Consider the following 576,716-nt stretch of genomic DNA (forward strand, 5'->3'; position numbering starts at 1 on the left):
TTGAAGTTTTGTGTTTATACTTCTTAATATTTGCCCCACTCATATAAGGTCTTCCTTATGGTCACCAGGAATCAAAGAATTAGAGTGTTTGTGTTTACTACAAGTTGTGAAGCCTGAATGCAAGTATGTCATCACTTGAGGGAAATCTTATAAGAAGATTATACTAGTCTAGAAGATGGGACTAGGATTTGTCCTAAAGAGATGCAAAGGAAGATTAAAAGGAGAGAGAAGTGATTCTCCAAGAGTGGAAAACAATATATATAGCAAGAGAGACATGGTTTGGTATCTTGATTGGGACACCAGTAATATTGTAGCTTATTCTGAAAGCTAAGTATAAGAGAGGATTATTGAAACTTGATCCTATGCCTCTTTCAATGACTGTCCCTTTTCCTTTTCCCCACCTTTTGGCTAAACTTCCAGAAAAGCTGGTCTAAACCCACTATTTCTACACCCTCTTCTGCCTTTTTAAGTCTGTTTCCTCCCCAAACCATTTTAATTGTCCTCTTTAAAGTAATTTCATCCTAGAGTAACTCAATGATCTCATCTTAACTCTCATTCTTTTTATCCTCAATGATTTTATCCTTCAACATTGATCACTGACTTATATGTATAAAGGACTTATATGCATAAAGGACTTATATGTATAAAAAAACATTTATAGCAGCTCTTTTTGTGGTAGCAAAGAACTGGAAATTGAGGGAATGCCCATAAAATGGGCAATGGCTAAACAAGTTGTGGTATATGAATGTAATAGAATACTATTGTGCTCTAAGTAATGATGAGGAGGTAGATTTCATCAAAAACCTAGAAAGACTTGTATGGACTCATGCTGAATGAAGTGAGCAGAATCAGGAGAACATTATACATAATAATAACAACATTGTGTGATGAACTGTGATAGACTTAGCTCTTTTAATAAAGCAAAACAATGATCCAAGACAAATCCAAAAGACTCATGATGAAAAATGCTGTCTACAACCAGAGAAAGAACTGTGGAGTATGAATGCAAACTGAAGCAGACTACTTTTACTTTTTGGGGGGGTTGTGCGTATATTTGTGTATGATTTTTCCCTTTTGTTTTGTTCTTTCACAACAATGACTAAGATGGGAAATATGGTTACGTGATTACATATGTATAATCTATATTAGCTTGCTTGTTATCTTGGGAAAAGGAAATAGAAAGAAGGGAGGGAAAAAATTTTAAATCCAAAATCTTATAAAAATGAATGTTGAATGTTATATGCAATTAGAAAAAAATGCTATTTACCAAAATAATTAATTATTAAAAAATAAACATTGATCAGTGACTCTGCCTGGATTCTCTCTCTAACTCCAGGTTTTAAGGCACTATGCCATGCTCTTTTACCTCATGCATCTCTAACTGTTCCTTCTCTTGTTCCAGCTTCTCTTTTGCTTTATCCTAGTTTCTCTGGAACCTCTCCCAAAGCACAATCCTAAGCTCCTCTTCTTCTCTTTCCCAAAATTCAGCAGCCGTTTTGCATTCAGATGCCTCTCAAGCATATATTTCGAACCTTTTGTCCAGTCATAAGACCATAGATTCGGAATATGCAGTGTCCTCCGAGGTTCACCAGTTCAGTCTCTTCCTTTTACAGATGAGAAAACTGAAGTGCAGGGAGGTGAGTGGAGAGGAGCTGGACTAGAACAGAAGAGTAAGAATCAGAGAGAGAAGAAAAGGATAAAAGAGCAGGGCAGGATGCTGTAAAACCTACAGTATCTAAGCAGGAGTAAATAATGTCAAATAAGCAGCAGAGAATGTGAAACAAGGTATACAGATGGATACACACCTGTATATATTTGTGCCTGCATCCATGAACGTATGAATATTGTTTGGGACCAGTGACTTCATTGTACTAAACTGCTTTCCAAATGAGAAATGACCATCTTACGTCTAGAATAAGTGGGCCTTATTTCAAATGCATCTCTGCTTCTTGCTGGAAAGTTACTTGATTTCCCTGGGCCTCAGTTTCTCATGTACAAAATAATGAGACTGAATTAGTGAACCTGTAAGGACAGTGCAGCTTCCAAATCTGTGGTCTTATGATTGGAAAGAAGGTTTGAAATATAGATTTGATAGACATTTTAAATCAAATGGCATCTGAATATTGGGGAAGAAAAGTTGAGGAGTTTAGAAGTGTGCCTTGGGAGGTATTCCAGAATAACTGAGCTAGGGCAAAAGAGGAGCCAGCACTAGAGAAGGAACAGTTAGAGAGTATGAGGTAAAAAATCAGGCATCTGCTGCTCTTATAAAACATGTCCATAACTCCATCATACTCTTCTTCTGGAAACAAGCAGTAGTAATTTCAGTGATTGAAAGTTATTGGCAATATCCATGTCAGGGACTCCCTAACGTGATAAGCTTCAGATAAACATGGCAGTAACCTGTGATAAAAAGGAACATTATAAATAGGGGGAAGGGAGAAATCACTGCTGGCTGCCCATTATGATCATTTTTTTAAAGAGAATGTCTGGAAATATGGACCAGAATTTTTCATGGAGGATGGTTGTGTGACCGTGGGATCACTCTGTAATGCTATGTCTCACAAAACTCAAATGAGGTCACAATGAAAGTCCTCCTACTGGGACATGCTCCAACCTGAGCCCTGGGTATTAAGGACAGCAACGCCTACCACATTCGACAAGGAAACAATGCCAAAAGTATGGAGACATGGCAAATTTGCCAAAAGCAATAGCTATTGATTCGTTTATCCAGGTGACAAAGGATATGGCAGTCATTTTTATTATTGTCACGTAGCCTTCAATGCAAATGGATATCATCTCACTGCATTGGAAAGTACGCGGTCAAATGGGGGTTGAGGAACAGTTCAGTACTTTTCTTCTGCAGTAAAAGTCATACAATAGCAATTCTATTCACAAAGTACATGAAGATTATTAAGTTGACTGATAACACTCTTATTTACTTCTCAATAAGGATGATAAAATTATTTTTTTTGTTAATGCTTTTTATTTACAAAACATATGCATGTATAATTTTTCAACACTGACCCTTGAAAAACCTTGTGTTCCAAAATTTCCCCTCCTTCCCCTAGATGACATGTAATCCAGTATATGTTAATTATGTTAAAATTATATGTTAAATCCAATATATATATATATATATATATATATATATATATATATATATATATATACACAAATTTATATAGTTATCTTGCTGCACAAGAAAAATCAGATCAAGAAGGGGGAAAAAGTGAGAAAGAAAACAAAATGCAAGCAAACAACAACAGAAAGAGTGAAATGCTATGTTGTGGTCCACACTCAGTCCTCACAGTCCTCTCTCTGGATGTAGATGGCTCTCTTCATCACAAGATTATTGGAACCAATCTGAATCATCTCATTGTTGGAAAGAGCCACGTTAGATGATAAAATTTTTAAGAAGACTTTGAAACAAGCAGTATAAAATTACTCACCTGCATTTACTTCCCCAGGGAGAAACTAAAAATAAATCAGAGGCCAGGGAGAGGAAGCTGGCTTTATCTCTTTATCTGACTATCTACTTTGTACCAGACTAGCTGAAAAAAAAAAAAAAGAAAGAAAGAAAGAAAAAGAAAAAGGCATCTTCCCTTTAAGCAACAAGAAATTCAGGAACATTGTCTTAAAGACTAAAGATGCCATTAGTCTTTGTGACAACTATGTCATGGTTTTATTTATTTAATGGATTAGAGCATTTATCAGTTTATAGCTATAAGGGACTTTAGATATTGTCTAATCTAATATATTCTTTATATATATTAGGAAACTGAGGCCTAAGGAAAGTGACTTGTGCAAGATTACAAAACTTGTAAGTAATAGGGCTTGGATTTGAACACAAGATGACAAGATTCAGTGCTTTTTTTCCTTCCACATTGCATTAGAAAACATTTATAAATGTTTTCAGGTAATTGAGTAAATTAAAAAGGGAAAACAGCAGGCAGTCTCAGTAAATCTCATCTCATTTTGTTTTTTTTTCCCTTTTGGTCTAGGCATGGCTTCATTGCTGTAATTCCTGGTGAAGAAACTTTTTCTACTAATGCATATGTCAGTAGCTCAATAAGCATTTATTAGCCATTTAATTTGCGAAGCATAGTCCTAAGCACCAGAAACACAGAGAAAGGCAAAAATATCATCCTTAATTTCAAGGAGCTCACTTTTTAATGGACCAGATTGTCAACTGTTCTGCAATTTATAGTCATAAAGACCGGAAGGCAATGAGAGATTAAGAGATTCATCCAGGGTCAAAAAGTAAATTGTGTCAGGGATGAGAATTTAATCTCACAATGCAAGGTCTTCACAATGCAAGACTACAACAGTGTGCAAAACTGATCAGATCAGAACACTGAAAAAAATCTACCAGTGTTTGCAATGTTCTGTTCCTATGAACAGAGATATATTGTTAAATGTTTAACAATTAGCTCTCAGATAGGAAGGAAGAAGGAAGGAAGGAAGGAAGGAAGGAAGGAAGGAAGGAAGGAAGGAAGGAAGGAAGGAAGGAAGGAAGGAAGGAAGGAAGGAAGGAAGGAAGGAAGGAAGGAAGGAAGGAAGGAAGGAAGGAAGGAAGGAAGGAAGGAAGGAAGGAAGGAAGAGATAAAAGCTTGTATCTTCTTATAAAAGTAAACACAATAAACACAACAACCCTAGGAGGTAGGTACTATTATTACTTTTATTTTATAGTGAGGAATATGAAATAGCTAGAGGTTACTTGCCCAGGACACAGCTAATTCATATCTAAAGCTAGATTTAAACTCAGGTCTTTCTGACTCTAGACTCAGTGTTCTGTGCTTTAAGCCACATAGCTGGCTCTAATTCAGGATGATGTAAATGAGTCTCTGTATAGATATTACTAAGAAAAAAAAATAATCTGTGAGTAATAATCTTTCCACAAATAGCTCAGAAAATGATTCTATAAAAAGCCTACATTTTGAAATCATATCATGGTTAAGAGAGGACTTTCATATACATTATTTCATTTGTTTTCAGCAATTCTCTTTTTGTATTCCTGGAAATCTTATGCAATGATTTGTTTAAAGAAACACTCCCTTAAAACCAATGCAAGCTGAAGGAAACACTGTGCTTGACTGAAGAATCTCAAATTTACAGTCAGGGGAGAGCCAGGTTTGAATACTGTTTTTGACAGTCTCAGCTTCCTCATCTATAAAAATAGATGTGATACCTACAGTAATTACCTAAAAGAGTAAAGATTTTTTAAAAATACGTTTTGGAGAGTAAAAGAAAGTCTATTAGATGTCCAACAGCTTTTGAGGGATACTTCAAAAAGTCACAGAGCAAAAGTGGGAGGTAACTGAAGACTGGTTCATATGTTTCATTGTCCTTTAGACTATACAGAGATTTAGAAGGACCTCAGCAATCTGGATGAGCTGCCTGTCAAGAACCTCCAGGAGGACACAGATAAGAGACACACAGGATAAGAAGGAATGGATGGACTTTGTTCTGTACTCTTGGAGGGAGTATATTGTTCATAGGGCAACTAGAGAGGATAGGGCACCAGGCCTGGAATCAAGAAGACTCATCTTCCTGAGTTCAAATTTATATGTTCTATCTATATGACCTTGGACTAGTCACTTAACTCTGTTTACCTCAGTTTCCTTATCTGTAAAATGAACTGGAGCAGAAAATGGCAAATCACTTTTGCTAAGTACTTTTGCCAAAACGAAACAAAATAAAATAAAACAACAACAACAAAATTGAATGGTATTACCAAGAGTGGAACATGACTATAAAATAACTGAACAATCTTGACCATGAGATTACAGATCAGGGACAGTGTCATGCAGTGGAAAGAGTATCCTATCTGAAGTGAGAATTCATGGAGGTCAAGTCTGCTTCCCCCTCCCCTTTTACCTGGATAATCTTGCTTAAGTCACTGAATCACTCTGGAAAATCAATTTCTTCATCTATTAAAAAAAAGAAAAAAAAGGGTGTTAGACCAGATGATTTCTAAGAATCTTTCCAACATATATTTATTTATATCTATACATATATTTATTTAAATAAACCACCAAGCCTGTCAATATATGATACAACCTCAGTCATTTTCACATTCCTCTCTATTTTATATTGTTGAAACCACCCAGGTTTCACATTTATTTCAAATCCTTGTCATGATTATAGCTTTTATGCATACTATATATGTATATATATATCTATAGAAAAAATGTATATTACATAATACATTTTTCTATACATATACATATATAGTATTTATATTTATATATTTACTATACTATATATTTTAGATAGTATATTCACATATAGCATATTACTTTTATAAAATAACTTGATGTGATAATTATAAATTGAGTTACTTTCAAAATTTTGTAATCTTGTCAAAAATACCTATTATATCAGATGGATTATATCATGGAGATAATCTGCCTTAGAAATGCAGAAATATCAATAAGCTTCAAAGAAGCTTGAAGTTAAATAACATCTGTCTCTTGTATCCCAATTCTAAGGCTTCATATATATTTACTAAAGACCTCTTGTAGGAACTTTTGAGCAGCCAATCACATTGAATGACCCCCTATTGCTGAATCTGCACTTATTGCTTGAAGAAACTACTGGGAAGGGGACCCCCTGCTAAGGTCTGCTTTTGTCTTATTTTTCCAGAAATGAAATTGACTTCATCTTAACCAACAGAACGAAACTGGCTGCTGCAGGGAATGCATGAACTGCTTAGGCCCATAGTTAGAGCAAAAGCCAAAGCAATTCCAAATTAGGAAAAAAAAAAAAAAAAGGATAAAACCAAGAAACACTGCATATATATTTCAAGAGTTCTAGCCTGGTATATCCACACAAGTGTTTGAATCTGAAAAATGAAAAATAAAAGTAAAGAAACTAGTGTTTCTTACAATGCTTAATCAATATAAAGCTATCCCCATAATAAGGAAGGCAAAAGAACTCAAAAATGGCTTTAAATAGTAAATATTTGTTTTCCTTGGCAAGGATGAGACATGACAACTGAAAGCAATGTGAGTTTAGAATATTAATCCTTTTTAAATCATTAGAGAGGGAGATGATATCACTTCACAAAACAACAAAAAGCAATACAAGAAAAAAGATCTTCATAAAAATTGGCATAAAACCCAATAATTGAGCCTCTGTATCATCCACAACATATTTATAGATGACATTAGAAGTACAACAGATAGATATGTAACAGCCTCCTCTCCTACTTGGAACAGGCACAAATAGATATCTTTTTGTATGCTTCCAGCTACACATAATTCATTCCCAGATTGTATTTTCCCTTCCCCCCCCATTGACGGCTGAGCCAGAAAAGCTGATGATTCAGGATACCACACCTTATGCAAAGAGAGGCTGCTTCTGGCTGTCGGGTCTCTTGAAGGCAGTTCTCAGGAAGACAAGATATGACTCACTTGGGAGGTGGTATGGAAGAGTTTGTCCCTATACCAGCCTAGTTGTGGGTACTGATCATCCAGGTCCCTGAGCTCCATAGAGAGATGATGATCTCTATACTTCTCTGGATTACCCTGGATGAAGATATGAAAAGGAAACAGGGAAGCTTTCGCAGCTGATTTACCACAACAGAGCACATCTTCACAAGGCTTATAATTGAAAGATATAGAGTCTATGAGTCTGAGTCAGTCAATAAACATTTACCAAGTACCTACCATATGCCAGCACTGTGAGAGGCACTGAGGATAGAAAAAAGGCATAAGATGGCCCTTGTCTACAAAGAGTGCACAGCCTAATTGAGACAACATACAAAAAGCTGAAAAGAAAGGAAGGGTCTCTATCCCTTGTTCCAAAGTATAACAGGGGGGTGGAAGTTGGTAGAAAATCATCTGAAGAGGTGTGAGTTTCTGAGTTGATTTCATCTTTCAGAATGATGAATTGCTGGAGTTGGGAAATCTAGAGAAGTAGCAAGATCCTGATAAATCTATTTTCCATTAATAGGAATAGGGAGCAGGGGAGCATTTGATTCAACAAAATAGCCTTAAAGACACTCCTCAACTAATAATCTTCAATGTCTATGTTAGGGTCATGTCAGGTTTCTTGATAGATACCACAGAAATAACTGTCCATTAATTCTTTGCTTTTTAATATCAAACAAGGCAAAAGACCAGCAAGTTTGTGAAAAATATTCATTTCTGTTGTGCTCAACTCTTAGTGATCCTATTTGGGGTTTTCTTGGCAGAGATACTGGTTTGCCATTTCTTTCTTCAGCTCATTTTATAAATGAGGAAACAGAAAGTAAACAGGGCTAAGGGACTTTCCCCAGGGTCATAGAGCTGGTAGCTGAGACCAGTAAGTAGCTGAGGCCAGATTTGAACTCATAAAGATGAGTCTTCCTGATTCCTGGTCCAATTGCTCTGTCCATTGGGTCTTAAAAATGGAAGACAGATTTCTTATATATTGGGAGAATTTTCAGTTCTTCATGTTTTTCTCTGATAATGTGGTCAAACTTCAGAAATCTGCGCAACTTCCCCAATAGATCCATCTAGTAATTCCCAGGTTCCATGGGAGGGGAACAGATAGTGTCTTGTCCAGATTGTGGTACAGAATCATAGATTTATACAGTGTTAGGAGGTTTCTCTCCAATTCTGTCATTTTCTCAGTTGAACTGAGTTAACTAATTTGCCCAAGTCCCACAAGTGGTCAATGGCAGAGGCAGGATTTGAACCTATTACCTCTGACCACACTGTGTCCTTTATTATTATTTTTGTTTCTAGAGACTCAGTTTTCTCATTTAGAAAAATGGAACTAATAATATTTATACTATTTACATTACAGGACTGGTGTGAGAAAAGTGTTTTATATATAAATGTTTTGTAAGCATCATTGTAAGTGTGATGTATAGTCATCTGTTTGCTCATTTATAAGACAGGGCCAAACCAATTCTTGCTACTGATCTTATAAGGTTAAGAGAAAAAGAAAAGCTGAAACATTAAATAAATGTGAATTGTTATTTTTCCTGATTTTACAGAATAGATGTATCCTAAAAGTTAACTGGAATATGAGTTTCTGTGAAATATCCCATTAACCACTTTCTTGATTTCTATTACTCAGGGAAAAATATGTGCATTCCTCCGAGAAGGTCAAAGAATTGACCCCAAAATGTAACAAAATCACTTAATAATAATAATAATTGTAATAATAGCTCACATTTATATTGTGCTTTAAGATTTGTATACTTTTATAGATTAATTATTTACATAAATATTTATATATAACATATCCTCACAACAACCCTATTAGGCAGATGTGATTATTATCCCCATTTTAAAGATCAGGAAATTGAGGGAGATAGAAGTTAAGTGACTTGCCCAGAATCATATGACTACTAAGTATCTGGGGCTGGATTTGAATTCAGGTGTTTTTGACAGAAAAAATAAAACCTGTTAAAAGCTTGCATAATTAAGCAAAACAAATTTCTATATTGATTATATCTAAAAAGAATATACACATATGTATATATGTAACTAATTGTATGTAGATGCATAAATATAGATATAGATAGAGTCTCACATCTGTATCAGGAGCTAGATAGAATATTTTATTATGAGACTTCCAGGATTGTGGTTGGTCATGACATTGACCAGAGATCCTAAGTCTTTAAAAGTTCTTATCTCACTCCGAAGTACCACTACCCCTCTCAGATTGGCTAAGATGACAGGAAAAGATAGTGATAAATGTTGGAGGGGATGTAGGAAAACTGTGAAACTGATACATTATTGGTGGAACTGTGAATGGATCCAACCATTCTGGAGAGCAATTTGGAACTATGCTCAAAGGCCTACTGTGCATACCCTTTGATCCAACAGTGTCTCTATTGGGCTTATATCCCAAAGAGATCATAAAAGAGAGAAAAGGACCCACATGTGCAAAATGTTTGTAGCAGCCCTTTTTTTGTAGTGGCCAGAAACTGGAAAGTGAGTGGATGCCCATCAGCTGAGGAATGGCTGAATAAATTATGATATATGGATATAATGGAACATTATTGGTCTATAAAAAACAATCAGCAGAATGATTTCAGAAAGGTTTGGAGAGATTTATATGAACTGATGCTAAGTTAAGTGAGTAGAAACAAGAAAACATTTTACACAACAACAAGATTATGTGATGATCAACTCTGATGGAGTTTTTTTTTTAATAATAGTTTTTATTTACCAGATATATGCATGGGTAATTTTACAACAATAACAATTGCCAAACCTTTTGTTCTAATTTTTCCCCCTTTTCCCCCCACCCAGATGACAGGTTGACTAATACATATTCAATATGTTAAAGTATAAATTAAATACAATATATGTATACATGTTCAAACAGTTGTTTTGCTGTACAAAAAGAATCAGACTTTGAAATAGTGTACAATTAGCCTGTGAAGAAAATCCAAAATGCAGGAGGACAAAATTAGAGGGATTGGGAATTCTATGTAGTGGTTCATAATCATCTCCTAGAGTTCTTTTGCTGGGTGTAGCTGGTTCAGTTGATTACTGCTCTATTGGAACTGATCTGTTTCATCTCATTGTTGAAAATGGCCACTTCCATCAGAATTGATCATCATACAGTATTGGTGTTGAAGTATATATTGGTCTCCTGGTCCTGCTCATTTCACTTAGCATCAGGTCATGTAAGTCTCTCCAGGCCTCTCTGTATTCCTCCTGTTGGTCATTTCTTACAGAACAATAATATCTCATAATATTCATATAACACAATTTATTCATGGGCATGATGAAGTTTTTTTTCACAATGAGGTGATTCAGGCCAATTCCAATAGACTTGTGATGGACAGAGCCATCTGCATCCAGAAAGAGGACTGTGGAGACTGAAAATTTATCACAAGTTAGTATTTTCACCTTTTTTGTTGTTGTCTGCTTGCTTTTTTTTTTTTTTTTGATCTGATTTTGTTGTGCAGCATGATAAATGTGGAAATGTTTAGAAGACTTGCCATGATTAACCTATATTGGATTACTTGCTATCTAGGAGAAGACATGGAGGGGGAAAAGGAGAATGAAAAATTTGGAACAGAGGTTTTGCAAAGGTGAATGATGAAAACTATCTTTGTACATATTTTGAAAATAAAAAAACTATTATTAAATTTTTTTTTAAAAAAGCTTTTTTTTCCCATCATACTATTGTCACTCTATTGATCATTCTCCTGCTTCTACTTGCTTTACTTTGTATTGGTTCATACAGGTCTTCCCAGGTTTCTCTGAAACCATCCCCTTCATCACTTCTTATAGCATAATGCTACTTCATCACTGTCATATCCTGTAGCCCATTCAATCAGTCAGCAATTGATGATTCCAATTCTTTGCTACCTCAAGAAGAATTACAGTTTTTAAAAAATATCTTTATTTTAATTTACTTTTAATTTCTAAATAATCTAATGGTTGTTTTTTTATTAAATATCATTATATTTATTGTCTTGTATATCTATGTATCTTTTGGGCTTTTTTGTTTTTCTTAGGTCTGATCCTTATTATTCTTCCTCTAATTTCTTTGTTCCCCTTTCCCTCTTATTTCCCTGTTGAATTAAATGTATTTCTATACCCAACTCTGTGTATGTGTGTGTGTGTGTGTGTGTGTGTGTGTATTTTTCCTTTCTTTGATCAGTTCAGATGAGAGTGAGGTTCAAGTGTCAGGCCTTTTGCCTATTCTTTTCTCTTTATTTGTTTAGATTTCTACTTGCATACTCCATTTATGTGAGATAAATTTCCTTAACTTTCCTTTCTTTTCCCTTACCCCATCCCATTCCATATATTTCTCTTTCCTTCTCTTTCTATTTTCCTAAGGTCATGCCAGAGGCTATCCAAACTGTGCATATCCTTTGATCCAGCAAAGATTAAATCAGGGGGGAAAAAAGGAAAAAGGAATTACATGTACAAAAATATTTGAGGCAGTTCTTTTTGTTGTGGCAAAGAATTGGAAATTGAAGGGATGCCCATCAATTAGGGAATGGCTGAACAAGATGTAGTATATGAATGTATAATGGAATATTATTGTGCTATAAGAAATGATAAGCAGGCAGATTTCAGAAAAAAACTTGGAAAGATTTGTAATGAACTGATGCAAAATGAAATAAGCAGCAAGAAAACAGTATTGTTTGTACACAGTACCAGCAATGTTGTGTGATGATCAATTATGAATGCCTCAGCTCTTCTCAGCAACACAATGATCCAAGACAAGTACAAAGAACTCACAAAGGAAAATGTTAGCCATATCCAGATTAAAAACTGGTGGACTGTAAATGTAGATCGAAGCATATTTATTTCATATACCTTATTCTTTCTCATGTTTCTCCCCTCCTCCTTTTAAAATCTGTTTCTTCTTTCACAACTGTGACTTAAATGGAAATATGTTTTACACCATATAACATATATGAACTATATCAAATTGTCTACCATCTTTGGAAGAGGGGAAGGAAGGGAGGGAAAGAGGGAGAGAAATTTTGAGAAAATATTACAAAAAAATAAATATTAAAAATTTTCTTGACATGTAATTGGGGAAAAATAAAATAATATTTAATTTAAAAAAGAAAAAGAAAAAATATCAATATAGAACCATTCTCATGTTTTCTAATTAAACTCCTTCTAACTCTTCATGGTGATAGGGTTTAAAAGGGCTATGTATCTTTCCTCATATTAGAATATAAGCAGCTTATTCTTGTTTAATGCTTTGCCATTGTTAATTTGTATTCATCTTTTCCTATTTCTCTAAATCCTTTGTTTTAACTTCATTTTCGATGTATCTCTAGTTTTTTCATCAAAAAACATTCTATTTCATTAAACATCCATTTCCTCCTTGTAGATTATACTCAATATATTGGGTAAGTTGTTCTAGCAAGTATGAATCCTTTGCCTTCTGACATTGTATTCTGAGCAGGTCTTTCTTTCATAATGATGGTTGCTAAATATTGTGTGATCCTGACTATAACTCCCCAGTACAAAAATTATTTCTTTCTGGTTGCTTGCAGAATTTTTCCCTCTGATCTGGAAGCTCTGGATTTTGGCTATTATGTTCCTGAAAGTTTTCATTTTGTGGTTTCTTTCAAGAGGTGGTTAATAAAACTATTATTTCCACTTTATTCTTTGGTTCTAAGAGACATGGACAGCTTTATAAATTCTTGAAATATGATGCCTAATCTTTTCTTTGGTGAGGAAGGGAAAGGGAGGTCATGACTTTCAATCCAATGATTTTTTTTTGTTGTTTTTTTGTTTTTACTTTAAAGATACTTTCACGGTCAATTGTTTTTGCTATATCTACTTTACATTTGCTTCTATTTTTTTCAGTTTTTGACTTTGTTTTAAAAATATTTTTTCTTGTCTCATAAAGTCATTGTCTTCTATTTGGTTCATTCTAATTTTCAGTGACTATGTTGTCTGGGCAAGTTTTAAATATCTTGGGCTAAGCTGTTAATTTTCTTTCCAATGCTTTCATTCACAGTTCTCAATTCTTTTCCAAGTTTTTTTTTTCCTTTAGCACTCTCATTTCATTTATGAAAAAACTTTTTAAACTCTTTTCATTTAAACTCGATTCATTTCCTATGGGAGTTCTAGTTATGCCAGTTTTGCTTACTTATTTATTTAGACATTTTGCTTGTACCTGTTTTAGAGTCATTCTCTTCTGTTTTTTTCTTTCTTTCTTTTTTTTTAGTGTCCCTGTTGCCATAACAGTTCTTCGTGATTGGATTTTATTGTTGTTATTTTTGCTCATTCTTCCAGCCTTAATTTCTGACTTAAAACTTTGTGTGTGTGGTGGAACCAAGATGATAGAGAGGAGATGAGATCAAAACCAAATCAAGCCTCTGAACTGGCTTTGGAGTGACAGATCCCACAAATATTTGGAGTGTAACAAATTTCCAGCATAAAATATTTTGGAAGAATTTCAGAAAAGGTCTGTTTCAATTGGGGATGGAGGGGGGTAGCAAATGTAGCACAGTGCAAAGACCCAGGGCAGTGTGGGCACCAAATATAATGAGAGGAATCTATAGTAGTGTTGACTACCCTGTCCTAGTTATAAGCCACTAGATCACCAGATTAGCTATGACATCCAATACAAATACAAAAGACAAATAGCTCCTGAACCTCAGAATAATGCAGGACCTGGACATGCCCACTCAGTACTGGAAGTTAGTCAGCACCAACCCAGCACTGTCATTTGTAGAAGAAGCTTGGACAATCTTCCCTTTGCCATAAAAACACACCTCAACCTTTAAAAAAAAAAAAAAAAAAAGAGCAAAAAAAGGCAAAAAGAACTTTGACCATAGATAGTTTTTATGGAGAAAAAAACAGATTTCAAACCCTGAGGAAGTTTTATATTTCTTGATACTTACTTGCATAAAAGAGAAAAAGAAAAGATCAATTTGGCCTGCAACTAAAAAAGCTAGAAAAAGAACAAATAAAAAATCCCTAAGTGGACACCAAATTTGAAATTCTAAAAATAAAAGGGGAATTAATAAAATTGTAATTAAAAAAATTATTGAACTAATAAACAAAACTAAGAGCTGGTTTTATGAAAAAAAAACCCAACAAAATAGATAAACCTTAATTTGATCAGAAAAAGGGAAGAAGAAAATCAAATTGTTAATATCAAAAATGAAAAGAATAAATTTCCACTAAAAAAGAGGAAATTGGAGCAATAATTAAGAACAATTTTGCCCACTGTATGCCAATAAATATAATAATCTAAGTGAAATAGATGAATAGTTACAAAAAATATAGATTGCAAAGATTAACAGAGGAGGAAACAAATGACTTAAATAGTCCTATTTTAGAAAAAGAAATTGAACAAGCTATTAACCAACTCCCTAAGGAAAACACTCCAGGGCCAAATGGATGTACATGTAAATTCTACCAAACATTTAAAAAAACAATTAATTCCAATATTATGCAAACTCTTTGGAAAAATAAGGAAAGAAGAAATCCTACCAAATTCTTTTTATGACATAGACATGGTGCTGATACCTAAACCAGGTAGGGTCAAAACAGAGAAAGAAAATTATAGACCAATTTTTCTAATGAATATTGATGCAAAAATCTTAAATAAAATATTGTGATGACTTCTTTTTCCCCCTGAGGCAGTTGGGGTTAAGTAACTTGCCCAGGGTCATACAGCTATGAAGTATTAAATATCTGAGGCCAGATTTGAACTCCAGTCCTCCTGACTTCAGGGCTGGTGCTCTATCCATATCAGGAATTCAGGGCTGATCCAATATTAGGAAAACCATTAGCATAATTGATGATATCAATAATCAAACTAACAAAAATCACATGATTGTCTCAATAAATTCAGCAAAAGCATTTGACAAAATCTAACACCTATTCCTATTAAGAAACACTAGAGAGTAAAGGAATAAATGGATTTTTCCTTAAAATAATCAATAGCATTTATTTATTAGCAAGCATCAGATGTAATGAGGATAAACTAGAACCATTCCCAATAAGATCAGGGTGAAACAAGGTTGCCCAGTCTCACCAATACTATTCAATATTGATTTAGAAATGTTAGCTTTGACAATAAGATAAGAAAAAGAGATGAAAGGAATTAGAATAGGCACAGAGGAAACCAAATTATCACTCTTTGTAGATGATATGATGCTATATTTAGAGAATTCTAGAGAACCAACTAAAAAAGCACTAGAAACAATTCACGACTTTAACAAAGTTGCAGGATACAAAATAAATTCACAGAAATCATCAGTATTTTTACATATTACCAACAATGTCCAGCAGCAAGAAATACAAAGAGAAATTCCATTTAAAATAATTGTAAATAATATAAAGTATTTGGGAGTGTAGCTGCAAAGGCAAAGTCAAGAACTCTATGAACACAATTACAAAACACTTTCCACACAAATAAAGTCAAATCCAATCTCTTGGAACAATATCAAGTGCTCATAGGCAGGCTGAGCTAATATAATGAAAATGACAATACTACCTAAATTAATCTACTTATTCAGTGCCATACTAATCAAACTCCCAAGAAATTACTTCACAGAGCTAGAAAAAAATAATAACAAAATTGATCTGAAAGAACAAAAGGTCAAGAATTTCAGGGGATTAATGAAACAAAATGCAAATAAAGGCGGTCTAGCTGTACCAGACCTAAAACTATATTTAAAATAGAGGTCATCAAAACCATTTGGTGCTGGCTAAGAAATTGATTAGTCTCAGTGGAATAGGTTAGGTTCATAGGACAAAACAGTCAATGACTATAGTAATCTAGTGTTTAACAAACCCAAAGACCCTAGCTTTTGGGTTAAGATCTCACTATTGGACAAAAACTGCTGGGAAAATTAGAAATTAGTATAATAGAAACTAGGCATTGACCTACACTTAGCACCCTATACCAAGATAAGATCTAAATGGGTTCATGATAAAGAGTGATGCTATAAACAAATTAGAGAAACAAAGGAGAGTTTACCTCTCAGATCTGTGAAGAAGCAAGGAATTTGTGGCCAAAAAAGAACTTGATTGCTTTATTGAATGCTAAATGAACAATTTTGATTATATTAAGTTAAAAAGTTTTTGTACAAACAAAACCAATACAGACAAAATTAGAAGGGAAGTAGTAAACTGGGAAATAATTTTTACATTCAAGGGTTCTGATAAAGGTCTCATTTCTAAAACATATAGAGAACTGACTCAAATTTATATGAATTCAAGCCATTATCCAACTGATAAATGGTCAAAAGATATGAAGAGGCAATTTTCAGATGAAGAAGTTAAAGCCATTTCTCATCATATGAAAAAAGCTCTAAATCCCTATTGATTAAAGAAATGCAAATTAAGACAACTCTGAGGTACCACTACACACTTCTCAGATCAGCTAAAATGACAGGAAAAGATCATGTTGTAGGGGATGTGGGAAAACTGGGACCCTAATAATATGTTTTTGGTAGAATTGTGAATGAATCCAGCCATTCTGGAGAGCAATTTGGAACTATGCCCAAAGAGCTATCATTGGTATATACTCATTGATCCAGCAGTGTTTCTATTGGGCTTATATCCTAAAGAGATCATAAAAGAGGGAAAGGGACCTACATGTGCAGAAATGCTTGTGGCATTTCTCTTTGTAGTAGCAAGAAACTACAAATTAAATAGGATGCCCATCAGTTGGAGAAGGGCTGAACAAGTTATGGTATATGAATGTCATATAATATTATTGTTCTATGATCAGCAGGATGATTTCAGAGAGGCCTGAAGAGACTTACATGAACTAATGCTAAGTGAAATGAGCAGAATCAGGAGATCATGATACACGGCAACAGTAAGATTATATAATGATCAATTCTGATGGACATGGCTCTCTTCAACAATGAGATGATTCAGGTCAGTTCCAATGATCTTGTGATGAAGAAAGCCATCTACACCCAGAGAAAGGACAATAGGAACTGAATGTGTTTTATTCTTTTTGTTGTTGTTTGCTTGCATTTTGTTTTTTTTCTTATTTTTTTTCTTTTTTGATCTGATTTTTCTTGTGCAGCATATTTGTGGAAATATGTATAGAGAAATTGCACATGTTTAACATATTTTGGATCACTTACAGACTGAGGGAGAGGATGGGGGAGAGGAGGGAAAATTAGAATACAGGTTTTGTAGGGGTGAGTGTTGAAAATTATCCAAGTATATATTTTGAAAGTAAAAAGCTTTAATTAAAAAAAAAAAAAGAATTGTGGTAGTCAAGAAGGGCTTTATGGAAAAGGTGAGTCTTAGGCAGATCCTCAAAAACAAAACAAACAAAAAAAAACTTTGTTGGGGCCAAGGTCTCTACACTTCTAGATCTAAGGTCTTGTTCTTTTCTTAGAGGTATTGAGTGTTGTGTTATTCCAGGCTCTTAAATACAGCTCTAGCTAAAAATTAAAAGCTTTCAGGGCCCTCAGGTGGTTTAATCCTTGCCAAAGATGCTCTAAATCATTATTGATCAGAGAATGTGAATTAAGACAATTCTGAGGTATCACTACACACCTTTCAAATCTGCTAAAATGATAGGACTGTGGTCTGAACTAGGTTCCCTGACCTAGCCTTGGGTCTAAACAATAGTATGCTGCTTCTTGACTATCAGCCCTCTCAGCCAATCAAAATATTCTGCTGATTCAGAGTGACAGAACTGTAGGCTTCCTTTCAGATTAGGATCCCTTCCCTTGTTATTCCTCTGAAAGCTTCACACTGGAGTAGACATTGGAATTGAGACACAGAACTGCACTTTAGGGCAGAGCCATATTGCTGATGCTTCCTTCTGAGTTTCCTCCTCACTCAGTACACAATCAAAGACTTTGGGACTACTCTTTATCTTCGAATACCATTCCTAGGTGCAGGTCTTCTCCTCAGTCAGTCCTGGACCTGTGACCTGCAACTAGGAAATCATTCTTCCAGTTGATATCTGTTCTTTGCACCCTGCACAAAGTTGCAATACTCCTTATGGGGCTAGTACTTTCTCTTACCCTAATGTACAACTTTTTCCTGTGCTGGAGTGCTCCCCTGGGATTGCTCTTGGTCAGATATCATCCTTAGTGTCCATACACCTCTCTGTCTATATTCCTATACTGACCGAGGTCAAATAAGTAACTCACTGTGATTTTTTTTCTTGGATTTTCTTATAAGGATTCAGTCTTATGCATTTCCTATACCTATTGAGAGAGATTTGAGGTGGATGAGGGCAGGAATCTCATAATATCATTACTCTGCCATCTTGACTCCACTTCCCCACTACCATTTTAAAAACATTTTATCAATCTTTTTGATTTTTCAGAGGATAATGGAAACATCCATTTGGAGCTGTTCTATGCCAAGTCTGCTTACTATAATCATCCTACAGATGAAGAAAAGTGACACAGAGAGATTAATAGGCTTTCCCAAAGACACATAACTAGAAAGTGATAGATACAGAATTTGGATACATTTCTTCTGACTCTAAGTTATTATAATGACTCAGAACTAAGCATGGTCATTATAACTACAATGTATTCATTTCTGTTTTGTTGCCCCTTATCAGTGAGGAAATAAGGTGAGTGCTTTTTTGCTGAACCCTAGTCTATACCCTGGAATTTCCCAACAAACAATCAAGAAAGGGTCATATCAAGTCTATTTTGAGAAGGGAGGTATATTCATCTACCCAAAGAAATGTGTCAATGGAAACTTGAGCACCTTGGACTTGCAAATTTCTAAGCTTCTTCCTCCACTTTGTCACAATATTTTATGAAGTAAGGCTCTCTGAAGTCCCTTCCAGCTCTGCATTCATAATTCTACAATCTGATATCACTCTATTTGTTCAGACTCTGTTATCAAGAATTTTGTGGAAGCCACTACTAACTTTAAAAGACTGAAGATTATTTAGGCCAAAGGTAGAAGAAAATGTAGGCATATTGCAGAAATACCAATTCAGAATTTAAAAAACACCCTTTTTCTGAAATGAATGACTAGATAGATGAAAATACTAGATATTACTAATGGTAAATCTGCAGGTAATGTTTTATACATTTATTTTCTCTTTTATGAATTTTATTCTAGCCTATTCAGATAGATTTTCCCACAATGAAGGTATCTATCTGTACCTGAATCATCTCTAGCAGATGCCACAAAGATCAGGATTTGTGGAAATCTCCCATCTGAATAGCTAGGTTGCTCATTGGATAGAGCACTGGATCTGGAGTTAGAAAGAAGACTTACCTTCTCTAGTTCAAATCTGGCCTCAGATACTTACTAGCTATGTGATCCTGAACAAGTCACATCACTGTTTACCTCAGTTTCTTCATTTGTAAAATGAGCTGAAGAAGAAAGTGACAAACCATTATCTCTGCCTAGAAAACTCCAAATGGGGTCATGAAGACTCAGACATAACTTAAACAACAACAATAACAATTCTCCCATTTGCAAACAATGTCAGGGAATCAACATTTTAGAGCCTCCCTAGGTTAGACATTCCATTGTTTTATAACCCAAACAATTAGGTATGTTTTCCTTATGTCTCTTCTATATCCTTTCTATACAATTTAAACCATTTCTTTTGCCTGAAGTGGGGATAAAGAACAGGCAACTACTCTCTTCCCCAAATAGTTTTTAAGAACATGACAGGATAATAAGTTTCTCTTTTGCCTTGGATTAAATAATTCCAATTCTTTTAACCATTATTGTTCATATTCTGGTTTGTTGTTCTCCTCTGGGTTCGCTTTAAATCTTAATTAGCTCACTTTCTGAAGTACTAATGTCACCCTCAGAGGAAAATTCTGATGTGCCCATTGCTTAATTTTTGGAGAATCCTTCAGCTGTGTTGTTCAAGATACCCCCTCCCTTCCTTTGCCTCTGTGGTTATTTTCTATTTTAGTATGCCAGCAAATGGAATTGAAAATTTATTCATTTATTGCTGCATTTTGAATCATTGTCTGAGATTTGGCAACTCCTTCTGCCTTGAACTAGCTCAACTCATTCTGTCCTCAGAAGCTTTTCTTTTGCTCTACATTACAGCTAAAATATCATTTTCCCCCACCCCCAGCTTAAGAAAGTCCCTTTCCCCCTTCCATTAGTCAAAGAATACTCAAGAAGGCCACTTCCTCCACAAACCCTTCCCCAACTACTGGAGATGGTGATTCCTCCCACCCCCTGCCCCACCAAACCATCTTGTTATAACTTGTTGCCTACAAGTCACTCCCAATGAAACCACACCAAACTCTTGCACCATGCCTTCATAATGTAATGTCATGAGTTTAGCTGATTAATATGGATAGTTGTTTGTAGTATCTGTTTGTCTGGTTGTGGAAGTTTGCCTGTAGTCTATGATATTTCTAGTATAGTAAAAATTTCTAGAAGTGCAACATCTTGTCATTTTTTCCTATGGTAAATAAGAAAATTAACTGACATTTATAAAGTGCTTGATATTATTTTGACTTCATAATAACTCTAGAAGAGTATTATACTTCTATTCTACAGATGAGGAAGCTGGGACACAGACATTTTGCCTCTATAGTTAGTAAATATCAGAGATAGGATTAGAACTCAGGTTTTCTTAACTCCAAGTCTGGCACTTTAGCCTCTCCATCATACTCCCTCAGAATAGTGATGATGCTGTTCCTTCATAAACAGCTATGAAGTAACTATTGTATAGAACAATAAGCTAGGATTAGAATCTGTGAACATATCAGAGCAAAGATAATGCCAGAACTTACATTTTGTAAGTTTGGCTTCCTTAGAACTTGTGAGATAAGTGACTGAGCTAACCAGTCAGAAAGATAGGCAAAGATTTCTATTTCCTGGATTTGCAGATTATCTGTCAACAATCAGCTTAACTATTTAGACCATGCTGCCCCAAGGAGCCCGATTATAACTAAATATAAGGAAGACTTATCCCATATGTATCAGGCTATGAAATAGGCTGCCTCAGAAAACTCTAATTGATGGAAACTTCATGCAATAGTTGGATGGTTATTTTTCTGGAATGCGATACTTTGGCTAATGGCTAGTCTAGATGACATCTGAAAAAATCACCTCTCAGATACTATGGAATATTCTCACTACATCAAAAAATACTTTACTCCTGAGAGTGAACCCTGAAATTTTTTGCTTGCTCATCATCTGTGTCCCAGTCCTGTACAAGGCCATATATCAGGGCTTTGTTCTGGGCCCTTTGCTCTTCTCTATTGTGTCTTTCTTCAAGATCTCATCAATTCCCATGGATTAGATGATCATTTTATATTATAGATATATACATAGTACCTAATAAACCTTTATATAATGCCTAACATATTTACGTACTTAGTCTTTATAGATTTATTGACTTTGAATTGCATCTTTACTTGATTGCTGGATATTTCCATGTCCTTTTGGTCATGTCTGACTCTGTGACTCCATTTGAAATTTTCTTGGTAAAAATATTGGAATGATTTGCCATTTCCTTCTCTAGCTCATTTTACATGAGAAAACTGAGGCAAATGGGGTAAAGTGACTTGCCCACACAATAAGCCTCTGAAGCCAGATTTGGAGTCTTCCTGACTCCAGGACCATCACTTTATCCATTGCTCCACCTATCTGTCCCCTATATGTCCTATTCCCACAGGTATCTCAATATATCAAAAAGAGGTCTCATTATTTTCCCCTTAAGCCTAGTCTTCCTAACATTCCCATTTCTGTCATGAGTATTTCCAGTCTTCCATGTGAGCAACCTAGGAATCATCCTCAACTCTTCACTCTCATTTGTATCCCATTTCCAATCAATTGACATATTTTTAACATCTCGCACTTCTATCTCATCATTAATATACTACTCTGGTCCTCAATACCTCTAGGAAAGAATATCAGCATAGCATCCTAATTTATCTGGTGTTCAGTTCCTCCCCTCCCCTCCCCAATCCATACACCACTGCTAAATTGGCATCCCTAAATCACAAATTTGATCTTGTCACTCCTCTATAGTACAATGGACAAAAGTGCTAAACCTAGAATCAGAAAAGATCTGAGGTTTGTATGACCCTAGGCAAATCATTAAATTTCTGTTTGTGTTGATTCCTTCATAAAAGCATTCTTTTTTTCTCTTTTGCACCTCTGAACTCTCCCAAGATATCTTGGGGTTTACTGGCTAGATTTCTTTTTTAAGGACTAGGTCTTAAACCAAAACCAGTCTGATTCTCATTTTCTACTAATATGTCCTAGGCGAAGCCCCATTTGGTCATTGTTTGGGTCCTGATTGACTCAGATTGAACATAAATAACAATCATTTCTGTTTTGACCAAAAAATCCTAGTCTTCTCTCAGATTCTTTTTTTTTTTTTTTAGACTAGATAAAAGAGGAGATTCTTTGCCTCAATTGCTCCCTAGCCTTAATCACTGAATGGGTCTCAGTCAAACTGAGATCTGTGGAAAACCTTAGCTTAAAAAGAACAAGATCTCCCCTTGCATTCAGGCCCATCTCCAGTCATCCTGGAACCAGATGTCTCTGGAGGGGAAAGTGAGGCAGGTGACCTTCCACAATCTTCCCTCACTTAAATCCAATTCACTTGCATGTTGTAGCATCCCCTCCCTGATGTTATGCTCTTCTTCAAGAGGAAGGACAAACAACAACCTCTGTACAATAGGGATAATTACAGCACCTATTTCCCAAAGATCATATAAGTATGGCATTTAGCAAGTAACTGGCTCATCTTAGGGACTACATAAATATTAGTTATTACTATTATTTCTTTCATATACAGACTCCAGTTTAAAACCCTTCTCATTCTGGCTTCTTGCATGTTCCTCTCCTTTACATATTCTCTTCTCCATTAAAACTGTACAATGTATATAACATGCCATTTCCCCATCTGGTGCCCATTTGTAACTTGTCTCCCATGCCTATAAATGCTCTCCCTCCTTCTCTCTGCCTCTTGGGACCCCTTTTTCCATCCGGATGCAACTCAAATGCCATTTTCTTCCAAAAACCTTTCCTGATTCCCAATTGTTTATCTCTTTCCCCCTAAATCACTTTTTATTTCATTTGTATAAATTTTCCATTTACTTCTTTATGAATATTTTGTATCCTCCTACCATGAGAACGAAAGCTTCCAGTCTCAGGAATAATCAGATGGGTTCTTATTCAAAAGAATGCCACTGGGAAACTGAATCAGAAGAATCCCACCTTAAGCAGAGGCCAAGGTTGTCCTTCCAACTCTTTCCCAGAGACTAATCTCCATCTGTAACAATTCAGGATCACATTCTTCTGAGTAATTTATGGCATATTCCTTTCAGATAGTAGATTACTAGCTTGATCCTTCAGACAATCATCTGAATTCAAAACTCCAAATAATATCAGCTACAGTCCCAACAGATTTGATCTCAAAGAGCAAGTTTCATTAATCTAAGTTTCAGGTGAATTTAGTTCTCAAGGATCACATATCCTAAATAAGTATTAACTATAAACTTATAATGATAACAGTAAAAGATTCATCCTAGAAAGTTCACAGCTTATCTTCATATTTAAGTAGATGAGTTTTAAATTCAGCATTACACTTTAAGATGCTCAATAACCAATCTATATCAAAACAAATTAATCATGATGAAAAAGACAAAGACATGACCACTGTTCTCAGAATTTCCATAAACAATGGGAATAGCTTTAAAATGACACAATACAACCAATTAAAACTTACATAGAGTATAGACTATGCTGTCCTATTTAACTATCCAGAATTAACATTAATAATTTCTTCGTCCTAAAAAATGTTAATTCAACTTCCTCCAATCAAGGAGTCTCTATAAACTTTTCTGGGAATATAAATAACAGGTACAACACCAATATTGTTAAAATTCCTCAAAGCTTCCCTCCCATAAAAACATTCCCAATTGCAAAAGTAATTTTAGAAGTTACAAATTGTCCTTAACAATACATTCTTGATTCCTCTACAGGTCCTTTAACCTGGTGCTCTCAGCGTCCAGATTGCAGTCTGTCCTCTGTAACATCTGGTAATGTCTTTCCACTCGGCTTCTCCAGGACTTATTAAGCACCTACTCTTCTGGAACTGCAAACTCCAAAAGTGTTGACTGGGCCATCGAGCCTTGCTTCCTAAGGCTAAGGGGGATGAGGACATTGCCAGTATGTAATTTCTTAGAAACTTATCCTTTGTTTCAATAGAGGGTTTTTCCTTTTCCCTCCCCACAAAAATAAACCAATTTCACATGGGGAAGCCCTAGATCACTTCTGGAGACAGTTCTAATTCCTTAACAAAGCAAGAGGCAAACATTTGGTCAAAGGCAATTTAATCTTTAACACCAAGTTAGTAATTAATTTCTTAAGAATATGATTCATCCCTTTGACCCAGCAGCATTGCTACTGGGTTTATATCCCAAAGAGATATTAAAGAAGGGAAAGGGACCTGTATGTGCAAGAATGTTTGTGGAAGCCCTCTTTGTGGTGGCCAGAAACTGGAAACTACGTGGATGTCCATCAATTGGAGAATGGCTGAATAAATTGTGGTATGTGAATGTTATGGAATATTATTGTTCTGTAAGAAATGACCAATAGGATGATTTCAGAAAGGCCTGGAGAGATACATGAGCTGATGCTGAGTGAAATGAGCAGGACCAGGAGATCATTATATACTTCAACAACAATACTGTATGATGATCAATTCTGATGGATGTGGCCATTTTCAACAATGAGATGAACCAAATCAGTTCCAATAGAGCAGTAATGAATTGAACCAGCTACACCCAGTGAAAGAACTTTGGGAGATGACTATGAACCACTACATAGAATTCCCAATCCCTCTAATTTTGTCCGCCTGCATTTTAGATTTCCTTCACAGGCTAGTTGTACATTTCAAAGTCCAATTCTTTTTGTGCAGCAAAACAACTGCTTGGACATGTATACATATATAGTATTTAATTTATACTCTAACATATTTAACATGTATTGTTCAACCTGACATGGGGAGGGGGGGGGAAGGAGGAGAAAAAGTAGAACAAAAGGTTTGGCAATTGTCAATGTTTTAAAATTACCCATGCATATATCTGGTAAATAAAAACTATTAAAAAATTTTTAAAAAGAATCTTTTCACTTTCTCTGATGAGGGCATATGCCCAAGTATATGGAATTGCCTCTCAGTTTGCAATTCCTCCTCATTATTTTTTATAAAACCTCAGAAGTAAATATGTTCCTTTTATCTGAATCAATAGTCACTTAGGTACAGTTTGTTCCAATGTTATTCCACTAAACTCTTTTAAAGCAGCAGAGAATTCAGGGGAAAATATCTTAGTTTCTCCATCGGTGTCATTTCATTAAAACCTAACTTGAATATTTTGGAGCCACACTCCCTCTGGAGGGATACCTCCTCAATACTGGCTTATTTTATCAGTAGACATATTTCACACTTTTCAAATATAATTTGTTCTGCAATTACACATATCCCTATATGCCAAATTTTTCTTGCTTTTACTTCTTTGTTAAAGAAAGAAAATAAGACAAACCTTAAGATTCAGAATATAGATAATATTAAAATAACTTTGGACCAAATTTCACAAAATTTCTACCACCTATCCAGCTGGACAGACAAAATGTTAAAGCACAGCTCATATAATTTTCACAAATTACCCAACATACGATTTAAAAAGCTACAAGGTCTAATTAGGAGTTGTTAACTTAAAATCAAATCAAATACAGATTTAAATTTCTAGTAGCAATACTTCAATATCAATATACATATGTTTCTAAAATCTTATACCAAAATAAATAGGTTAACAATTTTAGCAGTACTAGTTAATTTTCTTATACAATTTCAGAATCAGAAATCCAATTTAACACATACAGTTCCGAAATTTAAGGTGATAGAAAACTGCCCTTTCAAGTTTATACAGAGGGCTTTAAGAAATTGGCAGACTTGAGGGCCCTAGAGGATAGGGTCAGAGAAATTTGGTCTTAAGTGTCTGGCTGCAGGTTTGTGGCCCAGTGACTAGCCAGGGGAGAGGCCATGCCAAAAATCTTGGGGCACCAGCACAGACCCCAGAAGAGTTCAGGCCAGCCAGAGACACTAGCCTACCCAGGACAGATTCCATAAACCACAATAGACTAATTCGACTTAGCTTATAGATAGTGCTAAGCAACTTAAAATTTAGTCTCAAAACTCTCAGAATCTGCTAAGATGTTTTAGCAATTCTGCAACTTTAACTATTTCTACAGACCCAAAGTGGTCAATTCTAGGTCCACAGAAATGGCAGGGTTTTTTTTTTTTTTTTTCCTTTTTTTGGTGTGGCAATTAAAAACTTTCCCTATCTCAGAATTAGTCCTTCCTCTCGCTAGCTTAAAAACTATTTGCATAAATCCAATTATGTATAAAATAAGCACTTTTAAATTCCAAATAGCCAGATCTTTTCTGTTATAATTCAGCTGACAGAGAACCACAGAAGATAAAACACAGGCACACACACACACACACACACACACACACACACACACACACACACACACACACACATACAATCTGCTTTTCTAAATTAATCAAGCTCAAGTTCTTGGCCCTACTGCTGGAGTGGAAATAAGGAAAGGAGTTCTGGAGCTGAAACCTTAGAAGGCCACTGGCCAGATATTGAAGACGCCTTTGAATTTACATCCAGCCTTTGAGGAATTGACAGTTCCTCTGAGCTGGGGGAATACCTGCCCAAACAAAACAACAATGCTTAATCCCTATACATTTTGGAACTTCATCCCAATTCTTCCTAAAGGGCTATCTTCCCAGGACACTAGATAAATTATCTATGTTGTTCCTTTCCCAAGATTCACAGTATCTTATTCTTTTTATGGAAAACTCACCAAATATTTCCAAAGGAAAATGAGACAACCATTATGGATTCAAACTGCTTAGAGTTTTCAAAGGGAAATGGGACCCTTAAATTCTACCAATCCCAATCTCAGTCACTCAGGTGGCTTGCCAGTTCTTGGCAAAAGGAAAGTCCTCTTATGGACTTGAACTGTTTAGAGTCTATCTCCTCTTCACCAGTTGCTTGCCTTGCCTGGATTGTGCACTTGCCTGACTGATTTCAAACTTTCTCAGCTGGCTTATCTCCTGAGCCAAATTAATCTCTATCTTTGCTAGCCCACTTCTGTTTTTGCTTTCTCTGAGTGTCTCTCTTTAGGAATTTACCCAGTCAGAGTGGGAGCTCCTGAGCTGAGTCCAAGGACAACTGGAAAATTCTCCAGAATTTCTGCCCAAGAATTTGGTATGGGAGAGACTCCTCACAAACAGGAAATCCCAGAATTGAGCCCCCAAACTGTTGTAGGACAGTGACTCTTAACCAAATTAAAATCAGAGAATCTCAGGGTTAAAAAAAAGGCGGGGGCAGGTAGGTGGTGCAGTGGATAGAGCACCTGCCCTGAAGTCAGGAGGACCTGAGTTCAAATCTTAAAACTTGTGTGACCCTGGGCAAATCATTTAACCCCAAATGCCTCAGTTAAAAAAAAAGAAAGAAAGAAAGAAAGAAAAGAAAAAGAAAAAAAATTTAAAAAAAGGATTTATTACAATCTTGAGAGAAAGGACAACTCCCAATAGACAAAGTGTCAATAGAGGAATGCAAAATACAAACTACAAAACACAAGATTAAATAGACCCTAAATGCAGAAGCCCCCACTCTCCTCACTTTTCTCCCATAGTCTGGGGAGACCAGGTTTACACTCTAAACACAGAAATCTATCACATAAACAAAAAGATAAACAACAGACCCTTAATTCAAATTTCCCTACAGAACTACTATACAAACATATTCTTGGATGAGAGAATTCTGTTACCTGAATTCCCAAAGCCATCATCACCTTTAATAGTACTTTTTTTCCCCTGAGGCAATTGAGGTTAAGTGACTTGCCCAGGGTCATACAGCCAGGAAGTGTTTACTGTCTGAGGTCACATTTGAACTCAGGCCCTCCTGACTTCAGGGCTGATGCTTTATCTACTACACAACTAGCCACCCCAAAAGTACTTATTAAATGCTACTCAGAAAGTGAGGGGAAACAGGAGGGGAAATGTTCATTCAAGACAATCAAATACCTGAAGCTTTTTTAGCTATAGTTCAACTTGTTTTTGCAGAGTCTCACATCACAACTAGTGCATAGTTTTAGGCCACATTCCCATGAGAGCTCTTCACTCAGGTTATCCCATTCACCTTGGCATAATAGTTTCCAGGAATATCCATATTGATAATGAAACTGACACTTTAATTGCCAGAGCAAGCTCAATGTTTGGGAAGTTCCTAAGGAAAATGTGGAGAGGAGAGGTATTAGGTTGACTACCAAACCGAAGGTCTACAGAGCCATTGTGATGAGTTCATTATTGTATACCTGTGAAACCTGGACAGTGTACTGGCAGAATGGCAGAAAATTAAATTGCTTCCATTTTCATTGTTTTAGGAAGATTCTGAAGATCTGGCAGGATAAGATTTAGATACAGACACTGAGGTGCTTTCTCGAATTAAACTGCCAAGCATTCCAACTCTACTGCAGAGAGCACATCTCTATTGGGCTGGCCATGAAGAGGAGAGAGAAAGTAGAAATTCCTGAAAAAACTCCAAGGCTATCCCTGAGAACCCAGTCTTGGAAGTGGTACAAACAATGTTTGCCAATAGCAGTAATTCATTACTGATTCTGTGGGTCAGTAAGCTGTAGAACTCAATGATGGGAACTACTCTACTTCTCCCATTCCTTGTACCTCTAAACCATAATATTAGCATATCAACTTCCTCTTTGTTTCTCTTTCCAACAAAATTATCTCCCTGATTCTGACTCTATTATCAGGCAGCGTAATAAATCTTTGTCCCTTAACTTGGAGACAAACTGAGTGTGTGAATTCTTTTGCCAAACCTACAACATCGACCCTGGGGGACCCTAATCTTGTTGAGGTATCTTTCTTTTCAATATTTTTGATACCCCACATGGGGATCCCCAAATTTTATACCCTCTTTGTTATAGTAAGTCCTTTTCACCTGGATCCTTACCTGGGTTATCTGAACTTAGTGCTCTGCAAATTTTCCTTCCCATGGATGAGTGACTTGGAATCTCTTGCATTTCTCAGCAAAGTTCCTTCTTGACTAAGGAATCTTTGCCATCTTTTGCCTCCCTGGGATGCCAGCAGAGGTGGGTGTATAGCTCTAGAAATTCTAAAGCTTGTGACAAAGATGGGGGCAGTTTACCTCTATCTTTAAAACCTACTGGAGGGAAATTGAACACTGACCTCTTAGATGATTCCTTCTTTTCTACTCCTTCAAGAAGAAAGGATCCTCCATCTGTCCCCTCATGCAATCCTTCTCAGGAAGCCCAAGAATCCCTTCTGGGACTACACCCTTATCAAGACCTGAACCTCATGTCCAGCAATATTTATTCAACTCAGTACCTTTCCTGGGCTTTTACCTCTTGAGCTAGTTTCTGAAACCTTCTAGCAGCTCCCCAGTCCCTCCAATAAAAGGAGGAGGATCCCTTTGTTTCTCCCTAAGGATCCTGATTCAGTCACCCTTTTTAAACTCTGCCCATTAGAGAAGTAGTACTCTCTGGATGGAACTCTCAGGGGGTATGGGTCTTTTTCAATGTCAAACCTTTCCCAGATTATGGAGACACTTGGCTGTTTTTCTGAGGACCCCACTAAATATATTGAGGACTTTAAAGTCATCTGCCTCCAATTTGATCTTATTTAGGGAGATGCTGACATCATTATCTCTTCTTGCTGTACCATAAAGGAGAAAAAGAGAATCTGGGATCTACCCTAGAAGTTTGGGAATGATATGGCTGAGTCCTCTTCCTCCTCTGATAGATATTTCCCAGAGGCTATTGCTGTCCCAATCACAGATCCTGGGGGGGGGGGGGGGGAGAATTATCAGGAAGGAAGCAGAGACACAGAGAGAATGGGTCATTTTCTAATCTGCCTCATTGAAGAATGAAGAAAAGAATTTTAAACTAGGCTAATTATGAAAAACTTAAAGAAGTTACTCATGGAGCTGAGGAAAATCCTGCTCTCTTTTAGGAGCATCTTGTAGAAGGCCTAAAGAAATATACTAGCCTGGATCCCACTTCTCCAGAGGGGACCACTGTCCTCAGCATGCATTTTATTAGTCAGTCTGTCCCAGACAGGAGGAAGCTGTAGAAGTTAGCCATCAGTCTTCAAACTCCCCAGACACAGCTGTTGGAAACAGCTCTTAAAGTTTTCAATAATAGGATAAAAACTATGGCAGAAGAGGGAGATTGCAGAGTCAGGGGGATCAGAACATAGGCCCACATTTTAAGCAATGCCATATCCGGGAACCTTAGGGGTTTGTGCCTCAGATGCCAAGGCCAGGGCCATGATCTTGTGAGGAATTAACTAAGTGAAGATGCTCTCATGGGAATATAGCCTTAAAATATACTTTAATTGTGACTTGAGACTTTATAATAAAGAGAACTATGGCTAAAATTGCAGGTGATTGTCCCCTCCTATTTCCCACTACTTCTTAATTAGCATTTAAGTACTTCTTTTAAAGGTGATGATGGCTTTGAATTAAATCTGCTTTATCAGTTTTCTAGGAAAAATTAAATTGACTTTATTATTATTATTGATTTGTATTCTTTTGTTTCTGGGTTAGATTTCCATGATTAGAATGTAAGCCTGGACTCCCCCAAACAATGGGAGGAAAGGCCAGCCTGGGGGTGGGGGTTTTGGGGGCTTCTGCCTTTAGACTATTTAAGTGTACTAAGCAAAGTTATGTTTTGTACTGCTTTATTGACAAACACCTTGTCAGATGGAGATGCCCTTTCTCTGAGATCATAATAATCTTCTTTTTGCTTTTTCTTAGTCTGAGAGTCTCTGATTGTTTTTGTGGAAGATTGTCCTACACAATCTCATGATTGTCCTTGGAGGAAACCCTCAGACCTGTGCCCAAAGAGAAACCAGGAGGGGCACAGGAAGACAGACTGCCCACAGTGGGATTGAGCTGCCTCTACCCAATTCCCTGTTATATGATCTCCTCAGGACCAGGAGTGATGATGCCCAGGGTTTGGCCAGGCTCCCTCTAGCTCTATCACAATGGCCGAACTCAGGGTAACTTTGGATGTGGCAGATAAGTCCACTGAATTTCTATTTGACTTTATGAGAGTCTCATATTCTGTCCTGAGCTGGTGCTCTAGCTCTACCTGCCCCTCCCTACTTAAAGTGATGGGAATTGAAGGGAACTATTTTGAGACCTTCCCTCTGCCTTGTCAGTTTAGTGACCTGTTATTCATACATTCTTTTCTTATCATCTCCTTCTGTCCTTCCCCCAGGGACATGACAAAGGTGGAACTGGGGACCCAACTGTCTCTTCTCAGACCTCTGAGTATATTTGGTCAGGCACTGGCTAAAGATTTAAGAAACTTGGAGATGCTTAATAGCAGCCTTATTTATTTATTTATTTATTTTTAGTTTGTATTTCTTTTTTTGTTGTTGTTGTTTTTTTGTTTTTGTTTTTTATTAATTTTTATAATTATAACATTTTCTTTGACAGTACATAAGCGTAGATAATTTTTTTTTACAGCATTATCCCTTCTCCCTTCTGTTCCGAGTTTTCCCCCTCCTTCCCTCCATCCCCTCCCCTAGATAGCAGGCATTCCCATACATATTAAATATCTTATAGTATATCCTAGGTACAATATATATGTGCAGAACCGAATTTTGTTGCTGTTGTTGCAAAGGAAGGATTGTATTCGCAAAGTAAAAATAATCTGGGAAGAAAAACTAACAAACAAAAAAATGCTCACAGTTTACACTCATTTCCCAGTGTTCCTTTTCTGGGTGTAGCTGATTCTGTCCATCATTGATCAATTGGAATTGGATTAGCTCTTCTCTATGTTGAAGATGTCCACTTCCATCAGAATACATCCTCGTACAGTATCATTGTTGAAGTGTATAATCATCTCCTAGTTCTGCTCATTTCACTCAGCATCAGTTGATGTAAGTCTCTCCAAGCCTCTCTGTATTCCTCCTATTGGTCATTTCTACAGAACAATAATATTCCATAACATTCATATACCATAATTTACCCAACCATTCTCCAATTGATGGACATCCACTCAGTTTCCAGTTTCTAGCCACTATGAAAAAGGGCTGCCACAAACATTTTGGCACACAGAGGTCCCTTTCCCTTCTTTAGTATTTCCTTGGGATATAAGCCCAGTAGTAGCACTGCTGGATCAAAGGGTATGCATATTTTGATAACTTTTTGGGCATAATTCCAGATTGCTCTCCAGAATGGTTGGATTCTTTCACAACTCCACCAACAATGCATCAGTGTCCCAGTTTTCCCACAGCCCCTCCAACATTCATCGTTATTTGTTCCTGTCATCTTAGCCAATCTGATAGGTGTGTAATGATATCTCAGAGTTGTCTTAATTTGCATTTCTCTGATCAATAGTGATTTGGAACACTCTTTCATAGGAGTGGAAATAGTTTTAATTTCATTATCTGAAAATTGTCTGTTCATATCCTTTGACCATTTATCAATTGGAGAATGGCTTGATTTCTTATAAATTAAAGTCAATTCTCTGTATATTTTGGAGATGAGGCCTTTATCAGAACCTTTAACTGTAAAAATGTTTTCCCAATTTGTTACTTCCCTTCTAATCTTGTTTGCATTAGTTTTGTTTGTGCAGAAACTTTTTAATTTGGTGTAATCAAAATGTTCTATTTTGTGATCAATAATGGTCTCTAGTTCTCCCTTGGACACAAACTCCTTCCTCCTCCACAAGTCTGAGAGGCAAACCATCCCATGTTCTTCCAATTTATTTATGATTTTGTTCTTTATGCCTAAATCTTGGACCCATTTTGATCTTATCTTGGTATGTGGTGTTAAATATGGGTCCATGCCTACTTTCTGCCATACTAATTTCCAGTTTTCCCAGCAGTTTTTGTCAAATAATGAATTCTTATCCCAAAATTTGGGATCTTTGGGTTTGTCAAAGATTAGATTGCTATTTTTATTCACTATCTTGCCCTGTGAACCTAACCTATGCCACTGATCAACTAGTCTATTTCTTAGCCAATACCAAATGGTTTTGGTGACTGTTGCTTTATAATATAGTTCTAGATCAGGTACAGCTAGGCCACCTTCATTTAATTTTTTTTCATTACTTCCCTTGAAATTCTAGACCTTTTGTTGTTCCATATGAATTCTGTTGTTATTTTTTCTAGGTCATTAAAATAGTTTCTTGGGAGTCTGATTGGTATAGCACTAACTAAATAGATTAGTTTAGGGAGTATTGTCATCTTAATTATATTCACTTAGCCTATCCAAGAGCATTGAATGTCTTTCCAATTATTTAAATCTGACTTTATTTCTGTGGCAAGTGTTTCGTAATTTTGCTCATATAATTCCTGACTTTCCTTTGGTAGATATATTCCCAAATATTTTATACTATCGACCGTTATTTTGGATGGAATTTCTCTTTGTATTTCTTGCTGTTGGATTGTGTTGGTAATTTATAAAAATGCTGAGGATTTATGTGGATTTATTTTGTATCCTGCAACTTTTCTAAAATTCTGAATTATTTCTAATAGCTTTTTAGCAGAGTCTTTGGGGTTCCCTAAGTATACCATCATGTCATCTGCAAAGAGTGATAATTTGATTTCCTCATTTCCTACTCTAATTCCTTGAATCTCTTTCTTGGCTCTTATTGCCGAGGCTAGAGGTTCTAGTACTATATTGAATAGTAATGGTGATAGTGGGCAACCTTGTTTCACTCCTGATCTTACTGGGAAAGGTTCTAGTTTATCACCATTACATATGATGTTTACTGAAGGTTTTAAATATATGCTCCTTATTATTTTAAGGAACAGTCCATTTATTCCTATACTTTCAAGCGTTTTTAGTAGGAATGGATGTTGGATTTTATCAAATGCTTTTTCTGCATCTATTGAGATGATCATATGGTTTTTATTAATTTGATTATTAATATAGTCAATTATACTAATAGTTTTCCTAATATTAAACCAGCCCTGCATTTCCTGGTATAAATCCCTCTTGGTCATAGTGTATTATCCTGGGGATGATTTTCTGAAGTCTTTTTGCTAATATCTTATTTAAGATTTTAGCATCAATATTCATTAAGGAAATTGGTCTATAGTTTTCTTTCTCAGTTTTCGATCTACCTGGTTTAGGTATCTGGCTGCTGCTATAAAAACCCTAAACTTTCTAGGCTGCCGAGGCTATAAAGTTTCTTTGTCCAAGGCCTACATTGCCAGATAGTCTGTTAAGTATTTGGGCAATGAATTAACTCCCACCTTCCCTTTACTCCTTTTTTTTTTTTTAAATTTTAATTTTATTTTATAATTATAACATTTTTTGACAGTACATATGCATAGGTAATTTTTTACAACATTATCCCTTGCACTTACTTCTATTCAGATTTTTTCCCTTCCTCCCCTAACCCCCTCCCCCAGATGGCAAGCAGTCTTATATATGTTAAATATATTACAGTATATTCTAGATACAATATATGTGTGTAGAACTGAATTTTTTGTTGCACAGGAAGAATTGGATTCAGAAGGTAAAAATAACAGTTTACATTCATTTCCCAGTGTTCCTTTTCTGGATGTAGCTGGTTCTGTCCATCATTAATCAATTGGAATTGGATTAGCTCTTCTCTATGTTGAAGAAATCCACTTCCATCAGCATACATCCTCGTACAGTATCATTGTTGAAGTTTATAATGATCTTCTGGTTCTGCTCGTTTCACTCAGCATCAGTTGATGTAAGTCTCTCCAAGCCTCTCTGTATTTCTCCTGTTGGTCATTTCTTATAGAACAATAATATTCCATAACATTCATATACCATAGTTTACCCAACCATTCTCCAATTGATGGACATCCATTCATCTTCCAGCTTCTAGCCACTACGAAAAGGGCTGCCACAAACATTTTGGCACATACAGGTCCCTTTCCCTTCTTTAGTAGTTCCTTGGGGTATAAGCCCAGTAATAGTATGGCTGGGTCAAAGGGTATGCACATTTTGATAACTTTTTGGGCATAATTCCAGATTGCTCTCCAGAATGGTTGGATTCTTTCACAACTCCACCAACAATGCATCAGTGTCCCAGTTTTCCCACAGCCCCTCCAACATTCATCGTTATTTGTTCCTGTCATCTTAGCCAATCTGACAGGTGTGTAATGATACCTCAGAGTTGTCTTAATTTGCATTTCTCTGATCAATAGTGATTTGGAACACTCTTTCATATGAGTGGAAATAGTTTTAATTTCATCATCTGAAAATTGTCTGTTCATATCCTTTGACCATTTATCAATTGGAGAATGGCTTGATTTCTTATAAATTAAAGTCAATTCTCTGTATATTTTGGAGATGAGGCCTTTATCAGAACCTTTAACTGTAAAAATGTTTTCCCAATTTGTTACTTCCCTTCTAATCTTGTTTGCATTAGTTTTGTTTGTGCAGAAACTTTTTAATTTGGTGTAATCAAAATGTTCTATTTTGTGATCAATAATGGTCTCTAGTTCTCCCTTGGACACAAACTCCTTCCTCCTCCACAAGTCTGAGAGGTAAACCATCCCATGTTCCTCCAATTTATTTATGATTTCGTTCTTTATGCCTAAATCTTGGACCCATTTTGATCTAATCTTAGTATGTGGTGTTAAATGTGGGTCCATGCCTAGTTTCTGCCATACTAATTTCCAGTTTTCCCAGCAGTTTTTGTCAAATAATGAATTCTTATCCCAAAATTTGGGATCTTTGGGTTTGTCAAAGATTAGATTGCTATTTTTATTCACTATCTTGCCCTGTGAACCTAACCTATGCCACTGATCAACTAGTCTATTTCTTAGCCAATACCAAATGGTTTTGGTGACTGTTGCTTTATAATATAGCTTTAAATCACGTACACTTAGACCACCTTCCTCTGACTTTTTTTTCATTAGTTCCCTTGCAATTCTCGACCTTTTATTCTTCCATATGAATTTTGTTGTTATTTTTTCTAGGTCATTAAAATAGTTTCTTGGGAGTCTGATTGGTATAGCACTAAACAAATAGATTAGTTTGGGGAGTATTGTCATCTTTATTATATTCGCTCGGCCTATCCAAGAACACTGAATGTCTTTCCAATTATTTAAATCTGACTTTATTTTTGTGGCAAGTGTTTTGTAATTTTGCTCATATAATTCCTGACTTTCCTTTGGTAGATATATTCCCAAATATTTTATACTATCGACTGTTATTTTGAATGGAATTTCTCTTTGTATCTCTTGCTATTGGATTGTGTTGGTAATGTATAAAAATCCTGAGGATTTATGTGGATTTATTTTGTATCCTGCGACTTTGCTAAAATTCTGAATTATTTCTAATAGCTTTTTAGCAGAGTCTTTGGGGTTCTCTAAGTATACCATCATGTCATCTGCGAAAAGTGACAATTTGATTTCTTCATTTCCTACTCTAATTCCTTGAATCTCTTTCTCGGCTCTTATTGCCAAGGCTAGAGTTTCTAGTACTATATTGAATAGTAATGGTGATAGTTTCACTTGTTTCACTCCTGATCTTACAGGGAAAGGTTCTAGTTTATCACCATTACATATGATGTTTACTGAAGGTTTTAAATATATGCTCCTTATTATTTTAAGGAATAGTCCATTTATTCCTATACTCTCAAGCGTTTTTAGTAGGAATGGATGTTGGATTTTATCAAATGCCTTTTCTGCATCTATTGAGATGATCATATGGTTTTTATTAATTTGATTATTAATATGGTCAATTATACTAATAGTTTTCCTAATATTAAACCAGCCCTGCATTCCTGGTATAAATCCCACTTGGTCACAGTGTATTATCCTGGGGATGATTTTCTGAAGTCTATTTGCTAATATCTTATTTAAGATTTTAGCATCAATATTCATTAAGGAAATTGGTCTATAGTTTTCTTTCTCAGTTTTCGATCTACCTGGTTTAGGTATCAGTACCATGTCTGTGTCATAGAAGGAATTTGGTAGGACTCCTTCAATCCCTATTTTTTCAAATAGTTTACATAGCATTGGAGTTAGTTGTTCTTTAAATGTTTGGTAGAATTCACCTGTAAATCCATCTGGTCCTGGGGACTTTTTCTTAGGAAGTTGGTTAATAGCTTGGTCTATTTCTTTTTCTGAGATGGGACTATTTAGACTACTTACTTCTTCCTCTGTTAATCTGGGCAAGCTATATTTTTGAAGGTATTCTTCCATTTCATTTAAGTTATCGAATTTATCGGCATAAAGTTGAGCAAAGTAGCTCCTAACTATTGTTCTAATTTCCTCTTCATTAGTGGTGAGTTCACCCTTTTCATTTTCAAGACTATCAATTTGCTTTTTCTCTTTCCTTTTTTTAATCAGGTTTACTAAGGGTTTGTCTATTTTGTTGGTTTTTTCATAAAACCAACTCTTAGTTTTATTAATTAATTCAATAGTTTTTTTACTTTCAATTTTATTAATCTCACCTTTTATTTTTTGAATTTCAAGTTTTGTGTTTGTCTGGGGGTTTTTAATTTGTTCCTTTTCTAGCAATTTTAGTTGTAAGCCCAATTCGTTGGCCCTCTCTTTCTCTATTTTATACAAGTAGGCCTGTAGAGATATAAAACTTCCCCTTATTACTGCTTTGGCTGTATCCCACACATTTTGGTATGATGTCTCATTATTGTCATTTTCTTGGGTGAAGTTATTAATTATGTCTATGATTTGCTGTTTTACCCAATCATTCTTTAGTATAAGATTATTTAGTTTCCAATTATTTTTTGGTCTATTTTCCCCTGGCTTTTTATTAAATGTTATTTTGATTGCATTATGGTCTGAAAAGGATGCATTTACTATTTCTGCCTTACTGCATTTGATTTTGAGGTTTTTATGCCCTAGTATATGATCAATTTTTGTATAGGTTCCATGAACTGCTGAGAAGAAAGTATATTCCTTTCTGTCTCCATTTAGCTTTCGCCAAAGATCTATCATATCAAACTTTTCTAGTATTCTATTTACCTCTTTGACTTCTTTCTTATTTATTTTGTGGCTTGATTTATCTAATTCTGAGAGTGCAAGGTTGAGATCTCCTGCTATTATAGTTTTGCTATCTATTTCCTCTTGCAGCTCTCTTAATTTCTCTTTTAAGAATTTAGATGCTGCACCACTTGGTGCATACATGTTTAATATTGATACTGCTTCACTATTGATGCTGCCCTTTAGCAGGATATAATGCCCTTCCTTATCTCTTTTAATTAGATCAATTTTTGTTTTTGCTTGATCTGAGATGAGGATGGCTACTCCTGCTTTTTTGGTTTTGCCTGAAGCATAATAGATTCTGTTCCACCCTTTTACTTTTAGTTTGAATGTCTCACCCTGTTTCAGGTGTGTTTCTTGTAAACAACATATAGTAGGATTCTGACTTTTAATCCAGTCTGCTAACTGCTTCCTCTTTATGAAGCAGTTTGCCCCATTCACATTTATGGTTAGAAGGACTAATTCTATATTGCTTGCCATCCTATTAACCCCTGCTTATGCTTTTCCCCTTTCCTTCCCTTTTACCCTCCTATCCAGTATTAAACTGGTGAACACCACTTGCTTTTCACAGCCCTCCCTTTTTAGGATCCCTCCCCCACCTTAAAGATCCTCCCCTTATTTTACCCCTTTTCCTCAAAATTACTGTATTCCCTTCCCCTTAGCTTACTCCTTCCCTTTCACTTTTCAATGAAGTGGAAGAAGTTTCACCATAAATCCAATATGTCTATTGATACACGCTATGTTCATCTCCCTCCTTTCTTTCTCTCAGATATAATAGGTTACCTTTGCCTCTTCATGAGATGTAGTACCACCACTTTACACTTTTTTATGATATAATCTCCTTTCCACCTCTAGTTTCTAAGACAAATTGTACCTATGTTCTTTACATATTTTTTGGACAGAAGTATAGTTCTCAAGATTTCTTTTTACCTTTTTAGAAATCTCTTGAGTTCTGTATTTGAAGATCAAACCTTTTATGTAGGTCTGGTTTTTTCATCAAAAATAGATGGAATTCATTTATTTCGTTAAATGTCCATCTTCTTCCCTGGAAAACGATGCTCATTCTTGCTGGGTAAGTTATTCTTGGCTGCATACCAAGTTCCTTAGCCTTTCGGAATATCATGTTCCAGGCCCTTCGTTCTTTTAATGTGGACGCTGCTAGATCCTGGGTTATCCTTATTGTGGATCCTCCATATCTGAATTGTTTTTTTCTAGCAGCTTCCAATATCTTTTCCTTTGTCTGATGGTTCTTGAACTTGGCCACTATATTTCTTGGTGTTTTGATTTTAGGGTCCCTTTCAGTAGATGATTGATGAATTTTTTCAATGTCTATTTTACCCTCTGTTTCCAGAATGTCTGGGCAGTTCTCTTTGATAATTTCCTCGAAAATGGTGTCCAAGCTCTTTTTTTCCTCCCATTTTTCAGGGAGTCCAATTATTCTCAAATTGTCTCTCCTGGATCTGTTTTCCAGGTCTGTTGTCTTTCTGGTAAGGTACTTGACATTCTTTTCAATTGTTTCATTTCTCTGGTTTTGCTTGACTACCTCTTGGTTTCTCCTTGAGTCATTCATTTCTACTTGTTCCAGTCTAATTTTCAATGATGTATTTTCTTCACTCACTTTTTTTATATCTCTTTGTTATTGTCCAATTGAGTTTTTATCTTCTATGGAATTTTTTTCCATTTTATCCATTTTATTTTTTAGAGAGCTGATTTCTTTTTCCAGCTCACTAATCCTGTTTTCCTTGGAGTTGTTTACCTTTTCCAGCTCACTAATCCTGTTTTTCTTGGAGTTGTTTACCTTTTCCAGCTCACTAATCTTGTTTCTCAATGATTTGATTTCTTTATCCACTCTGTCTTTGAATGCATGGGATGACTTCTCCAGGCTCTCTTGCCAAGCTTCCCTTTCCTTTTCCCATTTCTCTTCCAGCTCTCTTGTGAGAGCCTTTTTGATTTCCTCTATGAGGTTCTTTTGTATTGAGGAGCAGCTTATATCCCTCCCAGGGGATACATCTGGGGTCAGTCTGTTCCTAGTCTCCTCAGCATTTGAAGTCTGCTCATTCTCCACACAGAAGCTGTCAATGGTTAGAGCCCTTTTGAATTTTTTGTTCATTTTGTCAGAGTAGGAATCAAAGAAAACAAACTGACAAGAGAAACAATTGGTCTGTTTTGCGGGGGATGGGGCTGGATGGTATTAATGGGCTTCCTCTACAGACTGGGGGTAGGGCAGCAGAGAGCCACTAACAGAACAGCAATGACTGTACTGAGTCTGCGCTCTGAGGCTCCGAGAACGCACCGAGTCAGTCCAGGTGGGGGTTGGGGGTGGCCGGGCTCTGAGAGACGCTGGCTTTCTGGGGTTTTAATCTTCACCTCCGGTGTTTACACCCTCTCCACCGCTCCTGGCTTGCTGCCAAGACGGAGCATCCACACTGGGGCAAAAGCCCTTTCACAGAAACAGCAGAGATCACACCCCTCCCCCTCCGGTCTGAGCTGTGTGAGCTGCCTGTCTTGCTCTGGCTGCCTGCCCTCAGTCTGTGCCCAGTCTGATTGACCCTCCCCCGAACAAACACAGACCTTTTCTGGCGACTTTCAAGGATGTCTTCTCTTGGTGATTATTTGTGGATTTCTTTCTGGGTCAAGCATTAAGTCAGAGGCTTGTCATGAAGTAAGTTCTGAGAGAAAACGAGGAGCTCAAGCAGCTGTCTGCCTCCACGCCGCCATCTTGGCCGGAAGTCCCCCTTTACTCCTAAAGAAGGAGAAGCAGGTGATCTTGTCACTCCCTGAACCTGTCCTAAAAAACAGCCATGTATTTTCCTAGGCAAGGATAATTTTGTAGAATCTGGATCCTAGCTTTGGGATTATTGCCTAGCCCCTCTATGATTCCATTCAAGACCCTTATCAGGCCAAGGCTTTTAAAACCCTAAAGCTAAACTGACCTGTCCTCCAGCATTAGCCCTGCCACGTTTAGGCATTTTCTCTGTATTGTGCTGAAAGGTGAGGCCAAGCCCTAGAGATCTTGACCCAGTCCCTGGGACCCAACCCCAGACCTTTTGCTTTCTTCTCAAAGAAACTTGACTTGGTATCACTGAGCACCCTCCTATCTTAGAGCAGTGGTTGCCACAGGCCTTCTAACTGAGGAAGCCTCCAAGCTTACCCTAGGCCAACTGCTGGAGGTTCTAATCTCCCACTGGGTTCAGAGAATTTTGGAAGCACCAGTGGCTTTGCCAGTGGGAAGCTTACCAGGTATCAGGCTCCCCTGTTAGACACCCCGACTTGACTCTTTGGATGTGCCATACTGTCAGCCCTGCTCCCCTGCTCCCTTTATAGCACTCAGTCAGGTGACATACATAATTGTGAGCATACTTTTAGATTCTTTCTACTCCAGTCAACCTAACTTCAGGAATATTCCTTTAATAACCTGGATGGTGAATGGTTTACTGATAGGTCCAGTTTTCTTGAAAACAGGGAAAGGAAGTCAGGTTATTCTGTGGTGAGCCTCAATACTTTGGAGGCCAAGCCACTCCCTCCTGACCTCCACTCAGAGGGCTGAACTCATTGCCCTCACCAGAGCTTTAGGATTGGGGGAAGGAATGAGAGTGAATATCTATACTGACTTCAAACATGCCTTTTATGTCTTGCATGCTTGGTGCTATATGGAAAGAAAAGGGATTTTTGGCAGCCAAACATTCCCCCATTAAGTATGGAGGGAAAATTCTACAATTATTGCAAGCTGTCCATGGACCCAGAGAGGTTTCCACTTATGTTCTCTAAAGGACATCAGAAGGGGCATTCACTTGACATTTAGAGAAACAGGATTGCAGATTCAACTGCCCATGTTGCTGCCTGTGTGCCCTTGATAGCACCTTTGATTTCCCAATTCCTCTATTCCTACATTCCTTTATATAGCTCCCAGGAACATACCCTTGCTAAAGACAAGGGTACAGTCGTTCTCCTTGTGGGTAGTTTCAAAAACCCTCAGGCCAACAATCCTAGAGACTAGCTAGTGGAAATTTCTTTTTGGCTTGCACCAAGCTATTCTCTTGGGGCAAAAATGCCCTCCAGTGCCTTGGGAAACTTATTTTCACTGGTCGAACAATTAGGTCTGCTCCAACATAGCTTTCTTTTCATTGTTGGTGTTTTCCTCCACTTTCTCAAGTCACTTTCTCCCCTACCACTAGTGAGCTTTGTATCTTCCAGACTCCAGGCCATGAACTTCCCAACCTGAACACCATGGAATATCTAATCCTAAAACTCAGTATCCCTTGGAGGCTACTACCCCTTTCAAGTCTCCTCTAGGAGTCTCCTCTCCTCCTCTAGACAGGGCCAGCTCTACATCCCTCGAAAGCCTGAAGCAGTTCCAGAGGAAGATGTCCTCCGTCCCTTTGCCCCAAAAGAATTTGAGTTTCATAACTTAAGAGGGAAATGAGAAAATATAATTCTTGAGAAACCCTAAGGCTATTCCTGAGAACTAAGTCTTGGGAGTGGCACAAACAATGCTATGGGTAATTCAATACTGATTTTGTAGGTCAGTAAATTATAGAACCCAAAGATAGGAACTATCCCATCCCTACCATTCCTCAATTGTATCTCTAAACCATATTATTAGCATATCAACTTAATCTTTGTTTCTCTTTCCTACAAAACTATCTCCTGGATTCTGACTCTCTGCTAAATTCCCCTGGAATTAGCCCTCTGTCAAGTAGCATAATTTCTTCTTGCTTCTCCCTCTTTGTTAGATTCCCTTGGAACTTTAACCCACTGTCAAGCAGTATAGTGAATCTTTGTCCCTTACCTGGGAAACTGAGTGTGCAAATTTTTTCATCAAAGTGATGACACCTACCAGGGGGATCCTAATCTTGTTGGGGTGTCTTTCTCTTCAATAGCCACATTGTTTGAATGCTAAATGTATATTTGCCAAAAAAATTTATTTTATGGTGAACTCATGCAGGACAAGCACTCACAAGGTGATCAGAAGTGATACAAAGGCACTCTCAAGGTCTTTTTTAAGAACTTTAGAATTGATTGTATGACATGGGAGACACTGGCACAGGACTGCCCAGCATGGTGTGCTCTTATCAGAGAAGGTGTTGTGCTCTATGATCAAAGCAGAATTGAATTAGCCCAAAAGAAAACACAAAATATGCCAAATGTTCATATGTACTATTTCTGTCTGACCTGTGGCAGAGCACTCTGAGCTCATCCTGGTCTGATTAGCCACAGTTGGACACAATGTAACTTGACTCTAACATAGTGATGTCATTTTGGTCCTTTTTGAGAATGAAGAACAGCAATGTTGTTCTCCTTGTACTGAATATTATATTGTCCAAGATAGCAAAGCCTTCCCATGATTTATGTTTTAGAATATTTTTCATTTAGAGACAGTTTTTAGAATTTAGTGGGTTGGGTTTTTTTTTTTTTTTTTTTTTGGTAATTTGATTCATCACAGCATCCAATAAAGCTTTCCTTTGATGCCCTATCATGGTTTGGATTCTACAAATCTCCAGGGTTTTTGAAGCTTAATTGAATTCTGATAACTCCTATCAAGCTAGAAATGCGTTTAGGATGGGCCCAAAAATGGTATCAGAATCTAGAGTTTGAGAACCAGTCGAACTAAATTTGGAATAGATCATCTCAAAATTATACCCAGGTTCATGAGTTCTTTGGCTATAGCAATTGAAAACAGTATTTCAAATGATAGTGGAGTTGCAAAAAGTGTCAGTAAAGAGAGTATCCACTTTGATGAAATCACTGATGACATTATGGATGGATTCCCGAGGAAAGAAATTAAAGATTCATGGCATGCTTTTCCATTAGTCAAAAGTTTAAAAGTTTGAGTTCCTTTGGCTCAGATATAATTCAAGTTATGCAACACATTGTTGTCATTTGTCCTTCATTTTTGAAAAGAACCAATAACATCCTGAGGGTACTGTCTTGACTTGTGCATGAATTAGATATGAATGGGGCAGAGCTGTGAATAGTCTACACTCACTTTCTCCTCCAGATTTATTGAAGTCTAGTGTAAAGACAAAGGTCACGAAGACAGGTGATAGCCCAGAATGCAATGGGTGACCTTGGTCTTACTAAATTAATGGTCTAAATTTCTGGTCTCAGTTTATCTAAGTGCTGGATAAGAGTTGAGACAAAAGATAGCTCAATTTACCATCACAAAGATATCAATCTGGGAGGGAAAGACCCTCAGAATTTCAAACCAGAACATAAAATAATTGCTACTTACACTTATTCTGAACCAGCAAAATCTAAACAATGAATGATAGAGGCTTGGGTCTGGGCTATTATTGATCATTCAATGAAAGCCAGAAGTATTTAGGTTTTAAAGTGCAATCAATTGGTTCTATTTAAATTATAATGGACTTTTAAAAGTCTATATTTTCAGAGTTACATTTCAAGAAAACAAAAATGAAAACTGTAGGACAAAAAGTAAATTGTCCTAACTTTTTGAAGGAAAAAGAGGAGAAATAGGAAAAAAGGAAAATGAAGGAAGGAAGGAAGGAAGGAAGGAAGGAAGGAAGGAAGGAAGGAAGGAAGGAAGGAAGGAAGGAAGGAAGGAAGGAAGGAAGGAAGGAAGGAAGGAAGGAAGGAAGGAAGGGAGAGAGGGAGGGAGGGAGGGAAGAAGGGAAGAGAGGGAGGGAGGGAGGAAGACAATTTCTGCTTGAATTTGTGGGTTAAGTCCCCAGAGGTCAGTGACTACTACTCTGAGATAACATGATAAAGATAATACAAAATACAATACTACAAATTAAATTTATTGTTCTTAAGTAATTCAATAGACTAAGTCTTAAAATTTTATTCTTAAGGATAGAATTCATATACCTCTTTAAAAATTTTTTTAAATAAATGCCAGGAGCAAATAAACATATATTATATCTGTGCCAAATAGATCAGGTTTCGCTAAGTTGTATAATTCCCTATAGCTCTATCAACTTTCTCATCTCATTTGAGTTATAAATAAGGATTTGATTTGTTTCAGAAAGAATGGAATATTTTAAAATACTTGGAATTGTATAATGCAATATAATAATAACATGTACAAAGGTTCTCTCAATTTCTCTCAAAAAGAATTCAACATAAAAGATTTCTGCAACTCCTCTCAGGCCTAGCACATTGTTTTGCCTACAGTAAGCACCTCATAAATGGAGTTGACTCATTCTAGATTAATGTCTGCAGACAATGCCATTACTCTTCCCTTTCCCTGTCTTTACCTTCTCTAACATAACAGGAAGTATGTATGCAAATTCATTCATTCCTAGAATCATAAATATGCCGACATAGCTTGTGAATTAGGTTACAAATTAGGCGTCTAAAACCATATATTTTTATATTCTATGTGTGTGGCAATGCAGCAGTTGATTTCCTTTCACTTACAGGATCAAATATAAAATCCTCTGACATTCAAAGCCCTTTATAACTTAACCCCTTCCTACCTTTCCATTCTTCTCTCACCTTATACCCCTATGCATTCTTTAATTCAATGATACTGGCCCCTTTCTGTTTCTCACACAAGATACTCCATTTCCAAAGTGTTTTCATTTGTTGTTCCCCATGCCTGGAATATTCTTTCTCATTATTTCCACCTCCTGCTTTCCCTAGTTTTCTTCAGGGCTCAGCTTAAACCTTACTTTCTACAGGAAGTCTGTTTAATTCCCCCTTCCACCTCAATTCTAGTGCTTTCTCTCTGCTTTAGCCTATTTTATTATCCTTCTCCTTCTCCTTCTCTATAACCTATCATATATCATATCTCTATTCATAGTCATTTGCATGATGCTTCCCCCATTAGACTAGGAGTTTGAGAATAGGAATTGTCCTTTTGCCTTTCATTATCACCTCTGTAAAATATTTAGTACATAAGGTCCTTAATAAATATTTATTATGACTGATTCACAAAGCATTTTTATGCTTGGTGTTATATACCAGAATTTTCAGTCATTATTTTTGTTACAGTATTTGATTATGTGAAATTTATTGAGAATGTTTTTAAATGGCAAGCTAAGAATTTATTTTTACTGTGTACTGGGTTTGAAATAGGAAACAACTTTGAATTGTGAGAAAAAATTATAAAGCAAAGCATAAAATGGCTGCGAAGTTGGTTCTAATGCTAATTGTATCATAAAGATCACAGATGTAGAGATGCAGCAGAGCTTAGAGGCCATTGAATCCAACCTCCTCCTTTTTAAAGATATGGAAAATGAGAACTTGAAAAATTAACTAACTGGCTAAGTGAGAAATGATAAAGCAACTGAGAGAGACTCTTTTGACCCTGAATCCTTAGGCAGAATCAGCACTACAACCTATCCTTGTTCCTTTTTCCATGGGACCTTGGAATACCACATTCTAGTCAGCAGGACTTTCCACCTGCAAAATTCCCTGACCAAGCTAACCAACTCCTTCGTGGTACATGGGGCACTCCAGGTGGTTTCTGTTATCTCTGGGCTCCTGATCCCAAATCAGGCTTAGCTGGTTCCCTGGGCCAGGAGATTTTCCTAGGATTAATGGGAAGATCTAGAAGGACAGGTCTTTACCCTGCCAAAGCTGGTATGGCCTGTGTATAGGTTTTGTTTGAGCAATCAAGGTGTTCTTTCTGTAAAATCTAGAGCTGCTATCTTCTTTCTCAGTGCCTTTTCTCCACCCCACCCTGCCCCACCAAAAAAGAAAAATAAAAAGGGGAAAAAAGAACACAGGATTTCTTTTTTTTTTTTTTTTTCCTTCTTCCAATGGGCCCTTGCTTTTCATCCACTTCCCTGAGCAAAATGCAAACAAGATGTGCCGTCTCCACTCCCTGCTTAGTATGATCCCTTCCTAATGGTATTAGGAATTAGGAGTTAGTTTAGAGATCACTTAGTCTATTTGCCCCTAGTACCAATACATACTCACATTTTACAGTTGATGAAACAGATTCAGAGGAGTTAAGTGATTTGTCCAAAGTCTGTACTTAAATTCAGTGAGAACTAAAATCTGCTAAATATCATTAGTAACTCATAGAATAATGAGTATATAAGCTCATAATAGATATGTAGCATGCATATATATATACATGAGTGTTTATGTGTATGTATCCACATAGTGCATATGCATACGTTTAAGTTAAGATTGTTCAGAGCATTTGATCATTACACTTAGGAATTCTCCCCTCCCTCTAAAACCTTTTTCTAAGAAGGCTGGTCTTCTACAACTCCTCTCTATTAAAAGGAACTCTGTGATAAAACAGTCCAAGAAGGGTCCTCTGAACTTGTGTCCTAGGGCAGGACTAGCACCATAACTCATTCTTTCTTTTTTTTTCTATTTATTTTTATTATAGGTTTTTATTGACAAAACATATGCATGGGCAATTTTTTCAATACTGACCCTTGCAAAACCTTCTGTTCCAACTTTTCTCCTCCTTCCCTCCACCCCCTCCCTTCGATGGCAGGTAATCCCATACATCATAACTCATTCTTTCTTCTCTCTCTATGGGACCTTGGAATTGCACTTTCTAGCTAATTGGATTTTCCATTCCCAGGAGTTCCTGATAAATAATATCATGTATCATATATATATATACACATATGTGTGTATATATACACACATATGTATATCTATAGACATATTAAACACACACACACATATATATAATGTGTGTGTGTATATATATATATATATATATATATATATATATATACACAAATGTATATATGTGATATATTTATAGTGAGAATTAATTAATGACCAATTACTAATATTGGGTGGGGAGAGAATCCAGGGTTTTTCCTTTTTCGTTTCCTCATTTACTTATTAGGTCAAGGCAGCTTCCAAAGGACAGGGCTGATGATGAGATAGGGTTCAGTCTTGGGTAGGGACCCCCAACCAAGTGGGAAAGCTTAGCTCAGATTAAAGGGTAAAGACCAAAGTATTGATGTGGAATTCTTACCGTAATCCCACCACTTATGTAAGACTGGTTAGAGAAGAGATCTTTTTGTTTAGATTGCCCAAGGCAGGGGTGGTTTTGGTAGAGATGATTTTCTTTATCAAAGAATATCATAATCAAAGTCTCCCCAGGTCTTCATTAGAATAACCCTACCTCTCATTATAATATTCATCCTCTCATTTTTAACTAGAGTTGACTTCCATATGTTGGAAATACCCCACTTCCAAGAGTACTCAATGTCCAGCAGTCCCCAAAGTTCCTCTTCGGCTTCCAAAAGGGCCACTGACTTCATTTTATTAATTATTTGCTAACCATAAGTAGCAAATTATTAATTACTCAGAAATTTGTTTTTTGATCTTTGAATTCATCATGCTATATATTATAAATATATAAAAGAATAGCTAAATGTCACAGTGAATAGAGTATAGGACATGGAATCAGGAACACTTATCTTCCTGAATTCAAAGTGACCTCAGATGCTTACTGGTTATGTGACTCTGGGCAAGTCATTTCATCCTATTTGCCTCAATTTCCCCATCTGTCAAATAAGCTAGAGAAGGAAATGGCAAACCACTCCAGTATTTCCACCAAGAAAACCCAAATGGGGTCGTGAAGAGTTATTCATAACTGAAAACAATTTAATAACAACATATATGTGTGTATATATACATATACTAGTATCTTGATGTAATCATTCTATATATGTGTATGAATTGTTATTATGTATATATATGATGTGTATATAGTATCTATCATAAAACTATACATTAGTAACTATGTATGTATGCTACATTGACAATTGATGTGATCATCTTGTGTGTAGTCATTATACATATGTATATTTACTTGCATTTGTGTGACATATCTATTGTAAATATATATGATAAACAAACATATGTGTGTATGTGTTTGTTACATTAGTATTGTGATATGATCATCTGTGTATATGAGTATATATGAGTGGTCATACATATATTTATGTGTGTATGTATGTGATAGATTTCTGTCATAAATACACATAGAATACTAGCACCTAGAGGTGAATGTTCTGTATATGAATGTGTGTGTATGTTTTATACACACACATATCACCAGTATTTTTTCTCCTGAGGCTGGGGTTAAGTGGCTTGCCCTGGTCACACAGCCAGGAAGTATCTGAGGCCAGATTTAGGTCCTCCTGAATTCAGGGCTGGTGCTCTATCCGCTGTACCACTGAGCTGCCCCATCACCAGAATTTTTATATAGTTATTCTGGCTAAAGTATAAACCTACTGGACAATACTTATGGCTCAATTCAGAACAGTAGCCCATCATGCCCAGTTTTTTTAAGCAGATATTTCAAATAACAATGAAACATGATTGACTTGAGTACATGAGTAAATTGAGGTCCAGACAGATTAATTAGACAAATTATGTTTATGGAGCAGCTCTGTCTATGGATGGAGCACTAGGTCTGGAGTAAGAAGGCCTCAGATACATGATACTTATAAGCTATGTGATCTTGGGCATGTGATCTCTTCCACTTTGTGAGGGTTAGGGGCATAGTGCCTCCACAAGATGGAAAATCCACATAAAATTCATTGGCCCTCCCTTTGTACCAGAGAAGAAGTCTGAATTTTTTTCTTTTTCTTTTATGGGGTGTTTATAATACTTTATTGTAAAATTTGGACATATTTATGAAATCAATGTTGATATTATATAATAGTATACATATATTTATGCATTTCTGAGTTTCTCAACTTTTTCTGTGTCATCTGCAAGCCTTCACATGTTGTCTGTGGCTTCTGAAAAACTCCCAAAAATTCCCTATTTGATTTCTAATGGAAACCCATGATATATTGAAACTGCAATGGGGAAAGTTGTGATGTGGAAAGGATAACTAACTTTACAAGGAATTATTGAGACAACGTTGCAGAACTCAGAACAGAGCTCAGATCTAACTCCAAATGTAGTATGTTTTCCATTGCTTCTCAAGGGTTCTTGATCTTTTTCTGCATCATGGACTTCTTTTCTCAATCCTCATCCTTCTAGATTTCTCTGTAGCCTGTTGTTTATCTCTTTTCCTTGATATTTTTTCTCTCTGTTTTTTAAATGACATTACTGCCTTCTGATTCTTCCCCTACCTATCTGACTGCTCCTTCTTAGTTTCCTTTGCTGAAGCTTTAGCTAGATTGTTTGCTATTCATGTATGTCCCCCAAAGTTCTATCCTGGGCCTTCTCTTCTTCCTCTATGCTATTTCATTTGATCTCATCAGTATCCTTGGTTTTGATTATCATCTCTATGCAGATGCCTCTAACATCTACTTGTCTAGCCCTAACATCTTTTGTGACCTCCAGTTTCATATCTCTAACTGGCTAGTAGATATCTTAAGTGGGATATTTGGTAGACATCTTAAACTCAACATATGCAAAACTGCATTCATAATCTTCCCCCCATATTTTCCCCTTTTCCTAATTTCACCTTACTGTCAAAGGCACCACCACCCTCTCAGTCATCCAGGTGAGTATCATTCTTGACTGGTCATATTCTCTTACACCATACTTTTTAAGTTTAGTCTTAGTGATTAGCACTAAAAAAAAAAAAAAAAAGTCTAGACAACACAAAACTAAATAAATCCTGAATTGTAGGGAACTTGGGCAATGTTTTACATCTCTCTGGCCCTTAATTTACTCATCAGTCACATGAAAGATTTGAGTACTAGATGTTCTATGTTGAACATTAGACATTCTCTAATTCCTGTTTCAATTCTAACATTCTACAGCCAAAATGTAAATATCAGTATATTCCTGAAATAAGTAGCCCTGCTTCCTCTTTTCCAGAAAAACAATCTCTCTTTAAATAGTTAACACTTCTACTTAGCTGATATTCAGTTAATTTGACGTTAAGAATAGAAATTAAGTTTTAAAAAAAGAAAGCTGATGTCAGCTCCCCTCCTTAAAAGTCTCCATAGATATTGCTATAGATGCTATTCAACGAGTCCCAAAAGGTCAGGGAGCTAGAGAATGGTGTATTTTGTGACTAATAAAGAATAAAATAATCCTTTCTTTTATTTCTGCCTTTGGCCTCATATTTTAGCCACTAAGTAAATATTTTTATTTTGTGGGTGCTTAAGTGAATGCAATTTAAATCTCTCAGTTTTGGAACTCATTCCCTTGGTGTTCCAACTTCCTCCAGTGACACAAGCTCAGCTATACTAGAAAACATTGATTAGGCCTAGCTCTTCTGTCTTAATGTTTTTAATATACAGTTCATTCAAACAATCTCAGAAAGGCAATAGTCTACCTATCCATTTCTGTCTTTAAAATCACCAAAGAAATAAAACTTTTTAAAGTCTTCTACTAAAGCAACAACTTCTACAAACAATGAGAATTGTAGATGCTATTGGGGGAGAAAAGGTGTTTCCATTGGGAGTAGGTGGATAAGACAGCATAGTAGAAAAGAGCTCTTTATTTGAAGTCAGAGAACTAGGATTCACATATTGCCTTTTATTCCTTCCTAACTGTGTGAAAAATGGGGCAGTTAGGTTGTGTAATGGACAGTGCCAGGCCTAGAGCCAAGAAGACTCATTTTTCTAAGTTCAATTCTGGTCTCATATTCTTATATATGTAAAACCTAGGGCAAGTCACTTTACCTTGTTTACCTCAGTTTCTTCATTTATAAAATGAGCTAGAAAAGGAAATGTCAAACCTCTCCAGTATCTTTGCCAAGAAAACTCTAAATGGGATCATTAAAAGGTGACTGAACCACAACAAAAATTGCATGAGACACTAAAGAAGTCATTTCTCACCTTGGGCTTCATTTTTTGTATTATTTTGTATTATTTGTATTATTTTTGTATAGCATAGTGCCCTGCACATTGATTGATTGGCTGAAGAGTTTGGGTTAGTTTGTCTTCTGGTCCCTTCCAACTCTAAATCTCTGACACAAACAGAGATAACTATAATTCATAAGCTGTGATGAGTACTTTAGAGAGTTGCAAAACAGAACTATCCATGAAATCTGTAAGGAGGATATTTATTAGCAACTGGGAGGAGGGAGATCAGAAGACTTCCTGGAGGAGGTACATTTTGAGTTGGGTTTGAAGGAAATAGAAGGAATGGTTTATAAAGTAAACAAGTTACAAGTCCAAGTTTTTCATAACATCTAATCCAAAGGGATCAGATTTTAAATATGCTACGATAGAATATCAAGGCAGATAGACCTAGTCAATCTCACATCCCTTATAATTTTGGGGGGAGGGGAGTGGAAAGAACTATTTCTTGGAATTAATTGTTGAGGATAAGAGTGTCAGAGCTCGAGTAGGAATTGTTTTGTTGTTGTTTTTTTTAGCCTTGAAAAGGTAGGTAGAAAGAAGGAAGGACAGATCAGTTGAGGTCAACATAATATATGAGCAATTATTTTTACATGAAATGGAATTGTTAGAATTGTAACATGAAAATAGCATTCCATAAATGAGAGGGGAAGAGAGGCAGGCAGGGATGCATAAAAAAGTACTGAAAAAGACTATAAAAGGCTATGTGAGGGATCAACAAAATATCAGTTTTTAACATAAAACTCAAACCGAGTGGTTCCTTGTCAGGGGAACAAGGATTAATACAGTCTTGCCTTAAAGGAATAATATCACTTCAGTCCAGGGATTGTCAGATTTGGCAAAAAGCAGTTTTTAAAATCACATAACCAGGGCCAGCCAGAGCAAAATTCATGTTCACTCTCATCCCTATTAGCATTTTCTTCTTCTCTCCCAACATCCCTCTGCTTCATAGAACCACAAATTGTAGAATTTGTTTCAGAAGCACTCTACTAGGTGTTTCAGAAGGTAAAAATAATTGTTTATTGACTAATTGTTCTTGGACAAGTCACAATTTCTCTGATCTGAAGCTCCCTTATTTGTAAAATGAGGTCCATGCCAGCTTGAAATCTGTGGGTCTGTGTCCCTGGGAAGTAACCCTTCTAGAGCTGGGGTCTGGCACTTGCTCCAGCAGGTGATGTGACCACAGCTACCGTCTACCCCGAAAAGAAAATTCTTGCTACCAAAATCCTTTCGTTGTTAAATAGTTCATCATCAAAAGGGATATGTGATTCCTTTAGAGAAGGAACTGCCTTACTTTTCTATTTTTATACCTTATCCCTTTAATGTCCTCCACAGTTAATATCTATAGTTACTGTTTTGCACCAAAACTGTATGGTAGAGGTAGCTAGTTGGTGCAGTGGATAGAGCACCAGCCCTGAAGTCAGGAGGACCTGAGTTCAAATTTGACCTCAGACACTTAACACTTCCTAGCTGTATTGCCTCAGCAAAAAAAATTTAAAAAAAAATTTAAAAAAAAAAAACGTATGTTAAGATTATGTAAGAAAATGGGAGGGAAAAAAAGAAGATAAGAGATGATGAGGTGGTAGTGAGAAGGAAAATACTCAGCTAAGGAATTTAGAAGTGTTTATTGCCACAGAACCTAGGTCTTATTTTGTTCCCAGCACTGAGAATTTCTATTAATTATTGGCCAGGAAATTCACAGCTGCTAAAATAAAAATTCAAACCACAACTTAAAAGTGTCTCTAGGCCAATAGTGAAAATCTTTTATTATCCACTCAAAATTAGCTCGTGGCCAGAGGCCAAGAAGTATTTGTGTAGTATTTGTGGGTATATCTGTATATTCAAGTAGTTTTTCAAGTTTTAGTGTAAAAGGACAAAAAATAAAATTTGGGTTAAATATGATTCCCAATATCCTGTATTTAATTTAAAAAGATTACAAGATATAAAGCATTTTACAAATATGATGTGTAAATGCTCGATTAAGAAGAAATTAATAACAAATGGAAACTGTTATTAAGTGAAGGTTAGTATAATGAAACCTTGCCAAATTCAATAAGCATTTTAAAATGAAATTTATTGACATAGTTAGTTTTTATGCCAACTAATTTTCCCCTTGCATGCCTCTCAAAGAATCATCCCACATAGCAAATAATTTTTTAAAGGAAAAATGCACACAAAAACCCCTCAATAACCCACAAAATCAATCACATCAAAATAATCTGAAAATACACACTCTCCTAATTATACTTTTGGAATAACCTGTATATACAATGTTCCCCACCTGTGCTCCCTCACCTCTCTAAAGAAGTAGTATGAAGTGTTTTCTAATATCTCTTCTTTGAAGTCATGCCAGTAAACATTTATTAAGTGCAAATATTTATTTGACTGTGTGCCACACACTGTTGAGGATACTGAGACAAAAAACAAAACAAAACAAAACAAAAACAAAAACAAAAAGGAAACAATTCCTGTTATCTAAGCAACTAGGTGGTGAATTAGATAGAGCTTGGGCAATTGAGTCAGGAAGATGTGGGTGCAAATCTAACCCAAGGCAACTCAAGTTATCTGCCTCAGTTTCTTCAACTGTAAAATGAGGATAATAATAGCACCTACCTCACAGGATTATTATAGGAATAAAATAAGATTTTATTTGTGTTTTGCAAATCTTAAAGTACTATATAAATGCTATTTATTACCTTCTAATGAGTGTGAACAACATGAGTTGATATGGAAATAAAAAAATATATATGAAGTAAATGCAAATTAATTGTTTGGGAAAGGACATTAGCCATAAAGTCAAAGAAAGGCTTTGTGTAGGAGAGGCACTTAAGCTGGGACTTGAATGAAACTAAGGAAACTAAAAGACAGAACTGGAGAGAGAGTGAGAGCATTCCAGACAAGAGGGTCAGTCTGTACAACGATCAAGGTCGGAAATGGAAGGAAGTAGACAGAGAACTTCAGGAAGGCCAATTTGGCATGAATATAGAATTTGTGAAGGCAAATGATGTAAAATTTGTCTGGAAAAATATGTTGGAAAGAGATTGCGCAGGGATTTAAATGCAAAGAGAAGAGTTTGTAAGCAGAGAAATAAAATGGTCTGATCTATGCTTTAAGAATCTCAGTCTAACAGTATGGAGGATTAGAGAAGGAAAATATTCCATGTGTATTTACATATAATATAAATTTATACATATACAAATATATTCTTTATTGTATTATTGTTATATATGACATGTATATATTATTTATATACACATATGTATATATTATACAAACATACCCACACATGTGTATGACATGTATATATCCACTTGGTATGTCATATATGTATTATAACATATATTTGTGTTTGTCTGTACTAAGGCTTTATCTATAGGGAATTCCCTCCTACTCTCTTCACTCTATCTCCTCTTTGTACCTTAGCCCTGGATCCACCCTGACAAATGGATCTGAACTCTGTTAGGTGAATTTTTACCTTATCTTATCAAGAACAAGACCACAATATTACTTCCCTACCCTTCCTGAAACAAAGAAAATAAAAGAGGTCAATGTAAATTATTTTAAAAATCTCACCAATTATAAATTGCAGTTGGATTCTTTATATATATATATATGGCTATAGATGCTGTGCACAGTGGATATAGCACTGGACTTGGATTTAGGAGGACTTGAGTTCAAATCCAACCTCAGATACTTAACACTGCCTAGTTGTGTGACCTTGGGCAAATCATTTAACCCCAAATGCTTTGGCCAAAAGAAAGAAAAAGAAACAAAGCAGGGGTAAAGTACGATTATATTAGGATCAATATCCTAATTTAGTTTGCTAAAAATTAGCCATATAAGAAATATCAGGTTGGTTTATTTCTCCACTTTAATCATGTATCAACATTGCTATAATTAACATTTATTTAGAAAACAACGTAGTATATCACTGTGATAGGAAGTACACTTGTCTGAGAGTCAAGTGATGTGTAATGCAATTCTAGTTCTGTCATAGGTGATTTGGGCAGCCAAATTTTTGGGTCACAGTTTCTTTATCTGTAAAATGAGGGAGCCAAGATGGTCTCTAAGATCATCTTGCAGGTCAAGCATTCTATGAATTTTTATTTAATGCCATGTTTTGAGTTTAAATCTTGGTTGTATCAACTACCTATGTGACCTTAACCTCCAGAGGCCTAATTTTCCTTATATGTCAAAAGAAGGGATTAGTCTAGTTGATCTTGGAGGTCTGTTTGAACTCTAAAGCAGGAGTCTGAACCCATTTTGTCATGGACCCCTTTCACAGACCAGTGAAGCCTAAGAACATTTCTCTAAATGTGTTTAAATATATAAAATATGATGTCTAGGATTTCAAAGGAATCCATTTTATCAAAATAGTTATGAAAATACTTTCAAAAAACAAATTCACATATAACTTCAGGTTACAATCTTTTTTAATTTTTCTGATTCTTAATTTTCTTATCTGTAAAATAAAGGGGCTTGTCTAGATGACCTTTAAGAGGCTTTCTAATTGTAAATCTAGGAGTCTACTTCCTTTATTAGGTCATTAAGTCATTAAATTAGCTTCAACAACAGTAAGGATTCTTGCAGTCAGTCTGTATTTCCTTGAACACAAGTGCTCCCTGAATGATGAAGAACTCAGCTCTGATTACACATTCACAGCCTATTCTGCCCTCAGGATTGTCAGTCTCCATCATGTCACTAATCAATTCATCTTAGTTTATTAGGTGTAAACTCACTTCTCTATTTCTTCCAGCAAAAATCTAATCCTGTAACTTCTCTGGCACTTGGCTATTTTATTATCTGTTACTTGTGCCCTAGAGCATGAAAGCATTTTTAATGGTGAATTCAGCAACCTTCTGTCTGCTCCTATTTACATTATATCAGAGAAATGGTGCAGTTACATACTTAAGCAATAGAAAAAGACCTGTTAGCATTTCCATCACTGTAAGACCTGACTTTAAGTTTCTTCTCACACACACTGACTATAATTTCACTAGGTCATTCTCAGATTCTCAGGTAGTCTCTAAGGGTCTAAGTTGCAGAGAACCATTGAAGAGCTATAACATCTTCACTATAAATCCTCTACACAGATAAAAAAAAGAGAGATCTAGACCACTCCCTCCCATGAAACAACAACAACATCAACTTATTAGTTAAAAAAATAATACTAATTTAAGGATTTGAATAATGGAGCAAAGATGGTGTAGCAGAGAAATACTCAACTGAACTCTCTCCACATTCCTCGCATCAAAAGGAGAGATCTGTGACATAGAGATGGAAACTGGTCAAGAGCGAAATAAATGCAGCATCAGTGGTAGGACTTAGTGTGATGACAGCATCAGCAGCCTTCAAGAGCTCTCAGATCAGAGATAGTAAGATCTGGCAAAAGTCAGAAAGAGATGAAAGGGGACCTCTTACTATCAATGGACACAGGACCAGACAACATTTAGAAGCTCCATTGCCTAAAGCCAATTCTGATTCACAGTTCAAGGGGTGGAGAGGAGCAATTTTCATCATAAGGGATCAGGGATCTTCAGGAACAGTATTGTTTGCAAACCCAAGGGAGCAGTGGTCTTTCCTGGATAAAGACCAAAGCATGGATCAGTAAAGCAGTGAATACACATACACACACACACACACACACACACACACACACACACACACATGCACAGCACACACATATATACACAAATCCTCAATTGAAAGAGGAAAATAGGAGAGGAAGGGGTGAGAGAAAGTAGGATAATTAAAGGGAGAGCAGATAAAGTAAAACAGTAGTCAAAAGCAAAACAGACTTTAGAGGAGAGACAAGACAAAAGGAGACATAAAGGGATGGACAGAAGATGGGATGAATTCCCCCACAAAATGGAAGTAGATAGCAGAATGGATTAGAAACCAAAATCCAACAATATGTTGTTTATAAAAATATACTTGAAACAGAGAGACACACACCATTGAAATAAGGGGTTGGAAAAGATATTATGCCTCAGCAGAAGTAAAAAATAATAATAATAATAAGCAAGGGTAACAATCATGATCTTAGACAAAATAAAAGCAAAAATAAACCTAATTAAAAGAGAGAAGCAGGATAGCTATCTTCTAAAAATTAGTACCATAGACAATGATGTAATGACAATATTTAATATAAGCACCAAACAGCACAGCATACAAATTCTTAAAGGAAAAGTTAAGCGAATTATAGGAGAAAATGGGAGGAAACTATATTAATGGGGGATATCAACTTTCCTTGCTAAGAATTAGATAAATCTAACCATAAAAATAATGGAGAAAAAAAGTTAAGGAAATAAATAGAATTTTGGAAAAGTTAGATATAATAGATGTCTCTAGAATGTTGAATGGGAATAGAAAGAAATATGCTTTTTTTCTCAGCTATACATGGCACCTTCACAAAAGCTGACCTTCATTAGAGAATAAAAACTTAACAGCAAATGCAGAAAAGCAAAGCATGTTAAATGCACACTTTTAAGAGTTTAATGCAATAAAAATTACACAAAAAACCCCATAGAACCATAATTTTAAAATAATTAGAAGTGAAATAATCTAATTCTCAAGAATAAGTGGGTCAAAGAACAAATCATAGAAACAAGAATTTCATTCAAGAGAATGACAGCAATTAAATATTATAGCAAAAATTCTTGCATGCAGCCAAAGCAGAAGGGGAAGAGAAAATCAAATACTTAAATAACCATATCCTTAAAAAAAGAAATTGAATAGGACATAAGTGAGTTCCCTAAAAAAAATCCCAAAGGCCAGATTGATTCACAAATGAATTCTAGTAAATATTTGAGGAACAATTAATTCCAATACATTATGAACTTGGAAAATGTGGTAAGGAGGAAATCCTACCAAATTCCTTTTATTATAAAATATGGTTTTGATATCTAAACCCAGGAAGATCAAAAACAAAGAAAGAAAAGTATGGGCTAATTTTCCTAATGAATAGATGCAAAAAAATTAAATGAAATATTAGCCAGAAGATAGCAATTTATTATACACAATGAACTGGTGGGATTTGTGCTAGGAATGCACAGCTGGTTCAATATTAGGAAAACAATTTATTGATAGAATATGTGATTTTTTGTTATTGATATAATAAATTATGCTTATTGTTTTCTCAGTTTGGTAGGATAATAACTTATCTAATAATAATTCCTAATAATTGCTTTAATTTCCTCTTATTAATGTATTAACTGATTAAATCTCCACCATTAGATTTATTCATCTGGACTATGGAACTTCCTTCTTCTGAGTTATTTTAAAATGTAATTCCTGAAAGGGAAAATACCATTGACTTTGATATCTTACATCTTAGTTTTATTGAGTGCCAAAGACATAGTAGGCTTCAGATATAATAGGCATTCAACAATAATAACAACTTGGGAAAATAATGAAGCAATTCTTTTACTTTATAAGTCAACAACTTCTCTTCACAATTTCTAACTGACCTAATAGCTTTCTTCACCCAAGTAATATAATACATTGGAGGCTAGGTCTGGGGAACATTTTTTGAGAGCTTGAATATCCTAATTCATAAATTCCTCTAACAGTAAGCACATCTTTTCTCCAGAGGAATACAGGAAAATGATGATATTTGGCTTCTTTATATGCTTTTCTTCATTATTACAAACTTCAACCCTATGATATATTTGATCCTTGGCAAGGGTTTTAAACATTAATGATTAGATTAGATAATCCAATGAATTTGAAAATCAAAATTTATCACATAATATTCAACACATAAAACATGCCACATATATGCAATAAATGATCTATTATACATGTGCAAGGGACATGTTAAACATAAATAATATGATGCTTATTGCATTGTATAACATGTTATCAACACCTTGTGGTATGTCACTTATTGATTGTTGTGGTAATTGCATACATGTCATATGTAATATATTGTACATGTTTGGGATGTTTCACTTATCATACGATTATTCTGACTGGATCCACTACAGATTTATGATATGCAAGCCTAACTAGACCTTCATTGTGGCTATTCAGTCTTACAAAACCTTCATTATCAACTCACTATCCTATTATCCATAACATTTCTTCCAAATCTTTTCATCCCTCCTCAAATCTTCTATGACTCCACCTCCCCAACTTCCAGGAGTAGCAGGACCCTGCTTCTCTAGTTCCCCAAGGGCCTGGATTAGCAATGGGCAGGGAGGAGGTATGTTAGTACCAGTAGGCCTAAATCCCACTCCTTTCTACATCATAGGCCCTTTCCCTCTAGGACTAGGTCTCCTAGTGACCCCACACACAACATGACCTTCTGCATACAAACATACACACAATGGACATGAGACCACTTGGATAGTAGTCCACCTAGTTCTGGTTAGACAAAATTTTCTGCCTCTTGTGTGCCTACTCAGAAGGATAAAATCCTTTGCCACTCTCTCTAGGGCTAGCCCTCATTTATCATAAGTGAAAAGAAGGGAATAAAAGTGAATGGGGTCCCAACTGTATGTAGACAGGGACAGCAGTAGAGCTTGAGAGAGAGAGGTAGGAAAGTATGTCAGACTTTCATGCATCCTACTCCCATCCTGGAATTATGAGTCATGACCGAAACAGCAATTAATTACAAAGAATAATTATCTAAAACAAGAAATCATATTTCCCTTCCCTTTCATAAATTCCTAGAAAAATAATCTATATTCCTTCTTCTTTTCCCACGCACTTCTTAACCCCTTCCAATCTGGCTTACAACCTATAACTGGAACTGCTCTCATGAAAGTTGTCTTAGTTTTAATATTAGTCACTAAATGTGATAACCATTCTCATAGGCCATCCTTTTTGACCGCTTTTTCAAGTTTTTGATACTGAATGTCCCTCCCTTCAGGATATTTGCTCCTCTATTTCTTTTTCAGTCTTCCATATTAGATCATTCATGTCCTGTTCCCTAACCATGAGTGTTTCCCAAAGCTTTGGCCTAGGTCTTTTTTCTCTCTCTCATCCCTCTGTCTTGGCAATCTCATCAACTTCCTTGGATTCACTCATCATTTCTTTATATATGTCTTCTAGATCCATGTCTCTTTGTTGAAATGCAGTCCCACTAAGCAATTTGGAAATCTCCAGCTTGAAAATAGATATTTAAAATTCAATGTTTTATAAATGGTCTTTGTTAAAGTCTTAACTATAAAATATAAGTTCCTTGAGGACAGGAATGGTTTTTCCATTTTGCCTTTGTGTTCCCAATGCCTAGAAGATATTTAATAAATAATTGTCATTTCGAATTAGATTGGTAAGGTATAAAATAATCTGTAGGGTTGAGCTTTTCAACACCAACATTCCAGTTCAACATCAGCTTCTCAGAATTGTTTTCTTCTCTTCTTCACTTGAGGGTGCCTTTCCAAGTATTTGCCCCAGGTATAAGAATTCCTACTTTCATCTGTAAAGCTATATTTTCTTAATACACTCCAAGATGGCATTAAATTCTTTTCATTATATGAACTTAAATACTGTGATATGTGAACTGATTTCCTTGTATTCTAGTTGTGAACAGATCAATTAACTTCTCTGAGATTCAATTTTCTCATCTATAAAATAAGGATAAAATACCTACTATTACTAACAGGGTTGTTATAAGAATGAAATAAGAAATTAAACATCAAATGCAAATTAACATTTGCATGGCACTCAAAAGTTTGCAAAAACTCTTATTTCTACAAAGCAGGAGTTCTTAATATTTATTGTGTGCCATGGACTCCTTTAATAATTTAAAAACTGATCAATAAATGTTTATTGAATGCCTACTAAATTCCAGGCACTGTGCTATGTTGATAGAGATACCAAAAGAAGCAAAAGTAATTAAAGAAAGCAAGAGAAGCCTGTGATGAGGAAGGAGGATGGGGGACAGTTAAAGAAAATTCCTGGAATTAGAAATAATTGTCTGGTTCTCAGAGCAGTTAGGAGGCCAGATTCATGAATCAAAAAGTATGTCTTGGGGAATAAGGTATAAGACCAGTAAGGTAGGAAGAGACATTCAAACAAAATCTTAAGAGTTTGGTAAAATTTTGGGACACATTTTTAAAATAGTGTTATTAGTGTTCTTTTTTAAATTCACAATTGAAAGAAGCATAAGATTTCAGCTACAGGTTAGTGAAAAATATATGTGTATGTATGTATGCCTATACATATATATGTGTGTGTGTGTAGATGTGTGTATGTGTGAATGTATTGTGTATGTATATATGCATGTATGTATTTGCCATCCAAAATCTGAAATATCCTTTGTACATCCTAGATTAAGAAGTCTTACTGTAATTATGCAAGGTACTAGTATTATTAAAGTTATTCCAACATCAGGTGATAAGATTATATATGCAAAATAGACTAGTCATAAAAAATCAGGTGTTTACTATGGATAGTTATGTTTGAAGAGACTAATTTGCCCTGTGCTGTATCAAAATCTATCTAATAACTGGTCTCATTTTTACTAAACCTTGCTTTCTCTTTAGCAAAATAGAAACACATCATTAATAATGGTTCATTTTTTATTCATATTTTATTAGGTACCAGCTAACATATATATATATATATTACCTACATTATATTTCTATATTGATGTATATATTAGTATTTTTGTTTATATTTATATTTACTTATGTGTATATGCATTTGTGTATTTATTTGTGTATGTCTGTATGTATTTAAAGTCCTAGGTTTTAAGTTCTCATGTTCCCAGGAATCAAGGTCTATACCTGATAATCATTTCCATTAATGCAAACAAGTGTGAGTCATTTATTCAAGTACTGTTGAAAAGGGTCACTGAATAAGGACCACTTGATGACTTAACAGCAGTTGGTATGCACCTATACAAGAACAATACAAGAGCAGTTTTCAACAAGGCAACCTGAGTGACTTGGCTGATATTTCTTTTTCCCATGTGTTTAAGGAAGTTCATGTCCCATCCATGGTAAAACATAAACTATCTCTAATATGTATTTCTGTACCTGTTTGCTCTATAAAGTGATTTGCTTAGAAAAAAGGACAAAATGTTTTTAAGTTTATGTCCCAAGAGGGAGGAATATAGATCACAAATTTTGTGGCACTGTGATAAAATTGTTACTTGGTTTATCTCCCAAAAGGGAGTAATATAATTTTTCACTCCCTAGAAGTTCAAAACCTGAATTAAATATAGGACATTTTAAGATAGTATGCATATTTTAAGATATGAATGCATGTCATAATGGATCTTAATTCTGGAGATCACATAATAGCTGACATTTGTGTGTTAAATGGACCAAAATATGTTAAAGTATAAAAGATATTAAGTAATAATCAAGCCCTCTAATCACTCACCCAAACAGTAGCACTTCAAGCCTGTGAGATAGGAGCTTAGAAAGATTGTGACTCATGGTCATAGAGCTAGAAAAAAAGCAAACATCAGAGACTGGACTTAAACCCAAATTTCCTGAATCCTTGTAATGTTCTTTCTATTATACCTTCTGCATCTAATATGAGCTCTTATTAATGTATAACCTCTTCTAAGAGTATTTCCACTTTAACATGGATGAAAGAATGCCCTGGGAGTTTTCAGGCATTGGAATTTCCCTGACAGCTCCTCTTATTTGGTGGATAGAGAATCTCTTCCTGTACTGAAATCCAAATACTATAGATCATCACCTCTTTTGCCTACTCATTAGGCTAGACTGGCCCTGTTGATTGCTGTGTTTAAGAAAGACTTTATTTAGACACGAATTCTAATTTGCTAAAATAAAGTCTCATTCATAGTGCAAGTCCTTTTCTTTTTGGGATATGAATACTTTGTTAAAAACCTAACTGGTGAAGTCGTCTGGAGTTTTGCTATTAGACTTATTCTTTTTGGCAGTTAGGGGAATACTATTAACTCATTGTCTGTCATAAGCCTTTCTTCCTTCTATGGGAAGCCCATGCATGACTACACACATACACAATGCGACATAGTGTACTGGAAACTGAGGTGATTGGACCAATTTAAATTTCGCCTCTGACCAAAGCCAAGTGTGGGGTTCTGTTCTCTATTTGCTAATAAGGAGCCAGGACTGGATGAGTCAAAGCAGAACAAACATTTCAAGCTGTTTGTGCAACAAATTTTGCTGTTTCAGACTCATCTCAGAACATTCTGAAAAGCAACCTGTCCTCTCCTAAGAGAAATCCCATGGGAATGTAATCTTTGATTTGTTATCTGCTGCAGATTTAGAAAGAAATAAAGCTGAATTATCTTGCTGCTTTTTATTGTGATTGTCTGGCTAGTCCAATTTTCATTCAGTCAATGAATCAAAAAATTGTTAATTAGTCTATTTGCTATAAGTTACTCTGCTGGAAGCTGAGAGAGAGAGAGAGAGAGAGAGAGAGAGAGAGAGAGAGAGAGAGAGAGAGAGAGAGAGAGAGAGAGAGAGAGAGAGAAGAGGAAGAGAAAAGAAGATGATGAAAAAGATGATGATGAAGAAGGAGGAGGAAGAAAGGAGGAGGAGGAGGAGGAGGAAAAAAGAGAAGGAGGAACAGAAGGAGAGGAGGAGAAAGAGAAAGAGGAGGGGAGGAGGAGGAGAAAGGAGGGGGACAATACAACTCCAAATCGAACACTCTATGCATTATGACGCTTAGCTGCCTCAAGAACTGGATGAAAGGAAAGAATACATCCACAAGAGGCAGTCCCATCACAAAACACAGGATTGCCTAGGAAGCCCTGTGCTCAGGGGCCTGCCCAGTGCAGTGAAGAGTATTTTCCCCATTCTCCCCACCCTCTGTCCAGAGCTCAGAAAAACATGCTTATGCTTAGAGGCCTGTGGGTAGAAAGGAAGCCAGAGAGGCGGGGATTGCCCCTTCAATGTGTCCATCGAGTTCTGGTTCTCCTCAGGAAGCAGTCAGAAGATATTTACTCCTGCTCTGAAATAGAGGGAAAGAGCCCTTTGATAATGTATCCTCAAAAAGAGTTCCATCTATATAGGAAGAATTTTGTAAACTTGTAAACTATTATCATTGTAAAGCTTACATTTTGTTGGTCAGTCATTTTTAGTCATGTTTGACTCTTCATGGTTGCATTTGAGGTTTTCTTGGCAAAGTTATTAATTTGCTATTTCCTTCTCCAGCTCATTTTACAGATGAGGAAACTGAGGCATACAGGGTTAAATGACTTGCTTAAACACGTGCTTGAGGATGAATTTGAACTCATGAGATAAGTCATTCTGATTCCAGACCTAGCAAGCTATCCACTATACCACCTAGCTCCCTATAAAGATTAAAATATAGCAACTTCTGCAGAAAATAGCAGCCCACAAAAGAAAGACATAATTGGCTGCCAGCGTCATCATCCGCCCTAGACCATCTTCTTTGATCATTCGTTGATCAATCCACAGCTACATGACACTGGGCTAGTCATTTATCCATTCTGAGCCTCATTTTTCTTATTTATAAAAATTGAGCAATGGACTAAAGTATTTTTAAAGTTTCCTTCAGTTCTAAAAAGTTAGGTTTTACAAAGTCTGTGATTCTACTTTGCTGTGAACCATAAGAGGCAATGAGGCTCAGGGGTAGATCTCTGATCCTGGAGTCAGGAAGATCTGAGTTCAAATCTAGCCTCAGATGCTTACTAAATGTATAATATTGTGAAATCACTTAACCACAGTTTGCCTCCGTTTCCTCACCTGTAAAATGGGCATAATAACAGCACTACCTCAAAGGTTTGATGTGAGGATCAAATAAGATAATATTTGTAGGGTATCTAGCATAGTATCTGGTACACAGTAGGTACTATATAAATGCTAGATAATTTCACTACATTTAATTATACTATAAACTAAAAAGTGACATCACTAATATCTACATAAAAGATATGATTGAGGGGCAGTAGATAGTGAACTGATTTTGGAGTCAGGAAAACCTACTTTCAAATTTTGTGCAGACATACTAGCTGTATGTCATGTCATGTATTTAATCTTGCAGGACACCTGGCAACTCTTTAATACTTTCTCTCTCTCTCTCTCTCTCTCTCTCTCTCTCTCTCTCTCTCTCTCTCTCTCCCTTTCCTTCCTTCCTTTATTTTTTCCTTTCTTTCCTTCTCCTTTGGAACTTAAAAATATGTGGAAAGTTCCTAGATGAAAATCTTGGGAGGCCTGATTCCCAGAAAACAAGGTTGGTATTTGAACCACTAAGCTTTCCTTCCTTGTCATGGATTAACATCAATTCCCTCTATCTGTCAGCAGTGTTCTGTAAGTTGCAAGGAGCTTGGAGAAAGATTCGAGATTGTTTTATTTTTAGCTTTTTTCCTCTGATTGTCTACCAAGCAGTCAATAAGCATTTCTTGGGTACTACTATGTGCCAGGCACTATTCTGAGTATTGAGGATATAAAAATGAAAATGAAACAATCCCTGAATAGAATAATAATACCAAATTGTATATGGTGTTATACCACATGAAAAGGGTATTCTTCATAATACTCTTGTGAGACAAGTAGTGGAAATGATGTCATTTCTGTTTTATAGAAAATAATGAAACTAAACCTCAGAGAGATTAAGTGCTTTGCCCAGGGTCACATGGCAAGCATCAAAACTAGGACTCACAACCAAATTTGCTGACCCAGAGTCCAGAGTTCTCTCCATTCTATCACTCTCTTTCAGAATGCTGTGATTTTGTAAGATTTGTCCAAGATCCTTTCCTGAATAGAATAATAATACCAAATTGTATATGATGTACTATCACATGAAATGGTATTCTTCATAATACTCCTGTGAGACAAGTAGTGAAAATGATGTCACTTATATTTTATAAATAATCAAACAAAAACTCAGAGAGATTAAGTGCTTTGCCCAGGATCATATGGCAAGCGTCAGAACTAGGATCACAACCCAAATATGCTGACCCAGAGTCCAGAGTTCTCTCCACTCTATCATTCTCTTTCAGAATGCTGTGGTTTTGTAGGATTTATCCAAGATGCTTTATTCTTGGTGGCCAGTGGTGGTGAGACCATCCCAGAATAGATTTGAAAGCATTTACTTTGCTCAAGTGAACTCAGAAATTTGGATTTGAGTCAAGGTCATCTTTATTCAGAAGGATGCAAGAGAATCGGGAGCTATTTCTTTACATACTCCAATCCTTCATCAGAACAAGTCTACGTTCCTGGCTAAACCTCAGGATAATTTCAAGGTAGTCAGGAAGACCTGAGTTCAAATTTGTCTTCAGATACTAATTAGCTGTGCTACCTAAAAAAATCACTTCATCCCTGTTTACCTCAGTTTTCCTCCCATCTGTAAAATGGGGGCAATACAGTAGTTATCTCTCACAGTTCTTGTGGACATGAAATGTGATAATTATCATAAAGCACTTAACGCAATGCCTGACACATAGTAAGCTTATATAAATATTACTTCTGCTGCTGTTGCTACTTTCCTAAAAAGGAAAGGCATACAGAGATGAACTGAGTTTTTAAAAAGTATTCTGACAATTTCAGTATAACTGGTTTTCTTTTCGATCAATAGTTGATTCAATTCAACAAACATTTATTAAGTACTTACCATGTGCCCCATGCTTACTTCATCAAAGATAGGTGGCTTTGGAAAGAGGAGGGTTTAAGGGGAAAGGTAATGAGTTCTTTTATAGAATTTACTAGTTATGTGACTCTGGGCAAGTTAATTAGTCTCTAAACTTCAGTTGTCTTATTTATCCAGTGAGAATTGCAATATTCACAGCAGCAGAATCAACACACTTAATCTTATATATTTCATTTATGCACTTTAAAACATTCTTCTGAGAAGAATTCAATAGACTGCCACAGGAAAGAAACAAAAAAATTAAGAATCCCTGGGACTCTAGTCCTACCAACCTTCAAAACAGATGGGAATTACATATTCTAGAAGCTTACAATTAAAGATACTCACAGTGACAAACGAAAACAATACTTTGTGCTATCCATTCAATATATGAAATTATGTATGTAAAAATACCTTAGAAAACTAAAAATATTAATTTGAAATTAGAAGTAGGGAGACTAAAAGTGTAGGCATCTATCTTACTGCTTCCGGAGTACAGAATAGGAAGATAACAAAGAAAAGAGAGGGACAGGACAAAATCAGTCTTAAAGAATTTTTTGTTTTGTTTTTTAAAGATGTAACCATGATGTATGCCTTATGCTAAGTTGTTGAGAAGATAAATAGCTTTAGGGGAGGATTAAATTACTGCCTATATATCATATTTTGCTAACTCAATAAGCAAAGTAAGTATTTAAATAGATGACCAAATTTTAAGAAAAAAAAAAAAACACCTATTCCCTCAGGAAACATTATTTTGACTTTTAGCCTGCTTGCAATAGGCAAACTACCAGTTCTTATATAGTAAAAGCTGAAATTTGTCCCATAGCAAATAATGATTATGAAATCCAATAAAAATTATGGCAAGTGAATTATTTTACTACCAGATTGTACCCCACCAAAAGCAGCCAGAAATCTATAAACAACAGGAAAGGAAGTCATTCCCAAAGGTAGTGCAAGATTATACTGCCTTCCAGCAAGACCAGAGGTAGACATGTGTAGCCAATAAGGACCTACCTAGGCCTAGAAGAAGCAAGAGTAGAGGATTCCCCTAAGGAAAAATAAACAAACCAAAAAATCCAGTTTGGTCAGAAACCCCCAGGATGTTAGCGTTGGAAACTCCAAGAAACAATGATTCCAGGTGTGGTCTAAAAGACCACGATGCTTTAAACCCAGAGTCTCTAAGGTCCCTTGCACTTTGTCCTGAGATGCCAAAGATGGCCATAAAATATCCAGTACTCTGAACTTTAAAGATGCAGGATATAATACAGATATCAGTTCCAAAACTCAGATGATTCTATGGCAGAATCAAGCGAAACTAATCACTCCTCTTCACCACAACCCTCCTCTTCCCCCTTCCCTCCCCACAAAAAAAAAAAAGCACAGAAAAGGTAAAGTCTGACCAAAAACCCCCACAATTTGATAACTAAGAGATGAGAATACTAAACAAGGCACTGACCAATAACAAAAATCACTATAGATCTAGAGATTCCCCTCCTCCCCAAAGGAGAAAATAGCTCACAACTCTAAGCAGAGACTCAAAAGAAAAAGTGGATTTCCCACAAATGCTATATAAATATCTAGGAGAAATAAAATAAGAGACAAAAATTTTTTTAAAGTTCTAGAGAAAAGAGAATTTTCTCCAGAAGAGAATTAATCTTACCCAAGTAACATACTCCCTTAAAAAAAAGTAGAATAGACCAAACACAAATCAGTAGATGTATGAGGTTATAATAAATGTTAGAATAATCAAAAGATTGGAAAGTAAAAAAAAATGATATTACAAACAGCTGACTTAAAAACATCAAGGAGAGGGAATTTTAGAATCAATAGGCTTCCTAAAAACTATACAAAATTATGAACATAAATGAAAACTGCTTAGATCTATTAGAATCAGAGTGCAAGATAAAAGATAAAGACAGAAAGAATTCACTGGTGATCTCTTGAAAAAAAACAAACTCCAAAAGGAAAGTCTTAGGAATGACATATCTAAACTCCAGAACTCCCACATCAAAGAAAATAATATTGCAAGAAAGAAATAGTTCAAATATCAAGGAACCACAACCAGCATCACACAAGGTCTGGTAGCTTCTACATATAAGAGAGGAAATCTTGGGACACAATCATACAAAAGACAAAAGAGATAGGTGTCCAATTTAAAATAACTTACCCAATAAAGCTAAATATAATCCTGCATGGGAGAAATGGACCTTTAATGAAAGAACACTTTTAAGCATTTCTGATTAAAAGACAAGAGTTGAGTAAGAATTGTGAGCTACAAATATAAGAATAAAGGAAAACCAATAAATGTAAATTTGTTTAAGCAATTGGAAAGGTCTATATAATGATGTACTACTAACATTTTAATAGGGAAAGAAAAAAGTGTCCCTTCATCATCTTAATATTTTCAAAAGACAATGAGGTAGTGAAAAAAAATAAAGGAACTAGGAATAGTTTTATTTTGTCCTATGAATTTAAAGAGAGTAAAGAGAAGAAAGGATGAAATAAATATATTAATGTAGAAAGGAGGAAAAAGAGAGGGTAAAAATGTACTATTTCTCATTACTTGGATGAGTGAAAATATACAAAAGTGAAGAAAGGAATTGGGAAATAGGCATAAAATGAATTTCACTCTTATCTGAAACAGGCAAAGGAAGGCTTGAACACCCACACATATGGAGTAGAAAACAAGTAGAATGAACTACTGCTTCCACATATAGAACCCCATGCCCTTTTCTAAAACTTTTCCAACTTATAAGATGCCTTTGAAAAAGAATTGTGGCCTGAGGCAGGAGAGGGAAAGGGTAAGGCTCTGAATGAGAACTGAAGAAATATTATTACATATACTAGTACATCAATAGTCTTGTCAAGAGAGATATATTAACTTAGCTTTTCTTCCAGAAGTCTCCTAAGTGGAAACCCTAAAAGGTTTCAGGTGTCTTCTCTAGCCAAGGGTAGAACTGGGTGTTTGTGTAGAGAGGTTTTTTCATTGCATATTGCAGTATAAAGTCACAGTTCACAGGATTTCAGATTTGAAAAAAAGATCAATATCCACATCATCTAATGCATGTTTGAAAAAGGATTTGGGACAGCTACGTGGCCCAATGGTTAGAGCACTAGCCCTGAGTTCAAATGTGACTCAGACACTTAATACTTCCTGGCCGTATGACCCTGGGCAAGTCACTTAACCCTAATTGCCTCAGGGAAAAAAAAAAGGCATCTCAATTTCTGATTGATCTAATCCCAAGGCAGTCCATTCCATTTTGGGACAACTTTAATTATTAGAAATTGTTTTCCTTACCTTGATACATAAATTCTCTTTGGATTTCTCATTTGTTCTTGTTATTTTATCTGGGGTCAACAGAAAAGGTCTATTACCAATTCTATTCGACAATCTTTTAAATAATTGGAGATAGTTATCACATTCTTCCCCCCACCCTTCACTCAACCTTCTCTTCTTCAAGCTAAAATTTCTAATTCCTTCCAATGATCCTTTGATGCCCTATCCTGGCTGTCTTCTGATCATTTTCCTGAATGTCGTTGTCCTTCCTAAAACATCGTTCCCAGAATGACCAAGACAGAGTACAGTGGTGCTATCACTTCCTCTTTCCTGGAAATTGTGCCTCTCTAAATGTAGCCTATATTACACACAGGGTTGACTCATTTCAATTCATTAAAACCATCTTATTTCTCTCAGACAAACCACATCTCCTCTCATCCAGTATTTCTAAAGTAAATTTTTAACCCAAATTTGTGACATCTTATTTTGTCTTATATTCATATTAATGTGTTAATCTCTTGAGAAGTTTTTGAATCCTTACTGTCATACAGCAGTCTAGCCTTCTCTCTCAGATTTGCATTGCCCACATATTTTATAAGCATTTTATCTCAGTGAATCAATCAGCATCATTTTCTAATGCCTACTATGTATCAGGTACTGTGCTAGGGACTACAGACACAAAGAAAAGCAAAAATCATTTTATTAGCAAAAAAATATTAATCAGCATGAAATCAAACAGATCCCTTAGAAATGCCATTGAAGTATTCTTTCTAAATTGACATGGAACCATTGACTCTTTGTGTGGAATCAATCAACTTGTTTCAAATTCATCTAATTGAACAATCATCTATCTTCATCCCTCTGTCTTTTCCACAAGAATATTATAAGATCTTTATCAAAGTAAAATCTATGTACACTATATCCATAATCTTCCTTCAATCTAACACTTTAAGATCTCAAATTTGGATCTTAACCTTAAAGTTAATATAATCCAACCCATTCATTTTACAAGTCAAGGAAACTGAGAAGCAGGAATTTTATAGGACTTGTTCAAGTTCATACAAACAGTGAGCATCAGAGGCAGGATGTGAACCTCGATCCTCTAACTTCAGAGCCAGTGCTTTTCTTCTTTATGTCATGAAACTGATTTTATTAGTCCAGCATACTCTCTTTAAAAACTGATTGATTTATTTTACTTTTTAAAAGTCTACACACAAAATTTCATTTCCCCTTTGACCTTTCTTTGACATACATGGAGAATCTTTAATAAGATGCTAAAAAGGTGGTGTATTTCCTGGGTGATAGTCTGCAGAGAACAATAGATAATTCCCTAATAAAAACCATCAGTAAGGAAAGTGTTGCAACATAAACACCTCTAATTCATATGAATTTGCCAGCTGCAAAGTTAGTCTCTGACACCCAGCTTTTTGTTACAATTAACATTGCATTGCTTATATAGCTAATTATGAAAATCTTTAAATCCTGAACAAATGTGTTGAGAGGACAAAGAATGAAGCTGTATTTAATTGGTAAATCTAGTGACTTTAAGGATCTATAATTCAATGGTAACTGAGTAAAGCTTAACAAAATAGAATTTATTCTCTATCCTTGATTCTTCTACCATAGTTTCTCAGGTTTTACTCAGTAAGTAATACTACTTAATAAAAATGCATATTGGAAATAGAGAAAGGGATAATTGGACAATAAACCTGACTTATTTTAGTCTCTCTAGATTGGGTTGCCAATAAAATAATCTTACACACTGGAGAAGAATATTCCAAGATGATGGATGGGAATTAGTTCTTACTAATGGTTCATAAATTGTAGACATATTCAATGGCATATAAAGAACAATGACTCAAAATGGATATATTTGGCAAGGGTGGGGTGAGTTAGAATAACATTTTTCTCTTCTCTTTCAATTTTCTGGTGTGGATGCATTATAGGATCTGACACTACTTACAATGTTTCCTCCATTTACATTCTAGCATAATTTTCAAATAAATGCTGGCTGAAGATGAAAGTTCAATATGATTTTGAGCTCCTATTTTTTCTGGAAAATTCATACTAGAAGATACTAAAATTGTGCCAAGAAATCTTTTTTTTTTTAAAGCTTTTTATTTTCAAAACAAAAACAGATAATTTTTTAACATTGACCCTTGTATAGCCTTGTGTTCCAAATTTTCCCCTCCTTCCCCTTTCCCCCTCCCCTAGATGGCAAGCAATCTAATACATGTTATACATGTTAAAATATATATTAAATTCAATATATGCATAAGACTGCCAGCCATCTAGGGGAGGGGGTAGAAGGAGGGAAGGGAAAAATTGGAATAGAAGTTCATGCAACGGATAATGTTGTAAAAAATTACCCATGCATATGTACTGTCAATAAAAAATTATAATAAAAAATTTCAATATATGTAAACATATTTATACAATTATCTTGCTGCACAAGAAAAATCAGATTAAAAAGGATCATCTCCTCCTTGTATGATCTGATCTCAAGTAATGTCATGCCCACAGACAATGAAAATAAATTTATTTATAAAAATAGGATCAGGTTTACAAACTACCACCCTTAATTAAAGAATGGAAGGAAAGGGAATAGAAAAATAAGAAATACCAGGTTTTTATGTTTGTCTTTAATTTTGTTCTGTTTCATGGACCCCTCTTTGGCAATCCAGTAAATCCTATGCACTTTTTTTTTTCAGAATAATGTCTTATGAAAAAAAGTAACATTATGTGTGTGTGTGCTTTCACAAATTCATAAGCAAGAGAAAATTAGCTGTACCAGTTAAGTCATTTTTAGATTTGATTTAAAAATTAGTGACAATGCCATCAATACTGAAAATATTAATCTCAATTAAAAATGGATTTATTTTCATTAAAATTTGTCAGAATGTCTTTAAATATATAAAATAATACATGTAGGGGTACAAAGAAGGTCAAAAAGGAAAGAAAATGAATAAGAAAATACAAGGAAAAGATAATCATGAGGAGTTTTAAAATTTATATTCTATCTACACTATTGGTGTTCAGTTGTATCTGACTCTTCATGAGCTCATGGAGTTTTCTTGGCAAAGATATGGGTGTGGCTTGCCATTTTCTTCTTTAGTGGATTATCTAAAAGAGGTTAAGTGATAATTTGCCCAGGGTTACACAACTAGTGTTTGAGGCTGAACTGCACTATCCAGGAAGCCAGACAAAGTGACTAGTCTGAGGTCACAATAGTTTGTGCCTAAGGTCAGATATATCTGCATATACTAGAACCCTGAAATTCTGTATTAGGAGGTTAAAGAGTTTCCATCTGGGCTATTAAGTACATTTTATGTCTACAAATAATCCTTTCAATTTTCAAGTAGAACCTTGAACCCTGAACTGAAGGTTCACTTAGATTTTCCCTGGAAGAAATTTTATTGGAAACATGGTACCATGTACATGGTGCTAAGATGTGAATTCTACTCTCAGATGTTAAATCTTGAACTTTTAGGTAAAGGGGATTAGAGAAAGATGTTCCCTGCATCCCCCATCTCCAAAGGGGAAAAATCTCTTGACTACAGATCTTACTCCAGTTGAGTCGCTGCAGTTATGGTTGTCTGACATAAATGGTGAGGACAGCCACCCAAGGGGGATCCTGGTTAGCTCTGCCCTTGCTGCAAATATATATAACCTATGAAAACAAATCAATACATTGGTCATGTCCAGGAATGCATCTCATTCTGTGTCTCTGAGCCATTAGCTAACGATTGTTATTTCTACATTATCACTTTTTTCTATGGTAGCTAGTTTAGCGGTTATAATCAGGCACTTTTTTCCCTCTCTTTTTTCCAGTTTAAAGTATTCTTGATTAGATTTCCAATGCAAAAAGTAAGTTGTTTTTAACAATTTTTTGACTCCATCATTGGCCTGAAGCCTGTCATTGCTATATTTTAATCTTTACTCCAGAGACCCATATCTAATTCTTGAGTATCATATTCTTTTTAATTAGCTTTTTTATTTTCAAAATATATGCATAGTTAGTTTTCAATATTCACCCTCACAAAACCTTGTGTTCCAAATTTTTCTCCCTTCCTTTTCCCCACCCCTTCCTTAGCAAATTATTCAATACATGTTAAACATATACAATTCTTCTATTTAAATTTTTACAATTCTCTTGCTGCACAAGAAAAATCAGATCAAAAAGGAAAGAAAATAAGAAAGAAAACAAAAAACACCCAAACAATAACAACAACAAAAAGATGAAAATACTATGTTGTGATCCAGATTCAGTTCTCACAGTCCTCTCCCTAGATACATATGGCTCTTTCCATCAGAAGTCTATTGGAACTGGCCTGAATCACTTCATTGTTGAAGAGAGTCACATCCATCAGAATCGATCATCCTATAGTCTTGTTGTTGCCGTGTACAATGATCTCCTGGTTCTGCTCATTTCACTTAGTATCAATTCATATAAGTCTCTCCAGGCCTTTCTGAAATCATCCTGCTGGTCATTTCTTACAGAACAATAATGTTCCATAACATTCATATACCACAATTTATTCAGCCATTCTCCAACTGATGGGCATCCACTTGGTTTTCAATTCCTGCCCACTACAAAAAGGGCTTCTGCAAACATTTTTGCACATGTGGGTCCCTTCTCCTCCTTTAAGATCTCTTTGGGATACAGACCCAGTAGAGAACTGCTGGATCAAAGGGCTTGCAGTTTTGTAGCCCTTTGGGCATAGTTCTATATTACTCTCCAGAATGGTTGGATCAGTTCACAACTCCACCAACAATGTATCAGTGTCCCAGTTTTCCCACATTCTCTTCAACATTTATCATTATCTTTTCCTTTCTTAACCAATTTTTGTAACTTCATTTTCTTCCCCAAGGTATTGTAATTTTAAGTAAAGCTTTCTAGATTCCCTCAGACAATATTATTTCAGTTCTTTTTAATTGCCAAAGGAAATAGTAAGCATCTATTCTGACAAGTCTTGGGAGTTTCTCTGATACATATTGGATACATATGCCACAGGAAGACAACAGATCTTTCTATGCTAACAGATCAATAGTTATCCCTTCCTTATACACTACATTCATTGATCTTTCTTCTCTTTCTCATTTATATGACATTATTCCACTCTTAAAGTCCTGACACAAGTCAGAATTTTCCATGTGCCTCTTCAGATCCAATTTCTTTTTGCCTTGAAACCCCTCTTTCAATTTATTTGGTTTTTAGAAATATTTCGCTGTCCATGTTAATATGGAATATTCCTCCCCTCCCCTCTTTTTGGACTCAGTAATTTTCCGAATTTTATCAAATCAAGAATAAAATACCAGAAAGCAATTGCCTGAGCCAGGGATGGGGGTAGGGTGGAGAAGTGCATAATGTCTATCATACAGAATTTCAGACTTAGATGAATTTCTGAATCAACTATTTCATCACTCATCAGGATAAAAACTCCTTATTCAATATCCGTGACAAGAGTCATTTATTTTTCTTAACCATCATGACAGCAAATTACTTTCTCTTGATACATCATTATGATAACATTCACCAAAATCTAAAAGTAAGAATTTATATCTGTGACAATAGATTTATTCAGAATTTTCTTTGGATCTTTCTATTTAAAAATATTTCTGTGCAGAGTGTAATTCAACTTTATACATTTACAATGGAAAAATATGATTATGTTTACATTAACTTAAAATTTAGGACCACAAGATCATACATTTAGAGGTAGAAGATGCTTCAATGCAACAGTTCTTAAAATATGGTCTGGAGACTTCTCTGGGGTGCATAGACCCTTTCAGTGGCACCTTGAGATTAAATCTATTTTTATCATAATACTAAAACATTTTAGTTTCTAATAGGTAAATATTGATAAATATAACCCACATTAACTAAAAGCTCCCTGGGAGAACCTCAATAATTTATAAAGGTGGGTATAAAGGGAACCTAAGATAAAAAAGTTTAAGAACTGTTCCCATAGAGATTATTCAGTCTAAATCAGGGGTTCTCAAACTACTACCTGCGGGCCAGATGCAGACCTTTATGTGGCCCACCCGGATTATGACAAATGGGCTGAGGGGCAGAGACAGAGTGTGAGTTTTTGTTTTTACTATAGTCCGGCCCTCCCACAGTCTGAGGGACAGTGAACTGGCCCCCTATTTTAAAAGTTTGAGGACCACTGATCTAAATCATTTTCCAGAAAAAAGGGAATAGGTTAAAGGAAGATCTAGTACCAAGCTTAATAGCATAACTTATTAAGAATAATAAATGAATCAATGTTTAAGTAAGGCTCACAGATTCCAGAATTAGAAACAAATTATGTTTTCACATGAAATAAAAATTCTACTTGCACAAAATATTAAGAATATATTTTTTGAGGGAAGACTGATCCAAAAAACTGGATTAAAAGGATTATAAGGAAGTGGCTTTCTTTAAATGATCCCACCTTGCCAGTGAAGAAAATCTTTTCATTAAAAAACCCCTAAACAAAGAAACATGTTTTTAAAATCACATACAGCAAAAAGTTTTTTTAATTTTATAAAGCATAAAATTTTAATAATTCTAATTAATGGAGAATAAAAAAATATAGAGTCAATGAATTAATTAGTTATGGTACCAGAAACAAGAATTCTTTCAGAGCATGAAATATGTTGTGTTAGATTCTTTGCTGCTGAATGACACTGGATTACAGAGCCAAATGTGATATTTCTGTATCTTTTTCTAATTTGAATTCAACTTTATCCAATATTACTGGTGACACTTTGGCTTTCTGTGATATGGCAGTAATAGGAAAAATTTTAGACCAATTTAGATCTTTCTGTATTAACTGTGTCTTCTGTAAACAATATATTGTTGGATTCTTCTTTTTAATCTATTTTATATCTTTTTAAAATTTTTTATTGATGAGTTAGTTTACTTCCATTTAGATTCATACTCATGTATCAGAAATACTTGTTGAGTTCCTCATAACCAAATGCAATAAAATTACACTCAATAAAAGGCCATGAAAACAGACTAAAAATTAGAAACTAAACAATATAATCCTCAAAAATGAGTGTCTCAAAGAATAATTTCATTAAAAATAATGATAATAATGAGATAACATACAAGGATTTATATGATGCAGCTAAAGTGGAACTTATGGGAAATTTTTTATCTGTAAATTCTTAAATTAATAAAATAGAAAAATAACATCAATGCAACTTAAAAAAAAAAACACACTAGAAAGAAAACAAATTTAAAATGTCCAATTAAATGCCAAATTGGAAATCCTGAAATAAAAGAAGAGATTAATATGATTGAAAATAAGAAAACCATTAAACTAATAAATAAAAATAATAAAAATAAGAGTTAATTTAATGTGGGGGTGGGTAGGAGGGAACACAATAAAATAGATAAGCTGTTGGTTTAATGTTGCTGTTAAAAAAAAAAAAAAAGAAAAAGAAAAAAGAAAACCAAATTACCAATGTCAAAAATGAAAAATGTATCAGCAATGAAGGGGAAAATTAAAACAATTATTAGGAACTATTTTGCCCAATTATATGTCAACAAATATGACAATCTAAGTGAAACATATGAATATTTACGCCCTTGTTAAGCAAGGAGCAGTGATTTGTGACCATGGGAATGGGTAGGTCTGAAGCTCGTAAGCAGGGATTCTCTGACAGGGCCTCTCACCTATGAGCAGGTTGCTAGATTGCTGGATTGACTCTCCTCCTATTGGCAGATACCATGCAAACACAAAGTCTGCAAGCTGCTTCTCTGAATGGTGATTGGGGATTGCCTACTGTTTATGATTACGCTTGCAAAAATGTATATCAACAAGCCTGTGCTGCATAATAAACTGAAGGTCTTTTCATACTCTATGAGTCTCCCACCTCATTCATCTGGCCTCTGAGATCAAAGGGCTCTTATACTTTGAGATCTTAAGACAGCCTTAACAGTTTGTAACAAAATCTTCTTATTTAATTCTCTTTCAATTTTTACTACTTTACTATGTTTGTGCATTTTTGTTTTCAATTGTATATAATCACAATTGCTTGTTTTATCTTCTGTGATGCTCCCAATCCTTTATTCAGGCATGAATTCTTTCTCCCTTGATAACCAGACCTGAAAGAAAATTTCCTCCCTGTTCTTCTAATAAATTTATAATGTGACTTTTTATATTTAAGTCACATATATATTTGAAGATGATCTGGGCATGTCATGTGAGATGTTAGTCAAATCCTAATTCCTATCAGGTTAGTGTGCAATTTCTTAGCAATTTTTGTCAATATTTTTGTATTGTCAATATTTTAAGTATTAATATTAATTCATCCTCTGTGGTATGTTTTTCAGCATAATGTATCTCTCTTTTCATCATTTATTTTTGCTTTGGCTTTATTTGAGATAATGATTGTTAACTCCTCCACCCCCTTTTTTTTAGTTCAGCTGAAACTTAAGAGATTTTGCTTCAAACTCTTATTTTAATTCTTTAAGAGTTATTTATTATATATTATTATATTCAGTTTTCTTGGTTAAATTATTCTTAGCTTATATCTTATATATCTTTTGATTTTTGCAATATCATAAAAAGCAAGTTCTCTATTTCTGTGTCATGATAAATACTAATGACTATGGTTTCTTGGTACTTGAACTCTTTTTGTTTTCTTTTTAATTACTTTAAGAACTTTGGTTTAGTATTCCCAGGTGCTCTCCAAACAAATTCTATAACTTTGAAATTTTACCAGCAATTGAGGAACATGTATTGTTCCTGCACAACTCTGCCAGCCTTGAATTTCACTGCTTATAACAATTTTTTGCTGGTATGGTGAATGTGAGGAATGAAAATGAGCATTTTTCAAAGTGATTATTAAACATGTGTTCCTCCTTGAATATTCAAATTCTTTGTGGAGCAGGAATGAACATCTTTTTAAATGTTTAAAAAGTCAACATTAACAGGATCATAAATTTAGAGCTTAAAAGAATCTCAGAACTCATCTTGCCCAAGAAAGTGCTATAAATTGGTATTAATCCCAGATAACCTAGTCATAGTTTAGTATTTTTTCCATTGCACCAGGTCTATCTAATGATAGTAAGCTTCCTCTAGAAATGATGGTCTTTGAATCTAAATCTTTCAGTAATGCAAATCATTTTCATTCTAAAGGAATAGTTTGACTTCTGTGAATTTGCTTACCCTCTTCCAATGGAGCAAGTTTCTTAGATACACATCTTTCACAACTTCTTGAAATTTCCTTTGTTCTTTTCAGTATTTCTTGGGAGTGCTTTGCTGTTTTTATTGCTTAACTTTCAACTTGTTAAGTTTGACTTTACTAGTCTTCAGAAGTTTCTGAAAGCTCAGGGTCCATTTTTTACTTTTTAGCTCCTTTATCATCAGGTCTCTCAGCAGCAGCATCACAACCTTTCTGAAATCTTCTATAGGTACTATGGGGAAGGATCCCAGTCCACCACCAGATATTGCCTTAATAGCACTCTGAAAAACACACATTTGGTCAAACTAAGACATCACAACCAGAAGTCCAGGAAGCATGACTTCAGGTTACAGTCACACCTTTTCCTTTCTAAGGTCTCTTCACAAGTAGAAATAGTCAATAGGATGGGACATCCACTTCTGCAACCAAGAAGGGAATATTCTCTATAGATGGCAGACAGGACAGAAGCTCTCAAAGGTAGGGAATGGACCCAGAGGGAAGAGGAGGTGCAGTCTCCTTAAGTGCAGCAACTTAAACTCTTTCTTCTTAGCTGCTTGCAACTTTTTTTTTTTTTGACCTGGAAACTTTAGATTTGGCTATGATGTTTCTGGGACTTTTAATTCTTTCAGAAGATGATAGGTATTTTTTTTCTATTTTTACTTTGTCTTCTGATTCTAGTAAATATGATCAGTTTTCTTTCATGCTTTCTTGAAATATAATAGCTAGCCTATTTGATCATGACTTTCAGGTAAGTTCAAATTTTTAATGATTTTGATTTATTTTTTGTTTTGTGTTAGGGGCTAAGTGATTTGCCCAGAGTCACATAGCTATTAACTGGAAAGAGTCTGAGGCTGAATTTGAACTCAGCTTCTCCTGACTTCAGGGCCCCTACTTTTCCCACTGTGCCATCTAGCAGGAGAAGCTATAATGATTCTGAAATTATCTATCCTTGATCTTTTTATCAGGTCAACTTTTTTATATGTGAGATATATTATGCTTAACTTTTATTTTCATGTCTTTTGATTTTAAAAATATATTTTTGTTATCTCATCATCTTATCATGTTGTTATTAACTTCTGTTTAGTTCATTCTAATTTTCAAGGAGGTTGTTGCTTGCTTAAATTGTTCATTGTACTTTGTGACTGACCTGTGGCAAAGCATTCCAAGCTTGTATTATCTGATCAGCCACAGTGGGATACACCAACTTGACTCTAACATAGTGAAGTCATTTTGATCTTCTTTAAGAACAAAGGCCCAAAACCCACCAAGTTTTTAATTCCCCTTTCAAGTCTTCCCAGAAATTTTCTTGTTTTTTAAAAAATTCTTTCTTCTTCTTTTGCTCTCATGTCTTTTATAAAATCATTGGAATCTTTTAAAATATCCCAATACTTTTACTTCATTTCTACCAGAATTCTAATTTTAGCCAAGTTGTGTCTTTCTTTTAAGCTCTGCTTTTAGGTGCTTTGGAGTTCTTATTTTCTCCAGGTTTTTGTCTTGGAAATTTCTGGTACCATAACAGCTCTTTATTGTGGCAGTCTTGTTTGTTTAATTGTTCATTCATTATTTGAGACATATTTCCTATAGTGAGACTTATTATTAGTCAGGTTTTACATATGTCTAGAGGAAAAATCACAGCCTTATTTGATGCTTTTTGGGGGTTTTGTGTTTTTACTTTTTAATATGTATTGATTGCTCTGTTCTTTAAAAATCTCAGTGATAGTTTTAGCTAAGACCCTACTTTAGTGAACCCTACTTGGCTTGATTTAGGGTGAAGTCTGGTTGCTATCTTCCTTGGCTGAGTTTTTCAAGCTCAGAATGCAGATTTGGGTTTGAGTGTCACAATTCTGGGCTTTCCTTTGTTGGAGCTCTAGTAGGCTGCTATAAATGTCAGCCACTGTCAACTATCTAGATAATTCATTTGGGCAGTTCAGAGCAACAGAACTGCAGGATTCCCCTTTCCAGGAACTCTTTTTGTAGATCACTTAGTTATAGACCTTTGATTAAACTTCAGGCTGAATCTAAACCACTGCATCAAGGTCAATGTCACATAGCTGCTACTTGTTTCTGTTCCTGCCCTTTGTCCTGTACACAGTCTCAAGCCAGATCTGAATTGCATTCTCTAAAAATATGACTACTTGTATTTTCAAACATAGAGGTGAAAATTAATATGGTGGCTTAAATGAATAAGGGATTATTCAATGTCTAAATTAATATGGTGACTTAAATGAATAAGGGATTATTCAATGTCTACATCCTATAAAAAGAAGATCTATTGTACTTTTAAAGTGCATTTCTACATTTCTAATTTAGGATCATAGAAAACACAGAGACTAGGAATTTGAGGGAAGAACCCTCTGAAAACAAAATAGAGTTAGATCATCTGGAAACAGAATGAAAGGAGAGGTGTGGTTTCAAATTAGGGTTAATCAAACAAAGAAGTAAAGGTGAATAGATTAATTCCTAAACCACCTTCTTATCTAGAATCTGCAGGGAAAGATAAAAAAATAGAAAAACATTATATCTGAGATCTGTTTTTAGTGTGGGCATATACGGGTGAGGAAAGGGATGTGGGTGGATGATTAAAACTAAATTGACACAAAATAAAATTTAAAAAACTTTATTTGTATTGGTGTGGGCATGTGAAGGTGACTATCTGTTATTGCAGGGAGCAAGACTAGAAAACAAAAAAGGCAGTATAGTTCCTGTGTAATAAAAAGGGAGGAAAGACAATGTAACAGTACCCAATAAAGAAAAGTAAAATGAAATAATTCTAACTTTGAATGTTAATGGGTAAAATTCACCAGTAAAAATGAATCATCTTGGATTAGAAAATGAAACCCAATAATTTAGAACTGCTAAGTAACATATATAAAGGATGTGGGCTAGAATAAGACTTTTTATATTTTAGCTAATTTTAGAAAAGAAAAAATTGCAACCATAAAGCAGATACAAGTTATAAACTATGCTCAACTAAATAGATACTACTAAAAGGGACAAGTAAGAAAACTATATTATGATGAAAGGAAATGCAGATCAACAGCAAGTAAAATAATTTATTTTTAAATTTAAAAAAAAATGATAGCTTTTTATTTTCAAAATACATGCAAAAATAACTGCAAAACCTTTTGTTCCAAATTTTCTCCCTCTCACTCCACCCAGGCAGCAAGTAATCCAATAAAGGTTAAACATATGCAATTCTTCTAAATATATTTTCACATTTATCGTGCTACACAAGAAAAATCAAATCAAAAAGGGAAAAAATAAGAAGGAAAAAACAAGCAAGTAAACAATAATAAAAATATGAAAACATTATGCTGTGATGCACATTTTGTCTCCATAATCCTCTTTCTGGATGCAGATGGCTCTCTCCATCACAAATCTATTGGAATTGGCCTGAATCACCTCAGTGATGAAAAGAGCCAAGTCTATCATTGCTGATTATCATATAATCTTGTTGCTGCTGGGTACACTGTTCTTTTAGTTCTACTCACTTAGCACCAGTTCATGTAAGTCTCTCCAGGCCTTTCTGAACTCCTCCTGCTGATCAGGAAACATCCTGTTTCTTCTAGAATAATAATATTCAATTATATTCATATAATAGAACTTATCTAGCCTTTCTCTGACTGATGGGTATCCAATCAGTTTCCAGAGAAAAAATAATTTATTAAAGGGATCTTACATGCTTGGAACTGGAAAGTGCTATAAATAAAAAGAAAGGGAAAAAAAAAATAGTGCTTACTTTCAATGAGTCCACAGACTAATATAGGAAGCACTTGGAAACAATTATGTCAAACAAAATATTGGAGGATTTTCTAAGAAGAAAGATGCTAAGATTAAGAAGAACCAGAAAAGCTTCCTGCAGAAAGTAGAATTTTAAACAGATTGAATTATTATTAAACAGAATGAGAATAATGAGGAGATCATTGTGTACAATAAGAGCTTGTTGTAATGATGATCAACTGTGAAAGACTTGGCTACTTTGATTAATATAGCTAACTAGGACAATTCCAAGACTTATGATGATTTTAAAAATGCCATCTACCTCAGAGAAAGAGCTAATGAAATCTGAGTGCAATTGAAATATAATTTTCTTGCTTTCTTTTTTTGTGGTATGGCTCTCAACCTTTTAATTCTTGGACCATTTTTAAAATAATATGTTATAAAGAATAAAAACTGCATCATTTGAGAACATTATTTACTGGGAATTCCCTAAAACAATAAATACATACATTATACCTAATGATACACCAAGAAAACTAACTAAAATGGATATAATCCTGCATAGTAAAGCTCTAATTCCAAATGACTCTATAAAGATTCTCCATAAATTAGGGAATGTGAGGAAAGTGAGACACTAATGTACTGTTGCTGAAGTCCTATACTGATTCAATCATTCTATAGAGTGATTTGGAACTCTGCCCAAAGGCTGACAAAACCACGCATATTCTGGTAGAAACTAAGCATTGACCCACACTTAACACTATACACCAAGATAAGGTCAAAATGGGTTCATGACCTAGGCATAAAGAATGAGATTATAAAAAATTAGAAGAACATAAGATAGTTTACCTCTCAGACCTGTGGAGGAAAGAATTTATGACCAAAGAAGAATTAGAGATCATTATTGATCACAAAATAGAAAATGTTGATTATATCCAAATTTAAAAGCTTTTATACAAACAAAACTAATGCAGATAAGATTAGAAGGGAAACAATAAACTGGGAAAACATTTTTACAGTCAAAGGTTCTGATAAAGGCCTCATTTCCAAAATATATAGAGAATTGACTCTAAGTTATAAGAAATCAAGCCATTCTCCAATTGATAGATGGTCAAAGGATATGAACAGACAATTCTCAGATGAAGAAATTGAAACTATTTCTAGCCATATGAAAAGATGCTCCAAGTCATTATTAATCAGAGAAATGTAAATTAAGACAACTCTGAGATACCACTACACACTTGTCAGATTGGCTAGAATGACAGGGGAAAATAATGTTGAATGTTGGAGGGGATGTGGGAAAACTGGGACACTGATACATTGCTGGTGGAACTGTGAATACATCCAGCCATTCTGGAGAGCGATTTGGAACTATGCTCAAAAAGTTATCAAACTGTGCATACCCTTTGATCCAGCAGTGTTACTACTGGGTTTGTATCCCAAAGAGATTTTAAAGCAGGGAAAGGGACCTATATGTGCAAGAATGTTTGTGGCACCCTCTTTGTAGTAGCCAGAAACTGGAAACTGGGTGAATTCCCATCAATTGGAGAATGGCTGAATAAATTGTGGTATATGAATATTATGGAATATTACTGTTCTGTAAGACGTGACCATCAGGATTATTTCAGAAAGGCCTGGAGAGACTTATATGAACTGATGCTGAGTGAAATGAGAAGGACCAGAAGATCATTATATACTTCAACAACAACACTATATGATGATCAATTCTGATGGACTTCAGATCTCTTCAACAATGAGATGAAACAAATCAGCTCCAATAGAACAGTAATGAATTGAACCAGCTATACCCAGCAAAAGAACTCTGGGAAATGACTATGAACCACTACATAGACTCCCCAATCCCTCTATTTTTGTCCACCTGCATTTTTTTATTTCCTTCATAGGCTAATTGTACACTATTTCAAAGTCTGGTTCTTTTTGTATAGCAAAATAACTGTTTGGACATGTATGCATATATTGTATTTAACTTATACTTTAACATATTTAACATGTATTGTTCAACCTGCCATCTGGAAGAAGGGGTGGGGGGAAGGAGGGAAAAATTGGAACAAAAGATTTTGCAATTGTCAATGCTGAAAAATTACCCATGCATATATCTTGTAAATAAAAAGCTATAATAAAAATAAATAAATATTTTTTTAAAAAAATTTAAAAACATGCATATTCTTTGACCAAGCAGCACCACTAGTACATTTATATCCCAAAGAGATTAAAAAAGGAACTCTGTATACAAAAATATTTATAGCAGTTCTATTAGTGGTGGCAAAGAATTGGACATTGATGGGATGTCCATCAATTGAGGAATGGGTGAACAAGTTGTTGTATGTGATTATGTCAGAATATTATTGTGGCATAAGAAATAATAATATTGTGCTATAAGAACGCATGCTTTCAGAAAAACATGGAAAGACTTACATGAATGATGCAAAGTGAAAAGAGCAGAACCAGAAGAACAATAACAGTAATACTGTAAGATGATCAAGTGAATGACTTAACTATTCTCAGCAATTTAAAAATCCAAGGCAATTCTGAAGGACTACAGAAAAAGAACTGATGGAGACTAAATGCATATCAAAGCATATTTTTTCTTTATTTTTCTTTGGGTTTTTAATCTTTTTTCACAACATGATTAACATGGAAATATGATTTGCATGACTGCACATATATAACTTATATTAAATAGTTTGCCTTCTCTATTTGGGGGGAAAAATAATTTTCTTTTTATAGCTTTTTATTTACAAGATGTATGCATGGGTAATTTTACAACATTGACAATTGCCAAACATTTTGTTCCAACTTTTCCCCTCCTTCCCCCCCCCATGGCAGGTTGACCAATACATGTTAAATATGTTAAAGTATAAGTTAAATACAATATATGTATACATGTCCAAACAGTTATTTTGCTATACAAAAAGAATCGGACTTTGAAATAGTGTACAATTAACCTGTGAAGGAAATCCAAAATGCAAGTGGACAAAAATAGAGGGATTGGGAATTCTATGTAGTGGTTCATAGTCATCTCCCAGAGTTCTTTTGCTGGGTGTAGCTGGTTCAGTTCATTACTGCTCTATTGGAACTGATTTGGTTCATCTCATTGTTGAAGAGGGCCACGTCCATCAGAATTGATCATTATATAGTATTGTTGTTGAAGTATATAATAATCTCCTGGTCCTTCTCATTTCACTCAGCATCAGTTCATGTAAGTTTCTCCAGGCCTTTCTGAAATCATCCTGATGGTCATTTCTTACAGAACAATAATATTCCATAATATTCATATACTACAATTTATTCAGCCATTCTCCAATTGATGGGCATCCACTCAGTCTCCAGTTTCTGGCTACTACAAAGAGGGCTGCCACAAACATTCTTGCACATACAGGTCCCTTTCCCTTCTTTAAGATCTCTTTGGGATACAAACCCAGTAGTAACACTGCTGGATCAAAGGGTATGCACAGTTTGATAATAAAATAATTTTCAAAAAGATTCTCTACAAGCTGAAGGTGAAGATAAGCAAAATTGAAATTTTGTGCAAAATATTGAAAAAAAGTAGATCTGATAAATCTATGGAGACTTCTGAATGTGCATTTTAGATACCTATGAGATTTTCATTAAAATATCAACCATGTATTTGAATGCTAAAATCTCATTTAAATATTGGAAATCTTAAGTATATTCCTTGTAGATTATAATGTAATAAAAATTGGAACTAATAAAGGAACTATGGACAAAAGATCAAGATACTTTGATACTCAATGGATACATGATTTCATCAAGTTGGATATTCTTTCAAATAGTACAAACTACAACTTATCGGTTCCTTCTCACTCTCTGGGATTCTTGGCAATGTCACTAATAAATCCACTACAAGGGGTCCATCATACTCCTTACTGTTCCTTATCAGTAATTTGGTAAATATTATTTACCTCTAGAACAACTCTCACATTAATCCTCTTCTGCCAACCCATGTAGTTTCTATCCAAGATGTATATAGAGAGATATTCAGAAGAAGACTGAGAAATATCACCCCTGGTGGTGATTTGGGGCAAGGAAAGATACTGGCAAGTGGTGAGATCAAAAGTAGCCTCATGTAAAAAATGGAATTTGAGTTAAGCCTTTTAATTTTTTTAATGTATACATATTTATACAGTTATCTTGCTGCACAAGAAAAGTCAAAAGATGGAAGAAAAAGAAAAACTGAGAAATAAAACAAAATGCAAGCAAATAACAGAGAGAGTGAGAATGCTACATTGTGTTCCACACTCTGTTTCCATGGTTCTCTCTCTGGGTCTAGATGACTCTCTTCATCACTGAACAGGTAGAATTGGTTTGACTCATTTCAATGTTGAAGAGAGCCATGTCCATCAGAACTGATTATTATTATTGCCATGTATAATGATCTGCTGGTTCTCCTCATTTCACTTAGCATCAGTTCATGTAGGTCTCTCCACGCCTCTCTGAAATCATCCTGCTGGTTGTTTCTTACAGAACAATAGTATTCTATAGCATTCATATACCATAACTTATTCAGCCATTCTCCAATTGAGGGGCATTCACTCAGTTTCCAGTTTCTAGCCACTACAAAAAAGCTGCCACAAACATTTTTGCACATGTGGGATCCTTTCCCTCCTTTAAGATCTCTTTGAGATATAATCCCAGTAGAAACACTGCTGGATCAAAGGGTATGCACAGTTTGATAACTTTTTGGGCATGGTTCCAAATTGCTCTCCAGGATGGTTAGATCCATTCACAGTTCCACCAATAATGTATCAGATGTGTCCCAGTTTTCCCATATCCTGTCCAATATTCATCATTTTCTTTTCCTGTCATCTTAGTCAATCTGACAGGTGTATAGTGGTATCTCAGAGTTGTCTTAATTTGCATTTCTCTGATCAATTTCTTCATCTGAGAATTGTCTGTTCATATACTTTGGGTATTTATCAATTGCTTGAACTATTATAAATTTGAGTCAATAATTTATATATTTTAGAAATGAGGCCTTTATCAGAACTTTTGGATATAAAAATGTTTTCTCAGTTTATTGCTTCCCTTCTAATCTACTCTGCATTAGTTTTGTTTGTACAAAATTTTTTAACTTAATATAATCAAAATTATCCATTTTGTGATCAATAATAATCTCTAGTTCTTCTTTGGTCACAAATTCCTTCCTCCTCCATAAATCTGAGAGGTAAACTACCCTATGTTCTTCTAATTTGTTTATAATATCATTCTTTATGTCTAAATCATGAATCCATATCAACCTTACCTTGGTATATGGTGTTAGATGTGGGTCTATGCCTAATTTCTGCCATACTAATTTCCAATTTCCCCAGTAGTTTTTGTCAAATAGTGAATTCTTATCCCAAAAGCTGGGGCCTTTGGATTTGTCAAATACTAGATTGCTATAATCATTGACTATTTTGTTCTAGGAACCTAACCTGCTCCACTGATCAACTCTTATTTCTTAGCCAATACCAAATGGTTTTGGTGATAGTTGCTTTATAATACAGTTTTAGATCTGGTACAACAAGGCCACCTTTATTTGCTTTTTTGAGCTAAACTTTGAAGGAGACCAAGCACTCTAAAAGTCACTAAGGAGTGAGTACATTCTAAGCCCTACTAGGGATGAATAGCCAGAACAATGGTATAGTGTTAGGAAATAAGAATTTTGTTTATAAAGTAACAGTAAGAAACCAGGTTGATTAGACCATATGCATGAAGAAGACTGATAAAATTAAAAAGGTTGGTCTGGGAAAGGGTGCCTTAATTGCCAAATGAGGAATTTACATAGTTAGCCTTTCACTTTAGTAAAAGCATTTTGGAGGCTGCATGAAAGATAAATTAGAAAAGCCTTATGTAGGAAGTAGCACCTGAGCTGGGTTTTGAGAGAAGACAATAGGAAAAAAAATACATTCCTATGGGTCAGAGTAAGGTGAAGTGAGGTACCTTGATCCACCCAAGAAAGTGGGAGATGAAATATCATATCTTAGAAATAGCTAGTAAGTTACTTGATGGGAATAGTGAGTGTATGAAAAGAAATGATATGACATAAGACTAGAAATATAGGTGGGATCTTTAAGAGTCTTTTAACCTACAGAGAGTTTTCAATCCAAACTATCAATAGGCATGAAAAAATGTTCCAAATATCCATTAAAGAGAGAAATTAAAGCAATGCATGAGATGTATGTTTGGATATAGTGTGGGAATCTGTTTGCTTAACTATGGATATCTGTTATAAATGGTTTTTTATTTTTTTATTTTTCATACTCGAGGTGAAAATGGGAGAGGAGAAAAAGGTAGATCCTAGGGTCAAACTGTAGAAAGCTTTAAAAATGTCTATTGAAGGCTTATAGATTTTATAAAAAAGGCAATTGGAAGTTCCTGAAGACTTTTAAGTAAGGGTCATAACTTACTACTGTGATCCCCTCTCCAGAAAAATGTCATGGGGTTCTTTCTAGTTCCCTTTCCTTTGAAAAACAATGTGAACTCGGAGAGAAGTACTGATTTTCCTTCCTTGTTTGTATCCCTCCCTAATGCTTAGCACAGTGCCTACCACATAGTAAGCACTTAATAAATGCTTATTAAGTCAACTCAATTCAGTTGGGGTAAAAGGGAGAGCGATCCTTACAATCTTCCAAGTACTACAAGGACTACACAAATAGTCATATTTGTAAGCATATGTTATAAAACAATATTATGCTCTTATTTCATAGAAACTTTTATACACTTGGCTTAAATAAAGATTAAGGAAGAGATTAAGGGCTTAAAAACTGTAAGTCTTAATTTTTTAAATCCTCTTCTCCAATATTCAAATGTTTCAATGATCTCATACATTTGGAATTCTCCAAAATGAAGATTACAACTTATCCATGTCTGTCCATTCTGTACAACTGTATCATCCCATAAATTTGCCATGAAGGCTCCACTCAGTATCCTGGACTCTTTCCTGAATTCCTTGAACTTTCTAGAAAAAAAACAAAGATGGAAAATCTGCTATTTCTCATTATGTTGTGACTGCATTTTTACCCTGGATATCTTAGAATCAGCCAGAGTCAGGATAAGCAAAAGTCTTTATTCTTGGTTTTTGGAGGTCACTGTCAGGGGATTAGATATAGGAATCTCCACATCTCCTTTCTCTCTCACTACATCACCAAAGAATGATCCTGCTTGTCCTACTCCATCCTCTGATCTCTCTCACCCTTCTCTGTCCACACCCACAGATAGAGCCAGCACAGAATAATTGAGCAGGTCATCCTCCAAGCATATGTTAATAGAATATTGTCCAATTGAGAATTAGCCTCAAGTGCTCAGTTATCTCAGTTAAGTAAATCTGCTCAGTTCTAGCCCTTTACATCTCCTGCTTTCTTTTGTTTTAGAACACAGGTGGTCAGCCATCCCTGACTTCTCAGGGAGGTGAGAATCCCCAAAAGGAGGTGATTACGCCCTCTCTGACTTCTCAGGAAAAGAGGTGAAAACACCAAAAAGGAGGTGATTGTGACCCCCTCCACCCTCCTCCACCCCGACTTCTCAGGAAGGGAGATGAAAAGCACCAAAGGGAAGTGGGGATTGCTAGTGGGTTTCTGGGCTGAAGGGTCTTATTAGAGACAAGTATGCACAAACCCATCAGCATGGGAGGTATTACACAAGCACATAGCAATAAAGCACAGGTTATTAGTGATGACTCTCCCCACAGCCAGTGCAGGCTCAATGAGGTGTAACAAACATGAATTGTACATGCAAGTAGTGATATAACAAACAATATAAATCAGCATGATCTTGTAAAAGATTTCCAGAAGTCCTAGAAGGAGGGTATGTAAATATCAGTCACACATACACCTTCAGCAGCCAAGAGATAGTCCAAAACCAGTCTATTGTCCATTGCTTCACATGTCAGGGAATCCAATGATCCCCACAAGTTTTTGAAGTCCTACAACAGTCTTTTTATATGTTAGGGAATCCAATGATTCCTATAGGTTTTGAAGTCCTGCAAGAGTCTTATTATGTATCAGGGATTCCAATGATTCCTGAGGGTTTTGAAGTCCTACAACAATCTTATAATGTCTCAGAGAATCCAATGATTCTTGAGGGTTTTGAAGTCCAACAAATTTTGATGTCCATGAGTCAAACGCCATAACTGCCAGGCTCTTTCAGTGGTGAGCACAGTCAGCAACAGAACCACCCAATGTTTCTTAGATCTTCTCCTTTGTTTCAAGGGTCTGCTCTGTCTCTCTCCAATGGACAATGGTTCGTTGGCACCCATCTGATTTCTTCTCTATCTGTATAAATACAAGCAAACCCTCTCCCCCAAGCAGTTAATCTATCTGATCCCTTCCGTTCACCACTTTCTAGGTCTCTCCACATCACCTGGCGATTATCTAAAGACAGTGGAGCTGCCCACACTGGACCCTGCCCTAGGTGGGTTATAAAACCTGTCTGACAGAGCCAGTGCATCTTTATCAAAGATTAAGGAGTTAATAGTATCAAGGGCTAGATTTAGAAGTTCTTTAGGGTTACCTGTAGCTCCCCTTTTGTTTTTGGAGGAGCGTCTTGAGGTCTCTGTTTTTCCTCTCTACTATTGCCTGTCCTTAATGATTAAAGGGTATGCCAGTGGTATGTAAATTCTTATATGTAAAGGGCTGAAACTCTGAGCAGATGCACTTGGACAGCCTAGGACTTAAGGCTAATTACCAATTGGATAATATTCTATTAACATATGCTTGGAGGATGACCCTACTCAACCATTCTGTGCTGGCTCGATCTGTGGGTGTGGACAGAGAAGGAGGAGAGAGTTCAGAGAGTGGAGTAGGACAAGCAGGATCATTCTTTGGTGGTGGAGAGAGAGAAAGGAGGTGTAGAGATTCCTATATCTAATCCCCTGACAGCGACCCCAAAAGACCAAGAATAAAGACTTTTTCTTATGCTGACTCTGGCTGATTCTAAGATATCCAGGGTACTAACACAGTCACAACACTTGGCACCCAACATGGGGCCAAACACCCTACTTCACTGAAGAAATCCTCCAGAAGACCTCCAGTGAAATTAGATGAGTATTTTAATAGACAAACAGGGAATTTACTTTGTTAAACGCTAAACTAGTAATTTTTTCTAGCTAAAATAGGGCAGGTGTTAGGAAAAAATTCTCCCCTGTCCCCAGACCCACTCCCATCCCTACCCCCACCCCAAAAGGGTTTAATTATAACCTGGGAATAGATAGCTAGACTCTTGGGTATGTTTGGACACACATCCCCTTGGTTCTTAGAGGAAGAAGAAATATAAGTGTAGATAATTAGAAACTTGTGGGAGAACAACTCTGTGAATACTACAACAATAGAGGTCCTCATTCAATTTCCACAGAAGCATTCTATACATACAACATAATTCAATTGGCCTTAAACAATCTCACAAGAAAAAGGAAAAGTTTTAGGAACAGCCAGATGAGGAAGTGTGAGGAAAAAGAGGAAGACAAAGAACAGTCTAATGACCATATAGCCAGAGGGCACAGGGACTTAAATAAGGTTCAAGGGAGTGGTGATTCTGGCTCTCTTGAGGAAGCTTCAACCCCACCTAGGGAGCAGATTATTGACATACCCCCATCAACTCCACCTTCCAAGATGGAAGGAGGAGGAGTAGTGGGAGGGGTGGTGATATCACCAGCACCTCCTCCCCAGCAATCACCCCCTCCTATGACTAGATTGCAAAAGGCAGTACTTAATACTACAGAAGAAGGGAAGGATATAAATGATCTGAAGCTCCAAATATATCCTGTGATTCAACAGTTTAACTCTTCAGGTCAAGAGAGTAGAAGATACACTCCTTTATATATAGACGTCCTCAAAGACCTGAAAAAGGCTTGCACTCTTTATGGAGCTACATCAGCTTATGTTAAGATGTTATTACAGAATTTGGCTTATGAAGTCTTAACTTGTAGTGACTGGAAATCTATAGCAAGGGAATGCTTAGAACCTGGACAAAACTTGTTGTATGTAGCTTTCTGAATATAGCAAGCCCTGTAGGATACAAGCCCAACAAAATAGTCAAAGTGGAGGGTTTTTTTTATTTTTTTTAATTTTTTTTATAATTTAATTTTTATTTTATTTTATAATTATAACTTTTTTTTGACAGTACATATGCATGGGTAACTTTTTACAACATTATCCCTTGCACTTACTTCTATTCAGATTTTTTCCCTTCCTCCCCCAACCCCTTCCCCCAGATGGCAGGCAGTCTTATATATGTTAAATATATTACAGTATATTCTAGATACAATATATGTGTGTAGAACCGAATTTTTTGTTGCACAGGAAGAATTGGATTCAGAAGGTAAAAATAACAGTTTACACTCATTTCCCAGTGTTCCTTTTCTGGATATAGCTGATTCTGTCCATCATTAATCAATTGGAATTAGATTAGCTCTTCTCTATGTTGAAGATATCCACTTCCATCAACATACATCCTCGTACAGTATCATTGTTGAAGTTTATAATGATCTTCTGGTTCTGCTCGTTTCACTCAGCATCAGTTGATGTAAGTCTCTCCAAGCCTCTCTGTATTTCTCCTGTTGGTCATTTCTTATAGAACAATAATATTCCATAACATTCATATACCATAACTTACCCAACCATTCTCCAATTGATGGACATCCATTCATCTTCCAGCTTCTAGCCACTATGAAAAGGGCTGCCACAAACATTTTGGCACATACAGGTCCTTTTCCCTTCTTTAGTAGTTCCTTGGAATATAAGCCCAGTAGTAGTTTGGCTGGATCAAAGGGTATGCATATTTTGATAACTTTTTGGGCATAATTCCAGATTACTCTCCAGAATGGTTTAATTCTTTCACAACTCCACCAACAATGCATCAGTGTCCCAGTTTTCCCACAGCCCCTCCAACATTCATCGTTATTTGTTCCTGTCATCTTAGCCAATCTGACAGGTGTGTAATGATATCTCAGAGTTGTCTTAATTTGCATTTCTCTGATCAATAGTGATTTGAAACACTCTTTCATATGAGTGGAAATAGTTTTAATTTCATCATCTGAAAATTGTCTGTTCATATCCTTTGACCATTTATTAATTGGAGAATGGCTTGATTTCTTATAAATTAAAGTCAATTCTCTGTATATTTTGGAGATGAGGCCTTTATCAGAACCTTTAACTGTAAAAATGTTTTCCCAATTTGTTACTTCCCTTCTAATCTTGTTTGCATTAGTTTTGTTTGTGCAGAAACTTCTTAATTTGGTGTAATCAAAATTTTCTATTTTGTGATCAATAATGGTCTCTAGTTCTCCCTTGGACACAAACTCCTTCCTCCTCCACAAGTCTGAGAGGTAAACCATCCCATGTTCCTCCAATTTATTTATGATTTCGTTCTTTATGCCTAAATCTTGGACCCATTTTGATCTAATCTTAGTATGTGGTGTTAAATGTGGGTCCATGCCTAGTTTCTGCCATACTAATTTCCAGTTTTCCCAGCAGTTTTTGTCAAATAATGAATTCTTATCCCAAAATTTGGGATCTTTGGGCTTGTCAAAGATTAGATTGCTAACAAAGTGGAGTTAATACTTCAATCATCTGTGACTAACTAATAGGTGTAGGTCTAGACTGGGATTGAGTTTAAATGGCAGTCTGGAAGGAGAGAGTCTGGATTGGGGAAGGACAAGAGCTGGAGGAGATTCAGAGCCAGAATTCAGGAAGAAGAAGAAGAGGCTGACTAGAGAAGAAAACCAAGAAACCTGCTCACAGAGGAAAAGATTTTACAGAAAAATGATCTCCCAGAGAAGGATTATAATTGAAGAGACGACAGAACTTTACAATTTACAATATTTACAATAGCAGCATATGAGCAAATTGCTGCTGCTGCTATCAAAACATGGGCTTCTCTCCCCAATAAAAACGACAAGGGCGAGACCTTCAAAAAAATTGTGCAAGGATCAAATGAACACTTTGCTGATTTTGTGGGACATTTGCAGGCAGCTATCATAGAGACTAATTGTGAAAATATAGTAACACATTTTGATAAGGCAACTTGCTAAAGAAAATTCTAATGAGATTTGCAGAAGAATTATACTAGGACTACGCAAGGATGCTCCTTTAGAGGAGATCATAAGATGCTGTGCCATAGTGGGCACAAATACCTTTTATAGCCAGGCTATGATGCAGACTTCCCAAGATCCCAACATGGGAAGACAGGGTCCCTTTTGGCAAGGGACTTCCAGAGAGACTTGTTAATGCTTTCAATGTGGTAAAGTAGGGCATCTGGAAGCTCAATGTGGGCCCAGAGACAGAGTGAGAAAACAGGGTGGGAGAACAAGACCCAGTACCCCATGTCCAAAATGCAACAGAGCATTCTATTGGGCATCAGAGTGTAGACTGATTCAGGGAAATGGGATGAGAGGCCCAGCCCCAAGGTCCCTGGCAAAAAACACTTGGGACATGATAGCAGCTGATGCCACAAACAGAGAGTGCCTAGAAGTCCAATACCCAGACATGACCAATCAGCCAGGAAGCAACCTGATAGGAGAAAGGGATTACAATTGGGGAGAATAGAGTTGTATGCAGCTGGGACAACTGAGACACCCCCTGGAGAGGTGAAATCCTCTCCAGCCTATGTATCCCTGTCCTCCAGGCACAGTAGGCTTGACCATTTTCCCTCCTGAGAGTACTTACAAAACAGTGTCCATCCATACAGTGATGTGGGAAACTGGGGAATGTGTAGATAATATCCCAGTCACTAATACAGGTAGACAATGTGTGACTTATCAACCAGGAGAAGTAGTGGCATCAGATTTACTGATACAGACTCCTAATAAGCAATCTGGTGATAGCCGCCCAGATTCTGACTCTAAGCAACACAATTCAGGAATATACTGGACAGCAGCTGTGATAACTGACCAACCTATGCTCACTACCTATATAATGGCATACCATTAGAAGGACTGGTGGACACAGGTGCAGATCGCACAGTCATTAGAAGTGCCAACTGACCCAGTCACTGGCCAAAGATTAAGGTAGACACTTACATGTCTGGTGTAAGAGGATCAATAGCAGCTGAAGTTAGTGCTACCCCTTTGAGATGGACTTTTGAAGGCAAAACAGGAGTTTTTACTCCTTTTAGAGTCGAAAAAATCCCCATCAATCTGTGGGGAAGAGACATTTTACAAAAATTAGGGTTAAAAATGAGTACTTCGGTTTTTTAGGCAGGGCTGCTGTTGAAGGCCTGCCAACACTTTCACCTGTTCCTATCCAATGGAAAACTGATACACCAGTGTGGATAGAACAGTGGCCCTTAGCTAGTGATAAAATTCAGGCCTTATTAGATATAGTACAGGAGCAACTTGACCAAGGACATTTAGAACCTTCTGTAAGTCCTTGAAATTCCCCAGTATTTGTTGTAAAAATGAAATCTGGAAAATGGAGGATGTTGACTGATTTAAGAAAGGTAAATGAACAGATGGAAACTATGGGAGCTCTTCAACCTGGACTTCCATCTCCTACTCAGTTGCCTAGAGAATGGCCTCTTTGGGTTATAGATATTAAAGATTGTTTCTATTCTATCCCTCTAGATAAGGAGGATATGAAAAGATTTGCTTTTTCAGTGCCTAGTGTTAATTTGGCCGAGCCTTATAAAAGATATGAATGGACAGTTTTGCCACAGGGAATGAAAAACAGCCCTACTATGTGCCAAATGTATGTTGCTGCTGCTCTTGCTCCAGTAAGAAAAGCCTTTCCAAAAGTAATATTGTTACATTATATGGATGATATTTGGGGATGTGCACCTGAGAAACAAATGTTAGAAGCATGTCTACAAAAGACCATGGAAACATTAAAGTACTACAAACTGCATATAGCTACAGAAAAAATTCAAAGACATGCTCCTTTTCAATATTTAGGATATGAAGTATATCCTAAGACACTCACAGTACAAAAGCTTTCTTTAAGAACAGAGAAGTTGAACACCTTAAATGACTTTCAAAAATTAATAGGAGATATCCAATGGATGCGTCCAGTGTTAGGCTTAACTACCAATCAACTACAACCTCTATATGACATTTTAAGGGGAGACAGTGCTTTAAATTCACCACGCCAGCTTACAAAAGAAGCACAAGAGGCTTTGAGACAAGTTGAACTGGCTTTATCCAATGTGGTTGAAAGAGTCACTCAAAAACCCTTGGAAATATCAGTTTTTGCTACACAAGAAGCACCCACAGCAGTCCTTCATCAAGGAGATAGTGTGATAGAGTTGGTGAACCTCCCAGCACAATCAGAACAAAGTCTTATTCCTTACCCAGTGCTTGTGTCTAGAATCTTATTAAAGGCCATTTAGCGAGCAATACAATTATCTGGGATAAGACCTGACAAGATATACACCTTTTATACTAATGCACAAATTAATGTATGCTGTGAAACCATCACAGAGTGGCAAATTTTATTAGCCATGGCTCCAAATTTTACACATAGGTCTCCATTAAAGATAACCAGACTGTTACATAATTGGAGATGGATTCTTGAAGAAAAGATTTCTTAAAGGACCAACTGTCTTACAGATGATTCCAAACATAATATTTGTGTTGTATACTCTTGTGACTTAACTATAAAGAGAGTAGTCAGAACTCCTTTTCAATCCATTCAGCAGAATGAATTGTATGCAATCATTCTAGCTCTTACTTATTATCTAGGAGATATAAATATAATATCCAATTTGGTCTATTCAGTAGGTGTGGTACAAAGAATTGCCATAGCCCAAATAAAATTTGTAGCCTCCAATATATATCAGCTCTTTAAGGAACTTCAAGAGCAAATGAGAAAGCATCCAGGTAAGATTTATATCTTGCATATCCACTCTCATAGTGGACTTCCATGTCCTATTTTTGATGGTAATTCGAAGGCAGATAGCCTTCTAACTATATTAGCCAATACTCCTTTATTTCAAGAAGTCCAAGAATCTCATTTTAAATATCATCAGGTTGCTCAAGCTTTACATTTACAATTTGGAATAACAAGAGAAGCTAAGAGCATAATAAAAGCCTGTCCAGCTTGCCTTCCTTTCCATGCTCCTACATTCCCTCCATGGAAGAACCCTTGTTGTTTGAGACCTAATGAAATTTGGCAAATGGATGTGACCCATTATAAATCTTTTGGTCATCTATCTTTTATCCATGTTGTGGTAGACATCTTTTCAGGATTCACTTTTGCAATACCAGCAGCAAAAGAGACAGCCCAAGTGGTCACTGAATTCCTTATGCAGGCATTTGCAATTATGGGTGTGCCACAAGCAATAAAAACAGGCAATATACTTCTAAACATTTTGCACATTTTTGTGCACAGTATAAGTTTTTACATACCACTGGCATACCTTTTAATCCTCAAGGACAGGCAATAGTAAAGAGGAAAAACAGAGACCTCAAGACGCTCCTCCAAAAACAAAAGAAAGGAGGAGCCACAGGTAACCCTAAAGAACTTCTAAATCTAGCCTTTTATACTATTAGCTTCTTAATCTTTGACAAAGATGCACTGGCTCCGTCAGACAGGTTTTATAACCCACTTAGGGCAGGGTCCAGTGCAAGCAGCTCCACTGTCTTTAGATAATTGCCAGGTCATGTGGAAGATACCCAGGAAGTGATGAATGGAAGAGACCAGACAGATTAACTGCTTGGGGGAGAGGGTTTGCTTGTATTTATATAGATGAAGAAGAAATCAGATGGGTGCCAACGAGCCATTGTCCATTGGAGAGAGACAGAGCAGACCCTTGAAACAAAGGAGAAGATCTAAGAAACATTGGGTGGTTCTGTTGCTGACTGTGCCCACCACTGAAAGAGCCTGGCAGTTATGGCGTTTGACTCATGGACATCAAAAATTGATCCTGCAAGGTGGAGTTGATGGGGGCATGTCAATAATCTGCTCCCTAGGTGGGGTTGAAGCTTCCTCAAGAGAGCCAGAATCACCACTCCCTTGAACCTCATTTAAGTCCCTATGCCCTCTGGATATATGGTCATTAGACTGTTCTTTGTCTTCCTCTTTTTCCTCACACTTCCTCATCTGGCTGTTCCTAAAACTTTTCCTTTTTCTTGTGAGATTGTTTAAGGCCAATTGAATTATGTTGTATGTATAGAATGCTTCTGTGGAAATTGAATGAGGACCTCTATTGTTGTAGTATTCACAGAGTTGTTCTCCCACAAGTTTCTAATTATCTATACTTTTATTGCTTCTTCCTCTAAGAACCAAGGGGATGTGTGTCCTAATGTACCCAAAAATCTAGCAATCTGTTCCCAGGTTATAATTAAACCTTGGCCCTCAGTTAACTTAAGCATGCTTTCTATAGTGCCCCTTTGGGGTGGGGGTGGAGATAGGGGTGGAGCTGGGTGCCCCATTTCAGCTAGAAAAGGTTACTAGTTTAGCCCTTAACAAAGTAAGTTCCCTGTTTGTCTATTAAAATACTCATCTAATTTCCTGGTTACTGGAGGACTTCTTCAGTGAAGTAGGGTGATTGGCCCCATGTTGGGCACCAAATGTTATGACTGCGTTAGTACCCTGGATATCTAAGAATCAGCCAGAGTCAGGATCAGCAAAAGTCTTTATTCTTGGTCTTTTGGGGTCTCTGTCAGGGAATCTCTACACCTTCTTTCTCTCTCTCCACCACCAAAGAATGATTCTGCTTGTCCTCTGATCTCTCTCACCCTTCTCTGTCCACACCCACAGATAGAGCCAGCACAGAATAATTGAGCAGGTCATCCTCCAAGCATATGTTAATAGAGTATTGTCCCAATTGGTAATTAGCCTCAAGTGCTCGGTTATCTCCATAAGTGCATCTGCTCAGTTCTAGCCCTTTACATCATTATCCACTACATTTGGAGAATTTTACTTTGTGGTAAGGGATGGGGAATAGAGGATACCTTTTACAGAGACTTTTCCTAGTACTCTAAGCTTTAAATACATTCTCTTTTGATATTACTTTCCATCTCATTTGTCTATATCTAGTATATTCCTAGTTATTTCTGTCATTTTCCTGACTATAATGTGAGATTCTTAAGGGAAGGGAATGTATTTATTTTTGTTTTTTGTATTTTCAGCAGTTAGTACAGTGACTGACACATAGCTTAAGATAAATGCCTATTGACTTAATGAATGACAGCTAAAAGTGAGAATAACATTTCTAATGATACCCATCCCAAACTAACTCTGACTCACATTTTCTAAAAGTAGTTTCTGATCTTGTTCCATTTTTCAATGATACTGTGGTTCCAACCACAACTTGCTTCTGAATTCTGAAACTGAAGACTGAGTTACTATTATTTAAAGCAATGTTCTCAGGGTGGAAAACCCCAAATTATAAAGCTGAGTATGTGAAATCTTGTTTCCTAATTATCTTATATTTAATTCTAAGTTTTGCACTTCCTGTGAAACAGCTGATGTCTACTTAAATCAGAAATGTAACAAAAGATTGATTGAAGTAAGGTAACAACATATGGAGCCTGGGGGTTGACCTCAGAGGGCCTGGTTTTGCTACTTCTAACTTGTATCATCTTGGCTAACTTAACTAGATCATTCTGAGCCTGTTTTCTCATCTACAAAATGATATTAGACTACTCAGTCATTAAGGTCTATTCTAGTTCTAAATACTATGAAGAATATGCTAAATACAAATTGTATAAAAACCTTTGTGATAGTAACAACAAGATTGTGTGATGATTAACTATGACAGACTTGTTTCTTTTCAGTGGTTCAATGATCTAAGACAATCCCAATAAGCTTTGGATGGAAAACACTATCTGCATCCAGAGAGAGAATTATGGGGACTAAATATAAATCAAATAATGTTATATTCACTTTTTTCTTTTTTTCCTTTTCTTTTCTCTTGTGCTTTTCCCCCTTTATTCTGATTTTTCTCTCCCAACATGATTCATTAGGAAATGTGTAAAAGAAAAGAATGTACATGTACAACAAAAATGTTGGTTTTTATATGTAACTGGGAAAAATTTTTTAAAAACCTTTGTGATAATAATAATAGCTAACATTTATATGGTGCTTATTACTATGTGTCAGGCACTGTGCTATACAACTTACAATTTTTTTTCCATTTTATCCTTACAACATCCTTAGGAGGTAAGTGCTGTCATTATTCCCATTTTTATAGATGAAGAAACTGAGAAAAACAGATGTAAAATGACTTGTCGATGTTGAGAAATGTGGTATCTGAGACATGATTTAATATTGTCTTCCAGATTCCTCTCATTCTATCCACTGTGCCCTATTCTGAAACCCCATCATGACACTGAAGTTATTCATGGTTCTCAAAAGCTATTCCACAAGAAAACAAATACCAGATGGTTTAATGAGTTGGAACAGGCTGAAATATGGATCTATCAATGAACTGAATATCTACTAAATCTAGCTTATCATCAAAATTTTGGTCATCAGGTGATGAAATTTAGGGATCTATGGCAATTCATGGAAACATCTACTAAATATGAAGGAACTTTGACCGACATCAGTGAAAAAAACACATACACAATGAGTGAATGAATAAATGAACAAATGAAGGAATGAATGAATAACTGGGGGAAAATATTTATAAAGCACTTATGTAAAAAGCACCATGTTAAGCATTAGCTACAGAGAACTCTTATTCTAATAGGCAAAAGTAGCTAACAGCTAACATTTACATAAAGCATACTATGTACCAGGCACTGTATAATAAAAGCTTTACAAATATAATTTCATTTGATCTTCACAACCTTAGGAAGTAGGTGCTATTATTATCCCCATTTTATAGTCAATAAAATGAGGCAAAAGAGGTAAAGTGATTTGTTTGGGGTCATTCAAATTGTAAATGTCTGGGTTTAGATTTGAACTCGGTTCTTCCTGACCCTGGGTCTGATCTTCCATCTACTATGCCATCATAGATGCTGAAATCACTGATCTTTCAAAGTGTCAAATAAAGGAAAACTGAACATTATGATATGTGTATGTAGTGTTCAACTGAACAACTGTGAAAATTGAACATTTTCTATATATGCCTGTACATGTAAAATCTGTACATTAAATGCATCTTGAACCAATTTATATGTTTATTCTCTATGCATTCATAAATTATATCTATAATATCCTCGACCAAAGTATTTTACTATACCTCATTCTAGTATAAAGGTGACATTGAATTTTTAAGGCTATGTCCATGAAACACAAGTTTTAGCAAGTCTAAATCCAGTTCCAAAGGCTTTGTTCAAGTCAAGACCTATTGACACACTATATATTTTGTCTGAAGATTAAGTTTGGAGCTTGCATTTGGAGAGGCTCATCACTAGATTAATCATAGGATGGTGAATTTTTTTGGTCACAGGAATTTTCAAAGTCGATCTACTAAGCTATCAAACCCACAGGGTTGTGCTAGGGAGAGTGCTTTATATACAGAAGTATGGCTTAATGGTATGGCTTCACCTGGAGTTAGGAAAGCTCTAATTTCAAATCCTCCCCCAGCTATATACTACTTGTGTGATTCTAGGAAAGTAATTTAGACACAATAGATATTTTTACCCATCTGTGAAAAGGAAGATAATGATAGATAGCATTTTCTTCAAAGGTTGTTATAAGGATACCTTGGAAATCTTAAAGCACTATATAAATATAGAAATATATGTTGATATTATAGGATTCTGATACATTAACATATCACAGTTTATTTTATCATCCCCTGTTACTGGATATTTAGTTTCTGCCAGGTTTTGTCATTATTTATGATTTTGCTATGAAAATCTTTGGCCAACTCAGGTAAGTTTTTTTTTTTAAATGATAGTCTCAAATTTTAATTCCAGCTTTGAAATTATTAGTCTTAAATTAAACATCGAAATAGAAATCTTGAAAATCAAAGGAGAGATTTACAAAATTGAAAATAAAAAACAACTAAAAAGCAAAAGTAGAAGTGAATTCTTTGGAGAAAACAATATATAAACCATTGGTTAATTTGATTTTTTTAAAGGAAGAAAACCAAATTACCAGTATCAAAAATGAGAAAAAAGATGCATTTGTAACCAGTGAAGAAGACATAAAAGCAATCATTACTATACTGTAAGAAATGATGGAAGATAATGGATAGAGCACTAGAGTCAGGAGGACTTTAGTTCAAATCCAGCCTTAGAGACTTGACATTTACTAGCTGTATGACCCTGTGCAGTCATTTAACCTCAATTGCTGGGGCTTCCCTAAGAAATGATGAAAAGGATGGGTTCAGGAAAATTGGGAAGATTTATGTGAATGAATCAGGAGAAAAAAGGTATATAACAATATTGTAAAAACAAACAACTTTGAATGACTTAAGAATTCTGATTAATGCATTGAAACAGCTATGATTCCTGAGGACTGATGATGATCTAAATATGCAGCCCATATTCAAAGAGAGGGGCAATATATTCAAGAGGCAGAATATGACATGCATTTTGGAATATGAGGAAATTTGTTTTGATTATGCATATTTGTTTCACATTTCTGATTTTTTTCTTTTTAAATTGGGGAAAGGAGTGAGAGAACATAAATACTTCACTGAAAAATAAAATGCATGCTTAAATGCTTAAAAATTCCAAAATTATGGAAATAGAGGTAACTTTTCTTGTCCACCAAACCTCTTCTGCAATCCCTCAAAAGTGAAGAAGCGTTCATAATACACATTAGAGATGGAATTCTACTTATACAAAAAAAAAAAAAAAAAAAATCTAGAAAGCCATTGGGGTTGGAGATGGAAAATGATTACCATATAATCACTCCAATCTGGATGTCTACTTAGAGAACCACAAGATCTCTTCTGTCTCCAGCAGATTGCAAAGAATGTCCTTTAAAAGATCTAATTTAGACAAATATGTCTTGTCTATTGCTTTCTGTCCTTTTCCCCTTTCTCACTTAGGGAACATTACCTTAGGAGTAGAGGTGTTGCATATATATGTATGTATGTAATTAGGAGTAGAGGTGTTCAAAATGAGAAATTAGGGACAGACCTGAGACAGGAGGTTGTTGCAGTAGCCTAGGTGTGAGGTAATAATTGCCTGAATTAGAGTCAACAGTAGAATTGGAAAAGAAAAGAAAGCTGCAACAAATTTTGTAAAGAGAGTGCTAACAGTACTTGGCAACTGCTTACAGGTGAGTTGGACACCCTAGAAGTCAAAGATTAGGCTATACTGTTGTCCTTGGTTGGTTGGTTGCTTTGCTTGGAGGACTTTGAAAATGGTGGTACCATTAAGTGAAAGAGATGTTGGGGTAAGATAGAAATAAACAGTTCAATTCTTAAAACGCTTAATTTGAGCAGAACATTAGAATTTGAAATACAGTCGAATACCCAGGAAGGATAGTTGAAGCTTTTAGCAAGTGTAAAAAAGTGAATATGAACTCTGGGAGAATTGGGAACTTCATTTTTTTTCTCCTTTGCACACTGCCTCCCAATAGTATTTTTTTTTAATGTACTTAAGATTTAATTTCATTCAAATCAAGAAATTAAGATGAAACCACAGATATACCGGTCAAACTGCCGGCAGCTATTAGACCAAGGAATCAGTCTTTGAAACCGAGTTGTTGTTTCCTCAGGAAATAGTTCCCTCGGACTTTCTTCTCTGGTGAATCTGTATCATTTTAACTCCTGTCCCACCAGGGATTCCTACGGTGCCCAGAAAGCTCTTGTTTTCTTGCAGAGGCGCAGACAATTTCAAGGGTCAGTAGAATTTTAAAGAACCCATTTGGGGGTTGGTGTCTATTTTGTTTAAGAGCTCTTCATTCACTTAGAACAAAGAAAAGAGCAGCCAAGTCTGCCTTTTCACACTAGCCAAGGCAACCGCAGGCTCCGTTTTTGGTTCTATTTGCTTATTTATTCGGTCCTATCTCCCTCTCCCTCCCCCTCTTCTCCTCCCCCATCCCGAAGTTCTTGTTCAGGCTTTGGGAAGCTGCACCGCGGCTCCTCAGATGTTATTTATCTTTTCCTGCAAGAGACTTGTGACAGTGCAGAGTGCTGTGTATCCTGTGAGATTGTTTATCACCCAGCTCCTGCTCTCGCCTCTTCTCCGGCACTTCACGTACCCACACTAGGGACTACGTGAGGAAGATAAAGGGCGGGGGAGGTGACTTTGGGGGCTTCGGCGTGAACCCGCGTCCTCTGAAGACTTAAGCCTCGTTTGTCCTGGCGGCCAGGCAAGCGAGCTGACCCGGGCGGGCTCAGGTGAAATATGACTCACAGCGTCCACTCCAGTCCAGTTCAGTCCAGCCCAGCCCAGCTCAGCGCTGCGTCCAGGCTGAGTAGCCCCCCGCCCCGCTCTTCGGAAATAACCTCGGAGCGTGACGAGCTGAACTCAGCTCTCCCCTTGGGGTTGGGGGAAGGGGAAAGGGAAACGCCTAGCCGCCCCCCGACCCTTGTGCCCGGCGCCACTACTGCAGGGCGCGTCCCCGGAGCGACGCGCGGGGCGCTCCCTCAGCCAGTGTCAGCAGCGGGTCAGACTCGCGGGGCCCGGCCGCTCTCGAGGGAATCTCTTGGAATCACCTCCCCCGGCGGTCCTAGGGATTGCCGGAGCGTTAAAAGTCTGATCAAACCAGCACCAACCCACCAAACTGCCAGGCTCTAGCAGCCGGCGCTACCGGTTCCGCAAAGGACTTGTTGACTAATTGTAATTGAATACGCCATTGGATTAGTTAAGTGTAAAAATTTTGATTTATCTAAATTTTTTAAAAAGTTGCAGAGTTTGGGACCCGAGGGTCTCGTTTGGAGCAGCCAAAGCTGGGCGAGAATGGGTTGAATAGCCTTCGCAAGTCGTGTGAGAAAGGGACCGGGCAGAAGTGATGTCCCCTGGTTCTCTGGGGCTCTGGCTACCCTTTTCTTAACTCACCCCCATATCTCACACTCTTTTTGGGGAAAGATCAAAAGCTCACGGCGGCCGCAGAAGTCTGTTTTCTCAGGCCTCCTTCCCCCATCACCTCATTGTTAGCTGGACAATGGGCTCCTGTGTCAGTCTTGTTGGCACCAGTTTTGTACAATACAGGAAACAGCATTTCCTTTCGGCGCTGGAAAATTAACTTGGATCGTGCTTTTCCCTTTTTTTATTGAGAATCCGCACACACCCCGGGAAACCCAAACTCCCGGGGAAAGGAAGGCGCGGTGGCAGGCGCAGTAGCATCTCAAGGGCATCCTTTCCCCTGTTGGGCTGGTTCCTTCCCGCTCTACTTTCAGTGCCTCCTGGAAACTATTCCTGCAATTAAACGATGAGCAATCTCGAGGTGTCTAACTCACTCTTCCATCCATCGGGAGAATCAAGCACCACACAGCTTTAAGAATAAAGAAGTGAAGGAAGAGATCATAGGTGCATCCATCTGGAAATAAAGGAGTCACACAGCCAAATCTAATTAAATGCCCTCATTCCTCAGATTAGGAGGCAAGTCCACAGTGGTCCACAGCCACTGTCAGCAGAATCACAGCCTATCCCTCAGGGAAGTAAGATAGTATTAGAGCTAGAAATCAGAAACAAGCTGGACTTTCAAATAGGGTGGAAAAACAACAGTTTTTAGGGAGCTTCTAAAAAGGTCTCTTCTCAGTGGCCAGTATACTACAATGAGAAGACATTTAAAAATACTTCTTGTTGAACAGAACAGAAAAGAAGAAAATAAGGAATACCCATCTTCTCCTCCAGTCTAATTTACTTGGGGAATTGGTGGGTTCAAAGTACTAGCACTAGAAAGTATGCTAAAGACCAATCCCCTTCATGTAGGGGAAGAAATTCAATAAAGAAACGATTGACTGGCAGGTGATATAAGACATAGGTAAGCTTCTTCTGGTTCTAGCTCTATAATCCTATGCAACTTTATCCTAAATTGATAGAAAAATGCCCATTTTAGCTATCTTAAAGTCTTCTACAGCAAAAAGCAATGTTTCATCTTACTGCATTGGGTTTTACACCATTGTCATTTGCACCAGTTATATTCTAAGCCTACCACATATGGAAAGTGCAACAGGTCAGAAGACACTTATATATTTCATTATAGTCTTAACTTTAATGTCAGCACATGTCACATATATTAGTTTAGATTTCAAACAAATTATTGCACTACCAAGGACCTCTACTAAGATCTTATTTCTTTGCCCTAGAGATCCTGGGTTCTCCAAGGTTATGTCAAAGGAGTTTGTAAGCTCTGGGAGAACCTCTAAATCTGAAAGGGATAAATTGCACATCTGTCACCTGAAGTTCAGCCTAGTTAACCCTAGGAAAGCTCAATAGTAGGTTAACTGCAGGGTAATGAATTTTTCAGCCATGGCAACTTTTTAAATTACAGAGGGATCATGATCTATTTAATGGTAGTGAGTATCTATATCAATTAAATTATGGATAATTTGAGAAAATTCGCCTTCCTATCTTCTAAGCAGTGGAGGGGACTATGCATGTAGAAAATTTCATTTATTGTCAGAAACAGTTGAAGGCTTGTTTACTTTTGCTCAACTCTTCTCTCCCCCCCCCCGCCCCCTTTCTATATTAATCTTTTTTATAAGTAAAGGTTTGCTGAGTAAGGGAGAGAAGAGAAATGTATTCAGAATTAAAGGGGATGTAACATCAAAATATATTGATAATTTTAAGAGAAATTTCAAATCAATTAAATTCATTACAGTTAGTTTGAGATTTGTTGCAGTTTTTTTGGGGGGGGAGGAAGGGTTTGGAGTTTTCTTTGGATCCACATTGCAATTTCATCAGTGTAAGGAATTCCTGGTGTGGAAATATCTCTAACATTGCAAATAAGCAATGATTATTAAAGAGTCACCTGGAGCACTGAATTGTTAAGTGACTTGCCCATGCTCGCAGAGCTAATTTGTGTCAGAGACAGAACTTAAAAGCCAGGCTAGAATACAAGACTAGCTTTTATATATCATTCAATGGTTTCTCTTAAGATTAACTACATAGAAATGTTACTTTGCTTGAAAAACCTGTCTCCAAGGAGTATAATGGGAAAAGTAATGCATTTGGAGTTTGAGGGCCATAGTTCAAATCCCATGCCTACTATTTACTCCTTGATGACTTCTGGCAAATCATTTAACATGATTCAGTTTACTCATCTGTGAAAGAAGGGGCTGGAATATATGGTGTCTTCAGTGTTTCTCTGATCTCCACCTCATTTAATGCTTCCTGATTCATTCATTTGTTTAAGAACCAATGTGGTATTGAAGAAAGAATTGAGTTAAAATCATATATGAGACTAGGGTGCTGTACCTTGTAGGGCCCCTTTGCTATTTCTACCCAGCTTGGTTGGGGTAAATTTAGTAACTCCACACTATCCTACTCCCACAACTATTTAAAAATTAAGCTGCAACCCAATAGCTATTTTGCCAAAAAGACATAGTTAAAAAGAGTGAGGAGAAAAAGAAAGACAATTTTAATCCTCTGTTTTCTTCAATAGAAATAGCTGTTTCTGTCCAGCAATTCAGAATCCTGAAGGCTGAGTCTGTCCAAATTCTCTGTTGGCATTTTCACCTCTCTCTACTGCTGCCAACATGAGCAGGTTGTTTCCCACAATCTCCTCACAAAAGGATTAACCAGAATTTAAACTAAACCAGACTGGGGCTTATTTTACTGCTCAGCTGCTTTGATAACCTTTCTCTAGAAGGATTTCATAGCATTCTCCTTTCACCTCAGGAGTTTTATCCTCTCCAACAGCTAATGAATTTATAATGCTTGGATTTCAACTAGTCTTTGTGCTGATAGTACATGGTAGCTTAACTCTTGGAGGCTACCACATATGTATCTTACAGTAAAACTTCTAAGAGCTTTTTAATAGGTAGGATTAATCTTTTTATCTTTTACACATGACTAAATGAATTAAATCTATGTAGTTTTGTAGTTTCAAGGTTTGAAAAAAATTCATGGATTAGAAAGCAGGAATTAAAACAAAATTTGAAAATTGTCCTATGCAATTTGACTTTGGAGGGCTCAAGTACTCAAACATTATTAAGAGGGCTGTTTATCTTCTTCTAAGCAATATGTATGTGGTTTGGGCATGATAATATCAAATAGACAGGAATGATTTGGATACAGCCTTATTTGAAACCCAAGATTCTCCTAGCAGCAAGATTAATATAGTCAATTCAAAAAGCGCTACTCATGTTGTTCAGTCATGCTCTATTTTTTGTGACCCCAATTTGGGATTTTCTTGGCAAAAACATTGGAATGCTATGCCAATTTCTTCTGATTTTTACAGATGAGTAACTTTGGCTAAAAAAAAGATTGATTAACTTGCCCAGGGTCACATAGATAGTAAGTAAGTAAGTATCTAAGGCTAGATTTCAACTCATGAAGATGAGTCTTCCTGATCCCAAGTTCAGTGCTCTATCGACTGGCTGCCCTAGGCAGATTGTGATTCACAAGATAATGTGATTCTAAGATAAAAATAACATTTTTCTTTCGTGAGGCTTGAAGAAATATGTAATACAAATAAGTATTATATAATGAAGAGCATGATGGAGACAAAAGAGAAATATTGACAACGTGGTTAAGGAAATTTGCTTAGATGACCTTGAGGTCAGGAAGAGGGAATCAAATTCATTCATATGACATGAAGGTCAAGTTTATTTTTTTCATTCATTTTTCAGGCATTTTTTTTTGTTTCAGAATTCATTTGACTTGAACTCTTATCCAGAAATATGGAACCATTTTCCAGAGAATCTTGAAATCACAGAATTTCACAGTTTAGAAGAGCATTCACAATCCAGTTACTCCTGTCTTTATCTGAACAAGAATTCCCTTCACAAAAGTGGAGGCAAAAGATCACTTAACTTTTGCTTGAAGACTTTTTGTAAGGAATGAAATATTCTCAAGGCAGCTCATTACATTTTTGTATCATCAAGTCCGTATGTACCTCTGCATTTCACACACTCATTCTGCTTAATTCTAGCTTCTTTGGTCAAGTGGAATAAAATGATCCTAACTCCTCCCCCCCCAAATCCTTATTTCTGTTGAGGACTGTCTTTCAACCACCTAGGTACAAATTAAAAGTCATCCATGATTCTCTTCCTTGCCCCCAATTTTCTGCCAATTGTCAAATCTTGAATATTTTGCATCCATTCCCTTCTCTTCATTAATACATATTCGTAGTTCAGAATTTCTTGCCCAGACTATTGCAATATTTTCCTAAGAGATTTCCCTGTTTCTGGTTTTCTTTTTTTCTAAGGTATTATTCATGAAAGTAATAAGTTGCTTCTCTATTCAAATATCATCTTGTTTCTACAATAACAAATTTCTCAACTTGGCACATAAAGATACACTTCTAGCCTTATTTCATACTCCTTCATGTATTCTTTGTTCGAAACAATATGTCCTTCAACTTCTTCCCTGTACATGACATTCTTTCTTTCATCTCTGTGTTTTTGTACCCTTGTATCCAGAATTCCTTCCCCCTTCTTTTCTGCCTCTTTGGACCCCTAGTTCTTTTACTATCTCCTATGCAAGACTTTTCCTGATACCCCCAAATGTTAATTGTCACTCCCCTTTTAAATTACTATGTGTAATTTTACATGTATCTTGCATGATTTATGTGTTCATTACTCCCTCATGTCACTGGCATTTTAAATGACTATTGAAATGTAGTGATCGGCAAGCCATTCCATCCTACATCTTTCTAGACTAAAACCCTTCAGTTTCTTTTGGAGGCAATGTAGGTTAATGGATAAAGGGCTGGACTTAGGGCCAGAAAAACATAAGTTCAAATCTCATCTCAGACTCTTCTTATCTGTGCAACTACTGACAAGTCACTTAACCTCTCTGGACCTCAGTTTCCACATCTGTAAAATAAAGACTTGGATTGAGTGGCCTCTGAGGTACCTTTCAAGCTCTAAATCTATGATTCTATTATTTTCAACTGATCTTTATAGGATAGTTATCTCTTTAAAAAGTACCTTCTTTCCTCTTCACATCTTTACTGGCACTAGTTCCCCACTTGTAAACTCTATGATTGACTTACAAAAAGAAAATTTTGTTAGATACTACTACAGAAAATAAAAATTCTTAAACAGGTTTAAATTCTAAATTCTAATCCTAAATTCAAAAGATGCCAGAATTATCTCTTTGCAAAAGTGACAAATAATTTGGTACCAAGAGTTTTCCCATTCTGGGAACCATGAAAGAAGATGATCCATGATCTTACCTGAAGGACTCCCATCCATACGTCCATGGGTTGCCGTTGTCCACCTGTGCTGCTCAAGATGAGCCTGCCCACTGATGATATTTTATACAGCCTCCTTTTAAGTTCTGATAATCTCTGTTTCTTAATTATCCTTTCCCTGTTGTTACTTCATGATTATCTCACTGTGGCAGTGATTCTCAGACAAGAAGTACTCCTTAAAAACAACTTGAGCATTCAGGCAGGAAATTAGCCAGACTTTAGCCTCTGTATCTCTCCCACAAAGAGTCATTCCTTATTTTCCTATGTTTCTTCAGTGCTAGCAAGGGGGAAGACCTCAGCTTTTGATCCCACAATATGCTAATTGGATTATGGAGTCTTACCACATCACTTTTAACATAGTGGGTTTTTCCTAACTCTTTTTGGAACAAGGTGAAGTGTCTTCCCAGAGAATCATGTATTCTACCTCTTTCAAGGGCCAGATGGGTGCCTTGTGTTGATTCTCAATTACCTTCTATGATTCTATGTAATTGATTCTCAATTACCTTCTATGAAACATTAAGTAATGTAATGATAATTAAGCACATGGAATCAAAGATTCTCAGAATTCTCCCTAGGTTCAAAATAAAGTCAAATAAAGAAGGGAAAAAAATTCATTTTTTAATAGCCATAAGAAAAAGAAGGATGATTGAATGGATTGAAAATAATAGATGTCTACAATCTGAGTACAAAAGAAAGACAACTAAGAAATGAATCTACATTATTTCCCCATTGGTCTGGAAACGAATTTTCCTTAACATGTATAATATGGGATATGCATAATACATATATATGTGTGTGTATACATATTTCATTTATATGTGCGCACGCGCACACACACACACTATATATATATACATATATATATATATATGGAGAGAGAGAGAGTTATTGTAAAATGCATGGACTCCTAAAATTGAACAAAATGGTCCATTATTTTGAGAATACTTTGGTTTGGCTTCCAATGTTTCTACTTTTTCATCTGAATGTCAACCTAAATATCATCCCTTGAGTTTTATCATAAAAATATTTCACGATTTTTTACTTTATAGTAATATTTTCTTGAAGACTTTCTTTAAGAGAAATTGAAAAACATTAGGATTAGATTGTCTCAATTCCAAAAAAAAGATGGGGGAGAGACGAACCCTCAAATGAATAAAAGAGGAAAACTACGGGTTGAATTTTTAGATCAGCAAAGAAATCTTTTTGAATTCATTTCCATTAATATATTTATAGTCTATTACTACAACCAATTATTAAATTTTTAAAATCTGTGTTATTACTAATAATTTGTAATTTATGCATGTACCTTCCCTACTTTACCACATTTGAATTACTTTCCTGAGTTCTTGGAGTACATCATTGCCCCAAATGGCACTTTTTATAATAATAAAATTATGCAAAATAGTAGAAAACCCAACACATTCTGCCTTTACACATAATCTTTAGAACAGAAATCTTTGTTGTTACTGGTATGCAAAGGAAGACTTTAATTTTTTTAAAACTTGACCCCAGAAATCCAAAATGATCCACAAGGGCATTAACCACAGATAAAAAATTTTTCTTTCCTCCTCAGAATTGTAAAGCTATGACCTCAAATTATTTTTAATTCATTTATCTCTCTACTTTTATATTATAATAGGGTATAAGTTGCTTAAGGCAAGCACTATTTTCCATATTTGTTTTTATATTCCTAGTGGCTAGAACAATGCTAGGACACAGTAGGAGTTTAATGAAGGTTTGTTAACTAAATTGAATTGAACATAATAGAGTAGAAGGAATCACAGCAGAATCGAGAACAGTGGCACAATCACTTCCTGCCAGGCATTCTTTATTGTTCAGTCATTTCAGTCATGTCTAATTCTTGGTGACCCCATTTGGGGTTTTCTTGGCAGAAACACTGAAGTAGTTTGCCATTTCCTTTTCCAGCTCATTTTATAGATGAGGAAACTGAGGCAATAGGATCAAGTGACTTGCCCAGAGTCACACAACTAATGATGCTAGCACACAGCTAGCAATGACTCTTCTTAAAATCTCCCTCTTTTGCCTCATAACTTTTAAAGTTTTTTTTTGTTCTCTTCAGCATTTACTGACTATAGATCAGTCTGAGCATTTGCACTTTTTGATACTGTTATAACACCATGACAGAATTTTTCATTCATCCTCCATTAATTGCAATCATTCCATCTTCAGATGTTGTTGAGATGTTTCAATTGTGCTCCATTACTTGTGATTCTATTTGTGGTTTTCTCAGCAAAGATACTGGAATGGTTTGCCATTTTACCATTTCCTTTTCCACTTCTTTTCAGAGATGAGGAAATTGGAGTAAATAGGGCTAAGTGAATTGCTCAAGGACATACAGCTATTAAGTGACTGAAGCTGGATGTAAATTCATGAAGATGAGTCTTCTTAATTCCAAAACCAGTGATTCATCCATGTTACCACCCTGTTTTTTAAAAATCTAAGTTGGTTGATGAGTTAGTTCCTTGTGCATCCACACTAGAATCCTTTTTTTCTTCACATAAGAATACTCTATGTCATCAAAATCTCATTCTTCAACCACATAGACTGATTTTCTTCTGTAGTATTTTAATCCATAGCATCCTATTCTAGCCTTTCCCTGAACCCTTTAAAAAATCTGCTTTCTCTAACTCTAGACTGCATGACAGATAGTACCCAGATAAAATTTTCTTTCTCTGTCACAAATTCTAAGATGGAGTAATCATTTTCCCAATGCTTTTACCATTTCCACTTCAGCAACCAATTATTTCTTGTTTGGTGGAATTAGGTCCAGAACAGAATTTCCCCTTGTCATTTCCCCCCACCTCTTGAAGTCCAGCCAAGGTTATATTACCTGCTCTGCTTTTGGCAAAGTGACAGCTGCAGCAGATGTCTAGATAATTGAAGTTCCCCATCATACTTCAGTCTCAGACTTGTGATCTGTTTCTTTTTCATCATTTTCTCTTATTTTGTTGTAATATAATAGACTTTGATAACAATATCACATATTTTTTGCCCCAATTGACTTTACACAAATGCTTTCTACCATACTTCTCCCCTTTGGTTCCTGTATTTCTGGACACAAGTATATTTTCTTAAAGTATAATACGGTTCTCCTTTACTTTTACCCTGACAAGTCAGAGTCTTTTACTTATACTCAGTGATACTTTTGAGGTTAATTCTGCACTAATTCTTGTCTAGTTACTTTGCATGTCAGCCAAAATCTCTGCATGTGTATAAATCAATCTACTATTCTTTTTCTTGAATTTGATCTTCTATGAATGACTAGGTATCTCTACTATTATTCTCTTCCCAATAGTATTACTACTCTCTATAGTTTGGTGGGTTCATAATTTGTTGAAAAGATCCCAATAATAGTGATCATTATCAATGTATAGTTTTTAGAGCAGCTAAGTGTAGATAAACTACTAGACATAAAGGCAGGAAGACTCATCTTCCAGAATTTAAATATGACCTCATAAACTTATTAGCTGTGTTTAACCCTGTTTGCCTCAGTTTCCTCATCTGTAAAATAAATTAGAGAAGGAAATGGCAAACTATTTGCTAAGAAAACCCAACCCAAATGGGAGTATGAAGAGTTTGACATGATTAAGCAATAACAAGGACAATATTTGGAAGTATGCTAAGAAGAGATCCCCTTTAAGAATAAACTGTTAGAGAGATTAGCATGTATCTAATAGATATTTTAGGCTATTGAACTCAGGTGATTAAAGAAATACCAAGAGTATTCCTAATTTTTTTCACTGATCTATTATGAATTAATCATCCATAAATTTACTTAAATTCTTTTTTAACTTATCAAATAACAATTATTTATAAAGAACCTACTCTGTGCCAGACAATATATTGTTATACACATGAGCATATGTGTCTATGTATTTACATGCTTAATTTGCCAACTGTGAGAGGAATTTCATATAGCCTTAGGAATTTTATATAGAATATAACTTCTTTTGGTCATGGGCAATGTCCTCAGGGTATAAGTTAGTGGGATGAGTGTCCCCTCCTATCAAGAATTTAAGAATTGTTGGAATTTTTGGCTATACACACATACACACACACACACACACACACACACACACACACACACACACACATACACTCCTCTCAATTTAGGGCAATGGATAGTGTTACCAGGAAGGAAGGGGAGAAGGAGAAGGTTGCACAGAAAGTTAGTGCTGAAGGAGACCTGGGACTCTCTGTATATGTGCTTGTATGGGTTTATATGTACTTACTAGTTAGGTAACCCTGGGCAAATCCCATAACTTTGCTTGCCTCAGTTTCAACATCTGTGAAATGAGCTGAAGAAGGAAATCATTTCAATATCTTTGCCAAGAAACCTCAAATATGATCATGAAGAGACAGATATGACTGAAAAACAACTACATAACCATAATTACAAAAACATGTGTTATTAAGGTCTGTGCCATCAAGATTATAGAAATTTCAAGGTTTATTTTTCCTCAAAGTTTTGTAATGGATTCCCCCACATATTATTCTTAGACTGCTATTTGGGAGCATCTTTCCTTCAAGTTTACTTTTGATGATCATTTGAACATTTCATTTCTAACATCACTTTAAATATATTCTAACATTGTTTCATCCTACATAAAGAGGACAGAAACATCGTGAACCAACAGAGACCCTACAATCCTGTAGAAGTGGCCCTAAATTCTGGTGATTTAAAAAATCAAAACAAAACAAAACCTCTTTACACCTGCAACCTTTTCACTTCTATGTCCCAAAGTCTGAGAGAGAGAGAGAAAGAGAGAGAGAGAGAGAGAGAGAGAGAGAGAGAGAGAGAGAGAGAGAGAGAGAAGAGAAGAGAAGAGAAGAGAAGAGAAGAGAAGAGAAGAGAAGAGAAGAGAAGAGAAGAGAAGAGAAGAGAAGAGGAGAGGAGAGGAGAGGAGAGGAGAGGAGAGGAGAGGAGAGGAGAGGAGAGGAGAGGAGAGGAGAGGAGAGGAGAGGAGAGGAGAGGAGAGGAGAGAGAGAGAGAGAGAAGAGAAAACCTGTTCAAGAAATCCATACCCTTGAGGATTATATAGACTTTAGTTATAATTGTTGGGTTTTTTTGTTTGTTTTTTGTCTAGACGAGTGTACTTATCTTTTTTATTGTCTTTCATTATTTGGAAGTTGCTTCAACCCCTTGCTTATTTTATCTTCACTGAATCTTTTCTACATTCTTAAGTCTTTGTTAAGGTTGTTGACCAGGAAAAAAAATATTTTTCCATATGGGAATGCATTACAATTTTACACAAGCGTAAGATTATATGTACTTTCTGTTTCATATCCAAAACTTTTCCTGACAGAATCCAGCTTGTTTTCTTTAAGCTAATTATCTAACTTTTTTTTTCCCCCCAGAGAATCCATTTTTCACCTCTTTAATCATTTTAGTCCTTCTTCTCTGGACTCTCTCCAATTATTCCATATCTCTTTAAAATGTGAAGAACAAAGCTGGCCACAACACTCAGACTGTCACTAATGAGGCTTTCAAATGTCAAAGCTAGTGAAATTCATCAATCATGAGCAGCAGAATGGTGTAGTGGAAGGAGTGAATACTGGTGCTAGGAGTCAGGAAACCATGTTCCCAGGCTAAAGTCCACTACCTAGCTGTATGACTGTAGGCAAGTTAATTCAGCTCTCTTCTTCCTTTATAAAATTAAGTACTGGAGAACATTCCAACATTACTTAAGTCCATTCATTCTAGCTTTGCGATTCTAAGTGAGGGAGGAAATCTAGGTGAAGGTAGGGAAGAATATTATATGAGAAAAAATTTATGTGAAAATAGGAATGAACTACATATATTTTGAGAATAGTAAGTAGACCAGACTGGCTGAAATATTGGTTGTGATAGTGAGTAATGAGATGGAAGGTTAATAAAAATTAAATTATGTCCAAATTGTAAAGGACCTTAAAGGCCAATTAGTTTTCTCTAATTTATAAGAATATTATATGAGATATAATGAAATAAATCATTGAAATATAGCTAGACTATATAATAAATCAATAAACATTTATTAAGCACATACCATATGCCAAGCATTTCTGTCATTCTCATCATGGAAGAAAATCTAGGTAATCATCCTGTCTCTGTCACTTGCTATGGGCAATTCATTTTACTTTTCTAAGGCCTCCATTTCTTTATCTGTAAAATCAAGATGCCAGATTAGAATCCTTTAGGTTCTAAAATCCCAGGATATTATGACCAAATTATCTAAAAGATTCCTTCTACTGCTAAAATTATATAATACTATAAGTCTAGGATTAAATAATTTTAAAGATCTCTTCTGACTTAAAAATCTTAAAAGTTTCATCATGCCTTATAACTTTGGGTCATTCAATTATGCAAATAATTATAGTTTAGGATATTGACAGATATTTAAATTAAAGATTTGTCCATTCATCCTTAGCTTAAAAATGGAATTTTTTAAAAATCTTTTCCAGTCTTCATTATGCCTTTGTCCATCACATGTCTTTTCATTGCTCCCTCTTTTGACTTATTTGTAATTTATATTCTTTCTAAATTATGGCATTACACAATTTATAACACTGCTAGGAAAATATCATTGTTAAGGAGAAATTTATTTTTTGTTTTTAAAGAAATTAGTAGGTTGGAGTTATTAAAAACACTACATAATTTTCCAGCTATAAGTCAATTCAATCTCTTCCTACTTCACTTTATTTTGATAACTGTATTTCAATATAATTGAATTCCTTTATAATCCCATGTATTTTATTTTGTATATTTAAAAGTATTATCCTGCAAAGGGATTTATATGCTTCATCAGATTGCCAAAGGGGTTAATGACCCAAAAAAGGGTTAAGAACACTTGGAAAACAGTTTTTGGTTGGCATTTAATGACTTTCACACAATGATCTATATTTGATTCAGACTGAAATTTATACTTTTTTTTTTCAGAAGCAATCTGAACTTTTAAAAGGCTAGGCAAAATGTTTGCTAATACTGTTAATTACTACTAATTACATTCTCCCATAGTGTGTTGGATTAGTTTGAGGGTAAAACTATCTAAAGCATTTGCTGCTGCAGTTAGCTCTTGTTTATGAAATTAAATATAAATATGAACTAAAGCAAGAATCTTGACCTGATTACTGCATATTTACATTATCTAACCTCAACGGGGCACTCCCGGAAATCCTTTTATTCATCTCTTGTTGACCACCTATCACTTATTTCCTCCCCCAGTGGCTGTTCCAAAGTCACTCAGAGCTGTTCTTCTTTCTTCAGCCTTTTTGTATCAGCAGATGACCTCCTAGATTATTTGAGAAGACTGAGAGCATTTTACAAGAGTTCCCTCATCTCTTCTCTTCTTCTGAAAATAACTGTCTTCTTCCATCCTTTTCTCTTTCCCTCTTGCCTCAGAGAATAATGGTGCCTTCCACATTGCCAAGGATAACCTCTCCATTTGCTCAAGATTTCAATCCCTCCTATGTCCTGTGGGACATCAAAAACCCCTACTCTTTTTTCTAATTTCAGCCTCTTCTTCCTTATTGTTTTCCTTGGCTAAATGCCAAGACTAGGCATTTACTCTATTAGTGTTAAAAATCATGAATTTCCAAATGGAAATTAGAAGGAATCCTCATTTTTTCCCCTATTGATAAAACCTATCTCATTTAGTTTAGTAAGATTATTAGTAAGATTAGTAAGAATTATTACTTTTTCTCATTCAAGTTCATCATGAAGACAGCATAAACAAATGAAAAAACTCATTGGATTTAATAACAGAGGACTTGGGTTCCAATCCTTGCTCTCCCACTAAATACCTATGTCATGTTGTACTCAATTCTGCATGACTCCATTTGGGGTTTTCTTGGCAAAGGTACTGGAATGGTTTGCTATTTCCTTCTTTAGTTCATTTTATAGATGAGAAACCGAGGCAAACTGGATTAAGTAACTTGCCCAGGGTCACATAGTTTCTGAGGCAAAATTTAAACTCAAGTCCTCCTGATTCTGGGCCTACTTACTTTATCCACTGCACCACCCAACTTCCTCAACTATCTGTATACCTTCCAACAAATCAACAATTCTCTCTGGTTTTTGGTTTCCTCATTTACAAATGAAGAGTTAAACTACAAAATTGTTAAGATACATCTCAAATTTTAGCCAGTGATCATCCGTGTATGAGAGGTGCTAGTTATGCTTTGATATCTATATAAGATAAATTGCAATGAAATCACTAACAAAATTTTTTCAGTAGTTGTTACTATTTTAAGTTCACCTGAGATTATTGCCAGTTACCTAAGTGCCTTGAGACAGATCAATTGTGCTGTTTGTGATTTAAAATCTACATTTGGTGTAGTGGGGGTGGGGTGGGGAGGAATGGTTGTAGAATTGAAGGATCTGCTTCTTAATGCCTGGATTTTTTTGGCTAAGTCATTTAATTTCTCTGTGTAACAGTTTTTTCATCTGCTAAAAATAGTGAAGTTGGAATTGGTCATCTTTAAGGCCTCTTCTAAAGCTATCACCTGTTCAAATACATACATAATTGTGAAATTTATATAGATACATATTGCAATAAAATGCATGGATATCTGAGTCTCAGCAAAACTTCCAAACTGTTCCTTTGTACAATTTGACCCCTATGTAAGGGTTACCAAAAGGGAGTACTTTTACTGATGTCTTAGATCAATTTATCAAATTTGATAGTTAATCCAACTGGCAAATACTTGTGCTGGCTTTCCAAATAACCTAAAAGAAGATTCATTTTTGGCAGCAGATTAGAGAGTTGTTTTTTTTTCTCTGTTGGTTCAATAGGAAAATGTATTACAACTGGCTAATAAATTATTGATAAGTTGTGAGACATAGACACATGTATATACAAAATATATGTAAGGGATAGTGACCAGGAGACAGATTTTGAAGAGAAAAAAAGTAGAAGGAAAGTAAAAAGAGTAAGGAAAAACAAAAAGAAAGCATTCAGAAGAAAATTCTTAACAGTGGAAAGAAGCAGAAAATCATCCAGAGGTATGGCAATTCCTAACTTCCTCTCCTCTCCTTCCTCTCTGTCCCACAAGAAAATGGTGAACCCTACATAGGTAAGTAGTTTTCTGCAAAGCAGATTTAAATATCATGTGGTGGTAATTTCTAAGTCCTGTCCCTCTGACATCTTTCTCAGTGACTTTATATCACTGACTGTCACAGTGACTTTGTACTGATCTTCTGGGAGCAATCCAGCTGTGTGCAGGGGGCAGAGATTTGCTGCTTTATTAGAACCATTATATTCCCATTTATCATAGTCCTCCTTAACTAGAAAAGTTTAATGAGCCTTTTTTTCTTTTTTTTTTTCTTTTTTTTTTTTTTTTAGCTGAAGAGTATTTCCATAAGGTTTGGAGAAACAAGTGTTCAAAATGCTTGCTGCTTTGGGAATCACAGATGCATAATTTGGGAGCATTTTGGAACTGGTGTCATTGCAAATGACCTAGTGTCTTAAACTTAGTTTGACCCATGAATTCCAACAGAATTGAATTATAAGAATAACAAAGGACCTCATCATGCAAGGAAGGACCTAGAAGAATCTGTCCTTAATCAAGACATTGGATAAAGATCTAGCCACTTGGTTCTTACTGGCTTCTGAAGATAGCCCTTTACTATTTACAATAATTGTGACATTTTGGCTTTTTTGAAAGTAGTGTTGCTGGGTTCAGTACCCCTTTGTGGTCTTGAGGAGACCGGTCACTGTTACTGTCTTCTTGGGCCGTGCCCGCTCTCATAGAAAGTGCCCCAACTGCTTGCAATTAACATGCTTGTCTTTTCCTAAAAGGTTGTCTAATCCCAGTCAAAGTATTGGCAGCCAGTTCTCGATCCTGGTTTCATGCCTACAGAGCATGTCACAGTGCAATAGGAAATGATACTTCAGAAAAACTTTAATTTGGATGGAGTAGAAAAGAGTGGGGGGTAGAGGGTGAGAGTGGGAAGAAGGCCAATTATTTCAATTAAAATGTGCCGAGGATGCCCAAGCATTATGAGGGTAGATTTGAGAGAAAAGGTGGTAGGAGTTTAACAGTCACTGCTGGGACCTGAAAGCTGGGAATAAGACAGTTTGGATTTTCCGGAACACAGGAAAGGGGAAGAGGGAAGAAAAGTATAAAGGAGAAAGGGGGGGTTCGAAGAAACCAAGTGTGAATCGGGCTTCATCTATGCCATCTCCTCTTTGCAACTTGCCAGCACTTTCCTAGTAAGTTGGAGATAGAGGGAGGCTGTATGAAATCTCCTGCTCGGGGTGCGACCGGACTGGACCAGACAGGATGAGATGGGTACGGAGGGCGGGGGAAGGAAAGACCTGGCTACTTGGGCTGGCTGAGTGTTGGGACCGCAGCCACTAACTACTCAACCCTCCTTCCTCTCCCTTTTTCTCCGGTCCTCAAGTCTGCTTTCCTCTCCAAGACCTCAGCGAGCAGAGGAAAAGCCGGGAAGTCGCTGCAGGTCCCAAGAGGAAGAAAGAGGTGGGTGGGTGGGGGTGTCCTGGAGGCGGATAAAAGGGGGGGGGTGGGGGACCCCTTGACGTCACGGGAAGGAGGTGCCCAAGGGAGGAGGGAGATCGAATGGGGGAAAGGTTATAAATCGCCCCCGCCCGCTGCTCGGCTCGGAATTGATGTCCGCAGGAGGCTAAAAGGAGCGCACCCGTCGGACACTCCCTCTTTTCCTCCTTGGCGGCGGCGGAGGCAGCAGCAGCAGCAGCAGCAGCAAAGACTGCCGCGGCGGCAGTGGCCGAGGAGAGCAGCACGGCGTCCCGGGGACGGCAGCAGTGGGCTCCCCGGCACTCACCAGCAGACTGGAGGCAGGCGCGGGTTTGAGGATTAAAAATTGAATGGTTACGCTTTTTCCGGGCCCGAGCAGCCGCGCTGCCTAGCGCGACAGAGAAACCTTGGGGACCAGGAACCGAAGGCACTGGTGGAGTTGAACCAGAGCGCAAGGGGCCCTACCAGGCATTATTTTTTGGCGCCTCTGGGAAAAGAAGCGATAGTCACTACCCACCTCGCCGCGTCCCTTACCATGTTCAGCTGGGTGGTCACCGGGGCCGCGCTTTCCGTCCTACTGGGCTGTCTGCTTCTCACAGGTAAGAGTTTTCGGCCGGCCGCCGTCTGGCGTGCCAAGGGCCATAGTGACAGAGGGCCTGGAGGATGGAGAAGGGAGGGTACATAGAGACCCGGGGGAAAGGAACTGAAATGAGGAAGACTATTGGAGTTCCAAACCGCTTCCAAAAAAAGACTGGAAGGTGGGGTTGATGGGACGTACAGGGGCGGCAGGTGTGGAAGTCAGAGAGGCCGCGAATGGAGAACAGAACGGCCGACAGATTGGGCAATGACGCAGGGGACGCTTTCATCTCAAAACTATTGAACTTGCGTCTTGATCTTCGCTCCCAGTTGTCTATCGAGCTGGGAGTTGGTGCAAGTCATGAATCAAGGTTTGGTTGGCTCCGGGTTGGATCAGCTCTAGAGCTGAGTAGCGAAATTTAGTGGCCAGTCTTCCACAGCTTCAAATCCCGGAGTCCCTGCGCCTCCTCCCTCTGTTCTCCACTTGGCTTTTCTCAGCCCTAAGGGGAGCGCACCGGCAAGATGTCCAAACCAGGGAGAGCGAGCTCACTCCGGGTTTAGACTTAGGGTTGCACATAGTACTGGATGTCGGGCTATATCTGGACTAGAAGAGGGAAGAAAGATAGGAACTAACTTCGACAGTTTGCCGGACTCATATTACAGGAGGAGACCCAAGTGGTGTTCCAAAGTACCCAAACTTTCCCAAGATCCCATTCATAGAATTGGATTAGAGAAGGCAAAAGGTCTCTGTGGTGTCTGTTAACAGACTCTGACAAGCCTGAGGAACTTTTACCGAAACTGTTAGTCGTGTCATCGTTGAACAGCGGCTGAGTGGGGATGTCTGGAAACAGACCCCAGCGTTTGGAGACCCCAATCTTTATCTTGGCTCAGAACAGGATCGGCCAGTTCTTTCCCAACTGCTATTTACGAAGGCGATTCAGTTCTCATTGTAGTTAAAAACGAAAAGTCCCTTGCAAAATTGACAGTCCCAGACTTTGAGATTTTCACCAAACCGGGGGTATATATGTACTTGCTTTAATATTTCAGAGATTATCAGTTTCACCGGTGTGGGTACTCCCCCTACTAATGCATTCGGTAATACTTTAGCAAGTTGTATTCATAAGGGGAAAATAAAATGATCACTTGGTAGCCAAATTGCTGCTGCTGACATTCTTCTAACTGAAGTAAGCTGGTCCTTGAAGGACCTTCCAAACTCAATCTTCTCTCTCTTGGATGAATTCATATTCTACTACTTATATTCTGTCGGCATAGCTTTCGAGAATTCCAGGGTCACCTCTCTTAGTGTCTATTTGCCAAAAGGTATAGAAGTAAGATTTTAGTGGCTGTTGGAATGAATAGAAATCAGTTAAGGGATAGATACCTTCTGAGAAATTAGAAGGACAAATTTCTCTTAAAGATGAAATGTATCTCCAAAACCATCACTGCTAGGAAATTCAAGCAGTCAGGTGACTGGACAACTTGGAATCAAGATGTAAAGGAAAATTAATGCAATAATTGAAAAGACCCAGATACTCAAGAAAGGATTGACTGATTTGGAGCATTTGTGCTTTACTTCTCCCATTCCACCATCATTGTTTTATTTTGGGTTTTTTTTGGTGAAAGGTAACGGTCTTAAAGACTCCTTTGCTTGGCAGGAAGAAATGGTAAAATCAATATGAAGCTTCATAGGGAGGGATGTCAGTATAGCAATATGGCATGGGAAATGTTCATTAATCTTAGACCCAGCTAGAAGGCAATAACAATTGAATTTTCTCAGTGGGAAGGCCAATTAGACTGTCAGTTCTCAATAACAAGTAATAATTCCAATTAGACTGGTTATTAAACTATTAAATTCAATCAGGAATGGTTTGTAAGGTCTAAAAGTGAAGATTGGGGAAATTCCCAAAATAACTTTAATAAATTGAATGTCTTGTTTTCTGCTCCTAGAAACATTTTTTAAAAGTTGTCTGCTACATAGGCATCAAATTCTATTCACACTCATTAATTTATCACTTAGAAGGAATTGATCTTTACGATTTGTATAGATTTTGGGCAACATCTCCCTTTAAATTTCACTTGTTTTACTTTAGGTGGTCCGAAATATTGCATCCCTTTGTTGTCTTTAAAAAAAATTCAGTGAGAAGAATTTTTGGGGAAAAAAGATTGTCATATGAGAGACTATAAGAATACCTCTAAGAATAGAAAACTTTTAAAATCCTAGTATATTGCTCCTTTGTACACAAACAAATCTTTTTCAATGATGTCTTTTTTTTAATGAGAAATTTTCTTTATTTCTTTTCCTTAGCTAAAGGTTCATTTCCTAACCTTTTGGTTACTATACTTGGAAACTAAAGATAGAAATATTTTTATTTTAAAGTTAACCTTTTATCACTTTTAAGAAGAAAGATCCTCAAAATGGTTACAGATTTATAGCTGTATGTATTTAATTGATACTTATTGTCAAATACTAGCATTGAAAAACTAGGGGAAATCAGTGTGGGAAACTATAATGAACATTCAAATAAATGAATTGTTTTCCAAGTTGAAAGAGAACTAAATATTAGTGTTGGACTAATTTTTGCTTAACTAAATTTTAAGGTAGGAGTCAGTAATCTGCTTTGTATGTTAATTGTCCTTTGCTTTTCCTCATATACTTATACCGCAACAAAAAAGGAGATCCCTAAAATTTGAATTGAACTCCAAAAACTGCACTTAACAGATTGTACCAACTCAGTATCTTGTAATCTATGTTCATTACAGGTGTTTCATAAAGGTATGCTTTAATCAATACATTTTACAATGTCATTACTTCATCCCTCAAATGGAAAGCCCTGGGAAATGTATTTAAATGCCTTTTATTAGTTGTACATTTGAGATCTATATTCCAGAGACATGTGGCTATGATATATATCATTAATCTAAAAGTCATATTTACTCTGCCTTGCCATATAAAATGTGAGCAGATCTTACTCTGTGCTTCACTTTTTGTACAGGTCCAAATAATTGCCATGCAAATGTAACTGAAACATTTTATTGCTATAAATTCCAACATTAATAGTAGCAATCAAGTTTCTCCTCTAATAGAAAAGCAGCATGTTTTTAAGCATAGACTTTGTGTGTATGTGTATATCTGTCTCTGTTTCTGTATGTGCATTTTTCACACATGTCCATGTGCATGAGTGTACACACACACATCTTAGAGATCTGGAATACTTAGGCACATACCTACATGAAAACTATAGGCAAAGAATTGTTTTGACCATTGTATTTGATTTTTTAAAAGATATCTTATCTAAGGATTGAGCAGTTGAGACTGCCTCAATAAACTAATTAATTAAACTAGTTTTTTTTTTTTTTAACTAATAGATTATATCTCTGTGAGCAATAAATTTGCTCTTGGGAAGGATGTATTTTTCAAGAGTTGAACTGTTGGTGTTTGTCATGGATTTTCCCCTGCTATTAGTAATTATTATATTTTGCTTTTATTGAACTAGTAGAATTCTGTGTCACATGATAATATTTCTTGATGTCTTTAACTGTCACTAGTCACTGAAAATGTCTATGCTTCAACTTTGGGGAAGAGGAGAGAATGGAATATCATGAAAGTTCACATATATGATCTCAAAATAACTTTCTAATTAGAGTTTCTTTGGGTGGGGTTCAGGGGGACTGAGCCTCTAAAGCCAAGTTCAGCCTTCATTGTATGGCTTATCTTATTTTTTAAAAGAGAGTGCTTTGTTCTACCTTACAGTATTAAGGAAACTGTCAAGACATTACTTCATTTATTTTGGGGACACCATTATGAGTGATGAAAATGTCATGAAGGAAAAACGCTTTTTAAATGGACTAAGAAAAGGCTTAAATCAATGTCATAAAGGAAAAATATTCTAGACCACTGTAACCAAAATTCCAAATTTTTTATCCATTTTTATTGTTTACTTTGGGCATTTTATATTTGAAAATAGTAAAATTTAATCCTAAAGTGTAAATAATGTGTGGCAAAGTAAGTTATTCCTCTTAATATGCTTATTTTCTTTTTACATTAGTTTTGTATGTATATGGGATAAGGATAGAATAGAAATGGATAGGAAATGACTTAGTTATGGAATTGAAAGTGTAATTCAATAATACTAATGGAAAATACCAATATTATTTGAATACTAATTATAATTGTGGTTTTTCAGTGTATGTGTCACTAAGAAAAGATAACCAAGATTCTATCAGATTTTTTATTTCAACTTAGAAAAAATGTTCATGACTATTGGATATTTTTTGACACTCTGAATATCATGCCTGCTGCTTTTCAGAACAATTGTTCATTCCACACACTCTTGGGTGGCTTGGAAAATGCAAGCTGTTGATGATTAAATTACTGGATTTTATGCCAGGGTAAGAGAGTGAAAGGAAATAAGAGGGATAGGGGTAATTGAGGAAGGACTTGAAAGGAAGGACTCTGGCTCAGCTTGTGGGACTGCAGTGGGGTTTCATTAAGGAAATGGTTCCATTGAGTCTGCTAGAGATAGTGGGTTAGATTTCCTGCATCACAACTGGAAGCAGGAAGAGGGGATACAACAAGACTGCCTGGGGCTTTCCCACTGGGTTTAGGAAATCTGACAACTCAAATGCCATTTCTTCTCAATCAACTCCTCTGTTGCCACAATGGATGCTGAAGTTCCCTCAAGCCTCTTGGGCGTTTTTCTTCTGGGAAAAATGTCTTTTTGAAGAAGTAAGAATTCCTCACTTGAAGTTACTTAACACATGGAAAAACATGATCAGGGGATGAATATTTTTAGGGTAAAACATTTTTAGGGCATTCATAGTAGAAAGAACTCAGACTCTGGAGATAGACTCTGGGTTCAAATCCCAGATTTTCTGTTTTAATCTCTCTGTGCCTCAGTTTCCCGGTGTGTAAAATGAGAGTGGACAGAAGAGGCTTGTTTGGATTAGATGTGTTTAGGGTCCCTTCCAACTCTAAAAATATGATCCCTTTGAATAGTTGTCATAAAGTTGTCCTAAGGTAATGTTATGATTATCACAGAAGAAATTACTGTTTCTAGCTTCCAAGGCTAAAAATAAGGTAAGCCCTCAATTAACAGTAGTTTTTGGTGTCTTCATTGCTCATGGTACCTTTAAAATAGGTAGTTTCAATGAAGGATTTTTTTTTCTGTCAACCAAAGTTTTAGAGATAGGTTGTCATCTTCTATTCATGAAAAGAAAACATAAGCTTAGAATCCTAAAACCTGGAAGGAAAGAATCTGAGATGCCCAACACCTCACTTAATAGCTGAAAATTGATGCCCAGAGAATCTATAAGTTGCCCTTAGAACAATGACAGCTCTTGTTTAAATATATCTTATTAATAATTTTTTAAAAGACCAATAACTTCCAGATTCCAACATACAATCAGACATTTATTATCCAAATGAAATTGACTCAGGAAAATGACTGGCATTTCTACAAGAAATCAGTATGTTAGACAGCAGGTACAGTGAAAGTGTTTTTTTTTTTAAATAATAATCTCAGTATTAGAATACCTCTGCCTTAGGATACATATCCATGTAGGCAGCTAGATGGAACAGTGGATAAGAATGCTAGACCTGGAGTTAAGAAGATTCATCTTCTTGAGTTCAAGTCTAGCCTTAGATACTTACTAGCTGTGTGACTCTGAACAAGTCATTTAACCCTGTTTGCCTCAGTTTCCTCATCTGTAATATGTTCTAGAGAAGGAAATAGCAAATCATTGTCAAGAAAATCCCAAATATAGTCATGAAGAGTCAGACATAATTTAAAAATGACTCAGTATCAAAAGCTTTGGGCAGCTTGTGCTAACTGACTTTAGAAGACAGGGATAGCTCATAAAACAATTCTATTTCCCAAAACTTTGCTACCAGCAAAGAATGGGGAAAACCATAATTGGTTTCTATTATTTCCTAAGGTTGAATTGAAAAAGTACACTCTTGCACATAGTAAGTGCTATTCCATCTCTGGTAAATTAGTTCACCAGGTAGAATAATGATCATCACAAATTTCTAAAAACTGGAAATTAGTAAAGATCCACTAAGTCAGAGATATAGCATGGCTTAGCTGAAAGAGCAATAGATATGGAATTGATAGACATGAATTCTAATTTCAAGCTCTGCATCTTACTCCACTGGCTACTTTGATAGAAACAAACAAAAAATAAACAAAACCCTTAGCCTCAACTGTAAATTGATAGAAATAAAAAAAAACAATCAAAATTAAATGCTATGAAATTTTAATGGCCAAACTCGACCTCAGTGGAGAAATATGAGCTCCTTTGCAGAGGAGCAATAAATAGAATATTGCATGTTCAGATTCATTGATGTTTTTATTAGTTTTCTTGAACTGTTTTTCCTCTTTTATTCTTCATTACTCACCCCAAGGTTTCCACAACTGCAAATGCTCATTTTTTCAATTCAAATATTTTACTGATTTGGCTGTGGGATACCAAGATCTTGAATAACACTTCCTCTGAAGATTTCTAGATGAGCATCATACAGAGGATGATAGGAAGGCATGTAATAGGTGTCGATAGGCTACAAGGAAAGCCAAAGAGAAATTTCTAAAGAACAGGAATTATGTGTCAGACAGAGAAAAACGCACTTTCATGTAGTTAGAGTGAGGAATAAAGAGCTAGAACAAGCACTAGGACCCTCAAGATATTGGGAGAAACCCTCATGAGGCACTATGGAGAAACACTCTAGAAAATTTTTGGGAATGCATTGAAAAAGAGGGGCAGGCATAGATAGGTTGAAATATGCATTTTGGAAGGAATTCTTGAATTGAAGTGATCAGAGATTTATTTGAATATTTTGGTTTGCAATATCTGGTTGTCACAAGGAGACCATAAAGGATGGTTTCACTGACAGGATTAGGCAAGAGAAATATATTGGGAAATGTAGATGATATTAATAACCAAAAAGATGATAAGTATTAGGTTAGGTAATGTTAAAGGTACCCTCCAGGTACCCTTTACATTTTTAATATTTACATAGCCCTATGGCCATCTCTCATTTGGAAATAATTCAGGCTGGCTAAATAGGGTGACAAGGACAATGTGAGACAAAAATTTAATAGTAATTCTCTTAAACAGAGGATTCATCCCATATGGGCTTTGAAATAACTCAGGCTTCCTTCCACCAGGTTCCTTTTCAGAATCCTGTTTCCTCTTCTTTAAGGAGCTTTCAGATCTTAGGAGCCCCAAAGGATCCATAGTTCTGTGCAGCTGCTCCTTAATGGGGCAGGGACAGCTGAAAAAGAATTTGAGACTTTTCTGACCCTGAGTGCAGGTGGTAACTGTGTGAATCAGCAGACTACTAAAATATACCTCCAAGGAAGAGAAAGGGAGGAAATGTGTTTCAAGGAAATCTTGAATGAGGAAGAGATAGTGGAGTGCATGAGGAGAGAAAAGCAGGGAAGGAAGGAACAATGGCCTGCTCTTCCATAAGAATTCTAAGCTCTATTTGGATAGATAACTAGATAAATCTACACACATAGGTAAATGTATATATTTGAATATGTGTATGTATATATATGTACATGTATATAATGTATATGTATGTAATGTATATGTTTTTGAATATAATTGGCTTCCCTTATTGTTAGGATTTTTACAAGGTGCTAAGTTACTGGAATGAATAGAGACAATTGATTTGACCCTACAAAGAGATGTTATAGTCAGAACTTGAAATGAGGTACGGAGTGGAAGTGAGGAGACAATGATTAAATCTAAATTTAGCATTGATTTAATCCTATAACAAATAACGGTTTCCTAGTGATGAAATGATTGGTGTATACTCAGTGTGGAACATATAAGCAAGAAACTCTCAGAGCCAAGCACACAGAAGCCCACAGAAGCCCACAATCCCACTCTCCCACTTTCAGAATCGGAGTCTGATTCATTCCCACGTCTACCTTCATGCTGGCTGGAGGCTTTGGATTCAGAGGGAGCTAGAGACTGAAGCTGTCCAGGAAAAGATTCAGGATTTTGAAGGACACAATAGAAGATCTGGACTTAAACTCCTGGCTGCATTTTGGTATTATTGAACTGAAACTAAAACTAAGGCTGCTTCCCCAGAAGCTTCCCAAGAGATCTGCCCCCAGAGAACGATCACAATTTAGAGACAACAGAACTTTACACCTTATAATCCTATGTATTTTATACATTAAAAATATTATTCTGAGATGGGATCTATAAGCTTTATCTGAGTATTAAATTTAGGCACTATACAAAAAAGATTAAGAACCCCTGTTTTAGGCCAAATGAGAATTTTAAATTCTGAATGAAAGCTTTAATTTTCCCAGACTGAAAAAGAGGTAAGTGTACTTAAACACTAAGAAGATGTTATTTTTTTAGTACAGCAATAAGCTTCCATTTGATTTTTCAATCAGTGAAAACAGCTGTCATCATTATTGTCATCATCGTCAAAAACAAATCTCGTTAGCACTAATTTTCCCATGGTCTGAGCTTACTTCAAAATTTTCTTTTATTCTATGTTAGAGAGCCTATATGTGAACTAAAGAAGGCTAAATTGGTACCTAACATCCACCTGTGTTTTCTGCTATTTACAATGGAATATTTTTCAAGTTTAAAATATAGTCACATTTATTAGAATTTATGGAAGATATGTAATATGCCACCTGTAGTTTCATCTTCTGCATCAAGGAAACATGAAGAGAATAGAATTTTCTTGCTTGTATTGTTAGATAGTCTATTGGCATGGGAGAGATTATTTGGAATTGTGCTTTTCTTTTTTGTAAATTGACATTAACATAATTTTAACTGTGTATGAACACTTGGAAAGAGGGAAATATTCGAGAAGATTACAAACAAACAAGTATGGTCATCTATAATTAATTTTATTGTTTTTTACTTGGGAGATGTGGTTAACTTTGTCAACTAAAGGCTCATGCTAGATTACAATTTTTGTCCTTTGTAACTTTTTGGAAACTTCTATAGTTTAATAAACTATCCACTGGGAATTTTAATTTAATTTTAAATTAGGTAAAAATATGTAGGCATTTAATATTTGCATCAGTCTTGATCTGAGTTTTAAGTCATGAACCAAGTCCCAATTTGATTGAATGTGAAAATTACTTTGTTTAGGTACCTGATTGTCTCATTTGTCCCTAAATCCTCAAATGAAAAAAATCTTCTGCAAAATGTCTGATATATAAGAGTATTTTTTAAAAATCTGTGAAAATTTCAGGATATGCTTAATTTAAATGGCAATATTTAGAAGGGATATTAAGACTGAAGTTCAATTAATCTATATCTATTCATAAATTATTCTTGGGGTAAATTTCCAGGACTCAAGATGAAAAGGCTTTTTTGTGTTTTTTGTTTGTTTAACATTAATAAGAGAGGTTTCTCTTAAGATATAGCTTTGATTAAATTATTTTAGAATATTGTACTGACTTTTTTGATTACATATTGATTTAAATGTATATTGAACCTAAATTCTTCACTTTATTATTTAACACTTTTTAGTCTGCCATGTATAGCTAACTGGTAAGGCAATCAGCTGCTCTAGTCATATTTGTTCTCTGATAGGAAATTTACTCTAGTTAGCATAAATTGGCTAAGAATTGATAACCTGACTAATTTGCATTTAGTTTTGAAGAAATCTTAGTGTGTTTCCTTAAGTTTCATTTCTGCGTTGCTTGGCAAATCCACTGGCTACTTATACCTCATTGATACCTTAAATAGTGTAGTATTGCTGAACCTTGAGTTTAGAAATGTTCTGGAGTTTCAGGGATCCCTGTCGGTATACAATAGCCCATCATGATTCTAAAATAATTGTGTAAGAATCAACACTTATCAAAAAGGGTGGGATACAGAGGAGGGTATGTTCTCTTTTCTCCCTTAGGTTTCCCACTGGGCACTTTTATACCTTGATTAGTAGTCTTGTCCCTATACTGCTGAACCATTAACTTGATTCTAGGATATTAGTATGTGAGTCACAGTGTTTTGAACTGGAAAGGAGCATGTAGTACAACCCCACATTTTACAGATGTACTGCCTTAGGCTCAGAGAAGTTGATTTGCCCAGGAGCATAGTGGCAGAATTGAGATATGAACTCTGACCCTTTTGAGTCTAAATCTAAATCTACCCCTCCTTTTGCTTTACTGCACTGCCTCTGATTCTTTAGCAGTTAAATCTTTTCTACTATCCTGAAAATCTTTATTTTAATATTAGTGCATCAAAATGTACAAAATTGTGATGAGTCAGTCTGATGAGATGCAGCATGGCATAGACTTAGAGAGCTGGTCTTGTCAGGAGGACCTGATTTCAAAACCTGTCTTTGTTTTTGTAACATTACAGTGCCACAGGCAACTGAAACTCTAGTTATAGAACAGTTATGACTCTATATTGGCAAAGGGAGCTTTTGTGCAAGACCTTACCTATTGTGATTAAATCATGTACCCTGATAAAAAAAAAAATAAGGTCAATCTGATGGGAATTACTGATGATTAATTTTGATTCTGACATTTATTAATAGCTATGGCAAATCACAACTTTTTCAGTCTCATAAAATGGTGATAATAGCTTACTTGCCTCAAAGGATAGTGATGAGGAAAATGTTTCATGAATCTTAAAGCATTATATCAAAGGGATTGACATACTTATTTATTCTTACTCCTAAAACAGCACTTTCAAGGTGAGAGTCTTAACAAAGTGCTAAAGTCTGGCTGTGGTTCAGAACCGCCATTCTCTTCTTGGCTAAAAAGTGATGATTGAAGAGTATGGTAGCATATAAAGGCAGGGAAAAAGTGAATAGAGAAGAGATAGGAACAGTCTCCCTAAGGATAACATATCAAAGTTTTGTATTCTTTCTCTAATTTTTTTACTCAACTCTTCATCAGAAGTTTAAATTGCCCACCTGTACCTCTAATTTCCATACACAAAAGCACAAAATAACTAGGATCAGGTATCCAGGAGGTTTAGAAGGGTTGTGTTTTTGTTTGCTTTGGGTTTTTCCCTCCCAAAAGCAACTAACTGAATGTGAATATGGATGCCCATGGTGCTTTACTTTTTATAAGGAGCTTGTAAACCAAAAAAGTTTAAGTAGGAAAAGAAACTAATGAAGTTTTTTTTCTTATTTTAAAAACTAGAGATGAAAGAGATGTCAGAAAGGCAGGAGTTATTAGACAAGTATAAAGAAAAAACTAACATAAAGGTAAAGCTATACTGAAAAAGGTATGGAAGAGGGGAATAAAAAATTTAAAGCCATGAGTAAATCAATGAAGGAGTAGAAGAAAATCCAGAGTTTTAAAGAGGTAAAGGAAAGACAAAATGAAAAGTAAAAATAAAATGGTTGTGGACCATTAAAGAACATAGTAGAAAGAGGAAGCAAGAGCTGATTGAGCATAAGGAAAAGTGGCCACAAAGGTAAGTAAGAAGAAAGAGTCTAGAAAGTTATGTCTATATATTGTATTTAAATATACTTTAAAATATTTGACATGTATGGGTCTACCTGCCATCTGGGGGAAGGAAGGGAAAAGTTAGAACAGAAGGTTTTGCAAGGGTCAATGCTGAAAAATTACCCATACATATATCTTGTAAATAAAAAGCTTTAATTAAAAAAAAAAAGAAAGTTATCTCTGCTTAAATGGCTATACTTGGGATCAGATCTTAATCCATTTCTAACTAAACACTATTGTGGTGTTTTATAATTTCTGAAAATTTTTTTCCTAAACAGAATAATTGAAATTTATTAAGAAATGTAAAAAGTTCAGGCCAAGGGCCCTGCATAGGTTAATTATTTGTGAGTATTCATACTTCCAGACTGTCAACGATTTCAACAATTTCAAATGATCTTATACATTTTTTTTCAGGAAAGATCTATCATGATATGATAAATTGTACAGACTACAATAATTCAGTATATCAGTATTCTAGAAAATAACATTTATGATGTGAACATAATTCCTTTAATGGACATGAGTAGAAGAATGCTTGTAAAATCTTAGAAAGGCGCCTCAATTAAAATATTTATTACTCAGGGGAGCCTAGAGAACTTATTAAAATCATAGGAATCCAGTATAGAGAATACCTGTTTGGTCAGCAGGCATCTTACTCTCCAAAGTATGTGCAAAGAAAATCAATTCATTTTAGTCTGTTAAGTTCAGAACAAAATTTCATTTGACAATAGAAAACACTATGGTCTAGTAGTGTTTAATGAGCCTTAAAATGTATGCAAACACAGCATTCAGGAAAGGATTCCCTGTGATGGATAGCTTTATTGCTGAGGGTTGGCAACCTAAAGCCCAAAGGTCAGAGGCTTTGAATATGTTATTTGGGCAAAGATAGTAAGGTCTTTCTTAATTTACCACCATTAGTATCTAGATTAAAGACATCTCCAAAGGACAGGTTTAAGTACTACAGAAAGATCTCTTCTTTGTAGATTAAATTAATAAATATAGAGGAAAGAACACATAAAAAACAAGAATTTTATTATTCTCAGGTACCTAGTTAAATATTTCTAATACAACTTATTGTCTAAAAACAAAGCAAAACCTCATCTTGGCATTATGGGATAGCTTATTTTAAAAAAAACAACCTTTTAGCTGAAGAATTAGGTGAGAACTAAAATATGAAAAGCAAAGATAAAACTTTTTAGAATACATAAATGGCAATAGTTGTAATGTATATTGCATATATTATATATTATCTGATAATATATAATATATGTAATATTTATATAATTACCTCTCTTGTATTTAGAATTTAAAAACAGTCTTGAAGATTTTTTTACTGTGCTAGTTACTAAAATTTTATCATCAAGCCTATGCACTAGAAAAGTTAATGTTCATTTTTTTAAAAAAAATACACTTTAAGTAAGTTATTTATATAGTTTCCAAATGCTGTATGTGCAACCTTGCTACTCTCTAGGGGTCAATATTTACTGAAATGTTGCTTCTGTTCTATTAGATAGTTTTCCATTTTTCTTATAACAAGAGTTCAATAGACATGCATAAAGCATAACCTGAAAATGATTCATGTTTCTATTTGAATAATAATGTAATACAATTGGCATTGATCAGTCAGATTCTCACTCAATGGGAAAAGGCACCTCAATTCAGCAATATTAACAATGTTAATATAGTGGCCAATATTACTAATTTTTCCTAATAGAGAAAATAAAGAAATAGCCCCTCTAGAGACAAAACTTCCTTTAAGCATTTTTATAGGAGTAATGATAATTTTTCCCCTCATCTCTTTATAAATAACTAGCTGAAGGATCTACCAAATTGCTATACCCAACACTTTACAAATTATATGTTTCATCTCTCATCAACCAATTCTTTGACTTTCAGGTAACTCGGATAACTTGGAATATGGTATGACAAATTGAAATGTCATGTTATTAAACAGCTCTGTGAAGAGTGTTATTTCTTTTTAATCTCTCCAGTAAAGAGGTCTGGGGCATTGGATGGGAGTAGGACATTTTTAGGAGAAGGTAGCAGCACCTTATTGGCAGAAGATTTCTCATTGACCAAACTTATTAATTGAGCTTGTCACATGAAAAGAAGCTGCGCATGGATATAGGTCATTGTAAGGGTAGACTCTTTAAGGTCACCTGGTGACAGGCAAAATGATAAATGTATATGCCTCGTTAAACTATGACCCTTTAGAGAAGCCAGGAGCAAGTAAAATGCAGCATAGAGAGGCCCACTGAAGATGTAGTCCCCTTATAAATATTGACAGTAGAAATTTCTGTGTAGTCTTAATTTTCCTGGTAAATATTCAAACTATACAGAAATTTCCTTTAAATTAGTTTTGTAAGTTAAAGAAAAATGAATTAAGATAATGACCCAGTAAATACACATTATGTAAAAGTTTTAGCTTTTTCCATACAAAGTTCTCTCTGGCGTTGAGACAGTCATCTATTATTTGTACTATGACCAATGCTATCATTGGTTCCATTGTTGAATATAATCTAAAATATGTGGTTTACATCAAGTCATTTAAAAATAATAAGGCTCCAGTGGAATTGTTGAAATTTTTTTGTGGTTAAGTTTTAATTGCTTGTTTGAAATACTTAAAGAAGTTAGTGACTTCTAAATTCACAAGTCTAAATTCTAGACAATAGTTGCTGAAATCCTTTTAATATGTTTAGGATTGGAAGTATCATATTCTGGATATAATGAAATTGGAACTTTTTATAATAGTTTTGTTAAAACAAGTAAACAATTTCCATTTTTATAAGTTCAGAGAAAGGCTGGAATAAGTATCTTCTAAGTTCAGTTTTCAAACTGATTTTCTGCTGCAAAGTAGTGATTCCAGCATAGTAAAAAGATGTAGAATAAAATTAAAATCCTTCCGATATTAAACATACCAATATACATTTCAAGTCTGAATTCCTGTGCTGGACAGCTACTTGAATATTTCTGCTCTACTGGCTGGATAGGAATGAAGATCAATTACCTAGTTTAATCTCAGATAGTTTACAATCTAAGTTTGCTGTCTAAAAGTTGCAAATAATCTTATCTGCACAAGAGATTAGTTAGCACTGAGTCAGAGCTTCATGCTATCTTAATGCACAGGGTGATTTCTCAATCTTGGCATAGCAAAAACTTTCTTCACACTCTGCCTCAGCTGAAAGAAAAATGTGATAAAAAAATCTAATTCTATTGTTTAAAAAATTGTTTTGAAGTTTTCAGAAAAACAAAATTGTGTGTGCAAACATACACACACAACCATTATCACTTTTGTAATTTCTTCACATGAAGACAAAAGTTTTGGAAACAGAAAAAATTAATATTTTTTCAATTGACATCATGGTTAGTTTTAGTAGCTACTTTAAGTGGTCTAAGACTCAAGTTCTTCTATTACCATTCAACTTTGTATAGCTTTGATATCTGCTATTTAATCTATCTTTAAGAAAAACAGAAAATGAACTTTTCAATACCTTTATCCCCTTGAAAAAGAAAATAGAATACTTGTCCCTATTACATGTTTTAGGGATGTTCTTTTTAAGTTTAGCCAGTAGAATTAAACAATGAAGAAGAAATGGTTTTCTTAACTTCAACGTAAAGACCTCCAATAATCTGAATCTGGCTAACCATACACATTGTATAGGCAGATTAATATAAAATTAATAATCATAATACCATTAGCTTATTATGAATTTATTATATAATAATTATAATGTATAATAGTTATATAATTGTACAATATATAATAAAAATAATAAATCAACATATAATTAAAATAAGCCACATGATCTAATGATCTATATGGCCCATGCTTATTCATAAATGTTTTTGAACTTGGTTTCTAATTTTAAAATAAATAATATAAAATAATTTTTAAAACTTAAAATAAGTGTTTTTTAAAACTTTAAATAAATCATTAAATTAATCATAGAATAATAAAATGTAAGAGTTGTAAAGAGGTTCTGGCAATTATCTATGTAAGTGGTTCTCGTTTAGTAATTTGTGAATTCTTGAGGGTCTGAGACAATGATCCAAAGGATCCAAACGGGAAATTCTCTATTGGTGCCTTAAATAGTACATATTAGAAATATTAAGTGTTTGTTTATACAGTAGTTTAAAACTATCATGATCAAGTATGCAATAATTTTGATGCTTGTGCAGTGATTACATTAAACTCTGCTTCTAAATGCATTGTGTTCTTATAATTTCTCAACATGTCATCAAATTGTTTGCAAGATGCCACAAGGGTTTGACATTATATTCCCAACATCCGATACAATGAAAATTGTATGCCCACATTTATGTTCTGCCTACTATAGCTTTTTCTTCTTCTGTATTATCCTTTAATTGTGTGTGCCCCATTAATTGTATATTCACATGACTAAGATACCATCAGTATCTACATTCTTGCAGTGCAAATATTAAGTTGATTGAAAATCGTGATTACTAGAATTGCATATTATAAGCCATTTTGAATCTATCACAGACCATCATAAATATTCTGCAGAAACAAATTTTGTATTGCCTCTCATTGCAATATTAAAAAAACTTTCCATTTTAATTTATTTTCCTTTTTTATTACTTTTCTATTGGCTGATTTTCAAATGAATTGGTTAGTTGTTCAGTAGAGTTTCTATGAGAATTGCTGGTGTGGCAGAAGAAAACAATGTCATACCTAACAATTTCCTTACAAAGATTAGTTTATATGTAGAAGTAATACATTTATCATTTAATACAATATTTGTCATTAGTCAGTAGGGAAAAATATGTTGTTATTCACTTATGTCAATTAGGTGACTAAATTTTTTAATGAATATTTTTGTCTCAAAAAATAGCTTATAAAATTATCTTATCATTTCTCACATATTTATATTCATATATATGAATGTCTTCATTTTATTTTTGTTTCATATCAAAATATAGAAATAAAGTTGATTTGGAACCATATTTAAGACTGTCAAATATTAGAAACTCTTGTTCATTTAAAAACAGAATGTCCCAAATAAAAATTCATAATACTAGCATAATTAAAGTTTTATGAGTTCATATTTAGAGTTTTAATAATTTTAGGTAAGGTAAGATCTTATATTTTATAATTATATAGTGTAATTTTGTATTTGGTGCTTTGGAGGGCAAATGTTATCACTGTTGTAAGCATTTAATGAATAAATCTAAAAGAATGTTATGAATAGTATCTCAATTTTGGGATTCACAGTAGGTTTTTTCCTGTTATTATTGTTGAAATGGTTCATAAACAAAAAACATTGGTAAACAATTGATTTTTAAAAAAACCCAAAGCTTAGAAATGTTAAGTGACATGTCCATTTGGTAGATATAGTTGATAGACTTGGAGGTCTGACCTCAGGCATTTACTTAGCAGTGTGACTTGGGCAAGTGACTTAATTTCCTCATTGGTAAAATAGGAATAATGATAGCATCCACAGGGTTGTTGTGAAATAATATATTTAAAGTGCTTTCCAAACCTTATAGCAACCTATAAATACTAGCTATCATTAAATCTGTCCAAGGTAAAAGGCTATGTTAGTGATAGTGAGGACTTAAACTCAGGTCATATGACTCAAAATCAAATTAGAAAAAATGTAGCTGTGTTTAGAATTTATATTTGTGGATTATCTCTTTCTTGCATTGAAATTTTACTTCATTATTTTCCACTGAAGTGAAAGCTTTGGTATAATTTTAGCTAAAGAAGGTTACTAAAGTCTTAATGGAGCCTGGCAGGCACTGACTTTTTTCATAGCTATCATAGTTAGCTAAATAAAATGACCTAGAGGAGGGTCTCCAGGTCTCTAGGTAGATTCTCTATAAAGGATGTATAATAGAGCATGGACAAGAATCTCAAAGGATCATAAAGCATGGATGGCTTGTGATCTGTACTTGTGGAGGAAAGAATAACTCCTATTTGTAGAGAACATTTTAAACTTTTCAGTATTTTTCTCACAACAATCTTGTAAGGGTAGTAGTGCAAGTATTATTTTATATTCATTTTACTATTGAGGAAACTGAGGCTCTTAGAATTTAATTGATTTGCCCATAGTCACAGAGAAGCATTTAAGATAGGATTCAAATTCAACACTCTATCCACCATTCCACAGTGGCATAGATGTACTTAGGCATTTAAGTATCCTGTTAGCCTGGAAGGACCTTAGAATGGAAATTAATTCTTCCTCTTTCATTTTGTTTAGTTGTAAGCATAAGTTCAGACAGTATTCTTAGACATCACTCACTGCATCTATTTACTTAATACATAATTGGAAAAAAAAAGAAATAAGAAGTGGAAACTCAAAGGAATTTCTGGATAGTTTCCTTTAAAAAAAAAGTCTATGAAAATAAAGTCTAAAAAAAAGCAACTGAGGGAATGTTCATCAATTGGGGAGTAATTGAACAAGTTATGTGATGGAATGACTGTGACAAAATATTATTGTGCTGTAAGAAATGATGAAAGGCATAGTTTTAGAAAAGCCTAAGAAGCTTTAAATGAACTGGTACAAAGTGATGTGAGGAGAACCTGGAATATAATTTAAGTATGAACAGTAATATTGAAAAATATGTTATTCACCTATATAGAGAAAACTAATGGAATCAAATAGAGATTGAAGCATATTTTTTCTTTTTTTCTTGTCCCTTCTCAAACATTTCTAATACAGAAATATGTTTTTCATGCCTTCATATGTATAATGAATATCATTTTTCTCATCTTAATGCATAGTGGAAGATTGAAATTGAAAATAAATAAAATATTTTAAAAGGAAGAAAAAAAATGGTCAGGCAACCTTCAACTCCATAAACATTTACTGAAAAAAATTCATGCAAAGACAACTTTAAAATAAGTAAGTGAAGAAACAAAAAGCAATGGATTAAATAGTATAGAAAGCATAGAATATTTGGTTTCTTCTTAGATGGATGAAGAGAAAAATTATTTTCTTTCTTTTGCCACTCAGAAAACTGAACTACACAAAATGCAGTGTGGTATAAAGGAAACACAATTAGATTAGAAATAGAAGACCTGGAGTTCCAATGCTGAATTTATTGTTCACTACCTGTCTGACTTGGGGCATGACTCTGGGTCTCAGTTTCCCTATCTGTAAGGTGAAAACGATTTATTTTATTTTTAAGATTCCTGAGATCATTATTATGGCCCAGTGTGGTTTTGGTAGCTTTCTTAACAGTAACAAAAACAATAGTTTCCAGACGGACTATTTTATAGGAGGGGGAGGAAAGAAAGCCATTCTTTTATTCAGAGTACTCAGACTGCTGAAGTAGAGGAGTGGAAAATTCCCATCTCTCCTAGAGCTCCATAGTGGGGTAATTACTTCTAAACTTCATGTGAGATTTATTTTTGGAAATCACCTCCTGATAATGTTAGAATTAGGCAGTGGGATTCAGTGAACAAAGAAAAAAATTCAGGTTAAATAAGGGTTATGTAAATCTGAATCCAAGGTATATCCCTTTTCAATATTTCAGTTTAATTCAGCAAAGATTTATTGTATTTACTTTGTGTAAGGCCTCATGTTGGGCACAGGAGAGTCAGAGATAAAATATAATTTTTGTTTTACATGAATCAATGAGGGAATGAACATTAAAGGCTTCTTGTGTGCAAAGTATTAGGGATAATACTCACATATTCACACATTAATAGGGTGACATTGTATAAGGAAAATTGAGATTAAAAAATAGTAACAATTAGGATGAAGGGGAACTATGGAAGGTTTCACAGAGGAAAGGTGTGATTAAGTTAGACTTCAAAAGAAGGCAGCATTTTTTGTGAGAGAAATATGAGGAAGGTGTACATTTTAGAAATGAAGGAGTGTGTGTGTGTGTGTGTGTGTGTGTGTGTGTGTGTGTGTGTGTGTGTGTGTATGTGTGTGACTATGCAGATAGGAGATGGAATGTTGAGTTTGGGAAACAGTAACACAGTTTGGCTAGAGGGTAGTATTGGCAGAGGAGAGCAATTGAATAAAAGCTGATTAACTAACTTTTCAGGAGGTGCTATGTATGGCCAAGTCTGATTATTTAGTAGTACTTTCCAAAAAAGATGAGATGTTTGTGATGAGATGATGATGAGAATTTTAAGTTATCTCCATATCATGGTGAGATATTGGGGTAGGATGTTAGTGGAAAATAGTAACTTAATATCTTAAAAAATAAACTTAGCTCTGAAGTTAGGAGGACCTGAGTTCAAATCTGCCTTCAGACACTTAACACTTCCTAGCTATGTGACCCTAAGCAAGTCACTTAACTCCAATTGCCTCAGCAAAAAAATAAAAATAAATAAATAAATAAACTTAATCATTGAGATATTCTCTTGACACATGGACTTAATCATTATAATATGTATATAGGAGTATTATGGCATTTAGAGAATTAATAACTTTGTTATGCATGTAGATAAAATAAAGAGAAGAATATGAGGAGGTAAAATCTCATATTTTTGTCTCACAGACCTATAATCCAGCATTAAATTTGTTACCTTCCTCTTCTATCATCTGTCATAATGTATGATTTGATATATTAAGGTAAAAAAATTCTTCTCCCAAAGTGGGGTCAATATATATAGTGCTTTCTCACTCTACCTTTATTTTATGGATCTATAGCTATTGAGTAATAGAAACAACTTCAGTTTTCTTATTTGTAAAAATGGGACAGTATTTAAAGTTGCATGATTCAAATTATTTTTGTCAATAAGTCTGCCAATAGTCATTTATCAAACACAATGTGACAGGCAGGGTGCTAGAGGCTAGGAATATAAAGAGAAATATAAAGAGAAAGTGAAATCATTTTTTTCCTCAAGGCACATATGTTCTAATATGAAAAACAACATTTAATAAAGTAGTCACATATAAGAAATATCTGGAGTAGATGGAAAGTAATTTCAGAAAAGAAAACATTAGCAACTGAACAGATCAAGAAAGAATTCCCACAAAAGGTGAGATTGGATCTGAGTCTTGAAGGAAGTCACTGAATATAAGAGGTAAAAGTGAGGAGAAAGCATTCAAAGTTTGGAGGAAAAGTCAATACAAAGGCATGGAGGTTGGGAATGTAGTTTATGTGAGAAATCAGACTGGAGGAGATAGACCCATAGAATGTCTGGGTGGAAGTGATGAATGAGAACGTTTTGAACGTAGGAAGAGGTCAGCTTATAAGGGACTTTAAAGAAAAAACACAGGACTGTTTAGGGAACCACTAGAGTTTATTGAGTTGAATGGAGTTATGTGACATGGTAATATTGAATTTTTAGCATGTCGCTTTGGCAGCTGAGTGAAGAACAGATTGTAGTGATGAAATACTGGAAACAAGGAGACTAAATGAAAAGATTATGGCAATAAATCTAGACCCGTGGTGATAATGGTCTGAAGCACAGAGGTAGTTGTATAAATGGAGAACTATATTGTGAGGATGAATTGACAAGGTATGGCAATAGATTGGATAAATAAAGTAAGATTGAAGAGTTGAGGATACTACTGAGGCTGTAATTGGGAGGAATGATGTTGCCCTTGAATATAGGAAAATTTTAAGAGAGGAGAAAGATAATGAGTTATGTGTTGCACATGATGAGTTTCAGGTGCCTATGGAACATTGGATTTGAGACATCTAAGAGTCAATTGGTGATATGAGACTTGAATTTTCAGAGGCTGATACTGAAACCATGAGAACTGAGGAAAAAACCAAAAGGTAGTATAGAGTTAAAGGAGAAATATACCGTGGGCAAGGTGTGTGTAAAGAAACAGAAAAGGTTGCTGAGAAAGAGAGGCAAACAGTAAATAGCAAAAGTTTCAGAAAAGCATAGTATTACAAGAACCCAAAGGGAAAGAGAATCCAGGAGGAGAAACCGATTGACAGTAGAGAAATTAAGAAAGATGAAAATTGAAAAAAGGCCATTTGATTTGGCAATTAAAGGATCACTGGAAACTTTTAACTAGAACAATTTCAATTAAATTTTGAATTCAGAAGCCAAATTGCAGAGTTCTGAAGTGAGTACAAAAAGAGGACAGAAGCAGAAAGTATTGATAGCTTCCTCAAGGAAAGTGGTGTAACATTATTCAAATGCATTGTTATAATTTTACATATATGTGAATATTTTGTTTTTTAAAAAAAAATATGGTTCTGTAATTCCATTGGGATAGAGATTATCTTCTGGAAAAATTTTATAATATTAGATAATTTCCTGGTACACCATGAATTTTAGCAGCTTCATTATGACCACATAGCAAGTTCATGTTAAAGGCAGAATTTTATATCCCAGTCTTCTTGACCCCAAGCCAGAATGCCATGCTGTTGCTACAATCATTTGTACTTAAATGAAATCAACCTGCCTGCTATCTCTCAAGGCAAGTTCTGAGAGAGCTGTACTCTACTCTGCCTTCATCATAGCATCGTGACTCTATCTGCTCTGTTTTGGAAAGACTGGAACAATTAAGCCTTTTTGGTTCTGGAGTATATGGTATCAGGCTATAGACAAAGAACTTTGTGGAAATAAATAATGTCAAGAGAGTAAAATTCAAGAAAGATCTCAACCCTATTTATTATTGTTACTATTGGCTATTTGAGCAACATAACTGGGGATTCTTAAGAGAAAAGTGAGGAAAATTCAAGATGAAAATTTGTTCTTTAGAATGATGGTAGAATTGGAAAAGAAAAAGGTGGAGGCAACATACAAATAATAATTTTAATTTTTTCCCCTTAGGATCCAGTTCGGGATCAAAATTGAAAGGACCTGAATTAAGTTTAAAAGGCACACAACATGTCATTCAAGCAGACCAGATGTTATATCTTAAATGCAGGTGAGTGATGGGGTTGGTTTGGTGTACTGATTTAAGCAGATACTGGTTCTACTTCCCCCAAGCCATGTCTAGTTATTATCTGGTACTATTTTAAATTAGTCTCTTAGGGAGACATGGTATATTGAATGATTTCCCCCCAGTATCCAAGAAATGTACTTCAAGATACCAATTCAGCTTAATTCAGTTCAATCTAATTGAATAAATAGGCATTAAGTGGCCTACTATGTGCAAGGAAAGCACTGTGCTAAGTGCTAAAGATACAAAGATAAAAAAGAAATAATCTCTGACCTAAAGAATTTATACCCTTTAGGAAGAAATAACATATAAAGTAGTGAGTAAATACTACATTGCATTTTATATATATTTGTATATATGTGCATATATATATTTGCTTGTGTGTTTGTATATATAAATATATATATATATATTTGATAAGCATAAATACATAAAATTATATGTAAGCATATTGAAACTATACACACATATTTATGTATGTATTTATATAGACACATATAAATTAAATTTCAAAGGACCAAGAAAGGCCTCATGGAGGAGGTAACATCTGAGGTAAATCTTAAAGGGAGCTAGGAATCCCCAAAAGTAGAGATAAATATTTCAGTCATAGGGTTCAGCCTGTCAAAGGCATGGAACAAAGATATAGGTATTTGTGTATGAGGAACAATAAGAAGGAAAGTCTGGCTAGAATGTACCATACATAAGAACGAATACAGGCGAAAAAGATGTTTGAACTACCTTGCAATGAACAATATCAAATGATCGGTCTGTATTTTAGTCTGGAATCACTAAAGCGATTTCAGTGGGGGAGTGACATGGTCAGATTTGTGTTTTAAGAATATTGGTTTGGAATAACTAGTGTGGAAATATGGTTAATATGATTGTACAAGTATAACCTATATCAGATTGATTGCCATCATGGGAAAGAAGAGGATAGGAGAACAGGAGAAATAAAAAATGGAAATCAAAATATTATAAAAGTAAAGATGAAATTTAATAAATAATTTTTAAAAATATTGGTTAGGCAGCTGTAGGTAGAAAAGATGGATTGACAAGGAGAGAAGCTAGAGGTTGAAGTCCAATCAGAAAGCTATTGCAGTAGTCCAGGCAGGAGATCATGATAGCTTCATCAATTATGGTAGTTGTGTGAAAGAGAAGTGCACAGCTTCAGGAGATAATGGAAGTGGAATTGACATCTAGCAACTTATTGGCTATGAAGGATAAAAAAGACTAAAGAATTGAGAATAATTCAAGGTTGCGAATCTGCTTGGCTAAAAGGACAGTAGTACTCTTGACAAAAGTAAGAAAGCTAGAAAGTGGGACTGGTTTGGGGAAAATGATAATGACCTTTGTTTTGTACATGTTGAACTCGAGGTATTCATTGGACATCCAAGGGAGGGAGAACAGGCAGTTTGTGAAGTAGAATTGGAGCTCACAGAGTAAAAAGAACTTGATATGTTGAAAACAGCATCCTTGAAAACTGCTCAAAGAGCTAGAGAGTTGAAACAAAGCCCACTACATACCTGCACATAGATCATTAGACATGGATGGTAATCCAGTAAAGAGACTGAGAAACAGTTAAGTGGAGAATTAGGAGAGAGTTATGCCATGAAAATCCATGGAGGGAAAGATATCAAGGAAGAGGACATGATCAAGAAGGAGGTCTGAGAAGAGATCATTGTATCTAGCAATTAGGAAATAATTGGTGACCTTGGATAGCAGTTTCAGAAAATTTTGAATATGGAAACCAGACTTCAAAGTGTTAAGGATTGGAAGATGAGGAAATGGAACAGAGAGATTTAAGATAATAGCTTGAGGAGATAGCATGATTAAAGGAAGATTATTTGAGTATAGGGGTGATTCATACATGTTCCTAAGCAGCAGGGAAGGAACCAATAAAGAAAGATCTAAGGTCAGAGAGGGAGGAAATAATTAAAGGGGCAAATTCATAGGGAATATAGGAGGGGAAAACATCAAGGATACAAGCAGAAGTGTTGGCTTTGGCAAGAAGAAGAGTTCAACTCTTTTTCTGTGATTGGAGAAGAAGAAAAAAGAATAGGGAATGGTTTGGGGGGATTTGAGCTGGAGAATTAGAAACATGAAGGAGTAACAGGTGGTGTTTATTAATTTGATATAAAGCATGAGTCAAGATCCTCTGTAAAAAGGGAGAGAAAAGTGGAGGTGTAAAGGGCTATGGAATGAAAAGGTTTGGATTTGTCAGTTTTGGGTTGTTTGTGTGTGTGTGTGCTGTTTTTTTTTAATAACAGACTGAGGAGAAATCAACCCCCAAATCTCTTTGACTCCTTATTTTAAGCATTGTTTTTAAAAAATGTATTGCTTTTGTGTGAAGAGGAAGATGTCTACAATTAGAGAGGACCCCAAAATAGCGGTCCAAATAAAAGAATGGTTGGGAACTGACGCTATGCCACAATACCCAGAGGTAATTGTTTTTTGTTTCCTTATCTTTGATTGCAGGGGGGAAGTGGCCCATTCATGGTCTTTGCCTAAGACTGTGAGTAAAGAAAGCAAAAGACTGAGCATCACCACATCTGTCTGTGGAAGGAATGGTAAACAGTTCTGCAGCACTCTGACTTTGAGCAAGGCACAGGCCAACCACACGGGCTACTATAGCTGCAGATATTTATCCGCACCTGTTTCAAAGAAAAAGAGAACAGAATCTACAATCTATATATTTATTAATGGTAAGAATGCCTCTTTCTAAGTGTATCCCAAATGGCCACAAATTAAGCATATGTCTTTAGAAATGGCAAGATTTCTACTTGATGTGATAAGATTAATTGCAATATTGGATATTAAAGCATTCGGGAATGAGGGAATCTATCTTTAACATTTCTCAAAGGCTAAATGATCATTTTATGTGATTTTCTTGAGGCCCAAATTTGTCACTTAGAGTAATCTCCAATATATGTTCATTCTTGTATTTGACCCAAAAACTATTATTTAGATATAATGCAAGTCTTTTATCCATGCAAAATTTTTCCCTAAAAACTTTGCCACTGTTTTTATTTTGGAAGCTCTAATATGTGGTGGTGTTTGCTCTTAATTTAACAATTATCTTGAATTTTTTGGCATGTAACAAAATATATTGCATGTCACTGACTTTTAAATTGAGTGGTTAAGCATTAACTACTGAATTATCACAAAAAGATGCCTTTGTAGATAGAAAGCTAAAAGAGGACTATTTTTTGTTGTTGTTCCTATTTTTCTTAGATTATGTTCTATTGACAGTGGGCAAATTTAATTGCATGATAGAGAGAAAAATCAAATTAGAATATCAACTTTGTAGAGCCTGAAGAAGTACAAATTGACAAATTTGGGACCTGGAATTTGTCTTCCAGAAAGAGTATGGAAATTGAGTTGCTATAATTTCATGGTTACTTACTTTTGGGGGTGACTAATATACTCAGGGCCTTAAGTAATACTTAACAGAATACTAAGTTGCTAGTGACCTTCTATTAGAGATATCAAACATAGAAGATAGCCAAAAACTACCACCTATCCCTACCAACTACCCCCACCTATTCCTTATAAGCTAGTTTTGGAGAAGCACTGAGGAGTCAGTGGTACTTGACTAAAAAGTGATTTATATCTTTGATGGGATTCTCACCGATACACTACAAAGGGATACACCATCTTTGACCTTTAGTACACTTATTTACAACTTCTTTGTGCAGCCCTTTTATCCTTCCTATCTGAGGTAGGAGAGGGTTCCTACCTCAATTCTTTGACAATTATATTTGTAATGAGCATATTTACCCTGGATTTGTATCTCTTTTCTTTCCATTTTTCAAAAAGAGAATTCAAGAGGAAATTAATTAAAATGCTAGCCTAGCATGGAAAACTTCAGTGAAAAAAAAATTTTTGTGAGAGTTTTGAAAGATATGCAGTTGTGGGAAGAATAAGATGGAAGCTACTCAAAAGCAAAGGATCTCACTGAAGGAAATTTGGGTAATTCAGAAAAGAGAAAAATGGACTAATGCAATGAATAGAAGCCAACAAGATTGCTATGGTTGATGCTATGTAAAGCTTTTTCTTGGAAGGGCTAAAAAGAGATTGGGGTACCTTATTGCCCTCTAAAGATGTTTGGGGGGCAATAATTTTATAATACGAATAGGGAGGTGGTATAGAGGGCAGAGTTCCAGACCTGGAATTAGGAAGACATCTCCTGAGTTCAAATATGGCCTCAGATACTTACTAGTTGTGGGACTTGGGCAGGTCACTTAACTCTATTTGCCTCAGTATCCTCATCTGTAAAATGAACTGGAAAAGGAAATAAGTCACTTCAATATCTTTGAAAGGAAAACCCCAAATGGAACTGTAAAGAGTTGATTGAAATGATTGAAAAATGAAAAAAACATGATTGAAAAATAACTGACAGTTTTATAGCAACTCACATTTTATAGCACTTCTTGGTTTACAAAATATCTTCCTCATTCTGACCCTGTGAGATAGGCAGTTTAACTTTTACTCTCTTTATTCTCTAAGAGGCCAAAATTACAAATCAAAGAAGTTATATATCACTCATAGTCACATACTAATAAGCTTCAAAGCTAGGATTCAAATCAAAGCCTCTAGACACTGAAGTCACAAATCTTTCCACTATAATATGGCTACTATTTATCTACTGTTGCTTTAATTTCCACTATGATTATTCATACTTTCCTTCAGTTATTTTTCTCTCTGTTTTCTATATTGACATGCTCAAATTGTCCTAATGGCCAAATAGTTATTTGCGAAGTAGCTTGTATTTTGTGCATTTTTTTCAAGGGAGCTAGCATCAGTGACCAACTTTGACTGGAAACTCTGTCTCATGATGTGGCATCGTGAAGAAATACTCAGCCTTTTTTTCCTTGTGATTGCTAAATCTTGCATGATGAAACTGAAATCCAAAAGTAGAAAAATAGATGGAGAAGCTCTCCAGATTATTGCAGTTACTTTGTCTCTGTCAGAGGAAAAGAGGTGTGGGAGAAAAGGTATTTACCAAGATGTAGAAGGTGCAGAATAAAAAAAAATTTAAAAAAAGACATTATCAAGAGAAGGAGATGAATGATTAAAAAAAAAAAATCCACAAGAATCTTTCATGGATTAAGGAAAGTCATACCATACTTTATATCCAGCCTTATTCTTCTTGTCTAGTTAACAACGCCCACTCTCCAGGGTTGCTGAAGCAGGAAAGCCCTTCCCACACTTCCCTTATGAGGGAAGAGTTGAAAAATTCTTTCTCTAAGACAAATTTCAGAGAACTTCCTTGTAAATATAGAAAGGATAGGTAAGTATATTACCTCATTTAGACACACCTAGATAATAGATAGAAGTTCTTTCCTCTATCCCTACTCCAATTAACCCCAGCTAAATTTTTATGTTACATACAGAAATGTTCCTGCCTACAATTCTGCCACAGTCTAATTTGTGGACTAGAGAACTGAAAGGAATATAAATTCCTTGTTTCACACTTGCCCTGCTTGGAAAATGACATATAAAACACTTTAAATCCTAGAGTATTTCATAAATGTCATTTACTTAATTTTTTTTGCTAATACTTTATCTACTTAATTTGTATTTGCATTACAGCATTTTAATTGTGTATATACATATAATACAGCTCCCGTATATAATATATATAATAACACCTCCAGGATAGTGAATGACTAGCATATTGTACAACCTTTCCCCATCCAAGTGAAAATTTATTCACAAACCATAACATAAAACCATAGATCTTTGAAACTCAGAGTGAATTTTTACAAATGTAAGATTTTGTCATATCATACAAGATAATAACCCATTCATGTTAGAATGGGAAGTTAGAATTTAGAAGATAGCAAATCTGTAGCATAGAATATTGAACTGGGAGTCATAGAGATCTTAATGTGACTTAGGGTAATTCATTTAACCATCCTGAACCTCAATTTTGACATCCACAAAATAGGGTCAATAATTATTATTATTAATCAATAATGATTAATAATAATATTGATCTTTCAAACATTGTGAGGCCCCAGTAAGTTAACTGACTGAAGAAAACAATTCCAAGTTGGTTTCCTAGGCTTCATAGGTACTACTTGAGCAATCAAATCACAAGTTTGGATTCTGCTGGCAGTACATTTATTTTCTCCTACTAATGTACACTGCACATTTTCTTCTCAATGAATACTTGATTAGTTGATTAATTTGCTCCTGCACTTAGATTATTTCCTCTCTAGCAAAATATTTTTGACAAGGAAAATTAATCTTATGGGTTGTAATAACGTAGGAAGTTTGTATTTTCTTTCTCTTCAAGTAACCATTCTCTGTTACTCTTCCCTTAAATTGTTTTATCTCTGAGTTTATGAATGTGAATGTATCAAAGCATGTTCATACCAGGCTAGTTTCTCTGCATTGTATCTCCCACACTGATGATATTTATACAATAGCTTAATTTAAGGTTGAAATGGTACCATATACACTGAAATGATAACAAAAACTATGGAAAAATAAGGAAAAATTCTGTAGTCAGCAAATATTGAGGGATTAAGAATAGCTGGCTTTAACTACAGACAAGTTCATGTTTTTCTCTATAGGACTATGGTTTAAAACATCTTAAATTTTTTCTTCTCATAAGTAAGATGAAATTGTTTCTTTTCTTTAAAATTTGTTTGCCAATTTCTTTTTTACTTTCTAGTTTGCATTGCAGGGGGTGGAACACAACAAATTCAAGAAATGGAAAAATTTATGTTATCTTTTGTTTTAGTCAACTTCCCATTAGCTTCACACAGATAAGATGTGTGCTTCTTTCCTCTGTTGGAGATTGTCACAAATGAAGGAAAAGTGGGTACTCTATTTATATAGTGAGTAGATAGTTGTTGGTCTTTATATAGGAAAATACCACCAACAGAGGGTATTTAATTGGGAAACCCCCTATGGAAGGATGCTCAGAGTTCATTTGCATGCCTTTATTCAGAATTAGGTGGGAATGGAAAGTATCCCTTCTCTATCAGGATGCATATGTAGCTTTAGCTATTTTATGGCTTTCTGAAACACACCCACGTGTTTCCCTAAGATGTGTTTTTCTCAAAGTAGGTTTAATTTAAGGAAAAGCACAAGTGAAGTCTAATCTGTTGAAATCTCTTCAATTTATGACATTATAAAATCAATCAACCTATCAATCAGCAAATCTTTGCTGTGCCTCTATTTTATGCAAGACAATGTGCTCCACAAGGAGCATTATTATAGAGCCTAATGAGAAACTTAAAAGGAAACTATCAAGTTGTAGAATCCTAGCTATAAGGAAAAACTGTATCTAATGAATTTTATGAGGTTGTAGAAATTCACAGATTTAATGGATGACGTGCACCCACATCTATATAAAGGATACACACATATTTGTCGTGTATATATACATACATACACATGTATATATGTATATTCACACATACACATATTTGTGTATGTATATGTGTATATCTCTCTCATTCCCTCTCTGTCTCTCTTTGTCTAACTGCTGCCTGAGGTACTCCCTAAATGCATGCCAACTACAAATTAAGAGGGTTTAGCTTAAGTGAATTTTATAATATGAATGTGGCATTACAAAGTAATGATCATAGAAACTCAGCATTTTTATAGGACCATATTGTGGAATCAATGAATTTTCTCCTATGGAACTTGAAAGTTGAATTAACAGTGCCCTATATATATTTCTCATGGGAGTCAGTTTAGCTTGGTGGATAGAGCTCTGTCTGGATCTGGGTTCAAGTTCTTCCTTGAACTTGAACATACTAACAAAGTCACCAAGGGCAGATCTTTCAAGCTCATGGTAGTTCCCGGTATCCCAGGCAACTCAGAACAATGAGTGATTTTTTCCTATGATTCGGTGGACATTGTCTACTCCATAAATACTAATTTGCTGATTGATTTGTTAAGCATTATGATTATAGATCAGGGGATAAATGAAAAGAATAAGCAAATTTGCACATTTACTGTGAGAAATCTTATTCTTTTCCTCCTTAGTGAGCTGAAGGGCACTTACCATATGTAAATATGCACAGGATCAAAACTATTCATTCAGAGCTGAAAAGGAGGTGTTAATGTTTTGGCTTGTTTGGCTGACCTGTCAGACACACTGCATTATGCAATGTTATTAATGTAGTTGGGCAGGGAGAACTTTGCATGACTGAAAGGACTCCCAAAGCCTCTAGAAATTTTCAACTGTGTCATTGTTTTGTGAAGAGAAACTTTGAAGTGAAAACATTGGTTTATTCATGGGAAATTCCTTAGGAAAAACAGGCTGAAAAAGTTTACATTTTGTGGGAAGAAAAAAATTAACACACACACACATACACACACACACACACACACACACACACACACACACACACACACACACCTTCCAAACTTGTAGCCTCAATAGTTAGATAAATTTCTTGTAACTGAGTTACCTAATTCTGTAAGGTTATGAGCCATTAATGGCCTCATTGTTTCTTCTTTGCAGTCAATTTCTAAAGTTTACCACCACCATATTTTCAAACATTCATTTTCTTTCTGTCAGTCTTCTTTTCATAATTGTCCCTAATTATTCATTTCAGCTATTTCGCTCATTCTTTACTGTTTTTTCCTGACTTCTGGAATGTTTTTCCCTAACAAATTTCCAAATAGTCAGCTATGATATTATCCGAGATCACTCACTCTCTACTAACCACTAGATTGAATGAGAAATAAATTTGTGAATTTACTTATGGATGAGAAAGAAGTTTAAGATGTTTGGAAAAAAAAATTGCTAAGTTTCTCTTCTCTGAATATAAAGTTGAGAAGGCTGGCCTCTGCTTCAAAGGTTTAGACAAACTGGGCATGCAATAGAACATGCATGTCTTTAATAGCGGTAGTAGACGGAATGAATCAGAATGTGTAAAGTTCAACCTGTGGTAGCCCAAGAGCTGAGAATTTTCTGGTCTTGTGTTGTACACAATCTAAATTCAGAAAAGAAAAAATACATATTTACTCCTCAGAAGTTTTACTGTTTTTTGGGAGCAACCTGATCAGTTTCCCTCATCCAGCAGGACAATACCAAGAAACGGAAAGTTCAATCAAGTGCCAAAGATAGTCCAACTGGACCCAAAAGAATAGAAGCATTGTTGTCTGAGGAAAAAGAGTTCTAAATTTGAGGTCAGAAGACCTGGATTTAAATTATGGTTCTGACAGTGGTTACCTTTTGTGCCTTTGGCAACATGTCATTTCACCACTTTTCTGCTTAATTTAGGGGATAGGGACGAGATGGCTAAAGTTTCCTACCTTCTCTAAATCTCTTCAGTCCTTGCCTCAGACTTTTATGTTCACATAGTTCATTCCTAAAATTTTATTGTAAGTATTTTTTTTTGGTCCCTGCCAGATCTTCTGGTCATCCCCTAATAGAGGGAAGGGACTAAATGGCATTCCCAGAGCTCCATTCTGCCAATTTTGAGTGTGCCAACCCGACAAGCCAACATTGATAATTCATGTTACTTACAATATAGTTATGTACCACATGCCACTTAATGCACCTCATCTAAATGTTGATACTAAATGAAAGGAAATGGTGCTGAAATAGCTAGATAAAGTGAATTTTTGAAAGGTTACTTACAGGAGATTGAGGTATAATCTTTGAATTCTGAACACAGAGATGAAGTCTAAATGAAGGAAAATGAAGTGTATTATTTCTCCCCTACTCCTTGCCATGTAAGATGATACCAGATGGGAAATGTGAAAGATATCGATACTTTTCTCCCTTATTTTATAAATATTTTATATAAAAGTATACAATATTTATAAATGTCTGAAGTACAAAAATATCTTGAAATGTTTATGAATAAAATAAATGGGAAAATTTGTCCAAAAAGGTGAAGGAAAGAGAAATGTTTTAAAATTTAGAAAAAATGTTATAAATTTCTGATACTTAATAACTTTCTTTTGGGCAAAAAGTAATCTTGCAGGGAAACAGAATATCATTCCTACTTAAAGATGAAAAGGCATTGTACTGTTTGTATACTGTAGCTAATCATTGATTCTACTCACAATCAATACCAACAAAGAGCAAAAGGTATTCATTAACATACATTTATTGATTATTCATTAACATACATTTACATTTATTGATGAAGACTAAAAGGCTTCAGGGAATATGAAAATGATCTAGTAAAGAGTCTCTGCCCTCCAGGAGGAATGTACAGTCTAGTAGGAGAAATAAGATGTACACACATGTAGCCACAATAACAAGTGTTGCCATTTGTGATGTTGGGTGGTGCAAAGTGCTGAAGGGATTCAAAGAAGGAAATGATTATTTTAGTGGTTGCTTCTGTGATCTTATGATCTAGTCCAAGCTTCTCATTTTGCATCTGAGGAAGCTGAGTTCCAGAGAAGTGGAGTAATATATTCACTATCAATGATAGCAAGTGAAAATGCTGAAATATGAATAACAGAAGAGGTTTAAGTAAGACCAAGATTTATTAGTAAAGATTTCACAGAGAAGACTGCATTTAAATTTAGCCTTGAAGGACTTTTATAGTTTAGTATAGGAGAAGGGTAATCCAAGCAAAATGAGAGATAAAAAAAGGGATGGAGATAGTTACACAGTGTATGTTCAGGAAATAGTGAGTATAGTAGTTTGCCTATAAGATGAGGTCCATGTAGGGAAGAAATGAGAGATAAGATGGGAAAGTAAGGGAGAATGTTAAATTTTGAAAAATTTGAAATCTAAACAGAGGTAGAAAAACTGATGCAGCAGAAAATGAGGAATTTTTGGATCCATTGTAGCTTTTTGAGTTAGGCAGTGATAAGAGTGAAAACTTATGGGATAGTAATATAGCATTGTAGGTACTACATGATAGCATGCAAAGATAGGGACTTGAAGTAGGATTTGATACTCTGATTAAAAAGGAAAGGACAAATTTAAAATATTGTATAAAAGAATTTATATTGATATATTTATGAACTTATATCCATAAACATGTATATATTATATTTTATTCTCTTTTATATATGAAACAAAGATGCCATAGCATTACTTCAGAAAATGTAGGTGTATTTGGCCATATAGTCTTTCCATAGTATACACATGTAAAGATTATGTTATGTTTATTGGTTGCTATGTTTTCCTAATTTGTTCTCTGTCTATACTGAATTGAAACTCGAAGATCTGGGTTCAAATCTCAATTCCACTGCTCTCTTGACATCTCTGAGCCTCAGTTTGCCATCTGTAAAATGTTGGGATTGGATCAATGAACCTCTCCAGTTCTAAATGCTGTGCTTTTTAGACCCCAAGAGCATTTCTTCAACATCAACTTAATTCTTTCTGGTAGAAACTATTCATATCAACTGGACAAGACTTGGCCATGTAGCAGGTCACTTTGCCATTGTTTTTGCTGTTATTCTTTAGATTATGAGTTTCATTAAACTTAATATGGTGCCTTACTGTGTCCTTTTGGAGTATGTCTTTGGTCTACTTCTAGATTCACTCATTGGCATGTAGTTTCTGGATTATGTTACTGACATCTATACTAAATATATGTTCAAATCCCTGAGACTATGCCATTATTTTTGAAGCTTATTCTTCTGTGTTGACACCACTATAGATATTAACTCAAGAGTTAGGATTTCTAGATGAGAAATAATTATTAGTAACCAATTACTAAAGGAAGAGAGAAGGAATCTGTTTTTTGTTTGTTTGTTTGTTTAATTTCCTCATTTAGTTACCAGGTCAAGCAGCTTCTTAAGGGCAGAGCTGATAATGAAATTGGGTTCAATCTTGGGACCCTACCCAATTGGGAAAGCTCAGTTCTGATTAAAGGGTTTGACCATCTTATTTAGGTAGAATTTTTACTGTAATCCCATGCAGGGGTTCTTAAACTATGGCCCGCGGGCCAGATGCGGCCCGTGAGGATGTTTATGCGGCCCACCAGGTTATGGCAAATGGGCTGAGGGCGTAGACAGAGTGTGAGTTTTTTTTTTGTTTTCACTATAGTCTGGCCCTCCAACAGTCTGAGGGACAGTGAACTGGCCCCCTATTTAAAAAGTTTGAGGACCACTGCTAGAGCTTTTGTTGCATGGGACTAGCTTTAATATCAACTATACTTCCAATGATACAATAAACAGTTTGTATTTAAACAGAGTATCCCAAAAGTCTTTGTGCACTTTTAGGCTACTAAAGCCTGATTATTTAAAGCTAATATTTGCTTAATACTTAATTTTGCTTAATACATAATATTTGTTATTAAAGCTTAAAACTGCACAAAGACTTTTGGGACATCCTGCAAATACCTATTGGTATTCTAGCTTGATCTATGCAACAATTCTGTGAAGTAGGTATACAAATATGCTCATTTTACCAATATAGAAACTGAAACAGAGAGAAGAGAAATGTCTTATTCCAAGATTACATAGCTGAACTAGTTAGAATCAGGAGTCAGCTGCTAGTCCTCTGACTCAAAACTCAATAATACTCTTTGCATTATATCATGCTGCCTTGGGTGTTCTAGATTCCTCCCCATGCTAATCACTCTCTACTTGATGTGCTCAAACTTGTTAATATAATTTTAAACTGTGGTGCCCAGAATGGAACACAATGCTTTAGATGTGGTCTGACCAGTCCCAAATGCAATGGAAATATTACTTTCTTTGTTCCAAGCACATACTTTTATAAATACAGCTCAAGATTGCATTAGTCTTTTTGGCAGTTCCCTCACACTATCAATGAGCTTGCAAGTCAATGAAAAGTTCTATGTCTTTTTCATAAAGATTTCTGTCTTGTCATTTCTCTCCTATGCCATACTTATCCAGTTCATTTGTTTAAACTTAAACATGAGATTTTATATTTGCCTTTTTTTTTTACATTTAATTTTCTTAGTTAAAGCACATAACTAGCTGAGAATATTTTGGATCCTGCTTCTCTAGTCAAGGAAATCTACAGATTTCATCAACATACTCCTTTTATTTTCATCCAGGTTGCTGATGAAGCACATTGAACACAACAGAGATAAGAGCATGCCATGCCATGCCATGCAAGGCAGTTCCTCCCTTCTATGTTGATATTAATCCATTAAATACTTTGGGTCAACAAACCAACACATCAAACTGTAATAGAATCTGGCCCAAATGTCTCAATCTTTTCCATAAGGAAATCATGAGGCACTTCTACTTCAGCCACTAATGAGTAATGAGCACAATGGCAATATGAATATGCCATATACTTCATTGGGATTGGGATATGCAAGTAGAAAATTGGGTTTTGTTCTATTTTGGGGTGTGTCCTTTTCCCACTCTTCTTGAGAATAGGAGCTAAGAACTCTTTGGAGCATGCATATAATATATAACAAAGCTTCTTAACTATAGGTTGTGGTGATGTAATTATGATTTATTATCAGTAAATGTTTGATTTGTATATCTATTTTATATTCTTATGTACCCAGGGTAGCATACCAAATTTCTTTGATGAAAAGAAGTCATGAGTGAAAAAAGTTTTAAAAGCCTTGTGCATAGAATGTACAGTTTATAGAATGTCTTGGAGACCATGGTTGCATTATAAATATTGTTGACCAAATAGAGAATTCTTCTCCAATTAAGAAGCAAATATGTTACTTTAGAAAGATATCCTTGCAATCCTGTTCCTTAATTTTTGTTTATTATATTAAAATAGGTGCAGAATAGTTTTAATTCTATGTATATTAGAGAGTAGTGGAGTGCTAAATTATGTAGTAAGATTCCAATACCAATAGGATTCAGAGAAAAGAGAGAATAGTATGTTCAAAAGTGGTTAAAGGCATTATGAGGAAGGATTTAAAGAGGAGGTAGGATATTCCAAGTGGAAGAGACAACATGGACAAAAACCTATAGAACATGGCTGGTGAAAACATCAGAGAGGAGACTAGCTTCAGTGGAACAGTGCATATTAAGAAGTAGTAGGTATTTGACAAGTTAAGGTGGAATTAGAAAACAAAGGCCTTCAAAGTCAGACAGAGAAGTTGATGTGGTAGGAAATGAGAAATAAAGATTCAGTTTAGTTTATGGAAGGAAGGAAGGAAGGAAAAGAGAAAGGAAAGAGGAAGGAGAAAGGAAAAGAGAAAGAATAAAAAAAAGAGGAAGGAAGAAAGCAAACTATATATATACACATATAAACAAATATACTTGTATACATATACATATATATACACACATATATGTTTACATACAAACTCAGTCACTTACTAATTGTGTAACACTGGGTAAGATATTTAACTCTGTTTACTTTAGTTGCCTCATCTATAAAATGAGTTAGAAAAGGAAATGGCAAACTCCTTCAGAATCTCTGCCAAAAAAACTCCAAATGAGGTCATATCAGACATGACATAACTGAAAGAACTGAACAATATTTTGTTTACCATAGTTGTTGTATTTTGTCCCTACAAGGATTCAGAGCTTTCTTTCAAGAATCTTTTTGCAAAAGCCAACCTTCCTATTTTTGCCCTTGATCCTTTCCTGTTGCCTTACAAACATGCCTTATTCTTCTCTACCCTTAAAACAAACAAAATTAAATTAAATTAAACTTCATTTGGCACCAATATCCCCTTAAACAATTCTCCTATATTTCTCCTTCCTTTGAAGCCAAATATTTAGGAAATTATCTTACAATTGTTTCATCTTTTATTTCTCACAATTCTCAACACCTTTACAATCTGACTGCCCTCTGCCAGATTAGCAATGGTTCTTAATTGCTTATTCCAATGACTTTTCCTAGTCTTCATCCTTTCTGACATCCCTACAACTCTCTACAATTTAAAACTTAGAAGACTACCTTCTCCTAGTCTCTGGGTTTTCATGACACTACTTGCTCCTGGTTCTTCTACCCCTCTTACTCCTCCTCAGTCTCCTTTGCATTGTCATCATGCATTCCAGTCTCTCTGTGTTTGGTTATTGCCCATGGTTCCCCAACAGCCTTCTTTCTTTTCTCTCCACATTCTCTTTCTTAGCTATCTAATCAGGACTTTGGATTGAATTATCAGTGCATGTAACTGCTATTTCTCTTCTGAGCTTTAGACCTCCATTTCCAGTTGTTTACTGAACAGTTTCATAAGGGTATTCTCTAGGCAGTGTTTCATTTTGTCCAAACAAAACTTCTTGCCCCTATCTAAACCCAATCTTCTTCCTATTATCTCTGTTTCTGTCAAGGGCACAAGTATTTTTCCACACACTCAATCATGTTCACAATCTCAGAATCATACATGACCTAAATGATTCTGAATACTTAGAGCATAGTATAATCTATATAAGACTTGTTGGAACAAATAGACTTTTTGAAATCAATAGTAATGATTCTGTTGCAAGTAACATATTTTTTCTTTTTTAATTTTTTAAGCTCATATTTCAAAGAATAGTCCTGCCTCAATCAATTTAAAATCCTTCATTATGATCTAGCTATAGGCAATATAGTGTTAGACATTATATAGGGAGGATTCAATAGGCTAGCCTTTGAGGATTTATCCTCTGAGAGTTAGACTGCCTAAATACTTCTGTCTTGTAAGAGGGTATTGTTACCCTTAAAGATGAAACCAACTCCCATCCTCAAAATAATCATTAGGTGCCCTTATGCCTGCTAAGAAAAGGAAAGGAAAATGAAATCAAAGGGAATCAGGAGAAAGGCTTACAAAAATTATAAGAACATAAATATGCTAGGAAATAAGATGTTTATTGTTGGATCCCCTTTAATCAAAACCAGGAAAATGTCCTAAATGCTTTGTGCCACCCACCGCCTTGAGCAGAGTAACGGAACTCCCAGCTGATGTCAGTGGGAATTCTATGTGGAATGATGGCAGTATCTAGGCCCTTTATGTTTAAATACTTTTAACCTAACAGTTCTATGATTACAGATTCAGAGAGAAGAAAATCCTTTAAAAATAGATCCTATTTTTCTTGTGCTTTTCTTTTCTATGTGCAGCATAGTTGTGGAAATATGTATAGAAGAATTCCATATGTTTAACATATATTGGATTACTTGCCATCTAGGAGAGGGGATGGGGGAAAGGGAGGGAGAAAAAAAATTGAAACACAAGGTTTTGCAAGGGTGAATGTTGAAAACTATTTATGCATGTGTTTTGAAAATAAAAAGATTTATTAAAAAAAAAAGATAGCCTTGGGGGAAAAAATAGATCCCAACTCTATTCATAGGAGCAGGAACCTGTGTTTGATCTTTGCCTATTTCAGAGCCTGCCTGTGAGCTGAAAGGTGAGTGGCAGCATTGATACTTCTGGGTGAGAAATCTTAATATTTGGTGCCAGTTTCCTGCCCCTGCTTTTAGCTTGGAAAGTTCAGAGAAGTTATGTGGTAGTATGGTCCCCACCTAGATCTTTGTTGGCATGGATCTCTGGTGACAGTGTGTCTGAGCCAACAGGACACCGGTAGTCTTTGGAGCAGCTCTTCCTCACTCTTGAAATGTTGAGGAGATGTGGCTTCAGGAAATCGCTCTGTATTGCTGGCTGGTTTTGGAAGTCATTTTTAATTTCATGACAAAGATAAATGAGTCCTGAGGGAGTCGTAAGTGGGTTTCACTGGTGATATTAAAGGAGCAGTGACCTTTTCCGTATCTAAGATCCTTGAAAAACAAACAAAAAAATTTGTTTTGTGTTATAGCATGGACGGCAGGTTCTTTCTTAGTCTTTCCTTGAATCAAATTGAAAAGGAAATGTATCATTAACAAGTCCGCAGAGTATTTTTGTAGCAAATGCAGTCATAAGCTCATATAACAACGCAATAGATTATAACCTCACTATTTACTGTGACACTAACCAATGTGTTTCAAATGATGTCTTTTTGACTTTTGCTGGAGTGGATATAAATCTCCGAAGTTCTGACATTGGAATTACAGGGAATCCCACATTAGGACTATGTGGTTTTTTGAAGTATGGCTAAGTGAGATGTAATAAAATTTATATTTTTGAAAGAGCCCCCTTAAGTGATAAAGAAAAGGAAACAAATTTAAAGAGGCATTGAATCAACCTTCCCCTTATTTTCATTTGGGACTGGCATTCAGTTTGGTAAGAGCCACAAAAATGTTTACTGTTTCCTGTAGGAACTCCTTATGCTAGTGTCCTTTGTTGAGGATGATTACTTAAGGAGACAGTCAATTATAAGGGAAGGATTTACAGTTTAGTTAAATGAATTAAACCATTTCCTGGCATTTCCACTTACCTTGGGACTTACAAAAGAGACAAAAATATAGACTCACAGTAGGAAGGAAAGGAATGATCAAATCCCAATAGTCACTGCCTGAATGTCTGGCTCAGCAGATCTATTTACAGAAGGAATTTAATGCTGATAAGTGATTCCTACTTCAGTGTTTAAAAAAAAAAATCTTCTCTGTATATGTGAGCAAACCCACAGAACTTTCTTAATAAGCAAACAACTTCATTAACTATGGCATTTTATGGGTCTTTCTTGAATGCCACCCAAAATTAAACTTTTCTAAAAATGTGCAATTTATGTCAAATCATCATCAAAATAATCATGCTATTAGCTGCTTACATTTATTACATCATTTTAAAATATGTAAAGTGTTTTCCTCACAAAAGCAGCCCTGTGGGTAGGTAGCATACATATAATCATAACCCATTTTATAGATTAAGAAAGGCTTTGTGTAGAAGGTCGAATTTGATCTGAAGGTGAGGAAGAAGATCATTCCAGAACTGGGAAAAAGCAAATACAGAGACAGGAGATGGAGTGTACTTTGTAAGGAAAAGGCCAGTCTGAAAAGATGGATAATAAGATATTAACAATGCCTGAAAGGTAGGTACAAAAGAAGCACTTTCAAAGTTAACAGGGGACCATTGGAATTTATAGAGTGAGGAAAAGGATATAATCATCTCTAAACTTTAGGAAAATATTTGAGTAGCTATGTGAAGAATGGATTGAAGTGGAATGAGATATGAGGTAAAAGGTCCAAATAAGATTCTATTAGATGAGTTTATATTCTACTGAGTGGGAGTGGGAAGAATATAATTCATATACAAATAACTAAATAAAAATATATAGAAAGTAAAACAAAGAAATTTAAAAGGGATAGAATTATGAGTGAGAAGGGGATCAAGAAAGGCCTTGAGTCTTTGTGTATTTTGAAGGGAGATAGAAATTCCATGAAACAAAGATAAGTATATTTCAAAGGTGACAACTTATGTCAAAGCGTGGAGATGGGTTATGAAATAGTATAGACAATGAACAGCTAGTATATCTATTTGACTGGGATAAAAGCTATGAGAAGAGTTATATGAAGTAACACTAGAAATGTAGGCGGAAGCATAATTACCAGACTGAGATGTTTATTTTAACCATATATAGTCATTGAAGATTTTTTGAATACATGAGTGACATAGTCAATCTGAGTTTTAGAAATATGAATTTATTAGCTTACTGGTAGATAAAATAGAGAGAAGGAAGGTGAATTAGGAAGCATTTGTTTCCTAGGCAAGGAGTTATGAAAGCCTGAAATTAATGCTATATGAAGGTCATTGGAAGGAACTGGGAATGCTTAGCCTTGAAAAGATTGAAGTGGGGTAGAGGGAGAGAGAAAGGGGGGAAAAGTTGTCTTTTAAGTACCTTATGATTCATCTTATAGAAAATGGAATAAACTATTCTACTTTATTCCATATGGGAGACCTGAGAGTAATAAGTCAGAGTTGCAAATATTATACTTTAGGTTTGAAGTTAGGAAAACCTTCCTGACCACTAGAGCTATCTAATGGAATGGGTTGCTTTAGAAGCTCATACATTAGATGACTTTGTTAGTGACATTGTAGAGGAGTTCTTGTGAATTCCTTTGGGTTGGACCTGAGGACTCCTATATTCTCTTCTAACTTGAAAATATTGGCATTCTTTGATTTTTTTTTTCTTTGCTCAATTCCTTCAATAGTCCATACAGCATAATTTGGCACTTGAAATCCACACTAAACACATGAAAATTTTATTTTGATTTGTCATAGAAGGATCTGAAGATCCAGAGAAAATGAGTGGGTAGAAATCAGTGGTCACTTCCTCACTAGAAAGAAACATCAGAGAAGGACCTAAATACAGCTATGCTATATGGCTATCATATAAAACATAAAAAATTATTTTATATGTTAATTTTACATTTTGGCTTTAGCATATCTCCTTTGGATGGGGGGGAGGTTTTTGCCTCTTAGATTTGTAATATTTTTTCTCCAAAACAGGTACTCCAAAGGTCATGTTGTAATGAGGGGGAAAAACACTGGATTTGGAATCAGAAAATAAGAGTTTCAAAGCCAATTTTGCTGCCTTATGGGCTAGTTAGCCTATCCTGGACTCAGTTTATCATATGTAAATTGAGAGCGTTGGACTAACTTATCTACAAGGTTTCTTCCAACCCTAATGTTCTCTAATTTTTTTCCTCTGTGACAGGCTGGTTGATCTTTTGTCATTGTTTCCTAGCAGGAACTATGCCATATTGTTTGAATTGTGTTTCTTTGATTATTTAAAGTCATCTCTTCTTTCCCTGCCTAAGTATGCCATCCATGGAAAGATAACTCACCTTAAATAAAAAGTAGATATGTCACTGTCTTTTGCCCATCTAGTTGTTCTTATCTCTCATATCACTAGTGTCTTCTTATTCAGTATGAACAAAGCAGTAGAATTTAATGCACAAAACTTTTTTTTAAATATTTCTACTCTCATTTAGTTCATAATCTTCACCCTCAGAATCACTGCTATTCCCCCCCCCCCCCAGCCTCTTGTCATCTTTCCTCAGACAAAATGGTTTTCCTGTTTTACCTGACCCCCTATGACTTCTCACAATCGCTCTGGATGGCATTTCCTGACTCATTTAGCATTGTTATATGAAGGAACATATGCAGAAATTTCCCTGCCCCCACTCACAATACTCCTTACTTTGGAACTTTTTTCTGCATTGTCCTAACCCTTCCTCATTGATCTACCTCCCAAGGAAACAAAATTGGAATAAGGTGCTAATTTGGTAAGGGATATATTTTTGCAGCAGAAATGGAAATGCACACACACACACACACACACACACACACACACACACACACACACACACATATTGCATATCTAAGAGGGGAAAAAGTATAAAATGAGGAATGCTATTACATTAATAATTCTCATTTCCTAAGCTTAGATTCATCTGCTATAATTTATACATGTATTCATTTTGTTTTTGTTATTTCCTTTTTAGATACAGGTAGTCCATTTGTAGAGCCTCACAGCACCATGCCTGAAACTGTTCATATGACTGAAGGACAGGAAATGATTATTCCTTGTCGAGTATCAGCGCCAGACTTCACCGTTACTTTGAAAAAGGTACTATTTCACGATACTAGGTTCTTATGTGACCTTTATAAAAATATGAATGGAATTATGATTACTTTAATTTTGTGACAAGGGGAGCAACAGAAAATTTTTGTGGTTGTTTCCAAAGACTACATCAGTTGATTGACAGATACAACAAGCAGCACAGAATCAGCAGATGAGAAAATGGAAAAATGGAATAATGAAGCCAAATAACATCTAGAGTAGCTGTTACATTTTATGTGACAACCACCTCTTTCTCCATTCAAGTCCTGCTCTAACATATCCTCCTAGTGTGGAAGTAACCATTTATTTCTCCATATCCATTTTTTTTTTGATTCTTCAGATCTCCAATAACTTTCTACTCAATATTAGGCAACAGTGGAATTTATCCTACAAAACTTCTCTTTTAGATCTCCTCTATATTAATTTAAATAATAATCTCTTGGGATCACCCCCTGGCTGAATTTTCAAAGCATGTGCCATGGGGCACAAACTGTGGCAAGTTTGCTAAACTAAAACATTTTCAAAAGCAGATTAGTGATAGACTATCACCTGGGAATTAGACTTACTATCTTCACAGTGATGATTTTTTCAACTATACAAGCTCTCAGAAAACTTTAGTAAAATACAGAGGATTGTAATCGGCATTGATAGAGCTGTAGGGCCCACACCAATGAAACCACAAATTCCCAAAATATTTTACAAAGAATATAATATCCATTCAGTGACTAGCTCTCATGCAAGCTCTTAAAGAGCAGGAACTTTGTGTTAATAAATACACTATGCCCTCCGCTCCTACCAGTTAACATTTAGTGTCAGCTGTGTTTTATCCTATATAGAAGCTATTGCAAAGGAATGAAATATTACAAGTTCTTCCTTCCTTCTTCCTTTTTTTTTTTCCCTCCTTTCTCTTCTTTTATCCCTTCCTTTCTTCCTTTCTTGTTTGCTTCCATCTTTCTTCAGCCCAAGAGGAATATATATGGGCATATAAAATGAATCTCTGGAACACATTCTACAGGACAAAAATTCTGTCCTTCTAGCCTGGTATACAAGGACTTTCATAATATTCTCTTCAATTCATCATTTATTATGAGCTTTCTCTATGTAAAGTGACAAAGATGAAAAATGACAAAGTGCTGTGATAAAATCTGAGGAGGGAGAGATCAGCTTCTCCTGAGGGAATAAAGGAAAGACCTAAATATGTCTTTCTAGGCTTATTTTACACTATTCTGATTTATGCATTCCCTTAAGCAGCTAGATGATGCAATGGAACATTTGAGTTCAAATTTGTCTCTTCTAGCTGTGTGATCCCAGCAAGTCACTTAACCTGTGTCTCCCTTAATTTCCTCATATGTAAAATGATAGTAATAATAGTGTCTATCTTCCAGGATTATGCTTATATACAAATTTGTTCTTAGTTAAATTATGTTATTCACCAAATATGCCTTATCCTTTCCCACCTCTAAGCTATTGCATCTATTATTTTCTACATGAAATACTCTTCTCCCTTTATTTGTGCTTACTAACATCTTGCTCAACTTTCAAGGCTCAGCTTAATGTTATTTCCTTCAGGAAGGCTCCCTTGATTCCCATACTTAAATATGAATTTTAAGCCTCTGAACATATGTTGCAGCATTTTGTATATTTCTTGTAGCACTTAACATATCCTACTTTATATACCTCTAGTTACTTGTATGTTGTATTTTCTATATTTTGTATAGAATAAGTCCTCAGTAAATATTTATTTAGTGGTATTTCAAGCACAGTTTTATAATACATATAAGCATGGCAGAGAAAGGAAATTAAGAAGGACATTAACTTTGTGGAAGGGGATGTGGGAAGCCCATCATATAGAGCCACAAATCCCTATTTATTTGCTTATTGTAAGCTTTATAACATATTATATTATTATATGTTATAAGATACTTTAAGGGATCTGTTTTAAAAGGGGGCAAAACAGATAGAGTAGTAGAAAATGTAGTAGCTTTTGTCTGTGGCTACTGAAAACTGTTTTGTAACCTGGCTTTAAGAACTTTTGGAATCTGCTTCATAAAGACTTAAGGTAAAATCTTTGTTTTAACTTTGTACTTTTAAAAACTACATCTTTTATTGTATGTACAGGCAACAGTATGAGTAGATAATAGGGTCTTTCCTATGTTTTGGATTCATTTTTTCCAGCTTTATTACATTGCTAAGGACAGAATGGTGCCTGAGAAATAGAACTTAAAGATGTCAAAACTGTGGGAACTGACTTTATGGTCCACCAGCTTTTTCACATCAACTGGCTTAGGAGTAAAGTAAAGCAATTCTGTTAACTAAATCAGTTTTTTTTTTCTTTTTTTTGCTGAGGCAATTGGGGTTAAGTGACTTCCCCAGCGTCACACAGCTAGGAAGTGTGAAGTGTCTGAGGCCGGATTTGAACTCAGGTCCTCCTGACTTCAGGGCTGGTGCTCTATCCACTATGCCATCTAGCTGCCCCTGAATCAGTTTTTAAAAATTAAGAAAAAAAAATGTTTAAATATATGAAGTTGGGAGAGTCAGAGATTTTTTTTCATTGCTAGGTTTGGACTAAGCTGATCAAAAGCAAATATGCATGCTTATTATAAATTAACTATTAAAAAGAATTTGAGAAAATAACTTAATTTTTAAAATCTTCTCTTGATTTTCTTTATGGCCACTGATTTCCCCTTTAAGTGACATAGATGAAGCTTTTTACTATTTTTCTTTATGATCTAAAGATGACCCATTGATTATAAATAGAATGTTATAGATCTTTTAAGACTTGGACTTAGCTAAACCTGCAAAATTCAAAAGTTCTTCAGCTTCAGTGGTGAAGATAAGTCATGACTTCTTTAAAAGTCCTATATGGTGAGGATGAATGAAAATAATCTGGCAGCTCCAAATTTTAAAAATGCAAATTTGGTTTTTCAGCTGCTCTACAAAAACAGTTTATTGCAAATATCCCTATCAGCAAAAGGATTTTGAACCATCAACTGAAATTTTGACATAATTGTTTTGCTCACAATGTATACATGTATCATGTCCATTGAATTCTGAAGAACTAATAAAGCATTTTACATACTTTATTTTTTTTAAGAAAAATATTTTGATACAATTATTCTGTCAGAATATCCAAATATAATTTTGTGGGTGTGTCGCTTCAGTTTCAGATTCCTGATGTGAAAACCCTTATTCCTGATGGACAGACAATAATCTGGGACAATAAAAGGGGTTTTATTATACCAAAGCCAACATACAGATTTATAGGACTTCTGATCTGTGAAACAACAGTCAATGGCCATTTGTATAGCACAAATTACCTAACATATCGACAAGGTGAGTGATGTTGTTTGGTCATGATAATTAAGCGTCACATGTTATGGCATTCTGACATAATTTATCCTGTTTTCTCATGACATGTTTGCAGACAACAAAATTATTGATGTCCAGTTAAGTACACGAAATCCAATCAAATTGCTGAAAGGTCAGACTCTTGCCCTCAATTGTACTGTTACTGCTGCCTGGAACACAAGAGTTCAGATGACTTGGAATTATCCTGGTGAAGTGAGTAAACTTTGTAATTTGTCTATTTCTTCTTCTTTATAATTTTTTTAAAAATCTATAAACAAAAAACTTTTAAAAAATAAGAACAATGATATGTTTTACATAATTCCACATGTATAATTTGTATCACATTGCTTGCTTTCTAAAGGACCAGACTCTAGGAGTGGGATGAAAGGAAAAAATTTGAAACTCAAACTTTAAAAAACAAATGTTAAAAAATTTTTCTTTGCAATTGAGAAAAAATCAAATATGTAAGATCTTCATAACTTGCTAAAATATATTGATTTCTATAATAGTTATAATTATTCAATAAAGTTTTAAATGCCTACCTTGCTTGGCATTTCCTGATTGTAATTCTCATACATACATTCTTTTGATATCTGATGAGGTTTGAAGTTTCTCCCCCCCCCAAATTTGCCATAATTTGATAAACAGACTGGTATTATTATTGCATGATGCTGTTTAGATACATAGATTCTTTCCTCTTTGGAAACTGTCCTCTAGGATTTAGAGATGAGAGACAAATTTATCACTAAGAGCCAAGCAGGGACTGTCTGTAGTAACAAAAAAGAAAAGTTTTTCAGGAGGTTGTCTCTGTCAGCAAATTCATTTAAGAGACTGGCAGACAGTCAGGCACCTGACTGAAGCATGTTTAGAAAAGATATTACAATTCAGCAATCCAAGATATCATTTGTTGTGTCAAGAAAAAATTCTTTCCTTTAGAAAATAGTAAAAATGAGCTTGAATTGTGTTCTTTATTAGACCCTGATTTGGCAAATCCCTGCAAATAATTAAATAATAACTAGTAGGAAATTCATGTTAAAAAAAAAAAAAAACCAAAACACCATTAAAAAAAATTGACAGTTTAACTGATAGACAAAGAGAAGGGAGTATCTAAGTGATGCATTGGATAGAGCACCAAGCTTGGAGTCAAGGAGAGTCATTTTTATCAGTTCAAAACTGGCCTCAGGCACTTACTGGCTATATGATCCTAAGTAAGTCATTTAACTCGGCCTCAGATTCCTTATCTGCAAAATGAGCTGGAGAAGGAAATGACATATCACTCTAGTATCTTTTCCAAGAAAACCCCAAATGGGATGATGAGGAATCAGATATGACTGAAAAACAATTGAACAATATAACAACAAAATGGACAGAGGAGAAAAGTTCAAGGATTCTGGCTACCAGTATTCATGTCAGGAAAATTTAGGTATCGTAATCTAAGGCGTGTCCATTTTTTACATTACATTTTACATCAGATTTTTAGTCACAAAGTTAACTAATGAATGCATTCATGGTTGAGTCTCTGGTTACTGCTATTCTTTCAAGAAGTTTAATAACTTAGCAACAAAAAAGTGTAACAAGTGCCCTGCAGTTTCAAACTAGGTATTTATCCACTCTTTAAAATAGAAAAACGGAGAGGATACAATAATGGTTATTTTCTAATATCATCATTTCAATTAAATTAAAGGAGTGAAATTCAAGCCAGTACTTTCTTAGTGTTGGATGAATTGGAATCAAAAAGGAGCTCAGAAATGATCCTTTCGATCTACATCAGAACAGGAATCCATTTTGTAGCATTTCCAATAAGACATTGGTAGACTCTTTTTGAAGATCTCCAGTGATAAGGAACTCACTACTCCAGAAACCCCTTTCAATTTTTGGAGTGCTTTGTCTGTTAAGTTTTTCCTTTTATGAGTCAGAACCTTGCCTCTGTTATATATCCCCATTACTCCTAGCTCTGTCATCTGGAACTCTGCAGACCCAGTTTCATCGTTCTTACTCATGACAGCACTTTGAATACTTGAAGGGCATTGTCATGTCTCCATTAAGTCTTCTTTTCTCTTGGCTCAGCATTTTCCATTTTCCAGTCCCTTCACTATCTTGATCATCTTCCTCTGGAAGTACTCTCAGCATGTCAATGTTCTTCCTGAATGCTACTTATATAAGCTCCCTCAGTATAAACACTTTGACTTTACTAATTCAGCTGAAGGTCAAATTCATGTTTCTACTGGAAATGCCCCTTTGTGGATTTATATTGAGCTTTTAGTCTACTAAAGTCTTGTTTTATGTGAACTGTTATCTAAGGCATTTCCTTTATCTGTGCTTCTTTATTTGAATCTTTGAATCCTAGTGTTGGACTTTGCATTTATCTCTGTTAAATTCCATCTTTATTAGATTTAGTCCATTGTTCTAGACCCCTAAGATCTTTTTGGATCCCATTTAAGTTGTTTAGAGTTATTTTCCCCAATTTTATACCATTCACAAATTTGTTGAGTATACCATCTATGCCTTCATCTGAATCACTAAGTTTTTAAAAATTAAATGGAATTTTCCCAAGAATATATTCCAAGGGCCTGAGTTCTGTTCTCAGTGCTTCTATAAACATGTTTTATGACCTTCAATGAATCATTTGAGAGCTTCAATTTCCTTTAAAGTGAGTTTAGGCTAGGGTTATTGATAACATTTTATTGAATGCTTTCTATGCAACTAATTGAAAAACCAAGAAGGAAGAAGGGAGAGAAAAAAATATGCTATTCATGTTTCTGTTGACGGTAATAAAAATATTTATTGAGTTCCAGTGAAAAGTGAAAGGGGGGAGGGCGATCTAGGTGGCGCAGTGGATAGAGCACCAGCCTTGAATTCAGCCTTGAGTTCAAATCTGGTCTCAGACACTTAACACTTCCTAGCTGTGTGACCCTGGGCAAGTCACTTAACCCCAGTCTCAGGAGAAAAAAAAAAATTTGAAAGGGTCAGCTTACTTGAAAGGTGTGAAAGGGAACAAGATAATGAGCTAGCCATGAGCCCAAATAATCAACTGGAGGATTTTCCTAGGTTTTTTTTCAGTGCCATTAGTAGGGAAAAATGACCTCTTCTGTTTTGTAAAATGGAATCTTAAAAAAATATATATCCACATATATGGAAAAGAAATTTAAAAACAGGGATTGTGAAAGGAGAACAAAACAGGCCTTCTCAGAATCTGATTAATTTCACTTCAGGAGTAAAGTATTGTCTGCCTGGGGCAATTGGAGCCTACCAAATGGCTGCACAATCTTCTCAAACCCATTTAATTTGGTTGGGGAGAAACTAGCAGATTCATTGAGCAAGGCAATAATAAAACATACATTATCAGTTCTATTAATAATATGATTTAGCCTTAGCTGAACTCACTTTCTTATGTCCTTCATTTCCCTCAACATCTAAATGTTTTCCTGAAAAAAAGAGCTAATAAAATATATTGAAATTAATACTATACCTGAATAGTATGTGTATATTAAATACATTATTAAGTATTATTGTTGCATCTAAATCACTATTTTCTCTCTAGGCAAATAATAGAGCTTCTGTAACTCCCCGGTTTGATACAAGTAATTCCCAAGCCAATGTATTCTACAGCACTCTTATAATTGACAAAGTGCAAAGCAAAGACAAAGGACTTTATACATGTCAGGTGAAGAGTGGACCATCCTTCAAATCTGCTAACACTACAGTGCATGTATATGGTAAGAGATATTTCAGAAAGGCCAACACACATCCTGCTTGTAATCACTGTGGAATCTTTGCTTATCTGTAGAACTACTATCTATTTCCTCTGGTTGCAAATCATGCTGATATGAATAAATACAAGCTTGCTAGTTTAAAAGCACATGAAAAGAGCATTCAAAATTCTTGAAGATGTGATCCCTTTGAATTGAGCAGAAAGCCTTTTTTTCCTTTTATGAATTTCACATAATGAAAAATTCATCTAGGTCATAACAAAATTTTCATATGAAATATTTAATTATTTGTGAAATCATCAACTGAAACTAAAATAAACATCAATTTTGTTCTTTATTGTTTGTGCAAAGGTTTCCTTGGCAATTGCAGACTCAGTAATGAGTTTTTACTTAGAATTAATACTAAATCATTTCAACTTTAATTTTTTTTGGAAAATTGTTATGATATTTTTCAAGTCCTAAAATAGAAGAGCTTCAAGTTAAATTCAATTAAGACTCCAAAAAAGAGGTTCTATTCCTTGTTCTCATTCTACATATACTAATGGGTGGAAAAAATTAAAAAGAGAAGAACAAAAAGATCATCTCTTAATTTTCAATTTAGCTTTCTCCTCCATCCTCTCTCTTGATTTCTTATCAGTTGTCCAGAGATTTCCAAAACAATCATTCTCTTCTTCCTTGCTTCAATTGTTATCCAAAATGTCCACTAGCTTTTCTGCTGTGATGGTATCAATATTTCAACGTTTTCACCTATTTTTTGTCCATGATTATTTCTGCCTTTAATTTACTGAAGTTCTGTGCAAAAACAACCACTAATCCAATTAAGAACAATAGTACAAATAGTAGATTTGCAGTTTCATGTGCAAACCATCTTTTTTTTATTATACTGTGTTGTGAAAATGCTTGTTTTTTTTCCATTGAAAATTAAATGATTTTTTTAAAAAAAGAATATGATGCATTTTGCTAGAAAGAGGGAAAAGAAATTCAGATGTTTTCCCAATGAGCACTCTCCACTGCTCTGTTATGAGGATTAAATGAGGTATGTGAGAGTGCAATAAAGGCTGATGAATGTATAATTTATCACTGTTGTTGTGAATATTGACCAGAAGAGTTTGTACTGAGTCATTGGCTCAGTCAAAATCTCAATTTTTATTTGCAGATATCTTTCTGTGACCTCCTTGAAGAAGACACTAAGTTTATTTGAAATAAATATAAATTTTACTAATATGTAAATCATTTCTTCTTTCAAAGAAAAACCGTTCATCACTGTGAAACATCGAAAACAGCAGGTGCTTGAAACGATAGCAGGCAAACGGTCCTATCGGCTTTCCATGAAAGTGAAGGCATTTCCCTCACCAGAGGTTGTATGGTAGGAACACAATTATTTTTCATATCAGTTTAAAAGCTATTTTGTATGTGGAGGAATGCACAAAGCTCAGTGATTTAACTTCCTGAGGGGGGAAAAAAAGTCAAGATAAGTCACTCAGAGGCAACTTTAGTTAGCTGGGACCCTGTGTGGAAGCATAAGAGGAAGGACAATGAAGAAAATGGGATAAGATAGACTCAAAAAATTAGTTTTATTTCTTCATTTGTTTTGTTATCTACTCATCAAGCCTGTTAGCTTCACTGTAAATGTTTATTTGGAAATCTTGTCATTCTTCTTTGGAGCATGTATGTCAGTGATTTTAGCATAGCTTATGTTCTGAAGAAAGTAGATTTTCCTCTAATAAGGATTCAGAAAATAATTATTTCATATTTGGCACAATTCAATATTTAAACCTGAGTATGAATGTCATATCTTAGAGAGAGAGACCCAAACTTGGAAGATCAAAAGATCAGACTTCAATCCTAGACATACATTAATTCTTCTGAATCTGTTTCTTCATCTGTTAAATGAAGGTAATGATAGTGCCTATGTCACAGATATGCTGTGAGGATCTAATGAGATTTTATATATATACATACATATGTATATGTATATATATACACATATATATAAAGAAGTGCTTTGCAAACTTTAATTATATAAATGTGAATTAATAGCCTCATTTTAAAGAAAAACAAACATTGGTAGAATTGCTGGAACTATTCATTTTCAAGGGAAAGCTAAGTACCCACTTAAGCTAGTTATGTGTTGGCTTAAAGTCAGAATAATCAGAAATTCCTTAAACAATGTTAGGTTTTGGTTTTTTGTTTTTAACTTTAGTCCAACACCTTTACATAAAAATGTAATTTATTTATGCTCTCAAGTTACTTTGTTAAATCATATTTGACACTAATATCTTTAGATCAAATCATTGCATTTTAACAAAGGATTGTTACTAATTAAGGAAACAAGAATACATAAATAGAAGTTTGTTTTCCTCAGTCCATTTTTGCTTCAAAAATCAATGTAGACTTCTAATTTTAAAAAAAATTGACCTATCACATTTAAACAATTTACACAGGAAGTTAAAGGGAAATATTGAATTGCAAATATTATGTTTTCTTAATTCTATTTCAGTGAAGTTAAGTTTAATATTGTTCCCTAGCATCTTTTAAAAATCAAAGTCAATTTGTTTTGCTATTTGGTTAAATAATAAATTTCCCTTACTTTCAATTTCTCCTAGATAGCAACCTCAATCATATCTCAGTAAAATGAGGTCATATTTATAAAAAACACTTAGCACAGTGCCAGGTACATAGTAGATGTAGTACAAGTCTTCATCCTTTCCTACCTAATAATTTCAGAGATGTCTTAAGTCATTGTATCCAAATGGTACAGTTATAGTAACTAAATGGTGAACTAGTGATTTAAAAAAAATGAATGCTTTATATTTAAGTTAGCAAGAGAGGTAATTAATAATCCAACTAAGTGAAGTTGGCCAGCTGCAAATAGAACTTATTAAATTTTAATTAATTCAGTACTGACATTTAGTTTTAAGAATTTATTTGCACTATATAATATGTATAAAGTAATTATGAATTGATAAATATTCCTCAATTCCAAGTTATTTTGAGCAATAAAGTATTAGCCTATTCAGCTGCAGTAATTTCATATTATGCCAAATGATGGACATATGTACATGTATATGTAGGACATCATTTTGGTAGAATCATAACACTGGATCTTAAAGATACTTAGAGATCATCTCAGGCCAATCTTCTTACTTTACAGATAAGAAAGCAATGATATTTGCCCCAAATCAGACTAGGACTCTGGTCTCCTAATTTTTGTTTCAGTACTCTTTCCACTATAATATGTGATAGTTGTATTGGGATGTTATCTTCTTATTTGAAATGAGGAATTTTTAAAATATAGTCTACCATTACTGTTAGCTAATATTGTTCCTCAAGTATATTCAAAATATGTGACCCAACCAAATTATGTGTGAATAAAAATAGGGTATTGTAAAAACATAGAAATGATAGATACTGCTAAAATTACCATTGACATTATAAAACATTATATGGGTCCACAATAGGAAGGTCAATTTTTAATTTTTTTTAGAGCTATGATCTGGTTGAAAGAGAGCTCACAGCAGCCTCTGTATAGTTTATGAAATATAATGGAAATCAGAAAAATACCTCAGGCCCAAATGAGACATTTTATAATTAGGTTATAGTGAGGCCCAACACTTTACTCAACACATTCATGTGTATAATCCAGAATAAAGTTATATTAAGAAAGGAATCATACCTCCCAAGTAAGGCATATCCTATTTAGAAAAACATATATTTTAGGATTATAGCCTAATTTCTTCTTTGTGAATATTTGTCTTAAAGGAATGTCCTTTTCACCAGTCCATCATGCATTTTCATTTCAGCTTTCTGAATGAAATTCTTCCTAAGCCGATTAATATTGAGTGAGAAAAGAAAATGTCACCACCTGAATTCATAATCTTCTTTTATGTAGTATCTTACTAACTGCATTGGCTCTTTCCACCAGTTCCTCACATTCTACCTCCATAATTTTTTTTTAAACTTGAACTGAGTATTCATGGATGTAGAAATACTCCTGGTGAGTAAACTCCCTCACCAATGTGCAGATCATAAGGAAGGAAGAAATAAAAATTAATTAAGTGTCTACTATATGCAAGTCACTATGCTAATAAGTACAATACAAATATTATCTTAACATATCATAACAGCTCTGTAGCCAAATTTGAACTCATCTTCCAGACAATTGGCCCCCTCCTCTATTCACTGAGCTACCTAGAAATATATGACTATTCTGCTAGTGGTAAATTTAGTTGTAAATAATAAAAATATATGCTAAGATGAATAATCATTTACAAAAAAAAAGGCGAGACGGGAAGAAGAAAAGAGGGATAGATGGCGAGAGAGACATCCAGGATGATGAAGAGAAGGAAATGGAAAGAAAGATGAGGAGGAAGAAAGAGCAACAGAGAAAGCAGCAGACACAGAGAGGCTTGCTCAGGATCATTAATCTAATTTGTATTTCTGGGATTTGAATTCAGACCTCTCTGACTCAAAGTCAGCCCCATATATATTATACCACAGATTAACTTTTTTTAATCTTCTAAAATATAGCTATGATTATATCTTTTCCCTGCTTAAATATCTTTAACAGCTTTCAATTTCCAGCAAATAAAATATGAACTCCTCAGCCCAGCATACATGACTGTCCCCAGTCTGTCCTAATCACCTTTTCTATCCTTACCTACTGCCACTTCTTTGCACATTCCCCTTTAAGCCTTCAAAGTGGGTTATTCCTCACTCTTAGAACAAAGCATGTTCTTTTCTGCCTCATTCATAACATTCTCTCAACTTGGAATGTTCCATACCTATATTTCCATCTATTAGAATCTTCTTTATATTTCAGGACTAAATTCAAAACCACCTTCTTTCAGAACTTTTTCTATCACCTCCCCTGCAATGATCTACCTCCACCTCTCTTATCCTTTAAAACTTCCCTCTTCCTTTGGGCACTTATCTTGAGCAGCCCTCTCACCCTGGTTATCAGGTATGTTGTTTGTCCTACTGACTTGAGGATAGAGTTTTCACCTTATTCACTTTGGAATACTATAAATGCTTCCCCTCTATGCCTTGTCCACAGTAGGCATTTAAATATTTGTGGAATTTATTTCTAAATGAAGAGAAGAGTCCCTTTCTTTATTTTGTCATCCGTTAAATGCTTTGCATAATGTAACAGAAATCAGCTAAATACCACAGAGTGAAAAGAGTAACATCTATATAAATGTTCACTCAGGTAAGAATTCAAGAAGAAAAGACTGAATAGTTAAGTACAATTTCCTTGAAGCTGATCTCTGGTGTTCAAGGAGCTGCCTTTTGAGCTACAGACAGGTTTGTCAGAGAAGACTGATGAGGGTGAGCAAGAAAATGTTGTGCAGAAGTGGCTCTACTAATTTCCTTAAAATTTCTATCAAGCTTTAAATTGACTGATTCTCTTGGTCAGTGTGTCCACTCTCCAGGCCTCAGAACTTATAAATATGATGAAACTCATGAACAAACTTAGCGTTTGGTGTTTATAGAGCTAAAGGCATAGAATAAGCTGGGACTTTATTAATGATAGTTCTCTGAATCACAGGTTAAAGAATGGGTTACCTGCTACTGAGAAATGTGCTCGATACGTGGCCCATGGCTATTCACTAATTATCAAGGATGTGGCAGAAGAGGATGCAGGAGATTATACCATCTTGCTGAGCCTAAAACAAGCAAAAATATTCAAAAATCTAACAACCACTCTTATTGTAAATGGTAGGTTTCTTATTGGTTTTTAATTAACTAGTTGAAAAAATCAATGAAAAATGTAATTTGTTATTAATTAAACTTTTAAAATATTGTTTGAATCTACCCAGACTTTTTTTTACAATAACATGATCTAGAAAATATGAGAATTTTATTGTTAGGATGTTGTTTTCCCTAATTTTTCAACCACTAGGAATGTTAACAGATAATCATAATAATTGTACAAAAAAATTTGTGGTTGTGAGGAATGAAGTGACATCATCTATCAGTATGTATCAAATAAAATAACATATGCAAAACATTTTATAATCTTAAAGTACTATGTTAGATATTATTATTAGCTTTTATTATTCTATGACCCAGGAGAAAGTGATTATAGACATTGTTGACATGCCTTGTTCATTCTTTACAGTGAAACCCCAAATTTATGAAAAAGCTGTATCATCATTCCCAGATCCTAATCTGTACCCACTGGGTAGCCAGCAGAGTCTGACTTGTACTGTTTATGGTGTTCCCCAACCTACAATTAAGTGGATTTGGCATCCTTGTAACCAAAATCATTCCAAAACGAGGTAAGGACATTTATTTACATCCGTATTTTTAAATGATTCACCAACACCTGGGATTGGAATTCCTTTCTGCATAGAAATGGAACCCACAGGTACTATAAATTTTTAAATGCACAATTTTTTTGGTTTCAGTATATTTTAGATAAAGCTACTCCCTTTTGTTTGTTGTGCTAGATGAGAAAGGAGATGTAGCAGAAAATGATGTGGCTGCTGCAGTGATCTCTTCAGTTATTCAGGAATATGAGATGCAATTTATATATCTTTCTCCTTTTACCTTCTACTTTCCATCATTTAATCTTTTCTTATGAGGACTATCTTTGGTTGTGTCCTGAGAGTGGGGAGATATGTTAATAATCAAATTCAAGATAAAAACCACATTTTTGTATGTTTAAACTGAGCAGAGTGATATGTTGGCCTTTATTCTGACATACGGTTTTGGTGGTGGTGGTTACTTTTATAAAGTGTTATAAAGATAAAATTCCCCAAAATATAATTAGAAAGTGAGACATATTTGCTACGAAGTTAAAGAATGAAAAATACTTTCTCAGAGTCTTTTTTATGTTTATATCTTTTCTCTTCTTGTCAGTTCCTTGAGGGCATCTAGTGCTTTGTACCTACTATCTACCTGAAAAATGTTGTTTGAATGACTATTGTAAAGCATCCTATAAGTTCCTACAGCACAGACATGTAAAAAGTTTACAGTTTTTCTGCTCATTTTGACATTTTTAAAGAAATTTCATTCTTTGACATTTTCTTAAAATATAGATATTCAGTAAAAGCAATGCTTAGGTATATGCAGTCTCTTCCCTCTTAAAATTCAATGGATTTGCTCCAATAGTTTCTCATTAAGTTTTACTTATGAGGTGTTTTTCTGTGTTAGTAGGTGAATCTGGGAATTCCTCATTTGTCAGACGATGGAGTATCTGCCTTACAAGAATGAATTTTCCCAATAACTGAAACTTACACTTTTAAAATAACAAAACTTTGCCATCATGTTCACAGTTTTTGTTGGGAATCTTCCCATACTTCCCTAATGTCCAAAATGATATGTGCTAAATATTCTTTAATCCTTTTTTGGTGACTCAGGGTCATCTTCATGGACATCAATAATAGCATTTCTTTGTAACACAGTGTTGCCCTCAGGAGCTCCTGAGACATATAGAAGAATCATTCATCTACATCCCATATGGTCCTAAACTGTTATACTTTTATGCTAATAGTTCTTTGGTTTCCTTTTGTCTATTGTACTTGTTACTTCTAACTATTGTAAGAATGTTTCTGCTTCTAATCTGCTGCCCATATATAATTGGCGTAAAGGTGATTGTGTCTCCTCTCTCTCCAGTAAGTTAGATGTCTAGGCTTTGGGACAGTTAAGTGACATTCAGAAGCCTTTTTTGTTTGATGTTAACTTCTTTGTTAATTATATTGTGAATGGTTGAAGTGGGTCAGAAGAACATCATACAGAAAAGCAAGCCATTTCTTTTTTGAGAATCTAAGATATGAAGTTCCAAATTCATTCATGAAGAGTTGTATATGTGGCAGGAATTGAGTCGGTGATAGAAAAGATAATGACAAATATTCTCTAAACTGAAAAGCCTTGTTCTTTTATGTGAAAGTAACTCATGCTTCATCTTTTTGTTATAACAATTAAGGCAGCACTAACGAAAATGTAATGCAGGTGAAGAAAGCTGAAGAGTGGTTGAGATTTTTGGTATTATTGAAGAAAGCCATTTCAATAGAACAGTAGATGATAAAGAATTGAAGAGAGCTAAGTGTAGACAGTTCTTTCTAGAAGATTGGCAGGTACTAAAAGGAAGGAAAAATAGAAAACTGAAGTCCTGAAAGGAACAAGTTTAAGATTTTTTGCTTGTTGTTTTTAAAGAAAGGGAGATATAGGCATATTTATAGCAATGTTGCAGAGGGGGGGAGAAACTAACAGAGAGAACAAGGGGAAATAAATGATAAAAAGAATAGGCTCCCAGAAGATATGTGAGTAAGCACAAGTAAAAGGTTTAGCCTTAACAAGGAAAATAGCTTCCTTTTCTTCACAGAGGAGAGGATGGCTGAAAACATGGGGATGGTTTTGAGGTAGGTGTAGAACAAGGGTAAAGAGGGAAAAGAGTGTTATGTTACTAAACTAATAATCAGTATGTACACATAAAGGCAACTGTGTGGGAGGGTATGAAGGGGACAGTAAAGGGACATCTTATATTTATTTCATGAGTTGTAATGAATACAGACTGTTATTCGCAATTTTTCTCTAGAGGCATGTTTGTGTCTGTTTTGGTTTTCTATAAACTATAACTGTCTCTATTAGAAAAGGAAAAAAAAATCCCTAAGGAGGGAGGTGTGTGTTAATACTTGGCATCAAGAAGCCAGGATTTCCTGATGGGGAATTGTACTAAAGTCTTTTTATCTTGTCCTTGGATGGTTTGGCTGGTATGGTATTTTATGAATTTCAAGTCCATTTTTATCTACTATTTGTGGGTGATTCTAGTTCAAGGATCATACATTTTTCCAGAACAAGCAATCTGAAGAATAGAATGTGAAATTCTGGGCAAGGGGAACAGACTGCTCCATGTTGTTGGCCAAATCTGCCAAAAGAGAAAACTGACATTAACAATTTTTCTATGTCTCACTTGGTTTTGGTGAGATTCTAGGATTGATACTAAAATTGCTATCAAAATATTCCCATTGGTTTAAGGCCTAAGAGGCAACAAAATGTGCCATTTATCATTTGCCATAAAGAAAACCACTCCTATATTATTTTAAATTTTTCTTTTTATAAACATAAATATGGTACCATTTTGGTGGGGAAATTGTCCAACAAATTTGGAAAAAAAATTAAAGTAAGAATTCTTGAAACACTTCAAAAGGAGGAATTTGTTCGTTTTCAAGTGTTTAGGAGTAACTTTTTTTCTCTGCAAATTTTCTTTTATGATCTACTCTGAAGTTTGGGGAACCAACTTCACCAGCTGCCTCTCCATGCTGACTGTAAGTATTGAGAGGAAATCCAATGGAGAGCTCAGGAAAAAAAAATTATGCTTAAATTCAGTTGTAAAAACAGAAATTGTAGCTTAACATTTCAATATGAGGCACTACTTCTGAAAATAGATTTTTCACCCTCTTGCATATCTTCTGAACTCTTCCACTAATTTTTAAAATATTAATTAAAATAACATTAATGAAATAGTAGATATATAACTTTATATTCTCTTTGTTCATGTAGTTTTTAGTTGTTTCTTACATTTTAGTTCCATTTTGATGGGCAAATATTTTAACATTCTCAATATATTAATTTTTACTAGAAGCTCAGATACTTTCTTCAGAAATGCAAAAGTCTTGATTAATTGAATATGGTAAAGTTTTTTTTGACATTATAATCAGAAAGATTTATAGATTTAACCTAATTTGCATAGTTTTGTGAAGTTATATAAATATTGGAATAGCTTTTTCAAATTATCTTAATATTACCCATCTGGATTTTCTTTGTGGAATATTAAGTGGTATTAGCAAATTAGCAAAAAAAAAAAATTCTTGCATTCTTTTATTAAGCAACATATCTTATTCAATTAATTTTTGACTGAATTAAGATTATTGTGGTTTTACATTTTCCTAATATTATCTTTTTATAAGGCATTAGAACTGGACATTTTAAAAGGGGGGAACTTATTTTTAAACTCATTGAGCAAATGAGCAGAGAGACAATACACAATAAAATTTATTTTCTAGTGATCTGAATGTTGAGTTAGAAGTAAAGGAGCAAATATTATTAATTATGACAGTAGAAATTAATTAGGTAATTATGTGTGCTTTATGTATCACTGAGTATTCTTATCTTTTTCTCATTCCAAACCATTAGTAGAATTTTCTAAAAAGGCATTGTTAAGCAACTTTCTTATTGTTAGCTTGAGAATACTTATATATTGCAATTATTAATTAATAGTTTCCTAAATACAAAGCAGTACATTCAGCTCTAGGTGACATGCAAAAAAAAAAACAAACAAAAACAAACAAAAAAAATGACCTCAAGAAACTTATAGGGAGATGACACTAACACATGATAACATTTATAAATCTTTAGATTTGCAAAGTACTTTATACACATTATTTCATTAGCTATATGCAATAACTCCATGAGATATGTACCATTATTATCTCTATTTTACCTAGGGGGAAACTGAGCCTCTAGGTGAGTTGCCTATGTTCACACTTCTAATGAGTGTCAAAGGAAAGATTATAATCTGAATCTATACTGACATCAAATGCAGTGTTCTTTCTTCTACAATATGCTGCAACAAAGTGCATTCAAAGGGCTGAGGGCAATTCAAGGAAATCAATCAAGGAAAGTTTCCTATAGGATGTGGCTTTTAAATTGTAGTTTAAGATGAAGAGATCAAGGAAGGAAGAGAGGGCATAAAGCTGGACCATATTCTAAACACAGGAAAGCATGGTGTGTGTTTGGAGAAAGAGTAGGCTAATTAGGCTGGAGTATAGATTGCATGTGAGAGATAAATATTAGAGGACCCTGAAAATATCATGTCATGCTAAGTCTTATGGCAGCCATTGAATTCTAAACAAGTGACTTTGAACTTGACTCAGTAGACAATGAAGATTTTGGACAAAGTCTGACATGATGTGTAAGGAAGATAACTCTGGAATGAAGGAACAATTGGAGAGGGCAGATGAAGAGGATTGCTTAAAGATTTGAGAAGCTTGCCTAAAATCCTATTTCAGTGCAATTGCTATGTAGAGATATCATGTGACCAACTTCCCCATAGGTTTCTTGTCAATAATCTTTGTAAATCAATACAAAAAGGAAATTGTTTCGATGATAAAAGGGGAAAGAGGAGGAACTCAACATCTCTTTTAAAAGTGCTAAGCTTTTTAGTGTCTCATCAAAGAAACTCTGTCTTCTCTTGAGAACTGGTTTTACAGAAAATGTTGAGAATATAAATTGTGGGAAATGTGGGGCAACTTGCCATGAATATCATAAGTCAGCATAATAGCAACATTAGGAATATAATGAGTTGAGAAAATTGTACATTGAAGGAAAATACAATTTTAAAATATTTATCTATAATAATTAGATATAGATAGATTTTTTACAAAATGAAAGTTATAGAAATAACAATTAGAAAGAAGGTAAATTATTGGTTGGAACAGAGATTTCCAATTTATTCTGACTTCCATTTATTTATTTCTATTTCCCACATGAAAAACTATTTGGAAAGAGTGCTGAGAAAAAAAGTGACCATGGCCAGAAGGTTGTGGCCTGGAGGTAGGCCTGTGAGTGAGTCCTTCCCTCTTGGTAGAAACAAGTCTTAGCCCACATCAATTCCTTTAACTTTGCCTAGTTCCCTATGAAAAGGTTATTCATTTTTCTTCTTTTGGGCAGAAGAACAAGGACCCATAAGTCATCCTTGTAAATAGTCACTCACTCATTCATCCACTAGCTCTGCCCAAGAGCCCCTTGCTAAGGTGCTACAGATTAGACATGGTTCCTGCTGTTAAGTTACTCATCATTTCTTGTGATTAAATATGGTCCAATGGAAGAAGACATGGAGAGGACATTTCTAAGGATCTGGGTTTCTGGGTGGCTGAAGATAGGAGACAGTTGATAGAGAAGAAATTTGTGCACAAAATAAACATTTTTCAAAATAGTCACATTTTCGCAGAAAGAATGTGTAGGGTTGAAAAAATGGATTAAATGAGATAGACCTTTTCTTTCATATTACCTTCTCATCCAGATCAATTACTAGAAAATTACATGCTCAAAAAAAGTCTGCAAGATAATTCTCAGTTACTCTCCTAGTGTCTTCCTCTATTTCTCCTGTCTCTTGAGCCTTTTTTCTACCAAGATATTAGAGAAAGTATTAATCTAATAATCATGGTGATGCTAAAGTCTTTTCATCTGTCCAATCAATCTAGCTATATCCTCCTTCAGTGATCAGTTTCTGAACTGCTGCTGTCACTTTTTTAAAGTACTCTCTTCTGCCTTCCCCACAGTGGCCAGTGTATTGAATATATTAGGAAAATTCTATGGGTCATCTCTAGTGGTTGGCTCCAGATTGTTAACTTTATTAATGTACTTTCTTTTCCAAAGTTCATTGTCTTCAGATCATATAGTCCTGAAATTTTCTTTCTCCATGGTAGTTTGGGATTCTAGTTTGTTTCTTCTTATAGCATCTTGAATTTCCTTCATGGTTGAGCTCAGAAGTCAAAGAGCCTTTCTTGATCCTTCCAATGGCTATTAGCCTTAGCACTAGAGATTAATGTGTGTGTGTGTGTGTGTGTGTGTGTGTGTGTGTGTGTGTGTGTGTGTGTATCTCCTGTCAGGTCTTCTGTAGAATTTCCCTTAGTTTTTTCTCTTAATCTTTTGCTCATGAGATGATGAGTGAAAGCATCCAGATAGTAAGAATTCAGTTGAATTCTTAGTTAACAACTTTTTAATTAGATTTTTTTTCAGCTAACATGATTAATTTTCTAAGAAAACAAAATTAACATACTTTGAATCTCAAGAATGCACTCGATCTCTAGAAGATAACATTTAGAGTATGAAATAACTGCATGAGTTAGGTGCTTAAAACAAAGATAGAAAATGGTAGAAAATAGTAAAAGTCCCCTTCTTGGGGCAAACTTTGTCTACTTTATCACAGAGGTCTAGATTTCATGTAGAATCTAGGAAAATACTTTCTTTGACAAATTATAGTTTGCTTTATTTTTTTGCCATTCTTAGTGACTAAATATAAGAAAGGCAAATACTACCAGAGATTCTGCACAAAGCTAGTCTAATTACATTTCTGCATTGTTTATGCCAGCAAATTCACAAAGAATGGAAAGCCAGAGTCATTAGTAATGTGTTGGGATGGATCACTGGGTATGCACATAATGGTAAGCATCAAGGGGATTATGGAAAATTAACAAGACAAAAACAAATGTTAATTGTAGTTAATTTGAAATTTGCTGGAAAAATCAAAATATTTTCTGTAAACCTAGATGTTTCATTTTTTATTGTGACAGTTTTAATTTCAATCTGCAAGATGAAAGTTCTTCTGCTTAAAAACTTCCCCTCAAAAGGAACTATTTCCTGGGTGTATAAGTAGATCATATGCCAGAGAGAAACAGGTAATTGAAGAAAAATTTTTAGGAAGATGACAAATATGGCCTCTATCTTAGCATTTCTTATATATTTCTTAGGTCACATGCATACAAACACAGAACTGTTAATGTATAGTAGATAGCATGTGTTTGAGAATGTGGACTCAGACTAAGCATTCTACAAAGAATTTTAATTTGTGACAAAACAAAACCTTGAGTCAAATGAGAACTTTAAAGACTACTTCACCATAGAATTCTTTACCAGGACTTTGTGTTGAACAAACAACCAAATAAAACTATCTTATACAGTAGTCTTTCATCCCAAGCCAAAAGTGGATGTTCACTTACTAATGAGGAACTTCTTGCAGCCTATTAAATAATTACTGGGTGAGGAAGTGTATGCAGTGCAATGTGAATGTCCCAAAGAGGAACCCTTATTAATATTTCATAAAAGCCCTGAGAACAGAACTCCAGCCCATTTGCCAGTGCCTCTTTGCCAATTTTCTGTGCCCAAGTGTGATTTGCTACTTTCCTGCTTTTCAGCTCTCCTCACATTGATAGAGTGAGTCTGGTAAACAATTATTCCTAATGAATTAACTGTCTCCTGTAATTGCTATAAAAGATTTCATTGTGTTCTTTAAATAAAACAACAAAAAAAGTCTGAGTCATGCAAATTCTATCTTGTATGAGTTGAATGGTGAACTTGCTGCCATGAATGGTGGAGCTTCCCAGGACTGGGAACATTGGATTATAATGACATGAAATGTGGGAAGATGCATTGGAGATGGGGGAATAGGATACTAGAATTCTGTGTATCTCTAAAGCTATCTTTATTCAAAAGGGGAGGAGTTGATTGAATACCTTAGTATTGAATCAGTGAGTTAATTGCTTGGGAGAAGATATTTAGACAATGTAGGAAATTACTGCATGAGCAAAATTATTTATAAAATGAAACCCCCCCAAAAAATTGCAACTAATAAGGTTTATTGTCTCCAGAACTATGGTGTTTAGGATGCAGTTTTGACACAATTTCTCTATCCTGTCTTAGGAGGAAGTGGACTTTTATGCATTTAGAAGATGAAAAAAGAATAAGAAATAGGCCTAGTTATTGTCTTGTTAGTTCTATATTTCAGAGGGGGTCTGGTCTGACCTTGTTCAAAACCAGGTTCATTTTGGTCATAGAAGGCCTTTCAGATTTAAAAAATTCCTTATTCTATCCCTACATGTTGAAATCCTACCCATCTTGCAAATCCAAATGCAGGAGTTACTTCCTCCATGGAACTGTCCATTTCCCTCCAATATCTCATAGCAATTTTTTATACCTCTTTGAAGCACTTATATTCCTCACATTGTTAAAGTTATCTCTCATCACCCTAACTAGATTTAATCTTTTTAAAGATGAAGACTATGTTTTCTACATCTTTGTATCCCTCAGTAGATGCTAACTAAATGTTTGGCAGATTGAATTGAAGTATAAAATTTCAGGAAAACTAAGTCTACTCTAGAGGCCTCTCCAGTCATTCAGGTCATTTTGGTCCAAGATGCCCAGGGCAATGAACTAACCAAAAGACATTAAAATTGACATAGATTCTATCTTCAGAACTGAGGAAAATTTGGGGTATCTTCCCAAAATTATTATGAGATAAACTCTCTGGGGAAAATACAGGTTGGATCAAACCCAATCCAAACCCAATGAGTTTGGCTGAAATCAAACAAGTTTCCAGAATGCAGAGAGTCAAAAGTGGTTGAATATCCTGAATTGGACTTGTTTTGACATTTTCAACTAACAGTACAGTCCTCTCCTTGTAATTTTTTTCAGTGTGTGGGTGTGTTTGATGTCCTGTAGTAAAGCCTCATCCTCTCAATTTATTGCCAGGAATTAATGTCCTAGACCAGAGGTCAGAAAACCCTCAGTTCTGTAAAACATCAACAGAGGTATTGGGTGCATGGAGTACTTTGAGGGGCCCAGTGATGCTCCTATTATTAGATGAATTGGAAGGTATTATATATTAGGATCATCTAAGGAGGGTATTTACAGACAACAAAAATAAGGAAGATAGTTGGCATATAACACTTGCCAGAAGTAAAGCCTAATTTTTTTTGGCATGATCATGGAGTGGAGAGAAATTTAGCCAGAGGCATAGAAAAAATGGAGTGATGCAGGGAAGCAGAGAGAGATAGAGCAATGTATAGCATTGAAAAGTCTTGACTGGGTCTTCTCTATTTGTTAATGATTATGGTAGGTGGGATACTCTCATACTGGTGCCAGTCCAGACAAACACAATGTAATGGTGTAAATGGAGTGAGTAATTATGACATTGTCATATCAAACCCAGACTAGTATTGTTTCCCTGAATTTTATCACTAATACTTCCCCTATTAAATTTCATCTTGTTACTTCTCCCATACTACTGAATTCTCCTTCCTTGTACAAAACAATCCAATTATGGCTTCCTGTTATCTACTGAGTATTGGTTAGACTCCTCTACTTAACATTCAATACTTACCCCTACTCCCACTCTGGTACCACTTTGTCTTTCTAGCCTTGTCTTGTTTTTCTGACTATAGACTTGATTTTCTTAAAAGCTAGACCGTGCCTATTAGACTGTGCTATGCCTGTTACATAGCACACTCATAAGCAAATGCTAATTCATTCATTCTCTGCTTTGTAGGCCATGTTGTCAATTTTAGGCATGTGAAAAACGAGCATTTTCTGCTATCTTGTCAAAATTCCCTCTCTGTCCAGATTGAGGATGGAATTAATTTCATTCTTCAGTAATGTGGTGCCATTTGGAGCCATGGTTTCATAATAGACCATAGCTGCTGAGATATTGATGAGAAGCTTCTTGAGGCATTTTTATTCTCAGGAATTCCGTGATAAGCTCTCTGGGGATTTTAAATGCTACTCCATCATCCATGGCTTGTAACACAGTAGTACAGTAGTCAGACCTGCCTGTATATGGACATTATCCATGGTAGATAGATTTCAGGGGAACCATGAATGTTGATAGGAAGAAGAATGCATTTTAATTTTTACTAAACTTGTTTGTTTTTTTTTACTATAGTTTTAAAAGACATTAAGACATTCTTCTGAGAAGGGATCCCTAGGCTTCCCCTGACTGTCAAAGGAGTCCATGATTTAAAAAAAAAAAAAAAAAAAGGGAAGAGTGAGTTAGTAACTCTTGTCTTAGAGCCTCTTTTATAGATACAATTATCAAAAAAAGTCACAGGTAAAATTGTGACATAGGAGAAGTTTTTTGTTTTTTTTTTTTATTCCACAGTCTGTGGAATCATGTACACCACTCAACCCTCACACCCAGCCTTCAACTTTATTCTCTTCCCAGATATCCAATGTTCCCATTTCAATGTTCATTGTCCTCCTACTGTAGTATCCCACGCTCTCTCCAAAGTCCCATCAAAACTTGCCTGATCTTTGTCTTACCTCCTCAGGCCTTGTACCTCCTTGTGGCTATCTAAACTACCTAGTCAACTAAAACTTAGAGATTAACCCTTTTATATAGCATATATGTATTCTGACAGAGAGTGAGAGATTTCTAGAGACTATATTTTCACACAGAGTAATTAAAATGGACTTTTCAGACACTGGAGCAGATTGGTATATAAGAAAGCATATTCAATTTCCACTTCTTCCAGGAAATCCTTGCTTATTAACTTGGGACCACAATAATTTTTTTTAAGTTTGACTTCTCTGGCATTTATTGCTTATATTAGACAGCTAACCATTTACTTTCTTGTATTGTTCTCTGGTTTTTTCCCCCATGAATCTGTGACACCTCCTCAATGAAACTGTAAGCAAGAAATGTCTTGTACCTCTATTCTTATGTAGTATGTAGGATGTGAACACTTGTTAAATTGAATTGAAACACTTGCTGTAATCATGAGTTTAATGTTTGACACTCTAATTGAACAATTAGAAACCTGTTGCTGTCAAGGTAGGAGATTGTTTCCCCTACATCAGCCTCATTGTATATATCAGTATATCAATATGTTTCTATATTGGAATTCCTCATTTTATCACTGTCAAATAGAAACTGTTGTGATAAGTTTGTTCAAATATCTATAATATGACCTTTTATTTTCATCCACTTTTGTCATGTTGATAGAGGTGTCATGTTACCTTTGTTTGCGAAATAGATAGGGGGTTATAAAATGATGAATCATTCCCAATTTTTTTAGCAGATCTGAGATGAGTGATTGTATCTGATTACTTCCTAAGAAAAGACATCTCAGGAGAAATTAGGTAACTGTCTTTTTCTGTGAATTGTTCACAATGAAAAAGTCTGATTTCATTCAGGGGGAGGTTTTATATTCATACCCAGGTCACTAGCTAACTTGCTTCACATGTTTCTGGATAATTCATTCTTTTTGTCCCTCATAGGCCATTCATATTCCATGATACAGAGGTTATTTTCTTGGAATTCAGTTATCTCCTATTTATTTTTGCATCACACCAAGAAAACTCCAGATTCATTGTAACCTAGCAAACCCTACCATTTTGCAATGTTTAGAACACTTATCCTGTGTAAAAAGAACTAGGGAGAGAAAGATTCTGAGGTTTCTAGGGAGCTATCAGAGGATTCTACCCTTCCTTTCACCACAAATCAAAACATAGCTTCCATTATTTGCTTTCCTAAGCCTTTTGAAAATTCTAACTACAAGTACATGTGTATTTCATTTGTTTATTTTTCCCCTTCTTGTACTGATAATGAGTTCTACTCTAACTCAGTAACCATATTTCAAAAGAAAGCATTGGAAACCACATGAACAAGTTAAGCCTGAAGTCTTAAGCTGGAAAATAATGGTCCTATTATATCTTGTGTAGTAAAAACATTTTCCATACAATTGTATGTTGTATCTCTATACTTTTGGTGAAATTGTGAGCCATCCTTGAGAGAGGAAGGGCAATCTCCCAATGACTTACAAAATAGTCTTTATGCACTATTCATGGAATAAGGAGTAGAATCAACAATGCCATATTAATTTGCCATCATAGAAATTTAATCAACCTGCTCCATGGAAATTGTCCGACCCTGAATACATGAAGTCTACTTTTCAGAAGAGTAAAGTTTCCATTTTTACCATACCATGGTAAAATAAGTTTATCTCTCTATCTTCAGAGATAGTTTAGGACTTGAATATCATCATCCTAATCAAAAATCATCATAATATTTAAATAGTACTTTAAGGTTTATAGACTTTTCCATGTTATTTTACTTGATATTCCAGCAACTTCATGGGGTAAATTTTTTTATTATTCCCATTTTACAGATTGGGGAAATTGAGGCAGAGAGAAGTGACCATAGTATCTGGCAAAATTCAAACTCAGGTCTTCCTAAATCTAAATCCAGCATTCTACCCAAAGTGATAACAATAAGTTTTTTATTAAGAATTCTTCTCAAAAGTGTTAAAGGAATAAGGGAGATTGCTTACAGTCACTTAACAGCCACAGTTCAAAAGAGACAAAAAAAAAAAAAATGAATTATCCAGAAACATGTGAAGCAAGTTAGCTAGTGACCTGGATATGGATATAAAACATCCCCCAAATGAAAGCAGACTTTTTCATTGTGGATAATTCACAGAAAAAGACAGTTACCTATTCCTCCTGAAATGTCTTTTCTTAGGAAGTAATCAAACACAATCACTTATCTCAGACCTGCTAAAAATTAGGAATCATTCATCATTTGATAACCTCCTACCTATTTCAATCATTCATGGATCAAAGTCTGTTTTTTCATTAATACCTTTCCCAGTTAAAACCAGTTCCCATTGTAAATAAAAATAATGACAATTCACAAAATGTGTTTTTCACAATGAACCCGTGAGGTAAGTATTGTGAGTATTACCACTTTTGTTTTACAACTGAAGAAACTAAAACTTGATAGAGACAACATGACTTGTTCTTGGTCTCACAGCTAATAGGTATCAGAGCCAAATCTAAACTCAGATCTTCTGATCCTGTGTCCAGGATTTTCCCCCCCAAAGTACTGGGAAAGAATGTGTTGGTTCTTTTGTTTTGAGATTCAAGTCTATACTCTTCCAGTCTAAACATTACCCATACTTGATGAAAGACACACTGGCAATGACTCAGATTTTGAGAAGATAAAAGTAAATCCTTGGGACTGTTGAAGTTTATGATAGAATCAAACAGAAAAGGGAAAAAAAGGAGGAAGGAAGGAAGGGTTGGGGAAGACAGAATCTTAGTCAGAGTCTGAATGGGCTGGAAGGTTAACTAGAGCAGGAAGGAATGTACGCCAAGAAGAACACGAAAGGCTCTTATCTAAACAGAGATGGGTCAGGACCCATGGTCACCTTCACCATTGACCAAAAAAAAGAACCAAAAGTGTTGATCCTTCAAAACATACTTAACTCCCCTGCCTCATCTAGAGAAGACATACTAAAGTTCTATAAGATCCAAAGAATCACAAGACTTCCCTTTCTGTAGGGTAGAACTTACTGCTCCAGATTCTATAGTATAAGCCTGATTTTTGTACTAACCACCCTGAAGTTCCAGAACTTTTGCTTAGAGAAAAAGAAGAATTCATTCCAACCCAGCACCCCTCCCTAAATTTTCTCTCCACTTCCACACCCTCTCCAGTTTTTCTCCACCATTATCTCCCAGCATACAGAATATATATTATTTGTTTTTAAAGAATGTGCGGGGAAGATAGTTTTTTAAAAAATAAATTCTATTAATCTAATGGCTCAGATACATTTGTCTTAAATATTCTGATACAATACCCACAGTAGCAAAGAAATGTTTATATCTTTACTCTTCAATAGGCTAACATATTTTAGCTCTAAGAGCAACTCACAATCCATCCTGGCAAGGTTTCAACGGGTAGTTTGTTCTTTTTCCTTTTTTTTTTTTAAAGGACATTTTACAGCCTTGATTTGATCTTTACTACTGTTGTAACCTTTTGTTTCCTGACTTGAAATGATTCAATATTCTTACAAACAGATTCTAATCACTTTAGCGCGTGCTGTAAAATCCCATTCAGGAGATAAGCAGAGTTCTCAAAACAGACTCTCAGATTTCACTGTCCAAGGGAGAAAAAAATGAGATTGTTCTCTATCTTGGGACTTTCTAGATGTTCTCTAGACCTTCTTTAAAGAAATTTCTTGTAAAATGCATTCAAGGTGAGAATAAAACAGATTAACCTCTCATTCTATGGTATTTTTACCCAAACTTTGTTAGAAATAATACAGACTTAAAAAACATAAGGCCCCAAAGAAAGAAAAGAGGGAAGCAAATGGAAGATTCTTTTGTTCTGTTGTTACTGAAATGATGAAGCCCATCAGGAAGTAGCAAGAAACTTCTATAGTTTTAGCATCAAAAGTTTTTCATTAAGAATACATTTCAGTATTTGGATCTACAGGTTTGTCTCTGGTTCAAACTCTTTATTTTACATGTGAGGAAAGTGACCTTTATATTCAGGGATGATTTAGACATAAATAAAAATTTGGAAATAAACACTGCTTGGGATAAAATGATATAGGGTCCTTAACTTCTTTGATAAATCTATAATCTCATTAATATGGGTACTCCTCTTCAAAAAATAGTACAATTGCAGTCCTTCTCTATCTTCTCATTTAATGTGATTCTTCTTTTTTCCTATTCTCGTATAAATCATCCACATATGGTTGATCCAACATAAGAAACCACCAGATTTAGTCTTTGACACTTTTCACAGATAAATATTTAGAATAAAATATAAGGTACTACCATCATATTCTGTTCAAGTCTGAGGTCTTCAATACCCAAGGGACTTATCATTATTTTGTGGATGGTTTTTTGATGAAAGATATAGATGATATTCAGAGTTGTACACAAATATAGATTATCATAAAATAAACATAATAATCCTTTTTTCACAACCATTTGTTACTTGTTGCATCAAAGTATTTTAAATAGATATCACAGAATCAAAATTTTAAAATTGGAAAGACCTTCTAGTCTATTATGTATCTAGACAGGAATTGCTTCTAAAATATCTCTGGTAAGTGTGCATCCAGATTCTGTTTGGAGCCTTACACTGGAAACAAGTTATATTTTAAGACAGCCAGACTTTGGGCATCTCTAATTGTTGGGAAATGATTCCTTAAATCAAGCCTAAATCTTGTGCTCTGAAGAGTTATTCAGATGTTGGTATATTCTATTCTATATATATAGTTACTCTATAATTACGTGTATATATATATATATATACATATATATATATATATATGTAATTAATAGATTTCCTTAAATTCTGAGATAATGGTGTGATTAATTTTTTGATACTTAAATTCAACTCATTATTTTGATTCATTTAATATAAACCCATAAATGGCATGGTTTAAGTAAATAGACAGAATATTTTATCTTTATTAAGTGCTTTTAAAAAAAGAATTCACTGGTTTCTGATTCTCCTTAGTCTCCACAAAATTGTAGTTAATTTTCTTTTCACAGTTACCACTGTGGCCAGATTGACATTCTCCCTTTTAATACCTTATTCATCATTCTCAAGTACAACGCTTTGCACACGTCTTTACTTGCAAATGTAGTTAATTATAGGAAAGTTATTGGCCTTGTCTGGAATACTTTACTAGAATAGCTAATTATTTGTTTTAAATATAAGGATGTTAATTTCATTCTTTTATCTACCAATGTGCTAATCCAGAATAGGCAGGTTGATTTTTCTTAAGCATGTATATGCTGATAAATTTGGCACATAGGATACAATTATTTGGTCTTATTTATGTGAGGCAGAGTAGCATAATTCTCCATTTGCCTTGGAGTTAGAAGAACTAGATTTGAATCTTACCTTAGATATTTGTTAAGTGTGTGTCTATGGACATGTTTCTTAATAGCTTGAATTTTCAGTTTTTTCATCATTAAAATGGCAGTGGTACTTTCACTACATACCTCATAAGGTTGTTGTTAAGACAAATATCAGATATCAAAGTACCATATAAATGTAAGTTATTATCACTTACAGTAAGCACATGTTCACCTTTGGACATAAGGTAGAGCTCTCAGAAGACTTATTTCTTTGGTAGAATTTATTATTCCCACTTTCACCCTAATCCAAATAAACCAATAGTCATGATTTAGTGGAAAAATGCTTAAGTAGAAAAGTTATGAATGTTCTTTGCTTCTTGAAAACTAGATTCTGGTAGGTCTTATTTGTTGACCTAGAAGCAGCTGATTTGAAGAAAGATAAGAAGGGATTATTACCAGATTGACTCAAGGAACCTTCATGGTGAAAGAACTACAGAAATTATTATGATAAAATTATAACAGAATTAAATGAATGGGAGTAGTCAGGCAGGGTGGCCTGGGATGTCGAAATGGTTCCTTTTTAGTGAGAGGGACGAAACCATTGCTACTTGAGATCAATCTTAAAGGAAGAGGATGTCTATAAGCAGATGTGGTGAAGGGGTCCCCCATGGGTTATAGACTTCTTATCTCCCTAACAGCATGTCTTGTAGATAATAATAGGGAATAGTCTAGACAGGTGTTTTCATTGGAATGCAAAATTCTCAGATATTTTTTTCCCAATATAAGTTGGCACCTTCTCAACAATTGATAGTTACAGAGTTGTCTAGTTCAGTGCTATCTCATATAGAAATGGGAGCCATTCATCTGTATATAAGGATCTATGTGGGCTGCATATTGAATTCATTTAAAAATGTAATGTTCTCTTGTTTTCATGTATTTTGTTAAATACCTCCCAATTACATTTTACTTTGGTTCAAGGAGTATTGTGAGCAGAGCATTGTGAGCAGAGACTAGCACCTCTAGGCTAGAGCATTGAGAGATTAAATATACTCAAGAGTATTCTATGGGTTCGAACTCTATCCACTATACCAGGTTGCCTCTCAATTTAAAAAAAAATTAACAACAATCCCCATTTCTGTAGTGCTTTAAGGATTACACTCATAACAACACTGTGATGTGGATAGTATAAGTGTTATTCTTGTTGTTTTTACAGATGAGGAACTCAGGCTTAGAGAATTTAAGTGGCTTTCCAAGGTTTATACATCTAGTAAACATCAGAGCAAGAAATCAAAACAAAGTAATCAGCCCCTAAGTCTAGAACTATTTCCACTTCATCAAAAGGGGTACTGGGCAAGATTATTTGCTTGTTATTTTATTATTACTTATATTTTTTTTAATTACTTGGCTCATCACATTTCCCACCACTAAAAGTAACGAAAAATCAATCCAATGTATCTTCCTTACCAAAAGTATATTAGTAGTGTTCTGTTTATGAAACATAGCATTTCTCCCTTATGTACAGAAAGCAAAGTTTAGTGTTAAATCGAATCAAATGACATAGTCCACCAGAGGTCTCCAAATTCGAATTACATGACTGATGAGGCTGATAGATACATCATTTACATTGTCCTGTTTTCAAGGACTATGGCATCTCAGTTTCTTGGTTTTCATTTATTTATGTCAATCTTTAGCCTGAAATGAATTCATGTTTCAACTCTAGGGCAGGCTCTCTAGATGACATGTAGTACACTCTTACCCCGGAAATTTTTTTCCTTTCAATAGTTATAAATACCCCCATGCTATTGTACTTGGCATGCTGTATGCAAATGGAGGTAGGAGGTCTAAAACTCATTAGGAAAGGGAGAGAGCTGAGGAGTGTATGGAGGATAGTGTAAAACTAAAGTTGATAACAGTGGCCTTGTCCAGAATAGGCCATGGGATTTTCCTTATCTCACTTTGGCAGGAGGTACGGTGAGCTTCCTGTGCGAAATCAGGAGCGTATGCTGCTTTCCTCTTGTTGTTTAGCTTCCTCCTCTCTACAAGACGGTTCCCAGCACCGTGATTATCTCTGCATCTTCAAACATGGCACAATCTACTTCCTTAAGAGCTTGATGTATTCTTAAGGTTCAAGCAAATTCCCTTCCCCCGCCAAGTCTCTTTTCAAGTGCTGTTTCATAGCCAATGCCCAAAATGAGATTCTATTTTTAAGTTTGAGCTTCCCAGTTACCAAAAAGAAAAAAAAAAAGTTCCTCAAATGGAAATACATAAAAAGTGCAAAGAAAATAGTAACTACAGGTCTTTATGGATTATTGATAACAGTATTGGGCTTTCGAGTGAAACTCATCTACAATCTTCCACTGCTAAAGTTTATAGAAATTATGTGTGTCTAGGTCAAAATAACTGGCTGAAAGAATTCAAGAAAGGAATGGATCTAAGGTCAAACAGGACTGAATTGAGCCTATGAATTTGGACAGCAAGCCTTCTGTTATCCTTTGTGCTGGGAAACTTCCCAGTCTTATTTCACCCTAGTGTGTAGATTTGCATTTCCTGAAGACAGTCCTGTGAGATTAACATCCTGAACCATAACCACATTATCCTCATTATGCTGAACATTAGAATAAAAATTAAAGATCTCCTATTCCAAGCACAAAAAAAAATTTAAGCCATTGTAGATGTAAGCATCAAATGTAAAAAAAAAAAAAAAAAAAAGTTTGAAGTTAAAAGTACAAGTTAAAGATATCAACCATGATAAGAGAGAGAGTATTAATATTGGGGAAGAAGTAATGTGACTTTTATATAGGTGTGACTTTTAAAAAATTACTGTTAAAAATGCTTCAAAGAAGAGGAAAAGAATGGTGTTTAATAAAGCATTACTGCTTAGGAGGAAGTAAATTAAAAGCCTGCTGAGATATTACACTTTTGGCAATTATTAGTAAAGTAAGAAGAATTGAGAATTGTGTCCAGAGTCTGAGAATTATTTTTGGACAATGATATATAATATATATTGAAAAGTTTTATTGTATATTATTTATTATGTGCATTATATAATATGTATTTATTATGTATAATAATTGTAAAATATTATAATATGTATATTATAGAAATTTTTCACTAAAATATTTTGTTGAAACTTTGACTTTGTCCTTTAGCTTTATTACTCATTCACTAATATGAAAGATAATTATTTTTCTTTTTAGCTGGGTCATATTTCCATTAATCAATCAATGGTTAAGAATATTTTATTTGCTTTTTCTTCATGCTATGTTTGGAATATTTTTCATTACTTTTATACATTCCCATAGTATTTCATTATTGCTTATGTAATTTTTAACACAATGTCCTTTACGTTCATTTTTTTCTCCTATTTCACTCCAGGCAAATTTTTCTGATTCTTTCTAGACTCTAGTAGTGTACCACATGACCGCTATCTAAAACAATTTCTCAAACTGTGGACACAATTACCCTAAAACATTACACAAAGTAGCACTGAGGAAAAGTCATCATCTCTAGGGAATGACTTCTTTGAGACTTTGTATAGGACTTTCTGAGTAGTACTAGAGAAAACTTTGTAAGTGTATGGCTCTTAGGTATTTTCTGCAATATTGCAATGGAATATCTCAGAAGTTGACATCCATCAAAGAATCTCGCAAAATGTTAACATTTGCATACGAGTACATTCAAAGCTTTATCTTGTTTTACTGAGTCAGATGGTTTCCTGTCATCAATAATAATAAGCACAGTGAGATCTTCTGTTTCCTATGCTGCTTTGTCAATTGGTTATCTATGAAGATCTAGTCTCTAGTAGAAAGTCATATGTGAAAGTTTGCCTATTCTTTCCCCATATTTTCATTAATTATACACATTAATTTTTTTAAAAATCAAACACATACTAGTTTTAAAACATTGAGGCTGAATGGAATTCATTTCATCCATCCCTTCATCTGATAGATGATGAGTTGAAATAATTTGCTAAGATACTCTAAAAGTTCAGAAAGATTTAACTGAATTTCACAAAAGTTCACAAAAGTTCTAATTAGCCTTCATAAAACAAATGCAGTTTTCTGTTATAAAGACAATTCCTTTTAGATATAAAGGGGTCTTTTCTTTTTTTAACATAACTTCAAAGTTGTTGAGTTGTTTTGTTTGTTAGTTCATTTTTTTAAAAATGTTCCCATCTTGGGGTAAAGGATTTTTAGCTTTCTAGTTATCTATTTAACTTATCCTCTATTGCAATTCTTAGGGTGGAATTGGTACATAGTAAAGCAATCTTGGGATCAGTAAGACTTGGATTAAAGTTTTGCCTCTGATTTATATTACCTGAAAATCATTGAATCTCTCAGTGACACAGGAAAATCTCTAAAACTGTCCATTGAAAGTTAGTTGCTGATCTGTGTTGATGGAAAATAAGATTCCACATTGGGAATCCTTCTCACTGTGATGAAATACAGATTTAGCCAATATATCTTTGGTAGAATATTCACTTTACATGAAAGATGTACACAGTTGTCCAAATGTAACTGTTTTTCTATATAGAGAATGGAAAAAGTGGTCTACACAAAATTTTCATCTTAGTTATTTAAACTCACTGATTTACTCTTAGAACTAATACTTAAAATATCATGAAGTCTTCATCCAGAATTATCATGGCCTTGATGATACTATAAAAAGCAGTATTTTAATGACAAATCTTTTGTGCTTCCAGGTATGACTTTTGCTCTAACAGTGACAGATCTTTCAACTTGGATGCTGACAGCAATATTGGAAATAGAATCCAGACTATCACTCAACGTATGGCCATAATAGAAGGAAAGAATAAGGTATTGTTTGTAAAATGCAAAAACCATATCCTATTTTATTACTTGTGAAACAATAACTTGGAATCTCTGATTTATGAGAGTTAGGCACAATCCAAATATATAAAAACTTAAATGTAGTTTAGGGACATATCTTAGATAAAGTATTGGCATTGTCTGAAGTAGTGAAGAGACCTGCTGAAACTTCTCTAACTGACATATTCTCAGAAATGTTTATAATTCCAAAATAGTAAGCTTACTACTCAAAGAAAAGTGGAGAGGTCCTCTCATTCAGCAAAATAATACATATAAACAAGGCCTCCAAAGAGATATAGGCCAGATAATTGAGATTGTACTGAATTTATTTGGATAAAACTGAACAATTGAGTTGAATAAAATATTGTTCACCAAATATCTTTATTCCATCTGTGGGCAAGAATTGTCTGGATTGAGAGCTAGGAGTTGCCTCTGGATGATTGATTTATGAAGTTATTTGTATTTTTCCCATTGTTACAAGTCATTGCCATTATTGTCTTGGGATGGCTAAGCCCCCTTACAACAAGGTAAAGTCTTACAAATCTCAGCCCTAGTCCTTTTCCTGACTTAGTTAAATATCCAATTTTGACCAGAATAGAAATGGTGATAGTTTTTAAAAGGGGAAAAAATATGTAATTCCTTTTAAAGTTCCTATTTATAAAAGCTTGATGGTCAGTGTTCCATTGTAGATAAAACTAAAAAAGAAGTGTTACCTCTTGTTTAACCTTCAATGAGACAACTAGATTGAAAAGTAGATGATGGGGGCAGCTAGGTGGCGCAGTGGATAGAGCACCAGCCTTGAATTCAGGAGAACCCGAGTTCAAATCTGGTCTCAGATACTTAACACTTCCTAGTTGTGTGACCCTGGGCAAGTCACTTAACCCCAGCCTGGGGGGGGGGGGGGAGTAGATGATGGCAATGATAATAATAATGAGGATAACAACAGCAATAGTTATATTTATAGAATTTAGGGTTTATGTTATGCTTTATAAAGTTTACAAAGTGCTTAGCATGTTTTCTTATATAATATCTTCATGAAAATCCTGTTAGATAGTACTATCCCCATTTTACTGATAAAGAAACAGAGAAAGAGAGAGATTAAGTGAATTGCCCAGAGTCCAGTCCAACATTCTGTCCACTGCACCATTCTAGTTACCTTGGATCATAGGGACACCTGAGAGCAAATCCTGCCCCAGACATGTACTAGCTGTATGACTCTGGGCAAGTCATTTAACCTTTGCCTCTCATTTTATTTGACTTCAAAATGGGAATAGCACCTGCTTCACAAGGTTTTTGTGAAGATCAAACAAGATAACATCTGAAAGCATTTTGTGAACCTTTAAGTGCTATCTAAAATCCTAGCCATTCTTTTTATAGCTGTTATTATTTAATCTCTCAGAATTCTAATTCTAATCTAGAGATTAAATCTATTTTTACATTTTTTTTTCAGTTTACCTTTATTTGTAATACCAATAATAATTGTTACTGACATGCTATCTTCAAAGTGCCCTCTAGTATAGCAACTTTAAAAGATCCTCTTAGCTCTAATTCAGTGAGCCCAGAGCTTAGCACAATCCTTGGCACATCATAAATACTAATAAGTAGTTCTTGACTGACTATGATCCTTTCCAGAAGCTCTATTGGAATAAAGAATGGGAAATTTATTTTAGAATTCTTATAAGCTTAAATCAACATGTTATTTCTTAAAAAATATTTTATTGATGCCTTTTGTCTTTACATCATAATCATTTCCCAATTATTCTCCATCTCATTGAACTTTCTTCTTAACAATATGTCATCTTGAAAGAATCTATAAGATTTGAAGTTGGGAAGAGAGGAAGAAAATGATCTGTTCACATTTCCCCTTGCAAGGTTGAAGGACTATGGGTTCATGCTTATAGGTGGCCTATATTGTCTTCTGCCTACAATGGCTAGCTATCTATGAATGCTCAAAAACTGTTGACTAATTGATAGTATATCAATTGCAGTAGGCAATATAATTTAATGTCTTCCAAATTTGATTGACATATGTTGATAGCTATTCATTTTTAAAACAAATTGAGAGCAGTAATTTTCTTTCAGTAACTTTTTTTTCCCTAAAGAAGATGTGTGTGTACTTAAGTAGACTTTCTAAAATCTTTCTAAAGATGATTTATGTGTGTTTATGTAAATTAAAAATAAGTACTTTCATAAGTTTAGGAATTCCCTCTCCCAAAGGAAAAAGTGTCCAGTGACACAAATAGTCATGGAGAATTCCCAAGCATCCAAGAAAGTCAGTGATTTGCCCATGTTAACCCAGCTAGTAAGGTATAGACAAATCTGAATTTAATGACTTGCCATCTCTCAAATATCTACATAGCATATGTAGATATTGTGAATATAACGTTGTAATATCTACAAAGCATATACATTAAATACAATATATGTTACTTCAAGGTTGTCCTCATACTTTCTTCCTAACAGACCTGTAAAACATGTTGCACCACACAACTTTATTTTTTATAGATATGAAAAAGAATAAAAGATAAGTATTTATTAAGCCTCTAGTTCTAGACACTGCACTTTTTTTTTTTTTTTTAAAAATCAGAATTCACATTTTGGGACAATTTGGCAAATGTTATCTCATTTGATCTTCACAATAAGCTAGGGAGGTGGATGCTATTGTAGTTCCTATTTTACAGTTGAGGAAACTGAGACAGATAACAGTTCAGTGGCTTACCCCAGGATGATGTTGCTAATAAGTGTCTGAAGCATAATTTGAACTCAGATTTTACTGACTTCAGACCACATGCTATGTGCACTATCGTGCCACTTGGCTGCCTTGGTGAGATTCAGAGTTTAATGAGTTGTACAATTATATCGGAAGATCCAAGTCTCTGAGACTTGGTGTTTTCTTGGCAAAGATACAGGAGTGGTTTGCCATTTCTTTCTCCAGCTCATTTTACCAATAAGGAAACTAAGGCAAATAGGGTGAAGTGATGTGACTAGCAAAAAGTGTCTGAAGCCCCATTTAAATTCAGGTCCTTTTGCCTCCAGGCCTAGTGCTCTATCAGCTTTGCTACCCAACCCCCTTTAGTGAATTACCCAAAGCAACAAAGCTATTCCCTAATAGATCTAAATTATAATCTATGCTTTTCTGATCAATGTGATCTAGGAAAAAATCTTAGTATTTATTTAGTCAGTTAAATTTTATTTGCATAGTTCTTATTTATGAAAAATCTAATTTTATATAAATTTTTCACTATAGTTAGAAATGGTAGATTCATTTCTGATCAATGTATACCAGTTTGTTCTCTTGAAAATTAGTATGCATTTTCCCTTCAGTAATTTCAGTTCAGGCCACAAGGAATGATGTAGCTACAAATCAATCCTCCCACAGTCCAGTTATCTATAATGGTATGGAAGAGAAAGCAGATTGGTGCCCATTAGCACACAGTAACTATACAACAGCTGAATGACACAGCTATCCCAGTGAATTCCTAAGAGGTCTCAGTGACTTTCTTTTCTTTATTTCTTTTAAAAAACTAAGCAAGGAAGGATTTTCAGAATAATAAAATCCAATTTCCTTTTTGAATGGATTTGGCTAAGACTTGTGAAAAGTGAATCATTAGTTAGAGCTGCTAAAAATCAAGGTGAAGTTTTGAACTCTATTAGTTGGAGCTGCCAGATTATTGGGTTTGTAGAAGTAGAACAGATTAGGAAAAAGAAGAAACCCTGAGTTCAGATAGTTAAAAGAACACAGGAAATATTTTTTAATATTATTAATTCTGCAAGACAGCAAAACTGTGACAACTACAATGTTTAACAACATTTCCATTGAAACCCTCTCAAAATCACCTTTAAGAAACTTAAGTACTTCAATGAAATAAATATATGACATAAGCAATAATATTTAATCACAGAGTTACTGCTTGAGTGACTCAGTTCTCACACGCAACAGAAGTTTAATTCTCACGTTCTACTTTCCCATCAATTGACAAAAATGTGCCTCCCTATGTTAATTTTAGATTCTTCCTTGACCTTTGAATATCTACTTTTATTCCTCTTGAGCACTTAAAAAAGGAAAATATATTAGTAGCAGGCTAAGATTAAAATCACTGTTTTATTTATAGATATTTTTAAGCTAGCACTGGAAATGAGGCTGGCCCATCTAGTCTATTCTATCAAGACCACATTGTATAATTCACCAACATGGAGGAAAAAGAAGAAGGAGGGACTTTGAATTAATTTCCATTTTACACTTCCTGACTAAAATTTTTATAAGTGTCTCAGGAACCTAAAAAATAACTTACAAAGATACACAACATTTATTCAACACATTTATTAGAATATGTATTATTTTAAAATTATTTATTATTAGTTAATTATTTATTGTTAATTTTATAAGCATTTATTAGTTTTTCCCACTGTCTCCCCACAGTGAACAATTTTTAAAGTAAAATAAAAACTCTCATAGCAAATACACATAATGTAATCAAATTTCCTTATAGTTAAGGATAAATTGAATCAGGTGGAATTATTCTTATTTTTGAGGTGATAGGGCTATCCTATTAATTGTACATTCTTGGGTTTTTCCTTTGATAGAGGTAAGGGATGCCTCCATTTGCTTAGCTAGTGTACTTCGCTATATGGGGAAAGCTTCTAAAACTCATTCAGTTTGGCTTTCTAATTAACAGAGAAGGAACTCAAAAGAAAAGGGTAGAGACTGGGAGGAGAATAGGAACAATTTTTCTAGATTCTTTTGTTCCCTATCTCATGAAAATGCCCTGATAAAAATAAGTAATCAGAAGAAGGAAGACATTTGAGCCCTCCTTTACATTCCTCCCTTGTTCTTGTAGCCTTTGTCCAGTGCTTTTCCTGATTCTGTTTCTTGGTGCATTAGGATGCACTAAGAATGAAAAATATATGCATTCTCAAGTCTACCTGTCCCTGAAAATTCCAGGAATAAATCACTTTTGAATTTAATTTATAGAATAAGCTGTTTTTATCTTTATTGTTAATAATAATTAGAAAAATGGGGGGTAAATAATTATATTCTCTTTTCCTCAGTGTTTGAACCACTTACTGATTATATAGGTTCAGCAGCTTGGGGAACTACTTTGAGGCATTTGGCCTACAAGGCAGTAGGCCCTAAAATTCTGTAATCCTATTAACAACATACATATATGTATATGCATGTGTATATATCCTAATAACCTCATTCCATCATTGCTTATCAAATTCTTGAATTTACTATGATTTGGGGAAACTAGTCTTAACTTGAAAAGATTTTGAAAAATTTGAACATTTCTTTCAGTGATTGTAAAATCAAATAATCTTGCTTTAGACTTTTTATATTTGTGTCTATGTATTCATTCTTGATACTGAATTGGATTTAATAAATACCAATAATTAACTTTGTTTATCTAAATATTTTTATGTTACAAATATTTCTCTGAAAGAAGGTATTCATACCAAGTTTCAAATACTATGAACTTTTATTAACATCCCTTTAAAAAAAATACAATTTCAGAAAGTGATCCCAAATACACAAATGTATACTATTATTTTCCTGACTTTTCATACTTATTTCTATAAATCTATCATCAACCCAAGCAACTAGAATGAAAACACATGAAATTTTATTGTCCATTTCAATTTTCTTAAATCAGTTTAACCATAACTTCTTAAAAATCTACATTTCTAGATTAAGAAGCTCAGAGATATTTACTAAAAAGCACATAGTAGTCTTGTAGTGAATTCTAACTTTGTTAGCAACCCCTGCCCTCTAGTTTGTTTGTTTTCATCATGGGATATAGCCCTTTAAGACAACTCATCATCCCCTTTAAGCATATTATAAACAAAACAGTTCAGCAGATTGTTCACCACAACTTTGGTTTACCTGGTGTACCCACACCAAGACTGACGAACAGAGCAAGGCCTCAGTGAGCACGTGATCTAGGGGTCAGCCAAACAAACATCCACTGCTTCCCTTCCTTTCAGTGATCCTCAGACCTGGGTGGGACGTGCAATCCCTCACCTCAGGCTTTATAGAATGTAATTATGAGTCCAGTAGCACGAGACAAATAAGCATGAATCGCTCATTCGATCTGGATGGAGAGGCTGTGAGTCTCTTGAGAAATAGTTTTCCTGTTATTTTTCCATTATTTCTGGGGCTCTGCATGGAGATGGCCTTCTGATAATTACCACCACACTACCTTTTTACTGAATGAATGGAACAACACAATCATGTTAGTGGTCAAGGAGCCCTTGGGGAATATTCAAACAATTTCTTATGCTAACGCCAGCTAAACTGACCATGTCTTTTACAGATTGCAAGCACTCTGGTTGTAGCAGACACTAGAGCTTCTGGAATCTATAGCTGTGTGGCTTCCAATAAAGTTGGACATGTGGAAAGAAACATTAGTTTTTATGTTACAGGTAAGCCAGTTCCTGTTCCTCCACCATTAAAAATGACCTTTGAACTTCCACTTTGAACTTTTGTTAGGATCATTTCACTTTGCTGCAGGTACTTTTTTCTGTCCTGAGTCTAAATTGGATTTTTAAAGTCCAATGTCATGTCATTCATAAATTGTTATAGTTGGAGAAGGATGGTCACTTTTTGAGAAATGTCATTCTGTTATCAGCCTTGAAACTGCTTAGGAAATTATGTTTTTGGAAACATAATTTTACATAACCTTTGAAAGACCTTAAGAATCATTGTGTCATTGATTCTTTTAACTAAAATAAAGTGAATTATTTTTTAGAATTTTCTTCTGCAATATAGAACAGCAATAAGCCATTCAATGGCATGGACTTCTAATCAGGAAAATAATGGTTCCTTTGCCAGTAATAGAAGCAGTTGGTTTGAGCACTGGTCTTAGAAACAGAGGCTTGGAATTAATCCTGCTTTCAACATTTCTTAGATGTGTGATTGTGAGAAAATCACTTAACCCCTCAACTCCTTAATTGCCTCATCTATAATAATACTATCTACCTTACAAGATTTTTGTAAAGAAAGTACAAACCTTAAAGTGATATACAAATGGTATTTATTATGGATAAATGATTTTTGGCTCTTGATACTATTTCCCCACCTGTTGTGGAATCGATATCACTTTTAGTCATCTGGATCTAGTATTTTTAAATCAGTTAAAAGAGATAAAATATGATTTTGTTTTTTGGGCATCAAGAGTGTTTTAGGGTATTCTTGAACATAAGATACCTCATATTCATTGAAAAAATGATGGTTTCTGCACATCTTATATTGCCCGAGCTCTACAAATTGCCCTCTCTGTGCAACTCTCCTGGCACAGGAAGGATGTAAGAAGCTCAGAGTGTAAAAACAATTGCCCTACTCCACCCCCATCCCTCCCAAGAAAAATCTGAGGAAGTCTGGGCAGAATGCCAACTCTGGAAACTTCACATTATATGTGCTCTGCAGAGTAAGTTATGAAAGGAGTATCTTCAATTTCTCCAGAATTATCCGATTCCCAGATATACATAGGTAGTTGAGTAGTGCGAGAGGCCATCTTGTTAGCTAACTCAATATCAGAGAAACTGCTTTATGGGAAATATCAGAGTAGAAGAGCATTGAACTTTAAAAAGTAAAAGATATTTTGTTGTTGTGCAGTCACTTTTCAGTCCTATCTGGCTCTTCATGACCCCGTTGGGTTTTTTTTTGGCAAAAATACTGGAGTGCTTTACCATTTCCTTGTCCAGCTCACTTTACAGATGGGGAAGCTAAAGCAGACAGGTCTAAGTGACTGGCCCAGGGTCACACAATTAGTAAGTTTTTGCTACCAGATTTGACCTCAGGAAGATGACCTCAGGAAGTCCTGATTCCAGCCATTTCAGTATAACTGGTTCCCCTTGTAATCGTGTGTATTTCATTGCATACATTTAAAGATATGATTTTGAAAAAGGATTCATAGATTTTGTCAGTCTGGCAGTGTTCAAGACCCAATAAAGATAATCCTTGATCTAATCCACCCTTCTCATTCTACAGATTAGGAAAGTGAGATTTACAGGTGAGTCTTGGCCATGAATCAAAAACAAAGCTGAAGCTATAACCCTGTTTAGCCTCTCAGATTAATGAATGAGATACATCTACTTTCTGGTCCTTCTCATCCACAAAACATGAGTGTGGTGTTCCTTCCAAGTAACTAAAGAATTGAAGTTCCTTCCAAATACTTTTATGGATAAACACAGGAAGGTTTACACTAATGCTTCTTGAAGGTTCTGTCAGACCCTTTGCTAGAAGAGACAACTTGGTATGTGCTGGACGCCACACGGCAGGAACACAGGACAAATGAGTGACATAGTTCCTGCCTTCAAGAAGCTATAGTTTTATGGAGGAGAATAATTTACTTTCTCATCACTCTTCAAATGGGCTTCTGGGTTATAGGATCTCTTGAAAGGACAAGCCCCTCCTACTCAGGTTTTTAGTTGTTTTTTTGCTCAAGAAAAGCCCAAGCTGAGCAAAAACTGGCCTGCACCTAAACGCAGGAAGAATCCTCCCCTCTTCCCTCCAGTCTCACCTCAGAATCAAAGAATTAGAAGAGAAATGAGAGGCCTTTCATCCAAACTTGAAAAACAATCCTGCCTAAAATTTGCCTGATATGTATGAGAGGAAGACTCCTGAAGCAGCCCATTCTATTTCGTAAAACTTCCTACATGAAATTTTTTCCTTCCATCAAACCCCAATTTGTCTCTCTGAAATCTGTACCCATTCTCCCTAGTTTTGTCTTCTGGAGTACAGCAAAACAATTCTAATCTTTCTTCCATATCACCATCATTCAAATAAAGTCTTGAAAACACTTTTTATACTCTTGTCCCTTTTCCCAAGCTAAATATCTCCAACTCCTCTAGTGGTTTTCTTACTAAAAGGAATTTTAAAATCACTAGAGTAAAAGGATCTTTTGAAATGTTTAGTGACCTTTTTTACTATACTTTCTTTTACTAGTAAAATCTTGTTTTTAATGCCTCCTTCCTTAAAACCTCAGTATGACTCATGATTATTTTTCAAATCAAAGAAAAATTATTGATTATAGCTCATCTGCACAGAGCATCTTCCTCACAATAGAGTAGCAAGGTTTCTTCTAGTAATATACAACTGAAGAGACTAAGGCTTATCAGAGAAGCTAAGTGACTTCCATTATCACAAAGCTAGGAAATATCAAAGTCAGTCTTTGAATATAAATCATTTGGTCTTACGATTAGTATTTTTACATGTTCTCTGCTATAGTTTTTAGGGTCTTCTGCCTGTACAGTCCAGTAGAATCCTCTACCAATCCTTCACCTCCTCACCTTATCCAAATGCCTTGAACTCTGGCAGATTAGCCTGTTGTACCAATCTAACCCATTAAACAGGTGTTACCCTTGGGATCCTTTGTCTTCTCTATTTTTTTGAGCCTTTCTCATCTAACAAACTGCATCCCTTTGTCTCCTGTTTTCCTAGACCAAGCAGAACTTGGCCTAAACAAGTGGTTCAAAACAACCAAATCCTTACCATTAGTAAATGAAGATCAGTGACTCCTGTAGGAACTCTACTTTTTTGAATTAGGGATCCCTACCTCTCCCCTTCTTTGGGGCATATAACACAAATACACCACAGACAGGATGGATGTGGGATGGATATTAGGTTGTGGTTATGCTATTTTAACTTTAGATCTTTCAGAATTTGTTTTTTGTTTGAGAGATAGAAGGCAGAATCAAGAAGACAAGTTCAAATCCAGCTTCAACTGTTACTAGCTGGTCAAGTCACTTAATCGCTCTGTGCCTCAGTTTCCTCATCTGTAAAATGGGGCTAATAATAGCATCCACCTCATCTTTAGAGGATCAGATGATTTAATATACAAAAAAGTGCTTTGGATACCTTAAAGCTCCATATAAATGTTAGCTGTTTTTATTAGAAGTTGGTCTTTCTAAGTAACTTGTCTGCCATAGTAACTCTTTATTGTCTGGTGGCCTGTTAATGTGGGAGGGCTAAACCAATGAGAAATTCCTATATGTAAATGTTAGCCATCATCATCATCATCATCATCATCGTTGTTGTTGTTGTTGTTTTTAAATTAACCTATTTCTTATCCATGCATCAAAATATATAATGAGAATTATGCAAAATTATTTCTGAGAGATCAATGGCTGACCTAAAACATCTGAATTTCAGTAGTAGCAGAAGCAGCATCTATTACAAAGTGAGCCAACCACAAAACATATTTGTCCTTCTCTTTTTTCCTCTGTGTGTGTGTGTGTGTGTGTGTGTGTGTGTGTGTGTGTGTGTGCTCTTTTGCTGGCACACAGCTTGACTATGGGTGTGTTTGCAATTACTGAGGGTGAAACAGGAACAGCACTACCTTATCTCCCTGGTTTCCCAATGTCACTAAATGCATTTTATTTTGAGATTCCTGGTGGTGCTTGGCAAAGATAAACAAAATCTTCCATCAGGAAACCTGGGAGCTATTTCCACAGGAAGTTTCAAATCACTAAAGTAAATAGAAACTCTTTTACATGATCTCAGTGGTGTTACTTAGCTTTATTTGGACTCTCACCACTGAGATGAGGTATAAAAAATTTAGGGTTTGAGATATTTAAAACAATTTGATTGGAAGGCCATGCCATGTCTGACCTAATGCCTATGTAGAAATTGCACAACATCATGCCTGAGATATATACCAAATATAAAATGACACTGTGCTCCAGCAGATTTAATTCTAGTATCTTGGTGTTTGCAAGATAAAAATTCCTGTCTCCTTTATCATCTCTTGGTATGTTTTCCAATCCTTCTCTTAGAAGCATTAAAGCTTTCATTGGTTCCTACTTTTTGTGAACATTGACAATTTCATAAGCTCCAGCAACCCACATGTTCCCAGGTTTCAAATGAATACTTTGGCATTTCTTCAGACAGATAGTTTATAATAAAGTCCAAACCTAAGAAATCAGAAAAACAAGCAAACTGAGATTTAGGAAAAGAGCTGATATAATATCTAATTTTGGACTATTGTCCCCTTAAGGTTTAAAGGTTTCTTTATAGCTTTGTGTGCAAAAGATAATAATAATAATGGTACTACATAGTGCTTTTCATCTTCAAAGCTCTTTGCAAAATGTTGGGCCAAATTCTCTCTTCACATACAGACAAGCCACTCAGTAACAAGCAGTAGGTGGTGCCAAAGCCATTAACTAATTGTTCTCCAGCACACCCTGTTACTTGTGGGATGGACAGAGCATTGAAATTGTAGCAAAGGCCTAACTTACAGCCCTGGGCCTGCCACTTACTGCCAGTAGGACTTTGGGTAATGCTTATGAAAATTCATTTCCTTATTAGTGTTGTTTTTAGTTGTCATTTTTAGTTGTGTCCAGTTCTTCATAACGCCATTTGGAGTTTTCTTGGCAAAGATATTGGAATGGTTTGCCATTTTCTTCTCCAGCTCATTTTATAGATGAGGAAACGGAGGCAAACAGAGTTAAGTGACATACCCAATTAGTAAGTGACTGAGACTGGATTTAAACTCATGAAAATGGGTCTTCCTGATTCCAATTCCAGTGCTCTATCCATTGCGCCACCTAGCTGTCCCATAAAAATACATACAGCATAAATATAACATAAATAAATAAGTGCTAAGTATTTAAACACAAATAACGTCTCTTCAATTTTTTGATATAGGAGCTGAGGCTCAGGGGTTGAAGTGATTTTCTCAAAGTCACATAGCTAAGAGGCATAATGGGTGGGATTTGAGCTCATCCAGGTCTTTCCTAATTCTATGAGAAGTGCTCAATGGAGAGAGACAAGCAGACCAAAACTCCTAAATTAATAGCTCTCAAAAAAAAAAAAAAAATGATCTTAATAAGAGCTACTACCTTTCCGTGCCTAGCTATACCAATATAAGCAAGTGGAAACAACTTGAGAAAGTATTTGGATCCTGATTGTCCATCAAATAAAAACCATGTGAAACAGGGATTTCATTTAAAGGACTAAAGGACATAAAATACATAAAGCACTGATTTGTCATAGTCATCTAATGATTCTGGTCCCTTCAACATCTAGTGCCCTTCCCCCAAATCTTGTATTTAGCAACTTTTTTTTTTTTTGGGTGAAGCAATTGGGATTGAGTGACTTGCCTAGGGTCACATAGCTAAGAAGTGTTAAGTATCTACAGCCTGACTCCAGGGTCCTGTGCTCTATCCATTGTGCCATTTAGCTGCCCCTTTTAGCAACTTTTTTATAATTTGCGTTTATATTTATGCTATTATACACACACACACACGTTTTATGTGTACATATCGCCTCTATTAGAATATAAGCCTTGTTTCATTCTTTGTAACTATATCCAAGGAGGCTACTACAGTGTAGTTGACTGATTAACTTCTAAAGCCTATAATCTTTTAAGATCATTTTGACTATTTAATTTTTGTCTATCCCCAGAGACCAGCACAGTGATTTATAGCTTAGAATAAATTCTTATTGATTGATTGATTGAAAGTATAGTTGGCTTTTCCAGCTACATCCTTATCTTCAATTCAACTTCCCGCTTGGCAGGGTGAATATTATAGTTGAGAAGGTTCTCAAGAATATGCTTTCCCCAAGTTTAAAAAAAAAAAAAAGAAAAATTAATTTTGAAGATACCCTTTGGTCTAAGGGGGAAATTGTCATCCTTATGCTTTTGAATGCAGGCTTGAGAGTTTTTTGTTTTGGGTTCTATTTCCTGCTTCACCAGTGACTAGATGAGAGTTTGGACAACTCGGTCTTTCTGTGCCACATTTTATTCATTGTCAAAGAATAGGGGGAAAAAAAAGGACCTTCTTTTCTTTGGGAGACTGTAAATTCTCAGACAAAAACAAACTAAGAGATCTTTGCCACAATCAAGAAATACATGGTAGTAAAATACTGATTCTTCTTGAAACTGATCTTTTTTCATTTTCATTTGTAGATGTGCCCAATGGATTTCACGTTAACTTGGAAAAAATGCCCGCTGAAGGAGAGGATTTGAAATTGTCTTGCATGGTCAGCAAATTCTTATACAGAGACATTACTTGGATTTTGCTGCGAACAGTGAACAATAGAACAATGCACCACAGCATCAGTAAACAAAAAATGGCTATCACCACGGAGTATTCTATAACACTCAATCTCACTATCAAGAATGTTTCCCTGGAAGATTCAGGCACCTATGCCTGCAGAGCCAGGAACATTTATACGGGGGAAGAAATTCTTCAAAAGAAAGAAGTTACAATTAGAGGTGAGCACTGCAACAAAAAGGCTGTTTTCTCTCGGATCTCCAAATTTAAAAGCACAAGGAATGATTGTACCACACAAAATAATGTAAAACATTAAAGGACTCATTTTTAAAAAAAAAAAGTAACAGTTGTCTCATATCACCTTGATTTCTTGTCACTGTTGCTACCTTTCAGGCTCTGAGGAGGTGCTCCTCCCAAAAGGGGTTTGGAGATGATGCCAGTAATAATGAGACACCAAAATACCAACCAATGGGCTTCCAATTCAGTTCTAATAGGTCTGCTTTCTTTGACCAACTTGGTGCACGTTTGGATTTGGAGGATCCCTGACCTGCATTCTCTGTGTTGTTTTTGTTCTTTGCTGTCTTCTCCTGACTGATAAGCAACAACTTGGGACTGATCTTTTGCTTCCACTTTGATGCCAACTTCTTTAAAAAAAAAAAAAAAAAAAAAAAAGTGTTAAAGCTGCATAAACTGAATAATTTAAACAAATGATGGTTTCTGCCAAAGATGGACACGAATAAGTTAATTTTCCAGCTCAGAATGAGTACAGTTGAATTTGAGACTCTGGACCTCAATCTGGTTTGGCTTTGTATTTTTTTCATCTTATCTTGCCTTGTAAATATCACCTGCTTATTATTAGCACATTACCATGCTTATTTATTTGAAATGCTTTTCTACATTAAGCACATTATTTCTGTACTGCAACTTCTAAATGAGGCCCCAAAGCTGCAAAATGTTGATATAGCTTGGAGATACTAGAACTATGAACCAATGTTAAGTCCAAATGGATGGTCCCCATTGTTTTCATATAAGGCACATCCAGGTAATTGACAGTTCCATTTTGTGCAGATTCCCTGTCTTAGACTGGGTTCCTGGACCATGAATGGATTATGCCTCCAATTTGATGCTTTTGTTTCCTGAGTGTTCTTTTAAAAGACTTTATCATGTTAAAATGATGTCATTCAAAGAAAGACTACTTTCAGTCTATCAAGGAAATAAAGGCTATTATATATTTGGAGGTTTATTGATTATTCTAAATTTAAAAATAATCCCACCCTCCCCATATGCAAGTGTTAATAGGATTTTTATGGGGGATTAAGAAACAGCAAGACTAAAGAATTAACATTAAAGGTCATTTAAAAATACACAAATACTATAGTGTTTTTAGCATTTGTAGTGGCGGTGGCAGTTATGGTCGATTTTTTTTTTTCAGGAAAGGTTTTAATGTCTTATTATAATAATAAAAAGAAGTCTGCACTTGAGAAAAAAAGGTGCCTGTTTTCCACAGGTCTGGCGATGCTTTATTATGTTGATTTCATTTATGATTGATCATTATATGTACTGGTATGAGCCATAGCAAAACAAGCTATAGTGACTAAAATAGCCTCCGCAGGGAAACAAAGTAGCTGAGCAGCTAAACAAGAGGGTGACAACATGACAACTTCTCGTGCTTGGGAACTCACCAGACGGTTTCCTCCTTTAGGTAACCAGCTCTGTCCCACGGCTAAACTTGTCTTTCACATGGGAATTGCTTTTGTCAAGTGTGAAAGAGTAAACAATAGCATTTCCCCAGAATGCCAATTTTATGGAGCCTAATATGCTTGGAAAACAATTAGTAACCTGGAAGTTGTCAGCCCAAAGGAAAGAATAATCAATTGTATCTTGAAATTTTACCTATAACCCTTAAGCCTAGCTTTTTTGTTCATTTTAAGTTGGTGTGTTAGCCTTTTGAGAACAATGCCTTTGTACCACAGAACTTGGGGCCTTAAATTTTCTTCAAGGAAAAAAAAAAAAAAAAAAAAAAAAGTAAATGAAAGAATTGGGGCCTTGCTTTTGCAATGTGGCAAACTGGGCCAGCAGTACTTAGCATTGTCCTCCCCTGGAAAAAAAAAAATTAAAAGAAGGTGTACAAAACTCTCCCTCTTTGGTGGTGGTTGTGGAGAGAATGCTTTCCAGAAGGGAGGTGGGCATTATAAAGGGATGGGCATTATAAAGGGTGGGCATTTTATTTTATGAATTCCATTATAACTCTTGTTCACAGGGTAATTGATTCTTGCCAGGGAGCCTCATAAAAGAAAAAAAACCCAATGATATAGTGTGATGGGGGAAGAAGGTGACAAGAAAGCTCAAAGAAAATACTAGAGATGGAGAAGGGATATGAGGCTGGTTCCTTAATCCCTGGTCTGTGTGGAGGCCAAGTGCTTTGTATTTATGGAAAACTGCTAAAATCAAAACTGCCCACATGGTTTCTTGGGTCCTCTGGCCTCCAGAGTAGTTATGAAAATGCATCCTCAGAACAGAATTTGGGGTCCTCATTATGAAAAATAAAAGTAACTATCCATTAACACTCCTAGGAATATAGGACTTGGAAGAACTATCTTTAGTGATGGGCATCCAGCTAGAATATGTTATTCCTGAACCTCCTCATCTTGGACTGAACATCAGCCACATCTTAACATCTTCTGGAGATTTTTATCTACTTCCATCAAGTAGTTTAAACTAATAATCATTGTTTCCATATGCCTTTCCTGTTAAAACTATCATAATATGTTATGTTATAAAATGGGAACTGACAAAATATAATTTCCTGGTTGATTGATTTATGTAACAAAGTTTGCCCATCATAAACTTGCCTAAAGAAAGGCTTTTCACCTAGAAGAACATTTTTTAGAAATGTGTACAGAGAAATAATCAACTCTGCTATGTGTTTGTACCACAACTACACTAACATGAAACACATTTGAAATTCCATATTTGATTTTGCTACCATTCTGCTTTTTCTTGTGTGAGGATAAACCTGAAGGGGAGGTGGTTAGGTGGAGTAAGTGGGTATGTTCCTCCTAAAGATATTTATTTGATTAGGAAATTATTTTGGTGTAAAGAAGCTCAAATATCATATTGATTTCTTTGTAGCCTTGAAAGTAATTATAATAATATAAACAGAATTTAGACCACTTTAATATCAAAGAGATAAAGCATAAGAAATATGATGTCCTGGGATGAAGAGCAGGGAAAACATCTAAGATGAGAGGGGACTAGGTCTCACTCTTAAACTTGATTTTTCAAAGTTAGTCCCCACTATAAAAGTCAATGTATGAATTCAAATTTTAAAAAATCTAACTAGTACAAGACATGATAGATCCACTATATGGACATTCTTTATTATCATGGCATGCCTCATTGACATGTTTGGGGTCTTACTGTTGTAACATGTCAAACTTGTAAAGATAAAACATGGGCATAGTGTCATAACTGGAAACCTTTGATGTGCAGCTGTGTTTTCAAGTGAAAAAAGCTATATGACAGACATTGCCTAGAATGCAAAAGAAGGAATATAATAATATTTCTGCCTATGGGGCCCAGTTAGAGGAGAAAACTCCTGGGCTGGCAGATGAATGAGCACAGTCATCCTCATCTGAAGAAGATTGTGGAAATCAGACCACCTTCTACTCCAGGCAATACTGTAATTTGCCTTCAGACTTCATGTTTTACAAAAGGACAAAGGACTAATAAGCTACAGATATCTAAATTTATGAGAAAGTGTTAATCCTAACAGATAGTAACCCTGTCATGTTATACTGCTTCAGCAATATTTTTTTTAAGTTATGTGATGGTGTTTTTCACATAAAATTTCTAAATTGCATAAACTAGCGGTAATGCAAAGTTTGCCTGATGGAATTAAAACGGATTTAGGGAGTCTTTGGAATCCTGGAGGGTACCTCAGAATTAATGAAATAATTTCAGTATATTCCTTGCAGCATCGTATACACTCCTGAGCTGCCTTCATTGTTACATTATACCAAGAAGGGGAAACAAAGTAGTTATCAAGTGTCAGAGAAAGCTGATACTGTATGAGTGAAACCATTGATGTAGCACGTGTTAAGTTTTGCCAAAGATGTTTTCATTTCTGTTTCATATTCTGAAGAGGGTAATTTGGGTGGGTGGGGTAAAGACATTAGGCACTATCGTTTCTCTTACATTTTGGAAACTTGGACTGCCAATCTATCACCAGCATAAACAGAATGTATACATATCAGCAGGACTGACTTAATATTGCCTTTGTAGAGAGACTGTATTCATTGGGGGTACTCCTATCCTTGTGTGGGATTTTTAATGTTGTAATGTATTGCATCCTATGTATTAGAATTCATTTTGTTGTACTATATTGTTTGGCATTTTATTAAAAATAAATTGTATTGTATCATATTTGTAAGTTTTAAGAGATAAAATGGATAATATAAAATATAATATTTGTACTATTATATAGTGCAAAAAACTACAGACCTGTGCCTCTGCTTCTTGAATTGGTCTTTTGGACTCTCCTGCACTGGGGAAGGAGGGGAGAGTGGGGAGAAATAATCAATAAAGCTTCCACACTTAATAAAATATCTCTGTTTGGTCTGTTGCCTTGAAAGTTATGCTGGGATGCAAGCTTAAATGGAAAGACATTTTGAACCATTATCTTCAAAAATCACAATACTTGCTGTATACATAAATAGTAATTTGTTTATTTATTTATTTTGCCCTTCAGCATTTTATCAGGTTTTTAGGTCTGCAATATCTCTTCTGGAAAATAGTACTCTTAAAGTGAATCTCCCTGAAGTTGTAGCTATCTGAGAGGTTTATAAACACACACACACACACACACACACACACACACACACACACACACACACACATTCCAATAAAGATACATGTGTAATTATATCTTTTGCCCCCAAATCCACTATAATCCTAAATAAAACTATGTTGCTAAATCATGTCTCTTAACAATAGTTCTGGATTCTTGGTTCTAGAAGTAGAACTTCTCAGTAGAAGAAAATGAATTAGTGAAATTGTAGTGTACCAACATCTTTGAAATAAAATATGATAAGAACCTGCTATTATTAGTCCTTGCTTAACAATACTCTTTATGTCATGGTTTTTAATTTAATGTCATAGTGTTAGCCTCCGGAGAGGGAATTTGTTCACCATAGACTCTGGAGAACAAAAAGATAGTGTGTAAACATCAATAAAGTTTGATGTGGAATGCTTTCACAATTCACTTTAATGTTTATAGTTTATATTTAAAATGATGATCATGAATCTGAAAGTCAGATGAAACCTGATGAATAACCAAAGCTCCCTTTCTTTATTTACTAGATCAGGAAGCACCTTACCTCCTCCGTAACCTCAGTGATCAGATAGTGGCCATCAGCAACTCCACCACTTTAGACTGTCAGGCAAAAGGTGTGCCAGAACCACAGATAACCTGGTTTAAAAACAACCATGAAATACAACAAGAGCCAGGTAAGCGGCTCCTTATTCATCTTTCCTCTTTCCAGTTCTCCATTGATTCTCCCCTGATATTTTTCCATTACTTCCTCTCAGGATAAAGGTTTTATATCATGGATCCCTCGGGCAGTCTGGTAAAGTCCATATATAGCCCCCTCTCAGAATCATGTTTTAAAAGCATTATGCAAAATACATAAGATTACAAAGGAAACTGGCTAGATTGAAACATTTATGTATTTTTTTACACCATCCAAGTAAATGGATTTGCTGGAATTATTCACAGATCCCAGTTTAAGAACCCCTGTTCTGATGTATTAGTATCTGATAGTGATAAGAATTTTTGCAATTGAATTGCTCACACCAGGATATTTGCTCTCCTTTGGGTTGTAACATCAACAATTAATAATAAAGAATGTCAACACTAACTCTTCAACTTAACACTGAATGTACAAGAGCCAGGTTTGGACTTGACTTATAGGTTTGTTGAATTCTAAATTTGAGAAACTAATAGGGAGGGGGAGTTGATGCAAATTAAATTTTAAAATGTGCTATTGTAGATTTTCTTATTCAGAAAGCTGGTTGTTAAACATTAACCAGAACACCATTTTGTAGTTTAAACTTAATATGACTCTATCAGTCTGCTCAAACAGTTAGACAATTGGAGCTCAAACAATGATTGGCAAACCACTAAAAAACAAACCTGAAAACTGGAAGGTCATGATCTCTGAGTTTGAAGAAAGAATAATGATGGTGGTGGTAGTAGGCCCAAATTTATGCAATGTTTTGAGGTTACAGGATGCCTTCCTCAAGATGATCCCATAAGGAATAGGTGGTATAAGTATTACTCTCTCTCTCAATTTACAGAGGAACCAATTCTGCCCATGGAGGTTAAATGACTTACCTTGGGTCACAGAGTTAATAAGTGTCAGCATCAGGACTCAAATAGAAATCCATTAATTCTAAGTTCAGAATTGCTCCAGAAGTTTGTATGCATGATCTATATAAATCTCAGAAAACTGAATTTTGTTCAATTAAATTTTGTTTTCCTTTTTCCTCCACAACAAACCTAATTTTCCAAAAGATTAAAAGATGTTGCAAAAATCTCAATTCAATAGGAGTGGAACCAATTTTTTTTCCCCTTTAAAAAAAAAAAAAAAAGATACTTCAAAATCATCTTTCGATTTTCATTGGTTATATGAGACTTCCATTGGCTTGTGTGAACATTGTACCTGTCTTTCCTAAGTTTTAGAGCAATTCCAACAAGTAGCAGCCTGCCAGTTGTATGCCTCCTAATAACTAGGTCTACATCATGAAAGCATTTGCCCCTTGCAACAATTTGCAAATTGGCATTCTATAAAATTGTCATATAAACCAAATAGTACAGAAAAGAGTTTTTCTTCTAATTCCTGTTAAGTACATTCCTTTTTCTAATTCCCAACATAATCTCTATAGCTTTGCAAAAGTCTCTTTTCTGTTCCAGCTTTTTTTTTTTTTAGCTTTATATTTATAAGATATATGCATAGGTAATTTTTCAGCATTGATATTTGCAAAACCTTTTGTTCCAATTTTCCCCCTCCTTCCCTCCTCCCCTCCCCTAAATGGCAGATAGACCAATACATGTTAAATATGTTAAAGTATGTTAAATACAATATATGTATACATGTCCATACAGTTATTTTGCTGCACAAAAAGAATCAGACTTTGAAATAGTGTATAATTAACCATGAAGGAAATCAAAAGTGCAGGCAGACAAAAATAGAGAGATTGGGAATTCTATGTAGTAGCTCATACTCATTTCTCTGAGTTCTTTCGCTGGGTGTAGCTGGTTCAATTCATTACTGTTCTATTGGAACTGATTTGGTTCATCTCATTGTTGAAGAGGGTCACGTCCATCAGAATTGATCATCATACAGTATTGTTGTTGAAGTATATAATGATGTCCTGGTCCTGCTCAGTTCACTCAACATCAGTTCATGTAAGTCTCTCCAGGCCTTTCTGAAACCATCCTGCTGGTCATTTCTTATAGAACAATAATATTCCAAAGTATTCATATACCACAATTTATTCAGCCATTCTCCAATTGAGGGGCATCCACTCAGTTTCCAGTTTCTGGCCACTACAAAGAGGACTGCCACAAACATTCTTGCACATACAGGTCCCTTTCCCTTCTTTAAGATTTCTTTGGGATATAAGCCTAATAGTAACACTGCTGGATCAAAGAGTATGCACAGTTTGATAACTTTTTGAGCATAGCTCCAAATCACTCTTCTGAATGGCTGGATGTGTTCACAATTCTACCAACAATATATCGTTGTCCCAGTTTTCCCCCATCCCCTCCATCTTTTCCAGCTTTAAAAAAAAAATCGTAGATTTGAAGGAAGATAAATATGATTTGCTTATCAAATTTATGGATAATAAAGATTTGAGAGTGAATGCAGCAGAAGATAGAAATGAGAACTTCAGAAGCTCTTCAGATTCTAGAACTAGACAAAATCTAGCAAGATGAAATCTAATAAGAATAAATATAACTTGTATTCAAGTTTTTTAAAATTGCATAAATACCTAAGAGAAAATATGACTAGACAGCACTTCATGTGAAAATAGCCAAGAAGCCTTCATAGACTGCAAGATCACTGTGAATCATCAGTGTGATGTGATAGCCAAAAAATTAATGCAGTCTTACACTGCATTAATAGAATTATTGGTGAAACTCTTCCCTGGTTAGACCACATTTCTAATATTTTGCTCAGCTCTAGTAGATTGGCTGACAAACTGGATCCTGACTAGAGGGAGGTGATTATACAGGGAGAAGCTCAAACCATGGCATATGAAAAACTGTTGAAGAAAAGAGTGGTGTGTTTAAGAAAGAGGGAGATATATTTTTTTAAAAGAGAAAGTATTTAAACTGAAGGAGAAAAAAAAACACCTTGGAAGAATATGATCATTGTCCTCTAATGTTTTAAAAGTGGTCACATTAAAATAGGATTAGACTTGTTCTGCTTGACTCCAGTTTGCAGAACTTGGATTAATAGGTGAAAGTTGTAGAGTATAATATTTCAGTTCTATCCAAGAAAGAATTTCTGAGTGAAGAACTGTCCAAAAGTAAAAGAGGCAATCTTGGGAAGTAGTAAGTTTCCTTTGGTGCCATAACTAGTGATTTTGGCACCTAGGAGGAGAAACTAGTTTCTGGGACAACAGCACTAAGTGCCCTCTAATTAACCTTGGGTGGAAAGGGAGTGCTAAAAAAAGGTTTAGGATCCTGCTTTGCTGAGATTCTGGAGGGTCACTACTAGGGAGGCTACCACTCTTGGGAGGAGTTAGCTGGGTTGTGAAAGAATTCATTAGGCATATGGCTACCAACAGGTAGGGAGTGGGCCATCTGGTACCTTCCTAACTTAATTAGCCTTGTTCAACAGTTTTCAAGTTGTGGAAACAGAGAATATACTGTCAAAAAGCTAAAAGTTCATATTTTTAAAAAATCATTCTTGTAATTTTTTTTTTTTCTTCATTTCTGTGCTCTGGGCCAAAGCTCCAATTGCTTTGACTTAGATACAGTTCTTAGTTTCCTACCACTGAAAATATTTGAGCCAAAACTAAAGCATAATTTGTCAGAGATCTCAAAGAGGGCAGTCCTATTTAAGGGATGGGACTCTTCCATCTTTGAGATAATATTATTTCTTTTTGTCCAATGTTAAAGTTAAATAGAGATATGCAAGTTTTTTACACTGAAAAAGGTAACTCAGAAAGACCTGGTTTCAAAACCTGCCTCTGAAACTGTCTAGACAGAAACACTGTAAGTCTATAATTGGCAGAAAACATTTCAGACTGAATTAATAGAGAGAGTATTTTCATCTGAGAAATGCCTGTGTGAGTTACATCATAGGTGAAGTCCCTATCTATTTACTGAATAGGACAATGATAAGAATTCAAAATTTTAAGTCAGTGCAATATCTTAGAACAGTCAGTTTTTTTCAAGAGTTTCAGTTATGCTTCATTGTCTGTTTTTCCTGGCATTGAAGTGGAAGTTATAGAATTTGGGAAGAGGGGAAATATAAGTAACTTTAGGAATAATTTACCCCTGGCTCTTCTTTTTACATATGATGAAACAGATTCAGAGAGATGAAGTGACTTCCCAAGTTCACATAGCAAAACACAGGAGCATCAAGATTTCTTCGAATGCCTATGGCTGTGATATGACTGAGTTAATGAGTAAGAATTTCACAAACAAATATGAAAGTTATTTCCATACTTTGCATGCATTCAAATTTTGAGTTTAAAGAATGGAAATAGAAATAGTGTCATCATTATTGTAGAAATAACAAATAACTTCTTTTCTCTGTGGGTTGAGGGAACATTTTCCTTATATTTTTTTGATGTTGATGGATTCTTTGGATGGGATTAAAGCTGCTCTGGGAAGGTCAGAGCATTGGGCCAGAACAAGATGGCTTCCACATCTGATTTACTGATGTCAATGCTCAAGGCACATTGATGTTTCAGAAAAATCAGCTTTCCAGGTATTTCTTTTACTACTCTGGTGATCAAGACTACCAGTTACTAAGAGAATGTCTACTCTCTCTGTGGTTGTTTTGCAGTGCTATGGAAAGTTTCCAAAGGCATTTTTGATAAAAGGATTGTTAACATGCTCTTTTCAAGCTGAGCATTTTTTCACAAACTTTTAAAGATTTATAGTGAATAAAACAGAGCAAACTACTTATTCATAAAGGCATCAAAAAGGGTCACAGTACAGAGAAAACAACAGCTAAGAGGAAACTCAGAATCACAGAATCTCAAGAGTTGTAAGAGACTTCAGAAATCATATTTATCCAAGAATTCCTTCTACAATGTCCCCCACAAATTGTCATATTTTCTCAGCTTAAAGTCCTCCAACGAAGATAAACTCACTGCCTTCTGAGACTGCCGGAGTTTCCAGTTAGAGTACATTTTATCTTCATTCATTAAAAGGACTAGGCCTATTATTATTGAACAGGGAATCTTAAAATGAAAACTAAAATATTGTAAAAGTAGAAGGTCTTAAGAGCAATGATTCAAATTCAAATAGAGATGTGAAATTTGCAATGGTAAATAAAAACAATGCAGAAAGAAGAGAGAGCTGTATATGAGAAGGACTTTTAATAGTATGGGATTTTTTGAGAGGGCAAGATGATTTGAACAAGATTGCTTGAAAACAATTCCTTGAAAGATTACCTGAAAACAGGTAAAGAAAAAGGAGCCAACTCATACTGCAAAAATAAAAGAGCAAATAAATGTCATAATCAAAGATTCAGTGCCAGAAATGTGCTTGAGAATGTTCTTGACTGGATTCATTCTGAGAGAACATGCTAATTCATTAAATTTGACAGGATTATGTTCTTAGTTTGTATGTCTGGGTAGTTTGAGGAAACACCTTTATCAGATTACAGTTTAAAGCACTTAATGTATACCTCATCACACCTCAAATGTACATCATCCTTTTATAACAAATAATTGATTCCATTGACCCTTACCTTTACAATTAGACAGGAACAAGAACGAGACACCTTATACTTTCTTCATGGATAATGCTTTCCATCTACTTTTCCTCAAGGATTGATAATCAAATCTGCTCCAAGCAAAATCCCTTGAATTCAGAATTATAAAAATTTTTAAGTGTGTACTATATGCCAGGCATTGTGTCTAGGGATACAAAGAAAGACCAAACCAACCAATCAAGTACCCTCTACTTGCCAGTACTGCGCCTTCAAGAAGTTTATATTATATTGAAGAAAACAGCATATACACATGTAAATAAATTTAAAATTTCTAACAAAGTAATTCCAACATGATTTAGAGGAGATACTACAAATTGTTGAGTTTGTGAGTAAGAGGTTCTACATAGAAGAAGGTGACACAAATAAAGCTTTGAAGAACTGGAGGAATTCAGGGGAGGGGTGAAAGGGTAAGAAGATAATGATGCATCCAAGGCAGGGGGCCCAGCCTGGGCAAACACCTAGAGAAAGGGAGATAAAATGTCACTTCCAAGGAATATCAAGAAGACCAATTTGACTGAGTTTTAGAATGCCTAAAGGAGAGTAAAAGGTAATAATTCTGGAAAAAGTAGGTTAGGGCCAGATTGGTAAAGACTTTAAAGCTAAATAACAATCCCTTTAACACCATGTTTGTCATGAAGATTTTCATGAAAATGTTAGAGTAATAGCCACTGCCACCAGCATGCTGTTGATAGCAAAGCTTCCATTCTTTGATTATTAAATTTAGGAAAATGTGGCTTAGACTTGACTGATGGTAAATGTCTATCTGAATTTTAATCCAGTTAAGATAGTAAAAAATTGATAAATGCTGAAAGAGTAGTAGTAGTAATAATAATAATAATAATAAGTAATAGGCAGCTAGGTAGCATAGTGGATAGAGAACTGCATTTGGAATCAATAAGACTTGAATTGAAATCCTGCCTCAGATAATTTCTAACTGTGAGCCCTTAGATAAATTCCCTTCTCAGCTTCAGTTTCCCCATCTATAAAACAGGAATGAACAGTAACACTACCTATCTTCCATGTCATGGAGATCAAATAAGATAATATTTATAAAGCATTCTCCAAGCACTACATAAATGTTAGCTATGATAAACAACTCATTTATATAACATGTTTAATGTTTATAAAGTACTTTCTTCATAATAATCCTGTAGGACAGATTTTTCTTTTTGGATCCATGTCATTGCACTAGAGTGGAAAATTCTTGGTGAGGAAACTTCCTCTGTTAATTTAGAATTGACAATTGCATGGCAATTTATAATCTAGGGACACTGAGAGATTGATTAACCCAGTCACACAACTAGTATATGTTAGAGACAGGTCTTGAGCTCAGGTCTTCCTTTGTGAAAGTCAAAATTTAAATAGGGATCATGTATATTACGTGTTTCTGGGCCACTTTTTGTTGAGATAGATAATTTGCAAAATCTGTCTTCATCAAAGTTAACCAATCAACTCTGCAAGTTTACTTTAAAATGTCCCATAAACCCCAATATTGGGAAATGTAACTGATATCCTTATAGTTTGAAATATGATTCTTGCCTTTTTTTCTTGATGAAAACCTCACCTCTGTGCTGTATATTATATTCAACAATAAATGCACATGTGAGTATGGCTTAAGTTCCTTCCGTGTTGCTGACACTAGTATAATTTGGGCTGTAGAAAAGCATAAAACAAGGTTCTTGCTTTCAGAGAAGTTAGGATTATAGAGCTCTAGATATGGAAAGTTTCTCAAAGGACATCTAGTTCAATCACCTCATTTTAGAGATAAGGAAACTGAGGCCCAGGGAGGTTTCAAAAAAAATCTTTCCCAAGTTTGCCCAAGAAATAAGTTGAGATTTGAATCCATATCCTCATCTAGGTGGTCCAGTGGATAGAGAGCTGGGCCTGAAGTCAGAAAGACTCATCTTCATGAGTTCAGATATGACCTTAGAAAACGGTGCAACCCTGGAGAAGTAATTTAATCCTGTTTGCCTCAATTTCCTCATCTATAAAAAGAGCTGGTAAAATGGCAAACTATTCTAATATCTTTGCCAAGAATATCCCAAATGTGATCACAAAAAGTTAGACATGACTGAAAAAATACCTGAAAGACAACAATAACCTCTGACTTAGAACCATTGGTCTTTCTGCCATATCACTAAATTATAATAATAATTTGCACAACTTCTATGCTGTGATGGATACAAAGGAGAATAAAAAACACAATCCCTGCGCTCTAGGACCTTATAATATAATAGGGATCTACATATAACCATACTGCGAGTGTCTTATGAAATACTCAAAGCAGGGAGCAATCACTTCTGATTATAATGAAGGTTTCATGAAAAAAAAAAAAAAAAAAAAAAGCCCAGAAAATCAGAAAACCTTTTCAGACTATTCACAATAGTAACAATTTACAATTTAGATGACTGTAATGTTCTGACCAGATAATAAAAATCAGTTGATCAAAAAGCATTTATTGCAGGCCCATGACATGTACAAGGAATAGGGGACATGCAGACTACCACAAGAAACAATCTTTGTCTTCATGTTGAGGAAAACAATATGTACTCCTAAAATGTTGTGACCAAAACTGAACCTAACATTCCAAATTTGGCCCTGGCAGAGCTGAGGACTCTATCAGTATCTCCTTGCTTCTTCTGGACACTCTACATTTATTAATGTATCCAAAGATCACATGAAGCTGCATTCAGGCTACAAGTCACCAATTCAATATGGACTCATCTTTGTGTTCATCTGGTCCAAATACATTCTAGATGAACCTGTGTTACCAAGACTTGCCAATAGTCTTGGAAGCAGAAATAGAATACATGTCTCCTGGTTTCCAGGGCACTCTCTTTCCACTAGAAAGTCATCTGATTTCAATGCACCACACATTCCTTGTTCATAAAATGAATTTATTAATTAACCTGTTTTGCAGAATATGAATAAATAAGATTTATTACAAAACACTCCAAGTTTAATAAAAATTCTACCCACAATCTGGGTTCTGGATATAAGCTTAAATATATAGTCCGTTTATAGAAGATCAGTGTCCTTACTATATAGCAGCAAACCATCATGAAGACAATCTGTATCCAAAGCTTCCCAATGTCTACTAATTTAATAAGATGAGATGTGCAAATTTAGAGTATCTCCATTCTAAATGTTCATATGGACTATTTATGTCCAACCTATGAGAGAGCCTTCTGAGCTCATATTAATCTGATCAGCCACAGTTGGACACACTATACTTTGACCATGACATAGTGATATCATTTTGAACCTCTTTGAAATCAAAGGACAACAACCAATCAATTTAATAAAAGCACTGATACTCTAAAACTATCAAGCCCCTTGAATGAGTTGAATATCCCTACAAAAACAACCTTATACAAATATTACTAGTTCCCTAGGAGTAGTCATGTAGGTGGCACAGTGGATTGAGCACTGGATCTAGAGTCAGAAATACCTGAATTCAAATCTGTCTTCAAACACTACTATCCCATAAGACTCTGGGCGAGTCCCTTACCTTCCATTTGCTTTAGTTTCCTCATCTGTAAATTGGGGATGATGATAATAGTAACCTACCTCCCAAAGTGGTTTTAAGGATCAAATGAGATAATATTCATGAAGAACTTCATACAATGCCTGGCATATTTTAAGTGCTGTGTAAATATTAGCTGCTATCATTAATTATTAATGATAATTAATTACATTAATTATTATTAATATTAATTATTCTCAGACCTGCCACCTAATAGATACATAATCAATTTTTTTGTTTCCTTTCTTCCTTGAAGTTGATGCTGTGCTTGCTTGGTACATACATCTTTTCTTCTATGCAGTTGATTATTAAAGACCAAAGAAAGAAAGTTTGCTTGAGCCCTAGGATGGAGAAAGCAGCTTTCTACTACTACAAATCTAGGTACATCCTAAGTGATCCACAATTAGTCACTAAGTGATTAAATAATATCAGTCTCATACTTTTATAGATAAGCTGTGTTTAGAATTGCACAGTTTATTCCCCAATAGCATCAGATTAATCACAATTCAAACAATATATTATAGGAAGCTCTCTCCTTCCTCATTGTATTCTACTACGGCAGGATTCACACCCTCTTTTGATCATAGCTCCTTTTGTAGTCTGGTTAAAGCCTATAAACTCATTTTCAGTATCATGTTTTTAAATAATTAAAAGAAATGCTAAATTTCAGTTAGAAGTTAATGAAAAGGAAAATAAAAATTTCCCCCAGCCAAGTTCACAGACTCCTTGAAATCCCTCCATGGATTCCTTAAGAGTCTCTTCACTTAATTATTTGGGACACATTTGATTTGTCTTTGTGGAAGCAACAGGAAAGAAGTTAGAGGTGTTTCTACTGACATTTTTGTGTTCTGATTGTATTAAACTACTTGACTTAACAGAGGATCTTCTTGTGTTAGATATTATTTGAAATAGACTTTTATCTTCTGATCATCTTCCTTCCTTTCATTATTCTCTTTTCCCTTTCCCCTTCCCCATTACATATGCTAGTGTCCCCCTCACAAACTAAATTATATTTAAACTTCTGCTACTATTACACACACATACATACATACATACACACACATATATGTACATTGTGTATTTCTTAATTTTAAATGTCTATTGTATATATGGTTGTCCTTTTATATATACACATGTGTGTACCTGTGTATTTATTTATTTATTTTTACAAAAATTTTATGCATAGGTAATTTTTCAGCATTGACAATTGCAAAACCTTTTGTTCCAATTTTTCCTCTCCTTCCTCCCACCCCTTTCCCCAGATGGCAAGTTGACCAATACATGTTAAATATGTTAAAGTATAAGTTAAATACAATATATGTATACATATTCAAACAGTTATTTTACTATACAGAAAAAATCAGACTTTGAAATAGTGTACAATTAACCTATGAGGGAAATAAAAAATGCAGGTGGACAAAAATAGAGGGATTGGGAATTCTATGTAGTGGTTCATAGTCATCTCCCAGAATTTTTTCTCTGGGTGTAGCTGGTTCCGTTCATTACTGCTCTATTGGAACTGATGTGGTTCATCTCATTGTTGAAAATGGCTACATCCATCAGAATTGATCATCATATAGTATTGTCGTTGAAGTATATAATGATCTCCTGGTCCTGCTCATTTCACTCAGTATCAGTTCATGTAAGTCTCTCCAAGCCTTTCTGTATTCATCCTGATGGTCATTTCTTACAGAACAGTAATATTCTATAACATTCATATACCACAACTTATTCAGCCATTCTCAATTGAGGGGCATCCACTCAGTTTCCTGTTTCTGGCCACTACAAAAAAGGGCTGCCACAAACATTCTTGCACATAGAGGTCCCTTTCCCTTCTTTAACATATCCTTGGGATATAAGCCCAGTAGTAACACTGCTGGGTCAAAGGGTATGCACAGTTTGATAACTTTTTGAGCATAGTTCCAAATTGCTCTCCAGAATGGCTGGATGTATTCCATGTGTATTTCTTAATTTTAAATGTGTACTATATATATATATATATATATATATGATCATACGTTTATATAACATATATGTATACATGATGTTTCTTAAATTTAAATGTATATTATTTATACTTATACATACATGCATGTATACATATGTGTATTTTAAAATTTTAAATGTATATTATATTGCAATGACATATACATAATACCCATATATAATATATATATTGTGTTGCCTCCCTCATTATATGTGGGGATTTTAAAAATTTTTTGTACTTTTATCCCCAAAGCCTAGCACAGACCTAACATGTAGTAGATTTTAAATAAATATTTGTTTTCTAATCAATTAATTAGCTAATTGATTGAAGTTTCTTGTACCTCTTGTATGAGCAACTATTCTATAATTCCATTATAGTTACTTCTCACACTCTAAAATAAAACTCTACTGAACTCTTTGCCTTGCACTGGCTATCCCTCATTCCTAGAATGTTCCCTCTGCTCACCTCTGCTTCCTGTGATATTTTGTTGTTTAGTTTTGTCTGACTCTTCATGACTCTGTGGACATAGTATGACAGTGCTGTCCATGGGGTTTTCTTGGCAGAGATGCTGGAGTGCTTTTCCGTGTTCTTCTCCAGTATATCTTACAGATGAGAAAACTGAGGCAAACAGGATTAAGTGACTTGCCAGGATCACATAGCTAGTTAATGTCCTCAGGTTTGAATTCTAGTGCCTAACACTCTATCTACTGAACCAACTAGCCCTCTCCTTATAACGTTGAGATGCATTTTATGATCTCCCTTATTATTGGTGTTCTTCCCCCTAAAAAATAATTCATGTAAATTATGCTGCTACTTACCTATGTGCATATTATTTCTCTTTAGTAGAATGTAAGTTCCTTGAGGGTAGGAGGTATTTTCATTTTTACTTTTCTATCTTTAGGTCCTTACACAATAGATGTTTAATAAATGCTTGTTGTTCTGAATTGAACTAGAACTAGAATGGAGAGTGCCTCACTGCTTCATTCCCCATGTTCTTTTCGCAGTGCCATCCTGTGGCATTGACCTATGTTTATTTCTAAGTAGAACTACCTTCAGTTGGTGAGACATGAATTCCTCTGGCTTGTCTGCTGAGGGAATGTTTTTCTTCTGATGTTCAGTCTCTGGAGTTGACCTACAATTAAAGGCTAACTTCTTTCATCCTCTACATTGAGATACATTGCACAGTTCTGCTTTCCTACTCCCCATAAACAGTATGGGGCAGGATTAACTGTGTCTCAGATTTCCTTGTCTGAATGCATAATCATAGGAAGCCAGTGGTGTTACAAAAGTTAGTCACTGTTTGTGTTTATCATTCAGTTGCATTCATCTAAACTTCTCTCACTCCTCAGGTATTATTTTGGGCCCAGGAAGCAGCACACTGTTTATTGAAAGAGTCACAGAAGAGGATGAAGGCTTCTACCGTTGCAGAGCCACCAACCAGAAGGGCTCTGTCCAGAGTTCAGCATACCTCACTGTACAAGGTAAACAACAGCATGGGAAAGCAACAAACAAGAAATGTCTCAGACGCCAATTTCCCTGTTTGCTCAAATTCCCACCTTTCTTCCCACCCACCCCCCACTCCACCCCCGGGTACTTTTTCCCACCTCCTTCCTTCCCTCAAGGGGGTCTGCCTCTGTCTGGAAAGACTTTAGGTAAAGAAGCTGGCTGACTAAGCCTTTCTGTGACTGAAAACCCAGCAATCTGAGGGAAGTTTTTGCAAGGGAAGTGGATCCGGAAAGAACGGAAGCTGATGGCTCCCAATGTGTTTATGTTGATCTAAACAGAACGATTGTACCAGACTCCCACCTGTGAGGAAAATGGGTGAAAGAGGGGGAGATGGGTATAGATTGAAAAAAAAAGAGAATACACACACACACACACACACACACATTCATTCATTCATTCATTCATTTTTCTATTTCAGTTCCCACAAACCAAACAGATGCTGCTACTGCTGTGGTGGATATTTTCATGTGTTTGGTTTCAGCATGAAGTAAACTGTAAATTACTATCAGAGGTTAATACCACATAATAAATGTGACCATATTTAAGATAAATATTTTAAATGCTTCTTCCTTATATCTTTCAACAGCAAAATACAACCACCAAAGAAACAGAATCCAAATCCTGTCCTGCATGAGTTTCATATGACTCCCATCTAAAAAAGGGCTAGCTCAAAATTTCAATTCTTTAATGCCAAGAATCAGCAAACCACAGAATGCAATAGCATAGTACATGTAAAATGTAAATATCTGTAGCATGCAAAGATAATGAAACTTTATAATTAAATGTCAGAATCCTTTTGATGGCATACTTCAGGAAACAATCCTCTTTTAAAATGCTCAAAAAGAAATTTCAGAACATTGAATATTAAAGATTTTATGTTTTCTAACTATATATATTTAAATATATATGTATATGTATATATATATATATATATGCATGTATAAGAGTTACTTGGAAAAAATTTTTCTATTCTAAATACAAGTATCTTCACCATCCTCAGACATTATTTCAATAAGACTTCTTTTGACAATAAACCTTGGAATTTTAGTAGTCTAATAATATAGTTTTTTTAAAAGAGCTGTGTGTTTCAAATATTAAATTTTCCTTATAAGTACTCAAAGCTCTCCCCTTTCTAATAATCTTTCAGTTCTTCTGAATACATAGGTAAAGGATCATATTAAGTGATTTCTCCATTGAGCTTGTGTACTCTTTCCAAACAAGAAAACAACTTATCTCCCCTTTCACAAGGAGTGCCTGGATATGAACTTCTGTATGTAGCATCAGGCACTGCAGTATTGACATGGGGTTAAGAGGTAGTGTTGCTGAGACATTAGAGATCAAGAAACAGCTAAGTTGCCTAGCATTTTATAGGTAGCTATATCCTGTAATGGTAGTCAGACAAACCTGAATTCAAATCCAGTCTCAAACACTAAGTAGCTTGTGACCTTGGGCAAGTCACATAATTCCTGCCTCAATTTCCTGAAATATAAAATGAGGATAATAGCATCTATTCCTTCCCCCAGAGTTGTACAGATCACTTATAATACTATTTGTAAACCATTTACTATAATGCCTGGTACATAGTAGTCATTATATAAATTCTACCTATTATTATTATATATTGGGAGCAAAAAATATTTGTAGCAGTGAAATCTCAGTCCTTGAATCATAAAAGGAACTTCATATGTCATCAAGTTCAGTGCATATATGAACAAGTATCTCCTATACAATATCCCTAACAAATGTCTCTGCTTAAATATCTCAAAAAATGGAGAATATTTTTTCCAACTTTAGATGATCTTAATTGTTAGGAATTTTACCTTTTTATTGATCCCAAATATGCTTCTCTATAACTTCTACCTAGAGCTAAGCAAAAGAATTCTAATATTTATTGCACATAACAAACTTTCAGATACTTAAAGACCATAATTGTGCTTCTCCTATGTCTTTTTTTATTAGGATAATTATGAATGAATGAAAAAACATTTATTAAATATTTACTATGGACAAAATATTGTGTTAAGCACTGACAATATAATAGAAAAGACAGTCCCTAATCTCAAGAAGCTCACATTTTCATAGAGGGAAATAATCATATTAAAGATTTCTGCTACAAATCAGATGTACATTTCTATGGTTTTTATGGTACAGGTGATAGATACTGTATCTTCTTTAAGTGAGTTCCACTGATAATCCATTGAAACATTGAGAGTGCCTAGAACTTTGGTGTTGAGAATTTTTTTTCCAGTTCTTCAGTAGTTGTGGCTACTGGAATGAGATGGGGGGAGGAGGGAACAGTGGGACAGAGGCTACAACACCTGCAGAGGAAGCTGTCAGGCCATATCTCCACAGCAGGTTGCTTCCCTGCATTATGGCTTATGTGATCTAGGCTGGGAGCAGGGCTAATTGTCTAAAGGATGCTGCTATTCCCAGGCTCCTTGGGCTTACAAGTTCATCATTATCATATGCTGCCCTCCTGCATCTTCCTTGAGATGCCTTGCTGTTTCAACTAAGATTAGTGTCCTGGACTGTTTGAGTTCATTGTTTAGCAGTCTGGGAAGGAGGTGAGATAATATGGCAGTCCAACCTTCAACCAGTTCCTTCAACTGACCCTCATTATCCTGACCATTCCCTGGGAACACTTGAATATGTCAGTCTCCTTCATAAAGTGATACTGGACCAAATTTGACATTCAAGACTTTCATTAATATAGAGTCCCAGGGGTTCTCAAACTACCAGGTTATGGCAAATGGGCTGAGGGGCGGAGACAGAGTGAGCTTTTGTTTTTATTATAGTCTGACCCTCCAACAGTCTGAGGGACAGTGAACTGGCCCCCTATTTAAAAAGTTTGAGAACCACTGGTAGACTATCATTGCGGTATGGTTTTTGGTCACCATGTCATACCACTGAATCCTTTTGAATTTAAAATTCACTAAAAGCCTCAAATCCTTTTTTCACATTGCCTGCTTTCTAAGCTTATCTCCTTCATAATTTACTTATCCAGTTGGCTTTTTAAAACCATAATATAGAAATTTAGAGTTGTTTCTAGTCAATTTTGTCTTATTAGATTCAGACTTTTGTTACAGACTGTTAGGATCTTATGGAATTGTGATTTAGTCATCCTCCCAGGCTTATATCATCCTAAAATTTGAGTAGGTTGCCACTCCTATCTCCCACTAAACCACTAATAAGGACAAAGCCAGAGAGATTCCCCCAATACATACATATACTTCATATAATTTTATACTTACAAAAACCATGAGATGTAATCAAGTTAAATATTTGATTTGATTTAATAAACATTTTTGAGCATTTGCTATGTGCAAAACTGTATTCTAGATGCTTTGGGGAAGACTCATCAAATATAGCTCCTAACATCTAAGACCTTAGGTCTAGGAATTCTTTCTCTAGATGAGAAGGTAATTAATTCATGCATACAAATAGCTGTGACAGTATATAACAAGTCCCTTAGTAGAGTTAAAAAGTTTTGTGGAAACCCAGAGGGAAAGATTCATTCAAGAGACATTACAATTCCCATACAATTCCCATAATAGGAAACTGAAGAACAGAGAAGGTGAGTAACTAACCGAAATTCCTTGCTGTTTTACTTGCTTGTCTCATTCAAGATGGGGATAAAAGAGCAAAAAGGAGAACAATCCAGAAATAATACTTTAAAGGATCAACAGTAAAAAGTCAATCAGAGAGTGTTTTGAGGACTGAATGCTTCAGTGGGGATTCAGGTCTGGAAGAATTTGTATAAGCAGACAAGAGAAGGGGAGAGAGGAAGGTGGGAAATGGAAAGGAAGAGACAAGAAGGGACAAGAAGGGAAGGGAAGGAAGAAGGAATAAAGGAGGAAAGAGAAGAAGAAGGGGAAGAAAGGAGGGGAAGGGGAAATTATTCTTTAATGTAACATTAAGGACATTTCTTGAGATCACTCAAAGTTAGTCTTGGGTTAAAAGTAGTAGTAAGGGCTAAATTGCAGCTGGTTTCTGGTATCTTCTTAAAATGTCCTAATGGACCAAGAACTTCACAATCCTTTTTCTCTGATATAGCAGTGATACTTTTTAGCAGTTAGAAAGATATCACTTAGTGTTTTGATATTTCTGTTTTCCTTTCCCAAATAGTCATAATTGCTTCCCCACTTAAAAATTCTTTGTGCAAAGAAATGAGAGCCTATCTGCAAAAGAAATTACTGCCTTTGTTCTTTCCATTCAGATTATCTGGGAGTTTCATTGATCCAAGAAGTTGCTTTATGAAATATTTGTTAATAAGTTATCAACTATATTTAAGATACTTGAGCTTTAATGAAGCACATTGTGACATTTCCTTTGGTCTGTGAACACATGGAACATTTTTTCTTCTTTACTAGATCTTAGCTGTGGTGAAAGAAATGAACTCCCTGCTATTGGAGATATACAAAGATTGGGTGAACACCTGTCAGGATGCTGTAGGGGAGAATGCTGCTCTAGATCAGAGGTTGCACTAGACTGGAAAGTCTCTTCTGATCCCATCCAACATAATTCAATCCAGTGCAAACTTGATTCTGGAGATATAAAAAGGGAAGAAAAATGTTTAGGGACTTTATATCCTATTGGGGGAGGATCATAGGCAAATACATTAAACATATAAAACATAAACATGATTATTTGAGAAGAAATTGAGCATGAATGATTTCCAAGTCTGAGACTCTACAGAGCAGGGAACCAATCAATAAGCATTTATTAAGCACTTGTTGTGTGCCAGGCATAAAATTAAACCCTGAGGATACAACGAAAGTCAAAAATAAAATCAAAGAATGCTCCCCAAAGAACTTGAAGATTTGTGATTTTAAATTGATCTTGAGAGATATCATGAAAAGACTTCATGTTTCCAGTAAAGGTTTAGATTAAGTAACCTCTGAGTTCCCCTCCAACTCTGAGTCTGTGATTTCATGAGTTTTGCAACTAAGTGGTCTCCAGCTAAGGGAGACATTACTCTATTAAAACTATACATCTGGTATGTTAGGAGTTAAATACATTTCTGTGGGCTAGTCCAATGAGCTAATCATGATTTATAGCACTGTTTCTATGGGAAAGTACATTGAGTTCCAAACACCTGGCAAATGAACTTTGGGAACACAATCCATTCAAAACTTGTTGACTGCCTATATATGAATTACAGAAGGTAAAGAATTTTCATTAGATATACTCTTTTATTTAAGTTTATTGTTTTTTGTCAACATAACCTCAATGGACTGGACCCCCCAAAAAGTAAAAAAAAAAAAGTTACACAAAACCAATAGTCTGTATTAGCAGTTTAGGCAACATTTACACTAATTGTCTCCCACCCCTCTGTAGAGATGAATGAAGTATGTTTCATCAGCTGTTCTGCTAGACCAAGGTTGGTCATTAGAATTAATCAGTTTGGCTGCGTTTTGGAGGACATATTATTTCTTCCTACTTATCAGTATGATTCATTCACCAGCCATCCTTTACTGCTGCAGTTATCCTATCTCAATTCTGATAATAAGACCTTCCACTTGTATAACACACTATATATAATCTCATTTGCTCTTCAAAACATCCCTGCAATATAAGAAAGGCAAATATTATTACAGATGAAAAAATTATTCTTAAAGAGATTAAGTGACTAGCTCACATAGAAAGTGGTAGAGGTTATAGAAGCAGAGGATGTGAATTCAAATTTTTGCTGTTAGGGTTCTGTGATCTTAAGCTGTTCATTTAGTTATTCTGAGTTTTCATTACCTCATCAACTCTTGTCTGGACTATTGCAATAGCTCTCTTAAGCTTTTCTTTTCCAATCCATCCTTCAGAACAATGCCAAAAGGAGTATTCCTCAAGAACAGATCCAGCTGAGGCAGCTAAGTGGAGCAGTAGATGAGTGGAGTCAGGAGGACCTGAGTTCAAATCCAGATACTTACTAGATGCATAACACTAAGCAATTAATTTAACCTGCATTGCTTCTAAAACAAAACAAAACAAAACAAAAAACAGGTCTATTTAGGTTATTTAGGTCATTCCTTAATAAGTTTAGTAAGCACCAGTGGCTCCCAATTGTTAAAGGAATGAAATGCAAACATCTATGATTATATTTAGCCCTATAACTTTAAGCCTACTTTTCCAGACATATTTACCATTACATTTATTCACCCATACCATAATCAAATAAGCCCACTTGCTCTCTTTAAATAATGTTCTATTTTCCATTTTTATACATGCTGTCCCCCTATAATGCAGAGCCTCTCACTGATATTGCCACTTAGAATCTCTAGCTTCCTTTAATCTTCGTTCAAGCAACATATAGAGCAACTAGATAGTGTCATAGTGTACATAGCACCAGACCTAGTGTCAAGAAGATTCATCTTTATGATTTCAAATGTGGCCTCAGACACTTACTAGCTATGTGACTCTGGGCAAGTCACTTAACCCTGTTTGCCCTAGTTTTCTCATCTGTAAAATTAATCAGAGAAAGAAATGGCAAATTACTTTGCTAAAAAAAAAACCCAAATGGGGTCATGGAGAGCCAGTGCCACATAAGGCCTATTCTGCCCTCTCCCTAGTTACAAATTACCTTTTTTCACAAAAATTTCTTAATATATTGTATTTATTTACCTGTAACCTTCCTCCCCCCCCCCCCATTAAAATGTAAGCTCTTTGAGGGTTCTTTCATCCTCAAAGGCTAGCATAGTGCCTGATTCATAGTAGATGCTTCATAAATACTTGTTGAATGAATGAATGAAGCTGGTCAAAATTATCTTTAAAGTTCCTTCCAGTTATGTGCCCTAGGCACTTATTTCTGGTTCACTGCCCTAGTCTTGAGTCCTAGACCATTGTTACTTCCACTGTACCAAGCTGACTCACATCAATAATAAAATTGCAAGTTGTAGAGCAAACATCTTAGAATTTGTATCCTGCACATTGTGAAGCATAATGCCATAATTGCAGAGATTCACTTGCTAAATATTTGCTGATTGGTTGATTCATTTTTATCTTTAGTCTTTCTTTAAAATGTCAGAAAGCACTCTGGACTTTAAACAAAAACATATACAGAGAGAATTCACATTAAGATTGAATCTTATCAAAAAAATTCGTGTCAAATGAGTCAAAACTATGAAAATAGTTTATATGAAGTTTAACTACACTTTTGTTAATGTATGTTGGTTAGGTCATTGCATGTTGATTTCCCTGAGGGATGATATAATATTTAGGGAAAATAATTTTTAAAAATTCACATTACATGGATTGCATGACAAGTCAGCATGTGTGTGATAAAATGTATTTTTTAGCCTCTTATTCATCAATCTTATAACTTATTGAGCAAAATCTGATCTCTGGATGTTTTTCAGATTAAGTGCAGTGTCTGCTTAGAAGTCTTTTATACATAATTAAATTCTTATACATAATAGCATTAGTTTTTAATAATTTGGTAATTCATCCTTGTTGATTTCCCAAGCTTTTGGTAGACTCAGTGGGAATAAATTTTTAAAAAGACTAGTATGAATATTTTACTTTGCCTATCTTGTCCACTAGAGCTTAGGAAATAAAGCCAGGCAAAGGACTTATGTCTGAGGCTATGTTTAACAGTTTTGAAAAGAGGCTTGTGAATTAGTCAGGAAGGAAACTGTCTGCTCTTTTTATTTCCTTTGAAAAGGGATTCTTATACTCATAGATAAAACAATGTGTTATTTTTGTATCTGAAAAGGATGAATGGACAGTGGAATCAAAGTCACTTCTTTAAATAATCACAGGACTTGTTTGGTTTGGACTGAGCTTTTGTGGAGAGCTCCCTGAAAAGAAAAAAAAAAGCTTAACATTAAAAAACAGCAACACCTATGACTAGTAGTCAAAATAATAACTTCTGAAATAAACATAGCATTGTCAATGTATCATTTAATGAGCTTATGACAATAATAGCATGCCATATTTATATTCCAAAGGTTTGGGGGAGCGTTATTTCATAGTTATTATTCCAAATAATAGAAGATAAACAAATTGAAGGTGTACTACCAAGAATATAAATTCAATACATTCTCATTCATGTCACATAGCATTAAATCTCAATGTAGCATACTATTTCTACTGGCATAATTATACCACAAGAGAATATAGTTTAAATTAACAAAAATCTTCTGATAAACATTTAGGAGAAATAGTAACAGTAGTAGTAGTAGTAGTAGTAGTAGTAGTAGTAGTAGTAGTAGTAGTAGTAGAAGAAGAAGAAGATGTGGTTTATAATAATTTATGTTTATACTACTTTAAATTGTACAAATCTCTTTATATTTGTTATCTCTTTTGAATCTCACTACAACCCTATAAAGAAATATTATTTTTCGTATTAGTAGAGAAAACATTATGGAAAACATGAAAGTACTTCCCTAAAGGCACACAGTTTAAACTTTCGTCATCTCCTGAGTGTGATTTGCACAGTACACTCTGTTAGGATCTTACTGATTGTACATCACAGTTCACTTTCTTATCATATTATAGGAGACACATGCTATTTGCCACTAAAAAGATCCCCACAAATCAAGAACAGGAAAAGCTTTAGGCAGAACAATGAAGCTAACAGGTGTGTTTTTGGTTTCTCCAATTGTCCTCCCATTTTATGCCCCTTTTCTTTCATTCAGGTTCTATCACCAAGATATGAAAGCAATCTCTTCTCAAAACAGAAAGTCTCCAAATAACTCATTATATTATCTCCAAATAACTTATTATATTATCCTCTAGAAATGTTCACCTATTACACAAGGGCTAGGAGAGGATCATACTCTAGCCAAAGAACTGGTAATGGTAAGAGTTCTAGCAACAAGGAAGGGAATAATTAGGTGTCAAGAGATCTGTCCAGTATCCATCAGATCTGATCAATCTTTTTCACAATGTTGTGGAAAAGGTATGGGTTTTGGAAACAGAAAAGACTTGGATTAAAATCCTGATTTACACATATTTCTTGGATCATTCTGGACAAGGGATTTTTATTATTCAGTTATTTCTCCCATCCCCTATAAAATTGGGAGAACAAATTTGTAATACATCTCTTATAGAAATATGACATCATTACTGTTCAACAATCATATTTTACTTGAGAAAAATCATGACCATCACACCATGTCTCAAGGGAGCCAAGTTAACTAGTATCATCAAGGAAGAATTCTGTGTAAAATAGCTCAAAACTCCATGATGTTCTGCTAAATTCTTCCTCCATGTGGGGTCAGAGTAGATTGCTTGCCATAAAATCTAAGCCAACTTGAAATTGGCCTCTAGGCTTTCTAAATGTGGTGCAGTCTTGTACCCTTGTTGGCTTAAGGGACTAGAATGAGGACCATAATTTCAACAAGCCAAATCCCATTTCAAATAAGGTGACTAGCTCAGAAAGATTTCCTAGCTCCAGGCAGAGATTCACTTAGCTCAAGCAAGATTCCGGTCAACAAAATTCCAGTTTAACCAAACAACAAAAAAACAAAAACCCCATGATGTCGTAATGAGAACTTGCTATGGAACTCTGCCTGAGGAAGTTCCATTTGGGGCAACTATTTTAAACACTCTCAGGATGGAGGAACTTCAAATTCCATTCAAATCTAAATGTGTTTGTACCCTGCTGCCCTTTGCAGCCCAAGATGAAATTGCTTATCTGGTCCTAAAAATATGCAAATGAAAAAAGTAAAGGCATTTTTTGTCCTTTTTTAGTGAAAATTGTTACTGGTCCTGCTGTCTCTGGGGTTTCCCTTTTTTGTGATGCTGCTTGACCTTTCTGAGAATCAGTAAGCACAGGAGCTGAGCCTCTCAACTCCGTGATAGTTTCAATTCAATTACATTAGTCTAGGCTTCAAAGGATCATGGATTTAGAACTAGAAGAAACCTTAGAAGTCATCTAAGTCCAAAGCTTCTTAAAAGCTATGGGTTGTGACCCCATGTGAGGTTGCATAACTTTATTTATTATCACTGTGTGTGGTTTATATACCTATATACACGAGGTCACGTAAAATTTCCCAGGCAAAATGTCTTTGCAAGCAGAAAAAGTTTAAGAAATCCTGATCTAGTCCAACTCTCTCATTTTACAGATAAGGAAACTGAGACACATCAGAGAGGTTGAGTGACTTGTTCAATCATGACATGTGATTCATCAAATTAGAGCCAGGATTCAAAGCTAGCTTCTTCTGTTACAGATCAAGTACATTCTGTCCCTGATATTGGTGCTACTGGAATGCTGCACTAACACTGTTTCCCCGTCTCCCTTACCAAATATGCTACATAGGCAGGAGCATAGAGGACTAATTACTTATTGTGGAGAATCATGTACAGTTTCCCCATAGACTAGTTGTTATACTGTAACCGTTTAGTAGCTCTATTTTACCATCTATATGATGGAATACCACAAAAGGGTATAATAAAAATAACTATGACCTATTATTCATAGAGAAGCTAGTCCCTTCATCTCTGGGCATTGTATCTGTTTCTTTGTCTGTAAAATAAAATGATTCTTGCACTGCCCAAGGCAAGAAGGTTTAGAGGTTCTGAATTCATACACCTGCAACAGTTTTCTTTGTCAGGGCTCTGGCACTGCTTAGAAAAAGGAAGTGAATGAAAAAAATCCCACTGCATTGTCCATGTCCTCAAATGTTTGTTTCCATCTGCATCTTGAGTCTATCACCTCTCAGTCAGGACGTGGGCAGCTTATTTCCTCCTCAGCTAGGCGCTGTATTCATCACAGTTCCCAAGTCTTTCAGAGTTGTTTGTCTTCAGTGCCATAGAGGAAATCTATAGAGTTTTAATTCATCATGGCCTTCTCATTACCCCCAAATAAAAACAGCATCATACTGTACCGACTAGCCTTTCATGCCTCTCATATGGTACCAATATCTCTGTGACCACATGATAAATCATTCTTAATTATTGATGCATCCCACCCCCATTTCCTCTTGCCTTTCCCATACCATGTGCAGCTGGGCTATTTCACACAATGACCTCATCAGCTCTCACTGACTGAGCTTAGGGTTAGTCTGGACAGTAAGTGGATGTTCATCCTTTAAGAAAAAATATCCAGAGACTCTTGTAAAATTAAAAGTCAAAGTTATTAGTATTAACATAATTATGGATTTAAGGGGATAATTTATTTCCTTCTGAATCAATAAATATTTAAAAAAAAAAAAGTATCCCCAATATTGCCTAAAGGCAACCAGGCAACACTGGATAGAATTCTGGGCTTGGAGTGAGCTCAAATCTGATATCAGACACTTATGTGTCCCTGGCAGGTCACTTAATCCCTGTCTGTCTCAGTTTTCTCAACTGTAAAATCAGGATGGTAATGACAATAATAATAATGATATGGAGATAATAATAATAATAGGCCTACCTCCCAGAGTTGTGAGGTTCAAATGGTTCATATTTGCCAAGTGCTTAATACAGTGTCTGGCATATAATAGGAACTTTATAAATGCTTGTTTCCTTTTTTCCTGGTAATGGCTTTATAGAGAGAGTTGTAGATAACAGCCAGGTGGTTCAATGTATTGAGAATTCCAGGTCTGGAGTAAGAAAGACTCATTTTCCAAAGTTCAAATCCTACCTCAAACATTTACAAGTTGTGTGACCCTAAGCAAATCACTTAACCCTCTTTGACTCAGTTTCCTGCTCTGTAAAATTAGCTGGGAAAAATAAATGGCAAAGTACTCTAGGATCTTTGCCAAGAAAACCCCAAGTGGGGTCATGCAGAATCTGAAATGACTGAACAAATAGAGACAGAAAGAGAAAGGGAAGTGAAGAGAGAAATAGAGAATAAATATACAAATGTATAGTACCTGTATCAATAATCCCTTCTCCCCTCTCACTTTTAAAGTTTCCATATCCGTGGCACTTGAATTCTTTAAAGAATCCAAATCTTCTTAAATAATTTTTCTTTGGAGTTTTTTTTCTTTGATTATTTTAAAATTACATATTCAAACTATACACACGCACACACACACACACACACACACACACACACACACACACACACACACACACTTTTTAAAGGCCTGATTTAGTCCTACTGAAAGGAATTTTGCCTGAGTAAGGACTATGGAATTAGACTTTTGAGGTCAGATTCCCATCCTGGGGAATGCAATGAGAGAGTTCCCACAATCCGAGTGGACTGCTCCCAGAGCATTCCATAGAAAGAGTGTCTGGAGGGTTTTGTCTATAGACAATCCTGTGTATCCAGATATTATCAGTATTTCCACCCTCCCAGGGCCACCATGCTCTGTAGAGCCTATCCCCATTAAGCCACGTGGAACCCATTTGCAGCATAAACAAGGATGTGTGTGTGTATAAATACTACAAGTCAGTAAAGGACTTTGTATTGTGTAGGAGGAAGCTCCAGCTTGTATTAACTTAGAATTCAGAGTACATTTATCATGAATGTTTTTGAGGGAGAGGATCATTTCATTGTATTTTTAAAGAAGGCTTCTATATTCATGTTATGAGAAGTGTCTCACATGATTTGACTTGAGACTAGATTTATCATCAGAGGTGGATTCAAATTCTGACTTGGCTACTTATAAATGTAGTGATCTTGGGAAAATAACTTCTGCTCTCTGTGTCTCAGAAAGGCTCATTTGTAAAATGAAGGAGTTGACATAAAGGATCTCTAAGATCCTTTCTAACCCTTTAAATCAATGAAGTCAGTTTCCACTACATTTTCTGCTTAGTTATCAAAATCTGGTATGAACAGAGATTATTGCATAAACTCTTATAATGTATAGATATGTCAGTCAAGAGCTAAGTGGTACAGTGGATAGAGCACTGAGTTTAAAGTCAGAAAGACCTGAGTTCAAATTCAACCTCAGATCACACTAATTGTGTGACCTGGAAAAGTCACTTAACCCTATTTGCCTCAGTTTCCTCCTCGGTAAAAAGAGCTAGGGAAGGAAATGGTAAAACCACTCCAGTATCCTTGCCAAGAAAACCCCAACTGGGGATCACAAAGAGTTGGATATGATTAAAATGGCTGAAAGCAACAATAAATTCTTATCCAGTGGAATGATTCCAGGTGGTATTATTGGAGTTTGCTAATATCCTTTGCTTGATTTTTGTGTTAGGAGAGACCTTAGTGGGGGAGAGATTGTATGGTAGGGGAAATTGCTTTCTGTGGTTTGGTCAATAACCTAAATTCTCATAATTGTGAAAACAAAATTTAAGTTTAAAGAATAAAAGAACTTAATATGAATGTAATCCTGGCCTGAGTGAATTAGCAACTCAGCATGAGTCATTTGTCCCCTTTTAAGTAGGATTAAGAGAGAAAAAAATTTTGTGAGTTCCAGGGAAATTTGTACCTTGGGCAGACTAGATATGGCAGTCACTGTTCTGGTCTACCAGAGAATTCCTTGAAACCGTCCAAATTGTCTTCTCCTCCTCTCAGAGGCACCACTTGGACACTTGGGACTCTTTCTTTCTTGTCTAAAAGTGTCAGTGCTGAGCTTTTGATCTCTAAAACCCTTATGGGAAATTAAGCCACTGGGAGTGGGCCAACCTCATCTTCTCACCCCAAAACAAACCCATTAGAATCTTAATACTAAGGTCAGATCAGGAGAATGGAGAGAGGGGAACTTGGATTATGTACAGTTCTTCTTGGTTAGTACAAAAAAAAAAAAAAGTCCTTTGGCTTTATTTAATTTTTTTAAAAATTTTCTGCTTTGAAGAATTTTGTAAGCCCCAAAGGAACCCTTTTAAGTAATTTTTCCCCCTTTTCTTTAGAATTTTCTCTGAGGGCCATAAGGGAAAACTAATATTTTCCAGATTTGATACTTTAATGGGCTTTTGTTCCTGTCTAATTTTTTCCATTTTTAATTTCTCCATTGATTTTTAATTAGTTGTCTCTGGGATCAGAAAGTTTTTTAACCCGTCAAAACTTCTGTGGACTATTTTAATTTATTTATAAGTTAACTTAAAATAATAGTATATTATAATAGAAGTATGTCTACTAAGTCACACTTATTTCTTATCTGAGAGAGATGTAGCCTCAGAGGAATGGTCCTTGGAGCATGGGGCATAGTGAAAAGCCAAGGAAATTTTATTTTTATTTGTGTTTTTTAAAGGGGAGGAGAGGGTATCTTGTTTTTGTTTTGTTTTGTGAGGCAGTTGGGGTTAGGTGACTTTCCCAGGATCACACAGCTAGTGTGTCTAAGGCTGAACCTGGGGTCTGACTCCACCATGGATGCTTTCTCCCCAGAGTCACCAAGCTGCCCCTACATTTGATTTTGAAAGATAATTTCAGCAGATTTGAATTTAAAAATGCCTGCTATCTAGGGGAGGGGGTAGAGGGAAGAAGGGGAAAAATTCGGAACAAAAAGGAATACAAGGGATAATGTTGTAAAAAATTACTTATGCATATGTACTGTCAAAAAATGTTATAATTATAAAATTAATAAAAAATAAATTTAAAAAAAACCCTGCTTCATGACCCCCAACATGTTTTTATTTCTAGGAACCTCAGATAAATCCAACCTGGAGCTGATCACTCTGACATGTACGTGTGTGGCTGCAACACTATTCTGGCTCTTGTTGACTCTTTTTATCCGAAAACTGAAAAGGGTAAGAACGGTTCCCATGAATCCTGTGCTTCCATTCATAAAACTTGACTTGGAGAGGGTCATGATATGGGAATTCTAATTCTAAATCACCTTCCCAGGTATTCAAAAAATGTTGTTCCTAACTTAGTGGTGCAGTGGATAGTGCACTGGGCTTGGAATCAGGAAGACCTGAGTTCAAATTCAGCCTTACACACTAGCCCTCTGACCCTGAGCAAGTCAACTTCAGTTTGCCTCAGTTTTTTCAACTATCAAGTTGGGATAATAACATCTACCTTGCAGGGTCATTATGAGAATCAAATGAGGTAAAAATTGTAAGAACTTTTTACTCTGCCTGGCACATAGGAAGCACCATATAAATCAGAGGTCCTCAAACTTTTTAAATAGGGGGGCCAGTTCACTGTCTTTCAGACTGTTGGAGGGCCGGATTATAGTAAAAACAAACTCACACTCTGTCTCTGCCCCTCAGCCCATTTGCCATAACCCAGTGGGCCGCATAAAAGCCCTCAGTGGCCTGCATCTAGCCTCTGGGCTGAACTTTGAGAACCCATGATATAAATGTTGACTATTACTTTTGTTCTAGCTACAAACGTATCCTTTATCAGATGAAAACCATAAAGGGATAAATCTTTTAGAGGGGCAGAAGGGATTTTTTTTTTCTTGGCCCTGATAATTTCTCAAAAACAAACAACAGCTAGAGATTTTAATTTTGAGTTTGGCCAAGTTGCCTTATTTTCTAACTCTCTTTTCTGGCTGAAAAAAAAAAAAAAGTTAAGTTTAAAAAACCCCACAAAATCCTGAATTTTCTACAGATTTCGAGAACCACATGACTACGAGAAAGGAACTTTTAGATAACTTTATAAGGAGGCATCTCTTTTCACTTGGATATCCTCATTTTCTTTCTCACAGATAAGATCTTGGAGAGCAGGATCTATTTCATCTTTACCTTGTGTCCCCTGAAATTAGATCCATTCCTTCATCCATATATATTCAATGACTATAAGCTCTTATTATGTACAGGCTAATGTATTATGCACTATGTCAGGTCAATAAACATTTATCAAGTTCCTACTGTGTACCAGTGCTGGGAACACAAAAAGAGGCAAAAAATAACAAAATGAAAATGAACAACTCCCAAAGGTCTTTGCTCTTAAGGAGTTAACTGTCTAAGAGAGAGACAACATGCCAACAAGATATATGGAGAGAATATATTGGTGACAATCTCAGAGGGAAGGCATTAAGATGAAGAATATGGTCAAAGGCTTCATGCAAAAGATGAGACTATAATTAAGACTTGAAAGAAACCAGAGGTCAGAATGAGGAGGGAGAGAGTTCCTGGCATGGGAGATAGTCAATGAAAACGTCTGGAGTCCAGAGATGGAGTATCTTTTGTACGGAATAGCACAGTGTCCTGACTCTAGGAGAGCTTGTAATCTAATAAGAGAACTAAGATGTGTGCAGAAATAACTATAATTCAAAGCAGTTAAGTGGTACAATAGAAAAAGAATTTGTTTTGTAGTTACAGGAACTAGGTTTATACTCTGTCTCTACCCTGCATGACTGTAAGCAAAGAATCTCAGAGGCACTTTATCAACAGCTATAAAATGAGAGGAGTCTTAAGATCCCTTCCAGCTTCTGACCATTTAATCCTAAAATTTTAAGAATCCTAAGAGATTCTATGCTACGTGTGAATGGTGTCATTCCACTTCTGGAAAATAATGCCAAGTTAGAAATGTTGAATGGCTCTCCATTGCCTATATCATAACACAATTCAGATTCCTTAGTCTGGCTTTCAAAGACTTCAATAATTTAGTCCCATTTAGGCTTCCAATTCTAATTTCCCAACCCCATAAATTAAAGCTTCCTTGATAATAATTCTCATTTATGCAACATCTCATGAATATGTCTTATTTATTCACCTTACTGAGCCCTTGGTCATATTGTGATCTCTGCCTAAAATCTCTTTTTTTTCCCCCACTTCATTCTAACAAAATTCATTGATCTTCCATGGGTTATTCTATCCCCAAAAAATAACTTCTTGATTCTATAATGCTACACTTAGAAGCCCTCCCTCCCTCCATGCTTAGGTTCACTTATCTGAATTAAGATACTCTTTAGTCTTTGTTCTGAGATAAATAAAAACCTACAAAAGTTTTGCCAACAAGATTATAATCACCTCAGTAATTGGTTAAGAAGACAAATGGTTATTATTCATCAGTCTCATCCATCAAAAGAGATTACAACCACAATTTGTTCTTATTGACTATTGATATTTTCTGTGACCAAAAAAACCTTTAGCTGGGATAATGACAAATATAAACCTCAAATTACACTATTTTAGTGGCTCTCTTTAAGATTCCCAAATTTGTTATGAAAATTGAGGGAGGGAGGAGAAAGCCAATAGCTTGGAAAGTGAAGTGCAGAAACTGACTGAAGAAAACAATTCCTTAAAAAATAAATTTGGTGAAATGAAAAAAGAAAACAACTCCTTAAAAAGCACAATTGTCAAAATGGAAAAAAGATCCACTGAACAAAACAATCCCCTAAAAGTACAATTGGCCAAATATAAAAGGAGGTTAAAAAAACAAAAGCTAACTGAACAAAATAATTTACTAAAAATTAGAATTGGACAAATGGAAGTGAATGAAAAATAGATTCAGAAAAGATAGCCTAAGAATTATTGAACTACATGAAAGCCATGATGAAAACAACAGCCTAGACAACATCTCTCAAGAAAGCATCAAGGAAAACAGTCTTGATATCCTAAAATCAGAAGGTAAAATAATCCTTTAAGATTTCTAAATGTGGAAACCACCTTATCTGGTAGGAACATATCAAATATTTAGAAGATTATTAAGTGAAAAAAAATTGAATATTTTCAGTGTTTCCTCTGATTTACTTTAGGTATTTATGGATCACAAATAAAAAAATTCTTCCATTCTAGTACTTCAGATACAATAAAGTGCTTTCTAAAGACATTAAAAAGGCAGCTAGCCTGGAGTCAGGAAGACCAGAATTCAAACCTAGTCTCAGATACTTGCTAGTTGTGTGACTGTGGGCAAGTCAAACTAGTTTGCCTCAGTTCCCTCATCTGTAAAATTTCCTGGAGGACATGGCAAACCACTCCATTATCTTTGCCAAGAAAACCTCAAATAGGGTCACAAAGAGTCCAACACATCAGAAATGACTTAATATGAGCACCGCCAACAAAAAACAAAAACATTAAATCCATGTGGTGCTAGCAAATATTTAAAACAGATTCTCTGGGGGGGAGGAAAAAGGGCACACCCAGAATGCTTTTTTTTTTTTTTTTTTTTTTTAAAGATAGCTAGATATCTCAGTGGATAGAGCACTGGGCCTGAAGGCAAGAAGATTGGAGTTCAAATCTGACCTCAGACATTTATTAGCAAAATAAATGAGTCAATTAAACTGTTTGCCACTGGAGAAGGAAATGGCAAATCACCCAGTGTTCTTACCAAGAAAATCCCATAGACAATATTGTCATGCTATAGTTCACAGGATCATGAAGTGCTGAACATGACTGAGCAATAAAAAGCTACAAAGGGGAGAAAACTCTTGGTTACCTTCTTCTGTTAGAGGGTGATCTCTAGCTTTATTCATTAAATAAACATTTGCTAAGTGCTTACTGTGTAAGGTCTACTGCCAAGATATCCTTAAAGAAGTGTACATCCTATTAGGTGGAGGGTGGAAAGGGACTAGAACTAAGGAAACTCATGAATGACCAAGAAGAATGCGAGCTAGGACAAGGGAAGTGGTTTTGTCCATGAAGAGAACAAAACAAATAACAAGAAATGTCAAGGAAGCATATTTGACAAATCTTACAACTTATTGGATGGGATTAGGAAGGGAAAATAATTGAGGATGATTCCTAAAGGAAACCCAGGATGTTTGCTCTTAAGACCCATGGTATTCTTAGTTCTTCAGTGTGGGTCAGAAAATTTTACTCAAAGTTGTTAGCTATATTTTGACATTGAAAGGTTTAGCCAAAGAGGTTGTTCCAGTTGTTTTGACATTAAAAATATGGCACCTCTGTAAATGAATTCACACTCTCTCACATTGGGACACACATATCTGGAAGGTTGTACTCTCCCAGACCAACATTGATGGAAAATGCATTTTGTGGCACATGTTCCATATCTTTCTCCAATGAAAAAAACTGAAAAAACTTCTTTGCCTTAAGCTATTTGTCACCCATATTAAGGATAACTTTTGTGAGAAGTGGAATGATTGCAAGTGATGGATGAGGTGAGCTGTGAAAGCCCAAGGCAGGGTGAGTATGGACTGAAGAATGTGGATGGGTGTGAGATTTTATTCCTGCAGTACTTTTCTTTACCAGGGTTCTGGCACTGTTTAAGAAAACAGTAAAGAAAAGGTTCCCTATGTTTGTGGAAATAAAATTTACTTCAAAAAATAATGAAAGTAAAGTTTACATGATTTCTGAGTAACGACCATCAAATTATACCCAATATGGGCACAGATGTTTCCTTTTTGGTCAGTGGAAAAGTTCATCCATAAAGGTATAGTCATCAGTTCTCAAGGTCAGGGATATATAATTAATAGTCACAGAGAATATGCCACTTAGAGAAGGACTTAATAATGCGACAGAGTGCAAAGATATATATAATTAAAAATAAAATGCATTTTCTAGAATTTGTGTAATAAGATAAAACAAAAACATGAAAAAAAAAACATTCTCCTTGATCTTTCTATATACCATCAAGAGATAATCTAGTGGCACAGTTGGATAGAGCACCAGCCTTGAATTCAGGAGGGCCCGAGTTCAAATGTGGTCTCAGACACTTAACACTTCCTAGCTGTGTGACCCTGGGCAAGTCACTTAACCCCAGCCTCAGGGGGGAAAAAAAAAAAAAAAAAGAGATAATCTACTATTCTGAATGGGCATGTGGATATGTTTGTGTCGGTATTTTACTAGCTTGTCAAATCTTACCATTTCTACCTCTAAAATATTTGTATACACAGTTACCACCTTACTTTAAGCCCATTCATCTCTTTTCAAATATTGCAACAGATTCAAAATTGGTATCCTGGCCTTGAGTCTTTACTCCATCTCTTTTAGTCCATGTTCCCCACAGCTGCCAAAGTGGTCTTTCTTAAGCGTAGACCTGACTATCATTTTCCTACTCAATAAATTCTAGTAATTACCAATTGACTCTGAGATAAAATGTCAGCCTGTTGCTAGGCTTTTAAAGCCCTTCACAACTTGGCTCCAACCTCATTATACATCTTTTCTGCAACTTTCTGAACTCTATGATCCAGCCAAATTGGCCTTTGTCTCTTTTTCTCATATGTGAAACTCTCCTGTCCCTGTACCTTCTTTAAAAAAAAAAAAAAAAAAAAAAAAAAGAGGCAATTGGAGTTAAATGACTTGTCCAGGGTCACACAGCTAGCAAGTATTCGAAGTCACATTTGAATTCAGGGCCTCCTGACTCCAGGAATGCTCGTTTATACCTTTTTATTAGCTGTCTACCATACCTAAAATCCATTCCCTTTTTACCTCCACTTTGTAGAATGTCTCCTTTCTTTCAAGATGCAGCTCACACACCTTTTGTATGTACACTTTTGGTATAAGCCATTTCTGATTCCCCAACTTCTAAAGCCCTCCCTAACTACCTTATATTTATTTTATATTCATTCTGTAAATAACAAACAAACAACTATAGATAGATCTATCATGGCTATCAGTGAAATGAAAGCTCCTTGAGAACAGTCAATGCCTAGCACATAGTTGGAGCCTAATAAGTGCTTGTTAATTTGACAAAATTCAAATTTCATTTACATATAAAAAATTAGCTTGCATTCCTCACAAAAGGGAGATTTTCTGTTTCTCAGCTCCTCTGATAGCTGTACCGGAAAATTATTGTGACTTCTGCATGAAAAATATGCTGGTCACTGAATCAGATTTTGAACCTTTACAGCAATTCTCTTACTACATATTTGACCTTTCTTGTGAATGCAGAAAAGAAACAAACATCAACAATGAAGCCCCATCTGTTCTATATATTCTTGCTGTACATAATTATTCTATGAAGCTATTTTTAGCCATTGTTTGGAATTACTTTTGTGAAAATGCTTTTCTTTCCTTTTTTTTTTTTTTTGAGTCCCTCACATGGTAATTATTTGCAGAAAGCATGCATATGGATATCATTGAAAAATCTTCCTGCATTTGTACCCAAAATGTAGGATGTCTGTAGAAATATGACGGAGCTAAAGAAGGGACTCTTTATTAGGGACTGCCACGTGGTGTCGTATGAGCTTACATGTATGTATGAAGAAGTGCTTTCTGTAGCCAGTCACATTCAATTAAGACCAAACTGAGTGACCCAAACCAACAGATGTTGCCAAACATTGTTTTCTAGTGGATATTCAGAGTCCTTTTTAAAAATGACATCTTTTTTCTTGGTGATGATTTGGACATGTCCTCTTTTTTCCAGACTTCTTCTGAAATAAAGACAGATTACCTATCAATTATAATGGATCCAGATGAAGTTCCTCTGGATGAGCAATGTGACCGTCTACCCTATGATGCCAGCAAGTGGGAATTTGCCCGAGAAAGACTTAAGCTGGGTAATATAGCTATTAAATGACATATACTCAGTAGGTATCTCACATTGGGTGTGGGGATTAAAGGAAGCATATATGTATGAGAGAGAGAGGAAAAAAAGAAGAAATAGTGAGAGAGAAAGAGAGAGAGAGAGAGAGAGAGAGAGAGAGAGAGAGAGAGAGAGAGAGAGAGAAGAGACATAAAGAAGAGACACAAGGAAAGAGGAGACAGAGACAGTGAAAGATTGACATAGAAGAAAGAAGAAACAGAGAGGACAAAGAGGAAGGAGAAAGAGACAGAGAAAGAAAGAGATAAATTAGAGAGAGGTGACTTAGAGAGAACAAGACAGAGATAAAGAAATAGTAAGAGAAATAGAGAAAGTCAGAGACTGACAGTCAGAGGCAGAGACAGGGAGAGACAGAGACTGATAGCGAAAAGCACACACACACACACACACACACACACACACACACACACACACACAGTTGAGACAGAGACAGAGATTGACAGAGAAGAGACAGAGCCAGATATACAGAATTACAACTCATCAGTAGCATACTTTAGAGAAAACTTTTACTGGAAGGTAGAGATGAAATTTCACATTTCATTTGAAAAGAATCCTTCTCTCCAATAGATATGAAATTGGAAATTTCTCCATCATGATGTACAAATTACCTTGAATTTCCTTGAGTTTTAGCAATGCACAAACCAAAGGGGGACAAATGTCCTAGGTGAATGGGAGGGGTCATTTAAGTTTAGTTTCTGATTAGGGATGGGCTGTTGTTTTCCAGGGAATTTAGATGCTGTAAACATGTAGTGAATGTGCTTTCTTTTGGCTTACCAGTACCTCCTGTTCAGACGTCATAGTGCAAATTAAACCCCAGTCTGCCCAGCCTGAAATGCAAGAAAACAATTGGAGCCTTAATTACTCCTGCCCAAAATATTTTGGTAGTGGCCTCTGAAAGTTTTCCACTTGCTCCTGCATGAATGCCAGAATCATTAGTTGATAGAATAGGAAAACACATTGTGGATCTTACATTCTTGGAGCTTGTCATACATTGCCTGAAAGGAAAGAGATTTCTCCATGTGAAGAGTACCTGCGGATTTCACTGGTTGTGAGAAGTTTTATTAGTAGTGGAAAGAGGTGGGGGGAAAGAAAGAGGGACAAATTAAACCTTTGCTTGTTGGAATCCAAACTCCTCAGCTTGCATTACTCCTTGCCCGATCAAAAACTGATCCTGAGTTTATGTTCTATTTGGCATGGGAAGAAAACTGGAAATTAGTGAGAAGCAGAGAACAAGCAGAACGATAGAAAAAAACTGCTGACAGATGAGAAAAGGACTAAATTTGGAGAAGTTAGAGGCAGGTGGCACACTGGATGAGTTCCTTATGCAAGTCTAAGTGACATGGCACTTAGCCCAGCCCCTCCATGACCTTGGCAATGAACAAGGGATGATTTTCCCACAATCATGAGCCATTCTTATGCTCGGTTATATTAGTCACAATTAAATATGATTTCTTTCAATATAAGATATATGTGCCTATCTATCACAAAGTTCTTCTTTTTTTGGCTCTGCATAGCAATCTCCTTAAAGGAAATGTTTATAATTCTACCAGAATTCCTTGAGTGATCCTGATGGAATAGTAGGCCACCAGGTTCACTGTGCAGGGAAACTTTCTCATCACCCTTTTCCCTCTTGGAGTTGCCAGATGTCAGAGTTTGATTGATGTCAGCATGAGACTCTGGGACATGCTTCAGGTGGATGACGTCTCACTATATCTTAAGTCTGGGAACTTTCTCCTGATATTCAGGGAGGAGGGAACAGAGAAGTGATTCCATAATTAACACAAGACCAAGAAGACCCAGAGTCATTTTTTTTAAATCATGTAACCTTGGTCTAGTTGGAGGGGGAAAAAACCAAGATTATATATTACATATAAGGATTTTGTTGTTATTTGATCATTTTTCATATTTCTCTGCCTTTTTGTTACCCTGTTTAGGGTTTTCTCGGCAAAGATGCTGGAGGAATTTGCCTTTTCATTCTGCAAAGTCATTTTTAGAGATGAAGAAACTGAGGCAGAGTTAAGTTACTTGCTAAGGATCACACAGCTAGTAGTCTGATACCAGATTTGAATGCAAGAAAATTAATCTTCCTCATTTCAGGCCCAGCGCTCTGTCCATTGCACCATCTAATTGCACTCCCCCCCATGTGAAGATATTGAGGTCCCAAGATTTGCTTAACAAGATTTGCCCCACACAGATAGTGATTATCAGTCTCAATTTGAACCAAGATGCTTTGTCCCCTGATGGAATATACTGTGTAGTATGCCAGGGCTTGAAGTATTGAGAAATCTAATGACTCTGCAGCCTGCTCCATCTCTTCTGTGATCACATGCTACTCAACACTTTTATGCCAAAGTTCTTGTGATTATTATTGTTATGAGAATAATAGTATTTGGAATTTATGACTCCAGTTAAGAGCAGGGGATCTTAATTTCCTTTTTTGTGTGATGAACTCTTTTGGCAGTCTGGTAAAATCTCTGGAAACAATTCTCAGAATCATGTTTTAAAATTCAAAATATAAAATACACAGAATTTCAGAGGGTACCAATTATATTGACATATAGATGTCACAATACTTTTTAATTCATTGACCTCAGGTTAGAAGCTCTGCGCAAGAAGGATAGACTTGAGATCTGAATCTCCGTATTATTTGCTGCTAGCAATGAAATCCCTGGAATTCATGAAAATATGCTTTAAACAGTTTTGTTAATTCTCCATTGAGACCTATTAGGGAATTTGTCACAAAAAAAATTTATCACAGATGAAAATGAGGAAAATGTTTAACAACTTCCTTCTATTAAAAAAGCATTTCAAGCAGGAATAGTCCAAAATAGAAGACAACTCAGGGTGTCTGGAATTTGTCAAGTGAGCTAACTATTCCTGGATCTCTGTGGTTCATGTGTTAACACTGAGTTGGGGCACAGTCTGGAAGGGGGCAGGATGGGGAAATTGTAGTGAGCAGCCCCTTCAGCGTCCTGTGAGCCCCAGCAAGTCAGGGAAAGTCTGGGAGGAGATTCCAACATCCTGGCATTGTATATAATGATCCAGCACATTCCTAAGCAAACTAGTGGCATTCCAGGCAAAAAAATTAAGGGCAATTTCCGGGGAAGAGAAGCAAAGGATCAACAGAATTCAATTCCAGCATGACTGGGCCTCCACAAAAAGAGGGAATTTAGATCTTTGGGAAAGGTGCCAGTGCATCAACTTATTCAAGGGAATATCATAGCTTCATGCTGTTTTATGAGGCGGCAGTCTGCTTTCCAAATGAACAATTGAGGAGGCTGAAATGAGTCAACTAACTAATTCTATTGTGGGAACTGGGTTATTCTGATAGAAGCTAAAGTCTCCAAACACTTGTTTAAACTGAGTGCATTGTAATGACTGAAAAGAGAATGCATGGAGGCTATAAGTGTGGAAAGAAGGACCCCAAGGAGTCTAGGGGTAAGGGGCCAAAGATTGAGATGGATACTTTTGATATTTCCCAACTTCATACCATGCTTTGTTCATGCTCCTCTGCAGACAGGAAAACAGAATTCTAGGAAGAAGAGCTTTTTTGCCTTTGAACAGAGCTGTGCCCTCACCATAACAAGAACATGTTATATTGACACTTTGAAGATATTTTGATTTATTTCATCTATGTGAATGTGACTTCCCCCACAGCAAATTGAACACCTCCATGATTTCTCTATTCATTCAACAAGGATTTATCAAGCACATTGTCATTGTTTATAGTTGTACAGTCATTTCTCAGTGGTGTCTAATGCCCCAATTTGGGTTTTTGGTATAAGGGATTTTTTTTGGCAAGGATATTAGAGTGCTTTGCCATTTCCTCCTCTAGATCATTTTACAGATAAGAAAACTGAGGCAAATAGAGAGTTAGGTGACTTGCTTAGGGTCATGCAGGTAGTAAGTGTCTGAGGCCAGAACTGAACTCATGAAGGTGAGTCTTCCTGACTCGAAGCCTCATGGTCATATCTACCCATCCTTTAGTTATATCAAATAACTGGAGAATGGTTCAGAGAGAGTAGAGACTAGGGGCAGAGAGACTAGTTAGGAGGCCATTACTATCATCAAATCATCAATAGCCAAAAGAGGAGCTGATGATGGTAGTCTGAACTGCATGGCAATCATGAGAATGGTGAGGGGAAAGCTGCAAGGACTGTTATGGAGGGAGAATAAAGAAGACAAGGCATCCTTTATGAGCTGCTATAGTTGAAAATGTCAGCAGCTTCTGGTGACCATTCTTTTACTAATGGGCTTTCTTAAAGCCTAGTAAGGCAGGTCCCTAGACAACAGACACATACTTTTTCTTTAGTCCCATCATTAGTGACTATCACATATAGAATGCTTTAAGGTTTGAAAGGCACACATACACATATGTGAATATAAAAAATAGTAAATATAAGTGTGTATATATATATATATTTATATACACAGTATATATACTTATATGTATTTGTATATATATGTATATTTATGTGCATATATATTCATATATATACATACACATATACAAATCTATTTTTATACATATAAATATATGTGTGTGTGATTCTCACAACTTCATAAGTAGGTACTGTTGTGATCTACATTTTACAGCTGAGAAAATAGAAGCTAAGAGGTTAAATGACCCATTATGACCACGTAAATATATTTGAGACAAGATTTGAACAACTTATCTTGACTCCCAGTCTGGCATTCTCTCCAATGCCCTGAATGGAAGCCTTTCCAATTCTGTGCTAAGATCTACCACAGAGGTTATATCAGTGAAGGTCAATCTTTGCAACAAAAAGATATCAGAGTGGGAATTAGTAGGAGAACACAACCTAACAACAAAGAAAATCCTCAGTTCAATGAACCATTTCTTACAAATCTGAGAGATTGTTTTCCCACTGTCTCATGCTCTTTCTAATCTAGTCTTTCTAGAGTCTAAGTCCAAGTTTTTTTTAAGATTAAAGGCATTTTGATCCTCTTCTGACCCATCTTTGAACATTTTTACATGCATAAGGAAAAATGCTATGCATCCTCTGTATGTTTCATATTCTGAAAGCACTGCTTATTTTCATACTTATAAAACTTCATTAGTAAGGAAGAAAAGATCATCAATCAGAAATCTATTGTGTTTTGACTGGTATTTTAACCTCTCACTTGGTATTTTTCCCTGGGGAATAAAATGTACTTCCATAATGATTTCTGCCTTAGATAATTTGCAGCTGAAGATGCCAAATAAAGGAGGAGGAGTGTGAGATACATTGAAAGCAAGAAAGTTTCTAACATAATAAAAGAGAAGAAAAATTAACTTCAAACAGAAACTTAGAAAAACTTATGTTCTTTGAAGGAAAGGACAGGAGTGTGAGGAAGGAAGGAAGGTTAATTAGCTAAAGCAGAATAGAAGCAGACTATTAGGGGAGGCTGGTGGGAGAGTCTGGGTAACCAATTAATACTGTCTTGCCAGGATTCACTCTGAGAATGTAGCCATTTCCAGAAGAGTGACATGAACTCCCAAGAGACCTCAAAAAGCACAATTTGTTCAAGTGGAGACTGTTGTAATTTTCACTCATCTTTCCATACTTCAGAGCACATATCTCTTCTGAATTCTCTTTTATTTGTTTTCTGATGGTGGGATGGGTGCAAATGAGAACTAATGCAAAGAGATGAAATGATTTCTGAATACATTCCTAGGAAGCTTGGATGCTTGGGACAATGCATCATCCAGCATGACCTGCGCCTTGCTTTCCTTGACTACCAGGGGCTCCTTAATGTTGTTATGTAGAAAAGCTGCCATCTTAACGTGTTTGTTGATAGAGATATCCTATGTGATTCCCCATTAAGAGCCAAGTTTTAATGGGCTTACATTTGGAACCTAAATTTTTAATAGATTCACATTTAGAATCCTAAGTTTATACAATCATATGAAAAAAGGTTAGAGAGCCTAGAAATATTTAATTCAAAGAGAAAACTGAATAGTAACTTAACTTTAATTCTCCAGTCTGGGGAGCCTTCTTAAATGAACATAATGACCACCTTGTTCCTTATTCCTTCCTCTTTAGTGAGGAAAGAATACAAAGAAATTACCATTAGCTTCAGCAAGAGTAAATTAAGTTAGATAGATATAAGGAAGGACCTTCTAGTTTTGGGGTTTATTAAATAATAGAATAAGTTTATCAAAAGAGATTATAAAATTTATGGAAAAGTTTGTCAAAAAAGGATCTTAAATGGAACTTTCCTATAACAGATCACTTCTGATGGTCCTTTTTCACCCATAAATCTTTAATGAGGGTCAGGGGGATTTATTAGAAGCCATGTGAATATAGAATTGACTAGGAAAGGAAGAGGCAGCCAGAAATGTGCTAACTATAACTTATCCTTTGGGACCACTCTACTAGGTTCCACTCAAAACCATTCTATCTCAGTGATATGCAGGGAAGTAGAAGATAATTTCTGTAGTTCTGGATGGATCTAGGAAGAGGCACTTTTCTGGTAAATGGACTTCACTCTGTTGACTTGTCACACAGTTCAGTAGTTTGTTTTCATTGCAGGAAAATCACTTGGACGTGGAGCTTTTGGAAAAGTGGTCCAAGCAGCTGCATTTGGCATTAAGAAATCGCCCACGTGCCGGACAGTGGCTGTGAAAATGCTGAAAGGTATGTGCGTGTATGTGTGCGTGCATGCATGCATGTATGTGGATTCTGGAGATAAAGCCATTACTCTGTCTCCAGATAGTGTTCCCTAGGTGTTGATCAGGGTTGGGTAAAGTCTTGTTTATTTCTCAAGTATAGTATACATTTCCTTATGTTTTCTTCTCAAAATCCCATCCCTTATCATCTCTCATACTACACTGGATTTATCCACAAAATAATCCAACACCAGACACTCGGGAAATAGACTTTAAGGTCTCAAAGGGCCTGTCCCTCTCTTACGTCAAAGATAATGAAACACTGAAGATTCCAGCCCATTATAAGTCAGGGTTGAGATATTTGGGATGAACTGTCATGGTGTTGTAATGGAAATTTAGCAGCTATTCTATACATCATAAATTCCAGGAGTTTAGTTGAAGTTTGACTTAATCATAAAGTGAAGCTAAGGAAGGTATGTGAGAAAAATGGAATTGATCAAATCTATAAACTGTTCTATATTCAAATGTAACACATGTTCTTTCATTTGGCAAAAAGTCTTCAATAATTTACTAGTGTTGAAAGATAATCACTGCTTTGTAAAGTCTTGGGAGATAAAACAGATCTCAGAATGATTTACAATCCCTTGTGCCTGACAGATTGAGCATAGAAATGAAAGCTCCCAAAAGCTCTCATGTTCTTTTAAGAACAGAAAACGTTTCATTTCCTCTTTCTCATCAGGATTTTCACATTATTTCCAATCTCAAACAAGCTTTCTTTAAGACCCCAGGATAAAAGGAAACAGTACTATTCAAACAAAATAAAACAAATAAACAAAACCTTGTAAGATCTGTTTTTAAAGCTGTAGGAATCTCCAGGATATTATCAAGGGAAGCTCACAAAGTTGTGTCATATGGCATAGGTGGGGGAAATATTTGAGGAAGATGAAGCTCCCAAAATTCTTTCTCACATTGATATTGTAATTTAAGAAGTTTTGGGCTTGATATATTTTTTTTTCCTGGGTAGACTCTTACTTCTTTGTTTGTTTATCTATTTATTTGTTCATTAATTCATCCATTCATTCCTTTGTTTACAAGCTGAATATCTCTACCCAGAGACCTGATATCACTATGTCTTTTCATGGAAGCTTTGACCTGCTCTGTTTCCCATCAGAGTCGATTTGATCTCTCCCTAAGAAGCCAGGAGTCCTTTCCCCATGTCATCTTTCTTGAGGGCTCACCACATTGGGGTGGAACTTAGTATAGACACCAGATTGGCTTAGCCCTTGCTAGCTCAGTAATTCTGAGCTCAATTGAGCCACTAAACTCAGCCTCTCAAGATCATGGGACAGCCTGAGGAGGTTCTGAGACAGTTTTATATAAGTCCCAATGATATTGTCTTGGATGGTGGGTCAGAGACAGAGTGTTCAGCAGCCTATCAGTAATATTTGCTCAGATATAAGCTAACTAAGGTTAATTGGGAATTTTTTCTGGTGGTTTATGGTATAAAAATTGTTTTGGGTACTTTTTTTTAGATTAAAAAAAATCAGATCCTCCTGGAAACTGCCTCCTAGGCTAACATCATGAAAATTTCCCTGGTCTGATGAAGCCATCTATTTCTTCCTTGCTTTTTATGAAATGATCCTCATTCCTTGGCCACAAGTCACCCATTTCCTCTCTGCCAATAATTTAGCCTGCTCTAGAGTACTCAGACCTAGCACTCATAGAATTCTAGACTTTCTTCTGAAGAAACTCAGACAATATACGATAGAGGAGGAAATAATTTATACAATGGTCATGAGGTCTCTGAGAATTTGGGATTCTAGGACTTGGCCATAATACTCTTCATATGCTATATTGGGAGCAGGTCATATATCTAAAAATTAATTATCACTGGGTGGGGAGTGTATATAGGGAATTGGAAAAAGAAATTTAGGAAAAAGGAATGCTTTTTAAAGCATTTAAATATTTATTAGATATGTAATCATAAGTGTAGTATTTTTATTTATCAAACTAAAGAAAGTAAAACTTAAATGAAGTTAACTTTTTAAAAAATTATTAACTATCCTTAAAAATACAAACCTAAAAATGAGATATAAAAAATCAGTTTTTTGAACCTTTATGTTATGCTTAGGTTTACACTATCTATACACACATACATGAAAAACTGGTACTAGGCTAACATTTATATAAAAGAGCTTATGTATTTCTAAAATGAAACATTTTCAATTCCTAGTTTTTTTTAAAAGACCCATAGAAATTAAAATAATATGTATAATAGGCCTAGGCAAGTCTCATAACCCTGCCTCTGTGTTCCTCATCTGTAAAATGAATTGGCTAAGGAAATGTCAAACCACTCCAGTGTCTTTGCCAAGAAAACCTGAAATGGGGTCATGAAGAATTGGACATGACTGAAAATGACTGAACCAAAAAAATAGATAGAAAGTGGATGTCACTCATATGTAAGAGCCCTCATCCTATTGCCCCTTTCCCATTGTGAACATGAATTCAAAGATATCTTAAAACCAGCCTCTTATAAAAATCCTAAAAATCTTGTTTTATTCAGATTTATCTTAGTCACTTTATCTGAGGTGACAGGCACAGGACAGAATGTCACCCCAAGTTAGAAGCCATCTAGTTTCTTTCTCAGCTCTTCTTTTATTATGAAAGCTTGAACAGATAGGATAATCTCTCTGGTTTTTGCTTTCCCTTACTGAAATGAGAGAAATAATTATCATTTTTATGATGTTCTGGGATATTGTTTCATTAACTTTCCTCCATTATGCAGAATCACTGAACATCCTCTGTGTTTTCTTTTCTCCACATATAGCATCCTTTTGATGTTCTGGGATATCCTGAGGGTTTAACTAATAAGCATTTATAAAGTGTGGGGGGGTCATATTTAAATGCCAATTATAGTGATAAATACATAAGGGTACAAATTATTGGAATTCCAGCCCCACCTAAAACTTTTACTATTTATTATATTATCAGAGGACCTGGATTCAAATACTGATTCTTGCACATGCTATTTCTATTAACATGGATGAATCACTTAAACCTCTGGGACTTACTTTTATCTTTTTAAAAAGGGGGAGAATATGGGACTAAATAAGCAATGAGATAGATTCCTTTCAGTTTTAAATCTATGAGCCTATGAGTCTAAATTGCTTAACTTTGGGCATGAAGTTATATTCAGAGGTTGAGATAACTCCATGAATCCACAGGGAAGTAAAAGCTGTGATGAGAAAAAATGCTTCATGGTGGTAGCTAGATGGTACAGTATATAGAGCACTGGTCCTGAAGTCAGGAAGTTCTGAGTTCAAATTCAACCTTAGACACTTAACACTTACTACCTGTATGACCCTGAGCAAATCATCTAACCACAATTGCCTTACAAAAAAAATGTTGACCAAAAAAATGTTTTATGAACACCCAGAAATGGTCAATCAGCTCATAACTACCCAAGAACCCATAGTCAAACTTTTATGGACTTCTTCCTTTTATCTTCATGGTAAGGAGAAAAACTAGTAGTTAGGGAATAAAAATGGAGAAAGGAAAAGACAGAGAGGAAAGATGGAGACAGGGAGACAGAGATGGGATAGGAAGGGTGGGAAGAAGAGAATTCATGTTCTTGCTCCCTGCCTCTGGGTTAGTCAGAAGCATTTGGAAGGAGATACATTGTACATTATCCTAGGATTGAGTCAGCACATTGCTGACTACAGCCCGGTACATTGAGAGGAAATGTTCAATGACTAACCCTACCACTGTTCTGGACCTTACTGTAATCAAAAGGATGTTGTGTGGGGAGAAAAGGAAAAAAAAGAAAACAGAGAAGGCTTAATGATTCTGCCTAATGTAAGGAGTTAGCAAGGCAGTAAGTAGCCAATTCCTGAGCTTAAAAATAGGGAGGGCAAGAACTCTTCCAAAGGCAGGAGCCTCCATTGTCCAATTGTTTTAACTCTCCCATGCTTTTTTCAAATAGAGGGGGCCACAGCCAATGAATACAAAGCTTTGATGACTGAGCTTAAGATCCTGACCCATATTGGACACCATCTGAATGTGGTGAACCTGCTGGGAGCCTGCACCAAGCATGGAGGTAAATAGAGAGAAATGTGCTGTCTCTTATGACCAGGATTTTCAAGCTCTCTTCATCTCATTGGAGGATAAATTGCTCTGTGGATGGAGGACCATTGCAGCAGCCTTAAGAGAATGGTGCTCCTTTTCTTGTTCATTAGGAGGCAGGTGTTTCTTTCCTAGGGTCGTCTGTAGTAATATTAAGTTAACATGATAAGATGAACTGTTATTTAGGGAAGTTAGCACATTATTGTGGATTAGACACAGGACCTGAAGCCAGAGGTTCTGTGATTGGATTTGATATGGGAAACCTTTCTTCTAGAAGTCAGTCACCCTTTCCTAACTTTCATCAGATTCTGACTTTGACTTTTATTTGTTGTATGACTTTATACAAGTCACTAAAATTCCCCGAGCTTCAGTTTCTTCATCTTTAAAAAGAGGAAAGTTAATTGTAGCTGTGAACCTTATATTAAATAGTCAAATGAGATAATAATCATAAAACCTTTCAGAAGCTGTGAAGTACTAGACAAATAAAAGCTAGTATTAGGTAATTTGCTGAATCAAACACACAGGGTCTGAGATTTAGTTCATTTTCAAGGAGGTTTCTAAGCACTCAAGATGAAGCCTTGGTTGCTGTCATCCTGCTCTCAATCATTTCACCTTCTCCCAGCCCCCAAATTATTACTATGTTGAAATATTTGTGTTCATCCCTAGAAAAGAGACATTTACATTGCTATATTAGTCCTTTGGCACATTATATAACAGAAAGTTATTTCCTAGCTTTGAAAAGGGACTTCCAACCTAGACTCCAGTTAACCCATGGGAAAAGTAGTGCTGATTCTCTGATTTCCTCTTTAGCATCCTCTGAAGCCTCCATATACTTTTTCTCCCTTTTCTAGATATATTCTCCACATATTTCTCTGTGGGAGCAGGGAGATCAAATCATGGATGCAACTTGCTATTATCCATGTCTCAAGGTATATGAGATCAGGCCACTTTCTTTAAGGGTAGTTTTTCCATTTATCAAATCTGGTCAAAAAAGGGTAACAGGCAGGACTAACCATAGGCAAGATTGTGAATAGTGAAAACACCAGGCTGAGGTTTGTTAGAAATGTTTGCAAAACTTTGCCTAAGTCCTCTATTATTCATTTGAGTGAGTGTATCTTTAAATAACCTTACTGGTTAAAATGCTATTAAATCTGGGTTTATTTTTAATTCTATGTACAATGAGATTCTTAACCTGAGGTCCATGATGTTTTTATTAAAAAAAAATGATACTGTTATCTTAATATAATTGGTTTTCTTTGTATTTTATTAAATGAATTTTTAAAATTCAAAAAAGTGGACTCCATAACTTTTATTAGAAGGCTAAAATCTCTATTTTGCGTGAATGAATATATTTGTGAGGCTGCCCAGATATACCCTGCATCAAAAAAGTCAAAGAAGTGAGACTGGTCAGCTGAAGAACACTGAAATGTTGGAATGAGAAATTTAGGGTTTCTTTTTTCTTTCTTTCTCTTCTTTTTTTTTTAAATAAATAGTCTCATGTCTATTTTCTTTTTAAACTTAAATTGAGGTCACCCTGTCCATGGCACTTCTAGATTCAGAGGCCCTCTGAGGCATTTGCCAGTACATTGCTAACAATGGTTTGGCTTTTGAAAATCATCAAGTCTGTCATTTGAGTGCTTGACTTTAAGATGTTGAAAATACCTTTTTTTTTCCTTTTTTGGTGTCAGGTCCTCTTATGGTAATAGTTGAATACTGTAAATATGGAAATTTATCCAACTACCTCAAGAGCAAAAGAGATTTCTTCTTTCTCAATAAGGTAAATAAATAAAAACTTAACTTTGTTTAAGTATATACTTAAGGTGGGTATCTTTTTTATTAAAGCTTTTTATTACCAAAACATGATCATAGATAATTTTCAACATTCACCCTTGCGAAACCTTGTGTACCAAAATTTTTCCCTCCCTTCCCCCTACCCTCTCCCCTAGAAAGCAAGTAACCCATTTTATATTAAACATGTGCAATTCTTTTATACATATTTGGTGGGTATCTTTTTTAAAGTTATCATTTAGGTGATCTAATTCTGGAGCATTAAACTAAAAAGTAAGAACATTCAAAAGAAGAAACACATAAACTTCCCATTACTGGGAAAATTCAAAACTCAGTCTCAAATTTTTAAAGCCCCTTCATATTTGAATCCTTCCCAATTTGTTGTAATTCAGTCACGTCCTTTATAAATAATAAATCCTATTGCAATTAATTTCATAACATCTGGGAAATGAGATATGAATTATCCTAATCTTTTTCTTTCAACTTAATCTAAATCATTTTAATATTAGAAATGTGATAATATACAACACTCCCTTCTTGAGCAAAGATGATAAGCATAACTGCTTTCATTTTCAGAGGGAAAAAAGTAATGTTTATGTTGGCTAAGTCATTTACCCATAGTCAATGACAGAATTATAAACTAACTCTTAGACAAGATTTATCCAGTAGGTCTTACCTATTATTATAATAGGTTTGCCTGGGACCTCAAGAAAATTGAGCAGTCTTGGAAAATCAGACAGTGGGGAAGAAAGAATTTAACAAAACATTGTCAAGACAATCTATCATACTAATGCTGTGCTTTTTTAGTTCAGCAATAGAAACCTCATTGTCTCTCTAGGATTAACTGGTAAACAGTATGTGTTTGGTGTATTTGCTCACATGCTGATAAAATCAATTAAACTGAAAGATTTGATGGGTTCATCTCATTATAACTCATCTACATTGTATGTAAAATGGCAGAAGCTCAGTATTGGCTCCTCTTGTTATTTTTGTAAATTTGTACATACCAAATGAATCAAGCCCACTGATTCCTTTGCTGAGCAGGTTCAGTCAGTATCCAGTGTCCTCAAGTTGTTGACAGGGTAGCAGTGCTAATCTGGCAGCCATTTTCTTACTGGATCTGGTAGAAGAATATATAAAAAGGCACTGTCCAGGGAGTGGGCAAGTGAGGTGTGGTACCACTGGGACCTTTAGGATCAAACAATGTCTCACTCTCAACCCAGCACTACATATTCTCTCCAGCCATGAAAATTTGGACTGACTTTAGGAAGGACTGAGCCAAGAGAACACTCTAGAGACGGGGCAGGATGGAACTTTTGGATTCGTGCGTCCTTTGTTTTGGAGATTCTGTTTCCTTCATCAGCTATATTTAATGATTGGCCTCCCCATGTGGCTTGTTGGAGTGGAGTGTTTTTGTGGAAAGCCCGTGGTTGTATTTCATGAGCTAAAAGATGAAGGCATTAAATAGGGAGTGATGGGAAAACATCATCAAAAGACTAACCTCTGTGAATCTGCAAGAACCAGTGGTGTTGAATACTGGAGATACAAAGCAAGACAAGTCCTGCTAGAATGGGTTTGTTCTTCATGAAAATTAGTTTCCCTAACTCCTAGAATATTATTTTTAGCCGTTCATTAAAGCTCAGGAACTTGTCTCATTTGGATAGATAACTTACCCTGTACCTGATTCTTGTTAGCCACCAGAATTGATGTTTAATATCTAGTGTCAGATATAATATTATAGCTTCCAGGGGAGTTTGGGCATATACATATGAGGAGTGTTCCCCAAGTCTCACACCCTGGGTGATTTTCATCAGAGGACTATAGGCTATAGAGAGCAGAATTTCAGCAAAATGGACCTTGAAAATAACTACTTGGGAGTTTTTCTACCGCATGTTGTTTTCTTGACTCTCTTATCCTTTCTTTCCTGGGGAGGAGTCTGTGAAAAATCTCTCTCTGACTGAACAGAAGCCAAATCAAACTTTACTTTATGTAAAAGGAGGAAAGTCTCCATTCTTCTCTCTGGCTGACCCAGAACACTAGGGAGCCCTTAGGTCTGGACCCCCCAGGATTGTAATATGTGTGCACAAGACTGGTTTCCTCCTTTCCTATACAGTTCTGGAAGGGTTTTTTTTATTCTTCCAGTTGAACAGCAACTCTATCAAGGCTGAGTCTATTCTGTCCAATACAGTTATCACCTCTGCTGCCTTCTCCCTGTATCCTCTCCCTGTTCCCACTGTGCCCTCTGGTGGAGGGAACAGTCCATTTCTTGGAACCAAAAGGCAGGCAAAGTTCAAGATCAAAAGGCAAAAGATTCTGAACCTACCTCCGTCATGGCTTTGCTGATGGAAACAGGCCATTACTGAAACTTTCAGCACTTGCAATTCCTGCTTCTATAGACCATAATACTAACCATTTGTGTCTTATATTTGCAAATGGAAATAAAAAGTGTTGATATTATCAATCACTAGATTAATTATCAAAGTCAATAAATCAACAAGCATTTATTAAGTACATATCATGTGCCAGATATTATACTGAACTCTTGAGATATAAAGAAGAAGGAAAAACAGCCACTTCCCTCATGGACCTTACTTTCTATTGGAAGGAAACCACTTTTAACTTTCTATGAGCACTTATAGTCAATTTATCCTTTCTAATGGATTATGAAATCATCAAATATTAGACCTGCAAAGGGATTTAAACACAACCTATATAATTCCCTCATTTTTAAAAGAAAGACCAGAAGATTAAACAACTAAAGATCATAGGATTTAAAGACGAAAGGACTTAAGGGAGCATAGTGGCAGACTCTCAGTCTATATAAAAAAAAACATTTTATTACATTAAAAATCAATTCAATGATTAATATCCTGCTAAAACAAATTGAGTTTTGCTTGAAAAGAGACAGCAGAATACCACTGGTATTTCTTGGGTATAAACACCTAGGGACTACTATAAGCAAGTACCATTAAATAGCTATGGAACTAAGCAAAATGCTTCACCACTTTAGGTCTCCATTTTTTATCAGCAAAATGAGTAACTTGGCCTAGATGATGATCTCTGTGATCCTTTCTTGCTTTAAAAGTCATCATAAAAAATCATGATGACTTCAATTTCCCCGATTTAAAAAAAAGGATTCAATCACTAAACTATTTGGCCCAGTGAAATTTCTACTGTCCCAAAGAGATCAAACAAAGAGGAAAATGACCTATACATACAAACAAATATTTATAATAGCTCTTTTTATGGTGACAAAGAAATAACGGGGTTCCCATAACCTTGGAGAATAGCTGGTATATAATTAGAATAGCATTCTATTGTACCATTAGGAATTACAAAAGATATGAGTTCAAGGGAACCTAGGAAAATTTTCATGAACTGATTGAGAAATGAATAGAAGCAGATCAAATTGTATAAGAAACATTGTAAAATCAAACAGCTTCAAAAGGCTTAAGAATTCTCATCTATGTGCTGACCAGCAATGATTCCAGAAGACTCCTGATGAAATATGCTATCCATCTCCTGACAGAGAAGAGATAGACTCAGGATGCAGAATAATACAAGCATTTTGGATGTGGTCAATGTGTTAATCTTTTTTGCTTGACTAAACATATTTGTTACATTTTTTTTTATTTCAATGGAGAGGGAAAGGAGAAAAATTAATTGAACTGAATTGTTTATTGAAAAATAAAATAAAAGGAAACAGTTTTAAAGAGGTTCAGCATCATTACCCATATGCCATTGCACTCGATGATGGTTACAAGCTAAAGTCTCAGGTGCAGTACAGATTAATATTTCATCATAAGTGTCATTATTTCCCATCATTCCTCTTACCTGCCTACAGACACAATCAAGATTAGATTGGTATGTATTGAACTGAAGGGATTCATTAGACAGCTTTGTCCATTGCCTCTCTCATTGCCAGAGCGTTAGCACTTTCCTGGGATGACATGATTTTGAGGAAATCTAGGAATCTACTTATCAGTCTGGTTTCTCATCCTAATGCTCACACTCAGCAATCTCACCCTCTCCCTTTCTCTGGGTCTCTTTCAAGGATGCAGCCTTACAGACTGAGCCCAAGAAAGAAAAGGAATCTGAACTTGAGCATGGCAAGAAACAAAGACTGGACAGTGTCACCAGCAGCGAGAGCTTTGCAAGCTCTGGATTTCAGGAAGATAAAAGTCTGAGTGATGTTGAGGAGGAAGAGGAGGGTAGGTATTAATTCCTTCCTGTTCCTACACTCTGTGATATTTTTACAACAACTGTGCATCTATAATTTTTTTCCTAATTTATCACCCTAATAAACATCCGTGGGAGACTCATAGGGTAATGTCCGGAGGAGATAAGATTTGAATAAAGATTATTTGCAAGGTTACTAATTCTGACAGGGAAAATGTGCAATTGTCTAGCCTGGAGCCTCTTTGGGAATCAACCCTCTGTGTGTGTTGGGGTAAAACTAGAAGGAGACATGGAAATATCTCTGATCCACATGTTGAAACCAAATGCTCTCAAAAGTGAATTCAGATCAGCTGGCCGGTTTCTCTTATGTTTTGCTAACACTGTTCTAATAAGCTGGGATTTGGTGGAATAGCAAGGGCCATTATAAACAAGGTCCGAGGCTAATGTTTTCCAGATTCTGATGATTTCTACAAGCAACCCATCACCATGGAAGATCTCATTTCATACAGTTTTCAAGTGGCCAGAGGCATGGAGTTCTTATCTTCTAGAAAGGTCAGCCTCACTTGTTGCTATTTTCCTTCTTTACCAAATACAGACACTCTACAACCATTCCCACACACATCCCTATAGGGACACACAAAATGTATGCACATTCTAGTCTTTGTTTTGCCATAGATAGGCACACACAAATATTGCCAATTCTGTGAGATATTTATATGAGATGAATTATATTTATAGACCTGGTTTTAGCAGCGTTGCACTTTCCTTACCAGTGCACCTAGTAGCCCCTCTGTGATTGAGTTGTTTTTTTTTTAATGTCTTTATAAATGGTTATGGCTGAAAAATTTGTCACTCTGTAACCAATTTGCTGATGAATCTGTCTAAATAGAGTCAGGCTGGTTGTTGAATGACAGGTAGCTAAGTCTCACCAGGCAAGAAGACAGGACAGCTTTGTACAGGAGCTGCCAGAGAGTGCCCCCTACTGGCATAGCTTTCACCTGTATGCTGTGGAAGAGTCCTAAAGAAAGACATTAAATGGAAAATAAAAGTATTTCTCTTTGTACTATTTTTATTCATAAATATGACAATTTTCATATCGATCTAACCGTGCTCTTTGCAGTGGCTTATCGAGGAAACATGATACACTGCAAAAACACGGAACTCACTCTTGTTTAGTTGGAGCTTGAAATTTGGGAAACCTGAAAGTAATGCACAAGATTGAGTCAAAGAAAAGGCCTTTAGGACTTTAGTATAAGGGAAAGATGGTCATTCTCCTAAGTCTTAAATGGCACAGTGCATAACAAATACTGAATCTGGAGCCAGGAAGACCAGAGTTTAAATTCAACCTCAGACACTCACTAGCTGTGAGATCCTGGGCAAGTCACTTAACCCTGTTTGCCTCAGTCTGCTTATCTGTAACATGAGCTGAAGAAGGAAATGGTAAAACACTCCAGTATCTTCACCAAGAATGTTTAAACAATAACAAATCACAAATCCTAGGCAAGTATCTTAATCTCTGTAACCCTCCATCTCCTTATTTGTAAAACAGGAATAATAATAGCAATTATCTCATAGATAGGGTTGTGAGAATCAAATTATACATACATACATTCATATATATATACATATTATTTGTATATGGAAATAATTTATACCTCCATTTCCTTATTTGTAAAATAAGGATAATAATAGCAATTACCTCACAGATAGGATTGTGAGAATCAAATTATATATACATACATACATATATACATATTATTTATATATGGAAATAATTTATACATATGCTGCATAAATATCTATACATTTATAAATATGTATATGCACATATCTGTATATATATATATATACATATATATATATATATATACTTTGTAAATCTTAACACACTATATAAATGCTAGCTATTATTCTCCACATGGCTCCAATAATAATTCTTTGACCAGTTTCTTAGGAGGTATCACCAGCCTGCTGTTGACCTTCCATATTTCTTTGGGATCCCTCACTTAAATCTAATTCACTTCCAAAGCTTCAGCTTTCTGGTGTCATGGTCCTCTTTGAGAATGAAAGACAAACAACAACAACAACAACAACAACAATCATAATTTTATATATAATTAGATAAGAATCTGACTAATCATCTGATAAAAAGCTGTGAGGAAGACTTGTAGGACTTCAGTTGTAAATGACGTTAACTAAAATCATCCTGAACAAAGCAAAGACCCTGGCCAACCTCAGGACAGTTTGACTTTTTGGCCTTTGGAGACCTCTATTTGTAGAGATCTTTGTGTTTATAGTAACTCAGTGTACACTTACAGTGACACATGTGAATTGGAGACTTCAATTTTTTTTAAAAATTTAAGAACTCTCAGGAAATTTGTGGGAAATACATTTTGATTGTGCAACTTTTATTATAGTGCATTCACCGTGATCTGGCAGCCCGAAACATCCTTTTATCTGAAAACAATGTAGTGAAGATTTGTGACTTTGGACTCGCTAGAGATATTTACAAGAATCCTGATTATGTGAGAAAAGGAGATGTAAGTCAGTATCTTGTTTATTTGACTCATTCTCTTACAGTGATAATTTTCAAGCATTAACCAGACCTTTCATAAATATTTAACCTCCTGTAAACTGAGGTTCCTAAAATTGTTATATGCTTTCTGCCAAGATGAAATGTGCTGTATACTTGGGAAATTCTAGTATTCTTTAACATGGGGTTCAAAAAAGCTGACTGCCTTACAGATCTCTCTCATATTGATATCTATCCCTAGGACAGATTTTCCTGTCATTCCTATCCCCAGTGTTTTGCTAAATTCTCCCAAAATGTTGTCAGTTGCTGTAAAGATTATACCTCTAATCCTTTTATACTCTACCCCATGGGAATTCTGTTTACCTCAGCTCCAGAGAACACACTGGTCTCATTCCCTCAAACGCAAATGATTCATTCAGCAGGTTTTTAAGTTTCAGGAAAGGGTGGGGGAAGGTATAATTCTTTTTACATCAGGGATAAAAATGGTTACCTCCCATTTCTCTGTGCTTTCCAGCATTTCCCTTCTTCTTCCATAAGATGGGCTTATCTATTCCACCTATGCAAAATACCTTTTCCTATACTGTTTTCTAAACTCCCTCTATCTATATATAAATTAATGAAAACTATATATGCTTATTTCTTTCCTGGCTTTCATTGTGTGTGTGTGTGTGTGTGTGTGTGTGTGTGTGTGTGTGTGCGTGCATAAAACTGTTGAACTAATAAAACCTTCTCTCCTCCTATCTTCCCTGCCTCCAATGAAAAAGAATAGAAGAAAAAAAAAAAAAAAAGGTCCTTCTAACAGAAATATTCTCTTTTCTTTCTTTTATTGTCCTGTCTTTCCCTCAATCATCCCATTGTCCCATTATCCCATCCTACCTTTCTTTTGGCAATATCCATTCCTTTTTTAATCCAAATCCTTTTTTGAATTCAAAGAAAATGAAAACCAGTACACTGATCTGATAGTTTGGCTACTTTTCAAATTAGTCTCAATCTTCTTTTGGAAATTTTCCTCTCAGTCTTTTTCATTCCTTCCAATATCTCTTCTTCTCTGTTCTGCTCTTATTTATTACCTTTTTCTTATATCTTTCCCTATTCCTAGACCTACATTTTGGTTCCCTTCCCTTTCCTCTGCATAAAACCCCTGTTCATAAAAGGAATTTAATAAATACTTGTTGCATTGAATTGGTTGAAAATTTCAAGAGTATCTCCTGAAAATCCCTAATTTTTGAGTTTTCTTTGCCCAAGTTCAAATCATTCTCTTCTAGACACAATGTGTTTCTATTGTCTAAGTTTTTGTAAGACAGAAATTTCTCATTGTTAGACTGAAACTCTAAGGATTTTGTAACTCATTCTCATGCCCTCAGATAACACTGCACTTAAACCATGTTAATGGATATCCAGCCATGTATCTATTTTAAGATACCATATATCTTCTAAGTGGTATAGCATTTATAGGACATCTTAACTAGTCCCTAAAATGATAAGCAGTTCAATAATTATGATTAAATAAGATGAACAAACTCTTTAAATATACCTTGTTTCAATATGTTTCTGCTAAATATTTCTTTTTCCTTTTTGTAGACCCGGCTTCCTCTTAAGTGGATGGCTCCTGAATCCATCTTTGACAAAATTTATAGTACTAAAAGTGATGTGTGGTCTTATGGGGTGCTGCTATGGGAAATATTCTCTTTAGGTAAGTTTGAAATGATAAGGAATTAACAGACATCACAAATCTGTACCCTCCTTTCCTCTGTTTACATGTAGACCTGCAAAGTAACTGCTAAGTATTTACAAATTGATACTGTTTAAGATCTTAAGGTCACATTTTGTGAGCCTGAATCCATGTAATCCACTAGAGGCACTGGTAATAAATAAATGCATGGAAAGCTTAGCTGATCCAAAGCAACACTGTGGAGGGTGAAGAGGACCTCCTGCTCTCAATAATACCCTACCTCAAGGCCTGCCTAGAGCAAGAGTCACAGCTGAGTAGATAGAAGATGGCTGTGGAGTCAAAGAATGTGGTTGAGTAGAAAGGGCATGGATGTGGAGTCAAAGGATGTGGTTTTCAGTCTTGCTTCTGATGTTTTCTTCAAGCTGTTCCATCTCGGACAAATTCCTTTACCTTCCAGAGCTTCCATTTCCTCATCTGTATTTTTTTTTTTTTTTAATTTAGGCTGGGTAATAAAAAATATTGATTTGGTTTCTTTTATTGCCAGTAGACCTTCTGGGGCTAAGGGTAGTCTGATAAAGAAATTGAGCATCTGGTAAATGTTTTCAAAATTGTATTTATGTATACACACATATACTATGTATATCTGCACACACATGTATGGGGCGAAATACAGACACATGTCAGTGTTCAATAGCCAGCTCAAGATTCAGTTCAAGATTCTTTTGGGCTTTGCCAAGAGTTTGCTTTTCACAGCAAATAAAAGTCTCCCAGTAACATCTCTTATTTCCTGTTAACATGTGAAAATCATTCCCCTGCTTTCGATGACAGGCACCTATTCCTTCCATTCTTTGAAAGCTGCTAGCCAGCCCTAATGGCCCTAGTGCCAGCAATGCAGTATTCCCAGCTGCTTCCTATTGACACTAATCAGTGGAAAGTCCAGACAAATGTTAAGGCAGACAAGGGACGAGCTGCAGCTGAGGAGTCCAATGGGAGCCGTTGCCAAAAGACCTGCCAGTGTTGTGGGGGTGGGGGCAGCCTGCAGCCGGGGATGCTGAGAAGACAAACCTTGACAATGCATCCCATCCAACACAACATATATACCAGCTGGCAAGGCCAGCCCTGGGCAAAATAATGCCTCTTCCTTGACTCCCTTTCTGCCCCCTTTGAAGGTGCCTGTGTTTTCAGGGTGCTTCTCTCTTAATCTCTCCTCTCCATTACACACACACACACACACACACACACACACACACACACACATACACATCTCCACAATCTTCTCCTGGTCATTACACCCAAAGTGTCCCAAGCTCCTTCTCCAACCTGATGAAACACCCATTCTTCCAGTGCTAGGAGTTCAGAATTTCTGGCTGTTTAAAATCACACACACACACACACACACACACACACACACACACACACACACACACACACACACACACACACCACACCTCATTTGCATTTCAAAATAGTGGTATGGTAAATCAGAAAATAATGAACCCCTAATGATAGAATTCCAACAGCAATCCAACAGCTGGGAAAATAATGAACCCCTAATGATAGAATTCCAACAGCAATCCAACAGCTGGGAAGGATCCTCAGAGGTCATCTAGTCTATCTTTCTCATTTTATATAGAAAGAAACCAAGAAGGAGAAAAAGAAGTTAAATAACTTTCCCAAAGTTACATAACTAGTAAGTAGCAAAGTGAGGATTTTCTGGACAGCTAGGTGGTACAGTGGGTAGAATTCCAGGAAGATATGAATTCAAATTTGTCCTCAAACACCTCCTAGCTGTGAGACCTACTTAACCTATTGTCCTCAGTTTCTTTACCTATAAAATAAGCTGAACAAGGAGATGACAAATCACTTTAGTATTTTCATCAAGAAAACCCCAAAAGGGATCATAAAGAATCAGAAGTGATTGAACAAAAAGATTTGAACTCAGTGCTTACTTAGCATAGTGCCTGGCATATAACAGGCACTTAATTAATGCTAGATAGCTGGCTAGTTAAATTGAATGGATTAAAAATCCAGCACATTTTGCCCCAGTGCCCATCCATCAAGAAGCAAGTGAAACAATTATGTGTTTCACTGACAAATATTTATTTTGAGACAATGACCTCATTTATTGAGGAACAGTGTATACTGAGTTCTGACTGCAAACAATTCCTCCTTAAGACACATGAATTTTGTGAATCACATCATTGTGAGGAGGGGAAGAAGGGAGGGGGGAGAGAGAGAGGGAGAAGGGGAGAGAAAGAGAGAGACAGAGAAACAGAGACAGGCAGAGAGAGACAGAGACAGAGAGATAGAGACAGAGAAGGAGGGAGAAAGAAAGGGACAGAGGTAAGAAGGAAAGAAGGAAGGCAAGAAGGAAGGAAGGATGGAAGGAAGGAAGGAAGGAAGGAAGGAAGGAAGGAAGGAAGGAAGGAAGGAAGGAAGGAAGGAAGGAAGGAAGGAAGGAAGGAAGGAAGGATGGAAGGAAGGAAGAAAAGAAGGAAGGAAGGAAGAAAAGAAGGAAGGAAGGAAGGAAGAAAAGAAGGAAGGAAGGAAGGAAGGAAGGAAGGAAGGAAGGAAGGAAGGAAGGAAGGAAGGAAGGAAGGAAGGAAGGAAGGAAGAAAAGAAGGAAGAAAAGAAGGAAGGAAGGAAGGAGGAGAGAGGGAGGGAGGGAGAAAAAAAGAAAGAAAGACTCTCCCAAGTCCCATAAAATGACTCTTCTATCCTTATATCCTATCTTTAGGTGCTTCTCCATATCCAGGAGTGCAAATTGATGAAGATTTCTGCAGTCGTCTGAAGGAAGGCACAAGAATGAGAGCTCCAGAATATGCTACTTCTGAAATGTGAGATTTGAATGGATATTTTTATATCTGAATTGACATTTTCAAATTCATCTAGTAAAGATATCTAGTAAAGATAAGGGAAGTATTTTGTTTTTAGCATCAAGACTTAATTGTGGATCCTATGTACTATCTCTGCCCTCCACTCCCATTTAAATCAGGAATTATGACTGTTCAAATAGCTGAAATGCATTTCCATTGATTCACTCCAACCCTTTCAATTGTTTGCCCTTCTTACTTGACTTGAGAGACAGCTAGGTAGGGGGAAGAATGATCTAGGACTAAGAAACCAAAGACAGTTGAGTCATTGAGGGATGGGATTGAAGATCTTGGCCTTCTAGAAATAATGTTTTAATCAAAGTGAATGAATAAACACACAGATTCAAAGGACCAGAAGAAAAGGATGCTGCTATTCCCACTAAAGATAGAACAAGATAGAATCGATTTAGGATGCAAACAGAAATAGAGTGAAATGATATAGGTTAAAGAAAAAGAAGTTCCTTCATATGAAACTAGGTAATGAAGTTGTTCAATGTAACCCAGAGAACCTAGAGTTTGAGGCAGAACACGTGGGTTCAAGTCATAACAAGCAGAGTGATCAGAGCAAGATACTTTTCTGGTTCATTTAACTTCTTTCAATTTATCTATTTACAAAATTAGAGTGATAACATTCCTTAAATCTCAATTATAAAATCACAAAATCTGGGAGAAGGAAAGAACTTCAGGGGTCTTTTAAGTCTAACCAATACATAAAATAATTCCCACTTTACCATTCTCACAAGCTGAAGACCTTCAAAGAACTCACCAAAGCAGCTTGTTTCATTTGGAGGAAATTTTTCCTCAACATCAAGCCTAAATTTACTTCTTCCCAACCGCTATCTCTTACTTGTGGTTCTCTATACTCAAGCAGGACAAGACACATCCCTCCTTTATATATCTAAGCCAGGCTTCCTCTTCCCTCTCTTCCTCCAAGTCTTCTTTTCATAGAATGCTCAGGTCTTTTACCTGATCTTCATATGGCATAAATTCCAGGCCCTTCACTAACCAAGTTGTCTTCTGAATTCTCTTCAGCCCTTCAATCTTCTCAATATTCTTAAATCATGGAACCTAAAACAGAATCCTGTTCCTAGAAGAGATGCCCTTTTTAAAGTACCCTAAGATTATATTAGCTTTTCTGGCTGTGACCTCAAGGTATCTAACCCTATTGAACTTACGGTCCACCAGGACCTACAGAACCTTTATAGAACAATCATTGTCTACCCACAACTGTCCCATCTTATATTCTGAGGGCTGGCATTTCTATGCCCAAGTATATGACTGCCTTTTTTCCTTGTTGAAGTTTATCTTATTAGATTCAGCTCAGTTGCTCTAGCTCATTGATCAATCAATTAATAAACAATTAAACACTTATGTATTAGGCACTGTGACACAAGGATGTCAAACTCAGATAGAAGGGGGCACTAAGCCATTCATAAGGATCCTGACAGCTGAATATTAATTTAGAAAATCATATATTAACATTTTCTCTTTTTATTGTACTTAAATTTATTTTGCTAAGTGTTTCCCAAATATATTTTAATTAAGTTCAAACCACAGTGGGGAGGGCTTCTTGTACCAGTTTAACATACCTGTTAATAGCTTGTGAAGACTTTTCAAGGGCTAAAAATGATATATTATGTATAAAGCACTTTATATGAAGGTAAACTGATACTGAAGAATAGGGTTTATTGCCACCTTTGATGGACATTTCAGTGTGATGCTGGCTGAACTACATGCATTTTTAATGCTATGTGGCTATATGATCTTAGGGATGCTTCAGATCCCATGGGAAAGCCTTGTTGTAGCTTTGGATAGTTGTATGCTTCTTCCAGATATTCCATTCTCCTTTAGAAACCTCATGGTTTTTGCAACTTGAGGCCAGGGCAAGAATGTGATGACAGTTGCAGAAACACTGACCTGCTTACAGGGACCTGGACCTCCCTGTAGCACCACCTTTCCTGAGCCGGCTGTCAGCACTTTCCTATCCATGCCTCTACCCTCCACCATGGGGTGCCTTTCAAAGTCTCTGGGGAGAAAGCCAATAGGACTGATGGAAAAGAGTACAAGGTCACTGTCTCTCTCCTTTATCATTTCCTTGGGACAAGGCTGGGTCAGCCTTAGGATAGGAAACCAGACAGGGAGAGAAAGGAACACAGCCTCCCAAAGCCACAGCAATGAAAATAGATTGAGAGTGGGAAGGAAAGAGAGGATTTGTTTTGTCAGCAGCCTAGATTGGATTCATTATGAAAGGAGGCTGGGAACATCAGGATTCCAAGGATTAGTGATAAAGTGAAAAATGAATCCAGGAGACCTGGGTGGATCTTTTTTTTTTTTTTTTTTTAATAAAGGGAGAGTTCATTTTCATTTTTTTTTTTCATTTCACAAATATTTATTGAGTTTAAAGACAAACAGTCAGAGACCCTGCTCTCCAAGAGCTTTCAGCTTGGCCCCAAGGATTGGGAGTCTTTTAGGAAGTCAAGTATTATCCAAATATCTTGTTCCTGATACTGAATGAAGGTATCAAACATTTTGGGACTCCTGTTTAAAATCTTGGTACATGGGGACTATTACAGGACCAAATTTACATTTGATTTTTGAATCTATCCCTCAGACAAACTGCCTGAGGAATCTTACTACTGCATTTAATTCCTTTGTTAAAAATCTTCAATAGCTCCCCATTATCTTCCAATTATTTATTTTTTACTTAAATAAAATTATTTAATTTTTAATTAATTTAATTTAATTTAAATAAATTATTTATCCTGACTTTAATCTTCCAGTTCAGTATGATTTATACAACTGTTTTTTGGCATGTCTAAGTTCCCAGTGAGCTGGATTATGCTTCATTCTCCATTTTATCCTTTTTTTCCTTTCCTTCCCATGCTTTTGCTTATTACAGTTCCCCATTCCTGAACTCTCCTCCTCCTCCTTTATCTATATCTATCTATTATACTCCCTCCTCCCCCCCTTCCTTTCAAGGACCAACTGAAGTATCCCTTCCTCCTTAAATACATCTTTGATTCCCCACCCTTAGAAAAAGCAATCTCTCATCACCTTTACTTTACTTCTCTTTCACACATTTCTCTCTCCCTCTCCCTTATATCATAGATTAATCTGTATACTTGTCCTTCCCATACTCCCCCACCCAATTCAGCTAGAAACTCCTTGAGACTGTTATTTCTCCCCAAATATTTCCAGCACATGATGCCTTACTCATTGTAAGCTCTTATTAAGTGTTTGTTGGATAGAAGCAATTTGAACTCCACAGAAGAAATTTTTCTGAGGGTCTACACATGCCTTAAATCACAGAAGGATTTTCTTTCATCTTTTACATTAATCTAAAAGTAGCTAGAGTAGGTCTCTATTACCAGTAGCAGCTTCGTTAAGAAGCTATACAAAAAATTAAAAATTGGGTCTTTTTGTAAAGACAATGTTACCAAACCCTCTATATATTCTGGTCTGCAATGGCACTGAGGTTATGTTGGGAGAGGGGAGTAAAGTGTAGATCCTGAGGAATTTAGAATACTTTACTTTTAAATTTCTTTCACTCTTTCAAATCAAATATTACCCAATTAATTACTCATTTAAAAATCATTTATTAAAGGCACCCAAGCATCCTCTTAGGAGACCTATGAAAAACAAGGAGGGAAAAGATCCTTTCCTCTAGAGATCAATTTATTTCAAAATCAGTGAGGCACAGGGGACCTGTTCTGAAACCTTTGCTTAGAAATGCAGCATTTAGACTTTGTCATTGCTTCAACTCTTTTGGAAGTTGTTGAAGTGGTTTCCTTCTTTCTAATCCAACCTTAGAAAGACCTGGGTGGAGAGCAGTTTCCCAGGACGGGGCCTCTCTGACCTGAACTGGACCCAGAATGATATGTCCTAGAATTCTAAGGCGGCCTCTTTAGAAAAGAAGTTTCCTCCTCAGGCTCTATGCCCCTTGCCCCAGGTCCTGGCTTCATTTGTGAAGGACCAAGGGGATGATGGTGACTGATGTCATCTCTTTACTTTTTTTAAGCTATTTACTTAGTGATGTAAAATTTTATAAAGCAGAATCTCTGGTTCCCTGCCCAGTGTCTGTTTAATCAGATGGTTGTTCAATAAGTGAATAAGCAATGAATGTTTTGATATTTTTTTTTTTACTTTGGTGTTTGCTGGGTTGAATTGCATCTGAATTTCAGGCAAAAGGAGTGACAGAATCAGAGAAAAAACAGTAAGGAATTGTGGGTGGTCTTTTTTATTGGGTTTCTAGAAAAAAAAAAACCCACTAGGATAGTGATGCCCAAGGCCAGTTTTTTCCAAGGAGCCCAAGGAAGAAAGGTCCTAGTATGACCCTTCTCACCTTCTCATTTCTACTTGGGGGAAAAGGTTGTCCAATTGCTTTATCTATGTTTTAATTATATGTTGATTTCCTCATTCTGGTAGCCTCCAAGATGCCTACCACAGGTTTAGGGCTCCCTTAATATTATGATCAGCATCATGTTGAGGGTAGCTGAGGATCAACATAAGACCCTGAGGCAGAGAAATACCTTGGAACCCAAGAAGTATTTTTTCTCACATTACAGAGCCTAGAGAGCTGGCCTTGCTATGAGGGTGATCTAGTCAGAGTTTTTCTTCTGACTCATACTGCTGTGAATCTGGGCAAGTCAAATAAACTCCCAATGCTCCAGGAAACTCTGTAAAATTGAGTTAGAGGACAGGTACCACTGTGTCTTGGTAGAGAGCAATCTTCATGATGCATTCCCCTCTACCACTGAAATAAATCATAGGTTTGTTTTTTTAAAATCATATGTATATATAAGGTGATTCAAAAGTCTTAATTTTAAGCTCTTAAAAACTGTACCCAAAATTTTTTTAAACTACCAATTTTTGGAGTATTACATATATGCAATTACACCCACACACAGACAGAAAAAGAGTCTGGAATCTAAAAGGCTTGCATTCAAATCTCACCTCAAACACTTACTAGATATGTGACCCTGAGCAAGACACTTAACCTTTCTTCCTTAGTTTCTTAAATGAAGATCATAAGACCAACCTCCCAGAGTTTTGTAAAGATAAAATGAGATAATAATTATAAATCAGTTAGAGTAATAGCTGGCATATAATAGGCACTATATAAATCATTAGCTAATATTATTATTTTTATTATTAAAATCACTTGGGAAAGGTAATGTCTGCCTGATTATGTAGACTGAATATATGAAAACTGTAGCCATAATGTTGTCTTCAACTCTCATTTCCTAGAACATAAGTCTTGTATATACATAGCCTGCACTGTGTAGGAGGAGAAAGACCTGGAGGTATTAGGGAAGAGAAGCTTTCTGTCTACAGAGGAGGAGTTGTGATACTTGCAAGTCTAAAAGCTAGTCTGAGACATCTCATGTGGGAGACAGCAGAATGTCTCCTCTCCATTCAAGAGCAAGCAAAAAGGCAGAGCTGAATAAGAAACAAATCAGTCCCCTTTCTAACCTGCACAGCCCTTTTAAGGGAACCTGTCATTTATGGATATGAAATTTTCCCAAATTGAAAAGTTTGGGGAAAAGAGGTCACAGCAAGCCCATTCTTGGGAAAGTAGCAGGTAAACTCAATAAGGGAGCAAGCCAAGATAAGTAATCACAGAGCCAAAAGGCCAGAGGCCATAAGCAGTGCACAAAGCCAAAGCAGAGTCCAAACCAAGAGGTTAGCAAGCAAAGGGAGCTAGCAAGTGGATCAGGCTGCAGGAGATGGGCATGGAGAAAAACCGCAAAATGGTCAGCTGAAAGTTCTGTCCATTTGCCACCCTCAGATATTCCAATGGCATGTATGTGGCTTCATGGCTGGCTATGTAGGTTCCAGCTTCCTCTAAAATTTTTTCAGCTAAAGAGCTTCTGCTGTTGCCTTGTTCTCCGATGAAACAACTAACGCCAACCAAATATGAACACTGGGCACTCTTTCAACAGTGGTATTCCTTCCATCAGTATAGATCACAACCTCTCCACATCTACACATCATGTACAATTCTTCCTCATGCTTTTCCTTTATTTTTTCCTTCTTTCCTTCCCTTCCTCCTATTTCCTTCTTTCCCTTCCTGTTCTTTCCTTCCTTCTTTCATTTCTCTTTCATAATTGAATCCAGTGGAGCTGATGAGATCACCAAATGCAATAAAGTTTTTTGTGTTTTTTGTGGGGCTATAGATCTCTTTCAGGAGTTTTTTCAGTGTCTTAGGATCTGGTACAATCAACCCCCAAATCACCCATAAATAGAATCATCTGGAGTACTAACTATTCACAGGAAATTCCCCTGCAGCTTGGACTCTACAGTGAATGAAGCATCCATCATGGTGGCAAATTACCTTTAGTGAGAATACATCTTCCTCTTTTAATTATCAGAAGCTCATGGAACAAAACTATTTTTATCCTTATAGTTCCCAAGAACTCCTGAATGACTTTAATGAATAGATGGGAGAAACCTTACTGTAAAAGGGCCTATAAGGGGGCATTTTGTTCTACAAAGTCAAATGTTTTTTGTAATCAAAAAACAATAAGCACAATAGGATCATATATTCTGGTCATAATTTATTTGGTTGTCAAAAAGATGTACTTCATTGTTGAATATTATTTATGAAAGCTTATTTATTCCTTAGTAATATTCTCATCTAGGTTGCCTTCAGCTCTTGTACAGATAAGTCTCATAAAGATTTTGTGAGGATGGGGCAGCTAGGTGGTGCAGTGTACAGGGCAACAGCCCTGAAGTTAGGAAAACCCAGATTCAAATCTGCCTTACCAGCTGTGTGACCCTGGGCAAGTCACAACTCTAATTGCCTCAGCAAAAGAAAAAAGATTTTATGAGGATAAAAGAGTTGTTATGGAAGTCAGTAATTACTGATGTTCTATTGGTCACTTTTTTGATAAAGATAAGGCCTGAGACTGTTTCCCCGTGTCTTTATTATCATCTGTTCCTTTGAATTTCTTTTAGTTTAGTTCCTCAATTCCTTCACAATTGTGTCATCTGCAGCATATATATGAATATGAACCAATTTTGCTCATTAACATTTATCATACTTCTTTGTAAGATATAATAGATATTTATTCTAACGCTGCCTTTGGAAGCCTTCACTCTTCCTTTTTGCAAGTCAAATATTTGCTGACTAAGATGTGTCTGTGTTCTCTTAAGTCTTCTTTTTTTTGGCAAATAATTTATATTAGTTTAACTTTTGGATGAAATCATTATAGTTACTGTTGATATCCTTTCTGTTATTTACTTCCCATTTTAAAATTTTCAATAACTTAAAAATAATTCAGATTAAATTGTTAAAACTACATACTATATTTTTTTCATTCTTTTTATTTCTTTTTTATCATAAATTCTGATCTTAGCTCTGAGAAGTTGGTTAATGGTCTGACTATAAAACTATTGACTCATGGATAACACATATCAATATCTCTTCCTGTTTGCTAAAATGTGATCCGTTTCATTCTTTGTGATGCTATTTAGTATTGACCACATCCAGCACCTTCCATTTCATTTTCAAAGAAAATGTTTTTAAATGATGTGGCTGCCATATAAGCAAGCCTTTGATTTCTCTCATTTATTTCTCCCAAGCTATGTTTTCCCATAATTGTTTTCTATTCTTACCTCTTCTTCTCTTGAAGTCATCAAGTATCAGAAATTATACAAATTTGATATGGAGAATCTTAATAAATTTTTCAAAGAATTTCTCTATTACTTCATTCTCAACAACAATTACTAGTGTGTAAGCTATAATTATTTCCATGATAATTTTTTGCATTTACTTATCATTAGTATTGCAATGTGATAATGAAATAATGTTTCTTACAGCTTTTGGACATATGAAAGAAATTATTCTGCCAATTCTTTTCTTTGTCTTGGTAAGGAATAGTCATTAGCCATCTTTCCATTTTGTTGTACCTTCCTCCTTTTTTCTGGTTTCATTTACATCAAGAATGTAAGGATTGATATGATTCAGCAACTCCAGGAATGTGTCTATTCATTATTCATTGATCTTGGAAATGACTTTTAAAGTACCAATATTTAAGCTGAAGCTTATTGATGATCTATAAATATATAATTCCCTCTGTTGCTTTTTTCACCTCTTTACTGTCATCACTTCAGATGCAGAAAGAGGTTGCATCGGACCAAGGGTCATTTTATTTCTAATTTGTTTTATTAGTTGTCATGACAAAAAACAACACAAAAATTGTTATTTGATTACTAGTCTAATAAGAATGTGTTTCTCCATTATTAGCTAAATTGGACCCTGAAAAACAGACTCAGTCTAGTATTGAGGCTGTACTTAAAGCCTTTCCAACCTGATAGGGTTTGCCAATAGAGACAGTGCTACCAATATTTGTTAGTGTTCCAGGCCAATCTACAAAAGCTAATTTTGACTAATAGTATAGCTAGATCATAGCAAAGATAATAGCCAAGAGACCTGCTATTCATCCTAAGTGTCTCTAAGTTTCCCCCTCCAGCTTTCATGAGCCTCAAGTTTTTCTCCAAAGAGAAGAGCCAGGAGGGGGCAAAGCCAAGGTATCAGAGAGTGGCCAGGTTTTTGTCTGAATTCTTCCTGGCTTCCCTCAGAATCAACATCAGAGTTGATATTGTAACAAATGAGTGTTAACAAATTTCCAACAGAAGGTTTTTTGGAAGAACTTTAGAAAAGGTATGTCTCAGTCAGGCAAGGGGGACCATAGTCCAACCAGTGTAGGCACAGCACCAGGAGGCCCAGGGCAGAGAAACCTCCACATGTAGGGAAAATCTAGTAGGAGTCTCTTAGCTAAAATGCAGCAGCATTGGCAGTGTGAATTCAGAAGCCAGTGAATCAGAAGACCAGCTATGAGACCTCCAACACAACTACAGAAGTCAAATAGTGAGCCCCTGAATCCCAGCATAATAATTGGGACTTGGCCATGTCCAACCAGCATGTGAAGGAAGCTGGCAGCATTGGGTCCAGGACAGGGTGAAGCCCTGTCACCCCGTAGAGGAAGCTTGGTACAATCTTCCCTTTGCTCCAAGATCAAACCTCAACCTTTAAAAATGAATTAAAAACAGCTCTGACCATAGTTCGCTATTATGGAGACAGGGAAGAACAGACCTCAAACCCTGAAGACACTAAAAGCAAACTGACTTCAGATGAAGCCTCAAAGAGTGATATGAGTTGGTCTCCAATTCAAAAGGCTCTCTTAAAGAATTCAAAAAAGATCTTAAAAGAGAGTTAGAAGAAAAATGGGAAAAAGAAATGAGAGCTTTGAAAAAGGAAACACAGAAATTGTTTGATAAAAACCACTCCTTAATAGATTTGATGAAATGGAAAAAAGAAGATAACACCTTGAAAAACAGAATTGATAAAATGGAAAAAACAAAACAAAACAAAACAAAAAACAACTCCCCAAAAAGAAGAGCCAGGAAGCTCTGTCAGGTAGACAGCTACCATGGAGGCTCATGGCAATTGCTTCTAGAGTTGCTGTGGATAGGAAGTGGTCAGAAATGTTTGGTATTACTTATATAATCTCTGGTTAAAGTACTATCTATTGTTTTGTTTGAATTTAAATTGTTTTAGGAGAAAAAAAGTTTAGGATCCTTATGAAAATAAAAAAGCAAATTCATGTAAGTTATTCCTGTCAAAAAGCAGGTTATAAAATTTGAGTGTATATGATTGCTAAGTAAAGTGACTGAATAACCTTAAATATTTGAAATGAATTCAAAGGGTCAGAAAAGTGGGGCACAAGGAAGGAAACCTACAATTTGCAAAAGGACAACTATGCTGTTCTTTTGAAATATAACAGGTGCAAAAATAAATTATTCTGTTTCTGATTTTGGAAGGAAAAAGAAATAGAGAGGCTCAGAGGAGAGGGAAAGGCAGTGTAAGACCTTTTTGTAAGAGCAAAAAGAAGCTAAAGATTCTCTTGTTCTCTTGTTAGAACAATTATAGATCAGAGTAAAAGAAAAGGCTAGTTTTAATTCCAAGCACTAGATGGCAAATAAAAATCTCAAAATATTTCAATGTCCATAGTATCATATATGGGAGGAAGTTTTTTCTTAAAAGCAAAGTAGGAAAAACCAAGGCTTGACTACAAAAGAATTGATAATAACTCAAGTTTGATTTGTACCCTTGTATTCTATTTCTTTCCATTTTACTAATGTATATCACTTTTTAAAATTTAGAATAATTTTATAGTAGTTCATTGTCATAAATTATTTTTTTCTTACAAACTTGGTTGATGAAATAAAAAGGTTTTATTATGCTATATGATTGCCAAGAGAATTTAATTCAATTCAACTTTCCAAATATTTATGAAGTCCCATTTTGAAGCAGAAAGAACAGTGGACCTGAATATAAAGTTGTCAGTTGGAAGCCTGGCTCCTTCATTTACATAGAGCCTCATTTATTATTTGTATGTGGTCTCATCATGTATTATTTTTCAATAATTTAATAGAAAAAAGCATTTATCTTATCACACGAAGAATTTGGGTTACACATCTGGTGTCAGTTTGTTCAAATTTCAGTTAGAATGCTTTCAAAGAAACAAATATCCTCCCACATGATAGCTTTGGGCAAATTCAAAAGATTATGGAAATCACTATTTCCTCTAAAATACTGTAATGACAATACCTAATCCTTATTGCTATAGTGGCACCATATAAACTTCCAACTCAAAAAAGAGTATTAACTGAATTTCATTTCTTTCCCTTTGTATTTCATTTTAACAGCTATCAAATCATGTTGGATTGCTGGCATAAGGATCCCAAAGAGAGACCAAAATTTTCTGAATTGGTGGAAAAACTAGGAGACTTACTTCAAGCAAATGTGCAAAAGGTAGAGCCAAATCTGTATGAAAGGGATGAAATACCTTTAAAAAAGATATGTGCCATTATATCTTATGTTTCTGATATTTTAGGATGGTAAAGACTATATCCCCCTGAATAACATACTGACAGGAAATAATGGCTTTTCTTATTCCACCTCTGCCTTCTCTGAATCCTATTTCAAAGAAGATAATTCAACTCCAAAATTCAATTCAGGAAGTTCTGATGATGTCAGGTAAGACAAAAGGCAATTCAATTCAATTCAGTTCAAAAAGTGTATTAAATATTTACTTTGCATCAATTAACTGTGCTAGGCAATGGAAATAGAAAGACAAAAATGAATAGTTCCTTCTCCCAAAGAGTTTACAGTCTATTGGGATCAACACCATATAGTCATATAAAATAGGTGATTTATGTTCCCAGAGAACAAAGAATCCTTCACTATAAGGAAAGATTTGTAAGTAGGAAAAACATTAGAGACTTTCAGTCAAGAATGCTAAAAGCTTAGAATCCTCATAGTTTCTTTTCTTCCCACCAGGACACAGTTTGCAAAGCTTTTCAGAAGCAGACTTCTCAGGCTAGAGTATTCAAGAGAATTCTACAATAGACAACTGCATTGAATGTAACAGGAACAGACAGAAATTACATAGCAAGCACATATATTTAGAAAAGGTTTCTATAATCATTGTGCCTTACATATAAAGGGACTTCAAAAATCAACAAAGTCCACCCTAAGCATAAGCTCCCCTCTTCATCATCTCCCCAAGTGGTCATCCATTCTCTGCTTAAAAATCTCCTATGATGGTGAGGAATCCAGCACAAAATAACAGGACATCTGGATTTAGCTTCCTTAGGAAGGTTTGGGGTTTAAATAGAGTCTATAGGCAAAAGAGCATCTGGCTCAAGCTCAGCTTAGTCAAAGTTGAGTTTGTCCTGCAATGTTTTTTCTACCTTAGGGTTAAGTAGGGTAGACAAAACACTGCAGGACAAACTCAACTTTACTTTGCATCAAGGGTTAAGTCCTGGGCATATTCCCAGGGCCTGGATGATACATGTCAATGAGGGGAAAATTCTAATCGCTTTTAGCTTGAACCTACTTCCATAACAGCTGTTTTGTGGAATACAGACTATACTTGTTTTCCTTGGTCCCAGAAAGCAGAACTAAAAATAAGAGATAGAGTTCTGGAGAATCAGATTTCAGCTGAAAATAAGAAAAAATGCTCACAGAGCAATCCAAGAGGGAATGGATTGCTTGAAGAGGACATAATCTGTCCTCATTAGACATCTTCAAGCAAAGACTCAATAAGGACTACTATGGGGATCTTGTGGAGAGGATTCTTGTTCAGGTATTATTAAACCAGATGGTCTCTGAGACTCCTTTCAACACTGAGTTTTTGTAGAGTCAGAAAACTTGAGTTTGATTGAATTCTTTTTCTCACACTTATTAGCTTTGGGACCATGGACAAATCATCTAAACTTTCAAAGCCTCAGTTTCTTCATTTATAAAATAAGAGGCAGCATGGTAGAGTGGATTTATATTGCTGGACTTGGAGTCAGGAAGAATTGGTTTTAAATCTTCCCATAGTCTCTAGCAATTCTGACAAGTCATTTTAGCCATCCCATGCCCAGTTCCTCAAATGAGGAATCCGGGGACTCAAGGGTCTCTAAAGTTCCAAATTCTACCATCTTGAAAATGAGACAATAATATTTGTGCCACCTACCTTGGGATTAAATTGAGGATAATACTTTGGAGTACTTGAAATGTTAGTGATCAAATTAACTCTTGGGCACAGCCCATTTCATTTAGAAAAGAAGTGCTTCCTTATACTGAGCTGAAACCTGCCTCCCTATCTCTTTTATCTGTTGATAACAGTGCTCCCTTCTGGAATCAAAAAGAACAAGTGTAGAGGTTCTTCTACATCATAACCCTTCAAATACTTAAAATTTTAAAAAGTGAGTGAGTTACTTAGCAGAATCTTAAAAATCTGCAAAGATATCCATGGCAAGAATGGAACCACAAAAACTCTACTTTCCCCCAATGTGCACAATCTCATCTTCTCCTAACCACTGACTTACTCATTCTTGGACAACTAGATCATTTTGTGCTATTGTATGAATTTGCTTCAAGGATTGTTCCATTCTCATGAATTGTCCCAAAGCCAAGTGCTACTGGTCACAAAAGAGTAGCATGGGAGTACAAATGTCTGGACACCAACCCACATAACTTCTGGGCAAATCAGTTTATCTCTTTGTGATGTAGTTCTGTAAAATAAAAGGGGTTAGACTCACTGATCTCTTAAGTTCTTTCCACACTTAAAAATGATGGATATTTAATAATAACTCATATAATTCTTTGATGTTTGCAAGGTATTTTATATATATCATCTCATTTGAGTTTCACTGCAATCCCGTGAAACAGAAGTTTAGAAATTAGTATCCCCATTTTAAAGATGAAAAAATGGTCACACACAAAGTTTCAAAGTAATCTGAACCTGGGTCTAACTCCAGGTTCAGCACTTGTGATTACAAAGCACCTTAAAAATGTTATCCCACTTGATCCTTTCAGCAATCTGTGATGCAGGTATTATCCCCATTTTACAGAGAAGAAAATTGAAAGGCAAAATAGTATGCTAACTTGATTGAGATCATACAGATCTTGGGGGAGGGACTCACCTCCAAAGTTCTCTCTCCTGCATTCCCTTCCTTCTGCAGAGGAGGTGACTATTATTCTCTCTGGGTGGTGATTTTGCTCAGAAAGGCCTTCAAGAGTTTGTGAGCTCATTCACTGAGAAGGATCCCTGGTGAGTGACTGACAAAGCATTTCTGGAGGCAAGGACTTCTGCAGAAGGGTCTTTTGGCAATTTTTGGCTTGATACATCAGGATTTTAATGGACTCTACTGGAAGTAGCAATGATAGTATCAGGGTTCCCAGAAGAAAGTTATTAAAATTTCAACCTGCGGGAAGAGTATATCAATCCCTACTGATATCTATTTATGTTGGGTACCACCCAGTCCCTCTACAGTTTCCTAGCCAACCAAAGCTTGCATACCTTTTCCCAGACTTGACTTTTTTTCTTTCTCTCTGCTGTTTGAGCAGATATGTAAATGCTTTCAAATTCGCGCACCCACAGAGAGTGAAAACCTTTGAAGAGCTTTCCCCAAAAGCTACTACTGTGTTTGAGGTAAGTAATATAGATTCACATCCTTGATGAATTGCTCTAATCTGGATTATGACCACACATCAGAGAGCCTCCTGCAGTTCCACTGGCTGGCACCAGTTTAAGACTGCTCAGTAACAAGAACTGTACTGAGGGTCTAATGGATTTCTCCATAGATGACTCTGGGATCTAATCTCTCCACTGATTTCCAGTCCTACACCAATAGGACATTTCCAACTGGTTATACAGAACTCTTTATCTCTACCTTTCCTAGCCTTCCTCTTCTTCAAAATCTCCCTTTCTCTGTTGAAGACATCACTGTTCCAATCTTCCTAGTTCATAATATTGGTACAATCACTCCTTTACTATTGCTGAGGATTATGTTTCTCTATCAGATTCTGTAATTAAGAAAACACTGCTGACTTTGTAGAGAGCAATTTCAGTTGAGTGATATTGTTGGAAGTCATATTGCAAAGGGTTAAGGGGGGAAGATTGTGGAGGTAATCAAAGAACAAAAAATTTAGACAGTAAGTGTACCTAATCTTATGAAGTTTGGCTAAGAAATAAAGGACATACATAGGACAATAGCTTTAGGAAAAAATAGGACCTACTGAAGGTTTGGGGTTTTTGTTTTGTTTTGTTTTGTTTTTGTATGGATTAGAGAGACAATTTGAGAGGTGGGCTGACTGAAGTTGCAATCTGTTGAAAAAGGTGGGATGAGATCAAGTATACATGTAAAAGTGCTAGCCTTGACAAGGAGGAGGCTGATTTTATACATTTTTTTTTATTGTTTTTACAAGTCTATTTTCATTAATTTTTTTCTTTTAGTGTGTGTGGGGGAGGGATGAGGCAATTAGGGGTAAGTGACTTGCTCAGGGTCACACAGCTAGAAGTGTAAGTGTCTGAGGCTGTCTGAGGTCAGATTTTAACTGATTTCAGGGCAGGTTCTCTATCCACTGTGCCATGTATTTATTTTTATTATTTAAAGAACATACCAAAAAAAGAACATGTAACATGATTCCAGACCAAGGTTTAGTTTTCCCATTCACTGTCCTTCAGGATAACTTTTTTAAAAGTCCTTTACTTGACCATGCCATTCCATTAGCCTATCATCTTTATCTTATATCTCTTCTTTATTTCACTGCCAAACTCTTAAAATTAGCTACTGGGGCAGCTAGGTGGCACAGTGGATAGAGCATCAGCCTTGAATTCAGGAGTACCTGAGTTCAAATCCGGTCTCAGACACTTTACACTTCCTAGCTGTGTGACCCTGGGCAAGTCACTTAACCCCAGCTTCAGGAAAAAATAAATAAATAAATAAAATTAGCTACTAAAACTGTTATAGACAAGGTTACCAATTTCACCGTTAAATATAGTAATCTTTTTTTTCCCTCTCATTTCTCATTCTTCTTGATCTCTGAAACTTTTTAAATATTTCATCCCTATCTACACTCCATAATTGCCTTTTTTTTGTTGTTTGTTTGGGTTTGGTTTTTTTTTTTTGGATGTACTATTCTTCCTCCGCCATTTTTGGACCATTTCTCTTCTTTTTCTACACCATCTACACCATTTCTATACCATCTACACAATCAACACCATGCTCTTTTCTACCACATCTTCTGTGGGCTTAGAAAGCATAATTATTAAAATGATTCCAAAATGTGGAATAAGTCCGGCTCTGATTCTTTGTATAAGAAGTCCAGCCCTGGTTCTGCTCCAGTTCTCCAGTTATGCATGATCAACTGTCTGCTGAACATTTCCTCCCCTGTGTCCTTTATGTATGTTCAAAATAGAACTCATGATATCCCTTTAACATGGTCTCTTCTATACCTTGTATTTCAGTTGATTTCTGTGATTTCTTACAGACTATCCAGATATTTTTCCAGATACCCAACCCATTATCTTGGAGACATCCTTGACTCCTCTTTTTTCTTATCCCTCACCACTCTCGCATATCTAATTTGTTGGCAATTCATATATACTATTTTTATTCCATCTTCTTCATCCAGCCTTTTCTTTCCTCAGATCCCACAGAGAAGTGAAACCTCTGATTCCCCCAAATATTAGTGTTCTCTCTTAAATATTTGTTGAATTCAATTTCAATATATGGGATCATTGGTGACAAAAATGCCTATCTAATAGTTGGATTCATACATGTCTGTATAATTGGGGGGCTAGGATAGAGGATGAATACCCATAAGGAAAGTTGATGGTGAGTAGGAAGTCATGGAATAGTTTCAGACATACACCCAATGCACGATGGGTCAAGTCTGAATCTTTGAGACTATGTTGTACATTTGATGATCACAGAATCTAATCCTATTCTACCTCCCATAGGATTATCAGGCAGATAGCGGCATGGTGTTGGCACCCCAAGAACTAAAGCGCTTCACTTGGACAGAGAGCAAACCTAAGTCCACCTTGATGTTTGGGTAGGGAATGTGGGACCCAGGGTAGGGAATGGGGAGATGGGCAAGGGGAAGTAATTATTTATAAAGGAGGATACTGGAGGGTTGGCTACTCTCAGTCTTTCTCAGAAATGTATAGAAAACTAGATTTTACCCTAAGTTGCGTTTCATAAAAAGCTTTTTCTTAGGGCTGTAGGTATCAAATAAGACCCCTTAACATCTCTACATTTTCATGGTCATGATTTACCAGCCAAGAACCACTTGGTTCCAAAGAAATGAAAAACTAAATGAAAACTTTTTCCCAAGGGAAAATGCTCTCTCATTCTCCATTATACCAGGATTAGCTCTTGATAAGAAGAAAGTAGTTGAACACCCTTTTTCTTTGTGTAGAAGATGATTGCTATTGCTCATTAAGGTCATCCAAACTGATCCCTATGAAGTAAAGGTCTTTTAATCCTTCCACTTTCTGGTAGCCAAATGTTTGATTCTTCTGCCTTTTCCCCATTACCACAATGACCTAGACATTACATTAAAAAGACATTACCTGTCTGACTTAAGCAAAGAGTACAAAGCTAGAGCATCTAGCTCTATCCTGTCATCCCTGTCACTTTTTTGTCAAAATGCCATACTCTCTCATCCATGCTCTTTCATCAGCCCCATTCACCCCAGTTTTTTTGGTTGTGTTTCTGATCTAGCAAATGGGAACTGGATCCAAGAAAGACAGCTCTTGGTGGATACTTTTCCCCTTCCTGGTTAGGCTGATATTGGAAAGGATCGGCCTTTTGTCAAGTCTATTTCTTTCTGTCCTTTTGTGCAACCCTTGCCTATGATGGCAAGAAACTGATCTAAATAGCACATTTGTGACAAAAATGCCTAATAGATAGATTCATACATGTCTGTATAATTGAACAATTTAGCACACTAAATAGCTCTAAGTCACAAACTAAAAGGAAATTGGAGTGGCCAGTATGTTTCCAAGCTTAATGTAATATATTTGACTCCACTTAAAAGCTAAACATTAATATGACTTATAATAATGCAGTGTTGAGTCATGGAAGATAAGGAGACAGTAACTTTGCAATGAAGGGGTAGGGATAAAAGGCATCCAAGTCTCCTATGACTTTTTTCTGCTGTTGAAACATTTTTAATACGAATAGCTGCCTGAACCTACTAGATTATTATACTTACTTGTCTAAGGGAACAATCCAGCCTATAATATCTACTATATGGATTCTAAAATTTTAATCAGGCCATTTGTCCTCTGCCAATCAGGATATAACAAAGACTGACACACTAAATGTAATTTATTTATTACTTCAGGTAGCAGTATCAACAAGAATATTTCAATTAACATTCTGAGAAGAGGTGAAAAACTAAGTTTTCTAAATTAGTTATTTGGTTATATGTAATGTGTTAAGCTGAACACAGAAGTTGTTTTCTCCAATTTCTGAGATCTTATTCCTTTATTGTATGATTATGTATAAACCTAACTTGCTAATGCTATACTTAAAGGATTGGAAATGCCCCAGGAGAACATAATAATATGAAGTCTCATTAATTTTTATTTTCCACAATGTTTTCCTTCACAGTAGGTAAAGCTTAATGTCAGGGAAGGGAAATGTGTCTCAGGCTTGAGCCTCTATCTAGTATAGAATCTTCTCATGGACCAAAATAAAATAACTGAATCATGCTAATAAAGCATGATTAAAAAAAAAAAAAAAAACCCATGCAAAAAAAATCATTAACTCTTCTAAATCAGTGGGAAAAGTTATTTTCTCATACTCCCCAAAGTTCCTAAGTTGAGGGAGAAACATGTTTCAAAGACAAAAGGAGGGATGATATAGAAGAGAATATTAAGGTATGGGTTAGGCTTAGTCTTTTAGGACCTTTCCATTGCTGAAAATATGTATTATGAAAATAGTGGCAAAATCATCCCTTCAACAGGAAACAATTATTATTGACCGATTGACAAAAAGTACATATATATACATATATATATATATATATATATATATATATATTACCTTTAGATTATTTTCCCACCACTGATAGTGAATTTTCCCTGATTTACCCACATATCCAGTTCTTCTGATCAACTGATCACATAATGGGTATCTGAGCTTAAGAAAAAAATAGAGCCAAGTAAAATGGGAACTGAGTGCATGTACTGGTTAGCACATTAACATATGTGACATGTTCGTTTCCAGGAAAACAGCAGAACAAAACAAACTTTTAAAATTTTTTTCTTTGCAGCTTAAAAGTGACCAGCAAAAGCAAGGAATCGGGGCTTTCTGATATGATCAGGCCTAATTTCTGCCATTCCAGCTGTGGTCATGTCAATGAAGTCAATCGCAGATTTACATATGACAACTCTGACCTGGAAAGGAAGATCTCATGCTGCTCTCCTCCTCCAGACTACAATTCAGTGGTCTTATACTCCAACCCTCCAGTCTAAAACTTTAGTACAAAGAAGTATTGCAGGAAACAAATGCATATTTATATCTGATATAAATTAGCTTTCTCCAGTGTAATACACTTATGTTTTAACCCCTTTCCTTTTCACAAGAGCCATTTTAATTTTTTTAAGAGTACTTTTCCAGACTAACAAAAAATAAATAAACATAAGCATTAACAGAGGCATTCTCACTAAAGCCTCTAGATATTTAGTATGATCTAAATTATTTCTGGGCCCAACAGCATAACCCTATCCTCTTAGGCCCCTGGGGAGTCTCGCACCTGGCTTATTTGGAAAATCAAGAAAGAATATTGATTGTTCAGTGAAAGAAATTTAAAAGGTAGCATGATATAAAGAGCACTGACTTGGAGCCAGGGATCTGGACCCATATTTCAGCTTAATTTGGGAAAATTACTTAGATCTTGGTTTCCTGACCTATAAAATGAAAGCATTGGATTAGATGATAGCCAAGGCTTTATCCAGTTCTAAATTCTATTTTCCTATTTTCTAGGAGAGCAATAACTATCTTTGATTTTTATTCTAAAGCTCTCTGGGCTTTAGGTCACCCTTTTGTCTGGAGACCCAGCAGCACTGAAACCAAGAATAGAATTTTTTTAAAGCTCTGAGGGACAACAGCAAGCTAAATATTTATCATGGATACAACAAATAAACTCAAAATTTAGGAATAGGATATAGGAGAGAAGAGTAGACAAAAGAAAGGAAAAAGCAAAAAAAGAGGCATGTCTCTGTATTAGGGATTAGGAAAATAGCATAGCACCTACTTCATAAAGGGGCTTCATGCTTTTTCCTAACCTAATATATCTTAGATTTGGAGCATATAAAAATGACGGAGTAGAAAGAATAATGGAGTAAGAGAAAAAAAAATTCCCCTGAATGCCAGGAGAGGAAGGGAAGAAAAAAGACATTCCTTGAAAATGTTACTATGTAAAACATTCTCATACCAAGAAATTTTCATTGTGATAATTCGTAGCACTGTACCATTGATCATGTTCTATCCTGTTGACCTTAACAGTTCTCACTGATCTGTCTTTTCTATGCACAGAGTTCTACACACTGTGCCAGGATGACTCCTGCTCCCATTCATGGTTCACATGAAGCTTAGGGTCATTAGTTTGGTCTGATGACTGTTGGGTCTAATAAATGCTGGATGTTGGGCTCAGGGTCTTACGATAATGAATGTCATTTTCATTAGTAGGATTTATGTACAGGAGCTAAATAAACTATTTATATAACTTTTGTATCAGATTTTGTATAGTGATTCATAAAAGGAAGTTTAGAGAGAAGATGTAGTTTTTGTAGAAAGACTGTAAGGGCAAGATTTTCAAATTGGCAAAATAAAGGCTGGGGAATGGGAGAAAAAAAGTCCACTTCTGAAACCAATTACACTAATTCACCTCTTACAATATGATCAGGCAACAAGAAAGACATTTAAATCTCTATTTCAGCTGAATAACTAATCTGATTGGAATTCCTTCCCTCCTAGACAGAATTCTGGGGAAAAAATGAACTAGATATTATCTATTAAGTACTTTAAAATCCTTGTAAGATTTTATGTCTTCTGTGCAAACCATTAGAATTCGGAGATATTGGCTAATCAACCACCCAGGGGAGGAATATTCACTTTCACTTCTATCCCTTGCCTTAAGTCATTGGGCCTAAGCAGTGAGGGATAAAAGATGCTAGTCAAGATGTCAAAAATGATTTCTTTTTAGGGTCTGGAGATTTAGAAAGGCCTGGCTTGAGCTGAAACCCATAAAGGAAAAAATAAAGCTAGAGTTTGGTCATGCTTGAATGTGTCCATAAAAAGGCATGTACAGGGATCTCTAGCTAAAAGAAGACAGACCAACCAGAATTTTGGAAATTGTCACTCTCTTTAGGACAAACTACATGTCATTTTCCTCAAATGTATAAATTGAATGAGAGAGAAATTTATGCTTTCCTATTTGACATACTCTTTCCAAAGAGTTCTCATTTTGTCCCAGAGTTCCATTTGCAAGGAAAAGGAAAGAACAAAATACCATCTAAATGGGGACTTCTCAGTAAGGAAAATGGAAGTCTAAAAGTGAATAGTGAGTGGAGCCTGATAATCTCAATTTAAAAGAGGAGAAATGAAGGTAGGAAAAGGGATAAGGTTAGTACCTGTGGGAACATACTTCCCATCTTCACACTTCCCTCCTATCATAGCTAACTAGAAAGCCAAAAACATCAGGAAATAAAACAGAAATTAAAAAAAAAAAAAAAAAAAAAAAAAAAGAAAAAGATAAAACCCCAAGCCAATTCTTTAATTTTCCAAACCAGACAAAAACAATGCTGTAGAAAAGCTTACAATTAAGTTGTCAGACCCAGAAGTTCCAAAGTCAGGCAGCATCATTTTGGAATTAAAATTTAAAAATTAATTTCATAATTAATGAAAAGATGGAATGATGCAAATAGAGTGGAGAACATCTATTTTGTACTCAGCTAGGAAAAAATGTTGATTATATATTCAAAGCAATGCTTTGGCACTGATTAAAGCATTAGAGTTATGCCTGGTTTCTCAGTCCACAAGAATATTGAACCAGAAGCCTAATCTTTCTGATGCATCTTTCATCAAGTGGGTAGAAACTATATGTGTGTGTATATATATATATATATATTTATATTTATATGTATATGCTTTTGTGCACAAATATTTAAGGAAACTGGAAATTTTAAGTTACTTTTATATAAACAGGATGTATGCTGCAGATATGAGTCTTGACCATGTATTGCTAGTCATTTAACAAAATGTATTTTAACTATCTTCAAATAATAAATTAACTCTCCAAAACATTTAATGCTTGATGATTAATTCAAAAGTGAAGCAGTGGGAATATATAAATAACACATTTTTTTTAAAGGCCTTTTCTAAAAAACTTAGGACATTGCAAATAGTAAATAAAAAATAAAAAATAAACTAAAAAGAAAAACTAAAGCAAAATGAGCAAATTGCCCAGAAAATATATATATATAATATATATATATATATTATTATTATTATAGCTTTTTATTTACAAAACATGCATGGATAATTTTTCAAAATTGACCCTTGAAAAACCTTCCATTCCAATTTTTTGAATTAGCATTCTGATCTTTCAGATAAATTGCTTTCCCTGTGTTTCTAAGAAATCTAAGAAATCAATTATTCTCTAAGACCTCTTAAAAAAAAGAGGACTCTATTCTAAATGAGTAGAGATCTTGAGATTTAACAGACTAACATCCCAGAATCACATCTACATTCCAGTGAGAAATTGAAAGAGAATCACAGTACTTGACACACGCAAAGCATAATCAACTGTCAGAAACTGAATCAGACAGTTTATATATTTCTTTTCTCCCAGGAGTGATCTTAATGTAAGTGCACTTTTCTGTACTTTGGACCTCAAGTTATTATTTCAATCACATTTTCTTTAAAATTATGACAAATTTTTGCCTAATGTTTTATATGCAATAGTATTTATTGTGAGATTTTAAACCTGCTGACATTCCTCAATCATTAAATACAAGTGATTCTCTGTCCTTAGCTAACTTGTTGAATACTTTTACCCTTTCTTGGTTTGCATGACTTTCCTGGTTTGTTTGCATTGCATGTCTTCTTTCAAAAAAGCTCCTTAGGAATAAAATTAACAGTTCCCTGGATCACCAGAATTGCCTCATCTGCTAATCCTTTTGATATAACTGCTTTTTTATTATTTGCATGACGATGACAGATTATTGGTTGATCTTCCTGACTGGAGTTTTCTCCTTCTCCAATTCATCTGGCATTCAGATATCAAAGTGATTTTTACTAAAAACTTAAGTGATATTGCTGAGGTTCAAAAGGAGACCCCAAAAGGTTGGAGTTGCAGACTGATGTTAATGTCTCAAAAGAATTTACAGGTTTGAACCAATCTCTAAATCAAGGGGCAAATTTATTATTATTCCTCTTTTCTCCAATACACTAACTGAAACCCAATTGAATTTTCATATTTTTTACTTTCCTTGCCAATATCATTTTATTCTTAGCTTTAGTACTAGTGCCACTTTTTAGAGGACTATATCCATGCTTCCATCTTATCTACATTGTAAAATTCCAAGCTGGTTGGGACACTGTGCATTTATCAGTCTCTACTGACAATACTTCACTCCACTCCCACACCCCCTGCTCTGTTGTAATTTTGTCTTTGGAATTTCATTCTTAGGAGTTCATGTCTTTTGGGCTAATTTCTCCTGGAGAATTTTTGCTCCATGGGATCCTGTTGAGGAGAAAGACACAAGATTAGGGTTCCCCCGATTGGTGGTGTGGGTTTGTGAAAGAATTCGCACACAAAGTTTTTCTCCAAATTAAGGGGAAAAGATTTTATTATGATGAGTTCAGGCAATGGGAAATTTAGCAGAGTCAGAATCAAGGAAATAATTATGATAGTGCCAATTGAAGTGGGTTAAAGTTCTAAGGGAATATAATATACCAAAAAGCTAGAAACAAGAAGAAATTACCCTGGAGTTCTAAAGGAATTTGGTAGAGTCAGAATTAAGGAGATAATTTTCTAGGAAAGAGAAACAAAGATTAACTTGATATGCTAATATTATGGTTGAGAGGTACAATTGAGTAATGATGGGGTTGGGGTAGTTCCCATCTTTGAGTTCTACAGTTTACGGAGCAACAGAATCAATGTTGAATTACAGCTATTGGCCAGCATTGTTTGTAGTACTCCCAGTGCCAGGTAGCCTTAAGCTTTCTCAGACCTTGACACTTTCTCTCACCTCTTCACTTCCAGTAATAGATGTCATCATACCAAGTCTTAGGGATATCTGAGAAAAAATTTGTCTCGTTGCCTGAGGATTTTTAGTTCATCTTTGTTACCCATATCGATCCATAGACATTTGAGACCATTAGATTTTGTTATTCACTGCTTTAATTTTGTCTTATGAGAATAGTGAATGTCCAACTGAAAATCCTTTTATCTGTATTGTAGTTCTCTATATTCACTTAGAATGTAAATAAGCAATTTCTTCCCTCTTCCTTTCATCCCAGCTTAAAGACTTTTTGATTCAATTTGCAGAACTCCAAGTTTAAATATATATGTATATATATCTATATCCTTAGATAGAGCCTATTATTCTTTTAGGTTGGATTTCTAGATCATTATCTTCTTATTCAAATTCTTATTCACTCCCCTAAACTTTCTTTTCTGAATCCCTTGCCTTAGATGAGAAGAGATGAAAACACTACTTGTACTCTTATGGTCTTTTTAAGATTCCCTTTGGTAATATCATTTTGTGCCAGAATAAATTACCAGAAATGGGTAGTTATTCAGTTGACCAAATCTCAATCATTTCTGTCAGTCAGATGTCTTAGAATCATGCCCTAGGAAGACATCAGACTTTCGAATTCACAATTAACTGTCTCAGTAATGCTAATAATGAGGAAAGTCCCGAAACTCTCTCTCTTTCTCTTTGGGGGGAAAGCTTGAGAAACTCCTTGAACTCTTGGAGAAGCTCTCCCCTGGGAGATCCACCCTAGGGAATCAAGATAAAGTGGTTTCATTCTGTTATCTGGGTGGGACTAGTTGAGTCCAGGACCACTCCTACTAAGCCCAAGCTGGAGATCAAGATTTCGACCTCTATTGAGTTGGAGATTAGTGCAGGGACACTCACTCATTCAAATGGAAAATTTCTACTGAATCCCGAAAATCTCTGATTTCAACTCAAACTGCACCAGCCTTTAGCCAAAGTTTCCATTATAAAAAGGGGCAACTGGGCTCAATTCCTTGCAGAGGGCCCAAAGCAGGAATCATGTCAGGCCAAAGGACCCCTCCCTTGGCATAACTGCTTGGGAGGACTCTCTGCCCACTGAAAAGACATTCTCTTTTCAGCATTAACCTCTCTTTGTCTCTCTCACACGTTTCCCTAACAGGACCATATCCCTCTTTCCCTTTCTGTCTGGATTTCTCTCCTAGGAACTTTCTCTCTCTCTCTGCCAGGACTTCTCTGCTAGACAGACCTTTACTTCTGTCAGGACCTTGCCAGTAAGGAAGTCAGCCTGCAGAAGCCGACTTCCCAGTGCCAATAAACTTCTTTTGCCAGTCTAACTTTTCAGGTTCGTAAATTCACTTACAAAGGACCTGTGCTGACCAGAAAGGGGTTCCCATGACTCTGCCCTGCACCAAACCTCATCATTTTGGTTCCCTGACCGGGAATCGAGGGGAGCCGAACCTCAGCACTAAGACCAACCATCACATTCCTTGTCTCTTCCTCTGATTATTATGTTATAGAAACTCTAGAGCTTTATAATTATTCCTTGGAGTACAACCAACTACTTCAGAGTCCAGCTCTCCCCTCTTAAAAAATTCTCATACTTACAAGGCACAGGGTGCTAGACTCCTTTATCCAAACTGACCACTCAGAGAGGGCATTTATTTGGTCCTTGCAAGCACCCCAGCTGAGCAGCCAAGGATGGGATTTGGCCCTGGGCCGCAAACAGGGAAAGAATTAAATAGCAAAAGACTTGGGTTCATTGGATGGACTGAAAAGCAGGAACCCTTGACCAATGGTCAGCAATGCTGTACACTTCTTGTGAGTCACATGACTTCCTGAAGCTTAGACCTAGGGTCTAATCTTTTCTGTCCTATACTCCTCTGAGAATAGGGATCATGTGATTTTCTGAAGCTGACTCATTCCATCTCATAGACTTTCTGAGAAATCTCCTCCTGGTCCCATTCAGTCCCCCTTCTTCTTCATACTTTTGAAAATTTTTCACCGCATTTCTGATATATACATCTTCTATTAGGGCATCTCTGTGACCTGGGCCTTCAGGCTGGTCCCTTTTTAGTACTAACTGTAATCCGCCCTCTATCATTTAGAACCAACACCTGCACATCAGTGGAAGCTTTCTTTCAGGAACCACTTTAGCTACTCCTGAATTTAGCTAACTCTAGAAATACTCTAATGATTAAGTACATAAGCAAGCGGGTGACAGGATATTGCTGCTTAAAGAGCAGGAATCAGACCCCAGGCTTCCACCAACTCCCATTATCTGTCTTGGAAACCCAGTCATCACAGAACAGATTGGCATCTGGCAGCCATAGAACCCTTCCACCTCAAGCAGTCCAGAGTCAGTCATTTGGTACAAAGGGATGAATATCTCCTCTTTTGGAGCTGCTTTAGGCCGACAAAGGGCATAGAGCTCTCCCTGCCCAGTGGGATTCAGACTGAAAAGGGGAGACAATTGACTTGTAGGTGGGGGCAGCAGCATCTGGTGCTGAATGTCAGAATTAGGTCTCAGGTGATTTCAAATTGACCAAGTGGTTGAATTTCATGGCTTGGAGTCTGGAAGAAACAACTCTCACAAGCAGATTAAAGATGCAAGGACTAAATATGAGCAAAAGAAATAAAAAAGCAAAAATGGAATTAATACGAGGCTTACTAGAGACAGTAACCAGGAACCCAGAGGAAAACTGATGGGGAGATGAGGCTATTATGAATGTATCTCATTCAGACAACTTTTTCTAGGATAAATACCAAAGAATGTTTTCCCCAAATTCCTGTTTTTGTTTCCTAGAAGGAGATGGAGTGGCTCATTGGACTCTAGAGCCTCTAGAGCCCTTTCAGTTTTATAAAGGAAGGCTTTTACCCAATTAGTATAGGTGTTAACAAAAATCAAAAGCAATTTGAAGCCCCTGCCAGGGGGCATACAGTGCAAAATCTGTCAATCTTCCCCTAAGTATGCAAGCCTCCTCCAGAGACTTCAGGATGGGGGTTTAACAGACCTTTTAGAATGTACCTGCCTGGAAGCTATATGAGAAGTTATTAGGAGTCAGAAGTTGAGGAATTAAAGATACATGGCCAGGGGCAAATAGGCAGCAGCACTGGCAGCTGAATCTGCAAGGCTAGTTTCCTTGGCCTGAAGTAAATCCCTCTTCTAGTGTCCCTTACAAAACATAACAGAAACCTCTATAGGTCCATGAGTAACCTGCAGTAATTGTTCCCCTGTCTACTTAATGGGGGAATGACTATTATCAAAAATCCATCTTTCCACATAGCTCCATGAAGATGCAAAACATGAAAGACATATTTGGAGTCAGTATAGATATTCACTCTCATTCCTTTTAGTATAGGCAAAAATGCTACGGACTTGGTGGGGAGGTAGAGTCTCCAATGATTGGCCTAGGGTGCATTTAGAGGTTTCCTCAATTAGACTATATCAGCCATTACTCTAGGTGGAAGGGTCATCCCAAAGACACCAAATTTCTTTGAGAAGCAAGGAGTCTGGGAATGATTCAAGACCCCTAGGTCTTGCTTTTCGTCAACATACAGAGTAAATGGCTTTAGTTAGGGCTACACTAATTAGGGGAGAGGTCAATTTAGCTTTCAAAGTCTTAAAATCTTGGTCTTTGGTGTGAAAAGACTGTCTGCTCCCTCTGGCAATGAGCAAAAGGGAGGTGGGAGATGGCCAAATACTTAACAGACTGATAGGCAAAGTGGGCCTTTAAACCAAAATACTCTTGTCTCAGAAAGCCAAAAAGTTAAAGGTTTTAATGGCAGCAGCCAGAGAAGACCCCTAGGTTGGGAAGCAGATCAAGATATCATCTACATACTTGTGTTATGTTTATGTCTTCTTCTGACCACCTATTCGGATTACAGAAATTTGCCATAAAAAGCAGGAAAAAGCAGAGACGTCATTATAATAGTCAAAACTGATCCTTCGGGGCTTTAGCCTGAGAGCACATACCTAACAGAACATCCTTAGCTCTGTTTGACAACCAATCATGCAGTTAAGAATTTCACCTCATAGCCAGGCTCAGGTGGGAAACAAAGAAACATAACTGGGAAACTAACTCAAAAGGATCCATCTTAAGCGGAGGCTTAAGGTTGTGCTCCCAGATCTTGCCCAGCTGAAACATCTACCTGTAACAGTTCAGGAAGACATTCCTCGGAGTAACTTATGACACTTCTCTCAAATGGTGAGTTATTGACAATGATCTATCAGGCAATCATATTCAAATTCAAAACTCAAAACAAGATTAGTTACAATCCTAAGAGATTTCATCTCAATAGCAGCTTTCACTAATCAGAGGCTTCAGAAATATATATATATATATATGAACAAAACAAAAAATCTTACAAACCATTGTGCATAACCTATCAAATGAGCCTGCAAGACTCAAAAGTAGTGCAGGGATATCAAATTAAAATTCTGCTCCAAGTATTTCAAGAAAGCTATAGAATAAATTTGTTATCATATTCATTAGACAAGGAGAAAGTTATACAATTAAATAAATATTAAATTTTCCCTTGTTTTTAAAAATCACTTTTTCTTTAAACTTTAAGATTCACAATATAGCTAATATCTTAGTAACTTTGGCCCAAATTTCATAAAACTTATATATATATATATATACATATATATATACACAATATTACAGCATAGCTCAATTTTTTTTTACATATTTATATTTGTAAATTTTTACAAATTACCCAATATACATTTTAGAAGTCAACATATTTCATCTGATTAGGGGATATAAAACACATGACCTCCTTAGATAAGTTACCAGAGAACTTTATTTTAATAACCCATTTTTAAAAACTTAAAATCAAATCAAATACAGATTTAAATTTCCAGGAGTAATGTTTCAATATTTGCACACAAATTTCTAAGATCTTGTGACTAAAGTAAACAAACTTACAATTCTAGTACATACCATTTAATAGTGATTATTTCATATAATTATAATAGTAAGAGATTCATCATATAAAATTTACAACTCATCTTGATATCTAAGGAGTGGACTTATGCTCAACATTCCTGGTATAAAAGCCAATTTTAGAAATTGTTCCTACTTTAAAAAGTTGTAAATTATCTGACAATTCATCTTTCATTGGGACCCATGTAACTCAAAACAAGTTATTTCTCAGGGATAATAATCTGACTCACAAAATAGTTTTAAGAAGCCTACCAAATTTATAAGGTAAGAGGAATTCTAGAAAAACATTCCTCTTTACTTCCTGTCTGTTTACTTCCTTTGATATCTGCTTTATTTTTCTCTTTTTACTCCCCTTCCCCCAATTTGGAGCTGCATACTCTCAGGTCTCCAGGTTTTTAAAGTGCAAAACTAATTCAGATAAAGTCCTCTCCCCCTACTTTTAGTTACAGCCAAATCTCAATTCTACAATTTTAGATTTCTTTTTGGCTGTCTATACAAATCTTTTTCTCTTTCCTCTGCAAAGCATTAAAGGCTTGTGGACTAGGCTGTTTGCTGCCAGATTTTAAAAGCAGTCCACTGCTCTTATATTTTTTTTCCCCCTAAAATGCCCAAACCGTAAATTTTTCTGTTAACAGTCAATGCAAAGGGATTACAATTTGCATATCACTTTAGTGGGCTTTGATTAGAGCTTCTAAACTACTTTACACATACACACACACAATTCATTTATCAACACTGGCATTGTACGTTGGACACATCTAAAAACTTATAAAATTATTAAATATGAAGCAATTAAATCCAATATTGCAATCTCAAAATGACTAATTGCCAAATCCCCCAATCATTGCTCTCAAAAAATAACTAATTTTACTTCTGTCGCCCCAGCTTGGCCAGAGTGGGGTCCACAGGAACAAGTCAGGATCTTTGTCCCCTTTTAAGGCTGCGCTCTAAAATTTTCCCAGGTAACAAAATCTAGCTCACAGAACAGACGTGACACATTCTGCACAAAAACACACAGAGAAAAATTACATGGAAGAGGACTGTCACTTCCCCACACAAAACAACAATATCTCAAGTGCACTCTCTGGTGGTATTGATTTTTGCTCTGAAGATTTGGGTTTGGACTGCTCTTTTCCCTGTCCCTTTTGGGGAGAGCAGCTCTAATTTCATGGACACAAAGCCTCAGCCTAGAGGGGTCACCCCCATCCAGCAGTCATCCAGAGCACTCTTGATTTGTTGCTGTTTTATTAGGACTTCCTCCTGGCTTACTAGGCACTGCACCTTTCCTTGGCTCACCAAGCCTTAATGCTCCAGCATCCTCTTCAGCCTAAGAACCGCCCAAGGGCCCAGGCGGTACTCTTACCTCTGGATTACTCATGCACAAATTACCTGTCAATCCACTCACCCTCTGGCTGTTTCTCCTTTGGAGACTTCTGCTTCTGTTTGCATTTGGCCATCTTTCTTTAGGCCCATATTTCACAGACAGGGAGACTGAGTCTGATCTCAAGGATGGTCAGAGAAAACCCAACCTGATGCCTACTTTGCATCAGAACCGCAGCTATCTGGGAAGTCACAGATCCTGGATGAGCCCCCATAAACTCTGTGGGACCCTCCCTTACCCAAACTCAGAGGCACCTTCAGATGCAAAGTATTTATTCGGTCCTTGCAAGGAGAAGTCCAAGCACACCAGCTGAGCAGCCCAGCAGGGTATGTGGTCCCAGGGTGGAAACAGGGAATGAATTATATAGAAAAAAGACTTGGGTTCATTGGATGAACTAAAAAGGAAGTAACCATTGACCAATAGTCAGTGATACTGCCTTCTGCCTGTGCAACAAGTAACTTCCTAAAACTCAGGCCTAGGGTCTGACCTTTTCTACCCTTTGAGAAAAGGGTTATGTGACTTCCTGAAACTTAGGACAAGGTCTGACCCATTCCATTTCACAGGTTTTTTTGAGAAATCTTCACCTGGTCGCATTCATACTGATTTCTTCACTCCAACTGTTCAGTGGTCCTGCTTTCCATTATACTTCAAAATACAAGTCAGTATTCTCCTGTCTTTTCTGATAATTTCTTCATATTGAAATATTTCTTCCATGTTTCTTTTTTGAAGGTCCTAGCATTCTCCCTGATAACTATATACATGGAAAGAAGTCACTTGGTCATGACATAAATATTAATATTGAAATCTAAAAGTACAAATCTCCCTTTTCCCATGCTTACAGAAATAGAGCTATTCACTCCTTGTCTTTCTTGCTAATAACTCTCCAAAAGAATTCTAGTGGTAGCATTAGCATCTTGTCAAGCTTTGATAGTCTTTACCCAACTTTCTTTCCTTCATTCATTCATCTCTACTTCCTGTTTCAACTAGAGTCTTCTTGGAATTTTTCCTTCAGCTGTTCCTTCTCCTTAATAGGCCCTTCTAAACCTTTCTCTTCCTTTAATATGAATCCTAGTTTAACATCTTCTGTCTTCCCAAATTTCCTCTCCTCAAATTTAATCTTTGGTCTTTCACATCTCTAAAATCCACCAAATAGCCCTCAGAATTCCTTCTCTCTCTCTTTTTAACTGACTAGTACAAAGTGAAAATTCAATTTCATTTATAAATTCTCAAAAAGTACATCTGCTTAATGCAATCTTTACTAACAGTTCCCAGGATATATACAGTATAGGCAAATGTATTTTCAGTGATTAAAAAAAAATTATAAAGACAACATTCTTGGATACTACAAAACTTGTAAATACTGTAGAAAAAATTCATGAGTAAGGTCCATCTAATAATGAATTTTACTCAAGAAAATACCTGTTAAAATATTCAATAAAACTTTATTCTATTTTCAAAAGAATGCAATTACTCCTAAATTATAAGGAAGGGGACTATTAGCGAGAAATCAGAACTAGAAGGGACTATAGAATCAAATGTATCTTCAAACATTTGATTCCTGCATTGTGATGGGGAAAATGCATAATTTTTAAAAGAAGAATGGGATATCTGAAATTAAATTTGAGACTCTTGTAATTTTGGGGAATTTAGGATTTAAACAAGTCATTAGAGAAAGGGAAAAAACCTTGTAAATTATTACCAAGCCATAGAAACAATGAAAGCGAAGTCACAATAAATACATCTTCCTATTATTCACATAAACTATGTAAAGAAACTGGGTATTACTTAGAAATCATAGAACTAAATATTTTAATTGAAATGATATATGTAATTTTATAAATCCACAGTTATTTTATCTGCTGTTGTATATGTTCGAGAGCTAAAAATTCTCCAAAAAATGTATAAGAGAAGCACACCCTTTAATATCATGGCAAATACTATATAAACTTATAGAAGAAGACAAGTGGTGGGTTTTTTTTTTTTTGTAATTCTTTATTAAAAATACTGCTGTACACATGAAGACTGAAAACAGGATTAAAGATGAGTAACACATATTGGGATCTTTACATTAGAACTTAACATACTGGTGCTTTTTAGGGAAGCTTTGGACATCTGAATCACTGAAAAAAGGTCAAAACCAAAAAAGAGGTACCCTTATAAATATTTACAATGTAGTATGTATGTAACAGAATTTAAAACAGGTACAAAAATTTAAATGACCAACATCACATGATTTCTAAGGTTGCCCTTTCTGTGCTTTTATCTGTCAAAACAGGAAGGAGTGGAAGGATTATGTCCTGAACATGTAACTGTGTTTTAGACATTGAAATCTTCCTATGAATGAAACAGACGAACTTTTAGACAACCTCTTAAATGGAATTACACAATGGAAAAGAAGGCTCCCCCAAAAAACACCTAAGCAAAACTTCTGACAGTTCTTGTTAAAATCATTCCCAAGAATGGACTAAATGAAAAAATAAATATAAAACAGAGCTTAAAAAATGCATTACCTGACACCAACTGTTTTCTGCTGACAATATTTACTTATGAAAACATATCAGCTGTCTACCTTTTATTTTTTTTTTTAACCAAGTCCTGAGGTGACTGGGGGCTGAAGCAAACTGGCATTTATACTGCAAATACACTTGAGTTTGCGATTTGGACTTGCCTTGCAGAGGGAAGTTTGCTGGTCTACATAGAATGAAAATTCAAGCCCTATTTTACCCCTGCCCTTCCTTTGCTTTCACAAAACATTGGTCCACAAATTAAAATTTTAAAGGTTCCCAAACCCAAAAACTAAATAGATGATCCCCTTTCATTTTCAAAGAAAACAATATTGGAAGAAATCTCCAGCCCGCTTATAAATTAAGCATTTCATATTTCTTCTAGAATACAAGTACTTCTTTTTTGTACAAAAGAATTACAATATGATTTGTCAAAAACATATATAAAAAGACAGCTGCTCTTCCTCAAATACACGAGCTAATGATAAAAGAGTTTTGCATGTTAACTTCTGCAAATTCCTGTTCCTTTTACATTAAAAAAGAACAATATTGTGGCAATTGCTAATTATCTTTTTAATAGTGAACATTATGTTCTTTTTAAAATCCATTCAGATCAAATGCAACAATAATTGATTTTTTTTTTTAAAACTCAACAACTGATGCTACCAAATGTGGATTCAACCACATTTCTTCAAATGTGTAAAGCGCTTCTCTAGTCTTCAAAGCTTTCAGGTGAAGAGAGATGCTTTTTCTTGATGCATATCTCAAGGCAGAGAATCATTTTTAAAGCTTATAAAAATGGACAGAGAAATATTAAAAACTTCTCTGAAAACTACAAATATGCAGAATTATTAAAATTGAAGTCAGTAACATCAGTTGCAAGTGCTTAGAGTCTGTCCTGACCTTTTGAGTTTCCACATTTTCTTCATAGTTACATGGTGAGCACCCAGTGCTATTAAAACATTCAGTGCTGGGAAAGGATACATAGTCTTCACTACTGCTTTAAGAAAGAAAATTCCTATGTATTTGGCAGTCTTCAGTATCAAAGTATAGGTGTTTTATCTTTTACTATAAATTCCATGAATACCCATGTTTGGCGGCAACTGCATGTCCAAATATTAAGAAAGTTAAGAGGAGGAAAATTCCAAACTTTTGAATGACTTATTCAGGAATATTCCACATGGTGAATTATTATCAAAAGTAATATTACTTTGGGCTAAGCAGTGACTGCAAAGGCACAGCAGATCATTATCCCTCCAGACTCAGGCTGAAAAACTTCAAAAAGCTCTTGATGCCAGACTACTGCTGTGTTTAGTTAATCTTCTTAACAGTGTCTTTGTATCTGTATCCAGTGTAAAGTACCATAATAAAGCTGTGGTTCAAAGAACAGAATTTTATACAAAAAAAAAAAAAAAAAAAAAAAGTATATTGTAAATAACCTAAAGTAATACACTCCTGAACTTCAGGCCTTTTCTTTTTTTTTTTTTTTTTTTTAAAACACAATTTCTTTAAAAAAAATTTTCTCTATTAAAAAAATTGCATAAATGTAAATGCATCTGACTAGCAGGGAAACAGACATACAATTTTTTAAAAGGCGCTGGCTGTATTTGGAGCAAACACCTAGCAATGCTCCTTAATTACTGATGTTCATCCAAGTGTTTCAAATAACATTAGTTTATCACTGCTCAGAAAGTACTTAAATCAACTGATAGGGGAATTCGAATCCATCAATTCAATGATACTTTGCTTTGTGTGTTCTTTTAAAAAAATCTCCATCTTCTGGTTGGATAACTAACAGCGGATGGCATATAGAGCTTGCATACAACACTCCTACAAGGATTATGCACTATACTGTACTTTAAAGAAGGGAATTTCTATGAAATTATTTACCTGGTCCTTTACGTAATTCTGGGCAAATCATATCAAAATGAGCAAATTCTGCAATATCCTCAGTGACAAAAATGTTGCCCAAAACTGTCCTTGCAAATAGTTTCCCTTAATAAGTATACAATGTGGCAAAACTTCAGAGATCAGAAAAAAGTCTTAAAAAATTAAAATTAGTGCATATACAAGTGGAAAAAATAAAAGCAGGAACATCATGCACCTGCTGTTGTTCCTCCCTCTAAAATAAATTCTTCACAGATAAAGCATCCGGTGGCAGCCATCGCTCTAGGATAAGGGAAATATTCTCCCTTCACGTAACTGTGTACCTGACTCAAGTGTGAGCAGCTCCGCTCACCTCCTGTTTGCTTCAAAATGTGAAATGAGACATCGATGGCGATGACAAGAACTCAGCGATAGTGCAATCTGCTACTGGTCAAGTTCCTTGGCAATGTCCCGCATGCTTTTAGCAAATACTACAACTGGCCGTTGGCAGCTGCAATTAGTTCTTGAAAAGTGTTCTCAAAGCAGCGTTTCAAGTCGCTATATGTCACTACAAGGACACTCTTCTCATCCCTGGAAATTAGGCTTATTTTTTCAGGTACACCAGCATCAAGCTAAAATAAGAAATTAAAATTTGTTTTAAAAAAAAAAAAACAACCAGTGAACCGCCAGCCTCCTTAATTTCTTTTCTGGAAAATTCAGAAGAAAAAGTCTCATAACAATTGCCATATTGGGATAATCACAAGGTCCTAATGCTAATGCACAATCCCCATCCCAATGTCCAGTACACTGTCCTCAAAACAAGCTATAATGGAACAATAATAGAAGCAGTTATATTGGATTTAAAACTTTGCTCTCCACTCAAAAACAAAGACTATACTCTATGTGCCTCCTCCTGATAGGGCTACTTGCATACTGATCTACATATCATGGGTAGGTTTTTACTTTCACCTGTTCAAAGATAAAGATTTTATGATGCATTCTAGGCCATCTAATTATAAAATTCCTCTCCACCTACCTTTTGCCAAATCATGCACTTTAAAAATTATAAACCTTACCTCTTCCAATGAACTTTTTCCTAACTAATGCCATTCCATTTGTGATTACAATCACTAAGGAATGCTTCATCCTAAACCATTCCCATCGTCATTTCTTTATGATTGTACCTGATCATTTACAGTTTATGTGCTTATACTCGAATTTCTATATAAAAGAGGACAAACTAATAAGTAAATGTAAAAAGTCTCCAAAGTTTCTGGGAAATTGTACTGTATCTTTTCCATCCTTTTTAATACTTTGTACTACAAGTAGCTGTTCAAATGATGACCAATTTTGAAATTATATTTTATCACATGAAAGACTCTATGATGTTAAAGATAATCGATTTTAATTAATGGTTTCAGACTGTGATTTGTCTGTTACAGGGAAATTACTGGTAATGAAACTCCTTATAACAATGCCTATCAGCAACTGCTTAGGAACTGATAGTTTCAGAACTGCCTGGGACCTGGAAACATTAAAAAGTGACTTGCCCAAGATCATTCAGTCAGCATGGACTGGAGGGAAACCTGGCATTGCTAATTCCAAGGATGGTGATCCGGCTCTTGATTTTAAAAAATATTTTATGAAAATTATGACAACCCTCAAAAAGGATAAAAAGCCTCAAAATACTAAATTTCATGCAATGCAAAAGCCTCCATAATATTTGACATTTGATCCAAAAAGAGATTTCTTTAAATCAATTTGAAATGACTTAATGTGGTCCTGAACACCTCCATTCCACAAGATAACTAAATGAAATGAAGCATGACCATATTTCTTTAAAAACTCAGTAACGGCAGATTCCTATTTTGCTTCTTTAAAAATCTTTTTACAAAACCTAACATCAAAATTAACAAGTGGAAGGCAGCATTACAATTTTAAACTAGATATAGGTTACCTTGTTAAGACAAGAAATAATGTGACTGAGGTCAATCCATGGGGCACCTGCTTCTGTCACCTGATGGAAAAGATGATCTCTGAACAGTTTCAATAGATACCTATCTCCAGTTTCTGACCAAGTGGGATCTTTCTGAAACCTGAAAGAGGATTGATTTTTTACATTAGGAATAAAAATTAGCACAAATTAATTCTGTGATATGGATGTTTATTTGGCTTATTATAAGAGAAAGCTATTTATTATAAAGTCCCGAAGAAATTTTCCCATTTTATATTTTTTTATAAAATAGAAAATTGTAGGTCACTTTTTTAAAAAAATGTATTCTGACATTCTTTAAAGTATACTTTGTGGAGCAGCTAGGTGGCACAGTGAATAGAGTACCAGTCCTAAAGTCAGGAGGATCTGAGTTCAAATCTGATCTGCAACACTTAATACTTCCTAGCTATGTGACCCTGAGCAAGCCACTTAACCCCAATTGCCTCAGCAAAACACACACACACAGAGTTTGTGTTAGTTATGTCTTTGCAAATAAATTACTACTCATTGATACTTGAATACTTCACATTTTCAAAAAGGACTATGGTAAAACATTTGGTGATGATCCTCATCTTCAATGTCATTGTTAAATACAGGTTCTTTTAGAAAATATTCAAACGTATTTTTATTCTGCTAAAAGTCTCTATAAAATGGCTTAATTAAATCAGTAGACCTGAAATTACTATCTTCAGATTTTCCCCTAAGTCTTCATGTTCTCACTATAAGGAACCTTTGAAAGCAAAGGGATAAAATTCCACCATTTATCCTTAAATCTTGTTACAAATAAAAATATGTGTCTTTGAGAAAGGCTGAATTATATACTTGTTATGCTGAACTTTTCCCTCAAAAGATAGGCTGGGAATAAAAAATTAAAAAAAAAAAAAAAAAAAAAAAGAATATTTAATTTGGGCAAAGAACCAGTTTGATAATCCACCTCAGTTCACTGAAACCTACTGGAAAAAAAGGGAACATGTTAATAGTTTGGATATAATGGGGGAGGGTAATGTGCTTTTAGTAGCAGCTGACAGGGGATCAAAGGAGGAAAACTCTTTAAGAGGAGCCAAAAAGGTGTTCCACTTCAGTGGGAAGTAAGCAAAAAAGAAATGGGAAAAAAATTGGGATGGGACAAAAGCACATGGACCTTTTTGCTCTTTAATATACTACACCAAGTGGAGGGCTGAAAAAAAGAAAAAATAGCAACAAAGATAAACTGACACTCAGATTTTCCTTGGCAGTATGGAAAGGAATTAAAGCAAACTGTCAACTAAATATGGCCAAAGAACCGTTAGTAAAACTGATAAAAGATTCTCAGTGGTTTTTATTTCCTTCAAGCCTTTCCACTGGCTCTTTGTATCTCCCAACAAATCTTATGTCATATGCTTTTAATACAAAAGAATTAAATCATTGATAAAACGTATGAAAAAGAGAGAGGAAATGAAAACAATTGTCTTAAGATAAACTTGAAAATTACACAAGAATAGGTCACACTTTTTTGACATAATTTCATTAATTAGGGATGAACAGAGTTGTACCTTCAACATTCTACTAAAAAAATCATAATGGAGCTTATTGGATTTGAAGAACAGAATGTGGATTATCACACATTTGGAGGATTCCTCAGCAAAACTATTTACGCACCATCCACTGCCAAGTAGGTAGCTGCCAATTTAATGTAATATATGTTAAAGGACTATAAACTAGACTTCTCTTGATTATTTATGATTTATTAATGTCATTTACATGATACCCTTCCCTTATATCTGACCCAGGTAAGTCATTTCTTTATTTTTCAAGAAGCCTAATGCAATCACATTAACTTCCATGCATGCCTCTGCAGATATAAAATTAGACTTGTAGACTAAACAGAAAATCAAAACTAAAGATCACTGTTCTGGTGTCCCTTAAATCAATTTTTAAGTTAAGTAGCAGTGTGGCTTAAATCAATTACAAAATATCAATGGTGACTTTGGAAAAGGAATTTTCATAAAAACAATGATGGAATCAATTTTCCTAGATCATCCACTCTAGATTTTTTCTAAAGTTTATTTGGCCAGTGCAAACACTTCCTAACTATGGTTAAAAAGAAAGTCATGGGAAGAGTCATGTTCTATGATGCTTATTGTTAGAAACAAAAACACAGTAGCACTTTTAACTACTATGTTTCTTCTCAAATAAAAGATCTAAATTCAGGGACTACAACTGGTTTTTTTTAAGAATACATAAAACTTACATGTTCATGTGCCTTTATATGTAATTTCTTAAATAAATGTTCCCAATCTAATACTATTTACAAACAATGATCAGAAAAATACTTTCCATGAGAAATTATTTCATTTTTTTCTTAATATTTAAGAAAGGCACAGATAATACAGGTTCCTTTTTCAATTCTCAAAAAAGAAAAAGATGCAACACATACATGAAAGAAAGAATATTAATGTACTGTATATCCTTACTCTGGTCTCTCATTGATGGTTCCCAATTTTGCTAGAAGCCTAAATAATCTTCCATTCTGAACCTCCTGTGAAATAGAAAAGCATGTTAATGTTTTAGTTTTTGAATATAAAAGTTACAAAACAGAAAAATACTCTAGAGTGTTCTATTCCTGGTTTCCCCACTCGACCAGTGCTAGTATCAACCCTCTAAGATTACCTTCATATCTCTGTATGTACCTGCTTGTGAGATCTTTCAAAGCAGGAACTGTTTTTACTTGTCTTTGTATTTTTAATATTAAGAGCTGTGCCTTACACACAAGAAGCAATTATTGAATGTTTTTTACTACTCCCATAAGAAACATCTACAATTTCTAACCTTCAGATTAAGTTGTGTATTCAGGAGAAAAAAAAATACACACACACACACACACACACACACACACACACACACACACACACACACACACACACATATATATATATATCTAGAAGGTTTTGTATTGATTTGTTTAAAAAATAACTTAAAACTAAAATTTCCTAAACTCTTTCCTGAAATTTAGGACCAATTAACTCTACAAATTTTGTCAATATATATCAATCTATCTTTAATTATTCTGTTGTTTGCTCCCTACTATCTCTGGCTAAGTTTTCAATCTTGTTTAGAGTAATATGATGCCTCACAAGGCCTACTCCAAAATGGTTCACCTCTCCTATTAGGTCTACTGCATTTGGCTCTGTGGAATCCATGCTGAATTTTCAAATTCCTCTATAGCCACAAATCTTTCCTTCAGTATTCTTTCCATCTCATCACTTTAATGGAAATCTAGTTTTATAAGAAGGATAGCACAAACTTCACAATTCTATTTATTCACAGGTATTCCTACTCCCAAGAACTTAAAAAAATCTATATAGGAGGGACTGGCTTCTTGGTGGTGAAGGGGATATAGCAACAGATCCTGAATCAGGAAGATGTGAATTCAAATCTGGTGCTGAACATTTACTGTATGATTTTAAGCAAAAACTTAACTTCTGTCTCTCTGTTTCCTCATCTGTAGGAAGGAAATAATAATAGCACCCACTTTCCAGGTTGTGGTAAAGATCAAGCAGGATAACCCTGAAAGTGCTATTGAAAATCCTGTAAGTGCTATTAAATGGATAGCTATTACTATGTTTTTAAAGTAGAGATAGTAGCAGTAGTAATAGTAGCAGCAGCAGCAACAATAGTATTAATAGTAATATACTCCTTGTTTCCAATTCTACTGCCTAATAGGTCTCACTGTTGTCCATATAATCTGCCTTTTAAGTTAAATTTTTAAAAAATTAAAAAGTATTTATTTCTTCTCTGACCTTACCTCTCCCCACTGGGAAAAAATAAAAGAACAAAATGTGCATAGTCACGAAAAAAAATAAATTCAACATCCTGGCCAATCTACCAGTATCTAAGAAACTCTCCCAACTTACTCAATGCCTAATACTTACCTCAACAATCTTTCCTTCCAGCCTATCCATTGTTCTCAACCTTAGGGACTTCAAATGTTCATGTTGACAATCATAATTCTTAACTCCTCTTTCCTCCTTTCCTGTATTAACTGCTTCAGTTATATACTGAAAAGTCATACTTTCAAAACTTTGCTGTTCCACAACTTTGCATTCTAAACTTTGACATTATACTCTCCTACAGTAAAGACCCATCCCAACCTTCTCACTTTTTCCATCTTACACTAAACTGTGATCACCAATATAGTGCTGCCTTTGCTGCCCTTTAGCCTCTCCTTCCTATTTTCCATTTTCCTACCCTGGTTCCACTTAAGAACCTAGCCTCTCAAGTACCTAAAAGGGTTCTCTGAATATAGCAGGTGCTTAATCCTTGTTGAATGTATTTGAACTGATATTTCATTTAACAAGATTCACTCATCCCTTAGATTTACTCTTGTCCTATCAAATAAAATATATCATCTATCTATTATTGATTTCCTAGCTAATTCCTCTCTTTGGTACAAAACTTTTCATCTCTCCTCAATCCCCAATCACATTCCCAACAAAGAACAGTAATTTTACAACCTCTCTCAAAATTATCTACCCTCTTTCTCCTTTTAGAAAAAAACAAACAAATTATATCTATTCTTAATTAAAGTTAATCCCTTTTAATTTCAAATCTCCACCTTTCTCAGGTATCTTCACTCTCTCCAACTACAATGGCTCTTTCCCATCTGTGGGGCACTATAAAAAGAGCACTGATTTTAGAGTCATTAAGACTTGGCACTTCCAATGTCAAATCAATGATCCTATATCATTTTAATCTCTCTGAAGCTCAGTAACCTTATTTGTAAAATAAAAATAATAGCTCTACCAACCATAACTCATATGAAGCTGGGTAGCACAATAGTTTGAAAGCTAGACTTGGAATAAAGACCTTTGTTCAAATATTTCCACAAACACTTGCTATATGGGTGACTGACTGAGCAAAACACTTGACCTTGATCTCTTTATATCTATAAAATGGAGATAAATAATAGTATCTATCTTCCATGGTTTTTGTTAAGATAAAATTACACTAAATAAAGCACAGTGTAAAAGCACTATATAAATATAGCTATTATATATAGGCTTAGTGTGGGTAAAGTAATGTGTGAAGATGAAAGTACTCTGTAAATTCTCATCTTGTTTGTCAATATTTTTGTTACACTGAGATTTTCTTTCCCTTGATCCAATTACCATGTCAATTTCTTCCCTCTATTTCATGACCACTTCTTTCCTTTTTTTTTTATTTTATTTTATTTTTTTTTTTGAGGATAGGAACTGTCTCTTTGTTGTTGTTGGGGGGGACGGAGGGAGAAGAAGGAAGAAGTTCCCCACTTAATATTTTTTTTTCTAATTACATATAAAGATAGTTCTAAATATTTCTCCATCCCACTCCTCGAAAAAAAGCAATTCAATACTGTACTAAATGTATTTCCATATTGGTCATGTTATGAGAGAAGAATTAGAACAAAATGGGAAAATCACAATTAAGAAAAAATTTAAAAAAAAAATTTTTTTTAGAAAGTACAAATAATATGCTTCAATTTGCATTCATTCTCCACAGTTCTTTCTCTGAATATGGATGGCATTTTCCATCACAAGTCTTCTGAAACTATCTTGGATCACTGTATTGCTGAGAAGAGCTAAGTTTATAATGGCTGATTATTACACATTGTCATTGTTACATTGTCAATAATCCCCTGGTTCTATTCACTTCACTCAGCATCAGTTCATGTAAGTCTTTCTAGGCTTTTCTGAAATATGCCTGCTCATCATTTCTTATAAAAAGATAATATTTGATTATATTCACATACCAAACTTGTTCTCTATTCCCTAACTTGATGGGCATCCTCCTCTCAATTTTCAATTCTTTGCCACCACAAAAAGAATTGTTATAAATTTATTTGTACTTATGCTTCCTTTTCTCCTTTTTATGATCTTTTTTGGAGACTGAGTAGTGATTTCTGGGTTAAAGAGTATGTCGTTTTATAGGCCTTCAAGCATAGTTCCAAAGTGCTCTCCGGAATGATTGGATCAATTCACAATTCCATTAACAATTCATTTCTTGAAAAAGTTGTCAACATGAAATATGTTTGCTTCCTCATCATCTTTCCAATCTTTGTGGTCTAGCTTCCATTTTTACTGCTTTAATGAAACTGCTCTCTCAGAAAGTTCTCATTATCATCCAATTATCAAATCCAATGATCATTTTTGGGGGAGTCTCATCCTCACTGCTTTTGTTCATTATCTGGAATTGATGATTATTCCTTGTCCTTCTGGAAACTCCTCTTCTAAGATTGCTATGGCACTATATTCTCCTATTTTTCCACTTACCATTCTAAATATTCTTTTTCTCTGGTTCATCTTCCTCCCAGCCTCTTAGTGTTAATGTTCCTAGAGTTTCTTCTATGAGCTTATCCTTGTTCTATATTCTTAACTCTCATTCACTCTCATTCACCCCTGTTATTTCAGTTATTACTACTTGTTCTTCCATTTCTTGAAATTCAGACTTCCATATCCACAAATATATATATATATATATATATATATATATATATATATATATATATATATATATATATATAAAATCTTTATTTGAATATATACACATATATACACAGTCTGCCCTGGAACAGCAGACATATTATCAGTGAAATGGGAATGAAGTAGCAAGTTGTGATCTCATTAGATAGATCTTATTTATATATAGTTAGATATTTGTGTTAATTATCAATTAAAAGCAGGTAAGTCAATCTGCATATATTAATCACTTACTATGGATCAGATATTGTGCTAAGCACTAGAGATGGGGGAAGGGGGAAAGGAGGAAAAAAAAAAAAACTCCCTGCCCTCAAGGAGCCCACAATCTCATAGAGGAGATTATGTACAAATAAACTACTGACAAGATAAATAGGAAATAATTCTCGGAGGAAGGTGTTAAGATTAAGGAGCAATTAGGAAAACCTTCCCATAGAAAGCAGGATTTTTTACTTAGGATTTAAAGGAAGCTAAGAAGGCCATGAGGCAGATAGGGGAAGAAGATATCAAGCAGGGTGGCCATTCTAACAAGGAGAATGCAATACTTATTTTCACTAAAATGCAGAGCTTTTAGTGAATGGCTAGCTGAGTATGTAACAAACAAAACACTAATGTTTACTGAGATTATGTTAACCTAGCATCCAGATTGAAGGTCATTATATTTCTGCCATACTCTGCAATGGACAGACTAATCTGGCCATCACATTTTAGGATACAACTGTCCATATTCAAAGACATCCAAGGTGACCAAGATGATATGACCAGATAAATCAGTACAATGTCTAGGGCAGAGTAACCAGGAGAGTTATGGGTCCATATTATGTAAAGGAACAAGGGAAGAAAATAAGGATGTTCAACCTAGAAGGCTCAAAGGAAACATGATGGCTATCTTTCAGGATGCAATCATGTGAATTCTTCTCTTTGTCCCTAGTGAACAGAACCAGGAGCGAGCAGAAGTTGGAGGCAAATATAGACTTTGAGGAAAACTTCCTAAAAATTACAACTCTCTGAAAGTAGAACAGACTGCCTTAGGAGTCAGTGGGGTCATGTTCCTTGGAAGCCTTCATGCAAGAGAATGCATTATCACTTCCCTATCTCTGTCACAGGTATCTTTCCTAGTCACTAGGATTATAACTTTAGCGTTATTCCTGATTCTTCATTCTCCCTCACCCTACTTGTCTAGTCAAGTACAAAACACTTACCATTTCTTCCTCCATAACATCCCTTCCCTTTATTCAATCAAGTACTACTTTTATTCAAGCCCTCATCATCTCTCACATGGATTATTTCAAGAGTGTTTTCTATGGTCAGACTGCCTCAAATCACTTACCATCTGGTGTCTCCTACACACTGCTGCCAGGTTCATTTTCCTTAAGCAAGGATCAGACTATGTGACTCTCTGTTCTTACCATGCGGCTTCCTACTGTCTTAAGACAAAATGTCATTGCCTCTTTGCAAATCCCTTCACAATCTAGAACCAAACCACCTCTCTAACCTTAAAGACCGTTACTGCCTGTCTCACATCCGAAAAACTTTTTCTCTGTTCCTCATACACAATGCTACATCTTCCATCTTTATCGATCTTTAGGAGTACTTTTGTCATCCAACACATTCCCTCTCCTTACCTCTGCTTTTTAGAGTCCTTTTTATTCCATTATATATCTTAAGCACCTCATGATTCAGTTTATGAACATTTCAAACTAGGTGTCCTAAAGGTATCTCAAACTCAACATGTCAAAAACAGAATGTGCCCTTCCCCAGCCCCCAAGAAATCCATTCCCTTACCAAACTGCTAAGGTTATTGCTATCCTTCCAGTCACCCAGATTTATAACTTTGGAGTTATATTTGACTGTTCACTTATACTCATTCTATATAACCAAAGAGTAAATAATTCTTGTCATTTCTATTTCTACAATATATCTTTTATCTGTCCTCTTCTCTCTGACACAGGCATTATCCAAGTTCATGCCCTCATCATCTCTCATCTAGACTACTTATTTACTGGACTACTTACTTAAATAGAGTCCCCACTGGTCTTCCAGCCTGAAGTCTCTTGACTCTCCAATCCATCCCTTATACAACTATTAAAGTGATTTTCCAAGCCTAAACTCTCCAGCTCAATAAATTTCAATTACTCTTTTTATCCTCTGAATCAAGTATAAATTCCTCCCTTAAGTTTTTAAAATCTTTTATAACTGCCCTAAAACTATTTTTCAGCATCATGACACATTACTTTCTTATGCATACTCTAGAACTGAGTCCTTGTTCTTATTCTCTTTCATACCTGATAGTATAAAACTAGACAATGTTCATTGATTGTGAGATTCCTTTTTAAACACATTCCCCAGTGCAGACATGCCACTATCTTCCTGCTTCTGAGGCTATTCTCTTCAAATATGACAGCATTTTCTCCTAGCTTACAATATCTAGCACAGATTTCTGTCAAAGGAGGTAAAAAATTGTTTGCTGAACATATTTAATTCTCCTTTCTATTCTGACTTTTTACCTATCTTTTAAACCCTATTCAAAAACCCCTTCTTCAGGAAATTTTCCTCTAATTGGTCATAACCTTTCCCTCTCAATTTCTCAGCAATTCTATTTAAATTGTATATATATCAATCCCCTTGTTAAACTAAAAATTCTACTAGGACAAGGATTATTTCCTTTCTAAACTATGTATCTTTTCTCAGGCTTAGCAGTGTTCTATACTTAAGAAATGCTTGTGGAATTACAATTACTTCTTTTTCCAGATTATGCTAGAATTGAATATGGAGTAAGCAGCAGTATCATGGAGAAAACAAAATGCTCAAAATCCAATAAAAATTTTAAATTTATATATGTTTACCTTGACTAAAATGTAGAATGAAGAAATATGGACTTTAAAATATTTGTATAACATGCCTTTTAGTTTAGTAATTGCTCTATTCAAAGAAAATGGCTAGCATTTGTGACATTTTATGTATTGCAGATGATTACTCTTTTTACCTTAGCCAGGTCTTCTTCTATGACATCATTTCTCATTTGAGCAGCATCCAATTGAGTATAGAATCGAGCACCAATCATTGGCATGATGTCATTTACACTTCGTAACCTGTTTTGGTCAGTCAGCAAATACCTATCAACAATAAAGAGGAATCATTTGAAGATATCACAATTAAATAGTTGTTACCATACTGATATAAACTATATTTTAGAAAACATTTCATCTTCTGAAAGAAGTTATTTCTTAAATTTTAATGGTCACATTTTTTTCCCCTATAAAATTTTAAGAACCAATGGAGAAGCAGAAAACATACCTTTCCTCTTAATTTCCTGCTGTCATGGAAATAAGAAGGGGAAGTTGGATAGGGTCAGGTTTAAATTCTTTCCTTTCTCACACTCTTCCTCAAAATAATGCCTGATGAGAAAGCTGTGATGAACTTTTATTGAAAACAAAAGCTTTTTTTCCTACTACTTTTGAATGACAACTTTTAAAACCAAAGACTGAGTTTTAGTTCGCCTATACCAACTGGGTCACAGCTTTAAAAAATTAAGACCAGTGCACTGAGACATAATGTTATTAATAAGTACCCTGGCTGTCACAATACAGTATAGATATCACTACTGTTATATGAAGGTAAGATATTTTAACAATGAAACAAGATATGGACAAATTCTCACATCTGAATATTAACAGAATCAGACACCTGATACCAAGTAAGCCTCCCTCTCTTGCACAATAGTGCTATCAATGATAGTGCGATATGGGAAGGTCCTTGTGGTCCACGCCTCCCAAAATGCTTACAGAAAGATCCTGGCCCAATCAAGGCTATAGAACTGTGTTAGATGGGACAAGTTTAATGCCATAGCCTCAATTTCCACATCTACAGACTGGAGGTAATACATACTCAACCTGTATCTCAGGGTTATTATGGGGAAAATGATTTTGAAATCTTAAAGAGTACTAGAGATATGAGTACCTATACATTTGGAAGTTCACTTATCTGAAACTGTACTCCCTAAGAAAGATCTTACCAGTCCTTAAAAGGATTTCAGGATTTCCAAGTTACTTCAGGAAAGTTTTAAAAGGTTTATTAATACAGACTTTCTGTTAAATGATGTAGTATCTTACACTACTAAGAAGCTAAGATACCACCTGCTCCTTCATAATTTTCCTGAACACCTGTATCTGGAACAGATGATCTATGATGGTTTTGGGCCATGGTAGATCTTTGTCAAATTCAATTCAAACCCACTCCCCAGGATAATCTTTTTGCCCAGGAGATATTCCCTTGGCCTATGCTCTTCTGACATATAAGCACTTATATGTACTTCTGTCAAAAATGGGAATTTGAAGCATCTTCCTAGAGGTTGCCCACTTGTCTTTTGAACCAACTTATTAAAAAAAAAATTTTTATTCAACTTAAAAATAAAAAACCCAACATCTCTATCTATATTGTGGTATTTATTGGAGCAAATAATTATGTTGTAAAATTAGCTACCTAAAATAAATTATTTTTTTGTGACTAATAGTAATAATTTCAGGAAAAAAAAAACAAACACTATGCTTTTACAGTTTTATTCTAATTATCATTAACTCATTAGATGATTTTCTGGATTTACTTCAAGGAGAATATATAGTTAGCAATAATGAAAAATTAAAATGCAGGTTCGCTTAAAAAATTGTGGGTTATTTTTCAAACAATATATAGGTTGTTTTACTATTAAAACAATAAATGGAAAAGATGTCTGGATTCATTCTTAAGCCTACATTTTGGTCATATTTTATAGAGTCTATGATAGTCTTTTTAGCTCATTGTATTTAAAACTTACAAAATCAGATTCTTCAGATCAGAGGAATAGTTGATTGTCACCAGTTCCATTGCTTTCTGCAAATTTTCCCGCTGTATTCCTGCCAAAGAGTTGCAAGCCAAAGCCAACACAACTTTTCCTAATGACATCAGATCTGCTTGCTGACATGAAAGAATGAACATAACTTTTAACTTTAATCTCATAGAGATAGATGTTTAATGCAATGATATTACTTTGCCTTCCAGGAAAGAGCAATGGCACTTTAGTCATTTACAAAAAGCAAATCAAGAGCATTCAAAGTCAAACTATTGAATTATTGATTTCTTTAGGCTCATTGTCATAAAGCTGATTGGAAACTGATTCATAGGTAGCTATAACTTACACATGATTACCACCATTTCAAATATGAAATTTTATACAGTTCTACTGAATCTGGGGAATTTGTCCACTTATCTGAAGAGAAGCTCCTATTGAAGAACATGATACTGGCAATGTCAGTTTAGAGCCTGATCTCTCCACCAATTAGGATTATACAAACCTTACTGATAACCCACCTGGCCTTTTTTCCTAAAGAATGAACTATTTTAATCCTGTAACAACCTTTCCTAGATTATCTTTACTTTCTAATACTCTGGGGCTTTAATTTAGTAAAATGTTTATAGAAGGAAGTGATTTGGAAGTGAGCTCCCTGTATCTTTAAGGGATCAGAGTGCTCACTCCAAGTAAACCTCATTTATAACAATTGAAACAAATGCAAGGGGGAATGGAAAAATTTGAGGCATTCCCCTTTACTAATGCAGACTGGCATGTTCCTTAAAATCTGAGATTTAGGTTTTTGGTAAGTTTTCTAGTACATGACAGGTTAAGTAACTTGTCTAGGAACTCAATTCCAGTCTGTCATTGATAGGATTTGACTCAAGTGCTGTTGAGTCAAACACCTGTTCTTTGTCCACTATAAACCATGTTTCATCTCTTGCTGCAGCCTAACAACATAGCTAAATAGTCAACCTACTGAATCCACAGAGGATGACTAGAATCCAAACTACTGGCAGGTGTAACTACTCAAACACATTGGATATTTTAAAAATCATATTAATGACTTCAAGATATTACCCCAAAGAAATTTTGACACTATATGCCACAACTTTGCACCGTAGTATTCTCAATGAGATACCATAAGTTTAAAAACAAGTCAATTTAGTCAATTTAAGGGGAAAAAAAGAATACTAAGATGTAATCTCCCCCCAATTTTGTAAGTGAGGAAAAAAAAAAATCACTATTCTTTGAAAGTAAAAGCTTCACAAGAGATGAATAGGGGCCATAGACACAGCTAACTAAAGGACATTTGCAACTATGTATAGGTGATTCTGTTTAGGTGCAAGAGCTGTGCTCAATGGTCTAGCTATGGGAGCCTGGATTGTGCCAGGGGTGAAAAGGAGATGGGAGGGTGGGGGGGGAGGGGAGGAGAGGGAAAAGGAGAAGGTGGGATGGGAAAGAGCTGTCTGAGGAGGCCAGGAAAAACATAACTCCCATTTTCCCTAAGACCTCAAACACTAGCTGGGTGATCCTGGCCAAGTCACTGAGTCTTTCTCAGCCTCAATTTCTTCATTGATTACATGAAAGGCTTGGATGGGATGAGCTCTAAATCTATGATTTTATGAAAAGACAACTTCTCCTGACACAGACATTTGAGATATACCACTAAGGAAACAGTGCCAGAGGGAGGGGAATAAAAATTTCTCTTAAGTCACTTAGATTTTGGGACACTGAACCAAGAGGGAAAACAATCCAAAATCAGTCTATTTAGTAAAAAAAGTTCATAAAATATATAAAAGAGAGAACAGGTCATATGTAATTTCATGACATTCTGATGTATTTATTGATACAGACATTTAAATTCAAATGTATGCATCATACATATTAAGGTTATTTACAAGTAATTTAAGACAAGTGTTGGGCTGGCACGTATCACTCAATCCATTTCTTCTCAACCCTAAGCAGTAATACAATGTCCAAAGCACAGTTTCACACTTTGTTATTTCTCCTATAGGCACATTCAGCCTTCTTCATAATCTGATGTAAGACTGGCATTACCCAAGGTAATGACTAGCCTGACCAAATTGAAAAATAAGTGGCTATCTGATTTAAATGTATTTTTTGCTACCATTTCCCTGCATTTGAATCAAGGTGGAAAAATCTCACTTTTAAATAAAAAGACTCTGGGAAATCCCAATCCAGGCCTGAAGTTTACCACCTCAAAAAGATTTACCATCTTTCTGCTTAATCTTAAAATAACATGGTTAACAATACAATATCTTAATAACTTTTCTTTTGAAAAAAATTATTTCCCAACTAAATATTTTCCATTAGTTATTTTGCTTCTTACCTCCATCTGTTTTTCCCCCCATTTGTTGCATTCTGGAGGTTTTCCCCCCAAACTCATTTTCAGTTTCTTCCTGGTTTTCAATTCTTGATTTCTTTCTCTGATTCTATCTATGGCTCTACTTATGTCCATTTTACTGTAAGTCAGTCTCTATTCACGTGTCTGAAACAGACTATGAAAAATAGACTGGAAGAAACAATGCACTCCTTTTCTCATGTACCCTCTTCTCTGTCAATCACACTCCCCCTTCTATGACAATTTCTCTCCTATCTGTTCATGTTACAAATTGTAAGGAAAAACAAGTAGGTCTCTCTCTCTCTCTCAAACACAAACATACATACACCACTCATTCTCTGTCTCTCAAAATCTTTTGCTACTAAAGAAGTCAAATGAAAAATAAAACATTAGTTAGCTGGATTCAACAAAAATAAACAACAAAGCAAAACAAAAAACCAAAAAAGCCCCAACTCTTTGTCAATATTCACTAAGTGGGCAATAATGTTAGAGCAGTGAGTTAAGAGGTGAAAAAAAGACTATTAGTACTCTCCTATACAAACAATTTCCAAATTACAAATCAAGATTTGTTGGGTTTTATGGGTTACAAATTGAAATGAAGGTGTCGGGAATTTGGAACAGATTGACCCTTAAAAAAACAGGTTCTCAAATAGAAACAGAAGCCTATTTTTTCCACATTATATCTGAAATACCACATAGTTCTATTTCAAAACTTAAGGAATATTATGTTTCTTCCGACATATAAATAAAAATAATGAAATTAAAATTTAAAAACTAGTTAGCATTCCTTCTGATTTGGATATCTGAGTTAAAATCTCTGCAGATTATCAGTAGTGATGTCTGTGCACATATTCTGACGCTGATGTCACCGATTCTTTGCAATGCTTAACTAATTTAAAATTTCTAGCTTTGCTCTTTTTTGATCCTAAAATCACTGGGCCTAGGATAAGGTTCACTGTTTTAGCCCAGAAATGGAATGAACAAAATGTAACTTATGGCAGGAAGAGAAAATCACATTGAGGAAAGGACATGCTTAGAAAGAGAAAGGCGACACTGATGGAAGAAGGCAGCTCAGTAGCTTGATGGCTGGGAATATGTGAAATAAATGTGAGAGTTAGTGAGATGAGGAAACAGTAATAAATTGCCAGGGATTTGTACAGGACTACATGTCAGCTCTTTTCAATCCAGACAATGTCTGTATCTCCTTTGATTCAATAAGAAAATTCTGATTCAGAAACTGACACAGAGGAAAAAAAACAAACAAACCAAAACACTCTGCCCCTAGCTTTCCTTTTATTTACTTAAGAGGAATGAAAGGAAAGCAACAACTGGTGTTTCCAACAGAAATCAAATTACAATTTTTTCCCACATATACATTTTATAATATATAAATAAGAAAAGCAGATGATATAACTAACACACGTGGGAAGAGAATGATTACATTTCATTATTCTTATGTTAATGTATTCTCTATCAAAGTTATTTTCAATAAAATAATTTTTATTTAAAGAAATAAAAATAATTTGTAAACCAAAAGTCTTATACTTTAGAGAGTTTAACTATATTTTATATTAATGGGCACTTAACATATCATAAAATATTGCAACAGCAAATGTTATGGAAAATGATACATTTGCTCTAAACTAACATAGAACTACACCTTGAAAGAGCATCCTTCCAGTATGAAAGTCACTACTCTTCAACTCTCTCAAAAATTGGCATACTTATTCTTTCACATTTTCTAATTAGGAAATTATTTTAAAAGACTAAATATCCCAAGATTATACTTGTTGGTATGGATATTCACAAATGTAAAATTTACCTTTTAAAAATCAATAATGTATTCATCAAATTATATTCGAAAAATGAGTTACAGAATTTGGTTACATAAAATACCTTATATTCATAGTATTTGTCTTCTCAATAGGGTGGGAGAAGACTAGAGAGAGAGAAAAAAACTTGGAACTCAAAAAAAATTTTTTTAAATGTTAAAAATATATATATTAACAGAATACTAAAAGAAAAATCCTAGTTGTAAGAATTCAGTTTCTTTGAACTTAGTTCCTCAACAAATATTCTCAAAATATATAATAAATTTTACTTCCCATTACAAATGCCTTAATCCTCAAGAAGAAAGAAATAGAAAAGCTATCACTGACACAGAATGTTCAATCTTTTTAAATGAATGCAATTAAACTTCTTGAAGAAAATAAGAAATGAGCCTGTGATAAGAATAGTAGAAGCAATATATTCATTGACTGACCATTTTGTTTATACATATTTTAACACAAAAAAATTAATTTCTATTTTTAAATGGAGTGAATTAAATGAAATAAGTATGTGCCTATGCTAGACTGCAAACAATACAAAGGCCAGATACAAATTATCTTCTCTAATTCTGTATTTCAAACAATGTTCAGCATAGTGCTTTGTATACAAAAAGCATATGCTGCTTGTTGAATATGAAGAATTCTTGGCTGGCATTCTCATTAAATTTTGAATTCTCCCAAGGTCTACTCTTGAGACATCACTGCAACTTTTACAGCCTCAAATTGGAGATATTTGGAAAGTTTACAAAAGTATAATAGAATTTTGGAAATAAATGTTATTTACTTTTTAAAAAATAAAATAGACTTAACCTAAAATGGTAAAGATCATATCAGGGTTAAACTTACCTGAAACTGAGCCATTAGAGCCAATGGATTATTCTGACTGTTATCAAATGTTAAAACATCAAAAATGCCAGCACAATTTACACGCAACCTTTAAGAATTAAAGAATTAGGGAAGAGACAGAGAAATTAATTTTTATTTATATATTATTTTACTTCTTAAGATTTCTATAATAAAATTTATATGGCAAATCTCATTACCAAAAGAATTTAAATAATATTTAGGTTACATTATGCCTCCTGAAACAACTATATGTTATAAAAGCTTAATTATAGTCTTTATATGGAGCATGTGAGTTAAGAATCCTACTATTCTTTTCTACCTTCCAGTCTTCACCTGAATGCCAATTTATAAAGTTTTTTTTTCTTTTCTTTTTTTCTTCCTTTTTTTTTTTTTTTTTTTTTGGGCTGAGGCAATTGGGGTTAAGTGACTTGCCCAGGTTCACACAGCTAGGAAATGTCTGAGGTCGAATTTGAACTCAGGTCCTCCTGACTTCAGAACTGGTCCTCTATCCACTGTGCCATCTAGCTGCCCCCCTGTATACTTTTTAGATGGTATCAAAAATTATTTTTGTTTTGCTGATTAAATCTTTCAAACACATATCAAATTTGAAAAAAAAAAAAAAAAAAAAAAAAAGAATTCAAAACCACGATAGATACCTGAATAAGATACACAAAAGGGCAGAATTAAACTATAAACTACTAATTGTTTAATTATTACTCTCTCAAATATTGGTAACTAAGTAGAAAACAACATAACACAAATGAATAGTGTGAATACCTTGTTTTGCCAGTTATCAGAATCTTTGTTGGGTCCATCACACGACATGCCAGACCTGCTGTATGAATAGTTCTTAATGCAGAGCTGAGTTGGACAACATATGCCCAGATAAGAGATTCTGGCAATAACCCAGCATGCTGTCTTGGTAATGGCCCATCATGTTGACCTAAAAAGCAAAACAAAACAAAACAAAAATTTATATATGTGTATGTTATGTCATAAAGTTTTATTTCAAACAAAAAATTTAAAATATATCCCAAAATCAGAAAAAAAAAAAAAAAAAAAAAGAGTGGGCTGGGGGAGAATGGGAGGGTTAGAGAAGACAATATACAGAATCTAGAGTAGCATTCTCCACAGTATAGGATATAGGATAGTATATAAATTGTTGTGAATAGAATTAAAAAACAAAAAACAAAAAACAAAAAACAAAAACAACAACAACAACAACAACAAAAACACAAAATATGAAAATTCCAAAGCTACAATTTAAAAGGTATTAAGATACTTATATTACAACTTAAAAGTGATTTAAAACCTCCCCAATACTTGCCCACTATGGATATATTCAACAAATGAATAAGTGTCACTTTAAATAAGATGAAGAGTTCTCCCTAGTTCACCTAAGAATATTGTCAATTATATTATATGATTGACCAATTCAGGGAATATTATGCTGTAGTTTTTGCAAATTAAGTGTTGAATTGAATAAATATTCAAGTCTCACTTTCAATTGTGATAGAGATCTGTGCACCTTATAAAGTCAACAATAAAAATATAGATTCTTGATCAATGAAAAACTAGAAGAAATAATGAACTATTTCAGGGAAAATATTCCTAAATGCTTAACCAGAATCACCAAAGAAGTAAAAAGACAAGTAAAGATGAGGTGACAATAGCAAAGTAACAAATGAAAGCATAGGAGAGATAAAGAACAGAGTTCACTTCGAGGAATTTCACAAGATTGCCTGGGGACTTGGATCTAGGGAATAGACTTTGATTTTCTACAAGAATGAGCAATAAATTGTTCACATCACATTACTGATGAATTTTTTTTTTTAAAGCTATGCCTGCTTTTAATCTTACAGAGGAGTAAGGTAACAAAAGCACTAAGAAAAAAATGCTCACTGTTTTACTAGAAAATTTGGGGTTGACAAAAATTCAGGTGAATAGTATTCAACAAATATACAGAACAGAATGGAGCTGCTGAAAGCAAGAATGAGAATAAATGATCCTTAATATTTGTGGGTTCTGGATAATATTCCATAACCTGACCAATTAAAAAAAAGAAAAAAAAAGATATTTAAGTGATTTTTTTTTACCATCATAAAATGCTTTCAAAGCAGGAGCTTATTTATTTATTTATTATTTTATATTGTTTTATTTTATTATATTAATCTTCTTGACATTTTTATTATTTTTAAAATTTTCAACATGTACTTTTTTATAATAGAAGTTTATTTATAGTTCAAAGTACCTTTTTAATATTTGGAAGAAAATATTATAAATATTGACAAATTTTAGAGTGATAATTATCTTAAGTGAAATGCAATTTGTTACAAATAATGCATAATGCTATTAAAATATAACAAGTTATTATCCAAGACTTACAGTAGCTATATGACACAATGATATATAGACAGCAATTTTTAAAGGATGCAGTGCCCATGATATGGGCAGAAAATTTAGCTTTTAATTTCTTCTAAAGTAGTAACTTTTTTTCTACAACTTTAGAAATAATACTCTTGATTTCTCAATTGTTAGAATGATTCTAATCACTGAATTTGTGCCTCAATCAAATTAGCAATAATTTATTAAGTGCCAAGAACTGTTCCAAGTACTAGAAATACAAAGAAAATAAAAAAAGACACTGCTTGAGGGAGCTTACATTCTAACCAGGGAGACAAACATGCCAAAAACTCTTGGGGAAAACACTATTTGTGAGGATGAAAAAGGTTGGAAAGTCACTTGCAAAAGGGATAGTGTGAGTTGAGTTTGGAAGCAGTGAGGCACAGATAAGGAGGGACATTTCAGTTGCCAGTGTACTGTATGAAATAGGGAGATGGAAGGTCATTTGTGAAGAATTACAAGAAGGCCAGTATTGGTGGTAAAATATATGAAGGAAAGTAAAGTTAAGTAAGAGTGAAAGGATCAGATTATAAAGGGTTTTAAAAACCAAATTAGGCATTTTATATTTGATGGCATATGTAATAAGGAGCCACTGAACTTTATTGAAGGTGGGTGCAGGCAACTTATATTACCAGATCTATAATTCTAGAAAAAACCCCAAAGTAACATTAAGAAAGAAAGGGGGATATAAAAGATATGTTGCAAGGACAAGACAGAAAATAGGAACAGAATGTTTTGGAAGATGGAATGAGGAGGTAGGACTTGAGATAAAAAAGCCAAAGATGAGATACCTGTATTATGAGGTAGGGAGGATAGTAGTATTCTCAGTTGCAGCAAAGTTAGTAAAGAGGAGGGTTTTGAGGACAAGTTAGGGACATGTTGAATTTAAGAAGTCTACAAGACACTCAAGTAGAGATGACTAACATGGCAGATGGAGATTCTGAACTAGAAATCAGGAGAGGTTAGGGCTAAATACATAGATCTAAAAATCATCTGCATACAGATAAATACATCCATGGGAAATAATAAGATCATCACTAAGTAAAATAGTATATAGAATGAGCACCCAGGAGAGTCCCAGGGAATACTCATGTTTACTGATATGACTTAGATAAAGATTCCACAAAGGAGACTTGAGGGAAAGAGAAAGAGAGGGGTTTAATGAGAAAAGAGGAATGGCTCTTTTCTGTTTTTACTCCAAAAAGAGTATTTTCCAAGAAAGGGTATCAAGAAGAGGATGGACAGTGTCAAAGTCTACTAAGAGACAAAAAAGTTTGAGTACTCAGAAAAGAATATTACTTTTGGCAATTAAGAAATCATTAATATCTTCTTGAGAGCAGTTTCAATTGAATGATGAGGTTTGAAACTTGAGTTTTGAAAGTAGTAAAAGAGGAGATGCATAGCCATCTATTATAGAGAGCTTTTCTTAAGCAATGTAGCCATGAAAAATGAGGTGGGATATGGAATGATAGCCAGGGGAAATGGCTGGATCAAGAGAGAGTTTTCTTAAAAGTTGAGAGACATAAGTCTGTTTCTCAAGCAACAGAGAAACAATATGAAGAGAGAGAGTCTAAAGACCAGGGAAACAGTAGAATATTAAGAGGCAGATGGTGCTGAAGATCATAGAATGGATTGGAGTAGGCACATAGGGGGATCTGCCTTAGCAAACAAGGCCTTTTCATTTGAGTTAAGGGTGAAGTAAGAAATAATCTGAGTAACATAAAATGGGGAAGAAAGAGGGGGAAAAATAGCTCCTGATAAGTAATCTCAATTTTTTCAGTGAAGTATGAAACAAAATTCTCAGATGAGAAGGTAGGAGAATGGGACAATTTGATAGGGATGAAAAATTCTGCAATAGCTAATATTGTGAATAAGACAAGAGATTCAATTACCTTCCTGCAGTGATGGCCCAGTTGAGATTGTATAAAATAACTTTGTACTTGTCCTATTCAGCAAGGTTTTGTGATTTTCCCCAGCTCTGTTCAGCAGTACAGATTTGAAAGGAAATAAATGGTGAAGGTAATCAAGGAATTGGTCCTTGGCAAGGCAAGATCATATAGTGAGATAAGGAAATTGAATGTACATGATACTGTAAAGCTGAAGTAGTTCACCAAGGAGTCAGGACAGGGAAAGAAGGGAATAGAACGAAGCCAGCATAGGCTTAGGAAAAAGTAGAAGAGCTGAAAGTCAGAATAAGAAAGAGCAACTGGGCAGGGAGCTGTAAGACAGACAGAAAGAATAATAAAAGAATATAAAAATTTCAACATCCATGAGCAAAGAAATAAAAAACAAGTAGGATTTAAATTATAATCATCTCTGTGTATAGTTGAGGAAGAAGTGGAAAAGCCATCACAAGGAAGCTAATATACCATTAAATGTTTTTCTTTCAAATTAAAGAACTAGAATTTCTCCTGCTTCTAAGTTTAGGGTTCAATAGATTTCCCAAGAATAAAAGCTAGTTAGAAAACTAAGAATAATGAAAATCGTATTAGTTATTGTCAAGAATAAACTCTCCCTGTCAGTGCATGAACTCTTATGAAGTCATAATTTAAAAACACATCTGATCTTTTCTCTGTAACGTATACATTACACCATCCCTACAAAAGAGATAGTGGATTGCCTTCTAAGAAAACAATTCTCATTGTCTCTGAGAAGCATAGCTTCTAATCATCCTAAAAGTAGTAGAGTATGTCATCAAGTTAAAAAAAATGAACACTGGCCTGACACATTTCCTCAATACATATGTACCATTTTATTCATGAAGAAGGTCACAATTTCCTTTAATGTTTCAGGCTTTTAGTCATCAAGGGAATAAAATCTCAAAGAAATTCAAGGAAATTTATGGTTTAACTTAGTAAGTTAATTTAATAGTGAATTTAAAAATTTAACCAAGATTTTATGTCCATTCTACATTGCAGAATATTATCCAAAAGTTTGTGTATCTAGATTTAAAGACTATGCTAAAAGGCTATGATTTGGAAATAATAGCATTAGAAACTTCATTGCTTTGCAATTGTACATACAAAGCATTTTATTCAATTTGATAATACTTCAACATGTTTTCAGTTTAAATATTAAGGAAAAAAATCGCTATTATTAAAGCAGTATTGTAATCAGAAAAAATTGACACATTTATGATAAATGTGAATATTTTACTCCTGGGAAATGTTATATTTATTATATTTAATATTCTTAACATACCAAAAACAGTAAATACAAAAGCTCCAGAAGAAATCTATAAATTAAAGAAGTTAACAGTCATTTCACAGGTGTTCATTACTAAAATAACCCAAGTTCTTACAACTATAGTCATCCGTCAAGGAAAAGCTGTACCTATACCACATCCCTTTCAACAAAATTCTATGTGCTTGCAAATGACATAGCAAAATGGAAAACTATACAACTGACCACACTTCGTGACCAAGAATTTTATGAGAAACAGCCATGTAACCACAAATTTCTTGTTATAACTGTTAGAAATCAGAGAATAAAATAAGAAGCAAAGAAAGATTTTAAAAGTTCTTTGGTTTTGTGTTGTTGTTTCCCTGAGTAGATAGTTCTGCAATCTGAATGTAGTCTTCATAAGACCACAACCTTCAAAACATCTGCTAGATCATGAATTCAGACTTTATAAAACCAGAATAGTGGAACGGAGATCAAAGATCTGTTAAAGGAACAAAAAAAGCTCAAATCTTTCACTAGCCAAAAATTCAGAAAATAAGAGCCAGAATAAGAAACTCAGAGACTCAATAGGAAGAACATCTATTACATAAAAGTACTTTTTATTTTTCTTATGCATCTGTATTCACTCACTCCCACTACTAAAAGAAACGCTCACTTTTAGAACAGTATTTTCGCAGACCTTGATCTAAACAGACCTACCATCTTCCTACCAGAAAGTTGACACAAATGAAGAACTCTCTGTAGAAGAAATACCTTTCCTGAGAACCTCAACTGACATCAATTCTGCATCTCCTACCTGTAATGAAATAAAAAAATTCTCTTCACAGGAAAAATAAAACTATTTCTCTCAAATTTTATGTCAACATGAGATTAAAATGGGGCAGCAAAATGGTGCAGTGGATAGTCTGCCAGGCCTGAAGTCAGGAAAACCTGAGTTCAAATCCAGCCTCAAACACTAACTGTATGACTCTGGGCAAGTCATTCAACCCCGTTTGTTTCAATTCCTCATCTATAAAATGAGCTGGAGAAAGAAATGGCAAACCACTACAGTATCTTTGCCAAGAAAACCCCAAAAGGGGTCACAAAGAATTGGAAACAACTTTTTAAAAAATGACTAAAACAAAAAGAAATTAAAATGTGACTTTAATTCTCCATTTTTTTTTTTAAATGAACAACTAGCTCAAAGGAACAAAAAAGAAATGGGTCTCTTTAAATTCAATTTTTTTTGAAGACCCTTTATAATATTTATTTTGAAGCATGACTATCTATACAACACTAATTTTCATATTTAAAAAATATTTAGTATACTCCTCTCACCCTCTTTGATTCTTAAAAATGTGGGGGTTTATTGTCCCTGCTCTTTATTGATTCTTTAAGCCCACAAATATGTCATAGAAAATTAAGATAATATCTGTTATCTAACCCTATTTCTTTAAGCTATTCTTTATTAAAATGAAATAGGATCCATTAGCTGAAAGATTAAGGATTGAATTTATCCACATCTAATAACCAAACATAACACCTCTTCCAGGGAACATTAAGTGGTTTTTAAAATACAACTTGCTTATCATTTTCTTACCCCACTTTCTCTTTGTGAAATAGGCATCAGCACCTGGGTCATTAAAGTGTCTGCTCATCATAGTTTCTCCTCCAGCATGGAAATCATATGCAAACACAAGGGCTTAAAATAAAACACAAACAGGCAATTTGTTACTTAAATTTGGCTTCATTTGCCAATGAACCCACTAACAGAAATGTAATTACAAGTTACTCACAATGCTCTCCAAATGCCTTAGTAGTAAATACTTCACGCAATGTTACAATATTTGAGTGTTGAATTTTTTTCCACATGTCAACCAATACCATACATTTTGTATTAACAAGTCGAAAACCTATCAAAATAAAAACAAAATTATATTTGTCTTTTATACTCACCAGATAGTGGAATTTTCACATCACGAACCTAACAAAAGTATCTTGACTTATAAATTGAAAAATATTTTTATAAATAATTTTATAAATTATATGACTTTTAAATTGAAAAATTGTATGCCTTTTTTTTCAAGATAGGCTAACTTGTTTCATTACTATATTTTAAACTTAAATCAATCAATACATTTAGAATTGTTTAAATCATCTTAGGTATACTAATGTTTCAGCAAAGATAAGTAATCTTGCTTACCATGTATTCTCCGAAGGCAGTATGGCAGATCATCTTTGCTGTTTACAGCTTTGTAGCATGATGTGATATACCCAAAGTTACTTGATTTCTGTATACGGTTGGGTGGTGGCAGTGGTTCTAAAGGGAAAAGGCTATGGTAGCTGTCGACTTCTGCAGGAACTGCTACAGCAATTTATAGGAAATAACTTTAGATTTTCAGTACTTGGAAAGATTCAATAGTATTAAAGAAAACAAGAAAGATACTGAAAATCAATGAAGTATATAAATATACTTTTATATTAAAACTCACAGAAAATATTCAGAAATGGTTCTCTAAATCAAATTCTCATTTTTGTCTTTTAGCACTCTGGACCTCATATCATAAAATTACCAAAAACAGTAAATCCCATGTTTTAAGTTAGCATGAATCTCTCATCTTAGTTAGACTATAATTCAAGTAAGTTAGAAAGGAAAAAGAAATATCAGAATATTCTCAATTTTGCTTTTGAGAAAATAACAGCAAAATTTGAAGAGACAATACTGCATTTTGAAGATACATTTATATTTTATGCAAAAAAAAAAAAAAAAAAAAAAAAAAAAATACACAAGCTTAAACAAGGAGGCAGAATATACCCGTACCATCTCTGTCAATTAAGTCTCATTTATCGTTCAAATATGATTCCTCAGTATAGGAAACAACCACTACAGCTGCAGATTAGCAACATGTCCTTGACTTCTAAAAAAGTTATCTGAAGCACTGAAAGGTTAAGTCAATTGCATTTCATTATATAGCTAACTAAAACAAGACTTGAACCCTCACTTGAACCCTCTTTTTTCTAAATTCTCAGGTAATGCTCTATCAAATATACTGTACAAAGCTTCATAATCAAAGTGCACTAAAACTATTTCAAAAAATAAAGTCACAAAACTAAATTTATAAAATTTTTGACTCTTACATGTAACTATGTTTTAAATAAGTAGATATTTAGATGGCACAAAGGAGAGAGGGCTGGACTAAGAATCAGAAAGACCCAAGTTTAATTCAAGCCTCAAATACTCACTAATTTTGTGATGTATCAGTTTCTCCATCTTTAAGGGAACCTTATTAGTGCCGGCCTCAAGATTATTTTGTATTTGTATTTTGTTCAAAATGGTCTCATCCTCTATAAAACTTTTTAGTGAGAATTCCTGATAGGATTGTATTCCATTTAATAGTAACTAGGATTTACTTAGTGCTTAAAAGTTTGTTGAGCACTTTATTTATACACACACACATGTATGTATATATATATTTTGATTTACAAAATAATCTTGAGGCTGGTACTAATAAGGTACTAATACATTCCCTCATTCCCACACTCTGACTTTTTGGATTCAATCTAAAATCTGGTTAACTTTTTTTTTACTGTCATATAACATTACTGACTCATGGTGAGCCCACTGAACCCTGCAGATCTCTGGCAACCAAGCTTTTGTTTAACCATACAACACAAATATGACTCATCTATAGACAAAATGCATTTTAAAACAAAAAATAAGAAAAAGCAAAATATTAAATAAAATCAAGTGAAAGATTTAAACTGGTTTAACACTATATAAAATTATATCATATTACACAAGCAATCATAAACATATAATGCAATTACAGTAAACATAACACATGAAGAAAGGCAGTGTAATATAGTAAAGAGCTGGCACTGGAATAAAAAAGAATTGAGTTTAAGTCCTATCTCGAACATATAGTAGGTAAATAACTATGGGCAAATATTTTAACCTGAGAACCCTAGACAAATTTCCAACTCCTCTCCCCCCCCCCAAAAAAAAAAAAAATCCAACAACTTATTAGAGGTATTTTCAATATGGATTAGTGGGATAGATCCTCAAACAATGAAGTGGTCACAAGTCTACACTGAAAAGAAAAAAAAAAAAAATACTCTCACACGCTCTCCCTCTTTTTCTTCTCTCAAGTTAATTTGCTTTTTACCTGGAATATCTGCTTGATCAATTTGAGCCATTGTTATTAAATGCCTGTTGATCAGCTCCTGAGGGAAAAAACATAGGAACTCTTACAACATAGATCATGACTATTGAAACTTCATTTTCCTCTATCAAAATAAACAATTACACACATTATCCAATATAATACCTACAAAATTTAACATTTCTGAAGAGGTAAAGAATTTTGTAATTGGTTGGGCCTACATTTAGACTGAATAGAATTATGAGTCCCATAACTTATTATTTCTTTTTTTGATTCTGTATAGTTAAAATCTAATCTGAAATTAATTCAGTTCTACAAAACACTACATATGTAATGCCAGAACAACAGAGTTCATTTTAACATTTACAGTTTTGTAGACTAAGATGAGTCAGATAAAACCACATTTTCTATTTCTGATTGAGTGTTTAAAGTGTTCCTATAAGGAAATAGCCTTAAGTTCTAAACAGCAATTATCAACTTCTGTACTGTAGATTTTCTTAATAGAATCTTTTAAAAAGATAATAGGATTTAACTCTGGGAATGGCCTCAAAGATTACAAACCATCCATATCATTTTATAGGGGCTCAATGAAGGTGATTGATTTTCTCAGTAATGAAATCTAGCTGAGAATAGAATGCTAGTCCTCTTGAGTTGTTCAATAGAATTCTTTTGGGTATGTAGGAAATAGAAAGTCCACCACATTGTCTTTATTTGTGAAATGGACTACCTGGCTTCTGAGCTCCTTTAATTTCAATTCTGAAACTATATAAAACATATTCCCATAGAAGTTGAGTCTAAATCAAAAGTTTAAGTATGATACCTTTATATAAATATAGACTTCAAAAAAACTTATACTAATCCATTTGTAACAATGCTTAATTTTTGTTTGTAAGTTCTGTAAATTTATGACCAGTTAATACGAAATATAAACATTTTGTGTATAAGTAGTAGTCAAAAATTATTCTTCATCTACCCAAAGTAGCAGCAAGATTAGGCCCATCTACATTTGAATTATTTAATTGATAGTCTACAAATACTTTCAACCTGTCATCTTTAAGAGGTTACGCATTTAAATAATGTTTTATACTGAAAATAAAAAACATCTTTATTTTCCTCTATTAATAAATTTCTTTAATCATAAAGGAAGATCATAAATAGTACAAATAATGAATTCTCTAAAGAAATAATATTATTCAAATTAGCACTGCATATTGGGTCAGAATTATTTACCATAGTTTATACAATTACACCTTAGAACAGTTAGAGTACAAGGGACCATTTCAATGGATTCATTATACATGGAGTGAGCAAGTTTGATATGCATACTAAGTAAAAATGTTTAATTTTTTTAGTTTAATGTGTATCTTACTACCATATGGATACTGATAAGACTTGAGACTACTTCAATACTGTAGAATATCACATTATTTCTTAGAACTGATTCTTTCTTCCCCAAATTATAATAGTTTTTTTTAAGAATTTCTATTCTCAACTACAAAAACATACCTGCCGGAGTTCATCAGCCATGAAGAAGGAAGGTGCATTTGCTTTTGGTTGCATATATGCAACATGAGGTGCAGTTGGAGGGTAAATATGATAGTTTGGAAATACCTAAGAAGTGAAAAAAATAAATATGAAGATTTATTTTAAATATATCACAATTCTGATAAATGTGTAATCTTTATATAAAAAAAAGTTTAACATGTTAGCATTAAATATTGAAGCAATTTATTTTAATCACATATATCATTGTAAAGTATTAATATAAGTAATGTGAAACAATTTGTACATTTACAGATACAGAATAGAATTTTAGTTCTGGTGAAAAAAACATGAGCCATGTGGAAAAGAGATACTTATGAGATTTTGGCAGATTTTTTAATGACTACAAAAAAAAAAAGCACTGAAAATAGATGCTGAAGAACTCTTGGAAAAACTTCCAAGTACAAAGTAATACTGTTCCGGCTATCAACACCCCAACAAATCCAAAGCTATCCCATTGCTAACCAACTTTTTGAGGGTCAAAGATCATAGTGCTAATGTACTTTAAAATCCAAGTAAACAACAAGGTACTTTACTCCCATTTTAAGAAACACCTAAGAAACTTCTCTTCTTTTTTTGCCTTTTCTTCCCTCTCCTCTATCTACTCTCACTTTGACTGATCCCATTTCATCCAGGATTGAAGTGTAAACAAAAATATACAAATAGTATATTTTATATAAATATGCACAACAATAAAATATTAGGTTGCTTTGAAAAGCGGAAACACAAATGAGCTATTTTTGAGCTCTAAAAGTAGCTTACAATTTGGAAAAGGAAGAAAATTTACACAGATACTATATTAAAGAACCCAGGTAAAAATATAAAGGAAATATCTTTATCCTACTAAACACATACTTCTTTCCTAGAATTGGAAGTTTTTATTTCGAAATAAGTTGGGTTTTCCCCCTAGAGATAAATAATATGGCTAACATTTGCATTTTAAAATTATCTAAAGGTTTTTTTTTTTAACTAAGATCCTAAGTTTTTAAAATTTTAATGAAGAAATTCATGTATTTATTTTTTTCAAGAAACAAACAAACAGAAGGAATGATTCTGGATAACATTAAGGACATGGCTCTTAAAAAAGGAAAGAAAATATGAAATACTATTTTAAAGTATGTTCCAATGAACAACTCAGGAATTTGTGTTTGATTATGTTTCATGATCACTTTGGGGTAAAAATGTCTTTAAAAACAAACAAATTTAATGCATTATTAAAAGGTTATTAAAGATAGGTACAATTTGTGGATTGGTCATTTTTCTGAGACACAATTATGACCAATACATTTTCAGATAAACACCTTTAATTTTATTATCTCTACAATTTAGAAACCATGACATTTGCTTATATACCAATAGCAGCTTATTAATGAAATGGAATGTGGCTTAATCAGCTGCAACTTCTATATTAACGTCTAACAAACTGGGGAAAAGAGGGGGAGATAAAATATTTTTAAGCAGATTAGTGGCAGAGTCTAATTGGCATAGACCGAGGTACCCTGGCATATCTTACATCTCTGATAGACTCTTCAGTTATCCCATGTTTCTTGGTCTTTGTTATTTATCATAAATTTAAGCCATGTATGACTTGTGATGCCTTTCTCTCTCTTCTGAGCCATGGTTCACCCAGGAGATATCCTATCCAATCATAACTTCATTCTACTGGCCATTATAGCTGATGAGAAAATAATTAATGCATTCACTTTCCAGCTGTCCCCTCAGTTAACAGGTATGTAAGTTTCTAACATTATTTTCTTAGATTTACTGCTTCTATTTGAAAGCCTAACCGTAAGGCCAACAGGAACTCATTTTTATAATCACTGTGAAGAGATGTTTTTATAAGAAGAAAATACCCTGAAATTGTAACAGGCAAGGGAGAGGCAGAACATTAAAAAAAAATGTGCTCTTTGGTACACTAATTTATCCAAAATTAAAGGAATCTGAAGAAAGGAGTGGGGGAAAAAGGGATCGAAAGAGGAATTGTGAGATTTAAACTAAAATAGAAAACCAAAATTCTCTTTTAAGAGAGTGAAATTAGGAGAAGAGGGAGGCAAGAGAAGTTAATGCTTTTAAAAACTAACCAGTCATTCACTTCATTTATATTTGAAGTGGTAAAAATGAAAACTTTTATTTTAAAGGGCAATTTAGGTTGAAATGTTTTAATAGTATTGATTTCTTCTCCAAAATACACATACCATTCCAGTCAAAGGTGCTGGAGTTGTGTCAGTATAGAAGTATGTTGTTCCACCTACAGTTTCCTTCTGGATAACCTGGCCAGTAGATGAAGTCTGAGAAACAGGATTATTAAGAGGTGTAGAGGCACTAGAAGGCACCAAGTAATTTGCTGGGTTTGGAGTATGACTTCTTCTTCTAGGTGCAGGAGATGTGTGTGGAGTTATTTTAGGGGAATGAAGAGGCGAGGATCCAGCAGAGAGTGACATTCCTGAAGAAAATGTAAAATATTTTCTTAACTAAATCATCTGTTTTTCATAAAATAGATTAATAACCATTAATTTATGAAAAACTCATTTTAGTCATTCTAAATCCTACTCAATAAAAATAATAAAGCATAATTTTGAAGAATTTTATGAAGAGAAGATGTTCAAAGTTCCCCTTAACATGCAGTAATTATCAAGACATTAGAAAGCACACAACACAAATTTCTTCTATATCAAAATTTATATAAAACAGATCAACATTATAAGAATCAATAATTTCTCAAAAGAATTTTAAAATTCTATTGCTAATGGCAAGATTCTGTTTAACAATTATTATTTTCATTTTAAATATAGCTATACATATCACAATCCCAAAATATATTCTAAAATATTAACCACTGTCAAAGGTAAATATACCTATTTTCAATTCAATATAGTTAATCACACTTTTTTAGGCACCAGGCTTAATCTGTTAAGAGTGAGAGACTGAATTGATTATTGAAATGATTAAGCACATGATTTTTTAAAAGTCAAATATCTAACAGCTAGGTGGTGCAGCGGATAGAGTACCAGCTTGAAGTCAGAAGGATCTGAGTTCAAATATGACCTCAGTCACTTAAAACTTGCTAGCTGTGTGACCCTAGGCAAGTCACTTAATTCCAAATGCCTCACCAAAAATAAATAATGATAATAATACTTTTAAAAATGAATGAATGTCAAATATCTTTTTATACAATCAAGAAAAAAAAAAAGAATGAAAATTAGCTCTAAGTCGAAAAAAATTTAAAATTTTATTTAAATTATGGCTTGGACATTCATTTAACAATGATCACCAGGGAAATGAAACAAGCCACATCTACCTACATCTACAGAATGTAAGCTCCCTAAAGGTAGGGACTTTCATTATTTTCTTTGTATTCTTAGTACCCAGCAGGCATTCACTAAAATGACTGCTGACCGACTGAAACACAGTAGATGAAATAATAAACTATGAAAAAAGTGACATTATCTTTGCTTTCCAGGGACAAGTGTTATTAGTATACTAAAGTTTTTGAGGGCATGGTGCCAACCAAAAATGTGCTATGTAAATGCTAGGCAAACTCAATATGAATTAATGAAGAATTTCAATAGTGGGAAATATAGCTAACTGAATATATTATTTATAAAAATAGTGAGAAAATCCTTTATCTGAGAACAGACTGTTGGGAAAGAAAACTTACAAGGCTACAGTTGAGTTTGTCAAGCAGTAAGGATCTTTGGAATATCAATAGGTGTTTCAACATTCATAAAAGTCACATCACTTTTTGGTAAAAGAAGTATTCTCAAAATCTTGCCAAAATATAAGGCCAGTCATAGTTATTTCTCAGTACTATGACAACACAAATGTGGTATCAAGAAAAGTAGGTACAACACATAATAAGGAAAAAAATTTGAAAATATTCCCTCTTCTGTTATGACATGTTTATTACCAACTATACTCAGAGATCATATATTTTAAAACACCATCATATGGAATCTGTGGTTTACAACTGTTTCACAATTTCAGCAGAAAGCAGTGACATTCTTGAAGAACATGTAAAGCACATCCTTACCTAAATTACCTGTTTTTCATAAAATAGAACATAATAGATGAAAAACTCATTTTACTCATTCTAAATTCTTTTCAATAAAAGGTAATAAAGTATAATTTTAAAGAATTTTACAAAGAGAATACTTTGACATTCTCTTTAAAATGCAGTTTTTTTTAAAAAATTAGATAACACACTATACAAATCTTTCCCACATGTTAATCACACCTTTAAAAAAAGGTGCATAGATAAAACAGACTTTCTAATGACTGCCACAGCATGTCAAAAGTAAAGAGAAAGGAGGGAGCTGCTATTACCAAAGCAAAAAATTTTGAGGAAGTAGTGTTTCTTAATTTTTTCAATTCAACCCTAAAATACTGAATCAATGCCATTACATACAAAAAGGACGGCAACAGCATGTAACAATATATGTGTTAACAGAATATAAAAATATTAACTTCATATGAAACTCAATATAATGAGAAGAAAATTTAAAAGTCAAAAGACCAAGAGTGGTAACAATATATAAAAATATTAACTTCATATGAAACATAATATATAATGAGAAAAGGACTTGAGTCAAAAGACCAAGAAATAAAGTTATGTTCACTTTGTATATAACATATTACAAACCTTAAGATGTTCTATCTTTTCTTTTTTTTTCTTTTATTGTGAAGCAAAAAGATAACAGTATCATCTTTATACAATGCCTTACAACAATGTTGTATATTAATTAGAGAATAACTATCTGGTAGATGAAGAGCTTGAAGCTTAGAAAAGATGAGTGAATTACTCAATCACATAAAAAGTAAGCCAACTGGCCTTCTGAGTTCGTTAAGTAAGATCTCTGTCTACCATATAACAGTTGCATCTACAAAGAGTTGTACTTGTGAAAAATTACTAGGGTTTTGCAATATACATGGAAATACAGGTAAGAGGAAACAGCCACATAGTTGAAAACTATATAAAGTGGCAAAAGTGAAAAAAAGATAGTAACAGTCAAAGTTGGAGAGGTTGCTGAAAGAAAGTTAACCCTACTGCATTGTTGGTAGAGTTGTAAATTAGTACAATCATTCTGAAAAGCAATTTGGTATTATGCTTTGTTACCTTTTAGTTGGAATATTATAATAGTCCCCTTATTCTTACAACATACTGTAAAAGATAAAATGCAAATTAACTGGCTAAAATGTCCATATACCCAGGGATTACAATATTAGGCATATATCCCTAAGGAGGCCACCAATCATGACAAGGGGTGGGGGGAAGAAGGCCCCCAAAATACCAAAATATTTATGATAGTACTTTTCTGTGATAGAGAACTGGAAACACATTGACTGTAATGGTATCATGGTATCAAAATTTTTAAAGTATGCTGAAAACAGAAAAACATAGAAAGACCTGTATGACTAATGTAAAGTGAGGCTAAGTAGAGCCAGAAAAATAGCATATACAAATAAAAATGAAATGTCATGTTAAAAAATTCACAGAGAACAAGCTTGGTCTGCCTAGAAGACACCAACCCACCATTTACAGAGTTGGAAGGTACAAAGTCATGGGTATATAAAATGTATATAATAAATGCTGAAATTTTCTCTCTTTTTTTCTTTAAAAAAAAAATCCTTCTCCTAAGTAATAGTGAAGAAGAGATATAGAGAGAAATTTAGACAATGTAAAAGCAAAGGTAATAAAACTTTTTGTTTTGTTTTTAAAAGAAGACAACAGGGACAACCCATTCCAAAGGTACTAGATTTGGAATCAGAGGACCTGGTTTGAATCCTTGTTTTGATTTTTGTTCTTGGGTAAACCATACTCCTTCTCTGAGCCTCAGTTTCTTTATTATATAAGAAAATTGGGGTGGATGACTATAAGGTCCCTTCTGGCTTTATCTATAACTCTATGATCTATGTAAAAACACACCAATACAGCAGTCAGAAGGGGTCCTTGGTTTTTTCTTCTATCACAAATACCTTTGGTAACCTGGGGAAACCCAGGCTTAAAAGGGAAACCCTTTATAATGAAATTCAGAGTATTCCAAAAACAAATAAATTATTGGGCCTTAGGATAAGGACTCCTGACTGTGAGGAAGAAAAGCATTAGAATAGTTGGGGAGGGAGAAGAGGAAGAAGAAAAGTAAAAGGCTCAGAACAATATTTTAGAGGTGTACAGCAGTTAAATCCTGTGTTTATGTTAATGAGCATACACCCAAAAAACTAAACAGCAAGTGTGAAGTCTGACAATGATTTGCCTAAGTCTTCAATTCAATGTTGAAGTAAGCCTAGACAGAATTGACTTGTTAAGGATTTTGAAGGTCAGGCCTCAGTCTCCACCTATTCCTGCTTGTTGTTCTTCCTAATAGCCAGGGATATAAGATCAGAGTCTTTGACAATTTCCCTTAACCTTGGGGAGATAATATATTCAACCCCCATAGTGAGCCTCATCAAAAGTGTCTCTTCCTTCTAATTTCAACCAAGCCCCAAGGAATCCACCAATCTCTGATCATCACACAGATCCAAGAATTCATCATTTGTCCTACCAACTCATTATAGTTATAGTTATTTCATAAAACTCGTCTTTGATTTGCATTCTTTAATAATTGGTTACTTATAGGACAAAACTTTTTTATTTCATTACCTATTGAGTATTTTGAATTTTTTTCCTTGGTAAAACAAGACTTTTCTAAAACTGTGGCTCTACCTATATATCTCTTGTTCAAGGAAATAATCAAATCATCATTACTACTGCTTACTGAAAAGGCTGTAACAATCACAATTCCAATGGTTCTACTCCAAGTCTAAGTTATAATTTGTCTAAGTGAAATCTCATTTCCTTGGACACCATGTCCCACCCCATCATAATAACCCATGTCCCATTTCATTTCTACCTTTGTCAGGTACCATGCTAAGTGCTTTACAAATACCTTATTTGATTCCTTTCTTCTTATGGCTTTTGGAACCCCATTCTAACAAATTGCCTTTCAAATCAGACTGTAGCTCTCTCCAGAAATTACTTTGTATAATTTTAAACAGAATTTCCTAGACAGATATTTCCATGCAATAAACCGTAAGTTCTTCGAGTACAGGCACTATTTAGTTACTTCTTTTTGTTTTTATATCCTTAGCATATTGTATATTGCCTAAGACATGGCAGTAATTTAATAAATGCTTTTTAAATTGAAATGAATTCCAGGGTGTGAAACACTCTTCCAACAGTAATTTGGACATTATGCCTATAAGAGATTTGAATATTTTTGTGTCCAGAAAGCAGATAAGCCAGGCTCCTGACAGCTGCTTAATCCAAAAAAAAAAAAAAAGCTGCCTTTGTACAGGAAGCCACAGTTTTAGAAAAGTCTTGTTTTAGCCAAGAGTGCTTTGCTGACCAAGAAAAAGAATTCAAAATGGTTTTATGATAATGTTTTAGAAAGAAGTTCAATCTCTAATGTGTAAACAATTGAAGAGGATTTTGGTTCCTTTAAGAAAGGTTCCTATTGATTTGTGATTTCTTTCAGATTGATCTGTGATTCCTTTCAGATTCCCAGCCCCTCCAGGCTGAGGTATATCAGTCCAGGATGCCAGGGCCTTTGATTCACAAATGCTGGTCAAAAGCACCTCTTTGAATTCCAATAGGAGATCCCAGCTTGTCCCAGCCCCCATTCTGACTTGCTTGGGTTGCCCAGATTTGCTCCGGTTTCCCAACCCCCACCAAGACAATCAAAACAATGAGCTTCCATCAACTAAGGTCTTTGCAGATGGCCAAGTCTCGGTTTTGGGGTCTGTAAATTCCTTTACAGAGAACCTCTGTGCCACCAGAAGGGAGTCCCCCAAACTCTCTACCTTTGCATTGAATCCCAAGGGGTTGCAGGGGAGTCAAACCTCTCCATGTGAACCCCCAACCTGCCACTAGACCTTATCATTTAACTCCTTGACCACCAGAAACCCTAATTTCATTTTGCTTCCCTAAATCTAAACCTCATCACAATGACATGCACAATGAAATTTGGTGCATCTATATGGAAGGTTATCTCATCTTTTACATATATATAATATAAAAGTTTTGTCCTATAAGAAAGCAATTATTAAAGGATATGACATCAAATAAACCCTTTAAAGAATGCAAATCAAAGACAAGTTTTATGAAATAACTATTACTTTAACAAACTTCAATCAAGTGTTTCTTTCATGTAGCAACTATTTTTTTTCCTGAATAACTGGATAACCATTTCAGTGTCACTGAGAACTTGAGAACCTCTCCCTTTCTGAAAGCAATAAAACAGAGGATGCCTTTATGTGTTTTAGAGAAAAAAATCTTTTTCAAAAATGTCCATGTATGTTCCACCTTGCTTCAGATCAGTTCCTTTTTTGCAACTATATTTTGCATTTCATCAAGTATTCCAAGTCTTTCATGATAAGCAAGAAACATGATCAATGAAAGGTTGCTTGAAGAGGGTATGCATTAATCATTTCATTTGATACTTATGGAATCTCTGGGAAATGGATATGATTATTATCATTACTGTTACAAACTTACACATAAGAAAACAAGCTTTACAAGTTTAAAGGATTTGCTTCTACTTTGCTGACAAGTAATATAATCTGAAACCCAAGCAAACTCAGGTTGTCTGACTCAAGGAATGGTACTTAAATCATTGACCATCTCACAATAATTCCTATTGCAATGTATTTTGTTATAATTCTTGAGTGTCTAGCTATCAAAGTCTGGGATTGATAAAGTGTCCTATTGCCTTAAAAGAAAAAAAAAAACAACCAATATGATACTAGTACATTTGTGTACATCCAACTTTCTCAGGACATCATATGCTAACAAAGCAATGCTCTTCCTTCTTCCCTCCTCCCTCCTTCCTTCCTTTTTGCCCTAAGAATTTTTCATTTTATAAAGAGGCCAATCTTTAGTTAATTAAAAAAAAATTTTTTTTGAGTTCCTCAAAGAGCCTTTCACTAACCAACAATACAGGTTGCAAAACATAAAAAATATATTTACACATACATATGCTTATTTATATACACTTATGCTCATAAAGAGAAGCAAACTAACTTGAGACTTCCAAATCACAGCAATTTATGTGTGTACTTTTCTAGTAACTTAAGTTTCTGTTACTTTTTCTAGTCCAATGACTCTATGATTAGAGAGGATAAAGGATATAATAGTGAAATATTTCTAAGAAGTAAGAAGAAATTTGCTGTTTTTAAGAGGAGGAAATTAAAAACTTGCTTTTCACAGAGCTTATGAAAATTTAAAGAAACTCTCAGTCAAAAAAATCTCAGTAATAGTAAATATGACAATGTATCAGACATCATAAAGGGAAAGGTAAACACAAGTTTAAGAGAAATAAAGATACAGTTTAACTATTTTAATTTAACATTGTTTATTACTGTATATAAAGCACTGGGCTAGGGAGCCAGAGACACAAAGACAAAAATGAGTTCTAATCTCCATGATCTTATATTCAAGTAGGAAGTGAGTACTAACAAACTGAGGATCATGGAATGCTTCATCAAAGAAGTGACACAGGTCAAGCTTTCAAAGATCAGGATTCTAAGAGGCGGAAAGGGGATAACTGGTAAGAATGTATAAAAATAAGAAAAAAGAATATTAAGCTTCAGTTTGTTAAAGGAGCATAGAGATGTAAAGAATATGAAATTAGGCTGCAAAAGTAAGTGGAGTGGGAAAGGGAGTCTTAAATGCTAGGCATTATCTCTTTTAAACAAGTAGCAAAAGGGAATAAACAAAGATTTTTTAGCAGCTCTGACAGAGTTAGATATGATCTAGGAGAATTATTTTGGTAGCTGTGTAAAAAATGGCTAATAGAGGAGGAAGACTGGAAACAGGGAAACCAACAGGGACATTATTAAAAAAGGCAGGGCTTACATAAGGGTGATGGCAGTATTAGTGAAAAGAATATTGAAGATATTATGGCAATAACACTGATAAGATATGATACTAGTTAGAAGTAGAGCCAGAGAAGAATGATTTGAGGATGACTTCTACATTAAAAACTCAGGTGACTAAGAAATAGGCTTGAAAAAAAGGAGGTGAGAAGTTTTAAACATTTTACTTTCAGTTACTAGGATATAATAGGATATCAAGTTTGATTTACTGAACATAAACTAGAGACTCAAGAGAAAACTGTCTTTCCCTTCATCACAATTAATTTGAAAATAATCTCTCCTTTTAAAGACAATAGCTAGAGTACAAGTTAACCTAAGAAGCATAACTAATCATACTAATTATAGCAGACAAGAATAACTAAGGGCTATCTACAGTCAATGCCTACTATTGGTAAATTATCTATTATAGTGCAGATGTTCTAGCCCACCTGAGCTGATCTAGAATTTCCAAACCACCCACTAAAACAAAATTACACACAGAACAAAAAATAGGACCAAAAAAAATTATTTGTCTTAAATCGTTTATATGTTTCAAATTTAGCACAATTCCTACAACATAGGATGCTTCAAAGGCTGTCTTATTGATAAAATGGAATTAAATGAACAGAAAGCATCTTATTAAATGATAAATGCCTATACATAATTCAGAGCAATTCTTTTAATGTGCTAATTAAATTCTAACCACAAAGTGACAAAGTACTTATTTTAAGCTGATTCCTTAATCACTCACAAAAATTTAACAACAGAAATATAACATGGATTCCTCATGATATTCTTTTCTAAAGGATAAATATATGGCTTGCCAAACTATCGCTTAGATATTTCATGAATATGCAATATTGCATATTACTGTATAATATAATAATACTCTATGAAAAAAAGTTATTTATCATTATGCCAAAGATTTCATTATATTGTTCTTAAAAATACCAGCTAAATGCTAGAGGACTTTCAGATAATATACACAAAATATACTAATGATGGGCTCTTTTCAGAACTTCAAAGATATAACACCTTTGGATGGGCCTTTCATTGTTTATGTCAACTTTTTGTACTTGAGTAAATATCATTTTAATGAAGTTATAATAATATATAACTTCATAATATATACACATAAAACAGGTTTTGAATTATTTTCTAACAATGGTCAAATAGATTTGTACTGATTCAAGTACTCTCTAATCACATGACCAATAATAGTCAAGAGCTAGTAATTATAGCTGCAGTCTCCAGAAAATATCTCATTAATTGAATTCATGGCACCTTAGATCCTTTTGAGAATATCAAGCTGAATAACTAGTAACAGACAATACATAGAATATAGCTTAAGTAGAATTTAAATTGATTTCCCTAAATAGTGAGAAAATATTAAAGATCACTTTTCTTCTACTGTTAATGGAGTTAAGTGACAATGGTCACTTAAAAAGCAAGCTTTTTAAGGTTAATAACAGGAATATTACAGTAATAGAGTAATATTTGTTATATGTGGACAGAAAGTATACATGAACTGATGCTGAGATGAGCAGGACCAGGAGATCGTTGTATACTTCGACAACAATACTATATGATGATCAACTCTGATGGACCTGGCCCTCTCCAATAATGAGATGAACCAAATCAGTTCCAATACAGCAGTAATGAACTGAACCAGCTATACCCAGCAAAAGAACTCTAGGAGATGATTATGAACCACTACATAGAATTTCCAGTCCCTCTAATTTTGTCCACCTGCATTTTGGATTTCCTTCACAGGCTAAATGTACAGCAAAACAACTATTTGGACATGTATACAAATATTGTATTTAATTTATACTCTAGCATATTTGACATGTATTGGTCAACCTGCCATGGGGGGGGGGGGGGGAGGCGCCAGGGGAGGGGAAAAAGTTGGAACAAGGGATTTGGCAATTGTCAATGTTGTAAAATTACCCATACATATATCTGGCAAATAAAAATTATTAATTAAAAAAAAAAAAGAAAAGAAAAGAAAGTGTAAGTCATAAAAGACCTCAGAGGTTTGGAATCCAGGACTGGCCTTAAGGAAGTCACTCTCTCAATATCCTCATATAATACAGATGTTAATAAACTCTTTCATAGGACCAAGGTGAGGAAAGTGCTTCATGAACCTTATAGCTCTAAGTAAATGTATTATCATTACAATACTGTTATTACCTTATAAAATTAGCTTAAAATGCCTGATCCCCTAGATAGGGTGTCCAAATTAAATATATAGTAATGAATGAACTTATAAATATGTAAACTGTTTTAACTGCAGCAACTCAGGGCTAAGTATTGACTTATATGGGGAATATAGGAGGGAAACCAATTCTGCTATACAAATTGGAACACCATCAGATGCCAATCAAGGCTTCTAGCATTTTTTTCATCTGTCATTCAAATCTTTGTCCCATACTAAACAAATGCTTGAGTCAATAAGGAAATGATGTAGAAAATCAGAAATAAATCATTTGAATATTATTATAATAACTTACCATCATAAGTCAGTTTCTTGGGAGTACCTCTTGGGAGGTATTCTTTTTGAAACTTCGTTTAAACTAAGATCCCTTATCTGTTGTAATAATTGTAATATTATATAATAATTGTAATGATATTTATAATAATAAATATAATAACATAATTATAATAAATTGTTATACTAAGTCATCATAATATTTATGAATCCCTTCACTGAATGGCAATTGTCATACAAAATTGTCCTAATAGTCCATTTTGGATTAATATACCATCAATTCAATTCTTTTAAAACATATATTTAAGCTCCTACTACATGCTAGACATTGAAGAGTTACACCTAAAATAACAGTACTTGCACTTTTTCTCAAAGTATGCAGGAGAGGATGAAAAAAAGATGACAAATTAGAGGTAGCAACTCAACCAAACTCTTCTAACATTGTCTTACAAACAATTTCAAAATAATACCTCAAATCAAGTTTGGGCAAAAACACAAAAGGAAGTGGGAGGAGGGGAGGGAACAATCTCTGGGACAAGTTGGCCAAAATGTAGAGCACATAGAGGAGTACAGTGTAAAACTAAGAAGATAAGCAAGAGTCTAAGAAGGAAGGGATTTAAATGTCAAATGAAAGTATTTTTGTAAAGGTAACTGGGAGTCATTAAAAGTTCATAACTAAGGAGGAACAAGGAAGATCTGGGTTATATGAAGTACAGAGTGGGACTTGAGAGTTCAATTAAGAAGCTATCTCAATAGTTCAAGTTAAGATAACTCCTTTCACATGGGTCAAACTAAAACTGTGGCCAGAAGAATAAAAAAGAGACATGCCAGAAAACAATTAACTACAAATATGGTCCTAATTAATTTTGTAGTATTTAAGAGTACTTGTCATGGAGATATAGTCATCATAGAATTTTTAAACTTATTTAAGTTTAACTCCTCTCATTCACAATCCAAAGAATCGAGTGCCTTATTCATAGTCACATGGCTCAAAATAGCAGAATCAATAGCAGAATCTCCTGATTAAATCCAAGTCCCAAGCTCTTACTAATATAGAAACATACAAAAGATTCAAACTCTTTTATTTCTGGATTAAATTAAACTACCAGTAAGTCTTAACATTTTTTATGTCCAAAGATGTTTCTCATGAAAATTTTTTTATTAACATGATGAGCTTATCAGATGCTTTTTTTTAAAGCTAGCTATACAAAAACAAACAAATAAATAAAGCTAGCTATACGTACGAGTTTCATATATAATCTATTTTTCTGTTATCTATATTTGGAAATTTTTTCTTGATTTTTATTAATAATTAAATAATTAAATTAATGAATAAGCATAAATAAAATCTGCACTGTCTATCCCAAATAAAAGTAGCTCTTTGGTAAAGAAGAAGAAGAAAAAAAAAAAAAAAAAAAAAAAAAAAAAAAAAAAAAAAAAAAACCCTGACTCAGACAAAATCCCATTCCACCCTTATTATATATACCATTAGATGCCCTTGACTTAATCTTCCTACTCTCCTCATGTTTCTCATACTCTCCTTGTTCTCCCCAGACATCTTTTCACCAGCCTATTACTATTGTTGTTGCTGCTGTTGGTGACATTAAGTCACCAGTAAAAACAACACTGTAAATCAATAAAAACAACTGACCTAAGTTTATCATAATAATATTTACTATGGAATATAGACTATAAGCTTAATAGCTCTATATCCACATCCTTTCCTAATTATATTAAAAGTCTGAAAGGCATATTACTAATAAAATATGCTTATAAAATCATATAAATCAGTTATAATGTAAATGAGGCCCAAAGTGAACTTTGATAGCTTCAATAGGATATCTCAAAAGCAACTCAAATTCAACATACTTAAAACAAAGTTCATTATCTTGCTTTCTAACTGTGGTACTTTCTCCTCATTTCATTTTTTCCTACAAAAGGAACCACCAACATTTATTCAGATTCATAATCTCAGTCATACATGATTTATTCCTCTCTCCCAGCAAAGACATAGGCTCTCACTTAGCTGCCAAGTCTTGTCAATTCTTCTTTCACATTATCTCTTACATTTCTTACAGCCAAGATACAAGCCCTCATCATCTCTCTCACTGCCAGAGTCTACCAACTGATTTCCCTCCTTCCAGTCTCTCCCTTTTAAAATTCATCCTTCATACCTGTGACACTTGATGTTCCTAAAGCAAAGATCTAATCAACATCATTACCTTCCTCAAGAATCTTCAGGGGCTCAAAATTGCTAAGACCAAAATCAAAATCCTTAGCCTGAAATTTTGAACCCTCGATAATTTAGTTAAAGCATACCTTTCTAGAATGATTGCATTTTACATTCTAGTAATTTAAAAAAAAAAAAAAAAAAAAAAAGTGACCTACTACTTTCTTTTCCCTAAAACTGTCAATAACCTATCTCTAGGTCTTTGCACAGGTTGTCCCCCATTCTTGGAATGCAATCCCTCCTCACTTTTGTTTCTTAAAATCCTTAACTTGTTTAAAGGTTCAGCTAAGGCGCTGAACTCTATGCCTATGAATCTATGCCACCACTGATGTCCCTGACTGCTAGTATCCTATCATTCCTCAAAACAGAGATATTGTGAACTACTGGAAGGTTTTTAAACATGGTTCTTCTGCTGTCTTACTCAAACACCCTAATTTGGTATAAATACAAACCTTAAGTTTTAAACTCTTCATGTATATATCACAACAAATCCTAAGCTTCAGAAAGGCTTTCCAAACTGGAAAGGGTTTTAACGCGAATTTGGTCATGGATATCTATCTTTGGAAGACCAGTCTAGCTAAGTCTGGAGTCTTATACTAGAGGATTGGCTACTAAGTGATGATTCTTTGGGCCACAGCAACTCATAAATATCATCAAGCTCCTCAATTTGAGAAGGAAGTCTCTATCACACAAAAATGAAATTACCAGGAATCTTTAAAGTATTGACTACAAACAATTACTGATGATACATTTAAATGATTTTTTCAAAAATTAAAATAACAACAGTAAAGTATAATCCTTCAGTTGTTTAATATAGAATCACAAGGCTATAAAGGCTAATGGCAATATATTCTGTACTCTTATTATTGGCATTACTATTAATTATGTTCTCTGGAAAAAATAGGAATACATCCAGTTTCGAAAATTCTCCAAAGAAAATTCCACAAGAGCTTTCAATAATCCATTCTAGCAACTAACTTCATAACCATAAAATTTTCATTATATTTAAACCTTACATTCCTGATGCTAAAGATAAAGCTGATTTAATTAAGCATTGCCAGTACAATATCACTCCTATGGATAAATTTTTTTTTTAATCTTATCTTCAATAAGCATATTATACTAGTCACAAGGAGTAAGTAAAACATTCATTTCTAGATCCAAGTACTTCTTACTAAGTTATTCTGATCAATTTAATATTAAATGTTTAGGACCACAAACACATACTACCTTCAATTAGAAAATGGAACCTATAATTCAAAGTAATATACAAATACATGTCCATGCTTGTACCATGTGAGGGGGAAAAAAAAAGAATAAACATACTGCAAAACCCTATGCTAACCATTTTTGCTAGCAAGAGTTTTAGAGGCAAAGTTTCTCCAGTTTTAAGGGATAATCCATGAACTTCCATGATAACATAGAAACAACACCAATAAAAATATAAATGTTAAAAGCCAAAACTAATTCTTTCACAAACCCGATTTTCAAAGCTAATCGGGGAGTTAAAAAGTTGCTGAACTCAACAATCCCCTCAGTTAAACAAACAGACCCCTTATAGAGCTGTCCAACGCTGCCCAAACTATCCATCCTTTAGTCGAATCAGTCAGTTTCATGAATTGTAGGATTTATCTTCAAGTCCAGTGCTGACTCAGAAGGTAGCTTGTTCCCTAGAGAAAACAACCAACAAAAATCAGAACAGCTACTGTTCATGAGATCTTTCAACACCCACGTGGAAAGGCTTGAGATACAATTCAATGTATCCAAGAAAGGCTAACATTCCTTTATCTCCAGTAGCTGTTCAATCTAAGCAATCTATTAATAAGTAAGCAGCACTTTAATACTTTCAGTTACCAAAAATAAAAAAGATCATGAAACTCTGACTTATTATGTACAAGTTAGCTACCACACAAATCAGCTATTTTCCCATTAGTCACTGAAGAAGGCACTTTAAACAGAAATATACTTAAATGAAAAATGTTATTAACTGTCAAAAGTTTATTATGCACAATTATTCTTACTAAGAAAAAGAATTCTACAAAGCACATTATACTTTCAACAACAAAAAGGTAGCTGTTAGCATCTCTGATAATTTTTGATCTACTGATTCACCAAAGTCCTAAATTTGGCATGTTGGACATCTCCATCATGTCCAATCTTAAACTTAACATGCCCCAAATGGAATTCATTTTTCCTTAAAACAACCTATCCGTCCTTCTAACTTCCCTATTTCTAAGGTACAACCATCTTTATAGTCATTCAGATTTTTCAACCTCAAAAACCTTCATTTTTACTCTTACCAATGACATCTAATCAGCTACCAAGTCTCTTTGATTTTACAATTTCTGGAATCTGTCCCCCTTCCTGCCACTTAGATGGCTACCAATAAGCCATCTGAACTTAGCCTGAACTTCCTGATTCACATGAGAATATTACAAATGCCTATTAACTGTTGTCACTGTTTCCAGACATCCCAATCTCAAACCCATCCTGCACAATGCCAACACATATATACATATTTCACAAGGTCAAAACTCTATTAAATAAAGACCTTCAATCACCCTCAATTGCTTTTAAAATGCCATACAAACTCTTTACAGCCTGATAAAGAATTTCACGCCAATATTTCTAAGTTTATTTCCTATTTTTTCTTCCTTTGCATTCTCTGACAATCCCAACTGGAAAACTCATCATTGGCCATCCATGGAAAAGATTTCATTTACCTCCATACCTTTGTCTAGGCTGATCTCTAAGACTTGAGAATTCAAGGGTTTTAAACTCCTTCAATACTGGTTTCAGTCTAAATATAAAAATGTCCAACACTCCTTTCTCTCAATGTGGATATTCATTACTGGCTCCTAATTCTCAAGACACTGAAAAATTAGAAACCATAGAATCACAATTTTTTTAGAGATGAAAGATGTTTTAAAGCACCTATCTAGTCCCACCCATACCAGAATACGTCTTACCACAGCATACTCAAGAGTCATCCAGCCTCTTACTTGACGACTTCTAATAAAATCTTCCTATCCTCTATAATAGCACTATTCACTTTTGGACAACTTTAACTGAAATTTTCCTAATATCATTGCTAAATTTACTTCTTCTGCCTATTTATCCCAATATGCCTATTGAGGAATTTAATCCCTCTAATATATGACAATTATGATATCATTTCTCTTCCTATCCTCAAGTCTTCTCTTCTAAACATGCTAAAAATACTCAATATGGCATAATAATACAGTATTATATTTGACCTCCTCTAGACACACACCCATTCAACATTTCTCTCAATTTGTGTTTTTTGTACCTGAGTATAACAGCAGAAGTGTTCTAACCAAGATAAAGTATAAAGTATAAATTTTGTTCCTGTAAACTAGGCTTCTCTTAATGCTCAATTTCTCTGATGCCTTATTTTTAATTTTTCTGACAATGCCTTCCCATCCTGGACTTTTAAAGTTGATTTTTTTGGAACCAAATGTAAGGTTTTGCATCTGTCCTTACTTACTTTCATATTATTATATTCAGCCCAATATTATAGACTGTGTGCCTATCAAGATCATTTTAGACTCTGACTACCATGCAATAAATGTTGTCTTTTCCTCCCAGATATAGGTAATCTGAAAAGGCTATTGTTTAGATAAAATATAGAATGCTACTTGTCCCTTTATCCAAATCATTGGCATACATATCTAAATATCAATGGGCCAATCATAAGATCCTGGCACTCCACATAATCTGCCAAGCTCATATTGAACCAGTAATGACCACAACGGGTCTAACCAAATAACTACTTCCAAATTTATTTTAACCGTATTGGCTTCTAGCCCAGTTCCACAAAAACATTATGAGATACTTTTAACTAAACCTTTGCTAAAATTTAGATACACTGAATCTATAACATTTCCTTGACACACAGTTTAGCAGCTCTGTCCAAAAAAAGGAAATACTGCTAATTTGGCATAACTGAATCTAGATAAAACTACACTAGCTCTTTGTTACCACCATTTCCCTTCTTCTAGATATTCACTAATTAGAAATTTAATGATCCAATCTAGAAAGTTTCCTAGGAATTTTTGTTGTCCATTTTACCTAAAATTCTTTCTTAAATGTTCTAAAGCTATGTCTTTTTTTATTTAAAAAAGTAAACAATAGGGTTGTTTTTTAAAATCTCTTCTAGTGAAATTAATCTACATACCTTAAGTCAGGGTAGGTCAGGAGGAGGAGAGAGACACAAGTGCTATTATTAAAGCAGACATTTATATATATAGCATTGCCCTTTATTTTAGTACCTTATTCTAATATATAATACTCTGTATTTCAGTCTAGATGATTTTTACTGATAAATTAATAAAACAATCTCTCCTACTGTTGGTATAGTCTGGACTTAATCTTTTTTTTTTCTCTCAACTACAACATAATAGTAAATTTAAAATGTGATACTACATCTTTGAAAATTTTAGAGTTGACTACTTTTCATATGGGATACATGTCATCTGGCACACTGCCTTGCACAAAACAGATGCTAAGTTTTAGTTGAATGAATCAGAAGATCAAATGACAAAAGTTGTGATCAAAACAAATTTATCATTATGAAGCATGGAATATGTCTACAATAGATTTCAAGTGGGTTAACTCTGACCACCTCTTTACTTGCCATCAACAGGAATCCATTAATCAAAACCTTACTAGAATGTAAGCTCCTCAGGGGTAGGGCTGCTTTTAATCTTTAACTTTTGTTTTCCCAGTATTTTAAACAGTGCCCAGTAAAAAGTAGACACTTAATAAATGCTTGTTGAATTGAATTGTGTCAGATTATGATTCACAAATATAGTAAAACTACTGGGAACTTGTAAGTTGTACTTAAATTTAAATGTGAATTTAAAATTTCACATAAAACCTTATTTAGGAATTCAGGAATCTTAAAAATACTATTTAATTTCCCAAATGTAATACATAACCCCATCTATTTATCCTATTTAATTCTGGGTTTAGAGTTAAACTGTCCATCTGTGATGCTCATTTATGATATACATATTATGAATTAAATGAATGTTGTTTATTAATTAGTAATATTATACTCTTAGAATAGGTATTGTTTATCAATATGATTTAGGCAATGAAGGGTACTTAACCTGATATCTTCTGAAAAGTCATAATTGTCATTAAGAAAGTCCTATAGTTTTCTAAGGCTTGATATAATTAACAAAATAAAAGAAGTCTTCATTTATGGAAACCCCCTCTTTCCACCTGAACATTTACAGGGTTATTTTTAAGGATAGTGTACAGCTCTTCCTATTTTATGTCAATGTTAATTAAGATCATTAAATTTTAATTCATTTTAAATGAATTAAAATTTAATTTGCAGCAAATATATGGCTGCCATCTACTGCTTTTTGATACAAAAATCCATTTTCTGAACATCAATATCCTGGTGATGCCTTTAATTATAATTCAAAGATTTCTATAACTCTTGAAAAAATCAAAATGGCAGGTGACTCAATGGACAATGGAAACATACAGAGAGGTCAAAAATAGAATACTAAAAATTACATACTTACACCCAATGAGCAGAATAAGATAAATTATCCAGGAAATGTTGCAATTGAAAAAAGAGTGTGTCTGTCACTTAGAAGAGTAACAGATGATAGACACAGCTTAAGTGTGGCACATGTATCCATACTATTTAAAAAGACCTAAAAGATGATCTCTATTGTATTGAACAGATTCTCTATGAAAGATTAATAGGCTAAAATGATCAATAAACATACAGGATAAGAAGGTGTAGATGGGTTTTGTACTACACAGATGAATGGAGTGCTTACACATATTCGAAGACAGATTCAAATACTTCTAGAAATAAATTTTTGTTGAGTTTTGAAAGTTGAGACTAGTTGAGACTTTAATTTTAATTATATTTAGCATCAAACTAAACATGATTGAAATAACATTAAATTTCAGGCTATAAAACAACACAACAAACAAAGGATTTTTTAAAACTTTGAGGACATGTAAGAAAATACAAGGATAATTGCAATACTGAAAAAGACATTTAAAGAAGCTTTGATTATTCAGTGTGAAGAAGAGAAGACAGATAACTTAGAGAGTCTTTCATTAGTGAAAACTATAGTCTACTCACAATGTGATTTTCCATTTCAACTATTCCCAAGACACTAAAGATTTTAAGTTACAAAAAAATTTTAAGGACCTAAATTTATTAAGTCATAGCTTGATCATGAAAGTTGGTAATGGGTTTTTAAAAGATTATAAATCTCCAGCTGAGATTTAAGTAAATTTCAATTTCTGTAGCACAGATTAAGATTAATCATGAAGTTTGATTAAAGAAACCAAAGATGATAGCCTTGTTTTTTCAATAAACATTAAGTATCTAATACGTATATAAAGTTTTAAGAATCAAAAGAAAAATAGGGTATGTGTCTGACCTCATAGCATTTGTAGCTAATTTTGAAAGATATTTCTACATCAGTATAGGTATGATAGCACTGATGTACTATACATCAGTGTATAATACACAAATATACAGATAATTTACAAATTAATATGCAAATAATATATAATTATTTGTTTAATAGACAATATAGCATGAAATCCAATATAGCTAAAAGAGAACTCAAAGACATCTTTGCCTTTTCCTTTTTACAGAGAATGAAATGAAAATTTGAAGCCTCCTACTATATGTAGAAATGTTTAGACTAAGTCCTTTCCTCTATCTCCTCTTAAAAAAAGTTACCTTTATATAATGACTGACTCTCACAAGCGTACGGTGAAATAGGTGATATTACTATAACCCTTTTACAAGTAAGAAGGCTCACAGAGGTTAAGTGACTTGACTCAAGGGTCACATAGCAAGTAAAGGTGAGAGAAGGAATTCAAACCTAGATCATGCTGAATCTAAGTCCAAAATCAAGTGCATATGCCTATGCTATGCTGCTCTAGAATGTATAAAGTATATGAGTAAGATAAGAGTAACCAATATTTTTGAAGGAATAACATATCCTATATTTTAATAACACTTTGAATTATATCTTTTGACAATTATTTAAGATTCAAATAAGATGAATTTTGTTTAGAAGCTTTTAAATGACAATGGATGATATACAGTGATCACTCTTTAAAATATTCCTATCAAAAACTAAAATACAAAACTATATTAAAAACTAGAATGTCAGGATTATGTGTCTTACACTTAAACTAGATTTACAGTAAAAATTTTAAGCAAGGTGTTTTACATACCAATTTTTAAAAGAGAACATGAATAAACATTCCCACAAAGATTTACACATTCTTAGTTTTAGTTTAAAAATATATGACTCTATTAAAATGAACCAAGTCTTAACATGTTCTTAAAAACTTCTCAAAGCAAAAGGTAATAGATTTTTTTTAATGTATGCAATTAAGAGTAGAAATCTTATTCCTCTATTCCCTATATATACAAATGTTTTTTCAATAATGTATAAAAAGATATGCTGATTAATGTTATAAAATATTTAACAACTTCTAAGTCAAATTTAAATGTGAAAGCAAATCTGTAATGTTAACAAATATTTGTAGTAATAATAATAAATATTTGATTTATTAAGATGCTGAAAATCTCATTTTTGATCTTAAAATCAAGGATAGTTAAACTGTGGTGGAAAGTTTAAGACTGAAACAATCTCTCATTAAGGAGAAAACATGGATGAACATGACAGCAAGGATCTGATGACAACTGAAACTATTTCACTTTTTGATGACAGAGTGAACTAGATCCTCATCCAAAAAAGTTTTGTTACAGACTAAAGTATCTCCAAATATATCACTATATGTAGTAAGACACATTGAAAACTCATGGAAAATATGACACTATAAAATGTTTAGCAGGGAGTGGGACTGAAGGAGGTATATCAAAAAAATTCAAGAATTGTTATTGACCTAACAAATCATAACCTTTCTGAGCACCTATTTTTTTTCCCCCCTGAGGCTGGGCTTAAGTGACTTGCCCAGGGTCACACAGCTAGGAAGTGTTAAGTGTCTGAGACCACATTTAAACTGGGTTCTCCTGAATTCAAGGCTGGTGCTCTATCCACTGTGCCACCTAGCTGCCCCACCTATTTAAATATTGAAAAGTGGGGAATCAAAATGACAACCTACTTCAAAATGGTGCAAAGAAATGTGTAGTAATAAGTATGTATGATGACATTGATTAGGGACCCCTTGCTAAGATTAAAAAGAAAAAACATATTAAGAGCCTGAAATTTATTGAAATCAGGGTCTTCTCTTTGATTATGTTTTAAAATAATTTTCTTATAAAAAGGGAGTCAAAGAATGTAGTTTGATTTTGAATGCTCTAGTGTTCAATTTGGCTATAGATTTTTAATCAGGCTACAAAGTATCTTTCTAATTTTATTCTTGTTTTATCAATTCTAGCTATGCAGTGCTATACTGCCATCCTCTCAATCATACCAATCATACCAAGCCACAAAACAATCAATGACATAAAAAAGTTCATTTTTATTAGATGTCTATTGATTTATTTAAAGGAAAAAAAATTTCTGTTCTTTATACTTGTTTTCAAGTTTCACAAAGTCCTAATTTGGAAATTTTGTTAGAGGTATGATACATATAAAATGCCTCTCTTCATCCCCATTCAAATTTTAAGTTATTTTTTATTTAATTTTAATAAAACTTTAACAATTTTTACACAAAATTAGAATCAAAAAGAAAGAAATCTTTACATCACTTACTTATAAATAAACAGAGCCTTATGCTCAATCCAGAAACATGGATTTCCCTAAAGAAAAACAATTTAATTAAGTTTTTAATACATGCAAAAATAAATCCATAGCTATTATCTGTTTTGATGCCTATCAAAATAAAATTCTCCATGAAATCTATCTCATAGCTTTGTATTTACTCCAAAACTTGAGAGCTTCAGATTGTCATATGTAAAGATGTTCAACCTGGAGGTAAAATAAAGTCAAATTATAAGCTATTACTATATAACACATTTCATCAAATGAGAAAAAAGAAATTTTTTTTTAAGGACTTCAGAGACCATTTTGTTCTCACCATGTTTTAGCTTGAGGAAACTTTTGGAAGACCCCCTTTTAAGACATACTTTATTTATAATTCTACTATTTTATCTATCCAAGATTCAATATCTCAATGTACATTTGGATCCAAAGATAAATTAGATAAGAGAAAGCAATATCCTAGTTTTTACGTCTAACTTTCACAAACTATTATTAACTAAATAGAAGCCTACAAAATATTTCTATTTAGATGAAAAACAGAGTGGAAAAGAATGAAAATCCACAAATGAAACACACATATTTCTTTTTAGAACTGTAGTGTTTACTGTCTACATTCATAAACTGTTAACAATATCCAAATATTCAAAAACTCATTTATATACACAACATCTATTTCATTTATCTAAGTTTTCTTAAGGCGAGTAAATTATACTACTTATGGTTTCCTCCCAATTATCTGAGAGTCCAAGATTTATCATGATATAATAAAGATAATTTCATATAATGAATTCTAGCAGGAATCACAAAAAGATCCAAATTCTATAAAACACAAATCTTTATAAAGGATTTTTCTTGGATCATCACTAACACTTCCACCTATACAACAGAAGAAGTTCTGTTGTTCTGAATCCAAATGATGTTCAAATGTAAATTTAACAACTGTGTAACTGTGGGCAAATCATAACTCTGAGCCTCAGTTTTCTCATTTGTAAAATGAGAATAAACAAAACTTAGATATCCTACTTTACAAAATTCCTGTGGGGGGAAAAAGATATTAAAATCCTACATAAATGTGATCTATCATAACAAATATTTCTGAGTTTTATCAATAAAATATTTTAAAATACCATATACTATCAAAACTTTCTAAATTTTTCAGTTATACCTAATACTTTTCTTCATCTTGAATTTAGTCTTCACTGTTTTTGTATTTTTGTATATTTAACTACAGCACAGGTTCCTTTCATATAAGGCAATAAAAAAGCTAATTCCAATTCTAATTCCAAAAGCACAAAAGCTAACTCATTACTTAATTCCCTCATCTGGAAAGCTGTTTTTTATTGCTAGAGGAGTTTTCCATATACTAAAACCAGAGGAATTCTGATATTTTACCTACTAGTCTATGGAGAGTGAACTGTACTTCAGTAACTAGTTGATGGGAAAGCAACAACATAGAGTACAGAGAACCCAGTTAAACACAACACATTTAACCAGATGAACAACTTGTCATCAATCAACAATAGAATTACTGGTTTTAATCTAGTAAGATACATAAGATACACTACTGAGATTAAAAGTCTGTCATTTATCCTTCCAAAATGATTCTGCTTACAACATATATAAATATGGTGGTATTTTTTAAAGAAAAAGCACTAGATTATAGTAGAAAAAGCAGAGGACTAAGCATTAAGAGAGATGTGATTTTGTATCCTTCCTTTAACACTATATTAGTAGTCATGAACAAGTTACTTAAATTCTGATGAATTGATCTCACCTATATAAAGTACAAAAGTAAAAAATGATGCTTGTAGTACTTACCTCACAGAGCTGTTGTTAGGATCAAATAAAACAATGTTTGTGAAAAGAGATGTCTGGAAGCCTTAAAGTGCTATATAAACATTATTTATTACCATTATTTAATTCAGTTATATCTTTATCTCAGTATTAAGAAAAATTTGACAAAAAAATTTTAATTTTATATTCTGAAAAGGTAAAGTGAATATTTACGGATTAGATAATTTTTCCTTCCTATTGACTGTTTATAATTTTGAAGTTGCTTTCCCAAATTAAAAAAAAAAAAAAAAGATTGTTCCCAAAAGGCATTTGGTATATTGAGATTTTTAATCTTCAAGAAACTTTATTCATGATCAGTGAATAGTCTATTTAATTATTTTCCTATATCTTTATTATGTGACTGTCATAAATTTAAAACTGAATATATCTTAAAATATCGACAGTTAATTTCTAACTCATTAATTCTGACTTCATGGAACTCAAAAAGTTAAGCAGCCATTAACAGCTAAGTAAATATCAGAAGAGAACATTTTCAAAAAGCTATTAGGTATTCTAACAACTGCTCTGAAAAACTCCTAGAGATAATAATTCCAGATAAGAGAAAACTCCAGCTAATAGTTTTGGTTGAAATGTAAATACAATACCACCTAGAATATTAACAACATTTTTTTAAAGGTTCCTTATATGGCAACCTCAAACATGTGAAAGTCAAGAACTGGACAGAAGGGGAAAAAGATTCTGAGTAAACAAACTCAAGTCATTAAATTAATGTACTAAATTTCATAAATCTTACTAATCTACAGCAAATGAAGGACCAACACACACACACACACACACACACACACACACACACACACACACACACACACACACCCCCTGCAAAAATATAAAGGATATCATAATGTGGAAGAAAAGGCACTGCACAACTCAAAAGATCCTTGAAAACTGTCAATGAAAAATTATAATATTTTATATTTGTAATGATTACCTGGAACTATCCCCTCAAAAGTTAAATTCTGATATGCTCCATATATAAAAGTAGAGAAACACGTCATACATTTGAGAAATATTTTTCATGCACAAAAATTAAAATGAAAAATGTTTTAATACTCGGTGTGAAAAGAAGAATGAATCTTTTTTATTTAGACAATACAATTATATAGAAAACTTCACTCTCCTCAATATTACATAAAACACTGAATCATAGGATTTCAATTATAAGGGACACTCAATTGCCATATAGTCCAACCAACCCATACTTGAAAAAGAACCCCTATGATAACATACCTGAAAAGTAGTCATCCAGCCTTTGCTTGAAGCACTCCAATGAGGGGTACCCACAACCACTTGGCTAACCAATTCCAGTTAAAGACAATTCTATGAGTGCTAGGACATTTGTTCCTCCCTTCCCCCCCCCCCAAGATCAAGCCTAAATGTTATTTGTTGTAACTTTTACCCATTGCGCCTAGTTCTATCCTCTGGGAGTTAAATCTAAAAATAAATTTTTAAGTGTTCTAAGGAAACATCTACATTACTATGCTGAGCAGAGTGTTTGAAGTTGTTTCTTGTAATTTTGAAGCAAACAAAAATTAATTTCCAAGAAAGTAAAAATTGTATCTGAGAAATCCAGATACATTAAGGTGAATCTAATATGATTTTCTCATGTGTTTTACTTCCAAAGTACATTAATATGAACCACATGAAGCTGAGCTGTAAGTGGAGTTATAGTATCATCCCTAGAAAGGAAAGAAGATGGAATTCATCAGCCTAGCTATTACCATTTTGGAACTAAAAACCTAAAAACCTAAGACTTTAAATTCAGTGTGTTGCCTATGATATTATCTAGCATCAATAGCATCTAGCATACAAGATTACTGCTTTCATTCAGCAATAAAACCTAATGAATTTTATATGAGATTTCTTGAATTTGAACATACTGAAGAATTCAGTATATCCTGAAATTTTGTCACAAGGTAAATCTGAATAGAATTTTTTAAAATACCAAAAATAAGTAATTAAAATGCCAAACACAAAACAGAATATTTCAATAGGGTAATAAAAATGTTGAAGATGATAGCAAAATTCTAGTTTTCTACAAGCCTCTTGGGGGAGAGATTCACAGCCTTGTTAAATATGTTGGTCTTTCAGTCAATACTATACAATTTGTCCCTTTCTATGAGGCTCCATGTTCAAGGAAGCTCAGAGGAAATAAGAAAAATGAGGGGGGGAGGAGGGGAGAAAAGATAGAGGGGAAAAAAAAACCCTTATCCTTCCTAGAGGCACTGCTGACATTCTCAAAAAGATCAAAGGAACATTTTAAAAATAGTTTTAAGGAAGATTTTAACCCTGTTGGTCCCAGCACTGAGCACAATATCTTGCACATAACATTTCACAAAATGCCTACTAACCAACTGGTGCTGTCTTGCAGAGTGGTTAACTTATCTTTATTTCTGCCTAAACAACCTAGACCCCATCAATGATTATCAATACCTAGAGAAGAAAAGCATATTATTTAATAATCAGAAGGCATCATATAGATCATCCCAACCAACCTCTTCAGATTACAAGTATCCTCAGTTTCCTGAAATTTGCAGCTAAGAGGGAAGAACAATTGTATAGGAAGCAGTAGTGGCTTCAGTTCCACAATTCTCATTAATGAAAAATCAGAACTAAGCACAATATCCATACACAATAACTATCATCTGAAGCATATCTAAAGAATCTAGGTATGTAAAAGTAATTTTCCACAAAAACTCTGGGGATATTTAATAGTAGTCTCTAATTATCACTAAAAACAGCAATTTTAAAAATAAGAGAATCTCAAAATTCTTCCACAAGGATTTCACGAAATATGTAGATAAAAAGCCAAGTTATTATAAAAAAGTTATAATTTTTTTCATGCTCACACATTTTAAAAGACATGAAAATATAAATAAATAACTTATAAAATAATCCACGCTAGACAACCAAAGGAAACAAACAAACAAATAAACAAACAAACAAAAACAAAAACAACAACAACAACAAAAAACAACAAACAACAACTGCAGGTCCTGATGGATAAATAGTATATACTTCACAAATTATTCTTTAAAAACTGAGAAATCACCCTAGCAGAATCCTTTTATGAAACAAATAAAAGTGCAAATAACCAGAAAAAGATAAAATAGAAGTAAATCTATCAGCTGATATCATTAATATTTACCCCAAACTTTTTTTCTTTTTAAATCATGTTGGACTACAGGGATTTCTCCACAAAAATCAAGTGAATTTTTTACTAGGGACACAAAAATGGTTCAACATTAGAGAAATAATACATATGATCATATTAAAAACCAAAACATCCCAACATGATTACCTTGATACAAACAAAATGTGTTTGAAAAATAATATACATATGCTAAAAACCCTACAAAATATAGGCATAGAGGGACATTTTTTTTAATATCACAAAAACCAACTAACCAAAATCAAACATTTTAATTAAAAGGAAATAAAACTATCATTATATGTTGATGATATGATAGTCTACACAGAAAATTCTAGAGAATCAGAAGATAACAGTTGATGCAATTAGCAGCTTTGGCAAAGTTGCATCCTATACAAAAAACCTGAAAAAAGAAGTCAAAAGAAAAAAATCAACAGTCTTTCTATATACTTAACAAATCCAAGAAGAATAGAAAAGATAAAAACCATTCCAAAAAACCTAAAATAGCTATAAAACATCTAAGAAATCAACCCTCTGAAGCAAATAAAAAACTTGTAAAGATTCAATTAAAAATTCTTCTTTAAAGAATGAAGAAAAATTTAAATAGCTGGAGGAATATTTATTGCTTACAATTAGGCCACTATACTATACTATAAAAATTAATTTATATTTTTAATGCTATACCAATCAAATTTGAAATTTTAATAAAATAACCAAATTCATATGGCAGAGGGGAGAAGATACAGAATATGAAGAGAAGTGAAGAAAATAGGTAGGGATAAAGAACGAATAGCTCTTTCAGACCTTAAACTAGATTATAAAGCACTAGTAAGCAAAACGAAAACAGTTTAAAAAAAAATAGATCAATGGACTAGCCCAGACACAGGAGAATGAGAAACAATAGAACTCAGAAATTCAGTTTTTGATAAAGTAGAAAAACAAGTGACTTAAGAAAAGAGTCCTTGAAAAAATGTTTAAAAACTACTGGAAAAATTAGAAAGCTGTCTGGGAGAAAAATAACTTTAGACCAACATCTTATAACATATAACACATCCTAAATGGATACATGGCCTAAATATTAAAGATCATAGTATTAAAAATATTAGATTACATATCCCTCACAGCTATGGTTAAAAGATATATTCTGAACCAAATAAGAGATAGAAGTAATTAGAAAGGATAAAAGATAACTTTGATTACATGAAACTGAAAACCTCTTATACAAACAAAAATACATATGGGGTAAGAAAACAAGTGGTCAAATGGAAAAAATTTTTAAAAACTTTGTATCAAATTTCCCTGATAAGGGTTTGATATCTAAGATATGTAAACAATTAATATATATGTAATACTAATAGCCATTCCCCAAAATAAAGTCAAAGGAGATAAATAAACAACTCAAGAATTACAAAGTACTTACAAGCACATAAAAGAATGCTCCAAATGACTAATAATGAAAAAAGGGAAATCTAAACAATCCTGAACTTTTTACCTTACATCATGCCAATTGGCAAAAATGGCAAAAAATAGCAATACTTAATATTAGATGGGATATAGTATGATAGGCACAACTAACATAATTTTTGGTAGAGCTGTTAAATGGCACAACCACTTTCAAAAGCAATGTTCAAGTTACTGAAAAGGCCTTATCTTTTGACCCAGAGACGCCATTACTGGGTTTTTACCCCAAAGAAACCAAGAAGAAAATCCACATACATACCAAAATATCTATTAGCAGCACTTTTTGTGATAGAAATGGAAACAAAGTCGATGATCATTCTCTGAAAAATCCCTAAAAAATTGTAGTACACGATTGTAATAGAATATTACAGCATTATAAGAAATAGTGTATGTGATAAATATAGAGAACATAAGAAAGTCTACATGAACTAATGAAGAATGAAGTCATCAAGAAAGGATAATGAATGTTGGAGGGGATATGGGAAAACTGGGACACTAATACATTGTTGGTGGACTTTGTGAACTAATGCAACTATTCTAGAGAGCAATATGGAACTATGTCCAAAGGGTTATCAAACCTATCAAACCTATCCTTTATTCCAGCAGTATCTCTACTGGGCCTGTATACCAAAGAGATCATAGAAAAGGGAAAAGGACCCACATGTGCAAAAATATAATGGCAAGGAACTGGAAACTGAGTTGATGCCCATCAGTTGGAGAATGGCTGAATAACTTATGGTATATGCATATTATGGAATATTATTGTTCTATAAGAATTAATCAGCAGGATGATTTTAGAGAGGACTGGGGAGACTTACATGAACTGATGCTGAGTGTAATGAGCAGAATCAGGAGAACATTGTACACAGCAACAAGAAGATTACATGATGATCAATTCTAAAGGACATGGTTCTTTTCAACAATGAGGTGATTCAGACTAGTTCCAATGGTCATCCAAAGGTGATAAAGAGAGCCATCTGCATCCAGACACAGGCCTAAGGGACTGAGTGTGGATCACAATCTTGTAGTTTCACCTTTTTTTGTTGTTTGCTTCCTTGTTTGTTTGTTTTTTGTTTTTTTCATTTTTTTCCTTTTTGATCTGATTTTTCTTGTGCAACATGATAAATGCAGAAATATGTTTTGCAGAATTACACCTGTTTAATCTATATTGGATTACTTGCTGTCTAGGGCAAGGGGAAAGAAAAACTTGGAAGAAAGATTTTTTTAAAATGAATGTTGAAAATTATCTTTGCTTGTATTTTGAAAAATAAAAAATTATTTTAAAAAAATGAACCCATCAGAGCAAAAACAACAACAACAACAACAACAACAACAAAACAAACCCTACACACAATAACTTCAATAATATGAATGGAAAGAACAACAAACATAAACACACACAAGTTAATGTAATATAAACATGAAGAACAAAAATGACAAATAAAGAATTATGAGAGTCACTCCCAACCCTTCATGGATGTTATACATTTTACAGTTTTGGATTTTTTTCAGGGTACTAATCAGTTTTGCTCATTTTCTACCCCTCTTCTTTCTCTCTCTTCAAAAAACACTATTTGTCATATGAAACGACTCTCTAAGTGGAGGATGGAATAGGATACTGGATCTAGCAAACTATGATAATGTTAAAAAATGGAAAATAATAAAAACTAGGTTTAAAAAAAAGAATACTTTAGCCTGTATTACTATATAGAATGATTCAAGTTTGTTTCCAATAATAATGTTTCTTTATTATTTGCTTACTATTTACTTGAAAATTATAGTATTCTAGAAGTTAAATCACACCTCTGATACACACTGACAGCAAGACAAAACATTTTACCTCCAGGATGTTCTGCAACATTTGCAGAGAAAAGGTACTAACTTATACGGGGAGAGGAAATTATTTATTAGGAGCTCTTCATATCAATGAAATCTGAAGTCCAGTATAGTCCCTGTCCCTAAAAAATAAAACTAACCATCACCATTAAAAGCCACCAACCTCCACTAAATATAATGTTTATTCAAGAAAGGGTATAAATTTCCTCATCAATCAAATTCTTATTGAACATCTACATATCTAGATATATGTAAATGCTATAGGAAACACAAAGATATAGAAAACATTCACGTCCTCAAAGAGTCTAATGAGAGACATGACTTATACACAACAAAAAAATAACAAATTACATTTGTTATACCGTATGTACTACATACAGGTGGGATAGTTAGCAAAGATTCTTGGAGAGAACCTCTTTGGAGAGGTTCTTGAAACACAGCACAAAAGATAGATAATTCTTATAAAAACATTGATTTTTATGACCTTATAAGAGAAAAAGATCAATTTACAATTCAATCAATCAAAATGCAGTGAACAATTTTTGGATTACAAAGCATTATTTCAAATCTACAAATTGTTAAGCAACTAGATGAAACATCAATTAATTCAAAATTATTTGAACAAGGGTGTGTGTGTGTGTGTGTGTGTGTGTGTGTGTGTGTGTGTGTGTAACACTCTTCTAAATCATCTCTGGTTCACATCACATAAAAAGGGTCAGAGACCAAAAGTTGAAAGGGAACTCAAATGAAGTCCAATCTTGTCATTTAACAAATGGAGAAAATGAGGCATTCATGAATAGTCTACCTAAAAATGACACTGCCAACATTACTTAAAACATTATATCAATAGCATATAATGATCTAGAACTACCACAGTGCTTAAAAGCCTCACTACAAATTACCGAAATCAAGTCCACAAGCAATTAAGTCTTGATTATGTGCCAGACATCACAGGTACCAAAAAACAAAACAAAACACCAAGCTAGTCCCTGCTCTCAAGGAGCTGACTGTATAATGGGAGAGATAATGTGCAAACAAATATAAACAAATAACATATATACATACATATATATATATATATATATATATATACACACATATATATATGCATACACATATGTATATTATATATATATGAATGATAAATTGGAGATAATTTCAGAAGGACAATTTTAGCAGTAGAGGAGCAGGCAAGGTTTCTTGCAGAAGACAGGATTTTAGCTGAAATTTGAATAAGTCAGTGAAGCAAGGAGACAGAGATGAAAGACTGAGTTCCAGGTATTGGGGACTACAAGACACACAGTGTCTCTACTGGGTCTGTATCCCAAAGAGATCATAAAAGAGAAAAGGACCTACATGTGCAAAAATGTTTTTTTCTAATGGTGGGGATCTGGAAACTGAGTTGGATGTCTATCTATTGGAGAATGACTAAATTAATTGTGGTATATGAATATAATAGAATATTATTGTTCTGTAAGAAACAATAAGCAGGATGATTTCAGAAAGGCCTGGAGAGACTTACATGAACTGATGCTAAATGAACTGAGTAGAACAAAGAGCAACAAGATTATGTGATAATCAACTGGATTCTATCCAGAAAGAAGACTATGGAGACTGAATGTGGATCAAAACATAATATTTACACCTTCTTTTTGTTGTTTGTTTGCTTTTTTTTCTTTCTCATTTTTTTCTCTTTTTGACATGATTTTTCTTGTGTAGCATGATAAATATGGAAATATGTATAGAAGAACTGAACATATTTAATATGTATTATATTGCTTGGTTTTGCAATGGTAAATGTTGAAAAGTATCTTTGCACGTATTTTGGAAATAAAAAAAACTATTATTTGGGGAAAAAAAAAAACCAGTAAGTAGGATTTAAACTCTTAGCAGAATTAACTCCCCTGGAATCAAATTGTTTATCATTAGTATAGCTCACTGCATGTGCCTAAAGACTGTTTCTCTAGACCAAAATAATATTAAGTGAGGCATGTCTGGAATTTAGCTATATACTCAGATAATCATTATCTTCTAGCTGCTAATCATTCAATGAACAAGTCTCTAGGCTCACATTTCTTAAGATTTCCCATTTTAGTTCTAGTCAAAGAATGAATCTAGAAACACTATCTTATAGTTTTAATTTATTCAAGACTAATACATAAAATAATCCATTAGATAAACAACTCACTGAATTAGATCCAATTAAAAAAAATTCTAAACCATACTATTACCTTCCCTTGATCTTCCCTACAACAAAGGCAAAGTCTTTACTACTCTGGTGAACATTTTTAAAGGCTTCTGATTCTTGTTCCATATACTAACTAAAATTCTACTAAACTATAATTCTGATGTAATTTCTACTTTATTTTGTAACAAAATTTCAAAATGCCACCTGTAAATATGAATTCCTCATTTTCTATTAAATAATTTCAAATATTTTATGGTAATTCTTAGTACGAATTGTTTAGTCAAATGCTTTCAAAATACAAAGTTATCTTTCTAAAGCCTACTAATAAAATATACATTCTCATAAAAGAAAATCTAATTGAAAAAGAAAGTCAACTAACTTTAGTAATGAAATCCTCTTTCTGTGGTACAAAAAAAAAGAATAATACAATTGTTTATATATACTTGGGATAGTCATGTCTCTATTCTTAAAAATCTAGCATTGTTAAGAACAAATAACATCTCATGTTTATAGTATTTACCGGCCCCCCCCAAAAAAAGCCCTACAAGCTAGTAAATAATTATTTGCATGACTTTACAATTGAGTAAACAAAATAGCAAAAGAAGCATGACTTATCGTGATTTGCCTAAAGTCATGTAATTAATAAATGTCTCTGGAAAAAAAGTCAAGGAAAATATCTTGATGAGAAGATCTGAAGACATGTATACAACAATAGCTATGTGCCTCTAAAAGAAAATTAATTTGATTAAATGAATTTTGTTCAGAAAACTTTAAAACAATTCCTCCCCAGCTATCTTATGAGAATTGTTTAAACTTTAATTAGTTCAATGATTTCTTTTCTTAAAAAAGGTAGGCAGAAAACAAAATGACAGCTAATAGTAGCATATATCCTATTTATATATATTCAATTTTAAAGGGCTTTTAATTTGCTAACTATTAACTCAAAATCAAAGCATATGTTGCCAAACTTTTGTCCTTTACATTTAAACAGAAAATAAGCACATATACAAAAAGGTTTTTTTTAATAATGGAAAAATTAAAATCCTTAATCTCCATTTTGACAAGAAAACTTAAAAAAAAAAAAAAAAGAACACTAAAAGAAAATTCCCATTCTCTAATTTTTGGTATATGTCACTAAAAGTGAAAGGTTAAATTGAAGTGTACATTTTCGAACTATTACAAAATACATCAGATGAAAAGACATTGTTTTAGCTTATATGAAGTTAACTAAAAAAGTAAGCACAATTTTTAAAAAATATATAATTTTAGTGAAAGAATAAACAAGCTGTGACTGAATTTCGAACAAGTGAAATTCAATCATCATTTAGAAGACTGAAGAATGCCAAAAGCCAAAAATAATGTCAATCTCTAGCAAACTGGTCCAAGTGTCAGTACCGAGTACAGAATCATTTAAAAAAAAAAAAAAAAAAAATGCACTAAACTGCATCTTCTGCATGACCCTGAGCTTGCACCTTCAAATCACCACCGTTTCCATACCCTGAAAGATAATATTTGTGAGTGAAGATTTTAGTTGATGACAAAACTATTTATGAGAGTATAGCTTTGGGAAGCAGGATAAAATTTGCTCTTATTTTTAGATAAGCCATTTAAATCCAAGGAGATAATGTATCAATAGAACCTGATATTCAATTCAATTCAATCTTTTTATATTTTGTGCAAGGCACTGAGGTTAATACAAAAATAAGTGGCAAACTATCACTTCCCTAAAAGAGCTTACAATGTAGTAGAGGAGGAAAAAATAAGATGTACACAAATAAATACAAAGTGATATGTAAAATTCATTAAAGATACAAAATAGTATAATATATTCATTATATTAATAATTTAGGGAAATGTCAGTTTAGTTTATCATCATGTGAATGAGGAAAAATTCTTAAAATGATTGTTGTAATTGCCCATGTTTGAGAAAACTTCCCCCTCTTTTAAAGGTAGTACTTAAGTTATTTATTTTGATCTGTCTCTGATGGCTTTAGGGCATCTTTATCCATTCATGAAAAGTGTCAACATGTTTTGATTCACCTAAGAAAACGTTATACTTTCCAACACAATTTTAAATGTTATTTTTTAATTGGCTTTGCTGAAATAGCCTCCTAACACCAGAAAATGTAGGTAAATATCAAAGTCTTTATATATCTTCTAATTAGAAAATATCCTTAACATCTACTTCAGCATTTTCACCTAAATATTCAAAAGAAATTAATACTGTAAACAATGAACAAATAACAGATACACTTTTTTGAAGCAAAAAAGTGAAAACTTTTTCAGTTCCCCAACTTCCAAATCTGACTTCTTGCCCTCTACAAAAAAATTGAGGGAAGAAAGCTTTAAAATCTAAGCCTAGGACCACTGTTTACCTGATTACTGAAAAGTAATAAATATGTCAATATTCATTTTAAACAGGCCATGTTTTACATGCCTAATTAGTATTCTTTTTAAATTTCTTAAGAAGAAATGTTAATGTTACTCATTTCTTCTTTAAATCTATTCTTTTCCTACTTCCTAATTTCCTGGGTATGAGATAAGAAAGAGAAAATCAGAAAGAACAAGAGAAACAGTCAGAAACAGATACAGAGACAGAGACAAAGATGGGGATGGGGAGATGGGGGGGGAAGGGAGGAATGGGGGAGAGAGAAAGGAAAAGAAGAGAAAAGGAGAAAGAAAGAAGGAGAAAAGAAGAGAAAGGGAAGTAAGGAAGGCGGAAGGAAGGAAAAGAGGGAGGAAGGAAACTCAGTGAGTTTTACAGTAATCTTATTAACCACCTTCTAAGAAACTTAGAAATAATATTTCATTTTTCTAAATATGCTAGCAGTTTTTCCTCTTAAAAATATTTAGAAATATTTCATATTAAAACTGAGTGAAAATTATACCAGTTTCAAACCCAATACAAGAAATATTTTATTAATTTAATTGTATTAATTTAAAATTAAATTAATTTATTGTATAAATTTAAATTAAATATTTAAAATATTAAAAATTAATTTTGAATGTCAAAATAGCTTTGTGATGGTATTAGATACCCATATGTAATAATATAGATTGAAATTCCAAAATTACAATGTAGTATAGCATTTCTAAGACACAAGGAGATTAAGGGGAAAAAATTAGATTTTTGTGCTTTAAGGGGTTGTCTCATTTATTAAAGTGACATAAATGTTTGGACTATGCAATTGAATTTTAGTGTCATGTGTATTGTATATTTTACCTGCAGTTCCAATTCTGAAGCACAAATTTTTATAATATCAAAGATATACCATTTCCCTCCTAAATTTTTGTCTTCAGTAATTAAATATATATTTAGAAATCTCATATTTGCAACTAACATAGTTTTTCAACTTACCTGGTGCTAGTCCAGCAGCAGCAGGACTTCCCACAGATGGGTGAGAAAACAAGGCTTGAGAGAAGGCAGACATATTTGACTGGGACAGGTTACTCAGCCTGGAGGTTGATCCTCCTTTAGGAATAAATTCACTTGCAGTAGGATTTGGTGTCTATTTAAAAATCAAATATAATAAGTTAACACTTCATATTTATTGACAATTGTAAAAAATAGCCATTATTTCAGTTTTAGAGATGTTTTGCTTTTTTACTTATCATTGGAAAAAAGTTTTAGCAACCTGTTTTATAAACAATAAACAATAATTTGCAAAGCTTTAATCTTTTTAAGAGAAAGTGTAATCATCTTACTTGAGGATTTTAATAATTATTGGCAGTATTTAAAGCTCAAGGACAATTTTTCCAAACTGTACTAACTCTTATGATGATTACCAAATTTACTAACATATTTTAGAGAAGTAGGAGGTTGAACTAGTTCAAAATTAAACAAATTTCAAGATTATGCCATTAAAAACCACTTTCTAATATAAACTATGTATTTACCTTTATTTAGAATTGGAAAACCTCCTTCCTTCAACACAATAAAACATTTCCTAAAGATTACAGTGACATTATGCACACACTGAAGACCAAAAAATATTTTAAAGCCAAGCACATGGAATGAGAGATGACCCTGGGTATAGGAATAGCAAACTGAAAACATTTCTTTACCAAAAATGCAATACTGATATTTACATCTCTTTAATGTGGCTCAACAAAAATTACAAGTATGATAACTACTCATACAACAAATAAGCATACTATCAGCTGGCCTTAAGTAAAACAAAATTACTTTGTGAAACTAAGAAAAATTTTAAAAGATGCTAAATAGTCATGGCTTTTTTCTTTTCTTTTCTTTTTTTTTTTTTTTTGGCCTACACTGAGACAAATGTATATCCTTTCATCTTTTTTCTACTTTAAGACATACATCTTTATTTGCAACCACCTATTTGGCATGAAATGTTTGTTCAATTTGCACAGTCCATCACAGGATCATGGACTAAGTAAATCTTTTTTGATAAAGTTGATAACTATCATTCATAAAAATATTTGCTTAATACATATTAATTTTTTTTATTTTCTGCAAAATTTACTGCTACAAAATCCAGAATAACATAATTCATTTTAAACTATGTTACTCAACATAAAATTAACTTTGTAACAAAGCTGCAATTCGATCAGCAAAATGTGGCATAGGTTACTTTACTAAGTAAAGTAAATCATGACAGTAACCATTAAGTGACAAATTAAGTTATTTTAAAACTTAAGGAATTTCTAAAAATAAAAATATTAAAAATATTAATTTCAAGGAAGCTAGAACAGTATAAACAAAGGATTAACAAGAAATCTAACAACAAAAACTTGTCTTATTAAGTACAAAGAAAACATGATAAATTAAGAAGATAGAATTATGATCCTAGCTCTCCTAACAAGTTGCTTAGGTTTAAAAAAGAAGTATTAGGAAGAAGAATATTATGGGGGAAAATCACGGAATATAATTTGTATAGTCAGCAAATTCCATGTTAAAGGTAATTGTATCTCTTGGATTAGAGTCATGTACAACTGGAGGTGAGAGGGAAAGGTAAGTTAAATCACTTGTGTAAAACAGACTATATTATGTATATGTATATATCTCTAATAACAAACAATTTTGAAAGAATTCATTCTACACACAAAAAAAGATTACAGGTAATAGAGGGCAATTCCCAAACCATTAGTCACATAGGAATTTCAAATAACAATTACTAGGTCAAGAGAAATTACTTTTATTAAGTAAGGCAGCAAGGTATAAGATAGCATTTTCTTTATTAAAATTTTTTTTCCTATGAGAAAATATATACAGACTATACCCCAAGTCTGTAGAGTACAGTATAAACCAGAGTACTTTATGATGCAGAATTACTCAACAATAAGGAAAATAAACTACAAGCAAGATCTACAAGAACTATATCATGAAATCGGAATACAAAAGACAAAGATTTAAGACATTCTAACCTGAGAAAAGCACTCAAACGAACAGGAATCATATCTAACATCAAAATAGTATAGATTAATCATTTTGGGGAGAGAAGGTACTAGAAAAGAAGAAAGGTTATGTCCAACAACTTAACTTTGAGAGCAGCAAAAATAAATTCATACTGATAGAATTAGTCAACAATTTACAATGCATTTTCTCCACAATAGGGCTATAAGATAGTAACACAAATAGCTTTAGTTCCATTTCATAGATAAGGAGAAAAGCTCAGAAAAAGTTAATTGGCTTCCATATGGTCATAGATCTTGTCAAAGCTAATATTCAAAACTCTGATATTCTAAATTAGTAACTAGGGCTCACTATAGCCAATACACTATACTGCCTCTCAGTTCTACAAGTTAACAGATTTATGATTTTATATGCATGTGATCTTTTTCCTGTGAGACAGATATTGTCATGTTTGTTTTTTTATTTTCACAGTGTTAAAAAAAAAAAAAAGGACATAATCTTTGTCTCTGCAAAAGTGAGAATGGATACACTGATAACAAGATAGGAACTGTAAAATCCATCCCAAACAAATTTAAATCTCATCCTAATCAACTCTGCAGAAGAGAATGTATTTACCAAGAGGCCTCTATGTACAATTAAATTCAGTAAGATTTATCAAATAGCTACTACATAAGTTAATGAGCAACAGTTTTTCCCTGTGTTCAACAAGTTTACTAGATACATTTAGACAAAAAGAGTAAATTTAACAATATGAGGAAGGAAAAGCAATTAATAATGAGAACAAAGAAAAACCTTTATTGGAAGATATCCCTTGAAAGAGCCTTAAAGAAAGTTAAGGACTAGGAGACAGAAGAGAAAAGAGAATGGGGACAACCTGTCCCAAGGCATGGAAACTGGAAAAGGTATATTCAAATTCCTAAAATTAATAGGGAACCATACAAAATTCTTAAGTAGGGTAGTAATACAGTCAGACCGATATTTTAGGAAGGTAATTTTTACAACTATAGGGAAAAAGCTTTGGAAGCAAGTGAACCAATCATAAGGCTCCTATAAAAGTCTATGTGACAAATTTTAAGAAGGTGAATTATATGGGTGGTTATAAGAACAGAAATTAGAAAGATGAGGGGTTATTTTATGTTTTGTTTTTATATACACAGCATCCAGAGTACAAATTTGTACATAACAGACACTTAAAATACTTATCTGGTTGGACTGAGATAAGCAAATGGATGTAAGAAGCACTATGTAGCCTAAAATTAACAAGAATAAAAAGACTAGAATTGGGGAGAGGGAGCCATGGAGGTAAAGTAAAAAATCAAATATAATTCAACTTAAAAGATAGAGGAAAAGAAAGAAAGAAAGAAAAAAAGAGAGATGGAAGAGTAAAATGTCTTTCTTTTATGGAGGGAAAAGAAGAATAGTTACATTTTGGATCTACTGAACTGAAGATGCCTACAAGGCAGATAGCTGCTGCTGCTGCTGCTGCTAATGTCTTCCACTCAGGAATTACCTTTAATCTCCTCTATAGATATCTCATATGTAAGATATCATAAGATAGCATTTACATGCTATCTTCACCCCATTAGAATGTGACTTCTAAGAGGATAGACTTTTTTTTTAATCTTTTCTTGTAATTCCATTGCCTAACACACAACAAAGTTAATCACCAACTATTCCAGACCCTACCTCTTAGCAAACAGAGATTATTTTTTCCCTTTCTTTGTCTCCCCAGTGCTTAGAATAAGATCTGTGAAATAATAAGTGCTTAATAAATGTTATCTGACAAAAATTTGTCCACTAAATGTCATAAGAAATAAGGCTGGATATAGAAATTCACTAGTCAGATGTACAGATATTGCTCTGTGAGAACTAATAAAATCACCAAATAAAAGTGCAGAGTCTTGTGGGAAGAGAAGGCTATAGAGGGCTTTACATAAATAAAGATGAAGAATTACTTTTTCCCTAGTCATGGGAAATAACTTCTCAGAATACATGAAAAGGGGATGGGGTAATGGTAGAATGATGGCAAGTTTATAGAACATGTGTTTCAGGTTGATTGAAACAAATTAAGAATGCCAGAATTAAATATTTGTATTTGATCAATTAAGTAGATCTTAAAAACCTTGATTAAAGAAGCTGCACATCTGGACATACAAAATGAAAGATTATTTTGGCAAGTTTTGTGGAACATGGGTAAGTGTAAAGAATCTGGAAGAAGAGAGACATAGAGAGGCCTTTAAGAGTTCAGGATGATAAGGGTCCAAATGATAGCAATAACTATACAATTATAGGGAAATGGAAAAGAGATTTTAGGAAGACAGAAAGGAAATTAGGGTTTGGTAAGTGAAAGGATATGAGGATGAAAAAGAGGAAAATATCATGACTACTCAAAGATTATAAATAGAAAGGAAATAGTAGTCTTAAATACAGTGAAGTTCTACGATGACGTGAGTTAGATAGTTAATGACAAGAAATGATCAAATTCAGGACCTCAGTTTATGAGACATTAGAGTTACATTCAAAGATCTGGGAGTCACTGTTGACCTTTGAGAGAAGTTTCAATACAGTGGTGGGGATCGAAATCAGACTGTAGTGGGACATAACTTTTCAAAAGGTTTAATATATAAGAAATTTGGGGAGAGATTAGGTTATAAGAAAGCTTTCCCCCACCCTTTTTTCTAAAACACATGAGAAATGGTAAAAGAATAATTGAAACTACATTAAAGAAGATCATTAGAGAGATGTTCTGGAAGATGCTGGAGGTATTAGAATCAAAGCTATTGATAAAAAGGTTAGTCTTAGATAGAATAGGGTTACCTTTTCTGAGAAAGGTAAAAAGCTCTATGAGATCAAAATGAATGAAATTCCCTTTGACCTATAATTACTGCCCTGGTTTTTCCACCAAATATTTTAGCCTGAGCTAGAGACTAGAACTGAGTCACTTCTAAGTTCTTGGGATGAGAATCACATAATTATTGTTTCCTTCTGAACTTATTCATTACTTAGAACACAGGTATGGGTCAGTACTGCCAGTAATGACTGATCCTCTTCATCACCTCTAAGAGCAATTCCCTCTTCATTAGCCTACCCTGGATCTGTCATATGGATGACACCCATTCTTGGACCCCATGCTATTTCTGAGATTCCTGAAATCTCTTCCTATTCTATACATGACTTACTCCTAACCAGACCCAAAGTCTAGACCTCTCTGTCTCTATTTCTAAGATGCTCTGGACCCCCCCCCAAAAAAAGACAGTGACCTCCTTTTGGGTTTTACTGATCAGAATTTGGTCTACTGTATTTTCTACATCTTTGTGAAGGGAGTGTCCTAGGGGCTGTGATTCTTTCTGCTATATTGTCATCCTAACTATGCCTTAAGTTTCCCTCTCTGGATTTTCATGACATAATTTCCTTCTTCTCTTTTTCTTAGTCTCCTAAGATCTTGTCATTTCTATCACTACATCTCTTGTATACATCCCTTCCTCTCCATGTACAAAGCCACCTCTCTAATTCAGATCCTTGTTTTCTCTCATGTGGACAATTATAGCATCCTATTTAGCCTCCCTCCTTCAAGTTTCTTTCTCTCTCCATTCCCATCCATTGTACAAATATCTACCAAAGTGGTTTTAAGATGCATGTCTGATCGCACTATCCCACCCCTACTCAAAATTTAGTGGCTCTCTATTGCTTTTACAAATCCAACCATACTGGCTGGGCATATGGGCTGTTCCACACCCATAATACTCCAAATTCTTGTCTTTGCACCATCTGTTCTTTATGTCTAGAATTCACTTCCTTCTTATCCCTTCCTCTTAGAATCTCTGATTTCCTTAAAAATTCAAGTGAAATATCATTTTCTAAATGAAGATTGGTACACCTAGCTGCCCACCCACTCAGAAAAGTCTATTTTGCTACTTGATGGGTATATATTCTATATGTTTATGTTGTCTCCCATATTACAATAAGGTTAATGAGGGCAGAGACCATATCTTTTTTTTTCATAGAGTGAAAGATAAAGATTGTTTCCATAGCTGATATTTAACAGGGCCCTGCTATGTAGTAAGCACTTATAAATGCTTGTTAACTAGCAGGAACCAATGATTGTTAAACAATATATAATTTTTAAATCTGCTGTGCCTAAAACAAAAAAACATTGTTACTATGACTAAGGAAAAATTGTGAAGAGTTTAATCAAACACACACACATACACATACAAACACACACACACAGAGCACTATGAGTACCAACTGCAAAAGGACTGTTATTAAGCAATCTAAAAAAGACGATAACTTAATTTGTCTATAAATATGGCTTAAAATCCAGACTGAAAAGTAGTTTAAAATGACAAAGAAATAGTAAACTGCTGAAAATATACTTCTATACAAAGTGATGGGTAAATTAGAAGAATAAACCCTGAATATGCTAAATTGATTATTCTAAAGCAAACTAAAGTTTTAACAGACTATCTTTATCAAATGAGATTTTATTAACTTCTGGGTTAAAATTTGCTAAGAAGAACATGAGGGAATAAAGTAAAAAGAGGGGAAAAAAAGAGGCTAATTTTTTATTCCATGGAGGGGAAAAAAATCCATAGAGAATAAAGAGCAAGACAATTACAGAATTCCAAAAAAAAAAAAATACACTATGCATGTATATAATATGGTCTATAATATAACTTCTTTCCCAATTGCCTAGATCTTAATATCATCATGACACATTTTAAATATTTCTATAAAATAAACTGACATTATATTTTAAGATTTTTCTCATTATTAACATTAAAAAGACCAGAATTTAAGACTACCTTAAAGGACTAAACTATGCCAACCAGAGGTAGGTAGATAGTGCAGTGGATAAAGCACCAGCCCTGAAATCAGGAGGACTTGCGTTCAAATGTGGCTTCAGACACTTAGCATTTAGTAGCTGTGTGACTTGACTCAACTGCCTCAGCAAAAAAGTTAAATTAAATTAAATTTAAAAATAAACTATGCCAACCAATACAATACATTGTTTTAAAAATCCCATAAGGGAAAGAATAGGGAGGAAGATTTTCATCTCAAAGTAAAATTAGTATAATATTTTTACATCACTTTATGTGTCTAATCATTCTAATTATCAGCATGGTTCTCACAGGAAACAAATGAAGTTCTTTTAAATTTCTTTTTCCATAGATAAAAGATCTCAGTCTATTTACAATCCATTTACACATTTTTTATGTTTGACTCCTAATATGGCTTCTTTTAACTGCTGATAATGATTAACCAAATTTTTTTGTCCTAAGAAAATTTAACATTTTTCTGCCTAGCTAATCCAGGTTCACATAAAATGTTAATTCCATGACTGGACTACACTCAATCTTACCACATGATTGTAAAAAATATGAACACATTTCTTAAAATCACCTTGCTATCTTCAAAACCAAGATGGTTCAAGATCAATCAATTTGTCATCGATGAAATCATGATGTTCAATGGAGTTGTCAGAGGATTTAAACTTGGTACAATGGAAATACCTGGCCTCAAACTATCTACTATTTATTACCTATGCAACCTTATCCAAATTGTATAAATAACTTTCTAAGTCTTAGGTGCCACATAAAAATTAAGAGAATTGGACTAGTTGATTCTGAACATTTCTTTCAGATCTCAATCAGTGATCCTAAAGGGTAATTTCTACTGATAAAATTATCCTGTTTATAACTGAGGAAGTTACTTTACAACAAACATAATTTTAAGAGGTATTAACTTTATATTTACAATTGTACACTAATTTAGCTGTAATCAAGTAAAATAATTAAATTCATTCGCAAACTTCCAACTTTGTACTTTTTAAAAATTTATCTTTGCTATAATCACTTCTTTTTTATGATTTAGTCCACAAGATTTTGACACACTTTTTAAATTTATCATGAAAGTACATTTTTATTATACTGGATATTAAGCATATCTCTGATGAAAAATACCTTTATCTGAGATCAGTCTTAACTAAAGCTCATTGGGCTTAAATAAGGTAATGTCCCAGGCCACTGAAATATATTTAATGCCATATCTACAATAAATTTCTTAAATTTTCATGACATGTAGGATGCTGTAAGAACTGTTGCTGTATTACATATCCATTTGGGAATTTTGGAAATTCTATAACAATTTTGCTTCTTTGAATGCAAATATATTATCATTGCTCATAAGAATGGGCATAAAAATTACAGGCCCATTGAAAATAATTGAAAATAATTTAATCCCCAAACATCTTTTAGGGTAGATGTTTTATAGTCTGATGAAGATGCTTAAATCTTATATATAGACTCACCTGGACTTCTTTTTTTTTAATTTTAATTTTTTTTTTTATTTTTAATTTTAATTTTTTTTTTCCTGGACTTCTTCCTTTTAATAAAAATGAATTTCTTCATTAATTCTATTCTTTTCCAATCTTCAGAATTCTGTTCTTTATATTGCCAGTATATGTTATCTTGCCAATAATAAGTATTTTTTTCTTCATTGCAATGGTTAGCAGCTTTAAAAAAAAAAGTGATCTTACTGTTCTTCTTAAGACTTAAGAAGCCTGTAATACACCATACAGGAATCAAGAAAAACTCCTTATGCTGGCAGGTCCCTTTGAGAGTCCTAGCTGCTTTTCTGAAGAATTCTGAAGTAACTGTTTTTCCAGTTCCTGGACCACTGCTTTTTGCTTTGATTGCACTTTCCTTTGTGCTTTGAAGTAATTCATTCTAACTTAACTGTAGGCTTAAATGTAAATATTTTAACTATCCCATATCAACAACCACTTCAACATCCCCAACAGTCACTCTCTTAAGAGCTTTCACATAAGTCCTTGGAATAAATATTCATTCTTAAAAACAAAGAATTTAAAAGATAACAAAGAACAATGAAATGTGTATGACAGAAAATCCAACATTCAACTAGTAGAACACTAAAGGTTTCATCCAGTTTCAGCCAGTGAAAACCAGTGATCCTGTGTCACTCTGGTATCAAGAGAAACACTTATGTATGACCAATGCTATCACAAAATTAAATATCAAAATTACTGCTTTTCCCAGGTAATTTATTGTACTTGGATCTGTGACAATCCAAGTGGTTACTTCTCCCTCCAATGATACAAATTATAACCCAGTCATACCTTTCCAACCTGAGGGATTCTTGTCAACATTGTCTTGTAAATATTCTATAAAGGATGCTACAGGTCTTCTGCTAGATCAAGTTAGCAAACTATGGCTCAAGGGAGAAATCTGACTTACCACAGGTCTTTGTAAGGCCTATGAGATAAGAATGGTTTTAACTTTTAAATCCGCTAAAATTTTATTTAAAAAAAAAAAGTAAAAATTCTTAGCTCATGGGCTAGATTTGGCCCACAGGCTATATAATTTTCTGACCCCTAATCAAGACCTCATGGCACTGGACAAATCCCAGTAGAACACATGACTTATTGATTAGGTATCATTCAAGCTTGTGTTATCTTTTCCTAGACTTGTATTATGTGATGGCAACCACTATGCTATTTTTTTCCAGTGTAATTATTCATTAATAATAAATGGCAGGCTATTCAGAACTATCAGGTGTCTCTCCATAACCTTTTGAGTGACTGATAATTCTTCCAACTAATTACATAGTGGTATTCTGATTTATACCCATACTTTGTCAACAGAAAAATACTAATATTTTTTTTAAAAAAAGGCATTAAAGTAAGACTTTGTGATGACTATTACTGGAAATAAGATAAATACAAAGAAAATTTAGTCTGTTCAAATACAGATTTGCTTATAAAGCCTGATAATTATAACAGAAACAAACCTAATAGCTTATCATACTTCTAAAAATCTTTCATATAATCACAAGAAAAGGTTCATATCCACCTCTAATTTGGCTGTTATAATTCTAATCTGAAGTTTCTAAATATAGTTTAAAAGGTTGGGGGGAAGGAAACAGACCCCAAACGAATACCACACAAAGCTAGGATCATTTTACAACTAGAAAATCTTTTTTTTGAAGTTTTTCACAAATTTGCAAAGAGAAATACATAAAATAATATGTTGCTTGTAATTTCTTTGTTCACTGTTACTTCAAAGACTGAGCTATTCATCATCTAGGAAGACCTACAAGGTTTAAAGTCTCTTCTTGGTACAACTTAACTTCAAGAAGAAACACAGTCATCTATTAAGTCACATGAAAAAATGCTCTAAATCATTATGGATTGGAGAAATGCAAATTAAAACAACTCTGAAATATTACTTCACACCTCTCAGATTGGTTAAAATGACAGGAAGAGATAAATGATGGAATGTGAGAAAATGCATAATAAATGCTTCTTGATAAGTAAAAGATGAAAACATTTACTATTTTAGTCTTGTTCCTTTATTTCCTTTTTCCCAATTTACTCTCTTACCCAGTGCCTAAAGTATGTATTCCACCCTTTATCCCACATTTATCCAGTCCACAGCTCAATGGCAGCACTATTTTTCTATAATACTCGTAACACAAAGTAAACTTTGCAAGTATTAATATTGCTCTTTTACAAATGAGGAAATGGAGGCATAGAGGAGGTGGATGACTTGCCCAAGGTCACAGAAAAGAGCATTTGAGTTCTGATTCTAGTCAGTTTCTGATCCAGGAAGAGATGTTGAAAAACAGTGATGTGAAATTGAATTCATCTGAGAGCAACTGCAATTATTCTCTGCCCTTTTGAAAATAGCCTTAATGCTAAAAACAAAGAACTTTACCTTCTAATAGATACATTCATTGATTCAAGGATAATCTCTAAATATGTAATAATTAATGCAAATATTTCATTTACCAGCCACATATTCACTAGATTAACTTCAATTCACAATTCTGAATTTTATCAAATGTTAAAATATAATATGAATGTTCCTTTTTAAAATGGTCAGGGATCTTTCTAAAGATAACATGCCTGTTAACAAAGAAGATTTGAAATAAAATAATGCCACATATCTTATCCAATGACCAAATTCAACTCATATCACAAAGTTTACATTTTATTTTCACCTTTAATTATGAGCTAAAGCAAACTGCATACAGTTTGCTTAATTTACAACTTGAATCAAGAGGCCTATCTGAAAAATTTTAAAGCAGTGCAATAAAACGTAGTGTAATATGTAATTTCCATATAGGCTTAGTAATAAAGACTCAATGTCATTTCATTCAACAAATATTTATTCAGCACCTATTTCCAATGTATTCTGTTGATTACTATAAGAGATCTAAAGAGGATGAGTATATATGACCTTATTGTTAAGGTCAGGTATCTAGAGATGTACAATTTGGTGTGGAGAAGTCTACAATTTGGCAGTGACTCAGCAATGATAGAATCAAATAAAAAACTACTTGAAAAAATTAACAGCTTTAGCAAAGTTGCAGGAGATAAATTAAACCCTCATAAATTATCAGCATTTCTACATATTACCAATAAAGGCCAGCAGCAAGTAATAGAAAGAGAAATTCCATTTAAAATAACTATAGACAATTTAAAATTTTGGGGAGCGTACCTGTCAAGATAAATCCAGGAACTACATAAACACAATTCCTGATCTAAATATCAATTGCTTAAGGAAAGACGAAGGTAATATAATAAAAAGGCCAGTTCTACCTAAATTAATTTGCTTATTCAGTGCCATACCAAACAAAAAATGATTTTACAGAGCTAGAATAATAGCAAAATTCATCTGAAAGAACGAAAGGTCAATAATATCAAGGAAAAACACAAAGGAAGGTGGCATACCAGATCTAAAACTATATGATAAAAATGGCAATCATCAATACCATTTGCTACTAGTTAAGGAACAAAGTGGTAGGACAGTGGAACAAGTCAGAGACAAGAAAAGACTATGTGATAAACCCAAAGACTTCTTTGACAAAAACTAATGGGAAAACTGGAAAATAAGATGGCAGAAACAAGGCAAGCAGAGATTTCAATACCCTATATCAAGACAAGTTTGAAATGGGTACCATTAATGATAACATAAGCAAATTAGGAGAGCAAGGAAAAGTCTACCTGTCAGATCTATAGAGAAGGAAATAATTTATGACCAAATAGCAGAGAACACTATAAAATGTAAAATAGATAATTTTGATCACATTAATTAAATTAAAATTTGCACCAAAAAAGACAGTGTCATCAATTGTCTTTTTTTCCAGAAAGCTATGAAACAATTTTTAGTCAGTGTTTCTGATAAAGGCTTCATTTCTAAACTTAGAACTGAATCATATTTATAAGAAAACAAGTCATCCCCCAATTGATAAATGATGAAAGGCTATGTACAAGACAGTTTTCAGAAGAAGAAATTAAAGCTATCTATAGTCACATAAAAAATGCTCTAAATCACCATTGATTAGAAAAATGCAAATTAAAACAACACCTCTCAGTGTGGCTAAGATGACAGAAAAGGAAAATAATGTTGGAAGAGATATGGGGAAAATTAGAAAATTAATGCATAATTGGTGGAATTGTAAACTGACCCAACCATGCTGGAGAGCAATTTGGAACTATCTCTAAAGCCTACAAAACTATAAAGGGGTATAGCATACTCTTTGATCCGGCAATACCACTAGGTCTGTATCTCAAAAAACATCATAAAAAAGAAAAAAGAATATACATATACAAAAATGTTTATAGCAACTCTCTTTGTGGAAGCAAAGATTGGAAACTGAGGGAATGTCCATCAATTGGAGAATGGATGAATAAATTATGATACATGAATGTAATGAAACATTATTACTCCATAAAAAAGATGTACAGTTAAATCACTACTGATTAGAGAAATACAAATTAAGACAACTCTGAGGTACCACTTTACACTTCTCAGATTGCCCAAGATGACAGAAAAAATAATAATACATTTTGGAGGGATATGGGAAATTCGAATTGGTGGAATTGTGCTTTTGGAAAGCAATTTGGAACTGTGCCCAAAACCCTATTAAACTGCATACTCTGATCCAGTTGTATCTCTACTGGATCTGCATCCCAAAAAGATCATAAAAGAGTAAAAAGGCCCTACAAACACGCGAAAAGTGTTTGTTGCAGCCATTTTTGTAGTATCAAGGAACTGGAGATTGAGTGGATGCCATCTGTTGGGGAAAGGCCAAATAAATTATGGTATATGAATGTAATAGAATATTATTGTTTCATAACAAGTAGGCTGATTTCAGAAAAGTCTGGAAAGAATTACATGAACTGCTGCTAATAAAGTAAAGAGAACCAAGAAAATATTGTACATAATAACAAGATTATGTAATGTTGAACTATGTTGGACTTGGCTATTTTCAACAATGAGGTAATTCTGAGGTGATTCAAAGAAATTCCTAATAGACTTGGTATAGAAAACAACATCCACATCCAGAGAGAAAACTATGGAGAGTGAATGTTGATGTTGTTAGGGTTTGTTTGTTTGTTTGTTTTTTTCCTTATGGCTTTTTTCCCTTTGGATCTGATTTTTCTCATGCAGTATGATGAATATTGAAACATGTTTAGAAGAATAGCACATTTTGGATTGCTTACTGTCTTAGAGAAAGAGAAATTTGGAATTCTGTAAAAGTGAAGGTTGAAAAATATCTTTGCATGTATTTGGAAAAATAAACTACTACTAGGGAAAAAAAAAAAAAGAAAGAAAAGAAATGTTGAGCAGGTACATTTCAGAAAAACCTGGAAAGATTTACATGAACTAATGCTGAGTAAAGTAAGTAGAACAAGGAGAATATTGTACATGGTAACAATAACACTGCAATGATCAACTATGAATAGACTTCAATTCTTCTCAGCAACACAAAGATCCAAAAAACTCACATTTGAAAATCCTATTCGCATCCAGAAAAAGAACTATGGAGTCTGAATGCAGACAGAAACACAATTATTTTCACTTTCTATTGCTTTTTTCTTTCTTGCAGTTTTTCCATTTTGTTCCAATTTTTCTTTCACAACATCACTAATGTAGAAATGTTTATTATGATTGTACATGTAAATAAAGAAAAAAATTCCCCTGAAACATACCCAATAATAAGTCAGCATTTTCCCCCCAATGCCCTCCTTAGTGATTTATTAATTGATGCTCCCTTTGGGTTAAAACAATGAAGAAATCACAATACTAGACCTCATGCAATATCAACTAGCATCTCTGATGCAATCTTCAATCTAGATTCTGAAAATCCCTTTCCACTTAAAAAAAATCTACAGCAATAGAATCTTAAGGATGATACTATGGCCATCTAAATCTAAATGCAAAACTATAAGCAAGACTGCAAGAAAACATAGGAATTAACAATGAGTACTCTAAGCAAAAGATACAAAGAAAGGGAAAAAAAAAAGGTTCTTGGTTCAAATATTGATACAATTGCTAAAACAATTCTTTGTCAGTTATGACATGTTATTTCTTTAAAATCTCTCTTAAACATGCCTAATAATTATAGACTTGATAAAATCAAGAAAAAGGTAAATTATCAATTATAGTTAGGTTTAGAAAATTGATGTTAATGCATATATGCATTAATATATGTTAGTGCATCAAAGAATCTTAAAGAAATATTAACATTTGCAGCTATCTGGTTTTTTTTACCAAACATTTAAAACTAGAACAGGAGTTCTTTGTAAACTATAACTATTAAATAATGTAAGAATCATTCATCTTGGGTGATACAAACAGGTTCTAAACCCCACAGTAAAGCTTAAGTTCAATTAAGAATAACCTAGGAAAAATTTTTAAAAAGAATGACCTAGGAATTCAATGCAAAATGTCCAAGAGACCTGCCAAAGAATGCAAATTATACACAAATTGATGGGCCTGGGATTGAAACGTCCAATGATAGTCAACTTAACATAAACCTATCAATTCACATCTAAAAGTCATAGGACCTGTAAAAGTTGTGATAAATGAGAAATGCAAATTAAGACAACTCTGAGATACCACTATATACTTGTCAGATTGGCTAGAATGACAGGGGAAAATAATGACAAATGTTGGAGGGGATGTGGGTAAACAGGGACACTGGTACATTGTTGGTAGAACTGTGAATACATCCAGCCATTCTGGAGAGCAATTTGGAACTATACTCAAAGAGTTATCAAACTGTGCATATCCTTTGACCCAGCAGTGTCACTACTGGACTTATATCCCAAAGAGATCTTAAAGAAGGGAAAGGGGCCTGTATATGCAAGAATGTTTGTGACAGCCCTCTTTGTAGTGGCCAGAAACTGGAAACTGAGTGGATGCCCATCAATTGGAGAATGGCTGAATAAATTATGGTATATGAATGTTATGAATATTGTTGTTCTATAAGAAATGACCAACAGGATGATTTCAGAAAGGCCTGAAGAGACTTACATGAATTGATGCTGAGTGAAATGAGCAGCTACAAGAGATCGTTGTATACTTCAACAACAATACTATATGATGATAAATTCTGATGGATGTGGCTCTCTTCAACAATGAGATAAACCAAATCAGTTCCAATAGAGGAGTAATGAACTGAACCGGTTGCGCCCAGCAAAAGAACTTTGGGAGATGACTATGAACTACTACATAAAATTCCCAATACCCCTCTTTTTGTCCACCTGCATTTTTGATTTCCTTCACAAGCTAATTGTACACTATTTCAAAGTCCAATTCTTTCTGTACAGCAAAATAATTGTTTGGACATGTATACATATATTGGATTTAATTTATACTTTAACATATATAACATGTGTTGGTCAACCTGCCATCTGGGGGAGGGGGTGGGGAAAAAGAGGGGAAAAATTGGAACAAAAGGCTTGGCAATTGTCAGTGCTGTAAAATTACCCATGCATATATCTGGTAAATAAAAAGCTTATAATTAAGAAAAAAAAATTTTTTTAATTAAAAAAAAAAGTTCTGATAACCATAGCCCACTAAAAGAAAATATACTTTGAGCAAGTCAACAAGCATTTATTATGTGACAAGCATTGTGCTAAATACTGGGAACACAGAGAAGGGAAAAATCCCATTCCTCCTCTCAAAGCCAAGGCAGATTTAAGGTACATATAGTTCACACTCATGCTTGGTCTTAACTCCACCAAAACAAGATGTCCCTTCTTTCCCCCCACCCTCTGAGGCTGGAGTTAAGTGACTTACCCAGGGTCACACAGCTAAGAAGTGTTAAGTGTCTGAGACCATATTTGAACTCACGTCCTCCTGAATTCAGGGCTGGTGCTCTATCCACTGAGCCACCTAGCTGCCCCCCAGATATCCCTTCTAAGATAAGCCAATTACTTGAAATCTTTCATCATGCTGTTAACTGAACTTTAACTTGAACACCTTCCCAACTCTCTTAGCCGCCTCTCCCTTCTGATCACAGGGCTGGAAAATAGAACACTAACTTCCTCCCAAAGCTTTTCTTTAAAAAGGGCTAAATCTAGATTTTTGGAGTTCACTCTCCACTTTCTATTTTACAGCTCTCCTTGGTCTAAATTACATAGAAGATGATGGACCTAGACAAGGCTTCTTCAAGCTTCCTTTCATATACTGGCTTCCCCCATTAGATGTTCAAGCTCTTTGAGGTCAGGAACAAACAGTTCTTTTTCTAATTGTTATCCCCAACATTTAGCTCAGTGCCTGGTACATGGGAGACATTTAATAAATGTTTATTGAGTTGAATATAGAGTAGAAAGAAGATGCTTGAGAGGGCATCAACTGGAGGGAATCAAGCAAGGCCTTCTACAATATGTATGATTCAAATTAAATCTTGAAAGAAGGTAACTAAGAGAGGTTAGGAGACAGCATAAGAATAGAATTAGGGGTCAGGGAACTAGAGCTACTGTAAAATAAGAAAGTAGAGTTCAAAGAACTACATAGAAAGACCAGTGTTACAGAAATGTGTAAAGGAGAAGACTTAAAAAGTAGGAAAGAACTAGACTATAAGAAGCTTTAAATGAAAAGCAGTTTATATTGCTCCTGGAAGAGAAAAGACAAAAAGGAAGGAGATAAAGAATAAGCATTTCTTAAGCACTTGGTATATGCCAGGCACTTGTGTTAAGTATTTTAAAATATTATCTTATTCAATCCTCACAACAACCCAATGAGATAGGTGCTATTATAATCCCAATTTTATAGCTGAGAAAACTGAGGCTAACTGACTTGCCCAGGATTACACAGCTAACATCTGAGGCTGAATTTTAAGTCAGGTCTTCCTGACTCTAGGCCCAGTGCACAGTACACTTTAGTGTTATCTAGCTGCCTCTTTCTAGAGAAATGCTCAAATCTATACAATAGAAAAAATCCCTTGGGTTGAAAAATCAGAAACAAGAGAATAAAATAACAGTGTATGGCAAAATGGAAAACATAAATTACCTATGAAAAAACTCCTTATTTGATTAAAAGCTGCTGGGAAACTAGAAAGCGTTCTGGGAGAAACTAGCTTTAGACCAATATCTTACACCACACAATACATTCTAAATGGAAACATAACCTAAATATTAAAGATGTGATTAAAAAAAAAAAAAGGAGAAAAGTAGATCATATATTTCTCACAGATACTTTTTAAAAAGCAAGAGATAGAGTTGATAAGCGATATATATATATATGTATATATATATATCTTTACACATACACACACAGCAAATTATTTATTAGGAACATTTTTTGTTACAGCAAATTAGAAACAAAGTAGATGCCCATCAATTTAGAATGACTAAAGAAATTGCAGAACATGAATGTAATGAAATATTACTATGCTGTGTAAGAAATGCTGCATGTGATGAATATAGTTGATGAAAAAATCTACACGAATTGATACATAGTGAAGTAGCTGGAATCAAGAAAATAATATAACACAATATGGCTAACAAAGAATAATCACATAAAAAAAAACACAAGGAAATGTAACAAAATTATAAATATCAAGAATGACTGGGATGAATAACCACATATAAAACCCAAAAAAACAACAACAAAAAAAACCATGACTTGAATAAAGACCTCTTTATGACGTTCCATTATATATAGCATATATTTTTAGACTTTTTCAAAGAATTGTGCTGATTTTTTCCTCCTCTTCTTTTTTTTTTCTCTCTTTAAAAAATATTATCTGTGATTTGAGATGTAAAAAAAGGATATCTTGATAAAGATTTACTAAAAGAAATTTTTAAAAATACGTTTTAGAAAGGAAAATTCTTTTGGCAGCTAAATGGAGAATGAGTTAAAATAGAGAAGTGACTTGAGGAAGAGAGACTAGATAGAAGGCTAGCAGAATAATTTAGAAGAAAAGTGATGGGGGGCAGCTAGGTGGCGCAGTGGATAGAGCGCCAGCCTTGAATTCAGGAAGACCCAAGTTCAAATCTGGTCTCAGACACTTAACACTTCCTAGCTGTGTGACCCTGGGCAAGTCACTTAACCCCAGCCTCAGGGGGGGGGGGGGGAGAAGAAAAGCGATGAATGTCTAAATTAGAATGGTGGTTGTATGAATAGAAAGAGCAGAACATATACAAGAGATGTAGGGATGACAAGATTTGGTAATAAAATGTATATGCAGGATGAATGAGATTAAACAGTTTAATTGAGATTGGGCAGATGGTAGTGCCCTCAACAGCAAAAGAAAAATTGGGAAGAGGGGAGGATTTGGGAGAAAAGATATTTCTCTTGTGGACATGCTGAATTTTGAGATGTTTATACAATCTTTAATTCAAATCTGTTGGTGGCAAGGTTGGTTAATTGAAACTCAGGATAAGAAATGTTGTATATATAGATCTGGAAATCATCTGAAAAGAAATAATAACTGAACCCAGGGAAGCTAATGAGATCTCTAAGTATAGAGGAAGAAGAGGACCCTGGTCAGAGACAACAAATTGATACGCTGAAAAATCAGCAGAGGAGACAAGAAGGAACAGTCAATAGGAGAATTAGAAGGAAACAGTGTCATAAAATATACAGAAAGAGTTTGAGAATGAAAAAAATTGACAATCAAGAACTTATTAGTAATTTTGGAAAAGGTAGTTTCAATTGAATGAAATGTTTTTGAAGTGTGAGGGGAAAGAAAATGATAGTGGGGGTACAAACCATACTTTTCAGGGAGTTTGGCTGAGAAGGAAAGACTAGAAATAGACTGATAGCCTGGATGAAGTGAGCTTTGTTTATTTTTTTTGTTTTGTTTTGTTGTAAGGATGAGGAAGACATGAACATGCTTGTCAGGGAAGAAAAAGGCCTTGGTTTTTGTTATTTTTTGTGCTGAATTAAACAGAAGAAAAGAATTAGTTCATTACAAAGTCTTTAACCAAAACTCATTTGAGAATGTTTAGATAAGTACACCTATCTTTGAGTGAGAAAAATTTCTATACATGGTCCATTTATATATCATATTCATCTACTTAAGTATAACCAAAAAAGAAAAAGTCCCTTAGTAATTAGATTAAAACTTCTGCCTTTCCAAATATCTACTTCATCTGGTTATGGCATATAAAATGTGAAGCTTATGAAATTTAAACATAATTTAAGTAAATCTTTATTTCTTTATTTGCTGAGTCATTTTATATATATATATATATATATTTTTTTTTTTTTCTCAGAGTTAACCTAAGAGAGAAAATTAAAATTTAAGTCATGAATTTTAAAATTGTTCTTCCCTGTTGTGGCACATTAGCTTTTTGTACTATGAGACAGGTATGAAAATCCAAGTTACTTTCAAAACTAAAACTCAAATGAAAATATTATGTAGAAATAAAACCTTACATTTGCTACTTTGAAGAATAATAGCATAAGAAGGTTCTATATATAATTTCCAGTAAAAGTGACACAGCATAATTCCGTCCTGGATATCTGTTGTACTGCCATTTTAATTGATCATTTTAAATTAGAAAGTTATCATTAGAAGAATTCTCACAGTTCTGTATATTTAGGGAAAAATCAAGACAAATAAGCAAACGTATTATTCTCAATTCAGAAATTTACAAACAATTCAAGGTAGTGGAATAACAAAATAAAACCAATAGTGAAAAAAGAAATTTTAGTTTTAATCTGTTCTCTTTAACATCTCCTTTCAGCAGCAGAACCACCAAAAGTCAATTTGGGAAAAACAACAAGAAGGAAAATTGGGTAAAGACATCTAGCTCATCTACTAAATCAATAACTATTTGATGATGAAGATGATGATGGTGATGACAATAATGATGACAGAAAAAACGATTTCTAGAACAGTTTAGTTTTGCAAAGTGTTTTACATGTTACTCATTAGATTTTCACAACTCCAGGTGGCAAATATTAGTATTACCCCACTTTATAAATGAAAAAACTGAGCTAACGGTTAAGTGACTTTCTCAGGATCTAATATTAAGCTTCCAAGGCAGGATTTGAACTCAAACTTTCCTAACTCAAAATTCAGTGCTCTAATTATTATGTTACCTTAATAACAATAATTGAGGTAAGTATTGTGATTTTCCATTCTACCAACCCATTCACATAAGCAAGATTCTTTTTATTTTCATTATTAATAAAAAAAAAAAAAAGTTTTGCCTCTCTTTGGTAACCCATATTTTAAACAAAATAAAAATTTGTTTGTTTTTTTTTTTAGGTAAATTGGAGTATTACCACATACTAAATACATACATGTGAAGAGAGATACACATATGTATGCATGCACACATACACACACAAACAACAAGGGAGAACTGCTGACTAACAAATAAAAGCCAACGAGTGAAACTGAGAGAAGTATTCTGATCTTGTTTTCAAATTCAATGGGTTGGGGCTAGAGATTCATAAAAGATTAAATTCAAAGAATAACAATCATTTGAATAGGAGACATTTCTGTAAATCTCAATGAAAGTTAATTGATATTAGAAATAGATTCGGCTTAATTAAAAATCTAAGAGGCAGACAGAAAAAACCACTAATCAATGAAATGAAGTTCTTCAGGATAAGGAAATTTGGAATCTTTCACCAATGAACTGTTTTGAGCTTTTAGATAAGTTATAAACTTTTCTGTGACTACTGAAATATCTCTAGCTAAATTAAAACAGGGACAATTTTCGCATTACCTGGAAGCAAAGGAATGAAAAATAGCAAGAATTTATATTAAGTACTTCAGGGCTTAAACCATGAAGAGCAACTATTGTCTCCCACAAAATTTTCATTACTACTATTGTCAGAGAAAATAATAGGATAGATGGACCAATGATCTGCCTAATTATAACTAATTCTTTAGGTTCTGATAGGAAAGGAGCTATAAAACATAAAATAGTAGTATATCAAACATAAGAGTAAGATATCTTTAATTCAATAGCTCACAAAAATAAATAAGTAGAAGTTCTTTTTAATATTGAGTTCAACTTTTTAATTTTAAGAAGAGTATACATATATTTTAATAATTTAATTTACATGTTAGCACTACTGTCTATCTACCCAGGTTACTTATACCTTCGGAAGCTAATAATTAATGTGCAATAAGAAAAAGATATTTACACACATATATTGTATCTAGGTTATATTGAAACACATGTAAAATGTATGGGATTACCTGCCATTGGGGGGAGGGAGTGGAGGGAGGGAGGGGATAATTTGGAAAAATGAATTAAAAAAAATAATAATAATAATAATAATTTAATTTACATCAATTATCTCTCCTGAACACAATGAAAAACAAAGGAAATTCTGTAAGAAATATTTTTGTTGCCAACCAAATTTGACAGACATTCAAAAAATTCCCAATATCTTTCAAATACTTATTTGAATGCTCATTTTCTATTTTATTATCTTTTAATGAAACATGACTAAAATTTCATTTAGTACATAAGTCAAATTTCACGTTGATAGAATAAAAATTTCCTAGTTTCCTGTGTTCTGGACAATGTTATATAAAGCTAGCTGCTAGAAAGTTATTAATGCTGGAGAGAACAAAATTATCTTCTACTAAATATAGTAGAATTCCTTTAAAATATTGATATTCAGGATAAAAGTAATACCCACCATCTTACTTACTATTATTATTTTATTATAATTAATTTTGAGTGTGTGTAGAGTATATTTTGGGGAAGAATAATAATAGTTTATTTGCATCCATGAATAATAAACTTCCATTTATCTAGAATGATAAAAGAAAATGGGTATTCCTTGTTCTTCTTATTAATTTTTCTGACAAGGCAATCGGAGCTAAGTGACTTGCCCAGGATCATACAGTTAGTAAATGTTAAGTGTCTAAGACCAGATTTGCATTCAGGTTCTCCTGACTTCAAGTCTTGTTAGAATACAGAACCTGGTTCCACCATTTAGCTACCCCCTAGTTCTTAATAATTAAATTTTTTGGGCTTTTTTTTAGAACACTAAAGACAAATGACTGAGTTTCAACGACTAAGAATATAATAAAAATGTGTGAACTTAATTGCTTATTAAGAAATATTTAGACATTTTCAGAGCTTAATGCATTAAAGTCTACAGCTATAAAAATTATTCTCATTATATAAACTTTATATATAGTGTGGATAGATAGATAGATAGATAGATAGATAGATAGATAGATAGATGACAGAGAGAATATAATCTATAATGACCTTAACATATATACCTGAGGGTTTTTTTCTGGAAAAAGTTCCTGCTATTACTTTATGCATTTGTAATTTTTTTTCTTATAAGATAATGTGCTGCCTATTACCCACTATACACCCCCCAACACACATACCCCCCCCACTCACCCCATCCAATTTTTTTAACTCTTTGCTCAAATTCTAGAGAAGTAAGTATTATAATGATTTTTTTAAATAAGGCTTAACTGACTACATATAGGCTATAATCTCCTATCAGGTTATGCATATTAGTAATAATTCAGTTCCAGATATTTTGAAATAAAATCCAACAGAAAAAAGAGGGGATGAAGTAATAAGGGAGAAAAAACTAGATAAACTACCAAAAAAAAAAAATCAGCTAATTGTTACATGGACCACTTAACTTACTTTCTTGGTGAATTATCTGGTCCAAATAATCTCGCCAAAATTAAACAACAAAAAAATTTTAAAGTAAAAGCAGCCATGATATCAACTTTCAAAAAGTGTCTAGTAAAAATTACTTTTACCTGTAGATTGTTTTCTGTGACTCTGTTCCACCAAACCATATTGATGGGTACTCCTGATTTACACCTGTCAGCCAGGCAGCCAATAGGATTCTTTGTTTTTCGTGCCTTTGATCCCACAGGAACTAGCCTCTCCTCCAGCATCCCCAGTCGGTACTTCCTTGGCTATGAAAAAGAAGGAAAGAAACCAGGCCACTCCTAACATCCCTCAGACTTATCTAAACTAACTAACAGAAGGAAGATATCTGGGGATTGGTGAAAAAGGAAATAATCTGAAAGTTCCTGACAGAGTTATCTCCCCATTCCTTATTATAACATCAGTCCATCATCCCATCAGGAAGGTTTTGGGTAACATTACTTACAAAAACAGCAGTCATATTTTAAAATGAAATCTTCTAATGTAAAAGTATGGAGTATGGGAACTGATTCTATTTCTATGCTAAAAAATTTAAAGTTAATTTCAAAGTAAATGCTTCACAAAGATTTCTCCACTGGCACTTACCTATTCTCACTGTATTATGAAGAAAAGGCTCCAATAAAAGAAATTGTAAAATTATCCAAACTATATCTTCCCCCCCACACCCTCAACCCCCACCTAAAAGCCCAAATACCTTCAATTAATTCATGTTAGATTAAAAAGTATGCTGCCTAATTAATGGAAACTGAGCTCTGAGAAAAAGTAAAGTCAAATAAAATTTAAATTCTACAAAAAGTCCTGTTATCTCTTTTGAATCTGTTCACATTAGACTTCAGACAGAAGCTTTACTTAAAGGGAGGAGAGTCAAAGAAATAAAATGAGTATGAAAACTACCATCAAAGTTTCAAAATCTGAAGAAATTGGTCATTTTAAAGTATTTACCTAAAAGTAAAGCCTAAGGAAGAATTTTTCAAAGAAATCAAACAAAGCAAAATTTTAGGGAATCTAAAGAAAATAGCCTAAAACCCACATTATTGATCTTATATATTCAATCCATTCAACAAGACTCTACTATATTCTAAAAACAACTGTGTACTAGGCAAATAAATACAAAGTATTGAAGAATGGACTCAAACATTTTGTGTGTGTGTGTGTGTGTGTGTGTGTGTGTGTGTGTGTGTGTGTGTGTGTGTGAGACCCACAGGCCAGATGCGGCCCACTGAGGATGTTTATGCGGCCTGCCAGGTTATGGCAAATGGGTTGAAGGGAGGAGACAGTGTGAGCTTTTGTTTTTAACCATAGTCCGGCCCTCCAACAGTCTATTTTAAAAAGTTTGAGGACCACTGCCTTAAAGGCTTGAAGAAAACCTGGAGATTGTAAGAGATGAAGGTGAGGAAGAAATACATTCCAAGTATAGGAGAAAGCCTATACAAAAAGGCACTGAGAAAGGAAACAGAATGCCATGTTAGGCCAGTCTGACTGGACCAAAGTATGTGAAGAGGAACCATGTATAATAAAGTATAAAAGGCTTTAAATGTCAAAACAAAGGATTCTGTATTTGATCCTATAGGTAACTGAAACCAGGCTAGTCAATCTTTGTTTAAAAAAAAAAAAGAAAGAAAGTCAACCTAAATTGCTAATGATCACAAACATTAGGAAACAGTCATAATAGAAGTGGTGATGTTTTCACTTCTATAACTTTAACCTTTATTAACCAACACATTTTCAAAGTTTATTTTTTTTCCATTAGTAACAAGTTCATAATATTTCATTTCAAGGAAAGTCTTAAGAAATCTATAGATTTCTCAAAAATGATTCAAGGCTACTCAAAAAAAAAATCCATTATTTCTAAAATTCTTTTGTTTCAAAAAACTACAAAGAGAATTTCCTCATATCAGCTGTCTGAAACACTCTTTTATTCCAAAATAAGTTTCTACACACTCACCAGTGCTGGTACCAAAGTAAAGTGAAACCAATTAACAAGCTATTATTAAGCACCTACTATACACTAAGCACTGATCCTTCTTGACCTATCTGTACTATCTGGCAATAGTGATCACACTCTCAGCCTAGATAATCTCTCCCTCTGGATTTTTTTTCTTGTTTCTCTTCCTACAAATAAGTCCTTTGTGGAATCTCATTCACAGATAAAGTATATATTAAGTACTTACTATGTCCCAGGAACTGTGATTATGCCCCAAGATTTTGTTACAAACTCTTTTCTAATATCTCACTTGGTGATCTCAATAGCTCCCTATGGGATTCAATTATCTCATCTATTCAGATGATTCCCAGATATATCACCATCTCTACTGGGTTCTAAAGTTGAATCATTACCTATAAGACATTTCAAACTGGATATTCCATAAGCACCTCAAACTCAATATGACCACAACAGAACTACCATAACTCCCCATCAGCAAGACTTACAACTTCTGCCATTTCCTTCTTGAGCCTTTACTTTCACTCACCCTGACAATGTGCAACTCAATTGCCAAATGTTATCATATCCACTTCTATAATATGTCTTTCATCTCTCCCTCTCTTCATTCTCATACTCAAAGTAGTTGGTACAGGATCTCATCTCCAAATGGGTATTCCATAGACACCTCAAATTCAACATGCCTAAAATAAAGCTCACCTTTTCCCTCAAAACTTTTCCAAATTTTCCATTTCTCTTCGGGGCATCTCTCTTTTTCTGTTCAACCCAGGTTCACAACTTCAAGAATCTTCCCAGGCCCTTCATTTTCCCTTATCTACCATATCCAATCAGATGCTAAACCTGTTATTTCTTGTTCTATGATATTATCTCATATTCTTTCCTTTCGTTCATTCCCCCCCCAACTATTACCTTAGTAATATCTTCCTTCACAAAACTATTACCTTAGTTAAAGCTCTGATCACCTATTCTAGACTATTACTGTTATGTATATATTAAAAATTTTCCCATCACCAACTCCCCTTCCACGTAGCGGAAAAAAATAATCCTGAAGTTCAAGTCTATGACCCTCCTTTGGCCAAGAACTTTCTGCAATATCCTAATATCTTTGAGATAAAATACAAACTCCTTAAGCATGGCATTCAAAGCCCTTCATAATTTGGTTCCAGATTACCTTTCCCAGCTTATCTCACTTGATACTTCTTTATATTCTTGTCAAACTGGCCTACTAGCTGTTCTCAAACCTGGTCTCCCAGGTCCTGCCTTTACAGAGGCATGTATGAAAAAGGCTTTTCTTTCTCACTTTCAGCACTTAGAAATTTATGCTTTCTTTAAGGCTCCTCCAAGTAGGCACCTTCAATGAAATTTTTCCTGATTTTTCTACTTGTTAAGTGTTTTCTTTTTCTTCAAATGATTGTTTATTTACTTATCTGTTTTATAAGTTATATCTCTAATATAAGCTCTTAGAGGGTAAGGAGTTTTTCCTGGCTGCCTCTGAATACCAAGTCTCTAGAGTACAGTGGTAGGCATACAATATGTAATTAATAAACAAGTTGGATTGTAACTGAAGAGGAAATCTGAGATGCTTGATTATACTAATTAGTAATTTGGGATTACTCTACATTAAAAAGATAATGAAAAGCAATTAGCAATTAGTTCACTCGTTTTCCTAACGTTAGTTGCAATAAGGTTGATAAAATAAATATAACCTTAGTATTAAAATTATGTTTAATAGACATAATTTCCCATCTAGAAAATAAGGTGTGAAGACCAGCTCTACTAAATAATTTTTTTTTCAAATTTCTTTATCATTAAACAACCAAGAGTTTGGAAAATAAGAACTGTGGAAATTAATGTGCTATTATGTAAATCAAAGATCTTCCAGAAGTACTTCTCATACTATATTCTTTCTGGATAAATACAAAAGAATCAAGCTAATATGAAGAAATGTTAACATATTTCTTCCTACTTTGCATATAACTAGACAGAATTATCAAAGTGAGTAACACTAAGTTCAGTTAGCATCTGTACTTTTCAGTTGCTCTATTTTAACAAGGATATTTTTAAAATAAAAGAGATAGTGAAAATGACCAATATAAGGCAATCCTCAAAATCCATTCATGGAATCATGCTATTGATGGAACTATTGATGCAAGAATGTAGAAACAAAGTACTTCTGTTAACAAGTTTAAATCCAATCAGCCCTCTGTGAATAATAAAGGACCCATCTTACACCACCTTATAGTATGTGCTACAGCAAGATTCCAGTGCCTATATATAAAATATTATAACAGAGAAAGTAATATTAAATAACTAATTCAGATTTTACCATTTTGAAAACTAAAATTTATAATAAAAATTAGGCTAAAGATTACACCTTTGGAAAAAATGAAACTTCTCAAACAAACATGGAGTATAAATGAGATATGAAGGTGAAAGTTTTGTCTAACAAAAAGAATAAACTAATTAAAACCATTTAAAAATAAATAATGCAATTAGAATAAAAACCAAGGCCCACAGTTAATAGCAACCATTTGTTCTTTAAATGCTTTGTCTATTTCTACCCATACTACAAAAATCTAAATATGGACTAGATGACCTTTTCCAGCTCCCAAGTTCTATGGCTCTGAATAACAAATGAAATGAACTACTACCCTTAATGCATGGAAATATGATATGATGGGACGGGGGTGTTCTGATTCTCAGTTATTAAATATTTTTATTAACTAAATTATCCAGAGCACCAAACATGAATGACCAATTTTCAATGAATGTGAATACAATAAAATGTGAACATAATTGAATCTTTCTTAAATTATTCAGAAATACATGGATACTTGCGGAGCTTGCAGTGCCTCAGGTCCACTGTTATGAAATTTTCATTTGGAGTCAGAGGATGTGGGTTCAGACCCCACCCGGGCTGCTTTCTACCTCTATGACCTTGGGTGGGTCACTTCACATCTCTGGGCCTCAGTTTCCTCATCTGTAAAATGAGGGGGTTGGACTAGATAACCCATAAAGTCCCTTTTAAGCCTAGAAGAACACATTTATACAAAGTAAAGAGAAGCCACAGGATAGGCTGGACTTTTTTGATAACTGTTAGAAATCATCATCAGTTAAGAAACATTATCTATTGATTATCAAAGTAATGTCATTAAAAACACTTAATTAGCCTAAAATTTCCTTTAAAATGTAAAGATATGGCTATATTTCTTTTAAAAAAATTCTAAGATAAATACTTTTTTTACTAAATCTAGTCTTTCTTCCATTAGTCCAGATTAGTGACAATTTACTAAATCAGTAATGCTTTATAAATGAATGCTAAGAACAATGCATAGTTTATAACTGAATTACTTCTCTTCTCTGGGTCTTAAGTTTCTTCATCTGTAAAATAAGAGTGCTAAATTAGATGACTTCAAAGGTCCCTTCCTGCTCTGACCTGTGAGCCTATGACCTTTATCCAATTTTATGAACTCAAAGTCATTATTCCTGGCTATCAAACTGGTTCAATTTATTTGAATCCTAAGAAAAGAGAGAAAAAAGTTAGCTAGTTTTTGTATATGCATAAATATATTTACTTAAATTAATAGTTGAACGATTCATTTTGTAGTCAAATTTCCATAATTAATTAAAATGATAGTTTATATTTATAAATCCTACCGAGCATTGGCTGTCACCTTAGAAAATAATTCATTCCATTTGTACTGGTCGGAACATAGAAAAAGGTTGGAGCTCAACAAAATGCAAAATGAAATGTTATTTCTTTTCCTATGTATTACCTTTTTCAAGTTTTCATGAAAATGTATTTTAAGTTGGTAGGCCCCAACTTCTTATGTAATTTTATCTTAAAATATAGATAATAATGGTAATAAAATTGGTGGAACTCAAAGAAGAGACAAAATGGCAAAGGAAGATCAGAAAAATTCAAGTTTCATAAACATATAAAACTATCAGTAACCAAGAAAATCTAAATTTGTAAGGCAAAACTTAAATATCAGGATCTCACAAGGAAAAAAAAAAAAAAATCAAAACTATACCAAAGCATTCTTTGGTCTAAATTACAGTGTATCTATACCCAAAACACCAGAACATAATTGAAATTTGACTCCTGTTAACATAAATTCAGATACGTTTCTGGTCAAATTATATTTGTCTGATCAATCTAAATATAATAAAAGTTTGATATAGTACATGTACCTTATAACAGTAGTTAGCCTTGTCCTCAAATGAACAAATGAGATAATATTTACAAAAACACAACACAGTGCCTGGCACATATGAAGCATTTTAAATGCTTATTCCTCTCCTTTTTCCCTTCCTCCTCCACCCTTCCTTTAAAACCAATATTACAATGAAATTCCACTGTACAATAATGAGATCACTAGGCATAGGCTTTCTGGTAAAGACTAAATCCTACTTTATATAGAATCAAGACAGCAAGTATCATTTCTCTAAGAATATCATTTTGGAATATTCATGTAATGCTTAGTGATCAAAAAAAAAAACAACTAGAGTTAAAATATAGTATTAATAAAAAGAAGGAAACTGGTTTTATTTCTAGGTGAGTTACTCCCATGTTATAATTAATATTTTAATGAACAAACCACTACCCTATCATGGTAGGGATGTAACCCTGGGTTCTCAAAAACTGTCAGGAGCAGTACAAGCTCTGGCATATAAAACTTGATGTTCTAAAAATATGCTATTACATACTATATTTCTCCATCCCTACCTCTCACAAACCATTATTAAGGTAAATTTAAAAGTATGTGAAGATTTATTTGGAATACTGAAAGGAAATCAATAGCTCTACACTGAGCTAGAAAAGTTTCAAGACTATTGTCAGAAGACCAGTAAGAACAAAATCTGTAAACCAACCCATTAAGTAATGAACTTTTTTGACTACAAGAACTCATGAAGACTACCTCTGAAGGTGTGGAAGGAGGTATAATCAGAATTGGTGAAGAGAATAGCTATAGCAATAAAAGCCCAAGTCTTTTGAAGTATGAAAATTTTGGTTAACATAATTCCAGATTACTAAAAGGAAGTATCCAATATATACACTAAAAAGCACTGATTAATAGCTACCTTCTTTTGTTTTTAATATTTGTTTAGTTGTCTGACTAATTTTTAATGAATTACTGATAAATCAAAACTAGACACTTCACAAAATGAAAATGCTCAATCTAAATAGATTAAACTAGCAGTCATATTTTTGTTAGCTAGAGAAATAAATAGCAAGCCCATGTTATTACAAAAGACAACTGACTTAAAATTTACAAATAGCAAAATTGCAGACAATATGTTGAGAATAATAGAGGAATTCACTCTAGGTCCTATAACATAATTTTAGCACATTACAATCTTAACATTATCTGATCTAATTCAATACCATTATTTCTTACATGCTGCCTTCCTTCATGAATCCAACACAGGATTGGCTGAATCAATAGGAATAGAGAACTATATAGCACAGAGAGACCTATTCAAGATTATGAACTATCATCGAAGTACTTTTAGACCCATTTAACAACTGTGGATCCATTTGAAAATGCAAACCCCACCTAAGTACTATGGCCTTTGATCTCCCCTCCTCCTCCTATCATCGCTCCCCCAACAAGAAACTGTAAATCCTGAATATAGGGGTTTTAATAATGATCAAATGCTATAAATTTCAACACAGAAACACAAGAAAACACTGGCAGCAGTATATCTCTATCAACAGCATAAAATCTTCATCTTAATTACAATTTGGGTAACTACAAAGCAAGGAAATTCTTCAAATTCCTAGTCCATCTTTAACTTACTTTGTAATTTATAAAAGCTATAAGTCACTCATTGATTAAGACACAACAGAATTATATGCTCCATTATATCTAAAAGCAATGAAATATAATTCACACGTGCATCTCAAATATTAATGGCTTGTTGTAATAGAAGCTATCCATCCATATTTTAACAAGTCTATTTACAAAGTTATAAATTCTTGATCAAGATCTGTAACTATTGACAACATAACAGTTTATAATTTAGTTGCTGAGAAATTAGATTTCTCCTCTTATTAAGTCTGCTTAAGTATTATGCTTCACCAAATAGAATGTAAGATTTTAAATAATTCTGTAATTCAAGTTAACCAAAATCCAATCAATACCCAAGGCAATGATCAAAAGAAAAAAGTTTCAGATAAGTAATCAAATTTTAATTCATATCTTTATGATATATTCTTTAAATTACAAATAAATCACAATTTTATATCAGAAACTTTATAATTCACCTTAATAATGGCTTACAGTAGTGAGCTAAAGATAGGGAAGAATAGCATAAATCATCCTATTTTAGAGCAGGTCTTACAGAGATCTTACAGGGACTTAATTCTACTTTTTATTACAACCTTTGTAGGTATGTCCTGTAGTCATAATTTTCTATGTATGGTTACCTTTATAGTTGCATCCTTCCCAACCATAACTCCAGCTCCTACTCTAGGAATATACTATATTGACTAGCAAGAGTGCAGTCTTATCCAGGGCAGCTTCAGATACCAGATTATAAATAATAGGCATTTCTCTTCCATGCCATGGCATCCTCCCTACTCCTCACTTTTTACTCTTGATAGATTCAGGTATATAAATACTTAAAATATTCTAGACTTTGAGGTATTCAACTTTGTAAATGTTTTCAAAGTACCAAAATCAGTACTTAAATCAATCTCAGAAAGGTTTACCATATTATTAGAATATAACCCTCTTGAGGGCATAGATTCACTTTGGAATTTGTATCTATAGTGCTTAGCACCATGTCTAGAAGATAGTTGGTACCTAAAATAAGTGGCTGAAATCACCTATTAAATTTTCCATGGATCAATTAATACTGCTCTGTTGTATGACAAAGTAAATAGGGAGCTAAACTTGAAGTTGGAAGCTTTAGGTTCAAATGCAGTCTATGACACTTACTATCTATATAAACTGTGGATATGCAAGTCACTTACCCGGAGTCTATTTCCTCATCTGAATAATGCAGGCAATATCTACAGCACCCATTTCACAAGACTATTTGACTTGATTTAGTCAAAGACCTTTGCAAAGTTTAAAAACTTAAAATTAAAAAAAAAAAATTCTGTTGACATCCTTTAGCTTAATCACCTATAAAGATGAAGTGTAACTGTCAACAAACTCTTCATCAGCATCCGCTTGATTAACACCAAAAACTATGGTTTCTTCTCTTTTCTCCCCGCTAACTATAAGTCTTTAAAAGCTTTCCTTAACAGAAAATGTTATCTGCATACAGAAGGAAAACTATGGATATTGACTCTAAATCATCAAGGCTATGCTCACTTTTTTCTTTTTTTTTCCTCTCCCAATATGATCCATAAAGAAGTGTGTATTAAAAAAGTTAATATACATGTACATATAGCCAGAAAAAAAAATAAAAAATAAGAACTTTCTCTATAAGCACTATCTTATATCACTTTAACAATGCTTATTTTATGTTCAATTTTCTCTTTATTCTTTTAAAAAACCAAACTTAGACTTAATATTCTATAAAAAGAGACTGACCTAGGATTAAAAAAAGATTACTTCCCAGCTATATAATTTCCCAGCATGCTATAATTGTTTAAAAGTACACCCTAATAACATTTTCAGTTTCTAAAATGACTTAAGACAATTCTATTTCTATTAACAAAAATGACCCAACAATATATTGCACCGAAAATTTCATTACTAGGAAGTAGAAACAATATAGAAGGTTCAAAAAGGATATATTCCAGGAAAAAAATGCTATCAAATTTTAAATAAAATAACTTCACAAGTTCCAGAAAATATAAAATATATATCTGAGATTCTTGAAGCAAGTGTAAAAGAAGAGGACTGTTAAAATTAAGAGAAAGGAAAGATAAACCTAACTTTACCAAAACTGGGGAAACTGAAGGAAGAAAGCCTCATGAGGATACCTGTTTTAATGACTGAATATATTCCTAAATCCACCTATTCCCATCTTCCTTTCCCTACATCTGCTCCCAGTGATAAGCCTTTAGCAATTTAAACCTCAACCTTTTGTTGCCCAAGCGAAAAGAGGCCATTATAAGAAAATAAAAGTGCTTTTCCCTTCTACCACCTGTCCCAAGGGGAAATCAATCCAAAAGAAATAAATCATAACTGTGGTCAAAACTGACCTCAATACATGTTAAGGGATTAATTTAATATTTTAATGTAATATGATATTAAGGCTTTGACTCCCTTACCCACTTAAAAACAATTCTATAGGGGCAGATAGGTGGCGCAGTGGATAGAGCACCAGCCCTGAAGTCAAGAGGACCTGACTTCAAATCTGTCCTCAAACACTTTAACACTTCCTAGCTGTGTAACCCTGGGCAAATCACTTAACCTCAATTGCCTCAGCAAAAAATTTTTTTTAATTAATAAATAAATAAAAACAATTCTATTTACCAATTCCCAAAATTTCTTTTACAGTTATACAATCTTCCATTCTGTGGACATAAATAAAATTTTAAATATCATAATGTCTAGCTGAAATAATATATTCACTTAAATATTCTCATAAAAAGAATAACTAACCAATCAGTAAATATAATTGCCATGTAATACTTTCCTGTTTTGATAGGCAAAACAAATTTAGAAAACGGAAGGGTACTGATCACTAGCTAGGGGAAGACAAACAGTAAGATTACAAAGAAGAAATTAGAAAGTCAAAAATAAACCTTAAAGACTTCTAAATTCTTCCTAAGATCAACTCAATACCTTTGATGTCAACTAAGAGAATGAAGGCAAGAAAATATTTTGCTGGACACATACAAATAAAGGAAACAATAACATTTCATAAGGTAACATGCTGCAACCTAAATTCTGTTGTAGTTTTTCTTTTATTAAAACACTATCAACTTTTAATGAACTATCTTTACTTTCTTAGTATTCTTAACTGAAGTAACAGTATTTCAAAAATCATTGTGTTTGTGGTTCAGAGAATTCCTGGATTTCTATCAATTCTCTTTCTAAATAGTTTTTTACAATAAAATGCAGTACTTTAATCTCTAATGTCTTCCCATTTCTGACAAATTTTGTTTGTTTGTTTTTAGGATTTTATTCACTAGGCTCCTTTTTGTCAGGTTTTATGTTAGTTCTTTGAAAATTCTTTCTAGCTTCATACAACTTAGCCCCCATACCCAACTAAAAGTCAATTGAAAACAAACATCTTAGAAATGAAGCATACTCTCAATTCCTTAAATGAAGTAAATGGATACAATTCTATAACAGACTCTATGGCCTGAAGGACTCCCCACTCCCCACTTTTTGCTATCCCCCCTTCCCCTCAAGGACTTGGATACTTGTTGATTATAAGTTTGGGGGAGAGAAGAGAGTATATATTCATCTTGGAGTACTTTAATCACTAACAAATATTACCCAGACTAACAATGTGGTTTGGGATTTTTTTTTAAGACTGTTTCTTTCTTTCTTTCTTTCTTTCTTTCTATCTATCCATCTATCTATCTATCTATCTCTACATCTATATATATTTAGATTTTCAAATCCCAATTCTTTGAGCAATGTTGTGCTTGGGGTCTAAAGGAGATAGAGCAGATCAAATTAAATATGTCTGAATGACATGATCTTAAGGAAATCCCTAGTTATGTTAAAGTATTTTTTCAAGAAATCTGTAAACATTGTGTTTTAAAACCATGAATTAGGAAGAAACCATTTTCTGAAAATTAAGGAAATTTTCCAATGGTTTAAAAAAAAAAAGGCCCTACTAAAGTTCCCACTACTTACTAAAGTTTTTGCAGACTCATTTATCAATCCACATCTTTCATCTTCAAAACTCGGCCCCAAACTAATGTCCTCTATAAATTTCTATAAGTAGGACTGTTATACTTTTCTACTTCATATTCATTTAGCATTCATTTGCACTTGTAAGTATTTTTTATGGTCTTTCTTATTGGAGGCTCCTGAGTTCCTCAGAGTATAGAAATCATGTTGCATATTTTTGGAACTCTAATAAAATTATCTGTAATAGATATACTAAACTGATAAAATTAGCCACTTTTCCTGGTTGAATTTATTATATAAATATGGTAAATTGTTTTGGCAAGATTCTTTACTTAAACTAAGGTGAATGACTGATCTCCATGCATTTTGTAGTCTTTTAAGTATATAAATACTAACTAATGTCTTTGGAGACTAAAGAATAAGGGATCAACACAGGTATCGTTGTATTTGTCCTTTTCCAAACTTCAAGGACATCAATTTTCTCAAAGTTTATAATTTCATAGTTTTATAATAATAAGTATCATAAATTTACCCTAATTTAAAATATCACTTTCTTAAATGCTCTATTTTAATTGTTTCCTACCCTTATATAAATGATAGTTGCCACTTACTAATCACTGTTAAAAATAGGTGGAAAAAAATGTCCTATATTTTTGATTGTCAGCCTTTCCTCTCTCAGATCAAGAAAATATACCAATTGATTTTCCTCTTTTGCTTTACATTAAGTGAAGAAGCTAGCATGGGCAGAGGAAGAATGCTGGACTCTGACACTGAGTTCAAATGGCAGATTTTTCTCTGAGATCCTGGTTAAGTCTCAACCTCTCACTTTCAATTCCTTCACCTGAAAACTAGAAGGGTTGGATTAGATGATCTCTTTCAGATCTAGGAGCTATAATTCTAAAAAGCTAATAAGAATGTTTTCTCCAGATGTTTTGGTGAGCTGTGCCTCAAAATTATTTTTAAAATCAAGGAACTGATATGAGCAAATTCTTCTATAGATGCAAGTCTGCACCCTCTCTGCTATTTACACTCTCAAGTTATCTAGACCCAGCTTCTTAAACTGTGGTTTGCAAGCTCAATGGAGTAATTAAATGTATAGGTAGCAGAATTATGATTTATTATCAGCAAATGCTTGATTTGTATCTCTATTTATATATCTATATGCTCAGGGTCATGAAAATTTCACAGGCAAAAAAGGAGTCACAAACAGAAACAGTTTAAGAAGTCCTGACCTAGAGCACTGAGATACTCATGACTTGTCCAGGGACCCATAGTTAGGATATTTGTGTCAGTGGTTCTCCTGGCTTTGAGGATAAATATCTATAATAAATATAATAAATATCACAAGGTCTCTCATAACTTTTAAAAAGCAACTTTTCCTTAAAACAATTATGGCATTTCTTTTTACTTTTTCTTGGCAATCTGTCATGTTTCCCACTTTTCTAGCTGTTTTTTTTTTTTTAGCTTCTACACAGTTCTGAAACTGTCATATTCTACTACACTAATAAATCTCAGCAATCAAACGTCACTAAGAAATTAATCAGAAAATCAAATAGTTCAAGTATGTATGGATGGACTTGGCCCTTTTAATATCAAACTTTATTTTGATTGATTTGAACAGATTTTTTAAAATAATAATTTTAACCTGAACTTTAAAGAATATAATCAAGCATGTGTATATGTATATATGTCAATTTTTAAAATAAATTTCAACATAGACAACTATAATAGTCATTCAGTTATTACCTTCTTCTAAGTCTCCTTTGATTCTGCTTCCCCAATGACCCCAGGATTCAATTGCTTATTTGCTGATCTTCTGATTTTGTTTTTATTTCACATTACTTCATATATCTATTTTCTTTTATATTCCTCATATGAATGTTATCTTTCTAAATTACACACTTCTATCATTTTAAACAAAATAAAATATTATTTAAAGAGTTTCTTGATAACTGAAGTTTGTCATTAAATGCATCAAATATTATAAACAGTGCCCTAATAAAAATGATGCCTCAAGTTCCACTGAGGCATGAGGTAAGTACAATGAATGTATATAATTAATACTATGTAATCCCAGACTGTGCTTGTCTTATTTCTTGTATTTGATTTTTAAAAAGTTTTTCCGTCTACTCTTGTTGAGCTTTCTGCTACTACTTTTTATGGTTTTCTGTGGGATTATTTTTAAGTTTTTTTCCTTCCCCTCCCCCACCTCTATTCTACTTTTATTAGCTAGTGAAGAAAACCCATAACTATACATCATAACTATGTGTCAGGTCAAGAGTAAAGAGGCTCTAACTCCAAGCTCTCCTTTAAATAACACACCTCCAGTTTTAGTACATGAATTTTGAACCAAGCATCTAGCATTTGAGGTATTCAGCAGCATTTGTTTTGCATTTACTTTCTAATACTTGACTCTTTTTAATTGACAAAGCTGCCAGAGAGCTGTTCTAGAAAAATAAGGTGTCCTTATGATTTGTGTCTTTGGAAATGAGAAAAAGAATCTCCCAGAAGATTGGGTGATCCACATTTTCTAACCATTGGTCCCAGGTAAATCAAAAAATCTGTTTTTCTGAAACGGAAATTATCCTGTATTTTTTTATCCTTTTCCTAGTTTCCAAACAGTTATTTCCAAAAATATTTCTAGCCATTTATAGATCCCAAATGTTAATAAAAACAAAGTCAAAAAAAAGCCAGTACACTTTAAATGATTTATTCTTTTACTAATAATACTGGAAGTTTTTACTGAAAATTCAACATGGAGAAAAATATAGTAAAATCTTTTGACTTCTATTTTCAAAAAACTGTAACACTTCCAAATAACTAGCAACAAATCTAGTGTTTTTATAGTGCTCTTTTGGGACATCAAAATCTTTCCTTACATATTTGAAATGTGTTGTATTGTTTATACTTACAGAAAAAAAAAAAATATATATATATAAAATCTATATTTAGATATTTGAAGTCTGTTATTAAAAAATTTAATGGCTTATTTAAAGATATAAAAACTTTAAGTTCTGTTTGTAGTGTAATAATTGTTCAATGGTTTCAGGAGTTTAAATTAAAAACAGCATCTTTGAAACTCAAGTAAAGTAAAACAAGTCATAAAACATGATTAAAAGATATTTAAAATATTCATTTTAATAGAAAAATCATAATACTATGACAAAATCATATACTAAACTGAATAGAACATATATTAAAATAAACAAAATGTCAAAAAAAATTATTAAAAAGAATTTTGTAACAACATACCATAGTTTATCTATTTCATGCACATAGGTTAAAGGAAACTCCGCACATAGAAAAGATGTGAATGGAAAGGCAAAGGGAGCAACAATACATCCCAGAAAATATCTTCTATTTTTAAATTAAAACTGGCCCAACCTCAAGATATTTACAAGATATTTTAATCCTTTAATCGTTTTACATTAAAATCTAACAGTAACCTACCTTCCTCCTCTGAGAGATGCTGAGGGCACCAAAGTCATTAAACAAGGATGAACCCGGTGAACCTAAAGGATCTGAAAGTAAGTAACAATAAAGTTTCTACCTTATCACTGTAGACTACTATATATAATATAGCAAGAGATATAATAGATCCCTAAATTTTTCAAAAAAGCAAATGTCTATCATAAATTTAAAAAGAGACACACTCAACCAAAATCATACAAATTAAATTTTATTGTTTAGTATACTGTGCTAGTTCTAAATTGAATTAATTAAATCAGTATTTAGTCAAATACTTCATAACAATTACATAAACGTGCATATATATTTCAGGCTTAAAGAAAAATCAAACATATAATTGACTTCAAAGATAATGCTTATAGAAATATCTATTGCAAAAGGGATAATTACCCTACCCAGCCAAAGCTTTTTGTCATTTTAGCTAAATGATATGACAAGTAGATTGGGAAAAAAAAGGGAAGAAATAATGCTAATAAGTATAGAAAGAACAAAATTTATTTTAGTAGCTAAAACAAACATTAACTGTCCAATACAAAGCTATTTTTAAAAATTGTGCCATTTAATTCCAGGCTACATTTTTCTGAAATTACAACATCTTTAATGTAAATTAATCTATATTTTCCTATATTTTACAATCATCATAAATTTCATTTCCATATCAAGAAGGTAAGAACTGAGCCAACCAAATGAACAAACATCAGATCATTGGAAACAGATCTAAAACTGAAAGGGATCTCCAAACCCCTTATTTTATAAAGAAACTTGGGCTTGGAGAGTATAAGTGACTTACCCAAGGTCACAGAGAGCACTAATAATCACAGGCAGGATTAAAATCAAATTCTCATGACTCCAGAATCAGTACTCTACTCACTGTATCACATTGCCTCCCTCCCCCTTTACAGCAAAATCCATATATTTAAAGCACTGTTCAAATAAAATCATTAAATTTTCCTAGTCGAAAATTCTAATTATCTGCAACTGAATGTTACCAAAAAGGTAACTGAAAAGTGTATTACAATTTTCAAAAACCTAGCTGTTTCATAAAATTAAATGTGTATCAAATCCTATTTACCATATATTTATATATGTTTTCATTTCTGATTTGTTACACTCCATTTACTAATGGCCTAACACTTGCGTTTCTCTATCCTATAGGCATTATAGTTAACAAATCCATAAATTAACCTTTAGATTTGCATATCTGCAAGAAAACTGAATCCTTTAAAATATATTACTCCATAATTTAGCTGAATAATGATTTATCTTTTTTTTTAATTACTAATTATTACTATTATTATTACCTTAATAGTGTAAAACAGGACAAAATACAAAGCGATTACCACATAAGCATCAAAAGGAAAAAGGGGAAATATAAAATATAGTACAAGTTTATATTTAAAATAAAATCACCTCAAAAACTGGTGGCATTATTTTATTTCATGCTACCCTATGATTTTAACATTTCAAAGTTACAATCTAGTGACCCAGCACATTTTATTCGATATTTAATAGGATTATTTCTATTTGAAATGGAAAAAAAAAAAAGGATGAAATGTTAAAATCATTATCAGTTGTTTAACTTCAGAATATATTCCAGAACAATTTTTCTAAAAGTTTTTGAATCATGCAATACAGAAAATATTGAAAAAAGTTAATACAAGAATTTTTACCCTTTTCTACTTATTTAGAAACATAGAATGAGGCTTTATTGATTTTTACTTAAACACCCTTTAAAAAGTTTCAGGTCTTACCATGGCTGGCATATGGCTTGGCACTGTCATTAAGAAGGCTTGGGGAACTGCTGCTATTAGTCATCCTCTGAAAAATAATAGAGACAGAACTTTATAAAGGTAGGGGTATAGGATTGAAGAACTGGAACATATAAAAGTAACAAAAAGTTAAGTGAGTCAATAACAGTCAATAATATATTTACTATAGGTTATTTTTTCATCATAAAAGGTATATATGGAACTTTTAATTTTGCACAACTTGTAGTCCCATTTCCCACTGTTCATCACAATGCAACTGAAAAGCTAATGAATACGTGAATAAATAATTCTGGTTTTGTTTTTCCATCTTTTTCCAAATAACCAGGCAACTAGTCTAACTTACTGAATTTTCACCCTCCCATTTATTCATGGGTCCATGGGATACAAAGTATTAATTAAAGCCTCACAGAATTTCTAAGTTGAAAGGGAACTCAATCATCTATTCCAAACTGAATACAATCTTCACAGTAACATACCCAAAATGCTGTCAACAAGTCCCTATCTGAACAACTCCAAGGAGAGAGAATTCACTCCTCTAAACCCAATCCACGTTAAAACAATTGTTAGGAAACTCTTCTCGACATTTAAGTTTATATGAGCTTCAGAGCTATTTGCCTCTTTTCATTCTTATTTCTTAATTCCAAGGCCAAACAGGACAAATCTAATCTTTTTTCCATGTAAGGGCCTTTTAAAAATTAAAAATAGCTTTTGTGTTACCCATGTCATCTTGTGTACAGTCTATACATCCCTAATTCCTTCAATTGAGTCTCATATAAGACTTATTTTGTGAATGAGAAGATCTTTTAATTATTCATCATGTATCCAATAGTTCTTCACATGATATATTGCCTCTAAATTATCTAGCACTCCTGACCTTCCACAAAGTTTTTCACTTCTAAGTGATTCATTCCACAGAGAGGCGTAACACATCATACATTCTGTTGCATTGTGGATGACTGCAAGTCTCTGCTTGTTCTTCCCACTATGCTGTGTATGCACATTCTGATGTGTATAGATCACAGTAATTGGCACTAAAGAGTTATTACCCCTTTCTTCCATGAAACATTCTGAAGGCTAAATCTCCTTTTTAAATACATAAAGAAAATTTATCAACCCCTTTCTCTCAAAATAATTACCTTTCCAAAGAACATTAAACTAAACTAACTGGATTATATAAATGAAGTAATTCAAGAAAGCATACCTACAACATCTTCATTCTGATAATTATTTTCACATTAACAGTGGAACATCATTTCAAAATGCTTCCAAATTTTTCCCAAATAAACATAATTATAGTCTACCTAATCTAAAATAATATAAAAATAAATATTTTCTATAAATACCCCATCCATTAATGTGTTAAAATTTTTTAAATGGCTAAAAGACCTTACAACATTTCCAAGATATAAATACTATTGGCTGTTTGCCAATAGGTAGGACTCAGCCAATAATCTCCTCCAATAACTGGTAGATACATGCATACTTCCATTTCAAATTTTAGCTCAAGAAACTAGATTATTTATATATTTTTGGAGAAATTAGATTTTTATTTAACTCAATGGGATGCTTTACTGGCAACTAAGATAACAGCTATCAGTAACTTACTATCTCGCATCACATAGAAGGATAAGTCCATGATACTGTTTAAGAGCTAAATTACCGATACTAAGTGAAAACTCACTATTCCATACTAATTGCATAGGGGAAAAGAGGAGCAATGAAGGTCAGAATCAAAAGTTTATTTTTTTGAAAGGAATGTAATTAATCTAAAATATGAATCTCCAATGAAGTGAATCTCCAATCAGAGGATTAGAATACTAATCCTAGCTCTGAAGTGTGTGATTTTTGGGTCCCTTAATTTTTACAGACCTTAGTTCCTTCATCTGTAAAATAAAGGGGTTAGACTTAGAAAAATCTTTATGGTGACTTCCAGTCCTAAATCTATGATCCTATGTTTCTCGTTTGTTTAGAAAATACTTTTTCTATATGCAATAGAAATATATGAATTATAGCCATTATATAAATTACATAGCTCTTTTATGTATTCTGAATTGTCTTAAACTATAATTTAACATGACTAACATACTGTTAAATTTAGTTATGTAGGGAATATAATCCTAAGGAACAAAATGCACCTTAAAAATATGTAGCTAGAGAATTAAATCTACAGAAAATTGGGAGAAAGGAACTTATTTGGATAATCTTTTTTTTTTTTTTAAATAAATTCCACTGCAAATTACCACTTCAAAGTGCCAAATTAAAATTTTCATAAATACTTAGCAAAGTTTTAACAGAGGGAAAAAAAAAAACCAAAAAAACAAAGCATGAATATGGCATACATTTCAGAGTTGGTTTTCTGACTCAAACATTAGATTATTATTTTTTCACATTAAAATTACTAAAATTTCTTTTGTATGTAAAATCACCTTACTCTGATTTTGGTAGGCATTCAATGTAAGAGAAACTTTTATAATTTACATTAACATGCATCTGTCAACTAATATATAATTTATAATTTTATGAAATTATTTTTAATTGAATAGATTAAAATTATGTTATTGAATCAGCTTTTTCCTTGTCTTCTTTGTCCCCTACCCCTCACCCCCCCAAAAAAAAAAGTTCTGGCAGGTTCTAAATATATAGAATAGATTTAACCCATCTAGACTGTGACTACCATTTCAATCATAAATGTAGGCAGGTCCTAAACACAAATTAATGTTACAATTTACCTTATTTTAGAAAAGTTAGGATTTACTATGTCCGATTATTTACTGTAGTTACTTTTGATAATTGCACACTACCTAAAAAACTTTTTGTGCTAAGTATAATAATTAACTGACATATTTAATTCAAGAAACATTGCTGAGAAATGATTTCTTAATTAAAAAATGTTTTTCTTAAAAGATATATATATATACATATGTGCATAAATACATACTATATAAATGTATCATAATGAATAAAACCTTTACTCACAAATTAAACAAACTGTACCAAATGGAAGTAGGAGAGGATCTCAAAAGAAAATTAAAACATTATAAAGAAAAATCTGCTGTCTTCCCAAAGATCTTTCAGATTATCTTCTAGATACTATTTTACCCTATTATGTAGGATAAATAAAATTAATCTGACAGGATACTGAAAATATTATACAATACACCTAATGTGACATCTTTTAAAAAAAAAAAAAAATATATATATATATATATATATATATAATAGATATTTAACAACACTTCTTTATATTTAACAAATTGAAATGAAATATTTCATAAATCAATGCTACTTTATTATAAAACAAAACTGGATAATCATTAAAGATCAAATGAGCAATAGTAGTTAGTATTGTAGAAATGATCATCATTTTTCAAACTATGGTATTATACAGGATTCAGCTATGTATACTACTCTTTCCCAAAAACACAACAAAGCAGCATACAAAAATAAAAATTTTGGGAGAAATTTGTCTTCAAAGCTTTCTTTTCTCCTCTGTCATGCCAAGTCAAATTAACAACCATTTATTAACTGCCTACTATATCTAGGCACTGTGCTAAATGCCAGGGATACAAAGAAAGTTAAGAATCAGTTCTCATTCCTACTTCAACCTCCTTTTCCCCTAGATGTGCAATGTCAAAAGGAATGAAGTAATAATAGGGGAATGATTATCAAAGCTATGAAGGGACTGGTATTTCAGGACAAGGGGCCTTCCAATTCTGCCTAAATATTTATAAGACCAGTCTGTGTGGCACAGTGGCAAAAGCTAGAGAAAGAAGTGCAAAGAGGCAAGTATAATGTGTTCAGCATGTTGCTGAAAGCCAAAAGCTAAGAGAAATATCCAATAAGATGGTTCCCAATCATGCCTCTGCAAAAAAAGAAATCTTAAAAAGTCTGCTTCTGAATTTATGACCAGAGGAGAACTAGAGATCATTATTGATCACAAAATAGAAGATTTTGATTACATCAAACTAAAAAGTTTCTGTACAAATAATACTAATGCAAACAAGATTAGAAGGGAAGTAACAAACTGGGAAAATATTTTTAAAAACAAAGGTTCTGACAAAGGTCTCATTTCCAAAATATATAGAGAACTGACCATAATTTATAAGAAACCGAACCATTCTCCAATTGATAAATGGTCAAAGGATATGAACAGACAATTCTCAGAGGAAGAAATTGAAACTATATCCACTCACATGAAAGAGTGTTCCAAATCACTACTGATCAGAGAAATGCAAATTAAGACCACTCTGAGATACCACTACACACCTGTCAGATTGGCTAAGATGACAGGAACAAATAATGACAAATGTTGGAGGGGATGTGGGGAAATTGGGACACTAATACATTGCTGGTGGAGTTGTGAAAGAATCCAGCCATTCTGGAGAGCAATCTGGAATTATGCCCAAAAAGTTATCAAACTGTGCATACCCTTTGACCCAGCAGCGCTACTACTGGGATTATATCCCAAAGAAATACTAAAGAGCGGAAAGAGGCATATATGTGCCAAAATGTTTGTGGCAGCTCTTTTTGTTGTAGCTAGAAACTGGAAGATGAATGGATGTCCATCAGTTGGAGAATGGTTGGGTAAATTGTGGTATATGAAAGTTATGGAATATTATTGCTCGGTAAGAAATGACCAGCAGGAGGAATACAGAGAGGCCTGGAGAGACTTAAATCAACTGATGCTGAGTGAAATGAGCAGAACCAGAAGATCACTGTATACTTCAACAACAATACTGTATGAGGATGTATTCTGATGGAAGTGGAAATCTTCAACATAAAGAAGATCCAACTCACTTCCAGTTGATCAATGATGGACAGAGGTAGCTACACCCAGAGAAGAAACACTGGGAAGTGAATGTAAATTGTTAGCACTACAATCTGTCTGCCCAGGTTGCATGTACCTTCGGATTCTAATGTTTATTGTGCAACAAGAAAATGATATTCACACACATGTATTGTACTTAGACTATATTGTAACACATGTAAAATGTAAAAAAAAAAAAAAAAAAAAAAAAAAAAAAAGTCTGCTTCTAAGGAAAGAAAGCTTTGGGCAAAACATGTTTGCTAGAACAGTGATTCAGTGAAATACCATAAAGAAATGATAACATGCTATCTGCATTAGCAAAAACAATACTCAGAAAGATATTCATCTCTAAATGTGTGGGTATAAATGAAATAAGAACCATACCCCACATTTATACAGTTTTACATAACAATTCTCTATGCTAAGTATAAATATTACCCTCATTTAACAGATGAACAAATTGAGATTCATATATGCATGTGCTTGTTCATCCTCAAGCTATTGATTTTTAAAAACTTTTCCCCCCTCCAAAACCAACCTTATATGCAGTTTAATCTGATCTAACCTATTAAAAAAGAATGATTTTTTTTGAGAGGAGGGTGGAGGATAGAGGAAGCAAAAAGAAAAACTACATATTGTTATTCCAAGTACCTAAGGACAGACTAACCTGCAGATGCAGACCTTCTTCTCTGATCTAAAAGCAGGAGTGAAAACTACTCTCTAGCAGTCAGATAATGACTAACATAAAATATAGCTAAACTACTGAAAAACAGAATAATTATACTAAATCTTGCTAACATTACCTGCATCATGGGAAACTTGTTTTCTCCAGGACTTCCAAATCCATTGACTCCAATAAAGCTGGTGCTGAAATAGGAATCTGTGAGAGTAGTATCAGTTAAAGCACCTCCATCTATTCCAGGAACTGAAATAAAAAGAAAATTAAATTGTTTAATGTTTTCATGTACAGAAGATTTTTCTGATCTAGCTTAAAAAAAAAAAAAAAGAAAAGAAATATTTTCATTAGAATGGCAGCATGAGGTATGTAAAATAATGAGATTGTTGTTTTTTTCTTAAATAAATGTATATATTCAGAACTTACACATCCAGAAAAGTGTTGTCCCATACGCAGTAGTAACCTAGTACAGCCATGTAATTCCAGTGATGCTAACAACGCTCACAGCGTTGTGAAAACTGTTCTCTTAGAACTACCTTCAGAAACAACACTCTTAAAATCCTCAATAGCGAGCAAATCTTCCTTTGATAGTAGATTGAATTTTTGAAAACAGTCAAAAAGCATTCAAAGCCAAACACAGTGGACAATCAAGCTGAGTAATATTTTTTATCACGAATTTCCACAGACACCACACTAACATGGTTCACTGTCATGGTAATAATGCCAATCATTGCACTACAATTCAACCATTTTTCTTTTATAGTAACTCCTTTAAAAAATTAAGAATTTCTGCATAAGTAAGCTGGACTGACTGGTATTATGGAATGAATTTTGTAAGAACAATGTCACTTATGTCAGTATAAGGAATCTATAGTCTTCCTTTGTGATTTTCAAATGCAAAAGTTTGGTACTTTTGCATATGAAACAAGAGCTTGATAGTTAATACTGTTATCAGTTTGGTACTGATACTGCAGAGTTTACCTTGGGTCACTTCAGAAATCAAGTTTCATCACAACTCCAAGATTCATTTTCAGATTCATTTAACATTTCACAAAATCTGATATAAATTCTTTGCTCTAAAGAAAAGTTACCTTTTTTTTTTATGCTGCCACAATATAACATACTCACATAAAGACTGGACAAAATGATACAATTCAAAACATACTAATATATATTTTAGTGAAGCATATACCTCATATGAAAATTTGTTTCAATACTTTATAGCCATATCTCTTACTTTTCAAAAGATATAGGGCATATGTTAAGAGCTTACACTGAAGAATTTAGCCATTTCACAGAATTCAAATGCTTTCTCAATATTATGGTGATTTTATATTAATTCTACATTAGTGATATGATAAATGAGTATAAGGAAAAACCTCAATATCAATTATGACTTATCCATCAATTTCTCTGCTTCAATTCAGCCAAAAAAAAATCTGTTAAATATAAATGGTCTGAGAAGACTAGGAGCTCTTCCAGGGAAAAGATTACAGTAGTTTCCAAGACTGCAGCAACCAAACTCCTCCCAGAATCACATCATCTTGAGAACACCAAAAGTGCAAACCCCCAGAACTAAGAAAACCACAGCATGAAAAAGCCTAAAACTTGGGGCAATATCTCCAGAACCCCCAAGTTAGGAGAATTCAACTTTATTATAAAGGTCAAATCCAAGAAATAAACTGGAAAAAAATGAGCTAACAACAACAAAAAGAATCTCACCATAAAAAGTCATTATAAAGTGGCAGGGAAGACCAAACAGATATAAACTTAGAAAAAAGACAACAATGGGCAAACAGCTATTATAATAAAAAAAAAAAAAAAAAAAAAAAAAAAGCCTCAAGGAAAATACTAACAGTACCCAAGCCCAACAGGAATTCCTGGAAAAGAAAGAAATAAAGAGTAGTAGTGGAAAAATTAGGAAAAGAAAGTAATGCGAGAAAATTATGAACAAAGAATAAGCCTAGTAAGAGAAAAGAAGAGTAAGAGAAAAGAAAAATGCTGGGGGGGGAAAAAAAAACCACCTTAAAAAACAGAATTGGCCAAATAGTAAAAGCAGCACAAAAATTCACTGAAGAAATTTACTTTAAAACAACAACAGCAACAACAACAACAAACAGAACTGCCCAAATGCAAAATGAGAAAAAAATTTCACTGAAGAAAATTCTTTTCTTTTTTCTTTCTTTTTTTTTTTTTTTTTGTGAGGCAATTGGGTTAAGTGACTTTCCTAAGGTCACACAGCTAGGAAGTGTTAAGTGTTGGAGGACACATTTGAACTCAGGTCCTCCTGACTTCAGGACTGATGCTCTATCCAATGCACTACCTAGCTATCCCTCCTTAAAATTTTTAATGGACAAGCAGAAGTTAATGACTCCATGAGACACCTCAAAACAATAAAATAAAGTCATAAGAATAATACTAGAAAAAATGAAAAGCTCTTATCAGAGAAATAACTGACCTAGAAATTATATCAAGAAGAGAGAATTTAAGAATTACTAGACTACATAAAAGTCATGATTAAAGAAAGTGCCTAAGTATCATGTTTTAAGAAATTATCGAGGGGAAAAAAATGCCCTGATAAGTCCATGGGGAAAAAGAGAAACTGAAAGAATCTATCACCTCCTGAAAAGAGATCCCAAAATGTAAACCCCTCCAAAATATTATAGTCAAATTCCAGAGCTCAAAGAGAATCCCAGGTCAAAGACAAAGTATTTCAAGTAGCCTGAAAGTAACTATTCAAACACTGCGAATAAAAAATCTGATATTCAAATACAAGACTCCATAGAATCATAAAAAGGTAAATTTGAACAAGTAATCATATGTTCTTAATAAAGTTAAATATATGTATCTCCTAAGAATTTTATTATTAGAGCAGTTACAAGGAACATGGATATAAATTATGTTGGAATACCCCCTTCTCCAAATTAAAGGGGTGAAATTGGATGCCCTAGAAGAGAGAAAAGATAATTAGAATTGGGAAAATGTCCTCAGAAAAGTCACACAAGAACATGTTTTTATAGTGGAGAGGAAAATGGGAGTTAGGAATGAAGGCAATACTTGAAGCTTGCTCTCTCATGACTGAGAATTGGTTTCAAAAGGGAAGAATTATGTATACATATTCATCTGTGTACAGAAATGAACTTATTCAAAAAGGAAACAGAAGGTCTCAGGCAATCAAAGGGCTCAAAGAAGAAGAAGAAAAATGGAGAAGAAAAATGAGAATGATTTATGAAAATCTTGAAAGAAAATTCAACAATTTGATATAAAGCAGGCACAAAAAATACTGAAAAAAATATCACTTTAAAAAACAGAATAGGTCAACTGGCAAAGGGGACACAAAAATCCAATGAGGAAAAGTATTATGGGCCAGAACTCTAAATTGAAACAAAAGATTCTTATAAGGTACTAAGTCAGTGGAATTGATAAGAGACAATAGTTATCTAATTTATCATGGTTCAGTAGGATTGATTTAATCCTACAAGGAGATGTTAATGGACCAGAACTTAAACAAGGTACTAAGTGGAATTGTGGAGACAATGGTTAAATCTAGTTTAGCACTGATTTAATCCTACAACAAATAATGGTTTCCTAGTGATATAATTACTGGTTTGTACACAGTGTACAACATATAAGCAAGAAGCTTTCAGGGCCAGAAAGGACAAGAAGTAGAAGTAGAGGCTGAGACAGATTGATTCCATTGTCCACCTTTGTGGTAGCTGCAAGCTGAAGCACAAACCTTCGGAGTTGGGGAGAATCAGAAGCCAGAGAAGGCAGGCAGGAGCTCAAGCTCTCAGAACCAAGGCCTGACTGAAAGGCTCTCCAGAAAGCTGCCCAGCCCCAGGAAAGAGATAATAAAGGATCTGGACTATAAGAAAGCTAACCGGGCAGCAGGAAAGGAGGTAAGACTTGGAAAGAGACAATAAAGGATTTGGACCTCAACCCCAGGCTGCATTACTAACCTGAAAGGAAGACTGCTCCCAGAAAACCCTAAGAAAACCCCAACAAAAGAAAATTACATTTTAGAGAGAATATTACAGAAAAAAAATGCCTAGAAAAACATTTCTGGAAAAATATTTTTGGCCAAATGGCAACACAACCACCAAAATTCACTGAAAAAAAGAGCCCTTTAAAAAACAGAATGGACCAAATGGAGAGATACAAAATTTCACTAAAGAAAATACTTTTAAAATTACAACTAAGGGGCAGCTAGGTGGCACACAGTGGATAGAACATCAGCCCTGAAGTCAGAAGGTCTTGAGTTCAAATGCCACCTCAGACACTTAACACTTCCTAGCTGTGTGGCCCTGGGCAAGTTACTTAACCCCAATTGCCTCAGCAAAAAACAAAACATTGAAATCAAAAGAATGAAAAAAATAGAATAAAATGTAAAATATTTCACTGTAAAAACTGACCTGGAAAATAGATAAAAGAGAGAGACTTAAAAATTACTGGATTACCTGAAAGCCAAAATTAAAAAAAAAAAAAAAAAAAAAAAAAAACCCAAAACTTTAGACATCATCTTTCAAGAAACTGTCAAGGAAAACTGCCCTGATAATCTAGATGATAGAAACTGAAAAAAAATCTACTGATTACTTCCTGAAAAAGAGATCCCATTAAAGAGATTTATAGCAAAATTCCAGAGTTCCTAGGTTAAGAAGAAAATGTTGTGTCCAAAAAGTTGTCAAACTGTGATGCTCTTTAATCCATACAGTGTCTGTATCCCAGAGATTATAAAAAAGGGGAAAAGAACCACATGTGCAATGATGTTTGTAGCAGCCCTTTTTGTAGTGGCAAGAAACAGGAAACTGAATGGATGCCCCTTAGTTGGGGAATGGCTGAATAAGTTATGGTATATGAAAGAAAAGGAAGATTATTGTTCTATAAGAAATACTGAACAGGTTAATTTCAGAACAGTCTTATGAGGGATGTAGAAGACCCTTACCCAAAATGACTACTCAGAGATCATTCAGTAAAAGGCAGAAAAGTTGTTTATTAAAAACCTCTGGAGGATGAGCAGTCCCATCACAAGATAAGAAAGAGAAAGCTTGCAGTAGGAGGGCTAAAGAAGTAGTAAAGATACATAGCTTTTATACAAGAAACTACATCAAAAGTAAGAGAGCATTGAGAAGGGGAGGGGGAGGCATCTACTTGGTAGTTGCTATTTGGAGGGATTGGAATGGAAAGTTTGTTTCCCTAAAATCTCTTGATTTCTAGGAAACAGAAAATCAGGCCTTCAGGCTCAATCAAGCAGATAGTGGTCCAGCTAATAGACTAAATATCGATAAATGTCAAATATGGATAAATGTCATCAGCTCAGGTTAAGTAAATATGTTTATACCTGGCCAAAGCTCAAGTAAATATGAGCCTGCACATATTATACAGGTCATAGGGGAAACACAGAAATAATGAAAATAAAATACAGAAAAAGAATTCATACATTCCTGTTAAGTTCTTCCCATTATCTATATTATATCTACAATCTGGAGAGATTTATATAAACTGATGCTAAGTGAGGTGAGTAGAACCAATCAAGAGAACATTGTACACAGCAACAAGATTATGTGACAATCAATCATGATGGACTTGGCTCTTTTCAATAATTAGGTGATTCAAGGAGGAGGAAGGAAAGAAAATATGGAATGCAAGATTTTGCAAGGATGAATGTTGAAAACCATCTTTGCATGTATTTTGAAAAGTAAAAGGTTATTATTTAAAAATATACATAAATTTTAAAAAGAAGTAGAAGATAAGCATTGGAAGGAAAAAAGCAGAGAGAGAGAGAGAAGAGAAAGGTAAGGAGATATAAGTAAGGGCCATTAAGCTAATAAGCATGTATTAATCCAAGTGACTATACTGAACAAGTAGTTCCCAAATACAGTTGTACAAAATTAATATTTCAAAAGTTCATCTCTATAAGTTGGTTAATTTGGTGACAAAGATAGTGCCAATCACAAGAAACTGAGAAGAAATGAAGGATAAAACAGTAACAAGAAGCTATATAGGGGGGCAGCTAGGTGGAGCAATAGATAGAGAACCAACCCTGAAGTCAAGTGGACCAGAGTTCAAATGTGGCATCAGACAGTTAACATTTCCTAGCTGTGTGACCCTGGGCAAGTCACTTAATGGAAGAAGCAGGAAGAAAGAAGAAAGAAGGAAGAAGGAAGAAGGAAGAAGAAGAAGAAAAGAAAAAGAAGCAGCAGCGGCAATATAGGAAAATAATTCCTTCTCCTAAGTCCTACTCATATACTGAAACCTAACATTCCCAGACACTGACCTGACAACTTTGAATGGTCACAATTCATTGCTTCTTATCTTTTGGGGCTATGGACTTTCTTTCTGGCTCAATAGGAAACAGAATGCAATCTCACTGTTTTCTCTTTGGGGAGATTTTCTCTGAAACTTTACAAGAATAAATGGAAAACCAAAAATTTCTCTTCTATAACCTACTTCTCCCTTTTCCCCCTAAACTTTATCTTGTAGAGTAAAATAGCAGATCACAGAATTAGACCATGGAAGGAAGATGAGAGAGCAGAGAAGGCAATCTTATTTTAATAGGATCAACAATGAGATGAACCAAATCAGTTCCATTTGTTTAATAATTTGGAGAACCAGCTACACCCAGCGAAAGAACTATGGGAAATGAATGTGAACCACAACATAGCATTTCCAATCCCTCTTTTTTTTTTTTTTTTTGTCTGCTTGCATTTTTGATTTCCTTCGCAGGTTCATTTTACCTTGGTTTTTTTAAGTCCGATTTTTCTTGTGCAGCAAAATAACTGTATGAATATGTATACATATATTGTATTTAACATATACTTTAACATATTTAGCATGTATTGGTCTACCTGCCATCTGGGGGAGGGGGTGGGAGGAAGGAGGGGAAAAGTCGAGATAGAAGGTTTTGCAAGGATCAATGCTAAAAAATTACCCATGCATATCTTGTAAATAAAAAACTATTAAAAAAAAAAAAAAAAGTAAAGACACACAGATACACACACACACACACAACAAATAAAGCACCCGCTGGATGTTTAATCTGCAAATATTTTTTTTTAAAATGGCTTCTTTAAAAGCTAGTTCTGAAGAAACAAATCATTAACTAAGAATTATCTACCTTTCATAAGAAATCCAAACTCAAGCAATTTGGGGCATTTGATCAGAAGAACTGACAGAAGATTCTGGATTCATAAATCTAGAGCTGAAAGATATCTGACAATCTCACCCCATAATTTTATAGATGAGGAAACTGAAGCTGAGAAGTAGTCATTAGTGATGGCATTTAACTTTAGGTTCTCTGCCTCCAGATTAAATACAACAGGCTTTATCAAAAAAAAAAAAAAAAAAAAAAAAAAAAAAAAAAAACGTAGGAAAAAACGTAGATAAAAAAAAAAAGGAAAATGTAATTGAAAAGAGATAAATGTAAAGTCTTTCATTTTAAGTGAAGAAAAAAAAAACAGGTTTACAATTACAATTAAAGTGTATCAAAAGAGACTGGCAGATTTTAGTGGACTAAAAAATTGATGTGAATCAAGAGTAATAGTAATCAAGGTATGAAAGCTAAATTCTACCTTAGGATACAATAAGAAATCACAAGGATAAAGAGGTGATATACCTGATAAACTCTGCCCAAACACTTGGAGTACTGTCTTTCAATCTGGACACCAGTTTAAAAAGTTCATCATCTTTTAAGTGCCATGGATTTCTTCTCAAAATCATGTTTTTAATGACAGTGAGAGTTCAATGAAAAACAAAGCTTTAAATTTTTCCTCATCCAAATTCAGAGTCCCTGAAATCAATCCAAAGATTGGACCTGAGGATAATAAGAACTCCTGCTCTTGAGAACCAACTTGGATTGTAAAAAAGGATTTTTATTTAGGCTTAAGAGAAGACAAAAGAAAAATATACATACAAATGAAAAAAATTCTTCTGACTATTAGCTGCTAAAGCATAAAGGTGAGGTTTTTAACTATCAAATTTATTCCATTTCTGAGACCAAGTTGCAAGATACAAATTTATCCAAGTGGTATAGAATAATCAAAAGTAATTATGGTAAATCACTCTGCCTGGACAAGCTGACCTCATTAAACTCAAATAAGCCTCAGAAATTCATTTCTAATTCCAATGACAGAAATCAAATTCCAGAAATCTTTTACCCAGTGATTTCCAGAATAGAACACATGCTCGTAAGGAGTATATAAGAATTCATTTATAATAACTGTTGGCCATGTTTGCAGCCACCACCTGCTCTGCTTTTTTCCTTTGCCTAACTAAGTTCAGTACAGGCTGTGTGCTCACCAGGTAGGCAAGCATTTTATCTGTCATTCCTAGGTGGCCTTAGTTCCTTAAGCTGTGTCTGTCCTTCATTCCCTACTTCCACAGCAGCAGCAGCACATACCTTGTATGTGGTTCTGGTCTAGGCAAAAAGGGGTTTTTTTTGGTTGTTGATGATGAATAAAATTTAAAAAGTAAAAGACATGCTATAAAAGACATGAATACTAATACAATACATACATTATGAAAAAATATCTTTTTAAAAGATGAAAGATAAAACAACAACATTTTCTTTCATAATGTATGTATTAGTATAGTTACAAATTATAAATTTTTGTAACTAGAAATATATTGGGAATGTGCACAAAATCTCTTAAGAGACTACTGTACAATCAACAAAACATCTGAAGACAACCCCACGAATCTATGAAGCTTCCCAACTGAAGGATCTTCATTATAATTTATTCTACCATATATCAGAATCCACATTAGAAGTTTCTTGGAAAATGGTTCTGTTTTTAAGAGCAATACCAAAAATAAATGAAGGTAAATAGTTTTTATAACCAGAAAATGACCTTGATAAAACAAAAGTTTCTTCTGCTAACACTAATCAATCAATCCAGCACAGATTATTAAAAAAAAAAAAATTTAGAAATTTCCTGTCTTCATGAAAAAACTTTGATGAGTACAAGGAAGCAGGGTATATTGGACCAAGAATTGCCCTTCAAGTGAGGAAGGTTCCGCTTCAAGCCCTGTCTGACATTAATTGGCTTTGACAAGTCACTGAACCTTTCATTATCCCAGGCAAAGAAACTCTTCTAAGACAAACGTAGAGAAGAGAAAAAGGAAAAAGAAAAGAATCGAGGAAGGCTGGTGAACAGATAGTTCCTAACAGAGGGAGCAGCAGGTAGACTCTAAATTAAAAGATCTTATAGGTTTTCATTAGAACCTCACAAACAGCCCAGTGAGGTAACGTGCTATAACTTTGCCATTTTTACAGATGAGAAAATGAGAGATTCTTAAGAACCTTAAAAGACTTGCTCTCCCTAGGAAAAAGAAGCCAAAGTATAAATGACTTCAAATGCAATGTGTTTGTATTCTGTCCTAGAGGCAGATGAGGCACTTGAACTTCTTCAATAGATCAACATGTGCCTCATTTTGCATTTATTTTAAGGATAAAATGAAGAAACTCAGGCAAAACAATGAAAAGGACACTAATAGTTTAGGAAACGAGGTGGTAAGGGCCTGAACTCTATAAAGTGGCAGCTCTGAGAGAAAAAGGGACAGATAAAAAAGATATGGCTCCTTCTCTCTCTTTCCTCCCCTATTCCTCCCCAATTTTCTTTCAGTACCATGTTTGTGTATCTCCTTTATCTCTATTACACAGTCTTTTATCACAGTGTTATTGCAATTATCTGTGTACATGTCATATCTCCCCTAATAAGCTTCTTGAGAGCAGAAAATATATTTTTTTTTGGATACCCACCATTTAGCTCTATGCCTCACAATAGTTCTTTTAAGAAAACGGAACAAGAACCACACACAAAAAAAAAAAGGCCTGGAGGATGGATGAAATGGTATTTCAATCATATGAAATCACTTCTCCACCAAAGTTAGTGATAAATATAATTTTTGATTATATATTATATATATATATATATATATATATACATATATATATATATATATTTTAAGAGCAGTAAGGCATAGTGGATAAAACTGAACTCAAAGCATTCAAGAAGACCAGGGTTTGAGTCCTGATATTGAGCAAATCATTTTACCTCTCAGTTTTCAAAAGGTTCCTAATCTGGAGTCTATCAGCTTGTTTTTAAATATTTTGACAATTGTATTTGGCTTCCTTTGCAATCCTATGCATCTTATTTTATGCATTTAAAAAACTTATTTTGGAAAGAGGCTCATTCAACAACATCTAAAATGATTGAGAATCTTCTGATTAAACCACTTCTATTGCAGAAAAAAGCTTTATTTGTATTGCTTCTTCAACAGGGAATTCTTGATACCAATGAAATCAAAACTTTCTCTATTTCTGCTTTCAACCCCAGCAAATTAAGCATTTAAGAAATATTGAATGTTTAAACCACATTTAAAAAAAAAACAAACTCATCTAGCTAGAAGCAGACCATGGGAATCTTAGTACTGCAGCCTTATCATTGACAATGATCATATATAGGGAGTAGCTAGTAGTACAGTGGATAGAGTACCAACCTTGAATTCAAGAGGATCAGAGTTCAAATCTAGTCTCAGACACTTAACACTTCCGACCTAACCCTGGGCAAGTCACTTAACCCCAGCCTCAGGAGAAAAAAAAGAGAGAGAAAATAACTTAATGTTAAGTATACAATTCAATTAGCCCAAGTCCAATTACTTGAAAGTTTAAGAACAATAAGAATTTAGGATAAAAAAATAAAATAAAATAAAAATAAAGAATTAGGATAAATCAGTCCAAGAGAAATCTTAACGGCCAAAAATCTCAAGTAAATGTTTTTTAAATTAATAGAATTTCTTCAAATAGCAAAAATATATGCTATAATACATTCACTCCCCCCCCCCCACTTTTGTGTATTAACAAGCTTGAAAATGGAAAGGAATTTATACAAAAAAGCCAAGGGGGAGGAAAAACATAATATAGTTAAATGATAAATCAAAATACTTTTCAGGTCTAATAGATATGACATTAGGCAAAACCCCAGCATCTTTGTACCTCAAATGTTCCACTAGTAAGGTAGTAACCAGGACATTTTTTTTAAAAATGCTACTCAACTTTTACAAGCCACTTCTACAAATGTCAAGTGCTAAATAAATACCATATACCTTTGACTTAAAAAAAAAAAAAAAAATTTGATATGCATAGATTAAACTTGTAATGGAAGTAGCTCACATTTCCATACATTTTTCATGGCTGACAAAGTACTTTTCTCTAAAAGTAATTATAGTAATACAATATGAGATCAAGAAAATGAAGTTTCTCATAATGTTAATGTATTAAACTAGTAATAAATTTTTATTTAGATGTCTGGCTTTTAATAATATCTTAAGTTATACAAATAATTAAAATTCTTAGAACTTAAGATTGTTCACTTTATAGTTTTCAGTACCCCAATACTCACAGTGGTTGTTCTAAATTTTCTGTCCTCAAGCCTCCTAAATATCTCTGTCTCTCCCCTCCTAATTCCAAAAATAAAGGCCATACATACTGACATTCCATTTTCCTGTATTATGTCCCACAAGGGGAGATAAATATAAAAATTAGGCAGTCACTGTCCTCTAGAACCTTTCATTCTACTAGGTAGATACAATGTTCACAGATAAGTATGATACATAAAAATAAATAAAATCTACATAAAAATGATTTGTGGAGAATGCTGGGCCATTCAAAACTATAGGAATCAGGAAGAGTCTAGAGCCATACCCCAAATGAACGTTCTCTGAAGAAATCTGAATTACTACCTGGTACTGTTCTGAATCACTAATAAAAGAAATGCAAGTCAAAATAACTCTAAAGTCTCACCACTCACCCAGCAAACTGGCAAAAATAACAAGTTATAAATGCTCAACTTTAAGCATGGGAAGAAGAGAAAAGACAAAAGTTCCAAAATACTTCAAAATATCTATAGCAGCACTTCACTTTTAGTGTTATCAAAGAACTAGAAACAAAGTAAAAATCCACCTATTGAAGACTACCTAAACAAATGGTTACACATGAATTAAGGAAATAATTGTATCATAAGAAATAATAAAATTAATAGCAGGAAAGCATAGACTGACATATATGAATTAATGCAGAGTGAAGTAAACTAAACCAGGAAAATAACCCTATCAATGGAAAGAACAAAACACTTCAAACAAAACATTATAACTATTATGGCCATGAAATTTAGCCCTTGAAAAAAGTTATGAAAATGCAATTCCATCCCTTCTTTGACTATAGTGGGAGGGAGGAGTAGAAAAGAAGGAGGAAGGAACCCTGTGGGGATGTGGAGAATATAAGTGTGTACTACACATTACATTGAATGTATACATTCAACCTTGGTAATGTTTTCATTGGTTTTATTTTAATTGTTTTAATTGGTTCTGCTTCCCCCCACTTTGTTAATTCTTTATTAAAAGGACTGCTCATTGAAAAGGCAAAAAATATATTCATTATGTAACATATTCATTATGTAAAGACAAAATAAAATAAAAAAGTTTAAAACTTTAAAGGGGAGGGAAGGAGGAAAGAAGTTAGGAAGGAGGTAAGGGAAGGAGGAACAGAGGGAGGAAGGAAGGAAGAAAGGAAGGGAGGGAGAGAAGGAGGAAGGGAAGAAAAAAGGGAGAGGGGGAGGGAAGAGAAGTGAGCTGAAGAAGGCAGCACTTTCACTAAGGAACTTGAAAAGACAGAGTAAGGAACAGAGAAAACATTCTAGGAACATGGGACAATCTGTACTAAGTCAGAGGCAAAAGACGGAATATTTTATACAGGGAATAACAAGTCAATTTAGCTGGAAGACAAGCATGAAAGGATAGCAAAAAGGAAAAAGAGAAGGCAGAGATCAATTAGAAGGCTATTGCAATGGTATTGGTGAGAGGTGATGAAGACTTGGTCCAGAATAATTGTCTTGTGAATAGAAAAGATTTTACTTGAGAAGGTGATACTGACAAGTCTTAGCAACTGGTTAGCTATGAGAGTTAAGAGTGAAGAGTAATTGATGACTCCTAGGTTTCAAAAGTTATCTGGAAGGATTTCTTCAACAAAAAGAGAAGTTAGGGAAGTCTAAGAGATAAAGTACTGTTTTGGACATGATGAGTTTGAAGTAACTATGATATATGCAATTGCAGATGTCTAACAGGCAGTTAGAAATGGGGAAATCTTGGCAAGATGAAGAAAGGATCATTATCTACATAAAACTTGATAACTGAACCAATGACAAGATGGGTAGAGCACAACCAAACAAGGCCAGATTCTTGATGTACACAGATGCATAGAAAACAGTACATGGATGATCCTGCAAAAACTGAGAAGGCTTGTTCAGACATGAGAAAGAGAATGAAAGACAAAAAGAAAGAGAAAGAGAGAGAGAGAGAGAGAGAGAGAGAGAGAGAGAGAGAGAGAGAGAGAGAGAGAGAGAGAGAGAGAGAGAGAGAAACAGAGAGAGAGAAACAGAGAGAGAGAAACAGAGAGAGAGAGAAACAGAGAAACAGAACAATAGTATGAAAAAATGCAAGGAAGTGAGAGTATCCAAAAGACTGAAGTAGCCAACAGTATCACAGCTTTAAAAAAGTATGACAGGGACAGCTAAATGGGACAGTGAATAGAGCACCAGCCCTGAATTCAGAAGGACCTGAGTTCAAATCTTATCTCAAACACTTAACACATCCTAGCTATGTAACTAAGCAAGTCACTTAACCCCAATTACCTTAGGGGGGAAAAAAAAGTATGATAAAGAAAAGGCTATACGATTTAGCAATAAAGAGATCATTAGTGACCTTGGAGAGAGCAGTTTGATTTAAGTGGCAGAGACTGATGGAAGCCAGATCACAAAGAGTCTCAACATAGAGAGTGGAAGGTGTAAAAGTATTGGCAAAGAGTATAAACATCTTCTAGGAGTTTGACAGTGAAAGAAGAAAGATGGAGGATAAGAGCTGAAGGTAAAGTAGCACAAAAACAAGGGTTGTCGATTTGTTTAGTTCTTAAGGATGGGTGATTTCTGAAGACAAAGGCAGCAAAGAATAAGGAAAAACTGAAAATCTATGTCTCAAAAACCTACATTATTTCCCATTCTCTTTCTTTGTTACAAATTCTGTTGAAAAGGTGGCCATTCCTCTTGCCAAGGTTCACCCTCTGTGTCACATTATAGCCTAAAGAGCACAGGTGCCAGTCAGGGGACCTACATTCAAAGTCATCTGGAATGTTTTCTACCTATATAACTTCAGCAAGTCACAACTACTTAGAGCCTCAGTTTCCTCATTTGTAAACAGAGGGGAGTAGTAGACTGCTTTAGAGCTCAAATCTAGGATTGTTGCCCCTAGGATTATCCCCACCTAATTCTTTTTAATCTTCAATCTCTTGTATACCAAGGCTCCTTCCAAAAACTTAGGCATACAAAGCAGATATGGCCAGATCTTTATAGATCACATCTCCCCATCCCCACCTCATAAAACTTTCACATGACTCAAACTTCCCCCAAGCTATCACCCTTCTTTCAAAGCCAAATTCCACTTCCTCTCTTCCAAATTCTTTCTCAAACTCCAAGCATAAAGTTTCCAAATTCAACTGGAACAGCTTGCATTCAAAGGTTACCAAGTATTTCTTAAATGGTTAATTCTGAAGGCCTTTTCTTCGTTCATTCTTCCAGATTTCACAGCACAATTTAAACTACTGACCACTCCCTCTTCCTGGTTACTCTCTCCTTCCAGGATTTCCTTGCACTTTACAGACTGCTGCTTCCTTCTCAGTCTATCATTCTTATCACAACCCCTAACTATGAAGGGTCAGTTCTTAGCTCTCTTCACCCTCTGGAAGATGGAATCATTTATCAACTCTGTGTCAAGGACTTCTAAATCTACATATTTAGACTTAATATTTCTCCTGAGCACCAGTCCTAGATCACCAACTAGACATTTCCAATAAGATGCCCATATCATCTTTCTACATATTGAAAAGGGAGCTAGTTATCCACTTCACCTCACCCCCCCTCAAAAAAATAATAATCTCCAGCCTTTCCAGACCATTTCTACTGAGATCATCCAAGTTTATATCCTGTGACATTCTCTACTTTCTCTTGATCTCCACATCCAATTAGGAGTCATGTCAATTCTACCTCTACCACAATGCAATTCTACCTCTACCCTTTTCTCAACTCACTTAGCCACCACCTTAACCAAAGACCTTAATATCTTTTGTTAAGCCAGCATTTCTCAAAGTGTGGTACTGAGACAAGTAAGGTCCAGAGGAGGCAGACCAAAGTTTGAGAAATGCTGGATTGGACTATTACAATAGCCTCAAAATTGACTTCAAATCAACAATCCTCTCCAATTCATCCTTCAAAAGTACAAAAATAATCTTCCTAAAGTACAAATCTGATGATATCATTCTCTGCTCAAAAAGCTTCATGATTACCTAGTCTCTTAAAAAATACAAAAAACTCCCAGGATTGGCATTAAAACTCTTCACAATAAATCTGAGTCCAGTACACCTTTTCAGCCTTATTATACATTACTTTCCAATGCACATATTTCATCTAACCAGAGTAGCTGTTCCTTGACCATGGTATTCTATCCCCTATTAGTGTCTTTATGATGCTTCTGATGGATACCTCTGGATTATGTATTATCTCTTTTCCCTCAGCCAGGTATCCCAAGCTTCTTTCAAGGTTCAGTTTACATACTACATTAACAGGACCCCTTGCTAGTTTTCACTATTATTGCTCTCTCTACTCAAGTTATTTTATCTATAACTTTCGATTTACATAGTATATCTTCCATGTAGAAAATAAGTTTCTTGAGGGAGGAGATCTTTTTGCTTTCTTTGTATATTCTCAGGATCTACAGAGCAGGTACTTAATAAATGTTTGGAGTATTCAAATGGATTATTTAAGATCCAAAATAAGATACCACTTGCAACCACTTAAAAGCTGACTTTACACTCCAAAACAGAAGTAGGAGCAGAAAAAGAATAGATAGGGAATACAAGAAAACAACTAGAACAAAGTCAAAGCCAGAATGAAAGCTAAACAGCATGAGATCTGTATGAGAAGAAAAATACACACCAATTTGTATGAGCTAATAAATAACTGATATGAATTTTAAAATTTTATCCATCTTCCATTTATGTAATACTTTACAGTTGTAAATACCTTAACAGTGGTAACTACTGTTATTCCCATTTTCCAGAAGAGGAAAACAGGCTCTAAGATGTTAAATAAATGACAAGTTCCAGTCATACAACTAAGAAATTTAAATTTTTTTCTTTTTTTTAAATTAAGGAACATATAACTAACTCCTTTCACTCTCCTGAACATGTCAATAGATTATCCAGCTAAACATAGCTGCCATTTAAATTTCCCCATTGTTGGCTTCCTGTAAAAGCATTAAAAGATCTCATATTATTATAAATGTCAGTCAAAAATTGTAGGTGTTCTTAATGGTGACCAGTTTTGCCTTTCTTTTACTATGAATAATAAAACTATATCAGTAAGCTTCACCATTCACTAATCTATCAATATTAATTCAAAATTCTTCAGTTCTCACCTCGAATCCACTGTAGCCATGCCAAAAGCATACCACAAAACACAAATTAGTTTCTAAAAACTTGAGGGTTAAAAATGCTCTCATATTTTAAAGACCAGAACTACTAGGCCAGGGGAAAAAAAAAAAAAACCGCTCATTTGCACCTAACCTACCATATTAAGGGAAAGTGAAGGTCTTTAAAATTTAAAGTCTGGGAGAAAGCCATTATTTAGCAAAACAAAAACAACTGAGATATGCTGAAACTGACATGCCAAGTTCAAAAAAAAACTGCCCTAATCAAAGGTAGATTGCTTAAGCAAATTATTTGGGGACTTAGCTGTCTAAAAATGTAATGGCCATTTCATGTTTGAGAAATATACAAATAAACAAGTAAGTCAATAGCATTTATCCAGTGCCCACAATATATTAAGCACTGTACTAAGAACTAATGATACAAAAAAAGAGCAAAAACAGTCCCTGCTCTCAAGCAGTCTGAAAACAGTAAAACTAAGAAACAAAAATGGAAATTCAACAAATCACTCCAATGTCAGTTCATCCTTATTTTAGAAGCAGTTTTCTGGAGGGGGAAAAAAAAAACAACCAGGCGTTGTTTTGAAATACTGTATCTTCTCTCCTAGTGGAAGGTAATTATTATTCGTAAGTTGATAAATATTAAAAGTTTCCTGACACCGTCCACATCGTCAAGAAATACAAATCAGCAGAGTTCATTCTTTTATTTAATATATATCTACTTAGTGCCTACTGTGTACAAAGTGGACACTTTGTGGCATATTTGGAACAGATATCTGTGGCATAAAAAGTTGTAGGTAAAAATGAGCCCGGCCACGAAGTAATTTACAAAGCAAGACAGAGCAAAGAAAGATCACAATACCTGGGGAATCCCCACCCAGAAAGTTACAACTTATGTCACTTCATCCCCACCCTTATTAACGATTCCAGACTCCCCACAAATTAATTCTCCTAAATGTAATAACCCAAACCGCTTCCTTAGAATGTATTTACCTCGTTCCCCGAGAAAAAGCAACTTTCTCTAACGCCTATACCTAGTGGAACCTCAATATTCACTCTCCCTTAAAACATCTTATTCCTTCTCCCCCTCAACCCCACAAGTGTCTGCAAACCCAACCCCTTTCCACACCCCCGGAAATTCTCCCAGCTCTCACACACTCTGGGCTCCTCTGCCCATCCCCCTTCCCCCCCCCTCCCTTTCCCGGATCCCAAGCCTCCCGGGCAGTCCCCGGGCAGAGGGAAGGAGAGAGAGCCGGACCTGGGCCTAGGCCGCGGCCGGGAGGGTAGGAGAGGAAGAGGCTGCCCTAGCGCAGGGCGCCCGGCGGTCGCATGGCCTCATACAGTCCCGTCGCGTCCCGTCCCGTCCCAGGCCTCTCTGGCCTGACCAGCCCAGTCCCACCCGCGGTCCCGGCTATGGCACTCACTTGTCAGCCGCGGTCCGTCCAGCCCCCCGCCTCCGCCTGCTGCCGCTGCTGCTCCTCCGCCGCCGCCAGCTCCTCCTCCAGGCCCCCCCAGGTCCGGCTTCTTGGGCCCCGGCGGTGGTCCCACTCCGCCACCCGGGCCAGCTCCGATCGGATAGCCTGCGGACCCGGGCGCCACAGCCCCGCCGCCGGCCAGGGCAAGGGGGACGCTGTTGCTATGGAGGCCGAGGCCCGGGGCAGCCCCGGCTGCCGGGTCTTCATGCAGGAACTGACACTCCTCCCCGTAGAAACACGTCTTGTCCTTGGCGTAGTAGCGACAGTACTTGAGCTTCACGCCCGCCGCCGCCGCCGCGCCGACCACGCCGGGGACCCCGCCGACCCCCGGCGGGGCCACCACCACGGCCGCGGCCGCCACCGAGGAGGAGGAGGAGGCGGCAGCGGAGGAAGAGGGGGACGGCTGGGGGGGCGGGAGGCCGCCGCTGCCGCTGATCATGGCAACGCCGCAGCCTCGCCTTCCGCTGCCGCCCGAGGAGCCGCCGACGCCACCATAGACAGGGAAAGGAGGGGAAATAGCCCGTGCCGGAGAAAAGCCCGGGCGGGTGGGTCTGTCCCGCAGCGGGAGCCGGAGCCGCCCGGGGAGAAGGGGGGGAGGGGACAGGGGAGAGGGGAGGGGGGAAAAGAAGGGGCAGAAAGGAGGGAAGGGGAGGGGGGGGGAAGAGTTGGGATTCTCTCTCTCGCTCACTCTCGCTCTTTTCTTAAAGGGGCCGCACGGGACGACGGGGCGGGCGCACGAGTTTCAGCGCGAGGGCCCGGGCTGAGAGTTGCAGGGAGGGGAGAGAGGGGAAGAAGGGTGGCGGCCGCGGCGGCTAGGTGGAGGAAGGGAAGGGTAGGTGGGAAGGAGGGGCAGGGGGAAGTGCGGTTTATTTTTAAATTCTGCCTTCACTCCGTCGTAGCTCGCGCTCCGGCTTCTCGGAGTTGTTTATTCCATTTTCCTCTTCCTGAGGCGGCTACCTTGCTTGCGCGTGCGCTTTGGGGCGCAGTGGCTTCTGGGTATTGGGGACGAGAGGAAAGACGGTTGTGGGGGGGAGGGCGGGGAAGGAAGGAAAGAAGGGCCCGTAGGGGTCTTTATGAGGACCGTGGTCTGGCGGAGGCTGGGATGGTTTCACTCTTGGTGAGCGTTTCAGAAACCGTCCGGATTAGGGAACCCTCCTCCAGGATATTCATACCTTCTTTTAAGTGCTGCTTTTTTTTTTTCTTTCTTTTTTTTTTTTTTTAAGGCCGGATCACATTTTTCTATTGAAAATGGGGGGAAAAAATATCCCGTCTTCCTGTGACTGCAGCCTTGGACTGGGGCCAGGGAGCGAGGCCAAGCCCCAGCTCTGAAGAAACAATGATTTCACTCTCCCGGCCTGCCCCCACACTTCCCCACTTCTCCTCCTCCTCCTGCTCTACCCTCTCCGCCGGAAAGGTGTTGAAAGCTCCTGAGCGCTGACATTTTTTAGTTGGCTCCGAACTTGGGCCGGACACAGGACTGTGCGACCCCGACCCCCAGCCGAGCGCTACCCTGGACTGCCGAGTGGGGGCCCCAGCCAAATTATTGTCATTGTCCTCGGGGCCTTGTCGCCAAGTCTGCGGCTCGAGAAAAGTCCCGGTTCTTAAGCGTGGCCCGGCCGCTGCCAGTCCACGCTTTCCTCAAAGTCCCTGAAAGATCGTTCCCAGCCCCTCCTGACCTGCTTCTGGAGCTTTGGAAGAATAACACAAATGGGCAATTAAGTTTTTCAGGGACTTTTCAGTATAATTTCTCATGAAGACAAATGGCATTACCTTCCGGGAGAAAAATGAAATTTCAGATTTAGTTTCATTTTAAATGGTTTCTTATTTTTACCAAGCTAATCAAATAAATCAAGGTAGTAATAATAGTTCGCATTTATATCCCTTTAGAATAAATGGCTTATATAGGGCTTCCTCAAAAGTTTCAAAGCTACTTTAAGCTTTCGGACCTTAAACTACTGTGCATTACAAAGCACTTTACATATATCTTATTTAATCCTCAGGATAACCTCTAAGAAAAAAGATGCTAATATTTCCAGAAAGAAGGGTTAAATGAGTTGCCCAGAGTCACACACCCCCTACCTGAAGCTGAACTACATCATTTAGCTGCCTAGATTTCATCATGAGTTAAGGAAAGCAAGTTTTAGTTTAATTTTAGCAGGTGAGAAATTGAATAAGCACCATTTAACCATCGAGAAACTTAATTAAAAAAAAAAAAAAACTTGAAGCTAGGATTCCATAGTTGGTAATCTTTAAGGAATGCTAGGGAACAAGAGAAGCCCCCATTTAACAAGTAAGGAACTTAATAAAAAGAACTTGGATATATGATTCCACTTTCGGTAATCTTTAAGGAATGAGAATGAGACAAGTGGCAAGAGATAACCAAGTGTCCCAGTTTTCAAAAATGAATTCTGAGTGAGAACTACAGATATTCCCTGGGAAACTTTTTGAACCTATTTTTAAACATGATTTCTGACTTTTCCGGAGTCACCAATCACTTAATGGCCAGATATAATAACCCTACTCAAGACCTTATCTAGCTTTTTTCTACACCGTTTAATTCCCAACTCTTGTTCTTCCTATGAATTTCTTTTCTATCCTTTGGCTATCTGTTATGATGCTTTTTTCTGGGTCTCCTTTCTTTGGATCTCCCAATCTTTGTGGATCTCATTGATTGGGTAATCTTCCCTAAGCATAGATTTCTCTTAAAGTTGTCCTTAATCTTCATTTCTCTTTTTGACTTTTGTCTAGGTGATCTCTTCTGCTTCCAGGGCTTCAGGTGTCATTTCTATGCTAATGACTATTAAAATCGGTTATCTTCAACTGACTTCCCAATTCTGGGGAAATAAAATCTTTGACTCAGCCTCTCCCCAAAGTTTCAGTCTGTATTTCAAATTGCTTGATGGACATCCTTGTCTAGATATCACAGATCAAACCTATGTTTAAATCTGAATTCAACCTCTTTCTCCTAATATCTCCACCTCCTAACTTCCCTAATTCTCACTGTCCTTCGAACCACCCAGGCTCAAACCCTCAATGATCATGGACTTTTCTCTTGCCCATATCCCAATATTCAATTAGTTGCCAAATCATGTGGATTCTGTATCCACTATTTTTCCAATTCCTATCCTCTTCTCCCTTCTTGCTAGGTAACTTGCTAGGCTACAGTTTCCTTATGTATAAAATGAGGTGATTTTTTTTCACTGATTAATCAAAAAGTATTAAATTCCTCTGTGTGGTAGGTAACCATGCTGGCCATTAGGATTCCCTGAACTTAAGGATTTTAGATCTTATGTTCCCAGAAAAATACATATATATGTAAAATAAAATGATGGAATAAAGGATGGTGCTTGGGGAATAATGTACAAAAAGGAAATGCAGAAAAGACTTCTTGACAAATAGTACTAGAACTGAAAGGATAGCTAAGTTGAGAAGTAGATAAGAGTGCCAGACCTGGAGTTAGACATCATCCTGACTTCAAATCCAGCCTCCAACACTTACTGTGTGACCTTGGGCTTAAATAACCCTATTTGCTTCAGTTTCCTCTTTGGTAAAATGAGCTGGAGAAGGAAATGGCAAAACCATTTCAGGATATTTTCCAAGAACACCCCAAATGTCATGAAATCAGACATAATTTAAAAAAACAAACAACTACTAGACAACTACACAGCAACTGGAACTGAACTTTAAAGGAAACAATCTTTTCCTCCTCATTCCATCCTATATAGATTTCCTATTGTGTAGATTTTGCCATATCAGTTCCCTAGCTAAAAATATTCCTTGGTTACCTATAGTATACAACATAAACTCCTCTGTTTGACAACACTACTGACAAATTTCTCTTCCTAATGTGCCTGACTAAAACACTACTTTGATCAAAAACATTGAATAGCTCCCAATAAATTAAAAAGTCCATAGCCCAGGATTCAAAGTTCTTTACATTAGGACTCCATTCTCCTTTTCCTACCTTACTTTGCTTCCATTTCCTCTTATTCTGTCCATCCAAATTAGGTTACTATTTTTGCTTATGATTCTATTCTTTCCTTATTGCATGCACTTTCATAGACTATGCTTTAAAAAGACTGACTTTAATCTCAATCTATTGAAATCTCCAATTGTTGCATCCTCCAAGAATCTTTCTCTACTCACTCCACTTCTCAACTCTTCTAAATGTTATTTCTCCCCCTCCAAATCTCACCTTTTATAGTTTTAAGGTTTAAGAACATATCTTGCTAGATTATAAATTCTTTGAAGGAAGAACTTGTCATTTTTCTTTGTGTCTGTATTACCTAGTGCAGTGTCTTATATATAGTAGAATGTTTTTTGAAATGAATTAATGCCATTTCTGTGTACTTAGAAAACAGAAGCATTATGCTTCAGAAAGATCATGGCATCCCAAACTATCAATATTTCCTTTTTTTTTTTGATAGAATTAACTAGACTGGATGATAAGTGTAGTGACATAGCTTTTGATAATATCTTTCAGCCACCTTGGGGACAAAATGGAGTAATAGGGTTTGATGGTAAATTAATTGAGTCTGTGTAGTATATAGTGGATAGGGTGCTGAGCATTGAGAATACCTTGTTATAAGGCCCAAATGAGAATGGGCATTTGTAAAGTGTTCAACTTTAAAGTACTACATGAATATCAGATATTACTGAATCTAAAAAAAATGCTAATTGGTAGATCAATTCTAACTTGTAAAGGAAGATTCACTTGTTCCTCTTTCATTTATCATTTTTATCTTTGACAAGACTACACCTTTCACCTGGTCTCTGGTCTTCTAAACTTTGAATTATCCCTGATTCTTCCCATTCCCTTACCATTCATATTTATTTAGATGTCAAATTTTTTGATTCTACCCACACAATATTTCTTTCATGAAAAATTTTCCTATATTCTCATTACTGTTATTCTAGTCTTCATTACAATACTTCCTACATAGGTCTTCATACCACCATACTTTTTAATCAGGTCTATGTGGAGGTAAATTCTTTGATCAATTGTGCAAGGCTGGGGTGATTTAGAAGTAATTGACATAGTCAAAATCTCATTCTGGCTCCTCATTAGGATGGGACTACCTCACATTATAATATTCCTTCTCTCATTGTTAACCAATCAGAGCTGATTTCCACCCTCAGGAATACCCACTCTTGCAAGGCCATATAAGCTTTGAGTTGAATTCCACGATTGATCTTCAATAAATTCAGGAGTATCACCCTTTTATTAGTAATATGCAAACATTATTAATGATTACCCAAAACTGTCTCTCAAATTTTTTATGTATTAGTGTATAAATGAGATACCACACTCTCATTAAAAAAAAAAAAAATTATCTTCCTATTAACAGGTTACCTTCAGATATTTTACCTTTCACAGACTGGCACCAACGTTACCTTTCCATTCACATCTGTTATACACGTACATAATCTATACTCCAGACAAACTCCTTGTCACCCAGACCTGCCCTGTATTTTCCCATCTCTATTTTCTTTTTTTGTGTCTGGGAATGCTTTCCATTCTTCTCATCACATATTAAAAATTTCTATTCTTGAAAGCTGAACTCATGCTTTCTTCTTAATATTCCTTCATCCTCCTGTCAGTAATGCATCTTTAAAAATACCTTGTTTTGTTCATATCTAATGCACCTATATATTATTGTGTATTATAATTTTGTATACATCCACCACTAGGATTGTAAATTTGATGAGGATAGCTATTATGCTACACCTAATCTGCCTAGCACAATATAGTATTCTGTATATGGTCAATGCATGTTAAAGCTTCAATGAAATTATATATGAAATTTTCACGTAGCTCAAAAATAGTACATACCCTGAATAACAATAAATATTCAAAAAAACCTAATCAAGAAACATTTATTAATTGACTGCTATATGCCAGTTCCTTTTAATACAAATACAAAAAATGAAACAATATGTTCTCTCAAGAAGCTTGCATTTCTAACCAGACTGAAAGGATGGAACAAAAGTAATGTTTATATTCATTGTTAGGTAAATTGTCTCTTCATAATCCTTCTGTCTTCAAGAATTACAGAGGCAATTAAGAAACACAGGAACTGAATGGTTTTGTTATTTTTGGTTAAAAAGAACTTTTTAGTTTGGTCCTACTTAGTCTTTTTACTTTAGTTTTTAGTTGAGAATTGAATTGGGTATTCAGTTTAAAGTAGAAAGCAACCAATCAAAACACACAAAAAATCTGAAAATGAAAAAAAAAATTAAGAAATAGAACTAATTGTTTTTCTTATTAATTAGAGAACTGTTGGCTAATCTTATAAAGAAACCAAATTTCCAAAATGAAAAAGAATTCACACCAAATGAAAGGGGGAAAATTATTAGAACTACTACGTCCAATTATATGCCAACAAATTGATAAATGAAATAGATATTTACAAAAGCATGAAATACCCACATTAAAAACAATCAAAAAAAAAGAAAAAAAAAAGAATTTAAATGACAGAAAAGGCAGGGAGGGGAAGCAAACTATAAAGAACTTCCAAAGGGAGGAGAGGGGAGGAGAATAGCATGACCAAATAGATTTACAGTTTAGTCATATCAAATACACAAAGCACAATCCGAATATTATATAAATTGCTTATGAAAAATTTAAAAGAAAGGATCCTATTTTAAATACCATGAGATAAATATAAATATGACTGCAATACTTGAACAAGGAGGAGATAACAGCAAAAAAAAAAAAAAAAAAAAAAAGTTAATATTCCTAATACAAAATATGTTTTCTAAAAATATTAGCAAATTCCTTTTTGTTTTTTCTCATTTTTTTCCTTTTTTTAATCTGATTTTTCTTATGCAGAATGATAATTGTGGAAATATGTATAGAAGAATTGCACATATTTAATATATATTTGATTACTTGCTATCTAGGGGAGAGTGTGGAGAGGAGGGAGAAAAAAAATGGAACACAAAGTATTGCAAGGGTGAATGTTGAAAACTATTTTTGTATATATTTTGAAAATCAAAAACTATTAAAAAATAAAAAAAATTAAAATATTAGCAAAAAGATTACCACATAATAAAAAAGTTGTTCACCATGACCAGGTTGGATTTATACCAGTAAATATACCAGTTTGATATTAGCTATAATATATTATAGTAATAGATTATATTGAAAACAAAAATGCATATCAAGAGAGGAGGAAAAAGTTTTTTATAACATGCAATACCTATTTCTCATTTAATGATACATTAAACAAGTATATGAATAAAATATACTTTTTTTTTTCAACAAACTATCTCAAATCACGGGGGGCCAGTATTACCTGTAATAGATATAAGCTAGAGGCCTTTCCAATGAGAACCAAGATAAAGTTAAGAATTCCTTTTTTTGCAAAACTTGATATAGTTCTAAAAACGTTAGCTGTACCAATTAGGACAGAGATAAAAGCAATAAGCATAGTTAAAGAGAAAGCAAAATCATCTTTGTTCAGATGATTGAATCATATCTATTTAGATAACCCTAAAGCTTCAATTAGTGTTGACCTGACAGATCCCATACCATACCAAACTACCAAAGAGTAATAAGTCTAGAGGGAAAAATGGCAAAATTCATCTTGAAGAACAAAAGATGAAAAATCTGAAAAGAATTTTTTAAAAATAAGAAATAGATCCAGCAATACTAAATCTCATAATATACTACAAAAGCTCTCAAAATCCCCTTGTACTGATTGAAAAGTAGAGAAGTTGATCACTAGAATTGATTAGGTGCCTAAGAATTAGAAGTACTCACTAAGCAGCATAGTGTTTGATAGACTTAAAGACAACAAATACAAGAGTAAATTAGTAAATCCTTATTTATTGATCAACAGGAGCTGTGAGGAAAATTAACTTGCAGCCCCATAGAAATTGGGTATAAACCATTATCTTACACTAAATATAATAGTAAATGCCAAATGGATAGAGGACTTTGATATAAAAAAAATTACAAACTAGAAGAGTAGAAAAAGAACTTCCCAACTCTTTTTTTTTTTTGAAAGAAGCTAAAACAAAAATTATGTTTATTAGAATATTTAAGCCTTTTTGATAAAAAGTATTTAAAATCTGAGAAAGACAAAGCAAGATTAGTATGAGGATTATATATGTAGTAGATAAAAAAGGATTAGTTAGGTTTCATCAATATGCTCTTGAGCACAGCTTTTCCGAATTGTTTATTAACTAATAAGCCACTTTATTTTTTTTCAAGAACTAGAATTTGCCAAATGCTAAATTCTACAGATTAGAAAATAACACCAAATCTTTGGATGGAATGCTTTAGTAGTAAGGTACATAAAATAAATTCTCCAATACAATAAGTTGAGAGCAATTGCTTACTCCAACTCTTAACAATGGAAGAGTTCTTGATCAAAAAGGGATAGAAAGAATCACAAAGAAAATGGATACTTTTGATTGCAGAAAATGAAAAAATTGTGTGTAGTGCAATCAAAGTTAAAAGAATCAACTAGTAAGAGTACTGCAATTTTCTCTTTAAAAAAAAAAAAAAAGTCTGACAGGCAAGATATAATGGGAATGGATTCAAATATATACAAACAAAAACCACTCCTCAGTAGGTTAAATGGTCAAAGAAAATGAACACACAATTCTGAAAGGTAAGCTATTTGAAATAGTAAAACAATATGAAAACATGGTCTAAATCATTTTAAAAAATTAAAATTACAAAAACTCTTGAGGTTTCTTCTCTCACCCATCAGATTTGCAAACATGACAAAAAAGGAAAATCATCTAAAAGGTTATAGGAATATAAGTACAGTAATATATTGTTTAGAACTGTGAAACAATCCAGCCATTCTGAAAAAAACTTGGAATTATATCCCCAAAGTCAAAAAAACTTCATAACTTGGACCCAACAATATTATAACTAATCATTTACAAAAGTCAAAGAAGGAAAGAAAGGACTCATGTTAAAATAGGAATTATATTTATAGCAATATTCTTTATTGTAGCAAAGAATAGGTAACAAAGTAATTGACCATTAATTGAAAGATGACTAAACATCTTCATGGCATATGGGTGTAATGGAATCATACTGTTCCATAAGAAACTATGAAAAGGATTAATTCAAAGAAATATGAAAGGACTTATGGTGACAGGAAGTGAGCAGAACCAGAAAAACAATTTATAACATTTCTACAATAGCATAAAGGAAACTGTCTGTAAAAAACTTAAGAACTATGATCAACACGTTGACTAACCACTACTTTGTAAATAGGTAATTCAAGCTCTACTTCAGAAAAGTGATAATTCATGCTCCTCTCTCTTGCCAAAGAGATACTAGAGGGGGAAAATGCTGTGTGAGGTGTGCATTTTAAACATGACCAATGTATGAATTTATTTTTGCATTATTGCCAAAAAAAAGGGCTTCTATTTATTTTGGGGAGGGTAGGTAAGTGGGGAAGTAAAGGAATAGTGATATTTAGAAAAGGAAAAAAAGTGTCAGTGAAATACTAAAATACACAGTACAGAGACGCAAGTATAGCAGTGTTGGAAAAATTGTTTTAAATTTAATATATACTTCAAAAAAATCTGCCCAGAGCAATCTTTTTTTATTTGTGTAACAGTGAAAATGATCAAATTTGTTAGTTTGTTAAATTCAAAATAAATTTTTTTAATTTTAAAAATGAATCAAACTTCCTATTTTGTTATAATACAATTCATATTCTGAGAGAGGAAAAGCATTTCATCATTGCTCAAATCACATTGCACATGCATGTGCTTTCTATGTATAGGAGTGATGCTATCTATCTTTCCTATTAACCTGTTACTTTAAAAAATTATCTTACTCTCTGGATGTGCATGTGTACAAAATTCAGACTAATGGTGACATTCAAAAACAATAGATATGCATATTATTAGAAAGTTATTTGTTTTCATAGTATACTAAGGGGTCTTTGGGGCTTATTTTGTTTTCCAGCAGCATTTTTGCCTGCCTAATTATATTAGTTATAGGCCAGAGTAAATGTAGAATGCTTGATGCTTGACACTTTTTACCAGTGGTAGGGAATTGAGCATAGTTGCAGAGAATGAGTTTAGACTCTTAGATTTAATCTACATGACACATCACTAGATTCCTCTTTAATGCACTGTGTTTTGCCTCTGGCGCAGCACAAGACCTTAATCTTCACATAGACCAAATGCTGTTAATTGTTCGTCCTTTGTACTCTGAGAGAATCATGACATGCGGGAGCTTATATAATGGCAGACAAATGAATTGGATTTAAATGGGGAAAAGCTGTGCAAGGTCACCTGCCTCACTTTCCCCTCCAGAGCAATATAAATCCAGTGGCAAGATATAGATCAGACTGGAGATTACAGGATGAAATGGGAAATCTTGGCCTTTTTAATATAAAGTCTTCAACAAATCTCAGTTTGACTGAAGCCTTACCCATTCAGTGATTAAGGCTAGATTGCAAATGAGACAAAGAATCTCCTCTTTCACCTAGTTCCAAAAAGCCCTAAATAAATAAATAAATCTGGGAGAGGAAGACATTCAAGGTTTCTGGTCAAGCAAAAATGATTGCTATTTATATTCTGTTTGAGTCAATCAGGATTCAAACAATGACCAAATGGAGCTTGACCTAGGACCTCTTCGTGGCCAACTAGAAACAGATTAGTTTTGATTTAGGGCCTGGCTCTTAAGGAAGAAATGTAGCTAGATTCTGGGGGAAAACTCCTGACTGGGCAGATGTGTGATAGGGCCACACAAAACAAATACAGAAGAAAGTAACATTACACAGGGTTGCTGTAAATTTTACAGTGCTCTCTGATAATGGTTCAGTGGATAAAATGCCAGACCTGGAGATAAGAAGACTCATCTTCTTGAGTTCAAATTTGGCTTCAGATATATACTAGTTGTGTTACCATGGGCAAGTCATTTAAGTTTTTTTGCCTCATTTTCCTCATCGGTAAAATGATCTAGAAAAGGAAATGGCAAGCCACTCCAATATCTGCCAAGAAAATCCCAAATGCAGTCATAAAGAGTCAGACATAATTGCAAATAACTAAACAACAATAGCAACAAATCTTCATCAACAATGAATGCAGTTCCAATTTAAATATTTTCTCTCAGTCTCAGAAGATCATATCTACTGAATCAGCAACTCTTCAGTGTAACCTTGGCTAGAGCTTAAATGCCTTTTAGTTTGTCTAAAAAACTCATCAACTCCCTCTATCTGGGCTCCACTTTCACTGCCACAAAACTACATTGTTCCCTACTCTTCCCTAAAGGCATAACTTTCTCTATATTCTTGATCATTGTCTTTATACCCTCTAGGGAAGCACCAAGGAACTTCTGACAATCCCAGGACTTCTGAGGGAAGAACTGCTGTTTTTAATTACTAAATTCTTAATCTTAATATCATTTTAGCTTAATTGTATTTAGCAGTATGTGAGATCCAGATTCATTTTTTTTTCCTTTTCCATACTTTTTGGGAAATTATACTACAACTTATAATTTTGGTTTGTATTTAGTATTCCAAAAGAACACATCCTTTTTCTGTTCCAGGGCACTTCTTTACTGCTTGTTCATTTAATCACTCAAACACACATACAAACACACCTCAATATCTTAAACTGATTTCTTTTTTAGAACAATTAACAAATAGAATGTTTAAAAGAAATAAGAAATGGGAAGTAGGACCAGTGAGAACAAGCAGGAAGTAGGAGATGAAGATGTTTTGGCAATGTGGATAATGGCAAACAAATGAATGGGATAAATTAAGTGAAGACTTCTCATAGGATGTGGTCTTTACCTAAACCCTATTTATAACTTGAAATTTTGCAATAACAAGTTAGCCATAGCCCAAAACTAGAAGTGTTTGATTATCTTAAAGATACATTTCCCTTCTGTCCCCCCCACTTCCACCTTTTCATTGGCATTAAGTTCCTAATATGGTAAAAGAGTGTGTCATTGGCTAGTATTCTTTGTCTTTAGGTAGATTAGAATGTAAATCTTACTCCTAGCCATTGGGAAGAAGAGTTGGGGAGGAGGTGGGTTTCCACCATTCTATATATAATCCTATGCTTTGCAGCTTGCACTTTGTACTCCTATACTGATGATACCTTGTCTGTGGGAAATTGCCCTTTCTGAGGAGATTGTAATAAATCCTTTTTGCTTTTTACCTTGAAAGTCTCTGATTTTAATTTGGGTAAGGCTCATTGTCCCACACACAAGGAACAGTTAGAGTCTATACACTTTTGCATTTGCCTTTCCTTCAAGTTCATTGACATAGTATAGTATCAGGTACTCTAATAACATCCAACACTTCTATCTTTTCTCTTGGTCATCTACCATGCCATAAGATAACCTCATACTTTCTCAGAGAAGAGAGGAATACAGATCTTAATTATCTGAATCAGAATATGCTAGTAACTTCTTTCCCGTTCTGCACACTTGTATACTAGAAGAATTCCAACTTCTTGGGTAAAAGGGGAAGGAAATCCTACACTAACACTGGAATTGTTATTTTTCAGGGATTGGGATATATCCTCACTTCATTCTTCAAGAACTTTCCATTATTTTATTTCCCTTTTATACCTTTATTCATCTTATGCCTTTAGATTTCCAATAATTCAACAATTTGTTGGTTTCTATACCCTTTCTTCTTGTGATTTTCTCACTGGCAGAGGCTTGAATTTAAAATTCTTTTTTAGTAGGTGCTTCTTCATGACTTTATAAGCAAAACTCCCTGGACTTCTACCCTTATAATAATATAATCTATGTGCCACTTATCCCTGGATCCATATGAATTAAAGGAATAAGATGTGTGGTTACTTAAAATTATAACACATCTGGCTCATTTGCTCTCCTGCAGCTAGAAAATGAGAAATTTGAAAATTATTCAGCATAAAATATTACTGTGCTAATCACCTGAAGAAAGACAAGGGAAGACATAGGAACTGATGCAAAACAAAACATAGCCTGGAAAACAAAACATAAAATGACTTTGTTCTTGTTGAGTCATTTTGATGTCTGACTCTCCATGACTTCATTTGGGTTTTGTTTTGTTTTTTTGGCAAAATTATTGGAGTGGTTTTACATTCTCATTCATTTTATAGATGAGACAAATAGGATTAAGTAATTTGCCTAGGGTCACACAGTAAGTTTCTGTGTCCAGATTGGAGGTCTGTTCTTTCTGACTCTTAAGAGTAGCAGGACTCTATTTTCTATCTAGACTACAACAACATAAATGGTAAACACAACAGAAATAAAAACCGAACATGATAATTTTATTACAAAAGCTGAACCCCAAAGAAGATGGACAAGAATGTACTTCCCTCTCATCCTTCTTTGTATAACTAAACATAATCAAGAAGTTAAGACAACTATACCATAAATGGAAAGAATAGCTACCATTAAAAAATTTTTTTTAAATTAAAGTATTAAAAAATGATAAAGAATTGACATGTTCCAAAAGAAAAAATATGAGAAGTCACTTCCATCCCATTCCTTTAACATTGTGTGAGTTCCATGTGCAAAAATGTTTGTGGCAGCCTTTTTTGTAATGGCTAGAAACTGGAAATTGAATGGTTGCCCATCGATTGGAAAATGGATGAATAAATTGTGCTGTATGGGTGTTATGGAATATTTTTCTGTAAAAAATGACCGGCAGGATCATTTCAGAGGGGCTTGGAGAGACTTACATGAATTTATGCTAAGTGAAATGAGCAGAATCAGGAGATTATACATAGCAACAAGATTATACAATGATCAACTCTGATGGATGTGGCTCTTTTCAACAATGAGATGATTCAAACCAGTTCCAATTGTTCAGTAATGAAGAGAATCACCCACATCCAGAGAGAGAACTATGGGAAATGAGTGTGGACCACAACTTAGCATTTCTACTCTTTCTGTTATTGTTTGCTTGCATTTTTGTTTTCCTTCTCAGGTTTTTTTCTTTCTTCCTAGATCCAATTTTTCTTGTGCAGCAAGATAACTGTATAAATATGTGTGTGTGTGTGTATATATATATATATTGAATTTAACATATACTTTAACACAAGGGGTCTCAAACTACGGCCTGTGGCCATATGCGGCCCACTGAGGATGTTTATGCAGCCCACCAGGTTATGGCAAATGGGCTGAGGGGAGGAGACAGAGTGTGAGTTTTTGTTTTTACTATAGTCCGGCCCTCCAACAGTCTGAGGGACAATGAACTGGCCCCCTATTTAAAAAGTTTGAGGACCACTGCACCATATTTAACATATATTGGACTACCTACCATCTAGGGGAAAGTGTGGGGGAAAGGAGAGGAAAAGTTGGAACAGAAGGTTTGGCAAGGGTCAATGTTGAAAAATTACCCATGCATATGTTTTGTAAATAAAAAGCTATTTAAAACAAACAAACAAAAAACAACATTGTGGGAGTTCCATGGTAATGGAACATTTCAAAAACAGCCAAGCATTTTTCATGACTTAAAGCATTTGCATGATTTCATTTCTACAGTAACCTTATTTTCACTTTTCCATTGGCACCACACTCATTAACTATGAGGAATTGAGGGGGGGAAAAATGCAGTGAGCTAGTTTGTGAAAGTGATGAGGCACATCACTGATCTTATTCACTCTACCTTAGTAAAGAGCTCTCCATAAATTTGTTGCATATTTTCATTGTTTGCCTTTAAAACTCAAGTTTTGTGTTGTAATCAATAGCCCTGAAGCCTAAAGCAAGCCCGTTAGCCTCTAAGTCTGAGCTTACAAAATCAGTGATGTAAATTAGTGAGAAAATAAAAGGATAAACTTTATGGAAAGGAAAGTCTACAATCACTGTCTTCTGCTTTGGGTAGTAAACCAATCAATGTTCCATTATATTTACGAAAGGGCCCTAAAGATTTGTATGAATCTGCTCCGAAAAGTACTAAAGTAATCTCTTAAATAAACAATGAAGGAATTAAAAAAATTGCAATTTGTAAGTAAATGAGTTAATATTTTGTTAATGTTAATGTGTTAAAGTTTTACTATAAAAAAGTATATGCAGAAAGTATATTTTCAGCATTCTCTAGCAAAAAATGGTTTTTGATGGTCAAGGGAACCTAACTCATATTTTCCCATGGGTTCAAAATGTTAACATTCACAACATTTTGTAGGAATGTTATCCCTGTAAAAATTGAGGATTGTATTTTCATCTTTTCTTGGTTTATTAATGTCATTCTCTCCCTCTTTTATCTAAAAATATATTATATGGTATGGCTTTCTGGGAGAGAGGAAAAGGGATATTGGTAAGACTCTTGATAATGTGAAAAGAAAGTCCACAAAAATTTATATTGAAAAAGATATATTACATCTGATAGAGTACTATATGAAGGACTCACATCTCACATAGCATTTTAAAGTTTACAATATGCTTTCTTTCAAAAGAAAGATAATACTAGTTTATTATATTCCCATATTATAGATGGGGAAACAGGCTTCATTAAGAGATTTTCCAAAGATCTTTTAGCTAATAAATGGGAATTAAAATCTAGATCTTCTGGTTCAAGTTCAGTCTCTTTCTTTTTTTTTTTTTTTTCTCTCCACCCTCAAGTTTCACATCTTTATTCATCTGTTAAACTCAACATGATTTTTGGCAACATGAAGGAAAAATCAAGCATTTCCTAATTGTTTATAGAATTGTACAAATGGCTTATAGAAGACCATCATTCTCATAGTGAAAAAGTATTATTTTCACTCAGAATTTTCTCTGGTTTGTTACATTTCACATTTATTGAGTAGAACTTTTTACTAATCAGTTGGATTCAGTTTGTTTCTCCATCCTATCTCCATTCTATGTTCTTCAATAACATGAATAGGGTAATCAAGCCTACGTGTTTTTTGGCAAGCACTCACAAGGTGGTAAGAAAAAGTGATACAAGAATAATCTCAGACTTACATGAACTGGATACTAAGTGAAATTAACAGAACCAGGAGATGACTGTACACAGCAACAGCAAGATTATACGATGATCAATTCTGATGGACATGGCTCTCCTACAAAAAAGGTGATTCAGACCAGTTCCAATGGTCTTGTGATAAAGAAAGCCATCTGCACTCAGAGAGAGTGCAGTGGGAACTGAATGTGGACCACAACATAGCATTTTCACTCTTTTTGCTGTTGTTTGCATTTTGTTTTCTTTCTCATTTTTTTTTCCTTTTTTGATCTGGTTTTTCTTATGCAGCATGATATTTGTGAAATACATATAAAAGAATTACACATTTTAAAAAGTAATCTCAAGAACTTTAGAACTGATTGTATGATTGTATCTCTTTAAAAGATACTGGCATAGGACCTCCCAGTACGGCCTGCCCTTCTCAGAGAAAGTGCTGTGTTCTATGAGCAAAGCAGAATTGAATCAGCTCAAAAGAAAGGCAAGATCCTCAAAATTGGAGAAGTTATCCCAAATGTTCATAGGGACTATTTATGTCTGATCTGTGGCAGAGCATTCTGAGCCATATTGTCTAATCAGCTGCAGTTGAACACACTGTAACTAGACTCTAACATAGTGATGTCATTTTGGTCCTCTTCAAGAACAAAGGACAACAACCAACCAACCAACCAACCAGCCAAATTCCTACCTCTTGACTACCCAGGACCTCATCACTACTCCATAGTACAAGAAATACAGATGGAGCTCAAATGTAGTCATTTTATTATTGTTGTTGATGAGAATGGGCATTACAAAACATTAGTAAATATGTTCCATTTTGTATATTTTTGTAGTTCCAGTTTCACTAAAAACTACTTAGCAGACTATTACATCAAACTCTGCAGGTTTTTGTTTTAACTTTTCACTATTTTAGGAAGTGATAATTCTAAATTTTCATTCTTTCCTCCTTGATTTTGCAAATCAATTTCTTTTCTAAACTGGTGATACTTGGTTGCTGTTTTTTTCTTCTTCAAAATTAAGAATTTTCTGGGATATCTAGGTGGTACAGTGGGGATAAAACACCGGCCCTGAAGTCAGGAGGACCTGAGTTCAAATCTGGTCTTGGACACAACTTTTCCTAGCTGTGTGACCCTAGGCAAGTCAGTTAACCCCAATTTCCTCAGTGCAAAAAAAAAAATAGTAAATAACTAAATAAAGAATTTTTTGGCTGAGGAAGTTTATGAATTTTTTCTAATTCTTGGTTATGGCAAGTTATCTAGAAAATGATGATCAAAGACAACACTGAAACACATTTGTTTGCTACTGGAGGGGGGCAATAGCTTATTGTTATTACTTGCTATAATTGCTATTATTGCTATAGGAGTGGAGTTGCTATAATTATTACAATATCTTCATTTTTCTTCTAATTTAATATTCACTGTGTTGTGCTTCAACTTCATGATCTGGATGAATGAAAGTAGCTGTTTATGAAATTTTTTCAATATCTAATTGTAATAATATTTTGTCAGTTAAAGTATAATCAGTTTAACATTTTATTATTTTAGTTGATGCTCAACAAATATAGTATCTTTTAACTTTTGTAATATAAATTCAAGTCACTCAACCCAAATAAAGTATATCCTTGGGTATAGAGAAAATAACAGATATAACTGGTAAAAAACCTTTTTTTTTCTTTTTCTTTTTTTTTTTTTTTAACATTTTTACTTTCTCCAGTTACATATAAAAACATTTTTTGTTATACATGCACATTCATTTTAAAATATATATATATTTATATTTGCTTATGAATTATATTTCCTTATAAATCATGTTGAAAGAGAAAAATCTAGGAAAAACCTAGAGGAAAAAAAAACAGAAGAAAAAAAGTGAACATAGTATGTGTTGATTTACATTCAGTCTCCATAGTTCTCTCTCTGGATGCAGATGGCATTTGACTTAGAATTGCTGTGGATTACTGAACCCCTGAGAAGAATGAAGTAGGTCAATCAATTTTGCTATTGCTGTGTGCAATGTTTTCTTTCTTTCTTTCTTTCTTTCTTTCTTTCTTTCTTTCTTTCTTTCTTTCTTTCTTTCTTTCTTTCTTTCTTTCTTTCTTTCTTTCTTTCTTTTTTTTTTTTTTGAGGCTGGGGTTAAGTGACTTGCCCAAGGTCACATAGCTAGGAAGTGTTAAGTGTCTGAGACCAGATTTGAACTCCAGTCCTGAATTCAAGGCTAGTGCTCTATCCACTGCACCACCTAGCTGTCCCTGTGCAATGTTTTCTTGATTCTGCTTGTATTGCTCAGCATTAGTTCATGTAAATCTTTCCAGGCCTTTCTAAAATCAGTCTGTTGATCATTTTTGAATAGAAAAATAATACTCCATTACTTTCATATACCATAACTTACTCAAATCGTTTCCCAATTCATGGACATCTACTTATTTTCCAATTTTTTGCCACTACAAAAAGAGCTACACATGTGGGTCCTTTTCCCTCTCATTATTTTTTTGGTGATACAGACTCGGTAGGGGCACTGCTGTTTCAAAGGGTATGCACAATTTAATAGCCCTTTGGGTATAGTTTTAATTTGCTCTCCCAGAATGGTTAGGTCATTTCACTACTCCACCAACAATGCATTAGTGTCCCAGTTTTCCTGCATCCCCTCCAAATTTTATCATCATCTTTTCTTGTGATCTTAGCCAATTTTATAGGTATGAGGTAGTACCTCAAAGTTGTTTTGATTTGCATTTTTCTAATCAATAGTGATTTAGAGCATTTTTTCATATGACTATTGATAACTTTAGTTTCATTTGAAAATTGTCTGTTTATATCCTTTGACTATTAGTTGGGGGAATGACTTATATTATAAATTTGACTCAGTTCTTTATATATTTTAGAAGTGACACCTTTTTAAATTAATTTTATAATTATAACATCTTTTTTTGACAGTACATATGCATAGGTAATTTTTCTTTTTTTACAACATTTTCCCTTGTACTCCCTTCTGTTCAGAGTTTTTCCCTTCCTTCCCTCCATCCCCTCCCCTAGATGGCAGGCATTGCCATACATATTAAATATTTTATAGTATATCCTAGGTACAATATATATGTGCAGAACCGAATTTTTTTGTTGTTGTTATTGCAAAGGAAGAATTGTATTAGGAAGGTAAAAATAATCTGGGAAGAAAAACAAACAAAAAAATGCTCACAGTTTACACTCATTTCCCAGTGTTCCTTTTCTGGGTGTAGCTGATTCTGTCCATCATTGATCAATTGGAATTGGATTAGCTCTTCTCTATGTTGAAGATATCCACTTCCATCAGAATACATCCTCATACAGTATCATTGTTGAAGTGTATAATGATCTCCTAGTTCTTCTCATTTCACTCAGCATCAGTTGATGTAACTCTCTCCAAGCCTCTGTATTCCTCTTGTTGGTCATTTCTTATAGAACAATAATATTCCATAACATTCATATACCATAATTTATCCAACCATTCTCCAATTGATGGACATCCATTCATTTTCCAGCTTCTAGCCACTACAAAAAGGGCTGCCACAAACATTTTGGCACACACAGGTCCCTTTCCCTTCTCTAGTATTTCCTTGGGATATAAACCCAGTAGTAGTATGGCTGGATCAAAGGGTATGAACAGTTTGATAACTTTTTGGGCATAGTTCCAGATTGCTCTCCAGAATGGTTGGATTCTTTCACAACTCCACTAACAATGCATCAGTGTCCCAGTTTTCCCACAGCCCCTCCAACATTCATCATTATTTGTTCCTGTCATCTTAGCCATCTGACAGGTGTGTAGTGGTATCTCAGAGTTGTCTTAATTTGCATTTCTCTGATCAATAGTGATTTGGAACACTCTTTCATAGGAGTGGAAATTGTTTTAATTTCATCATCTGAAAATTGTCTGTTCATATCCTTTGACCATTTATCAATTGGAGAATGGCTTGATTTCTTATAAATTAAAGTCAATTCTCCGTATATTTTGGGAGATGAGGCCTTTATCAGAACCTTTAACTATAAAAATGTTTTCCCAATTTGCTACTTCCCTTCTAATCTTGTTTGCATTAGTTTTGTTTGTGCAAAACCTTTTTAGTTTGATGTAATCAAAATCTTCTATTTTGTGATCAATAATGCTCTCTAATTCTCCTTTGGATACCAATTCCTTCCTCCTCCACAAGTCTGAGAGGTAAACTATCCTATGTTCCTCTAATTTATTTATGATCTCATTCTTATGCCTAAATCTTGGACCCATTTTGATCTTATCTTAGTATGTGGTGTTAAATGTGGGTCCATGCCTAGTTTCTGCCATACTAATTTCCAGTTTTCCTAGCAGCTTTTATCAAATAATGAATTCTTATCCCAAAAGTTGGGATCTTTGGGTTTGTCAAACACTAGATTGCTATTTTTATTCACTATCTTGCCCTGTGAACCTAACCTATTCCACTGATCAACTAGTCTATTTCTTAGCCAATACCAAATGGTTTTGGTGACTGTTGCTTTATAATATAGTTCTAAATCAGGTACAGCTAGACCACCTATATTTAATTTTTTTTTTCATTACTTCCCTTGAAATTCTCGACCTTTTGTTGTTCCATATGAATTTTATTATTTTTTCTAGGTCATTAAAATAGTTTCTTAGGAGTCTGATTGGTATAGCACTAAATAAATAGATTAGTTTAGGGAGTATTGTCATCTTAATTATATTCACTTGACCTATCCAAGAGCACTCAATGTCTTTCCAATTATTTAAATCTGACTTTATTTTTGTGGCAAGTGTTTCATAATTTTGCTCATATAATTCCTGACTTTCCTTTGGTAGATATATTCCCAAATATTTTATACTATCAACAGTTATTTTGAATGGAATTTCTCTTTGTATCTCTTGCTCTTGGATTGTGTTGGTAATGTATAAAAATGCTGAGGATTTATGTGGATTTATTTTGTATCCGGCAACTTTGCTAAATTTCTGAATTATTTCTAATAGCTTTTTAGCAGAGTCTTTGGGGTTCTCTAAGTATATCATCATGTCATCTGCACAGAGTGATAGTTTGATTTCCGAAATGACACCTTTGTCATTCCCCCATCCCCACCCCCAGCTTTCTGTTTTCTTTCTGATCTTGGTTGCATTAGTTTTGTTTGTGCAAACTCTTTTAAACTTAATATAATCAAAGTTGTCCTTTTTGCATTTCATAATGTTTCTAGTTCTTCTTTGGCCATAAATTTTTTTCTTCTCCAAAGATTTGAAAGGAAAACTATCTCTTGCTTTCATAATTTGCTTATAGTATCATTCTTTATGCCTAAATCATGTGCCCATTTTAATTTTATTTTTGTAAGGGAGGTGAGACGTAGGTCTATGCCAAGTTTCCGATACATTATTTTCTAGTTTTTTCAGCAATTTTAATGAAATAGTGAGTTCTTATCCCAGAAGCTGGAGTTTGGGGGTTTATCAAACATTAGATTACTATAATCATTGATTATTGTGGTATTTGAAACATTTTAGAAAAGAGGAATGGAAAAATTAAAGGAATGGAAAAGACCAAATGCCTCAATTTTCAATAAAGAACAAAGAATAGAATCTATACATTATAGACCAGTGAGCTTAACTATGATTCTTTTTATTTTAACAAAAAATTTTATGCATAGGTAATTTTCCAGCATTGGCAATTGCAAAACCTTTTGTTTCAACTTTTCCCCTCCTTCCCCTCACCCCTTCTCCCAGATGGCAGGTTGACCAATACATATTAAATATTTAACTATGATTCTTGACAAAATTCTAATATAAATCATTACAGATAGTTAATGAACATCTAGAAAAGGAAAACCAACATAGATTCTTTCTAAAGAGGTCTTTTGATACTACTCAATTTCCTTTTTTTAATGGTTTCTAAGCAAAAAGATAAAGGCAGTTGATTAGTTTTAATTTACCTAGATCTTCACAAGGTTTGATGAAGGGAGAGTGGGGAAATAGTCTTTTCTTGCTAATCTTATAGAAAAGATGGATAGATGTGATAGTATAGTGAGATGAGTTGGATTAAATGATCTCTGAAGTTCCAACCAACTCTGAAACTCTGAGTTTCTTCTAGAAGAAATTATTCTTTTTTTTTTTTTTTTTTTTTTTTTTTTTTTTTTTTAAGACATAGTTTGATATATTTCAAAAGTGGTCAAGTCCATTAACAGATATTCAAATGTCTTTCATAGTTAATAAAGTTATATGAGATTTACTTGAGTTTCTCCCTGCCATCAAGTTTTCAAATATTTTTTTTTAAATTATATATATATATATATATATATATTTTATAATATTATCCCTTGTATTCATTTTTCCAATTTACCCCCCCTCCCTCTATTCCCTCCCCCCGACGACAGGCAATACCATACATTTTACATGTGTTACAATATAGTCTAGGTACAATACATGTGTGCGAATATCACTTTCTTGTTGCACAATAAACATTAGAATCCGAAGGTACATGCAACCTGGGCAGACAGATATTAGTGCTAACAATTTTCATTCCCCTCCCAGTGTTTCAGAAGAAATTATTCTTAATGTGCAAACATCTTTCGAGTAATCTAAAAATCTTTCAGTCCTTTAATTTTATGTTCTTATACCATATTTTTCAACATAGGTTTTTTTTTGTTGTTGTTGTTTTTGTTTTTTTTAATTCTCCTGTATGTCTAAAGTCACATAAAAAAAGAAAAATAACCAAATACTAAGGTGTATGTTGACTTAGTTTGGAATCTTATCTATCTCAATGCATTTTTCTGTTTCTTCATCCTGTATTGCACAATTATATATCTTATATTTTCATGATGATGAACTTTCTCATGCCCACCATGAGCACTGCATGGTGAGGTAACTAAGTATCTCATGAAATGCTTTCCCTTCCTTTTGTTTGGGCTCCATGTTAAACCAGTGCCATTAGTTCTTTTGTTTGCTTTTCCTGAGAACAACTCTTAAGTCTTCCTTTCATTTAACTGTAATCCTTTTATATCTTTTAGTTTCATTTAAAACAAAGATTTCTTTGAGCTCCTCTTCTTCAACATGTATATACAATTTGTTTAAATGTTGTCCTATCGCCATAGGATATAATTTCCTTCAGATTAGAAACAATTTTTGCTTTCCTAAGTGCACATAGCAAGCACTTAATAAATGGTTGTTGAAAATTTTTAGAACTCTTATTTATGACAAGTTGGTAATGAGATAAAGTGTGGTAGTAAAAGTGAGATAAAGTGAGATAAGAGTGCTGTTAGTTAACATTTATAATGGGTCTAAGCATGGGATACTTAGCACCTTCTGCCCACAATTTTGTTTGCCACTGACATTACAGAAGTGAGAAGGGGCTATGTGAAACTGTTCTTGTCCATTTCATGTATTACTGTGGCATGATTTTTCTTACTTAATGGCAAACTTCCTGGTAATAAGTCAATACTTAATTTGCCTGATATTTAAAGTATCAGATGTAAAGTCTATTTCAAGACATGTTTAAAGACTTTTTAAATCAATCAAACTTGGGGCAGCTAGGTGGTGCAGTGGATAGAGAACCAGCCCTGAATTCAGGAGGATCAGAGTTCAAATCTGGTCTCAGACACTAGACACTTCCTAGCTGTATGACCCTGGGCAAGTCACTTAACCCCAGCCTCAGGGGGAAAAAAGGGGAAAAAAAAATCAATAAAACTTATTAACCAGACCTTTGCTCTACTTATCTAATTTTTAAGCTCTATAGGTACCACCACACCATGATGTGTAATATTCTTCCCTAAAATGTAATGTTCTCTGGGGGCAGGTTTCTTGGAGAGCTTCTGGGAGTTTCAGTTTAGTGTAATTACCCCTTATGTAGCCAGGAGTTAAAGTCCAAATCCTTTATTGTCTCCTTCAAATTCTTGTCTCTTTCACTTGGGGTTCGGCTAGTTTTCTGGAAGCTTTCCGGACAGCCTGCCACCACTTCTCTGTCTTCCTTAGTTCTGCCGGACTGCCTTCTCTGGCTTCCGAATCTCCTCAACTGAATCTCTGAATTCCCCCACTTCCTAGGGTTTGTGCTTCAACCTCCAGTCACAACAGAAGTGGAAGATGGAATGAATCTGTCTCAGCCTCAGAGAGCTTCTAGTGAGCTTGTCCTCTCTGGCCCTGAGAACTCCTCCTTATATGTTCCACACTGAGTGCAAACCAATCATTACATCACTAGGAAACCATTATTTGTTGTAGGATTAAATCAATGCTAAATGAGATTTAACTACTGTCTCCTCAATTCCACTTAATATCTTGTTTCAAGTTCTGGCCCATAACAATGATGTGTCTTTAGAGTAAGCATTTTGTGGAAGCTACATTAAAAAATATGTCTTAAATGTATCTTTTCCCTTCTTCTGGGAGAAATACACATTCTCCCTTCAACAATATCAGTCTTTATAGTATTATTATCCATGCTTTTGGGTAGTTCTCCAGCAATGTAGAATACTATGCTTCTGTGATTTGTTTGATGGTCTTTGAGAGTTTCTAAGACTAAAAAATTTATATCCTGATAAAATTGAAGGTGTCTGAAGTAAGGGTAGCCTTCAGATGATATCCTTCTCAGATGAGTAAGCTTAGTAGAGCTTTTGACATAACCTTTGAAGACTCAAAGTCACTAATGATTTTTGTTACATTTTCACCACCCAGTCAGAATTTAAGGTTTCTGGCAGGGGCATTTGCTTTGAGAGAATAGAAAGGCATTGGTAAAAAGTATCAGGAAAGTAGATAACAGGGCCTTCAATCATTTGTCTCATTGTTGGCTTTTTCCACATGAATATCCCATTTGCTTTTATGGGAGGCCCCAAACTGATAAGAAAAAAAAAAAAAGGTACTTATATGATTACTTCACAGAGAACCACACAGAATATGGGAATATAGTATCTTTTTAAAGTGGTGGGGTGCTGCATAAAGACAGAGACAATTTACACAGAAGGAAGGTAAATTAGGAGTTCCATTATTACCAATTGATTTACTTGTGAGAGACTCTTGCTCACACCATATCATTTTACATTTATATTGTATTTTATTCAGCTGCTACAGAATGGCATAGTCTTAACAACAACAGCGGCTTCCCATTCATCAAGACCCCAGTAAATTATTTGCTTTATGGTAAAATGTTGCAAGGTGTCACTTCTGATGAAATAAGTCTTACATACTGCTTGCTCCCCAACTACATGACATTGTTATCAAATACTTGATCTCCCTGCCTGATTGTAACAAATCTTACTAAAAGTTGCCAAACTTACCTTCAATTTGCCAAGGCTTCTACATATTTGCCATATCTATTCTCCTAAAATCTATATAATGGCTATTCTGGCCTTCAAACAAATCTACAATCATCACTACCTTTTCCCCAAAATTATCCCTGACAAGCCACCACGTATTGAAAGAAATTATAATAGATTTATGAGCTGAAAGGAATATTGGAACTATCTACTTTACCTACTCATTTTACAGCAGAGAAAACTGAGCTCTGAGAAAGTTAAATGACTTACTAAAAGACAAAAGAACTAAGTAGGAAAACCAGTGTTAGAATTAAGTTATCCAATGGTCAAAGGATAGGAACAATTTTAAAAGGAAGAAATTAAAACTAATTCTAGTCATATGAAAAGGTGCTCTAAATCACTATTGTTCAGAGAAATGCAAATTAAGACAACTCTGAGACATCACACCTCTGAGATTGGCTAAAATGACAGAAAAAGATAATGACAAATGTTGGAGGGGATGTGGGAAAACTGGGACACTAATATATTGTTGGTGGAAATGTGAATGGATCCAACCATTCTGGAAAACAATTTGGAACTATGCTCAAAAAGTTATCAAACTGTACATACCCTTTGATCCAGCAATGTTACTATAGGGTTTATATCCCAAAGAGATATATATTTTTAATTAATTTTATAATTATATATTTTTGACACTATATATGCATGAGTAATTTTTTTTATAACATTATCCCTTGTATTCATTTTTCCAGATTTTCCCCTCCCTTCCTCTACTCCCTCCCCTAGATGACAGGCAATCTCATACATTTTACATGTGTTACAGTATAACCTAGATATAATATATGTGTGTAAATCCAATTTTCTTGTTGCACGTTAAGTATTGGATTCCGAAGGTATAAGTAACCTGGGTAGATAGACAGAAGTGCTAATATTTTACATTCAATTCCCAGTGTTCCTTCTCTGGGTATAGTTATTTCTGTCCATCATTGATCAGATGGAAGTGAGTTGGATCTTCTTTATGTTGAAGATATCCACTTCCATCAGAATACATCTTCATACAGTATTGTTGTTGAAGTGTACAGCGATCTTCTGGTTCTGTTCATTTCACTCAGCATCAGTTCATGTAAGTCTCTCCAGGCCTTTCTGAATTCATCCTGCTGGTCATTTCTTACAGAACAATAATATTCCATAGCCTTCATACCATAATTTACCCAACCATTCTCCAATTGATGGACATCCATTCATCTTCCAGTTTCTAGCCACTACAAAAAGAGCTGCCATAAACATCCAAAGAGATCTTAAAGGAGGGAAAGGGACCCACATGTGCAAATGTTTGTGACAGTCCTTTTCATAGTGGCAAGAAATGGAAACTGAGAGGATGCCCATCATTTGGAGAATGGCTGAATAAGTTATAGTTTATAAAGGTAATGGAATATTATTGTTCTACAAGAAACAATCAGGAGGATCATTTTAGAGAAGTCTGGAGAGATTTCTTGAACTGATGAGAAGTGAAATGAGCAAAACCAGGAAATCATTGTACACAGCAACATAAATATTATACATTTCATGGATGTGACTCTATCCAACAATGAGATGAATGAATGCCAATTCCAATGATCTTGTGAAGAAGAGAGCCATCTACACCCAGAGAGAAACCTCTGGGAACTGAGTGTGGTTCACAACATAAGATTCTCATCTTTTTGATGTTGTTCACTTGCATTTTGTTTTCTTATTCATTTTCTTTTCTTTTTTATCTGATTTTTCTTGTTCAACAAGAGAATTGTATAAATATTTACACATATTGGGTTTAATATATTTTAACACGTATAACATATATTGGATTGCTTGCCATCTAGGGGAGAGAGTGGGGAAGGAGGGAAAAATCTGAAACAGGGATTCAGGGATCAATGCTGAAAAATTATCCATGCATATGTTTTGAAAATAAAAGGCTTTAAAAAAAAAAAAGAGGTTATCCAACTTCAAGTGTAGTGCCCTTTAAATTTTATGACACTGTTATACTTGGCAAATCTAGAAGACATTTCACATAAAGAATCAAAAAGTTTTACTGACTGGTTATGAGATTAAGGTGAGGGCAAGAGGAGGACTACAAAAGAGAAAAAAATAATTGTAGAGGGCTGGAACTCTGGAGAAATATACTTGAAACAAGGTGTTAATTCACTGGAATTGATGAGATGATGGTTTTCTAGTTCACATATACTTAGTACTTAGCATGGTGATGTAATGGTTCTCTAGTTCACACATTCAGTATGCTGTAATGATGTAATTATACTAAGATATATAAGGACTGAGAAGGATTTGAAATGAGATATTCCATCTTTGACCATCCTCATGGTGGCTCTCCTGCTTCCTATATTCCTCCACTAAACTCAAGACTAGATCAAACTGTGACAGACACAGGCTGTGAAGGAGGCAATAAAGACTTTAGACTCTATTCCTGTCTATCCCCATGGTGACTATTCTGACTGACCGAAGGACCACCAGAAAGTTAGCCTGGACATTACAGATAATCAAGATAATTTTAAAAATATAAATTTGGCCAAAAAAATGGCTAACGGTGATGTCACCAATAGTAAACATGACCCACTATGAAACATGCTGCCTGAAAGAGAAGTGATAGATTCAGAGTACAGATTGAAAATGGCCACATTTCCCCAAAATGACCAAAGTGCGAATTTGTTTTGCTCAACCACACCAATTTGTAAAAGGGATTTTGTTTTGTTTTGTTTTCTCATAGGGGATAGAAAGAGAGAAAATAAGAGGGAGAGAAGACAGATATTCATTTGAAAATGAAATAAAATTTAAGTTTAAAAAAATAGAGGTAAAAACAAGATGTTTTTTGAAGGAGAAATCATTTGTTCAGTATCAAGTAAAACTAAGGCATCTAAACCCTCAGAAGCAGCTAAAAATATGAGCCTAAAGAAAAGGTTAAAAGATTTAAAAAAAAATTTTATTTAGAATTTTTTCCCACAGTATATATGCATGAGTAATTTTTTAAAATAATATTATCCCTTGTATTCATTTTTCCAAATTATCCCCCCCATCCCTCCACTCCCTCCCCCCGATGGCAGGTAATCCCATACATTTTACATGTGTTACAATATAACCTAGATACAATATATGTGTGTAAATATCATTTTCTTGTTGCACATTTAAGTATTAGATTCCAAAGGTATAAGTAACCTGGGTAGATAGACAGTAGTGCTAACAATTTACATTCACTTCCCAGTGTTCCTTCTCTGGGTGTAGTTATTTCTCTATATCATTGATCAACTGGAAGTGAGTTGGATCTTCTTTATGTTGAAGATATCCACTTCCATCAGAATATATCTTCATACAGCATTGAAGTGTATAGTGATCTTCTGGTTCTGTTCATTTCACTCAGCATCAGTTCATGTAAGTCTCTCCAAGCCTCTCTGTATTCTTCCTGTTGGTCATTTCTTACAGAGTAATAATATTCCATAACCTTCATATACCATAATTTACCCAACCATTCTCCAGTTGATGGGCATCCATTCAACTTCCAGTTACTAGCTACAACAAAAAGAGCTGCCACAAACATTTTGGCACATACAGGTCCCTTTCCGCTCTTTAGTATTTCTTTGGGATATAATCCCAATAGCAGCAATGCCGGGTCAAAGGGTATGCACAGTTTGATAACTTTTTGGGCATAGTTCCATATTGCTCTCCAGAATGGCTGGATTCTTTCACAACTCCAACAACAATGTATCAGTGTCCCAGTTTTCCCACATCCCCTCCAACATTCATCATTATTTGTTCCTGTCATCTTAGCCAATCTGACAGGTGTGTAGTGATATCTCAGAGTGGTCTTAATTTGCATTTCTCTGATCAGTAGTGATTTGGAACACTCTTACATAGGAGTGGAAATAGTTTCAATTTCATCATCTGAGAATTGTCTGTTCATATCCTTTGACCATTTATCAATTGGAGAATGGTTTGATTTCTTATAAATTAGGGTCAGTTCTCTATATATTTTGGAAATGAGACCTTTGTCAGAACCTTTACTTTTAAAAATATTTTCCCAATTTGTTACTTCCCTTCTAATCTTGTTTGCATTAGTATTGTTTGTACAGAAACTTTTTAGTTTGATGTAATCAAAATCTTCTATTTTGTGATCAATAATGATCTCTAGTTCTCCTCTGGTCATAAATTCCTTCCTCCTCCACAGGTCTGAGAGGTAGACTATTTTCTGTTTCTCTAATCTATTATCTCATTCTTTATGCCTAAATCATGGACCCATTTTGATCTTATCTTGGTATATGGTGTTAAGTGTGGATCCATATCTAATTTCTGCCATACTAATTTCCAGTTTTCCCAACAGTTTTTTTTCCAAATAATGAATTTTTGTCCCTAATGTTGGTATCTTTGGGTTTGTCAAAGATTAGATTGCTATAGATGTACCCTTTTTTGTCCTTTGTATCTAATCTGTTCCACTGATCTACTAGTCTATTTCAGGTTAAAAGATTTAAGATTTAAGAATAATTAGCATTGAGGTACTAGTTGAAGTACACTAAAATTGGGACACTTCATATACAGTTCTATGAATTTCAATCTCTAAAGGCAAATTGCAGTTATCAGACAGCAAAGTTACGGGATTACTGATAAGTTCTATAGAAAAGCTACTTTATCTGATTCATTTCACTCATCAAACTGACCCTCTATTCAATGGACTTATAATAATTCTATTTTCAACACATATCTTAATTCAACCACAAATATTAATGACTATTCATGGCACAATACTAGAGCTGAGAGATGCAAAGATTAAAAAATGGTACAATCTTGATTCTCAAATAATTTATATTCTACTAAAATAACACAACAGATAAATGCATGTATACATATATGTGGAAAGAGAGAGAGAAAGATGGATAGATGGATAGATAGGTGGATAGATAGAATACATAGTAGGAAATCCTGAATATGCTTGTGATTTCATTGACATGGGGAGTTCCCAGTAATTTTCTCTACTAGTGCAGGTTGTCACCTTCTTCTCTGTAACTTAGTCATTGAAAACAACTATGAAGAGAAGGAAATAATGGCATTGATAGCCAATACAGCTTTATCAAGAACAGGTCATGTTATATAGTAACCTAATTCCCTCTTGTAATAGGGTTATTTAACTGCCAGACTTTGAGGATGGCATAGTTACATTTCAGAAAACCAAAAAAGTTTCTCATTCTACCTCTCTGTACAACATAGAAACAGGAATAAGCAGTGTGGATAAAGTTTAAATAGTACTTTTTTAGGTCTGATTTTTTTAAAATTTATTTGGGGGGGCATACTAGTAGTATTTGTTTATACTGCAGCTATGGTTACTGAGGAGTACCTAGAGAGCTGAGTGGAAATTCGGTGGCTTTTAGTATGTTGTTGCTTACTTTGTTAATAGAAGTGGCTTGGTACATGATGTCAAGAGAGGCTGAGGTTATCACAGTTGTTGATTGTTAGGTGATTATTACATGGGTCAGAATTGAAGTGGGATATCTTTGTTGTATGGCTGTGAGAGGAGGGCTATAGTATTAATTAGGCTGAATTTTGTTTATTACTATTCTGGATGTTTTGGAAGTTGTTCGAGGTCTATAATCATATGATTAATAGGGTTATGATCTATAGAGATCATAAAGGATAAGAAGTATGTTTTAATAAGTGCTTTTTGGGTGGAAGTAGAGGTAGGTGATACAAAGCTATGAAAGATGGCCTGACCTTTGGGTCCTATTTTTTAGTATCAGCTTAGATCCTTGAGTATGGTAGCAGATGTGTTGGTCTATTTGTAGGTTTGCTAATGGTAAAGTTTAGTCGATAGAAAATGTATGTAAAGTACCCTAGCATATTTGAGAAGTTGTATGTATGGATTAAGGATTTGTTTGGTATTTCATTTGTTAACAGGTTAAGTTCTGTAGCGATTAGGATTCCTGATACAGTTACTATTAGGGTGGAGAGTTTTGTAAGGTTAGGCATAGTTGTTAGAATTATTGTGGTTGGAGGGATGTTTGATGTTAGTAGGAACCCTGGGAAGATACTGCCTAGGGCAAGTTGTATGATAGGGTTGATAGGTTTGAGTTATTTTCCTTTAGTGGGGACATAGGGAGGAATAGAAGTTCTTTTAGAAGGGTGAAGTGGATTACTAGTATACTATAGACTGCGGTACAATAGATTTGAAATTAGTATAATCAGCAAACTAAAAAAGTAATCATTAATGGATTGATATCACATTTGGGACAGGCTTCCTGCTGAGTATCTTAGATATTTGTGATTGGTGCTGTGGTGCTAAACATCTTTGTGAATATTTTGGATAAAGTAATAGATGGAATATTTATCAGTTTAAGAGATAATAAAAAGCTAGGAGGCATGGTTAATCAGGGATGAAAAATTAATATTTAAGGGTAATCATTATTTAAGGCTGTGTCATGGAATATTAGTCAGTATACTAAGTGTGCTGGGAATTGTATGGAACTTGCACTTACATTTGCATTTAGAAGTCTACCATTTCTCTTGTAATGTGTCTTGATTAATCATGGCAAAGAATAATACTGTGCCATGAGTCACAATAAATTTGAGATAATTATTAGAATGTTGCGCTAATCAAATTTTAATAGAGATAAATGTAAAGACTTTTACTTGGGTTCAAAAGCATCATCATTTTTTAAATTAATTTTATAATTAAAATTTTTTTGACAGTACATATGCATGGGTAATTTTTTTTATTTTACAACATTATCCCTTGTATTCACTTTTCCAAAATGTCCCCTCCCTCTCTCTACTCCTTCCCCTAGATGACAGGCAATCCCATACATAATAAATATGTTACAGTACATCCTAGATGCAATATATGTGTGTAAAACCAAATTTCTTGTTGCACGGTAAGAATTGGATTCCGAAGGTATAAGTAATCTAGGTAGAAAGACAATAGTGCAAACATTTTACACTCATTTCCCAGTGTTTCTTCTCTAGATGTAGCTGTTTCTGTCCATCATTGATCAACTGGAACTGAATTGGATCTTCTCTATGTTGAAGAAATCCATTTCAATTAGAATATATCTTCATACAATATCGTTGTTGAAGTGTATAGTGATCTCCTGGTTCTGCTCATTTCACTCAGCATCAGTTCATGCAAGTTTCTCCAGGCCTTTCTGAATTCATCCTGCTGGTCATTTCTTACAGAGCAATAATATTCCATAACATTCATATACCATAATTTACCCGACCATTCTCCACAAAAGCATCATCTTTACAAATGCCATGGCTAGATATCAATTTATCTAAGATCTGATGGCTTTACTGGATTTCAAGCTCACTGTGAATCAACAGTATATTAATGTGATTTTAAACTGCATTAAGAGAGGCAGATGGTCCAGAAGAAGAAAAGTCATTTCTACTCTATTTTGATCAAACCATATCTGGAATGTTATAATTAACTTTAGGAATCACATTTCAGAAAGAACATTAATAAAATAGAAAACATATAAGAACAACCAGTATGATTAAAGTTATTGAGAACATGCCATATGAGGATCAGTTTAAAATTGGGAATGTTTAGGCTTGGCAAGAAGCTATTGAAGGGATATATGGTAGTTGATTTCAAATATTTGAAAGGCTTTCATGTAGAATAGTAATAAGTCTTTTTCTTCACCCTAGAGAACTGAACTAGGAGCAAAGTGTAAAAGTTGTCAATGAGGCAGATTTAAGCTTTATGTAAGGAGAAAGTTCCTAAAACAAATCTGAAAGTAGAATAGACTATCTCAGTGGACTTCTCTTTCATGTGAAGTCTTCAGTGAAAGGCTGTATCATCATTTATTAGGGATGTTGAAGATAAAAGTCTTGATAAGGTACAATTTAAATTAATTGATTTGTGAGGATCCTTTGAATTCTTGAGATTCATTGTGATTCTGAGTTGAATCGTGAAATAGTATCATCAAATATTCTTTCTAGATGTTTGGAGATAAAGAAAAAAAAAGTCATATGGGATTAATAGCTTCAGGAAATATGAGGGTCAAGATAAGGTTTTTGAGAATATAGACAGAACATCTTTGAGAATCTCAGGGAAGAGTTAGTATATATGAAGATACTGAAGATGAGAAAATGACCAACTTCATGAGAGAGCCAAAAAGAGATGAGAACAAATGAAGAGGTTGAAAATCAGCTTTAGCAATTTAAAAAAGTTAATTAAATAAAATTAAATTTAAAAAATCTCAGAGGAGTAAATAAAAAGAGGATAGATAATGGTGATGAGAGAGATCTGCTCACTTCTCAGTAAAATCAAAAGTGAAAGGGAAAAGATGTTAGGGTGGTAATTATGGGATTAAATGTAGAAAATATTTGGGACTTCTGTAAAGAGTGTGATGAGTCAGAGATGAATAAAGGATTTCCACATAGTAATTAGTGAACTGTTGAGGTTGTATAGGATGAATTTGTAATTTCCTCTAAGAGGATCCCTCGTGGTGATCAGTGTTAAAAACTTAGCCAAATATGATTGGAAGAACAGGGCTCAAGAAATTCAAAGATAAAGCAAGAGCTTTAATTGAACTGATTAAAGAATCAAAGCTGTGAAGGAAAGTGAGACTAGGATTGATGGATTAATATCATAGAGAAGTACTGATTAAAGTGAAGTTCATGATGATGATAAATGACAAAATAAATTTTTGAAGTACTGAGTCCATAGTAGAGAAGTTGTGCTAAAAGAGAATTTTTAAGTAGAGGTAGAACAAAGTCGTAATGAATCATAAAGTAAGACTGCCCTTATGGGTGGCTGAAAGAGTGGAGATGAAAATATTGGAATTAAGTTTTGTGAACTGGGATATCAAATAATAATTTAAAGGGTTTTAAATATAAATATTAAAATTAAGAATGAAATCAATAGGAGGCTAAGATGGAAGGATGTACTGAGCTTATTGAAGAAGAAAGCAAAGTGAATTGGAAATCAGAGTATATCAATAAAGATATGATCAAAAACTTTCCAAGTTAGATTGACTTAAAAGTGAATTTTATCAAATATTCAAAGAACAATTAATTCTAGTTTGACAAAATAGAGAAAAGGAATCCTACCAAATTCTTTAGTCTAGGGAAAGATAAAACAGCAAAGAAAAATTGGTGACCAAGATTTTTTGAACACCTACCTACAAATGATTAATAAAATATTGCTAAAGAGGTTTCAGCAACGTATATATACCAAGAATGCAGAGTTGATTCAATATCAAGAAAACTATAATTAAATAGATCATATTGATAACAAAATCACATAATTTTACAAAGATACCAAAGAGACTTCTAACAACATACAATACCCATTTCTGTTGCTATTTCATTCCATATCTACCATTCAATCAAAATTCTGATAGGTGTTATCTGGTGACTTATAGGAGAATCCATTTCTTTCCTTAGTGAGTTCAGTACCCCATTTACAATCTTTCTCTTTTCCCCAAATTCTGCCCTCAAATTGAAAGAGAAATAGCATGCAGATTGATATGCCCTCAAATATCCTACCCTCCCATTACTTCAACTTATTCATTTCCTTGTGATCTAATCTTCTACCCCACCTGAGCTACACAGAGGTGGTACCCTTACTCTTGATGTCACCCCCAAATATTCCATTTTCATAGTCAAAAATCCTGAAATTCCCTTATCACAATCTGTTTTCATTCTTTCTTTTCCTCTGCCTTTCAACTGCAAACTTCCCCCACCACCACCACTCTTACCCTTAATCCCTCAACCTCTTAGTTCTTTCCTAGGCCATCACCCCTACCTTACCTATATAGTCCTCTCTTTCCCATTATAATCCTTAATGAAACATTTCAATTCTATACTATCCTCTTCTTTCAAATCCTTTGTCCCTTAATATTTTCAAGGATTCATGCCCTACCAAATATCAGTTTTGGATTACTCCAATTATCTACTACCTTTCCTCCTATTCACAAGCTGTGGAACAAAGCTGAAGAAAATCTTGAAATTGTGCTGAGTCCACTATAAATTTATGTTACATGGTCTCAACTAAATTTGCATTGTGGCAAAACACCTCTTCAGATGACTCACTTTCCATCCCAATCAGCAGCTTTTCCCAACTTTCATCCCTCATTAAACTTCTCATAACTACCTCTACCCCTGAGAGTTTTATATCATATTTTACTGAAAAAAACTTTGGCCATGCATTGAAATCTACTTTTCTCCTCTTCAACTCATTTCATAACACTTAGATGACTTCTTTAATGAGCTCTATCAAACATATCTCACATGAAGAAGTGGTCAATGTCTTGGCCAAAGCAAATATCTTTACAATAAACAAGTTATCCCATTCCACAGTATTTTCTCCAACAGTGTCCCCATATGTGTTTATTATATTAAAAATGTTTTAATGTTCCACATTTCTTCCCTCTTTCTATCCCCTCTCTTACCCATTGAGAAGACAAGCAATATGACATAAATTATACACAGGACATCATCCAAAACATACTTGCATATTAGCCATGTTCCCCAAAAAAGCAAGAACAATAAAGTGGAAAAATCGTACTTCCATTTGTACTCAGAATTCATCATCAGTTGTCTTTCTGGAGGTGGATAGCATTTTTCACCTAAATTCTTCAGAATTGTCTTGAATTATGTTATGATCAGAGTAACAAAGTCTTTCATAGTACTGTTACTGTGTATAATCGTCTTCTGGTTCTGCTTACTTTACTCTGCATCAATTTTTTTTTTCCCCGTGAGGCTGGGGTTAAGTGACTTGCCAGGGTCACACAACTAGGAAGTGTTAAGTGTCTGAGACCACATTTGAACTCGGGTCCTCCTGAATTCAAGGCTGGTCCTCTATCCACTGCGCCACCTAGCTGCCCCACTCTGCATCAATTTATATTGATCTATCCAGGTTTTCTGAAACTATCTCTTGTCATTTTTAAAAAATAGTACAATGGTATTTCATCACAATTAGCCATTCCCCAATTGACAGACATTCCTTTGATTTCCAATTCTGAGTATCATGAAGTCTGTAGAATACAAGCCCAATGAAACAGGCAATCTGGAGTAAATATATGATATGTCATAGAATTAATAGTTTCCATTTGCCAAATTATACTTTTGAGTTTTTGTGAGATAATTGGGGGTAAGTAACTTTCCCAAGGGTCACAGAGCTAGCAAATGTCAAATGTCTGATTCTGGATTTGAACTCAGGTCCTAATGACTCCAAGGTCAGTGCTCTATCCACTGCAAATTATAGTTTTTAAGGAATTATTTTCTTAAGTGAATTTATGTGCCTCTTTTTCCAATTGTCTAATTCTGCTTTTTAAGGAGTTCTTTTTTCAGTAAATTTATGTGCCTTATTTTACTAGTTAGGAAATTATACTTTTTAAGATCTTATGTTTTTCAATGTTTTTATGTCTATTTCACTGAGTTGTTCATTCTTTTTTTCCATAATTTTCTTGCATCACTCATTTCTTTTTCTAATTTTCTAATTTCCCTAATTTCTTTAATTCTTCTAGGAATTTATGCTAGGCTTGTGTCCAATTTGCATTTTTCTTTGAGATTTTGTTTGGAAATGTTTTCATATTATTGTCTTCTGAATTTGTGTCTTGATTTTCCCTTCCAACATTATTATACTTTTTATGGAGATGTTCTTTATTGTTGTTGTTAGCTCACTTTGTTAGCCTATTCCTTATTTTTGAATTTTATGTGAATGTTAGACTCTATTCATTTATGAGTGAGAAGATGCTATCCCAAACTTTATGTTTTTTCATATTTCTATTTTCAAAGTTACCAATGGGGGTCTGATAATTTTTTTTTAATTTTTTATTTTATTTTATAATTATAACATTTTTTGATAGTACATATGCATGGGTAATTTTTTACAACATTATCCCTTGCACTTACTTCTATTCAGATTTTTTCCCTTCCTCCCCCAACCCCCTCCCCCAGATGGCAAGCAGTCTTATATATGTTAAATATATTACAGTATAATTTAGATACAATATATGTGTGTAGAACCGAATTTTTTGTTGCACAGGAAGAATTGGATTCAGAAGGTAAAAATAACAGTTTACATTCATTTCCCAGTGTTCCTTTTCTGGATGTAGCTGGTTCTGTCCATCATTAATCAATTGGAATTGGATTAGTTCTTCTCTATGTTGAAGAAATCCACTTCCATCAGCATACATCCTCGTACAGTATCATTGTTGAAGTGTATAATGATCTTCTGGTTCTGCTCGTTTCACTCAGCATCAGTTGATGTAAGTCTCTCCAAGCCTCTCTGTATTTCTCCTGTTGGTCATTTCTTATAGAACAATAATATTCCATAACATTCATATACCATAGTTTACCCAACCATTCTCCAATTGATGGACATCCATTCATCTTCCAGCTTCTAGCCACTATGAAAAGGGCTGCCACAAATATTTTGGCACATACAGGACCCTTTCCCTTCTCTAGTAGTTCCTTGGGGTATAAGCCCAGTAGTAGTATGGCTGGGTCAAAGGGTATGCACATTTTGATAACTTTTTGGGCATAATTCCAGATTGCTCTCCAGAATGGTTGGATTCTTTCACAACTCCACCAACAATGTATCAGTGTCCCAGTTTTCCCACAGCCCCTCCAACATTCATCGTTATTTGTTCCTGTCATCTTAGCCAATCTGACAGGTGTGTAATGATACCTCAGAGTTGTCTTAATTTGCATTTCTCTGATCAATAGTGATTTGGAACACTCTTTCATATGAGTGGAAATAGTTTTAATTTCATCATCTGAAAATTGTCTGTTCATATCCTTTGACCATTTATCAATTGGAGAATGGCTTGATTTCTTATAAATTAAAGTCAATTCTCTGTATATTTTGGAGATGAGGCCTTTATCAGAACCTTTAACTGTAAAGATTTTTTCCCAATTTGTTACTTCCCTTCTAATCTTGTTTGCATTAGTTTTGTTTGTGCAGAAACTTTTTAATTTGGTGTAATCAAAATGTTCTATTTTGTGATCAATACTGGTCTCTAGTTCTCCCTTGGACACAAACTCCTTCCTCCTCCACAAGTCTGAGAGGTAAACCATCCCATGTTCCTCCAATTTATTTATGATTTCGTTCTTTATGCCTAAATCTTGGACCCATTTTGATCTAATCTTAGTATGTGGTGTTAAATGTGGGTCCATGCCTAGTTTCTGCCATACTAATTTCCAGTTTTCCCAGCAGTTTTTGTCAAATAATGAATTCTTATCCCAAAATTTGGGATCTTTGGGTTTGTCAAAGATTAGATTGCTATTTTTATTCACTATCTTGTCCTGTGAACCTAACCTATGCCACTGATCAACTAGTCTATTTCTTAGCCAATACCAAATGGTTTTGGTGACTGTTGCTTTATAATATAGCTTTAAATCAGGTACACTTAGACCACCTTCCTCTGACTTTTTTTTCATTAGTTCCCTTGCAATTCTCGACCTTTTATTCTTCCATATGAATTTTGTTGTTATTTTTTCTAGGTCATTAAAATAGTTTCTTGGGAGTCTGATTGGTATAGCACTAAATAAATAGATTAGTTTGGGGAGTATTGTCATCTTTATTATATTCGCTCGGCCTATCCAAGAACATTGAATGTCTTTCCAATTATTTAAATCTGACTTTATTTTTGTGGCAAGTGTTTTGTAATTTTGCTCATATAATTCCTGACTCTCCTTTGGTAGATATATTCCCAAATATTTGATACTATCGACTGTTATTTTGAATGGAATTTCTCTTTGTATCTCTTGCTGTTGGATTGTGTTGGTAATGTATAAAAATCCTGAGGATTTATGTGGATTTATTTTGTATCCTGCGACTTTGCTAAAATTCTGAATTATTTCTAATAGCTTTTTAGCAGAGTCTTTGGGGTTCTCTAAGTATACCATCATGTCATCGGTCTGATAATTTTTGGTTCTTCCAAGGTGTTGAGATCCTAGCGGGTTATGGTCACTGCCCTCCTGATCTACTTGAGTCAATCCAAGAAGGACCGCTGATACTCTTCAAAAAGCTAATGTTTTATTCTGTGATTATTTGCATTTTTTCTCTTGATATATTTTGTTTGTAAACATTGCTTGTATATTATCTAGTCAATTAGGATATGGTCCATGAGAAGAAGAACTGTTTTTTTTTTTTTTTTTTCCTTTCCCTTTTTATCCTCCATGCTTAGTTTAGTCCATGGCACATAATAGATGCTTAAATAAATGTTTGTTTCTGATGATTAAAATATATTAAAAGTATAAAAATAAATACACCTTTCCTTAGTATAATAAGCAGTATCTATTTAAAATCAAGGACAATATAGTACCATAACAATTAAGCTTATCAAAGGGTCACTTCATAGAGACCAAAAATAAATAGATAGATAGATAGATAGATAGATAGATAGATAGATAGATAACAAATTCATCTAGAGGGGGAAAAAAGGATTATAAATCTCTAGAGAAATAATGAAAAAAATTTTTATAAGGGGTCTATCAGTATCAAATCTCAAGCTTTACTAAAAATAGCTATTAAGAACTCATAATTGTTTCAAAATGGGAAAATTGATCAGTGAAAGAACACATAATTCTGAAGCAAACAAGTGTATTGGCCTAGTGTTTGATAAATCCCCAAACCATAAATGCTTGAGGTAAAAATTCACTGTTGGACAAAAACTGAAAAGTATGATAAATAATAACTAGCATTTATATAATATTAACTATGTGCAGGCATTGTGCCAAAAACTTACTAATATTATCTCATTTTGGTTCTCATAACAATGCTGGGAGATAGATGCTTATTATCCTAATTTATAGCTAAGAAAACTGAGGTAAAAAGAAGTTAAATAACTTGCTTAAGGTCACATAGCTAGTAAATGTCTGAATCTGAATTTGAACTCAGGCCTTCCTGATTCCAGACTGAATGCTCTGTCTACTCTATCATCTAGCTACCCCAAAGACAGTCTAGCAGAAGTTAGATTTAGATCAACATCTAAATACTGTGACATCAATAATTTCCAAATGCATACATAATCCCAATACAAAATATCACATGATAAAGAAATCAGAGGAACAGAGGATATATCTTTCATAACTGTAGATAGAAGATTTCCTGACCAAGGAATATAGGGATCCCTGACCAAGGGATATAGAAGATCATAGGAAATAAAATGGGTAATTTTGGTAACAGAAAGGTTTTTTTTTTTGGTAGTTCTTTTTTTTTAAATTGATTTTATAATTATAAATTTTTTTTGATAGTACATATGCATGAGTAATTTTTTTTTATAACCTTATCCCTTGTATTCATTTTTCCAAATTTTCCCCTCCCTCCCTCTACTTCCTCCCCTAGATGACAGGCAATCCCATACAGTTTACATGTGTTACAGTATAACCTAGATACAATATATGTGTGTAAATCCAATTTTCTTGTTGCACTTTAAGAATTGGGCTCCGAAGATATAAGTAACCTGGGTAGATAGACAGTAGTGCTAATAATTTACATCCACTTAGCATTGTTCCTTCTCTGGGTGTAGTTGTTTCTGTCCATCATTGATTGGTAACATAAAGTTAAAAACTTTTGAACAAACAAAAATAATGCAAATAAAAGTACAAAAAGAAATCCTTAACTAAGAAACAATGCTTCATTATAGCAAATTTCCCCCAAGATATATAGGTATCTAATTCAATTATATAAGAACAAAAACCTCACTAGAGAACTGGTGAAAGAATATAAATAAACAGTTCTCAAAAGAATAAAAGCAAGTTACCATTAAATATGTGAAAAAAATATATCTCAAATCACTAATAATACCAGAAAGGCAAATTAAAGAACAACAAAATACCACCTCACACTTATCAGATTGCCCCCCCCCCAAAAAAAAAGAAAAAGGAAATTAAAATTATCATAAAGAACTGTTGCTGGAACTATAAATTGATCCAAGCATCCTGGAAAACAATTTGGGACTATAATGAAAACATTAAAATACTCTCTTATTCAGTATTCCTAGTGCTATGAATAAATCCCAATGAGATCAAAGAGAGAAAGTTCTCATATGTAACAAACTATTTTTAGTAGCACATTTTATTTTAGCAAAGAACTAAAATTTAAAGGTATCCAACAATTGGGTAATAGTTGACAAATGATATATGGATATTACAAAAACTTATTATACCATAAGAAACTATCAAAGGATTGGATTTAGGGAAATAACAATATTTATATTAATGGATATAAAATGAGATGAGCAACAATAAGGAAACAGTTTATATAACTGTAACAACATTGCAAAGTCAAATGACTTTGAAAGATTTACGAATTTTGATCAATTCAATGACCAGTCATGATTCCAAAGGACTGATGATGAAACAGTCATTTTATCTCTTAACAAAAAAGGTGGAAGAATAGAGTTGTACAGTGAGGCATATATTTTTGGACATGACCAATGTGTGGTTTTGTTTGGTTATTTGTTTTTATTTTTCTATGATAACTTGTTATGAAGCAGATTTTTTATTTTCAGGGCATGAGGAGAGGGAGCTCATCCTAGTGATATTAAACAAGAAAGAAGAAAAAAATTTCAATTTAAAGAAGACATACAGAAGAATTCAGAGTGTAACATAAACAAGTGAGATAACTTTGGAATTAGCTTTAATATATTAAACAACTTATGAGATTCGTGGTTTCATATATAATCTTTTAAATTTAATTTAATTTTTATTACATTTTAAATTCTGAACTGTCTACCTTCTTCCCTCCTCCCAGAGAAGGTCATCATTTGATATATAGATAGATGGGTAGATAGGTAAATGATAGATATGTGTGTATATGTATGTATGCATATAAAACCATACTATGCATTTTTCTATTTATCAATTGTTTCTCTGGAGGTGGTTAGCATCTTCCTTTATAGGTTCTTTGTAGTTGATTTGAACTTTTGCAATGTTCAATATAACTTAGTAATTCACAGTTATTCTTTGAAAAATATTGCTGTTACTATATACAACATTTTTGTGGCTCTGCTCATTTCACTCTTCTTTATTTAATGTAAGTCTTTCCAGGTTTTTCTAAAATCAATCTGCTTGAAAAACTTGAAGAGACTTACATGGATTGATACTGAATGGAATGAGCAAAATCAGAACATTATACTTCATAATAACAACATTGTGTGATGATCAATGATGACAGACTTAGCTCTTTTCAGCAATACAAAAATCCAGCACAATTCCAAAAGACTTGTGATGGAAAATGTTATCTGCATCCAGAAAAAGAACTATGGAATCTGAGTGCCAATCAAAGTATACTATTTTTGCTTTTTTTAAATTTGGGGGTTTTGTTTGTTTTTCTTTCTCCTGGTTTTTCCCTTATGTTCTAATTCTTCTTTCATAACAAGACTAATAAGGAAAGATGTTTAATATCATTGTATATGTATAGCTGACATTGCATTGCTTGCTGTCTTGGGAAGAGGGAAGGAAGGAAGGAAGGACAAGAGAAAAATTTGGAACTCAAAATTTAAAAAAACGAATATTGAAAATTCTCTTTATATGTAATGGGGAAAAACACTATTAAATGAAAAAAAATTAGCCTATTTATCATTTCTTATAGCACAGTGATATTTCAATTCAATTCAATTCAAATAATTTCAATCATATGCCAAAATTTGTTTAGCCATTCCATAATTGATGGACATCTCCTTAATTTCTAGTTCTTTGCCACCACAAAGAGAGCTGCGATACATACATATCTTATCCTTTTTCTCTGATCACCTTGGGAAACAGGCATCATAGTGGTATTGCCACATCAAAGGGTGTATACTTTTATAACTCTTTGGGCATAATTTCAGATTGCTCTCCAAAATAGTTGAAACAGTTCACAAATTAAACAACAGTGTATTAATGTCCCAGTTTTTGCATATCCCCTCTAACATTTGTTATATTGTCTTTCTATCATTTTAGCCAATCTGATATGTATGAAATGACATCTCAAAGTTGTTTTAATTTGCATTTCTCTAATCAATAATTATTTAGAGCATTTTTCATGTGATCATTTATAGCTTTGATTTCTTTATCCAAAAGCTGTCTGTTCATATTCTTTGACCATTTATCAATTGGATTACAACTCTTATTCTTATAAATTTGACACATTTTATCTGAGAAGCTATCTATAAATCCTCCTCTTTTCCCCTCGCCAATATTTTGTTTTCTCTTTCATCTTGGCTACATTGATTTCATTTATACAAAACCTTTTAAGGGGCAGCTAGTTGGTGCAGTGGATAGAGCACCAGCCCTAAAATCAGTAGGACCTGAGTTCAAATCTGACCTCAGACTCTTAACACTTCCTAGCTGTGTGACCCTGGGCAAGTCACTTAACCCCAATGGCCTGGGGGGGAATTTAAAATAATCGAATATATAATCTTTCCCCCCATATTCTTTGCGCATAAAAACATTCAGATTTATTAGTATTTGTCAAATTTAGAAAGTTTAAATCAATGAAAATTTAAAATAAAAAGTGATATCACTTTGGCTTCTTTGTGGAAGATAGGTTGGAAAAGAGAAGTCATGGAAACCAAATAGAAGGCTATAATAATAGGCCAGATGAGGATTATAAGAATCTAAACTAACTTTCCCACTTCTGAGATCTGTGATTTGGGGATCTTAATTTTTTTGTACCTTCCAATCTTTTGTATGACTGGAAAAGGTAGTTTGATTTAGCAGTTTTGGCTTCTTAAACTTTGAAGAAGAAGATAATTCAGTAGAAAACTTGGCATGAGACCTAAGCCAAATTTCTGCAAAACATTTATTTCTACAAAACTGGAAGGAGGATAACAAAAATGACTACCTTTGAGTCACAGTCACAATATTGGAAATTCCTTGTTCTGCCTATTCTTTAATTCCTTGTGGAAATAATCAAAGCAGCCTGGATTAATTTATTTTCTCACTTAACTTAGAGCTACCATATGGTCCAGAATACTGGCATGGAAATGTAAATCTTGTATCTCCCCCAAGATAGAGTCTCCCATGAGACAATATTGTAAGTTATAAGGTCTTTAAAGATGCTTATTCAATGAAAAGTATACTTTCTTAACTTTCTGGGGTTCAGATATGTATCCTTTCTATATAAATAATATTATATTCTGAAGCTATGTAAACCTGAATGTTTTTAAGAGGACTCACAGATTTTCCTAGTTGGAAAGAAACCCATTGGTCATCTAGTTCAACCCACAACAAACAAGAATTTCTGTTATAACACACACATCTAAGGCATGGTTATTCAAACTTTGCTTGAAGTAGCCCCATTGATGATGGATACAAAACTTCTGAAGGCAGCCCATTCCTCTTTTGCACAACTAATTGTTATGAAATCTTCCCTACATAAAGCATAAATTTTTCACTTTGTGTCTTCTACCCATCACTCCTTGTTCTACCATCTGGAATCAAACAGAACACGCTTTATCCTTCTCCTACATGGTCTTTCATGTTTTCATGAAAAACAGTTATCCTATCTTTCCTGAGATTTCTCTTCCTAATTTCCTTCAACCACTTTCCTATGGCATAGACAATTAAGTCCCTTTATCTTTTTTTTTTTAGCTAGTGGCTAGGTTAAGGAGATTATCAAACACTGGAGTTTCCAGGGTCCATATAAGTGAATAGCAACTAGCAAGAGAAAAATTAAAGGTCCCTAAAGTGCATCCAGACCCTTGATGTTAGGAGGAAATCTCTCCTACTAGGGTTACATTTCAGTGGTTAATTTTTATCTATTTTTATTTTTAACTTGAGCTTTCCTCACTAGCAATAGTCTCCAAGGAACAAGGAGCAACTCAGGGATGAGCCCACAGAGTATTGCACAATTACATATTGTACAATGTAAAGGGTGGGAGAGGTGAACAATGACATAGCTCCCTATTTATTACATAGAGATGAGTATCTGTCCTCACAAAAGACTATTGATTAGGGGGGTGTCAATGAAGTGTGATAAGGGTACAATTGTAAGATCTGTGGATTGCTTTAGACTCTGTATGAGCATAAAGAACAAGAGAAGTATTCATAAAGGGAGACAATGCAGCTGCTGCTTTTTAAGAGCTGCCTGAAACTGGTGAATCTTCCCATATCTCTAGAGAGATGCCTGAATAAGAGGGTGCTTAGAAATTTGCTTTCTAAACTACCTATTCTTGGCAAGGATTTTTCAGCAAAACATGAAAAAGACTTATGTATATAGAAGATATGATATGACTGCTGAGATGTCAGACATCTATTTTCAAAACTGTGCCAAGAGAGCCATGAGTCTAAGTTGTGGGACAAGCCCTAAAGCAAGTAGTACAGCTGGAGGTAATCTAAAAACAGTTATGAATATGCTCAGGAAGGAGTTTTCATTTACCTGAGAAAGCCTTTGCACTATGTTTGGACATGTCATTGAAATGTAATAGTGGAAATATAAAAGTGGAAGATACTTAGTACAGAAAAATGAAGGTACTAACTATAGAGTTCACAGGATCCTGCCTTTGATGTTCTCTGTACTTTAAATATGGGATACCCCTCTGATAATATACTTGTATGCTTGGGGGCACTGAATGGCTAATTCACTGGTATAAAATGCATAGAAATCATTTGTGTTAACACCTAATTTCCTTCCTAGAGGAGAGTAAGAAGATTTTAGTTTTATAAAAAGACCTGTAGAGAATTTACAGAAAATACCAATCAACGAAAAATGGATGGGCATGTGTCAATTATGATAGGTTGTCCTAAGGGTTAGGTGTACTCATGATGACAAACTTATTCTGACAACTACAGATAACTTAATAGGGAAAATATTCCCTCAGTTTCTCTGAAATGATTGGTTGGTCACAAAGGAAGAGACAAAACACATAGGACAAGAATAATCACACTATGAAAATTCAGTATCTTGGATCATTGGGCAATTTGTTTAGGTATAGACAACCAAGACCAAAAAGAAGCCCTTACTAGAGATATCCAGTTCAAAACTGCTGTCTTTCTTAATGCTATTCAGTTTCATAATTACCTCAATGACCAAGAGATGCTTAACCCAAGAGGTCAAATAATTTAGTTTTGGTTCTAGTCTACAAAAGTCAGCATCTGAGGGAATGAGGTAGTAATTTTATGTCGTGTTGAATATAGATATTTATATGTTGTCTCCCCCATTGAACTATGAGTTCTGTAAGAGAAGGAAAGTTTTTTGTAACTTTTCTTTTTATCCCCAGTGCTTAACACAGTGCCTGAAACATAGTAGGTGTTTAACAAATACTCATTTATTTGATTTGATTTGAATTATGGACAAAAATGGGAATATGTATTCTGAGTGCATTCAAAAGTATAATCCCATCATTGGTCTTCCAGATGGTAAAATCCATGGGGTCATAATCAAAAAAACAGATTTTGGTCAGGACAAAGACTACTCCCTACCTATGAAAAAATAATCCTTATTCTCATAATGTTTCCTGGGTCAATTTCACATAGATTCATAAGATCTTATACTACAGTAACAGTGAAAATTGTGGATGTAATATTCTGCAGGTCTAGACAGTGGACTCTGGACCATAATTATATTCGAGTTTTATGAATAACAAGTAAAGTATCACATACCTTTAAAAGACCTGAGAGGAATCAAAAAAGACTGCCCAAATTAGTACCATGTCACCATACATCAGAAATACATTAAGGAGATTATGCTCATAACTTTAAAAAAAAAGAACTTGTAAACTGTTTGCATTTTTGTTTTTCTTCCAGATTATTTTTACCTTCTGAATCCAATTCTTCCTGTGCAACAAAAAAAAAATTTGGTTTTGCACACATATATTGTATCTAGGACATACTATAGCATATTTAATATGTATGAGAATGCCTGCCATCTAGGGGAGGGGGTGGAGGGAAGGAGGGGAAAATTGGGAACAGAAGGGAGTGCAAGGGATAAGGTTGTAAAAAAATTATCCATGCATATGTACTGTCAAAAAATGTTATAATTATAAAATTAATTAAAAAAAAAGAAAATTATGTCCCTGTAGTATTCAGTTCCAACCTATATTTCTACAGTGACTGCTGGAATTCATTGGGACCTCATTATCCTGTGAGAATCATGGGAGTGTGGGGCATCTCTCTTAGTCATTGCTGGCAACATTCTTGCCAGAATTTTCCTTGTTAGGTTGATCCTTCTTCACCTGTTACATGGCCATCCATCTAACATTGTGGCTTCAGAAAGGGCCTACACATGGTCAATATGGTATTTATTGTGCAACAACTCTAGGAGAAATGTTAGGAACAGAACAGAGGTCTGTATACAATGTTTGTTGATCTCACCAAAGCCTTTTATAGTGTCAGTCTTAAGAGCTTATGGAAAATTATTTCAAAATTTGATTGCTTGGAGAAGTTAATTTAGCATTGCACATCAATTTCATGATGGTATACTTGTCTAGAATTTGGATAATAGATAATGGTCTCACATTTTCCCAAGCTGTATGCTTGTTCTGATGTTTCATTAGCATGATATTTTCAGCCATGTTGTCATAAGCCTTCAATGAAAACAAACATAGGAGCAAGGTCAGCTACCATATTGAGAATAAATTATTTAACTTGGAAAGACTACAAGCCAAAACTAAAGTGGAGGGAGTGTTGGTGCATGATTTTTGCTTGAAGATGATTATGTATTCAATACAGTCTCTGAAGCTGAGGTGCAATTAGTATGGATGGATTCTCTGTTGCTTGTGCTAATTTTGGCCTATCAACAAACACCAAAAAAACATTGGTCCTTCCTCAGCCAGCACCACACCATCTGTACGTGGAACTGTCAGAACGGCAACTAGAAAAGTTTTGAATACTGTGGTTACGTTCACTTAACTTGGCAGTATACTTTCTAGAAATGTCCTTATTGATAATGAAGTTGATGCATACACTGTAAGAACTAGCTTACTAGTTTGGGAGACTCCAAAGTAAAGTGTAGAAGAGAAGAAATATTAGACTGACTACCAAACTGAAAGTCTATAGAGGCTGTTGTGCTGATCTCATTGTTGTATGCCTGTAAAACCTGGACAATATTCCAGAGCTATACCCAGAAATTGATTGGCTTCTATTTGTGTTTGGATGATTCTGACAATCCCCTGGCAGGATAAGATATCAGACACTGATGTCCTTTCTTGAACTAAATTGCCAAAAATGCCAATTCTACTGCAGAGAGCACAATTCTGTTGGATTGGTCATGTTGCTTGCCAAACATATGCTTGACTGAAAGACTATTTTATGGAAAACTCATACAAGGCAAGGACTTACATTGTTGTCAGAAAAAGAGATACAAGGACATTCTCAAGGGCTCTTGTAAGAACTTTGGAATGAATTGCGTGACATGGGAGACACTGGCTCTAGACTCACCTAGACTCATAGTGTGCTCTAGTTGGGAAGATGTTGTGCTCTGTGAGCAAAACAGGATTGAAGTAACCCAAAAGAAACACCAAATGTATAAACTTAGAGAATTCACTCCAAAAATTGCTAGAAATTAATAACTGTTTTCAATCCCCTTGGGGACACCTCTGGACTCAGGAGGGGGAGAAAGGAACAAGATTAAGTTTCAAATATGTGCCAAATTCTACATTAAGCTCTTTACAACTATTATCTCATTTGATTCTTACAACAATAGATAAGACAAGATAAAGGTTAAGTGATTTTCTGAGGGTCACATAGCTAGTTAGTTTCTGGGACCAGACGTGAAGACATGGAGTCTTCCTGATTCCAGATCCAGTGCTCTCTCCATTGTACTTATCAAGCTGCCTGTAAGCACCTAAGACATACTAGATTTAGTTCCAATAAATCTTGGCCACTAAAAAGGGGCTAGGCTCTTGTTGGGTCCATTCCAGTGAGTGCTCTAGGAACAAATTATTTAAAGTTTAAGTCTGGGCTCATGGCTCGGTTTCTACAAAATGGGGAAGTATAATATGAATTAGGTATGGAATATGTACAGATTTTCTACCAAAAGAAAAAGAAATGTTAAAGGATACAAAAGACAGCACACGATGACAGAACAAATTAAAATGGGATACAGTAACATAACATGACATAACTACTGTTACAATCTCTCAGGAGACTGACACTTAAACCTCATCAGAATATAATGCAGGGTAAAGACATGGTCACAATTGACCTCATTTCTGCACTTGTGCAAAAAATTTTGGTCATCCTTCTATCACTAGTAATCTTCTCTAACATCTCTTGAATATTAGTCAGCTCCACCTGATGTCCCTGATGAACTTTCAAATCTCTTGATCTTAAAAGGTCACCTCTAAACCTAGACATCTCTATCTTGAGATTGATGCAAGGTCACTTAGGAAAAGAAATACAAAATGGAAAAGGTGGCCAGGGACCCAAGCACAATTGGGGAAGGGGATCTCCTGCTGTAGCTGCCACATGCATCTTCTTTTTACTTCTGCCTCAAACAATCCTTTCCTTTAAGAAGCACACTATTTTCTATATAAAGCCTTTACGGTCTATCCAATTACTAGTACCTTTCCTCCCAAACAACTTTGTATTGTACTACTCTGTGTGTGTGTGTGTGTGTGTGTGTGTGTGTGTATTAATATTTATGCTGCATATATTTGCATATGTGTATGACTGTTTCTTTATGTTTGTATCCTTTAGCATAGGACAGGGCATACATTGTTGTTTTAGTCATTTAGTCATGGTTGATTCTTTTTTTAATTTTTTTAATTTTTTTTTTTTTTTTTTTTTTGGTGAAGCAACTGGGGTTAAGTGACTTGCCCAGGGTCACAGAGCTAGGAAATATTAAGTGTCTGAGACCAGATTTGAACTCAGGTTCTCCTGACTTCATGGCTGGTGCTCTATTCACTGCACCACCTAGCTGCTCCTATGGCTGACTCTTCATGACTCCCTGTTCTATAGCATGCCAGGTTCTTCTATCCTCCCAAAGTCAGTCTAAGCCTATATTCAATACTTCTATGACATTATTTATCCATCTCATCCTCTCCCGTTCCCCTTTTCTTTTGTTTTCAATCTTTGTTAGGGTCTTTTCCAATGATATATATGCTGTTCAGACTTGCCATAGGAGCAAGTGATTTCTCAATTTCATAACTTTAATATAGTAATTTTTGAGCCCAAGAATACAAAATATAAAACGATCTTTTCTTCTCCCTTTATTTGCTAGGAAGTAAGGGGGGCAGTGACCTAAAAGTTAGTTGTTTGTTTTTTAATGTTTAGTTTCAAGCCAGCTTTTATACTGTCCTCTTTCACCCACCCTCAACAAGAAACTTTTTAATTTTTTTTCACTTTCTGCCATCTGAGTGGTATCATTTGAATATCTGACATTGTTGATATTTCTCCCAGTAACCTGAATTCTGGCTTTTGATTCATTCAGTCTTGCATTTTTGCATGATGTACTTATAAGGTAAATAAATGAGGTGACAATATGCAGCCTTGTACTCCTTTTCCAGGCTTAAAACCAATTAATTGTTCTATGTTCAATTCTAATTGTTGCTTCTGGCCTGTATATAGGTTCTTCTAGAAACAAGATAACTTGATATTCCTATGTTTCTAAGAACTTGAACACTTTGTTGTGATCCACATAGGCAAAGACTTTAAGCATAGTCAATGAAGAAGTAGATTTTTTTTTAACTTTTTTGTTTCCTCTATAATTTAGCAAATGTTGGAAATTTGGTCTTTAGTTCCTCTGCTTCTTTGAAAAGCAGCCTATTCTTTTGGAAATACCTGGTTCACATGTTCTTAAATCCTACTTTACTGGTATGTGAAATGAATGCAATTGTCTGGTAATTTGAATATTTTTTGGCATTACCCTTTTTTAGTATTGGGACATAAATGAATCTTTTCCAATCCAGTTATCTTTGTTATAGTTTCCAAACTTGCTGGCACACTGAGTGCAGCACTTTAACAACATCATCTTTTAGAATTTTAAATAGCTCAGCTGGAATTCTGTTACCTCCCTAATTTTGTTATCTATGGTTTCTTTCTAAGATCCACTTGACTTCATTCCCTAGATCAGTAACCACACTATCATGGTTATTGGTGGTGTTAAGATCTTTCTTGAATAATTCTGTATATTCCTGCACCTCTTCTTAATTTCTTCTATTTGTCTTAAGTCCCTACAAGTTTTTCATCTTTTATCATGCCTATTTTTGCATGAAATGTTCCCTTGACATCCCTAAATTTCTTAAAGAAATCTCTTATCTTTCCCATTCTGTTGTTTTCTTTTATTTCTTTGTATTGCTCAATTAAGAAAACATATCTCTTCTTGCTATTCCCTAAAATTTTGCTTTCAGTTTGGTATGTCTTATTCTTTATTTTCTTTTTCCTTTCCCTTTTTTTCCTCAGTATTTGTAAAGCCTTGTCAGACAGACATTTTGCTTTCTCAATCTTTTTATTCTTTGACATTTCTTTCTTTCTGCCATCTGTACAATATTTGGAACCATTTTCCACTTAATCTAGCTACCAAATCTAATGCCTTAAATCTATTCCTAATTTCATTTCATATTCATAAAGGATGTTATTTAAGTCATACTTACACTATCTGATGGTTTCCCCTACTTTCTTCCATTTAAGTCTGGCTTTTGCAAAAAGAAATTATTGATCTGAGCCACAGAGTCAACTCCCACGGCTTGTTTTAACTTTCTGTATAGAGGTTTTCTACCATTGGCAATAAAGTATATCATTAATCTCATTCTTTATTAGCTGTCTATTGATGTCCATATGAAGATAAGCCTTCCTGATCCCAAGCTGAGAGCTACTGGACCACCTAGCTACCCTGGTCATTTCATGCAAGTCTTCAAAACTGTTCTTTTTTTATAATATGAATGGTTTAATAAAAATTATTTTTCTGGTTCTACTTCATTCAGTGAATTGATTCAAAATTTAACAATAAGAATTCAGATCCTAGTTGACAGTTTAAATATACAAATAGTCAGTTTTCAAAGCAAGAGACCCAGATTATCTATAGTCATTTGAAAAAAAAATTCCAACTCACTAATAGATAAATGCAAATTACAACAATTTCAAGGTTCTACCTCAAATCTATCAAATTGGTAAACATGACCAAAAAAAAAAGACAAATGATGTTGGGTCTGTAGGAAAACAAATACATTAATACATTGTTGTTGGAATTATGAATGAGTATATTCTGGAAATCAATTCAGATAATTATACAAAAAAGTTTTCAAACAATACATACCTTAGCTATACCTCCATGAGGTCTATATATTAAAGAGATCAAAGAAAGAGAAAAAGGTTGTATTATACAGATAGATATAGATATAGATATTAGTTCTCATCTAGATAGGTATCTATCCATCTATATATCCATAACTATGCATATTCCTATCTATCCATCTACCTCAGTTCTCTTTGTGATAAGAAGAAAAAAACAACACTTGAAAACTAAGGGAATGCCTGTCAATTGGAGAATGGCTGAACAAACTGTGGTATATGAATGTAATAGTATACTATTGTGTACTTGGCTTCTTGAGCTGTAAAATGGAAGAATTGGATTAAATAGCTTCTCCAATGCCCCATCTAGTCTGAAATCAATGATTTTATATTCTTGAATAATCTCTTTTTCTATAGTGTCATGCTATTTTTTTATTTTTATCTAGTTATATGTGACATACATATATTCACACACACATATACATAAACACTTCTTATCTATAGATTGCTTCTAATTATAGATTTTATTAAATTCACTATTTTTGTCACCAGGTATGACAAAATCAATTATAATTTTCTTCAACATTCTATTTTAAGGAATTCTAGAATGTAAGCTTTTTTAAGAAAATGGAAGAGTTTTTCCTCATAATTTAATACACACTTAATATGTATACATGTATATAGACACGCATATATACATGTATACAAACATATTGGTAAAAAATATTTCTTCTCTCTCTTCCACCTTTGTACTCCACTTTTGAGAACAAAGTAAAAGTAAAATCCCTGTTACAAATTGTTACATACATGTATAGTCAAAGCACATTTCTTCATTGTATAGGTCCAGATTTCTCTCTCTCTCTTTCTCTCTCTCTCTCTTTCTTTCTTTTCATCCCTCCCTCCTTTCCTCTGTCTCTTTCTCTTTCTAACTCTCTAATTCTGTACCTTCACTTCTCTTTCAGGAGGTGGGTAATATTCGTCTTCAGGAACTGTGGTTGGTTATTATTTTGATCAGAGTTCTTTATTTTTATTATTATAGCTTTTTATTTACAACATATATGCATGGGTAATTTTTCAGCATTGACAATTACAAAATCTTTTGTTCCAATTTTTCCCTTCCTTCCCCCCACCCCTTCCCCCAGATGGCAGGTTGACCAATACATGTTAAATATGTTAAAGTATAAGTTAAACAATATGTATATATGTCCATACAGTTATTTTGCTGTACAAAAAGAATTGGACTTTGAAATTAACCTGTGAAGGAAATAAAAAATGCAGGCAGACAAAAAATAGAGGGATTGGGAATTCTGTGTAGTGGTTCATAGTCTTGATCAGAGTTCTTAATTCTTTCAAAGTTGTTTGTCTTAAAAAAAAAAAAGGGGGGGGCAGCTAGGTGGCGCACTGGATGGAGCACAAACCTTGAATTTAGGAGTACCTGAGTTCAAATTTGATCTCAGACACTTTTTAAACTAATTTAGAGGTGGATAAGATTCAAATGCCAGCCACTCCCTTTATCTCTTCCTCTTTGTTTATATAGTCTTCCACTTATGCATGCCAATTATATGAGGCATTTCCCTCTATCATTCCCAGTATATCCCTCCCCTTTCCTTTCTTCTTTTAAAATTACCAAGGTATCACAGAACAATCTGAGACCTGATAATACATTTCAGAGGAAATAAATAGAATGTGAACAATTTATCCCTGTTTAACCCCTTATGATTGTTCATTCTTATTTACCTTTTTATGATTTTCTGGACTCCTGTGTTTGCACTTTAAAAGGTTCTATGAAGTTTTGGTCTTTTCATCTTTGGAAATGTTCTATTTTTTTTTTTTATCCATTTTTTTCTTTGCAGGATTTATACTCAGTTTTACTGACTTTTTCTTGAACTTAAACCTATGTCCTTTGCCTTAAGGAACGCCAGCTCTCCTTTTAAAATTTGTGATTGCTAAATAATGTAAATCCTCTGATACTTGAGGAGCCTCTTTCTTTCTGGGTGTTTATATTATTATTATTTTTTCACTTGACCTGGAAGCTCCAAATTTTAGCTATAATATTCTTGAGAGTTTTCATTTTGGAATTTCTTTCTGGAGATTACCATTGAATTCTTTTTATTTGTACTTTGCCTCTGATTCTAAATGATTTGGATCATTTTATTTGAATATTTCTTGAAATATCATCTTTTGATGATAGTATTTAAGTAGCCCAAAGAGTCTTAAATTTTTTTCTTCACTGTGTTTTCCAAGTAAGCTGTTTTTGCTGCAAAATACCTTTTGTCCCATTTTTTCCAGTTTTTTTAAACTCCATTTTAATATTTCTTATTGTTATTGTTTCAAGAAGTCATTAGCTTTTGTTTAGTTTATTCTAATTTTCAGGGAGTTTGTTGTTTGGGTAAGGTTTTTTATCTCTTGAACCAAGCTGTTAATTCTCTTTCTAATTTTTTCTTCTACAACTCTCATCTTCCCTCTCAACATTTTTTTTGAACCTAATGTATTAATTTCATTTATAAAAACACTCAAAACTCTCATTTCATCTCTTTCAAGAATCCTAGTTTAATTTGTGCCTAAGTTGTATTTTTCTTTGACACTTTACTTGTAGATGTTTTAAGTTATTCCCTTCTGGATTTTTAATCTTGATGTCCTAATAATAGCTTTTTATGGTGAGTTTTTTCTTTTGTTTGTTTGTTTGTTTTGTTTACTCATTCTTCCAGCCCACTCCCAGACTTCAGACTTTATGTTAGGTGGAGACTTTATACCCTGCAGAAAGGAATATCTGAGGTTGGTCTTGCTACTACTTTCTTTGTTATGTCAGTATCTCAAGCACAATTCAGGCCAGGGAATTGCTACCCAAATCGTCTGATGCTGGGCCAAGACTGATTACTGCCACCTTGTTTCGAACTCTACAAGTTCCTGATTTGTGTTTGGGTCTAAGAAGCAGATTTGTAAGCTTTACTGTTTGGATTTTCCATAAACTGCTATTGTTCAGAACTAGTTCTGCTTCTGGCTTCAGCCTTCATTAAAAACTGGAAATTATACTATGCCTTACTCCTGGGGTCTGAGCTGCACAGCTAGCAGATTTGCTTCTATTTGATATGCAGTCTAAAACACTTGAACTCTGTTTACACTGAAATGCTAACTCTAGGTGCAGGTAGAACCATGTCAGAGCTGCTAATTTGCATCAGTCCCCATGCCCTACATAGGTTTAGGTTCTTTTATGCTGGATTTGGAACCTACTCTTACAATACTTTCTTGCTCTGGAATGCTCTTTATATCTCATCTCCAGTGTCTATAGACCTTTCTGTCTGAATCTCAATGCTGGCCTGGGCTTTTAAAAAAAAGGACTTACTGTCCTTATGGTCATTATTATTTTTCCTAGGATTTACAGAAAGATTAGTTGAGATATGTTTTCTAGATCTTAATGGATTATATTTCCTTTAGCTTAATTTGCCGTCTTGGCTCCACCCTTTGTCTATGTCTGTCAGTTCACCTTAACTAGAAATAGGTGTTTTCCTTTCTTTTCAATGCTATGCTATTGATTCATAAGAATGCTCATAGAGGGGCAGCTAGGTGGCAAAGTGGATAGAGCACCAGCCTTGAATTCAGGAGAACCCAAGTTCAAATTTGATCTCAGACACTTAACACTTCCTAGCTGTGTGACCCTGGGCAAGTCACTTAATCCCAGCCTCAGGGGGGGGAAAGAAAAAGAAAAAGAATGCTCATAGAATAGTTGAAAGAATTAAACAATAAGAATTTTTTTTACTATCATTTATATAAAGCCTTAAGGTTTGTCAGATGCTTTAGATATTATCTCATTTAACAAAGCAATCCTGATCCAATTCTGATTCATTTTTATAGGTGAGGAAAACACTTGGAGTTTTGTTTTATTGTTGTTGTTGTTGTTTTTTGCTGAGGCAATTGGGGTTGTGACTTGCCCAGAGTCACACAGCTGGGAAGTGTTTAGTGTCTGAGACCAAATTTGAACTCAAATCCTCCTGACTTCAGAGCTGATGCTCTATCCACTACACCACCTAGCTGCTCTGGATTTTTTTTTTTTTTTAAGGTTTTTAGAATGCATTTTATTAAGTCATTCAGCAATGAAAAAAATCAGAAAAAGGCATGGCTTCTTTTTAGATTTACTTTATAAAGAGATCAAAACAAAGGCTTTGCTTGTAAGTTGTATCCAGAATACAAGTTTACAACTGCTTCTGCAGGCAGTTTCCAGATAAGACAGGTGGATTATTTGAGATGTATATCAGCAGTTAAGTTTATACATTCAATAAAATTTGGGCTAAGTCAAAACACAATCCTAATGAGGATTCAACACCAAGATCTGAGTAGGATTCAAGCATTTCTTATAGCAAAGTCCAGTTCAACTGCTAGGAGATGTTAGGTGGCTTGCCTAGAATCACACAGTTAGATATTATCTGGGGTAAAATTTAAGTGCAGGTTTCACCTACTCCAAATCCAGGACTTCATGTAGTGTGTCAACTAACTGCCCAATTCAATCCAATCATGTAACATAATTTGAACAATATGTATTCTTCATCCTCTTTGGTTTTTCTTTTGTGAAGTCATAAACTAATCTCTTTTCTATAATCATACTTCTCATTAAGGAGATTCATGTTCTAGGGCTTGATAGAATTAGCTCAGTTTTATTTGCAAACAAGAATATTAGTGAACCTCACTATGTGTAGTGAATTCTTCTATTTGAACTTTGCACAGGATATTCTTCTTTAGTGAGCATACATTTTCTTATGTTTGTTTCATCTTTTTTGTTTTGGTACTCATTAACATCATTTACCAGCATCATTAATTAATTACTTTATATTTTCTTAACATATCTAATTGAAAAAAACTTTTTAAAATTTCTTTTTAAAATTTTTAGATTATGCATTTAAATTCATTTTTACATATTTTCACAAGTCATGTTGGGAGAGAAAAATCAGAACAAAATGTAAAAAAAAAGCATTTGAAAAGGTGAAAATAGTACGTTCTGATCTGCATAGAATCTCTCTAGTTCTCTCTCTGGAGGTGGATGGCATACAAAGGTATTGGAATTGCCTTGGATCACTGAATTGCTGAGAAGAGTCAAGTCTATCACAGTTGATCATCATACAATCTTATTGCTGTGTATAATGTTTTCCTGGTTCTCAGCATCACTTCATGCAAATCTTTCCAAGCTTCATCTAATAAGTCAAATATTTTTAGAAAAAAAAAAACTGAACAAACAATACATGGATCTTACATTTACTATACTTCCTAATCAACAATGTGACTTTGAAAATGAAATTGTTGTGGAAAATTACCTTTGAAAACTTTTCTGTTTCCTTTTGAGTCCTAAAGCATATGCATAGATCATTTTGATAAAGATTCCTATATCAAGGCATTTGCTTTCCTAAGTTATAGATGTTTGAAAGATTTCCTATGATGTCTCCAAAGTAATTGCTAAGTCTTAGAGAATTTCTTAAGCTTCAGATAAATAAAGTGATTTGTCCAAGGTCAAAACAGCTAGCAACAGAGCTGGAAATTAAGCTCAAATTTTCTATCTGTAAATCTTTCTGCCCAAGTCATGTCAATAACAAGCGCTGATAGCATCACAACCTCTTGTTATGTCCTAGGTACTATGCTAGAGCTAGGAATGCAAATACATCCAAAGAACAATCTTCAAAAATACTTACATTCTAACAGGGGAAGACATTATATAAAAGGGACCTGAAAGGTGTGCAATAAAAGGGGGTCCTGGGTTTTTTCTGAAACTATCCCCTTTATCATTTCTTATGACACAATAGTATTCTATCACATTTATATATTATAATTGGCTCAGCTATTCCCCACTTGGTATCGCCTCAATTTTTTGCCAACACAAAAAATGCTTCTATAAATATTGCTATACATGCAAATCCTTTTCTTTGATCTCTTTGGGGTACAAATTTAGTAGCTGTATTGTTGAGTCAAGGGGTATGCACAGTTTAATAGCTTTTTGGGCATAGTTCCAAATTGCTTTTCAGAATAAATAGACTAGTCCTCAGCTCTACTGATGATACATTAATAAACCTCTATTCTCACAACCCCTAAAGCATTTGTTATTTTCTTTTTTAATTACTTTGGCCAATCTGATAGGTGTAAGGTGATTGATAACAGAGTTGTTTTAGCTTTAGCTTTCATTGCTCTTGTTATTAGTGATTCGGAACTTTTTTTCCCACATGGTTATTGATAGTACGGATTTCTTCCTTTGAAAATTGCCTATTCTTCTCCTTTAACCATTAAATTTTTTTTTCCTTTGGTGAGACAATTGGGCAAGTGTTAAGTGTCTGAGGCTGAATTTGAACTCAAGTCCTCCTGACTCCAGGGCCAGTGCTATTTCAACTGCACCATTTAGCTTAACCAACTTTTTTTTTTCAATTGGGAAACAACTCTTATTCGTGTAAATTTGATTCAGTTCCCTCTATATCTTATAAATTAATCTCCTTCATTCTTAAAAAAAATTCCCATTTCCACTTAACTAACATCTCTCCTCTTCCACTCAGATAAACTTAAAAAAAAAAACAAAAAAAAAAAAACACCTATACTATGTGATCTTATTTCATTTCCTCTTGCAATCTGTTTTCCTATTTTATCATGTAACTGAACATTTTCTCTCTATGGTTGCAAAGGTCTCTTAATTATAAAATATAATGACTTTACTCATCATTTTTTCCTCTCTGTAAAATTTTATATTTTCTTTCTATAGCTTTTAAGTATTTAAACAACTTTATTAATATTCACATCTATTATGTTACATCACATAAATGTAAATACAGAGTTATAATACAATATATATTTTCTGTATGATCCAAAATATTTGGTGGCCCCCAAAAAACTTTCCTTTTTTAAGGGCATAAAATAATTTATTAGACTAAAGAAATGAGTTTCAGCTCACTTTGGGGAACATTTTTCCCCAAAGTCAACTTTTATTGTTTTCATTATTTATTTATTATTATTTGTTATTTATTTATTTATATTATGTTGGGAGAGAAAAATCAGAACAAAATGGAAAAACCATGGGAGAGGAAAAAAACAGAAAAAAGAAGTGAACATAGCATGTGTTGATTTGCATTCAATCTCCATAATTCTTTTTCTGGCTACAGATGGCATTTTCTATGCAAAGTCCATTGGAATTGCTTTGGATCCAAAAAACTTTAAAGTTCAGCAGCTTATCAAAAATTAAAACCATATTCTATTTAAAATGAAGTTCTGTTAGCACAGAGTCAGACTTCAAAGTATATAAATTTAGTTTAGCTTGAAAAGTTGAAGGAAAATGTTTGAAAATAATCTAACATTGTGTAACAGATACAAAAAACATTAGATTTTAAAGCTTTTAAGCATAACTCATACAACTTAAGTTGTCAGGAGGATCCAGAGAAAATGGCAGAGTAGATTGGTAAATTTTGGGCTCTCCAGATATCCCCCACAAATAGAACAAATTTATACCTCAAGGCAAACATAGACTGGTAAAAAATCAAGAAGATTTGGGGAAGAAGAGGGGTCCTCCTAGTACAACCCAACAAGATCTGAAAAAAGATCCGAAGCCAGGGTAACTTGAATTAGCAAAGAAAAAAGAACCCTACCATAGAAATTTACTATGGTAATAGGGAAGACTGGGGTTCATCTTCAGAAGACAGTGAAACAATAAAAGCTTCAATCCCAAAGAGAAATGTGAAATATCTCCTTGCCCAGAGAGAATTTATAGAAGAACTCAAAAAAGAATTTTAAAACAAAATTAGAAACACTGAAAAAAAAATTTTTCAAATCCAAGAAAAACAAGAGATTATGAAAGTTAAACAACTAGAAAAGGAGATAGAGTTTCAAAGATGAAAATAATTATTTGAAAACTATAATGAGGCAAGGAGAAGCCAGTAAAGCTTTGAGAGATGAAAGAATAGCAAAACAGATTATAAAGAATGAGAAAACAGAACAGAATGTGAAACATCTTATAAGAAAAATGGTAGATCTGGAGAACAGATTAAGAAAAGAAAATGTTAAAATAATTGGACTGCCAGAAAGTTGTGACCAAAAAGAGAATTTTGGCACAGTAATGCAGGAAATAATTCAGGAAAATTGTCCTGAAGTGATAGAACATGAGGGGAGAGTAAAAATAGAAAAAAAAAAAAAATCCATCAATCACTGTCTCAAAAAAATCCTTTGTGGAAAACACATAGAAATATTATTGCCAAATTTTGAAATCCTCAGATCAAAGAGAAAATTTTGCAAGAAACAAGAAAAAAACACAATTCAAATATGCCAGAGCTACAATAAGAATTGTACAAAACTTATCAGCAGCTACAATAAAAGACCTGGAATGAAAATTAAAAGAACTAGGCCTGCAGCCAAAAATATCATATATAGCAAAATTATCTATAATACTGAATGAGAAAAAAATGGACATTCAACGAACTTGCATATTTTCAGGACTTTCTATCAACCAAACCCGAACTTAATAGAAAATTTAACATAGAAGAGCCAATATTAAAACTCAATTTCAAGAACTCAACAAACAAAATGTTTAAATATGGTCAAAATGTTCATTTTTTACATGGGAAATACATACTTTATGTTTAAGATTCACATCAAAAATAAGGTAGTTCAGAGTTAAGATAAAAAAATAATTATATTATATAAATGAGGTGCAGAGGAAAAATACGCAGAATTATTAGAGGGGAGAGGAGAGTTTCTAGTTTGAAAACCTACTCACATCAGTAATGGGTTTAATAGGAAAGACTAGATATATACTATGAAGGGTATAGCACCCTCCAAAATCTATAAAGAAATTAGGGGAAGGGATGGGCAGATGGGGAAGCAAAGGATGAGGGAAGAAGACAAGGGAAGGATCCTTGGGTCAGGGAGAGGTCATGTAATAGCAAGGCAAATTATGGAGCAGAATCTAAGCAAAGAGCAGGGATAGGAAAGATGTGTGTGTGTGTGTGTGTGTGTGTGTGTGTGTGTGTGTGTGTGTGTGTTTACATTTGGATACATAAATATATCTTTTCTTAACTATAGCTTGCCTGGGAGTGGTAGAGGGGATGAAAGGAGAGAAAGAATAAAATAAATAAGATGCACAGCAGAGAACAAAAGAACAATTTGCAAAGAAGTAAAGAAGAAATGGATATTCATGAATATAATTTCTTCTAATACATACATATACATATATATTTTTTTCATATATATATATATTCCAAATCAAGAAAGTATATATATATATATATATATATATATATATATATATATATATATATATATATATATATATATATATATATATATATATATGTATATATATATACTTTCTTGATTTGGAAATTTGTTGTTATATATTGTGAATCCTCCCTGATGTTCTGTTGGGCATATGACAACGTTCTCTTTTGTATTGTTTTATTTTATTGTATTCCTTTTCTGTTTTTCTTTTTTTCTCATTGTGTTTTTTTCAAATAAAATAAAAATAAAACGCCCTCCCAAAACAAAAATCATTTAAAAAGAAGAAAAAAAAAACCAACAAAATAAAATTTTTAAAAGGGAAAAAATCCTATTGTCAACAGAAAGATCTAGTTGTTTTCACTAATGCTAAACTAGTAAATTATTGCATCCAATGTTAACAAAGTGTTAAAATGAAAAAAATTTTTTATTAATTTACTTACAATTTTAAATTTATTTATTCTTGCAAGTGACAATATTTTAATTTAAATAGTGCCAAGTAAACCTAATTACACAACATTTTCTTATTTCTGCTTTCATAAAATTATCTACATCCTTAGTTTAGTTATATACTCAGAGAAAAAACAACAAAAAGTATGGTGAAAGTCAGTGGTACCATTTTATAATGCTGATATGAGGGAACCTTTCTGTATTTTTTGACATGTTTCTCTTGCCACTCCTTTTACCTGTTTGATCACTTTTTCTCAAGTTCCCTTTTGGAACCTTTCATAATAGATTTAGCTCAATGCTTGGCATATAATATGCATTTAACATATGCTTGTTGATTAAGTAATTAATTGTCACAAAAATGCTATAATTAATATTTTGGTATATATGTGACATTTCTGTCTCTAACCTTTTTTGGGGAAGGAGGAAACAAGCATTTATTAAGTGGCTTCTGTGTTCAAAGCCCTGACTGTATGTCATGTGTTTACAAATATCGTTCCATTTGATCCTCACAACAACCTTGTATTATTCTTATTTTATAGATGAAGGATATAGAGATTAAGTAATTTAGCCAGAAACATGCAGCTATCAAGTATCTGAGGCCAGCTTCAAACTCAGGTCTTCCTGACTCCAGGTCCAACATTCTATCCACTGTATTATTTAGCTACCTCTATCTCCCTGCAGCATATACATAGTATTCATATTTTTGGCTTAAAGGGTATGAATATTTTAGTCATTTAAAAAAAACACAATTTCAAATTCTGCTTTCCAGAATGAATGGACCAATTCATAGTCCTAACAACAATATGTTAATGTTCCTGTGTTCCTGAAGTTACTCCAACACACTATTTTCATCTTTTGTTATATTTGACAATTTGTAAGCTCAAAATTGTTGTGATTTGTATTTTTCTTATCATTAGTTATTTGCTACAATATTTCATATGGTTGTATATCTTTTGCAATTCACCTTTTCAAATCTATTAGTTCATAAACTTTGACCATTTACCCATGGCTCTTGATAATGACATCATTTCCATGAAGTATGAACAAATAACGTGCTCACTTTTTTTTCTAGAACCATATGGGTTCGGTAGCAAGAAAAAGATCAGGATATAACTGGAGACATCCCTGGAGGCAATGGAAAACATTGGTATTTTTTTTCCATTATATTTTTTCCCCAATTATATATAACAATAGTTTTCAACATTCATTTTTGTAAGATTTTGAGTTCCATGTTTTTCTCTTTCCTTCCCTTATCCTCTCCTCCCCATAACAGCAAGCAAATATGATATAGGCTATTATATGTACAATCATGCTAATATTTCCACATTAGACATGTGAAAGAAGTCAGAACAAAAGGCAAAAATCACAAGAAATTTTAAAAAAATGACATAGTAAGCATCAATCTGTACTCAGAGTCTAGAGTTCTTCCTTTGGATCTGTATTACATCTTCTATTGCAACTCTTTTGGAATTATCTTGGATTATTGCATTTCTCAGAAGACATGTCTATTCATAGTTGATTATTGCACAATCTTGCATCGCATGATATTGCTATCATTGTGTTTACTATTTTCCTGTTTTGTTCACTTCACTCAACATTTGTTCATGTAAGTCTTTCTAGATTTTTCTGAAATCCATTTGCTTATTATTTCTTACAGAACAATGGAATCCTATAATATTCATATACCACAGTCTGTTCAGCCACTCCCCAATTGATGCCCATCCCCTCAATTTCCAATTCTTTGTCACCACAAAAGAAGTTATATTTTTGTCTTTTTCCCCTTTCTTATGATCTTTTTGGGAGTCAGATGTAGCAGTAGTATTTCTGGATCAAAAAAGATATACACAGCTTGGTTGCTTTCTGGACATAGTTGTAAATTGTCTCCAGATTGGTTGAATCAGTTCACAATTTCATCAACAATGCATAAGTATTCCAGTTTTCCCACATCATCTCTAATATTTATCATTTCCCTTTTCTGTCATCTTAGCCATCATGATAAGTGTGAGGTGGTATCTCAAAGTTGTTTTAATTAGCATTTCTCTAATCAATAGTGATTTAAAAATTGTTTTCATATAGCTACAAACAGCTTCAATTTCTCCATCTGAAAACTGTTCATATCCTTGACCATTTGTCAATTGGGGAATGGCTTATATTCTTGTAAATTTAATTCAGTTTTCTTTATGTCTTAGAAATGAGGCCTTTATCAAAAATACTGACTATAAAAATTATTTCCTAGCTTTCTGCTTCTGTTCTAATCTTTATTTCATTGGTTTTGTGTGAGCTAAATTTTTTTAATTTAATATAATCAAAATTATCCACTTAGCATTTTATAATATTCTCTATTTCTTGTTTGATATAAATTCTTGCCTTCTCCACAGAATAGGTAATCTATTCTTTGCTCTCATAATTTGCTTATGGTATTACTCAGTATGTCTAAATCATGTACCCATTTTGACCTTATCTTGAAATAGTTATATTGGTCTATTCCTAGTTTCTGCCACTAATTTCCAGTTTTCCCAGTAGTTTTTGTTAAATAGTGAATTCTTATCCCAAAAGCTAGAGTCTTTGAGTTTATCAAACAGTAGATTACTATAGTCATTTTAGTCATTTACTACTTGTGTTTTACATACCTAACATATTCCATTGATGTACCTTTCTATTTCTTAGCCAGTACCAAATAGTTTTGATGATTGCTGCTTTACAATATAGTTTTAGATCTGGTATGACTAAGCCACCTTCCTTTGCATTTGCCCCCCATTAATTCCCTTATTATTCTTGACTTTTTGTTCTTCCAAATGAATTTTGATGTCTATAAAATAATTTTTAGTAGTTTAATTGGTATAGCACTGAATAAGCATGTTAATTTAGATGGAATTGTGGCTTACCCCTGAGCAACTGATACTTTTCCAGTTGTTTAGATCTGACTTTATTTGTGTGAAAAGTGTTTTGTAATTGTGTTAATATAGTTCCTAGGTTTATTTTGGCAGGTAGACTCTAAAATATTTTATATTGTCTATATTTATTTTAAGTGGAATCTTTCTTTCCATCTCTTGCTGGTGGGCTCTGTTAGTAATTTATAGAAATGCTGATGATTTGTGTAGGTTTATTTTGTATTCTGAAACTTTGCTAAAATTATTAATTGTTTCAAATACTTTTTTAGTTGATTCTCTGGAATTTTCTAAGTATACCATTGTATCATCTACAAAAAATAATAGTTTTGTTTCTTCATTGCCTATTCTAATTCTTTAAATTTCGTTTTCTTCTCTTACTGCTAAAGCTACATTTCTAGTGCAATATTGAATAATACTAATGATCATAGTCATCCTTGTTTTATCCCTGATCCTACTGGGAATGTTTCTAGCTTTTCCCTGTTACTGTAATGCTTGCTATTGTTTTAGATAGATACTACTTATTATTTTAAGGAAAAGTCCACTTATTCCTATCTCACTAGTATTTTTAATAGGAATGGATGCTGAATTTTGTTGAAGGCTTTTTCTGCATCTATTGAGATAATGATATGATTTCCTGTTAGTTTTGTTATCAATATGATCAATTATGCTAATTATTTTCCTAATATTGAACCAACCCTGTATTCCTGGTACAAATCCTACCTGGTCAAAGTGAATTATCCTTGTAAAAATTGATATAATCTCTTTGCTAAAATTTTATTTGAAATTTTTGCATCAATATCTGTTAGGATTACTAAGTGAGAACTGAGGTTGTCTGGACAGTGACAAGGTGAGAATTCAGGTTTTCTGGACAATTACAAGGTGAGAACTCAGGTTGACTTGATAGAAGGAGCAAGCCCATTGGCTGAAGTGGTTCTTCCCAGAAGCCCTTGCATTATCCCACGCCCATTCTCTGGGAGGATAAAGAGGACAGCACTCCAGGAAGAGGAGAAGACTCTGAATTGCATCAGGCTTGACGGGGCTCTCTGCAGGAAGGGAAGTCACTTCTTTGGACAAGAGTTAACAGCAACTGCCTGGAGACAACGGTTCATTACAGGAAGAAGAATCTGTCTGAGAGATTTGAGTAGAAGACACAGCAGATCTCTTCCCAGAGAGCGATCCAGCAGCTTCTAGAGACAACAGCTCGTTACAATTGGCGTCCACACGTGGGGCAAGGACTTTTGCTTATCTTGACAAGAGGAGCTAGACCAGACCTTCGCAATTTGGCGCCCGAACAGGGACAGACACAATCCTGATTCCAGTGGAAAAGCTTCCGATCTAGATCTCAGTCTCTCTGACCCAGAACCGTGAGTAACGAGGAAACTTTGTTAAAGATTAAGTGAGCGTGCTAATAGATAAATAAGGAACTTAACTTGTTAAGGGCTAAACCAGGAATCTCTTATAGCTGAAATGGGGCAGATGTTAGCTATATTCAATCCCTGGACCTCAGCCGACTCAACCTCAGCCCCAGACGCAACCTCAGCTCCATTCAGGAGTGGTACTATAGAGAGTATAATCAAGATAATTGAGGAGCAGAGTTTACTTGTAACCTGGGTACAGATTGCTAAACTCTTGGCTGCATTAAGACGCACATCCCCTTGGTTCTTAGAGGAAGAAAAGATAGATGTAGATAAATGGAAGCTAGTGGGATATGAAATGAAAGAATTTCAAGCAAAAAATGGGCCTCGTTCAATTTCTGCAGAAGTATTTTATATCTACAACATAGTTCAATTAGCCTTAAACTATCAAGCAAGTTGTAGGAGAAGGAAAAGTTCTAAAAATGAACAGAGGAGGAAGTGTGAGGAAAAAAGGAAAGATCAAGATCTTTCCCTAGAGCAAGAGGATTTAAATGAGGAATTATGGTATGATTCTCTTGAAGAAGCTTCAACCCTGCCTAGAGAACAGATTATTGACAGGCCCACATCAACCCCACCTTCAGAGATGGAGGAAGAAAGAGGGGAAGAGGCAGAAACACAAACAGAATTGCCTGTGAAGAAGCCTAAGCCTATGACAAGATTAGAAAAAGCATTGGTTAAAGCTAAGAGAGAAGGACAGGATATAAGTGATTTTATACATGCATATCCTGTGATTGAAAATACTGACTCTGTAGGTAAAAAAAGAAGAAGATATGCACCTTTAGATTTGAATACAATTAAGGATTTGAAAAAAGGTTGTACCCTTTATGGGGCTACATCAGCTTATGTCAAAATGTTACTAGATGGTTTGTCTTATGAAGTCCTAACCCCGAATGATTGGAAATCCATAGCAAGGACATGTCTGGAACCTGGAGAAAATTTATTATGGCTTGCGGAATTTCATGAATTATGTAAAATTCAAGTCAGATGCAATTTGGAAATAGGAGTTAACACACAATTCACTTTTGAGCACTTAGCTGGTGAAGGTCAGTATGGAGAGAATTCGGAACAGATTAATTATACCATGACAATATATAACAAATTGCTAAGGCTGCAATAAAAGCTTGGGGTGTCCTTCCTGGACAGAAAGATCGTGGAGAGGCTTTCACTAAAATACAGCAAGGTCCCAATGAACCTTTTGCAGATTTTGTGGGACGTTTGCAAACTGCTGTCAAAAGAACTATTGGAGAAAATTCAGCTACAGAAATAATGACCAGACATCTGGCTAAGGAAAATGCCAATGAGATTTGCAAAAGAATTATATGGGGATTAGACAAAGATGCTCCTTTAGAGGAGATCATAAGACGCTGTGCTACAGTGGGAACAAATGCTTTTTACACCCGGACAATGATGAATGTGGAAAGACAGGGTCCCTCCTGGCAAGGGACTTCTAGAGAAACTCGGCGATGTTTTCAATGTGGAAAAATTGGACATCTAAGAGCTCAGTGTAGGTATGGAGATACAGTGAGGAAACAGGGTGAGAGAAGACCTAAAACCCCATGTCCAAAATGCAACAGAGGACTCCATTGGGCATCAGAGTGTAGAATAATTCAGGGAAATGGACCCCAGGCAAAAAAGACTTGGGGCATGATGGCAGCTGATGTTATACCCAAAGAGTCTTTAGAAGGTCAGGACTCTGATTTGATCAACCAGCAGAAAAGCAATCACATGGCAGAACGGGATTACCTGATAAGTGAGTCAAAAGGCAATCAGATTGCAAAAATGGATTACACTTGGGGAGAATACAGGCCTTTTAAACCAACAGGGCTGTATCCAGTGCGAACAATTTCAATGTAATTGCCAGATGATGAGAAGAGATTTAGAAAGTGGTAAATAGAAGAAAATTAGATAGGTTAACTGCCTGGGAGAGAGGGTTTGCTAGTATTTTAACAGACAGAAGAAAACAGATGAAGAAGGAATCAGATGGGTGCCAACGAGTCATATTCGCCTTGTCCATCAGAGAGAGACAGAAAAAGAGAAAGACCTCAAAATAAAGGAGAAGATCTAAGAAACATCTGACACTGAAAGAGCATGGATAATAAGAAGACTGTTAAAGAACTTTAAAAACCAGCAGGAATCATTGGACTTCCTCACACAAGATGAGAATAATGGACAATGGACTTATGGACATTTATAAATTTTCAATTTATGATTATTTGATTATATTATATACTTCTAGCATGCGTTATGTTACTATGTTACTATATGCTTATGTAATTTATGTAATTATCTGTAATACTTCCCATATTGATGGATTTATGTTTCAAGGTCATTTATGTAATTATCTGTAATACTTCCCATATTGATGGATTTATGTTTCAAGGTCATGACTGTCCTATGTTCTAAATCAAAAGAAAGGGGAAGATGTTAGGATTACTAAGTGAGAACTGAGGTTGTCTGGACAGTGACAAGGTGAGAATTCAGGTTTTCTGGACAATTACAAGGTGAGAACTCAGGTTGACTTGATAGAAGGAGCAAGCCCATTGGCTGAAGTGGTTCTTCCCAGAAGCCCTTGCATTATCCCACGCCCATTCTCTGGGAGGATAAAGAGGACAGCACTCCAGGAAGAGGAGAAGACTCTGAATTGCATCAGGCTTGACGGGGCTCTCTGCAGGAAGGGAAGTCACTTCTTTGGACAAGAGTTAACAGCAACTGCCTGGAGACAACGGTTCATTACAGGAAGAAGAATCTGTCTGAGAGATTTGAGTAGAAGACACAGCAGATCTCTTCCCAGAGAGCGATCCAGCAGCTTCTAGAGACAACAGCTCGTTACAAATATCCATTAGAGAAATGAATCTATAATTTGCTTTCTCTGTTCTCTTTTTGCTTTAGGTATCAGCACCATATTTATGGCAAGGCTTTTGATACTATCAATTATGAGGGCTTATGGAAAATTATGTCAAAATTTGGTTGCCCAGAGAAATTCATCAATATAGTATGCCAATTTCATGATGGCAGGCTTGCCAGGATTCTGAACAATGGACAATGCTCAATCATCAGTCGAGTGAAACAAAACTGTGTACTTGCTCCAATGCTGTTTAGCATTATGTTTTTAGCCATGTTGTCAAATGCCTTCATTGAGGACAAACATGAAATCAAATTTAGCTATCATACTGATGATAAGTTCTTCAACTTGAAAAGGCTATAAGCTAAAACTAAAGAGAAGAGAGTGTTGGGGCATGATTTTTTTGTTTGCAGATGATTGTACACTCAATGCATTGTCTAATTCATCTATCTCCTCTTTCTCCAATTTATTTATGTAAGCATTTAGAGATATAAAATTTCCCACAAGAACTGCTTTAGCTGCTTCCCATAAATTTTGGCATGTAGTTTCATTAATGTTATTCTCTTTAATTAAATAAATTTTTAAAAACTTTTATTTAGGATGTACATGTTTAACCTATAAGGTTGCTTGCTATCTTGGGGAGGGAAGAGAAAAAGAAAAAGGGAAAAGAATTTGGAATACAAAATCTTTATAAAAAATGAATGTTGAAACTATCTTTACATATACTTGGAAAATAGAATTGAGAAAAAAAATCAACAAACAAACAAACAAAGTGTATAAATAAATATATTTATATTTTTAATAATATATCATTTTTCCAATTACAAATAAAGATATTTTTCTTTTATAAAATTAGTTAATTAATTTTTTGATTTATTTATTTTAATACACATTGATTTATGAATTATGTTGCAAGAGAAAAATCAGGACAAAAGGGAAAAATCATGGGAGAGATAAAAACAGAAAAAAAGAAGTGAACACAGCGTGTGTTGATTGACATTCAATCTCCTTAGTTCTTTTTCTGAATGCAGATGGCATTTTCTCTCTAAAATCTATTGGGATTGCTTTGGATCACTGAACCACTGAGAAGAATCATGTCTTTCATAGTGATCATCACACATTCTTTTTTATTTATTTGTTTATTTCTTTGTTTATTATAGCTTTTTATTTCCAAAACATATGCATGGGTAATTTTTCAGCACTGACCCTTGCAAAACCTTCTGTTTCAACTTTTCCCTTCCCCCTTACCTAGATGGCAGGTAGTCCAATACATGTTAAATATGTTTAAATATATGTTAAATCCAATATATGTATACATATTTATACAGTTAACTTGCTGCACAAGAAAAATAGGATCCAGAAAAGAAAGAAAAAAACACCTGAGAAGGAAAACAAAAAAGCAAGCAAACAATAATAGAAAGAGTGGAAATGCTATGTTGGATCACACATTCTAGCTGTTATTGGGTAGAATATATTCCTGGTTTTGCTTGTTTCACTCAGCATCAGTTCACATAAATCTTTCCAGGTCTTTCTAAAATTAGTTTGTTAATCATTTTTTATAGAACAATAATATTCCATTAACTTCATATACCATAACTTACTCGGCTATTCCCCAATTGATGGGTATTTACTCGTTTTCCAATTCTTTGCTACCACAAAAAGAACTGTTACAAACATTTTTGCACATATGGGTCCTTTTCTTTCATAAAAATGATTTTCAACATTCATTTTTTGTAAGATTTTGGGTTCCAAATTTTTTGACCTTTCTCTTTTACTTCTTTTGTCTCTAAAGATAGCAAGCAAACTGATATAGATTATACAATTTTTAATGTATTTCCATATAAGTCTTCTTGGGAAAATCCAAATAAATGGTAAAACCATGAGAAAACAAGAATAATAACAAAAAAAGTGAAAATAGTATGTTTTGATCCACATTCAGTTTCTATGGTGCTTTCTCTGGATTCAGAGAGATTCAGATGACATTTTACATCCAAAGTCTATTGGAATTATCTTAGAGAATATATTGCTGAGAAGACCTATATTTATCATAGTTGATCTCCTTCATGAAATTATTGATTGTTTATATATATTGTTTGACTCATTCTTTAGGATTGGATTATTTAGTTTCCAATGAATTTTTAGCCTATCTTACCATGGCCTTTTATTACATGTAATTTTTATTGCATCATGATCTAAAAAGGATGCATTTAATATTTCTGTCTTTTTGCATTTGACTGTAAATTCTTATTCCATAAAACATGGTTAATTATTGTGTAAGTGCTATGTGTTGCTGAGAAAAAGATATATTCATTTCTATCCCTATTCAATTTTTCTCTTAAGGTTGATCATATCTAACTTTTTCTATTCACCTTCTTAATTTCTTTTTCATTTATTTTGTGATTAGATTTATCTAGTTCTGAAAGGAGGAATTTGGCATTTCCTACTAATATAATTTTGCTAGCTATTTCTTCCTGTATCTCACTTAATTTTTCCTCTAAGTATTTGGAACCTATTCCATTTGGCATATATATGTTCATTGTCTTTGGTGCCTTTTAGCAAACTGATTGTAGGTTCTTTATGTCTTTTAATTAGATCTATGTTTGCTTTTGCTTTGTTTACCCTTGCTTTTTTTTTTCTTATTTCAGCTGAAGAACAATATATTCTGCTTTAGATTTTTACATTAACATTAATATGTCTCTGCTTCAAATGTGTTTCTTGTAAACAAGATGTTGTAGAATTCTGGGTTTTAATCCACTCTGTTATCTGCTTCCATTTTATGGAAGAGACCATCCCATTCACATTCACATTCATAATTATGTGTGTAGTTCCCTTCATCCTATTTTGCCTTCCTTCTGACCATCACCTCCTTCAAGTTGTCCTTTATTAGCACCTCACTTTTTTTTACCCTATCCCATACTGATGTGGATTGTGGTCCCATTAAGAAACTAGTCCTTTAAGATTGATTTATTCCTTTCTGATTCCCAGCCCCTCCTAGCTGATGCATTATCAATTCAAGAAGCTAGGACTTTTGATTCACAAATCCTGGTCAAAAGCATCCCTTTGAATTCCAATAGGAGATCTGGGTTCTCCCAGCCCTCATTTGATCTGAGCCAACTTGGGCTGTCCCAGCCCCCATTCTAATGATTTGCTCAGGTTTCCCAACCCCCACCAAGCAAATCCTAGCCCTCATTGAAATCCAGTGAGGAGCCAATTTGTGACTCCACCCACAGGCCCTTTTAGCTAAATCTCTCCTTATAAATGAGCTAAGCTGAAGTCCTCCCTTTGCAGAGTGTCTAAACATGCCAGCCTTACACTTGGCATGTCAAGGATCTCTGCCCAACAGAATAATGTTTCCGGTGCCCTCTTATCTCTACTTTTACCTTTTACTAATTAGACTTTAACCTTACTTCCAAACCCCATAATAAACCTCTTTTATCAATCTAGGTTTTCAGGTCTGTAAATTCCTTTACAGGGGACTCTTGCACCGCCACTAGACCTCATTTGAGTCCTTCTCCTTGCACCAAATCCAAAGGGGTTTCAAGGGAGCCCTATTTGACTCCCTGTATCCCAAACCTGCCACTAGACCTTAATTAAACCTTAATTTCATTCTAGACCCTATACTTCCCTATAGGGTAAGATAAAATTTTATATCCAACTGAATGTATATATTATTCCCTCTTTAAGCCAAATTAGATGAGAGTAAGGTTCAAAAAATACTCATCCCCTCCTTTCTTTTCCTCTATTGTAATGGATCTTTTATTCCTTTCTGTGCTATAATACACACTATTCTGCTTCTTGCTTTCCTCTTCTCCCAGTACTATCCTTTTTTCTCATCTCTTAATTTTTTTATATGTATACCATCACAACAAAGTCAACTTATGCCCATACCCCCTATCTAGGTATATTTCTTTTAACTATCCTAAAAGAGAAACTATTTCCAGAATTTAAAGGTATCATCTTCCTATGTGAAGATGTAAACAGTGAAATCTTGCTGAAAAACATAGTTGGTTTTTTTTTTTTTTTTTTTTCTGTTTACCTTTTTTTTTATGCTTCTCTTGAGTCTTGTATTTGGAGATCAAATTTTCTGTTCAGCTCTGGTCTTTTCATCAGGAAAGATTGAAAGTCCCTTATTTCATTGAATGTGCCCTGAAAGATTATGGACCAGAACTCTGAACTTGAAACAAGGATTCTTACAAGGTGTAAATCAGTGGAATTGATAAAGACAATGGTTGTCTAATTTAGCATGGTGCTTAATAGTTCTCTAAATTCAGTATGATTGATTTAATCTTACAACAAATAAGAGTTTCCTAGTGACATAATGATGGGTTTATACTCAGTGTAGAGCATATAAAATGGGAGTTCAAGCTCTTGGAGGGAAGGAGAAAGAGATTCAATTCAATCTTCGATCAGGCTCCTGGTGGCTGGCCTGGCCTCTGTACTTCTCCACTGAAACAAGACTCCTGAAGAATCTCAAGCTAACTGGGCCCTAGGTAAGGAGACAAGATTTTGAAGGAGACAATAAAGGATTTGTACTTTAACACCTGACTGTTTTCATGGTGATTACTCTACTGAAATGAAAGCTGCTTCCAAGACCTCCAGAAAACCAAAAATAACACTAGAATGCCCAGTTTTGTTAGATAATTGATTCTTGGTTGTAAATGAAGCTTCTTTGCCTTCTTGAATATTATATTCCAACTCCTCTGATCCTTTAATATAGAATCTGCTAAGGTTTGTGTTAATCCTGGCTGTGACTCCTTAATATTGGAATTTTTTTCTGAGTGATTGCAGTTTTTTCTCCTTAACCTAATAATTCTGGAATTTGGCTAAAATATTCCTTGGAATTTTAGTTTTAGGATCTCTTTCAGGAAGTGATAATTGGATCCTTTTTTGTGTCTGCGTGAAAAGAACTTTTATTGAATGAGAATAGTCTCATGCAACAATTTGCATAGAAATAAATGAAAATAACAAAAACTGAAACTTAATGCAGTGTAATTATAATTACCAAGAAACATGACCTTGGAGAAAATGTACTTCTCTACCTTCTTTGCAGAGTTGGGAGAATATGATTGTAGAATTGTGCTTATACTGTCATTCTCAGTTGATGGCAATTTCTCTAAAATACTTTTTCCTTTCCTTTTCTTTTTTTCTTGTTCCTTTTTGCTCATGATCTTTCAAGATTGGGTGTCTAGAAGCAGGCACCATCTTGTTCCTTTTTGTAGAGGAGATGGCTTTTTGCTTGGTGGAGGAGCAAATATTAAGTTGAAAATTATAATGATATAAAAACAGAATAATTTTTAAGGCTTCAATCTGTATTCAAACATTATCAGTTTTTCTCTGATGATGAATAGCAATTTTTATCATAAGCCCTTCAGAATTGTCTTGGATCATTGTATTGCTAAAAATAGATAAGTCATCCACAATGGATCCAGAAGATTCTTTGAATGACTGACTATTTTACTTTCTTGTTTTAAGATAGGAGGTCAGTTTTCCCTGATAATTTATTGAAAGATGCCTTGCAGGCTCTTTTTTTATTTTATTTATTTATTTATTTTTTTAAATCATGGCTTTCAGGTAATCCAATAATTCTTAAATTATCTCTCCTAGATCTATTTGTGCTGGTGTGGTCTAACCTAGTTAAGCTTATTGTGCCTGGGTTCCTGGGCTAGCAAGTTGCCTTCTGAAAGGGAGGTCTCTCAGCTAACTTACTGTACTGACTAGTTTGTTGAGCTAGGACTAAAGGGCCTCAGTTGCTGATCTGTGATGTGACTAAGAGCCTCCCACTGGTTTGTTCAGATACCATCTGTGCTGGGTTCTGCTCCATTTTTACCCAAGTGAGACAGACCTTTCTGTAAAGGGCTAGAACTGAGCAATGCACTTGTATAATGAAGCACATGAGACTAATTGCCAATTGGACAGTTCCCTATTAACTTGTTTGAAGGTTGACCCTACCCAGTTGTTCTGTGCTGACTTGATTGGTGGGACAAAGATTGGGGGGGGGGGAGTGACGTGTGTGGGAGGAGTAGGAGTAGGAAGAGGAAGTGAGATGCAGAAGCTGACTCAGTCTCTCCTGGCTTTTGAGGGAGGAAGGTGTGTGTGAAGGAGTTAGGCCTAACCCCCTGACCTTGACTGTAAAAGATCAAGAATAAAGACGGTTAGTGATTCTGACTCCAGCTGATTTCTGGGAAGACAGAGTTCCAGCACCTTTCTTGAATTCTTTCTAGTTATTTTAAACTGGAAAATTATTTCACATTTGTCTTTTTGTGAATTCTATTGCTCTAGAATCTATTCAGAGGCTTGATTAAAGTGGGGAGAGCTCTGAAGACTGATCTTTATTGTTCTTTAGGAACCTTTCCAACTTCAAAAATTAATCCCTAAATTCTTTTTTAAATTGTAGCATTCATAATTATATAACTCCTGTATATCTTTAATCAATTTTAACCTATCTTGCTCAGATTATCTTCTTAATTGTTATTTCCACTTCCTACATAGCACATTAGAAACTGAGGTGATAAAATTCAAACATGATTTTACTTCCACTAATAATAAGAATAGATCACTGTAGAAATCCTTAGTTTTTTTTTTAATTTCATATTATTTATTATTTTCTTCTTAGTTTAAGTTAAAAATATTCTTGGTATGACGTGTGCTATCAAGTTTTTTGAAGTCTCATTTTCCATTTAGTCTTTTTTTGTTATTTATGAGGTAATATTACTCATATTCTTTCATCATTCTTCTCTGTAATGGTTTCTAAATGAGTTTATATTCTAAACCACAGTTGCCTTTGCCTGCTGTGTCTCTGTTTGACAAGGGCATCAAGTGTTTCTTAGTTATGATAGTTTCTGAACTCTCTCTTTATTTTAATAATGGCAACTGTTTTACACTAGATATATACTTTTCTAAAAAAATGTAGTTAAACAGAGTTAGTATCTCTATTTTTAACTCACATTTTTTATCAACAGTTACATAGCTCAGGTTGGGCCTATTTTAAATTTAAGGCAATGTCTTATTAACTCATTATTCTTGATGTTGATTTCAATCTTTGTCTTCATTTCAGTTATAGTACAAACAAATTTGATTCAGAAATGACTCCCATGTGAGAAATATAGCATTTCTTTGTCAAGATATAGTTAAGTTCATTTTTAGTAAAATTATTTGGTGTTTACCATATTAACTACCTTCCATCTTGGCATTATTTCCCCCCTAAAAATGATTTCTCCTCCTAACTTCTCCTTTTCTGCCAAAGACATCATCATTCTTCCTATCATTTATATTTTCAACCTTGGAGTGATCCTCCAGTCTTTACTATCTCACTTTGCCCTTTCCATACCAATCACTTGCCAAGCTTTGATCATTCAGTTTCTATCACATCTTTTCTATCTTCCTCTCTCCAATCTCATGGTCACTACCTTAATTTTGACATTTATCTCTTACTTGGATTCTTTCAATAATCATCAAGTGGATTTACCTGCTTCTAGTATCTTTCCTTTTTAGTGCATCCTTTACAGTTACCAAAGTTATATTCAAAGAGTGCGTGTCTGACCATAATATTTCCCTACTCAAAAATGCTCTTGGGAAGAAATGTATACTTCTATATACTTCTACTTGTATTTTAAAGACTGTAATAATATAGACACATTTTTCTTTCTGGAGTGATTTACCATTACTGTCTTTATGCTCTCTCTATTCCAAACAAATTGGTTTACTTCCTGTTCCCTATCCATATAATATCCATGTCTTGCCTATATGCTTATATGAGCTACATGTATGAGCTATTTTTAATTTGTCTGGAACACACTCCTTCCTCTCTTCCAATTCTTAGAACCCTTAGCTCCCTTCAAGTTCAACTCAATTTCCACACATAAGCCATTCCTTATTCTCCCATTAATTAGTCTTCTCTTCATCCCCAAACTCCTTTGTCTACTTTTTGCATTTATGTCATATATAGTATGTCATTTCCTCTCCAGTAGAATATAAGTTACCTTGAGGACAAAAATGTTTTTCCCTTATTTTTGTTCCCAGAATCTGGTTGGGGTAACAGTAAGTGCTTAATAAATACTTGTTGAATAGAATTTAATTTCTACTAAAAATCATAACCCTTAGATCTCTATTTTGTTTTGGATATCTGATCTAAGTTTGTTATGATCATACTAATTCTCTTTTAGTCTCTCTTCTCCACCCCTTGCCCTCACCACAAGGACAGAAATAGCTTTAGCTTCAGCAAAGTAATTTAAGTAACTGGTAAGATGTACTTTCTGTACTTCCCTATTGTACCTCAATACAATGCCAAAGACCCAGAAATAGCTTCTGTTTACCAACTTCTGAAAGACCATTCTACCCAGTCTTCTGCAAACTCCCAAAGTGAAAAAACATACTCCAATCTTAAGCTTAACTTGACTTTTTATTTTATTACAGCTATATAACAAATGAAATACCTGAAACAAATATGCATAGTTGGCATAGGATGTTATGTTTCCATGACTTTGGAATTTTCATGAAGACTTCTGAAGCCGAAAGAAAAAAAATTAGATGCTTTTATTCCATTGTGATACAATTATCATCATCATTACCACTATATTATCATTCTTGTACCAATTTATCAATTATTTTGGCAATAGGTATTCCTAGAGAATTCTAATTGCCCAAAGTATCATACAAGCATCAAACACAAGCTTGTCATCAAAAAAGGTTAAAAAGTTGCAAGGACTTTTCTATGATTCAGGCAGTGAAAAAAATCACTCAAAACAAAACTTAGGGATATTACATTTCTTAACAAAAGTAGATTTGGAAGAAACCTGAGAAATTTTTTAGTACAACCCCAACCAATAATAACAATAACAATAAGAAGTACACTCATCAATGTGTTAATAGCCTATGTGAATTCTTCATAGGATTAGAGCTAGGGAAATCATACTGGCCTCATCTTACTGTCTGTTCTTGTTTTGGAAGGATTCATAGACCATTGGCTTTGGCTTTGTTATTCACCATGTGGCCAGTTGATTCAGTTGTTGACAACAGACTGCAATGGGAGCTAAGGGCATGGCTCCAATTTCCCAAGGCTAGTTTACTTCATTTCTTTCTTTGGGCACCCAAGTGTACCCCTGGTTCCAGTTAGTGGGTTTACAAATATGTACCTTTGGTTGAACCTTAAGACACTTGGTAACTGAGAGAATGAATCAGCCCTGATGCCAGCAATAACATAAGGGTATCAGAGTTGATGAATTTTTCTGGATTTGGTATTCAATTTCTATGTCAACCAGTATTACAAAAACAAATCCAAACAACAACAAACAATTCATGGGAAATGCCCTATTTATGTTGGATAAGTAATATTTTTTGTTTATATATGAGTGCAAATTATTAAGGCTAATCTGTTTACCAGACTCCTTCTCCCCTTACAGAATTTATTTCCCTTAGCAAAATTAGTTCAATGTATTTCTTTATGTTTACAATTCCTTCTTGCCTTAGACTACCTCTAAGTTTTTCCTTGTAAAAACTACAAAAAGGTACATGGGGTAACAAAATTAAGAAATAATTCTAATTTTTCCATAAATATACCCTAATTTAATGTTTAAAGCTAATTCACATGATATAAATATTATGTGAATTTAGCTAAGTGAAAAATAAAGTTGAAAGTGGGATTATTTTCTGTTTTCCTTCTCTTATGACAAAGTCTGGATTTTCTGGATTTTTAAATATTTAAAAGGAAACTCACTGAGTCTACTTAAGTTAGTCATTTATGTATAACCCCTCTTTAATGCTGACAAAATAATCTTTTATACATAGATCATTATAATGCTTTCTACATGAGATCTATGATTATTCCAAAATGTGGTATATAGCTCTATGTATATAGATCTATGTACATATATATATATATATATATATATATATATATATATATATATATATGTAAACAATAGCGACAATATCAAACCAACCTGAATGGTTGAAGATTGTCTATTATCTTTATAGAAGAGCAATTCAAAATAGACAGCCATTGGTACCTTACCATCCTCTTAACTGAAAGTGTTACCCAAATTGATGAAATCAGATTTGTTGCATAATTTTGATCAGGGCACTCCTCTACTCAGCAAACCAAAATATCTACTTATTTCACTTACTGAGCAAAGTTCAAATCCTCTTGTCTGAAACTCAAGGCTCTCCAAAAACTGGCATTAGCCTACTTTCCTTGCAACATTTACTGCATAATTTTTGTGCTCCAATCAAAGAAAACTATTTTGTGTTTCCTTGAATATGCCTTGCATTCTCTCAGGTTTGTGCCTTTACTCATAACTTCTTATACCAGAATCTTCCATCCTCTAATTTATTTGTCTGATGAATTCCTAAATTCTTTAAAATCCAACCTAAATGCCATTACTTCATAAAATCTTTTCTTGATATTTATTCCTTTTTAAATAAAAGTTAATTCAGTTAGACTTCATGTATCACTTTATTTTCAACTCTTTAATGCAGGGATTCTCAATGTGTGTCCCTGAAAAAGTCAGATTTATGGCAAGGAGTCTTGCAATCTATAAGTTCACAAAACTTCATTATTATTTATTTTTATATAATATAATATTTATTATAATTATATATAATTATTATTATATTACATAAATAATATGATAATATATAATATAATATAAATAATAATAATATTATGAGAGGTATGAAGTGGTACCTCAGATTTTTCTTAATTTGCATTTCTCTAATCAATAATGATTTAGAACAATTTTTTTTATATGACTAGAAATGGTTTTAATTTCTTTATCTGAAAATTGTCTGTATGCTTTGAGCATTTATCAATTGAAGAATGACTTGTATTCTTATAAATTTGAATCAATTCTCAATATATTTTAGAAATGAGGTATTTAGCAGAACCCTTGGATATAAATTTTTCCTCAGTTTTCTGTTTCCCTTCTAATTTTGGATGCATTGTTTTTGTTTGGACAAAATTTTTTAAATTTAATATAATCAAAATTATCCACTTTGCATTTTATAATATTCTCTAATTCTTTTTTGGCCATAAATTCTTTCCTTCTCCACAGATCTGAGAGGTAGACTATTTCTTGTTCTCCTAATTTGCTTATAGTATTATCTTTTATGTCTAAACCATGAATCCATTTTGACCTTATCTTGTTATAGAGTGTTAGGTATTGGTCAATGCCTAGTTTCTGCCATATTATTTTTCAATTTCTTCAGCAATGTTTGTCAAATAGTGAGTTTTTAATCCCAGAAGTTTGAGTCTTTGGGTTTATCACATACTAGATTATTAAAGTAATTGACTATTGTGTCTTGTGAACTTAACCTATTTCATTGATCAACTACTCTTATTTCTTAGCCAGTACCAAATAATTTTGATGACTACTGTTTTATAATATAATTTTAGCTCTGGTACAGCTAAACCACCTTTGTTTGCATTTTTTTTTCATTAATTCTCTTGAAATTTTTAAGCTTTTGTTCTTCCAGATGAATTTTGTTACTTTTTCTAACTCTATGAAGTAATTTCTTAGTAATTTGATTGGGATGGTCCTGAATAAGTAGATTAATTTAGGTAGAATTGTCATTTTTATTATATGGAAACTGTTGTTCTAATGTATTCATGTAGTACTATATATTGTAGTTATCTCTATTTCTATCTATCCCATTCTGGATTATAAATACCATTCTCTGCTGAACTGTAACCTCCATGAACATGAAAGTCATGTCTTATCTAAAGTTCTTTTTTTTCCCCTTTGTTTCTTTTCTTTTCTTTTTTTTTTTAACCTAATGCCATACTCTGCACACAGTAAATGTTTAATAAATGTACAATCAATGATTGAATGATCACTGGACATTATATGAAGGGCTATGTTACAAGATATTACTAACAAGTAAAACATTTCAACAAGAGACAGCATGAAGTAATGAATACAGAGCTAACAGTTAGACTCAAGTTCCCAAGTTCTGTCGCTGATACATATTTGGACTAGATTGTTGATTGGACTAGAACCAGTCTTTAACCTGTGAATGACTAGAGCCTAATAGAGCAGGATAGTGAAAGGAGAGTCAGGGATCAAACAGAAGTTTAATAAATTTTAAAGTGAGGAAAACACTTGTCCAAGGGAAGTCCTCCTGAGAAGAAGGGCTTAACTTGCTGGCTCAAAAGCAATGCTTCATATATATAACAGGGAGGTGGACTAAGACAATCATTCTTAGTTTTGAATAGCACTTCTCCCAACAATCTCATGTATGAACAATGCAGTCATTTCTGGTACATGTGGTACACAGAGCCAGAGTTAGTGTAACAGTATCTGATTTGGTTCACTGAGCAACAGCTAAGTGAATTATAATAGATATTGTAAACATATTAAGAGATGTGATGGATCACCTGCTTCTGGCTCACAAGTCCCTGGGAAATAATGTAAGCTCACTTAGTGAATACCTGGTTCTGGTCAAAGCACTATACTTTTGGCAGAGGGTGAGATCATCCAGAATGCAAAGAATTGTTGTTATGTCAAGCTCAGGGCACAGCCTGCTTGCTGGCTCTAGCTCTGGGAAACAGGGTATCTCTAAAATGTTTTGACAATATTAACTGGTATTATCCTGAACAAGTTATTTTGTCTTTTAGGGCTGTGGTCAACTCTCTAAGCTTATTGACTATATATAAATTGCTAATCTGCATCATTTCTAGTCCAATAAAAGACAATTTCAGCACTTTAATTATTCCCTATTCTTCTATCCACAAACACTTTATTAAAAAGTTGGGTAAAAAATAGTTAAATGGCTAAGAGAGAAAATAACAAAAAGAACCAAGGGACCTAGATAAACCACCGAATATCTTAATAATTTAAAGTTGATTGTAAATAGAAAAGAAGAATTTATTAGTACTCCCCAGTTTCAAGCTCTGAAGTAAAAAGTATCCAAGAATAACTTTGATCATGAGTACTGCAAGTATTACTCTCAGGGACATATCATTGGTAAGGCTTGATACCAATAACCAGCTACTTGTAAAAGATAAATACCAATCTGCATTGTTTCAATAGGTCATCCAATGATCTTTTACAATTAAAACCCTTCAATCAACTTGTCACCCCCACCCCACCACCACTAATTTAACTGCCTTCATTTATTATTATAGGCTCCAGGGAATTCCTTATTTCAATCAAATACCATGAAAAAAAAAAAAAAGATTTCTTATTTCCCCATTTATCCTATCCTCCCCTACATTCTCATTCCCCTGTGCTAAGACATCTTGTTCATTCTCCTTTAACTCTGCCAAAACTGTCCCAAGTGGGAAAATTTCTCATATTTTGTCATCTTATTAACCCCAATAATCAGTGACCAATGAATCCACTAGTCTTTTCAACTTTCAACTTTTCCAATTAGTACTGTTGTAAATCTCTATTTTATTTTATTTTATTTTATTTTAAGTCTTGTCAGCCATAGGGTAAGGGAAGAGCACATGGTAAATATGTAACTAGATTGCAGCATACTGAAAGTGTATTACCCTTTATGGACTATTCTCCCAGTTTACATTCACACTAGTGAATATGAAACGGTGAATAATATCTCTGGTTCTAGAGTACCTATGGGTGTCTACTTCTTACTCAGTAGCTTTTGAGCACTCACCAAAGTGCTTTTCAATAATCAATAGCTCTTAACGAATTAATTAAATGGCATAGTAACAACATTAGCTATAAAAACATTCCTTCCAGAAACCTAGGATGCACTTTCTTACTAAATAAACAAAGAAGCTTTGAGAAGAATGAACATATGCTTAGAATGCAGCAGTAGTAAAGTACATGCTTTGGGAACATATATGGCCAAAGCTACTGAGTTCGTTGTCTTCCAAGTCTTTTCTCTCTTCTTACAGTGCTTTTTGCAGCTCAACTCTCAATTGCCTTTAATTAATCAATTGCCAATTCTTTTTCTTCTTGCCACAAGTCTCATTCTTGGAAGTTACTTCTGACTTCAAGTGATAATCTCTCTATCTTAATATTCACCTTAAACATGTATCTTTGTTCCCTCCATTATTCTTTATACTCTTCAAAGTTTTTATTTCTGCTATGTAAAATTTTTTTTTAATAAGCAATAACTCATTGATAGATGTATGACTGGATGGTCATAAGATGGAGGATGGGAAGAAAAATCCCCATTCTCTCCTCTCCTTCAATGGTGTCCTCCACAGGCTGCTCACAGTTTCAGTTCACCCAAATTACCAAACTTTCTAAGCTTTAACTGTACAATAAGATTATTTAACTATTTAAAGGTTTAACTATTTTAAAACATCAGGGGTAATAGTCACTTGATGGCCCACCCTACACTCCCTTCTATATCAATTTAAAAAGTCTCATATGCTCATATGCTCATACACTGTCACCATGTCAAAACCTTGCTATCTATGTCTATACTTGATGAGTATATCATATGTGCTGGTTTGGATTTGAGAGGATGGAAATTAAATATCCCTTCTTTAGAAAGAATTACAAAGTACAGGCTATAGAAAGGGGGTCATAAAAAAAAATGTATGAGTGAAAGAAGTGAAAAGTGAAAAGAAGAAGTGAAAGAAGATGAAGATGTGGTCGTACAGTCAGGAGCAAGGCATAATCAATAGATAGTCCATGTAATTAATTGGTATTGAGCTGTTAAGAGAAAGCCCACAATCCTCTCCCCTTCTCCCCAGCATAATGGATAGATGTCTTATTATGAATATATGAAGTATGGGGATATATGAACAAGTTATGAATAAGAGTTGCACAAGGTGTATAGGTATAGATGACTCATGATCTGAATCATATAATCACATCAGTGTGATTAGATCACAGATGTAGCTGATGTACATATTTTAATAATTGTTTCTTGTTTACATATATTTATTTATATATATATATATATATCTTTTGTTTGTCTTGTCTTTTATAGTATAAATTTAAATTCCTTAAGTGAAAACAAAAAAAAATTAATTTTTATTTTCTTTGTTTTGTCTTAGGTGGTTTTTAGCACTAGGGCTGGCGCTGATTTAGAGGAACATCAAAAGACCACTTTACCCAAAAATATTCTTCTCATTAGTCTACCTCAGTGATTAAAATGTCCACTAATTTTGTGGTGTGTTTTTTAATGCCCACTATTTAAAATATTATTTTGGATTGCTATTGTTTTTTCCCCTCAACAGCATTTTATTTTTCCAAATACACATAAAGATAGTTTCTGGCATTTATTTTTTGTAAGATGTTTATTCCAAATTTTTCTCCTTCCTCAAGACAGCAGTCTGATATAGGTTAAATATGTACAATTCTATTAAACATGTTTTCATATTTGTCATGTTGTACAAGAAAATCTAGGCCAAAAGGAGGAAAAATGAGAAAGAAAAAAGCAAACAAATAAATTTTAAAAAGTGAAAATATTATGCTTCAATCCATATTCAATATCCAGAGTTCTCTCTATGTATATGGATAGCATTTTCCAACCCAAATTTATTGTAATTGTCTTGAATCACCACATTAGAGAGAAGAGCCAAGTCCATCAGAATTGATAATCATGTAATCTTTTTTTTTTTCTGGGACAATTGGGGTTAAGTGACTTGCCCAGAGTCACACAGCTAGAAGTGTTAAGTGTCTGAGACCACATTTGAATTCAGGTCCTCCTGATGTCAGGGCTAGTGCTCTATCTACTGCGCCATCTAGCTGCCCTCTCATCATGTAATCTTGCTGTAACTGTTATATACCATGTTTTCTTTGTTCTGTTATTTATCTTAGCATCAGTTCAGGTAAGTCTTTCCAAACTTTTCTGAAATCAGCCTGCTCATTATTTCTTATAGAACAATAATATTCCATTACATTCATATACCATAACTTATTGACCCATTCCCAATCTGATGGGCATTTATTTAATTTCCAATTCCTTGCCACTACAAAAAGAGCTATTATAAACATTTTTATTATTTGTGGGTCTTTTTTTTTTTTAACCTCTTTTATGGTCTCTTTGGGTACAAACCCAGTAGTGACAGTGATGAATCAAAGAGTATAGTTTGGACATAGTTGCAAATGGACAGATCACTTCACAACGCCATCAACAATACTTTAGTGTCCCAGTTTTTGAATTGTTATTATTTTTTAAATATTGTAAAAATGTTACCTATTGAAAAAACCTGGATACCATTGATCAAATCAGCTAAATGTCATCTAACCCAGAATGAAGTGGGACTCAATATTAATAAGTTAATTGGAAGGAGACTACCAAAGAGAAAAGAATACTGAGAAGTGAAGAGTGGTAGAAGATCCTGCACATAAAAGAGACTGTTTGAATATTCTAAATGTCTAACTAGAAGAGAAAAGGAATGAAATAGTAAACCAAAGAAAATGGGTCTAGATAATGAGAATAATGGAAATAAATTTCATCTGTTTTAGCATTTTGCTCTGGGTCTAACAAGTACAGGTGTAATTGGAAATTCCGGCAGTCAGGACAAATTCATTTGGGAAGGTAAAGAAGGGGAACAGTATTTTTCCTTTTTTTATAACAGCATTTATAATAATGCCTAACACATAGTAAGTACTTAACAAGTCAGACTTAGAGACAATGAGATGACTTTAGAAGAAAGTCCCCCTCTCTATGTTATCATGTTAAAAAAAAAAAAAAAAAGTTCCATTCAAATTTACTTGACTAAATAAACTAGACAATATCCATAGGAGGACAATCAGGAGTATAAGGATGTTGAAGTCACACAATATTGAGATTCAAATGAGGGAACTGAAGATGTTTATTACAGAGAAGAGAAAACTTAGAAGTGGCATAATAGTTATCCTTGAATATTTGACAGGCTACCATGTAGGAGAGCATATTGTTATTTTTGTGGTTGTTGTTGTATTATGTTTTTGTTTGGCTTTGGGGACAATCAGGGTTAAGTGACTTGCTCATGATCATATAGCTAGTAAATATCTGAAGCTGGATTTTCCTGCTCCATCCACTATGCCAGCTGCCTCTCTGAATATACTTGTTCTATTTGGCCTCCAAAAAGCAAAACTGGAGGATGATGATGAGAAGCAGTTTTAGACCTCATAAAAGGAAGAACTTCACAAGAAATAGAAATAATTGTCCCAAACAGGAACAGACTGCTTCAAGAGATGGTATGCTTTTTCTCACAAGCATAGGTTAGATGACTAGAACTCTAAATCAAATTGAGATGTATCTGCTGGATCCAGGTAGTGAGGCACTGGGAAAGAATGGTCCCTCTCCAACATCCTTCCTAGCCCCATGTCACAAATCCCATTTTATTGCAGGTTATTCCTGCTGTGTTTCCTGGCCCTGGAATGCCACTCCCTGTAAAGGTCCTGTCGTCTTTTCAATTATAATCCCTCTCTGGGAGGAGATCTCTTTTCTGTAAAATCTTTTCCTCTGTGAGCAGGTTTCTTAGGAAGCCTCTGGAGCCTCCAGCCAGACTCTCCTTCCAGACCACCCTCCAAATTCAATCTCCTAGTCAGACTCACTCTAGGCTCAATGCTGCCTCTTTTATCCTCCCAGAGAATGGGCGTGTGAGAACTCAAGGGCTTGTGGGAAAATTACTTCAACCAATGAACTTGCTCCTTTTAAATGTTGTGTAAACTCCTTTTCAGAACTCCTTTTAAAGGTGTAATCTCCTTTAAATATGTAAACTCCTCCTCAGAAGTTCAAAAGTGTAAACTCCCCTTAAAGACCCAAACCAAAGGTGTGAACTAGAGAATTGTTAAGTACCGATTTAGCACTTAGTAAGAACCTAATAACCCCTGAGAACTTTATTGCTACTTACTAGGATCTGACATCCCCCTAGAGCTTTTTCTCTAAAATTACTTTCCATCTACTTTGTAGATATCTTGTATGTGTGTATTAATGTATATATGAGCTCCCCCATTAGCTTGTTAGCTCCTTATGGGAAGGAACAGTATTTTTTCTTTCTTTATAAAGCATTTATAATGCCTAGCACATTGTAAGCACTTAATAAATACTTGTAATTATTACTGTTGATTATCCCAGGAATTAGAATTGCTAGTTGTAGCTCTTATTATTCATGTACTTCCTAAAGTATGATGTATAAAACTGGACACTCCAAATATAGTCTAACCACATTGGTTTTCCTATAAATATTAGAAAATATTTGTATAGAAATACTCAGAGTAGGTATATTCAAAGTAGTAAAACTCTGGAAAGAGCCAACAAGTCCAAAGTTAGGGAATAGCTAAAAAGTCATTTCATATAAATATTTTAATAGATTCGTCGATACCACATGGTGAACATTCCGGATCAACCATTGAAGACCACAGCACTTCTATGCCTTCTCATCTTATGAGATATCCTTTTCTATATCATGTCACAAATCCTCCAAAGACAATACTTGATATTCTGAAGATCTTTTTCTAGGTCTTTTAAACTTTCATGGGTACTATACACCTATACTTGTGCTGTCTAGTTCTTTTTTTCTACATGATTTATATGTTTACATGTTTCTACATGATCTACAGTTTTCTACATGATTAGCTTGACTCCTTTTCTGATTGTATGTTTCTTGAATGTTATCCTTTATGCTAAAGAGGAAGTATGGATTAGTGGCTAAAATGCTGAAGTTGAGGTTTAAATCCTCATTCTGACTTACTAAGTGGAATCTAGGGCAAGTCTTTTAACCTCTCATAAGTTAAAGTCAACTTTCTAAGACTTACCTACTATGTTTCATATAGGTTGCAATTTATACTGTTGGAGGAAGTTCTTATGCTGGTAAAGATCACAGATTAGGGATGTACTGACATCTTTTATGCCACTTATTGTGCACAGCTTTTCACATATATTTCAGTCTTTTTATGCTCATTATGTAGTTCTCCATTGTCTTTTGAGTCACTCTTATTTTGATTCTTTCCCATAGATTGCAGTTATCAAGCAATAAAATTACCAGTCAATCAATATTTCTTCATAACCCTTACTATGTTCCAAGCACTGTGCTAGGGACAGATAATAAAGAAAAAAAGTTTCTACCCTCAAGAAGTTTCTATCACACAGATAACAATAACATAAATATGCATACAGTATAATAGAAGATAAAAATAGATAAGAGGTTAGTAGAAGCTAGATGATCAGGAATCACTTCATGTAGAATGTAACATTCAAAGAGAATATTAAAGGACAAACATGGATTCTAAAAGGTAATAGTTAGGAGGGACTGTGTTCCAGGAATAATACAGATTTTCTTACCTCTGGTGTCTGAAGATGATATATCTCACATTTCATTTCTCTCCCAAGGAGCTTTGATTTTTTTTTTTAAATAGTATTTTATTTTTTCCCAGTTGTATGTCAAAACAATTTTTAGCATTCATTTTTACAAATTTTTGAGTTGCAGATTTTTCCTCCTCCCCTCTTCCTAAAATGCTAGGCAATTTGATATAGGTTTTACACACACACACACACACACACACACACACACACACAATTATGCTAAACATTTCCACATAAGTCACAGTTGTAAAAGAAGAAATAAATCAAATGGGAAAAAACATGAAAAAAAATAAGGTAAATTTTAAAAGTATGTTTTCATCTGCATTCAGAATCCATCAGTTCTTTATCAGGATGTGGATAGCATTTTTGCATCATGGGTCCTTTGTATTTGTCTTCAACCACTGTATTGCTAAGAAGATCTAAATCATTCATAGCTGATCATCATACAACTTTGCTACAACTATGGGCAATGTTTTTCTAGTTCTGCTTATTTTATTTTTCATCAATTTGTACAAAGTTCCAGAATGGTTGGATCAGTTCAAAATTCTCCCAGCAGTGCATTAGTGTCTCAATTTTCTAATATCCTTTCCCATGTTTATCATTTTCCTTTTTTTTTTTTTCATATTAGCCAATCTGATAGTATAAGGTGATACCTTAGAGTTGTTTTAATGTGCATTTTTCTAATTAAAAGTGAGTTAGATAACTTTTTTATGTGACCATAGAGAGCTTTGATTTCTTCATTTTAAAACTGCCTGTTCATATTATTTGACCATTTAACAATTGGGGCATGGCTTGTATTCTTATAAATTTGGCTCACTTCTCTATATTTCAGAAATCAAATTTATAAGAATATAAGTCATTCTCTAATTGATAAATGGTGCTTTGGTTTTTTTAAGGGAGTTTGAGGAAGATATTTACTCTCTGCCATTGGCTTAAGTCTTCACTAATTGTGTTCTACCAGTTTTGGGGGTTCCTTGCACCTCAATTCCATTCAACTATTTAGCAGTCAGATGGGGTTTATGGAAAGCATATTTACATCAAAACTATAGCAAGAATAAAGAGAGAAACATTCCCTCAATACCTGGAAAACTAATTCCTCTCTTCATCTCAATCTCTGATGAAAGGAAGAGGATTAGCTTCACAATTTAGCTTAGTTCCACTTAGTTTGTAGTCCAAAGTTCTCCTTAGGTTTGAGTCCTAGGAACCTTGCTTCTCAAGACTTTCTTGCTGGCCTGACAGCAATATCCAGCCTCAACTCTTGCCTTTAAAGTCACCATGCCTGGAATCCAGGTCCAGTGGGGATTTTTCTGCCTTTATCTAAAACTAAAAAAGACAAACAAAACAGAGTAAAACAAAACTTAATGTTCATTTCTCAGGTTATGGAGCAAAAGAGGAAGAAGGTTCCCCCCTCCCCTGCCCCTTACTAGTTCAATTAATGGTGCTCATACTATGGGTAAACAGGACTTTCACTCTTTCTGGATAGGCAGTGAAATTTTGAGGGGGCCTTAAGAAAAGTGACTGTTCTAGTTCCATTTTTTTTTTTTTTTAAACAAAGCCTATTCTGGATATGTTACCAATAGATAAAAGGCTACTCCTGTGTGGTAGAGGAAGGCAGAACATCTCCCAGAAGCAGAGTGCTCCCAGGATTTGTTGCATTGTTAAACCAAGCTTCCACCAATTAAATGACTGGGACTTTTAGAGCTGCCATCACTCCATGATTCAGTCTAACTCAGGGATCAGAGCAACTTCAGTTAATTGAAGAAGCCTAGATATTTTACAGGGGAGAGAGGGGCCTCAGTCACACACTTCTGATAAATTTCTGAATTCTGCTGTCACAGAAAGGAGACACCAATTAATTTGAAAATCTGCAAATATATAATCTGGAAGTTTTCAAACATAGTTTTGAAATGAGAGGTGGGAGTATATGTCTATGGGAAGGAGGGATGGGGTGCTCAAAAAAGGGAATAAATATTAAGCAGAAAAAGAAGGCATGTTTAAAGAAGAGATAACTTATTGCTAGGAAGATTAGTCTTAAAAGACTAGAGAGTTTTCTGAACTACAGTAGTACATTCCTTGACAGACTATTTCTGTAAACAACTTTAGAATTAAACACAACCATGTACAGACTCACCTGGGCACAGAGCTCCTGTGTTTTATCAAAATGACTTTTGCCAAAATGATGAAGTTAAGAGAATACATAACCTGTCATGAAAACCCAGTAAAGTGAAACATTACAACAGAGAGCAGGAAGTAAGTCTCCCCCTCAGAATATCATCATCATCCAAGCATGGGATAGTGAATTCAAGATTGCAAACTCCCTGCTTAATTAATTGTGGAATATGGAAGAAGAAGAAAATTAGTCCAGAGGACATGGATTAGGTTCACAGTAGTGAAGCTATACAGTTAAAAAGAAATCTTTGAATTCATTTAAATAGTCTCCAGAGGAAAGCATCCCATTACTAAAACCTTCCTTAGTCAACATCATTTCACTATTGGAACTTTTGTCTCATCTCCATTGGATTGTTTACCATAGGCTCAAGTGCTGCTAGAGTGTCCATTTAGATGGGAGGTTCTTAACATTTTTTGTGTCAAGGATACCTCTGGCAAACTTATAGACCCCTTCTCTGAATGATGTCTGAGATACATAAAATATGACGTTGACATGCAAAAGAAAACTATTGAAAAATATTGAAGGATAGTTATCAAAATAATTTTATAAATCACAATCCCCTTGAAATTCACCTATAGACCCCTCAAAGGAAGACCCCATGATAAAAATCCCTGCTTTAGTCATACATAATTATATTGGACCCAATTTCTCTTAAGATTCTTCTGAGTCTAGAAAAAAGTTTGGATTAAGAATACCTAAACCTAGGACATTCAACTGGAGACCAAAGGGTCTGTTGTCTGCCAGATCAGGACTTCCCCTTCAAGGGGGTACAAAAGTGAGAAATGAACTATGGGTTATTAGATGACTTCTGCATCAGGCTTTGAACTCCTATAAAGACTGCCTCTACAACAATAATTTCTTTTAATAACAGCTTTTTATTTTCAAAATATATTCAAAAATAGTTTTCAACACTCACTTTCCAACTTTTTGTCCCTCACTTCCCCCTTCCCTCTCCTAGATAGCAAGTAATCCAATATATGTTAAACATGTGTAATTTTTCTATATATATCTCCACATTTATCATGGTGCCCAAGAAAAATTAGGTCAAAAAAGAAAAAAAAAAAAAGGGAGAAAGAAAAGCAAGCAAACAACAACAAAAAGAGGTGAAACTACTATGTTGTGATCTACATTCAATTCCCACAGTCCTCTTTCTGGATACAGATGATTCTCTCCATCACAAGTCTATTGAAATTGGCTTGAATCACCTCATTACAACAATAATTCTTATCTATAATTTGATCTTTTAAAATAGGATATGTTTAGTGCAACATATGATACTTAGATTAAAACAAAATCACATAAACCACAAACTTACATCCTATTCCCATGAGTTGACAACAAATGATTTATTCTTTTTAGATAATTTGTCAAGCAGAAAATGAAAGTTCACACAGGTGCAACTAAGATGGAAACTCAGAACTTTTGACTCCAAAGTAAGTGCTCTTTTCTATTGTATTTCCTTCCATATATGCCTCTTTCCCATAACAGCTACAATATAAGTACAAAAATTACAGATGGGATTTGAAAACTGCATGGAGGGCAGGGAAGGAAGGGTGAGAGAGGAGAATTTTTACATTGAGAGTTCTTTGCATTGATGAAATCACAAAAACAAACCAAAATAAATACCACTTTTTGTAATCTCTGACTTTATTTGGAATTTTATTCCTTCTTTTATCTGTATTCATTTAGTTTATTATTTGTTGTTGTTTCATGAAAAGTATTGAAGGAGACATCTGTGTAGATGATAAACTAATAGCCTCTATCTTCAATACAGTCAATAAGTATTTCTAAACCTATCTTTAAATACATGATCAGCTATCCCTAATTATAGTTGCCTTAATTCATTGGAGTTATTCTTGGACTTTACTGTACCAGAAAGGAGATAGAGAGAAATAATCAAAGACAATATGATTTCACTGTATCCTTCCTTTCTTAACTTTCATTTTAAAATTATCTCCTTTAAAGTTTATTTTTTTCAAGCTATATTTAGCAAGAAATTTCACTTTTATTGTTTGCTCTTTATTCTGTCACAAAGAATATCCTTTAGGCTTAGGAAAGAGTAGAAACAAGAGATCATGAAAAGGGATAACTATCAAATAAGCTCTTCATAGGTAATAATCACCTAATTACAGTTGTATGCCAGCCTAAATTCTTTGCTGCTAAGAATTCAGATAGAACAGAATTTGCATAGGGCCATTATAAGGTTCTTATTGAAATCAATATGCAAAAAATGGAAAAAGGGTGTTTTTCAATCTCACTCTTATTGTCTTGGTTTTTTTGTTTTGTTTTGTTTTTTTACATCTCATCTGATACTCCCTCCTTTATTTCTTCATCTTGCATTACCATTCCAAGAATTATCCCATTCCTGCTCTTGTAAGAAATGATTGCCTTTTATAGAATTCCCCTTCTCTGATATGTTTCATTTATCATCACAGTGATTTTAGCATCTACTCTACGAAAAACACGCTTTTAACCTCTGAAGAAAGTTTAATGACAAATAAAGCCCATTCTTAAGTCTCACGGAGAATACAGATTAATAACTAGTACAAATAGTATAGTTCCATAGAGTCCTTCCCATCTGAGTTTCTTTGAAGATGCAAAATCTGTCTGATTCTTTAAAACTTATTCAGGCTGACATGAAGAAACCAAGAGAGAGACTACAGGGTCTGTATCCCAAAGAGATCATAAAAAAGAGAAAAGAACTCACATATGCAAAAATTTATAACAACCCTTTTTTGCAGTGCAAGGAACTAGAAACTGAGTGGATGCTCATCATTTGGAGAATGCCTGAATAAATTATGGTATATGAATGCTATAGAATATTATTGTACTATAAGGAACGATCAGCAGGGTGATTTCAGAAAGACCTGGAGAGACTTATATGAACTGATGCTAAATGAAGTGAGTAGAACCAAGAAAACATTTACGCAGCAACATTATGTGGTGATCAACTCTGATAAACTTGATTCTTTTCAACATTGAGGTGATTCAGGCCAATTCCAATAGACTTATGATGGTAAGAGCCATCTGCATCCAGAGAAAGGTCCATGGGAATTGAATGTGGACCACAATATGGTATTTTCACCTTTTTAATTATTGTTTGCTTGCTTTTTTTCTTTTTTCATTTTCTTCCCTTTTTGATCTGATTTTTCTTGTGCTACATGATAAATGTAGAAATATGTATAAAAGAATGTACATGTTTAACATATATATTGTCTCCTGTCTAGAGGAGGGGGTAGTAAGAAGTAAGGGAGAAAAAGTTGGAACACAAGGTTTTGCAAGGGTAAATGTTGAAAACTATCTTTGTATATATTTTGAAAATAAAAAGGCTATTATTGAGAGAGATAAAAGAGACAGAGACAGAAACAGACAGAGAGAGAGGGAGGGAGGGAAGTAGAGAGGGAGAGAAAGAGGAAGGGAGGGAGGAAAGAAGAAGGAGGAAGAAGTAAGGAAGGAGGGGAAGAAGAAAAAGAAAGAGGGAGGAATAAGAGAGGAAGGAAGGGAAGGAAGAAGGGAAGGGATGAAAGAAGGGAGAAAAGAGGAAAGAAAAGAAGAAGGAACAAGGGAAGGAAGAAGGGGAAAAGAGAAGGAAAGAAAGAAGGAAAGAGGGAGGGGAGGGAAGGAAGAAAGAAAGGAAAGGAGGGAGGAAGGAAAGAAGGAGGTAGGGAGGAAGGGAGGAAAGGAGGAAAGAAAGGAAAGAAGAAAGGAAGTAGGAAAGAAAGGAGAAAGGAAGGAAGAAGGAAGGAGGGAGGGAAGAGAGAGGGAGGAAAGTAGAGAGGAAGAAATGAAGGAAAGAAGGTTTCCCAGTCATCAGTGGGACAGATCCTACTCACAGAGGTTATTGTTTGTCCTTTGTTCTCAAAGGCATCAGAAATGCAAGTGAGTTGGATTTAAGTGAGGGAGAGCTGTACAAGGTCACCAGCCTCACTTTCTCTTCCACAACCATCTGGGCCCAGTGGCCAGATATAGATCAGAATTACTGAAGTTGGCCCTGAATGCAGGGAGACCTGGGGGTTGGGGCCTGCTTCACACACTGTCTTTTAGCAAGGCATTTTGTTTTACCTGGTGTTAAGTCTGAAAAATCCAGACTTGTCATCCATAAGGCAAATAGGTTTACCATTTTCTCTTAGTCTCATTACCTTTCTCTCTGTCTCTCTTTCTACTCCAGGGACAATTCTACTCTTGGCTCTAGCCCAAGATTTACCCCGAAGGGAGAAAGTAAAAGAGATACTCAGTATATAAAAAGGAATAAGGTTTAAGACAGGTGATTTATTACTATCTGAAGAAAGCAATTATAAACTGAAGAAAATCATAATATGCTGCACAGAATTAATAAAACAAAATTCAGTAGCTTGATTTATTACAAATACAGTTGAATAAACTTAGAGGTTTATATTAAAGATTCTTTGGAACTTAAATTCCCCCCCCCCCCCAAGAATACTAATTAGCTATGATACATTCTACTCTTCACTGTCAGATTAAACACAGTGAGGGTCTGGAGGGACAAGGTGAAGAAAGAAAAAGTTTCTCTCTCTGATAGAAGGCCATACTATTTAGGGATGCTTTAGCTTCTCCTAGCCCTGTCTTTCCCTAGAAGTGTTATCTTAGCTGGCTTTTCAAACTCTCCTCAGCCCCAGAGTTGATCAGAAAAATTATTTTGAAAGTATGGCAAGTTATCCTGTGAAGGAAAGGAAATCAATCAATAATCAATAAACATTTATTAAGCATTTTCCATATTCCAGGCACTGTCTTAATTGCTGAAGATACAAAAAAAAAAAAAAAAAAAAGCAAAAGATAGTCCCTGCCCTTAAGGAATTTATAATTGAATGGAGGAGACAACATGCAAAGAAATATATTAAAAGCAAGCTTTTTATGAGATAAATAAGTACTAATTAACAGTACTAGAATTAAGAGAGATTGGGAAAGGTTTCATATAGAATATAGGATATTAGCTACGACTTAAAACCAGAAAGGTCTGTAATTGGAATGGAGGAGGGAGAGTGTTCCAGGTATGAGGAACAGCCAGATAGAATGTTTGCAGTTGAGAAATAGAGTATCTTGTTTATGAAAGAGTTAAAAGCCCAGTGTCTTTGAATCAAAGAGTATGTGTCAGAGAGTAAGATATTAGAAAACTGGAAAGATAGGAGGAAGCTAGGTTATGAAGGGTTTTGAATAGTAAATATAAGATTTTAAAATGTGTTCTTAGATGCAATAGAAAGCCATTAGATTTTATTGGTGGGTGGAAAGGGAAACATTTTAGGAAAGTTACAGTGGGTACTAAATGGAGAATGCACTGGAGTGAGAAGAGAATTTGTAATGCCAGAGAAACTGAGCAAGATAGAGATTAGAGAGTATTTAATAATTTATTAAATGGGAGAGATTTACTGGGACCAAATGGATCCATGGTTGGTCCCAGGATTGAATGAAACTATGGTCTCAAAGAATCCAGCAGTGTCTGTCAGATAAAAGATTCTTTTATAAGATAACAAGAACAATGACATAATGGGGGAGGTACCTGGATGGGGATAACCTAATGGGGGAAGGAACCTAGGATGAGGATGATATAATGGAGGCAAGCATAATGGAGGGAGGTGCTGGAGAGGCTCCTGATATTTTAATGGTATCTAAAATGGATAAAGACCTTTATCCCATCAAACATTTTGAGGGAATGACTATAGTCTAAGGTCTAAGATATAAGACCTTAATCCTAACTTTAGAGGGAATGGTTATAACCTGAGGCAGAGTAACTGAATAGGACAATTAGGAAAGATGTATCAGGACATTAAAAGAGAACTGTGGCACATCAAATTGAGGCTGGGAGATCCATCAGCAGGCTATACCAAGTAATCAAGGCATGTGATAGTGAGGGTCTGCCCAGGAAAACAAAGACCATTTTAGGAAACCTATGAAAACAGACTGGTCTGGGAAAGAAAAAAATGCTTCCTCAGATCAAAGAGTTCTCTATATCCTCTCAGACTACTCTAACTTAAGTAGAGTTAGATGGTAGTGATGGGGATCAGGAGTTTGAATCCCCCAAATATATTGAGTTCCAGGTTGGTGTCATGAGGTGTCTCAAAAGGATTTGTAGGCTTAGACCACCTCCAAATCAAGAGACAAAGATTTTATTATTATACCATTGACTGATGGGCTAAATTTTAAAAGGGAATTAGTGATTAACAAAGAGAAAGACTAGCAGAGCTGGCCATTAACAAGGGGGAAGATGCCACAAGACAGGCAAAAGTCCTAGAAAATTTACTGTACTTTAACAATTCCTAATGAGCCCTGCTATAACTGGGAGGAAGGAGGGAATGAACTGATACCATAAGATAGGTAGATTTCTAATGAATTAGATATAAGATGGGAAGTTTCTGATGAACTTGGAAGAGTTCTTTATAAAAGTAGCCATAACAAAGAAAAAGACAGCATAAGGCAGGCAAAGTCTCTAGAGATCTTGCTGCCATCATACAGGTGATTCCTAATGAATCTGCAAAGAAATGAGAAATAAATAAGAAATGAACAGAGAAATAACTAGGGGGGGGAGGAAGGGTGGAGAAGAGGGAATTTGACATCATAGCTTAGTCTTCCAATTGGATATAGTAATTGTGGAATCATGATAATTTTGTCCAGGCAAGTAATTCAACACAGGCCCACTACAGCAAAAGCCTACATAAGGACAACAAAAGTTCACTTAAAGACAAAATAATCCTGTCAATCCCCTATCTACTTGCCTTGGAGATTAAAGGTGGAAATTCAACTAGGGCCCAAAGGCCCACTTAAATTCCATTTAAATTCAAGGAGGGGCCTCTTCTATCAATGCCTGGCCTATAAGGAGGGGCACAGGAATGCACCTGAGTGCAGATAGCTCTCTTCATCATCACAAATATCCTTATTTTCCCATTTTTTAAATAAAACTTTTTTTTTTGTTAACATATACATTTTTTTACATACTTCCATATGAATCATATTGGGAGAGAAAAATCAGAACAAAAGAGAAAAACAAAAAGTTTAGGGAAAAATAAAAGTGAAAATTCATATTCAGTGAATATGACACATATATAGACACATACTCAATGTCTATAGTTCTATCTCAGAATGCCTAGCCCAGAAGGAGGGCACAGGAATGCACCTGGGTACAGATGGCTCTCTCCATCATCACAACTATGTTATTATTTTCCCATTTTTTAAAATAATTTTTTGTTATACATGTACATTCATTTTTTTTTTTCATATTTCCATATGAATCATTTTGGGAGAGAAAAATCAAAAGGAAAAAACAAAAGTGAAAATAACCTGCATTGATCCATATCCAGTACAATTCAGTGCTTTTTCAATGCTTTTTGGGTGTTTTCTACTCAAAGTTTACTAGGATTTTCTTGGATTATGAACCTCTGAGAAGAGTCAAGTCTATCATAGTTGATCATTATACAATCCTATTGTTGTTGTGTACAATGTTTGCTTGATTCTTGTTGCTTCACTCAGCATCAGTTCATGTAAACCTTTCTAGATCTTTCTAAAACCTGCCTGTTCATCATTTTTTATAGAAAAATCACATTACTTATTGATTATTCAGCCATTCTCCAACTGATGGGTATCTTCTCAGTTTCCAATTCCACAAAAAGGACTGCTACAAACATTTTTGCATATGTGGCTCTTTTTCCCTTTTAATTGATCTTTTTAGGATCCAGACCCAATAGTGACATTTTTATATCCCTTTGGGCATAGTTCCACATTGCTCTCCAGAATGATTGGATCAGTCCACAACTCCACCAATAGTTAGGAGGACCTGGTCTTTTTGCTGGTCATTCACAAGGGCATTTGAGAAAATTCAAGGTAGAGGAGGAATATAGTTGCTCAAGCTCTGTTAGAAAACTATTCTTTCTTGGAAATGCTTTTGCCTTTCTGTTCCCAGAACTTTTCTTTTTCTCAAAACTTTGAATTCCCAAGACACTTTTTTTTTTTTTTTTTTTTTAGTTTTCCCTATTAATGATGGGGATGGGATTCAAGTTTAGGAACCAGTGTACACCTTGGAGGATTAAAGGAATTTTGTCCCCAGGTATAGGGGTTACAGGTATGTGCCATCTTATTAAATATATAATAACTTTGACTGTAACGAAACTCCATATCTATTATCCATAGTATCTGAAAAAACTTTGTCTTCAGGTGTGGGTACCACAGGTATATGTCCTCTCATTTAACCTATAATAATTTTAAAAAGGTTTTATTAGTTCTGTTTATTTTTGCATCATCATCATTTCCTGATATAATCCACTCTAACCACTAAGTTCTCCTTTACAATAAAGAGAAACAATAAAACAGTTAAGTTAAACTATTTGATACAATGATAAAGTCCGTAATCATATTCCATATTTACTACCATAGTGGTGTTACTTGCTATTATTGAGTAGGAAGGAGGAGTAGTTCAATGGAATCTCTGGAATTAATATTGATCACCACATTATCTAACTTTAGCTTCCTTTTAGTGTTGTTTTCATTTATGTTATTGTCATCAAAATGCATATCGTCCTCTTGATTTTGTTTTTTCCCTTGCATCATTTCCCCTAATTCTGCCTGTTTTCCCATAATTCTGTCCATGCTTCTCTGATTTCCATCATTTCTTTTTTTTATTAATTATAGCTTTTATTTACCAGATATATGTAGCATTGACAACTGCCAAATCCTTCACTCCAATTTTTCCCCTCATTCCCCCTCTCCCCCATGGCAGGTTGACTAATACATGTCAAATATGTTAAAGTATAAATTAAATACAATGTATGCATACACATCATTTCTTATAATATATTAATATATAACAACTTCCTCGTCCATCTCACAATCCACGGACATTTAATTTGCTTTCAGTTTTTTGTTACCACAAGAATATAGTATGAATGTGTGTGTGTGTGCACTTATAAATTTACATGTGTACGAATACAGAGTAGAAAAGAGCCCCAAATGCTATCACCACCTTCAAAAATACAAGAGAGAATTTGGCTTCTCAACAATCTATATACAAAAGACCTATTTGACTTCATGTTGAACTTGCTCAATGAGGCAACAATGTGACTTAATCATAGGTTACATTTACAAAATTGTAGAGTTTAGAACAAGGAAAGTTATATTTCTTTTGTCCTTTACCTTAATCAGACCAAATCTTTAGTATTTTGTTCAGTTTGGTGTGCTATATTTTAGAGAGGATGTTGACAATCGGTAGCATGTCCAGAGGAAGGTAACCAGAAGGGTAAGGGGGACTTGAAACCATACCCTACAAGGATCAGTTTAAGGAACTGAGAAAAGGCTTATGGGGACATGACAGCTGTCTTCAAGTATTTGAAGGGGTGTCACATTGAGTGATGGAAGAACTAGGAGCAGGAGATTTGAACTCAATGTAAGGAAAATTTAGAGCTAACCAGAAGTAGATTGAACTTTCTCAGGACCTTTCTGTGGAGGTAGTAAGCTCCCCATCATTGGAAGTCTTCAGCAGTTTAAGTGACCAGTTGTATGAGGATATCTACTTATGTATAGGTTAGACTAAGTGATCTCTGAGATTTCTTCTATCTCAGATTTTGTTTCTGTGATGTTTTGACACAATGTTTATAGATTTCCCATGTCTAATTTTTATATCTGAACAAAAGTTTTGTACAAATTAGAACACCATCAATGTTGTATGAGAAAAAAAAAAATAATGTAAGAAATTGGATTTTTAGAGCCAGAAAGGACTTCATAGTTCATTGAAAGAATATTAGATTTGGACTCAGAAACTCTGATTTCAAATTCTGACTCTTCCACATATTACTTCTGTGACCTTGGACATGTGATTTTGAACTAATTTGCTCATATTTAAAATGAGGGGCTTGAATTAATAGTCTTTAACATAACCTTCCATTTCTTAGTCTGCCGTTCTGATGCCATGAACCTCTAATTTTATAGATAAGTATACTGAGACCCAGAGAGGTTTAATTCTATTTGACTTGGAACTCCATATGGATAGAGATTGAATTTTTTCTAAGTTTTTGTGTCTTACCCAGTGCTTAGAGCAGTGGTCTGTAGATATTGAACATTTAATGCATTTTTTTCCCCACTTATACAACTGCATAGTGAAGGAGTCAGAATTATACCATATGTTTATCTGCTATGTCATATATTGAATTCTCATACAAATTAGAAAAACGACATTCAAATGAATGTAATAGATATAGATTTGTAATAGCATAGATTTTTATGATTTTACTTTGGAATGTATGCAGGTCAGGACTTTTTTTTTTTTTTTTTAGGTAAGGGGCAAAGATTTCCCCTTTTGATCATACTTAGCTGTATCACTTGAGTACTTCTCTTCCTAGTAGCCCAGAAGTAGGGTGTAGGAACAGTAGAAGGAACACCGGCTCAGAAGTCAGAGATCCTGAATAGGAAGTTTACTGCCCCAGTGATCTTGTGCAAATTGTTTCAATTCCCTTAGCCTTAGTTTTCTTTGAAAAGCGTTTTACGTACATTATTTCACTTTAGCCTCACAACAATTCTTTGAGGTAGATAGCGTGGATAGTTTAAAGGTGGAGAAAATGAGTCTCAGAGTGGTTGAGATCATAGTTACAGAGTTAGTATCCAAAGTACGATTTTAGACCTAGGTTTTCCTGACTCCAAATCCATCATTAGATCCATTGTGACAGGCTAAATATTCAGTCTTCCTTGCCTACCTAAAGTACCAGCTTCCTAACAGAGAAACCAGAAACAGTAGTGTAATGCATAGTGATGGATTGGAAGCCAAAAAGATTTAGTTTCAAATCCTGCCTTAGACATTATCTGTGACATTAGTAAGCCCCTTTGCCTGTATGCCTCCGTTTCCTCATTTGTAAAGTGGAGATAATCAATTCCTATCGAGGAATTATTATAAGACACTTCTGGATACTGTATAGATGTATGCAAACTTTAAAGCCGCGCCCACAGGCTTCCCATGCCAGCGACACTTTCTTTGCACTTGGGGCTCTGCCGGGCAGGTCGGACACTTCCCCCAGCAAAGTATTTTCAACTTCCAACTCCAGCAGTATCCCTCCTGGCCCAGCCCCTGGCCTCTGCACGCGGTCATTATAAGGAGCCACACCGAAGAAGGGTTTCCCCCGCTCATTTACTTTGCCGCAGTTACGAGGGAATTTGTGGTTGGTGACGCGCAGCCTTAAGAGCCACCTGCAGCGCTTGGCGCGCCAGACTGGGGAAGGATCTGCGGGCTCCGGGCCCGCAGCGCTGGCCTGGGGGACCCCTGTGGCACGGGAGGCCATGCTGGTGTTTTGGCTCCTAGGCGGCCGCGGCCAGCTCCGACTTCTCGGTAAGACCCTCCCCTACCAGAGCCACGCTCCCAACCTCCTTTCTTAGCTCTCCCTTCTTCCTTCACTCCACCGCCGCCAAGTCTCCTTTCTTTCTCTCCAGCTTACTTTTTGCCTACCGCCTCAGTCCCCATGCGAACTCTCTATCCAGCTCCATTTTGCGCTCTCTTTCAATCGTTCTGCCCTCTCCTTTGCCTTCCTTTCTTTCAAGATTTCCTGCCGTCTTCCTTGCCCCTCCTCTTTTCATCTGACCCTCCTCATCCGGCCTTCTCCTTTCCCCTCCAATCGCTTCGAACTTTTCCTCCGTTTCTTGCTTTTCCCTTTCGTTCATTCCCTTTCCTTCCTCTGAAACTCACTCATCTTGCTCTTTCCTCCTTCCCAAAGCGGAGTACTCTGATTCCCGGCCATCTCTTCTCAAGCCCCATTCAGTTTAACACCGCCCCCTCCTCCCCATCCTCGTCAGTCCCCTGAGAGAGTTCCATCTCTCCCGGGTCTATACCCGCCTGGGGGCACTGTGTGGCCGCCGGAGTTTGGCATCCGGAATCTGGCATCCGGAGTCTGGTGGGAAAAATCGGACTCCGAGGTCGGGGTGAGATAGCAGCAAACTGTCTCGCTATGGACTTCGTGGGAGGGTATAACCAGGAATTGCGCAGGGGCATTCATCCCTCCCTGATGGTTTTGGTAATGGAACGAACTGTGGAGAAAAACGTGCTCCTAGAACTCTTTCACCCCAGACCAAAAAAAAATAAATAAAAATCTTCCTCCCCTTCAAAAAAAATTTGAAAACCAATTATCAGACAGTAAAAACGCTTTATATGCATAGAAATAAAACGTATACAATTATAATTTAAATATCAAATTATTGTTTCTCCAAATCTCAATAGTTTCACTCGAACAAGTTGAAGCAGAGGTAATGGAAAGGGTTTGGAGTTAAGAGAATTTGTTTTTGAATTGTCTACTATCTGACTGAAAGACTTAATTTTTCTGGACCTCAATTTTCTCATCTGTAAAATAAGGAGGTTATACTGTACTATCTCCAAAGTCTTTTCCAGTTTTAAAATGCAGATTTTAGATGGAGAGTTCTTTTAAAGAACTGCATTTTTTTTTAAAATCTTTGTTTCTTTCATTTTCCTCAGAAAACTGCAAATTGCTAAAATCTTTTTTCTAATCTACCCCAAAACCTCAGGAGTTTAACTCAAAATTGAGACTCTAGGGGAAGAGAGATACTGATAAGCCCTGCTCTCAAAGTTAAATTGGGGGAGGACACCCTGTATTCAATTAAAAATCTGCTGAATTAAATGCTTCTTGGAAGTGAGATGAATTAATTCTTCTGGAACATCTGGATTCAATTCAAACAATTGTTAAGTGATTATTAAGAGTATGTTGTAGTGTGGATAAGGGGGCCTGTTTTTGTTCTGAAGATCTTTCTATTCAATCCTGATATAGTGGAAAGAGTGTTTATTGTCAGAAAGCATTGATTTCAGTTCTATCTCTAATTCATATTTAATTGTTTAATCATGGGAAAGTAATTTAATTTCTTAATACTCTAATACTCCTGAAAATCTTCTTAAAAAAAAAAAAACACCTTACTAAATAAGAGATGAATTAGCCACATTAATGAATTAGGTCCGGTAAGTAATTACTGCTGCTGCTACTGCTACTACTACTACTACTATTACTACTACTACTACTACTACTACTATTACTACTACTACTGCTAGTACTGCTACTGATCCTCTTCCTCTTTTCTACTTCTACTGCTGCTACTACTATTACTACATTCAAGCCTTTGGATCCTTTTGTGGAGGTTCAATATAGTAGCCCTTGTCCTCAAGGACCTTAAAAATCTAGTCTGGAAGGAGATATTCATAAAATCTTAATATAGAAAAATGATAAAGTACATTACAGAATGGATTGTGATTTAAGGAAGGATCACTTCTAGTTGAGCCAAGGCATGGAATGTGAGCAATCAAAAAGATAAACATGGAGGAATATTATATTTGATTTTGAGCTGGAGCCTTGAAGAAGGCTTTCAATAGTTGGAGATGGGGGAAAGTACATAAAGCTATTAGGTAAATTGTAACCTAATTGTAATGTAGGGCAAAGGAATTTATATTTTATCTACAGAACTGTAGAATATTAGAGGTAGAAAGGGTCTTAGATCATTTACATCCTCATTTTATAAATGAATAAACTAAGAAAAATAAAGTGATTTGTTTAAGGTCATCCAGGCAATATATGGTAGAGCCTCCCATATAGGTCTTTTGATTGCTATTCTGGTTCTTTTTCCACAGTAGCAGGATTGAGTAGGTAGGTCTTGGTAAACTGCTGAAAGGCTTTGATCTAGGGAGTTATATGATTTAACCAATGCATTTGGAGACTATGTAGAATTCTTGGGAATAAGTTTTTTATAGGAAGTTTTCCTTTCCCTTTTACAGAGTAAAAATGAGTTGAAATCTAACGTTAGATTTTTCATAGTTGTATGACTCTGGCAAGTAATTTAACCCTTGTTAGTCTCAGTTCCTTCAATTGTAAAATGGGACACCTGAAAAGTTCAAGTTGGAGGGTATTTCTAAAGGTTATCTAGTCCAAGAGTATTATTTTTATTTGCTTTAGAAGTATCAATCTAACCAATTATTTTACATTTCTAATTTTTTGTGCAAGCAAGACTTGTCTTTGGTAGATTGGTGTGATATCAGGGGCACTATTTTATTTTTCTTCAAAATACCTTCTGCCAACATTATAGGTAGAATTCCACCTATAGAGCTTTAATTCTTAGATCAAAGCTTTGGCTTCCCAATTAAATATTAATTCCCCTGGGAAGAGTCAGGTCTGTTATTAGACATTTACGCCTTTATCTGAGTTTAGGAAAACCTAGCAGATTGGAGAAGCTTTAGGATAACTGAAGACTAGTTTTACTTAGCAAGCATATTTTCCTAGTATCTAGTTTGATTGCTAGATAGATAATGCTTTGATTTCTCTTCAATCCAAAATACCAACACAAAAGATACATCTGAAAAAGAGACATAACTTTTCAACTATAGACCTTGTGGTTGCCTAGAAGAGACTTCTCCCCTTCCCTCCTCCACCCCCATCAGCTTCCATCAAACCTTTAGCAAATAATCAATTAGATAATCCTCTCTGGCTAAAAAGTTCTCTTGATTTCATGTATTCAGTAATGGAATGCATGAAATTATCATAAGTGTTGGAGTCTGATCACTATCTGCAAATATTAATAGCTTTTGGAAAATTTCAACTGTTTTATAAGACTTAGCAGGTCCAGAGTAAATTAGGGAGAGAAAATAACTCCAGCATTATCTTGAACAAATTAAATATCATTAACAGCAGAAATTTGGAACTTGCATCAATCTCTCTTCTTATTTATTTCTTATACTATAGCCAGATTAGCCAAATGTGTTACTTATACTGGTCTTCTAACTAATCATAACCAATCAATCAATCAAAAAGTATTATTTGGTAATTATGATATGTAAAGACAAAAAAAAATTAGTCTGCTCTCAAGGAATTTACATTCTAACAGGGAAAACCATATAGTTCTCTATGTTTTATGCCCTATATAGGGCATAAAACCTTACAGAATAAATACAAGAATTTGGAAAGTGACCCCACAGTGGTGTTCATTGGTTGCTTGTAGAACTATTTAATAGGGGGCAGCTAGGTGGCAGCTAGATGGCGTAGTGGATAGAGCACCAGCCTTGAATTCAGGAGGACCCAAGTTCAAATTTGCTCTCAGACACTTAACACTTCCTAGCTGTGTGACCCTGGGCAAGTCATTTAACCCCAGCCTCAGAAAAAAGAAAAAAGGGGAAAAAAAAGAACTATTTAATATTCTAAATTGAGGAACTAGTCAACCTAATAGTAAAAAATATCTTTTATTTTGCTGTTATGATCACCAAGTAATCTATTTCTATAAGTTAGTTAACATGCCTTTCATGAAAAATTTTTCTATCTAGGTAGCTTTTGTGTGTGTCAATAATCATTAATAGTATTGGTCGATAGTTCTTTTTGCTTTACTCATTTGTGTTTTAAGTATTAATACTATATTTTCCTCAAAAATAATTTGGTAGAGTGTTTTCAGTTTTTGAGATATTGTGTGCCATAGTTATTAATTTTAATGCTTTAAAATTTTTAAATGTTTTTAACAATTTTAAATTGTTTTGATTTTGTTTTGCAGTTATTATTTCAGCAATGGCATTTGGATCCAATGCAAATCAAGACCCACCTGTGATAAAATGTGTGTTCATTGATCACAAGAGCAATGATTCCTCAATAAGGACATCATCAACAACATTTACGGTAAAATAACATTAATAGTTTTTAAAAAATTAGACAATAGAAGAAATTATTCCAGAGACTCTCCTTAGGTTTTGTTCAGCTCCAAAAGCTGTATGGATTTCATCTGTACCCAGATCTAATATCTTTGCATATTAATTGTTAAGTATATCATCATAACACTGTGGAAAGAGAGCTAACTCTGAATATAGAGGATTTGGGTTCAAATCCCATCTCTGACAATTATTACCTGTGAGACCTTGTACAAATTATTTAATCTATCTAATCCTCATCTGTAAAATGAACAAAATCACTTTTAAGACCCTTCCCAGTTCTAGAATATAAAGTTCTATAGGCACCTGAAACTCAACAGATCCAATTATCCTTTTTCTGCTCAGCTTTCCTATTAATGTAGAGGGCACCAATATCCTTCCAGTTGCCTGGACTGAAGACCTTGATGTCATCCTCAACTCCTCAGTTTGCATTTACCTCACATAATGCAATCTGTGGTCAAGTCTTTTTGTTTCTATCATGTTTCTCATCTATGTTCTCTTTACTCACACTAGAACAAGACCTCAAAATCTCTTGCCTGGATTGTTGTAAGAGGTTTTTAATCAGGCTCTTTGCTTCAAGTCTCACCTCACCCTAATCTATCCTCCACTTGGCTGATAATTGATTTTCCTAAATCCCAGATCTGACTCTTTCCTCTAATTAGTAAACTACAGTGACATCTGTTCCCTCAGGATCAAATACAAAGTCTGTTGAGCATTTAAAGGCCTTCACAACTTGGCCCTTTCCTACATTCCCAGTTTTCTTATTACTACCTGCTCTGCACTGCAGTCCAGGTGGCATAGTTTTTGTTCTATCTTTTTTCTCCATATCTTTTTTACTGACTGTTTTTCCAACCCTGGAATATTCTCCTCCCTCATTTCAGCTTCTTCTCTTTCTTGGATTCCTTCAAGTTTCAGCTCAAATATTACATTTTCCAGAGGACTTTCCCTGTCCTCACTGATAGTGATTTCCTTCTACCTTGTATATATCTTTTATATATGTGGTTATTTATATCTTTTCTTCTTGAGGACAGGGACAGTATTTTGGCTTTTATTCATATTGATAGGAGTTAGTGAAGTGCACCTAATAAGCTTAATAAATGTTTCTTGACCTTCAAATTAATCCTATGATGCTGTAGTCATTACTTGAATGACTAAAAGGTAGTGAGAGAGATAGATTTGGTCTCATTTATGAAGTATAACATTCAATTAATCTGTAGAATTAAAAAAAACACCTCACCTGTTTAGTTGTGCCCAACTTTTTAACATCCTATTTGGGATTTTCTTGGCAAAGATTCTAAAGTGGTTTGCTAACTCATTTTACAGGTGAGAAAACCAAGACAAACAGGGTTAAATGACTTATCTGGGGTCACATAACTAGTAAGTGTCTGAGGCCAGATTTGAACATTGGTCTAACTGACTCTAGGACCAGAATTAATCCACTGAGTCATGTAGTTGTCCCCCAAAAAACACTATATTAAAAAAAATTCATTAATACATTGATGACATTGCAAATTCAGACTTATAAGACCACTTGGAAATTCAAACCTCTTCTCTTACATTGAGTAGAGTAGCTAAGAAAAGATAAAAATAAAAATTCAGGATTTAGAGATACTAGTCTTCTCTCCCCTCTTTATCTCTCTGTATCTGAATCCTTTTGTCTGTTTCCCCAGTCAAATATTTACATCTAGCTGGGAGAATGTATTCTATGAATCTAGAAGCCTGGGTTGCTGGGCACGAGGATAATCTTCCCTGCCACAGAATGAACATAGGTCTACTACTTTTCTGGAACAAAGATGAATAAATGGGACAAATGATGGAACTACATATAGTCTTAGTAGTCTGGATCAGCAAAAAGCTAAATTATTTGTCTAGGGTCACACGGCCAGTGTGTGTCAGAGATGGGATTTGAATCTAGGTCTTTCTGACTTAGACCAGCTCATTATCTTCTTCTATACCTAGCTGCCTCATGCATATATACATATTTAAATAATTGAATGAAAAAAAATTATTACAAAGATAACTTTTCCTTTAAAAAATTAAACCATATAAAGGACCAGCCTCAGAATCAGGAAATCTGGGCTCAAATTTCAGCCTCTGGAACATATCGACTCTATGCAAGTTCCTTAATCTTGGACAAGTCACTTAACCTTTAAATGCTCTAGAGTACTCTCTTAAGACCATCATTTTCACAATTTACTCATCTAAATTGTTAAAGGGCTCAGAAATTCTTGGTTCTTTTTTTTTTATAATTTATTAATTTTATAATTATAATTTTTTTTTTTTGACAATACATATACATGGGTATCTTGGTTCTTTTTTTAAAAGATATTATTTAAACTAATAAAATTAGAGATTAAGACAAACAGTAACAGATAATAGTGAGACCTGATGTCCTGAGCAGCTATTTCTGATAGATTAAATATTAAATTGGCTAGTTCTTGAACCAGGAAAAAATGTAGAAATGGATAACTCTGTTCTTGCCTTTGCTTCTAGAAGAGGGCCATTTGTATACCAGTGAAACAGCCTGCTCTGCTTTTGGATTATTTGTCCTGGTCAGGCTTATTCTGGATCTCACTGACTTTAGTCCTTATGTTGATCAAGTAACAAATGTTACTTAAAACTTAGGCAATTTATGAGAAGCCAAGGTAAATAGAGTGAAGTAAGTGATAAGACAGCTAATAAATGTCTAAGGCCAGGTTTGAACTCAGAAGGAGAAATCTTCCTGTATTCAGATGTGACATTTATCCACTTATCTGCCCCAAGATATTTTACAGACATGATGAGAACATAGAACTAAAGATATATGTTATAGTAAGATTGATATAAAAATACACATCCAGCCTGTGTCCAAGAAAAAGAGATCCAACCTTTTTTTTTGTTTGTTTTAATTTTATTTATAATTTTTTTGACAGTATATATGCATGAGTAATTTTTTTTTCATAACATTATCCCTTGTATTCATTTTTCCAAATTATCCCCTCCCTCCCTCTACTCCCTCCCCTTGATGACAGGCAATCCCATACATTTTACATGTGTTATAATATAACCTAGATACAATATATGTATGTAAATACCATTTTCTTGTTGCACATTAAGTATTAGATTCCGAAGGTATAAGTAACCTGGGTAGATAGACAGTAGTGCTAACAATTTACATTCACTTCCCAGTGTTTCTTCTCTGGGTGTAGTTGTTTCTGTTCATCATTGATCAACTGGAAGTGAGTTGGATCTTCTTTATGTTGAAGATATCCACTTCCATCAGAATACATCTTCATACAACATTGAAGCCAACCTTTTTTTTTTTTTTTTAATGAAGTATTTCTTTGCTCCATACCATAAGGAATGTAATATAATATACTTGAAGCCAGAGACATGGACATTCAATTTCTGATCCTTTTACAAATTTGATGATTAGCAAATCACTTAACCTCTCTTGTTTTTATTTCCTCATCTCTAATATAAGTCACTTGAAATGATTCATTCAGAGAAAATAATCCATGAATTTATGAAGCCTCTTTCAGCCTTGAATCTCATGATTCTGTGAGATTTGACAGTGGATGCATTGTAGGTGGTGTAAAACAGAAACTACTGCTTCACCTTCTTTCATTGCCCTCACTAACATTTGAGGCAGCAAAATATTAGATCCAAGAAATTATTATAGATTTCTAATTCTTGCTGACCCAGTTTCCATGCTATTCTTAAGCATTGTAGTGTGTTTCTTGTCAGTAAACTACCATTTGTTTACCCCTTTTGAATATTGTAATAATTGATTAATGCTTATGAAATTATTTGAAGATGCAATTAAAAGTTAGTAGTTTTTTAACTTTTTAGCTTTTTATTATATTACATACATATTACATGTTATATGTATATATATTCTAGATAATGAGGCTAAGTGTTTTGTGATATGAAAAATATAAATATTTAATACAATTTTTGTTTAAGATATGGCCATAGTCTTAACTACTGCCATTTGTATGAATTTGTTTATTTTTCAATGCAGGCATCAAATCTAATGAAAGACCTTGGATGTTCCTTGAGACCCGAAAACCCAGGAATTGCATATGAAGCATCTGAGACAGTTGAAGTAGATATTTTTGCAAACATTACATTGCAAGTGATTTTGAGTATCCCAGGGAACATTTCATGTACTTGGTTCTTTAAGAATAGCTCAACTGATTGCCAACCTCACTTTGATTTACAAAACAGGTAAGCAGAGAAATAAACACACAAGAACAGCCTTTCTTGCCCCAAAATGTAGTTCACTTGTAATTTTTAAAAGTTTCTTTTAATACCTGCATGAAACAATTTCACTGGAGGAAAGAATGGAATAGAAAGTCCCTGTACCAAACAGGGACCTCTTTATAAATTAATAAAAAGTATTATGGAATTTCCTGGCATTCAGAAAGAGTAAGCAATATGTCTATGGTTAGTCATAAAGGCATTCAGAAAGATTAAGCAATATATCTATGGTTAGTCTGAAGTGTCAGAAGCAGGATCTGAACCCAGATCTTCTTTATTTTCTTTGACTCTGAGTCCAGAAGTTTACCCATTACTCTGTTGCCTCTCATTGAATAAAAAGTGATATATAAATAAATTTAAATTCTAGAAAACTAGTACATGATCTAGACAAATTTAAACTTGTACACTTTATAAAAAACTTTCCAGACTGGACAAGAGCTGGAGGCAAGAGCTTTCCATGGAGTTGACTTCAGGCCAGCAAGGCTTAATAATTGTTCATTACTTTAGATTTGTCTGAATGTGTAGTGAGTGGTGTGAACCTATTCATCTTCAGTGCTAACTAAAGTGAGGAAATGAGTCAAGTGAAGTATCGAGGAGCCAGAAGCAAGTGGATGGTTGGATGAAACTGAAGGAGAAACTTAGGGCCACAAAGGCAAGAGGCTTGTCCTGAGCATATCAGCAGTAATATCAACATCCGAAGGACAAAATAGACAAGCCTTGATTAAGATCTGTCAAGAACTCAAGAAACTGGATCTTCAAATGGTTACAAGACCTTGAAGGCCATTTAGTTCTCATTTTACTGATGAAGAGACTAGGACAAAGATCATTTTGTCCTTTTCAGTCCTATATTTTAGAGCTAACCAATAACCCACTTCCAATCTTGACTATTTCAGTACATGCGGATTTCACATGTGGACAGCTCCCCACCATTGCTCAGATTTCTTGTATTGGAAACACCTATATTTGTGTAGTGGCTGACAAACTAAAAGTTGATAAAAAAAAAAAAAAGACTCTCTAGTTTATTCAGAGAATATACTGGGATATCTTATTTTTTTAAGTGATTGTTGTCCTTAGGTGAAAAATATTTGCAACCTTTCATTTTAGTTACATTCATAGGTAACCCCAAAAGAAAAGGCTTCTGCTGTTTCAATATTTTGCAATATATGGTATTTTTTAACAATATGTCAGGAAGTATTTGGACTCTCTATGACAAATTTTTCATCTTAATTCTTCCTCTAAACCAAAATTTAATTGTTTCAGAGATTATTTTCCAGTTGAAATGTAACTTGCTGTAGTGGAAAAAATCCCTCAGAAAGAGTTAAGAGACTGCTTCCATCTAGCTGTGTGAATTTGGTCAAATCCCTTCATATCTCTGGTCCTCTGATTTTTCATTTGTAAAATGAGAATTACAAGATGATCCCTAAAATCCTTTTCATCTCTAAAATTCTTTGATTTTTGCTTCTCTTTTCTCCCCCTACTGCTGTCACTCCTTAAAGACCAGTTATCACAGATGTGAAGGACAGACAGGATATAATCCATCTGTATCTATCTTATTAGTACTACCTACTCCACCCTCACTCTCCAAACACAGAACTATTTGGTATATTACAGCAATCATTCTATAAAGAAGAAAATACTTTTGTAGGCGTGCAATACTCAATAGTGATCTAATGGCCTGAGAAAGGTAAAGAGTCTCCATCTCTGAAATTTATTATCAGCCACAAGGGAGCAACCTAGACAGCAGAATGTGTATGTGTGTACACACACACATACATACATTAATATAGGCATTTTTATATATGTATAAATATATATTGTGGTTGTGAATTGCATGTAGAGGAGAGGTCAATCAGTGTTCAAGGTAAATTAAAACAGTAACTTTTTCAGACCAGTGCACATGCTTTTGAAGTTTTGTTCCAGATCTTTGGACACATTCACTTTCTTTTCCTCTTTTGAGGTACTTTTCAGATTGATGTGGCATAGTTACTTTTTAAAATTTGAGTTAAAATGAAGAACTTTATTAACATCTGAAGGCTTATTGCTTAGAGGCATGTTACTGAAAAAACTTACTGACAAGTCCACAATCTTTTCATCTGATTATGGTGAAAAGCAAAGAAGAAAACTGAGAGTTCCTTCCCTTGGTGTGTGTGTGTGTGTGGGGTGTGTGTGTGTGTGTGTTTGGGGGGGGGGGGTGAAATCGTTTACCTGAGAAAAACTACCTGCATTAATTCTTGATATTGGCTTCTGTTGGATTGAATTGAGTGCTTTTCCTTCACACACACACACACACACACACACACACACACACACACACACACACAATTTTACTTTGATAAAAAAAAAAAACTAATGGAATCAAATAATTTTAGAATTAGATTTTATTTCATAGTTACTGGACTATTTTTAGAGATATTCGTAATCTGTTCATGGGTTCACAGAGTTCTTGTAGGACTGCAAAGCATCCTGAGTGGTACGGATGACTCAAACCCAGAACATCACCACTACATGATAAAACACATGCCCTACTGACTTACCAGTGACATCATTTTTGAATATAAATGTCAGTCTATAATAATTTTACATGTATATTTATGTATGTATAGTGCATGATGTGGATGTCCTAAAGACCAAAGAGTGAGTGCAATTCCAAGTTTACTTACTACTAAGGAATAACTTGAGAATAAGAACCACTGACTCTGAAACAATACACTTTTAAAACTCATTCAAGATAATACTCATCATTGCTAGTTTTGAAAAGGTGAGACTACTTGGACTAATTCTTAAGAAATGTCCACTCAAACAAATGTCAGAAAAGGAATAAGAGAAAGGAACAAAAGGAGTAGTAAGAAAAGACAGAAAAGTAAAATAAAAGTGAAGACTTTGTTATTTCATAATGACTACCATCTATAATATCTCTCTATTTATTTCTAGTGGTTTGTATCTAGGGATCAAGAAACTTTAAAAACTTATTTTAAAGATATAGTTGTTAATGGCAATTCTATTCTGTGACTAAGGAGTTGTAGTTAAGATTAAGGAGCTAATGGCAGTGACTCATTTGGACAAGGAGCAGCTAGGTGGTGCACTAAATAGAACACTAGACTAGAACTGTAGTAGTCAAGAAGACATCAAATCTGGATTTAGATACTTAGTAGCTGTGTAACCCTAAATCGCTTAACCATATTTGCCATAGTTTCCTTATCTGTAAAAAGAGCTAGAGAAGGAAATGACAAACCACTTTAGTATTTTTGCCAAGAAAACCCAAATGGGGTTATGAAGAGCCAGATACAACCGACATGACTCAACAACAACAAAATCTTAGCTATTATTATGATTTATCGTTGTTATTAGTTATAGCTCCTGAACTTATTCCTGAACCCATTACCACTACCCATTTGTCCATAATAGCCACAATGTGTGACAACCTAGAATTATCCATACAGGCTGACTTCAGGTTTACATTTACATATCTAAGCAAGGGTAGGGAGTCATCTGATTTGTTAATCTGGTATCTTGTGAGATACAGGAAAGGTCTTCTAAAGGTTCCATTTGCCTGCAGGTCACCAGAGGAAGTGGGAGTGAAACTACTTTAAAGACCCCTGCTAGTCCAGTCCTCACTTCAAATGAGCTATAGTCTTTAGAACTTCTTTGTTATTAATCAGTTAGGTATTAGGTCAATAAATACTTATTAATAGCAAAGTTGTCACCTGAAGGAATGGGTAAAACTTTGACTTTTTAGATTTAGAGATTGAAGGACCATTTACATTATCTAACAGGCTGAAAAAAACATTTATGTAGAGCTCTTGTAGTCAGGCAGTTGTGTTAAATATTGGAAGTAGATCATATGTATAATAGGTATTGCATTTCTTGCTTTCTCAGTGGATGGAGGGGGAAAATTGGAACTGAAAATAAAAATAAATTAGAATGGGAGGTATAAATTAGTGTTAAACAGTCAAGTTTCATAGAATTTGTGAGCTTTTCCAGCAAGATGCAAATTAACTATGTAGATCTATTTTAAAAACAAAGATTATGTAAATTTTATAGTTTATTTAAATAATACCTGGTAAGGTTTTAAGGGAGAACTAAATGTATACAGTTATACTGTGAGAAAGGAAAATGTTCTTTGAAAAGAAGTGTATAAAAACAAAAATCAAAAATTATTTTGGACTTTATATGATTGTTTTTCTCTAGAGAAATATTTCTTTGAAATTTTAATAGAACTTAGTGGGAAAATATTTCATGTTCACACAACACCTAAAGGAATAATTCTGGTAAATAATAAAATGAGATTCAATTTCACTATTTGGATAAGATCTGAACATGAGTAGCAGTGAATTGAATTTGAATGTATCTAGTTCCAAATCATTACTGTTAGATCAAGTTAGGTCAATTTGGACAAGTCAATCTCTAGTTTTCTCATCTGTAAAATGAAAAGATTGGTTTAATTACGTATTTAGTTTGTCTTTTTCTGTGGAGAAGAATTATTTTGTAACTTGAGATGCCTCTGTTTGTGGGAAAGAAGATTATCTCTGCTAAAAGTAGAGCCATATATGTATGTATGCATGGATGTATGTGTGTGGAGGGAGGAGGAAAGGAGGAGGCAGCTGCTCTTAAAAGCAATGGGATCTTTTGATCAAAACACTTTTATCTGTTTCCAATAGTGATGACTTTTGGGAATGGGGTTATGGTGATTACTTCTTCCCCTTAATCACTTGATTAGGGCTTTACAATTGACCAGTTGACTTGAGTTGAATTGCTGGAAATCCCTGAACTTTATGACTGGTAAGGTAGCTTCTATTTAATAAAATGCAATTATTCTGTTCAATGTCTCTAAATTTTCTTACCCTAGAAGAAAACTATGTCTAGATTTAGGGATACTAAATATCATAAACCAAACCCCTTATTTTACAAAGTAACAAACCAAGGCCAGGAGAATTAAAAAACTTGTTCAAGGTCTTATAAGTTACAAGTGTCAGAGCTGATTTTAAATGTAGGTTCTTTGCAAATTATCCAGAATCTTAATTTCTACATAGGTAATCATAATTTCCACAATTATCTCTCTTTCTAAAAGCTCATTTGAAAATAGATGAAATTACTTGTTAATGAGGATGTTAGAAATGGTAACGTAAGAAGATTTCTGTAGCTCATACTCAAAAGTAGTTTCACTATGCAACAATGAGAAGCTCTACAATTAAGAGTATTATATTTATTAATAATTCTTTTGTGAGTGCTCAGTTGATTATATTATCAGAGAAAGAGCATATCTTTTAACTGTAGGGAATGTGTTAAACCCAAATTTTTATTTTTTAAAAATCTTTACGTCTTTTTTATCTATCTCTCTCCTTGTATTCTGTATTTATTCTACCCAAAATAGACTAATTCCATCTTGAATTCATATTGTCTCCTTTCTCTGAACTTTTGTTAAAAACCATTCCTTATTCCTGGACTGGGCTACTGATACCCTTCCTAATCTCCTGGATCCTGGGAATTACTTTTCTTCTTTCAAGATTCAACCTAAAGCCACCTGTTCTATAAAACTTTCCTTGAAAACAATCTCTTCCCCATTATAATGTAAATTTTTTGATAATCTTATGTATTTTTTTCACTCACCCCTAGCAAAGTGCCTCATACATAACAAATCCTTAATATATACTTCCTGTCTCTTTATTGATCTCTCCCTACTCCAATTTCTCATTCAGCTATAAATATAAAGTATTTCTTTAGTTATTTTGAACACAAAGTTGACAAACAAAACAACACAGTCACTGCCCTCTAAAATGAGGGATTTTGAATTTCTGCAAATAAATATTGTATAAGGTAAAATGTAATAAAGGCTAAAGAAAGATCCAAAAAAGAAAATTTTGAAAAGGAAGAGATCAATTTTAGCTGGGATTTAGTGTGGATGTATGTGGATGTGTGGATGTGTGTGGATGTGGTAGTAGTAATAGTTGTTGTAGTAATGTTGGTTGGGATGGAATCAGAGAAGGATTCACAGAGGTCTTTTTTTTTTCCCCTGAGGCTGGGGTTAAGTGACTTGCCCAGGGTCACACAGCTAGGAAGTATTAAGTGTCTGGGACCACATTTGAACTTTGGTCCTCCTGAATTCAAGGCTGGTGCTCTATCCACTGCGCCACGTAGCTGCTCCTCACCGAGGTCTTGATACTTGATTGGGCTTTGGGAGAAAAGGATTTCAATAAGTAGAAATGAAGCCAGCAGCAGTCCAGACATAAAGTACACAAATGCATAAGCCTAGGAGATAAGAAAAGATTAAGAAATAGCTTAATCCAATTTGGGTGGAATGTATAATAGCATTAAAGATAATAGTATAAAATAAAACTTTGAGGTAGTGAAGGACCTTCAATGCCAAGGTAAGGAGTTGGCATTAGATCCTAGAGGCCACAGGAGCCCTGGAGGGTTTTTGAACAATAGAAGAACATAGTCAGATCTATTAATATTAGGAAGATTATTTTTGGAAGTTAGAAAGTAGGGCACATAATCTCATTGAATTTTGTCAGTCCTTCCCCTTCGCACTTATTTCCTACTGATTTGAAGTCATAATTGGGCACCTATTTTTTTTGGCTCTCCCCCATTTACCATTTTTCAATTGTGAGTTGCTGAGAGCAGAATCTGTGTTGTATCATCTATGCATTACCAGCACAAAATATAATCCCTTGTACATAGTTGGCTCATAATGTATAATAAATTGTTCAAAACTGAATTTTGAAGGCAATATTGGAGAGTAGAAAGAAGTATTAGTTTGGAGTCAGATGACCTGTGTTTGAATCCTGCCTCTGTCACTTACTATCTATGTGTTTCTGTGTAAGTCCATTTCACCTCTTTATGGACTTTAATCTCATCATCTGTAAAATGAGTAATTTAAGCGTAATTACTCTTAAAGCAGACTTTCTCTAATCCCTTGAAATTATATACCTAGAGCATCTGCACACCTTAAAACTCCACCTAAGAGCCAGTTCTGATGATGGGGATAAAGATAATGATCCTATAGATAAAGATGAATTGGAGAGGGCAAGGTCTTTCCTCTTTCACAGAGTACTTTGTGGTCACTATTAGAGATTGAATATTTACCCTAACAGACCGAAGCTCTGATTTAGCATCACTTATTTTATTTTATTTTTTATTTTTTTATTTTTTTTGGTAGTTCACAAACTTTCCATAATAACAAATTTTCTTTCCTGTTTTGCAGAGGAGTTGTCTCCATAGTCATTCTGAAAATGACAGAAACTCAAGCTGGAAAATACCTACTTTCAATTCAAAGTGACATTATGAATTACACAGTGATATTTACAGTGAGTGTAAGAAGTAAGTTGGGTTTAATAATAGAGATCCAAAAGACTTTGAGAGAATGGCTTCAATGTCTTGATTTATTTTGTTATTCTCTAGAAGACTTATCTTTTGCCTAGAGAACCGGATGCAGATTTTTAAGATTGACAAAGTTGGATTGCTTGTGCTCTTTGGACCCACTTGAAATAACCTATGTGAAGTTCTGAGTAGGATTCAAGTCATTTACTAAAAGTCAACAATATACAGCAATTATAATATGTTAGTCATATGAATGATCAATCTAATACTTACTTTGCTATTATGTAAGTTGTTAGCTGAGAGGATTCAACACTTCCCATATGCTTCAGAGCTTGATAAAATTTATGAACATAGGCCTGAGACCTAGAACGTGAGCTGGAAGAGATAATAAGGCTCATCTAGGCCATCCCCATTATTTTTACAGATGAAGAATCAGAGGACCAGAGGAAAAGTGACTTGCCCCCTTTGAGAAAGGCATGTGTTAAATTTACTTGTCTTTTTCTTCTTTAGAACATCAATACTTCATCTTACTGGTCAGAGAAAATAAGAACTTTTCCCAACCTCTGCCTTCCTTCTTTCTACCTCCAGCTTTACTGGACAGAACAGAGTCAACCATTAGCTTAGTAGTCTTGCAAATGGGTGATTCCATTTGTAGGCCTACAGATGTTTTCCCCAAACGTGCTACTGGTACACCAGGACTTCTATTTGGTATTGTCTCTGACTCCTCCCCATCCTGATTGACTTATGTTGCTCTGAGACTAAATGGCATTGCACATCAACATTCCATTCATTACCTTTCCACCTGCTCATACAGAATAAAGGATAAGAAATGCTTCTTATGTCTTAGCACAACTTTTTGCCAGTGCAGCACTCCAGAAAACTTGGACTTCTTAGTGTTTAGGGAATACCATCATCTCCATGATAAAGAAGTGAACAGATTTTTATGAACTTATAATTATGAAAGTTGGGGTCAAATCCTGCTTTATTCACAATGCTGTCAAATATAAAGACAAAAATGAAATGAGATGTCTTCAGGAAGCTTCTATCCTATAGGAATTGAATAGGAGTCAATGGAATTGAGTGAAAGTATTGTACTAGATGATCTCTAACATCCTTTCCAGTTTTAAAATTAATGTGTATGATTCTAAATGTTTTAAAAGCTGTCATGTGGAAGAGAATTCCAAATTATATTGAGTCTTAAAGGATTAGAACTAGGATTGATACTGGTCATTACAGAGGAACACACTGGTTTAATGTGAAGAATAGCCTTTTTTTCAAAAAAGATTAGCTTTTATTTCCAAAATATACACAAAGATAGTTTTCAACATTTAGCCTTGGAAAACCATGTGTTCCATTAAATGCTTCTCCTTCCCTCGATAAATATATATATATTTCCACATTTATCATGCTGCATGAAAAATTATCAAAAAGGGAAAAAAAAATGAGAAATTTAAAAAAGCAAGAACAACAAAAAAGTGAAAATACTATGTTGTGATCCACATTCAGTCCCCATAGTCCTTTTTCTGGATTAGATGGCTCTCTCCATTACATGTCTATTAAAATTGGCCTGAATCATCTCATTGTTGAAAAGAGCCTGGTCCATCAGAGTTGATCATCACATAATCTTGTTCTTGCTGTGTACAATGTTCTCTTGATTCACTCTACTTAGCATCAGTTCATGTAAGACTCTCCAGGTCTTTCTGAAATCATCCTGCTGATCATTCCTTATAGAACAATAATATTCCATTGCATTCATATACCATAACTTATTCAGCTGTTTCCTAAGAGATGAGCATCAATTTCCAGTTCCTTACCATCACAAAAAGAACTGCTACAAACATTTTTGCACATGTGGGTACCCTGTCCTTTTTTATGATCTCTTTGGGATTCAGCTCCTATAGAGACATTGCTAGATCAAAGGGTAAGCACAGTTGATAGCCTTTTGTATATAGTTATAAAATGCTCTTCAGCATTGGATCAGTTCACAACTCCACCAACAATGTATTCATTTCCCAGTTTTTCCACCTTCCCTCCAACATTTATTATTATATTTTCCTATCATTTTAGCCAATCTGAGAGGTGTGTAGTGTACCTCAGAGTTGTCTTAATTTGCATTTCTCTGATCAGTAGTGATTTGGAGCATTTTTTCATGTGACTAGAAATAATTTTAATTTCTTCATCTGAAAATTGTCTGTTAGTATCCTTTGGCCATTTATCAATTGGAAAATGGTTTGTAGAGGCAGCTAGGTGGCACATGGATAGAGCACAAGCCTTGAATTCAGGAGGACCCGAGTTCAAATCTGGTCTCAGACACTTAACACTTCCTAGCTATATAACCCTGGGCAAGTCACTTAACCCCAGCCTCCAAAAAAAAAAAAAAAAAAAAGGTTTATAAGGAATAACCTTCTACTAATTAAAGTATGTTCCCTTGAAAGGTACCATGTCCCCATTATTGGGACTATTAAAACTAAAGGATGTAGTTTAAAAAGATATCTTCACTAGTGTCCTGACACAATAGATTCCAGTTCTGGAGGGAACAGGAGGTTAATTGCTACACAATTAATGAAAAACCAAACAAAACCAAATGAGGTAATGAAGAGCTTTATATTACTGGTATTTCTCTCTCTTTCTTACTTAGCAAGTATAAAATTCCCATCTTGTTATAATCCCATCCCATCTTCCCCCCTATACTCATTTTCCCTTATAACACTTTGAGTGCCAATCAGCTCCATAGAAATGATATTGATGAGAGAACAACTATGAAACTCGAGGTTTCAACCTCTGTTAGTTAATATGATAAATGAATTGTATGGAATAAAGTACATGATATGGGGTTTAAATATTTTTATTACTTCTGAGAACTAAAAAAACTTCTTAAATGATCAGTTATAAATAAGCAATAATGCTTTTTTTTTTTTTTTTTTTTCAATTTAAAGTATCATTTATTAGCCAGCCAGGGACTGACCCCACTAGATCAACCCCGAGCCTTTAGCGAGGTACACTTTTTAAGCAGATTTGCCACATCCTGGTACAGCCTAAGCAATAATGCTTTTGAAAAAAAATCTTATCATATACTTTAAAATGTGCCTTGAATTAATTTTACAGGAAAACTCAGAAAACCATACTTTAGAAGAATCGAAAACCAAGATGCAATAGTCTGTATATCAGAAGGCTTCCCAGATCCAGTGGTAGAGTGGTCTTTTTGCAATCCAGAGAGTAAAAGGTAAGATGCTTGCAACTCATGTTGATAATTATGCTTATGGACTTCATAGATTACATTCTCTATTACAATTTTTTAAATGTGCAAATCAAATGTTATAAGTTTTAGCCAATCTAATAATTTAATATCATACTTATTTTTAAGCAAATAGTTTATACTACTGTAATGAAAAGATGATATATCCAAAATATTAAAGTTAATATAATAGTCAATAGTGCCTTCTTTTTATCTCTACTAAAGCTGACATTTCTAAGGATAATAAAAATCAGCAAATTAAAATGTTGTTTGAAATTAAAAAATGAAAATACATTGAACTGTTATTATTTTATTTGATGATAAAATGTTAACTACACCCAAGAAATGTCAGTTATAATGGTGATGAGATGGGAAGACCATATACTATTTTAAGATAGATAGAAATTCCCCATAAATCAATTAGTAAGCATCCTGTGTGCCAGGAACCATGTTAAGCACTGAGGATACAAATACAAAAGTATGATGCCAGAATATCATGAACCGTGATCTGAAGCATAAACCAGAACATCTGAACCAACCTATTCACAGTGTTAATGCTTTTGTTTGTGGTGAGAAAGATAGGAACTAGACTATTCAGAGAAAACTATTTAGTTATTAAAGCATCTAGCACAAGGTTCCAAGAAAGTGGCCCAGAGACAGAAATTCTTTGGATCCAGAATGTATCAGAAGAACATTAGGGATAAGATCCAAGGAGCAAATAGAAAAATATGATCCATGGTCAAGCAATACTTCTAGAATGGAACAAAATTTGTATAAGGAATTCATGCTCAGTCACATCCAACCACGTCCTGATGTCCTTTGAAATTTACTTTGTTCTTAATGAGGTTCAGCTATGGACAGCTCCTAGCTGCCACTAGCATTCCTGAAACTGAGTAGGCAAATAGATAGTAAAGAAAAACCTATTGTATTAGTCTGAAAAGACATGTAGATTTAAAAAATTATTTTCATGTATATAGTTCTTATTGTAAATGAAAATATTGATGACTATGAAAGTAAAAGTAAATTCATGAAAAAAATTCATAGACATAATTATTGCATAAGTAAAACCTACTTTGGCACACTGTGATTTTATTTACTCAAAAAATCCAGAGGCTCTTCTGTTGCCTCAAAAATGCTATATTCTACCAATTCTGTCCTATCCCATTGTGTTTTATCTTATCCTCAACTTGAATAGAAAGTTTGTTATAATATGGCTCCAAACTCCCTGTTCTTTATAAATCAATTTAAAGAATATCAGATGTTTAATATTATTTTTCTGGTCTTATTTCACATTAGCCTTTATGTGTTATGTTCCAGGGAAACTAGATTACTAACTATTCACTGAATTCAGCATTCCATCTTTTATGTACATATATTTATAAAATGTACTCTTCCTCATATCCACATTTTTTTCTTCAAACTTTTTCCACATAGAACATTTAATAAGCATTTACTATGTGCATGTCACTGCGCAAAGTCCTGGAAAAACAAAAACAACAAAAACAGGATAGTACTTAACTCTCAAGGAACATGCTTTCTAATAGGAGAATATAAAACATAAAGGAGATCTGGAAAGGAGGGGAGGGCCTTACACAGGGATAAGGCAACTGGTATGGAAGTGAAGCCAACCAGGGAGTAAAAAGTGTTCTCTGATCACCTGCATAAAAATGTTTTCTTCCTCCAAGTATCCCAAGATTTCATTGTCTGAAAAAGTAATTCTCAAACTTTTTGGTCTCAGGTCACAAGGTTTACATTCTTAAAAATTATTAAGAATTCCAGAGGAGCTTTTATTTATGTGGATTACATCTGCTGATATTTACTATATTATTAAATAAAACATCTTAGTATTATTATGAAAAGTTTTGACATCACCAATGCTTCCTGAAAGTATTTCAGAGACATTCAAGAGTTTCTGGACCACTTAAAAAAAAAAAAAAGTTTATAATTTTATAATTTAAACTTTTTTTTTTGACAATACATATGCATAGATAATTTTTTTTTTAACATTATCCCTTGTACTCCCTTCTGTTCCAAATTTTTCCCCTCCTTCCCTCCACCCCCTCCCCTAGATGGCAGGCATTCCCATACATATTAAATATCTTATAGTATATACTTAGTACAATATATATGTGCAGAACTAAATTTTGTTGTTGTTGTTGTTGCAAAGGAAGAATTGTATTTGGAAGGTAAAAATAATCTTTGAAGAAAAACAAAAACAAAACAAACAAACAAAAAATCCAAAAACAAAAACAAAAAAAATGCTCACAGTTACACTCCTTTCCCAGTGTTCCTTTTCTGGGTGTAGCTGATTCTGTCCATCATTGATCAATTGGAATTGGATTAGATCTTCTCTATGTTGAAGATATCCACTTCCATCAGAATACATCCTCATACAGTATCATTGTTGAAGTGTATAATGATCTCCTAGTTCTGCTCGTTTCACTCAGCATCAGTTGATTTAAGCTCTCCAAGCCTCTCTGTATTCCTCCTGTTGATCATTTCTTACAGAACAATAATATTCCATAACATTCATATACCATAATTTACCCAACCATTCTTCAATTGATGGGCATCCGTTCATTTTCCAGTTTCTAGCCACTACAAAAAGAGCTGCCACAAACATTTTGGCACATACAAGTCCCTTTCCCTTCTTTAGTATTTCTTTGGGATATAAGCCCAGTAGTAGCACTGCTGGGTCAAAGGGTATGCACATTTTGATAACTTTTGGGGCATAATTCCAGATTGCTCTCCAGAATGGTTGGATTCTTTCACAACTCCACCAGCAATGCATCAGTTGGACCACATTTTCAGAAGCACTGGTTTAGGTCTTGCCTCCCCCCCATTACTCCATATCTTATATTTATACTTATCTCTCCATATTATGTTTTGCTAGGAAAGTGTGGCTTCCTTGATGGCAGTGCCTATTTCATTTTTTTAATCTTTATATTCCAAGTACCTAATACAGTGCTTTTCACATATTAGGTACTTAATATATTTGTAGATTGAATTGAATAGTACCCATGCCCTCTTTTGTGGTATTTTAGATATTTAATTACCTTTAGTTACCCATGTTTATCATATGAGGAATGATTAAGAAAATACAGTTATTTGTTTGACAAAAAATTATACTTAGTCATATGACCATAGACTAAGAACTGGAAAGGTCCTTTGAGGCCATTTTATCTAATTTCCTAATTTTAGAATGAGGAAACTAATAGTCAAAGAATGTGACTTGCCCAGGGTCACACACCTAATAAGTGTTAGAGATATTATTTGAACTCAGGTCTTTTTTTAAAAATAGCTTTTTATTTTTAAAAAATATGCAAAGATAATGTTCAACATTCACTCTTATAAAACCTTGTGTTCCAAATTTTTCTCCCTCCCTTTCCCTCACTCCCTCTCACTAGACAGCAAGTAATCCAATATAGGTCAAACATGTGCAATTCTTTTTTTTTTTTTTAATAATATATTTTTATTTGCATTTTTTTTGCATTTTTCAGCATTTATCCTTACAAAATCTTGGGTTCCAAATTTTTCTCCCTCCCTTCCTTCCATCTCCTCCCCTAGGACAGCAAGTAATCCAATATATGTTAAACATGTGCAATTCTTCTATACATATTTCCACATTCATCATGCTGCACAAGAAAAATCAGCTCAAAAGGGAATGAGAAAGAAAAAAAAAGCAAGCAAACAACAACAAAAAGGTGAAAATACTACGTTGTGATCACATTCAATCCTCCTAGTCCTCTTTCTGTATTCAAGTGGCTCTCTCCATCATAAGTCTATTGGAATTGGTCTGAATCAGAGTTGATTATCATATAATTTTCTTGTTTCTGTATACAATGTTTTTTTGGTTCACTTCACTTAGTGTCAGTTTATATTAGTCTCTCCAGGTCTTTCTGAAATCCTCCTACTGATCGTTTTTTGTAGAACAATAATATACCATAATTTATTCAGCCATTCTTCAATTGATGGGCATCCTTTAAGTTTCCAGTTCCTTGCCACTACAAAAAGGGCTGCTACAAACATTTTTGCAACATATACAAAATATATTTTTTCTAAACATTTTCATATTTATCATTTTGTACTAAAAAAATATCAAAAAGGTAAAAAAATCGAGAAAGAAAAAAAATCAAGCAAACAACAACAGAAAAGGTGAAAGAACTATGTTGTGATCCATATTCAATCCCCATAGTCCTCTCTTTGGATGTAGAGGATGCTCTCCATCACAAGACTATTGGAATTGGCCTGAATTACCTCATTGCTAAAATAACTCAGGTCTTATTTATTATTATTATTATTATTTATTATACCTTTTTATTTACAAAACATATGCATGGGCAATTTTTCAACATTGACCCTTGCAAAATCTTCTGTTCCAACTTTTCCCTTCCTTCCCTCTACCTCCCTGCCCCCAGGTGGCAGGTAGTCCAATACATGTTAAATCTGCTAAAGTATATGTTAAATACAATATATGTATACATATTTATACAGTTTTCTTGCTGCACAAGAAAAATTGGATTTAGAAAGAAGGTAAAAATAATCTGAAAGAACTCTGGGAGATGACTATGAACCACTACAAAGAATTCCCAATCCCTCTATTTTTGTCTGCCTGCATTTTTGATTTCCTTCACAGGCTAATTGTACACTATTTCAAAGTCCGATTTTTTTTTGTACAGCAAAACAACTGTTTGGACATGTATACATATATTGCATTTAATTTATACTTTAACACATTTAACTATTTTTAAAAATCTGAGAAGGAAAACAAGAATGCAAGCAGACAATAAGAGAGTGGAAATGCTATATTTCCCATAGTTCTTTCCCATAGTTCTTTTGCTGGGTGTGGCTGTTTCTCTTCACTACTGAACATCTGGAACTGATTTGGTTCATCTCATTGTTGAAGAGGGCCACATCCATCAGAATTGATCATCCTACAGTATTGTTGTTGAAGTATATAATGATCTCCTGGTTCTTCTCATTTCACTTAGTAACAGTTCATGTAAGTCTCTCCAGGCCTTTCTGAAATCATCCTGCTGGTCATTTCTTACAGAAAAATAATATTCCATAACATTCATATACCACAACTTATTCAGACATTCTCCAATTGATGGGCATCCATTCAATTTCCAGTTTCTAGCCACTACAAAGAGGGCTGCCACAAACATTTTTGCACATACAGGTCCCTTTCCCTTCTCTTTGGGATATAAGCCCAGTAGTAATACTGCTGGATCAAAGTATACACACAGTTTGATAATTTTTTGAGCATAGTTCCAAATTGCACTCCAGGATGGTTGGATTCATTCACAATTCCACCAACAATGTATCAGTGTCCCAGTTTCCCACATCCCCTCCAACATTCAACATTATCTTTTCCTGTTATCCTAGCCAATCTGAGAGGTGTGTAGTGCATTTCAAGAGTTGATTTAATTTGCAATTCTCTGATCAATAATGACTTGGAACACCTTTTCATATGACTAGAAATAGTTTCAATTTATTCATCTGAAAATAGTCTGTTCATATCCTTTGACTATCAATTGGAGAATGGCTTGATTTCTTATAAATTAGAATCAATTTTCTATATATTTTGGAAATGAAGCCTTTATCAGAATCTTTGACTGTAAAAATGTTTTCCCAGTTTATATCTCAGGTCTTCTTGACTTCAAATTCAGCTTTCTATCTACTATGCCACATTGCATCAATCATTGTCTTTACTTAAAGAAGTACATAATTATTGACTTTAAATATAAAAAATGTAAGATCACAGATTTAAGAATATGAGTTTGAAAAGTCTTCAAGTCACCTACTCCAAATCTGTACTGAAGTCTATTTCTTATTTACCAACATCCCCAGTGAATGTTTATCCAATTTTTATTTGAAGAGCTATGGCAAAGAACAGTATCATAATTTCTGAGGTAGCTCAGTCCACTTATGGATAGCTCCAATATTTAGGAAACTTCTCCTGAATTCAAAACTAATCCTGTTCTCTCTACCTTCAACCCATTGCTCTTAGTTCTGTCTCCTATGGCCAAGTAGAAAAAAAAATTCAATTCTTTTTCCATACAACAGCCCTTCTACACAGGTCCCATACTCCTCTTTTCTGTAGGGTAAACATTCCCAATTCCTTAGACTGAGCCTTTAATGGTATGGTTTGTAATCCCCCACTATTCTGAGTCTACTTGAGATTCATTTCATCAATGACTTTATTAAAAATATATGGTACTGTGCACTGATCTCAGTCTTTTAAATGTAGTCTGACCAAGCTATTACTTCCCATGAATTTTTTTAAACCTCTACAGATTATGTTAGGGGTTTTGGATTTTCTGTTTTTATCATATCATTGTGGACTCATCTTTGATTTGCAATCCATTATAACTTACAAATCTTTTTTATAGGAACATGTTGTCTAGACATGCCTTTCCCATAATTGCACTTAAGAAACTTATTTTTTGATCCGAGTATAAGACTTTATATTTACTTCTGTTAAATTTAATCTTCCTTCAGACTTACATCCTAATCTGGTAAGATCTTATGGAGCCTGACTCTTATCCATCATATTGTTTATTCCTCCTGATTTTGTGTCATTTGCAAATTTGATGTTTATTACCTATGTTTTCATTCAAGTCACGGATATGTTAAATAGAATAGGGCCCAGCTTTCTTCTAAACTAACATCACATCATTAATGAATATTCTAGGAGTCTAGTAATTTAACTAGATTTGAATCCACCTAACTATCCTATAAAGAAACATATGTCCTATAGAACACATTTCCATATTTTCCCACAAAAACAGCTTGAAAAATTTTGTCAAATGCTTTACTAAAATCTAGAAAAATTCTATCTATAGTAATCCTCTGATCTCTTGGTCTCTCACATTTGGCCAAACATAGAATAAGGTTGTCTGGTGTGTTCTCTTTTTAATGAATTCAGGTTGCCTTTTTGTGATCACTGTTTTCTCTTATATTCACTCACTAACTAATCCTTTAATAATATAGTCTAGAATTTTTTCCAGGTTTCAAAGCCAACCTCATTGGTTTTTAGTTTTCATATTTCTTTCCTTTTGAAAATTGCAATCCACTTGCTCATCTATAGTTTTGTAGTGCTCTTCTGTTCTCTATGGTCTTTCAAAAATGTTGGCTCAACTATCAAACCTTCTAGTTTTCCCAGTATGTCAAAGGTGACTTTTAACATGAACCTGAAGATAGCAAGGTATCCTCTTATTGTTTCTCTATTTGTATGTGATTTCATTTTCATACAAATCATTTCCATTCACTCCTTTCAAGTCAAAGAAAGCCTAGTTTGTTTTTTTCTGTGTGGCTCTGAAGGTTTAAACTGGGCCTCAGAGATAGAAATTATAGGGAGATATATGTACTCAGTATAATTTTATAACTGGAGATGTGATTTCATCAATTCAGGAAGCTATTTGTTGGTGAGGAATTCTATCTACCCATGTGATAATGTGTTTACTCTGCAACTTATGGTTGTAAAGTTGAGTGGGTACACTCAGAGGCAAATTGATATGCAAAGGTTTGAACCTAGATTTTCCAAATTCTTTATTGCACCACACTTTTCAATATGGGAAGAATGTATTGTCTCCCAAATTACTCATAAATAGAATGAGCTGAATTATGAGGTAGAAATGCTTCTTTTACTTAAAGGGTTGAAATAGAGAATGGATGACAATCAGGGATGTTATAAAGGAGATTCTGGTATGGAACAGAAAGTTGGACTAGATGACTTTTCAGGTTTTTCTCAACTTTAAGGTATAATGATTCTAGAACTTTTTAGCACCTCACCAAAGCGCTATGCTCTAAATATTTTTATCACCTTAGGCCCTATCAAAACTTAAATGTCCTGTATCACTTTCTCAGGCCTTATCGTATAAGTTTGGTATGATGATAAGCTATTTCATAATTATATGTTAATTGATGGCCATTACCACTCTCAGTAACTGATGTAGAGTTTTCAGGAAAAGTGACGGGGGAAATATTCTTGGGTAGGGGGTCTCAGAGTCCCTTAAATTATATTCTGCATCCAAAATGCAAGGTGAGCCCTGAACTATTTTACAACATTTTTCATTATACAAATGAAATATTTAACATGAAAAAATTTCGAAACAAAGAAGCTGATTCTCTGAATGCCTGATTTGATAAGAGGAGGTGATTTTAGATTATAATATCTTTATTTAAGTATGACACTTTAAAAAAAAAACATGGAGAAATAAATTACTATTTAGTCAAGATATTTGTGTTTAGCCAATATTAATTATTGCAAATTGAGAGCTAATTTTAATTCGATGACTATTTATTAAGAGCCTATGATGAGCTAAGTATCATATTAGATATTGAAACGAAAAGTAAGATCACATAGCAGGAACTGGAAACTGAGTGGATCAACATCATTTGGAGAATGGCTGAATAAGTTATGGTATATGAATGTTAAGGAATATTATTGTTCTATTAAAAATGATCAGCAGGATGATTTCAGAGAGGTGTGGAGAGACATATGAACTGATGGTAAGCGAAGTGAGTAAAACCAGGAGAACATTGTACACTGTAGCAGCAAATTATATGATCAATTCTGGTGGATGTGGCTTTTTTCAACTGAGAAGTGATTCAGGCAATGATCTTGTAATGGAGAGAGAGCCATCTGTACCCAAATAGAGGAGTGTGGGGACTGAATGTGGATCAGAACATAGTATTTTCACTTGCTTTTTTTTCATTTTTTTCCTTTTTGATCTGATTTTTCTTGTGCAGCCTGATAATTGTGGAAATATGTATAGAAGAATTGCACATGTTTAACATATATTGGATTACTTGCCATCTAGGAGAAGGAGTGGGGGGGAAGGGAGAGAAAAAAAATTGGAACATAAATCTTTGCAAGGGTAAATGTTGAAAATTATTGATGAATATGTTTTGAAAATAAAAAGCTTAAAATTAAAAAAAAAAAAAAAGACACATAGCACCTGCCCTTAAGGAACTTACATTCTCTTAGAGCAGTAAAGTATGAAATGATGAGATTTTTATTGTTCACACTTCTGCGTCATCACTCAGAAATAGAGGGAAGCTGAGCTTGACTAAGATGGATTGTAGAAGGTAATCAACAGAAGTTTTTCTCAATTTTTTTTTTCATTCCTTAATATACTAATAAATTGGTAGGTATATTTGGTACTAAGAATGATGTTCTATATCAACTAATGATAATTAGTATCAGAGAATGTGGTTTGTGTTGGTGGAAAATTCAAGTGATTTATGGATGAGGCCTTTGGGGAAAAAAAAAAAAGGGAACTCCATGTGGGATGACAGAATGGACACAAGACAGATAATCAGTTCTTTTAGCCTCAGACAACAAAAACTGTCGAGGATCTAAGGAGCAAAAGAAAGACTATGTAGAGAAAATTTAAAAAAAACTTTAAAAATACTAATGTAAGGGTCCCAGTAACTGTCTCCACTACCACCACCACATTTTCTGACAGTTTTCAGATGGAGGGGCGTGAAGGAAGGAAGTGGCTTCCAGTGTTCAGAACTGAAAGGAGGAGGAGGAAAAGGGGCAGGGCCTCCTTTGAGGTATTTGTTCCTCTTGGACTTGAATGTAAAGGACAGTTCAGGAGAAAGCATGTGACCTGCCTCTGCACCTGCTGCAGCTATCATGGGCACTATTCATCCTCATTCTCCCCCAGGACCAGCCGTGGAAAGAAATGAAGGAGGAGCCTGGAAAAACCACAACTGCTACTTCTACCACTAGGTTTTCCCTGGAGGCCTGGGTTGAAGGATTGGAGAAAGAGATGAGCCTCCATTATTGCTTTAGGGTTAAGAATAGGGAGGAAACATAGCTACACCCATTACCTCCCCTATTTTTCTTCCCCTCCTTAACTGCTGTTGGAATGGGAGAAGAAAAGAGAACATGAAGGAAGGAGTGGGAAGGGGCCACAGGGGAAGTTTAGAGAAACCCTGAAATGGCAGTCTATTAATGACAGTGATCAACATTTGGCAGCTGTCATTTAAACTACAGTTCATTTTTTCTTCCTTGTTTCCACTGGGCTAAGAGAAGAAAACATATAGCTTCCTTTCTTACTACTTACTACTTACTACTACTATTGCTTGGAATGGGAAAGAAAGTACCATTTTCAGCAGGGTATCACTGCATTAATGAATAGCATCAATTAAAATAATGGGGAGGGGGAGAAGTGAAGAACTGCTATTTCCAGATTTTTTCTTTTATTATAATCAGTAAACAACTTCCACTTCTTTGAAGTTTACAAATCAAAAATTTCTACTCAACCCAATTTATGTCTATTGACCATCCCATTCCCCGCACTCCTGATCATTCTTGCTTCTTTTTCAAGGACATCAGCCTGGGGTCAGTGTCTTCCTCTCCTCACTGACTCACCTTATAGTAGTAGAGGACATCCAACTTGATGAATACTATATCTTTTGTCTATTGTCAGCAGCATCAGTGACTCATGATGAGGTCATGGCATGTGCCATTTAGAACAGATGGAATATAAGTGAGAGCACTGGCAGCTATGCTTTTGTAAAGCTTCTGGTGACTGTCCTATCTGCAATGAAGACACAAAAGTTTATTTTTATCATCGTCTTAAATAATTTTCTCTGAAATGAAATCTCTTGTTCATATTTTAAAACCAACAACATTCGACAACATAGGTAATTATGGAGATCACTTTTTCCCCAAAGATTTGCCAAAGATCAACATGCAATGAAGCATAAAACTAAAAGATATTACCATTGTCATAGAGGATATCCTGCATAGAGTCCAAATAGGGGAAAGATTCTTTTAACATCAAAGATCTCCAAATGCTCTTATTTGTGACTATGTAATAGTTTTAAGTCATGCACATCACCAAGACACCTTAGTGAAACCTACAATCATTTTTTTTATTATTAAAGCTTTTTATTTTCAAAACATATGCATAGATACTTTCCAACATTCACCCTTGCAAAACCTTGTGTTCTAAAATTTTTCCCTCCCTTCCCTCTACCCCCTTCCCTAGACAGCAAGTAATTCAATATGTTAAACATGCAATTCTTCTGTGCATATTTCCACAATTATCATGCTGCACAAGAAAAATCAAATAAAAAAGGGAAAAAATGAGAAAGAAAACAAAATACAAGCAAACAACAATTTAAAAAGTGAAAATACTACATTGTGATGCACACTCAGTCCCCATAGTCCTCTCTCTGGGTGCAGATGGTTCTCTTCCTCATAAGACCAGTAGAACTGACCTGAATCACCTTGCTGTTGAAAAGAGTCATGTCCATCAGAATTGAAACACTACTGAATCAAAGGGTATGCACAGTTTGATAGTCCTTTGGACATAGTTCCAAATTGTTCTCCAGAACAACTCCACCAACAATGTACTAATGTTCCAGTTTTCCCACATCATCTCCAACATTCATCTTTATATTTTCCTATCATCTTAGCTAATCTGAGAGATTTGTAGTAGTACCTCAGAGTTGAAACCTATAATCATTTGAAAGTTACCAGTCTAACCATCCATACTGATAAACCATCATTTATTAAAAGCCTACAATGTTCCAGACATCATATTAATTGTTGGGGTTACAAATACAATAAGTATAATGATCCTTGCTCTCAAGAAGCTTACATTTTAATAAAGGGAGATAGCATATATGTTTTATATATACATACATAAATTCATAAGAATATGTAGAAGAAATACAAGGTAATTAAGTCTAAAGTAGTTAGGTGATAGCAGTTTAGAGAAATAGTACATAGTAGAAGGGTGATAGCAGTTTAAGGAGATCAGAAAAATCTTCATGTAGAAAGGAATTATATTTTTTCAAATAGTATTTTATTTTTCCAAATACACAGAAAGATAGTTTTAAACATTCACTCTTGTAAAACCTTTTTTTTTCCAAATTTTTCTCCCTCCCTTTCCCCTCCCTTCCCTGAGACAGAAGATGTGTTAAAGAATGTACAATTCTTCTATACATATCTTCACACTTATCATGCTGCACAAGAAAAATCAGATGAAAAAATTTTAAAAATGGGAAAAAAGCAAACAAATAACAAAAAAGATTGTAAAAAACCCTATATTGTGCTCCAAATTCAGTCCCGAGAGTCCTCTTTCTGGATGCAGCTGGCTCTCTCCATCACAAGTCTATTGGAATTGGCCTGTATCACCTAACTTAAACATTCATTTTTATAAAACTTTGTGTTCTAATTTTTTTCTCTCCTTCCTCCTCAAGACAGCAAGCAATCTGATATAGGTTAAACATATTTCCATAACATACAAGAAAGAAAAAGCAAAAAAACAAAGGTGAAAATACTATCCTTCTACTCATATTCAGTCTCGATAGTTCTCTCTCTGAATGTGGATGGCATTTTCCAACCCAACTCTCTTGGAATTGCTTTGAATAACTGCATTGTTAAGAAGAGTCAAGTCCATCACAGTCGATCATCACATAATCTTGTTTCTGAGTACAGTGTTCTTTTAATTCTGCTCACTTCACTCAGCATCAGTTCATGAAAGTCTTTCTAAGCTTTTCTAAAATCAGTCTGCTCATCATTTTTTTGTAGAACAATTTTATATACCATAACTTATCCATCCCAAATGATGGGTATCCACTTAATTTCCAGTTCCTTCTTGTTGTTTTAAAAAATATTTTCCTTACATATGTGAGCATTAAAGCAGAGATTTTATGATTGCTGATCATAGACATTGTGGGAAAAAATTCCTGTTTAGGTATTGGTTGGACCTGGTGACTTCTGAAATCTCTCCCAAAGCTGAAAATCTATAATCCTTTGTTGTTCTTAATTATACTCTTTTATATCAGGGAGTAAATATTTATCTTTTTCCTTTGCTTAAATACTCAGTTGAATTTTTAAAACATTTTAATAGTTTTTTATAAATTCAATCAAATGTTATTTGTTTTTTTAATTGCAGCTGCAAAAGAGGAAGTCAAGCTGTCATTAGAAAGAAGGAAAAGGTACTTCATGAATTATTCGGAACAGACATATGGTGCTGTGCAAGAAATGACTTGGGCGAGAAATGCACAAGGCTTTTTACACTAGGTAACATTTTCATGTACAGTGTGCTAAATTTATTATTGGACATGACCATTGCTTAGAAAATAATCTAGGTTAAGATCAACATGAAACTGTTTATGCTCTCATTTAGCTTCAGAATTCCAATAGTTATGTTTACCTTCTGAAAAATAAATGCTGGGACTAAAACATTGTTTCATGGGATTGGGTTGTCCAAGGATCAACCTTGTTAAGCAAAGAGAGAAGCTCTTCACCAGAAAGATGGTCAGTATATGAAATTTTTTGTCTAAGGCAACCTATGAAATTGATAAAGAACATAGAACTATTGTAAATATTTCCCATCATAATGGGGATATTTATAAGAAAGTCTTGGGGATAACCAATTATTTCTTGTTAAGAGGCAGCAGTTAAGAGGCAGCAGTATGGCTCACTGAATAAAGAGCTGGTTTCAGAGTCAAGAAAACCTGAATTCAAATCTTATCCCTGACACTCACTCTGTGATTCTAGGCAAGGAACTTAACCTCTTAGTGCACTAGACTCATCTCTAAAACAATGGGTGGCAGAACACCTGGCCAGGTGTCATCTGAATTGGTTAAGGTAGTTTCCACACTGGGAATTTGTAAAGGGCTAGAACTGAGCAAATGCACTTGGATAATGGAGCACGTGAGACTAATTGCCAATTGGACAGTTCTCTATTAACATGATTGAAGGTTGACCCTCCCCAGCTGTTCTGTGCTGACTTGATTGGTGGGACAAAGAGGGGGAAGTGACATATGGGTAGAGTAGGAGGAGGAAATTGGGGCATTCTTCTGGTGGTGGGGGAGAGGAAGGTCTTGTAGAGATTACTAGATCTAATCCCCTGACAGCAAGCACAAGAGACCAAGAATAAAGACTTTTGATTAGCCTGACTCCAGCTGATTTCTGGGAAGACAGAGTTCCAGCAGGAATTCCCAGTGAAAACATATGTCTAGATTTTTTTTTTTAAAGGAGTATAAGAGATGGTTCAGACTTGATATCAGATTGTCCTTCAAAAAGGTCCAGATATGGTATGTGAGGAAAAATCTTTTTTTCCTCCCTTGCTTACATCTGATATTTTCATTTCCCAGATTTAAATCAAAACCCTGAAACAAGTCTACCACAATTATTCATCAAAGAAGGAGAACCCTTGTTGATAAGATGCAAAGCTGTTTATAAAAATTATGAATTCAGGCTTGCTTGGAAATTAGAAAACAGGACTTTAAAAGAGGTAATAAATCAAGCTCATATTATGACAAAATAAGTGCAATGTCCTATTCACATTGAATGGAAAACAATAAATGTCAAACTTGTTTGATTCAAATCTAGGGCAGCCATTTTCAGATGAGTGCCTATTCAGCCAACAGAAGTATGATTCGGATTTTATTTGTTTTTATGGAATCAGTAGGAAGAAGCGATTCTGGGTATTATACTTGTGCTTCATCAAAACATCTCAGTCAATCAACTTTGGTTACTGTCTTAGGTAAGCCAAATTTCTACTACAGCATTAGATTATATTCGTATTCACCTGTCTGTAGTCTTTTGAGTGGGTCTACAAATTTAATGTGAGGGTCACAGAAGCAGAAGTAGCAGATGGATTAGTTGAACTGTCTGCAGATCCCTACTTAACTAGGTTAGGACCAGAGTTAGATATTAGTTTGTTAGAACTAGAACATTTATTTAGGGTAGTTTTGTGGGAATATTGGAAAGAATTGTTGACGAGAAGGATGAGCATTACCCAGAGTACCAAGAAAGATAGAAAAAAGAAAACAATAAGAAGTGATTCAGAGCAAGGAAAGCACAAGTAAGTTGAAGTGATTCTTCTACTCCTTGTCAAATTCATTGTGTGGTGTTTGTGAAGTGTCTTTGCTTCACTTGAAATATTTCAAGTTAGAGTACAACCTTGAACTATAATGAAAATGTAAACAAATATATCAGTTTCTTAATTGCTGATAACTAAGAGCTTCAAAAACAGAATAATTTCTTAAAACTGCTAATTAGATTTGCCCTTTCCATGCTTCTTCAATTCAACCCACACTTTTATCAGACTCTGGGAATACAAAAACAAAAAAGAAACAGCCCTTTCCCTCAAAGAGCTTATATTCTATAGCTCAACTGATACAGATAATCAGTAAATTAAATCTAGGGAAATAGAGGGAAACAGCATGTTTAGAGTATAGAATTAGAATTGTGGATCAGGAATAAGATATATTAGAAAAATATGTACTGCATTGGATTAACTGATATGACCCACAAACTGCCCTCCTAGGAATTTTCTTGCTCACAAATTATAAACAAAAAACATTAATTTACTGGTCGCCGTATATTTTTAAGTAGTTTTCTTAACCATAAAATTTTTCTCCTTGTAAAACTTTTTATTTCCAAAACATATTCATAGA

The 576,716-nt window shown here is 34.5% G+C and overlaps 3 protein-coding genes and 1 long non-coding RNA gene across 8 annotated transcripts in view; 3 read left to right on the forward strand and 1 right to left on the reverse strand.

The window, feature by feature from the left end:
• Positions 1 to 122,707: 122,707 nt before the first annotated feature.
• FLT1 (fms related receptor tyrosine kinase 1) lies at positions 122,708 to 295,063 on the forward strand. Its single transcript, XM_074303574.1, has 30 exons — positions 122,708 to 123,181; positions 145,323 to 145,419; positions 147,910 to 148,136; positions 165,629 to 165,753; positions 168,909 to 169,080; positions 169,172 to 169,308; positions 172,637 to 172,811; positions 174,054 to 174,171; positions 178,354 to 178,523; positions 178,927 to 179,086; positions 199,669 to 199,783; positions 206,107 to 206,215; positions 212,704 to 213,012; positions 218,153 to 218,299; positions 230,675 to 230,806; positions 245,287 to 245,393; positions 251,863 to 251,995; positions 258,576 to 258,680; positions 262,635 to 262,748; positions 264,463 to 264,551; positions 268,617 to 268,773; positions 269,196 to 269,293; positions 271,159 to 271,281; positions 272,856 to 272,967; positions 275,684 to 275,783; positions 286,533 to 286,638; positions 286,721 to 286,863; positions 289,726 to 289,810; positions 292,124 to 292,218; positions 294,448 to 295,063. The coding sequence occupies exons 1-30, from the start codon at positions 123,118 to 123,120 to the stop codon at positions 294,647 to 294,649; spliced, it is 4,026 nt and encodes a 1,341-aa protein (XP_074159675.1). The 5' UTR covers positions 122,708 to 123,117; the 3' UTR covers positions 294,650 to 295,063.
• A 12,663-nt stretch (positions 295,064 to 307,726) lies between these two features.
• PAN3 (poly(A) specific ribonuclease subunit PAN3) lies at positions 307,727 to 441,331 on the reverse strand. 4 transcript variants are annotated; one of them, XM_074303576.1, is made up of 19 exons: positions 440,307 to 441,331; positions 422,483 to 422,604; positions 416,855 to 416,921; positions 415,086 to 415,156; positions 400,004 to 400,165; positions 376,952 to 377,102; positions 341,940 to 342,187; positions 339,709 to 339,813; positions 338,206 to 338,263; positions 336,243 to 336,401; positions 335,836 to 335,952; positions 335,640 to 335,741; positions 329,252 to 329,417; positions 328,475 to 328,562; positions 323,423 to 323,562; positions 321,596 to 321,725; positions 314,572 to 314,636; positions 312,083 to 312,221; positions 307,727 to 310,757 (listed from the first exon to the last, which is right to left on the reverse strand). In XM_074303576.1, the coding sequence occupies exons 1-19, from the start codon at positions 440,794 to 440,796 to the stop codon at positions 310,617 to 310,619; spliced, it is 2,721 nt and encodes a 906-aa protein (XP_074159677.1). In that variant the 5' UTR covers positions 440,797 to 441,331; the 3' UTR covers positions 307,727 to 310,616. The 4 variants fall into 4 exon arrangements, with proteins under 4 accessions (XP_074159677.1, XP_074159676.1, XP_074159679.1 ...); XM_074303575.1 differs by having other exon boundaries at positions 336,243 to 336,404; positions 440,307 to 441,330; XM_074303578.1 differs by lacking the exon at positions 400,004 to 400,165 and having other exon boundaries at positions 440,307 to 441,329.
• LOC141563040 (uncharacterized) lies at positions 440,077 to 442,156 on the forward strand. The gene is made up of 2 exons (XR_012488314.1): positions 440,077 to 440,165; positions 441,581 to 442,156. It is a non-coding gene; the product is annotated as an uncharacterized LOC141563040 (long non-coding RNA).
• A 99,638-nt stretch (positions 442,157 to 541,794) lies between these two features.
• FLT3 (fms related receptor tyrosine kinase 3) overlaps positions 541,795 to 576,716 on the forward strand; it is a 74,556-nt gene continuing 39,634 nt past the window's right edge. For both annotated transcript variants that reach the window (XM_074303579.1, XM_074303580.1), the window contains exons 1-8: positions 541,795 to 542,134; positions 546,328 to 546,449; positions 550,482 to 550,687; positions 557,922 to 558,037; positions 561,143 to 561,260; positions 574,202 to 574,329; positions 575,409 to 575,548; positions 575,647 to 575,800. In XM_074303579.1, the coding sequence (XP_074159680.1) occupies positions 542,086 to 542,134; positions 546,328 to 546,449; positions 550,482 to 550,687; positions 557,922 to 558,037; positions 561,143 to 561,260; positions 574,202 to 574,329; positions 575,409 to 575,548; positions 575,647 to 575,800 (1,033 nt within the window). In that variant the 5' untranslated portion in view covers positions 541,795 to 542,085. The remainder of the gene's footprint in view (positions 542,135 to 546,327; positions 546,450 to 550,481; positions 550,688 to 557,921; positions 558,038 to 561,142; positions 561,261 to 574,201; positions 574,330 to 575,408; positions 575,549 to 575,646; positions 575,801 to 576,716) is intronic.

Source organism: Sminthopsis crassicaudata, chromosome 3 (assembly GCF_048593235.1).
Source record: "Sminthopsis crassicaudata isolate SCR6 chromosome 3, ASM4859323v1, whole genome shotgun sequence".
In the NCBI taxonomy this organism is placed as follows: domain Eukaryota; kingdom Metazoa; phylum Chordata; class Mammalia; order Dasyuromorphia; family Dasyuridae; genus Sminthopsis; species Sminthopsis crassicaudata.

What these genes read in the sequence shown, in the direction of transcription:
- PAN3 (XM_074303575.1), bottom strand. Translation starts at nt 440,796, where the DNA reads ATGATCAGCGGCAGCGGCGGCCTCCCGCCCCCCCAGCCGTCCCCCTCT. An exon ending in GGACGGACCGCGGCTGACAA is followed by an intron (nt 422,605 to 440,306) that starts GTGAGTGCCATA and finishes TTTTTATTTCAG; the next exon opens with TTCCTGGAATAGATGGAGGT. An exon ending in TCACAGAAAACAATCTACAG is followed by an intron (nt 377,103 to 400,003) that starts GTAAAAGTAATT and finishes ATTTTTAAATAG; the next exon opens with ACACCAAATCCTACTGCAAG.
- FLT1 (XM_074303574.1), top strand. Translation starts at nt 123,118, where the DNA reads ATGTTCAGCTGGGTGGTCACCGGGGCCGCGCTTTCCGTCCTACTGGGC. An exon ending in TAATAGAAGGAAAGAATAAG is followed by an intron (nt 199,784 to 206,106) that starts GTATTGTTTGTA and finishes TGTCTTTTACAG; the next exon opens with ATTGCAAGCACTCTGGTTGT. An exon ending in AGTTCTTATCTTCTAGAAAG is followed by an intron (nt 269,294 to 271,158) that starts GTCAGCCTCACT and finishes CTTTTATTATAG; the next exon opens with TGCATTCACCGTGATCTGGC.